At 42.7% G+C, this 576,716-nt stretch overlaps 2 protein-coding genes and 1 long non-coding RNA gene across 4 annotated transcripts; 2 read left to right on the plus strand and 1 right to left on the minus strand.

Annotated features, from left to right (window-relative positions):
- The first annotated feature begins 37,538 nt into the window (after window positions 1-37,538).
- EXT1 (exostosin glycosyltransferase 1) lies at window positions 37,539-309,948 on the plus strand. The gene is made up of 11 exons (XM_084621526.1): window positions 37,539-39,429; window positions 271,243-271,336; window positions 273,399-273,506; window positions 288,744-288,863; window positions 293,523-293,655; window positions 295,561-295,679; window positions 296,639-296,734; window positions 299,878-299,967; window positions 304,557-304,717; window positions 305,842-306,013; window positions 309,536-309,948. The coding sequence occupies exons 1-11, from the start codon at window positions 38,468-38,470 to the stop codon at window positions 309,719-309,721; spliced, it is 2,241 nt and encodes a 746-aa protein (XP_084477652.1). The 5' UTR covers window positions 37,539-38,467; the 3' UTR covers window positions 309,722-309,948.
- Window positions 309,949-444,002: 134,054 nt separating this feature from the next.
- On the minus strand, window positions 444,003-469,865 carry MED30 (mediator complex subunit 30). Of its 2 annotated transcripts, XM_084618302.1 has the most exons (6): window positions 469,759-469,865; window positions 467,369-467,487; window positions 466,801-467,006; window positions 458,600-458,758; window positions 452,909-453,019; window positions 444,003-444,415 (listed from the first exon to the last, which is right to left on the minus strand). In XM_084618302.1, exons 3-6 carry the CDS (start codon window positions 466,972-466,974, stop codon window positions 444,320-444,322), a joined length of 540 nt encoding a protein of 179 aa, XP_084474428.1. In that variant the 5' UTR covers window positions 466,975-467,006; window positions 467,369-467,487; window positions 469,759-469,865; the 3' UTR covers window positions 444,003-444,319. The 2 variants fall into 2 exon arrangements, with proteins under 2 accessions (XP_084474428.1, XP_084474429.1); XM_084618303.1 differs by lacking the exon at window positions 467,369-467,487.
- Window positions 469,866-537,356: 67,491 nt separating this feature from the next.
- On the plus strand, window positions 537,357-542,411 carry LOC311516936. Its single transcript, XR_014710532.1, has 4 exons — window positions 537,357-537,678; window positions 539,755-539,807; window positions 540,604-540,670; window positions 541,435-542,411. It is a non-coding gene; the product is annotated as an uncharacterized lncRNA (long non-coding RNA).
- The last annotated feature ends 34,305 nt before the right edge of the window (window positions 542,412-576,716 follow it).

The following is a 576,716-nucleotide window of genomic DNA, read 5'->3' on the forward strand; positions in this document are numbered from 1 at the left end:
AATTCAAATGATAAAGTTAAGATTGTCACAAATCATTATACTATATGGGCGTGAGAGAAAAAGATTAGTTAGGTAAAATGTTTTTATATCAATGTTAGTTTTAAACGTCTACTAGTACATGGGCATGAACTTAGATGTCTGAACTAATCCGCTTAAAACAGTTTGTTTTAAATGATTCCCGGGGTTTAGTTAGGAGGATCTGGGAAACACAGTGTTAGGGGCACTGAGAAATGTGAAAATAAGGGCCAAGTCCTGGTCTAACTGAATTCAGTGGAGTTTTTCCAGAGATTTCAGGAGGCCACTGTTTGACACTATGCTTGAAACTTACTTAGGCCTCAGTCCTACAAAGACCTATGCACGTGAAAGACTTCAAGCATAAGGATTCTCCCACTCACGTGTGTAAGTGTTTACAGGAACAGGGCCATAAGGAGCTCACTGTATGTTTGATTTGTATTTAACTAGTAACCACGTTTAATCACTGTTACTCTCCGAAAATAGGCCATGCTTCCTCAGGGATATTTATGGAATTATTATACATCCGATGCACAATTGTCTCAATCCCAACACATTCCTCTGAAAAGTGTGTAATATAAATAAGGGTAGGAAGGGGGTTACATTACTGTGAACGGAGCGGAGTACTGTGTTGTGTGAGAGGCTATGGAAAGCTTTCATGTTTTTATGCTGAACACCTTATTAATAGCAGACCCCCTCCACTTTTCCCTGGGTCCCAAGAATAGATCCATGGAAAGAATGCTCTGTTTATAGTCATAATTAATTTACAGCAAGGGTGCCAAGACTAAGCCAACATGAAAGGTAAGGAATAAATTCATTCCTGCAAAAGGAAGTGAATTTAAATATGCTCATAGCCATTAGTTCTGTGCAAAAGCAGAGTAGGAGACTAATGCCATTGTGTTAGAATAGCAGCCCTATGGAGGTAGGGGTGTGTGTGTGTGTGTGTGTGTGAGGGAGAGAGAGAGAGAGATGGTGGTTAATTTAACAATGTGGGCGGGTGGGTGTGTACTTTGCATTATCACACAGTATCACCATTAAATTTACCACTGTGATGCTGGCAATTGAACTACCACAGACTTGACTACTACCTCTAAAATACGGGTAAACAATAATAGTATCACTAGCAGAATACTCCTATCTCAGCACCCAGTCCTGCAGCCTTGCTCCCATGAATGGTCCGATTGCCTGCTACCCTTATTCACCTGGACCCATATGTGAGTAAAAGCTGCAGCATCAGACCTTCACTAAGGAGTTTTCACAGTGGCCAAGCCATCTTAACTACTTCAGATAATGTCTTTTCTTATACTAGGATGGCGAAGGAATCACCAGCCTACATAGGAAACTATACTACAGACGAAAATACGTTGTGTGCTTTTTTTTTCCCTATTTTTAGCTGTATTGCTTGCTTTGTCTGCAACTGTCACTTAATTGATTTGTTAAGAAAGATAAAGACTTACAGGCAAGAAGCTTGCAAAAGCTCTATTAGCGCTTCGGTTTTGCCAATCCAAGTGCATTAGCAGGTTCATTCTGCGCACTATTTCCTCTCTATTTTTAAGAGTAATTTTGTGACTTTACAACTAGACTTAAAGCAGCTGCAGACTATTTTAAAGAGAGGTTAACCTTTGAGAGTGACATAATTCTTTATTCTGTTAGGGCTGTGGGGCAGATCCCCAGCTGGTATAAAACAGCAAAGCTTCATTGAAGTTGTTGGAGCTTCACTGATTTATGCGAGCTGTAGATCCAACTCCATTTTGCTGGTTTTTCTTAAAACAAAATAACAAAAACACTAGATAGGTCAATTATTCAAAAATTGCTCACATATGGAAAAAAAAATCTTACATGTTTTACCTCTGTCTCTTATAACAAATACTATCTTTGTAAACTCAGTCTCAATGAAAGCCCTCAATACCTGGCTATGGTACAATTGGCTCTCATCTCTAGACTGTGATCAATATAAGATTTTAATTTAAAAATAAAAGGGTCCTGTGGTTTAATGAGGGTTGATAGAGCCAAAGAAGCAAGGTTGCTGTTGACATTATCAACAGTAAACTTTGGGAAAGATGTTTTGAATACAAAACACCCCAATACATAACAAATGGAAAAACAGGGAATCTCACATCAATGTGTACAAATCAGAATTTAAGATATGCAGATGATTGATAAGAGAAGCTAAAGGTATCAACGAAAAATCTTTGGTCAGTAGTGTTAAGGATGATAAGAAGGAATTCTTTAAATATATAATGAACCACTGAAATCTTAGCAAATTATCTAGGTCCAATACTAGCCAAATATGGTAAAACTATCAATCCTCGTGCGGGACAGGCATAAGTATTCAACAAATATTTCTGTTCTGTGGTCAGAAAGAAGCAGAAGAGTATAGTCAGATCTTACAGTGATAATTAAATACTTTCTATTCCACCAGTCACTAGAGAGAATGTTAAACAGCATGTATTAAAGATAAACATTTTAAAAGTGTGGGACTGGATAACTTATACCCAAGTGTATTTAAAAAATTTACTATGGAGCTCTCTAAATCATTAATGTTGTGGTTTTGTTTTTAAACAAATTTTACAACACTGGGGAAGTTTCAGAGAACTGAAAAAAGGCTAGTGTTGTGCCTGTGTTTAAAAAGAGTAAATGAGATGACTTGGGACACTGTAGGCTGGTTATCATGACATCTATCCTGGGCAAAATCATGGTCAGGTTGATGTGGAATGCTATCAGCAAAGAATTTTAAAAATGTTTGCATAATTAATGCTAATCAGCATGGTTTTATAGAACTTGTCAAACAAATTTGATATCATTTTTGTGAAATGACAAGTTTGGTTGACAAGGTAACTATTTTGACATAATATACTTAGATTTCTGTAGGTAATTTGACTTAGTCCTGCATTGTATGAAGTGTAGTTGTAGCCGCGTCAGTCCCAAGACATTAAAGAGATAAGGTGGGTGAGGTAATGTCTTTTATTGGATCAACTACTGTTGGTGAGAGAGAGAGCTTGAAAGCTTGTCTCTCTTTACCAACAGAAGTTGGTGCAATAAAAGATATTAACTCACCCACCTTGTCTCTCTTAGTCTTCTTGCATAACATTCTGATTAAAAATAGCCCAAAATCAATGTAGCTCATATTAAATGGATTAAAAATTGGTTAACTGACAGATTTCGAAAGTAATTGTAAATGTGAAATTGCAATCCATTGTGGGTATTTCGAGAGGGGATCTGCAGGGATCATCTCTTGGTCCAATGTTGTTCAATATCTTTATCAATTATCTGGAAAAAATATATAAAATGTAAAATTTACAGATGACACAAGAATTGGTGGAGTTGTGAATAATGGCATGACCTGGATCTCTTGGTAATATGGTCTCATTTGAACAACATGTGTTTTAAAACAGACAAATACAACATCATCATCTAGAAACAAGGAATGCAGGTCACACTTATGAGATGGGGGGACTATATCTTGGAATGTAGTGACACTAAAAAAGGATTTAGGGGTTATGAATGGAAATTGCTATAAGAATGATTTGAGGGCTGGGGGAAAAGGCCTTAAGCTGACAGAATAAAGACACTCAATCTGTTCAGTTTATTGAAGAGTAGGTTAAGAGGTGACTTGACCATGGTCAACAAGTACCTACAAGGGGAAGAATTTTCTGATGGCAGGGAGCTCTTTAATCTAGCAGAAAAAGGATATAACAAGATCCCATGGTTGGAAGTTGAAATTAGACAAATTTATACTAGAAATAAGCAACAAATTTTCAACAGTGAAGGTAATTAACATTTGGAACAACTTACATAGGGATGTGGTGGATTCTCCATCACTTGAAGCCTTTAAATCAAGTCTGAATGCCTTTCTGAAAGATATGCTATAGCTCATACAATGTATGGGTTTGATGCAGCAATTATTGTTTAAGGTTCTTTTGTCTGTAGTAAGAGGATGGGTAAGGGGCTTATAAGTACCTTCAGAGACTTACTCAGACAGAATTCTATTGATTTTAATGTGTTAGCTTACAGTAGTAGAAATATGTATGCAGATCGACTTTGAGATAAATGTCAGTGGGACTGCTTGTAAAGGAGGGTAAGACTGAACATGATTGAAGGGGACAGAACTGGATCCAAAATGACTATTAAAAAAGAAGAAGAAGTCTGTGTCCTTCTACAAGTAACACCTCGGGGCCAAATCATGCACTCAAATCATTGGCTTCAGTGAGAGTTTTGTCTGAGTAAGAAGTAAGAACGGCAGAGTTTTGGCACTGGATTAGGAAAGTAGTATTCTACAGGAAAGAGAAACTTTCTCTGCCTGTACATTCTGAATATTTTTGTTTTGGAAAAATTTTAAAATTTTTATTGAAAATTAAACTTTTTTAATTTGTGGGTTTTTTCATTTTTATATTTGATTATTTAATTATATCAGTCGTCCTCGCTACCGATGTCATTAAATAATAACAGTACTACGAACATGTCATATTGTGACGACTCAAAATCTATATTTTATTTTTAAAATCATTAAGCTCTGCCGCTATTCAGTGCTGATTAAAACATCATCTCTTCTTTTCTTCAGTCTCCTGTTTGTGTTGTATTGAAGCAGTGTGACACTTTGAACAAGAAGATAGGCACTCCGTGTACTAATTAGAGAAGCAGATGTTTTCAATAGCTTTGTGTTAGCCTGGAATCATTTTTCTAGGATATTGTCAATAGCTGCTCCTCTAATTAGTAAAATAAGAGAATACTGTGACTATTGAATCTTGACGTGATATGTCATGTTGTGCACTTCTACTATTGATGTGTCATGAAATACTTTTATTTTTACGTTAACATAACACTGAAAAATTTAAAAATAAAATTTTGAATTAAAAATTGTTTTGAAACGAAGTTTTGAATTTTTTCCAAAACAAAATTTTCAAAGATTTATTTTCATATAGAAAATCATGTTTTCTGTTGGAAATTTTGATCAAATAGATGCAAGTTCACCAAAAACTTGGATTAGTCAAAATGGCATTTTCTGTTGGAAAACTGTTTTGACTAAAATTTTCTAACCAACTTGAGCAGTAAGCACGCCAACTTTAGCAGTAAAAAAGCTTTTGCATGATTCACCCCTTATAGTTGGTCATTTTGAATTTTGGTACTTTAAAAATAAGTAACAGAGCACTCCGTTTCTGATGGCAGTTTCACAAAACAGTGTTTTGATGGGAGTACTATAAGCAGAGGCTTTAATACCTGCCTTTTACAGGTCTTCAGTATTCTGGGAGGAAAACAGGATATATGTTGTTTAGAATAGACAATAACTAAACTCAGCCAAAGAAAAAAAGCAAAGTATTTACATTTAACTACCAGAAGGTGATGTAGGCAGACTGGTGTTGAAAACCTTCACCAAAAAGCAGGGCTAAAACCGAGAACCTAGACAAGAAGGTAAAGATCTTTTGGATTCTTGCTGTAATCCAACATAAAAAGAAATTAGTTTGGGTTAGATTTACTCCTTAAAGAACGCTAGCCCACATCAGTCAGCCATGGAATGAATTTCACGCAGTCACTAGCTTACGTTTGTGATAGCTTATAAGCATCTTCAGTATTCTGAACAACCTTGCAGCCCGCAAAGGAGAACTGTCCTTAAAAGGTGTGTTTGAGGTCATAGTTTGGACAAAGAAAGGAGCTGATGTTGCAGATGGCTGTATAATGACAGCTTCTGCTCTAAAAGCAGGATTTTGAGCATTATTATACAACATCCAGGCTTAGCTTGAGAATGAGAAGTAAAGCTTCTTTCTGATTTTTAAGTGAAGAATATGCACCGAATACATCTAAAAAATTCCACTGTGCAGCTATTGTTGCACATCTAATCATATTATTTCTATTAAACACTTGCAGTGAATTCATCTATTTAATTTGGTGGCTAATGACATTAAATAGCTATACACAAATTTTTAGCAAAGGGAGATCGATACTGTAGCAAAACTGCATATGAGCAATAAAAAGCTGTGTAGAGAAAAATATTGATCCACCAGGTTGAATGCTTGGGGGTTTTGTTTGTCTGGAGCATGCATTTATACATCCGTGCAGAGGATCTCCCTTATTGAGCCTGGCTCTGATCTCAAGACTAGTGCAGATGAAGGGATGTTTAGAGTCCTCTTATTTTACCACCTGATCCTCATTTGCTATATCCAGTAGCCGCTATTTCTATGTTATTCTTCTGAGAAGGGTGGAAGAGAGATCTGAGTGACCTCCACTAAGATCAATGCCATGCCTTAAGTATGTGATCTTCCAACCACTGCTAAAAATCCTGTCACAGGAGGTACTCATTTATAACCCTTCTCCCTCCTGCAAATAGGCTTCAGCTCCACTGACCCAGATAAGAGAGAGAGGGAGAATCTTGTGCCATGCTGTGAACAAGCTTACATCTTAGTCCTGTAAGACCTGAATGAAAGTTAAGGGCACTCAGCACTTTGCCCAATCAGACGCTAGCAGTGTAAATCCCCTGATTGCTAGAGGCCATTGAAAGTTTGAAACTGACAAGTTGAGGGCCACAGAGAACAAGTTAGCTGCACTCTTTTGATGAGTTATTACTGTATATTGGGCTCAACTCAAAATTAAGATGAAATGCACAGCACAATATCAGACAATGTGAAGTAAATGAATGACTGTGCTCCCTTTAAGATGGGACATAATCTGCTAAGGATGGCTTCTCTTATTTTGCATTAAGCCACTAGGAAAGAAAAATGCTATGAGTAAAATAATTAATTATCTACCTTTTCATGGCATTTCAGAATCGGGAAAAAAAACAAGCTAGCATTCAACATTAAGATTTCACACACCCCAGTAATTAGCATGGTATAATGCTAGCATTTCCTCCAATAATGAAATATTAGGTCTGATCTCATTATATTCAATGGAAAGATGCTTGTTAACTTCGGAAAGCATGGCATCAGGCCATTTAATCTTTTGAAGACTCTAGGTATTTTTAAATCTTGACTTTCTTTTTTGCACTCACAAATAAATGTGAAGGCAGTTGTTTGCAGGTAAAAATGAAAGCATGTAGACATGAAACTACTTGATCACTCCTACAAACTAGGCAAGGTAAGCCAAAATGTTAAAAGTAGCCTCTAATTTTGGGTACCTCTGTTTTTAGCAGCTCAACTTCGGGACCTTGGCCCTGATTTTTAGAAACGCCGAACACCCACTGCAGAAATTTAAGTCAATGGCTTATTATATCCAAGGTGTGTTAAACTGAGCAACCAAAAAATCCATGGCCCTTTTCAGAATTTGGCTGCAGGCCTGGCCTCATTTGCATTCACAAATAATGGCACTGTCAGTTGTTTGTGAATGCACATTTCAGACACAGAAAGGTAGGCAAGGTTAGTTCCTTTGAAAATCATGGGCTAGATCTATAACAGGGGAATGGGATGCGAGGGAGGTGAGGTTCTATGCTCAGTGTTTTTGCTGGAAGTCAGAGTAGATGATCATAGTGGTCCCTTCTAGCATTGAAATCTATGAATCCTCAGCTGGATTCAGCTGAATCGCTGTCGCTCCATTGATTTCAGTGCCAGTTTGCACCAGTTGAGGATTTGGCTCCAGGCCCTTAATTTCCTCTTAAGTATATACATGGCTGACAGTCTGAAAAATGCTAGCACACTAAGGGTCAATGAGTTGTTTTACTCATAGGTCTCAGTGAAGAGCAGTTCCTGCCAGCACTAAACTTTTTAAAGACAGAGCCAAATAAGGTGGCATAATCAAGAGTGTGCCTTTTTGTTGGATGTACACTGTTTCTTCCCAGGCACCCAAGGGGTTAATCTGTAGCGCAGTTCATTTTTTCTCAAAACACAGGAATCGTACAATCCAATTCTGAGTGGCTGTCAATGTTAATTCCACTTGATTGTTTTTATATTTCCTCTGTTTTCCAAAGTCAACAAAAAATAAAAAAATTGGGGGGATGAATTGTTTTAATTATGAAATTAAAATTACTATCAAGTTTTTGGTATCTTTGGGCATGATATCTGGAAGCTTTGGAAATCTGCTTTATCATTTTGTATATTGGACAATTTTGTACTCTGCATTGTTTGACTTCATTTGTGCATGGCAATGTAATTAAAATATGGAATTTTTACTCTAGTGTAAAAGTGCTTTGTTTGATTTAAACAAATCCAAAGCTTGATACTGCTTGCATTGAAGCCGAGGAACCAAAAAAAAAGAAAAAAAAAGTGAGCAGGACCAAAACCCTATTAATGAAAATTGTCACACTAACTTGATTTAAAAACAGGAAAAAATATTCAGATTCCGACTTAACAATAAATCCCAGCAAAATAAGTATTTTCATCTAGATTTCTCCCCATCATTAATTTTATAGAAGGAAAATCAAAATCAAAAGCCAAAATTTGACTGATCTACATTAGTCAGTTATATGCAAAAGTCAGCAACAAACAATTCTCAGAGATAAATTGCTCACACTTATGATGTACCTTTCCCAAAGAATCCCTAAAACCACTTGTGAAGTGGGTTGGTAGGCTTGGTGCAGTTGCTTCGGACAAGTGTTCACATCATGAAAACCACCATCGCTTCTGGCTTAGGGCAAGAGGCCAAAGGCATGAAAACTAAACCACACTCACTTTTTGACTCCAGCAAACAGTTCTTGGGTTGAATTTTTTGGTGAGAAGAGGAAGCTTGCGATGCCACGTCCCATACTTTACCTGTCCTGTGGTTAGTTGACTATGTTCTCAGGGTCTGTCAATCCTCCAGGAGACAGATGTCACATAAAATTATCCTAAATAATTTGTCGGACAACAATATTACAATCACCACTTGCTACTTAAGAAAGGTGCTGCTGGCCAGTGGCTAGAACTGCATATTGGAAGACATGAAACTCCTGTGTTCTATTCCCAAATCACCCAATTCATTGCAATTCAATTTTGAGGACCTCTCTCCACTTCAGTTTCCCCATCTGTAAAATGGGTCAATGTATTATTTATCTGCCTGACAGGAGCATAGTTTAATGAATGTCTGGAAAGTGGTTTGAGATCCTTAAATAAAGGCACCGTATAACTGTGAAGTGTTCTTACACATAATAAAGAGAACCAATAAACACCATGGGCTACATTCTGCCCAGAATGACGCTGATGTAAATCCAGAGTAATTCTGTTGAATTCAGTAGAGTGACTCAGGATTTACTGCAGCATAACTGACAGCAGAATCTGCTAAAGATGAGAAGTGAACAATTTTTTTCAAGAGGCATTTGTTTTCTAGAGTTATGGTATATGCTTGTAGGAGTTTATAGGTTTCTTCTAAAGGGATGAAGCCACAGAGAAAAGACTTGCTGGATTGTTTATTGTTTTATGATGCATACCCTTTACTCCCGATTTATTCTATGCTATGAGTTAAGTCATTTATTGGTATGTCAATAAATTAGAAGCACACTGTCAGGGTGGTTTTTAAGCACTAACTATTAATTGTTAGGATGCCCATGCACACTCTGCTGCCTGCAGTGTACCTGTTTTATGGATTAAGAGTGAAATTCACCTCTGTACAAAGGGCAGAGGATTCAGCCCATATTGAAAAGTAATCTGGCACATTTTACAAGCACTAACCATACTGTGTATAAGGAAGAAGTTTAACCAAAATGTATTAAATCACTTGATCTAGGGAAGTGAAAAGTAACACTGAAATTCTAGGGTGACATTATGGCCGAATATACCTACAATTTCTTAGTAAATTGTCATTTTGACAGCTCAAATTTTTCAACCTTAATTCTGAATTTCCTTGCTTTTGTAAGGCTTTAAATTAAAGAAATAGGTTAGTCGAACATAGGTTTTGGGACTTAATACAGAGGTTACTGAGTGGAAGTCTATGGCCTGTGTTGTACAGGTCAGACCAAGTGATCATCTAAAAATCTATGTCCATTAGTAGTTTGTGGTATGTGTCTTTGTTGGGCTGCAATTTGCTGTGTTCTTTTTTTCATCTTTTAAAAAGTCCCTCTGTGCCATAATCTTCACTAGAGAGGAGAATGGGTTCACAGAAAAGCTCAGTTCTGCTGTAAAACTCTCCCCATTGTATCCCAGGCCAATAGAAATCAAAGCCACTGAGAAGATTAAGTAATACCATTTACTACACACTGTTGTTATCACAGTCACTGCCTCTACTGTGGCTACAGCATCGCCATTTTATTACCACTGTAGGTGCAGCACACCCTTGTTCTTTCCATAGTAAATATGTCACTCTATTCAGATCCACTTTACAACGAGACAGCAGTCATTGTGTGATTGAAATATTAGCCCCTGAAGAAACAGAAAAATAGACACTGATGCTTTGGAACAAGGAACTTCCATGTTAGTTCACAGGGATTTTGTGTTATAAATTTTACCAGCGGGGTTGCACCTGTGTGTCAGCTGATACAGCGATTAGTAGGAAGTCGTTGGTGGAGTGAGTTTGTTTTGGTGCCTATCCCTTTCTTTTAATTTTACATTAAGTAACCAACTAGTCCTTGAAGTGAACTAGGCTTCCTTACATTATTTTTGTGACTTCCTGGTGCTCATGAAAGACTGATCTAACGTGAGAGACTAATCTAATACTAATAGGCGTATTATGGTCAAGGGCAATGTATCACCACCGATGAATATTAATCTTTACCGGCTGTTTTATTCCTCCTGGGACCTCTAGACGCCAACTCAGAAAAACTATTAAGCAAAGCATTGAATATGTGTTTAAGTGCTTGCTGAATAGAGAAGGATTGAAGCACGTTTAAACGAATCAGGGCCCTACTGAGCAGAGAGTGACATTTGCAAAATTTGGAGTGGGGTGTCTTATGTCCCTACGGGGCTAGTTGTCTAGTGAATGGGGTACAGGCCTGGGAGATTTGGGTCCTATTCCCAGCTCTGCTAATAACTTACTGCATAACAACGGGCAAGTTATTTTGATTTACTCTCTCCATGCCTCAGCTTTCTATCTGTAATGGGAATAATATTTACCTATCCTTGGAAAATCCTTGAGATTAAAAGAAACTGAAAGGGTGGCGATTTGTGTTTTGATTGCTATCACCTGTGTGACTTACAGTGGACTTGGTCCTGGCTCCCCATCCAGAGGAGAAAAGCCACCACTGTCCTGCTGAGTGCCTGACTCTGAAAGGTGAAGGGTCAGTTGTTACCCAGGTAAGGGTGAGGTGATTGATGGGGATCCCATCACGTCTCTTTGTGGTACCAAGGTATTCCGGTCTGATGGAAGAACTAAGACAAGTTCTTAGAAGGCTTGCATAGTGAAGCACCTCATTAGCATGGTGAGGGTGACACTCACGTCTGTCTCTCGTCAGACATGCCCATTCCCTGACCACCTGTTTGCCATACGTATTTGTGACTAATGGAGCAGGCATATGAGGAGGGAGGAACTAGTCCTTAACCGTGTTTGAATCCACATGCTAGAGTGCAGCAACACTTTGTACCCAGTTCCACAAAGACTGGAAGGATCAAGGCTGGTATTCCTTCTACTAATTTTAAAAGTGAGAGCCGCAGTTTCCCCCCCCCCCCCCGCTACAAAGTTGCAGCCTGATCAGAAAAATCACTCTCACTTCATGTGGGAATTTTTAATGCCGCGAATAGGTGAAACCCTCCGGGGCACGTAATAAGTCTCAGCTTATCACCCTCCTCTGGTTTGTTCCAATGAGAGACTGGTAATAGTGTGGTATAGACTAGGTTCTGGGGCTGGGGGCAGCAAACAGGCTTCATGGGGGCTGAGGCCATGCAGCTCTCCACAGACTGTTAACTGGGAGGGCAGCTCTAGCTACACGGGTGGCAGTATGGAAAATGTTGAGAACCACTGTACTAAGCTGACTGCCTCCTTTAAACACTTCTATTTAACTGTAAGATTTGCCAATATGGAAAGCGCGGCTGTTAGTATTTGCACATCTCTGCCCCCGATGCAGGAGGGCCAGAGAAGCTACTGCCTCTCATTGTGACTGCCATAAATGTCAGTGCTTTGGGGAAAACAAAACAGTTATTTCTGCCTTAGCTTTAGGTCACAGCATGAAGGATACTGCGCTCCTTATGCAAAATATGTTTGTACATATCACTCTTGACTCATCCTAGGTTTGGGGGTTTTTGGCAATTCTGAGGAAAATAAAACTTTGTCAGAAATTTGAGCAATTGTGCAAGCACATGGGCTCCAAATTTATAACTCCACCTGGTGATAACAGCTGTTCATTTTTACTGCTATGAGGGGAAAAGGCTTCTTTTCCCCAGGAGTTTTACACAGCTGGCAGACAGCACTCTATTTAGGCTGCTTTTATTAAGTTAAGCAACATTAAAATTGTTCATTTAGCAGCAGGGATGCTGTTTTCTTCATCCTCCAAACCTGAAATTTGGAGATGTCCTTTTGCTAATCCGAACAAAGGTAGGATTTACCTCTGTCCTCCACTAGCATCTAGAGATAGGCCTATGGTGACTGCAGTGCATATGATCTGCTATCACAGGGGCCTGTGATAAATAATTTAATAAATTAATTATTTAATACCTAGGCTCACTTGATTCAGTGACTGGAGTAAAATCATCCCTTCTGCTGAAATTTGGAGCGATCCTTCTAATGGCATTCTGCTAATCCAAAACTGAACTCAGGGAAGTATGTGTCTTATATAGTGGCATAGAATGGTATAGAACATTGCATGCATATTCTATGAACATTGTCGTGATGATGATAATCGGTCACAAAAAGTGTTGCTTTCTTTTCGTACTGAGCAAGGAACTTGATTAGAAGGAGAACAGTATTATCCTTCAAACTCCTTTCTGTTTCACTGTAGAGCTTCTGTCTAGAATCTTCACCAACTCCCATCCTGCCTTTGATCCTGCTACAGATGTGAAGAACCAGTACACATATCCTCACAAATGTAGGTTTGGGATGGGTGTATTACTCACAAGTGGCTACTGCATGAGTCATTTGTGCAGGTCTTCTCAAGTTATAGTTAATGCCTTTTCAATGGTTTCATGGAATTTGATTTGATACCGCTCTTTGATGTGATTACAAATTTGATTGGAAAGGATGTTGATGTAAATATACTTGGACTTTTCGGAGGCATTTGACTCAGTGCTGTATGTCACTCTGATACAAAAAAAAAAGGTTAGCACATTTGAAGTGGATTAAAAATTGGTTAACTAATAGATCTCAAAAAGCAATTGTAAATTGGGAATCTGCATCCAGTGAGAGCGTTTATCGTGGGGTCCTGCAGAAATCTATTCTTGGCCCAATGCTATTCAATTCCTTTCTCAATGACCTAGAAGAAAATATAATATTACTGGTCAAATTTGCAGGTGACAAAAAAAAATTGGTGGAGTAGTAAATAATGATGGGGACTGGTCAGTTTTACTGATGATCTGGATCACTGGGGGGCTCACTGGAACAACATACGTTCAACCAAATGCAAGGTCATACATCTAAGAACAAAGAAGGTAGATGATATTTCCAGAGTGGGTGATTTTATCCCAGAAACCAGTGACTCTGAAAAGGATTCCACGGTCCTGGTGGATAACCGACTGAACGTGAGCTCCCAATGCCATGCTATGGCTACAAGGGGGTAATGTTGGATGCATAAACAGGAGAATATTGAGCAGTATGGAGGATATATAACCAATTCCTCTGGCACAAGGAGACTGCTGTTGTCCAGTTTGGCATCCACACTTGTTGAAAAAATGAAGCAGGTTTAGAAAATATCTACAAGAATGAATGGAAAGCATGTATTGATTTTATCAAAGAGACAAGATCAAAGGACAAGATTTGATCAAGATCTACACACAAGTTCCTACACACAGAGAAGATATTTGATACTATTATTTAATCAAGCAGACAAAGGCATAACAAGATCCAAATAAAACTGGAAATAATGCACATTTGTTTCCTTTAATAGTGAGGGCAATTAACCATTGGATTGGTTACAAGGGGATGTGCTAGATTCTCCATCACTTGCAGTTTTTAAATCAAGATTGGATGTCTTTCTACAAGATGTGTTGTTGTTCAACCACAAGTTATTGATCTCAGTGCAGGAATGACAGGGTGAAATTCTATGGCCTGTGTTAGGCAGGTGGTCAGACTAGATGGTCATAATGACCCCTTCTGGCCTTGGAATCTATAAATCTGAAAGTGAATGCTGATAAAGTCTTCACAACACATCATAATTTATTCTGTTTATGCCACATATTTTACAGAAAAACTATTTTAGGGATGTTTTAGAGAGTTTTTAAATATTTTATTGGGACTATTTTTGTAAGCCTATGCCTACAAAGCCAGGTCCCTTTAAAATCATTCAAAATAACTTCAAATAGATTTCCTATACCCCCAAAAACCAAAGTATTAGTGTCCAATATCTCAGCCCATGCAAGGGCTAGAAGTGAGTACTGTATGATGCACAGTGGAATCTATCCTTTTCATGGTGTAAGGCTCCTGCTTCTAACCCTGCAGGAGCACATTTTGTCAGACTTTAAATTGTGAAATTTGTATGTCTAGAAAAGCAGTTCCTGCTTCAGGACTGGATCTTACCCATCCTGAGCCTTGAGCAAGGAAATTTTGTGGGAGAAATACATTTTGGGGAGAACCATTTCTCTGGCAGATTGATTGTTCTTTAAAAAAGCAGCAGGTTGAAGCTGCTTAATGTTAGGATAATTCTTCCGGCAATAGAATATTGAAGTGATGTGTCCATAGACCTGTGATAAACTTATCTCATGCCTCTCCGATTTATCACATGGACATCACCTCCATTTGTCTGAGGCCAGATCCTCAGCTGATGTAAACTGCCATAGCTCCAGGAAATCAGAGGAACTACGCTAATTTATCCAAGCAGAAGACCTGGCCCATGGTATGCAGATAGCTAGAGCTATATTAAATGCAGACAAATAATTATATCGCACTTTCACAGACTAACTCTAATGCTGAACTGAAATAGGGCCTCTCAGCTAAGCCTCTCAAACTCTTTATAAGAATTAATTAATTATGGCTCACCAGAGTCCTATGAGGTTGGCACGATACAATACCCATTCAGAAAAAATGGGTACAGTGAGGCACCCAACCAAAGGTCACACAACCAGTGTTACCAGCTTTTCCCGTTACTTTGGCGTATGCTCATTTATTAGGGTTACTCTTTTGGGGGGCCGGGGGGGGACTCTATCGATGTACTGCTTGTGTCACTTGTGTTCTCATACAGAGCTCTACTTCTCCCTGATGCAAGTTCCCTCCCAACGAAGCTATCTCACAGGACCTAGGTTCCCCAGGGCTGGGATCTTCCAGCCCCAAAATCAGATGAACACACACATTAAGAGAGCGCGTCTGAGAGGCCCGGGTTAATCAGCAGTCCCAGGCTGACCCCTTATATGTCCCTGGATGCAGCAGACTGGGTCGAGCAGCACTTACAAGCTGCCACCCTCCTATGTCCCAGGTTCAGCACATGTCTATCCCCACTTTCACATTACAATTGTTCTGATTGTAACCCACTTGATGAGCAAACCCCACAGGAGTTTTGGGCGCTGCAGGGATCTTTTAGCTTAGGTATGAGGAGCGCTGCTGCAGAGTGAATGAGGAAACCAAAAAAACACCCATGAGGGGGAGAGAGAGACAGAAAGAGAAGCAACCAGCTTCATCATGAAAGTTATTTATTGCCAGGTAATAACAATAGGGGAGCCAAACAAACAAAACCATTACAATATTAAATCTAACTTAAACTTGATTATAAAAGTCAGGTTTAGAAAACTGTAACTGATCACACAAGTCAGGGTCAGAAGGCTATACTTAGAGAGAGAGAGAAAGCTGGGTTCTCACCACTCCCTGAAGCTTGAATTGATCGGGGGTCCCAGATGGTGGTGGTAGCTGAGGGTCTGGAGTGCTGGAGACAGGCAGAGCCCCCAACACGATCAGTCAGGAGAAGATGAAGTCCCAATGGAACTGATACAGATTTTGGATCCAGGCATCAGAACACTTACTTGACCATGGATAGGGGTTTTTGTAGAGAAACAACAATGGTTCAAGGGAGTACACTAGATTTGTTTATGTGTAAACAAGGGAGAATACCAAGGTTGTTTTGTTCAGGCTAGACATGGGAGCTGATCATTCCTGGCTTTGGGTGGTGTTCCTTGGAGGGAGCTCACAATGCAATTAGGGAGCTTCACTATTTGGATACCAATAAAAGATTTATTACTAGAACTGGTCTGATAACTACTGAGCTGGGTGTATGTAGGCGTGGGTTCATTAACATCTGGAGCAGAGGTCCCCCATCATGCAGTGCTTCCTTGCTACTCTGGTCCCAGAGTTCCTTGTGGATATTGCCTTGAAATCTCTGTTCTGTATGCAAATGTAGATGCTGCCTTGTCCCATCTTCGATACAAATGAGGCTAGGGGAGTTTCCTTAATTCTGTCATCCTGTGTCCCCCACTGCCTATTCATTGCTTTTTGTAAGTCTGTCTTCTGATGCAGATTTGGTTCAAGCAGAGGCTGGGTTGTGGGGGTTCTTTCGTGAGTCAGACATGAACCTGCTCCCTGGTTCCCCAAGAACACAGAACAGGCAATGGAAGATCTGGGAATAAAATCCAGGTATCCTGACTGCTGGTTCCTGGCTCTGCCTTCTAGACAACACTACCTGATTCCTGTTGTTTTGGTGCAAAGAGATAAGGTTCTAAATAAGGTTCATGGGCAATGGGAAGAAGGTGAGGGGAGTGGGGAAATATCAATAATATTCTACAACCATTTTGTCTACACTGTTCAATATAAATAATGGCCTCTTCTAAAAATAGCATTATTATTATCTATCATGTATGTTATCATAGCACCTAGGAGCCCCAGTTATTGGCCAGGACCCCCTCATGCTGACCACTGTACAAACACATAAACCTTATGTAACCCTCCTGGGTGTGGTGCTCTGTCCCCTCTAGTGGCACCGAGCCCACTTAGAGAGAGATTAATGAGTCTGCTCTACAGGCTTAGCTAACAGGCATAGGGCTTTTAGCTCAATGCAGTAAAGGCTCATGCACTAAGCTTCAGAGGTCCTAGGTTCGATCCTGCTGGCCGACGACTGGGGTCTGTTGGTGTTACAAGTAGGGGCTTGTCCAGGATTTCAACTGGGAAGTCTCTGAAGCTCAGGACATGCTTCCTTAGCTAGGGGAAGTATGTAACCCACACACCTCCTGAGTGTGGTGTTCTGTCCCATCTAGTGGCTTTGAGACCACTTCGAGAAAGATTAATGAGCCTGCTGTACAGCTGGAGCTAATAGCCATATGGCTTTTAGCTCATACAGTAGAGGCTCATGCCCTAAGCTTCAGAGGTCTCAGGTTAGCTCCTGCCCACTGACAACCGGGGTCTGTTGGTTTTAGTCTTCTGAATTATTAATTACAAACCCAGTTCTGATCCATGTCACTCCACAATAGACACTCCGCTGAGTTCATAATGGTTACCTTCACTATCACTATGAACAGAGTTCAGCCCTTCCTGAGCCAAACTATATAACTACATGCAGAAGATTTTCTAGCTACCACTCTTTAGGAGTGCACCCTTCAAAGAGCAGGCACCATCAGCCAAACCAGGAAGAAAACATGAATCAGTGGATGTTAACAAGAATATAGAATTTAATGAACAAGACCAAAGTAGCTCAGCAAGATCAGACAAAATTCAAGTTTTAATCAGGTACCATAAGATCATAGCTACCATTGCGTTAGCTAACTTAAGATCATGCAGACAGATCCTATGGAGGTATTATATTATTTCTACCGCTAGGGTAATGCAGGACATCATCTGTCAAATCACATATGTTAAGCAGGGCTGGGCTGACACACAACTTGGATGGGAGAGCTAAAAGGAAAACACAGGTGGTATAAAACGGAGGGGATTTTTTCTCTCTCAGCCAGCACTGAGCCAATGTTCAGGCACAGTGTTAGAGCACACCTCAATGCTGGGCATGCTCTTTTATGAATGAGGTGCAAAATCAACACCTCAGCATTTGTGATCACTAAAGGTCCCAGTTGCAAGATTAAGGGAATAACCCCAGTGTCCTGGCAAAATAAATTATCTGTCCTAAATAGTTATGTAGCATCGCTCTGGACTGTTAAACAACAGTCAAATCCATCTCAAGTTGGTGAGGTCTAAATCTCAACATGCAAAGCCTAATGACATCAATGGAAGCTATACTTTCTCATCCAGTCCAGGATATGACTCTCCACTTGCCACATATGCATATTGAAAAACTATATAATTGCAAGTCTTCTTTTATTAATTGTTCTTCATATTCAAGTACAGCAGGCTTCATTACAAGTAAATACAATGTACAATCATCAAAATTGGAAAGCACAACTAATATTCAGAGGGGTAGCTCTGTTAGTCTGGATCTGTAAAAGCAGCAAAGAGTCCTGTGGCACGTTATAGACTAACAGACGTATTGGAGCATGAGCTTTCGTGGGTGAATACCCACTTCGTCGGATGAACCGAATATTGTTTGTAGTGAAAGACAGTTGTCGTCTGATCACAGTACTGAGAACCAGCAACCACTGAGGTCTAATTCTGACTCTGACACTGACTGACTTCCTGTGTCTCCCGGAGCAAGTTGTAGAGGTCAAATTGATGGAAAAGCCTCCACTAATTGTGGGCGCTTCAGGTTTTGGCATCCAACTTGAAATGTGGGCTCTGGTTTACAGTGGTATTGAGTTTTTGCAATGGATGTAAATGAAAGCTGCAGGGACTCAGCACTTCCAAAATTCAGATCCCAGGATTTCAGGCTGGGCTCCCCAAATAAATATTTCCTTTTCAAAATATGGGCCTTATCTTCTCTGTGCCTCATCTGTACAATGGGGATGACACCTATCTTCAAGGGCTGTTGTGAGGATTAATTAGACAAGGTCCATAAAGTGCTTAACATTTGCTGCAGTACTATTCATTGCTGTTATCAAGCTCTGGCATTGTAGCTCACTTGTGGCTTACAATATGGCTTGGTTTATGAAAGAAGCAAATAGGCCTAGATCCTCAAAGGTTTTTAGGCACCTAACTCCCAGTTAAACAGCCAAATACCTTTGAGGATCTGGACCACAGTCCTTTTCATAAGTCCAATTTCTGTCAAGATCATGGATGAATAGGTTCCTGTGTACCACTGACCATAGAGCAAGCCCCAACCCAAAACCAGGAGGTTTGAGCACTGTTCCACACCTAAGATGAAGCGGAGAGAATCTGTTAATTCTCTCTCCTGGAGATGCTGTAGATTGATTTTATTAAGTAGCACTACACAATACGTTTTGTGTGCCTGTGACATATCTCCAGAAACGGAAGAAACAAACTGATATAAAATTCATTATTTAACTTTATTAACATGACTTTTTTAGAAATGTAATAAATAAGGAGCCGTAAATATAACTATCTTTCTAGAAACTAGTGCACTCCTTTTTGACCAGGACAGGCAAGTGAACAGATAGCCATATTCAATCATTGTGAGTAACTAGGCCACAAGAGAGCAATATGCCAGTCGCTAGGCAATGGCTTTCTAGCTGTCATTTGAAGCAATTAATATCAGATGAAGTTAGGAAAAGAGAAGCTATTCATTGTTAAGCAGAAATGTAAACTAAAATGGCTGCCATTGATTATAGGAAGCAAACTTGAAGAAGTTGAGAGTTCCAACTCTCAATAAAGAGCAAAGAAGCTACACAAGGTTACATTTCAAGGACAAATTGCCGATGAACAGGAAGGTTATCAGCTTGAGTACCAGACTGATCCTGCTTCAGCTGATGACATTGTGGGGTAAATCCTGGTCCTGCTGAAATCAATGGATGGGAGTTTTGTCACTGAAGTCAACAGGGCTGGGATTTCACCCTGTGAATTACATTTTACCATTGACTTAAATGGGACCAGGGTCAGGCCATGGATTATAATCCTACTGCTAATGCATCCACTAGAAAAACTCCCATCCAGGAGTGACAGAAGCTCCCTAAAAGTGGAGGAGCCACTTGGCCCAAATCATGGCCCCACCCTTCCCCCGAGGCCCTGACCCGGTGCCGCCCATTCCCCCTGAGGCCTCACCCCCACTTCTCCTCAAGGCCCCGTTTCCACACCGCCACTTCCCCCAAGGCCCTACCTCCTGCTCATTCCTTTCTGCCCCCTCCCCACTCAGTTGCTCACCCTTACAGCCAGTAAAAAGTGGGAAAAGTGATGGGGCCATGGCCCCCTGGCCATCCCCGTTCCAGCGCCCCTGCTCCCATTGACTTTCATGTGAACGGGATTGAGTCCTGAATCCATAAGAGGCTGCCAGTGTTTCTATTGTGAACCCCAATTTTAATGGGATTAATAGTCACAGTGGATTGAAGCTTGGTGTAGACGTTGTCAGCCCACATGTCATGTTTATCCTCTCTGGGTCAAGTTCTGATCCCATTGAAGTCAATTGCAAAACTCCCCTTAGATGTCAATGTGGCCAAAGTTTCACCCTCTTCCTGCTGCCCACTCTCACATATGAATTAATCAAGCAATTTTCAAGTTACAGTAAACAATACGTTTGTAATAATTCAAATCTTTTTGTCTTGCTTTTTAAAAAGAAAAGCATAATTCCTAGAGGCAGCAACTGTATTTATACTTACTTTCATCCAACATCCAGAACAATAAGATTCTTCTCCTGACCAGAGCCTATGAACACTACTGTAGTATAGAGAGTAAATAACCATAATAATTTATATAGGATTGAACTTTTCAGATATCATGGGCAGCTCTCGTTGGACTCTAGAGACTTCTGTTATTTTGCTATTACCTGAGGCTCTCCAGGTTCCTGGAGCCCTTTCAATCTGGTTTTCAGACATGCCGAAGACAGCCCTTGTCTTACTGACCAATGATCTCCTCTTGGCAATAGACAAAGTGTCCATGTTGACTCTCTTTGATCTATTGGATGACTTTGATACTGTTGACCCAAGGTATTATGGAAATAGCTGGGGATGCTAGTTGGGACAAAGGCCTAGGTCCTCAAATCAATGGAAATTAGGAGCCTGAATACTTCTTAGGATCAGGGCCAAAATAATTGGTGCTTGAATGGCTCTGTTCTTCTCTCTCTGAGAAGAGCTAGATATCAGGGTTGAGCTATTGCCCTGTAGGCCCAACTGTTTCCTTGTATGGGTACAATTGTTTCTATGTATGCAAGGAGGCGTGGCCTATCAGCGTGCTCCTGACATATGGCTCTACATCTCTTTTTCTGATCTGTACAGTGAAAGCTCAGACCAGCATCTGGATGAGGACTGGCCCCTTGCTTCTCAGTCCAAACAAGAAAGAGGACGCCAGTCAAGTGTGGGAAACATCCAGGAAGGAAGCTGTTGATGTGAACGCCCAGGAATAAGGGGTTTCCCTAGACCTTTGTTAATAAAGTATGAACTATAGGCATTGTGCTGGATCTCCACCTGCTTTTTTTGGATGGTGAAGTAGTAGTGGAAGCCAATTTTGTGTGTGACCAACAGGGAAGTTGTGACCATTCTCCTGCAATGTGCTCTACTTAGACTTAAAGTCGACTTAAACATCACTCAGAAATTCCAGCAAGCGCAGAATGTGGCTCTCCGTTTACTTTTTGGTGTTTCTGAGAGGGAACACATGAGACCTATGATCTCGAGTCTGCACTGGCCTCCAGTTCATTTCCAGGAGCAAATCCAGGTACTGGTTTGGAGCCATCCATTGTCTGGAGCCTGGCTGCCTTAGAATGAGTGAGAAGCAGTCTCTTTCTCAGCAGCTTAAATGCCTTAGAACTCACTCCCCACTAGTGCCACAGACCTGGAGTATGCTGTAGGGAGCAACCATCTGTTTACAGAGGCATTCCCCTGAGGGGGTATTTAAAGGAGCTTAAAAAGAAAAGGAGTACTTGTGGCACCTTAGAGACTAACCAATTTATTTGAGCATGAGCTTTCGTGAGCTACAGCTCACTTCATCGGATGCATACCGTGGAAACTGCAGCAGACTTTATATACACACAGAGATCATGAAACAATACCTCCTCCCACCCCACTGTTCTGCTGGTAATAGCTTATCTAAAGTGATCATCAAGTTGGGCCATTTCCAGCACAAATCCAGGTTTTCTCACCCTCCACCCCCCCACACACAAACTCACTCTCCTGCTGGTAATAGCCCATCCAAAGTGACAACTCTCTACACAATGTGCATGATAATCAAGTTGGGCTATTTCCTGCACAAATCCAGGTTCTCTCACCCCCTCACCCCCCTCCAAAAAACACACACACACACAAATTCACTATCCTGCTGGTAATAGCTCATCCAAAGTGACCACTCTCCCTACAATGTGCATAATAATCAAAGTGGGCCATTTCCAGCACAAATCCAGGTTTTCTCAGTTTCTTTTCTTTGGATTGGGGAAGAGGGGGAGAAAAAGACCCTTATTGTGTATTAAGTCCTTTACAAAAATTAACACTGAGTCAGTTTTGCAGCAAATGTAAATGGCTTCTGTCACTGGAATAGGCTCATATTTTGTAAATGTGCCAAGAGAAGATGATAAGCACATAGAAAATAGAAGAGGGGAAAAATATGGAAGCCTCAAACCATGATTCTTTTCGCAGGAATTTGGTTAAGGAAACTCTGCTCTTTGATGCAAAGCTTTTACTCAGGCTGCAGCCTGCTGGATTAACCCCAGGGAGCACATTCCTAATTAGGTGTTCCCATTCTTTATTCCTAGGGACATTGTAGAATACCAGGTTTCAGAGTAGCAGCCGTGTTAGTCTGTCTTTGCAAAAAGAAAAGGAGGACTTGTGGCACCTTAGAGACTAACCAATTTATTTGAGCATGAGCTTTCGTGAGCTACAGCTAACCACTCCTTTAGAAATCACTGATAGCACTACACATGGTGGGCTGGGCTAGCTCCTGCCCTGCAATGTGGCCTCTTTGAGCTGCTATGGCAGGGTAAAAGGGCCCTGATGCTGGTATAAAGAGCCAGAGGGGGAACCCCTGGCATAAAGGAATCTGTCAGTAGTATGGAACCAGTTTGTTCCACCCCCGCCCAGTCCCTTGAGCATGAGGACATGGGGTGGAAAAGGGCATAACTAGGACATGCTGAAATGCGGTGATCCCTAAAGGACATTAAAAATGGTGCTACTCACTCACGGGTGGCGGTGGTGAATTTGATATAAAGTCACCTTTGTCCCCATTCAGGTATGCCAAGCACGGCTCTGGACCCTCCCAGGATTCAACCCAGGGTGTGTAATGCTAATGAAACCCAGGGGGAGGGGAGAAATGCAAAGGCTGCGTATGGGAGTCATGGGATTTTTAAGGATGAGGTCATTTCTGGCCTTTGCGATAGCAGAGAAAAGCCTGTAAATGTGAAGAAGCCAAGAGGCTCAAAAACCAGAAGGCAAATAAAAAGAACCCAATATGATTTTTCTACCCACAAACCCATGATTTTAAAGATAATCTTGTGATTTTGGGGGCAGGGAGGAGCAGTCTATTGTTGACTCATTGAGGCTGGCAGGATTGTACAAATGTGACCCCCAATGGTGCTCAGAAGAGACAGGTTTTTATTTTCTGACAGGGTTTGAGGCCGGGTAGAAAAGTCACAAGGCAGGGGTCAGTATCCATTGATTCTACTGGCTACTATCATAGTGTGGGATCTCTATATATTGTATTATAGTGAGCTGGTGGCTGCTATATAGGTAGGATTGTGTTTCAGAGTTTCCCTCTAACAAGAAGCTTTCAACCCTTAGCAGTGTTAAGGCAAAATAATGTCCTAACTGCATGGAATGTGGTGGTCTGATGTGCTGATCTGCTGATATAATTGATATAATAGCACTGTAAAGGTTTTGTATTAGATGCAAGTTTGATGAAGTCAGAGGTATGCATTGCTTTTGGGTATCAGTTGGCAATAGAAGTGACAGCCCTTTGGAGTACCCTATTGACAGTATTGTGGGAGCTAGGAAGGAGGAAAGTCTTTCCCCATGACTTCTTATTTCCATTTTCCTAAGGCATTGGGACAATGGGATGTGTCTTGATGCAGCCTTAATAGTCACAAGATGTTGTTTTTGTTTGTCACTATATGGGACGGGAAACTGAGGCTCAGAGGCATTAAGTGAAAATATTTCCAAAGGATTTTGTTGCCCCATTTGAGACAACGAGATGATGATTTTTCAGAGATATTGAGCGCCTGCTACGGCCATTGATTCAACTGGAGTGATGTGTACTTAGCACCTCTGAAAATCAGGCTTTAAGGCCCGGATCCACCAAGGGATTTAGGTATTGCAATGCTCAGCATTGCAATGCCTATCTTTCAGGTGCCTTGATAATCACTAGAATCCACAGCGCCCGAATTAGGTGGTTAGGCTCCCTGTATAGTGCATGGGGAGAGCTAGGCACCTGCAAAAAAGATCTACAAAAGCCAGCACACTGTGGGGAGAGCTGCCTAAGCTAGCCAATAGTAGATGCTGACAAGAGGGATTTGTCCTAAGCCCCACCCCTCCTATAGGTTCCTAAGGTGAGTACCCTGGGCCATGGAGTTATTCTCCTTCTCTCTCTGGACCAATGCATAGTCAACTCTTTAGTACAACATAGAAGACCTTCAACAGGAGACATTGAGGGAGTACCACATCAGAACATCCCATGGCTGACTGGTTAGGGCGCTCACCTGAGAGGTGGGAACCCCTTGTTCAAATTGCTTCTCCTTAGAGCAACAGGGAGAGGAATTAACTGGGATGCTCCATATCCCAGGTGAGTAGCCTAACTATTGGGTGAAAAGTTATGAGGAAGGCCTCCTTCCTTCCCTGTGTGGAGTTAAGCTTGCTCTGAGCATGCCTACCAGCTCAGGCCCTGCAGGAGACACAGGTGAGGCTTCACCTAGTTCAAGACTCATGCTTGGCTGAGGTCTGAGATAGATATCTGGGCACCTGCCTAGAGGCAGAAATCTTGGGTGTCTAGGAGACTTTTACAGAGAAAATGTAGGTGCCTACAGGATTAGGCGGCAGCTGAAGAAGGGTTTTGTGGATCGCAGTGGTATGTAAATGTGGGACTTAGACATATAAGTCCCTCTGAGGAGCTGGGCCCTAAGTGTTTCAAAATTGGTGGGACCTTTTGAAAATTAGGACCTAAGTGATCTGCTTATGGCTACACAGGAGTCAGTAACAAAGCAGGGCTTAGAACTCAATAGTTCTGCATTTCCTGCCCTTTTCTCAGGGCATGTCTACATGTACAGTGCTGCACCAATGCAGCACGTCTGGTGAAGATGCTCTATGCCAATCGGAGACAGCCTCCTCTCAGCATAATAAAACCACCTCTGTGAGCAGCAGAAGCTATGTCTGCAGGAGAAGCTCTCCCTCTGACATAGTGCTGGCCACACCAGTGCTTATGTCAGTGTAATTTATGTCGCTCAGGGGGGTGGTTTATTCACACCCTTGAGCGACATAAGTTCTGCCAACATAAGCTGTAGTGTAGACATGGCCTTAGTCTAGTAGAGCCCATTGCTTCTCAACAGCCTCAGAAAAGCTAAATTTGTGCATTGAAGATAGTCAGCTCATCTGCAGGAAGGTAGTGATGGAAAACTAAAACTGCAATCATTGACAGTCCCACACTGACATGAACCCTGTTTGTGAAGTGTGGTTTAGCACACAGAAAATGTATTCATAGATTCCAAGGCCATTGTGATCATCTAGTCTGACCTCCTGTATAACACAGGCCAAAGAACATCCCCAACATAAATCCTAGTGCAGCTCTTTTAGAAAATCATCCAGCATTGATTTTTAAATGGTCAGTGATGAAGAATCCATCACAATCCTTAGTAAATTGTTCCAATGGTTAATTACTCTCACTGTTAAAAATGCCTGCCTTGTTTCCAGTCTGAACTGGCAGATCTAAATCTGCCCCACCCTAAGATTCTTCATCTTCCTGATTATTCAACTCATTTTCCCTGCTCCATCCAGCCCAGCTGTGGCCATTCCCTCTCTAGAGGAAGAGAAAATCAGTAAATGGAGTGTTGTCCAAGATGCTTCTTAATAAGCAGCAGCTGCTGTTGGGAGACGCTTGATACTTGTTCCCAGTTACTGCTTATATATTGAACTAGAAACTCCATACCTTAGTATTCCACATAGCAGAATATCATCAGAAACCCTAGCAAACTTTTTAACTTTGCTATTGTACTGTACTTTTCAATACCCTGGGGGTTTATTCCTTTAGGATCTATTAACGTATTGGTATTCACTATATTTCCTTATGTCTTAATTTGATTTGAAAAAGAAATTTGCATTTAAAAGTATGTAAATGTGCTGTATTACATTCGTGCTGTATTTGTTGTGAGTGAAATTAACACACCTGCAGAGAGCCTGTGTAAAGGTGCTCGCACTGTGGAAATACTGCTTTTGCCAACCATGGCAATTTGTGTGTTCCCTGCATGCTGGCATGGAAGCTTCCTGCTGCTTCTGAATAGACCAATGCACTCAAGTGGCTATAATTCCAACCTTGCTGTAGAGATAAGAACAATACTAGACCTTTGTAGTTCCATGGGCTAGGACAGGGGTGGGCAAACTATGGCCCACGGGCCAGATCCAGCCCCTCAGGGCTTTGGATCTGGCCCGTGGGATTGCCACCCCTGTGGCGCTGCGGGGCCTGCACCAATCCAGGAAGAGGCCAGCACCACGTCCCTGCGGTCCCTTGCTGAGAGTGGGAGGGAGAGGGCTCCGCGGGGAACCTGGGCCAATGGGAGCTTTGGTGGAGGTACACACAGGCAAGAGCAGCACGTGGTGTCCTCTACCCCCCTCCCCCAGGGGCCGCAGGGACATGGTGCTGGTTGCTTCCCAGAGCTGTGGGGCCGGGGCCAGGGCAGGCAGGCAGACAGGGAGCCTGCCCTGTCCCCAGTGCACACCACTGCCACCCTGGAGCCGCTCCAGGTAAGCAGCACCGGGCTGGAGCCCGCACCCCAAACCCCTCCTGCACCCCACACCCCAGCCCTCTGCTGCACCCTTCCCGCACCCCAACCCCCTGCCCTGAGCCCCCTCCTGCACTCTGCACCCCTCCCTGCACCACTGCCCTGAGCCCCCTCCCACACTCTGCACCCCTCCTGCATCCCAACCCCCTTCCCTGAGCCCCCTCGCACATCCTGCACCCTTCCTCTGACCCAACCCCTTGCCCTGAGCCCCTTTCTGCATGCCGCACCCCCTCCCACACCCTGCACTCCCTCCTGCACCCCAAACCCCTGCCTCAGCCCTACATTCATGGCCCTGCATGCAATTTCCCCACCCAGATGTGGCCCTGGGGCCAAAAAGTTTGCCCACCTCTGGGCTAGGGTGTTTCGGTGTAAACTCTGCCCCCTGCAATCACCTTGGTGACTCAGGAGTTGAATGGAGAAGGGTGACTTTTCCCCCCATAAGGTAGAAGGCAAAGGTTCCAAATATTCTAAATATACCAATAAGTACTAACAAGGGGAGGGTGTGTGTGTCAGAACAGGGGTGGGATTTTACCTCTGTCCTTCCCTAGCATCGAAGGATGTGCACATGAGAACTACAGTGGGTATGATCCTCTACCACAGGAACCTCAGAACTATTTAACAATTAAAGTGCAATGTTTAGGCCCACTTGGTTTGGTGAATGGGGTAAGATCATCCCTTTTGTTGAGCCTTAATGCAAGAATTCCTCTTCTTGCCTGAATCTTATTGCTTTTATAGGTGGAATGTAAATTCTTCCTAAGGGCTTGTCTGCTCATGTAGTTGCCCTGGTTTAACTAAAGATATGATTTAAAACTGGTGCAAAGGGCTATGTGGGCATTCTCGTTAACCAATTTAAACCTGGCTAGTGGGTTTAACTTAAATCGACTCGGAAGAAGCTAAATAAGCCCTTCTTAAACTGACATAGGAGTGTCTATATAGGGTTTTGGACCAGTTTAAAAACGGATCCATTCAACTTGGGTGAGCAGACAAGGCCACAGCTAGCTTTACAAAACGGTCTAGAAAAGTTGCTTTAGAGTAACTGCTTTCTGTGTGCTTTCCTGTCGTAGTTATTTGAAGAGGTGGGGACTGGGAAAAATAAGGACTTTGCCAATTTGTGACTCATAGGTTAATCAGATTGCCACCCATATTTGTGTCAAAAAAGGTGCTTTATGGAAGGAATGCACATCATCACCTACAGAGGTGACTCACCAACAGCCTTGCTGCAGCCCAAACCTTTGCAAGCATTTACAGCGCCCCTGAGGCGTTTGGATATGCACACAGATTTGCACACTCCTGCTGTAGATGTATTACATATCACCCCAGGTGCTCTCAGTGGGGCCCCTCCCTGTAAAACAACTATAGAGAAACGCACTGAGGTCTGCTCATTGGCAGAGGCCCAACAGTTTCAAGTAGCTGATCTATTCCCACACCTTATCACAGGTCGTGGTGGATTGTCATGGGGCTGAAGAGATCAAGTGATCCAAAGGCTCTTAAAATGCTAACACTTTCTCCTTCTAAAAGAACAGGAGGGAGTTTTTGGTCCTATATACTTATTAAATCCAGTTTAGGTGGCCTAGATCAGATTCTGTTTATGGGTAATGGCTTAACTTCAGATCCAGGCCCCTAAATGGCTCTAAAAAGAAAAGGAGTACTTGTGGCACCTTAGAAACTAACAAATTTATTTGAGCATAAGCTTTCGTGAGCTACAGCTCACTTCATTGGATGCATACTGTGGAAAGTATACAAGATCTTTTTATACACACAAAGCATGAAAAAATGGGTGTTTATCACTACAAAAGGTTTTCTCTCCCCCCACCCCACTCTCCTGCTGGTAATAGCTTATCTAAAGTGATCACTCACTTTCCTTACAATGTGTATGATAATCAAGTTGGGCCATTTCCAGCACAAATGTTCTCTGACTGGTTTATGAATGTTATAATTCTTGACATCTGATTTGTGTCCATTTATTCTTTTACGTAGAGACTGTCCAGTTTGACCAATGTACATGGCAGAGGGGCATTGCTGGCACATGATGGCATATATCACATTGGTGGATGTGCAGGTGAACGAGCCTCTGATAGTGTGGCTGATGTGATTAGGCCCTGTGATGGTGTCCCCTGAATAGATATGTGGACACAGTTGGCAACGGGCTTTGTTGCAAGGATAGGTTCCTGGGTTAGTGGTTCTGTTGTGTGGTATGTGGTTGCTAGTGAGTATTCGCTTCAGGTTGGGGGACTGTCTGTAGGCAAGGACTGGCCTGTCTCCCAAGACACCATCACAGGGCCTAATAACACCAGCCACACTATCAGAGGCTCGTTCACCGGCACATCCACCAATGTGATATATGCCATCATGTGCCAGCAATTCCCCACTGCCATGTACATTGGTCAAACTGGACAGTCTCTATGTAAAAGAATAAATGGACACAAGTCAGATGTCAAGAATTATAACATTCATAAACCAGTCAGAGAACACTTCAATCTGTCTGGTCACACGATTACAGACATGAAAGTTGCTATATTACAACAAAAAAACTTCAAAACCAGACTCCAGTGAGAGATTGTTGAATTGGAATTCATTTGCAAATTGGATACAATTAACTTAGGCTTGAATAGAGACTGGGAGTGGCTAAGTCATTATGCAAGGTAACCTATTTCCCCTTGTTTTTTCCTATCCCCCTCTCCCCCCTTAGACGTTCTTGTTAAACCCTGGATTTGTGCTGGAAATGGCCCACCTTGATTATTATACACATTGTAAGGAGAGTGATCACTTTAGATAAGCTATTACCAGCAGGAGAGTGGGTTTGTGGCCGGGGGGACCTGGATTTGTGCTGGAAATGGCCCAACTTGATTATCATACACATCGTAAGGAGAGTGAGTGATCACTTTAGATAAGCTATTACCAGCAGGAGAGTGGGGTGGGGGGAGAGAAAACCTTTTGTAGTGGTAAACACCCATTTTTTCATGCTTTGTGTGTATAAAGATCTTCTACACTTTCCACAGTATGCATCCGATGAAGTGAGCTGTAGCTCACGAAAGCTTATGCTCAAATAAATTGGTTAGTCTCTAAGGTGCCACAAGTACTCCTTTTCTTTTTGTGAATACAGACTAACACAGCTGTTACTCTGAAACCTGTCATTATAAATGGCCCTAGAGAGATTGTATTGAAATGAGAACTTCAATATAATCTACTGGCTGGCTTCTTATACAGCCCCCATCACAGTCCTAAAGTGAGGAAAGGTTACTGGAGAGGTGTGGTAGCAAATGTTATGAGCACACCCTCACTGAAAAGCAGTGTGATCCTGCCTCATGGCAGGGTTCACCTGCAAATGTCTCTTTGGGCTAAAGAAAGAGGAGCCCTGATCCTGATGTTTACACTGGTATAACTCCATTGACTTCAGTAACTTACACTGTTATACCAATAAAATAAAAACCAGCAGGATTTTATTAAAGGGGAAAAGGCAAAATACCACATTTATTGTGAATACAGACAGAATCATAGTAAGCAGTTAGTTATAGCTATAACATTCCATTCAATCTCATATTTATTCACACATTCATTCATTCATACAAACACACACACACAGGTTCTGCAAGGTTGTTATCATAGTTACCCACCTTAAAGTTGCTCATGCCAAGCCACTGGCCAGGTGGCCTGGACCTGAGGAGGGAGCAGGGCCTTGTCAGATGCTCATCTGATGCTCCTGGAAGTTGGTTTGCAGAATCAGCCCCCAAAATTCTCACTTTCTAGAGTCCATTTTTATAGGAATTTCTTCCTATGTCAGTCTATGGGAATTGCTTCATCATGCTGTTGCTGAATCAGTCAGCAGATGGCACATTCCTGACTGCTCCGTGCTGCTAGATGTTATCTTGTTCTTTGGTTCTCCCATTTTTGAGGCTGTTGGATGGATTCCAGTCTGCCCTCCGGGGGTCCTCTGGTTATTTCCACTTGACGCCTTCTTCAGCCGATGGACACTGGATTCTTAGGCTGGCACCTCCCTGATCATTCAGTTATTATCCACACCAAGCATCTGTCCACATACATCCTCTATCTCAATTTTAATCTCAATTGTTAATACAAAAAAAGGGCGGGGAGTCTCTGGGTGCTGTTTCTGTTGTTACAGAGTATTGCTTTGAGTCTCTCTGTGTGTGAATTGCTTTGAGAACAGACTCTGTCTTAGAATGTACTAACGCAATTAGCAGCTTGCAAGTTTCACACACAGAGGGAGAGAAACAGTACCAAAAACCAAGAGACCTCTTAATTAGTAATACCCTGGAATTTAAACTATGGGGAATCAAACTCATTTGTGATTTTTAATACAGAACTTCTTTAATATGATCCAACAACACCAGCAGGAGAGGAGAATCAGGCCGAGAAAGTTCAGGTGTCTGGCAGTTCATGTGTGCAGTGAAGGAAAGTGCTTTTCTAGTTTTGATTTCCGATTACAGAGTCAGAGCAGTTTCTCCTCCCACCCTCAGATAAGTTATTTACATAGTATTCCACCCACTTTGGAAATAGCTCAGTCAGCAGGGGAGTAAATCTGGATTGAGTAGTTACACTCCTCCAGGGGAAGAAGAACCAATCCGTAGGTTGTGGGTAACATTGTCTGAGCCCTCAGGGGTATCACTAGAGTAAGAGCATCTTCATGCTCAAATAAATTGGTTAGTCTCTAAGGTGCCACAAGTACTCCTTTTCTTTTTGCGAATACAGACTAACACGGCTGTTACTCTGAAACTTCTCCAATGGAGTGAGTCACGGCTGTTGTAGATGCCCCAGTGAATAGCAGGATAGCCTGCAAAGAGACCACGCCACAGGAGGGAGATGCAGTATGCCATTCCTGAGGAGATCATTAATGCTGGCTCCTACTCCCATTAAAGTTAATGGAAAAAACTCAGATCCTCAAAGGTATTTAGGTGCCTAACCCCCATTGAAATAAATGGGAGTTATGCAACTAAAATACCTTTGTTGATCTAGGCCAAAGCTCCTGCTGAATTCAAAAGGAGTAGGACTGGGTCTGATGCCTGGATTGAAAACACAGCCTGATTCACAACAACAAAAATATTGGCACCCTGGTTCTGCAATGAGCTTCATGCAGATTGATCTCTGCATCCATGCAAAGCGCCATTGACATCAGGGCTCACCCACTTGGAGAGCAGTGTAAAACTGAGATCTTAATATCTAAAGCCTCTAATTTCATTCTCTGTTCAGTGAGACAGTAAATCAGACTCCTAAACTATTATTCCCCTTGAAAGTGTCACCTTATTATTAGGAGGACATTTGCATTTTACCCTAAAAGTAAACCAATACAAAACCCAAATAATTTCCTGACAATTAAATAGCCTCTAAACTAACCAATTATGTATGAGGACATGAGAAACAGCTGTTGCAACACTGAAGCGCAAACATTTCATCTCAGCTATTTAAAGGGATAAAAGAGCCAATATTTTCATTCCCATGTGATGTTATCAAGACATGATAAACAGCCATGGCTTTAGTATTAATTGCATTAATTTGTAGAAGAGAGACCACTTTAATTTGCTCCAAGCTGGAGAATAATTTTTTATAGCATGTTCTCATTCCATAAATTCATATTTGAAAGTATGCTTTGTCTTTTTTTTTTTTTAATGGTAAGCAATAACAACTTCAGGCAACAAGCTATTTGAAGGTGCAATCCAGCAGAATTAAGGACTTCGTCAGTCAGACTTTTCCATTTTTTTCCCTTGGACTTCAAAAATTACACTACAGTTTAACCCTGAAATATGTGCTACTTCACTGAGAAGTTGGTGAGAATCACAAGGCAGTCAATATCACTAACATGGTCTCAAAAGTTAGGATTTTCAGCCCAAGATTTGTGCTTCAGTCAGGATTAAGACACACAAATCAAAGTAAATATCAAGTCACTTTTATTCAGGTGCCTAAATATGGATTGAAGAGTGGAACTTTAGGTACCTGACTTTGAAAATGTTAGCCTAATTCTTCTGGCATCTTCAGTTAGCCAAGTAATTGTGTTTTTGTGGCATAAGCTGTGGCAGGACTAGGTGGCAAGTGGGATGTTTAGCTTCACGTGAGCTCTTCACTTACAGTCTTTCCAAGAATTTGAACACAACATTTTGCATTTATATGGTGTCTGACATCTTAGGATCTCAGAACACGTCACAACATGTACAAATCAAATCTGACAATATTCTATTAGGTAGGGAAGTATCACCCCCATTTTACAGATTGGAACACTGAGGCCCAGAGAAGTTAATGTCCTGGTTCTCATCAGTGCTGAGCATCCACAGCTCCTATAAACTACAAATGGAGCTGAGCAGGTCTGAAAATCAGGTTCTAAAAACCAGATTTTTAAAGATGTCTATATCAGTGGAAGTTGGGCACTGAGGCCCAGATCTTCAAAGGTATTTAGGCTTCTAAATTCCATTGAAATCAATGCAAGTTATGTGCGTAAACATTTTTGAGGATGTGGGCTCTAGGCACTTTTTAAAATCCCATGAGATGCCTCACTGCATCTTTAGGTGCCTAAATACCTTTAAAAATCTGGCCCTAAGTGACTCGCCTCATATCACACATGTGATCTGTGGCAAAGCTGGAAATAAAAATCTGTCCTTTTATCTAAGGGCTTGGAAAGTTTCCCAGACAACTGCCAGCCAGATGAAGATGTAAAAGATTTGAAAGAGTCCAGTCTGTGAGGACCAGCTTCAAAGGCTCACCCTCAAGCTGGCAGATTCTTATTAACAAACAGTATTCAAAGTCTGCTGGGGGTTCTGTCTTTCACTCATCAGTCTCTGGCAGATAGGAATCTAGCATTTTAAGATCCTACTCCCTTCCTGGCTTTCTCGCTGTGTGTATGCAGTGTGTCCTATGTGGCGGTGGAAGTCGGCTACTCTGTCCTTCCTAAGCTTCCTACCTGCTGCTAGTGGCAAGCATAACTACTACTTTACTACTATTAAGTTTCCATTACCAGGTTCCTCTGCATAGGCTGCAGGTGGTTCCCATGAAGCAGCTGAGTGAACTTTACATGATTCTTGTCAGTTTCACCGTTGCCCACAGGGTTCTGAATATTAATTATGAAGTTGACTAGAGTCTCATTAATTTCATTCTGGTGCTGCTTCAGAAAGTAGCAATGAACTGGAGGTGTTTTCTGACTCACAAAGATTTCCTTCAAAATGTGAATGATAGCAATGTCTTAGCAATATCTGAGGGGCACAGACATGTCTTCCTACTGTCCCTAGTACAATGGATCCCAGATCTGACTGGGATTTTTGGGGGCTATCACAGTACAAATAATAAGCAATAACTGTAAGGGTCAGTTGCAGTGATATTTAGGGTAATTAGAACAGGTTTCAAAGTGATGTTGCCTAGGGCAAATTATCTTTGCCTAGGGCTAATCCTCTCTAGGCTTCATCGTTTATTGGTACTGTGATCCTTGTGATAGCCTCAGAACTTCAAATGCAATGCAGTTTTGCTTCAGGTCCGATCATGTCCCTTTCCTCTCAATTATTCTCTGTCATGAGCAGAATTTCTTTCTTGGACTCACTGGTACCAGATCCTCAAAACTTAGTTTTAACAGCTACTGTCCTTGGCACAAATGGCAAGACTCATGGGCACTTGGCTTCCCTTTCTGTCTTAAATTGGTCACTGGAGACTTAATTTGCAGATAATAATGGGATTCTTCATATTCTTGACAGAAGGAGCTGCTATCCTCAGCCTTGGTTCATCTTTCTAAGCAGCTGACCTCTTTTCAGGGGATGATTGGAGGGTTTACTATCTATTCTACTATTGGATTTATTATCTATTCTATTCTTACTCCTGTGTTATCAGGTGCTCAACCAAATTCTAACTTCCAGCCCCACCTCTATTTATGCTGGTCACAAATGCTACTTCCTTTTCCTGTGGGATCCTTTCTCTCTTACTATTCTAAATCCTTTCTTCAGTAGAGTTGCAGCACTTAGCTTCTACATTGGACCCTGTCCCTTTTCCTTTAGCAGCCCTCCCCCAAATCTAATTGATTTTGGAAAGGAATCATCTTCTTTTTGCTCAGACTGTAGGCAGTAGAGTCCTCAGATCAGCTTCCTGCCCAAATCAGCTTGACTGTCACTGATGAGCTCTTCATTATCATAGGTCTGGCAGGCCCTCAACTGTCCTCTTTAGTAGTGGCAGGATCTTTCATCTTTGTGAATGCACACTTTGTTTTAAATTTCCCTTTTCTTCTCAGCTATGGGCCTCTCACGGACTATATTGCATCTGTGGGAGGGAGGGAGCAGTGAATGCTGTGCAGTGTATTCCCAGTGAAACTCAAGCCATGCAATGCTTGCTGGGGTATGTGTTTCATTACAGTCTCAGATCTGGATTGTTGAGGTACCTCTAGAAGCATGAATGGCAGACTCAAGGAGCTCAGGGCATGTCTTCACTAGCAACGTTAAAGCACTCCCCCAGTGCTATATAAAAACCCCCTCCACGAGGGGAGTAGCTACCAGTGCTGGGAGTGTGGCTCCCAGCATCTCCCAGGGGGGTGTTTTTTTCACACCCCTGAGCGAGAAAGTTGCAGTGGTGTAAAGTGCCAGTGTAGACAAGCCCTCAGTGAGGATGAGGGAGGGGAAAAGAGCCCAGGTTAAAGTGCTTTAGCGTTGCCAGTGTAGACTAAGCCCTAAGTTACAGAAAGGGGGTGGAAATCAGGACTCTTGATTGCATTCCTGGGGCCTGATTCACCATGGCCCTGCACTTGTGTAGTCCCTTACACCAGTGCAAAGTAGGTGTAAAGCACACCATTCTGATCAATAAATTGGGCTCCTAGTTATACCAGTGAATCCATAGGAAAGTTGCTTAAGGCCAGATTTTTATGTAGGTGTCTAATGAGATTCTTCTTCTTAAATATTTGCCAGTTATGTCTGAGAGTCACTGAGAAATATAACAATATTTTGCACTTGGTATGTTTCATCTGGAAATTTCAAAACTTTATATAAAAATTAAGATAGGTGCTTCAGGACAAGTGGTGTTATCTTTGCCTGTAAAGTGTCCTGTACACTACAGACATGCATTTTGTAGTAATAATCCCTGTGAGGTAAACAGGTTATGCATAATTTGAAAATGGGGAAACTGAGGCACAGGGAGGGCAAGGGCCATATTTCCAATTAGGCACAGTAGGCATGTGCCTAGGGACCCTGGCGTTCTAAGGGCACCTAAAAGTTAAAAATGAGTTAAAAGTTTCATTTTCTATGGAAAACACGAAGGTCAGCTGTAGGCGGCGGGGGGGGGGGGGAAGAAGCGCTGAAGATGCTGTACCTAGGGGCGTGCAAGGCGTAAATCCGTCATATGAGTTGCCTGGGGCCACACAGAGAACAGGATCCCAGTCATGCTGACTGACAATCCCCCGCTTTAATTACAAGAACACATCTTAAATGCATTAAGATCAATAGATAACATCATATTTTTACCAGATGGAATTATAGTTCATGGTTTTGAGATTCAAAGTGCAGGAGCTCTTTCTATTTTAGCTGTAGGAACAAACACTACAACCAGAGGCAAGAGATACCTGTGAGGTAATACAGTATTCCATCCAGTAGAGGACAGTAGTAGAGACATGGAAACCAGCCCATGTGAAAGGAGAAAGATATTCTCCCTTCCCTAGTTTTCCAGTTGAAATCCTGATTCCAGATTAAGCTGAGCAACTCTCTTCCTCCCCTTGGCACCAGCGCTCCCCAGACCTCTGCTCCCTTTCCCTCTAGCAATAGGTCCTCTCTGTTGCATTTCCTCAGCAAACTACTCAGGGAGAACTTTCTCTTGTATGTGTTTGGCTCAGCTCCTGCATTACTGGCTTGCAGTTAGCATGGATTTGTGAGGGGCTGTTAAAAGATGAAAGGGTAGGCGCGCTCTCTTCCTGGGTTTAATGAGCCTGCCAGAGAGGATCTTGAGCCAGCTGTTGCTGATAAGATCCCTCCTGTGCTGCTCAACAGACATAGCCTTGAGGATTTCTCCTGCAAAGGTGGCTCGCCCTTAACACTGTCATGCATTGTTTCAGATATGCCCTCCCTTGGCTCAGCTCCTAGCCTTGGGCAAACTAGAAAGCCTCTGTCCCTCAACAGACACTCCCACCAAAACAATCACTAAACATTGAACATTGACGCCAGGGGTTCTGGAACAATGTGTATAGTAGGGCTGCTGAGATTAAAACTGTAAACCTTGTATATGATGGGAACCACTTCAAGCCAGGGGGTGCAGCAGCACCCTTAGTTCCAGCACCTGTGACTGCCGTCCTAGACAACTGCCTCTCTGGCCTGTGGGCGGGAGCCAGTCCTGTTACTGCCTGTACTTGGGGGTGGGGAGACTGACAAGTACTTGTATGTTGTTGCATTCAGATTTCAGTCTCCCACCCAAGGAAGCTGCTTAACATAAGCCTAGAGAGTCCCCCCTAGACGATCGCTCATCAGTGCTGTGCCAGGGAAAGGGCAGGAGGGGTGACTGTGCCCCAAAGATGCCTGCAAGCTGCCCTAGTTTGTGGGCGATCTCTTAAATAGGCATCTTCCTGAGGGGCACCCCAGCAACGCTCTCACAAACCCCGTCCCTGAAGCGTTTCCATTTAACATACTACTGCAACACTGTACCCTCCGGCTGGGGGGTTATGAATGGGTGCAGCGGAAGCACCGCCCACCCCGGACGTGACGCTCAGCCAATGGGGGAGCGGGCTGCGTGGATGGATGAGGTCAGCGCTGTGGTGTCGGGGAATGGAATGTGTAAGTGTAACATTCAGAACCGGGTAACGTTCGGAGATCGAACTCTGCGATCGGCGACGTTCGAACAGGGGCAGGCAGCCTCCTCTGTGCTTCGGCAGCTCGCACCTCATTGACTGACTGGGGGGCGGGGGCAAAGAGGAGGAGGAAGAAGGAGGAGGATCTTCGCTGCTTCGGCTGGTTCCATCCCGGGGGCCATTCACAGAGATCGCGGAGAGAGGGGTAAACAGCACCCGAGTCTAGGAGCTCCTCTGCAGAAAAGAATAAAGAGAAATGCAGGGATTTGTAAGGTTACGGCGCTCAAGCTGGAAGATGTGATCATGATAGCTGTGTGAACCGGCGCTGGCTGTGAGCTGCTGCTGCTGACTTGCTCTGGAACCGGGGGGCTTGGTTATTGCGGGAGTGTTTTGGATGAGTTGAAGTTGCTGCTGTACCTTGATCGTTTGCAACGCTTAGAGAGAGAGAGAGAGAGAGAGTGGGGGAGGGGAAACACACTCAGTCTTGCAACTGATTGAGAGGTGAAGGGAACTGGGTTTGGTGCTTAGTTCATTTGTGTTTGTATGTGTGTGCATGCAAGAGAATTCCCAGCCCTTTGCCCTGCAAACTCGTGCTGGGCGTGAATTATTCGCCTTCGCTGTTTCTCTCTCTCTCTCTCTCTATTGTGCGACCCAAAGATGAAAGACAGAAGGGGAGAAAGTTAAAGAAATCGCCCACATGCGCTGCATCAGTCCAAGGCTTTGGGAAAGGAATAAAGAGAAGGTGGTAGAAGAGAGTTTGAAGTCTTTGCAGGCGGGAAGATGGCGGACTGGAGCTGAAAGTGTTGATTGGCAAACTTGGGTGATCCTTGTGTTTATTTACAATCATCTTGACCCAGATAGGACACATGCAGGCCAAAAAACGCTATTTCATCCTGCTCTCAGCTGGCACTTGTCTCGTCCTTTTGTTTTACTTCGGAGGCTTGCAGTTCAGGGCAGCGAGAAACCAAAGCAGGAGAGAGGAGCACAGTAGCAGGAATGGCTTGCACCACACCAGCCCGGATCATTATTGGCCCCGATTCCCGGACGCTTTGCGCCCCTTCATTCCTTGGGATCAGTTGGAAAACGAGGATTACAATGTGCACATTTCCCCTAGGCAGAAGAGAGACGCCAACTCCAGCGTCTACAAAGGCAAGAAGTGCCGCATGGAGTCCTGCTTCGATTTCACCCTTTGCAAGAAAAACGGCTTCAAAGTCTACGTGTACCCGCAGCAGAAAGGGGAGAAGATCGCCGAAAGTTACCAAAACATTCTAGCAGCCATCGAGGGATCCAGGTTTTACACTTCCGATCCGAGCCAAGCTTGCCTGTTTGTCCTGAGCTTGGATACCTTAGACAGAGACCAGTTGTCACCCCAGTACGTGCACAACCTGCGATCGAAAGTGCAAAGCCTCCACTTGTGGAACAATGGTAGAAATCATTTAATTTTTAATTTATATTCCGGCACCTGGCCCGATTACACTGAAGACGTCGGGTTTGATATTGGCCAGGCGATGCTGGCTAAAGCTAGCATCAGTACTGAAAACTTCAGACCGAATTTCGATGTTTCTATTCCGCTCTTTTCTAAGGATCATCCTAGGACAGGAGGGGAGAAGGGATTTCTAAGGTTTAACACCATCCCTCCTCTCAGGAAGTACATGTTGGTATTCAAGGGGAAAAGGTACCTGACAGGGATAGGGTCAGACACCAGGAATGCCTTATATCACGTCCATAACGGGGAGGATGTTGTCCTCTTGACCACCTGCAAGCATGGCAAAGACTGGCAAAAGCACAAGGATTCGCGTTGCGATAGAGACAACACCGAATATGAAAAGTAAGTGACCAGTTCCCCTTTTGTGTTTGCGTGTCTAAGGTTAGGCCAGCTTTTTCTGGCCTCTCGTGTTCTAGGCAGCTGTCAACTATATGCATTTTTAAATGTGCTACATACTTTCAGGCCAAAGGAAAGCCATGATTTTTCTTTTCCTGCCCCGAAATTCTTTCCAGCTGTTAGTAAGTTACTTAGATATAGGGGCAGTAGACGGGTGGAAGCACCTCATTGTGGAAAATATTTGCAATGGAATGCAAAGTCCTATAGGTTCTCCTGGGTTTAGCTAGACCAGGAGCTGATGACCTGTATGCTCGCTCATTGGCTTTGCAACAGAAATGCTGCTCAAGGCTACTCTGGTATCTGGCTCCACCATTCATTCATCATTTTGTCTCTTCAGGTCAAACGTCCTCTTCCTTCCCAGCCCTGAAGTTAACCACCTAGGACAAAGCTCGAAGAGAGCTGATGACTTGTGGAGAGTGTGTGTGTGTTTGTGTGTGTGTGTGTGTGTGCACCCAGTCTTGTCTTTCTCAAGTCCAATGACAGGACTGAGTCTGTGATCTGTGGAGGGGGGTGTAGTAAGGTAGCTCACAATCTTATTTCTCTTGCATCAGACAGCTACAAATGGGTAAAGGAGGAAAACCCCATTGATTCTAAAGTCCCTTGGTATTTTTTCCCATCTTGATAACTCTTTCTAGTGGTTAGGAACATTTTCTGTATACTCTGTGTAACACCTTGATTACTTTTCTTCTTTTGGTGCTTTGCATACTGCTGCTGTGGGCAAGTTTAAGCAGGTGGTTTAGGTGGGTACTGTGTTACTGTTCTCCCCAAATATCCCTTGCAATTATGTAACTTGTATATGTAGCTGCTGAAAAATCACTGTACAGGAATGACCTCTGTAGAATGGCAATACTAACTAGTCAATTTGAAACTGTTAATTTAAATGCTGATCACTGCTGTGTGTGCTCCAGAGCAAATATTCCCATGCAAAAACTGCATAGTCTGTTTCCATGTAACAAAAGTTTTTAAAAAACAGAGCATCTTTATATTGCTGAGTTAGTACAATCTAGAGCTGCATCAGGAACTGCTAAAGGCTGGAAGAGTTTGCAATGGATTGTGAAATATTGTGTAGAAGAAAAATAATCCTGGAAGAAGGTAATGAGAAAGTTACAATGATGTTAATGCTGACCAAAATTTCCAACTGGCTGCCAATTTCTCTTGCAGCCATTAGTCACAAAGTTTGAAATAAATTAATTAGCTAATGCTGAAACCCAGGAAAGCTCTGTGCTTTCTTTGATATGAATGTCATCCACTTACTGCTTATTTTAGAGCCACCTGAAGCTTCACAAATACTTATTGGCTTTTTATTTTGTTCACTTTCTGAGCATAGAAAATTGATACATTTTTAGTATGAATAACTTACTGGTGTAAATCCAGATTGTGTAGCTCAAATCAAAGTGTTTACACATTTGACTCATGAACTGGGATTTCCTTTAAATTGTGGATAGTAACTGATGTCTTGTTCATAAGACATTGAGTGAGAGAGAGAGTAAATGCCTATAGCCTTCAGAGATTTCTGGCATATGCTTGTTTAATCTGAGAGAGTCTACACTTTTCATGTCTTTTAGCCACCTTGCTGAATTCTGCAGAATTCACAATGGTTTCAAGTTTTACTAGATTCTTTAAACACAAAAAAATACCAGTCAAAGGTTTGACTATTGGGAACTTGAATTACGTGGGAACCTGAGTTTGTGTTATTTACAGTGTCTATGCAGGTCAATTTCATTAAGGAGTGTACAACACACACCTTATAGTACACATTAACATTAATAAAAACTACACCTGATGTGTAGTCTTTCATATCTAAGAAGTATAGGGATCCCTGCTAGTCCACTTCAGTGGAAAGTGCAACTCTGTCTGGGGTCGTGTGCAGTAACTGTTTAACATTGCACAGAAATGCTACGCAATAATTTAAGACAAGATGTGGAGATAATCATAGTTATTTAAGATTGCAGGAGGAAATTTACAAAAAGAAAAGGAGTACTTGTGGCACCTTAGAGACTAACAAATTTATTTGAGCATAAGCTTTCGTGAGCTACAGCTCACTTCATCGGATGCATTCAGAGGAAATTTAGGTCGGCTGAATTTAGTTGTTGAATTGGAATTGTGGTCAGGATACTGGGGCTAATACCCCAGTGAATTACCATAAATGGTTAAGGCCTTTTAACTTTATATCTTATCTGCAAGACCTGCAAGAGCATATTGCTGTCCCTTAGTACAATGCTGAAGCATTGATTCAGTACTGATTTATGGCAAAGTGTGCCACCTACTGAATACCACTTCCTGTAGCATCCTGAGTTTTGCTTTTCTCCCATTCAAATACTGATCATAGCTGACTCTGTTCAGTGTATGAAATCTGACAAGGTCACATCCTTAAGCAATTATGAGTACAGGCAGTCAGTAGTATTTCTTACATGTGAATATATAACATATGTATATGTAAATGTTGTAACAGGTAGTCCTCTATTAGCTGTAACTGAAACTGCACCTGAGAAAGATAACATTGCACAAGGCTATGCCAGTTAAAGAAGAATTTGTTATAATGATTTTAAAACTAGGCCTACGCTAGATCTAAATTCATATTCACATGACTCGCAGGTCAGACTGAGCTGCTTTTGTTCTGCAATTTTTGGATTGGATTAAGCAACATGTCCTCATGGTTTTAAAATGATGTGTATTCTCCAAGAATTGTGTATTAGAAACGGATTAGCTTGTCCGTGAGGAGTTGGCCAAGTCAAATATTTCATTCTCTGTGTCAGCTTCTGTGCCACTCTTTTTTAATTTGCTGTGGCATTTATACTGTCTTGTTTCTGTGCTCATATTTATTACATGATCCCCATCATATAGTGCACTGCCCAGAAGTATTGATCCATGCAAGGTGCATCATGAATGATTTGAGATTGGCTGTAATCTTTGTAAGGAGAATCTTTGTCAAGCCAGCTAAACTAGATGATTGGACTTAAAATCTCGATGATGTCATATCAACAGAGTAAGGTTATGATTTACATTTATTTCCAGTGTAAAATGTCACTTTGTAGAAAAGGTAATATTGATATTACTTGCAATGAAATTATTCCTGGAGCAAAATGTTTAGTGCCCGGTAAAAGCAAGATCTACATCTCTACAGAATAGAGCTTCTCTCTTTTCTCCCCCTACCCTTTCCTCCAAGAAATGAGAAAAATCAACTGATGATTTCTCTGTTTATGTAAAGTGGAAAGTGCACCTTATTCCTTTGAGAAGGGGGACATATTTGGCTCAGTCTTCATAAATTCTATTAAGAGAGCCATCTGTATGTGAGAGCTAATTAATTTTCATCAAAGTTGTGCATCTCGGCAGATAAAGCTGATGCAGGCTCAAATGAATTGCATTATCGTGATTAGACTATTGCAAACAGGGTTTTTAAAAATACTTTCGGTATTCTTTCCCTGAATCTCTTCATTAGGGTTGACTTCTATAGCCTATCATTAGAACCATTCTTTTTTTTTTTTTTAAATTCCTTTTCAATATGATTTGTTTTTTAATTTTAGCTTGATAATTTCCACTTTTGGAAATGGTTAGGTGCATACATTGAAGGAAACAGGTGCCATGTTTATTGAAGGTTAAAGAGAGGCCATTTAAAGGTGGACTAAACACTATCTTTTAACAAAAGCAAAATTCATGGGTAGGTTTAATTAATGTCAAGTTACTTTTTGGAAGGTAATATTACAGATTACCATTGATGTGGTCAGAAAGGTAACAGAGGATACAAATGTAAGCTATATGTCTGTCCTCATGTAGCCAGAAGCTTTCAAGACATTTTCCAGAAACTGAAATCTTTCTAAGGTGGAAGATAGCAATGTATGTAACCCAACCTATCTATGCCTTTTTGACTCTAGATAGCCCTGACCTAACATCTTTCAGAAAATGGAGAAAGTGACGTGATGGGAGTCTCATGTTTAGCACCTGATCCAAAGGTGACTGAAGTCAATAGAAGGCTTTTCACTGACTTCATTGGACTTTGGATCAGGCCCTTCATCTTCCACCAATGGTAAAAAGTATTAGATCCTCCTATGTGGAATCAGTGATGGAAACTTCAACAGTGGAAAAATCCATAGATTAGCTATGAGACAGAATACATGTAGAGCGATTTTGGATCTTGTAGCCTCTATGAACTGATCAGAGCATAAGCAAAGGGAGACATTATTCAAACCTTCGCCTGCTATACCTGTCAATCAGCCAACACCCAAATACAGGCTATATTGTGTGGCCAAAACCCAAAATAAGGGACACAGAGAAATGTTTCATGCAGGGAACAGAAAGTGATGTAGGATCAGTTCCACCAAATTGGTGTGGAATGTAGACTACTTTGAGCCTGAAATGAGGGACATTTTAGAGGCCTGTAAACACTCAGCCGAGCACTCTCCTTATCAATACATGGGATATAGGCTCAACAGACTAGATAGCTAAAATCTAACTAGATTTCTGTATATGCACCTATAAGTATGTGGCATCTCTCTAGATAGCACCAACCTACTGCATGTTTAGGATAGCTGAATGTATCTATACAAATTTCCATTCATTTTTAGTATACAATATGTAATTTACAGATAGATGTATATTATGCTGAAAGAACCATTGTCAAATCCCTGCTGGAACTCCTAAACATTTTTATGGTTATGTACGTGAAGGTTATAATGAAGCATAATAAAGAACAAAATGGGAAAAAATGAAATGTTTAACTCATTACCATCTTTTCTTACCTGCCAAGAATGGAGTCTGGGGTTCTGCGTGTCCTCTGTTAGAATTAGCAGTACAAACCCCTAAGTCCTTTTCTGAACTCCTGTCTTGTTACGCAATTGCGATATCTTTATCTCTCACAAGGGAGACACAAAACTGTAAAGTTGGATCTTGGCAGGCAAATAGAGGAGCTGAGCTTCAAATATGTTGTATTAAATTGTCAACATATCTGTCCCCTTTAAGTCTCTGCATAAATTCTGTTACTGATTTGGCATCTTGTAAATAAGATTTGTTTTTAAAAGTTTTTTCAGTTCACCCTTTAAGCTGCTATTTAGGAATGAGTAAGAAATCCTCTAGTTCCGTGTAGATACTTATGAAAGGCTGAGTGGTCATGTGGGGCCAAATTCTGTTCCTGTTTGAAGCCACTGACCTCAATAGGACCAGAGTTGGCCTATAGATTTGATTAACCAGTAGGCTGCTTCTCCAAACTGTGGATTTGGAGAAGTTCAAGAGCCACTGAAGGATCCTGGGCATTTTCTCGGAGCATCACAGCTGCTCAGCTGCTATCCCCATCAAACTGCTGTCCTATCAACTTCCAGTTACCTGATCTTCATACTGCTGATTGAAAATGCTTTTCTTTAAAATGCAGCATATAGGTGGGTGTTGGCATTTACCAGGTTTCCCACAAAACGGAGACATTTGAAGATGTTGTTTTAATACACTCTTTCTTCTGTGTTATGTTTGTGCTGAAAATGGTGCATGTAGAAATGTACATGTAGAATTGGGGCCAGACTGTCTCCCTCTGAGGCCTCCTCCCAGGACACCAGGGCCTCTTCTGCCAGGTGGGAAAACGAAACTTCCAGCTGGAGTCAGTCCCTGGGATCACAGGTAGGCGCTGGGAGCTGAGGTGACAGTTGCAGCAATGGCACCTTCTGAACTTTCAGACAATGGTGATGCCGTGAAACTCTTTCCTTATATTTTGGTTCTGGATGCTTATTTCTCACGGCTGTTCGGTTGTTTGCCTCTACACCTGCTTCACAGTCCACCTCCCCATCCCTTCTGTCCTTTCCTTCATGCGACCCTCAATATTGCCTCTCCCTTTCTTGTTCCTATTAACCATTCCCCCTTATACACACCCATCCCATCCCTTACTATAGCTATTTTTTTAAGAACAAGGAAAACAAGAAAAACATAAAATTAATGCTCTTCACCTTGATTGCTTGGCTTGTATTGTTCTTCCTTCTCCCCTGCCCATACTTTAGAGGTCTCATTTATGTATATAGTGAGCTCCTTGGGGCAGGCTACTGATCCTGACTGGTCCTGGCATACTACTACTACTAATAAGCATTCACAGTTTAATCTTGTGTTAGGAGACAGGAAATCTCTGGATTCTCTGAAAAAAGAAAAGGAGGACTTGTGGCACCTTAGAGACTAACAAATTTATTTGAGCATAAGCTTTCGTGAACTACAGCTCACTTCATCGGATGCATGTAGTGGAAAATACAGTGGGGAGATTTTATATACACAGAACATGAAACAATGGGTGTTACCATACAGACTGTAACAAGAGAGATCAGGTAAGGTGAGCTATTACCAGCAGGGTGGAGAGGGGGTACCTTTTGTAGTGGTAATCAAGGTGGGCCATCTCCAGCAGTTGACAAGAACTTGTGAGGAACAGTGAGGGGCGGTGTGGTCTGGATGAAAGCTGGAGGCATGTAGGTAAGCATAGCACATGCCTCCAACTTTCATCCAGACCACACCACATGATCCATTGTCTACAGCCAAGCTCTACGGTACAACCGCATTTGCTCCAACCCCTCAGACAGAGACAAACACCTACAAGAACTCTATCAAGCATTCTTACAACTACAATACCCACCTGTTGAAGTGAAGAAAAAGATGGACAGAGCCAGAAGAGTACCCAGAAGTTACCTACTACAGGACACGCCCAACAAAGAAAATAACAGAACGCCACTAGCCATCACCTTCAGCCCCCAACTAAAACCTCTCCAACGCATCATCAAAGATCTACAACCTATCTTGAAGGACGACCCATCACTCTCACAGATCTTGGGAGACAGGCCAGTCCTTGTCTACAGACAGTCTCCCAACCTGAAGCAAATACTCACAAGCAACCACGCATCACACAACAAAAACACTAACCCAGGAACCTATCCTTGCAACAAAGCCCGTTGCCAACTGTGTCCACATATCTATCCGGGGATACCATCATAGGGCCTATACACATCAGCCACACTATCAGAGGCTCATTCACCTGCACATCTACCAATGTGATATATGCCATCATGTGCCAGCAATGCCCCTCTGCCATGTACATTGGCCAAACCAGACAGTCTACATAAAAGAATAAATGGACACAAATCAGATGTCAAGAATTTGAACATTCCAAAACCAGTCGGAGAACACTTCAATCTCTCTGGTGACTCGATTACAGACCTAAAAGTGGCAATTCTTCAACAGAAAAACTTCAAAAACAGACTCCAATGAGAGACTGCTGAATTGGAATTAATTTGCAAACTGGATACAATTAACTTAGGCTTGAATAGAGACTGGGAGTGGATGTGTCATTTACACAAAGTAAAACTATTCCCCCTGCCCCGTTCCTCAGACATTCTTGTCATCTGCTGGAAATGGCCCACCTTGCTTACCACTACAAAAAGTGTCTCTCTCCCCTTTCTTCCCCCCACCCCCCCGCTCTCCTGCTGGAAATAGCTCACCTTACCTGATCACTCTTGTTACAGTCTGTATGGTAACACCCATTGTTTCATGTACTCTGTGTATATAAAATCTCCCCACTGTATTTTCCACTGAATGCATCCGATGAAGTGAGCTATAGCTCACAAAAGCTTATGCTCAAATAAATTGGTGAGTCTCTACGGTGCCACAAGTACTCCTTTTCTTTTTGCGGATACAGACGAACACGGCTGCTACTCTGAAACCTGTCATTATGGAAGGCACTGTATTCTCTGATTATTTCTTCCTAGGGAGGGGAGATTTTATACATGCATTCCATTTGTAGCCATTAACAGACATGGGAGGCCTTTTCTGAAAAAGATTCCATGTGTGAATGGGTGTATACATACATATTACCATCATGCTTCAGGCCTGAAACCAAACTCTTAGTTACCTGGGTTAGGAGGAAACTTTCCCTGTGTGAAGGTTATCCCCTAGTCATCTGCTGGAAGGTTTCTTGCCCCTTCCTCGAAAGTATCTAGTAGCAACCACTGGCTGTCACAAGGTAGTTAACTAGAAGGGGGACCATCAGTCTGATTAAGTATGGCTGCTCCTGTGTAGGTAAATCATTCTGAACCCCAGTGTGAGGTTACTCCTACATTCCATGCTTAGGATAATTAAGCATCTGTGTCAGATATTTGTAGTTAATGTTTTAAAAACACCACCCACTCTCCAACCCTCTCCCCTCACCATTCATTTTGTTTTAAAGGAAAATACTTTGCATAGCAAGAGAATGAAAGACTTATTTACTCAAAGGCTGGGTGTGGAGAGGACTGGCTGTTAATATGATGATTTCTGGAGCATTAACTGTATTCACTGTCGCCTCTTCTTTCTGTCTACAAAGTTTCTCTCTGAATATCCAAGGAGTTTTGTGGTCATTGATAAACAAACCATTCTGTTAACCAGAGAAATTAATCAATAGGCACCCAAGCAAGTATTTAGAGACTTTAAAAAATAAGTTAAATAGCATGCTCTGTACCATTAAGATGACTGATTTCTCTTCCACAGGACTTGGCTATATTTAAATGTGATGATGCAATACGTGTGTGTCTGTTGCATATCCTATGCAGATTACATTAGCACTGAAGAATGCATGAGTATAACTTTAGGTTATATTTAAGGTTCCACAGCTTTCCACATTAGCAAATACTTTAGGATATTTTCATTTTAAAACAAAACCCTGTTATAGTTTACACTGTATTCTGAAGTCTTTCTTTCTCCTCACCCCTTCATCTTGCTGGCTGGGATGAAAACACTTATTTAATATTTGTCTTTGTTTTTTATTGTTGTCTAATGGGTTTTTAAAAACGTCAGTATTCATTTTATTTTAATGTGGGGCTGTAGATTTATACAAAACTTATAAAGCACTTATGGTAACAGTCTCTTCCCTGAAAGCCTTATAATCTAACTTAGATGCCATATTATATGGGCAATAAATTTAGGTGTCAATATCCGAGAAGAGGAGATCCATATGTTGAAAAGTCATGAAAGAAACTGGCTTTAAGGAAGGGTTTGAAGGACATAGCGAAAAAGGGAGCAATATTTGAATGTGTATGGCCCTGATTCAGGAAAGTACGTGTCTCACTGCTTTTCTCGACAGGAGCCTATATGTGTGTTCTCAGTAAGCAGACTTTTTTTGATTGAGATCTGAATTTTGGTTAGTGTGGTTTTGCTGAACAACAAAACATATTATTAAAAGCAGCCAAAGAAGCCTAGAATGGTACAATAACAGAAGGAAGGTGGCACGTCTTTCTTCGTTCATTTTAAATGTAGTGTATTCGCCACTTATCTCTCCCAATGTATCTTGTTTGGATACTTTTAAATATTAACATTGGCTGTCAGGTTTCGATCAAAGTTTCTTTTGCTCTGGTGTTGTAATGAGATACCTCTTTAACTCCCTAATCGTGTCCTTTCCAAAGAGTCATGGGATGGATCTAGTGTGGCTTTTTGAGCTGTGTTAACTTGTACAGTGGAGGCTTTAATGTTGGATTCATCATGCTCCCTTTTCATATTAAAGTACATTAGATTTTTTCCAGCTTCCCTCCATACTGCACTGCATTGGTAATGCTGTCACATGGTATGTCATGAGTTTCCAACTTATTCCTTCCATATCACTGTGGTCCAAAGGATAAGAGTCAGCAGACCTGATTTGGGATTCTGTTCCCAGCTTTGTCATTCACCTGCTGCGTGACCTTGAATGAGTTGCTTCGCAACACTGTGGCTTAGTTTGCAAGTCTTCAAAATAGTGGAGAATGCCACTTGCTTTCCTTTTTAAAACACTTTGAGATCTGTAAAGTGCTACCTCAGGGTCAAGTCTTAATTATTGCATCAACTGTGTCAACGAATATTTAATGAAGCAAGGATAGATAATTGATGTTTTATTCAGCTTCTAGTAACTGATGTTCTCCAAACTTAGATTCCCTTGCTTGCTTCATCTGTGACAGAGTTGTCTTGGGTCACGGTGTTGGAAGGGATGACTTTGTTGCTTTTAAGTATATACAATTTTTAATTCACCCCACATAACTCAAACTGTACCAGATGTTCATAGAATCATAGAATATCAGGGTTGGAAGGGACCTCAGGAGGTCATCTAATCCAACCCCCTGCTCAAAGCAGGACCAATCCCCAACTAAATCATTGTCACATTTGCAGCTGCTATCGGCATCTCCATAACTGGTAAATGTTCCGTGTGACCTTGCAATGCCATTAATAAATTCAGTAAAGCTGTTCTTCTTTAAGTTAACTTTTTTTCCCCATGACAATTTCTAGTCCAGAAACACACGAAAGCTAAAAGCCGGTTCCTAAGTGAATTTCCTGTTTGTTCACTTTTTTCTCTAATATACTTTTTGTGTGTCTGAATGAAACAGAATTAGGGCTAATTTAGTTGATTGGCTCAAAAACAAAAGTATTCAGTGCTAAGAATGGGAAATGAGAAGGCCTCTTTGTAATGTTATTTCTTTGCATAATTGTAATAGACTGTAATTATATACTTGAGGTTTTTTGAAAACATTGGATTTGCTGTAAACATAGTCACATGATATGTGTTATTGTTCACTTTCACCAATTTAAGCCCAATCTTAGTTCTGGGGATGTGTGCCTCGGCACCTATGATACCATTTATTATAATAACATTTCCTTCTCCCACAGCAGGACATGTTACATTAAACTGAATCTTCACTTCCTTTGGGGGGTCCCGGTTTGTTATTAATCAGTTATTTGGGGCTGTAAAAAAGGTACATGATACTCTACAGATGTAGAATAAGATGCCACCCAAAGCTTACAATCTTAGATAGCAGTTCAGGGAAAGGAGGGCGTGTTAGAGAGAACAAAGTGGGAAAGGTTCCCGGAAGGAGGGAGAAGATGGAATGTCTTGTGTTAATAGGAGAAAGGAGGAGGAAAGCTTGAGTGAAAGTGTGAGGCTGGGAGGGGTTGGTGAAAGGAGGACCGGGAGGAAATTAGGGAGTGAGCAGAGCTCGGGAGAGCAGAAATGAGCCGCGGGTTGGGCTGAGATTGTGTTGAGCCTTGAAGGATCCTTGCAGGATCTTATGGCACCTTAGAGACTAACCAATTTATTGAAGCATAAGCTTTCGCGAGCTACAGCTCACTTCAGCAGAGTGTAGCTCACGAAAGCTTATGCTCAAATAAATTGGTTAGTCTCTAAGGTGCCACAAGTCCTCCTTTTCTTTTTGCAAATACAGACTAACACGGCTGTTACTCTGAAACTTGCAGGATCTTAGATTTGTTGTGGGCTGGCTGGGAAACACGTGGAGGAATTTGAAGGGGAGGTGTTGTTGCTTTCCTCGATAAGTTTGGATGCTCCCTTGTTAAGGGGAGTCGCATGCACCGGTGGAACAACCCTCTCCCCTACAGATTTGTGTGTGTAGGTGTTTGAGCTGCACCTCCTGCAGGATACAGCTCATGTTCTCTGTAAATGAAAAAGGGGGTCGACTGTGTGTGAACAGACTCGGTTATCTGTAGGTGTAGCTCAGGCCTTGTTTAGTGGCTATCTTGCAGTGTGTGGTGCAGATTGCAAGGGTGGAAGTGGTGTTAGGGTCTCAGCAATCTGTCCTCCCTCCGCAGTGCCATGCCCACTCTCCTCTCCACTGCTGGGAGGCAGGGGGTTCTCACTCCTGGAGTGCTCTTCATTTTATGTCTTAGCTCCTGGGTGGGGCAAGTGCTTGTGCTCCTACCCTCCTACCCATTTGGGATAGCAGCTCCCTTTTCTCAGCCCTTCAAAGGAAGGGTTACCCGTGATGCTTTGTCTTCCTATGCAGCTCCTCCATAAACACCTCCACCCCTTTTGCAGCAGATGGAAGTGGGTCTGAATGGGTGTCTTCATCTGCTCTGGCCACCAGATTAACTTGCTACATTCCCCCATGGCACTGGAGTGCGCAGGTGGCAGGTAGACCTGCCTTTGGTCTAGCTGAGTGAGCAGAGCACAAACGAGCACAGAACATACTGCCACCATTGCGTACGGGCTTCATACGGGAGCAAGTACTGGTAGCAGTACTCTGTAATTTAGTTTGCTTGGCCCATTTTGAGTCCTTGGGGTATCAGTTTGTGTCTCTTTCTCGCATTCATGTAGCTACGTAACCCGTTTGGTTGGAGGCATTGATTCTTTTCAGAGGAGCTTCAACTCTTCTGATCTTTGCACCTGCAAATAATTGCAGGCACATTTTGTACCAGTACCTGATTTACAGGTGCAATTGGGTAGTTTAATGTTGAACTGCTCTGAAGTGTGCTATCAAGATTGCATCCACTATTGTCTGCAGGTGCGGAATCAGAGGCTGCTTCTGGAAATCAAGCCTGTTACCTGGAGATGAAGGGAAGGACAATTCTTGGTTCATAGTGTCTGGGTTTATATTTCGAAAGGCTTGGTTTGGGTTTCTCTGCACAGACACTCGATGAGCTATTTCCGGAAGATAAACATATAAATGTTTTATCTCCTTGATTTGCCATTGACCATTGTGCTGGGTGCCAGCAGATGGAATTTTTAAAATTAAATATAATTTATCTAATCCAAACTGGAAATATAATAATAAGGCTTATTTTGTGTAATATGACTTCCTTTTTGAAGTACTTCTGAAAAGTAACTTTTTCCCCTTTGAGGGCTGTTAAAAACAAAATCAAACCCCAAGCCACATTTTAGTAAAAATAAGGCATCTCACAAGAAAACTGCATCTGAGATGCAAGAATTGCAGTAAAGCTGAAAATTAATAATCAGTGAGTTGGTTATGCAAGACGCTGAACTCGTTATGAGTTTGAGGAAATCTGTATATAACTTATTAAACATCAAATTGTTCTAGCCTCAACAATAGAAATGTTTAAACCCTCAGATTAGAAGTTTTAAAAGTGCTTAATCCGCAGTTTTTGGCCCCAGTCCGACAAAGGTATTCCGTGGATAAAGTTCTGCACATGCAAGATCTGGGCCTAAAATTAAGTGCAGATTAACTACTTTAATGTCTGATCAGATGGATTTAAACATTTCAGCTGGCAGTGATTTTATTCTTAAAGGTTTCTTCTAATGTAAAAACTTCAGGTAAGTACAAGTATACCTAAAATAACTAAAACGAAAACTAAAACCTTTTCCCACCCCCTTTTTATTTTAACATCTGGAAGGTAAGCATACTACTTTAATTATAATGGAATAAAATATCAAGTGAGTGATCACATCAGGCATGGACACTTACCAAATCACAGTGAGATAACTGTGAATAACTCTCTAGTTTCAACAATTTGCATGGCCATTAACAATTGATGGATTTCCCTTAGAACCAAATTATCTATGGCAGCAGGACCTAGTCCTGTGTACCATTTCAGCATATTAACTACCAGAGAAATTCCCAAAAGTAGTGGTAATAAAATTATAACAGCAAGGTAAGTGTTATAGATAGGAATTTTAAGCCAACTTTTTGGAAGACAGGGAACTATTTCAAGCAATCAAATACCTTATTTCTGTCCCCTGCTCTTCCTTTAAATACAATATTGCAGTTCTGTATCTCTTAGTGCAAGCCCATTGTTAACTTCCTGCCTGCCTTGTTCTTAGACTCAAATATTGTTTTGGAAATACAGAGGAGTTATAAAAGGTGCTTTTAAAATATATTTTTATTATATTGTATTTTATTTTTGAACCTGACACAAATCTCAAGTAGCTTTTACATGTTGTCAGTATATGATAAATCATATATGCATTACTAAATTGGGCAGTCATTGATTGCTAGACGTAAAGCAAAGATATGTGTGTGTCAAGATGTGTTTTCTTTCTGGAGAACATGCCATCATTTTAATAAATGTCCTTGTAGTCCCTGCTTCTCTCCCCCTCTCACTTCCCTCCCAACCAGTTCCTCTTGGTAATTTCTTTTGCTGCCTCCGGAATATCAAAATTCTCCAAATCCTCCTGTCAGTCAGGGTGACTTGTTCAGCCATGAACTCTCAACTATGTTTGTCCGGCTGCTGTTGTGGCAAGAATAAAGTGATTAAATGAGGTGGTGGAGTGGGAAGGGAGAATAATCAAAGCATGAGAGTTGTTAGGGCTCTGTGAAGTTACATGGATGACACTTCAAAGATCATGGGTGCAAGGCTCCCAGGCATGTTTTCCTGTAGATTATTCCCTGCCCAAAATAAATGCAAAAATACCATAGTAACTGGTTTCAGAGTAACAGCCGTGTTAGTCTGTATTCGCAAAAAAAAAAGGAGTACTTGTGGCACCTTAGAGACTAACCAATTTATTTGAGCATAAGCTTTCGTGAGCTAAAGTGAGCTGTAGCTCACGAAAGCTTATGCTCAAATTGGTTAGTCTCTAAGATGCCACAAGTACTCCTTTTCTTTTTTCATAGTAACTGGATAATTTACACACACAAACAATGTGATCACTTTTCTACCACTGTCCCCCTAATAGTAATGGCAGAGTAGTTTAGTAAGGTCTACTCTTCATTATTATTATTTTATTATTTATTTTATTTTTATTTATTATTCATTATTCTTTATTTACAAAATGTACTTTTGTAGATGCTCTGGTATGTTGCAAAGTTATATACATAATTAAAGCTGAGCTACAATTGTTAACACAAATGATCAAGTACACTCTGGTGCTTTATCCTTGCTTTCCTGTTGGTTTATTCACTTGATCATATGCACATTGTTCACATATTACATGAGAAAAACACAATCATAAACCCGATCTGGTTTATCTTCTTAAATCTTAATCTTCTCCTTCACCCACATATGTGCAGAAGGACAGATAGTAAAGGTGAATAGGATGGTCCTATATGAACCAATACAAATGGGAAGGATTTGAGAGCTGTACTAAGAGCTAGAGAAGACATTCTCAGGGAGAGACTTCAAAGAGCAAGGTCTTATCTCTGAGAGCGTCCTGCCTTGGGCACAAATCAGACAGAATCTTGAGAAGCTAAGTAAAGAACCCAGCTGGTATTGGTTTTGTTGCTGAGACATATGATTAAAGATCCTGCTTCAATACCTTGCACCTCTGTTAAAGAACTTCACATACTATAATAATAATGCCTTGAAATATATCTGTCGGTTTATGAGTAGCCATTGCAGCTATGGAAGGCTGGGCTCACTGCTCCCATGCATCTTGGAATGGAGGAGCTTCTGCAAGTGCTGCAGCTTCCAGATCAACTTCAATGAACAATGACCATCTAGATTAAAGGAAGGGAAGCTGAAGTCCATGTTTGAGAAGAAAGGACCAACTTTCCTAATAACAAGGAGACGGTGAGAGCCTTTCTAGATCAAGGCTGCAACCTGCCATGAAGTGGAAGTAACATGATGTTTCCCACCTTCCGCCCTGACCCTTTAACTTGTATACTATACTTGTATAGTATATCCTTTTACTTGTATACTTATACTTCTATATCCTATATATATATACACTTATATACTTCTGCTTATATAGCCTTTTACTTGTATACTTATACGTGTATACTCCCACACCTTGCTTCTCTGTTGTCTGTCATCTCTATTGAGATTGTAAGCACCTTGTCAGTAGGGACCACCAATTCTTATTATGCGGTTTTATAGTGGTGCTCCAATCTTGACTGACGTCTCGAGATACTAGAGGGATAAAAGTAAGAAATGAAGTAACTAATGCAGATAACTCTGTTTTGGTTAATGCAAAAGAACATTGTTGAACTTCAGTGAGCACAGACTTTTTTTTATTTTTTATTGTTTCCAGTTTTAGTGGATTGTGATTATTCCTTGTATCTAAAGGATTTATTTAATTTAGCCAAAATGTTTGTAACTTGGGCTATAATGAAATGATTGCAGGTGAGTTCTGCTGTGTCATGTGTCTGTCTAAAATTAGGGGGCTAGAAATTTTAAGACATTTGCTATTGGGTCTTTAATCCTGAATTGTTCTATTGGTGTGATTGTATATTATTATTATTATTTATTATTTTATTTGTTTATTATTTTATTCAGTTTAACTTAGTTTACTACGAGTAGTTTCACAGTCAATGCACTGATCAGTATAATGGCATTTTGTGTTCTTGTTACAGGCAAGGACTATAATTAATTAACTGACTGAATTACCGATGTATAGAATCTAGCATGTATTTGTAAACAAATTTCATTAAAAGTAAAATATGAAAGTCTTTAAAAATGAACAACAAAAGGATGTAGCCACTTCACTCTTCATTTACAGTTGCTCCATAACTGAAAGTGTGTGTGTGTGTGTGTGTAATACATAATTTTAAACACCCAAACTTCCCAGAAAAACTCTACTCTGAGATGAGATGCTGTATGCAAAATTTCAGGAAGATCCGCTCCTCTTTGGGGAAGGTAACATTAAACAAATACTAGATATGCTGTTGAAAACTGGATTTACAATGTGGAGTTAACATTAGCCTGAACTAAAGAGTCACTATTGGGTCTGCCAGAATCACATCTGAATGTGATTAAAATTAAAAAGGAAACCAGTATTGTAAATGGGAAATAGTTTTCCCGTAGTGCCTCCAGGCAAATCATCATTTATATCGGACTGCTGAAAAGTCAGATTTAATTTATTTTCTGGAGAAAATGTGTCAAATTTTTGCTTTTGTTATATTGGATTTGTTTGCCTCCATATGAAAAGGGCAGTGGTACTCTTCAAATTACAGATACATAGAGCCCTGCATGGATACAAACATGTGTATCTGCATCCGATCCGCAGATTTTTGGGGCTCTACAGATACAGGTCCCTCCTTTCAAATGAGGGGCCTCATCCTGCATGCCTTACTCATGTGATCAAGGATTACTCCGGTGAGTAATTCAACTGATTCCAGTGAATAAATGGTTGAAGAATTAGACCCCTGCTTTGAAAGGTATCAGCACGTTAATTGTTTTTTTCAGAACACGTGTGATTCACTCCAGGCTAGCCAGAAATCACTTTGCACATCCGTTGCCTTTTCTCTAAGGTGGCAGCAGCTTATCCTACTTGTTCCATTTCAGCAGGTCGACTAATGTGGCTTAAGAGAGTCAGCTCTCACTTATTATGAGTGTGTTTCTGCGTTGGCCTTGGCATGCCATTTTAACACAGGTGGCATTAAATTCCCATTGATTTTTTCCCACCAGCTTTTTGATTTTTGGGAAGACTGGCATTAATTTTTCACAAAAATGAAATCTATAAATGACCTTGTGCAAGAGCACCCGCTCTGCGGATTCCAGCTCCTAAGTAATAGGCTTGTGAATGTTCCCCCTTGCAGTGCAGGCGCCAAGGGAGAGGGTATTCAGCAGTTACAGTTGGATATATTTGCTTCCTACCTGCTGGTTTCAAACAGTATTAATTTTTATGCCTTCATTGTGCATTGAGTTTAATTAAAAGCAGCGCTGCTCATAACAGTGCTGGTAGAGATTCCCCCCCCCCCGTCCCCCTAAAATGAATAAAACAAATAGGCATCTGGTATTTGTTTTGTATAACACAATGCTCATAAAATGAAGAGTAATAAAACATAATTATCTGTAAAGGCTTGGTTTATAAGCCTAAGAATGAGCTCGTTTCTACTTTGTTTTAATTCTACCCACAGGATAAAGGATCCCTTTGTACTTTTTTCCTTTTTTTTTTAACCCCTCTCCCAATTAGTGAAGAGTCCGTGATTAAAACATTTGAAACCATTCCTTTCATAAAATGATGGGTGGGTGCTTCTTATTTGTCTAAAATGAACCCTTTTAATTAGGGATGTAAATAACATGTAAAAACAATAGCCTTGTGACCAATTGAAATTCTATAGGTTACATGGTTAAACATTTAACAGGGGAACTATAGGTGTGGGGGGGTACTGCAGCACCCCCAGTTCTAGGCGGTGCTCCTCCCTGACAGCCCCACATTCAGGACTCCCTGCTGCTGGCCCCACACCATGGGTCCTGGCTGCTGGCCCATCCTTGGGGCTCTGCATGGGCCAGCAGCGGATATCCCCAGGTGCGGGGCCGGCAGCGGGGATCCCTGGGTGGAGTTTAATCGTTAACAGAAACCAATAAGCATTAAGCTTCTTGGTTAACAGATTAAACTTTTACATCCCTACTTTTAATGGGGCAGCCATAAGGGTGAGAGTAGGAGAAATAGTTGGTACCATCCTTTAACATTTCCCTCCATTTTTTGTTTTTGTTTTTATTTAAAGGATCCAGAATAGAAAGGGGGGAATCCTTAGTTTATAAGTATAAGGAACAAAGGCCAACATTTTCAGGCTTGGGTCCCTAAAGTTAGGCACTTCAGTAAAAGGGGTCTGATTATTTTTTCCAGAGTATGTGGGAGCCTGTAGTTGCCACTAACTTCAGTGTAAATCCAGCATACAGTCTGGATGTGGGTTTGGCACCACAGATTTGGTTCCAACCCTTGATGGAATTTTCTCAGCTGCTGAATTTGTTTGATTTTGGTCCTCACTGGAGCATTGTGGGCCTGATCCATAGCCCATTCAAGTCAATAGGAGACTTATCATTGACTTGAAGAAGCTTTCAATCAGGTTACACTGTGCTGTCCCTTAGATTTTATTTTTAAAGCAGACAACATTGATGGTTTGCTTTGCATTGCTGCAACCAGGCAAAATCCATTTATCAGTATCAAAAAGTAGCTGTGCCGTGGGGTTTTGCTACAGTTTCTGCAGCAGAGTCTGTGCCTGTAGGGGCTACATCTCTTCAGAATGTCTTCATTGCTTCCATCCAGCACCCTGTGTCAAGTGAAGATCACATCCTCCCATGGTTGTGTCCCCCTACTGCAAGATTAAAAAAGCTAGAGTTGGTAGCAATCACACAGTGTATTATTTCACTAATGACAGTTTTATGTGCTTCCAGGATGCTGCAGATCCTTGTATGTGATATCGACCCAATCCTTTGCATTAAAGTCCAGTTCTTTACTAGGAAGAGGTGGAACAAGAACACTTAATACAGCTAGATATTAAAGCTAGGTGTCCCAACGATTCATGTGAATTACAATGGCAAAGTATCAGAAAATTCCTTGCAGGGAATCAGTGTTGATGAAAAATTTGCACTACATGTCCTGTTTTTATTAATCACTAGTTTGAATAATAATGTTATTGAACTTGTTCACAAGAACTACAGGTTCAATCCTGTGGAGTGCTGGGCACCTTCAACTCAATGACACTTTGCACCTCACAGATTCAGGCCCTATTCTTGTTTGCACAATTAATTAAACCGATACAGAAGCCTCAATTCCTTTTTTGCCCCCTTGCATGAATTGTAACCTTCTCAAAGGCAGATCTGCCTTTGGTGCTGCTTCCTGTCTGCAAGGCAAGCTGTATAATTTTGAATATTGATTAACAGCTGCTTTTGTTCTTCTTCTAGGCTTGGAAACAATGGGGTTGAGGGCATGTAACAAATTGCTAAATGATACTCTGGCAGAGAGAATTCCCCTCTCGGAATCACTCTCCTAATGCAAGCGCCTTTGCAGAGAGGAAAATGCAGTAGAACAGCCACAGACAAAACAACAGAAGCTGTCCACTGCTGAGGCCAGACTGCACTTCCAGGACAAGGCATTCTTGCCTAGGTTGAAGGCAGTTCCTGTTCACGTTTATGGTCTAATCGGCTGCTGCTATGTCTCGAATGGTTTACTTGAAAGAAATATTCCTCTTCTCTTTTCCTCCCCCAGCTCCCTGGAAGATATTTGTGTAACGTGCAGGCTGCCAGCTTTAGTTCCTGACAGAATTGTTGTGGCTCTTCTGTGCCTTTAGTCAGCTGATTATCATCAGCAGCAGATAGTGTGATGGAAGGTATCTTGCCTTGTTATGTGAGCTGTTTCAGTTCCCATGGCCAGGAGCCTTTGATCTATTGAGACAGGACCCCCCCCCGCCCCCCGCCGCCCCCGCCCATCACCTGCAAAAATGGGGTTGAGTGCCGGACAGTGTGCTGGTTTGTAAATGTGTCTTCTTTCAGCATAGTCTCATGTCACATATAAACTAAATATGCTGTATATTTCAGAGATCATGGAACCCCGCAGCTCTCATTTAAAAGTCAAATGATCCAAGTTTTAAAGATGAATTCTCTTCTCACGCAGTTTATTGTTCCTTTTAGGTTTTCCATGAAGGATCCCAAGTGAGCCTCTCCATGTCCCTTTTCTCAGTGGTTCCACTTTCCCCATTTGTAAATCAGAGATGGTATCTACCTGGAAGACTTATTTAATTCATGTCTGTAAAACATTTTGTGATCCTTGTTGCAGTGTAAATGCAAAGCAGCATTATATTTAAAACTCAGGCTGGCTTCTGATTTTGCACAAGAAAGCTTTTAACCTTGTGTCACTGGAGTGAAAGGGATTTACTTTGCTAGTGTAAATGTGAAAAGATATAGTCATTAGCTGAAGTTATGTCATCAGTATGACATCAGTTCTTTTAAATTTATTTTACGGGGTTCTTTTTATTGTCTGTAAGGTGGTAAAACAGAGTACATTTTTCCCTTTTTTTGAAGCTTGCAATAAATTGAAATAATATTATCTCTAAGGTGCCACAGGTACTCCTTTTCTTTTTGCCAATACAGACTAACACGGCTGCTACTCTGAAACCTGTCATTATTTTTAAGGCATCCATCACCAAAACACTTGGGCACCCTTTTTGTAAATGACTCTTTGCACTCAGTCGCTTTTTCCTTTGTGGATCTGACCCTGTGATGTTCTGAGTTTGAGATTTATGGCCAATTTGTGTGGATTTTCTGTGTCAATGTTTACCTGGGTGGAAACTTAAAGGAAAACTTCTCGCGGATCGTGCTGCCATTTAGGGATTGGAAAACAGGTTTGATTTGAAAATAAGGGCTGACCTGAACCTTAGCCTTGCATGCCAACTCCTTTGAGAGATTTAGAACAGTTTGAACAGTAGAATACAGTGGATTGCTCTACTCCAATACACCCATACCCTCTACTTCTCTACTTTAAGGTTATTTAATATTAAATGATTTAAATTTAGCTCAGGCACCTAGGTGAAGTCTTGAGTTCACTGAAATCAATGGCAAAACTCCCATAGACTTCCAGAGGGTTCAGATTTCTTTGCTAGGATAATCTAGTTCTGGACTCAGTGAGGGGATAAGGTGCTGGAAAATGGTATGGAAGTTGAAACAACAATAGATGTGGCTCTTCATACAGAGTAGGGGAAGATGACGTATTTGCAAATGCTTGTGACTCCACCACTACATCTAGAAAAGAGAAGGCAAGGCTCAACTATGAGTGTGAGAAAGAGTGGTGAGGAGGGGGACAGGGCTATTCTTTGCCAGGAACCACTGGGGAAAATGATGGGGAAGGGAGGTCCAAAAGCATGCATGATTTAAGGACCTTGTCTGTGCTGAGGAAACTCTAAAACAGTGGTTCTCAAAGCCGGTACACTGCTTGTTCAGGGAAAGCCCCTGGCGGGCCGGGCCAGTTTGTTTACCTGCCGCATCCACAGGTTCGGCCGATCGCGGCTCCCACCGGCCGTGGTTCGCCGCTCCAGGCCAATGGAGGCTACGGGAAGTGGCGCAGGCCGAGGGATGTGCTGGCTGCCCTTCCTGCTGCCCCCATTGGCCTGGAGTTGCGAACCGCGGCCGGTGGGAGCCACGATCGGCCGAACCTGCGGACGCGGCAGGTAAACAAACCAGCCTGGCCCACCAGGGGCTTTCCCTGAACAAGCGGCGGACCGGCTCTGAGAACCACTGCTCTAAAACTTCTCCCCTGTGCTGATACTGGTTCAGCTCTGCCAGCGTTAGCAACATTGATAGTCTTGGGATAGATAAGCTGCTGGCTGTTGCCTGTGTTTTTAATGGTTTCCTGTGTAACCCTGTTAATTGACAGTGTCAAACTCCTGTGGTGGTTGGCTGTGCATCTACACTAGAGCTAACACTGGTGGAGCTACATCAGTGCTACAAAAATGTGGAACTATTTTAAGCAGTCTCCCTGGTTTAGACAAGACCAGTGTGTTTGCCTCCATGATACGGTCAAGCTGTCCACATCTAGTGTAACTGGGACGTTCGTAGGTCTATTTTAGCTAATCTTGGCATCTCTTAATTTAATCTTTTTTATTTTAAGTCCTATTTATTTGTATGAAGTTTGGGCCTGACCCTGCTCCCATGGAATATGGTGATGGGGGGTAGGGGTGGGGGGTTGCTACTGATTTAAGTGGGAGAGGATTGACCCTTTTGTCAATACTAGAGTTTTCATTTAACTGCACTGATCATCACATGACTGCAAATTTCCTGCTGACTCTGATTACTCTGCCTCAAGTGCCTTGGGCTTGTAATCTACATGGAGCATGACTGATTTTTGTTACACCCAATATTGAAATCCTGCATTTTCTTTAATTAGCCTATCACTTTCTTACTAAAAGAAACCCAAGGCACTTAGATATCTATCTATCATACTTCTTTGTAATGTATCTGAGTGCCTCATAATCTTCAATGCATTTATCTTCACAATGCCCCTGGGAGGTAGGCAAGCTATTATCCCCATTTTACAGATGGGAAACTGAGGCACAGAGAGACTTGGGGCTTGCCTTTACTGTAGTCAGTTATCTATGCTCAAGTTAACGCCTCTGGAGATAGCCTAGCTGGAGTGAGAGCAGTTGCACTGAAAACCAGCATGCTGCTGCTGCCCAGAGTGATTGTATTAGCAGCATGGAGCAGCCAAGTCCCCACTGCATTACTCGCTCAAGCATCATCAGCAGTTGAACTTCAAACCACTCCCCCTGATGGGCCAGCTTTGCTAGAGATTAAAGCATCATTTAACTTGAGCTAGGGATTTTTGTGCGTGGATGGGAGTTACGTTTAGAAGCAAAACTCAAGTTATGCTGTGAACTAACACCTTCGTGGAAACAATCCCTGAGTGAGTTATTAAGGTCATGAAGGAAGCCTGCGGCCAAGTAGAGAACAAAACTCAGGTCCCAAGCTAGCACCTTAACGACTAGAATGCACTTTTTCTCTGAGTAAGTATTCGTGCCAGTTTACATTTCTTAACAAAGTCTGATTTTTTTTTTAATAGTATCCTCATGATGGTTGAACTTTTAGCTGAAAAATTGGAAGGAAAAGGTGGGGAATGACCAATATTTAGGGGGTTAGGAAGAAGAAATCAATGTTTCCCAGATACTCATGTCGAATATTTCAAGCTGTAGTCTAAAGCTTCCCCCCAGTAAGGCAAGACATCCAAGTTTGGAGCCAAAATTTTCAGATGTGCAGAACAATGAAATCCTTTGTGATACTGATGGGGGGAGGGTGGGAGAAATTGCATATGCTAATAGTAATACTCCGATTGTAACATGATGTTGTGCAGGAGGTTGCCAATAGTGTCTCTAAATAAACAGAGACTCCAGAACTCTGCTCTTCATTTCAGGATAAGTCTTCTATTTTTATCAGTTTTTGCTATTTTTGTAGCAGATCATGTTACATTGTGTTGGGGGGGGACCCAACCCAACCCATATTGGTTCTAAACAATTTCTGTGCCTTGTTCTGGGATCAACTGTACCAGACCTCTGTACTCAGACACATCATGGTATGTAAATAGCTGCAAATTATTAGTATTTCTGGTCTACAAGACCTTGGAAACACATGTCTGTCAGTTTATACTGTTTATCACATCTCTTTTTATAGGATCATTTTCCTCTCTCTCTGCTCTAATGGGAATTGGATAACGATCTTACAGGCAATAGAAACAGTCCTATTGATTTCAATGGGAGTTGGATCAGGCCTAAAGTGAATGATAAAGTCTAATTATTAGAAGCAATTCGCTAGATTCTCAACTCACCAGTATAGCTTCATTGGTTTTCAGAGGAGTTACTCTTTAATTACGCTGGTGTAAGAGAGTGGGGAATAAGGTCTGTGTAGACAGTGCTAGGACAACAGAAGATTTCTTCCTTTGACTTAGCTACTGCCTTTCAGGGCATGTCTACACGACAAAATTAAGTCGACCTAATCTGTGTTGGCATACAGCCACCACAGTAATTACATCGCTTGTGCATGTCTACACTTTGCTCCTTGTGTTGGCGGTGCATGTCCTCACTAGGAGTGCTTGCACCAGTTGAACAGGGCATTGCCATGGGATGGCTTGTGGAAGCCAGCGACAGTAGATGTAATCAATGCAGTATTTACACTGACTCTGCATTGATCTAACTACATTGACATTGACTCTCTGCCATTCGAGGAGGTGAAGTTATTAAATCAGCATAGCGGGTGAGTTATGTTGGTGGGAGCGAAATTTTAGTGTAGATACTTACATTGTTAGGTTGACGTAAGTTGCCTTGGATCAACCTAACTCTATAGTGCAGACCAGGGTTCAGAGAAGTGGATTTACTACAGTGATGGAAGAACCCCTTCTGACTCTGTAGTAAGTGTCTATGCTACAGGGGCCAAGGAGTCTTAAGAAACACTTAGAATACTGTAATTTTTAAAATATTTGCTTTTAAATGTTGTGTTTCTAGTAAAAAAAGGGAAAACAATTTGTAGCATGTAACAAATCTTTTGCTTTTTGCTTCAGTGCTGTGCAGTGTGACGTAGCGGGTAGAGCTAGGAGTCTGGAGATATGGTTTGTTTTCCGGACACTATGATTGCTACATAAGTGAGAGACAAGGTGGGACAGGTAATATCTTCTGTTGGACAACATCTGTTGGTTAAAGGGACAAGCCTTGGAGCTACATGGAGTTCTTCTTCAGGTCTGGAAAGGTATTCAGTGTCACAGCTGAATAAAAGGTGGAACAGATTGTTTAGCATAAATAGTTAACACACATTCTAAGAGACCAGTTTCAGAGTAGCAACCATGTTAGTCTGTATCCGCAAAAAGAAAAGGAGGATTTGTGGCACCTTAGAGACTAACCAATTTATTTGAGCATGAGCTTTCGTGAGCTACAGCTCACTTCATTGGATGCATGCAGTGGAAAATAAAGTGGGGAGATTTTATACACACAGAGTACATGAAACAATGGGTGTTACCATACAGACTGTAATAAGAGTGATCAGGTAAGGTGAGCTATTACCAGCAGGAGAGCGGGGGTGGGGAGGACGGGGGGGGTACCTTTTGTAGTGATAATCAAGGTGGGCCATTTCCAGCAGTTGACAAGAACGGCTGAGGAACAGTAGGGGGGAAATAAACTAGGGGAAATAGTTTTACTTTGTGTAGTGTCACATCCACTCCCAGTCTTTATTCAAGCCTAAGTTAATTGTATCCAGTTTGCAAATTAATTCCAATTCAGCAGTCTCTCGCTGGAGTCTGTTTCTGAAGTTTTTTTGTTGAAGAATTGCCATTTTTAGGTCTGTAATCGAGTCACCAAAGAGATTGAAGTGTTCTCCGACTGATTTTTGAATGTTCTAATTCTTGACGTCTGATTTGTGTGCATTTATTCTTTTACGTAGAGACTGTCCAGTTTGGCCAATGTACATGGCAGAGGGGCATTGCTGGCACATGATGGCATATATCACATTGGTAGATGTGCAGGTGAACGAGCCTCTGATAGTGTGGCTGATGTGATTAGGCCCTATGATGGTGTCCCCTGAATAGATATGTGGACACAGTTGGCAACGGGCTTTGTTGCAAGGATATGTTCCTGGGTTAGTGTTTTTGTTGTGTGGTGTGTGGTTGCTGGTGTGTATTTGCTTCAGTTTGGGGGGCTGTCTGTAAGCAAGGACTGGCCTGTCTCCCAAGATCTGTGAGAGTGATGGGTCGTCCTTCAGGATGGTTGTAGATCCTTGATGATGCGTTGGAGAGATTTTAGTTGGGGGCTGAAGGTGATGGCTAGTGGTGTTCTGTAATTTTCTTTGTTGGGCCTGTCCTGTAGTAGGTAACTTCTGGGTACTCTGCTGGCTCTGTCAGTCTGTTTCTTCACTTCATCAGGTGGGTATTGTAAGTACGCTTGATAGAGATCTTGTAGGTGTTTGTCTCTGTCTGAGGGGTTGGAGCAAATGTGGTTGTATCGCAGAGCTTGGCTATAGACAATGGATCGTGTGGTGTGGTCTGGATAAAAGCTGGAGGCATGTAGGTAAGTATAGCGGTCAGTAGGTTTCCGGTATAGGGTGGTGTTTATGTGACCATTGCTTATTAGCACCACAGTGTCCAGGAAGTGGATCTTTTGTGTGGACTGGTCCAGGCTGAGGTTGATGGTGGGATGGAAATTGTGGAAATCCTGGTGGAATTCCTCAAGGGCTTCTTTTCCGTGGGTCCAGATGATGAATATATCATCAGTGTAGCACAAGTAGAGTGGGGGCATTAGGGGACGAGATCTGAGGAAGCGTTGTTCTAAGTCAGCCATAAAAATGTTGGCATACTGTGGGGCCATGCGGGTACCCAAGCAGTGCTGCTGATTTGAGACCATTCGGGGTGAAGTGGACTATTAACACCTCTGCAGTCATAGGACAAAAAAGCGGGGGTTAGTGAGTTACAGATTGTTGTACTAAGCCATACATCCAGTGTCTCTGTTCAGTCCATAATTTTTAGTATCTAGCAAAGATATGAATTTATCCTCCTAGGCTTGTCTTTTGAAGGCTTTGTGCAGGTTTCCTTTGAGGATGAGGACTGAGAGGGCAGATTTAGAATGATCAGTTTGTGAAGAGAGTTCATCCACAGGTGATATGGTGTTTTTTGTCTTCTATCACTTTTCTATGTGAATTAATTCGACAGCATAGTGATTGTCTGGTCACACCCACATAGTTGTTGTTGGAGCATTTAGCACACTGGATGAGGTACACCACATATATAAGCATATGTAGGTCTCATGGATGTTGAAAGGTTAGCAGTGGAGATATGTCTACAGGTTTTGCATCTGTTTTTCTGGCAGGGTCAGTGCCACTTTTAGTTGATACGTCTTGGTGTGTGGGGGAGCTTCTGATGATGAGCTTGGCAAGGTTGTTTGAAGGCCAGTAGAATGGGGTTTGGGAAAAAATTATTTCAGGATGTGGTCCCCATTGAGGGTGAGTTGTAACTGTTTAGTGATACCCCTTAAGGGTTCTAGTGTGGGGTGGCAGGTGACAATTAGGGGTATGCGGTCGGAGGGATTTTTTTTCCCTTCTGTATTGAAGCAGGTTCTCTCAGAGTATTTGGGTGGCCTGTTTCATGATGTGCTTCTCTGGAGGAGTGTCCTTGTTTGGTGAAGGCACACAGAAAACTGGAAAAAAAAAACCAACCCCACACTATCATCTGTGGGTGCACACTCTTCACAAAGCGATCATTCTGTATCTGACCTTTCAGTCCTCGTCCTCATCCTCAAAGGAAACCTGCATAACACCTTTAAAAGACGAGCCTGGGAGCTTATATTCATAACTTTGCTAGACAGTAAAAATCATGGTCTTAATAAAGACATTGGATTTATGGCTCACTACAACAATCTGTAACCTACTAACCCCACTTTTTTGTCACCTTGAATGGTCTTTTAGAATACGTGCATTGGTCAAACTGGACAGTCTCTGTGTAAAAGAATAAATGGACACAAATCAGATGTCAAGAATTATAACATTCATAAACCAGTCGGAGAACACTTCAGTCTCTCTGGTCACTCAATTACAGACCTAAAAGTCGCAATATTACAACAAAAAGACTTCAGAAACAGACTCCAAGGAGAGACTGCTGAATTGGAATTAATTTGCAAACTGGATACAATTAACTTAGGCTTGAATAGAGACTGGGAGTGGATGTGTCATTACACAAAGTAAAACTATTTCCCCATGTTTATTCCCCACCCCACCCCCACTGTTCCTCAGATGTTCTGGAGATGGAAATGGCCCACCTTGATTATCACTACAAAAGGTCCCCCCCCCCCCCCCCCCCCGGCGCTCTCCTGCTGGTGATAGCTCATTTTAAGTGATCACTCTCCTTACAGTGTGTATGATAACACCCATTTTTTCATGTTCTGTGTGTATATAAATCTCCTCACTGTATTTTCCACTGAATGCATCTGATGAAGTGAGCTGTAGCTCACGAAAGCTTATGCTCAAATAAATTGGTTAGTCTGTAAGGTGCCACAAGTACTCCTTTTCTTTTTACTTAGGGGCAGTCTACACTGGGAATTTATAATAGTTATGTTTTTCAAGAAGCTGAAAAATCCACATCCCTGAGAAATGTAGTTATGCTGACCTAACCAGGTGTAGACAGTGCTAGGTCAATGGAAGAATTACAATATTGCTAACCCCAAATGTTCAAAAATCATTATATTATGTAAAAAATAATAGATTTGGTGTTTTTTATTTGCCTTCTGCTTTTTGAACCTTGACCTATTTTGACAACCTGGGTCATATAATGAAGCTTTCTCAACAGCCATGAGGGCTAGAAACATACTTTTTCTGTAAGAATGAAGGTTGAAATCACCACACATTCACTTGAATCCTGGAGCTGGGGCTTTAAGGAGAACAACAATTATCATGAGACTCATGACAAAATCACTAGAGCTGGCCACACTGAAATTTTGTCAACCTAGCTGCCGCCTCTCAGGGAGGTGGATTACCTGGGCAGATGGGTGTACCCTTCCTATTGGCACAGGTAGTGTCTACACTGAAGTGCTACAGCAGCGCAGCGGTAACTGTGTCACAGTAGCACTGTAAGTGTAGACATACCCTTATGTTGAACAATCTGCTCCATCTTGTATTTAGCTGTGACACTTTGAGTACTTTATCCTGAAGAAGAGCTCTGTGTAGCTCGAAAGCTTGTCTTGTTCACCAGTAGAAGTTGATCCAATAGAAGATATTACCTCAGCCATCTTGTCTCTCTAGTATCCTGGGATCCACATGGCTACAACACTGCTGCATAAATATAAGTTACAACTTATACTATAAGCATGTCAGTTTCCTTGTCTGCAAAACTGGGAGGAGACTGACTTTTAAAAGCACTTTGAGATCCTCCGATGAAAGGTACCATTTAAATATAGCTAATAACTTGGGGTTCAGGTCAGACTTCTGTAATAATAATAATAATACCCAGCTCTTACATAGCACTTTTACATCATTAGATTTCAAATTATTTTACAGTGGAGAGTCATTATGCCCATTCCAAGGGAAAGGGAGGCACAGAGTGGTGAAATGAGTTGTCAGGGTTTCACAGCAAACCAGTGGCAGAGCTGAGAATATGACTTAGGTTGTGGATGTCTAGAAACAGGCTGGGGGACTGGAATAAGGGAAGTTTTCTGCCCTTACCAAAGAAGGGACACATAACAGAGCATAGTAACTGTCGTACCATCTCCCTAAGATTCCAAGTAGTGAAGAATAGAAGCAGAACTACCCTTCTTCCACTCCTCCCCCCCCCACCCCCTACAAGCTGGCTTCAGAGAGGGACAAGGCACACATGACCAAGTTGCAAATATCTGTTACCTGATTAAAAAATGGAAAGCATACACGCCCATTGAGCATGTACTTCACGGACTACTCAGAAGCATTGGATACCATCCGACACACACAACCATCTTTGGTGGATACTGGGAGACATGGGGATTCCAAAGCATCTCATTGAACTCATTGCAAGTCTCTACTACCACCACCATCAGATCACAGTACAAGGAGCACTAGGAGACAGTGAATGGTTTTCACTGAGCAGGGCACGAGACAAGGGTGTTTTTTGTCCCCAAGCCTCTTTGACATATGCACAGAATTTATATGAGAAGTCTTGGATGGTTTTGACAAAGTGGAAGGAGCCGGGATTTCTGTTGGTGGACACCTCTTAACTTACCTCAGATATGCTGATGACACAACACTCTTGGCTACAACTACTGATGAAATGCAACAAATGTTGTAGTCTGTAAAACAAATCAAACCAAAAGCAATTAATGAGGACTACGGACTGTTCCTGAATGTGACAAAAACGAAATGCATGTACCTTGATGGGACTAACAAAACCAGGATTTAAACGATCATTGCAAGTAATAGATAAGCTGTAGAGGCAGTAAATGAATTTAGTTATATGGGATCATATATAGCCAACCAAGGAGGCAATTCCAAAGAAATCAGAAGGCGACGAGGGATGGCTTACGCAGCTATGGCCTCCCTTAAGAAAGTGTGGAAAAAATGTGTCGTCTCAAATTGTGCATTGGTGCGACTGGGGAAAAAGCCTAATGTTTTCCACATTGATTTATGGGTCTGATTTGTGGGAAGTTAATGCTGCTGACAAAAAGAAAATTGAAGATTTTGAAACGTTGTGCTGGTGAAGACTGTGATTCTCCTCTATGAACAAAAAGGCCAATGCCTAAGTTAGAAATATTATTGGGGAGAAGTAGGCCCTCATGTTGGAGATCAACAGATGCATACTTATGTACTTTGGTCACATTAGGTGCAGAGATGGAAAGTAAGCTTGAGAAAATTATTATGGAAGGAATGGTGGAGGGTCAGCGTAGTAGGGGGGCGACCAGAGAGAAGATGGATGGTGTTTGGTAGATCACTGGAAGGTCAATTGCTGAGTAGTCAGGCTTTCAAAAATTCTGCTATGATGTCACTAATATTCAGACATGAATATATTGATTTACTTCTGAGTCTCAGTTCATTAAGCTAGCACTGAAAACCCCAGCACCAGGGCTTAGAGTCTGGGACAGCTGACTCGGGCTCCCGGGGATCAGGCAGAGGAGCTAAAAATTGCAGTAAAGGTGTTTGAGGCCCTGGACTCTGAAACCTTGGGTGGGTCTTGGAGCCTGGGTTCCAACCTGGACCCAAATGTCTACATTGCAGTTTTTTGCCTCTTATTCTGAGCCCTGTGAGCCCGAGTCAGCTGATGCGGGGCTTGCTGTGGTTGTGCCCTGGGTCTTTTATTGCCGTGTAGATGTACCCTCTTTGACAGCCATACAGAGCTTTTTTCCTGAAGTGCTCTTCCAACTCTATAGCACATAGCTTCATCAAAACACAGCAACCTCTGGGGTGGAGAGTGGTAACACATTGATACATCCTGAATGCACTGACGAACTGTGGGAAGGGAATTTGGTTCAGAGATACTGGGTCATACTGCTTGTCTTGAGGGGAAAAAATGTGTCATGGGATTTTTTTAATGTCTTGTTTATTAAGGTCAGATCTGGAAGCTATTCACACAGTAAATTACATGGAATTCATTTTATTTAGCAATGAATGTCTCTAGGTTGACCTTGCTGGGGTTTATACCTGTGGTTCCAGGGAGCCTAGGTATTTCAAAATGAATGGTTAGCTACAGTAATACAAGGGTGCACAGAAAAAAAGGGAATGACTTGCAAGTCTGGTTTATTAATGCTAGGCAAGAGATGCCTGCATTACAATTCACTAGGCTAAACACTACTTCATTTCTCTAATATGAGAAAGCTGAAAACACCAGCCGAAACCCATCAGCTTGTGATTAATGGCAGATTTGCCTGTAATGAGAGCATTGTTAGTTAACATCTTGGTGCTCCAGTATTTCTTTATTTGCACTCATGTCTGTGGGTTGCATGTGAAAGCTGTGATGGATATTGACTGGGCTAGTCTTGACTGTATGTTTAATCATAGTGCACAAAGAGTTAAGTGGCTACTATTTTGGATAGTAGCTGTGAAGAGCTAAGCGACATGGTAAACTGAGCCTTGGTAATTCATTTGGGACAGTGTAGAGGATTGTTATTACATTATAATGGGAGGAGCTGCCAAGCAAACACTACTGTACAATTAAATGGGGCTGTTAACAGCATGACTGAGTCAATTCATTAATAACAATGGAGTGTTCTTGTATCTGCTTTCTCTTACAACTCCTGGGTGAGGATACACATGGAAGAAAGACAAATGGGAAGAGAGATACAGGGAGTTGGGCAGGGGTGGAATTTAAGCTCATGAGCAAATCTGGTCAATTTCTTTAGGCTTGTGTTCCTTCTATGGCTGAATGCTTTCCAGGAAAAACGTTTGTAGTGAAACCAGTGTACATTTTAATAGAGGTAGGAAGCCAATATAGTCTTGGGGAAGCTTTTTCGCGTAAAGGCTTGTCTTTTATTTTATTTATGCTGGGTGTGAGGATGTTTGGTGTTCAAGGGATAACCATACTAGAAGTATGGACATTGCCTAGCTACACAATTTCACAGGTCTTTTCATTATTGTTGTTTTTTTAATAGCTGCCATGTAAGCAGTAGAAAACAATACTGAAGGACTCTTGAGGATATAAAGATGAGTTTAAAAAAATGCTTACCTTGGAGTTTTCAAAATAAGACTAAAGAATGGAATGTAAAACAGGCACTGTAATTAATTTTTATATATATATATATATATATATATATATATATATATGAAGTTGCTCTTCGACCAATATACTTTTCTGTGAATCTCAAATTATTTTAGCTGGAATGACAGTATATTGCTGAAAGCTGGATCCAGTTTACTGGAAATGAAGCAGAGATAATAATGAAAACCCGAGAATCTTCAGGAGGAAAATTGCAGTAGCCGCTAAATAATTTTACATTTTAAGCAAAAGAATATAGGATTACAGTAAAAAGAACAGGAGGACTAGTGGCACCTTAGAGACTAACCAATTTATTTGAGCATAAGCTTTCACCTGATGATCACTTTAGATAAGCTATTACCAGCAGGACAGTGGGGTGGGAGGAGGTATTGTTTCATATTCTCTGTGTATATATAAAGCCTGCTGCAATTTCCACGATATGCATCTGAGGAAGTGAGCTGTAGCTCACGAAAGCTTATGCTCTAATAAATTGGTTAGTCTCTAAGGTGCCACAAGTACTCCTTTTCTTTTTACAGCTTTAGAAGTCCTTCTAGACATCTGTTTTCCATCATGGGCAAGGTGTGGTCTCCCAGACAGGGCATAAGGATCCAGGTTCTTGACTGTAGGCAGAAAGTGCATGGTGCAGCTCAGTAAAAGGTGTGCAAAGGTGGCCTTTACCCTAAATAGGTGGTTCTGATCCAAGGCTGACTGTGTGCCGGGCTGGTTCCTCTGCATAAGTTAAAGCAGACCTCAAGCTGCTGTAACTAGTACTGGCTGCCTATGGCTCCAAGAAGGTATAACTGATGATCAGTGGGGCACAGTAATGCCCTGACCTCCCTCTCGGCAGGACAAGAAAAATGGGGGTAGGGAGGTAAAGGCCTAGGGCGAAAACTTATGCTGAAATAAATTTGTTAGTCTCTAAGGTGCCACAAGTCCTCCTGTTCTTTATTCTGACTCTATGCATCTATACTGAGTGGTGCATTTGTCCCATGGATGGATATAGGATGTTTTAGGGCCGCTTGCTGCCAGTAGTGTGGTGCAAATCAGCCACTGTACAGCCCAAGACCTGAGGCAATGATTCATAGACTCATAGAACATCAGGTTGGAAGGGACCTCAGGAGGTCATCTAATCCAGCCCCCTGCTCAAAGCAGGGCCAATCCCCAATTTTCAGCCCAGATCCCTAAATGGCCGCCTCAAGGATTGAATTTACAACCCTGGGTTTAGCAGGCCAATACTCAAACCACTGAGCTATCCCTCCCCCCCATGATTCTGTCTCTCTGTTTTGTTTTGCTGGAATGCAATGCATACAAGACTTCATAATTTTTGTTAAAAATTTGGAAATGGCTAAGGTAATCCTGTGGGGACTTGTCCTAGAACAAGGAAAAAGCCATTGAGCCCAATCAGCCTTTTCTCTCTTTCTCTCTCTCCCCATGCTTTATGCATATTAAAGGCAAATGCAACTGGATGTGTTTTTAAACAAAGTACATTTGCTTTCACAGGTTCCTTCATTGAAACCTATATCCATATGACAGGTTTCAGAGTAACAGCCGTGTTAGTCTGTATTCGCAAAAAGAAAAGGAGTACTTGTGGCACCTTAGAGACTAACCAATTTATTTGAGCATGAGCTTTCGTGAGCTACAGCTCACTTCATCAGATGCATACCGTGGAAACTGCAGCAGACTTAATATACACACAGAGATCATGAAACAATACCTCCTCCCACCCCACTCTCCTGCTGGTAATAGCTTATCTAAAGTGATCATCAAGTTGGGCCATTTCCAGCACAAATCCAGGTTTTCTCACCCTCCACCCCCCCACACACATATGTATGTAACTTGTTAACTTAAGCCATTTTGCTCAAACTGTCCCATTTTACTGTCTCCTTCCTACTATTATGCTAACTTTTATATTCTATTTTCATTCTTTTGTGTGTGCTTTTTCTCAGAGAATTTACCACAGCTCACTTTAAAAACAGGTTTTTCAATACTTTTTCATTGGTTTTGCTGCTATGCAAAATGTGCAATGCATTCAGATATACCCAGGAAAGGTAGAAACCATCCCCCCCTTTTTGCAAGTGTAACCTAGGAAGGGGAGATACTTTGCACAATCGAAGTGCTTCCTCTAGGTGATCAGAAAGCGTTTGTCACCCATTTGAATGAACTGTTCAGCATGGTACTAAACACCAATATGTTAAACAATTAACAGTGCTTCAAACGTCACAATAAATGATACATTCAACTGAAAAGTTTAGAAATGAGGCATTTCCTGCTTTGACTCTGCATAAACAGCAAATTAGGTGAGCAGGATGACCTTTGAACTTCCTGGGACTTAAAACATCAAAAGGATTTGATCTTTGATAGTGTTGAAAATGCAGTTCATCCAAGTAGCTCAACAACCCAAATTATTAAGGGCCACTGGTAAGCAGCATGGGAACATTGGAAGACGTGGAGCTGCCACTCCATGTACCTTTTATGCAATGGGACACAAAAAGGATGATTTGTGAACATGTTCCAAACAATGTATTGCTTTACACTTTCTTTTTAGGTTTCAGAGTCACAGCCGTGTTAGTCTGTATTTGCAAAAAGAAAAGGAGGACTTGTGGCACCTTAGAGACTAACCAATTTATTTGAGCATGAGCTTTCGTGAGCTACAGCTCACTTCTTCGGATCTTTCTTTTTAGAGTCAGATGTTGTATACGTGTCCATGCGGGCAGATAGATGAGCTTGCTAATAAAAAGAATAGAGAAGAGCATTTGGATGTTACATCTGAAAAATAATTACCTTTACCTTTCTAACCACAAAGGAGTGTCTGCATTTTTACCACAGCCAACGTTTTTTTAAAGATCTCAAAGCCTAATACAATATCCTATGCACGTTTTTCCTGTTTAAATTATGCCCTGAAAATTTTGACCTCTAGCATTTCATGGTAGCTTGTAAATTATGTTCTGTATTGTTACAATGTGAACTCCGCTGAGATGAGGTTTCTGAGTTGCTTGATCTGTTACTAAAGGTTTGACTGTTTCCATGTTCTGTCCAAACCTCACAGCACCAAATTGTGTTACACCTGATTATCAGATTGAAGATTATTCATATCTATGCATATGAAATACCTGGAGTTGCTCATAGCAGATTAAAATAATGGATCACTTAAAGAATATTGCTAGTATTTAACGTTGCTCACCGGAGGATAGTTCAGATAGAAATGTATCATATTTGTTCAGTAGGAGATTAATAGAATCAGTTTGATTTAAACAAAGACTTGTTAAAGAAACTGTTAAACACGTAGCGTTATAGTCATTGCTGGCATATGAATATTAGTTTCAGTGCTTTTTTTCTGTTCCCTCTAGGTACCGCAAGTCAAATTCTTCAGTGGAGTTACATCTCTTTGATGCTTTCTAGCTCTGTATGAATTTGATTTGTTGTTGTGACAAAGGCTGGATATTACAGGAATGTGTTAATCTAATGGCCTGAACCCAGGATTATGTCTAGAAACTTCTCCAGTGTGAATTCCTCGCTGACACTAACTGTTTCTGTGGTCTCAGACAACTCACCTACCCTCTTTGCCTTTGCTCTCTCACCTAAAAATAGGGCTAATGCTTGCATAACAGAGGGTATAGGTAGTTAACATCTGTTTAATATCAGAATATGAAAAGTGCAGTTTGTGAAAAATATATGCATTGATAATAGTTTGAGATTTTTATTAGGAAGTATTTTAAAAACAAACAAAGAAGGAAATCAGACGTCAAGTGATGAATGTAACAGCTCTTGATGCGCATAAAAATAAGTGATCTGTGATATTACGTGTTACAGAACAGAAAAGTACAAACCTGACACACTCAAATATGCTTGGGGCATTGCTTTAACTCCTGATGACCAAATGGAGATTTAAAAAAATAATAGCCCCCTTTATCCTGGATTTAGTCTTTATGTGCTAAAAGTGAGTTTTAATGGCATCAGGGGGCATAAACAGACATACTTGCATTAACTCAAAGGGTGCTATACTGTGTTATGCCAGCTGGGGTTCTGGATCTGGCTTGTGGTGTGGTGTGGAGTTGTATTGTGTGCCTTTGTTCCAAACTGATGCATTTAGTTTGGTTCAAAAGCAGTAAGTGTCAGCTATGTTTTAGTGTTCATATATATTGCTTAAAATGGCTTTGCATCAACTCTGACTTCCTTTTTCCTTCTTTTAGTTTTAAATACTCTTGTTTAACGGTAATTAAGCCACCAAAAATTCTTTGAAGTCCGGCAGGGCTGATAGGATAGCCCTAAAAACTAATGGAAATGGTGATGGAATCAAGGTGTTCACAAAAGACCCTGTCATAATGAATAAAAGCACAAAAATGTTAGACTCTTGCTAGGTTTTGCAGTCTATATACATGACCATTTCATGAACTGATATGATCATGCTAATGCCAGTAGGAAGAGTGAAGCTACTTAATCTTAATTGTTCAACAAACCTCAGCTAATGCTCTGTGTAGAGTGTGTGAGTACATCTACACTGCAGTTAAACACCAGCGGCTGGCCCATGTCAGCTGATTTGGGCTTGTGGGGCTCAGGCTTAGGGGACCGTTTAATTGCGGTGTAGACCTTTGGGCTCAGGCCAGCTGCAGGTGTGTAATTTCAGTGTAGACATGCCTCAGTTAGGACTGTGAGGCTATTTTAACTTCGGGAAGCTCTGCAAAGGCTCTTGCTTGCTTTGTGTAGGCTAAATGTCTGATGACCACAGTATTCCATGTCCAGAATGCAGAGGGTTAATGATGCCTAAAGTAGAAAATGCAGTGGTACCGTTTCTAGATAAAATAGAATCTAAGGAATGCCGTGCCTATGAACATAAAAAGGCAGTCTTATTGTCCACTAACACTTGTTGGATTTCTAGGAGATGGTCACATGTATTTGTTTCTATTTTTTCCAATCAGAAATGCATTTTTCAGATTAACAATGAATCTGTGTCCTGAGACTGAATCATGGTGGTTTTCTCTTCTCCGTGTGTGCGTGTTTTTTTGTTTTTTTAACTAAAGGGAGTAGAGCCGGGATTCTTTTTGAGGCCCCTCCAACAGACTGTTAAAAACTCTTGGCCCACCAGTGTCACATCAACTGTTTTTTTTCTGCATATAAAAGCCAGGGCTGGCATTAGGAGGTAGGCAGTTGCCCATGGCCCCATGCCACAGGGGCTCCCACAAAACTAAGTTGCTTAGGCTTTGGCTTCAGCCCCAGGTGGCAGGGCTGGGAGCCCTGGGCTTCAGCTTTCTGCCCTGGGCCCCAGGAGGTCTAACACTGGCCTTGCTTGGCAGCCCCCATGAAACCTGCTTGTGGTCCCCTAGAGGGCCCCGGGCCCCTGGCTGCGAACCACTGGAATAGAAAATGAAGACAGACCTTGGTGCTGTTTTTGTAAAAGCTATTTTGAAAGCTTGATGAGTCATAAGAGGTTCTAAGCCAATATAATTTAATTGCACCAACTAGTAGAAATTACAGAATCTGAGTCAATCATATATCCTAAAGTCCTTGATAGAAATGGATTGATATGACTATATTGGTTTCCTAAAGTGATTCCCTGACCTGATCTTTTCTTGCATTGCAGATCATTTTACTTGGGCAATAAATTGTTGTGAATTCAGAACAAACCAAGTTAATTGGCCTCTTGATTTCACTTCTGCTCTCAAAGCAAAATGTCTAACTTGCAGAGTTGATGTAGCAGGAATCACACACTGATTTAACTTGCTGACCTAGGGGAAAAAAGTTTAATAGAGACAGCAGCTTTTGAACCTTGAAGCCATATCCTATATATTTAAGAGCAGCTAAGCACATGTGTCGGTGTGATCTTTGAGACTGCAAGTAGTGATTTGTATAGCGATCGTCTGCAGGCAGTACTTTCCTTAAACTCTTAATTTTGCCTGTGTGGTCAGAATCCAGCATGTGGTTGTTATGACTCTAATTGCTTTTGAATCTGGGTTGGTGGCTGTGCTTTGTGTTCTGTCATCCTGATATTATTGTTGTAGTGCTCATAGGCTCAAATCAGGACTGAATTCCCAGTGTGATAGGGCCTGTAATGATGAGGTTCTTGTCCTAAACTGATGATCTGAAGAGAAGGGGCATAAAAAGCTCTGACAGGACAGATCCTTGGGTACTCTACCTGCACTGCTCTGATTGTGGGCATTTTCCCACTATACGCATAGAACCACCTGAAGGTGGTTTAAATGATGCTCCTCCAGATTGGCTCCAATGGGGTAAACAGTTAGCCCAAGCTCTGCCTAGCATAAGTCATCCTGATAACCTTCCCTTTTCAGTAATTGCGCTCCTGTTATCCGCTATGCTTGCAGTGATTACTGAGTGTGGTATACAAGCCCTTCATCAATGGTACGCTGCTGCTTGATCACTTCTACGCTTGGTAATCCTCCCAAGGCCACTCACTTAGCCCTGGTCTACACTAGGACTTTAGGTCGAATTTAGCAGCGTTAAATCGATGTAAACCTGCACCTGTCCACACGATGAAGCCCTTTATTTTGACTTAAAGGGCTCTTAAAATCGATTTCCTTACTCCACCCCTGACAAGTGGATTAGCGCTTAAATCGGCCTTGTCGGGTCGAATTTGGGGTACTGTGGACACAATTCGACGGTATTGGCCTCCGGGAGCTATCCCAGAGTGCTCCATTGTGACTGCTCTGGACAGCACTCTCAACTCAGATGCACTGGCCAGGTAGACAGGAAAAGTTCCTGCAAACTTTTGAATGTCAATTTTCTGTTTGGCCAGCATGGCAAGCTGCAGGTGACCATGCAGAGCTCATCAGCAGAGGTGACCATGATGGAGTCCCAGAATCGCAAAAGAGCTCCAGCATGGACTGAATGGGAGGTACGGGATCTGATCGCTGTTTGGGGAGAGGAATCTGTGCTATCAGAACTCCGTTCCAGTTTTCGATATGCCAAAACCTTTGTCAAAATCTCCCAGGGCATGCAGGACACAGGCCATAACAGGGACCCGAAGCAGTGCCGCGTGAAACTTAAGGAGCCTAGGCAAGCCTACCAGAAAACCAGAGAGGCGAACGGCCGCTCCGGGTCAGAGCCCAAAACATGCCGCTTCTATGATGAGCTGCAAGCCATTTTAGGGGGTTCAGCCACCACTACCCCAGCCGTGTTGTTTGACTCCTTCAATGGAGATGGAGGCAACACGGAAGCAGGTTTTGGGGATGAAGATGATAATGATGAGGTTGTAGATGGCTCACAGCAAGAAAGCGGAGAAACTGGTTTTCCTGAAAGCCAGGAACTGTTTCTCACCCTGGACCTGGAGCCAGTACCCCCCGAACCCACCCAAGGCTGCCTCCTGGACCCGGCAGGTGGAGAAGGGACCTCCGGTGAGTGTACCTTTTAAAATACTATACATGGTTTAAAAGCAAGCATGTGAAAGGATTACTTTGCCCTGGCATTCGCGGCTCTCCTGGATGTACTCCCAAAGCCTTTGCAAAAGGCTTCTGTGGAGGGCAGCCTTATTGCGTCCTCCATGGTAGGACACTTTACCACTCCAGGCCAGTAACACGTACTCGGGAATCATTGTACAACAAAGCATTGCAGTGTATGTTTGCTGGCGTTCAAACAACATCCATTCTTTATCTCTCTGTGTTCTCCTCAGGAGAGTGAGATATCATTCATGGTCACCTGGTTGAAATAGGGTGCTTTTCTTCAGGGGACACTCAGAGGTGCCCGTTCCTGCTGGGCTGTTTGCCTGTGGCTGAACAGAAATGTTCCCCGCTGTTAGCCACGGGGACGGGGGAGGGTTGAAGGGGTAGCCATACAGTGGGGGGAGGCAAAATGTGACCTTGTAACGAAAGCACATGTGCTATGTATGTAATGTTAACAGGAAGGTTTACCCTGAAAGAGTGTAGCCACTGTTTTATAAAATGTGTCTTTTTAAATACCGCTGTCCCTTTTTTTTTCTCCACCAACTGCATGTGTTTCAATGATCACAGGATCTTCTCCTTCCCAGAGGCTAGTGAAGATTAGAAAGAAAAAAAAAACGCACTCGTGATGAAATGTTCTTTGAGCTCATGCTGTCCTCCCACACTGACAGAGCACAGACGAATGTGTGGAGGCAAATAATGTCAGAGTGCAGGAAAGCACAAAATGACCTGAAGGAGAGGTGGCGGGCTGAAGAGAGAAAGTGGCGGGCTCAAGACAGGGCTGAAGCTCAAATGTGGTGGCAGCGTGATGAGAGGAGGCAGGATTCAATGCTGAGGCTGCTGGAGGATCAAACCAGTATGCTCCAGTGTATGGCTGAGTTGCAGCAAAGGCAGCTGGAGCACAGACTGCCACTACAGCCCCTGTGTAACCAACCGCCCTCCTCCCCAAGTTCCATAGCCTCCTCACCCAGACGCCCAAGAACGTGGTGGGGGGGCCTCCGGCCAACCAGCCACTCCACCCAAAAATTTGCCCAAAAAGATTGCCCAAAAACAGAAGGCTGGCATTCAATAAATTTTAAAGTTGTAAACTTTTAAAGTGCTGTGTGTGGCATTTTCCTTCTCTCCACCACCACCCTTCCTGGGCTACCTTGGTAGTCATCCCCCTATTTGTCTGATGAATGAATAAAGAATGCATGAATGTGAAGCAACAATGACTTTATTGTCTCTGCAAGCGGTGATCGAAGGGTGGAGGGGAGGGTGGTTAGCTTACAGGGAAGTAGAGTGAACCAAGGGGCGGGGGGTTTCATCAAGGAGAAACAAACAGAACTTTCACACTGTAGCCTGGCCAGTCATGAAACTGGTTTTCAAAGCTTCTCTGATGCGTACTGCACCCTCCTGTGCTCTTCTAAGCGCCCTGGTGTCTGGCTGTGTGTAACCAGCATCCAGGCGATTTGCCTCAACCTCCCACCCCACCATAAATGTCTCCCCCTTACTCTCACAGATATTGTGGAGCGCTCAGCAAGCTGTAATAACAGTGGGAATATTGGTTTCGCTGAGGTCTAAGCGAGTCAGTAAACTGCGCCAACGCACCTTTAAACATCCAAATGCACATTCTACCACCATTCTGCACTTGCTCAGTCTGTAGTTGAACAGCTCCTGACTACTGTCCAGGCTGCCTGTGTATGGCTTCATGAGCCATGGCATTAAGGGGTAGGCTGGGTGTCCAAGGATAACTATAGGCATTTCAACATCCCCAACAGTTATTTTCTGGTCTGGGAATAAAGTCCCTTCCTGCAGCTTTTGAAACAGACCAGAGTTCCTGAAGATGCGAGTGTCATGTACCTTTCCCAGCCATCTCACGTTGATGTTGGTGAAATGTCCCTTGTGATCCACCAGAGCTTGCAGCACTATTGAAAAGTACCCCTTGCGGTTTATGTACTCGCCGGCTTGGTGCTCCGGTGCCAAGATAGGGATATGGGTTCCGTCTATGGCCCCACCACAGCTAGGGAATCCCATTGCAGCAAAGCCATCCACCATGACCTGCACATTTCCCAGAGTTGCTACCTTTGGTATCAGTAGATCTTTGATTGCGTTGGCTACTTGGATCACAGCAGCCCCCACAGTAGATTTGCCCACTCCAAATTGATTCCCAACTGACTGGTAGCTCTGGCGTTGCAAGCTTCCACAGGGCTATCGCCACTCGCTTCTCAACTGTGAGGGCTGCTCTCATCTTGGTATTCATGCGCCTCAGGGCAGGGGAAAGCAAGTCACAAAGTTCCATGAATGTGCCCTTACGCATGCAAAAGTTTCGTAGCCACTGGGAATCGTCCCAGACCTGCAACACTATGCGGTCCCACCAGTCTGTGCTTGTTTCCTGAGCCCAGAATCAGCGTTCCGCAGCATGAACCTGCCCCATTAGCACCATGATGCAGGCATTGTCAGGGCCCATGCTTTCAGAGAAATCTGTGTCCATGTCCTGATCACTCACGTGACCGCGCTGATGTCGCCTCCTCGCCCGGTATCGCTCTGCCAGGTTCTGGTGCTGCGTATACTGCTGGATAATGCGTGTGGTGTTTAATGTGCTCCTAATTTCCAAAGTGAGCTGAGTGGCCTCCATGCTTGCCTTGGTATGGCGTCCGCACAGAAAAAAAGCGCGGAACGATTGTCTGCCATTGCTCTGACGGAGGGAGGGGCGACTGACGACACGGCTTACAGGGTTGGCTTCAGGGAGCTAAAATCAACAAAGGGGATGTCTGTACATCAAGGAGTATTTCAGGCAGGACTTCACGGAGGGTTCCAATAAGAAATGGTGCACCTAAGTAATTGTTCTTATTGGAACAAGCAGGTTGGTCTGGCCTCTGATTGATACATGGCTAGATTTACCTCGCTGCACCTTCTCTGTGAGTGACTGCAGTGTGACCTGGAGGAAGGAGTCCCCTAGACAGGGGAGGGGGGGGAAAGCAAATGAGTACAAAACAAAGCTGGTCTGTTTCTTGTTTTGATCCACTCCATCTATCTTTTACATCTTTGGCTGGCAGCAGACGGTGTACAAGGACTGCTAGCCATCCTCATCTCTTGCCTGCCCGGCAGAAGATGGTACAATAGGACTGCTAGCAATCCGTATCGCCTGCCTGCTCACCATAAGATGGTTCAATAGGACTGACTGCAGGACTAAAGAGAATGACCTGGTCAAGTCACTTCTAATGTAGTCCCTTCACCCATGTCTGCCAGGCGCTCCTCGGACATGACGATGACGGCTACCAGTCCTATTGTACCGTCTGCTGCCACAAGGCAATGGGTTGCTGCTTCTGTGTAGCAATGCAGTACTGCGTCTGCCAGCACCCAGGAGACATACGGTGACAGTTACCTGAGCGGGCTCCATGCTTGCCGTGGTATGGCCTCTGCACAGGTAACTCAAGAAAAAAGGCGCGAAACGATTGTCTGCTGCTGCTTTCACGGAGGGCTGGAGGGAACGGGGGCCTGACGATATGTACCCAGAACCACCCGCGACAATGTTTTAGCCCCCTCAGGCATTGGGATCTCAACCCAGAATTCCAACGGGCAGCGGAGACTGCGGGAACTGTGGGATAGCTACCCACAGTGCAACACTCCGGAAGTCGACTCTAGCCTCGGTACTGTGGAAGCACTCCGCCGAGTTAATGCACTTAATGCACTTAGAGCATTTTCTGTGAAGACACACACACTCGAATATATAAAACCGATTTCTACAAAACCAACTTCTATAAATTCGACCTAATTTCGTAGTGTAGACATACCTTTAGGTTTTGTTCAGTGTGTGCTACAAAGCAGCCATTCTGTACCACAGGATATGACTCAGTATATTCCTCACAATGAGAAAAGTGTTTTTATGGAGGGGAGAGCAAGCTTCACCTCCTTCTTTTCGATGAAGGAAATAAGGAGGAAAGCAGCAAAATTCAGATTCAGTTTCAGGAAGTTTGGGTTTTTTGCACCTGAGGGTTTGGCCCATCATGAAGATTGGGGTAGGTGAGAGGTGGGTGGCTTTTTTTTTTTTTTTTTCCAAAATGCGGATCCTGATCTAGGTTCACATTTCAAATACTCTGCCATCTTCCCCAAAAGTTAGGAGGTGTTGGTATCTGAGCTTTGCTTTGTGTCCCTCTTGTGAAATTGAGATGGCAACTGTAATTGCAGCATCCTATAAAACTATAACATCCCCTCCAGCCCCTTTTTACGTGCCAAACAAAATTTGAGTCTGTTTGCACCATGGAAGTTAAATAGCGGGCCATGCAGTAACTGCCAAAATCCTCCTTAATCTGGACAAAGAAGTCTTGAGTATGTAAGTGCATCACACTAGCAGCTTCATTTCTGCTGATGACCGAAGTCCAGAGGTAAGATCATAGCAGTAGGTTTTAGTGACTGACACAGAGTGAATCACTAAAAGCATGCACTTGATGGGTGTTTAAAACCCTAATTTGATGCCTGCAATTCTGTTTGGTTTTTAGTTCAGTAAATGGACACCTATTAAGTCTGTTTTCAAAAGGAGAAAACTATTTTTGTTATATTCACATGGAAACTGCACGTGATTTCTTCAAAATGTGGCATGACCCCTGTTGGTCTCCATGCATTAACAAAGTTGTTAAGGGTTTTGTTGAACGCTTTCCATTAGCCCTGCCATAGCTGCTGGCATGAATATTTAATGTCGAGAACAGTACTTTTCAAAATTCCTTTTTGTCAATGTGCTTTGATAAATGTAAATATATAAACCCCTTTACCCTGCAACCCCCTGAAAAAGCAACAGTAGGCCTGCTTTGTACAAAGGCCTGACCATCAAGCTGTCTGCGTTTTCCTTTTCCTCCCCCCGCCCCCTTTTTCAGCAGTAGCTGTGAGAAAGTTACCCTAATACCATTGTGGCCTTGCTTTTTCTTTTTTATCTGCTACTTGGCAAAGGCCTAAACTTTCCCCCCTCCCCCTCCCTTTCCTTCTCAACCCCCTTCGCTACCAGCTGAACCAATGAGCAGTGCCATTTCTTGACAGGATTTGCGTTTGAACTTCACTTGAGCACAATAGCTGTCCAGCAACTTCGCCTGGTCTCTGTTAGATGAATTCCTGACACTTCATGGGTCGCTGGCCCCTTTTTGTGCACAACAGAAAACAGGGGAATGTCTGGAAGACAGAATGACTTTTGAGGGCACTAAAAGATTTACCGTGTCTGGGGCAACCTCTGAACTTTTTATTTTTTGCCATAGAAAATGTTTTTTTCCTATTTGTAGCCCACGCCTCTCCCTCCCAGTAGGTAATTTATTTGGCTTACTTTTTAACCCTGGTTTCAGTTGGTGTTCCTGTTCTCAGTTTCTTTCTCTGATCCTTAAATATGTCTAATAAAGAAAGTTGGATGTCTGATTGTCCGTCTTTCAAAGGTGCTCAACTCCCATTGGCTTCAAAGGTTGCTGTGGGAGCTCAGCACCTTTGAAAGTCAGGCCAGGGATTACTAGAATATACCTTTGCACTGTGGTTAAAGGTTATAATATGGGTACATAACAAAGACAGGCTTAATAAATATTCCTGACAATATAACAATGAAGGCCAAAGAGGATGGAGATTTTCTATCAGAATTAAAGTTTTCCTGAACACTCCCTGTATGTGCATCTGAGCACCTCACAATCATTATTGGATAATATCCATGTGAAGTAGGGTGTTATGCTTCCTATTTGATGGAAAATAGAGGCACAGGTAGATTAAGCGAATTGCCCAAGGTCATGCAGGAAATCTGTGGCTGATCTGAGAATTTAATCCAGGTCTCCAGAGTTCCAAGACAGTGCCCAATCCACTAAACCATCCTTCCTGCTGCTTGGTGCCATCATTCCTTGACTGACTTTTGGTGTAAGCATTTGCCTTTCATACTGTTGGAATGTATTCATTCTGGATGTGAAGAGGGTGTCTTGATTGAGCAGGGTGTGCTGAGCAGTACGTACCATCTGATAAGGGTACTTGTGTTCATTGGAGAGGAGTTCATCACTATCCCAATGCAGATATTGAAGTCAATGGGTCTACTCACACTGTGTGAAGCTAAGTGCGGGAATAGGTCTTTGCAGCGTCAGGGCCATTGAATGACTACTCCATGGTACCTTTCCTCTAACACATCAAGTTTCAGTTTTTGTGGCATGTTCAACAGTAACTACAGTGGAGTCGCATCTTACATGGGGGTTAGGTTCTAAAGTCAGCGCATAAGGCGAAAATCGCATATTGTCAAAATTACCCTTGAAAATCCCTTAAATCGCCCATAAAGTACAGTATACTGTACATGGTTTTGTGTATACAACCCTGTACAGTAATATGTATAAATGTATAATGTATACAGTAATGTACAGTATATAAGAAAGAGTACATATGCAAAATATAATTTTACAGTACTGTATTTTTAATTACAGGGAATAATTACAGGGGATTGTCAGGGCTTGATGTCGATCCAGGAGCTGGAGGTGACAGAGAGTTTGGGTGACAGAGAGCGAGTCGTAGACCAAGTGGTTGGCTCTGGTTCAGCTCGAGAAGTTGATTGCATAGGCTCATCTGCTGCTGGTTGTTTTTCCTTGAAAAACATAGTGATCGGCAACTGTTGCTGTTGTCTCTTGAGCTGCTCAAACATTTCTTGATACGGTCTCAAATAGTCTGTAATACTATGTGTGATTTTTGAGGCTTCGTTCCATAGAGGGATCATATTCAGAAATTAAATCATTCAAGTGTTTCGCTGCTTGGAACACTTCAGCAAATTTATGAAGATTCCAACTTGCCGGCTCTTCCTGTTCGTCATCGTCATCTTCGTCTTCTGTAGATGATTTTGCCAGTTCCTCTAACTCTTCAATAGTCAATGTTTCTCTATGGCCCTCAACTAATTCTTCAATTTCTTCCTCAAGGATGTCGACAAAGCCATCACCACCCACTTGCCTGGCCACCTGAACAGTGTGTTTCACTTCTTTGTCAATGGTCAGGAAACCCTTAAAACCATTCACACATTCTTCCCATAGGTTTTGCCAACATGCATTGACTGTTTCAGGCTTGATTGAATCCGTTGCCTGTTTAATATAAGTGATGCAATCTGCAATGGTGAAGGACTTCCAACACTCCATCACATTAAGATTGGGATCAGCATCCATAGTGCTACATATCCATGAGAACGTAAGCCTTGTGTATGTGGCCTTGAAACAGCGAATCACGACTTGGTCGAGAGATTGGAGGATGGAGGTGGTATTGGGGGGAGAGAAAGATGACTTCAACAAGGTTATGTGCAAACTGGAGTGCCGCAGGGTGGCCAGGAGCATTGTCTATGATCAGCAACACTTTAAAGTCAAGTCCTTTCTCTTTGACCTCTGGAGTGAAACACTTGTGGAACCAATCCAGAAATAATGCTGCCGTCACCCAAGCCTTTTTATTTGATTGCCAGAACACAGGCGGGAGATTTTTGTTCTTGCCTTTTAGGGCACGTGGATTTGCAGCCCTGTAGAGCAAGCCCGGCTTTATTAAATGCCCAACCGCATTGCCATAGAACAACACAGTCACATGGTCTTTACCTTCTTTGAAGCCAGGAACTTGTCTTTCTGATTTCGAAGTGTAAGCGCGGTTGGGCATTTTTCTCCAGAAGAGCCCAGTCTCATCAGCATTAAAACCTTGTTCCAGAATATAGCCCTTTTCCTCTATGATTTTCTTTAGTTGTTCGGGGTAGGCTTTTGCTGCCTTTTCATTGGCAGATGCAGCTTCACCAGTAGTCTGCACGTTTTTGAGGTTGAAGAGGTTCCTAAAACTGTTAAACCAACCTTGGCTGGCTTTGAATTCCTTCTCATCAGGAGGCTGTCCCTCTTCGGCAGGAGGTTTGAACAGCGTGTAGAGGCTAAGAGCCTTTTCTCGCAACGCATTGCCATCGATAGGCACACGTTTACGGTTCATGTCTTCCAGCCATAAGTTTAATGCCTTTTCAGTCTTCACTAAAATCTTATCACACACCTGGCTTGTCACCTTAGCAGTTATTGGAGCATTTGATGCCATGGCTTGACGAATTTCTGTCTCTTGAATCTTGATGGCATGGATGCTAGTTTCCTTGCGGCCATATTTACACGCCACATTGGAGACCGACATACCATCTCTCAATAAGTCCAGCACAGCCAGTTTTTCCTCCAGCATTGGAACAGATCGCTGTTTCTTTGGTTGAGCACCAGATGAAGTAGTTGGCTTGCGTTTAGGGGCCATTCCGTACGAAAAGTACGGACAGTATCTTTAAACACTAAAATCACGCTTAGCGCAGCGAGATGCTCACACTATGAGAGGCATGCGGGAACTGAGACCGACTGAGGGAACAGCAGTTTCATGTCTCCCATCTCACGCTCACTCCAGGGCATATGCTCATTGAGTGGAATGGTGGGCGGAATCGCCTGCACTATTTACAGGTATCTTGTTATTTCTCTTTTTTTTTTTGCGGAGCGTGTATAGTTGAATTTGTGTAAGTTAAATGCGCGTATTTTGCAACTCACCTGTATCCAACTGAATGGCATTCGTGCTGTTTTAAATTGCCACCACCCAAGAGGAAAAGCAAGCCCAGAAGGTTCATCTTGTTTCATCCTCTATTGTCTAGAGTACAGTTCTAAAAATATTGAAGGTGGAAAACTGCACTAAACCAAATCTGGAACACACCTCTTGATTGTACCCAATTTTGAGGTGGTTTTACTTTATTTTAGATCCAAATATACCTCTATCCCACACTAATCAGGTGGTCTGTTTATAACTATAAGTTTATTGATATCACAATTCTGTAATGGAGATCATCAGAAACAGATTAAAGAAGTGAGCTTAATATACTTTTAAGTTTCCAGCATCATGCTTTTGGCTCTTGTTGTATACTTCCTTTGGCCTCCTTGTTACATGTTTTAAAGATCTGTGCTGCACGTTAGAGTGTTAGGGGTTTGTGAACTTTGAACTGTTTGTATCATAAATGAGCAGTACCTGGTCAGTGCAGAGTTACAAGTCACTAAAGTGGTTAAGCCACCCTAGTGTGGATGCACTTACATTGATATAAAAGTGCCTTTATAACTGTGTAACTATTCCCAAATTTGGAAGGTGCCTAAGCCACCTTTTATATTGTTAAAAGAAAAGGAGTACTTGTTGCACCTTAGAGACTGACAAATTAATTTGATCATAAGCTGTAGCTCATGAAAGCTTATGCTCAAATTAATTTGTTAGTCTCTAAGGTGCCACAAGTACTCCTTTTTTTTTGTGGATACAGACTAACACAGCTGCTACTCTGAAGCCTGTCTTTATATTGTTGTACAGTATAACTATATTGGTAAAAACATTTATACCTCTGTCATAATTATACCGGTACAACAATTTTTTTTAGACCTGACCTGAGAGTAGGTGACCCATGATGGTTTTTTTTGTGTGTGTGTGTGATTTGTGGGATGTGTGTTGCGGGGAGCTGGATGGAATAAAACCACATATGTCAACATATTGGCTTTGTGCAGTGGGAGTGTCTTGCATTCATGGCCCTATAAACCCTCTTCCTGCATTTCTTTTTTAGTCTTAGAGTCTAGCTTTTTATCTCGGCCTGTGGAGGGCTGAAAACCTGCTTGGTTTTGCAAATTGATTCCTCGCACTTATGAGTCCAGTCACGTCATTAGGGATGCTGTAGGTTTGGGAGCCTTGACCACCAGTGTCATAGCCTCCTGTGCTATTTTTGGGAGGAACTCACTCAGGCTGTATGTGCAAGTGAAAACAAAGTATTCAGTTGTGGTTCAGCGAACTAGCTGCACCAAGGTTTTGGTCAGTTTGTGCTTTGAGGCTTCAGAGAGACAGTAGCTTGTCTCTCAGAAGTCACCCTGCTTTAGATCACTAGAATGTGACAGGGTTGTGGCGGTATCCTGTAAATCTAATTAAATATAATATAAAACCGTAGCTATATCTTTCTATAGAACAAACTGTGCAAATACAGTCTCTCTAAATCTCGGAGATCCAAATTGCCTGCTAGCTGCTCATATCTGTTTTCATGGATCTACCCTGGTAGCAGCTACTCCTTGTTGCTGCTGCAGGAGAGTGTGTGTGTGTGTGTGTGAGAGAGAGTGTGTTTGCACAGCACTGTTGTACTGGGCCAGCTTCCTGACCTTGCAGTCCACCCCACCTACCTGTCACTCGTTGGAGAGGGTAAGGGAAAGACATCCCATGCAGCTCCTGACTTTTTTGAATGGGAAGGAAATGTCACTGGCTACATCTCAGACATCAGTGCTCTACACTCCACCTCCTCTTCTGCAACCCCCGCTTGTATTAGCCCAGCAGTGGGTACGGATAGTGGTTGTACAAAGTAAAGAGCTTAACAGACAACCATTTGAGACATTTATTAAAGTCCTTGCAATTCTAGTCTGGTGAGAGTAATGACCACTCATCAGAAATGTCAGTCCAGATCCATAGCAGGATCTGCTCACCTGCAGGATGCTTCAGATTGAAGTGGAAGGCAGAATGGCCTTGTGATTAAAGAGCAGGACCTGAAGTCAGGAGGCCTGTATCTAGACTTGCTGTGCAACCATGGGTAAGTCACTTTACCTGCATGTGCCTCTGTTTCCCAATCATCTGCAAAAGGAAGATGAAAATGTTTCCCTACCTCAAAGAATATAGTGTGAGACTTATTGAATTTACAAAAAGAAAAGGAGTACTTGTGGCATCTTAGAGACTAACCAATTTATTTGAGCATGAGCTTTTGTGAGCTACAGCTCACTTCATCGGATGCATATCGTTGAAACTGCAGAAGACATTATATACACAGAGACGATGAAACAATACCTCCTCCCACCCTACTCTTCTGCTGGTAATAGCTTATCTAAAGTGATCATCAAGTTGGGCCATTTGATGGCCATTTGATGATTTAATGGCCCAACTTGATGATCACTTTAGATAAGCTATTACCAGCAGGAGAGTGGGGTGGGAGGAGGTATTGTTTCATGGTCTCTGTGTATATAATGTCTTCTGCAGTTTCCACGGTATGCATCCGATGAAGTGAGCTGTAGCTCACGAAAGCTCATGCTCAAATAAATTGGTTAGTCTCTAAGGTGCCACAAGTACTCCTTTTCTTTTTGCGAATACAGACTAACACGGCTGTTACTCTGAAACCTTATTGAATTTAATGTCAAGGTGCTTTGTGATTCTAGGATGGAAAATGCTATAGAAATACAGTGTTGCTATTATGTGATTCTAAAATACATCTATGATCTTCCTGTCCTATCCATCTGTATCCCTTCCTGGTAGCCACTGAGGCATCTGATTTTACTCAAGAGTCATCACTGGAGAACCTACAGCTTCTCTCTCTGTCTTCCTCCCTCCCTCCTTTCAGAGAGGTTGAAAGAATGGTTGGCTCCTGGGTGCTATTTCCTTGGTGCTGAGTTGTGCCCCTGCTATTAGTCCCAAAATGGTACGTTCTAAACCAGAGTCTTTGAATTGGACTCATGCTCCTTCTGCACCCAAGAACACTCACTAGCTCCTCCTTTCTTTTGTTATACTGATGGTAAGTACACTGGAAATAGTATTTTCTCCTTCCCCCATCCCCCTTTGGAGGCAAAACCTCTCTGACTGTTAAAAATTGATTTTTTCCAGCTGAGTGTTTACTAGCAATCAAGACGCTTCCCTCATTGCTCTAGTCCTTTATTCACGATAATATTAAGAGACATCATAACATCCCAGTGTCAGAGCAAACAAGGCACTATGTAATTTTATCTCATATTAATGCAAAGTGTCACAGATGGGGCTATCATTAGACAGCAATCTATAAAAATGGCCCATGAGACAGAGCTCTGGTGCAATTATTTATTCTTCAATTATTTATTCAGCCCTTTAAGATGTGCCTTGCTGACCGACAGCGCAGAATGTACAACCTACCAATTTGCAGATTTCAACTGACTGACTCCTCCATCATTTGTAGGCTGAAACATTTTTTTTTAAGTGCTTTTAATTTTGCCTTTTAAAACCACTTCTATACCTCCCCACTCCCCAATTTCAATCTCTATTGTTTCAAGTCATTGTGTGAATGTGGCTTTGGCCTTGGGTTTGCAATCCCTGGACTCTTTGGAAGCACAGGTTCAATTCCCAGCAGGGTTAACATCAGTCGCTCAACCTTCTAGGATAGACTGATTGGGCCAAATTGTGTTCTCTTTATTTTATATGGTTGTCAATCCAGAGGAACTCCATTCATGTAAATGGATTTGCTATGTGTTTTATGTTGCTGCAGCTGAGAGCAGAATCTGGCCCACCAAGTTCTGGGGCATGTTGATGGGTATACGTAGAAGGTCTTTTAGCTAAGCACTTAAAACTCCTGAGGTCTTGTGTGCCCTGCATGGGCTGGCACTTTCAGAGAGAAGGAGTTTATCCTGATGTTATTGCCCAAGATTTCTGGGATCTGGCTAAAAATTCTGGGCAACTAACAACCTGGTTTATCCCAAGAGGACTTTAGTCACCTTTATAACATTAAAATGAAATTTATGTAACTCCTACCAATATCTCTTTTCTTTCCATCTTCCTGCAGTTGTTGCTATTACTTTATTATGTTAGTGCCTTTAGCGTGCATGTCCCTTTATAGACAAGTGAAAAAATGAAGTCCTTTGTCTCTTGCACTTCCAGCGTACAAATTAATGGACCCCAAAATACTTAGACACATACAAGTACCTTTTTTTTTTTTTTTTTTAAATACTTAGGGTGTACCTACATGGGGACACTCTAGAAAGTTAATCCAAATTAACTAAAGTTGTGAATTTAAAATGTATCAGTTAAACTTCACTAAATCCCTGTGTGGACACTCTGATTCAGAATTAAGGTGGCTCTAATTTAAATTAGTTTAATTCATATCACCTTAGTGTATGTTCCATCCCGTTTTGATGGCCTTCGTTATATCTGTGGCCTCCTTCGCTTTCAGTACAACTTTATTTATTTATGGATACTTAATTACTTGTCTTTAAAACTATAAAAGCCAAATCAGTCATTCTGTTTGATGTTGATCCAAGCTGGTGAGTGTTCTAGCATGAAACTAGTAATTCACGTGCCAGTGTAACTAACCTTCAATTTTTTTGATGTAGTGATAAATATTTAACATGTGGACTGTAACTGACAAGATAAAGTCTCTAATTAGATTAGTTTGTAATTTCCGAAGTTCCTAACCAGCGATTAGCTAGTTTTGTTCTGGCTGAGTTAAGATCTCTTGATAGTTCACTTTGTAATTTCAGTAATTTTTGTAATTTGCAACCGGTCTTGGTCTGAATTTTAAAGGGGACAGACTAAATACATATGTGTTCTGCTACTCGCATGATGTCAGCCATAAAAATCAACTGCAGTTTCCCTTATTTGATGGCATATTTAATTCTGTAGAAAGGAGTTGTTTCAGCTCTGGGTTGCTAAGCCTATGGAGTTACCAGCGGTTGCTTTGTTTGGGCCTTTTAAAAATCTATTTAATCCAATTCAGTAAAAGGTGTCCCCGTTATATAGTGTAACACAGTAAGTATTACACTGTAACAATCTTGCCCTTTAAAACTGGTGGCTCCCACTAGTTAATCAGTACTCACAGTTGAGCCAGGTTCTCATTTTCATTAGGTGGTTAATCAGAATTTGCTCTTGATCATCACCCTGTGACAATTAGAACTTGAGAATATTGAACTGTTTTACTGAACCTTCCTTCAAATTATTAGTTGATAAACTCAAATATGCAAAACATAATGGAGGAAAATACACCAGCCATGCTCACCTTGTTTATGAGCTCTGGAAAAATGAAATGGATTTACTCACCTGAGTAAGTCATCATCCATTTCAGTGAGGGTTGCTGTGATCTAGCCCAAATATTGTTATCTGTGTAAGATATGTTTTGTGAGTTTGGTAAAGCATTTTTGTTTCATGGAATAAAATCAGCAGAACTTCCATGAGCCCAGGTTCCATAACTAAAGGACCATGAGATTGAAGAGAGAGAATGTGTGTGTATGCTTTCTTGTTTTCTACAATACCATAGAATTCAGTACAGTCTGAGACCTCCAATGCTGGCTTGTAGTAGTCAACTTCCTGTGGAACTGCTCTACAGTTTTCAGAGTAACAGCCGTGTTAGTCTGTATTCGCAAAAAGAAAAGGAGTACTTGTGGCACCTTAGAGACTAACCAATTTATTTGAGCATGAGCTTTCGTGAGCTACAGCTCACTTCATCGGGTGCATACCTTGAAAACTGCAGCAGACTTTATATATACACAGAGAATATGAAACAATATCTCCTCCCACCCCACTGTCCTGCTGGTAATAGCTTATCTAAAGTGATCATCAGGTGGGCCATTTCCAGCACAAATCCAGGTTTTCTCACCCTCCACCCCCCCCCCCCACAAATTCACTCTCCTGCTGGTGATAGCCCATCCAAAGTGAGAACTCTCCACACAATGTGCATGATAATCAAGTTGGGCTATTTCCTGCACAAATCCAGGTTTTCTCACCCTCCACCCCCCCACACAGATTCACTCTCCTGCTGGTGATAGCCCATCCAAAGTGACAACTCTCCACACAATGTGCATGATAATCAAGTTGGGCTATTTCCTGCACAAATTCAGGTTTTCTCACATCCCCCCCACCCCCATACACACACAAATTCACTCTCCTGCTGGTAATAGCTCATTCAAACTGACCACTCTCCAACTTTAAATCCAAGTTAAACCAGAACATCTGGGGGGGGGGGTAGGAAAAAACAAGAGGAAACAGGCTACCTTGCATAATGACTTAGCCACTCCCAGTCTCTATTTAAGCCTAAATTAATAGTATCCAATTTGCAAATGAATTCCAATTCAGCAGTTTCTCGCTGGAGTCTGGATTTGAAGTTTTTTTGTTTTAAGATAGCGACCTTCATGTCTGTGATTGCATGACCAGAGAGATTGAAGTGTTCTCCGACTGGTTTATGAATGTTATAATTCTTGACATCTGATTTGTGTCCTTCAGAGTCCATTTTAAAAAAAAACACTACCTTTTTTCTCCTGATTTCAGGCTGGAGGGGAGAGACCGATACTTGCCATAGGACACGACTCTGTGAAATTTTGATTGCTACGGTTACTCTGGTCTGTTTGTCAGTACCATTCAGCCACTTGCTTAATCCGCCTCTGTGTCCACTTTGGCTAGCTGGGACTTTACAAGTTTGCTCATACGGAGTTCACGGCCATTGGGAAGAATATAGCTAATGGCATATATAAAAGTGTGTGTGTATGTGTGCACAATTTTCATTAAAGTTTGATGTGGTGTTAATGAATAGTATGTCTAAGTGACATTAAGTGTTTGATTTAAGCAAAGAAATTCATCAAGAAGCCTGAAAATCTCTGCTGACACCCTGGCCTTAACTCTGGCAGTTGTGCCAAAAGATCCAGAAAAGGCTTAGTGGTGGGAGATAATGCTGCAGTGTCAGCACAAATTTTCAGCCTTAACTCTGAGTTTCCTGGCTTTTGTGTATTTTCAGCAAAACCTTTATGTTACTAGTCCCTCCCTCCCCCCTCAAAGAGTATCCTCAAACAAAGAGAGGATGAGATCCCAGCAGTGGATCAAATAGCGAATGTGAATGGTAGGTAATAAAGTATTGTAAGGAATGAACTTGATGAAAGTGATAAGAGATGCTTGCAGTGTGTGTGTGACCTGTTAAAACTGCACTAGCTGGGTCAGTGTAGACCTACAAATAGGTAGTCATTTCCTGCGGAATTTTTTAATTAGTGGATCAATAGCTGGTAATAATGAGCCATTGGGGCTCGGAAATATGTGTGCTGAGAATCCTTGTGCATGTGCTGATGGCAAACAACCCTCCCCCCCCAGTTACAGATCTACTTTCCTTTCCATACCCATTCCTTCCCATTGTCATGTCACTTGTGGGGCTTAGCATGCATATTTGGGCATACTCTAATTATTGTGGCAGCTTGTCCTCTGCCATATTTATATCCTCTCTATTTCTTGTATATTGCAAGTTCCCAACCAGAACATATAATAAAATAACTCTCATGCTCCTGCTTAGGTTCTAGAGGTGCCATACAAGCTATTAGAATACAAACAATAACAAGTAACACATTAGCATGCCAAGGGAGTGCTATCATCTTATCACTACCAAAATGCTTAGATCAATTAAACAGAAAAGAAAAATAGTAAAAGATGGAAGTCAGCATTTTAGATGTCCAGAAGGCTTCAGTTTTGAGGCTTCATTTCTGCCCTAGGATCCATCAGTGCTGGCCCTACACCTATGCAAAGTCTCACTGATTCCATATTCTTGTATCTGTGGCTAAGCAACATTTAGATGGGTGAAGAAAAGATTTATTTTGTGTTAGAGGTTACAACTTGTGCATGTATCTCTCTTCCAGTCCAGCAGAATGGAGGCAGAGGGTTTTGTTATGGGAATGGCATACTCTCCCTGCTGCCTTGTTCACACTGATTGCACCCTTCCCAATCTTTTTCCCCATGAAGGAGAGCAGATGTTTCCACTTCTGCTACCTGTGAAAGAGACTTTTGCAAGGGATTATGTTCTTGTGTGAAATGAGCTTCCCTCCCTCTTCTCCACCCAGGAATTTTGCTTTTGGAATGGAGTTTGCAGCTGGCGGTAAATTTCAGATTCCCTTAGCACCAGAGATTCTCCACAGTGTTTCCATTGCCCAGTAGCAGTGTTCAGTTCAGAGACTTCTCACCTACTCTGGTAGCCAATGATTGCTGTGCCAGGCAGTTCAACACCCAACTCCAACCTGTCTTCCCCTTCAGGATTAGCTTTTCCTCTCCACTAGGAGGCTGCCCAGCACTTCACTGGCAAATTGGTTGTAGGGACCAGAGCAGAGCCCTGAACCTGTATCGATCCACAAAGCCTGTAGAGAAGTTCAGGAACAGGAGGGAAACTGCCGATGACTGTTGCTTGCTATTTGCCATGAGTTATGACATTAGTCCCAGTTGGTGAATCCAATTCAGAAGAAACCAAAATTACACCTCAGGAAATCAATTGGGCTTTTCCTAATAAGTCTTGGGTGGTAACTGAATGTGCATGAGGAACTGTGCTAGCAGATGCTGATACAGGGTTAGGGCCTGAGTAAAAAAAGGAGCAAAATGTTCAGGTAAAAGGAGCAATTTTTTTTTCCTAAAGCAAATTCCTATTTTTGCTGTAGCCTTTGCTGTCCTATCAGTGGGGCATTTGGGTTTAAGATGGATTTTCATTTTCTTATTTTTGAAAGTAGGAGAGAATTTCACCCTTTTGAATTTTGCTTGCCTACCAGTAAAGAATATCATGGGGAGAAGATACTGGCTACCAAAGGACTCTAATCTAGCAGAGAAAGGCAAAACAAGAACCAATGGCTGGAAGCTGAAGCCAGACTAGTTAAAATTGGAAATAAGGCACAAATTTTTAACAATCAGAGTTATTATCCATTGGAACAACTCCTAAGAGAAGAGTAGATTTTCCATGTCTTGATGCATTCAAATTAAGATTGGATGACTTCCTGGAAGTTATGCTTTAACCAAACACAAGTTTTGGCGCTCAATATAGGGGTAAGTGGGTGATATTTAATGGCCTATGTTATACAGGAGGTCAGACTAGAAAATGTAGTGGTCCCTTCTGGCCATAAAATCCATGACTCTATGACTCTCTGAACAGTTTGCAGCAGTGCTAATTAGGGCCAATAGCAAGTTGACTGGCCTGCCTTAATGCTAAAATGTCTAGCAGAGCTTCCTCTGCCTCTGCAGGATGGAGATTTTGCTTTTGCATATGCGTCTGATTTGGGAAGCCCTTGTAATGGTTATTCAGATGTAGAGATCAAAAGAGAGATTGCCCAGGTGGATCATTTAAAATGGATGTTGTTGATGTTATATGCAAAGCTGAGCTTTTGAAAAATGTAGCTGTTTTTGACTTGAGGAGCACCAAGAATGCTATAACCCATTAACACCTTGGAAGGAGGGGTAGCAAGAGGGAAAGGAGATGGTTGGCTTGTCCTTCCTCCCTCCCCAGTTGTAAGCCTCTTCATCTTTCAGACAGAAACCATTTAAAGGTTGGTAACTCCGAATGGAGTTTAGTGATTACATTGAGTAAAATACAATTTTCAAATGTGCCCAAGCGATTTAGGAACCCAAATCCCATTGACTTTCTATGGGACTTGTGCTCCTAACTCATTTAAGCGCTTTTGAAAATGTTAACCATTGTGCACATCACCAGTATAAATATACAGATTCCGTTCCATGAGTACACCAGAGTGAATTCCTTTGAAATCGATGAGTGCTCCAGGTCCATCCCATTGTGAATGAGAACAGAATTTGGCCTACTGTCTTTAGAAGTTAGAATTTTTCCATCTGCCTTTTGCTTAATTCTTCATTATTTCACCTGCTAAAATATAAATTTGAACCTCATTTGTAGCTGTTATATTTTGGTGATTAGTTGGCATATGAGATTACAGCAACCTACTCCCCTCCCTCCCCCCAGTGAAAGAAAAGCAAACAAGCGAGTTAAAACAATTTTCTGTGCAGATTTTCCCACAAACAGAGCTGTGGTTTTAACTGACAGCTTGTATATTGTACATTTCATTATTTTCCTCCAGGAGGTTGCTGGAGGGTTGGGGGGAGGAGCAGGGGAGTGTTTGGACCAAGATTCTGTCATTGTTCAAAGCCATGATTTGATTGGATGATTGCCTGAGAACTGACTCCAAATGGTGCAAAGCTGGAATCGCATCCCCAAGATGGGGGGGGGGGGGGAGATTATTTGTATCTTTCTCCCATTTCCTTGCAAAAGTAGCCAAAGCCTATTAGCTCTCTTCCTCTCTCCAACACAGCTCTGCAGGGCTCCTTCAGATTTCTAATTTTGATTAAAAAGACTGAATTTGGGAGCCTTATTACAGTTCCCATTACAGCAAGGTTAGAGTTTTAAAAAGAGCCTCTCTGGCACAGCTGCAGGAAGCTGCAGTTTCTCATTAATTGGCTATTGCTTGGAAGAGTGCTGTTGTTTGTTTGATAGTAATGATATATTATGGTAGAGCACCATAAATGTGCCTGGTGCTGTACTGTCAGCTCTGCCAAACAGATAAAACTCCCTGTTCTGAAGAGCAGCAGTTCTAGGCTACACAAGGAAATGGGGAACTTCTGGAATAGAGGTTTTCTTCACAGGAGGTGAAATTTGCCCCTGTGCAGCACAAGGACAAGGCTTAAATCCCACTTAAAGCCTTAAAGTATTGCAGAAGTGGCACATAGTGGCATCTGGGCCTTGTGCTGGCCATCTGCACTGGGGTGAGTTTTACCCTGGGACCGTAGCTGTGAAAATCTGAAGGAGTTGAAATGTTAAGTGTCCTCATTTCAGTTGCTCAGTCACTTGTGTTTCTGTAACACCCTTGTGTTACTTCCCAAGTCTCGTGGACTTCCCAAGAATAAAGAATAAAGCAGGAAATGTACAGTTGAAATAAGTGTCTCGCGGCTGAACAGACTGATTTCTCTGTGCAGCTTGCTGCCTCCTGCCCAGATAAAGGAGCGGTAAAATGGCCTCCTTGACTTGAACTATTTCGGAAGAAGAAAATCTGAGTCTCCCAGATGAACAGATACTGTCTGGTGAAGACACCAGACCTTCTGTTCACCCAGGCAGGGGACTGTGCAGTTTTCCTATCAGGCATCCAAACGGATGATGATGTAGCTTGTTTCTGGACGTGTTGGAGCAACAAGTGCGCTGTCAGAGGTACGCACCTCCTCTCAGTCATTCCTGTTTTAAACAAGGTCTGAGCTGTCCTCTGACCTGAAAGAGGAGGGAGTGGGGTGGGGGTTGTTTGTTCTGTTCATTTTTTAAAAAAAGATCCCAGTGTAAAACAAGAGGTGTGTGTGTGTATGTTTTGTGAAGCAGGGCTGGGAAGAAGTTTTAACTAGCAGCCTGCAAGTGCATAATGTGAGAGAGGATGCCAGCGTGTTTATCTGGGATGGGGGTGCATGTTCAGGACTGAACAGGACACAGAAGATGTGATGTTTGTACAGGATTAAAGCAATGCATGCTTTAGTATCCAAGCCTCCTTAATATGCAGAAGAAAGTCTGGCATCATGCTTATGCTTTTGAATGAAGGAATTTTATGGCATTTCTGTGCGTCCAGAGTTAAAAGGTTTTGGCACTAGGCAGAAGATGGGAACGTTTCAATCCTCTTTATGAGGAGATTCTAATTCTAACAATTCTTTAATGTTATGTTGAAGGGAATTTCCTGGCAGTACATCACTTAAAAGGATTTTTTAGAGCTTAGATATGTGCATCTTTCCAACCCTTCCCTTGAACAGGTTCACTCTCCCTCCTCCCCGCCTGCAGAGAGAGGAGGGGAAAGTATGATAGAGCGAGTGAGTCGTTTGGCTTCTTAGCTTAGCTATTTAGGGACATTTTGAACAACAAGCAGTTCATCAGGACTAGAGACCTGGAGACTTCAAAGTACTTGTCCTCTTCTGTGCAATTTAGCTGAAGCATTTGTTCATATTTACATCTGTGCGTTTCGGTGTGATCTTCAGGTGCTTGAGCACAGACTCAAGGCCGGGGAAATGTAGGAGAAGATCACCTGAAACATTTCTTTATGTTCTCTCTTGAAATACATCTGACACAACCTTCTCCAATCCTCACTAGATCTATTATCATATACAAACTTGGTTATGTTGAGATTCCAGTCTATGTATACAGTATAGAATGATAACTTTTGTACACACATGATCAAGTGAATAATAAGCATGTGCGTGCCATTGAGCAGGGTCTCTTGACACAAGAGAAATTAGTTGGCACAATTATTCTGTTCTGCTGTTCTTTTAAATAAGAAAATTGAAAAGGCAAGTAATGGCTTCTTCTGAGTTTTGTAGTTGGCTTTGTAGCTGATAGTTGTTCCCCAAACAAAATAAGCTATACCAGCCAAAGGACTCTTATGCTGATATAACTGTGTCTGCCTACACTAAGGCTTTTGCCACTATAAAAATATTGCAATAAATAAATAAATAAATAAATGTCCATATAGACATTACCATACTGGCAAAGGTTTCTAGTGTACATCTGGATTTAACTCCTCACCCATTCATGATCAATCATATTCTTACAGTAATTGTTTACATGGAAATGAAACATTAGGGAAATAATGAGTGTCTTCTAATGTGACTTTGCAGCACCACCTGACCACAGGGCGGATTGATTTAAGTTAAAATGGTTAATTCAGCATCCAGAAAAAGTTTGTTTAAATCGTCTATTTTAATCTTGTTTTGAATTTGTATTTTTTAGTTATTATCCTAGACAAGTCTTACTAGTTGATAGGCATTAAAACATGTTGATTTGCAAATCAACATACTCTTTACACTAAAATTGGTCCTCGTTTTTGCTAACCGGGAGGATAGACTATATTTATGTATGTTTATTTAAGCAACTATATACTTAATTTACATTTGTTCAGATTCTTAGTTTTTTACATTGTTAGAAAATGGTGAATGATACATTTCTTATTTACCAGATTATGATTAATTTTGATGTGTGGTTTGTGTCCAGTTCTATTTGGATGGCAATTAAAAGTCAATTAAATGCACAAAAACATTTTTAGTTTTTATTAGTTAAATATAACTATCTTTGATGGACTCAGTATGTAAGAAAAAAAGTTTTCTCAAAAACATGTTTTGCATATAAACTAACTTAGTTATTAAACAAAGGAAATATTATCTGTAGCTAGTGAATTGAACTGATTGTTCTAGGTCATTCTGTCCTTCAAGGTTTTAGAACTAGTAGCTCTCATCCTCTGACACCCCATTTGTATTCATAGTTTGGGAGAGGAAAACAATCTTTCCTGGATTTTCAACTCCCAGTTGGTTTCTTAAGTTTGAATGAACTAATCATTGAACTGAACTAGTTGAATAAACTGAAATCCAAATATTCTCTCTGCACCTGCAGAAGAGGTAACTGCTGTCAAATGCTGGATATGCACTTGAAACTCCAGTTCCTGGTGCTTAGCTAGTGACTTCCACCGGTTCGATGATTTAGTTTTCTTTAAAACTTGGCAACAAACATGAACTGTTTAATATTATTTTTAATTAATTTAAATGGCATTAATAGATTAGGGCTTAATATAGGTTGTCATAATTTCAAATTTTATTTTAAATAGGTTTATTTTTTAAAAAGTAAGCCTGTATTTAATTTAAATAAAAGAAATCCAATTTAAAACAAAAATCTGATTATAAAAAAAAAAGTCCAATTTCTTGTAATATTCATCTACCCAACCTACTAGCCGGACCATCCATGGACTATCCGTAAGTGTTCTGTCACCTACCAGTGTTCTTCAGAGAACACTGAAAATCACTGCTTTAGGATTTACCAGGATTTCCTAGTATTCTGAATCCATAATACAAAGCTGGTTGTTGGTTCTACTGTTCCTTTTTCTCTGTGATGAAGGCTTGAGGGAAAAATGCTTGGGATATTATTTTCTTCCTTAAAAATGTGTGTTTTAAACATACATATCTATGTAATTTTGGCTTATGAGATCTGATGAGAATTGCAGAGGGGACCCACGAATAGCCGTGTAAATGCAAATAGATTCACAATAGCATACTGTGATGTTTCCAAGAATATAGGCTATTGTGAAAAGGAGAGAGATTTAAGTAATTTTGGAAAGACATCAAAATGGAGAAGCTCTTCAATGAGGAGATGGAGTCAGGAGATTATCTTTTAGGAAGAATTATCTAGAGTAGACAGGGGCATGGCCTGGGCTTCAGAGCCCTGGGTTCAAATCCTACTCAGGCACAATATTTTGTGACTTTGGGCCCATCATTTAATCTACTCTGTGCCTCAGTTCCTCTCTGTAAAATAGGGTAATACTTCCCTGTCCCACAGAGGTGTTATCTGAGTAAACTCTGTTAATGATGGAGGTGCTCAGATAGTATGATAATAGGGGCCATATATATGCCTGCATAGGCATGTAGATTTGAGATGCATAATTAGGTGTTACAACATGTCCTGTTCCCCCCCCCCCCCCCCCCCCCGCCCCGGTAGGAAAATATTGTTCTCTATAGGTGGCAATACTATCTGAACTGTTATAAAATGATAGATTTCTCCTCCTTGACACATTAATGGTAATCCTAGTTTCCTGTTTTGTTCTAATCACTTATAGTGCCTTTCACACAAGAAATCTCAAAGCACTTTGCAGATGTTAATTAAATAACCCTTTCAGGAACCCTTTGAAGTGGATAAGAATTGTCCTGATATTTCAGATGGGTGAATGAAGCATGTGGATTACACCATCTGCAGAGTCAGGAGTAGAACACAAAACTCCTGACTCAGTCTCTTGCTCTGAACACTTCCTTTGTGAAGATGGAGTCATCCACTTATTTCATCCTACCTTGTGTTGTGATCCCAGCAGACTTGATAAGGTAAACATGTTGAGGCTGGATTAGTACTAGGGTGGGAGACCATCAAGGGACTGCAAAATTCTTTGCAACCTGTCAGTTGCAGAAATTATTTTAGTATTGTGCCCTCTGAATCAGTAGTGAAAAAATTCTCAAGCATGAGGTTAAAGAACACAGTGGTGAGGTCCTGAGTGCTTAGAGTTATGAAAGATGTTATGATATCTTTTGTTATGAGAGCAGGGTTGCTAACCCTGTGACCAGCGCAAATTCAAACCGATACTTACGTGATACCTATATAAAGTTACCTCTCAAGATTCAGTTGGATGTAATACTTCCTTGTATGCTGTTGTAAGCTGCTGTATTCCAACCCAATGATGATTGCAGTTCTTTGGTGGATGATGTGATCCCTGCATTTATTCTTAACTGCCTCACAGATAGTTTGTGAAACAGTTTTAAGAAATGCCTTTAGTAGTGGAAGCCACTAACAATGTTGGGAGACATAGTGAGAACACCAGTGTTAGCAATGGTGGGAAACTGTTAGGCAGGGCCCAGGATGACCCGAGGCCTAGTAAATTATCACAAATATTACTAGAAGTGTCAAGAGAATTGAGCTGTTGAGAGAAGAGATTTTTAAAATGTTGACAACTTGTTTGTTAACACTTATTTTACTTCAATGGCTAATAAACGTTCTGGAGAGGGGATGTCTTTGTAAAAGATTAAACACCCCAATTCTTTTAATTAAAGTGAGAAAACTCACAATACATATACTCTGAGATCCCAAGAAAGCTTCCAGAAAATCCAGGGAAAACCAAACATAAGACATTCCTTATGGTTCTAAAGTAAAGAAACAACCAACCAAAACCAAACATACAAAGAAAAACCAACAACAAACTTTCAGATCTACTTTAAACATCATAAAGAAGCAAAAAGTACACAAGTCCAATAAAACAAAATAATTTCCAGGTCACTTTTAAGGTAGTTTCAGGGTCTGCCAATTTTAAGTGCTCTCACAGCTTCAAAACTCCTTGCGGCAGAATTCTCTTCCAATCACTTGAAACCCATGTTCATTCCATACTTCTTCCCCCAGCACAGCTGGAAACCTTTAATGGCAATTCAAGGTTGCACCACAGCAGTCCAAAATTGGTTCAGTAGCTTTATTGTCAGCGCCACTTACAGAGAACAGATTTTGAAAAGGGTGCACTTATCTAGCTGCACACTGTTGCAGGGCATCCGTCTTTGCCCTGTCGATTGTAACAAAACCGTCCACTGTGTGTATGTTTTTTTTGAGTGTGTATGGCTGATCTCAAATAGTCATAACTATTGAATCATAGCCAAGCAGGAGGCACTATCCCTTTGTGAGGAGTAAGTCCAGGCTTCAAGTGTTTCAAGTTACAAATGGTAGCCATATTTTGTTGGTAGCCAGGCCTTTTAAAAGTGTGCTTATCATTTATTTCAACTTTAGCTGATCTCCAAAACAGCTGAGTGGGATCTTGCTCATTCACCTTCAGGCAGAAACCTAAGCAGAAGGTTAAAGCTTTGGAAAATTGTAAGTGGAATAAAATTATGTGATGTTGGAAACTGTTTTACAATCTTAACTTCAAGTAGGAGCTGCCTGTCCTGGGCTCTAATTACCCAATTCATTTTCTCCCCTCTCCATTCTGAGACGTGCCGGGGGCCTGATGATGTAAGGCTATCATGACACTCTATTACTTTTAATGCAGGGATGACCAAAGAGTGAATCGTAGGTAACAATGCAGCTCCCAGCCTCTAGCACTGGTAATGAATTCCTGCACAGTACTCAGTCACATAATTGTATGTTAGTTTCTAAGTTTAAAAAACAACAACACACCAACCAATATCTAGCTATCTAGCCAATCATCTTATTGGTTGGGGTTTCTTGTTTTTAACTTAGATATTTATTCACCATAGTATCACAGGCAAATACCGTCAGAGTACAGAAAATATGTTCTATGCTGACCCCTTTGCAAAGGCCAGTAGCAAGGCCATATACAGTTTCGAAATGCAGTTACACTTTACATAAGGAATGTATAGCAGAAAATAGAAGGTCAGCCATGTGGAGAAATAAAGCCAGAAGAGAGAGTATATTTTCCATAGCAATTTAGCGCATGATTGATCTTACTGATACAGTTAGTATAATGTCCATAGCTGAGCGAGCCCACCAGCAAAAACTTGTTTGTTGTGTGTGTTTAAGAAGAATGCAAGCAAAATAAATTGATTAGATTTTAAGTAAAATTTACATTTGCATTAAACTACACCATGCTGAACATTTTATGAGAGCTAATTCCCATGACACTATTGCTCTGTTTTTTATTTTTTCCCCCTGAGGGTTTGTTTTCTCCCCCTCTTGGCTTTCTTCTGTGGCTGCTTGTCCTGGTTTATTGGTGTCTGTTGTGTTTAGAAGTAACACCTTATAGCTGGATACAATGATTTCAGATGCAGTAAATCAGAATGTGAGATTCAGTCTCTGTGGGTGTGTGTGGGATTTGATTTCTTGTGAATTTACTCTCTCTGCTTTTCCCCTTCCTAGCGTCTTTGACAAACTTCTCTATTATTTTAATTTAGGGCAGCTGAAGAGATGATGTGGCATTTTTTGCCTGGGGTGGGTACGGAACCAGTCGGCTCCACCTCCTGCAAATGCAGCAGCATCTTTCTGTCTTACACAGAAGACAAACCACCTAGATGAGCAAACCTTAGGCATGATGCAGCGAGGAAGACTTGTCATGTTGTTACCATATGTGGCTATGACAGCACCAAATGGGGGAACTGAACTGGAAGCTTGTGGTCACGTGGGCTCTGTGGGATATTTGGGTTGTATTTTTGAGCTAGTCATGCTTCCTGGTAAGCACATGTGGTTGCATTCTGAGCTGTGCACTTCAAGCAAAACCTCTTCCTCTGTCTGATGAGATGAGATGAAGGAAAGGTTTTGAGATGAAACCTGTTACCCTGCGGAAATTTGAATATGGAAACTGTCAAACCTTCCTGGCGCTGGGTGAGCAAGATTTCCCTTCTCTCCTTGACCTTTCTTTTACAATAAAGAACAGAGCTTTTGAACAATGACGGTGATCATAAGGGTAGTGTTAAAATAGATGGGGTGGCCTTGAATGATGCATTCTCTTCTTCAGACCCTCTTTGATGGTGTCCCTTTGTAGTGCAGGCACGCAGAGGAACAGACAGCCTTGAGGGGTATGAAACAGATAATAAATAATCTTTGAAATTGTCTTGTGTTTTTTCCAGTTTACTCTCTTTTTTGGCTGTAAAACAAACACAACCTCAGTCACAGCTTCAAACAGGAGATTTAAAAATCTGTTTCCATGTTTTTTGTAGAACGCTGCTGTAAGGTTATGTGATCAGTTGCCATGTAAAGCTTGGTGGCCACTACCCATTCCTCTTCCAAATCCTCCTCCCCTCTTTTGCTGGAGGTTAGCTGTATTTCCCCTTAACTAAACTTGATCTGAAGGGTACACACATTCACTCTGGAAATTAGGTCACTTGTTTGGATGCCCCATTATGGATTGAGGCACCTAACTTTCCACATACAAGTTTTGGACGTATTGTGTGGACTTTGGTCAGTGCTTCTAGCCACAAAAACTGGGTTAGGCCCAGAGATTGTGGGCTTCTAGGCGAATTGCGTGCTAGTTAGAAAACTGTATGTTGGGCAGCTGGCGTTTTAAGGGCATTTGAAACCATGCAAGTTTGGGTCTTAATGGTGGGAACTTTTGTGGGAAGCTAAAATGAAGCAAGTTTATGACTGTAAGGTGTAAACAAAAGTGATGTCACTCTACTCAGAGTTTTTGGGGTAGGTTTGGCTTTAGCTCCCACTGCACGGTAAAGTATTTTATCAAAAGACTGGTGTTCTGTCCTGCCCTACACACCCTCCTGTGGTGGTGGTGGTTGTTGCAGCAGCACACAGGAGTTTCAAGGGATGGTGCCTTCCCCAAAGAGCTTACAGTCATCTTTCCAATCATCTTAGTTAACAGAATATTTCAGAATGGCTGCATCTCTCTTGAGCACCTTATTAATATTTTCCAGTTTTCAGCTGGCTGCCACAGTGGAGACTAGCATAGTGCCCCTGCAAATTGCCAGTGGGAAATCAATATTTGACCTTTGGCTCACCATTTAAACAGCATTAGCACAACTGGGCGTGCGGTGTTCGGCAAGCAGATCTTTTAAGGCAAGTATATTGGGTTGCTATATTAGAAATAACTGAGTGAGGTACCATAAAGCTGAAGAGCCCAACTCTTTCTTTTTCCCTGGGATGCGCTCCTTTGTGAAGTGCATTTGAGCAACCATAACTGTTACACAACAGGTTTTTTTTACTATGTGGGTATATATGAAAGAGGCCCTTTTTCAGATTAATTCATCTGAGCTACTCTGTGAAGTTGCAGAAGTCCAGTATGTGTATTTACTTCACTTGTCAAGTTTTCCCACAAGCACTTTTGTGTAACCATTCTCCAAGTCCCCTTATTGTCCTCTTCCAGATCTCTCCTTAAAACTCTCTTCTGCTGTGAGGGCTACAAAAAACTCAGCAATGCTTAGGCAGCTAATGTGCTGTGATCACAGTATCATCATCTTGTTGTTACTTTGTGATTCCTATCTCTCTGTCTGTCTCAGATACTTAAGCCCCCTGCCATTACCATAGTGTCTGAGTCCCTCACAATCTTTAATGCATTTATCCTCATTCTGGGAAGTAGGGCAGTGGTATTATCCCCATTTTACAGAGGGGAAACTGAGGCATTGCGGGACTCAGTGATCCGCCCAAGGTCACACAGGGAGTCTGTGGCAAAGAAGGGATCTGAACCCTAGTTTGAGATTAGGATCTGAATCACAGGACCAGCTTTTCTCATTCCCTTCCTCCTCTGTTTCTCCCTCCTCCCACCCCTTTGGTTGTGTCCCTCTGTTGTCGCTCCTCTTCAACTTCAGTTGTAAGCTTTTCGGTTCTGATACTACCTCTTTGATACAGTGATATACTTTGCACAGTGCCTAGCTCAGCAAAGCTGTGGCCTCCAGGTGTAAAGCCATACATATAATGTTCATACTTTAGTACTTCAGTAGTCTCATTGGAGTTTCATGTGTTTTTGTTCCACTTGGGAGGAAGCGAATAGCTAGGTTTTGAATGTGGATTAAAACAGCCATTGACAGTCATGAATAGTTGTTACGTGCTGTTCATACAGTGCCGTAGATTTGCATGGCCCTGTACAGATAACTGAAATGAGAGATGACAGTCTAAGTAAATTAACTTTTCTACTTCTTTTACTGCTATGTTTATTGTGCAGCAATTGGAACGGGATGTTGTGTGTTGTTTTTTTGTGCATCAAATCATTCCTAAGTAACTTACTGCAGAGCCCTGGTGCTGTGGGATGGTGAATTATGCTCTAAAACAAGAAGAGTGCTGCCTCTCCGTGTGGTGCGAGCTGTTCTCACAGGTAGCGTTCATGTGCAAGGTTGGGGCTTGTGCAATGGCTTTTGTTTGAGTTCAGTGCCATTCTTTGTTTCTTGCCTTCTTATTCCCTCACCCACTTCACTCGCTTGAAGCTGCCATACAACATCTTTTAGGTTTCAGAGTAGCAGCCGTGTTCGTCTGTATTCGCAAAAAGAAAAGGAGGACTAGTGGCACCTTAGAGACAAACCAATTTATTTGAGCATAAGCTTTCTTTTAGGATGCAACTCACCGTCCCCTTAGCAGAGGGTGAGAAGTGCTGTTGTCCTCACAAGGAAGTGGATGCCAGTGCCTTCCCCAACACATACGTGCCTTTTCCCTGGCTGGAATATGTTGAGCATGGACACAGCGTGAGCTAGTTCAAGAGCTGAATTCTGATCTCATGCCTAGGGTGTGTAATACCATTGGTGTAATTGATGTAGCTCTCATTCACCTAAATTGATTTATTGATTTACACTGTTGTAGGAGAGCACAGTTAGGCCCTTTGAGTTTGGTCCCTCACTCAGTAGTCCTATTTCATGCTACTGCTGTTCTGTCACCAAGCCAGCTACTGTACTGGTGATACAGCTTCCTTTTCAGATGTTCCTAATAGGGGTGTGATGGTTTATATAATACACTTAGGGCAATTCACCTATGTGCTGTGGCAATGCAAAGTAGCCAGAAACCTGGTTTAATTAGCCAGTTAATACAAGTTTATGCTTTGCTTCACTGTAGTGGCACAAAGAAGCGGGAGTGTGCTGGTGATAGGGTTACTATCTAGCTGGTATTTGACTGGCCTGGCCGGGTTTTTTTTTTTTTAAAATGGATTTGCCAGTTGTCAGAAAAATAATTTAATCTACCATTTTTTTAAATATGGGTCTAAAGATTTGCATTATTATCACCAAACACTGGGATATCTAATGTTAAAAGTGTCTGTGTCCAGCTAAGGATGCTGCAGTGTTCCCACTTACGCAGTTTAAGCGATAACAGATCAAAACTGTTACCCACCAACATGCAAGCGCACCGTGTGTGTTTGAGTCACGTGGAAGTGAGGAGACCTGCCAGGCATATTAAATAATGAAAGATCAGGGTGATGGTGCGAGTGATCCTACTACACTCCGGAGGAAAAAAAAAGCTCGCATCAGAAACTGCACAGTCAGTGATAACTGGCTAAATGAAACAGACTACAAAGACTGGCTAGCAAAATGTACTGATAATACAAAAACCTGTTTGTTATCAATGATGTTATCATTCTAATCTATATTTCTTATCTCTCTAGATGAGGGTGGGCAACCTGCGGCCCACGGGCCGCATGTAAGCCATCAGGGTAATCCGCTGGCGGGCCGCCAGACAGTTTGTTTACATTTGCCCGGCTGCCCGCGGCTCCCAGTGGCCGCAGTTTGCTGTTCCCGGCCAATGGGAGCTGCGGGAAGCGGCGTGGGCTGCAGGTTGCCCACCACTGCTCTAGATACTATAAGTGGCTGTTGAAGGTGGAGGGTTGCAGAGTTGCTTTGTGGTTGAGGTTGAGGAGGGGTTGCTTTGTGTGTGGGGGGGGGGGGTGCTGGTTTTTTTGCATTTCAAAGGTGGTAACCCTAGCTGGTGAATGCCGCTTTTCATTTCCACTTAGTGCTTCTTGTTAGGGGGCTTATTCCTTCACCCACTTACTTCCCTGGTCCTTCTCATATGAACAGAGAGCAACAATACCCGAAGTCCAAAGGTGCAAACAATTCAATATTTATTGGGGTGAACTTCCAGCAAGCATGATTCCAGTTTCCTTCCTTAGTATCCTCCTTCCCAGCTCTGACACCACAGAGCCTTACATCTGTGACCCATTCCTGCCCTTAGCCAAACATGATTCCAATTTCCTTACCCCCTTTCCCTGTTCCCATTTCCCCCTTTAGCAAAACATGATTCCAATTTCCCCACCCCCATTCCCTGTTCCCATTTCCCCCACCCACCCACACACCCACCTACCCCCTCACTTCCTGATTGACTGCAGACTATATAGTAAAATGTGAGTTCTGCTTAGCTATACCTTAACCAATCATTTTCTTGAAATTTAACTAACCAAACCTAACATATTGTAACATGATTATGTAACCAATTATATCCCACCACTTTAATTAGTTTACACCCAGCAAAATTAATTATACAGCAGACAGGAACAATCACAGAACCAGACAGAGATTATACAGACAAACAATAGCAAAGTGGGAACTATAATGACAAAACAATACAGAAGTGAGGATTTCACATCCCAGCTATTGATAAGTGAGTTCTTGCCAGACAGGATGCTATCAAACTAAGTTTCCTTTTATATTTTCTAGGCACTTCCCTTTCTCTGGAGGTGATAGGCACTATCAGGACAGGATTGTATTCCTAACAGCCCAATAGCACCTTCTTTCAATGGGACTAGTTTGGAATGTGAGGATGTGACCATTCGCTTCCCAGCTTATGGCTGCCTCTGCTGCTTAGCCAAAGGCCTTAGCCTAAGCACAGGGCCTCAAACTGTCACAGTAAGAGAAGGCCCTTACACCAGCAGACAGTGATTTTGATTCTTTATTTTGTATCTCTATAACTAGCCAAGTGATAAGAATACACCTAAATTCTTAGAGTATAGGCCTTTACAGACAGACCTGAATATCTATATCCTAACACTTCTCTCACTTGAGGATTTCAGAATGTTTTACAAACAATTAGTGAAGTCTTACAACACCTCTGGGAGGTATAACAGGTGGGTACCATAACCATTTGAAAGATGGATAAATTGAGGCACCTTCTAGTCTCATCTAGTCATTAAATGACTTGCCTATCACAACAAGTCATTAACAGTTGTAGGATAGAATCTATGATTCCTCACTTGCCGGACTCTATTCATACCGTATTGCCTCTGATAAGAATTATTTTTATGCAGTATAATTCTTGCTTTATTTGTCCTCTGCTTTTACCATGTACAATGTTGAAATAATTTGTGTCTTCCCTAAAGCCTAGACTTTTTGCTTTATAAATACCAGCTCTTTTTTCCTGGCTCTGTTAAAAGGATATTCTGGGTAGCTTTTTCCCATGGCAGTTCAGTGTAAATCTGGAGAGCCACAGAAAATTAATAAAAAGAATAGATTTCAGGGAGAAAGAAGAGGGAGAGTTTTCTGACTAGTGAATTCTGTGAATAACTCAGCAAAAATTAACAGACCTACAGCAAATTACATTCTGAAATGTACTGCTTTTAAGAGGTTTAAAAAGACCAGAAGGAGATTATGGAAAACAAATCATTCAGCTAATGTAGGACAAAGCTTATTCCATGGAAGTTTTTAGTTTTTGGAAACTTTTTGTAATCTCGTCAGACTTTCTGTCCCAAATCATTTGGGCCTTTTTTCTTTCTTGGCAGGTTAGTGTGTACAGCCGCTTTTATTTGGCTTGAATTACAAGTTTGTTGAAAATAAAGTCCTTTCCCAGAGGGAAATTTTCAGGAAGTGAGACAGACCTTGGGGATATGGAATCTTGCCACATTTTTGAATAAATTGCAGATCCTCAAACTGTTGCTGATATAAGTAACCAAGGACGAAAAATAATCAAGTTAAATCAGGTGCAGGTGTTAGAAAGTTAGTTGAACTTTGACCATAAAGTCATTTAAATGGGTCAGGTTTTCCCTGCCTCCTAGTAGCCTAAAAATGTTATCTACTAACTAAGATGAGAAGACATTTGAGAGAGGCTCTTTCCAGTCTGGATGATTTTATTGGATCAGCTAAATGGTATGACAGTCTTATTCTTAACTGAGAGATACAGCTGGCTCAAGAAGATATAGTAGTTGGTCAGAGATCAACTCAAATTGCAAAATTCAAGTTCAGGTTCGGATTTCAAACATTCAAGTTCAGACGAGTTTGTCTTAATTTTAGCATATATTTATTGGAGAGTCTGCAGTTATTCTTGGGACATCATTCACTTATCTGAGACTGCAATCTGCATTTTTAAATGCTTGGGAACTCTTGATTTAGCTTTCAGGTGCCCTGGGTAAGAGTAACCTAGGGAAAGTTACTGGTCCTGCCCAAAGCTTGTTGGGGCAGAAGATTTTTAGGTGTTTCCTTTGTTCTACAGAGACCTCTGGTCTAATTTCACAAACCACAAAAGGGAGAGGTTGTGCTCTGTGAAGAGAGATGGTGAATGGCAGCACTCCCATTGTATGTTGACAGAAGCATTTGGTGTGCCACTCAAAATGGGTTGCTCTTCCCAGATGGAGAGGTCAGCAGTGTGCTGCAGACTTGGGAAGTGTTTGTTAACAAATAAAGCTTTGCCAAGTTTCCATCCGATAATGGGGATGTGCTGAAATACTAGGGAAGGTGTGAGATGGTGTCCAATTCATTTTCCCTTCAAAAAATTGATGCCAAAAGTATTTGTATTACCCTTTTAAAAAATTGGTTAAAATAGACAGAAAGGAAATCTAATTGTGTTTAGCTTTCGAATCAAAGTACCTTCTTGAGCTCTGTAGCAGGTTTGAAAGTGGGCTTTCAGTGCTCCTAGATGCCAGCGGAGAGGGGGACACACTTTCAAGGGAGATAATTCTGTCCTATGGCTTGTGGTCTGCTAATTAGATCAGTTGGTTTATTTGAACTGTTCAGTGATTTCTTTAAAATTCAGGCTGAACGAAGAGAAGTTGGAGGCTTCTCTCAGGAACAAGAAGGTAGGTTTCAAAGGTCAAACACTGTCTTTCTGCTTCCCACTTGTATTTTTATGAGCTAGTGTGACTCTTCGTTTGCTACTATTTTAGACATTTCAGCATTGCTTTTCAGAAACACTCAAACTCAGGCGCTGTAATGAAAATGGAAGTAAAATGCCCACACAAACCTGCAGCTACTTGTTGATGGCAGTTTGCTACTGATTTCAATGACAGCAGGACTGGGAATTTAATTAGTAAAATAAAACTGCAATTTAAAAAAATCTTTTAACTTAAAAAGAAAATGAAAATAAAAATATTTATAATGGACATTTGTGGAGCCTGTTTTATAAGTGCGCCTTGTGACTAGTGCAACATAAGGAATTTTTATCTTTATTCGTTCAAAGCAGCTCACTCCCAGTTATAATTTGCATGGATCACCGGTGCCTGGTAGTGCTTGTGTAGTTAAGAATTTGTCAGCATTTTCATGTAAACCCTCATTTTTCAGGAGTTTAAACTTGATATACAAGTTGTCATTCTAGATAGAAACAAAGCAAATTACAGTAATTGGACAGGCTTTTTAAGTTGGGTTTTCAGTGTCTGACTATTCCCTTTCTTTCCTTTTTTATTTGCACCTCTACTTTAAAAGGAAAATTGTCATGTTCAGTTCCCTGGCATCCCAAAAGACTCCTCTCTTTTCTCAGGGTATTAAGAAATCATGAGAGTTGCTTGGCATTAAAGGTCCTTACCTGTGTGACTAATGCCCCATTGTCTCCATTAGAGCCCAGTCTTGCAAACACATGCCTCCTGGACTCATTGCTTACTACTTTAATTGATTTAAATGCAAAAATTGGTGGGACTCCGTCCTCAGTGCAGGAAGCACTATGCTCAGGAGTAAATGTTTGCAGGATTGGTTCTATGTTGTTAAAATGGAAGGAATTTTACATTTTCACCATGCCTTCTGCCACACATGCTCATTTACTATGTGAATTTTCAGATTTCTCTTCAAAATTCATGAAAAATGGTGTTTAAATTCTTTACAGGCAATATATTTTTACAAATATTCATTTTGAGTCTAAGACACAGACTCCTTTTTTGTCTCTTTCTCCTGCCACAGCTGGAGATGTGACATTGGGCAGGGTGGGCCACTGCTCTGAGGTGGCACTGAATATTCTGTCTCTCTGATGCTTGGCTGGCTGGTTCTTGCTCACGTGCTCAGGGTCTAACTGATTCCTTCCCGATCTCACATACGGCAAATTTCCCCACCACCACTCCACCAGGTCAGATTGGCAGTGACCTTGAGGATTTTGTGCCTTCCTCTATAGCATGTGAGTGCAGGTCACTTGCCAGGATTAACTGAGTATATTTCATTTAATCATTTCCCTCCCATTCTCTGCCTGTGGCACATAATATTCTAGTCTCCTGTGGGCTGGAATGTTTTGGTCTCATTTTGATTGTTGGGTTTAGTGTGTGTGAGTTGAGGGGTGTTGGTGGCCTGTGAAATACAGGATGTCAGACTAGATGATCTAGTGATCCCTTCAGGCCTTAAACTCTATGACTAGATGACTCTAAAAAACAAAGTTTTTAATGATTATCAGCGTATTTGCCAAAAAGGCCATCTGTACAAAAGAACACTCCAGTCATGTGCCTCTCTTTCTTATAACTTTGTATATAGAAAACTGAAGATTTGTACAATAGGATGGAGATTGAATTTAGTTGCTAGGTGTCTATTTAAGAGTAACCAAGTAAGTATTACTGAGCATAACAAGGTTTTTCCTCCATAGTTAGGTGCAGAAGATGTCTGGGTGAACTACTGTGTTTTGGGACGTTTCAGAGGTATGTAATCTAATTTCACATATTCCCAGGAGGGAGGGATGTGGTGGGAGAGAGGAGAGGGGCAAAGAGATGTACTTTCATTAGACTTTAATGTGGGTTGCACTGGATTCCAGTGAATTAATACCTTAACCTAGAGCAGTGGCTCTCAGACTTTCCAGACTACTGTGCCCCTTTCAGGAGTCTGATTTCACTTGCATACCCCCAAGTTTCATCTCACTTTAAAATGACTTGATTACCAAAATCAGACATAAATATACAAAAGTGTCTCACCACACTATTATTGAAAAATTGCTTACTTTCTCATTTTTACCATATAATTATCAAATAAATCAATTTGGAATATAAATATTATATTTCAGTGTATAGTATATACAACAGTATAAACAAGTCATTGTCTGTATGAAATTTTAGTTTGTACTGACTTCACTAGTGCTTTTTATGTAGCCTGTTGTATAGGCAAATATCTTGATGAGTTGATGTACCCCGTAGGAGACCTCTGCGAACCCTTAGGGGTATGTGTACCCCGGTTGAGAACTGATGAAGTAGAGAAATGGGTTAAGGTTGTACAGTAATTTTACCATTAATTCCTTTTCTTGAGTTAGTAAATTTAAGGTATATTCTAGTTTAATTTTATTGTGGGTTTTTTTTTTTTAAATGTAGGAGGGTAGTAGGCTGGAGCAGTGGCTTGCCAAAGAGAAAACCATACGGAACCATTTATTGTTGACCATACAGGTTTTCCTGTTTACACACTACGTGAATCTGGGTTCTGTTTTCAGCATAAAGCAGAAGGGCTGAGCATAAAGTCCATGGAGATTTCAGATTCTTGCCACCTGTGAGTTTGGCCCACAGTTTGATTTGAATCCAAACTCTGCCCACTATAAAGCTTATACAGGGTAAACTCATAAATTGTCCGCCCTCTATAACAGTGATAGAGAGATATGCACAGCTGTTTGCTCCCTCAGGTATTAATCACTTACTCTGGGTTAATTAATAAACAAAAGTGATTTTATTAAGTATAAAAAATAGGATTTAAGTGGTTCCAAGTAATAACAGATAGAACAAAGCAAGTTACCAAACAACATAAAACAAAACACCTGGCTTTTGGAGCAGAGGGTTCTTCTGGGTCTGTAATTTGAGCCCTCTCCTTGGAGCTCTACCCTCAGAGGCAGATCATCTTCAAGTCCAGGCTACAGGGTTGGCTCCCAAATCAATGGGATGGGATAAGGTTTCGATTGTTAGGGGGTTTATTCCTTCACCCACTTCCTTCCCTGGTCCTTCTCGCATGAACAGAGAGCAACAATACCCGAAGTCCAAAGGTGCAAACAATTCGATGTTTATTGAGGTGAACTTCCAGCAAGCATGATTCCAGTTTCCTTCCTTAGTGTCCCCCTTCCCAGCTCTGACACCACAGAGCCTTACACCTGTGTCCCTGTTCCCATTCCTGCCCTTAGCCAAACATGATTCCAGTTTCCCCATCCCCATTCCCAGTTCCCATCTCCCCCACACACCCACCCACCCCCTCACTTCCTGATTGACTGCAGACTATATAGTAAAACGTGAGTTCTGCTTAGCTATGCCTTAACCAATCATTTTCCTAAAATTTAACTAACCAATCCTAACATATTGTAACATGATTATGTAACCAATTATATCCCACCACCTTAATTAGTTTACACCCAGAAAAATTAATTATACAGCAGACAGGAACAGTCACAGAACCAGACAGAGATTATACAGACAAACAATAGCAAAGTGGGAACTATAATGACAAAACAATACAGAAGTGAGGATTTCACATCCCAGCTATTGATAAGTGAGTTCTTGCTAGACAGGATGCTATCAAGTTTCCTTTTACATTTTCTAGGCACTTCCCTTTCTCTGGAGGTGATAGGCACTATCAGGACAGGATTGTATTCCTAACAGCCCAATAGCACCTTCTTTCAGTGGGACTAGTTTGGAATGTAAGGATGTGACCATTCACTTCCCAGCTTATGGCCGCCTCTGCTGCTTAGGGCTAAGTGCAGGGCCTGAGACTGTCACAGTTAGAGAAGGCCCTTACACCAGCAGACAGTGATTTTGATTCTTTCTTTTATACTTCTATAACTAGCCAAGTGATAAGAATACACCTAAATTCTTAGAGTATAGGCCTTTACAGACAGACCTGAATATCTATATCCTAACATTGATCCAAACTGTTAGTTCAGTTTCATAGGGAAGACTAAATACTTGCTCTTAAACTGGTTTCAGAGTAACAGCCGTGTTAGTCTGTATTCGCAAAAAGAAAAGGAGTACTTGTGGCACCTTAGCGACTAACCAATTTATTTGAGCATGAGCTTTCGTGAGCTACAGCTCTGACGCTTCCGATGAAGTGAGCTGTAGCTCACGAAAGCTTATGCTCAAATAAATTGGTTAGTCTCTAAGGTGCCACAAGTACTCCTTTTCTTTTTGCTCTTAAACTGTTAATTGGATTTAATGTGCTCACAAACAATCATGGGAATCCAAACAAAGAACCAACAGAGCCATGTACAATGTGTTATTTCGAGCCTCCCCGTGAGTGACAATCCAGCGACAATTATGAATTGATGTGGTTTCCCTCCATAGTGAGGATTGAAACTAGCTTCCCATTATAATTCGTTTCAGGTTATTTGTTTTGTTGTTTGGGAAAACTTGGATTAAAGTAGGTCTCTTTCTTGTCAATTAACATTTTTAACAAAGCTTTTCTTCATTATGCATATGTATGTGTTTTCAATGCTAATTGAGGTCCCTTAATGGCTATATGATTTAATGGGCTTAATGGGGATATATGATTACACACACACACAAGATTGCACATTATAAAGCACAGCATGTATACAGAAAAATAATTCTCCTTATATGGAAAGGAAAGCAGTGAGATTATTGAGCTGTACAATATTACACACCCTCCAGGTCATCCAAAGAACTGTGATTTCAGATTTATGTAGATTGGTAAAATAAAGTCAGACAACGTGTTTAAAATGTAAATGCTTTTTTGCTTTTTCATAATTGTGTCTTTGTTTCTCTGTTATGCCAACAACACTAGCTTTAAATAACCAATATTCCCATGTGTTGAAAAGTGATATCTGCTTTATTTTAAAAAGTAAAAATAAAAGGGATAGTTAATTTCACACATTTGCTGGAAAATGTTTTTTTAAATAGTTGAAAGGAAGTTTATAAACCATCCATCTGCTAGTGATTCTGGTAACCAAGGAAACTTACACATGAAATTATCTGCTTTCCTGTTATAAAAACTGCAGCTTTTGGAGATCTCCTAATTTTACTGGGCCAACCCGATTTTTATTTTATCATCAAGTAGGTGACCATGCTGAAATTGTTTACAGAGCTGAAGAGAACTGTTAAGGAATTATTAAACGTTGTGATATGGTGCATATAGAATACAGTTTTTCAGTCCTCTTTTAAGACGTTCAGGCTTTTGCTGTATGGACTGGAAAGTGTGTGTGTTAATTCTAAACCTTGTCTTACGAAACCAAATGTGTGCGTGTGCACACACATTTGTTCTAGTATAACAAGATTTGAATTTAACACACACACACATACACACAGCATACATGGTTGGGAAATAGCACTTCATCTGTATCTCCTCTCTTTTGACCTTGTTCAGAAAATATAGTATGTCATTTCAGATGAATCTTGCTGCTGAAGTCTATATATTGTACCTGGCTCAGGCATGTTTTTGACACACATCCACATAAGTGATTTGATTGCCAGTCCTTTTGACAGCATTTTGAGAGTGGAAGGAAACAAAACAAGTGTTTTCATTTGTAAGCCATCAGAGATGTCCCCTGGCCCATTAGCAAAACATCATGTAATGTAAAATTGCCTAATGTTTTCTTCAGTGCTGTCAAATTTGGTTTATCCAATCTTTAACATGGAAAAAAAAATCCTGGAATGTATTTTATATTTTAATTAGGAGGAAGAAGAGGAAGAAATGAGGAAGCCTTGGGTGATGGGTCATTACAGAGCATGGGACATTATTCCAGCATGAAAAGACCATATATGATCTGTGCTCTGATGCAGCCCCTCACTTTGTCATTCTTTTCCATCCCCTTTGAAATCTTTCTTCAAAAGCCACTTTTCTAGGTAGGCCCTCGAGCTGCCATGACTGCACATTGATCCACCTTTGTCCATGTGGTACTTTTTCTGCTGCTGTTTGTACTGCTTGGGTCTTGCAAGAATTTGGGTGTGAAACTCTGCTTTTTGTTTGGCATGGCTTTTTATATGCTTGCAGCAGGCCTGGAAATGGGTCAAAAGAATAACTTGTACCACCAGTAAGAGTATATGAGTTCAGAATAAGGATAAAGGCTGTGGAAAAAGAGAGGCTGTTATTAGAATGAAAACAGAATAGATACTCAACCTAACGTCCAAGGGCTTGACTATACAGTTAGTGCATGGCAAGCTGGGGTGTGAATCTACCTTGCACCACCCTGCCATGCGCTAACTATTCATGTGGACTTTGCTGTCATGTACTAAAAGCTCTCTAGTGTGCTTTGATCTATGCTGCTTTCAAATGTGAGTAGATCAAAGTGCACTAGGGAACTTTTAAAGCATGGCAGCAGGGTCCACACATGCCAGGCCAGCAGGAGTTATATTTATACCCCAGCTTGCTGTGCACTACCTGTTCGTATAGACAAGACCTAAGAAACAGACCAGTGGGCCCACTAGATAGGTCAGAAGATCATATGGGTTTGAACCATACTCTTAATTCATAGATTGCAAGCCAGAGGAGGACCATTGTGATCATCTAGTCTGACCTCCTGTATAACACAGGCCATAGAACGTCCCCAACATAATTCCTAGAGCAGACCTTTCAGAAAAACATCCAATCGATTTAAAAATGGCCAGTGATAGAGAATCCACCACAATCCTTGGTAAATTGTTCCAGTGGTTAATTAGTCTCACTGTTAAAAAATTAACACCTCATTTCAAGTTTGAATGTGTCTAGTTTCAGCTTTTAGCCATTGGATCATGATATACCTTTCTCTGCTAGATCGTTGTTAAATATTTGTTCCCTATGTAGATACTTATAGACTATAGTCAAGTCACCTCTTAACCTTCTAGTCACTGGGATTAGACTAGATGACCCTTGTGGTCCCATCTAACCCTATGATTCACTTTAAGCTAAATAGATAGAGTGAGAGCTTAACCACTATAAGGCATGTTTTCTAATCCTTTAATCATTCTTGTGGCTCTTCTCTGAACCCTCACCAATTTATCAACATCCTTCTTGAATTGTGGGCATCGGAACTTGAGTTTCCTAGGGGCACATCTGGAAATACTTGGCCAGTGCCACTGACAGCTAAAAGAATCACTCTGGGTTCAGAATAAGTTATTTATATTTTAAATATACTCACCAACCTATACAAAGCTAGAGAGGTTTTGGTTTTGATACAATGGGTTTAAAATGGAAAGTGAAAGTCAAATTTAAGTGTATTGTAACTGCTGCTGCCCCTTAATACCTGTGAATCTCTGGATTCCCTTCCTCTGAACCTCAGAAGGATTATAGAAAGAGGAGGCTGGGGTAGAGGGCCTCACAGCAGCTCCAGACGTTCCTATGGATATCCTTTGCTCTGCAGGATAGATTGGGGGAGATACTGCTTGCTCAGAAGCCTGAAGCATTACCACTATAAATGCAAGAAGTTTTCCAAGTTGAACACTTTATGTGTTTAAAGTTCTCATTGAGGGGAAACTTCATGTATCTAAGTTGGGAAGGGACAGGGGCCTCAGACCAGGTGGAGGTCCTTAACAGGTCGGTCACATTGGAGCTCCTCTCTTGTAGGCCTTAGGGAATCCACTTAAGTCTGCTAGATCAGGGCTTCCTTCCTATAGACTGCTGTAAGGTCTACAGAGGTAGTGTTCCCCTCTAGTTGACCTTAGTTTTTTTAGATGGACACAGTGAAATTCCCAAATGAAATTTCAGATGGAGCTAATGAAACTCCAGGTCAATGGCATGTGTTGAAGGTTGTAAACTCTCATAAAAAATGAGCATTAAAGTTCTGCAAACACTTTGGAGATCCATTGAAAGAAAAAGAAAACTAGAAAATTCTGAGTTAAAGTTACACAAAACTGACAAAAACATAGTTTTCAGCTTTAATTTTTGTTTAAATTATGTTTAATGTTTAAAATATCTAAAACAGAGAAAATCACAGTTAAGGTCACCCTTTACTTGGCTTGTGTAGTAATGCCCTGAGAACAATTCCTGAATTGCAAATTCAGCAAGCCTGTCACCAGAATTCAAGTGACCTGAACAAATCACACAGGATTTGACTTATAATATCTTTCTCTAATCCCTTGATGGAAGTGCAGCTGCATTACAATATATATGTACACCTTGGGTTACATTATTCTTTGTTACCTACACATGACTTTTTGTAACCTGGAGAAGAAATATAGGTGTTCGAAATTGATTGGATTAAATTTTCTATATGTGGGAAAAGTCCTGTGAAAGTCCATCTACTTCAGAGGCAAATGTTTTTCATCTGTAGAAGCACAGATGAGCCTTTTTCTGAAATGCTTTGGCATAACAGTGATTAAAAATATGGTGTGATTCCTAAACAGGTATACAAACTGTGGTGTTCTTTGCCTGAAAACATCACTCTCTGGAAACCCCTTCTGTGTCAAAAGATGGATGTGTTCGCATAATTTATGGAAGTGATTGTCAGTAACTTTTGTAGCCCAGCCAATTTCAGCAGTCAAGTACTTACTTATTTCTTGTCATTTATGACATACTTGATGAATTTTCATGATCAGTTGACATGCTTAGTAATTGTCAAAACTTTGATTGAGATGGTATTTCTGAAGAATTGTTGAGAAGGGAAAACTTCTACTCCCCTCTTTTTCTGCACAGGCACTTATTTTGCATGATTTCTGCCCTTCTATATACCCATCATGTTAGCCATATTGAATGGCTTTTTGCAAATCTTACACTCGTTTTGCTTGACCTAACCATCCCTATTTAATTTTTTGAGGGGGTACAGTTGTGCCACTCTTATTGAACCTGACTAGTACGTCATTACATGAGTAATCTCATTTAAATTAAAGGGACTGGTTGGGAAGAAAGTACATGAGTAAGGGTAGCACAATCTGGTCCTTTGTCATTCGGATTTCCGAGACAAATGGTACTAATGCTTCACTTTACTGGATTATATGTGTATGATGTTTTAAAATGATCAGAAACTTAACCTCAGCCGTGCGGAACACAATGCCATCCACAGCCTCAGAAACAACTCTGACATCATAATCAAAAAGGCTGACAAAGGAGGTGCTGTTGTCATCATGAATAGGTCGGAATATGAAAAAGAGACTGCTCGGCAGCTCTCCAACACCACTTTCTACAAGCCATTACCCTCTGATCCCACTGAGAGTTACCAAAAGAAACTACAGCATTTGCTCAAGAAACTCCCTGAAAAAGCACAAGATCAAATCTGCACAGACACACCCCTGGAATCCTGACCTGGGATATTCTATCTACTACCCAAGATCCATAAACCTGGAAATCATCATCTCAGGCATTGGCACCCTGACAGCAGGATTTTCTGGCTACGTAGACTCCCTCCTCAGGCCCTACGCTACCAGCACTCCCAGCTACCTTCGAGACACCACTGACTTCCTGAGGAAACTACAATCCATCGGTGATCTTCCTGATAACACCATCCTGGCCACTATGGATGTAGAAGCCCTCTTCACCAACATTCCACACAAAGATGGACTACAAGCCGTCAAGAACACTATCCCCGATAATGTCACTGCTAACCTGGTGGCTGAACTTTGTGACTTTGTCCTTACCCATAACTATTTCACATTTGGGGACAATGTATACCTTCAGATCAGCGGCACTGCTATGGGTACCCGCATGGCCCCACACTATGCCAACATTTTTATGGCTGACTTAGAACAAAGCTTCCTCAGCTCTCATCCTCTAATGCCTCTACTCTACTTGCGCTATATTGATGACATCTTCATCATCTGGACCCATGGAAAAGAAGCCCTTGAGGAATTCCACCATGATTTCAACAATATCCATCCCACCATCAAACCTCAGCCTGGTCCAGTCCACACATGAGATCCACTTCCTGGACACTAGAGTGCTAATAAATGATGTCACATAAACACCACCCTATACTGGAAACCTACTGACCGCTATTCCTACCTACATGCCTCCAGCTTTCACCCTGATCACACCACACGATCCATTGTCTATAGCCAAGCTCTACGATACAACCGCATTTGCTCCAACCCCTCAGACAGAGACAAACACCTACAAGATCTCTATCAAGCATTCTTACAACTACAGTACAGACCTGCGGAAGTGAAGAAACAGATTGATAGAGCCAGAAGAGTTCCCAGAAGTCACCTACTACAGGACAGGCCTAACAAAGAAAATAACAGAACGCCACTAGCCGTCACCTTCAGCCCCCAACTAAAACCCCTCCAATGCATTATCAAGGATCTACAACCTATCCTGAAGGATGACCCAACACTCTCACAAATCTTGGGAGACAGGCCAGTCCTTGCCTACAGACAGCCCCCCAACCTGAAGCAAATACCACACAACAGAACCACTAACCCAGGAACCTATCCTTGCAACAAAGCCCGTTGCCAACTGTGCCCACATATCTATTCAGGGGACACCATCACAGGGCCTAATAACATCAGCCACACTATCAGAGGCTTGTTCACCTGCACATCCACCAATGTATATATGCCATCATGTGCCAGCAATGCCCCTCTGCCATGTACATTGGTCAAACTGGACAGTCTCTACGTAAAAGAATAAATGGACACAAATCAGATGTCAAGAATTACAACATTCATAAACCAGTCGGAGAACACTTCAATCTCTCTGGTCACACGATTACAGACATGAAAGTTGCTATATTACAACAAAAAAACTTCAAATCCAGACTCCAGTGAGAGACTGTTGAATTGGAATTCATTTGCAAATTGGATACAATTAATTTAGGCTTGAATAGAGACTGGGAGTGGCTAAGTCATTATGCAAGGTAACCTTTTTCCCCTTGTTTTTTCCAACCCCGCCCCCCCAGACGTTCTTGTTAAACCCTGGATTTGTGCTGGAAATGGCCCACCTTGATTATCATACACATTGTAAGGAGAGTGATCACTTTAGATAAGCTATTACCAGCAGGAGAGTGGGGTGGGAGGAGGTATTTTTTCATGCTTTTTGTGTCTAAAAAGATCTTCTACACTTTCCACAGCATGCATCCGATGAAGTGAGCTGTAGCTCACGAAAGCTTATGCTCAAATAAATTGGTTAGTTTCTAAGGTGCCACAAGTACTCCTTTTCTTTTTGCGAATACAGACTAACTTACTCTGAAACCGTTCAGGTCTCCATTCTGAATAAGTAAATACCTCCTTATCTATCTGGTTCATCAGAACAGATGCTTGGAAAGACATTATCAAATCCTTCCTGAAGTCGCTCATGGTGCTTTTTAGAAATTATTAAATCCTAGATTTAAAGATTATAGCCTGTCTAACTCTTTGCTCACTAGGATTGTAATGGCCAACCTCTAACCCGCAAAGCTCTCTTCCTGCAAAGGACTCCCTCATTTAGGGCAGCAAGGCCAAAACCTCTTCACAGTTCTTTTCCTCTCTCTCACTTATCTGTCTGCCTTAGTGAATGTTAATTACAGCAGATGAAATGGAAAAGGAAAGGAAAATGCAGAGTAACATGCATGTCCACTGAAGGCTTCTGACGATTTTAGAAACCACTGAGAGCACAATAGTCTTTTCTTAATAACATATCTAATGGCATGAAAGGGATAGCCAATGAAAACAATAGCTGAAGGAACTGGAGGAACCACTAGACGCATACACTGAAACAATTTGCACTAATTGTTTACGTGAAGTCATAAAGTGTAGCCACCCCAGGGCCTTCACTTGGCAAATAAAAGTAGGGAGATGTAGGCTGCTCTGGGGAGGTAATCAAGGTTTGGGTGGTGGCAAAAGGGGGAGGACATCCCCGAGCTGACTGTGGAGAGGGAAGGAGTGAAGCTGCCTACATTATCAAAGATTTTAGGCAAAAATAAAACCCCAAAGGAAATCCTATAGAAAAGCCCGGGGGAGCCAAATGCAGTCCAGAAGGCCAGAGAGTGGCAAAAATCTGGATGGTGCTCTGTACTGCTTTCCCATAGTGACTCGCCTAATCCAACCTTTGCCCCTGAAAGAGGATGGCTGCTTAAGCTCCTTTCTGGAGTTGAAGTAATGTGTGTACCATACACCCTTTCTTCCCTCACCGGCGTCCAGCATGTGCGTAAGAGAAGCAAGCTGGCAAAAGAGCTCCTCTGCCGGCCTCTTGGAAGCAAAGGAGTTTTAAAGAGAGAGATAGTTTGGAGAGCTGCTGGAGGGGATGATGGGGCCCAGATGATTCCATGGGCCTGGAGAGTTCCATTCGAGCAGGTGAGTTGGGACAGGAAGAAGAGGAAGAAGGTGCTAAAGAAGCTCTTGCAAGGAGCTCCAGTGCCTAGCTGGCTGTTTCGCCTGTGGCCCTGCAGTATCCAAAGGGGAGAGGTCTGTTAGCGTGTGTGTGTGTGTGTGTGTGTGTGTGTGTGTGTGTGTGTGTGTGTGTGTGTGTGTGTGTGTGTGTGTGAGACAGATGGGAGTCAGTGCCTGCTGGGTTGTCAGTTTGTCTTGAGAACGTGCACCAGGAGTCAGCCCTGGTGAGCCCGATTACGTATGCAGCCTGATTACGTCCAGGCTGTGGGACTGGCAGCCTTGTTCACACAAGGCAGAAAAGGGTATTGTGTGTGGTTTATTTTTTCCTTCTCAGTCTGCTGCCCCCTAGGAGCTGTAACTAGCTAGTAAATGTCCCTCATTAATGGGACTTCAGACCTTCAGTTAATTCACTACTAAGGGTATGTTCAGACTTTCAACTTCTTTACCGAGCAAGGTCTGGGATGACTCAATTAGCACCTTGTTGAACCTACCTCAGAAGGGACTGTGGTTTTGTTTGTCTAATGTATCTCTAAGGGTGACCAAACCCTATTTCTACAAATTAGCCCCTTCTGTTCTGCAGGAGGAGCTAGTCTCTTTTCAAGACAGATATTGCCTTTGGGGGTTTGCTAGCCACCACATGTGTGGAATGTCAGGTTTCTTTTTTGTTGGCAGTGGGTGAACAAGTGCCATCTGTATCCATCTGTTTATGTTCAAATGACTACAGTATATTAACTAGGTTTTCATTCAGAGCTCCTAGTGGTAGATATTTAGAGATCTCTGTTTGATGCAGTAACTGTGTTTGAGGAGAGAATCTGTATACTTACTGCATCTGCTTTGGGATTCTTGAGGTATATTTTACCACTTGTTTTTCTTCCCACCCTCCATTTAAAACCTTTCTGTGAACCCGAATCCTCCTTTTAATTTGCCAGAAGAAAGTGTGAGTCCATTATCCTTCTATCTGATTATTGACTCCATGTTGCAGAGGGGGTGTTGTATTCTCTGGAGGCAGCAGCTCTGTGTGCGCTTAAGGGAGGGTGCCAAACAGCATAGGGAGGACTGCATCAATCAAGATCTCTGCAAAAATGAGACAAAACAGTACGTGCTATTGTCCTAACAGATTTGACTTAGGCCCTTGTATATACTGCGGCATCAAGGGTAACACATGAGCAATCAGTTTCTTCTTCTTCACTGAAATAGTTTTAAGTTTAAGTTCATTTCTCGGGGTAAAGCTTAGAAATGTGAACATGTGTCCTTGAAAAGTCCTAGCAAAATAAAAATGTCTCCGAGGTCAGAAATTAGTAAAAGTGACTCCTGTATTGTTTACTTAGATAACTAGAAAGCAGACTTGCTTGCCTCTTCACAATATTGCAGTTCGGTTTATCAAATCTGTTGCTGAACCCTAAACCCTTCCTTAGAGCATACAAAATCTCATAGCTGTGCCTGTCCAGTAGAGTGAAAGTTCTGATAGGTTAAGTCCCACTAATACATTTTGTGAGTTGTGGAAAAATATTTGTCTTACCACACACTCCACCATCATACGGCATTGCTAAATTAGCCTTTCTCAGGGAAGACCAAGAACCTGATTAACTGAGGCAGAAAGCACATCAGAAAACCAGATGTGTCTCATTGAAACACTGCTTGCTCTGTGGAGGAGAGTCAGCAAACCATTCTAAACATTTGGAGAAGAATTTTCAAAAACTCTCAGTGTTGGCCTATATCTACTTCGGTTGATCACAATGGGATCAAAAAACCCAGAATGGTTTTCCTTGATTATGAATACAAATGAACAGATTTGTATGGAATTTCTAAAATCCAGCTTTAGAGTGTTGGCTAAGATATTCCACATTGTATATGGGCAGCCCCGATGCCTATGCCACAAATGAAGACGGGACAAGATCCCATTCTGGGTGACGTGGCATCAGAATTAATTCAAAAGAAAAACCCACCCTAAAATAAGATCATGTTAATGAGGAGGTTGTGTCATTTTTTATATAAAGGTTTGGCTGCTTTACCAAAATAGTCTCACACCTTTATAATAAATACTGTAGACCAGTGGCTCTTGAACTGGGGCTGCCGCTTGTGCAGGGAAAGCCCGGGGGGGGGGACGGGCTGGTTTGTTTACCTGCTGCATCCGCAGGTTCGGCCGATTGCGGCTCCCACTGGCCGCAGTTCACCGCTCCAGGTCACTGCTCCAGGGGGCTGCAGGAAAGGTGGCCAGCACATCCCTCGGCCCGTGCCGCTTCCTGCAGCCCATATTGACCTGGAGCAGCATACCGTGGCCAGTGGGAGCCATGATTGGCCAAACCTGCGGACGCAGCAGGTAAACAAACCAGCCCGTCCCCCCACGGGCTTTCCCTGAACAAGCGACGACCCTAGTTTGAAAACCACTGCTGGAGACCCACTGAAATTATATATCCATCTGTTGCATCAAAGACATTTTGTTTGCTCTGTCTGTAAGTCACCTGAAAGGCAGAGAAGTGAAGTTGCTCTTCCTGATAAAGGCATCTGCACCTTGGCATTTAGGCAGGTCACTCACTACAGGGGACATCAGAGGGAGTTTTCTGTTTGGTCTTTGCATTCCTTGATAATTCCTAAAAAGTCAACTAGCCCGAGCAGTATAATCAAGCTGCTATCAAGCAAATTCCTAGCCCGGACGGTGAGGTGTAAAGTTTCAGAGCATACTTCCTTTTCCTTTTTTAAAAAAAACATGAAGGTATTTAGGTCTGTGCTCATGTGTGCATTCTGTTTTCATTTGGAGGCTGACTTCAGTGCTTGAAAGAGACTCTTTAAAGCTAGGGAGTCAGAGGGGAGCACATAATTACTATCTGCAGAGAGGCTCACTACTAATTCAGGGCCAAAAATAATGCTTAATGAGGAGAGGTTGCTGTGAGCTGGAATCTGACTGTTGAATTGACTGAGATGAGTAATATTTACTACGGCTTTAAAACAAAACACTTTCTTTCTCTTCGGTGTAATATATAGTCCAGTCCCTCCAATTTAGATCCTTTAGTGTCAGAACTTCCAGTAATACCTTTTTGGTGCAATTTTGTGCTCTATGTGTGTGTGTGTGTGTGCACTTTAATCTCTGAGGCTGTATTTTTGAGTTTGTAATCTCCAAGTTCTCATTGTAAAGAGCTGTGTCTGCCCGGAAACTAAATTCCATCCTCTTTTCAATTGGTCACATGCAGGGCAGCCAGCCAGTGTGAGTTTTCCCAGTTCTGCTATGCAGGTGACGTAAATCTTTTTACCTGAATGGGTTTTCCTTCTCAGCAGTGACAAATTCATGCTCCTTCCCTGCTCGGCCTTAGATCTTTCTCGTGAGCAGAAAAAGCCAAACTGTGCCAAATTTGTCTGTGGGGTAGCTTTACTTAACTTTATTTCCTGTATGTGTTCTGTGATCTGGAGAATAATTTGAGGACTTGAGCTGAGATCAGCAATTTCAGTTTTATTTATTGTCCACCACAGTGCCTTGCTGGAGAAGAAACTCTTGTCTATATCTTTTAAACAACGTGTCCCTCTCCTGCTCTCCACTCCCTGCTTATTAATTGTGGCCTACTACTAAAGTGCATTGCTAGAAGTACTCAAATATCAAAATACTCCTGGGTGCCAAGTGTTTTACTGTGGAGTATGACTGTATATAAAGAATGCAACTTCCCAAGTGTTTATAGAGTATAATAGTGAGTTAGGTTGATCCTAGTACTGTATATATGTTTGTTTCTCTCTTTCCCCTAAACCATACGACCAAATGCTACATAAGATTACTCTGAACGTTGTGAAGGATATGATGAAAACTGATTATTCCTTCCTTTCCCCTCAGTCTCATGCTACAAGAATGAGAGGTTACTACTCAGTTAAAGTTATGGTCACTAGAATTGGAAAAAGCAAAAAAAGATAGAATCAAGTTCTGTGGCTGGCTTTAAAAACAAAACAAAAAAAAAGGATGTCCATTGCTAATCTCTGTACCTGTGTAAAATCAGACCTAATGGGGATCAAATCCATTTGATTTGGTAATAGTTATCAAATATGGCCTCCAGGTGGATGACAATTCCTCTAAATTGGATCAAGAGCACATGGTTACTGAGATTATCCTAAATGGCCTCTGGATTGGATCATAGAGCTGAATACACTGTTTGAGGATGTGAAGAACGATGGGTGCCCTTTTCATGGTGAGACCATTAATGTATTTGTTTGAGGTTAGAGCTTAGCTTTGCTCCTGTTGTAGGCAAATGAGGCTTCTTTTTGATGGACCACCCCGTTCAGCCAATGGTTGTTCCCCAGTCCTTGACCACTGACATGTTGACTTCTGCTCACCTGCTCTGCAAGGTCAAATAAATAAGTTATTTAATTGTACATATGGCTAGAGAACTGACATAGATGGCTACTATTCCTCAGATAAATTCCATGCATTGGGGACAGCATCAACTGACCCACTGCACGGGTCAGGAAGGAATATTTTTTTTTTTTTGTATGTGCGTTGTACACCTGGATAGGTGCATTCTGGTGGTTCCTTTCTTCTAAAATATGGCCTTGGCTACTGGAAGTATTAGCATAATAGACTTGATAAAGTGACAGGCTGACTTTGTGTGGCAAATGCTACTTTTCTACATTATAAGTTGTTTCTTGTATTACTTTAACTGTTTTTAGAAAAAGGTCTAAATTCTGGCATTATGAGCAATTTGCAACATCCCTGCTTTTCTAGTGTTAGCAAGGGGCATGGTCATATGAGCTAGCATTAGCATGAGACCTGCCCTTAGATTTGGCCTTGGAATGCATCCACATGTAAATCTGAGGACTCTTTGCTGAAGATGACCAGCACCACCACTAAAAATATGGAGGAAATTTTCAAAGGCATAAAGGGCAGTTAGGCTCCAAATTCCCTTTAAAATCTCTTCCCATGAGGATTTTGTTCATTAAGAGCATCAGCTTTGTGTGAGGACACACCCCAACACATAGAGTTGAAACTTTAGTGTTATAACCCTAACATCAGAATTCTGAATAAGTTCCTGTTTATTTCACCAGACTGGATCTGTGAGTTGAAGAACAGACTGATAATTAGTGCAGTATTGTTACCTAGAGATCAAAGACTCCAGAAGGGTCACCTTTTAAATTTTAGTGCCTTTGTGACAAAACCCTTGCAGAAAATTCTTTGAATTGTGGAAAATGTGATCCCAGCTCTTTTCTGGTAATCCTTACAAGGTGGTTCAGCACATAGCTGCTTCATACGGAATTTGAATACCCAGGACCTGAAGTTCCAAAAGTGCTGAGCACCCATAAAGGTATGTCTTCAAAGTGGCTGTGTAGTCGTGGCACCAGCCCGATGAGTAGCTAGCAGTCTACACTGCCACTTTACAGCGCGGAAACTACAATCATACACATTGTAAGGAGAGTGATCACTTTAGATAAGCTATTACCAGCAGGAGAGTGGGGTGGGAGGAGGTATTTTTTCATGCTTTGTGTGTATATAAAAAGATCTTCTACACTTTCCACAGTATGCATCCGATAAAGTGAGCTGTAGGTCATGAAAGCTTATGCTCAAATAAATTGGTTAGTCTCTAAGGTGCCACAAGTACTCCTTTTCTTTTTGCGAATACAGACTAACACGGCTGTTACTCTGAAACCTGTCATAGTTTGGCTCAACACCCATTACAGATTTCTTTATTCAATCAGTCTATAGGCTGAGAGTGTAGGGAAATAACACTGAGCTACCTACGGCTATGGCCATGCTAGAGAGTTTACAACACAGTGATGCAGCTGCACCGCTGTAAACTCTCTAATGTAACCTCTTTAAGCCAGCAGGAGAGAGCTCTCCTGTCGGTTTAACTACTCCAACCCAGTGAGCAATGGAAGCTATGTTGCTGGGAGACCTTCTCCTGTCGACATAGCGCTATCCACACCTGCGCTAAGGTTGGTGTAACTTATGTCACTTAAGGTGTTGGCTTTTTCACACCTCTTGAGCAATGTAAGTTATATCGGAGTAAGTACTCGTGTAGACATAGCCCAACTGATAGACTATTAGGTCGTGAGTCATCATGACTGCCCATATAAACAGGGATTTGTGCATGCAAAATGGGTAACTGGCAACTGCATGTGCAAACAGCACTAATGTTTGATAGTTCCTGTTTATATACACAGATATGGCGTTCTGTGGACATAATAAATGCATATGCGTGTTTTGTGTCCCTATGGCAGGCAGCAGGTTGGCCATAAATGTTTATGCCTTTGTCAATCCACAGGGGACTTGCAAATAAACTCCTTCTGATACTGAAAATGGCAAATAACAGTGTAATTCCTCTGCGTGATAGACCCCCTTACTGAATAGAGAAGGTATGTGGTTATGTATTCTTAGCAGACAATTCATCAGAAGAATTACCCATTTACTAAATTGCATGTAATGACAAGTAATGTGTGTCTAGTTTTTAAAAAGTAAATAACACCTCAGTGAAGACCATTTATTTATCTGGATCCATACCAATTGATATGAGAGCAACAGTGGGAAAGTGTCAGGCATCTTACTGCCATTGAAATCAAGGCAAAACTCATTGTCTTCAACTAACATTATTAGGTTTCAGAGTAGCAGCCGTGTTAATCTGTATTTGCAAAAAGAAAAGGAGTACTTGTGGCACCTTAGAGACTAACCAATTTATTTGAGCATAAGCTTTCGTGAGCGACTGCTCACTTCATCAGATGCGTTATTAGATTGGTTTGTAAGCTCAAGGACTCTTTTTGTTATATGCTTGTACAGCACCTAGCACAATGGACCCAGACTCCTGACTGGACCTCCTTGATGCTACTGTAGTATAAATAATTATTAATAATAATGATGGCAGCAAGATCATGCCACGTCTGCAGATATATGGTAGTATCCTCTTGTTATTTTTTTATAAATTAAGCATTTTGGTTAGCAAGTCCTGATTTGTGTGAACTGTTCTGACAATTTGTCCCTCACAGGTCTATCTCATAACCAATGATATTTTCCCTGCTTTATCCCCTTCCTCCCAGGTTTTAACTTGATTGCTCTTCTTCCATTCGTGTGTGTGTGTATTTTTAATCTGTTAAAACAATGTATCTATCTTTGCAGTAAGACGAAGAAGATATTAGAAGACTTTTCAAATTCTTGTGGTTGAATTTCTTATGCTATCATTTAATAAAGATTGCTAGAGATCCAGGGTGACGTATGCTTCCTAAAAGTGTGGGGGCCATGAAGTCCTCCTTTCCCCCGTGGTCCCACCCCTGCACCTCCTCTTCCTCCAAGAGGCCAAGACCTTGGGCCAGGGCAGGTGGAGGGTCCGTGGCTCCCTGCAGGTGTCCATGCGGCTCTTACCCCAACCTGGCTTCAGCTTCTTGCCTGGCTTGCGGGTGGGGACTCCGGGGCCAAAGAACCACAGCCAGGCCATGGTGAGAGCTGCCTGGGGAGCCGTGGATCCTCCATCTGCCCTGGGCAGGGGGGCCCAGAGGGTGGGGACATGGGCCCGAGGCTGCTCTCAGGTTCCCTCAATCCTGGGCAGGTGTGGAGTGTCCGTGGCTCCCTACAGCTGCCCGGGCTCCCCGGGCCGCTCTTACCTGGCTGGGTTCCAGCTTCCTCCTGGCCAGGAGGCGGGGCCTCAGGGGGAAGAGGAAGAGTAGGGGGCTGGCCTGTGGCAAAAAGTGGATGGGCCATGGCCCTTTTGCAGCCCCCCCATTCCGGCACCATTCTTAGAGATACTCTTTTTATGTATAGCAATGACAAAGTGATCTCTGATTTGGGAATACCTGTGTCCAATGCTCTTGTCGTAGACCAAATGGAATCAGCCACTTTTTTCCACTGCCTCCCTGGAATGCGGTCAGGGATAAAAAATCCGGAATGAGGTTAATGATAAAAAAAAACCCAAACCCACTTATTTCACAGAAAAGTTTTTCCCCCCTGAAAGATTTTTATTATGTTAAATAATCTTGTGTCTCTTTCTTTAAGAAATGTCTCAGGACCTGTAGGACACATGTTGATCCCATTCTGCTGTAGTTAAAATGGAATATGTAGTGTTTTACATTTTATTAAACAGCACATTCTAAGCCAGCGTTTCTTAAATGCAGCCACCAGGGGCTTTTCTTGTGGCTCCAGCATCCTGGGCCAGTGGGGTGGAGGAGAGTGACAGCCCCTCCCTCTTTCTGTTGCTTCTGGATGCCCCACCTTGGTGTTGGTTGCTGGGACCACAGCTGGGGTTGGGCCTTGCCCCCCTCTGGAGACACCTGGGGCACAATGCTGGAGGAACAGGCAGCTGGTGAGTTCCCCACTTTCCCAGGAGTGGTGGGACTCAGGCTTTGGCTTCAGCCCTGGGGTGGTGGGTTGGCAGGCTCTGGCAGTAGGGCTTTGGGCTCCAGTCCCAGGCTCTGGCTGCACAGTGGCAGGCCCCAGGCTCCAGCAGTGGGGCTTCAGGCTCTAGGGCCCTGCTGCCCTCCCAAGCCCCTCATCCAGGGCTTAATTTGTCCCCAGACTTGGCAGGGCTGAGTAAGTCTACTGTGAATAGCGATACTTGTATGTTTGTAAATATCACTTTTCACAAGGGACTTACTAGCTAGCAATAAATAAATTACAATGATTCGGACTTGTATATGTGCATATTTATTTGGTTTTCCTAAAGATAAATTAAGTATTTTAGGAAAAAGAGTGAGAGTGGCCACCAGCAAGAGTTGGTGGCCGCACTCTGAGGCCACCAAAAAACCTGTCCTGAGAACCCGTGTCCCTAAGCCCTATCAAATAAGTGCATTCTGGGAAGCAGTGCAGGCCATTCTTAATTTTGCTTCATGGGTAGGGGCTTTGATGGGCTTTATTAAATTTATGCAAGTTGGCTTCTTTAAAAGAAACTTGTAGGTTCGTGTCTTCACAATTCTTTTGAGTCTGTTCTAAAACTGCCGTTAAAAGGTGTGGTAAGCGTACCCTGAAACTTTACCTGTGTTATGTAATGATTAAAGATATTCTAAACCTAGTGGTGAGTACAGACTCTCAATATTTTCCCATCACCCCAGAACACAGCCGGTAACAGTGCAATGTTGCTTCTTCTCATAAATGTATGTCCTTTGATTTATTTTTGTTAAGTTTTTCTTGATCAACTCGACAAGCTGTTGGAGAATTTCCTAGAAGTGCAGAAATTAACTTCAGTAACTAAAATCCCTGTACTCCTAAATACCCTGATTTCTTTTGTGACATTTGCAGTGAGGCAATCTGATAAGTGATAATGCTATGAACCAATACACACAAAATCCTGTTAGAGCGCTCTTTCTTTGGATTGTTGCATTCTTCTTCTCAGCAGTTCAGAACAAAATCCAGATGCCTCCAATGTCAGGTGGTTAGAGCATGTATGTGCAAGATTGTGTTTGTGGGAGGCAGAGCAAATCAAGATTGGAAATTGTTGCATAGTCTATCCTGCATTAGGTTCCTTACTGTGTGTGTGGGCAGGTGAATGATGCAGAGTAGTAGGAAAGTGAGGAGAGGCCTGTTATTTATCCTAAACTTTGAGATTCTTAATATTATCATTAGTTAGTATTAAACATTTATATTGCTGTAGCACCCTAAAGGCTTCAATCATGTCAGGACTCCCTTGTGACAGGTGCTGTACAAATCCATAGTGAACAGTAGTCGTTTCCCCAAAGAGCGATATGTCCTCCCCCTCCTGTTTTAAAGCAACTTTACAGTATTCAGAAGCTCCTCTTCCTTCTATTGTAATGTTTCTGCTTTATTACATTGTAATTGGAAAATACTATCCTGTTAATTTAGTTAAGATACAGTGTCTCCCTTAGTAATATTTTTCTCTTCCTGCTGAAGAGAGCACACTACCTCTATTGATGGCTAGGAAGACAATCAATCCATTGTCAGTTTCTAGTGATTTCAGCCAGCCATTAGTAGGTACCCCTTGGTCTGATTGCTTCCCCCAGATATAAATACGTATCCTGATTCTGTGCCTTGGGGTGTCTGTGTATCAGGGATTTTGCACTTCGTTCTATCCTGAACTCCCTGATTCCTGGATGAGCAGCGCCACAGGAAACTTTCTGTGCAAATACTAAAGTCAGTTTTCAAGATCGCTGGCTACCTGTACTGTTTTGGTATTGTGTTGAAATATTCAGTACATATATTCATAATCCTTGGTTTGAGAGGTAATTATTATTGAGCAAATGTAATGTACAAAGATAGTGAGTATTTTAAGCAGCTTACTGATACAGCAGTTATGTTATACCAATAAAATAAAAACCAGCAGGATCTTATTAAAGGGAAAAAGGTAAAATACCACATTTATTGTGAATACAGAAAGAATCATAGTAAGCAGTTATAGCTATAACATTCCATTCAATCTCATATTTATTCACACATTCATTCATATAAACACGCACACACAGGTTCTGCAAGGTTGTTATCATAGTTACCAGCCTTAGAGTTGCTCATGCCAAGGAACTGGCCAGGTGGCCTGGACATGAGGAGAGAGCAGGGCCTTGTCAGATGCTCATCTGATGCTCCTGGAAGTTGGTTTGCAGAATCAGACCTCAAAGTTCTCACTTTCTAGAGTCCATTTTTATAGGAATTTCTTCCTATGCCAGTCTATGGGAATTGCTTCATCATGCTGTTGCTGAATCAATCAGCAGATGGCACATTCCTGACGGTTCCATGCTGCTAGATGTTATCTTGTTCTTTGATTCTCCCATTCCTGAGGCTGTTGAGTGGATTCCAGTCTGCCCTCCGGGGGTCCTCTGGTTATTTCCACTTGATGCCTTCTTCAGCCAGTGGACACTGGATTCTTAGGCTGGCACATCCCTGATCATTCAGTTATTATCCACACCAAGCATCCATCCACATACATCCTCTATCTCAATTTTAATCACAATTGTTAATACAGCAAAAGGGCGGGGAGTCTCTGGGTGCTGTTTCTGTTGTTACAGAGTATTGCTTTGAGTCTCTCTGTGTGAATTACTTTGAGAACAGACTCTGTCTTAGAATGTTAGAATTTCAAGAATTTCTTAGAATTTCTTAGAATTTCAAGTTGCAGTGGGGGAGGTTTAGATTGGATATTAGGAAAAACTTTTTCACTAAGAGGGTGGTGAAACACTGGAATGCGTTACCTAGGGAGGTGGTAGAATCTCCTTCCTTAGAGGTTTTTAAGGTCAGGCTTGACAAAGCCCTGGCTGGGATGATTTAACTGGGAATTGGTCCTGCTTTGAGCAGGGGGTTGGACTAGATGACCTTCTGGGGTCTCTTCCAACCCTGATATTCTATGATTCTATGTACTAACGCAATTAGCAGCTTGCAAGTTTCACACATAGAGGTAGAGAAACAGTACCAAAAACCAAGAGACCTCTTAATTAGTAATACCCTGGAATTTAAACTATGGGGAATCAAACTCATTTGTGATTTTAATACAGAACTTCTTTAATATGATCCAACAGTTAAAGCATGTTTACTAGCTGTAGTAACATTACTTCTGGTTGCCTGTCTTAGTTCATTTCACATTAATCTGTCTTGTAGTTGGAAGTAAAATGAATTAAGTCAGTAACTTCAAGAGTTATGTAAAATCTGTACAGTGCTAAATAATTGCTCAGAGTTTTATGTACGCTGCTGAAATTGGATTGTCAATTTGACACAAATTCTCCAAAACAGAGTGTTAGATGAGCTGATCTGTTCCTCGAATAAAAGACTTGAAACTTCCATTCGTGTATTGCTCCAAGTTCAAACTCTCTTCTTTCATAGAACATCTTGTGTATATTTATTTTTTTACAAGATATTTAACTACACCTGGTGTCTGTCTTTTCTCATTTATGTATGCATATACGTACATGTATCTCTCTTTATTTTTGGAGAGAATAAGGTGTGTGTGCACGTGCGCAGATGTGTGTACAAATCCTTGTGTGTTGCAGAAGCAAAAAGCTTCCCATTCTCTTCTCCCCCGCCCTCCAAGAGACAAGGATATGACAAAGTAGAAACATGTATTTTTTATCAGCACCAAACAGGCTAAAAATGACTGAATGGTTTGGCACTTTGCCCAGCTGAGGATAACAGGCTTTTTTCTAAGTCTTTCCCCCAAAATGGAGGGAGGAGAAAGAAGGCTGAGCATTTTTCCAAAATTTTATTGGATTGTCTTTTTACCTTCTAAAGTCATCTGAAAAGGAGGGAAGGCTTGTAAGGATGAGAACGAAGGGAGTGTGTGCCTTGTAATAAAATTCATAGCCTGGAAGGATTAGTAAATCCATCTGCTTGTTGAGCCTTTTGCAGTAAACTAATGATTTTACTGTTTATTTTTACAAGGGCCAGTGGGAAAAGTGTGAGCTCCACGTACACACGCACATGCAAAAACATGACATTGTAATTTGTGACTTCATCTTGTTTTGGCTTTATCTCTGTTGTTCTTGCATCACCACAAGTGTTTAAATCTTCTCTGTATAGCTGTTGGTGCTACCCATTTCACTGCATCCAGTTGCACTTTGGAAATGAGGCTGTGCCTATGCTATCAGCTCTTTCACGCTAGAGCTTATGAAATCCCCTCAGAAGTTTGGCTCCTACTGAACCCTAGACTTTGCAAACCACAGCTGGAAGAACCTAGTTTTGGGGGCTTCCTAGTTGCTCAATCTGAGATGCTATTGAAAATATCCATATGCAGTCTGAAGCCAGCAGTACTCCAGACTTTATATCCATTAAAAACCAATGGTTTTGTGCTTGATAGCTCATTGAGGAATGTAATACTCAGAAGTGCAGAATCTCAGAGGAACAAAGGGTTCTGTGTGGCCTTTTGTCAAGGTTCCTCCCCCACTCTGAACTCTAGGCTACAGATGTGGGGACCTGCATGAAAAACCTCCTAAGCTTCTCTTTACCAGCTTAGGTCAAAACTTCCCCAAGGTACAAAATATTCCACCCTTTGTCCTTGGATTGGCCGCTACCACCACCAAACAGATACTGGTTACTGGGGAAGAGCTGTTTGAACGTCTTTCCCCCCAAAATACTTCCCAAAACCTTGCACCCCACTTTCTGGACAAGGTTTGGTAAAAAGCCTCACCAATTTGCCTAGGTGACTACAGACTCAGACCCTTGGATCTTAAGAACAATGAACAATCCTCCCAACACTTGCACCCCCCCTTTCCTGGGAAATGTTGGATAAAAAGCCTCACCAATTTGCATAGGTGACCACAGACCCAAACCCTTGGATCTGAGAACAATGAAAAAGCATTCAGTTTTCTTACAAGAAGACTTTTAATAAAAATAGAAGTAAATAGAAATAAAGAGATCCCCCCTGTAAAATCAGGATGGTAGATACCTTACAGGGTAATTAGATTCAAAACATAGAGAACCCCTCTAGGCAAAACTTTAAGTTACAAAAAAGATACACAGACAGAAATAGTTATTCTATTCAGCACAATTCTTTTCTCAGCCATTTAAAGAAATCATAATCTAACACGTACCTAGCTAGATTACTTACTAAAAGTTCTAAGACTCCATTCCTGGTCTATCCCCGGCAAAGACAGAGTATAGACAGACACACAGACCCTTTGTTTCTCTCCCTCCTCCCAGCTTTTGAAAGTATCTTGTCTCCTCATTGGTCATTTTGGTCAGGTGCCAGTGAGGTTACCTTTAGCTTCTTAACCCTTTACAGGTGAGAGGAGCTTTTCCCTGGCCAGGAGGGATTTTAAAGTGGTTTACCCTTCCCTTTATATTTATGACACCTTTAAATGTAAGACAAGTTGCAGGAAAACTTCCTTTAGCTTTTGATGTACACAGAATTGCTTTGTGCATAATTTTGACCTCTTTTTTAACATAAGTTTATCTGATTCTTTTGGGGGGGGGATTTGAAGTCTGTATACATCTATTAGTGTTCTTTTTTAATAAATGATCATGAAGAGGTGAAAACACTTCAATAGCAGTGCACTTAATGTATTAAAGCAATAGCAGCATCAAAGAATGAGATCCACTCTGTTGTACCATTTGCTACCATTGACACCTCAGAGGAATATGGTCAGCTTTCTTGTTCTCAGTCTCATATGTGACTAGTATGTGACCGATAATATTTGCCTGTGGTAGAAGCATGTAAAATTACTATTTCTGGTCTCAGATCTGAATTTTTTTTGTATATGCTGCTTAAACATTGTTCTAATCCAGTGGTGGAGTCACAGATTACTGTCTTGACTTCAGTTAGTCTGTAGAGTGTGATAGTGATATAAAATGGGTTGCTGTAAACGTTTGCAAGACAATAAACACCATGTCATGATGAGGATTTTGAATGCATTCATGGATTCCTAAAGAGTGTTGATGATTAATTGTACAGACTGTGTATGTGCACACAACTTCTCTCCCAGTGGAAGAGAAATAGGTGACATGGAGTCTATGTATATTTAACTAATGTAACTTGTGTATATATAACAATGTATATTCTAATTATTATAACTTGTTTTTTATACATATACACCAGTCCTAGAACAAAGGTTGTCAAACAGCATGCAGGGCAATTTGTTCTTTTGGGAATCTCAGCCCAACACCTAATGTCTAGTTTCCAGAGAGCAATTCTGCCTCAGAAATTAACTCTGCTCTCTACCTTCTCTCTGTTTAAACTTTCCTGTTGCTCACACAACTCCTCCCTCTCCAAGTACCACTGTCTTTACATAGAACCTTGCACAAAAAATCCTAACACCACTACAGCATTTGTTGTACATACATTTGTTTGTACCAAGACTGAACATTTGTTTGTATGTTAAGAAAAACTTGGAAGACTACATATAACAGCACCGTCTTGTGATGCCTTCCAGAAAATGTATGTATATAATATAAAATAAAATATCTCTTTTTTATATGTCATCTAGGTAAGACAGCAGGTCAGTGTCTGTCAAAATCATGCTGGGGTATTGATTGAAGCAAGCTTAAAAAAAATCTTAGTTTTTTCAAAAATATTTCAAAATAATCTTCCTTCTGAAGTTTCAAAGAGGAATGAGTTTTCATTCTTTAAAACTTTTTGATAAAAAAATCAGTTTTTAATTTTTTGTGGGTGGTTTGGGGTTTTTTTGGTTTGTTTCCCCTCTGCCCCCCTTTCCTTCACCTTCGTTTGTTCCTTCCATTTTGCCAATAAATAAGAATGGGGTGGGTTGATTATGAAAAAATGAAAACTAAAAAAGTCCAAAACTGAATTTTTTTGTCCACGTTGTTTCAAAAGATCGAAAGTGTGCATGTGTGTATTATAGATGATAAAAAGGCCACTTTTACAGCTAAAAGAATTTTAGTTTTGAAAATTTCAGACAGCTCTAGTGCTGTCTCGATATTACCTCAGAACAGAGAGTTCACACTAATGAAGCACCAGAGCCACTTCCTTTAGCACTTAGTAACTTCCTTCAATCCAAATACTGACATGACCTGAATCTACTTAGCTTATGAAACCTAATGAGAATGGATGCAGATGGATTGTTTGATAAGACAGATGTGAATAGGGTATGAAGGAATGGGATCTGAACTTCTCAAAAATACATTTTCAACGTGACTCAGGATTTGGTCGTGAAACCACCATCAGTGCTAATGGGAGTTGTGTGGCTAAATCTCTGTACATTGCACTGACATGTACTGCATAATACCTAATGTGTTAATATATATGAAAGCTGTCTTTGAGCTAGCACATTTGAAAGATGAGATGGGGCTTTTGAGGTTGTTGCTGCAACACATTAAAATAAAATTTATGTTGCACAACTTAAAACTCTCAAACAGATGGAACTGGAATTGCTCCCACTAAGCATCTGGTCAGAATGCTAGAGTTTTCTGAAGGAGAGAAAAAAGGGAATGATCTAGGAATTCAAACCAGCCCTCTCGCCCCAGTGTTAAGTAAGCCCCAACATGCTACCTTCGCTCAGTAGGGAGGAAGATAAGGTATGGAAAGCTTTCTTTGCTACTGGCACATTAGACTTTGCCTCAGCTGGGAATTTAAAATTAGAATTGTCTCCAGGGCATTCGCACACTGTGGTGAGGATTTCTTGGAATCTTGAAGTACAGTCTGCTTTGGAGTGGAACGTGAAATGAATCCTCTGGTTTTGCAGTTACTATCTGCAGTCATCTCTAGTCAACCTGAAAAGCATCATTTGAAATTTAAGAGTTGGTCTTTATCAAGTTGCAGAAAAGTAATTCACCAGGCCAGTTTAGAAGGGAAAGGGAATATGGTTTCAGTTGTAAATCTGATACCGTGTCTGAACCAGAATGAAAAGGGCTTTGAGGCAACACACTTCACAAAAATTCTCCAAGCGCTTTATTCGTTCCTTTGAAGGTGTTGTGAGTGCTCTAAACTGTGTCTGTCTGTCTAAATTCATTTTATTTATTTATTTTAGTTTATTTACTTAAATCAGCACCATTCCAGGTCAGATAGGTGAAGGTAGTCATTATATACTTCTGCCATGGATGACTTCTTAGCGTATGAGCAACATGCGTCAGGTGTTACCAATGATGTATTTACCTTCCGAACCATACCCTTTCATTTGCATCCTCTCACTTGATATGTGTGTATCACATGATAAACTAGAATGTGAAAATAAAACACTGGGAGAATTATGGTGTCTGGCATTTTTAATAGAGAAGTCAAATTACATTAACCCTCGTTACATGTGTTGCTCTGTGTCCTGGATGTACATTTAACTCCATCGTATTCCCATGCTTCTAGACAGTATCGTCATGAGAAAGGACTGTGAACAATATCTATTAAATCAGGAATTTTCTTAGTCTGTAACTGAACCATAATTTTTAACCTGACCCTTTAAAAAATAGTTTTGCTGCCCATAATTAGCATTATATTCAAAGCTTGTGCTTCTTGCATATTGTTTAAAGAATTTGGCATAAATTAATTTCGGCTGTGTGACTTTCTTGTAAAGTGTGGGTGAACCACAAGGAATTTCCTGGGATTGTTGCATTTATTAGATCTGAAGAGCATGCGTGGTGGTGATGCTTAAAATGCTATGAAAAAGGAACTTTAGATGCAAGGACTGCGATCATTAGCATTCCCTTGTGTTGACAGGTGATTGCACATGGAGAGTGAAGCTGTAGCAAAGAAATGAATTTTTCTGTCCCTCCTCTTCCACTTTACTCTCCATAAAGAAGCATTTTTCCAAATGTAAGTAGGACAGGAAATCATAGCTTAACTAAGTTGTCTGTTTTGGGTTCTTTTAAAAGCTCTGTGCAGACAGAAAACTTTCAGAAGTCGTGTTTATTCTTGTCTAAAACTCTGTTATAATTCACTCTATACCGAAGATCACCTCTCCCCCCGCCCGATACACACAGGCAGAAGGCTGTTCCTAATTTTAATCTCTGTTAGTGTTTTATGAGTCTAACAAACAAATTGTTGTGTGCAGTGGTGAAAACAGGCCTAAATTAATTGGTTTATTGAAGAATATTGCATAGTTTGGTCAGAGAAGATGCTGTACATAAGGGATTGCGGACTGAGACAGAAATCATAGAATTAGCAAGGGTTTAATCACAACTTATGTAAATCTCTTTTGCTGGAGGACGTTCATTCTGGCAGGTTTAAGGAGAGCCCAAGATAGAATTGTGTCAGGACAATATGCTACTGTTGCTCATGTCAGGATGTAACTCTTCTTACTACTGTATAATTACAGACATCACTGCTCTATTTGTTGCATGGGCCCTTTGGCCTACCCACTAATACATTTTTAACGGCCTGGGAGGTACTGTATACTGATGGCCTTGGGCCCTTGTTAATTCTGAATCTCAGTGTGCTATACAGTGTATTTCCATAGGATATAATTAGAGGAAAATGATGATTAAATGGCATCTACCTTTAATCTGAACATTTGTTTAGTTAAATCTAGAGCCATAATTTTCTAAGGGCTCTTTAAAGACTCATAGAATGCATGTGCATGGTTGTGTGAATCGCTTGTTGTGGCACATCATTGACTAAAGAAGATTAACAGAAATACGGAGCCCTGAGTTGTGTGGTTTGGCAGTAAAGATGTGGAAAACGCCATCTGTATAGCAGCTGTTGTTTCCCCAGTTTCAACTATTGATATCTCTTGTAGTGTAATAGTCAACATTTTTCTTATTTTGGGGCTTCTGGATTCATCTTTTTTCCATTTGTGAGCCCCCATTTTAAGCTATTCTGGTGAAGGACGGCTACCTTTGCAGCCTGTCCACAGTATTCCCATGTCGCACCAAAAAAGGGTGTATTGAACGCATGAGTCCACAAGCATCAGCCCATCTCAAAATGTTGGTGAATACAGGTTTGAGATTGTTTGTGCAGCTGGAAACTGGGAAACCTCCCTTCCCGACAACCAGCCTCCCTAGCTCCTGTTGTTGGTAACTCCCTTTTCTCATCTCCCCTCCCTCTTCCCCAATAATCCTTAGGACCCCTGCCTTAAGATGTATAAAAAAGGAGCAGGGGCATACACTGGGGCTTGTTGTAGAGATGGAATCTTGGGGAGGGGATAGAAAGCAGCTAAGCGTGAATGAGTTAGCCATGGAAGTTTAACTTGCTCAGACTTGAACTTCCAAACAATCTTGCAAGAGTTTGTTCACCCAAACTCCTACAGGGTTTATGTAGCCCTAATAGTTTTGCTTGATCAGCTTTGTTCTTTGACCAGAAAGAGAGAATGAAGTATCTTCTTTGGACAGATTTACAGTGCAACATCTGTTTGAGTGACAAACACTGTCTTAAAGCCAAACAGTGCTTGTGTACGTTATGGTTATGAACAGTTGCTCCTGACAAAAACACGAATTTTATAGTTTTGTTCTATAGGGGTAATGTATTTTGGGGAAGAATAAATCCAGACTGAAAGGCTGCAGTGCAGCTTGAAAATAACCCGCCTCTTCAGTTGAAGAATTTTTCTCATTACTGTTGCCTGGCTGGAAATAGTACCGAGGATTAAGTTCACATGATCTATACAAAGTTTCATTCAAACTGCATTTCATAGACAGGTCTGTCTTTTATCCTGAAAGTGTATTTTGTCAGCTCTCTCGCTTCTTTCTGCACAGGAGCAAATTGACATTTTTGCAGATAGACCTTTTAACAGCAAAACATGCAAGTTTTCTTACAGACAATAATGTGGGTCTGCATGGCTTTAAAAATAATAGGACTGGATTAAAATTAAATTATACTGAAGGGGGGTTATGTCCTTTGTGCTACTTCAACAGAAGGCAAACAGTGCCATATGTATGTATCCAAGGGCAGAATTAGGCCTCAAAAGGGGAAAGCAGCCTACCCTATATTTGGTACACAGTACTTCAGGTTACATTTTTAGGCTCTATGCCTTTGCTGAAGAATTCCTATCGCAACCTCTGGCATCTTCCAGTTTCTCAAGCTGAAGAATAGGGATTTTTGGAAATCGACTTTAGTCCTCTTGAGTAATTGTTTACGTCTGGGGAAATTTGTACTCAAGGTCCAAAACTCGGTTTGTAATGTAAGTGGCTCTGAGACGTAAATAAAGATTGTTTTCAAACTTAGATCTTAAAAAAAAAAATCCTGTAACTTTAAACACACCAAAGAAATATCACACTAAAATTTCCACACTGAAAACAAACTAGATTAAAAACTATTAATTTAGGTTTGGTTTTCAAAGGTGTTGAATATCTCTAGATTCCATTGACTTCAGTGGGATTTGTGAGTGCACAGTAAATCTGGAAATCAGCCCATTGTAACCTCCCACTTTAGTTTTATTTACTTATTTTAACAACTAACCATCCAACAAGATGGCACTTGTGTGACAAGGTGCATTTAGAGATGCCTAGCAGTAAGATATGACTTATTATTTGGGGGCAATTTGGAAATCCCAGCTCATTTGAAAGCTTATTGCATTGGGTATCCTCCCTACTTCATTGGGAGCTAAAGAATGCAAATTTCCATTCTGTCAGCTACCTAGAGGTCAAGAGTTTTCCAAGGCCAAAGAGCATGTGATGGGGCCTGTGAGGAAGAAGAAACTGAAGTCGGGAGCTGTCCTGATTTAATGCTAAAGGCCCATGTAGAGTGTCTTGTTGGAGCAAGCAGACAAGAAACCTCCTTTTGTGAAATCACTGGACAATACATTGCTTTGGCTTTCTTTTTTTTTGACTATGGAACCCAAGAGCGTCATTGCACTTCTTCAGAAATAAAGGGAGGGCGAGATGGTTACCGTCTTAAACAAACTGTGGGTAGAAAAGTAATTCAGAAAGATTATTTTGTGAAAACATGCTGCTGTGGATGAGTGCAGAACAATGAGGTTAGGGCTGAGCCCCAGTGATAATTTCCCACAGCCCCAGTTGATAGACAATCTTTCATTTAAGGCCTTGCTGCCTAGACAAAGGAACAATTCAAGCAGTTGGTGACTCTTTCCTCCCCCCCAACCCCCTTTCCATTTTTCAGCACATAAAGGCTGCCTGAGGAAGGGAATCCTTGCTGGCCTCAGACCTGCAGTTTTCTTATAGACACAGAAAAGCTCCACTTCAAACTACTATGGGACACCAGATGAAAATGACTGAAAGAACTGACAAGGCTCTTAGGAGCCTGTAGCAATAAAGCAGAGAGGAAAAGCCCTGTATCTACTGAGGCAGACTCATGGCAAAGCAATAAGAGATCCGGGGATCAACCCCAACAAAAACAGAGGTCTTTTTGCCTGAAGCCTTCTGTGTCAATCAAACACATTTATCAGATTTGTTTACCTTTCCTGAATTTAGCATGTATTCATGCCTACACTTTTGAAACAAAGGGAAAGGATTAAACTTTCCTCTATGCAGCATAGCTTTGTTTTAAAAAAAATCAAATCTGTAAGCCCAATACTGATTCCAGCACTCTGATAAAATGTTGGACCTAAATAATGAATATTAAATAATTAGGGACAGCTTGGACTGAGTGTAAGCAGTGTAACTCCATTGACTTGAGTAAAGTTGTTTCTGCATAAATGAAGGATGAATTGGGCCTATGTTATTTCATTGGATTAAAAAATATTATTTAAATGACAGGCTATGGAAATCTAACTGGATATGCTCTGATGGCACTCAGGGGCAGTGCTGTACTACAAGTAGTCTAAAAGGAAGAGTCTATTTCACTAGTGCTGCACCTTTCAGTCTTTATTTCTGGAGAAGACGATCTTTCACAGAACAGGGTTCTCTTTCTGAATGTAAGGAGAAGAGAGGAAGGATGGTCTTGTGGCCAAGGCGCTGGGCTGGGACTCAGGAGACTCAAATTCTTTCCTCTGCTCTGCTACTGACTTTGGTCAAATCACTTAACCTCTCCTTGCCTTTAATATTCCCTATTTTTAATACTTCCCTTCCCTATCAGGGCAGTTATGAGGCCAAATTAAAGAATGTTTAAGATACGAAGTACCATGGAAAAGCCTATAAATAATTCAAAATAGAAGAGCTTGCTTGAGTTACCCGTTGTTCTAGAAGAACAGGTACCACGGAAGGGAAGAAAGCAGGACTGGTAGCTAGATATCAGTTGAAGCTATTGTTTCTCCTTCTACATCATCAGGGTCAGTGACAAGGGCTGATTGTTTGTTTCTATATGGGCATTTCAGTACGTTATCTCACAATTCGTATTTCAGGTCTAAAAGTCCATCATCTTCTCCTCCCTCTCCATTAACAGAAAAAGTGAAGAGAGAGTTGGATTTTCAAAGTGTAACTAGAATAAAATATAGCTGGCACTGTACTATTCCCCCGCCCTCCCCCCAAGATACGGTATATTATTTTCTGACAAGTGACAAGAAAATATCTTAGTGCCAAAAAGAATGAATCAAAAAGTAAGCATGATTGCTGGGCGTTTGGGCTTTCCACATTAGCAACCAATGGCTCTGTTCCACTGGGGGAGCAAGTCAATTTTAGAGCCATCCCTGTTGCAGATTAGTCATGTTTTCCATCAGCCAAGGAGAAATTTCCCAATCTGCTCCATGTGTATCCGTAGGCAGCCATGTGGAGCAGTAAAACTGAAATCCTAGAGAACTCGGAATTGGAGTGGGTGGAGGAAGAGGAGGAATCTGCTGTTCGCTAATTCGTATAGGTCGTTTTGGAATCTGCTAGAAGGGAACACCAAATGTTAACAACATGTTTTCTAGATAAAGCATGAATATTGAAGATTTTATTTAATGTGAGTCAAAAGGTTCAAGCATGTTTCAGATGGGAAAGAAGTATCATCAATTGATTGAACAGGTCAGATGTCAAAAATGTCAATCAATTTTCAGGAAGAAATTAAACAGGATTATTAAAGAAAAGAGATGCTAAAAAGAAAAGGCATTTTCTCAACAATGTCACTGGTCCAGACAAACTTAGTTCTTGTGCTTCTATCTATCTATCTATCTATCTACTTTTATTTTTTAACTCTGTTTCTATGTACCTTCTATCACATACAACATTTGTGGGCAACCTATTTATCTCTAAGCACTACAGAAAAGCCATTTAATTGAAAATGAATGCAGTAGCATCTGATGTTCAGCAATGATCAAGATTTGGATTCAGACTCTCTGCAGAGTGCTACATTTCTACAGTGGAAAAATGCTGACAGTATTTCATCACATCTGACTGTTGACTAAGCTACAAGCATTTCAGTCACTGCCAGATGTACAAGATACTGTAAAATGAGCATTTCTTCCAGCAAATTAAGACTTTGTTGGCTCTGTGTGACTATATTGGCTGAAACTGCTTGTTTGTACAGGGGATTTAGCCAGATTGTGCTGGTCAATACAAACAATAATCTGATTTAGCACAAGAGAGCTCCAGCCCCCAAGCCCCAGTCTTGTAGTTAGTTATGTTTAGGAATTTTTATGATCGGCTTTGCAGTATTCACTTAGCTTTTATTAGCCTTCAATATAGATGTCTGTCAGACAAATGAAACTCTTTTACCATCTTGTGCCTGAATGCATTATCTTGCTGTGGCATTCTGTTGTGGGTAGGATCTGGAGTGTGATTTTAAACATGCGTACCATCAAAAAAACCAATCAGCAAATGATCCACTCTTCAGCGTTTCTCTGGAAGTCTGAACTACTAGGTAATTCTCTTCTTTCTGCTGATAGAAGCAGAAACACTCATGTAGTCTATCTGCTGGGCCAGATCCTCAGCTGGTATTTATTTAGCAAGACTACATTGAATTCATAAATTGCAAGGCTAGAAGGGTCCATTTTGCTAATCTAGTCTGACCTCCTGTGTAACACAGGCCATAGAACTGTCTCAGAATAATTCCTAGAGCATAACTTTTAGAAAAACATTCAATATTGATTTTAAAAATTGCCAGTGATGGAGAATCCACTATGGCTCTTGGTAAATTGCTCCAATGGTTAATTACCCTCATCGTTATGTCTTTTCAAGTCTGAATTTCTACAGCAACAACTTCTAGCCATTAGGTTATGTTATAACTTTCTCTGCTAGATTGAAGTACCATGTAGGTACTTACAGACTGTGATCAAGTCACCCTTTAACCTTCTCTTTGTGAAGCTATATAGATAGAGCTCCTTGAGTCTATCACTATATGTACTGTGTTTCTAAGCTTTTATTCATTCTCGTGGCTCTTCTCTGAACCTTCTTTGATTTATCAACATCCTTCTTGAATTATGGACATCAGAACTGGACACAGTATTCCAGCAGCAGTCAATCCAGTGCCAAATAGAGGTAAAATGACCTTTCTGCTCCTATTCGAGATTTCCCTGTTTATGAATCCAAGAATTGCATTAGCCCTTTTGTCCACAGTGTTGCACTGGAAGCTCATGTTATCCACCATCACTCTCAAATCTTTTTCAGAGTCACTGCTTCCCAGGTTAGAGTCCCCCATCCTGTAAGGATGGCCTACAATCTTTGTGGCTAGATGTTTATAATTGCTTTTCACTGTATTAAAACTCAGATTGATTGTTTGCACCCATCATACCAAGAAATCAAGTTCACTCTGTATCAATCACCTATCCTCTTCATTATTTGCCACTCCCCCAGTTTTTAGGACATCTGCACACTTTATCAGTGATGATTTTGTCTTCTTCCAGGTCATTGATAAAAATATCAAGGACTATCCCTGTGGGATCCCACTAGAAATATGCCTGTTCAATGATGATTCCCTGTTTACATTTACATTTTGAGACCTATCAGTTAGCCAGCTTTTAATCCATTTAACATGTGTGATGTTAAATTCATATTGTTCTAGATTTTTAATCAAAATGTTGTGCCATACTAAGTCGAACAATTTACATAAATCCAGATGTATTACAGCAACAATATTATCTTTACCAACCAAATTTGTAATCTCATAAACTAATTTGATTTTTTTACCAAGATCTCTTTTCTATAAAGCCATATTGATTGACATTAATTCTATTATACTTCTTTAATTCTTTATTAATCTAATCCTGTTTCAGCGGCTCCATTATTTTGCCTGAGATCAATGTCAGGCCTATAATTACTGAAGTCATCCTGTTTACCCTTTTTAAACATTGGCACAGCATAACTGTTTTTCCAGTCTTTGGGAACTTACCCAGTGTTCAAAGACTTATTGAAAATCAACATCCATGATCCAGTGACCTCTTCAGCCAGCTCTTTTAAAACCCTTGGATGCAAGTTATCTGGACTTGCGGATTTAAAACCTTCTAACTTTAATAGCTGCTGTTTAACATCCCTCTGAGATAGCAGTGGAAAGGAATGGTGATACGACTGCATCATCTGTTTCCACCCCCTCAAATACAGAATTAAAATATTTGGGAACTATAATTTGGGAGCTGTGCCATTTTATATCAGCTGAGGATCTGGTCCACTGTGCTGTGTGAATGGTGTTAGCACTTTCACCAGCTTTCTACTGTCATCAGTGAGGAAGATGGCTCATATTCTATGATTCTGTGCTGATTTTTTTACTGGTCCGCTTGCTTGCATGCATCTTAGATGTCTTCCTTTACTCTACAGTGCATGCAGATCTTATGGGGATGGGAACCATTTAAATATCTCTAGGTAGATGGTTATATTATTATAGTTAGATATTGTCTGTAAGTATTAGCTACACTATTATTACTTATTATTACTTGTATTGCAGTAGTATCCAGGGGTCCTCAGTCCAGGAATCAGTGTCCGCTTGTGCTAGATGCTGTAGAAACACAGAACAAAGAGATGGTTCCTGCCCTGAAGAGCTTACAGCCTAAGTATTAAGAGACAACAGGAGCGTACAACAAACAGATAGAGGGAACAGCAAGATAAAAATGAGATGATTCTGATCAAGACAATAAGCAGGGGTCACAGTGAGAAAAGGGAAATTGTTTTGTGGGGAATCCTGTTTTTTGGAATGAAGCTGATTTTAAAATTCTATTTTGCAAAAAAATAAGTTGAAATTTTGATGCTATTTGGGGCAGACGAGAGCCAGTTACCTGCCTCTTGGCCATCCATATGAATTATTTTCTGTAATATGCAGGGCTATAAAATTCGAGGCAGGTTATTCTACTAGAACAGTGTTTCTCAATGACCAGTCCATGGATTGGTGCCGGTCCATGAGAGCCCCCTTTGCCGGTCCCTGAGATTTCCCTGAGGCAATTTAGGAAGGCAGCAAGCTGGTCCCTAGTATCAAAAAGGTTGAGGAACACTGTAGTAGAGTACTGGGCAGCCTGTTAGAGGGGAAACTTAAGATGCCACTTAAAAAATTGGTTGGTTTATTACACTTACCCAGTACAGTGAGCAGGGGAACTTGGAGTGTATGCTCTTTATCTGATGCGACATTTAGGAGATGAATAGTTAAATAATTATCTAGAGCATGGGTTCCTAAACCATGATACTTTTACCACTCTTAGTATGTGAGCTTGATGTTCCATTCATTCACATCACAACAATTTTTTAAGAAGGTGTTACATGAACCAATAAAGTTTGGAAGCCACTGATCTAGAGACAACTAGGGGTTCACCATTGTAGAATTTTTCACTCTAAGGAAAGGGCACCAAGGAGGAAAACATGCATGGTGTTAGTGAAGTATTTCTGGATTCATCTGCAGGCAGAAAATGGTTACAGCAGGACCTCTGTGTCTACATGGAACTTTCCCACCATCGCGCTACTGCTGGCATAGACAAGGTGTCAGTGGTTTTTAACAACTATGTCATGTAACTCTTCAGAGCAAGGTCTAGATGACGCAGTGGTAAAAATGTCATTGATGTCTTATCTACTCTAGATATCCCAGCATCATGCCTTCAGGTGGAGCTGCACTGGTGGTAATGTAACAAATGGAAATTGTAAGAAGACACTCCATACAGACAAGGCCAGAGGCATAGCACATTGTGGTTTTACTGAAGGAAAACGAAATGTGCAAATAGAAAACAATTTTCCCTTTTCTTATTGTTCAGTTTACTGCTGTCTGAATGCAATCCGTTCCTGAGTTGGTTACATACCGCTCTGGTGGAAAAGGAGTGGTTTTCAATACAAACATTGCTAAACCAACAAGACACTATTTGCAGATCTGAAATATTCAGACTTACAGAATGACAGTAAAGTAGCAAACCCCTTGTTTTCTTATTTGACAGTATCATTATTGGGGTGGAAAAAGAATTTCAGGTAGCAGAAATTCATAGATACAAGGTCTATAGCTGTCTGTATATCATCTAGTGCTCTACAGTCTCTTTGTTATTGCAGGCATACTACCATGAATTGAGAGCCATCTTAACTTCCTCTCCATATAGGGGTTATCTAGCTTGTGCTGATTATGTTGTCATAAGAGTCTACAAAGTAGGTGCATGTGAAGTGTCAACAGCCACTCTGCAGGGAACTGAAAGCTAGGAAAGCCATGGGAGAAAACATAGTGCTACTAATGTATTAGGCTTATAAACCATGTCTTTGTTTAAAAGATGCATTGGTCTCTGAGGAATGGAGTAATCGGGGCTAAGAAACGGTTTGGGCCAAGGTTTTGTATTGCTGTATCCATTCTGCTTTGAAAATTTTTACTAGTCTAAGGCAGGTGCCACTTTGGCAACTTCTTTTTTTAAACAAGTATTTGTAATATATCATTATCTGCTACAATCAGATTTCTTGAATATTTAGCACAAATCTTAATATTTACAATAGCAAAACAAGCATGCTATTTAAAAATTGGTTTTGTATAGTGTGGGTGGTGGGCTATTTTATCATCTGTCTCAACCATCAGTTAGAGGCTAACTTTGTATGACAAGAGTGCTCAAAATTTGCCCAGCTGGGGCATCATTGACATCTTGCCAGGAGGCCCAGGGTTAGTCCTGATCCCCCTTACTCATGCAAGTAATCCCACTCAAATCAATTTAGTCTCATGAGTAAACAAATCAGGATTTGCTCTTTAGCATGAAATGGAGAAGATTTCAGCCACTCTGATCCTTTAATGTAGCAGTACAACCAGTGGTGATTAGACCTCATGCTGCATCAGGATGAGAGCTCAGACACATCTGGGGATTTGTTATTGCAATGCAGCCTAACCGGGGCTGAGGACCTAGCTTCATGTCATTAATTCACTCAGATGCTTTGTAAAGACGAGGAAACCTCAAAGCATATTAACCATCTTCCTGCCCTGGCCAAAAAACCTCAGGAGAAAATCTCAAGTGCGATTTAAGTCCCTTCTTTTAAGTTTTCAGTTTCCAGCTGAAGGCACTTAAAGGGTGCCCAGATTTTAGTACTCTCTTGGGTGGTCTTAGTTGTGCACTGCTTCATGTTATAGATTAAAATTGGTAGCATATTTTTTTATTAAGAGAGTAAAGCAAATCTCATCCTTAATTTATTAGTTATAATAAATTATTATTTATTAATAGATTCCCCAAATGCTTTCAATAGCTTCTTTTTAAATATTATTTGAATCCCAAAAGTCTTTTTTTCATAGTTTATTTTTTTTTAATCCATTTCTGATTTTTATCCATTGAAGAGGAGGGACAACTTCTTTCCTGCATTTGATATGTTTTGTGAACATAGTGCTGCTTTCTAGCTTATCTTTTGATAGGGCTATTCTTCTCTAATCTGCTGTGTGCATGTAAAATGGTGAAGCTTCTCACAAATGTATTGCCACACCACACAAGCTTGGTTATTTTAAAAGTACCAGTGTAAGTCATTTCAAAGTTATTTTTTCCAGCTAACTTTGTGTGGTCCTCTGCCAGCCAGTGCCTAAACTGAAATACATTTGTATTCATGGAATTTCAGCACACTCTGTCGTCTCATGAACATACTCACTTGCTTTGTGGATTTCTCATTTTAATGCCATCCTTAAATCTTAGCTATATCTGATTACACTTACTTAAAAATATAAGATCAGTTCTAATTTTCCTTTTCAGGTAGGAATATTTCTTGAATTTTCTGCCATTAGGTACCTTTGGCACCAATTACCATCCAAGAGGCTATATCAGTTAATTGGTGAATTAAGTCTAGTGGTTTCCCAATCCCACCTAAAGTGGTGATGCTATGGATGGGATTGTATTGTGACATTCTACAATGAAAGAAAAGGAGTACTTGTGGCACCTTAGAGACTAACAAATTTATTAGAGCATCAGATGTATCCGATGAAGTGGGCTGTAGCTCACGAGAGCTTATGCTCTAATAAATTTGTTAGTCTCTAAGGTGCCACAAGTACTCCTTTTCTTTTTGCGGATACAGACTAACGGGGCTGCTACTCTGAAATCTACAATAAAAGGGATCATTTGCGAATGATAAGCATGAATTATTTGCTACTGATTATTTGAGGGCTTTTAGCATCTTTTCTCGTACTGTATTTCCCCCCCTCTTCATCTCCCCCCCCAAATTCCTTTCATTCCGGTCTGTTTCTATGAAGGCAGAGAATTCCTGTACTGGCAAATAGAGTTTGGAAGATCAAGAATTTGTCTGGTCAGTTATCATGGTCAGTTTCCCAATATTTAAGAAATTGATGAGAAATATCTGGAAATAAATTCCACCCAGAAATCACTTTCTCCAAGTTGGTTCATTGTTTCACATGGATGTTATGGCCACATTCTGCTCTCCGCTGAAGTCATTGGAATTGCACTGTATTTATCCAGGGGTAACTGAAAGGAGAATTTGACCTTTACAAAGGTGATTTTGTCCAGCAAATGTGCAGGAATTAAATTGATAACAACATTTAGCACTTTTATGGTGCTTTTCATTTTGCATATTTAGTGCCGACAATAATTCAGTATTGAACTCCAGCTAAAGCTAGCACCAACAAACACTTTGGGGCTACTCCTGCCTCGATAGGCATAAGTAGCATATTGACTTCAGATGGAGCAGATTCAAGTCTCTTTAGTGTGGATGAGTAAGGTTGTTTTGTTTTTTGGATAGCGAATGTTGCAAGATCTATTTATGGACATGATACGCATAGGCTAAATTCTATTCTTAATTGCACTGGTTTAAATCCAGAGAATAGAAGTGGCTCAGTAATGTTATATGTGAGCATACTGACTGTATAAAAAGAAATGGCTAAGACCCAGATCTTGCATGAAGATCCATTCGGGTGCAGGAATGCTTTGTATGAGGCACCGGAAAGGGGTTTTGTGCTAGGGCAGGGGAGTGCCTCTGCAGTCCTCAGTGCAGGTTTGGACCTAAATGTAAACTCTTAACAATCTTTGATACAGGACAAAAATCACATCAGCAGCTTTGATTTTAAAGCTGATGTTTTGGGACAAGATTCAAGATTGATGAAGTAAGAAATGACCAAACCCGTCAACATATAATTTGAGCCTGACCTTGGACTGTCTTGTGTCCATTTTCAATGTTGGTAATAATGAGCACTCATATTCACCACTCTGAACGGGGGGTGGGGGGGAAGGAAGTTATAGACAGTCTCTTAAAATCTGTGTGGAGGAAGTGGGAGAGGAATTTGTCACTTGCCTCATACTGGATAATGTAAATATTTCATTCAGTTTTAAGAAATAACCTTTGAAGTGAAAAGTGGCAGCTGAAAAATGGCCTGAAGGATCGAACTGAAAGACTTCTGTTTACAGTGGTTTGTTGTTTGGGGATTAACATTTAATTTTTGAAAGTTGGGTCACTTCATATCTACCAAATACTAACAGCCATAGTAGTAATTATAAGACTCCGAGTATATTTTATGTTCTAAATAGCTACTGCCAACAGTACTGAATTTAATCCCTTTTAATAATTATGAAGTATCCATGTGACAGGATAAGAATTACATTGCTACTTCTTTCCCATCCCAAACCCAAAGGCATACAGAGATTCTTTTCAGATTTACAACTCACTGCAACCTTTCTCCTAGTCTCGTTCTGATTATTTCATGGGCTATTCAGCCTTACAAAAACTGTTAAGGCTAGAGATACAGCAATAAATAATTACATTCTACAATGGAAGCCATGGCTAAATGAATACAAAACAGCTGTGTGTGGATAACATGAAGGTTGTGACACACAGTCAGAAGCAGGGGAAAACCAAAGCAAAGACAATATAGCCAACTCATTCGGTATCTACTCTATCTGTAAATTTATTGTGTTGTGGTAGCAGAGAAGTGGGAAGTGTAACAACATGAACTGAGTGAAAGTGGCATCTCAGACTTTGTATTCCTGACGCTTGTTTTTTTAGTTTCTAGTTAATAATAAATGGAATAATCTTTCATGGTGAGTCATTTGAATACACAGAATCGTTTGCAGACATTATGATCTGGTAGGGAAATACTTAACTGTACGTAGTGAGTGAAATTCTGTCCTAACTTACCCTCTATAATGTCATTGAAGTCATTGTTGTCCATGGAGCAAATCAGGAGCAGAACGTGACTCCCTATCTACATAACAGGAGTGGCCAAACTTACTGATCCTTCAAGCCGCATATGACAGTCTTCAGAAGTTCGAGAGCCAGGGTGCACCTGAGGGGACTAAGGGCTTCAAGCCCACTGGAGGTGCCTGATGGGGCTCAGGATTTCAGGTCCGCTTTTGCTGAAGCCCTAAGGCTTGGCAGGTGCACCCTGCTGGGCAGAAGCCCCAAGACCCCCCCTCCCCACTAGACAGAAGCCCCTACCCCACCAGCCCATTGTAAGGCAGAGCTCTTTGGCCAATCCCCTACCCCCCCAGTCTGGTAGGTGGAGAAGGAGGGGATGTGGGGGGCCGTACTTTAATGTGTCTTGTGAGCCACAGTTTGGCCACCCCTGCTATATAACATCTGTATTGAAAAACAGGTAGGTGATGCAGGAGCTGACTGATCTTTTACTCTGAAAACTTAAATTCAAATCTTGCTAAGGTCAGAGCATTTACAGTGCTTGCTGGTCTCATTCTTGCCCTCTGCAGATATTTGTTAACAGCACTACTGTCAGTATCTGCACTAATGTTCCAGGCTTGAAATTTCAGGAGTATGGTAGGTCGGGAATGAGGTACACTGGCAGAGGGAACTTTAATAGCATATGCTTAAGTTGTGCCTGCTTCTAACCACTCAGGCTATGTCTACACTTAAAATGCTACTGTGGCACAGCTGTGTACCATTTTGTGTCCATAGAAGGCCCTCTCTAGCTTAGGACCAATACAAACCATTTCGTACTAATCAGGTTCTTATCCTGCCCCCATCACCGTGGGATTTGAGCATCTGTGGTGGTATGCAGTCAGACTCTGGCACAAGGCAGCCTAGCCTAACTTATTGCACTTGATCTCTGGGTATGTACGAAAGTCTTAAGGTTCACTGTGCTGCTAATTTGGCACCTTCATAAGATCTAAATTCGTTTAAAAAACTGTATGAGCAATGTCCAAGGATGCATAAAGCATTTATTAAGGTTGTTAAAATTTGAAATAATTTCACATTATTACACTATTCCTAAGGATGAGCAAGGGGGCAATTTTATTAAGGATAAAATTTAAGTGAATTAAAATGTATATGTAACCTATTAATTTTATCCAAATGCCTCTTGCCTGGATTTCAGCTATATCCAAACTGTGTATTTTTAAGTCATACAAGTAGATCAGTGATATTTTTGTTCACAAAGGCTTATCTGAAGCCAAACTTATCATATTTTGCCTGAATACAGATTTGTTATCTGAAAATGGATTCATCTCTAATTATTAGAATATTGGAAAATCAAACATCAGAACAAGTGAGAAAACTCACACTTCAGCTTTGCCCTTGTCCCCAGCTCATCCTTTCTTATTGAATATATTAAGTAACACACCATTTTCTTTTTTGACCTGAAGACATCTGTCAGTCTAAATATAAGTGGACACAAAAGTTGGAGGGAAAATGGCTTTGTTTCCACTTTTTGGAAATTGAGACAGACGCTTAACCTAAAATGAATGTCATCAATTAACCTCACATTCCGTCTCTCCTCTTCCCTGCCCCCAAACAAATAATGTTCTTGGACCCAAAACTAAGCATGCTACATTTGGGCTGAAATGTACTTTTATTGTGAAGATTAGAGCTGGGTGGCTAAAATTAAACTCATAATGGAACAATCTCATAGCTTTATAGAATCACTGCCATTTCTCTAGTTTAATGAGGGGAAATATACTGCTACATATAACCTTGGATGTGATGGTTCAGCCTGTAGCAAATTTTCATGTCCAGATTTATTAGCCCTTGGAAAAGGGCTTAAAAATGAAAATTCTAAGCAGCCCTCATATTCCATGAACAGCAGTTCTGTTGTTATAAGAAACTAGCAGACAACTGCTCCTTCTGCTGTTGTGTGCTTCTCTGCATGGGACTGCCCTCTCAGCATGACCTTGTGTCTGTGTAGGCTATAATGAGACATAGTGGTGTCTGTTCCGTTTATGAGTTAAGGGCAAGGGTTGGGGAAAAAGATTCCTCTTGCTAGTGGTGAGTAGAATGCTCTTCTTGGCAAATGGGAGGCAGAAGAAAGGGGGATCAAGCTATACATTTTCCCCCAATTTTTTAAAGCTTTCATTAAGAGAAATTTCTAGCCATTATAATTTGAAAGATAGCCTTTTAAATCAGACGCTGGCACAAAACAACGCGCTGGCTTCTGCCTGAGTCTGCAGGCAGGCAGCTCCTCTGTCCCCACTGCTGCTACGGCTTGTCCCTTTCCCAAGAAGCCATAAAGTGAAGCTGACAAGATCCTGCCTCATGGTATCATTGAGGTCTAGAACTTAGCAGGATGCCTGTGGGCAACCAGAATATCCAGTTAGAATAGTAAACACTAAAAATGAGGAAGAGGTTTGGAAGGATATAAATCCTCATGCTTCAGGGTATAAGACAACCTCCAACTACTGGGGATTAGGAGAGTCTTCGCACGGGCCTGTTATCCCTTAACTTCCTATTGCAGCTTTCTTGAAGCTTCGTCTGAAGCATCTGGTACCAGCCACTGTCAGTGTCTGGATATGGGACTAGATAGATCCCTGGTCTGATCTTGAATGGCATATCAAGGGAGACTTGGGGTCAATCCCTGCTCTGCCACAAACATCCTGTGTAACCCTGGGCAAGTCACTTAGCATTGCTGGACCACAATTCTCCATCTGTAAAATGAAAATGATAGGGAGGTGCTTTCTCACAGGGGTATTCTGATGTATTTCTCCTCAGTTGTTGGGTTTAGTGTGTGGGTGCAGAGTGATGTTAATGGCCTGTGACATTCAGGAGGTCAGACTTGATGATCTGGTGGTCCCTTCTGGCCTTAAACGCTGACTCTAAACAAACAGCGTGGCGATTTGGATACTATAGTGACTGGGCCATAAAAGTACTTTAGATAGAAAGACATCCTGGCAGAAATCCCAGCATGCTTTCTCTTCTCAGCAGCTGGTTTAAGTAGGGAGTGCCTGGATCTAATGGGGCCTGCTTCCTAATAAAACTGTAATATAATCTTCTGAAAAGCCAAAATGGGTTCTTATTAAAACTTAAAATAAAAACAATCCAAGGAACCCGTAACTTAAAGATCCTCCGTGCTAGAATTAAGTTTTCCTGTTAGTCTGTTAACATGAACTTTTTCTTTCATGGGTTTTCCAAGTTGGAGTTCTATCTTAAAGTGCAAAGAGGTGTGAAGAGCCACCATCAATGCTGTTTGCCTAGGGAAATGAAAGGATAATGGTGATTCATATAATCAATATTTTAACCATGTAACTCTGCTTCTTTAATAATACCTTTGTCTTGATAATGTCAGTCAGAATAATTTGGTGTAATGAAACCTCATTGGAAGTCATTGAATTGTAACAAAGGTTCATTTCAGGTACTGGGTATGGGTTGCACAAAGTAAGTGAATCTCTGAAGGACAGCATGTATGTTGAGTGTTTTTATGCATTGATTATAGCACAGGTTGTAGCTCTGTATGGGCAGAGTTTTGGTCACATTTCTTGTCTGCTTTCAGAAATGTACAGTTTGGGTGTAAGTTAACTAAACTGGCCTCCCACAAACTGTCTGAGGTGTACATTTCTGAACGGTATGAAGCAGTAAATCAAAAGCACAAGTAACAATATCTATACAGGGAGGAAAACATCAGATGATACATTAATCTTACATTTTTCAGGTGGAAGTTGATACTTATTCAGTTACCTGTTATTATTAGGTTATTATTTAAAACTTTATAACTTATTAAAAGTTATTATTTAAAACTTTTTAGGTTCACTGGGCTACATTTACAAAGAAACTTACGTGTGGTGATGCTCAGTGCTTTCTCTCTCTCTGTGGGCCAATGATTCTTTCATTAGTTTATCCACAGTGGAACAACTTCAACATGGGGCCAGAGAGAGCAAGCATGAGAGTGACCCAGATGGTGGTTAGTGCATTCATGGGGGAGGTCGGAAACCAGGATCCAGTCCCCCCTCACCGTTGCATCAATTTTTAAAAATTATTTATCCAGTGGAATAGCTTCAACAGGAGAGACTCTGGGAGCCCCACATCACAATATCCCAGAGCCCAGTTCACAAATCCCTTTTCCTGCTCAGGTGGAGGGGCAACTAGAACCAGGTGTCTCTCACATCCCAGGTGATTACCCTAACCACTGGGCTAAATGTTATGAGGGCTTCCCTCCATCCCCAGTTGTGTTTTGTAAGCTCATCTATAGGGGCCTGATCCAGTAGGTGAGGGCTGAACACACTTACCAGATTGGGCCCTGTAGATGAGTTAGGCAAAGAAATGCCTATGTTCCCCCACTGGAGCTGGGGCCTTTGGACACCCGGCATGGGGCTGCAGTGTGCATGCTCAGAGACAGAAACAGAGGTGCCTGTGGAACATTTACTGCAAAAATTTAGGTGCTGAGCGATTTTAGGCCCTTCCAGGGCTCAGGAGCAGCTGAGCAGGGGTTTTGTGAATCCCCTTGGGGCTTTGTTCTGGGATTTAGGTGCCCGAGTCCTTTTGTGAATCCAGCCCATTGTGTTAAAGCTATGTACTTTCACTTTAACGCCTTTACCTCTTCGAAAAACTTAGTTCTGCTCTCTTCATCCCCTCCCCCCCTTTTAATATCATGGTTATGTCAGCCACATGGAAAATGTTCCTCAGACAGATAATTTGATAGTCTGTTACTATATCCAGTGATCTTGTGAAATTCAGCACAGACCATCTTGAAACCAGTGGATGTTGATGTCAAACTTTGACCTTCTCTGAATTAATAAAATACTTCTAGCTATTTTAGACAGGAAGCTGGAGTCATTTGCACAGTGGGGGTCTGTGCATTACAGCTGTGTTACTTTTTGGTTTGTGTCTGCAAACTTTATATTAAGTCTCTGCTCTTGATTCATCTTTTAAACATCTGTGTTAACTCATGGAGCTCTGGGAGAGCTGGTGCAAGTGTGAAATAGAAATGAACTGAAACAAGTCTGCTTAAATGGGGACTCTTCTTTTTGTATAATCAGGCTGGATTATAGTGATCCAAATAAACAATGATTTGGATGCATACTTCCCTGCAGCACTCTTTGATTCTATTACATAGCTCTAGAAAGATGAAAAGAGTCTGTTCAGTATCTGTTCGAAGAAAGAGATGGGAGCAGGACAGTGGAAAATGTTTGCAAGATTATAAATCTGTTTCATATTATAATGGCTTGCCCAGTTTGATACGAAACATCCTTAATATTGTTACCTGTATACTATTGATTAGCAGCTAACAATTGTACAGCTCTAGACTGTACTGTACTTTTACTTCTATTATGTCTAACTTTTGTTCTTTAATCCTAATTTTATAGAGTTTTGTGTGCAGTACTTTAAAGCATTTTGAAGAAACAACAAACGAGTGATCAAGTACAATTAAAATGGAGCGAACTAGAAAAATCAGACTCCTAATATAAAGAACCACTATAAGCAAGGGTATGATTGGGAGATGTTTTTCCCTCACTCTCCTCCTGTTTTTAATGTGCTCTGAAGCACATGTTCTAGCAAAACTTATGCTTCAGGCAAAGTTCAAAGTACCCTGCCTGACTGCAAGGCAAGATAGAGGGAGGGATGGAGTTGGCTTTCTGTTCTGCACCTTCCTCTCGGGCGTGGGGAAAGCTTTAACCGCCAGGTTTGAGTAAATCAGACTGCGTGTAGGCCATTTTTTTTACTTTATTCTCATGTTTTAAAAATGAAGTATCACCATTCAGGCTGTTGTTTTCTGCCCGCTTTTAAAATAATTGAATGTTCTGAGGAAAATAACTAGTGCTCTGGTTGTATGTAAATTTTATCTCTTTCTGAGCTGGGTACAGGATTCTCTATCACTTCCTGTCCTAAGCTAGTTGTGTGGTGTTACTGTGTGTATGGAATGAAGAATTCCATTTCTCCATTCTCCCCATAACTGGCAGCAGTTCAGATAATCCAAAGTAAAATCCTGGCCCTATTAATGTCTATGGGAGTTTTGCCATTAAGTTAAATGGCACCAGGATTTCACTGAGAGTCAGTTAATTGGTGTGAAAGCCTGTATAAGAGCTTCAGCTGTTGAAGTTTGGATGCAGTGTGGTCTGGAGGAATGGGTGTAAAGCTGGTGAGTCAGGAGGGCCTGAGTTCTAATTTTGACTGCCACTGACATGCTGTAGGCCATGGGCGGTCACTTTGCCTTTCTATCTTAGTTTTTCCTTCTGTAAAATGGGGACAATGATAAATTTCGCAGGATTGTTGTGAGGATTGATTGCTGTCAGAGCCTGAAAAGTGCTCAGCTGTTGTTTGTTGTTTTCCCTGGCTCAGTCTTGGTGAAGTATGGAAACCAAATAAGGACTTAAACAAAACCCTCAATAAAACAGGCTATCCAAGGTTGATACAAGTGGGCTGACACATACTTTCTTTAACATGGGCCAAATCCTGCTGTCCCTAGGACCAGATCCTGCCACCTCTCCATAGGGCATGACCGTGTGGATCTGGCCCATCTTCAACTTAAAGGAAGAAGCAGGTTTCGGGGACTTTCCTCGGTAGCTCTGCTCCATGGATATACTCCTTAAGACCTTATAACTGAAATGATAAAGAGTAATGTTTGCTAATGTCCCGTAGACTTCTTAGTTAAACTGTCTTGTAAAGCCCTAAGCAGAAAGCTACATTGGTATGTGCTGCAGGTAAGAGAAAGTAGTGTCTGGCAGTCTTCACAGATATTTTTCAATGTGCATTGTGTGTCTCAATGCTCCTTAGTGAACAGTAGAGAATAGACTGGGATTACTGCAAGCAAATTGAAAAGTCACATTGAAATAGGATGGAGAGAAGCAAAGTGCTCTTTTAAAAGCTTGTAGGGTTTCTTTATGTGCTGTCCAAGATAGCACAAGATAACCTCGACCAGATCCAGACCATGCCTCTCGCTTTCTTTGACATAAAAAATTATGTGCTGTTAAAGAGGGCTATACTTTGTGACCGCTGATGGAAAACCTCAGTTATTCAGCCTGCAACATCCATTAGGAAAAGGAGACTTGCAGCATTTTCTTGGGAAAGTCTGATTCATCACTTCTCTGCGTGCCTGGACAAGGAAAGGGTCATATTTCTGCTAGGCACTGAGGGGGTTTCTAACTTGGATTTTCAACTAGTTGAGATGAATTGAAACCCTCAGGGAGCAACTTCACATAATGTAAAATACTTTAATATTAGGGATGTTTTTGGCCTCTAGACTTTTTCTTCTATGGCATTTATGCAAGCACGCATTCCAAAACGAAATTAAACCAACAAATAGCAAAAGTCCCTCCAAGACTCTTAATTAGCCACTCAATAGTGTTCAATATGCAATTAGAATAAGCATGTAGGTAAAATATGACTGCAGTGCATAAGTTTTTGTTAGAAGTTGCGTCCGTAAATAACATCTGGGAGGAAGTGAGAGAGTTTATCCATGAATATCTTTTGCTTACAGTGTATCCACCAGCTATCTGCAGCACTAACAGTTGCTGTAAACTCCGCTCAGTATAGTCTTGTAGTTTAAAGCACAGGTTTAGGGTTCAGAAGATTTGGAAGATCGTGGTTGTGCCAGAGACTTTCTGTGTGACCTCAGGCAAATCATTTAACTTCTCTGTATTCAAGTTTCTCTATCTGTAAAACGGAGATAATACCTCATAGGATGTTCTGAAGCTTACTTTAATGTTAAGAAAAGCACATAGAGATCATCTGCTGAAAGGCACTATAGAAGCATAATGTATTAAATCCTAAATTGGTATAGTTCTTATTTGGACCTACCTCAGTTGCCAGAATACTCATCTAACGGTCACTTGCAAATACCTAATTAATTGCGAAAATATCTGGACATGTCTTGACATGGGAGAGAGTATATTTTACAGAGATTGGCTTGAACAAAATTCCTGGATCCAAACACCTTGAACATTTAAGGGGCATAGAAGGATAGAATCTTCTCAAAAATACTCTGTAGTTCATGACCTTGATCCTGCATTTATGCATGTGTTTTAACCTTTTGCACGTGTCAGTAGCTGCATATGTATTTGCAGGATTGAGGTCAATAAGACTAAAAATACTGGCCTGCAAGGGAAATTTGCATTAATACAAGGTAGAGCATAGAAAGACTGAGATTAATGCATTTATTACAAAGTAAGAATATCTCATAATATAAATAAACTTTTGGCCTTCATTTTCCAAACGTGATTAGTGATTTGCATGCCCATCTTCAGACATTTTAAAAAGACAAGCTTTTCAAATGTGTGCTGAGCACTCTTGAAAATCAGCCTGCCTTAAGATATCTTAGAGTTGGGCACCCAAAGACTGCAGCACCCACAATCACTAGCCATTTTTGAAAATTTAGCTCTTTTTTGTTTAAGAGCAAAAGGAAATAGAAACAAAATCATATTTGGGAAGAATTTGTAACAAAACAATTAAAATATTTTTTTCTTTGCATATATCAGTTTTTAAAATTCATATAAGTTACCCAACTTATAGGGACATTGAAATAAATTATATAATCCTCTCCTTCTCCCCCCAGCGTTTATAATTCAATTCATTATAAATTTTCATTCATAATTGTACTTGCACAAATTTTCAAATTAGGTTGAAGTTTTGTAAAACTGATTTTTAATCAATATTTTTAAAAAATCAGGTGACATATTCATTTATCTCAATGATTAAATCACTCCTACCTGGAAAGAATTATTGTTTCCATCCCAACCTCCCCCCACCCTCTTTTAAAAAATGTGTAGTTAATTTGCCAGCTGGGACAAGGACCTTTGCTGCACCTAGCAAGCCAATTTTCTCTCAAGACATTACAATATTATGTGAAAACCAGATATTTAAACAATAGGGAATATTTTATTTCATGCATAATTATTACGCACTATATCTTGTTTAGATCCTAATGATACTAAGTACCTTTGAAACAAATCCTCAACACGCCCAAATGAAAAACACTTTGCTTCTTCAGTTTCACTTGTGCAGCAATGATCATTAACACATCTTGGGAAGTTCCAACCATCTCTGATTAAATCGTAGCACACCATATGGGTCTTTCATAAATAATCCTTTCAAGAACAGGGCTCAGAGAACTATGAAAAGAAAATTACAAAAAGCAGACTCATTAACAGCCATGCTGTAATTAAAGGTGACTTGCAAATGGTAAAATAATAAGGGCCAGATTCTCTGGTCCACTCCTCGGCCTTTGCCCCACTCCACCCAGACAAAGAAAGTGGAAACCAATATGATCGTTATTATGGTTCTTGTTTCTTATTTGCATTGCTGTAGCATCTAGAAGCTCCAGTCATGGACTGAACCCAATTGTGCTAAGGATAGTGCAAGCACACCACAAAAAAGCAGGTACAGGTAACTTCTATGTCAGTCTGTTTTGCAACAGCCAGCATAAGGGTTTGTCGAGGGCAGACAGAAAGAGCAAATGGACATGTTACTCTCTGGTTATCCCGGGCTTGTTAGATGGTCCCTTACGGTTCATAGCCAGCCAACATGTCTTAAAACAGCACTCAGGAGCTGTGAGCTTTAACTTTGGCTTTCTCCTATCAGTTGTACCCAGGATAAACCTGGGGGCAGTTGAGAGTCTGCACCCAAACTTGCAAAATGCCTTCAGTTTCAATAATCTAATTTATTTGCAATCCAGGTAAGAAAATTCAAATTGCTTTTAAATTAAATGTTTTAAACCCATCAGTCTCCCTTCATTAAGACTTAGGTAAGTCCACCCTTAAGACTGTGATACGATTTTACAGGAGCGCCATCAACTCAAAAATCACATTTCTGTGACCTATTTTTTCTACTATTATTACAATAACAATTTTAAGACACCATAACTAAAAAGGATTAGACAAAAAAGTTCTCTCTCTGACTGTTTACTTCATGCTTGTGTCAGTTCTGTTTTTTCCCTGTTTGCCTGGGTCTTGCACACAGCAACAGGAAGCAAGTTCTCAAAAATAGGAAAATGGGATAGTAAAACTAAAAAAGTTGGCAAGGAGACTCAGGCAAGTGAAATTTTGATTTTAAAGTTGACCGTGTCCCTTGAATTGCATAAAGTCCCTTTATATGTATGAAATGATGTGTATTTAGTATTTGAATAGATTTTAACTACACATTGGCCTAGAACACCATGTCAATTGCTAAATCTCATTTCCTGTATATGTTTGGGCATGCCAACACTCCTCTGAAGATTTATTAGTAAAAGATTATACTCATAAAAACGGTTTTCAATTCTTGGATTAGATGAGGGAGTGGCCCCGTTACCTCTGCAACTACCCATGCCAACAGTCATGAAGCAAATTACTTCCCTCCTCAGTGTAACCAACACAAATTAGAACAAACTCCCTCCCTATTGAAACATTGTACAAAGTAGAGTCTGCCCTGCCATCTGTGGTGGATTAATGGTCAGGTTTCAAACGGGCAAATACATGTATTCTGAGGACACTAAGAAGCAGTTTTTATTACTGTAAGAACACTTAAGCAATTCAAATAGCAAAAATCCTGAGAGGGTGATGCCCCTTGTCTTCTGACCCCACTACTAGACTTTTTTAACCTCCAATATTTGAGAACTCAGATAATGCCAAGCTTCATCATTTTTATCCTACAGCATTTAAAGCCATTAAAAGCAATTATCAGAGTTGTCATGCCGTCCAATATTATTAATTAAAATATCTTCACATTTTGATTGAAGTTAAATGGTAATCATGAACAGGTTGTAAACTTTGAATTTAATCTTCACTTTTATATGTGTACATAGAATATAATTCTTAAAAAGTCACCTGCACACAGTAGGGAAGCTTTTCCTTAATATAAATAGGTTCCATATTTACTGAAAATGTAGTCTCTTTTCTTGAGCCATGGTGTAGGCCTATCTTTCATCTGACATACATACTAAATAGAGTTTTGACCAAACAATATGCCCAAGTCTTCATCTTTTCTCTCTCTCCCTCCCTCTCTCCCCTGCCCCCCGTGCGACTTGGAGCTTCTTAAATTGTTCTGCACTTATTCTGTCCACTTGACTGAATGCTTTTGGTATTCTTGAATTTCTCTCCATCTCTCTTGTGTTTAATTCCTAAACTTTTCTTCCATACTAGCTGTTTCGCTGCCAGGAATAGAGTGGACACAAGGAATTGGGTTTTTTATATGGGCACCAGGGGGAAATCAGGTGCTGCAGGAAGTGGTATTAACGATTCAGTAGCTGGCAGTCTTCCCTCGAGCCACTGCTGAATCAGTGCCCTTGCATGATGCCAGTTTGGACGCTGTACAACTAACTTTGAATGCAATGCAGGACTAACATCTAGAGTAGTGAAAACTTTATAAAAATTTCTTGAGGTTCATCATTGTTTGGACCAAATAACAAGTTCCATACAGATTTCTTGGGAGCAAAAAATATGAAGCAGGATTCACTGCTCTTCCAGGCTCACTAGCATAAGGGAAGCTGAGGCACGAGATCTTAGATCAGAATTTTCCAGGTATTGCTTCAGTACATTTAACTAAGAATCTGGACAGATTTCTTCCAAAAGAAATTCGAAAGAAAATTAGCATCAAGAACCTTGACAACAAATAAAATTAGTAAATAATAAGCAGATGCAATGAAGGCCTGTTAAGTATATAGCCATTATCTTTTACGTAGTATGAAGAGGCGTTAAGTATGTAATTCTTTTCACTGAGATTATTATTACTGATTATTTGTATTTTGGTAGCACTTAGCGTCCCCAGTCATGGGTCAGGAGCCCCATTGTGCTAGGACCTGTGCACACATAATAAACACACAGGCTATATAAATTGCTAATCCTTTTTTTATTTTATGCAAGCAGCTGTATACTTTTTGATAGAACATGTGATATTGATCATAATAGTTTCTGCTGCAGTGTTTGCCCAGTCTTGAAGTAGGTGAACTGGTTTGGACAAAATGAAAGCTGCCCCCAAAATAAACCTTTCTGGGGAATTTTCTGATGTTGTAAACCTTTTTTAAACTTTAGAACATTTCTTCACTTACTGTTTCTGATCAGTTCAGTCTGTATCTAAATGGTTCAGTTCAGGTTTGGCTGACTTCAGAGAGTTAAGATGTTTTGGGGAGTTCAGATAAGCAGCTGAACTTCTCTGTGCATACCAGGGTTGAAACTTTTGCATGTCTGAAGAAGTGCATCCCTATCCGTTTGTTCTTGCTCTGCTGACATGTCCCAGCATGCAGTCTGCTAGTGCTGTCATTTATCACTGTTAAGTGGTGAGGAATAGCATTTTAAAATTGTTAACTCCGAAGAGGCAGGGTCTGTGTCCTCCTATATATTTGAATATCGCCTAACACAACATGGCCCTGATTCTGACTGCAGTCTCTGAATGTTATTGTAATGTAAATATTTAAATATAAACAGTAAACTGGGGAGGCAGCATGGGCCAATGGCTATGAATTTGGACTGAGTCAAGAGATCTGAATTCTTCTCTGAGATAAATTCCTTAGTTAGTTCTTCCTTGTGGTCTATGTTCCTGTAGATCCAAGAGTAGATCACATTTTCCTGTGTGAGGATTTCTATCCCCTTTTCTCTTGTTGCTATATGAAAGAAAACAATACAAAGGCAACAGGGGGAAAATGACTGATTATACAAGTGAATCAGTGCAACTGACTATGCACAAAGTTAACAGAGAAATAGAGAAAAATATTTTCCTTTAATTTCTTTCAGTTGTAGTAATTGCAGCTGTAGTCCTAAGAATAACAGTTTATATATATAAAAATACAGAAATGCAATTTTTAAGAAGTGACTTATAAGTTGACTGCACCTTGAAAAAGAAAAAAAATTGGAGCAGACAAGGAATTATTGCATGTATTGCATACCAGTAGAGGGGATGGTGCTCCATAGCAATTTTTTAAATCGATATTATGTATCACAGAATAAGTCATAGCCCATGTGTATTTTTTTACTTAAATATATTTTCTGTGTGAATTTCAGTTTGGTTTGGGTAATATTATTTCATTGAGCAAGTGATCAGAGCGGTGCACTATATTTTAATCAAGTCTTTTATTTTAAATGGCACTCACATGGCTAAAGTTTTCGAAACATATCTTCATAATCTTGATTTCATATTGGGCCAGGAAATGAAGAGTTATGACAGATAGCTAGTTTAATTCTACAAAGAAAAATAAGTATTTGGGTAGAAAGAATTAATTCCATTCCAAATGTTTAATTCGACAGTAATCAGTTTATATGATCTCTCTATTATTACTATACCAGTGTTGGCCAGTGCACAGTGCTATACCATTTTGAATCCAAGAATAAATCATTTTTACTGTGTAGGATTCAGTAAAATATAGTTTGTATCTTTTATGCCAAAATAAACTTTTAGACTTTATCCTAAAGTTGAGATGGGCATTTGCAGCATTCATTTATGTCTCAGTGTAATTTAAAAATACTGAATTCTTCTCTAAAAAACCGAAATCCTTAATGATGATCAAGCATGGATGGAGTTCTTGAGCCTCTTGGTCAAATTCCACCAAATGAGGATCAAATTTTATAGACAAGTATGCAGCTAAAGTCTTTTCCACAAGTGAGGAGTAGAACTGGAAATCTACTTTAGCCTTGGCTTTCCCTCCAACCCCCCAACTCTTCCCACTAGTCCTTTACTTGTCTGACTCTAAGGCATGGGTGCACACAATACAGCTGGAACAACTATGACAGAGGTGAACGTGTGGCAACCCCTGGGCACTGTAATTGTAGTGTATCGCAAACCGGTGGGGCTTGTGGGAGCTTCTAAGAGAGCTGGGATTGATTGTTAGGTTTAGTGATACTCAGGAGGTCAGACTAGATCATCTGGTGGTCCCTTCTGGCCTTAAATTCTATGATATATGTTGAGAAAAATTGAGCCTGCCCAGAAGAGAGAGAGAAAATTGGGTTAAGGGCCAACTGTATTTGTACCTTAGTTTCTATACATTCAACCAATCTTTCCCCATTTATTCAGGCAGCAGGGTGCTACCAAGTGAAGCTTATGTTTTGACCCTCAGCGGCCATTTCAGTTTACCCTTTTGTTACCCATCATCCTTTCTTTTCTTGGAGAGGAAAGAATTTATGGATGCCGATGGGCTGCCACGGTGAGCATCAGGGAGAGAGGTCACTCAAAGTTTGGAAGGTTGCTAATTAGGATTTTTTCCTTCATGAATTAGTCAAAGCTAATTAGTGTCTTTCTCTGCAGAGCTCCTGATGCAAACATAAGCACAGAGCAGTTACGGCAGAATTCTTGAAGGCAGCATTTTATTATTAACAACAACAACAACAGCAAGGACTTAACTAACCCCTTTTCTCTTCTTGATTGCTGTTGGCTTTACAAAGATGGGTGTGTATGTCTGTTTCTAGATGGTGCAGTTGTGGTGCACTGAAGTAAATAGACATGCCCAAGTTCATTAGTGAAGCCAAGTCACCTGACTTCCAACATTATGCCCTGCTCACCAGACCACACTGCCTCTTTCTTAAGAGAAGAACTAGCTGATCTCCATTTCTTACTCCTGGGGGAACTCCGGCCAAAAAATTAAAAATTCTGCACACGGTATTTTACAATTCTGCATATTTTATTTGTCAATATAACACAATGTAATCACGCTGGTTTCATTTATTTAGGTAATTTATTTAAACTACAATACAATGGATGGAGAATGGGAGTGATGAGCATTGGAGGAAATTCCCAACTCCCGTTGTCTAATAGTAATGTAGCTTGGTTTGACTCTTTATTTCCAGTTATTAGTCAACAAATATATGCAGCCATATGCTCAGTGATACATCATAGGCAACTGAAGAGCAAGTGATGACTGGGAAATCAAAGTCTCAATTTATATTGGCTACTGTCCATCACCAGCAAGGTCAATAGCAAATAGTTCATGGAGCACATTTTTTCACTCCAAAAATTTAGACCAGTTCTAATCACTAAAGCACTATAAGCATTTATAAGGCCATACTGTCCTTTACACCACTCTGGCAATGTAAAGGAACCTTAAAACTTTTACACCTGTTTTATACTCTTGGGAGAATTCACAAAGGCAGTCTGAACAATTTACTAAGCAGGCAGGCTGCTACATTCAGCTCTGTCTGAGGGGACAGAGTCCGTCACATGCCTACCTCCTCAGAAACACCCCAAAGCCCTGCCCCTCCACGCTAAGCATGCCTCAGTAGCGAGTGAGAGGGACAGTGTGTGTGTGTGTGTGTCTCTCTCTCTCTCACATGTACGACTGCTCAGCCTCCCTCCCCTCCCGACGGTGATTTACGTCTCTGCCAGCTCCTCCAGGAACCTAGACTGACACGCCTGTACTGCCAGGGAGGGGCGTGTGACCGCTCTTGCGGCTTCCCTTTGCTTCCCCATTAGAAGTCTTTTTTCTGCAGGGAAGCAAAGAAATCTGCGGGGGACATGAATTCTGTGCACATGCAATGATGCAGAATTCTCTGAGGAGTAATTTCTGGAAGTGGATGAGTCAAGCTCAAGGGAGCTTGTTCTTATTCTTATTCTGCAAGTATTATAATCTACTGTGATAGTGGTCTAACATCACTTTGATAATAACGCCATTTACTGTAAACTATAGCATTTAGGCCATGAGAGTAGATTACTTCAGGTTTCTGGTTTTTTTGGAAAAATAAGGATTGTATGCTTCTCTAAATGAGGGAAATAGTGTGTGGAAAATGGTTTGTATTTGCGAGAAGAGGAAACCGCAGTGTCTTACCTCCTTGTTCCCAAAAATTCTTCCAAAATCTACAGAAGCAGGAAGAGGGTTACAGTACTGAGCTTGTTCACATCTCAGAGGGCTTGTGACATAAGCAAGTGTTCTTTGTAGGTTATTATTTGGGTAAAGTGCTTTCGAATTTGATCCACTGCTGTCGATCTAGTGAGTTATGCCAGATTCACTCTGCCACTGTCAGCACCAGTAGAGAATCATTATTTTCAGCAGCAGCCGCCGCCATCTCATGCTCGTTCACTGGAGGAGTCTGTGGCACTTGCAGATGGATGCTGATTAACCTCCAGGTATCTGACATAAGGCTAACTATGTGAAGAGGAAAATTGCTGTGTATTTCTCTATTAAACAGAGAAACACTGTGGTCTAACATACTGAGCCTTGGAGCCATGAATTCTCGCTTCCAATTCGCTGTGTCCTTGGACAGTTCACTTAAACCTCCTTTTGTAAGGCTGTAAATCTGGAGTCACTTCACTGAGATCACTAGAGATCCTGTGGATTTACATCAGTGTAAATCAGAGGGAAAACAGACACCCATCATTACAAAACAGGGATAACAGTCCTTACCTGCCTCTCAGGGGCATTTTAAGGATTAATTAGTTAATGTTCATGAAGGGCTTTGAAGATGTAAAGCATTATACCACTACTATTGCTTTATCCTGTCTTACTCTTGGCTCCTGTACTGCTTCTGTCATAAAGGTTTCAGAGTAGCAGCCGTGTTAGTCTGTATTCGCAAAAAGAAAAGGAGGACTTGTGGCACCTTTGTCACTTCAGCAAGATGGCTGTCTACAGCAGTCAGCTCAGAGTTGTCAATTTTAATTAAAATCTTATGTTTCAAATTCAAGTCACAGTTTTAGACATGCTGAGATATGCTTTATAATGTGAACTTTTCACATTGCTGGTGCTGAATATAATGGGGAGAGCTTTCGGCTTTCTGGAATTCCCTCTTTTTTGTATCAATTGCAGTTAGATTAACTAAATTAGTTAAAAAAATCAATAGAATCATTTTGATGTACATGATATTAAAAATTAGCTTTGAGTACTGAACACCAAGTGCTCCTGAAACTTCCTAATGTGCTCCTTACTATCTGGCAGTTATGTGTTTTCAATCGTTCCTATCTCTGAAAGGTCTTTTCTCTGTTGAGAACAACCAATTTGTAATAAGCAAAATTTCAGGAACATTAACTTAAAGTAGCAGAATTATCAGGAATATTAGGCTTTAAAGTTCTAGCAGTATTCTGGCTGAATATGTATGGCAGTCTCTTAGAAAGTGCATTGAGGTTAATTCATTGAATGATGTAGTTTCTTCTTGGAAATATACCGAGTGCGAAGAGGATTTGATTGGATTTGAAATGTCCCATGTACTGTGCTGAAACTTTATCACATATGGAAACTAATAATTCAGGTTCTGGAGAACACAGAATATTTTAAACGGAGTCCCATCCTAAAAACAGGCAGTTTTAGACCTTGCTTTTGGCTGTGTGTTATCAGTGCTACCCTGTATAATGTCCATGTGTGTTCACGCTGCAAAGATTATGGCTCAGTTTCACTTGAGACACTGTTCTTTTATTCTGATATGGTTTTCCTTGGTCATGGGCTTTCCCCTGAGACTAGTTCTTTCCAGTTCTCTTTTAACATGTCTCTCTCACACATTCAGATGGAGATAAGAGCCAGATTCTAATCTGTTACACTTGGGTAAATTTGGAGTACTGTTCCTTCTCTGAAGGCAGTGGAGTTTCCTCCACATTTATGCCTGTGCAACTAAGATCAGAATCTGGTCCAAGGTGTCAGGGTTTTCCCCCCTGCTTTCTTGTGGTTTTGTTTCTGGAACGCTGCTACTTAGAGAAGACATTTATTCTTGCTGATACCTAAATCAACACAGATGTTCTACCCTGAGGTTTCCAGTGTAGGCTAAAGTTAACATAATTTTGTAAGTCAATTATCCCAGAATAGTTTTGATTTTTCTGTTTTCAAGGGATTCTTATAAAATCAAAAAATTTTTCTTTAGCATAATGGCTCTCTGATGTGTGCTATACCCTCCCACCTCCTGCCTTTCCTTCTTAAGTAGTTTAGGAAATTTGGATACCTACAGGGTAATATTAGAAGAGAGGTACTTGAAAGCAAGGTTACTGTAGTAGGTTTATTTTAAGTGTGCATGTGTTTTCTCTCTCACCTTTTGTCCTGATTCTATTCAGTTTCTTAAGTGTTTAAAAGGAACAAACATGTGAAGGAATGGACCTATTTGACCCTTTTAGGCTTATGTAGTGTGTACAACAATAAGTCCAACAAAAAGTCAGCACATTCTCTGCCTCAGTAGAATCCAGCACTGGCTTTGCTAGTCTTGTCCCTGGCTCTGTATTTAGAAAAGCTAGCACTAATGGCTGGTTAAATGTGATAAGATCACTTCTGTATCTAATCCTGATAGATTTATCTAACTGAGTTCAGTTTGTAATTGTAAGGAAACATGTTTCAGCGGAAACACAGTTGAGTATCTTAAACTGTTCAGATGAGCTGCTTCTTCCTCTTGTTGGTGTCAGTATTATAGTTGTGTATAACAGCCCCTCAGACTAGTTTCCAGTGCTTAGCTATACACACATATTCTACTGTAAGGTATTGAACTGTTTGACCTTGGCTTCTGGGAGCGACCTTACAGTTTCAAAGAACACATATGGGGAAGATTTGTCCTAATCAAATGAGATGTATTGACCGTGTCAAGGGGTTGTCAGCTTTCTTGTTATGAATGTAGGTTTTGACTTTCATTCTGTAGCTAAACTGCAGTGCCATAAATGCATACACCAAAAAATATGGCCAGTAAATAGTCATAGGAGTGAGTATGGGCTGGGAAATGAAGGCCTTCTGGGTGTGCTTGCTGGGAGCAAAAATAAAACTCTGAAATGTAGCCATATAAGGAATTATTAGCTGTTTTAAATAGGTCTCAGTGGAAGCTCACCACTATAAAGTAAAAACATATGTTGTGTTTAGATCACTTCATCAGTGGCATTGTTTTGCAGGTTGGATTGGAATGGTTCACAGCTTAGTCAAAAGCAGTTGATTAATCCATTCATCTGCTTGGGTCTAGACAGGAACAGAACAATCATTTTCCACTGTTCTGTATTTATTTAATTTTTGGGTGGGGTGGAATGAGCTTGCATTTCTTGGTATAAACAGTAATTTTTTTCCCCGTTCAAAATGGGGCCTGAAGGGAATTCCCTTCTCATCCTTTCAGCTTATACCTCTTGTCTCTAGTTGTCCCATGAGGACCCGGTAGTGACTTCTTTTTAGACTAAGTGGTCACATGGCAGTGAATATAGATTTGCTTCAAGAAGCACACACCTGATACCGCTAGCATTTCTTTTAAATACATTTCTTAAAAAATAAATAGTTAATTGGTTTTTGTCTGTTGCACACACAACACTACTACACTTAAATATCAGCTGTCATCCCAAGGACTTTGAAATGTTTCACAAAATATACATACATCACCCAAATATCTCTGGGTTAGAGAGCCATAGCCAGTTTTGTAGGAGATCTTAGGCCAGGGACACTAGGGTAAATCTCAGTTCTTACAAAAAATACCATGGAAGCACGTGTTTAGCATTTATTAGCCGAGACTTTACAGAAAAATCGTTCCACTTCAAAATAGATTAGAAGAGGTATGGGGAAGCTGCACACTGCTGCAGTTGGGTATGTTATGGTGACAACAGCTATAGAATCCAAATTCTCCTGCTTCAAAAGCACTGGCCTCTATTGCTTGAACTGAAGAAAAATCTCCTTTAGCTTTTGGCTGTGTGGGGCCCATGACACAGTTGAGTAGTTCTGATTCCATCCAGCAGAGGGCAGTGGTGCATTTATTGCGCTTGCTCTCTCTCTCTCACACACACAAAAGCCAGGGTGTTGCAATTTATCGTACTACATTTGTATTCTACAAATCTCAGTTGCTTTGTTCACTTTTAACTTTAAAAATCCTAGAGGGACGCAGGACAATTTTGAGAGACTTTCAGAGGTACAAGTGGAAGATAGATTCACAACTCTCATTGATTTTTTTCAATGGGAATTGGCTGTGTAAGTGTCCTTTATGCATTTGAAAATCTGCCTCTTTATCTCCGCAAAAGTATTACTTTTAAGAGTGATCGCTCTCAGATTTGAAAGGCAAATAAGTACTTTTAAAAGAACTGCCATTTTAAAAAATCCTTCTATGCCTGTGTGCATAGAAGAAATCACAGTGCTATACAACCTGGTTTTAGATCTAAACACTAACCAAGAAGTTCTCAGTGTCCATAAATGGGAAGCCCAATGGCACAGCTGTTTTATCTGGGGTAGGTTAAAGCAGAGATCACTGAAATGAGTCTCATAATGCTCTAAGAATTGAAGGGCCAACAGCTGCCTAAAGCATGATTCTTGTTCATAATGAAAGTGCACTTAAAGTTGGTTACTGTGTTTGGGGAAGACAAGGCAAAAATTGCAGAAAAACTGAAGGGCGGGAAAGAGAGTTGGTGCATTAGTTTCCTATCAGAGGGTTTAATTCAAGCCTGGCTTGATAACTTAAAAAAAAAATCAAATCTTTAGCAGGCATTTATCTTTCTTACTGGAGCTTTTGTGCAATGCTTTGAGGGAGGCCCCATACTGAGAGCTCAGGGACTTTGGCCAAATTCAAAGGGGAAATTAGGACCCAGTCCTCTCTCTCCTGATCCATATCTGTCCCCCATTACCATATCATCTGAGCACCTCATAGTCTTCAATGTATGTATCCTCACCATATCCTTGTGAGGTAGGGAAGCACTATCCATATATTACCCATAGAGGACTAAGGCACAGAGAAGCTCAGCCAGTTGCTCAAGGTGACACAAAGTCCGTAGTGGAACTGAGAATTGATCTCAGGTTTCCTGAGTCCCAGGCTAACCACTGAAATAGTCTTTCTCTCTACTTTGAAGTCTGTAGCAAAGCTCCCATTGACTTTAATGGGAGCAGAGTCAGTCTTCAGAGTAGGGCCTTCCTACTAGTCCTGTTTGAGTGAATGCTATCCCACTTCCTGTTAACACTAATGGAAAATTCCTAATGGGAAAAGGATACAACCAGTAGGCTTCTGTAGAAATTTCAGAGGGTTCTATAGAAAATAATCTATTGAATTTGATAGAAAATGTCGTTTGTTTGTAGCTCTGTTGCACAGATACTCTTTTATTCCATAGGGTGGCCCGAAATCCTATAGGGAGGTCATCGCTTTCTATTAAATCCTATAAGACTTTTCCATAAGAGAATAAACACTCGGGTGGTGGGAGGGGGCATATTTTAAACAAAAAAATTCATGTAAACTTGTTTGGTTTTAATGTAAAAATAAGAATACTTTAAAGGTGACTTTACATAGTCAAAAAAAGCATTAAAGGAGTGATTCTGCTGTAATTTTATGTGTGTGTGTGTATACATACATATTCCTTTTGTGTGTATGTACATATATACATATCCATGTTTTTCCTTCTCGTACTGGGCTGGCAGTATTTTGATTGCAGAGCAGAGACCATTCCCTGAACTTCTGCAGTCGGCTCTTTTTTCCCCATCACAATAAAAATTCTGAAGGAGCACTCAATTCTCCTAGAGATGAAGCAGCTGTAGGATTTCTAATGGGGAAACTGTGCTGAACACAACTTAACCAAATTAAAAAATAAGCTTTACTTAAGAATGAGTGACTGACAGAGGGTTTGATTCCCTTCTTGCTCACACTGGCGTAAATTGGGAATAAGTCCATTGGAGTCCATGAAGTTGCAATGATATAAATAACAGCATAAAATGAGAGGTGAATCACACCCAGTAAGTCCCATGCAGAGATGCCAAATGGCAGCACAGGATCATCAGAAAATCCCGCAGAGAAACTTGAAAAGTTAATTATTGGGGACATTTTTTCTCTTCTGGAACAACGTCTGTTGTTTACCGAAACAAGTTACAAGCCTGCACAAAGCCTGTTATGCATGTTGTTGGCCAAGATCATACCAGCTTATAGGAAATGCACTTGTGTCTTTCTGTTTGCTAGTCTTGTATGTTGTCCTATTTTGTGACCTCCATTTCACCACCCCACATTGACAGCTCCCTGCCCCATATGCCTTTCCCTGTGAGGAAGAAGGGTTTCTGTGGCTAGTAGTAAGGTAAATAGGAAAGAGGAGGAGAATTCAGCTTTCCTTTTTGGATACTGAGGGAGGAGGGTCTTGTCTTGGCACCTTTAGAATATGTAGCAGAGTTCTTGGGTTTTGTGGGACCAATGCAACTTGCTTTCATGAACTGCAAATGGCTTCCTTTGTGCAGGTCTTAATGGGGAGAACGATACCATACAGAGAATGCTGTGCAAACTGCCATCTTATCTGGCCTCAACAGGAGCATCGGACTTGACCTTGAGGAGCTTTTCCCATTTCAAGGGCGGGGAGAATGTTCCAATGGAACTTCATTTCTAATCCCAGGCTAAATAATAGGCATAATCATGCCCAAGGGAGACAGCCCAGTACTTTCTCTGTGAATTCACACTTCCCAATATCTAGTCGAGTAAGAAATCATAATGATGTAAAAGGAAACTAGGAAATTGTTTGAAAATAATGTAGACTGCTGGCATACAAAGCTTGGTAGGCATCTGCCTCCTCACACACTAGTAGTGCTTGTGAAATGGGAAGGACAAGAAGAGAGGGCAAAGGCGAAGCCCACAATGAGCAGATGCCAGTGAGATGCTGAGAAAGCAGTGGGAGTGCATGCTGGGGAATTCACATGGAGAAAGAAGTGGTGGTAGCAGTTGGCAACAATTGTGGCACATAGCGTTGTGCTCCACTTCCATTCCAGCAGAGGTTTCGTTGGAGCTATGACTCGGCTGAAGGGGCGGGGCGTTCCGTGGCTCCCGATTGCAGAAGCAATGCACTGGAAATGTTTTTTCATTGGAGAACATGGAAGCAAAAGGTTTCCACAGAATTACAATGAATCAGACATGCACCATGTCAGCACTTTTGGAAGGAGATCTCTTTTGTAGCTGTGTTTGAGTGTGCGAGGGAATGGAGGAGGTTGCTGATGCTGTTGAGATTTACCAAAGAGGAAGTAAATATAAAGGGGCTAGCTTGTGCCTTTAGGCCAGGCCTACGCTATAAACATACGTTGATGACACTATATTGCTCAGGGGTGTGAAAAATCCTTCCCCCCCCAAGCAGTGCAGTTATACTAACCTAACACCCAGTGTAGACAGTGCTATGTGGACAGGAGGGCTTCTCCCATTGACATAGCTACCACCCCTTGCGACCGAAGCTCTTCATTAAAGCACTACAGTCAATACTGGGCTGCACTGCTGCAGCGTTTTCAGTGTAGACCTACCCTTAGGCACAGCCCAGACTAAAGGGTGGGATAGAACTGTACTGGGATAACACTGGGATGAGCCCTGCTCACTAGTGAGCAGGGAGAGCAAGTCCACTGCTATCGGGCACTGCCTTCTCCCACCCTACTCATCGTGCAAAGGGGACCGGAGGGAGCATGGTCTGCCTCCCCCCAGCCAGCGTAGGGCACGATGTGCCTCCTAGCAGAGTAGGGGGAGAGTTGTCCCCTGTGTGCAGGGACTGAAATTCTCCCTGACCGTGGGAGCATCACTCAAGGCTATCAGAAAGCCTCCGCTGTGAACCCACGCAATGGCCAGCCAGAGAGTTAAATGGTTAAAGAGAAAATGTATGGGTCCATTAGAACAAGCCATGCAGGGCTGGGTTAGAGGACAAACATGACCTTGTACTTAACTTACGTTGGTTTTTTACAGTGAAATGTGAGGCTGCTATCAGAGGAGTAGCAGCTAAATTTCATATGCTGGAGCCCTCAGAAAATCAGAGAGAGAGTTAAATGATTACTGAATAAATTTAGGTCTATGATGGCAACACCTAGAGGCACCATTGTGCTTGGTGTTGTATTAACAAAGCATGAGAGACAGTCCCTCGCCCAAGAGTTTACAGCCCAAATAGAAAAGACAAAGGGCAGCAGGGGTAACAGAGTCACAGAGAGGTGAAGCAACTTGGCCAAGTTCACATAACAGGTGAGTGGCAGAGCTGGAAATTGAATCCAGGTCTCCAGACTCCTAGCCCTGTTCACCAGACAATGCTGGATTCGGTACAGAGTTAAGTGAAAGGTGACATGTCCAGGATGGGAGGGTGGACCAGAATGCGCTTGCTTGTCTCCTGACATTCAAATTATCTTTAACAAAGTAGAAAAAAATTTGTAAAGTCCCTCTTGAACTCCTCCCTTCTCTAAGGAAATATGAGTTCATTGCATTGTGTGAACAGTATTACAGAGGAGAACAATTGCTTGTCATGTCGCAATTAAGCTTTGTGTCCCGGTGGTGTAATGCCCTCCCAATCGGGTCTGGGATCTATATACATATTTTAAGAGGGGGCAAAGAGGCTGCCATCTGACTCAGATTTAATGTATTTCAAGTAATAAAAGCCACACAGTTCCCACGAACTTGTCAACTAGCTGTTCATATTTTCAGCATTACCTCTTTAAGAGCAATCTGAGCAATCTCTGGCTGTGGATATCGCAGTCATTACAGAGTGACTTCAGAAATGTTAGTCAGATTATGACACTGACTTCCTGCTTGCTGAGTAATCAGTCTGTCCCCTGGTTTGTGATAAATTCTATTTGCTAACACACCCTGTCCCTTTCCCACATAGCTGTACATTACATGGGGTTTTGTTTAAAAAAAAATCTAATCTAAACAAATACTGCAAAATGCCCCAAAGTCTGTTGAATCTTGAGGATTTTTTTTTTAACAATTATTATTGTTTATATGCGCCTAATGGGGAAATGGTTTGACAAGAGTCTGCTTTGTGCTACAATATCTGGCCATGTGCCCGTTTATATGCTTTCTGAGACTGTATACAAGCAGACAGCATTGAAAAATGAGGAGGGGGTACTGTGGGGAAACACATCAGTCAGACTTAATAAATCAGGGAGATTCAGTAAGATTCCATTTGAATTGACTCTGTGCCAGCCGTACGCTATACATCATACATCTGGGTTGAAGCTGAAGTTTTAATGGTTTTATTAGTTTAGGAAGAATACTTTTATTGTATGTTACTTCAATTATATTAAGTACTGCGTGAAGTTCTGATGAGCTTATATTGCCTTCCTGTATATATTACGCTGTGTGCCTTCTATCCAAGATCCTAACAGTAATCTGGTGGAATCCTCTTAAATAAGGAGCTGCTAAATTAATAAAGCTGTTAATCACATACAAAAAATCCTGTGTGGAAATGCCAAATCAGACCATAAAGGTTTTGAATTGGGAGAGTCTTGTAGGGGCAGGTAAAATGGCAGCTTACATTACAAAGATCCATTTCAAATGATGATTTTACACACTGTTCACTATCATTTTTTTAGGCATTCTCCATGCTTCGGCTTCAATCACAATCACTTAGACTGCACTTTTCATCTAAATTCTTAATCCTCTCAGAACCTCTGTGTACTATTATTATGATCCCCTTTACACAGATGGAGAGGTTAAGTTAGAGGAAAGTGATCAGGAACAGCCAGCATGGATTCACCAAGGGAAGGTCATGCCTGACTAATCTAATCGCCTTCTATGATGAGATTACTGGTTCTGTGGATGAAGGGAAAGCAGTGGATGTATTGTTTCTTGACTTTAGCAAAGCTTTTGACACGGTCTCCCACAGTATTCTTGTCAGCAAGTTAAGGAAGTATGGGCTGGATGAATGCACTATAAGGTGGGTAGAAAGCTGGCTAGATTGTCAGGCTCAACGGGTAGTGATCAATGGCTCCATGTCTAGTTGGCAACCGGTATCAAGTGGAGTGCCCCAAGGGTCGGTCCTGGGGCCGGTTTTATTCAATATCTTCATAAATGATCTGGAGGATGGTGTGGATTGCACTCTCAGCAAATTTGCGGATGATACTAAACTGGGAGGAGTGGTAGATACGCTGGAGGGGAGGGATAGGATACAGAAGGACCTAGACAAATTGGAAGATTGGGCCAAAAGGAATCTGATGAGGTTCAATAAGGATAAGTGCAGGGTCCTGCACATAGGACGGAAGAACCCAATGCACAGCTACAGACTAGGGACCGAATGGCTAGGCAGCAGTTCTGCGGAAAAGGACCTAGGGGTGACAGTGGACGAGAAGCTGGATATGAGTCAGCAGTGTGCCCTTGTTGCCAAGAAGGCCAATGGCATTTTGGGATGTATAAGTAGGGGCATAGCGAACAGATTGAGGGACGTGATCGTTCCCCTCTATTCGACATTGGTGAGGCCTCATCTGGAGTACTGTGTCCAGTTTTGGGCCCCACACTTCAAGAAGGATGTGGATAAATTGGAGAGAGTCCAGCGAAGGGCAACAAAAATGATTAGGGGACTGGAACACATGAGTTATGAGGAGAGGCTGAGGGAGCTGGGATTGTTTAGCCTGCAGAAGAGAAGAATGAGGGGGGATTTGATAGCTGCTTTCAACTACCTGAAAGGGGGTTCCAAAGAGGATGGCTCTAGACTGTTCTCAATGGTAGCAGATGACAGAACGAGGAGTAATGGTCTCAAGTTGCAGTGGGGGAGGTTTAGATTGGATATTAGGAAAAACTTTTTCACTAAGAGGGTGGTGAAACACTGGAATGCGTTACCTAGGGAGGTGGTAGAATCTCCTTCCTTAGAGGTTTTTAAGGTCAGGCTTGACAAAGCCCTGGCTGGGATGATTTAACTGGGAATTGGTCCTGCTTCGAGCAGGGGGTTGGACTAGATGACCTTCTGGGGTCCCTTCCAACCCTGATATTCTATGATTCTAAGTGACTTGCCCATGGCCTCTTAGGAAGTCAGTATCAGAACTGGGATTCGGTTCCGGGGTGGCATTTCTATGCTTAGTTCTTGAGATTGTGATTCCATTTTAAGTATTTTTATGTAGACTAAATATAAATTATGGGGTGAAATTTTCAAAAGTGACTTAGGTACTCAAGAGCCTATAGCTTAGGGTTTGTCTACACCTACAGTGCTGCAGTTACATTGGGGCAGGTCTGTTGCTTGAGGGCTAAGTGAAGACGCTACCTATGCCGACAGGAGAGCTTCTTCCAGGTTCACAACTTCCCTGAGTGGTGGTAGCTATGTTGATGGGAGAAGCCATCCCATCAACATTGCTCTGTTTACACTGGGAGTTCAGTCAGTATCTGCATTGCTCCAGGGTGTGAATTTTCCACACCCCTGAGCAACCTAGTTATACCAACAGAAGTTTATAGTGTAGACCAGAGCTTATTGAAATTCAGTGGAACTTAAGTTCCTAAACCACTTTGGTGTTTTTGAAAATTTTATCCTACATCTTGTACTGTTTAGGCTATCGTGGATGGGGGGGAAAACCCATTAGCCAGGAAACCGTGGTACAGCAATTGCTTCCAAATGTTGATACTATCACACTTTAAACTAAAGGGTAGACAATAGGGCCTAAAAGTTAGTGATAGGTAACTCCTAGTGAAAAATAATAATTGACAATGGGTTTTTGTATATAATTAGCCACTTCTGCCTGTCCCTACAGGTAAATAGATCTCTGATTACTACAGATGATGGTTATAATATAATTAGTAACTGGGTTAGGTGTAAATGCATCTGTGTTTGGCTGTACCTGTATTTTAAGCAAACAGGGTCATAGTCAGACAGTTCAGTGGCAGAGTGGATATAATTTTCATTTCTTTTTTAGGGGGGAAATGTTCACTATGGCTCAGCCTTTCAGCACAGGATGTTCCTGTTTGAAGTTCCTGTTTCCTTTTAAATGCAGTACTTATATGTTTCAGGAAGTAGTCATGATGCTATTCTGTTGGTCTAGTGAACTTTTGTGCCTGTCAGGCTCAGTGTTACCAGAAACTAGGAATTGCAATGGACCCAGTTAAAAAAAAATAATAAAAAAACCTAGTGAGTAGATGTGTAAGGGTAAAGCCACTCTGTGGAAAATATATGGAAATCACAGCTTCAGGGCCCAATTCTGCCATTGATTATATGTACACACAGTTCTCATTAGAATCAGTTGTAGCTGGGTTCACATAATCAGTAGCCAAACATGAAACCTTAATATCTTTCCTTGGAATATTTTGTATTGACCAAAATCTAATTTTTCACTAGCAAAGCGTAAAACTTATAGCCAGTCTGGTTATAAAGAGCCAACGTATGCATAGGTTGTCTGCTTGAGAGTGCAGTAAGAGAGACTGAAACAATAGCACTAAAAAAAGATTTTAACCATATACACCCAGTCACGTTCACCTTAATGGGGAGTTAATTTTAGTGCCTCAATGATAGCTATTTCTATCTACCTTAGAGTTTGTACTGGTTCCCATCAGAGCTAACATTGCTGAGTTCTATGCTGCTGAACCAATTACATCCTGATTGTTTTGCTGCACATTCAGATCCACTAATCTGGACTGATGAGCTGCAGCTTTTGTCTCGTGAATGGCTGGCAACAGTATTAATACTAGTAGCTGCATCAATGGCTGAATGTTTGGTCTTGTCTCCCTGGAATCCCTCATCTTGGCTCTGTTTCAGAGAGGCAGTCACGGCAGAATGTTGGGCTCAGAAAATCTCTCTTTAAGTAACAAGGTGTGTCAGATGGAGAAAATCTTTAAAAATAGACTCTCAAAGTAACTTCAGGGCTTCACTTCAATCCACTATTGTGGGCCATCTTGTGTGTTTAAAATATATCAGGCTTAGAAGGGTCAGCAGAAGAACTTTCTGAACTGAAACCTGTCCTAGGTTGGGCTTGATAGTGACCTGAAAGCTGTTGCCATCTGTTAGCTATTTGATGGCCTCAGGCCACTTCTGAGTGGAGAGGAATCCCATGTTGCACAGACTATACTCAGTACTGGCACCCTTGCTGGCAATCTCAATTCAGCCCAGCAACTGAATGAGTATGGTGACCAAAGTGCTTTCCAATGCCTAGAATATTCCCATAGCACTCCTGACTTGACACTTTTCTCTTTTAAATGAAGTTAGTTCACCAACACAGCTGGACATACCTGGCACACTCTGATGTCCCTTTGATTGCTGTTTCTGGACCATATAATCCATCTGCCATGAAAGTAGTTAAATCTGGAATAGCTCTGTCTGATTTTTCTGTTGTTTAAATCTGAGGACTCATGCCAATAAAAAAAAAAAAAAAAAAGCCAACCCCGCCAAAAAACACCCACACACAAACTTAGTGCCCCATGCCAGCTCTTTTAAATCAAGTAAACCAAAAATCTTGAAATACCCTTATAAAGTTAAGAAACACAGTTTTGCCCATGTACACAGTGAGAAATCAACAAGAACAAGTGATGTTGACCTCAGACCCCAGGCAGACGGAATATCTTTAATCTCATGTTGTACTAGATTCTTAATCTCCCTTACATTGCTATGTCTCATTTGTACATATTTCCCTGTGTATATACAGATAGGGGATTTATTCAAATATTAATCACCCTGACTGATGGTGGAGATTTGTGCATCTGACAAGTTGACATTCCAGCTATGCAAGTCTCAAAATTTACAGAGAGACAGCCATTACAGACAACCCTATCCAAAGTGCCTTTTTAAAGGGACTATATGGTAGGAAAACTTGACATTTTAGATAAGAGTTTGCAAACTTTTTGTTTAAATAAAAGTATGGGGGGAGTGTGGGTCTTTGGCATGTTCATTATATTTTCTCGTGTGTTGACATCTCAGGTTTTAAAATCCAATTGGTGTTAGATTGCCAAAAGTTGTTAGGATTGCCTTGGGGACAAGTGACGTTTGAGTCTCACTTTCTATTTTTGTATAGAACGTTATCTACTGCATTACATTTATGAGCAGCCAAAAATGGCTTGATTGATCATCTTGCGGGACTGGCAATAAATGACATACCTCTCTGTTGTCAGGACGAATCACGTCGCTGGCTGCCTTTATGTTTCCTCCAGTGCATAGCTCATCAGCCTACGTTATAGGGTATGAAAGACAAGACTGTGGTTTGGTTTTCTTTTCATTTTGAGATAGCACATCTTTTGTTTAATACCAAACTGCTGACAGAATCCACTTTGATTTGTAACTGGTCACTCTAGTCTAATTTCAGGATGTACTATGAAAATTGCAAATATAGTATGGTGGGTCTGCACAAGAGATTCTGGGCAAGATTCTATACCCTGCTGAAGTCCACTCTATGACACTGTAGCAGCATGAAGGAAATGGAAACAGCTCTCTGAAAATTCACCCAGCGCAAGGGTAGTGCAGGGATCCATAGGGGACCTTATACCAAATTCCTGCACTGCCTCTGGTGTGCATGTGTGCCAAGGGAGTGCTGTGGCCAGAAAGGGCATGGAGGAGGCAAAGTGGTGAGTGGCTGGAGTGCTTTGCATTGGAGACTTCCTCAGTGGTCCACATTGGCCCTTAGAGCAGCCCAGAATGTGGAAAATGTAGGGGTAGTTTAAAGGCACCATTTTGTCTTCCCTCTCTCCTGGACTATCCCTAATCTAATAAAGATATGTTATTTTGGCTCTCAATTTAAGAGTTGGTTCAGCCATTCCAGAAACCATTGTAGAAAACCTGTTCTGAGTGTAATCTACACTGTGTTCTTCAGATCCAACCACTTTGTGTCAGAGAAAAGATACTAAAAGAGTTAAAAGCTAAAATACAATATCCGCTGCATTATGAGATTGACTGTATAAGCCTCCTATGTAAACAGAAAGCACCAATTTGTAAAGCTCCATGGTTAAATAACTGGTGCAGATTAATTTTTTCCAAATGTCAAATGTCTGTATTTAAATTTAATATGTATGTTAAGAATCTTTTCTCTCTTTTGTTAGCCTTTGATTTGTAATAGGAATCTCTCCCATGGAGTCAGCTAGAATTACTACTACTTGTAAAAACCTTATTTCTAAGAACCCTTCTAGGAGCTGGGAAAAGGTTTGTTCCCTAACCAGGACATACTCACCCCCAGACTGCAACCTTTACAAATGCCTTTCAGCTGGCATTCGGTGAAGTCTCTGCTGAATATATTTCTTAGTTGACAGGATCATGTTCAGATGAAAGCATTATGGGTATTTCTGACACAGAAGAACTGTCTGTACATTGTCTGTCTGTACAGCATCAGCAGGTCTTGGCTAACAGCACAAACCTCGTGTGCTTCTTCATCTCTCTTCCCCGCTCATTATTTCAGTTGTCTCTCTTAGGCAGGGCCTGTATGCTTTTTGTTGTAACACAAGCATAAAAGCAAAAGCTCTGCCCTTTGTCTCCCTTGTGTTCTCTCCCTCTCCCTGTCCAGGGTGCATCTAAGAAATGTTCCCCAGCCTAGCTCTGTAATGCCATTGTTTTAACTTGGACACTGTGATTCAATGACTTAATTATTTGAAACATTGACAGACCTGTCAAGAGACCTGGATGCTCTGATCATATGGATTTCCAATCATGTCTGACTGGAAATCAGATGCTTAAACAGGAACTCCAGTGATAGGAGATACTGTGGTAATAGGCTTCTTTAGAAATGCAGATTGAGGGACAGACTCTCCCCATGAGAGACCTGTCAAATTAATGACTGCAAGACCATCTCCTACATTTCCACAATGTGAGCATATACACCTTAAATACATGTGCACGACTTCCCTCTCAGGCCTGCGTTTTATTGCTGCTTTTGCCTGTAATTCACATAGAGTAGGACTTCATTTTGGCAACTTTCTAAATCTCACTGGGAAAGTCTGAATCCTTGGTTTTAGAGGTCATTTAGAGTCGACTAGAGGAGCTTGAGGGGTATTCAGGGTGCAGTTGCACTGTGGGTGATGATGGGGAAAAAATGTAAACAGTGTCTTTAGTTGTATGTAATAGTTCTCCCTCTATCTTTGTGGTTCACTCTTTCTATTCCCAGGAATAAAATAAATAAATATAATAATTTAAAAAAATCATACAGTGTCATACGTAACAGGTACAACATATAAAGCAAATGATTAACATTGTTTTTTCACTGCCAAGATGTCTCTGACAGTGAAATGTTTAAAAATTACTTTATGCAAATAAATTGGGAAGACTAACCCACCAGGAGGATTATTCTTTTGCTAGGCCTTTACCCTACAAATCTTTACCTTTGTGCATGGCTCTACACATGTTAATAGCCCCATTGGACTGCAGTGTAAAGATATTTATGTGCGGAAGTATTTGCAGAATTGGGTCCTTAGTGAAAAGTTAACATTGAAAGTGCTGCTATTCATTGCTATGTAGCTAAGAAAGGAGGGTGATGGAGTTGGGGAAACCCATTACAAAGACACTGAAATCTAAAAGTAGCTTTTGTTGTAGGATCCAAATAAAAAGACTATTTAAAAAAGAAATAAGACAGTCAAATTGAACCAACTTGTAAACACTCCCCAAGGTTCCAGTCTCATCGCAAAACATTTGAGCTTCATTCTTTTAGTTTATATGATGCCAGCTGAACCCCGAGATGTATTTGACAGCCTTGTAATTCTCCTACCAATCATTTATTCTCTGTTTACATTTGTATGTTATGACCTCGTTCCCTGGGCTGTTGAAGATAAATGTCCTATCAAAACTAAACCCATTGTACATGCCCTCTCTGGGCAACGTTTAGCATTTGGAAGTGGGACACTATATTTTTCTTGGCTGGACCATGGTTATAACTCATGAGAACCAGGCTTATCCTTAGAGGATATGAAGTTTCCACCCTCATGAATGAGCAGTAGCATTTTACAGTCCCCCATTATTTATTTCCCTTATTAGTTTTTAGTTGTAATAAAATAAACAAAACTGTACAGAACCATAACTTAGTGCTGACAGGCCGAGAAGCCTGGCTGGGTTCTCTGTTAATGTCCTTCGTATTTCTCAGAACTCTCCCCCCCTCCCCTTCTTCTTTTCTTCACTTTATCAATTGAGGAAAAATAGCTGGAGTCTTTCTGAGGGTTGTAATAGAAACTGAGGCAGCAGCTGTATATGTGGTTTGTGGAGAATATCTCTGAGCCATAGCTCTGTGTGGACAGAATAACCCAGAGATGATCTCACTCGGGGAGCTGGTTTCATAGGTCTAAAGCAGCGGTGTCCAATAGAAATTCGATGCTAGCCGGACTTTGTGGTTTTGAATTTTTCTTATTAGCCACATTATAAAAAAGCCACATGTATTAGCCACAATTCAATAGCCTATTAGCTACATGTGGCTAGTGGCGAACATATTGGACACCGCTGGTCTAAAGGTTTTGCTCGACATGTTAATGGAAGATAATTGGAGGGAGATGGCTCTTTTGGTTGTTCTCTGAAGCACATGCTAATTTTGATCAGACAACAGCAGTAGTTTAGTTAGCGTAGATATTAGGTGTTTGACTCTAATGAACATGGTTATGGTGTGTGCAGCTAGCTTTGGGCTGCTAAGGTCAGCAGTAGTGGTATATCATTTTCATAAGTTCACAAGAGATTATGATTGTATTTGTCTTGAGTTTATAACATTTTAATGGACAGTGTGCTCCTGGCAATGGAAATAAGATCTAGGGGAGGGATTTATGGGTTTTTCCCGGTGCTGTACATATTAATGGAGACAAAGCCTTTTAAAAACAAATATATGGAGTATTTTATAAATAAATAATCCAGTATTATAAATTGTAAACGTGTATTCACCAGTGTATGTGACACAGAGAGTACCCTTAGAAAGTTCCTTCTGGGGTGGAGAAAATAAAGGTTCTGGAGATATTCCCTTTACTTAAAAATGGTGAATATAACTGGAACTGGTAATATTTCAAGGACCAGAAGGAACTTTTTAAGTTCATCCACTAAATGTATATAGAGTGAGATTTACGTATAAACAAGTATGGGTATCAGGAGTGCATATTTTGTGTGTGTGTGCATATGCCCGTACAAATGTGTGCATGAGTATATATACATTTATAAATATAGTGTTAACTATAAATTGCAGGTGTAACTCTAAACCACATGGCTTAAAAATATCTTCAATTCTGTGCTGCGAGATGGCTGAAAGAAATGGCATAATGTACATAGTCTCAAACACTACTTAAGTTCTGGGATTTTGGCACATCCATTGACAGAGACACCCTTTTTTGCGGTTGTTTTCAATCATCTTTAGTTTCATGGAGAATTCAGAAAAATCCACAATTAATTGGTAAGGTTGTGCAATCCATAAAATCTTCTACAACAAACTGAAAATCATGAATTTGATGTTTTGAACAATAAAAAATGGGAAGAACATGACCTATAAATAGTTTTAATTATTAGTATTTCATATATTATTCTAAAGGATCCTAAAATTCTTGTAATTTAGTAGTCTCTCACACAAAGTCTTCGCATTTCTATTTACCCATTACTGAAATGCAACCACCTCTAGGAAGAAAAAATATCAGCTGTTTAACAGCCTGCAGTCATGTGGATTCCTTACAAGAACAAATGAAGTTGGGTGTAGCATCGAAGTGAAACAATGGTGGGAACTTTCTGTAGGCATAATGTCAATACCTAGGTTGAAATTTGCCTGGAATACTGGAAATAATTTGGTTTTCTGCAAAGGGATCTTCGCTGACCATGTGATTCTCCCGCTATACAAGTATACATTATGACAAAAGTAAAGAAAGGGGAATATGCAGAAATATATGAGATAGAGATGAGCCTGAGCTGCAAAACCCAGATGTGGATTTCAAACCAGACAATTTTTGGTTTAAAAAAAAAGTTATGAAATATTTTCCACTTTTCATTCCAACTGGCTCTTGCCCAGGCCCTTTTTCTAATATAAGCTATGTAAGAAAAGTGCTTATTCTGTTCCATCTAGTATTATATTAAAATCTATATGAAATTATTAATAAACTAAGGGGAAATTAGACTAAAAACTATAGGAGCATGAACCCCCCGAACTGGCCTCTCTTCCATCAGGTTATCCATTCTAGGAGAAGGATATTTCACATTTTTTCACTTTTTTTTTTTTCCTGGTTCTTCACTCGTGGATTTTTTTTGTGGACTGTTCTCTGAGCTTCTTATTTTCTCTCTTCCCCATTTTTATACTTGCAATGTATTGTGAGTCTGACATACATCATCACCACCGATAACCTGAAAACAAATTGCCTCCGTAAACTGAATCACACCAGCCCTATGAATATCCCCGGCATCTATTGCTATTAATGACATTTTTTGTTCAGTCCCCCAGACACTGGTCTTAACATCCCTGCCTAGACATGACTCACAGGATAGACATTCAAGCATGAATGACAAATTAGTTTATCACAAATATATGAAAAAAGAAATGAGGTGCGACGGGTTTGAGGCTAGATAAGCATCTAAAAAGCAAGTGTGACCTTGTGTAGTGTGCATGCCAAGTTGTGTCAAAAAGTGCTAATGCTTCCTGTCCATGAGGGAAATGGGCTTTTTGGTTCCCTGGGAACCTGACTTCTTTAGATGCAAATGCTGAATAGCTGGTTAAGTTCTGACCCATTTCTATTTACAACTATTCCAGCCACTCCCAAGGAAATATTTTAGGGAGCAGGGAAAGGAAGAGACCAAAGAACAAACTTAGACACAAGAACTCATGAGGCTCAGGGTTCCCCCCACCCCCTTCTTTTCAAGTTCCCCCCTTCCTTTTAGAGCCAGTTGGAATGAAAAGTGGAAAATATTTCACAACCTTTTGTGGCTGTTAAGCTGTTGAGGAGGAAGGGCAGAAAACAGGTATGTTAAAAATGGGATGAGCACTTCCTTTCTCTCTCTGGGTTTGTGGGCGGCCAATCCGCCTCATTACAGCCACATACCAGAGAGAGATAAAGGAAGTGCTCATCCCCTTTTTAACACCATGTTCTTCAGCAAGTTCTCTGGGACAAGGACTGTTTCTTGTTATATGTGTGCACAGTCACTAGCATGATGTGGCCTCGATAGGTCCTTTAATATTCTTCATGATACAAATATAATAATTGATAACCTTCCATAACTGAAAATCTACTTGGCATTGAGGACTGTGGCCTCTGTCATCCCCTCATCGTTATCAGCAGCATTTGTCTTCTGAAAGGCTCAAGTATCATTATCCCCATTTTTCAGACAGGGAAACTGAGGCACAGAGGTAAAATGATTTGCCCAAGGTCACCCAACAGGGCAAGGAGTAGAATGCAGGTCTCCTGAGTCCCAGTCTATTAGGCCCCACTACCCCATCACCCCCTAACCCAGCCACCTATTTGTGTCATCTACATGGTACATCTTGCCTTTCAGACATTAAATTCTTGGGGCAGGATTGTTCATATATTATATGTTTGTACAATGTCTAGCACAATGGCACCCGCCTCACTGTGGCCTTTAGGCTCTACAGCAGTATAAACATTAAATAATAATATTTGTAAATACACGTTTCATGATTGTCAATGAGTAAGTTACAAAGTGCAATCCCAGTACTCTTTCATTGGGTTTTTATCATAGCAGGTATTGGAAGAGATTAATAAGCACAATAGGACTATTACTCTGCAACCATCGCAGTCTGTAAAAGGTTCTTAATTCTTCTTTAAGTTGTTTATTACAGCATCCACTCGTCATCTCATACTGTGCAGCGTGGACTTGTTTCTCTGTGTGCCTTAAATTTATACTGGGCACTGTTACCCCCTTTCTCAATCCTGTTGGACAGGACTGCACTCGCATGGTTAGATCTCCTATTTATTCTACCTGTTTAGGCCTGCCCTGTCCATTATTTTTTCTCTGAAGTGCACGATATAACCCATGAGGCCAACATGAGGTCACCGTGAGCCATGCAACACAGTAATTACCGGCAAATGCTGATTGCCTTTGTGCTCAGATGATTTGAGAGGATGTTGCATGAAGGTGTAAACAGATAATTTCCTTTTAGCTTCTGTTAGCTATGCAACCAAAGGGAATCCCACTCATTTAGCATCATTCCAGTTCACTTTACAGCAGCGCTGTCAGCCAAGAAATACCCTGGTGAGCTTGTGGTCAGAAGCAGCGTAGAGAGGTTTTTTTCCCCCTAAGTAGCACAAGAGCAACAGCTCTCCCATCCCCAAAGAAAATTACTCTTGTTTTATACTTTCTGTGCTAATGGCTAGCTGTGGACTTTGTTACATAGTTACAGTGCTGGGAAGTGAAAGCTTTAAAGTAAATTGCCAGATTTCTTTTAAATTAGTTGACAGAAATTAAAATTAATAGATCTCTTCAAACAGAGGGATTTTCCTCTTTCGCCCGACCCCCTTTACCTCTGCTCAGTTACAAAGCAAGATCCAGGGGAGTTGCAAGAAAAGAGCATGATTCAGAGAGGGTGGAGAATGTAATTGCTAAAGGCTTCGAGTTTGGACAGCACATGAAAGTTTGAGGGAGATGTTCATATTCTTGCCAAGCACAGCTGAAGACATACCAAAATGGATTATTGTCTTCAATGGGGAAATCTCGTTGATTGCAGGTTAGGGTATTCATTTTGTATATGGATTTAAGTGAAGTTCTAACCAGCAATTTTTGTGGGAACATCCTTGTTTTGTTTTGTTTTTTAAAGTGTGTGTGGTTGATATAGTAGAATGTCTTTAATTCATTCTACGTGGGGAGAGCCATTGTGAATTACCAATTTTAGTACATTAGCAGGCATTGTTTACTTGTGGTTTTGTCCTTCTCATTCTACTCCTGGATGCATCCCCTTGACCCTGATACAGCATCTAATGTAGTTCTTGCGGCCAGCCAAACTGAGCCATGTTTCAAGACAAGGTTAATAAGAATTCTGGAGTTTGATCTCCACCACATTGTGCTCAAGTCAGATTCAGTTGTGTTGCCAAAAAGGGTGCGGGAACAGGGAGAAAGAAAAAAAGAGTACATGCAAGTTAAGGTTGGCCTTTTAAACATACCCACACACACACCCCTCTAATCAGCAGTGTTACAGGTGTCTGAGATCACGTTCACTGCTCCTCCCCACCCCTGTTTAAAAAATAGTCATCCTGCCTGGACATAAACTTTTGAACTGGGTATGATAATAGTCCTCAGTGTGGAAGGTATCTGTTTTCATGCTCTCATATCGCAAAAATACCTGAAATGACTAGGATCAATTTTTTAAAAACTCACATTTGGACTGAAACCAAGTATGGAAAGAAATGCTGAGGCATTTGTAGGGAATGAGAGAAATTACTTCTAATGGAAAGCCCTTCTCATCCTGCACAGAGCAGTTTTCAGGACTGGGATCTTTATCACTACAATGTCCTGTTTATACTGTCCAAATTCAGTGTCTGGCAACCTGTTTTTAAATACCACCCTCATCAGAGCCACCTGTTATGACTGTACAACCCACAGGCTTACAGAGGTATGGACCACCAGCTGCTAAGGCCATTTTGTCTGAAAGAGGCCCATGGTTTTATTTTTCAAGGTCTTTCCCCTGTTGTCTTCTGCACATTTTATTTCATGCTTAAATAGAGGCAGGTGCCATTATTTGGATGGTGATAGCTTTTGTGATTTCCAGAAAGCCCCATAGGATTTTGATTTTTTGGGGCTGTAGGGAGAGTGGCTGTTGTTGATTTTTAAAATGTAAATAACCCATCCACCCTCTCCCAAAAAGAAAAATAATCCTTGATTAAAAGTTTTAATTTGCATGGTCAGTTTCAGCTATAAATTGGGTCACCCTTATTTTAATTACTCACATATTCATGTAATTTCCCAAAACTCTATTGCTAAGTAAGGACAGGCAGCCTTTACCTTTAAATGTATAAAGGAAGACGATGGTTTAGCCAGGTCTCTTGGATAATGAATGTGTGTGTGTGTGTGTGTGTGGCAGCCTCTCTGGGCTCTGGAGACTGGTATCAGAATTACTGTGACCTGCAAATGCACTCTAGATTTTAAAACACCTCCAGTAGGCGAGAGGAGGAAACATTTGCAGCGATGGAATTATCGGTCCCATTACCACCCAGGTGTCAAGGAAATGAAGCTTTTCCATTACAAGATCACCGTAAATCACATGGGGGGAGGAGGGGAAGGGGATGACAGCCTTGTTAGCATGGGCAAAGTTACTATAATTTATGTATAAATACGTCTGTGTCAAGATGTTGTATCATTCAGCTACCCTGAAATGTCTTTATTTTTTATATATATCCCCCCCCCCACACACACACACAATTGTTGGCTTTCAAACTTGCTTGAAACCAGCAACCAGCTTTTCCTGTTCCTCTTTGGTTTTGTTTGAATAAGATCAGGGTGCCACTGTAGTCTGTTGGGGGGAATGCCACCCCCCCAGTCTGTGGGCGGCCAGTCCACCTCACTATGTCTCTGGGAGGTCGCCTGGCATGGGGAATCAGCAGGGTGATGGGAGACGTGAGCGAGGGTCTGCGATCAGGGCCGAATGACAAACACGGTTACAGAGCCCCAGCCCCTGGTCAGGGCGGGGCAGCAAAGAGTCTGAGGACTCAGGCTGAGCAGCAAACAGTCAGGCCTCCTAGCTCTGGCGGAGGGCCGACAACTGCAGGCTTCTTGCCTAAGAGAGGGGAAGGCTGACCCCCACGGATTGGGGTGGCAGGGGGGACGCAGGCCCACCCACTCCACTGCATCCCAGCCCAGGACTCTAGCAGTGGGAGAGCGGTCTGCCACTGGGTCAGCAGGGATCCTGACTGCAACAAGCTGACTCACTCGCTGGCAGCGTTGCAGCCAGACAGGGATCGGCTACCCTTGGGCCACTTCCCAACTCCCCCTCTGGGTGTACCTGGCTCTGTAGAGGGTCATCCTGGTTGTCAGGGAAGAAGGCTTCTGTCAGGGCTTGCAGCTCCTCCATGTTCAGGTCTGTAAGTGGTCCTGACCAGTCCTCAGCTTCCTCGGGGTTTGCGGCAGCCTCCCAGCTCGGGAGCTTGCAGGAGGCATCTGGCTCCTCCGGTGACTGGGTCCCAACTGAGTTCTCCGGCCCGCCTTTTATACTTCTGGTCCCTCTCACTGACCCCCGGCGGGAAGGTTGAGTGTGGTGTGGCTCTGCCCACCAGGGTTCAGTGAGGGGACCCTCCCCCTCCAGATTTGTGGGCGGCCAATGCGCCTCATTACAGCCACGTACACAGGCCCCAAGTCCAGCTATGGCCAGTGTGATAAATAAGTATTCCTCAGTCTTCTGTGGCATGATCCCTTCTTCTATGGCACAACCCCTTTGCATACAATGTGCAGAAAATGTTTGTGTAACCCCATATTGGCCCTTAGAAATAAATGTACAAGGCACACAATTTGCTGCCTCTTTATTTGACCAGTAAATAAACTGTCCTACACAATTTCCTCTCCTTCAGGTGCTGCATAGTAAGCTGTGAAAGAAAAAAATATGGCTCTAACTCCACTCTCCCATTTCTTGTCTGCTGTAGCAGAGTGTCACAGCTGTACTTGGCTACACTGTGCCTAATGCTTTGCCGATTACATTATGTCTCACATTATTACAGGCTGTGCCATCAGTTTCCATAAATTCTCAATATTTTCCTTCTGGGAAGGAATTTATCTTATGATTAGGCTTGGCTTGACCATTTCAGTGCTTCCCTGTGGCCGTATTGTTCCCGGACTGATGAAGGGGCTGATGGTTGTCAGGTTGGATTGTGTGTCCAGATTAACCCATTCAGGTTTAACTGCCTCCATGTGTCCAAGTCCAGATTTGTTTTATGAAATTTTATTTTTTCAGTTCCCTCTTAAAGTTTTTGTTTTCATGGAAAGATCTTGTGCTGCTGCCCATCGCAGTAGTAATTAGTGATTCAGAGCACTGAACAAGTACAGCAGAGCAAGCTTCCCTACATTACTTGAGTACTGTGCTACAGACTTGTTTTGGCAGGGCTACCTCTGGGAGGGAATCCATTTACGTTCCAACCTTTCCCTCTCTTATTAGATCTCAAAGAAGAATACCAATGCAGCGTCCTTTGTGATTTTAAAATTAGTTTTGTAAGAGCAGATGTTTTTCTTAAAGCCTCAGCTTCTGGACTCCTGTGATTACATGAGAATCTTAGGTTTTATTTTATTAAAAAACAAAACACACCCTCCCTACAAATATTCTGGCCCTCATGGTTTCAGAGAAATGCTTGGAAATGTGACCTCCAAAAGCTCAGAAACTAGAAGAAAATAATAAAATTTTGAATTAGTTTTATCTTTTGGCCTCCTAGCTCTGGCGGAGGGCCGACAACTGCAGGCTTCTTGCCTAAGAGAGGGGAAGGCTGACCCCCACGGATTGGGGTGGCAGGGGGGACGCAGGCCCACCCACTCCACTGCATCCCAGGCCAGGGCCCTAGCAGTGGGAGAGCGGTCTGCCACTGGATCAGCGGGGATCCTGACTGCAACAAGGTGACTCACTCGCTGGCAGCGTTGCAGCCAGACAGGGATCGGCTACCCTTGGGCCACTTCCCAACTCCCCCTCTGGGTGCACCTGGCTCTGTAGAGGGTCATCCTGGTTGTCAGGGAAGAAGGCCTCTGTCAGGGCTTGCAGCTCCTCCATGCTCATTATTTTAAACCAATCTCATGATTCTGCAAGGCTGACAATTATTTGACAAATCTGCAATGCCTCTTTGGGAGAAGAGGCATTATTCTTCTCTCATCCACCCACCCACCCTCCCTCCTAGCTACTGGTGGTGTCTCAGAGAGTTCATTACATGGGGTACCTCTTCTGTACTGCTAGAGATGTAATTTCCAGATCAAGTAGAGGTACACATGCTAGCTGTGATTGCTATTTTAGCATGCTAGCTCATTACAATCCTGTCTGAGATCCTAGGTACATAGTTGGGCCTCTAGCCACGGCAACTTGGATGGTAGCTAGAGGCCCAAGTATGTACCTAGGATCTCAGACAGGATTGTAACTGGGGGGCTAGCCTGAGCCGCTGCAGCTACACTACTAATTTTAAGCACATTAGCTCAGTCAAATCTAGTGGGTGTACATTTACCTGAGCTGGAAAATACACCTCCAGCTGTAATATTGTCATGCCCATATAAGGTAAAGTACACCAACCGCAACATCCATTTTTCAGTCCTTCTCCAAAGTGAATAACTCCAACACCTTCCTCTGCTGCTGCTTGAGAGAGTAAAATTGACTTGATTCTTGTCAGTTTCACTACTGCATGCAGGTTCTGATTAGCATCTGTGATAACTGACAAGTCTTTTTCTCTGTTGTACTTTGGGAAAGCTCTGAGCTGGAAGGCACTGAAGCTGTTTGTCTGCAGACTCATGAAGGCAGTGCTGCACTGGATACGTTCAGTTCAGGTTTTCTTTGCAACGATAAGGACTGGGATTTTTTTATTTTGGATGGAAGCTCAGATTTTGCAGAAGTTGTTGGTACTCACCCAGGAAGGCTTCTGGCTCACCAGGAGGGAGGGATTTTTTCTATCTTTATTAATTAATAATAATAATTAGTACTAGTATTTGGTTAATATAGTACACTAACACTTTTAACAATACCTAATTTATTAACTCTCCGATTCACTTATCCAAGCTAGAGGGCTGCTCTTTAGGCAGAGTGTGGACTTCTAAGACATATGAGACTCTGATTGACTGGAATGCCCGGTCTCTGTTCTACCTCAAGTAGGTTTGTACACAGAAATCAGCAGCTCCCATTTTTCTTCTGTGTTTTCCTTTTTTCTGCATGGCCAGTAGACCATACCTCAGACTGCAGCAAGGAGAGCAAGAAGGAATGCAATTCAAGCTTTGCATGCAGGTTGGGAGCACACTGTAAGCTTCCCTTCTCTCCCCCCCCCCCCCGAAAAATTTCCCACTCACTGGACTATCCTCTTCAAATACTTTGCAATGAAATAAGAGCCTCAGACCTTTTTTTCAGGCCGTGGATAAAGAAAAGTCTCAGAAGGCAGTGGCTGTGAGCTACAGAGGTCTTTGTGCAGGTTAGTCTGCGCATCCTCGAGGGTTCCCTTAACTTCATGCCAACTTTATCTTGGCTCCACATAATCTTTGGATTCGCAGACCTAGACAAAGCCAGACTGCAACTCTCTAAATTATAACAACTCCTGCTTTGGTTTATAACTCTGGCTCTGGAATCAATTCCAGTGTTAGAGATTTCCATGGGGAAGGTAGAAGATTCTAGTAGGCGAACTGGCTTTGGAACCTTTTTTGCTTTCACTTGTAGATTGGCTTGTAAAATACTAATTATACCATGTTCTTCTATGAATTCTTTTGTCCAAGGATTTCTAAGCTGTTCACAAACATGAATGAATTAAGCCTCGCAAAAACTCTGTGAGAGGTAGGTAGGTAGGTATACCCATTGTACAGAGGGGAAAAGGTGAAGTGACTTGTAGCTCACATACAGCAAGTTAATGGCAGAGCTGAGAATAGAATGCAGGAGTCATGACTCCAGTTCACATCCTCTGATAACTACAAAATACTTGAGTAAGTAGCCTTGGATAGTCTATGGCAGTGGTTCCCAAACTTGTTCCGCCGCTTGTGAAGGGAAAGCCCCTGGTGGGCCGGGCCGGTTTGTTTACCTGCCTCCTCTGCAGGTTCGGCCGATTGCAGCTCCTACTGGCCATGGTTCACTGCTCCAGGCCAATGGGAGCGGCTGGAAGCGGCGCGGGCCGAGGGACGTAGTGGCCACTGCTTCCAGCCGCTCCCATTGGCCTGGAGCAGCGAACCGCAGCCTCTGGGAGCTGCAATCGGCTGAACCTGCAGATGCGGCAGGTAAACAAACCGGCCCAGCCCGCCAGGGGCTTTCCCTGCACAAGCGGCGGAACAAGTTTGGGAACCACTGGTCTATGACTTTGTCCTGACAGGCAAAAAGGTGTGTTTTTCAATAATACTAAACTTACTTGACTGAGCTAACATGATTATAACGGGTGTATTTTTCACCTGTCAAGAGATATCCTAAAAGACTGGTAGCTCTCAGTGTCCATTATGGAATGTTAGTAGCTTGTCTTTCATTTCTCGCTGAAAGTCCAAAGCTGTGAGTATGCTTTCTGGCATCTAGCAGGAAAGATACTGTATCTTGACAATAACCTGCACTGTACATGAAACATTTGAGCTGTTTTCTCTTTCATTTAGCCTCCGTTCTTTTCTGAGCACAGCAGGGAAAAAACATAATTAGTTTTGGACAGCGTAGGCTGGAGGTGTTACCTAAAAACCCTACTCCAACTTCATCTGAAATTGAGCAGTTCTGAAGACCTAGCTATATAATATCTCATTTTGCTGGAGGGCCACAAATAGACTTTCTAAGCCTACCCCTGCCATTTTGATCTGAACCTTTTATGTGAGGCTTACTACAAGCCTACAGATATTCCAGTTAGAACTAGTTTTATCATCACCTTTATCAGCTTCACGAAAAAGGAGCATTTAGAGGAGGGGGGGGATTCAATGTATGAGTTCTGAAAGGCTTTTTTGCGGAAGTTGACTGACTATGGGTTGAAAGCACAGGCTCAAGGGCCCACAGGTCGGATATTCCTATTCCTTTGATGACCTTTAAGAGGCCAAGCAGGATTTTAAAGCTTGTCTGGGAGCAAGACTCCCATCATGCTTTGCAGTTAAGATAGAGATGTCTAACGAAGGATGGAATTTTATTGTGCAGTAACCCTTAACTTATTTTGAAAGTTATTGTAAGATATATTTTTATCATAGACTAACTGCAAGATATATAATAGATGAAATTATCCCACAAAAAAGTATAATAACTGGGTCTGTGGATATGAGGAAAGCAGTGGACGTGATATATCTTGACTTTAGCAAAGCTTTTGATTCGGTCTCCCACAGTATTCTTGCCAGCAAGTTACAAAATAATGTATTGGATGAATGGACTATAAGGTGGATAGAAAGCTGGCTAGATCGTCGAGCTCAACAGGTAGTGATCAACAGCTCGATGTCTAGTTGGCAGCTGGTATCAAGCAGAGTGCCCCAGGGGGTCGGTCCTGGGGGTGGTTTTGTTCAACATCTTTATTAATGATCTGGATGATGGGATGGATGGCACCCTCAGCAAGTTTGCAGATGACACTAAGCTGGGGATAGGGTCCAGAGTGATAGGGATAGGGTCCAGAGTAACCTAGACAATTGGAAGTGCAGAGTCCTGCACTTAGGATGGAAGAATCTCATGCATCACTGCAGGCTGCGGACCGACTGGCTAAGCAGCGGTTGTGCAGAAAAGGACCTGGCGATTACAGTGGACAAGAAGCTGGATATGAGTCAGCAGTGTGCCCTTGTTGCCAAAAAGGCTAATGGCATGTTGGGCTGCATTAGTAGGAGCATTGCCAGCAGATTGAGGGAAGTGATTATTCCCCCCTATTCGGAACTGGTGAGGCCACATCTGGCGTACTGCATCCAGTCCCGTTCTCCCCCCCCCCTCAATAGACAGAACGAGGAGCAATGGTCTCAAGTTGCAGTGTAGGAGGTCTAGGTTGGATATTAGAAAACACTATTTCACGAGGAGGATGGTGAAGCCCTTGAATGGGTTGCCTAGAGAGGTGGTGGAATTTCCATCCTTAGAGGTTTTTAATGCCTGGCTTGACAAAGCCATGGCTGGGATGATTTAGTTGGAGTTGGTCCTGCTCTTAGCAGGGGGTTGGACTAGATGACCTCCTGAGGTCTCTTCCAACCGTAATCTTCTATGATTCTGTAAACGCAGACTAGCCTCTAGGTATTGAGACAGTTGGAAAGTTACAATGGAACAGAGAACCTTGGAAATAGCTTAAGATAAGGAAAAGTGTGCACCAAGAAGAGAAACTAGATAAGGACCTGAATAATACACAATAAAGGTAACAAGGGTATAATTGCCCCTAAATCATAAAGGAAGTAAGACTACTGGCAGGTTGGATGCAAACTGTCAGAAACTACAGGGAAGGTCTTCCACAGCTGTTGGTAATGTATGCCTTCTTGTATGAGTTGTCTTTACTAACTGTTTGATTAATAAATCCAAGCAAAACTGACTTACCCAAGGTCTGATGTCATTAAACTAATCCAAGAGAACGCCTCTCAGTAAACATTTAATCATGATTAAAATTCCTACCAATTATTGATTGTCAGACTATTGATTATTAATGGTTAATTATAAATACCTTGAATGCTGCCTTAAAACAGAGAGCCAGTGTGGAGATGAACCACGGAATATGGAAAAGTATTTTTGGTGTCTTTAATGGCAGAGAGGTATTGTTTTTACTCCACATATTGGATCAGAAAAAACAGATATACACTAGATTCTAATATTCCTGTACGATTTCTCCTTAGTAATCATAATATCATAAAAATTAACTTGAATTAACTTCTCTCTCAGCAACTGAAAAAACATTTGTTTGTGGGGAATTAATATCTGAGTTCTTTAAAAATGAAATCGCTTTGGTTTGTTATAGGTAGGCTTGGAAGGGCGTAGGTTTTTATAGGTAAATATTAGTAAACATCGACTTAACCATACACACACAACCCAATGAAAAATATATCCATTGATAATCAAAATTTAGAGATTGGTAAAATAAGAAAAATGCTGCTTGAGAACTTATTCAAGTTTGATTTAAGGATATTTACTTTGTACATTTTGACATGTTGACAATTTGTGCTTAACTGTTAGAAAGCTTTAACTTTTTGAATCTCAGCATCTACTGTTGTTAAACAATTATTGGCTATCCCCCCATTGTCTGCCACCCCCATAATTTCCTACAACTTAGAAAATTTAAATTTATCAAAATCAATTTAAAAAAAAAATCTGTTAGCTGTCAAAATGATTTAAAAAATCAGTCTGCTAAGCCTATGTATAGCTTTTCATTTTAGCCTCTGAACAAACGAACAAGAGTTAAAATGAAGAGAACTCCACGTGTGCTCAACTATAAGAGTAGCTGCTTTTTAAAGTTCCATTTGGCTTTCATGGGATTCAAGCCAATGTTCCTCCAGTCATTGCATGTTTACCAGGTGTATGTTTACAGCACGGCTCTTGAGGGAATGGGGAGGGGAGGTTGTGGTGTTGTCAAAATTCAGCTTTCTGAAGTCTTGAGAAAAAAGACTTTGCAACCAGCTGTAGAGTTTTTAAAGGGAATTCTTTGGGGATGGAAACAAACAGTTCTTCTTTACATTTCACAAGCATGAAACAAAATACAGTGTTGCAACAATGGACTGTTTTTGGAGGGGTTTTAATAATGGCGTGGTGTTGTTTTTTTCTCTTTAGTTTCCCTAACCTGCAGGATAAATAATATGAAACCTCCCAAGTTGATTAAGTTCTTTTTAAGAAATTCTAAACTGTGTTAAAGAAGTGCAACTAGACCCACTGATTAAACGAATGGAGGAACTGAGGCACAGGAAAGCTAAATAACATGCCCAAAGTCACCCAGGAAATTTGTGGCAGAGCCAGGAATAGAACTCATGTCTTTAAGTACAAGACTCTTTTCCTCTCGATTGTTTACTAACCAGTTTCTTAATGTCCCTAACAGCTTTTGATCGTTGTTTATCAAAAGGGCTGTTATTTAACTGAGCCTTATAATAAATTAAGAACACAGATTTTTTTCATCCATTTTCTTTATGAGCTGGATTTGCAGTGAACTGAAAAGACTGAGGTTTTCTGGAAATGGTTGAGTAGATTCCAAAATATGGTTTCATATTAGCCTCTTTCAAGAAAGAAAAGGAGTACCTGTGGCCCCTCCTTTTCTTCTTGCAGATACAGACTAACACGGCTGCTACTCTGACACCTTTCAAGAGAGAGTATTTTTTGGCTCCCATATAAGCTGTAAGATTGCTGTGGGTAAACAAAAAAATGTTATAGAAATTTATTAGAATATTCAAAAACTAGTTATCAAATGGTTAAGGGTCTTACACAACTCCGCAAAAAGAGGATAATTGAGAGTTATGTTTAAAACTGCAGGCTCAATGCCGCTATGTGTCTAGACTGCTGCTGCAGAATATACTGTGTAAGGTCAGATTTTCAGTGTGCCTCCAAAAATGTGACCTCAGCAACAGGCTTTGTGAATAAACAGGAGCTAGACATGCAAAATAGCCAGTTTATGCATGCAAATGTCTGTGCACACATGCAAATGCAGGCACCCATAAATACTGCATTTGCATTAGGCCACAGTACAGAATATTAAAGGCATGTTAATGAGTTTTAAGAGAATTTTAAATGCCAGGACTAATTTCCTGAAAATAATGAAACAATTATGAGAGCTAATGAATAAAAATCTGTAGGCAATTTAAAAAAAAATAGATATTTGACTCTGCAGACTGTCTGCTTGCGACACTGAACTTCAGACCATCTTGACCATAAAGCAAGGAGTTTAGAAATTCGATTTTACTCACCCCTCTGCCACACACTCTCTGTGCAACCTTGGGCAAGTTTCTTAATCTCTCTGTGCTTCAATTTTTCCATCTGTTCACAAATATAAATAAATAAATAAATAATGCCTAGTCTCTCGTGTAGTGCTTTTCATCAGTGGATCTCAAAGTCCTTTACAAAGGAGGATGGTATCGCCACCCCCATTTTACAGATGGAGAAACTGAGTCACAGAGACGAAATGACATGGCCATAATCACCCAACAGGACAGTAGCAGAGCTGGAAATAGAACTCAGCTGTCCTCCGTCCCAGTCTAGTCCTCTATACTAGTCTGAATTCTTTAATATTTATAAAGCACTTTGAGAGCCTTAGACAAGTTCATGCAATGCAGTTGAAGTACAAAATGTTTTTGTTGTTTATTAACAGCAAAGGAGCACTAGCAAAATCAATATACCAATGTCTAGTAAAAACTATGAGACAGTAGCATTGTGCTCTGCCAATAGCCAAACTCCTATTAAATATTCATTCTATTTTTTTAATCTTTTTATTATTTGCAAGCAAAAACCCTTAGTCCCTGCTATGTATTTAAATTATTGGAAAAAATGTCATTTTAAAATTCTAATTTCTCTCTGAGTTTTGGAACCACAAAAGAGCATTTTAAATCAGTAAATGCCTCTCCAATACAATTAATTGAAATACAGATGTTCTACAGCCTTTTTTTTTTTCACTGTTGATCTGGGCTAAGGTGTGTAGAAATCTAGAGGAAAATTTTACAAACTGCGAATAAGGGTTTGTAACTCGATATACTGGCAGACACTGAAGTAAAACGTTTATTGTTAGCCATTCATATTGTCAGAAGGAAACTTGAATCTTGCTGAATCTAATTATGTACGATTTCTGCCAGGGTTTGTTATGTACAATTTATGCCTGTGCTGTTGTTTGATATCTGTTTCTAAGGGGAAGAGTTAAAGCTGGAGTACGCTGTCATTGATATGGCATTGCCTTTGACAAGAACAAGGAGGTTTATCTCAAGTGTAATACCAGACACTGTCTATGCTGGGGTGGGCAAACTACGGCCTGGGGGTTGCATCTGGCCCTTCAGATGTTTTAATCTGGCCCTCAAGCTCCCACTGGGGAGCAGGGTCCAGGGCTTGCCCCACTCTGCACATGCTGCGGCTCCTGGACGCAGTGGCATGTATCCTCTCCGGCTCCTACACATAAGGGCAGCCAGGGGGCTCCTCATGCTGCCCCCATCCCAAGCATCGCCTCCACAGCTCCCATTGGCCGGGAACTGGTCACACCTCCATGTAGGAGCTGGAGGGGGGACATGCCGCTGCTTCCAGGAGCTGCTTGAGGTAAGCGCCAGCTGGAACCTGACCCCCTCCCATACCCCAACCCCCAATTTCATGAACAGCGACTTTGCCGTCATGGATGTACTTGTGGTACTCCCCGAGAGTGTGCTCTAATTATTAAATTGGAGCAAAAGGGACTGGATTCCTAGGTTCTATTCTTTGTCCTGCCACTAAGTTGCTGTGTACCCTTGGACAAGTCACTTAACCATTCAGCTTTAAGTTACCCATCTGTAAATCAGTTATTATTTCTAGAATAGGAGAGGAAGGATGATCTTGTGGTTAAAACGTAGATCTAAAATCTAGGTTTTGTTCTGAGCGCCACACTCAATCTGCACATTGTGCAAAAGCACGTAATTCCTCTATGCTATAGAGTCCTTTATATATGATGTGAGTGTATTAATGTGGATAATGCTTACCTCACAGGGGTGTTGAAGGTATAACTAATGTTTGAAAAGAGTGTTGAGATCCTTAGATGTTTATATGCAAGAGCAAAATATTACTCTTTTACTACACACTACATCTTGGGAAAGCCTGGTAGGTTGCCAATTTTAGAACCATTAAGAAAAAATGCACAGCAGCTAGAATTTTGCACCAAGCACAGTTGTATATGTTTCTGAACTGACTCTCAATGGGCACAATGATAAAAGCAATCTATCTATTTAAAAGGGGTGAAAGGACCCAGAATTGTCCTGCAGAAGCCATTTTTAGGCCACTTTCCCTGTGTGAACAGTATGAACATGTTCATACTGCTTACTTCGGTGCTTCTTAAATTTTGTTGGGCAGCGACAAAGGTTTTATTTGTTGAATAGCAGGATAGTCCTAGCACTGAGACCATCAGCCTTGATTTTTGTAGAAAGTAGTCTCTTCGGGGGACTGGGAGGCAAGGGGAGGGAAGAGGTCTGGTTTAGTGTTTTGAGAAAGCAGGCCACCATGAAAAAAGCAAATGTGATCTTCCCCATTGCAAAGAATACCACTGCACAGGCACTGGTTCAGCAAGGAGATGTAATAAATAGCTGCTACCAGCATAGCAGCATCGTTGATCTGATATACCTTCTTTGCTGCTAATAAAGCTAGCTGTACAAGTGTTGATGAGCGAATTACTATCTCTGTTCGTAGACATCCCATCTAACAGCTGATATAATAATGTGGATAGATAGTCCTAGAAATGGCTCCGCTATTGATACTCCTGTCTGCAACGCTTTCAGCTCAAGCTCCAAGAGCATCGAGAGACAATAGATTTCAGCTTGTATCTTAGTAAGGTTCTGTATAGCACCATTGTTTCCTTTTTAATTGCCTTAATGTACTGTGTAACAGCCCTACCCCCTCCCTCAGTAAGTTACAGTACAGCAAATATGAACTAGAAGTCAGTCCCTGATTATAGCAAGGGAGAATTTCAAGCAGATTTGTATTAGTAATTTTCAAGAGGGAAAGATTTATAAGGATAAACACCCTCTAATGATGGTTGAGAGCAGAGGCGACACGCAGCTGTTGATAGTGGGGTGGGAACATGTATTTTGAACTCACTCCCCACAAATAAATAAATAAATAAAATATATAAACCCTGGCAGAAATCGGGAGGGGGAGGGAGGACAGGGCCCAGCGTGCCTCTCCTCCCCCCACCTCCCGTGTCGCCACTGGTTGGAGGTTTTTTTAAAATTGTCTTGAAAATACTTAATACACACAATCTCTGCCTGGGAAAAAGGACCATATGGAACATTCATCGACGTAAATCAAGTCCAGTCCCAGTAAGAGTCATTGGAGACTAAACCCTGCTGCTTCAAGGAACTGTCTGTCAGTCTGACTTGTCTGATTTCTTTCAAATAATAAATGTATATTCTAATGTATGCCAAAAGAACTAGCATTGTTGTCTTTGACACTGGCTTCCTACGCTCAGGTTTTTGTAGTGTCCAATGATGTTGGAGAATTTCTTAAGTGAATGCATTACTTCAGAAGGGAAAAATATAAACACATCTTTGGTGATGCAAGAAACCATCTTATTGTGCTGTTTTTATCACTTCCATTCTTAGGGGAGCCAGGAGAAAAGTGTAAATTGAACCCACTCTGATCTTGGTTACTTTCAACTAGCTCCTTTTCTTTCAGTGGTGTTACTCCACATTTTCATGATTGAAAAGGAGAGCAATAGTTTGACCCACTAAAAGCAGAGTGCGCTGAATCTAATAAGCATTATGCTAAAACTTTCAAAGCATACTATTTGTCAGCTGCTTAAAATGATGTTGGTTTTGGGCCTGCTGGACTATTGCAGCTGCAATAAAATGCCTCTCTAAGTTGTCTATCTGATACATTCGAGACTACTTGTCTATGAATGTTAATGAAATGGAAGTCAAGCTAAAATTAATCAGACTGTACTCAGTTTTATAGATGATGGATAAGCCTTTCAGTTTTTTGGTTTTCAAAACAAAAATATGAGTTACCGTTTCCTAGAGATAAAGTCCTCTGTTTAAGCACAGAACAGGTAAAGCTTCAGCAGTAGCAGTGCAAACTTCCCCAGCCTTGCTTCGATCTTGACCTGGGAGGACCTCTTCTAAATGATGGAGAGTGAAATCCTGGCTCTGTTAAAGAAAATGGCAAAACTCCCATTGAATTCAGTTGAGCCAAGATTCACATTCAGAAGGTATTTCAGTCTCCATACATATTTAGTCCTTGCGCTCACTTGCTGAGACTTCCATCACGGGTGCCAGGTGATTGTAGCTTTGTGGTGTAGAGAGATACCTGTCCACTGTACTAAATACACCAGACTTATTTTCCACAGGATAGCCGAAAGAGTTCAACATAGGCTGTAACTCAGTGATCAGAGGAACGGCAGGTATTTCAGAAAACAGATCAGGAAGGATTAATTTATTGCTTCTATTTGTGTAGTCAAGAATAAGAGTTGTAACAGTCTTTTTGGCAAATGGCTTTGCTACTGTTGTCTGGAAAATGCAGTGACTGATTCGGAGATCTTCAGAGCATGTTCCCTTGTAGATATGCACTCAGTAGGGTGACCAGATGTCCCGATTTTATAGGGAGAGTTCCAATTTTTGGGTCTTTTTCTTATGTAGGCTCCTATTACCTCCCACCCCCTGTCCCAATTTTTCACATTTGCTGTCTGGTCACCCTAGCACAGAGTTATATGTATAACTTTTCCTATCTCCTAGAATTACCTTTTATCTCAAATCTATAAACAGACAGAAAAAGAAAAAGGAAAATAATCAGAATTGTTCTTTTACTGCATTAAAAAGCATAGAACTGATGATTTATAAGTCTTCATTGGATATGTGACTACAAGTGGGGGACTTCTTGAGATAGCATAAGTGACTTTTGAGGTTTATTGCTTCCCCCTCTCCCTCTTGTATTCATAGAAAATTGGGTAGTAGTTGTACATAAGCTCCATAGGAACCCTTGTTTTTAAAATTTTGGAAACCCATCAGATCCTTTGAAAGCTGGTGTGTAAGGGAACCTCTCTTGTCCAGTGAATATTACAAGCTGTCATTTTGCTTTAACTCAGTGGGTTACCTGCTTTGATGCCCCTGCAATAATTTATTAAAATTCACTCATCTTAATTTATTGTGTCCAGTGTTGCACACACGTGTATATATGTAATATAGTGTGTGTGTGTGTGTACATATACATACATACAAAGACCCTGTAGTGTGTGCTTAAGTACTTTCATGCATGTGCATACACCCATGCATACATATATAGACTGCGATTCAGGAAGCTCACACTTCAGGGCATGCGTGCATGGGTGTGTGTGTGTGTAATATAATGTAGACTGGGATAATTCCTTGTTTTGACAGTGTAAGAATAAATAGAGCTTGGCATAGAAAGGAGCAGTATGATTGTGAATTAAGTTTACAGACATGGCGTGAAATGCTGGCCACACTGACTCATAGCTTTTTGCCATTGACTTAATTGCAGGCCAGGATTTCACCTATGATATAGGTTCAATCCTGGCCTCATTTTGGTAATGGTTTTAAAAAAAAATTATTTATGATTTTTCATCCCAAAGCTTTTTAGCACATCTCTTTATTAAAAACAATAAGTCAAGCTCACTGTAGATTCTGCATCTTTGCCAGTTTCAGCCATTGCAAAACCCCTTTCTAAAAATGCGTTTTCCACAGTTTCTAAATGTGAATGCAGCTTGTACGATTGTCTGTATAAAAGCACTTTTTGATTGTCTAAGAGAATGTAAATTCAATCTTGGTAAATGCTTCCCCTGAATGCAACCTTCCCCCTACAGTAGGAGCATGCATATTACATCTGCATAAATATATTCAGATAGATCCACATAAGTGACCACTTATTCAAAATGCATTTTAAGGTAGCACTGAAGGATCTATTATCTATCACAAAGTTTTTGTGTAGATTAGAAAAAACAGTACGAGAACACATTTTTGCTTCTATAACAAAACAAATCAGGAGTTGTCTTAGACACTGTTTCTCCTCACTATCTTCTGAGCTAATTGGTATCATTATCCCAGCTGTCAGAATAGCAGCAGTGTTAATCTGTATCTGCAAAAAGAAAAGGAGTACTTGTGGCACCTTAGAGACCAACAAATTTATTAGAGCATAAGCTTTCGTGAGCTACAGCTCACGTCATCAGATGCATATAGTGGAAAATATAGTGGGGAGATTTTATATACACAGAGAACATGAAACAATGGGTGTTACCATACACACTGTAACAAGAATGCCATTAGCCATCACCTTCTGCCCCCAACTAAAACCTCTCAGACGCATCATCAAGGATCTACAGCCTATCCTGAAGGACGACCCATCACTCTCACAGATCTTAGGAGACAGGCCAGTCCTTGCTTACAGACAGACCCACAACCTGAAGCAAATACTCACCAGCAACCACACACCACACAACAAAAACACTAACCCAAGAATCTATCCTTGCAACAAAGCCCATTGCCAACTGTGGCCACATATCTATTCAGGGGACACCATCATAGGGCCTAATCACATCAGCCACACTGTCAGAGGCTCGTTCACCTGCGCATCTATCAATGTGATATATGCCATCGTGTGCCAGCAATGCCCCTCTGCCATGTACATTGGCCAAACCGGACAGTCTACGTAAAAGAATAAATGGACACAAATCAGACGTCCAGAATTATAACATTCAAAAACCAGTCAGAGAACACTTCAATCTCTTTGGTGACTCGATTACAGACCTAAAAGTGGCAATTCTTCAACAAAAAAACTTCAAATCCAGACTCCAGCGAGAGACTGCTGAATTGGAATTAATTTGCAGACTGGATACAATTAACTTAGGCTTGAATAAAGACTGGGGGTGGATGTGTCATTACACAAAGTAAAACTATTTCCCCATGTTTATTTTCCCTCCATATTGTTCCTCACACATTTTTGTCAACCGCTGGAAATAGCCCACCTTGATTATCACTACAAAAGTTGTTTTTTTTTCCCCCTCTCCTGCTGGTAATAGCTCACCTTACCTGATCACTCTCGTTACAGTGTGTATGGTAACACCCATTGTTTCATGTTCTCTGTATATATAAAATCTCCCCACTGTATTTTCCATTACATACATCCGATGAAGAGAGCTGTAGCTCACGAAAGCTTATGCTCAAATAAATTTGTTAGTCTCTAGGGTGCCACGAGTACTCCTTTTCTTTTCGCTGATACAGACTAACATGGCTGCTACTCTGAATCCAGTGTTACTGTTCATCAGTACTGATCCCCAACGTAAATGTTCTTCAGCATAGACACACACATTCATCATTGATACGTTCTGGCCTCCAGGTCCACATTAATCTGAACAAAAAGAAAAATTTCTAAGAGCCTCTACGCTATTTAAGAGTGTGATGCGAAATTGATAGGTGAGCAGGGGGTTGGACTAGATGACCTCCTGAGGTCCCTTCCAACCCTGATATTCTATAATTCTATGATTAGTTACCTTAACAGAAGGAAAATCATAATGTAAGCTGGGTTCCCTTTTTCTACCTGAAAGATGCTTTTGTGGAATTGCAAATTGTTGGTGGGCTTTTGGTTTTGCAGACTCCCATTTTACAGTCTCATAAGGACCTTTCAGGAGTCTGTCTAGCTTCAGTGCCATATTTTCCAAACAACAGGCCATCCCAATCCACTTTTCCCAGGGGAGTGGTTCAGGGTACATTGATAGAATCACGTAAGAGTCTTGGATTTGTTCATTAGATCCTCTATGCGTGCATAAGATATTAGAAGCTCTTTAGAATATGGAGTAACTGATTATTTTTAAATCTCTCTCTCTCAAGACCTTTGCTTATCTACCTCCATCCTGCAACCTGTGCTCTTCATATTCATGCTAATTACAAGGTATTTTAACATCTTTTGTAGTTTGTGCCAGTCGTCATCATTTTCCTGAGACCCTTTTGAACTTCGCAAATATCATACTTGTAGACATGCCCTATCCATTACTGTTTGTATCACTTCACCGTCTCATTTAAAATCTGTTAGTTTGGGGTTTTTTAGTTTCATTAATGACCATACAGAACCCTGGATAGGATCCATGGATCACACAACAGACATTTTCGCTTCCATTTTTCTGACTCTCTCTGAGCTCAGTTCCAAATCTTGTGGAAAGCACAATTTTTAATGTGGATGACTGCTTGGTAATGTGTGAAGCCATGAATTTGGCAGCAGAGTGAGAACTGTGAGATTCTACTTATTTAGCTTCATGCACTGTTGCCTTTAACAGACCTGCTGGGTACCAGTTTTCTTAAAGTTTATTGCATGTTTAGTAGATTTCAGCTCCTACCATTACCCCGAACTTCTGGCTTCTGGAATGGCTCATGCAGAGGTAGAGGGGGATGTGTGTGTATGCCTATGTATGAACCATGTGTTTGTTATGTACTGTAGTGAATATTGTAGTGATAGCCTGTAATTCAACCAAATAGCAGCTACAATAAGAACAAGAGGGTGAGCTCCAGTAAATGAGAATGTGATTAGCATTTTCAGCATGAAACCTTTGGTCAGCAGGAAAGAGGAAAAAGCAACGTGGTTTTGACACATGAGAACAAGAACATTTCTTATTGCCTAGGCTATTCCCTGAGACTTTGAAATGCCCCTCTTTGTTGACGAAGCATGCAAATGTTCTCATTATTTTCTGTAATTTGCATTATTAAAGAAAAGTTATTTCCCAGGCTAAAACTTTCTTATAACATTGAGTCAAAGATACAGTTTTACTTGCTGACACTGCAGGCTCAAATGGAGTTAAAAGCATACAGTTCAGAAGCATTTTATTTTTTGAGAACCTTTAATTACTTAAACATGCCCTGCTGTAAATAGACAGAATAAACAGCAGTCCCTTCCAGCTCTGTTGTGTGAGAGTGTTAAAGGATTTGGATCAAATTAAGTGTTTAATCCTTTTTTCTTAAATTATGGAACAAATTTTTTAGAAAAAGACCTCAGTGGTTACTAATCCCAATTTTAACCACAGGAACTGCCAGAGCGATTCCCTCTCTGAGTGCTCTTACACTGCAGGTTCTTTCAGCGGCATATAGTGTACATGTAACACCCTCCCCCAAAACCAGTGCAGATGGTGTATCATGGCTTAGGTAAGTAAAGACATACCTGGAGGGCTCTTGCCTCCCTGTCTACACTGCTGTTTTAAGCAGTGTAGAGTCCTCGCTACTGGAGCATTTTCCTGCAGCAGGAAAGAGCCTGGCAGCTCCCTTCTGCTGAAGCCCTTCCCCTCGCCTAGTGAAAGGCTCTGGCAGCAAGACTCCCGCAGCTCCCCTCTGCAGGGAAAGACACATGTAGCTGTGCACTGCAGTGTGGACACCGTTTGCTTTTCACTGGGGTGTGTAGTTACACGTAGTTACACCACCAAAAGTGGTGTGTAGTGTAGACATAGCTGTTGATTCTGGAATACCTAGTTTTTTCTGGATCCCTTGCTTTACTCTCTTCAGGTTGAGAACAGGGGAGACAGGATTATACTCTCTGGATACCACAGTGCTGGGCGCTATGTAAAAACCTAAAATAGAATACCTCTGTAACTTCAAACTCTGGGTTAGATTGTCTCATCCAGTGTTGGTTGTTAGTGAGTCAGGTGTGTGTTTGACTTGTTTGATACATGAGGATCTGCTGTGCTTTACACACACTGCCTTTTACCCAGCCATTGCTTTTGTAGATCAGTCCATCCATTGCTATGTGCTTGTGTCAAACCACAAAAAATTTCCGTGCCTGCATCTCTTTCTCTCCTTGATATAAACGAGATGCCACAGTTAAGCAGGACACTCCTTGTCTGGGCGGTTACACCATGTAAAATGTGTTCTTTCTAATTCACTTAAAACACAAGCACTTGAAGCAGCTGAATTCTCTCTAACAAGAATTGATACTGTCACTAGTTTTGAGAGCAGCTAGGGGATCTACATTCCCTCCTGGAAAAAGCGGTCAGTGGTTGCTGAGAACTCTCGGGTGGGAGGAAATGGGGGATTAAGTGAGTTGTGATTGATTCCTGACGTTGCCAGCGTTCTCGGGGATTAAAAAAACCAAAACACATAGAAAGTAACAGGGAGTTTTCCTTAGTGGTTTTCCTTTAGGCACAGGACAGTAAAACCACTGTTGATCTGGGGGCAGAATTGAGAGAAGGAAGCAATGACCTTGTAGAGAAGAAGCAGCTTATAGCTCTGATAGGGTCCTGTGAGGAAAATGCAGCCTAGCGGCCTTGCCAGTTGGTGTTTATTCCCAATAAGGAGGATCAAAAATGTGTTGCTGATTGTGAAGGGAGAGAGTGGAGGGGTGGGAAGGGAAGGGAAGGGAAGCAATAGAGAGATTGTCTCAGACACAGGCCAGACCAATGGGAAGGGAACCTGTGGGAAATTAAGGACAAGTTCTCATTTCTGCATTCCCTCCAACACTGACTTTAGCAACATGTTTGAGTATAAAAGTGCCGAACTGATCTAGCCTCCTCCAGAGGTGGGCCTGCTTATTTCTTTCTCACCGTTTGAATTCCATTTGCACTTAGGATTACTCAAAGGATATGAAAAACCTCACAACTGCAAAGGGCTGATTTCTCATAGCTGCATGGTCAAGCACCACATCAGTTTATCTGGCCCTGCTGTTTTGACTCTGAGGATTTGGCTGTGAGCTGAGACCTTTCCTTTGGGCCAGATTTCTCTCTCTGCCTGATAAGGCTTTAAAGTTAGTAATAGTAAAGTCATGTGATAGGTTGGAATCCTTTAATAGTAAGGACAGAAGGCAGTTTCCCTAATGGACAGAAAAGTATATGCTGTATGGTTTTGTCTCTGCTAGTTGATTTCACGTGGGGCCAGGGCCGGCTCTACCTTTTTTGCTGCGGCAAGCAGCAAAGCAAAAAACAAAAAGTGGCCGAAGAAGAAAAAATAAAAAAGCTGCCGCCGAAGTGCCGCGGCCGAAGTGCCACCGAGGAAGGAGTGCTGCCCCTTCTGATTTGCTGCCCCAAGAGCAGCCGGAGTGCCGCCCCTTCTGATTGGCCGCCCAAGGCACAAGCTTCCTTAGCTTGTGCCTAGAGCCGGCCCTGCATGGGGCTCTCCGAAGATGGGGTTTGACTGTTTCCTGAGGAGCCCTCTGCTTGGAAAGGCATTCACTATAGACTACTTTGATATTCTGCTGTGAGCTGCACCTACTATTCCTCTGATCTCCCCATGGGCCTTATGTGGGTATATAAGAACGGCCACACTGTGTCAAACCAAAGGTCCATCTAGCCCAGTATCCTGTCTTCCGACAATGGCCAATGCCAGATGCCCCAAAGGGAATGAACAGAACAGGTAACGGTCAAGTGTAGTATCTGGCTGGTGATGTAGTATCTGGCTGGTGAATCTTGCCCATATGCTCAGGGTTTAGCTGATCGCCATATTTGGGGTCGGGAAGGAATTTTCCTCCAGGGCAGATTGGAAGAGGCCCTGGAGGTTTTTCGCCTTTTTCGCCTTCCTCTGTAGCATGGGGCACAGGTCACCTGATGGAGGATTCTCTGCTCCTTGAAGTCTTTAAACCACGATTTGAGGACTTCAATAGCTCAGACATAGGTGAGGTTTTTCGCAGGAGTGGGTGGGTGAGATTCTGTGGCCTGCATTGTGCAAGAGGTCAGACTAGACGATCATAATAGTCCCTTCTGACCTAAATATCTATGGAAAAAAAAAAGTGATCCATCCCCTGATGCCCATTCCCAGCTTCTGGCAAACAGAGGCTAGGAACACCTTCTCTGCCCATTCTGGCTAATAGCCATTGATGTACCTATCCTCCATGAATTTATCTAGTTCTTTTTTGAACCCTGTTATAGTCTTGGCCTTCACAACATCCTCTGGCAAAGAGTTCCACAGACTGACTGTGCATTGTGTGAAAAAATACTTCCTTTTGTTTGTTTTAAACCTGCTGCTTATTAATTTCATTTGGTTGCCCCTAGTTCTTGAGTTATGAGAAGGAGTAAATAACACTTCCTTATTTACTTTCTCTAACCAGTCATAATTTTATAGACCTCTATCATATCTCCCCCCAGGCGTCTCTTTTCTAAGCTGTAAAGTCCCAGTCTTATTAATCACTCCTCATACGGCAGCCAATCCATACCTCTAATCATTTTTGTTGACCTTTTCCGAACCTTTTCCAAATCCAGTATATCTTTTTTGAGATGGGGCGACCACATCTGCATGCAGTATTCAAGATGTGGGCGGACCATGGATTTATAAAGAGGCAATATGATATTTTCTGTTTTATTATCTATCCCTTTCTTAATAATTCCCAACATTCTGTTAGCTTTTTTGACTGCCGCTGCACATTGAGTGGATGTTTTCAGAGAACTATCCACAATGACTCCAAGATGTTTCTTGAGTGGTAACAATTAATTTAGACCCCATCATTTTATATGTATAGTTGGGATTATGTTTTCCAATGTGCATTACTTTGCATTTATCAACATGGAATTTCATCTGCCATTTTGTTGCCCAGTCACCCAGTTTTGAGAGATCCTTTTGTAGCTCTTCGCAGTCTGCTTGGTACTTAACTATCTTGAGCAGTTTTGTATCATCTACAAATTTTGCAACTTCACTGTTTACCCCTTTTTCCAGATCATTTATGAATATGTTAAATAGGACTGGGCCCAGTACAGATCCCTGGGGTACACCACTATTTACCTCTCTCCATTCTGAAAACTGACCATTTATTCCTACCCTTTGTTTCCTATCTTTTAACCAGTTACCGATCCATGAGAGAACCTTCCCTCTTATCCCAGGATGACTTACTTTGCGTAAGAGCCTTTGGTGAGGGACCTTGTCAAAGGCTTTCTGAAAATCTAAATACACTATATCCACTGGATCCCCCTTGTCCACATGCTTGTTGACCCCCTCAAAGAATCCTAGTAGATTGTTGAGGCATGATTTTCCTTTATAAAAAACATGTTGACTCTTCCCCAACAAATTATTTGTCTGACAATTTTGTTCTTTACTGTAGTTTCAGCCAGTTTGCTCGGTACTGAAGTCAGGCTTACCAGCCTGTAATTGCCGGGATCTCCTCTGGAGCCTTTTCAAAAAATTGGTGTCACATTAGCTATCCTCCAGTCATTTGGTACAGAAGCTGATCTAAATGATAGGTTACAGATGACAGTTAGTAGTCTTGCAGTTTCACATTTGAGTTCCTTCAGAACTCTTGGGTGAATACCATCTGGTCCTGGTGACTTATTACTGTTTAGTTTTCAATTTGTTCCAAAACCACCTCTAATGACAGCTCAATCTGGGACAGTTCCTCAGATTTGTCACCTAAAAAGAATGGCTCAGGTTTGGGAATCTCCCTCACATCCTCAACCGTGAAGACTGATGCAAAGAATTAATTTAGTTTCTCTGCAATGGCCGTATTGTTCCTTAAGCATCTCGGTCATCCAGTGGTCCTACTGGTTGTTTAGCAGGCTTGCTGCTTTTGATGTACTTAAAATTTTTTTGCTGTTACTTTTTGAATCTCTGCCTAGCTGTTCTTCACATTCCTTTTTGGCCTTCCTAATTATATTTTTACACTTCATTTGCCAGAGTTTATGCTCCTTTCTATTTTCCTCATTAGGATTTAACTTCCACTTTTTAAAGGATGCCTTTTGTCTCTCATTGCTTCTTTTACTTTGTTGTTTAGCCATGGTGGCTCTTTTTTGGTTCTCTTACTGTGTTTTTTAATTTGGGGTAATGCATTTAAGTTGAGCCTCTATTATGGTGTCTTTAAAAAGTTTCCATGCAGCTTGCTGGGATTTTACTTTTGACACTGTACCTTTTAATTTCTGTTTAACTAACCTCTTCATTTTTGTGTAGTTCCCCTTTCTGAAATTAAATGCTACAGTGTTGGGCCGCTGTGGTGTTTCCTCTGTCACAGAGATGTTAAATTTAATTATATTATGCTCACTATTACCAAGTGGTTCAGCTGTATTCACCTCTTGGACCTGATCCTGTACTCCATTTAGGACTAAATCAAGAATTGCCTCTCCTATTGTGGGTTCCAGGGCTTGCTGCTCCAAAAGCAGTCATGTAAGGTGTCAAGAAACTTTATCTCTGCATCCCTTCCTGAGGTGATATATACCCAGTTAATATGGGGATAGTTAAAATCCCCCATTATTATTGAGTTTTTTATTTTAATAGCCTCTCTGATCTCATTTCACAGTCACTATCACCATCCTGGTCAGGTGGTCGGTAATATATCCCTACTGCTATAATATTATTATTAGAGCATGGAATTATTATCCATAGAGAGTCTATGGTACAGTTTGGTTCATTTAAGATTTTTACTTCATTTGATTCTACGCTTTCTTTCACATATAGTGCTACTCCCCCAGCAGCATGACCTGTTCTGTCCTTCCAGTATATTTTGTACCCTGGTATTACTGTGTCCCATTGATTATCCTCATTCCACCAAGTTTTTTGATGCCTATTATATCAATATCCTCATTTAATACAAGGCACTCTAGTTCACCCATCTTATTATTTAGACTTCTAGCACTGGTATATAAGCACTTTAAAAACTTGTCACCTTTTAGCTGCCTGCCATTACATGATGTAGTTGAATGGGACTTTTTTCATTTGACTGTTTCTTATCAGATCCTACCTGTATTTTCATAGAATCATAGAATATCAGGATTGGACGGGACCTCAGGAGGTCATCTAGTCCAACCCCCTGCTCAAAGCAGGACCAATCCCCAATTAAATCATCCCAGCCAGGGCTTTGTCAAGCCTGACCTTAAAAACTTCTAAGGAAGGAGATTCTACCACCTCCCTAGGTAACGCATTCCAGTGTTTCATCACCCTCCTAGTGAAAAAGTTTTTCCTAATATCCAACCTAAACCTCCCCCACTGCAACTTGAGACCATTACTCCTTGTCCTGTCCTCTTCCACCACTGAGAATAGTCTAGAACCATCCTCTCTGGAACTACCTCTCAGGTAGTTGAAAGCAGCTATCAAATCCCCCCTCATTCTTCTCTTCTGCAGACTAAACAATCCCAGTTCCCTCAGCCTCTCCTCATAAGTCATGTGTTCCAGACCACTAATCATCTTTGTTGCCCTTCGCTGGACTCTCTCCAATTTTTCCACATCCTTCTTGTAGTGTGGGGCCCAAAACTGGACACAGTACTCCAGATGAGGCCTTACCAATGTTGAATAGAGGGGGACGATCACGTCCCTCGATCTGCTCGCTATGCCCCTACTTATACATCCCAAAATGCCATTGGCCTTCTTGGCAACAAGGGCACACTGTTGACTCATATCCAGCTTCTCGTCCACTGTCACCCCTAGGTCCTTTTCCGCAGAACTGCTGCCTAGCCATTCGGTCCCTAGTCTGTAGCGGTGCATGGGATTCTTCCGTCCTAAGTGTAGGACCCTGCACTTATCCTTGTTGAACCTCATCAGATTTCTTTTGGCCCAATCCTCCAATTTGTCTAGGTCCCTCTGTATCCTATTGCTACCTGCCACCGTATCTACCACTCCTCCTAGTTTAGTATCATCTGCAAATTTGCTGAGGGTGCAGTCCACACCATCCTCCAGATCATTTATGAAGATATTGAACAAAACCGGCCCCAGGACTGACCCTTGGGGCACTCCACTTGATACCGGCTGCCATCTAGACATGGAGCCATTGATCACTACCCGTTGAGCCCGACAATCTAGCCAACTTTCTACCCACCTTATAGTGCATTCATCCAGCCCATACTTCTTTAACTTGCTGACAAGAATACTGTGGGAGACCGTGTCAAAAGCTTTGCTAAAGTCAAGAAACAATACATCCACTGCTTTCCCTTCATCCACAGAACCAGAAATCTCATCATAGAAGGCAATTAGATTAGTCAGGCATGACCTTCCCTTGGTGAATCCATGCTGACTGTTCCTGATCACTTTCCTTTAGTGTAAGTGCTTCAGGATTGATTCCTTGAGGACCTGCTCCATGATTTTTCCGGGGACTGAGGTGAGGCTGACTGGCCTGTAGTTCCCAGGATCCTCCTCCTTCCCTTTTTTAAAGATGGGCACTACATTAGCCTTTTTCCAGTCGTCGGGGACTTCCCCCGATCGGCATGAGTTTTCAAAGATAATGGCCAATGGCTCTGCAATCACAGCGCCAACTCCTTTAGCACTCTCGGATGCAACGCATCCGGCCCCATGGACTTGTGCACATCCAGCTTTTCTAAATAGTCCCTAACCACTTCTTTCTCCACAGAGGGCTGGCCACCTACTCCCTATGCTGTGTTGCCCAGCACAGCAGTCTGGGAGCTGACCTTGTTCGTGAAAACAGAGGCAAAAAAAGCATTGAGTACATTAGCTTTTTCTACATCCTCTGTCACTGGGTTGCCTCTCTCATTCAGTAAGGGGCCCACACTTTCCTTGGCTTTCTTCTTGTTGCCAACATACCTGAAGAAACCCTTCTTGTTGCTCTTAACATCTCTTGCTAGCTGCAGCTCCAGGTGCGATTTGGCCCTCCTGATTTCATTCCTACATGCCCGAGCAACATTTTTATACTCTTCCCTGGTCATTTGTCCAATCTTCCACATCTTGTAAGCTTCTTTTTTATGTTTAAGATCCTCAAGGATTTCACTGTGAAGCCAAGCTGGTCGACTGCCATATTTACTATTCTTTCGACACATCGGGATGGTTTGTCCCTGTAATCTCAATAGAGATTCTTTGAAATACAGCCAGCTCTCCTGGACTCCTTTCCCCCTCTTGTTATTCCCCCAGGGAATCCTACCCATCAGTTCCCTGAGGGAGTCGAAGTCTGCTTTCCTGAAGTCCAGGGTCCGTATTCTGCTGCTTCCCTTTCTTCCCTGTGTCAGGATCCTGAACTCGACCAACTCATGGTCACTGCCTCCCAGATTCCCATCCACTTTTGCTTCCCCTACTAATTCTTCCCGGTTTGTGAGCAGCAGGTCAAGAAGAACTCTCCCCCTAGTTGGCTCCTCGAGCACTTGCACCAGGAAATTGTCCCCTAAATTTTCCAAAAACTTCCTGGATTGTCTGTGCACCGCTGTAGTGCTCTCCCAGCAGATATCAGGATGGTTAAAGTCGCCCATGAGAACCAGGGTATGCGATCTAGTAGCTTCTGCGAGTTGCCGGAAGAAAGCCTCATCCACCTCATCCCCCCTGGTCCGGTGGTCTATAGCAGACTCCCACCACTACATCACTCCTGTTGCTCACACTTCTAAACTTAATCCAGAGACACTCAGGTTTTTCTGCAGTTTCATACCGGAGCTCTGAGCAGTCATACTGCTCCCTTACATACAGGGCTGCTCCCCCACCTTTTCTGCCCTGCCTGTCCTTCCTGAACAGTTTATAACCATCCATGACAGTACTCAAGTCATGTGAGTTATCCTACCAAGTCTCTGTTATTCCAATCACGTCATAATTCCTTGCCTTCACCAGGATCTCCAGTTCTCCCTGCTTGTTTCCAAGACTTTGTGCATTGGTATAGAGGCACTTGAGATAACTTGCTGATCGCCCCTCATTCTCAGTATAAGGTAGGAGCCCTCCCCTCACAGACGTTCCTGCCTGGCCTTCCTCCCGGTATCCTGCTTGCCCACTTACCTCAGGGCTTTGGTCTCCTTCCCCCGGTGAACCTAGTTTAAAGCCCTCCTCACTAGGTTAGCCAGCCTGCTTGCGAAGATGCTCTTCCCTCTCTTCGTTAGGTGGAGCCCGTCTCTGCCCAGCACTTCTCCTTCATGGAACACCATCCCATGGTCAAAGAATCCAAAGCCATCTCTCCGACACCGCCTGCGTAGCCATTCGTTGACTTCCACAATTCGACGGTACCTACCCCGGCCTTTTCCTTCCACGGGGAGGATGGACGAGAACAACACTTGCGCCTCAAACTCCTTTATCCTTCTTCCCAGAGCCACGTAGTCCGCAGTGATCTTCTCAAGGTCGTTCTTGGCAGTATCATTGGTGCCCACGTGGAGAAGCAGGAAGGGGTAGTGATCCGAGCGCTTGATGAGTCTCGGCAGGCTCTCCGTCACATCGCGAATCTTAGCCCCTGGCAAGCAGCAGACTTCTCTGTTTTCCCAGTCAGGGAGGCAGATAGATGACTCAGTCCCCCTGAGGAGAGAGTCCCCGACCGCCACCACCCGCCTCCTTCTCTTGGGAGTGGTGGTCGTGGAACCCCCAACCTTATGACAGTGCATCTCATGCCTTCCAACCAGCAGAGTCTCCTTCTGCTTTCTCCCCCCAGACGTATCATCTGGTCCACTCTCCGCAATGGTACCTGTGGAGAGAACATGAAAACGGTTACTTATTTATTGTATCGTCTTTGATCATCTCCTTATTAGGACATAGGGAATCTCCATGTATAGATACTCCCCTAAGGGATGTCCGAACCACATGCTCCTCTGCACCTGTTGGCTTTCCCCCAGCCCTTAATTTAAAAACTGCTCTACGACCTTTATGATTTTAAGCACCAGCAATCTGGTTCCATTTTGGTTTAGGTGGAGCCCATCCTTCCTGTATAGGGTCCCCCTTTCCCAAAAGTTTCCTCAGTTCCTAATAAATCTAAACCCCTCCTCCCTACACCATCATCTCACCCATGCATTGAGACCCTACAGTTCTGCCAGTCTAACTGGCCCTGCACGTGGAACTGGAAGCATTTCAGAGAATGCTACCATGAAGGTCCTGCAGTGGGAATGAAGATGGGAGAGAATGCCAGCCCTTTTGCTCTGGGGGGTATATCTACACTGAAAAATAAACAAACAACATTGACTTAATACAGCTTTGAAACTTTACAATGCAGAAGAAAAATGCTGCTTTCCCTCTTTTTTTAAAAAAAATAGTCTACATTTTAACACAGTACTGTACTATATGTGGGAGGCTTTTTTGGTCTCTGCTGCTGCGTGATTGCGCACTTCTGGTTCCAAATGAGGTGTGTGGTTGACGGATCGGTTCATAACTTTGATGTTCATAACTCTGAGGTTCTACTGTACATCACAGTAAGGGAGGCCTTTCTGGGTATATTGGCCTCTAGGGGTTAAACAAAAATAACCCTATACGAAGCAGAGCCCTGTTGCATGAGAAGTGAGGTCAAAGTTTGTCCTTGATGAGTTCGGATTTAGAAGGTCATCTTGCCAAGACCTCATAGCCTGGCTGTTCATTGCCTGTGGTTATTAGCTGGGGGTGGGGGGGCATGAGAGCTATTAAAAGTTAAACACTGGTACATTTGTCACCATGTAGAACAGATTGTGATGCTGTTCCATTGTACATGGAGTAATCCATTGGTCCAGATGAGTCTTGAAGCGTTTAAAACCTTTGAGTCAAGGGAGATGATTATGATCAGGCCCACTTTGTCATCTTGACTTGCAGCATTTTCTCCTCAAGGGCATTTAAAACAATGGAGTATAGCTTTCAGATTTGTAAAATGCCACCTTATTATCCTATTAGTCAATTATGCTGTTGAGGAGCAGGAGTAAGTGACAGTATGGCAGATTACAGCAATCCATTTGCAGTTCCCATAGTCTTGTACCACATATCATCAGGCTGTTTAAATTTAATGATGGGCTTTTGGATGTGTGTTAGTGCAGTTAAAGTTGTAATCAAAATGTTTCGGAAAACCCCTACTGACCTGCATAAATACTCCCTTCTACAACATCGCTTAATGTCTTCTTGTAATCTTTATAAGCAGAGCTGACTCACTAATTAGGGGAAGTAACCCACTCTGGAAATAGTAAAGTAATTATTTTTTACCACTGTACAGAGCCTAGAGGAATAAAAGTTGCTGGGTGCACAGCACTTGGGTTCTCCTTTGGTGCTGTTTTCCCAGCAGCCACCCGCCCAAATGAGGTGAGGAAAAAGCTGAAATTGGTAAAGTTAACTTATTTCAATTTATCCTGGTGTGATCTGTTCAGGGAGGGGAAAATATTCATTCGGTTATTCAAGCTCATGATCAGCGATAGTGGTAAGCTTGCACAAATCAGGCAAGAAATCCTTTTAAAAATGGTCAGCATATATTAGCTTTGGGGTTTGTATGTAGTACGTTGAGGAAGAGGAGGATGAACAGTAGCAGCCAAATTATTTTTCATGCCCTATGTACCACCTCTGACTTCCTTTCAGCTCTTTGCTCCCCAGTATTATTCACTCTGCCTCTGGAGAGAATAATCATGATAGCCAAACGACAGCCTTTGTAGTGCACATGCCAATTTCCCTCTTCACCATCAGGGAAGAAAAGGAGTCAAAGAAGGGCAGGACATGCTTTAATCCAAGGTAGGCATGTGGTCAAACAATAGCAGGACTGGTCTGCTTGCAGTGTTCAAATCACCACCCCACGGGTGTCCACGTCACCTCTTGCTATAAAAGAGATTGAGAGCTTCTTTAAAAAGATTTGAAACTCTTTGCCTCTCAGCTGATGAGTGCCATCCGAAGGCTCAGCCCATCCAGAGTATTCATAGCCCCGTTATGAACCTATAAGTCACCACCTGCTTCCCTGAGCTTCCTGGGATGCAGCATATTGTGTGATTCTACCCCAAGATTCCCTCTACCCTGTTGGCTCACAATATAGCCACCCTTCTGATAGTCAGAAAGGCCCAACAGCGTTCCTGGCTCTTGGGGCATTACTGAAACTGCTCTCCAGGGTTTTGTGATGACTGATATATGCTCTCCCTCTGTCTACTACAGGAAATGTTCACTGGGCCTGGAATTTACTATTGATGCGTCTTAGCTTTCAGAACCCATCTGTATATGCAGCATAATTGTGTTTAAACCGAGCAAGTTGTACCTTGTTGCTGTTTGTGTTTGGTGTAAAATGGCAACCTTGAATAGAAGACTCATGCACATCTACCGTAAGGGCAAAATCGTGGCCTTAGTGTGTGGCATTTGTAGTCGCCGCTAAGCAGAGTGAGTTTGAGCCATGTTGCATTTGCAAGGCAGAATGGCTCGGGTTGGAGGGTAACTCATTCTGAAAGATGTGAATGGTGACTTCCTCCATGGTGCCTGCTGCTAGCACCAGCGTGCGAGGAAGGGTAAGACCAAGGACCCCAGTTAGCACTTAAGGCAATGGTAGGCCCATAATCTTCTCTGCTCCTGCCTGATTAGGAATGGAAAAGATTCCTTCTTGCCCTCGCTTCCTCCTCTACTTCAGAATTCCATCCATTGTGTTCCTGTCATTTTGCTGGGTTGTTTGCATTTGTCTTTTTGTTCCTTGTTGAAAAACTTGTTTAGTTAATATCTATAGAATTTCAATGTTCTGTTGTAACCATTCCATTTTGCATGCTTGTTTGTTGCTTTTGTTGTCTTTGTTTTGTCAGCAAACTCTCTCCCCCCGCCCCAATTATATTAATTTACAAGGGAAAGTTTCTGACGTGGCGTTTTCTGGAACTGAATAAAGCAGCTCTTGAATCTGGTTTTATTTCACATGCAGCTGCTTCTCCTCACCGATCACACACGTCCTTATGCTGGGTTTGCGAGAAAGGGGTGGCAAGGTGCCAGTATACACAAAGGACCTGATAGTGTCTTTGCAAGAGATTGAAATTCATAATCCTGGCCTCGCTTACTAGACAAGAGGTATGGGGTTTCTCTGGGTCAGATGAATACTGTCAGGTTTAGACTGAGAGGTTGCTAGTTAGCGAGTAGTAGAATATAAAACTGTGCTCCAGGGAATAAATAGTTCAGTTTACACTCTACAATAAGATTCATAAAAAGACAAAGGCTGTTACTTTCAGCAGAACCAAGGGCATCAGAACAAATTTTCCTGGAGCTGTTAACCAAGGGTCATATTATCATTTAATTATATCCATATTGGGAATATATCACACAAAAATATAATTGATGAATGTATTATCTGTCTTAATTATGAAATTAAAAAAGCCACTTTCCCTTCATTTACAGATTATTAGCAGCATTGCCCATGTGGTGTGTGACTGTTTGCATGTAAGTCTGGTATATTGGGCATACATTTTCTTTAAAAGGACCCTGGCAACTTGGAAATTCCACCAGTTTGAAAAGTATGAGCTAGAGGGATACCATCAACTTAAACATCACAGTGTTTTACCTACTCTTGGTACAAGTAACACCTAAGATTACTAATAACTGAAAGAGCAAAGAGAGGAAATATTTTTCTTAATTTTTTTTAGTTTATTGACTTTGGGTGAAACCATTAAACCATTAAGCTCTGTATTGGGCCTCTGCGTAGGAGTGAATTTCACCTGGAGTGCATCTGATAGTATTTTGTGTAGAGTCTATATAATTGTTTTCCCTGTGTAGCCAGTCAGTTAGTTTCTGACTCATGATTGTATGAGGGTCTTTCACACAGAAATGGGAGAGAGAACCTTAAAAAAAAAAGTGATTGTAAAATCCCAAAAAATGGAAGATGGACTTTGAGGCAGGTGCAGTATGCACTACTTCTGAAACATTGCTGTTGAACTATCAAGTTGATGGTATCACTTTCACAGTGGTTTCAGATACTACACCTGTCTAGCGTTCCCTTGCCGGTTTTTATGCTTTTCCAGTTTTTTTTTGACGTTGTTGTTGTGTGAAAGACCCCCACAAAGAAAAAAAGAAAATGACTGACTAGTTTCTTCTAGCCATTGAAGCTAATTCTACACGTAGCGGTTTCAAATACACACCATAAATAAACTGAACAAGTAGAGACAAACTATTTTTTCTGGTCCCTTTTAAGTACAGTAATCTTAGGTTCTACTTGTAACACCTGTTGACAAGCACTTGTCTCTGAAAAGTGTGGTTTTATATTGTCAGTGTATCTCTTTTAGAATATAGTAGTGTCGACAGATGGAGGAGAAACCAAAGAAAATCAGGTAAATGAGTATTTTTGTGGTGATGCCAGTGGTGACGTCCCCAACTGAATGCACCCCGTTTTTAGGAAAAATATGAAAAGGAAGTGAGTTATTATAAGTAACATGGAGTTCTATATTATGTACTTATCTGGCCTCCACTATTGTAGTGTCTGAACACTACATCATGAATGTATTTATCCTCACAAAAGCCCTTTGAGGTAGGGAAGAGCTATTGTCCCCATTTTACAGATGGGGAACTGAGGTTCAGAGAGACTAAATGGCTTACCTAAGATCACACATGAGGTCTGTGGCAGAACATGGGGTTGAACTCCCAAGCCCCGGGTGAGTGCTCTAACAAGCAGACCATCCTTTATCTCTAAGGTAGACATGGTAGGAACAGAAGATGAAAGTCTTACCAGGATAAGTTGTATACCAAGGGTGCACTGTCAGGAGTCACGAAGCTTTTGAAAAGGAAAATCTGGGTTCTTTGTCAGTATTTCATCCTGTCAAATAGGAGATCTGTATTTGCTGCAATGGCTTTTACTTTAATAGCACTGCTTTAAAGCTGGCACGGAGGTGCCAAAACCCTTCACTAATTTATTTTTTAAGGTTATTTTTTTATGTAGCTTTACTTAAAAGCTAAATAAGAATACAAATGTAATGAAAACTGTGAATTTAAATCTGTTGAAAATAATTTTAAACTGCAAGGGGAAAGATTTAGAACATGAGACACAAATATCTATATAATCTATTTACCTATAATAAAATATTACATTTATAATCCATGTGACAGTCACTGCTCCTCAGCCAAGGTTGAGCTGAGTTTTGCACTTGAAGGAGATTCAATCTCTTTGTTCCTCTTCCAAACTGAGAAAAACAGTCAAAATCTGGGGGGGAATTGTGAACTGGAAATTTTCTTTTTTTTCCAATTCTAACCATTTTTATTTACATTTTATTTTTTTTTAAATTAAAACATTTTAAATTTTAATTTATCATTAAAAATATTGAAATTAGATGGTTTGACAATTTTGAAACTTTTCTCAAAAAATTTTGAGTGAGAAAATTCATTGAAACTGACCTTTTCCCTCAGAAAGGTTCAGTTTTGGCAAATCAACATTTTTCAATAAAAAAAGTTTCATTGAGAAATTTCCGACCTGTTTTAAACATGAATAGTCTCTTACAGCACTTTCTTTTAAAATACAGAATGAAATTTCAGAGAATTTTCAAGTAAATCCACTAATTAGCTCATTTGAAAATGGGTCCTTAAGAAATGTAATGCTCTTGTGAGACCTTTTTTCGTTTCTAATGAGCTCAACGGAATAACAAAGACCCTTCAAATTTTACAGATCGTTAAAACCTTGTGATATCTTGTACATAGGATATGTTTGAAGAAATCAGGTTGCTACAAAGCTAAAATGAGTAGTTACCCTTTCCATCACATTCTGAGTGATGAAATATTGGATTGGATTCCAAGGGATGGACTGCATGCAGGAATGATGGCAGCATTGTTAATCTGATGACTGGTATTCTGGGGATCTGAGTTCTGTAGCCCACAGACTTCCTGAGTGACCTTGGACAGAACATTTTGGCCAACATTTTCAAGTGCCCAGTTCCATTAATTTTTGGTGCTTCAGTTTTGTGTGTGCACATTGAAACATCTTGGATCTGATTTTTAGAGGTACCAAGACTTCCAGTTGACTTCACTTGGAGTTCTGGGCGCTCAGCACCCTTTGAAGATCAGGCCCCCGATGTGTCAAATCAATACTGATACATCTACAGTTACAGGCACTTCTGAAAATAGGGGCCTTAACCTCTTTGTGTTTGTTTTGCTACTTGTTTATAGGAATAACAATACTGGTCTATGATCCAGAGATATCAGGTATTCATTAATGCTGGTGGAAATACACAGTTATTATTAGTTGCTCTCCTTATAATGTAACTAATATTTTGTTGTTACCAGGGATTTTCCAGTTCAGATTTTCACAATAGATTTATTTTTTATCCCATGTCATGTTTGAGTAACATTTTTCTTCATGTTCAAATGGTGGGACCAATTTCTGTGGCATTTCAATCAATTTGAGCTAAAACTGATTAGCACTTTCTGAAGAGTATGCAAATTGTGCTAATCAAGGGAAATCAAGCCAGGTGTGTTATCTGTTGGCTGCTGAGTAGAACAGACTTTACTATAAAGGGAATTTTTTGTTTAATCAATCAAGAGATGTACAGTTTTACAAACTACAACCCAGTGCTGTACAAGTATTTGAACAGAGTCTGCACCATGGAGAAATGGTTTCAAGTGGCACATATAACTAGAAATGGTGGGACTGGAAAGAAATTAAGAAAAGGTCTTTTTTTCTTTTTCCTGTAATGTGCGATGGTAGAGGAAAGAATAAGCTACTTCATTTTGCTTCTGGGTAAGGTTTTTCAGCTGAAATGTTTATGTGCGTTTGATACACAAACACTGTATAATTTTGAATAGGGCTGTCAATTAATCGCAATTAATTCACACGATTAACTAAAAAAATTAATTGCGATTAATCACAATTTTAATAGCACTGTTAAATAGAATACCAACTGAAACTTATTAAATATTTTTGGATGCTTTTCTACATTTTCAATATATTGATTTCAGTTACAACCCAAGAATACAAAGTATACAGTGCTCATTTTATATTATTATTTTTATTACAAATATTTGCATTGTAAAAATAATAAACAAAATAAATAGTATTTTTCAGTTCACCTCCTTCAATACCATAATGCAAGCTCTTTATCATGAAAGTGCAACTTACAAATGTAGATTTTTTTTTTGTTACATAGCTGCACTCAAAAACAAAACAATGTAAAACTGTAGAGCCTACAAGTCCATTCAGTACTACTTCTGTTCAGCCAATCACTAAGACAAACAAGTTTGTTTATATTGCTGCCGGCTTCTTATTTACAATGTCACCTGAAAGTGAGAACAGGAGTTTGCATGGTATTTTTGTAGCCGGCATTGCAAGGTATTTACATGCCAGATGCGCTAAAGATTCATGTGCGACTTCATGCTTCCGCCACCATTCTAGAGGACATGTTTCCATGCTGATGATGCTCGTTAAAAAATAATGTGTTAATTAAATTTGTGACTGAACTCCTTGGGGGAGAATAATATGTCTCCTGCTCTGTGTTTTACCCGCATTCTGCCATATATTTCACGTTACAGCAGTCTCAGTTGATGAGCCAGCACATGTTGTTGTTTTAAGAACATTTTCACTAGAAATTTGACAAAACGCAAAGAAGATACCCATGTGAGATTTCTAAAAATAGCTACAGCAGTCGACCCAAGGTTTAAGAATCTGAAGCGCCTTCCAAAATCTGAGAGGGAATAGGTGTGTAGCATGCTTTCAGAAGTCTTAAAAGATCAACACTCCAATGTGGAAACTACAGAGCCCAAACCACCAAAAAAGAAAATCAACCTTCTTCTGGTGGCATCTGACTCAAATAATGAAAGTGAACATGCGTTGGTCTGCACTGCGTTATAGAGCAGAGCCCCTCATTAGCATGGACGCGTGTCCTCTAGAATGGTGGTTGAAGCATGAAGGGACAAATGAATCTTTAGAGCATCTGGCACATAAATATCTTGCGACGCCGGCTACAACAGTGCCATGAGAATGCCTGTTCTCACTTTCAGGTGACGTTGTAAACAAGAAGTGGGCAGCATTATTTCCTGCAAATGTAAACAAACTTGATTGGCTGAACAAGAAATAGGACTGAGTGGACTTGTAGGCTCTGAAGTTTTACATTGTTTTATTTTTGAACGCAGTTCTTTTTTGTATATAATTCTACATTTGTAAGTTCCACTCTCATGATAAAGAGATTGCAGTACAGTATTTGAATGAGGTGAATTAAAAAAATACTATTTCTTCTGTTTTTTATAGCACAAACATTTGTAATCAAAAATAAATATAAAGTGAGCACTGTACATATTGTGTTCTGTGTTGTAATTGAAATTAATATATTTGAAAATGTAGAAAACATCCAAAATATTTAAATAAATGGTATTCTATTATTAACAGTGCGATTAATCGCAACTAATTTTTTTAATCGCTTGACAGCTCTAATTTTGAATATAATTTGCTGGACTAAGTTGTTGGGGATATGTTGCTTAATTATGCCTAAGGCTAAGATTTTGTCACAGATATTGTTAGTAAAAGTCATGGACAGGCCAGGGGCAATAAAGAAAAATTAACAGAAGCTGTGACCTGTCCATGACTTTTACTAACAATATCTGTGACAAAATGGGGATCTGTGGCTCCCCACACCACCTGCAGCATGGCAGCCGGGAAAGGAACTCAGGGGTCCCCACTCCAGGTTGGGTGTTGGAGCTCTGAGGTCCCCTGCATCCCATGGCTGGGAGCTGCGGGGACCCCTGCCACCTGCAGTAACTGGGGGCCGTGGGGTATGCCTGCAGCTCCGGGGATCCCCAGCCACCTGTGGGGGGCAGGAGCTGTGGGGTGCCCCTGCCATCCACAACTCTGGGGGCCTGCAGTGGTGGGGAGCTCGGGGTTTCCCCCACCACCCGCAACAGGTGGGAGCTGAGGGTGCTCCCACTGCCCATGTGGCCAGGAACTGCGGGAAACCCCCACCGCCAACAGCTCCAGGGACCTCTGCCGCCTGCTTCAGCTGAGAGCTCAGGGGTTCCCCCACTGCCTGTGGCTACAGGTTGAAGTCACGGAAATCGCTGTAAGTCACTGATTCTGTGACTTCCGTGACCTCCATGACTAAATTGTAACCTTAATTAGGCCTCCACCTCATATCCTCTCCTCCGTTGGTGAGGAATTGCGATGCTGCTAGTGCTTATACTTGATGGCTTAATGCACTTACTCAGTGTGTAAGAGGTGCTGCCATGAAAAGTTGAATAACAGTTGGTTTTATTCTTTAAGTGTGAAAACAGAGTTTAAAGAAACTTCAGAGCAGACGCTTTCTGTCTGAAACATATGGGCATTTTTCAAGCAGAGTAATTTATTAATCTCTATTCAAGTAAGTAGGAACCTACTGAGATTCTGTTTTTCAAGCTTGCTCTAAAATGAGAGAGAAAGAGAAACAAATTTCTAAAAGACAATGAATCATTTGACATGTCCATGTTCTTTCACATGCTGCCCCTGTATAAGCTTATTGGTTCAGGTGCAGTGATCACAGGAGTGGTGACAAAAATTATAATTTCAGTCATTTTGGGGGGAACTGAAATCTGCCCACGCAGGGACTAATAGAGTGTGTGACTCACAGAAGAGTCCATTCAAAACTGTCTGTAGCTGATCTTCTAAAGCTGTCAAAGAGCTATCCATTGACTTGTACTACAGTTGATCTCTGGTCTCTTAAGAGATACTTAATTATACAAGCAGGCTGCATGCCTCACTGGTATTCAGTATTCATTTACCCAGCATGCACTACAGGAAGCAAATCCATTCAACAGTTGCTTAGTTATAGTAGCCTACTATTGCATTGCTTCTTGCCTGGCTGTTTGCCTACTACTGGAGTAACCCCATGTAATCCTAGCAGAGTGGGAAAACCATCATGGTGAAGTGCATCAGTAGACATATATTTATGAAAGAGCCAGAAGGCTGCAGAGACCAAACTGACTGAAGTGTTGAGCTCTAAACTTTGGAGTTGCTGACATACAGTATACATTGTGGCTCTGATGCTTTGCATGAATGCTTGTCATTCATCTGTTTTACAGCATATACCATTTGCAATGAGATAATGACATTTTGCATTGACATTTGCACTCAAGTTGCAGTGGGGGAGGTTTAGATTGGATATTAGGAAAAACTTTTTCACTAAGAGGGTGGTGAAACACTGGAATGCGTTACCTAGGGAGGTGGTAGAATCTCCTTCCTTAGAGGTTTTTAAGGTCAGGCTTGACAAAGCCCTGGCTGGGATGATTTAACTGGGAATTGGTCCTGCTTTGAGCAGGGGGTTGGACTAGATGACCTTCTGGGGTCCCTTCCAACCCTGATATTCTATGATTCTATGATTCTATGATTTGGGTATTGGCGCATCAAATGATTGTTCACCTGACTGTTAAATATTAATCTCAGCCTATGATATAGGGTTTACCGGAAGAATTTGGCTTTTATTTGAATAAATCGCTTTCCCTCATCTTTCTGTGCTTACCAGGAACCTTGTAAAATACAGATTATTTCTGGCCATTTTAAAAAACTGAATTTTTACCTATAGCATTTTAAATGGTAGAGGGCAGTGCCTTTAAAAAAAAAATAAAAGTGGCCTTCACCAACAAATAAAATAAAACCAGGTCTCTAGACACACAGCAATTTTGCCACCTAACTTTTAAAAATATAGCCAGTTGCTGGACATCAGGTTAAAAAAATAATAGCTTCAACCAGGGTTAGCTCTTTTCCATGGGATGTTGTTGCCTCATCTTGCTACAATATCATTTTTGAGGCTGCATCTTGCCCACAGTTTTGTAAGCCGAATTCCCCATTGAAGTCATAGAAAATTCATCATAAAAATTGATGGCATGATCTGGCCCATTATTCATTATTAGTAGACATCATCACTTTGCATAGAACTTTATGGGAATAAAATGACATGCTCCAGTCCCAGTGTAGGTGATTTATTTGAGCCTGATGTCTGACGTTGGGCTCCTTGAAAGGTGGTTGTGTGGTTTCTATTTCTGTTTAAACTCATTGGGACAGTTTGAGTGTAGAAAGTGACTCGTGTCGGTGTCTGCACCGTCAATTCTCATTCCTGGGCATTCAGGAACTCGCAGGATCACTCTGTATCAGTGTTACTCTGTATCAGCAAAAGCAACGAGGAATCCTTGTGGCAATGTAGAGACTAACAAATTTATTTGGGCATAAGCTTTTGTGGGCTAAAACTCACTTCATCAGATGCAGTAAGCAGTATATATATCCTAGCACATGACTTTGGGAGACAGGCCAGTCCTTGCTTACAGACAGCCTCCCAACCTGAAGCAAATACTCAGCAGCAACAACACACCACACAACAAAAACACTAACCCAGGAACCAATCCCTGCAACAAACCCCATTGCTAACTCTGTCCGCATATCTATTCAGGGGACACCATCATAGGACCTAACCACATCAGCCACACCATCAGGGGCTCATTCGCCTGCACATCTACTAATGTGATATATACCATCATGTGCCAGCAATGCCCCTCTGCCATGTACATTGACCAAGTCTCTACGTAAAAGAATAAATGGGCACAAATCAAACATCAAGAATTGTAATATTCAAAAACCAGTAGGTGAGCACTTCAATCTCCCTGGACGCTCAATAACAGACTTAAAAGTGGCAATTCTTCAACCAAAAAACTTCTATCAAGGTTCCTTCCCCACTCTGAACTCTAGGGTACAGATGTGGGGACCTGCATGAAAACCCCCCTAAGCTTATTTTTACCAATTTAGGTTAAAACTTCCCCAAGGTACAAACTATTTTACCTTTTGCCCTTGGACTTTATTGCTGCCACCACCAAGCATCTAACAAATATATAACAAATATATAACAGGGAAAGAGCCCACTTGGAAACGTCTCCCTTCCCCCCCCCCCCCCCCCCAAATCCTCCCAAACCATACATCCCCTTTCCTGGGGAAGGCTTGATAAAAATCCTCACCAATTTGCATAGGTGAACACAGACCCAAACCCTTGGATCTTAAGAACAATGAAAAAGCAATCAGGTTCTTAAAAAAGAATTTTAATTGAAGAAAAAGTAAAAGAATCACCTCTGTAAAATCAGGATACCTTACAGAGTAATCAGATTCAAAACATAGAGAATCCCTCTAGGCAAAACCTTAAGTTACAAAAAGACACAAAAACAGGAATATACATTCCATTCAGCAGAACTTATTTTGTCAGCCATTTAAACGAAACAGAATCTAACGCATATCTAACTAGATTGCTTATTAGCCCTTTACAGGTGTTCTAACCTGCATTCCTGCTCTGGTCCGGGCAAAAAAACCATACAGACAGAGAGAACCCTTTGTCCCTCCCTCCCTCCAGCTTTGAAAGTATCTTGTCTCCTCATTGGTCATTTTGGTCAGGTGCCAGTGAGGTTATCTTTAGCTTCTTAACCCTTTACAGGTGAAAGGGTTTTTTTCTCTGGCCAGGAGGGATTTAAAGGTGGTTAGCCTTCCCTTTATATTTATGACAACTTCAAAAACAGACTTCAACGAGAAACTACACAACTGGAATTAATTTACAAACTGGACAGCATCAAATTAGGCCTGAATAAAGACTGGGAGTGGATGGGTCACTACAAAAAGTAATTTTCCCTCTGCTGATACTCACACCTTCTTTTCAACTGTTGGAAATGGGCGATGGCCACCTTGATTGCATTGGTCTTGTTAGCACTGACCCCCCACTTGGCAAGGCAACTCCCATCTTTTCATGTGCTGTGATATATATACTGCTTACGGTATTTTTCACCCCATGCATCTGATGAAGTGGGTTTTAGCCCACGAAAACTTATGCCCAAATAAATTTGTTAGTCTCCAAGGTGCCACAAGGACTCCTTGTTGTTTTAGTTCAATGGTGATCTAGTAATTGTGGATGGATTGAAAACTGCAGTGTGTGTGTGTATGTGTGTGGTTTCCTCTGACACCCACAAATCACCACCCCGACCACTGAACTGCAACAGAGATTAGACTGGGGAAGGATTCTGTGCTGACTGTGAATTTTATGGCAGGGGAATGAGTCAGATTTATCAGCTGCTGAACAGTTCGGTTTTCTCATGAAGTCTAAATTTTAAAAAAAAAGTTTCTCTGTTTCTCACTGTGGGCCACTCGAGTGTGAAATAAATGTGCTTCATTTGTTCACTTCTCATTATTGTGTTTCCTTTATCTATTCATATAATAAGTATATGAATTGTGGGTTTGGCCCAATGCAGCATTGAAGTGACTGATGAGATGGGATGAAGTTGATGAGTACACAAGGGGCTGTATTGCAATCATACCTGTTAAGTGCTTGGTGGCAGTTCAGCCTCAGTTTGTTTGTTTTGATAGGGGTCTGAGTGTTCTAGCTATTTCTGCAGTGCCTATCTTAGTAGCACTGAAGGACTTGATCCTGCAGACACTATGGACTTTCTAACTCTCAATATCATTGGCAAAACTGTCGGTAGTAAGCACTGTAAGAGCAGTAAAGTGTTCTTAAGATTAGGTTTTAAATCCTGTTCTCTGTTGTTTTACTTTCATTCGGGTCACAGTGAATGGGGACATAAACTGCAGCTGCCTTCTTATTTTCCATGGGTTGCATAGAGGATGCAAACTTTACAAGTCTCTAAAATGCCTAGATTTTAATAGTAGTATAGAAGTATCATTGCAAAATATTACAATGGCTGAAAGTCAGCATCACAAAATTCAGCACCCTAATACAAACTTGCGTTGGAATGGATGAATACTTGTGTCTGTTGCTCAGCATGTTGCTAAGAAACAGAAAGGCCTAGGATGGCCTTTTGAATTGCTAAGATTTTTCTCTCCAGTATTCTAATTCTTTTTTAATTGGTGCAGAGTAAAAAAGTCAAGAAGCTGTTGTTAAACCAGCCTTTTGGGGGCATTTTTTCATCTGACAGTACAAAATGTCACATTAGTCTCAGGAGAATTTTCTAGCTGCAAACCAAAGTGCAGTCATCTGGGCACTGAAGAATAATTCCTTCAGAAGGGGATTTTTCTTTCCTCCAAGACGAGCATCATTGTTGGAAAAGTAATTCATGTTTGGGAGCTTCAGAATTTAAATCCTCAGCTGCTTTTGGCTGATAGAAAGCCACAGAGATAGAAATTAATATCCTGCCACCCACCCATCACCCCTAGTACAAGGCTGGATTCTGACATGTTAAAAATATGGAATTACAGACCTGGGTTCCTTATGGCTGAGCCAGCTATTAAATCTAACAGAAATCCAGCACAAGCTGTGAAAAGACTGAAGGGTAAAAATGTTTCCTTTAAGCTCTTTCTTGGCTAGCCAAACTCTTGCACTTTTCTTATAATAGCCTTTCTGCATTGCCCATTAATAATGTGGCATTTTCCAGACTGCCAGATAAATGAATGCTATGGGCAGAGGTAGGAAGTGAGAGTGTATCTGTAAATTATTATCCATCTCTAAAGGGTTAAGGACAGCCACTTTTAAAGGGCAGGTCTAGATTTCCTCTCTTACCGAGAGAGGGAAGCATGTAGGCAGATAATTCAGAAGTTGCTTCTGGTGTAGATAGTTTTCTTCCAGAAATAATTCTGATGGAAGCCCTCCAGTGGTTCTAATCCTGGCCCCGCATCTCCATTAATTAAGAGAGTTCTCGAATGGTTCTTGTAAGAAACAAAATCCTAGTTTCAGAATTAGGTTTGATTAACTTATTCCAGTGCATTCAGAGGCTCAATCACCGTATTACCCTCACAGTCAATTTTGAATCAAGGTTAGTTGATAGAGAACTTAAAAAAATTACCAGACACTTACTAACCAAAGACTGGTTTCAGAGTAGCAGCCGTGTTAGTCTGTATTCGCAAAAAGAAAAGGAGTACTTGTGGCACCTTAGAGACTAACAAATTTAAAAGATTTCCACTCCATAAGGCTAAATTCAGTGCCTTGTATAATGACAGGTTTCAGAGTAGCAGCCGTGTTAGTCTCTAAGGTGCCACAAGTACTCCTTTTAACCAAAGACTGGTGTGAAAGATGAGGAAGATTCGCCATCACCAAACAAAGGAATAACCTGCTGCAAGTGCAGGCCCTGATCCCTAGTTGCAACAAGGAGAAGGATACTTGGAGGGGTGCCTACCTGAACCACTTCCCCAGGCTTCTGTCTTTCATCTGAGCCACTGATGGTAGATGTCTCTGATAAATGTTAAGCCTTCACACAGGACCAAATACCTCTGGAAGGGAGAAAGGTTTTCTCTTTTTCCACCACTCCATAGCTTCCTGCATCTTTGAGGAGTGGGGCAGAGGAGGGATGCCCTGCCATCCACCTTTTCCCCCAGTGTCTAAAAGTGGTGGTATCTGTTGTACCTCACCCCTAGTTTGTACTTCTTGGGTGATCTTACCCCATGCAGATCTCCAGTTCTTGCTCCTTCTCTGAGTTTTTTCCCAAGAATCAGTAGAGTGAAACTGCCATGATTCTTGTCAGTTCCATTGCTGCCCCAGGATTCTGTAGAGCATCAGAGAAAATGCCATTCTTGTAAGTTTTACTTTCCTGGTATTTGAGAACGTTGTGGGCAGCAACAGAGGAATTTAAGTCTGTAGACTCAGAAAGTCAGCAGTGCACTGGTCCATATTCAGAGGATTATCTTGACAACCATAGGGGCTAGAATTTCAATTAAAAAACAAAATTATAATAAAAGCTTAAATAAAACTGAAATCTTAGCTCCCCCGCATCTCAACCTGGTCCAATAAGGCTTTCCTATTCTTCATATATTAGTGGCAAGAGGATTTTTCAAACCTGATTTAAAAGAGAGACGTTTACTTTAACAAAGGTCAGTTTAAAAAATAGAGTCCAGTGCTTGGTATTGACAGGCTAAAAGGTCCAGTACTTTTTCAAAAATGCAATTAATTACCCAGAATGTTATATTATTTTTTCCCAAGTGATCATAATGCAAGAAGCAATAACATTAGTTAGCATGTACAGTTTGTGTCGGGGTGAATGTTCCAAGTGTGTCTCTTTGGTTAGCCATGTGTTGATTTCAGTCCTACATTTGTATTTCCATAAACCTATGGTATTCACTTATTTCCTGTGCTCTGTCATCATTAGTCTAGTTCTAAGTATCATTACTGTAAAACTTCCCACTGAGAAATTTAAACATGAAGAGGCTTTCTGATCTCTCTAAAATAAAATGGCTAAAAATAGACCTTGTGGGAACAGTTTTCTACTTCAAGAACAAAATCCTGCAAAAATGTTTTAATGCAGGTTTGGGACCTAATTATTTTTTCTCACCCAGCGTCACTGTAGTTTTTGCTACAGTGTGAACAGCAAGTCTATAAAACTGACTTCACCTTTTTCCCCCTGTGGTTCTGCTGAAAATTGGTAAGTCTGCTTTTCCCCCCTCTTAGCCTGGCTTAGGGTCCTGCAGCTGATCCCTCATTAATTCAGTGACCTTCGTTTATGTGATCAGGAAAAGGTCAGTTGTTTCAGCCAGACTGGCCTCCGGTTGTTACAAGAGTCAAAGTTTCTGCACTGGGCAAAGGTGGTGTGTCTTAAAAAAAAAAAATTATGAGCAAGAGAGGCTGTAATTACAATATGGTATTTTGTAATAATCAGTCATTAGGTTAGCACTGGGAAGTGCCCAGCGTATTATCATGGTTTTAGCTTTGCCAAATGTATAGCAAGAATACAAGGAACATGTTGTCAAGAATGTGTGTGTGTGTTTTCCCCTCCCAAAGTTTGTTATTACAGGCAGAGGCTCCTTAGTAAGTCAGAGAAGTAAGGTATGTTGCTGGGTTAATTTTGCCCCTAAGTCATACAAGTATGTATTTCCTTCATGGCCAGGCTGCATAGACCACCATGCAATACATCTTCCTTCATTGGGAAGTAGATGTAATACCCCTCCCATTCTTACAGCTGGGATTATGGGACTTTCTCTGGCCACAAGGTGTTTATGCAGAGCACAAATGAGTTTGGAATGAATTGTCTAGTGTGCACTGGAACCTCTGAATATGTCAGGCCGGCTCTCCTGTCTGTGTGTGTATCGGTTATGTATATTTATGTTTATCTAAATCAGCTCCTGCTAGTTGCTGAGCTAATGGAGCTGCTCTTAGAGCAGAAGGTTTTGTTTGACTCCAGATACATGTTTTCCTGTTGGCAGATCAATACAGAGATATGCGATAGGAAGCTCATGTTTTTTAAAAGTCTACACAACAAAATATGTGAAGAACATTCCTATATAGCACATAAGCATGTATGTAATTTTGTGGTATTTTATATGTACACATACCTGTGTTTATATATAAATAAATAAACATAAAATTGCAGGCATGCTTGTATGTATATAGTAATGTCCCTGTTGTCTTTTATAGCAAAGCCTTCTTAAAAAGTCATGGTTGGTGGTGAATGAACGTTACCACCATCTGATGCCTCTTTGGTGATGTGTGAAATTAGCTGGTGGTCTCAGCATTTATGTTTGCATTCGAGTCGACAGATAGCCAAATTCTTGTTCTCAGTCTTAAGAGAGACAAGGACAGGTTGTACCACTACAGTCCCCGCTGTAACTGCTTTACCATTGTTTATTTTTATCCTGGTAATACCTAGTGGCTCCAATGATGTTCAGTAATGTGCTGGGCAGTATACAAACACATAAGAAAAGACACTCCCTGTCTCAAAATGGTCTTCTAAGTAGACCAGAAAGACACAGGAAAGAAAGGGAGAGAAAATAAAATGTTCACGCACCAGGGTGACATCATGTTAGTTCCATTTCTTTTGGGGGGAGTTTCTTCTTGACTTGTTGTTTGTTTCTCCAATATGAAGCTCCCCACAACCATTTATGCCTTCCCCTCTTCTAGACTAGATGATTATTTTATGATCATTTCTCTTGAAGTTGACTTGGAAACTGTCACGGCTGCAGAAGGCTCCTCAATATTATAGGTGACTAAGAGCTGATGACCCCAGCCTTCAAGGTGGATAAGTCGTGGGCGTAGACAACTGAAGACCACAGCAGGCTTTAGCTCCCCATTAATAAATAAAGGAAACACTGATTTGGGGACAAATTTTGTTATGGTACAAAACTGCTCAATGAAGTAGCTATTATTATTTTTTTAACTTGCTCCCTCCCCGCCCCCATTAAAAAATATGTTGTCTATGCCATTGCTAATAAAGAACCACAATCTTTAGGTCTGTGTACTTCAAGCCTTACTTCAGGAAATAAACCTTGGGCACTTCCAGATGATGTAATTTAGGTATGGCTGCTTAGCTTTAAATAGAAATTGCACAATTCCAGTTATGGGCAATGCCCCGTAAAACACTGACAATTCCCAAATTTTCCCATTCTCTACCCTTCAACTCCTGAAAACGAAAATATTGAGTGAGTCTTGAATAACCTTGAGCTTGCCAAGCAAATCTAAGAGCATATAAAGCTTTTTCTGAGATGACAAGCTAAGTATTCAGAATACAATGTTCATGTGGTATGCAATGTGCATGGTCGCACCTATTCCAGCAAGGTAAAAAATGTCATTTCCTTTATTTGAAAAATGCAGAAGAAATTTTGCTCTCTTTACAGGCTCATCTATATTACTAAGGTAATTTATTGTGGCTGACATTGAAGCAGATGAAGAGGAGTATATTTTAATAGCTTAAGCTGTCACTAATACAGGAACCAGTTTTGATCAGAGACCTCTTTTAAGTTTCAGGATCTCTGCAAAGTGTTAGCTTTATTTACAATCAATGGCATGTACAGTAGGAGTTTATTAAATCAGTATGCTGCTGTCTAGGTGTGTCACATAGTTTGAAAATGCTATACATAGGCAAGTATGTAAATAAGGGTGACTTACAAAACAAGAAAACTTTTCAGTGAAAAGAATGATCTACTCAAAAGTTCTAAGTGAAGATCTTTAGCCACAGATCCTGGGGAGCATTGGCCCTTTAATATTAAACAATGCCAACTCAGAAGGAAAATTTGGCACATGGCAACTAATAGTCGCATGATCATATAATTCTTTTTCTCCTGTCATTTGTCAACGTAGCCTATTCTGGGTGAAAGTTAATTCTGCAATGCACAGCTTAGTTACTGAAAGCCACAAGTGGCCTGGATGTAAGGCCAAAAGGGCTGGGTTGCTGTAGCAAATCAAAGAATAAAGATTTGAGAATATTTGTGGGTTTTTTGAAGTTTTGTTTTGAATGAACAAGACCTTCATCTCTAGCCGGCTCTGTTTTTACAATGCATCATGAGAGACTGGTGCTATATGCCAATTTTCAAAACTTTGTTTCAGAGGATAGTAAAATATGTTCCTTAGAATAAATAATGAACAACTGTGAATTTTGGGGCTATAATTCAACCAGTGGGTTCTGGTGATGTAATAAACTGCGATAGCAAACTCAAGTGGTGACCAAAACCACACCATGGAATTGTAACCCTGTAATAAATCATTTACTTTTTATTTCATTCGCATTAAAGAGGTGCCATCACCCTGAAATGAAGTCAATTAAAAAAAATTACAGTAGAACCTCAGTAGAGTTATGCAAATCTCGGGAATGGAGGTTGTCCATAATTCTGAAATGTTTGGAACAAAGCGAGAGTTGGGGCTCCAGACCCAGCAACTGACACTCCAGGCCAGCAGCTGAACTCCCTACTCAGCCCTTGCAGGTGTTTGCAAGGAGGGAGGGAGAGAGAGCGTGTGTGTTTGTGTGAGACTGACGTTTCCATTGGCCACTCCAACCGATCCCAGACTTGTGTCGTTCCTTGCTGCAGTTGATGAATTCACATAACTCTTGGGAATGCTGTTGCAAGTGTTCCATTTTGCAAGCATTCCAACATATGAGTCGTGAAACGTATAACTGTAGTCCTGGAAACCTGTGCACAAGTTGTCGAGAGGCAGTAGAATCCAGTGTTTAGGGCAAGGGACTGTGACACAGTAGATCTGGGTTCTGTTTCCAGATCAGTCACTGAGCTGCTAGTGTGATCCTGAGCAAGTCATTTTACCTCTTCCTGCCTCTCTTTTTTCTCCCTTCCACGCTTGTCTGTCATGTCTATTTAGATCATATCTTTAAGGCAGGAATGGTCTCTTACTGTGTTTGCCTAGTAGAATTGTAACCAGTAGTCCTCTGAAGGTTCTAGGTATTACTATAATATAAATAATCATTATAATGATGATCCTATTGTAAAAGAAAGTGTGTATGTATGTGTGTGAGAGAGAGAAAAAGAGAACGGACAACTTTTTAGGATTCTTTTCTACGAGACGTCAGTCTAAACCTGACCGTTTCAAACCTAAGTATTTTTGTTTGTACCAGTGCCACATAATAAAGTAATTGGGTATTTAGCAATTACAGGAGGACTGTTTTCAAAACCGCCATCACCCTCTCTGTTTTTATTTGTGGAGGGCATCCCTGTCCAGTAAATTATATAATCTCTCTAATAGCTGGCAGAATTGTACCCAGTGGTTGTATTTTGTACCCATGCAGCCACTGAGCTGGATAAAATGTTTCAATGTAGCAATTAAGATCAATACCAACTTTTTTTTTTTTTTTTTTTTACCCATTTGCACAAGTGCTGTAAATTACAACTCGAACTTCCCAGTAAACAACAGTACCTTCTGGGGAAGGGAGCGACTGTTGCTTTGTTAGACAGGCCAGCCCTGGATGCAAATATAAATGTTAATTCTTACCTTTCAATGAAGAATGAACTATGGCACAGCTTGGTTATAGAAAACTCAGTGTTACAGACACTGACTGTGGTTTATGTATTTATATATTTAAATTATTTTGCAAGCTAAATGGAAGTGCAAACTTCTTAATTAGAATATTCATGTTCCCACACTAAGCATAGTAGTTTGGTATTGCAAATGTATTAACTACAGGTTTACACCAAACATGCAAAAACATATTAGAATGAGGGAAATACAAACACATTTTCTCGTTAGGGGTTAGACGTTTGGGCTGACTATAGTACAAATATAATTTTTATTCCATTTGTGTAACCTTTGGTATTTTAATGAAGTCCTGTTCCTGTGTACAGCGTATGGTTCACTGTCAGATAATTTAACACTAAGGAAATCTGCCTTGAATAAATTAGAATATATTTGCAAATTAATTGGTTAATTAGATTTTAGACATCTCTTGGGGACAGGAGAGAAACAGATGTGTGCAAAAGCCACGGAGATAGTTGGGGAATGAGCGTTTCTTGCAGAGTTTATCACTCAGTTTTGTGAAAAATAGCCTTCTGCTGGTGCCAGAGTTTAAAAAACTCTGCTTTAAATACAAAACACTGGAATTGCATTTTCACAGTGCTGCTAATTTTTTTGGGACACACAGAGAACAGTTTGGGCATGTTATCAAAATGACTGCACCGTAGAATAAGCAAGGCACCACCCGAGTCCCTTCTTGCTTAATTATGTCTAAAAGCATCCACAAAGCCATGTGGAACCACTTTGAGGTTAAACTCTTCCAGATTAGGAGAATGCTGCCATCTGATTCTGTAGAAGTTAGGCAACTGCTATTAAGAAACAAGTCTAGGGGAAAAGGGGCCAGCGGATTGATCGCCTGTACAGTTCCCTCTTACCGCTGCATGGCCTGGGTCAGAACGTTTAATGTCCGCAGTTTCGGCTTGGTTCTATAAAATCAGAGTCATCTAGTTTGTAAATCTTTAAACAGTTTTAATAGTTTTTACTTATTAGCATTAGATTAGTCTGCTGAGGGGACTCTTGCATTCCTTCATTCTCCTCATCCACCCTCGCCCACCCCCATAACCCTGTTTGGGTACTAGACTGTGCCCAGGACTCCGGGCTTCAAACTCTGTGCTTCCTGCCCGTGATTCTTCTCGGTCAGTGACAACCACCAGCACTGTCTGTACTGCTCTGGGGAAGCTCACATTGCAGCGAGGTGCAGTATCTGCTGATTGTTCTCTAGCTTTACCCAAGAAGAGCGGGAACTTTGTCAGGGAACTACCTCATAGCGGGGTTGGCAACCTTTGGCTCGTGGTCCATCAGGGTAATCCACTGGCAGGCAGCGAGACATTTTGTTTACATTGACTGTCCCCAGGCATGGCCCCCTGCAGCTCTCAGTGGCCGCGGTTCGCCATTCCTGGGAATCTACCCCCATAAGTCCCACAGCAGGGTCCTGTCAGGAAGCTAGGAAGCACTCTCATAAGCGTGAGACTGTCGTCTCAGTCAGACTCAGCTGTAAGCAAGTCCACCAGCTCAGCCTGTGAGGACTTAGTACGTCCTAAGTCTTAGAAGCATGACAAGAAAGCCAATGAGCATGAGGCTCCATCCGTACCAGACCATGATCCATCAGTACCATCATCCCAGCTCCTCCCTAATGCTGGGATCTGTTATCACCAATGAACTCTGATCATTGCCAACTTCAGATGCCAGCTTCCTTGCTGGCTTTGATGGCTTGGACAAGCAGGACCCCTTTCATACTAGGGAGATCTGATTCTGTTGCTGCCCCACACAACATTTTTGCTTTCCCAGATCCAAAATCCCCTCCTCTATCAGGCCCCTCCATTTCCAGGGAGATAATATCACTTCCAAGAGAATGGACTGCTGGAAAGAGCTTATCACCCATCCCATACACAGAATACATCTCCTCACCACTAAAGCCAGAATCAGCCGCCTTCTCATTGGGAGATTCTGAGCCATCTAATGAACCTCTTCCCTTACTTTGTGTCTTCCACTTCCCAAAAGACCTACACTGGTTTGTGACCAACCTCCGCTTCATCTAACTCAGAACCGCTGGCACCCCATGCCATGGGGGCCGCCAAGACTACCTATCAACCTCTGCAACTATCTGTATTGGTGGTCTTGGGACCAGTACCCCTCTGCAAAGTCGATTTGATCCACCAGGGAGTCACCTTGCCTCCCCTCTAGGGGGACACTTAGATCTGCCCCCAGATCTGTCAGAAGGGGACGACTGTTACGCTCCAGATCTGGCGGTTCCACCAGAACCAGCAAGATTGCCATTGTTACCCTGAATGAAGCTGTGACTTCTACATGCCCTCCACCCCCCGATGACTTTGGGCTCTTCCATGACCTTCTCAGCAGAGTTGCTGGAGAGTTTGATTCCTCTCAAGGAGATCCAAGACTCCTAGCACAAACTCTTTGACATCCTGCATGCTTCCAGACCCAGCAGAATAGTTCTGTCCATTAATGAAGCCATCCTGGAGCCAGCCAGGGCAATCAGGGCCACCAGCCGTCCTACCCTTAAAGGGGTATACAAACATTATTACAAGCTGGCCATGGGTGTGGAATTTTGGTTTTCTCCCCTTCTCCCTCCCAATTCACTGGTAGTCCACTGCTTCTGAAAGGACTAGACAGGAACATACCTGGTCTGCTCCTGCTGACAAAGAGGGCAAACACCTGTATCAAATGGGAAGAAAGGTTAACTCGTCATCCAGCCTCAAGTTCAGGATCGCCAATTATCAGGCGCTACTGGCTAAATATGATTTCCTGAACTACGCCAAGTGTGCGGAGTTTACTAACAGCCTTCCGCAACAGGACAGTGCTCGTTTTCAAGCTCTGATAGCTGAAGGCAAACTGATAGCCAGGGATTCCTCCAAACTGCAGTTAATGTCGCTGATATCTCCTCTAGAGCTAGGGCTACTGCCATCATCATGCACAGGGAGTCATGGCTCCATGTGTCAGGGTTCCATAGAGCAGGGATCGGCAACCTTTGGCATATGGCCTATTAGGGTAAGCCCCTGGCGAGCCAGGCCAGCTTGTTTACCTGTTGTGTCTGCAGGCTTGGCCAATTGCAGCTCCCATTGGCTGGGTTTTGCCGCTCTGGGTCAATGGGGGCTGCGGAAGAGGTGCTTTCGAACCTCCTCCCACTCCACCCATGGCTTAAGAGCTCATTCTACCAGAGCACAAGCAACAGGTATGGCACCTCTTCAAGAGACATCCCTCCTGGACACACGGGGCTCCATTTACAAATTGGTAAGACATTATGCCCTGGTGCAGGACCCTTCTGCTGATGCCTCCTTCGGGAGGGTGGTACTCAGCTCAGCCCTACCATTTACATCCTCACAGCCTCCTCCTACTTAGATACTGCTTGTCAATCACTCACAATGGAATACAATAGGGACAGTCACTTGAAGAAGAGGAGGAGGTTACTTACCTGAGCTGGAGGTTCTTCAAGATGTGTGGTCCCTATCTGTACTCCACTACCTGTTCTCCTCCTCTGCTTCGGATCTTATCTGATTCACAGTAGAGAAGGAACTAGACAGGCATTCGGTCCCGCCCACAGCTTTATCCCCTTAGTCAGAGGAATAAGGTTGAGCCAGGACACATGTGCAAACCCATGGACACTGCTTTCAAATTCTCTGGCTCCGGGGCACATGGTTCACATGCATAACCCACAATAGAATACAGCTAAGACCACATATCTCAAAGTACCTCCAGTTACAGGTAAGTAACCTCCTCTAATGAGCATTTCACATGTAATTTTTATACAGCCATTAATTCGTTTTTTGCTCTGTTCTAGGACTTGGAGAAATATGCACAATAACTACCACCTACTGGTTATTAAAAGTAATTAGAAATCCATATACCCAAAATAGGGCGTATGTATTCATTATGACCTACACACCTTCCAAAAACTTGTCTTGATTTATCTCTGGTTGGCAGACCAGGTTTAAGAATTAGAATGGCTCCGAATATGGGCAGGAAATGATTTTCAGCTTAAGTACAATGTGACGCTAAGTGCAATTCTGGCTGTTCTAACCAGCTGTGCTGCACTTAGAGATGAGATGAAGACATTTACATCCCTTTTGTATTCAGGCTAAAATAATCTTGGAGATTAGGCCAGAATCACAAGACTACTATACTATACACAAGACTACTATACTATATCACAAGACTACTATACCCTTATTGGAAAGTTTAGAATAACACTTAGATGGTAAACAAGTTACCCCCCTCCCCTTTTATTTTTTTACCAAGATTCTATTCTCTGCTACACTGAGAATCTTTTGGCAAAATATTGTTGTTAAAAGCCATGTTTTTAAATGCAGTCAGATAAACAAGAGTCCATTTATATGCGTCATTGATCATTTTACAAACAATCCTGCAGGCTGAGCTCAGACCTGACCCTCTGCTTGTTGTTTGGGTTTTTTACACAAATGTCAGGAACAAAAGTACTTTTTCCTGCTTTCGTAACCTCTAGCAAGGGCCAAAAACACGATTTTCCTGGGAAGAGATTTCATGTAATGTTCTTTGTTTGACCTTCGTACTCTTTTATAAACAGAAGATGGAACTGTGTAACAATCAGATACTTTTCGTGTTGCTGGTGATGTGTGAAAATTATAGACAGATTTCTCAAACTTAGATGCCTGAAGCTTGACATTAAATTCATATGATTGTGGACCTCAGTGCACTTTGGCTATTATGGGGCGCCATCCCCTCTAGATCTCTGGCAGTGAGCTTTGCACCATCAACAACAGGGTGTCTCTCTGCTGGTTCTCAGCTTTTCTGTCCCAGCTCCCCAAGCAGCCTGGCCTTTCCTCTGCAGCCAGCTCCCAGGCTGTTGCCTCCAGCATGCTGTTCCTGCTTCCCCACAGTGTCTGGTCACCTCTGACATCAGGGCTTTCTTCCTTTTCCTGTACACTAGTGATTGTGGCACTCTTTGCTGTCTGGATGTTGAGCATTATCAAATTGAGGCTGTTTTGACTGGCCCTATCTGTCACTCGCATTACTGTTGGGATAGCAATATGCCAAGGCACTCAACGTGCCTTGGACTTCCGTGTTTTAGGGCCCAACCCTATACATTTTTGCACACATGTCAAACATGCGTGTGAGTACTTAGTTCCACTGGAATACTCGCATGCATATAGGTAAGCATGTGCATAAGTGTTTGCCAGTTCTGGGCGGCTGGGCTGTCCATCCAGTATCTTTGAAGAGTACTAAATATAAAAAGTTATAAAGGATGAAGAATTAGATACACAGGAGATTCACACTAATATTCTCTATGGCATTCTTATTAACACAACAGTGTCTAAATACCAGTGTATTTGAGCAAAGTGAAGCTGCCCTGGTGGGGTTGGGGGGGGGGGGACTTGGGGGGGAGGTTGGAAAGGTTAACATTACCGCCCATCTATCATAACCTCTTTACAGGGCTTTTGTCAAATGACTCATTCAAGCAATATTTGCTAAGAGTTTTCACAATCGGGAGTAGACAGTCATGGCAATGTTGGGACAGGCTGCAGGTTCATGTGTCACTTTACAGGGGCACTTTAAATTTTGAAGAATTCCCCCTGAAACTGGAGCTGAAAGATCTCCCATGAATTTCTTGGGAATATGCTGACAAAATAGTTACGCCCAGAAGAATGTCACTGAGAAGAATATTATGGAAATATAACAATCCCGTCAGGTCAGGGAGGGAAGACAAGGTAGGAGAGGTTTCAGAGTAGCAGCCATGTTAGTCTGTATCCGCAAAAAGAAAAGGAGGACTTGTGGCACCTTAGAGGCTAACAAATGTATTTGAGCATAAGCTTTTGTGAGCTACAGCTCACTTCATCGGATGCATTCAGTGAAAAATACAGTGGGGAGATTTATGTACACAGAGAACATGAAACAATGGGTGTTACCATACACACTGTAAGGAGAGTGATCAGGTAAGGTGAGCTATTACCAGCAGGAGAGCTGGGGGGAGACGACCTTTTGTAGTGATAATTAAGGTGGGCCATTTCCAGCAGTTGACAAGATCGTCTGAGGAACAGCGTGGGGGAGGAAATAAACATGCGGAAATAGTTTTACTTTGTGTAATGACCCATCCACTCCCAGTCTTTATTCAAGCCTAAGTTAATTGTATCCAGTTTGCAAATTAATTCCAATTCAGCAATCTCTCCTTGGAGTCTGTTTCTGAAGTTTTTTTGTTGAAGTATTGCCACTTTTAGGTCTGTAATCGAGTGACCAAAGAGGTTGAAGTGTTCTCCGACTGGTTTTTGAATGTTCTAATCCTTGACGTTTGATTTGTTTCCATTTATTCTTTTACGTAGAGACTGTCCAGTTTGGCCAATGTACATGGCAGAGGGGCATTGCTGGCACACGATGGCATGTATCACATTGGTAGATGTGCAGGTGAACGAGCCTCTGATAGTGTGGCTGATGTGATCAGGTCCTATGATGGTGTCCCCTGAATAGATATGTGGACACAGTTGGCAACGGGCTTTGTTGCAAGGATAGGTTCCTGGGTTAGTGATTCTGTTGTCTGGTGTGTGGTTGCTGGTGAGTATTTGCTTCAGGTTGTGGGTCTGTCTGTAAGCAAGGACTGGCCTGTCTCCCAAGATCTGTGAGAGTGATGGGTCATCCTTCAGGATAGGTTGTATAGGTTGATGATGTGCTGGAGAGGTTTTAGTTGGGGGGCTGAAGGTGATGGCTAGTGATGTTCTGTTATTTTCTTTGTTGGGCCTGTCCTGTAGTAGGTAACTTCTGGGTACTCTTCTGGCTCTGTCAATTTGTTTCTTCACTTCAGCAGGTCCGTACTGTAGTTGTAAGATTGCTTGATAGAGATCTTGTAGGTGTTTGTCTCTGTCTGAGGGGTTGGAGCAAATGCGGTTGTATCGCAGAGCTTGGCTGTAGACAATGGATCGTGTGGTGTGGTCTGGATGAAAGCTGGAGGCATGTAGGTAAGTATAGCGGTCAGTAGGTTTCCGGTATAGGGTGGTGTTTATGTGACCATCGCTTATTAGCACCATAGTGTCCAGGAAGTGGATCTCTTGTGTGGACTGGACCAGGCTGAGCTTGATGGTGGGATGGAAATTGTTGAAATCCTGGTGGAATTCCTCAAGGGCTTCTTTTCCATGGGTCCAGATGATGAAGATGTCATCAATGTAGTGCAAGTAGAGTAGGGGCATTAGGGGATGAGAGCTGAGGAAGCTTTGTTCTAAGTCAGCCATAAAAATGTTGGCATACTGTGGGGCCATGCGGGTACCCATCGCGGTGCCGCTGATTTGAAGGTATACATTGTCCCCAAATGTGAAATAGTTATGGGTGAGGACAAAGTCACAAAGTTCAGCCACCAGGTTTGCCGTGATATTATCGGGGATAGTGTTCCTGACGGCTTGTAGTCCATCTTTGTGTGGAATGTTGGTGTAGAGGGCTTCTACATCCATAGTGGTTAGGATGGTGTTTTCAGGAAGATCACCAATGGATTGTAGTTTCCTCAGGAAGACAGTGGTGTCTCGAAGATAGCTGGGAGTGCTGGTAGCATAGGGCCTGAGGAGGGAGTCTACATAGCCAGTCAATCCTGCTGTCAGGGTGCCAATGCCTGAGATGATAGGACGTCCAGGATTTCCAGGTTTATGGATCTTGGGTAGCAGATAGAATACCCCTGGTCGGGGTTCCAGTTAGGAGAAGCAGCAAGAGAGGACAGAGTTAATGGAATACTTCCTGGCTCCAGTCCTTTCTAATTTTAGCACACGGAGACACCTGCGGAGCCCAAAGCTAGCTAGATATCCAGATGTGGGGGAAGATACTAACTCCATTGCCTCTACATCTGGCTGGTTCCATGCCAAAGATGTCTTTAGTTGACAGAGCTAGAGAATGTGACACTGAACAAGGTATAAGAGACAACAATCTCTTGTAAAATGTGATAGAAAGAGGTAAGACCTTCTTCCCCCTTTAAAGCACAGGTAAACTGTCTCTCAGCCTCTCTCCCCTCCCATGCCAACATATTAATGTACGTGGAGAAAATAGTTTTAGAAAGAACTACTCAGTGCAAAAGGTAATAAATCCCCTGAAGATATTACCCATACATTATTGCGCCTCAGTATGTTTTAGCGAGAAAATTGGCTGCATTTCTAGCCAGGGATCAGAGATATCCAAGAGGCAGGGGGAAGGAAGAGGATAGACTACTGTACATAAAGAAATCTTGTTAAGACTATTGATTTTTGTGCTGGTCCCCAGATTTCCTAACTTGTCCCTTCTATTTTCACACATCAGCCAATGACTCCAGGAGCGGTTTAGTTAATCTATGAAAAATACACTTAGCATCATGATTCTACACAGAGACTTACAGTTATATAAGAAGATAGGTCTCTTCCCAAGGGTTTGCAATCTAATTCAATGAAGTATTCATGATAAAAGATCAGGGAGAGGGTTTTTACATTCTGAACCATTTGTAGAATATTTTCAGAAAACATGCTGATATTGGAAGCTTTTATAGAAAATTCCAAGCAATGTCACTTTAAAAAAAACCCTATTCTAATAGATTTCGTAGAGTTTACAGCCAGAAAGAACCATGAGATCATCTATTCTGACCTCCTATATTAAATTTAACCCTTTTTACCCCTGTATTGAGCCCAATAACTTGTTTGGCTAACGCATGTCTTCCAGAAAGATATCCAGTCTTGATCAGAAGACATGAAGAGATGTTCAGCACTTTCCTTGGTAGTTTGTCACAGTGGTTAATCACCCTCATGGGTTTTATTTTAAGTTTTTTTGTTGTTGCTTTTTTTATTTCTAATTTGAATTTGTCTGGGTTCAGCTTCCAGTCATTGGTTCTGGCCTTTTTCCTCTAGTTTAAAAAGCCTTTTAGTACTTCTTTTTCCCCCTCTCCTCATGCAGCTACTTATCCATTATAATCCAAGCACCTCTCGATTTTCTGTTTGATAAACAAAACAGAATAAGTTTTGCATGTCTTTCACTGTAGACACTTTCTCCAGCCCATGAATCTTTTTTTTTTGTGGCTTTTTTCTACATCCTCTTCAATTTTTCAACATCCCATAAAAAATGCAGTATTCCAGTATCTTACCAATGCTGCAAACAGAGGGAAAAGCATCTCCTTACTCCTACTCACTATTCCTCTTTTTATACATCCAAGGTTGGCCTTTTTTGCCACAGCATTGCACAGGGAGAGCTCATGTTGAGTTGCTTGTCCACTGTGACCCCTAAATAATTTTCTAAGTCACTGCTTTTCGGGTTACAGTCCTGTTTCAGACATTAAGTATTACCATAGATTTTGGTTTACTCAATTTTATGGTCTCTTAAGCTGTGTGTAGAATGCAACTGTGTTACATGAGGCCATTCAAAAAAACTGCACCTCTTTAGCCTCAGATATCCGCCAAAACTGCTGACATGCCTGAAGTGTGAGATGAAGAGCTGCAGTAGGAAGAGCCTGTATCAGAAGCCATCTGGAATCTGGGAGAGTAAACTCAGGGAGAACATCTGTTTGAAACTTTGTGGAGATAGCTGGCAGGCTAATTTACTGCCCCTGGGGGAAATGGTATACAAAACCCAGACTCAGCTAGGAATTCTACAGTGTATACACAAACCAGCACAGAGTGATACTGTTATTGGTTATAAAGATATATGAAACTGAAGTTGTCCTGTACAAGAGCCTCATTTACAGATTTCTTCATACATGCAACACAGACCTCTCTTGTTCTCACCACTGGAAATTAAAAAAAAAAAAAAAGCGTAATAGTGGATTATATTTAATACACTGGAGGACATTTCAAAATAATGTGAATATGTAAGAGATTCCCCCTTACCAGGTCGCATTTTATCTTCAATATGTAGAATACTGTCCTCCCACCTACAGTCAGGGTTTGTAGACTTTTGTTCATGAGGGAAAGTGGCTCCTTCCACTTATTGGCATTTAACATCTATCAGTTATTCCAGCTCAAGGGCAGACCAGGGGCTACTAGCCCTTAGTCTGATCTGATAATCATAAAGATCTCAAACTGTTCTTTATGGAATTTTATTTGGCACTTTACAAAACACAGCTGATCGTGTTTCTCCTTAGATTTCTGCATGTGCATTGAACATCTTCTGTTTTCGGTTCAGTTTAAATTGTCACCCAGCCAGTGAGACTCACCTTCTCCCACTAGCTTCTACTGGGAAATGCAGGAGGTAGAGCATAGGGAAAATAAAGATGTCTCCCCAGGTGACTCCAGGTCATGTCTGTGAATTATCCAGTAGGGGGCTAAAGAAATGTGTAACCATAACCAATAGCAGTTCTGCACCTATGTGTCCAATGGAGGCTCAGAACATCAGAATGGGTTCTCAGGAGGAATTGCTGTGTAGGTGTGCTCCACCTACTGGTTGAATTGCATAATTGAAGAGATACATGGAAGAGTTCTTATTAGTATAACTCCACAGTTAATACAGGTTCTTCTACTGTCCACAAGAGTAAAAGACAGGTGAGAGTATACAGTTGATCTGATCTCTGTTCCTTACTATGGCTAAGTTTACAAACCTTCTGTAAGCTTAAATTTACTTGCTGAACATGAGGTATAAAATCTCTAGTGATTAAAGATTAATCAGGGTTTGAGACTCCTCCCTCCAAAAGAGAGTCCTTTCTTGTTTGCACAATCCAATAAATAATTCTGAGACAACAGAATTTGTTGGTTTCTCTAAAAAAACATAATTATTTTAAATGACAAACTGGTCCCTTTGTTGATAAATGTTTTACGTCCTCGCTCCTATGCCTGAATAGCTTACATAAATAATTCATTCACGTGCAAAACAGACTTAGCACCTGCAAGCACACACTGCCCAGCAGGATCGGAATGCTAAAAGGTTAAGGCTCGATCCTGCAAGGTACTGAGCACCTTGAGCTCTAATGGAAGCCAGTGAAGATTGAGAGCACCTTCAGCATGTTGCTAATAGCCCTGACACTGTGATGAGGCATTGGGGATGCAGGCATGTGCTGTTAGCAGGCATGTTGTTTCCTGTGGACTCTGCCTTCATAATGAAAAGCGATTTCTCAGAATTCTCTAAACCGAACAGTAGCATCACCGGTCAGCACTTGCAGACAGGAGGCTGCCTTGTCAAAGGCCTTACTTTATATACTTAATAAGATCTCTTAGGAATGGATTGTTTAATCTGGTTTTGGTTGCTTCCATTATTCTATTAGCCTTTCCCTGTAAGTTGGGGTTCTACTCTAAAAAGTGATTTGGGGAAGATAACATGAGATTTCATGCATGTTTCCTAAATGTCAGCCCTGTTCACCAGCTGTGGTTTCTTTGACTTAGGCATCATCACCAGTAATAAAGTTCTGCAGACCAAATGTTGCTGTCCACTCTGCCTGTGCAGCCCTACTGACTTTAACGGTGTAGCAGGGGTGTAACTTAAGGCACCAGTTGAAAACCATGGGGATGAATGCGCATCCCTGCAAATGGAACTTAGGGTATGTCTACACTACGAAATTAGGTTGAATGTATAGAAGTCGGTTTTGTAGAAAGCGTTTTTATACAGTCGATTGTGTGTGTCCCCACATAAATGCTCTAAATGCATGTAGTCGGCGGAGTGTGTCCACAGTACCAAGGCAACCATCGACTTCCGGAGCATTACACTGTGGGTAGCTATCCCACAGTTCCCGTAGTCTCCGCCGCCCATTTGAATTCTGGGTAGAAATCCCAATGCCTGATGTGGCTAAAACATTGTTGCGGGTGGTTCTGGGTACATATCGTCAGGCCCCCCTTCCCTCCCTTCCTCCGTGAAAGCAAGGGCAGACAATCGTTTTGCGCCTTTTTTCTTGAGTTACCTGTGCAGACGCCATACTACGGCAAGCATGGAGCCCGCTCAGCTAACCGTCACTGTATGTCTCCTGGGTGCTGGCAGATGCGGTACTGCATTGCTACACAGCAGCAATTTATTGCCTTTTGGCAGCAGACAGTGCAGTATGACTGGTAGCCGTCGTCGACGTAGTCCTGTGTACTCTTTTAACCGACCTCGATGAGGTCAGGGGTGCCTGGGCAAACATGGGAGTGACTCAGCCAAGTCATTTCCCTTTTAAGTTTCGTCTCATGGCGATTGAGTCCTACTGGCAGTGAACTGTCTTTTAATCTGCAGCCAGCAGAAGACGAGGGCCAGCAGTCATACTGCACTACCTTCTGCCGAGCACCCAGGAGATGACGATGGCTAGCAGTCGTACTGCACAGTCTGCTGCCAGCAAGATGTATAAAGATAGATGAAGTGGCTCAAAACAAGAAATAGACCAGATTTTTTTGGTATTCATTTTCTCCTCTCTCCCTCCGTGAAATCAACAGCCTGCTAAACCCAGTTTTGAGTTCTATCCTTGAGGGAGCCATTCAGTTTCTCGCAAAGCCACCCCCTTTGTTGATTTTAATTCCCTGTAAGCCAACCCTGTAAGCCATGTCGTCAGTCGCCCCTCCCTCCGTCAGAGCAACAGCAGATAATCGTTCCGCGCCTTTTTTCTGTGCAGACGCCATACCACGGCAAGCATGGAGCCCGCTCAGATCACTTTGGCAATTAGGAGTACATTAAACACCACATGCATTATCCAGCAGTATATGCAGAACCTGGCAAAGCAAAACCAGGTGAGTAGGCGACGTCAGCGCGGTGGCGAGAGTGATGAGGACATGGACACAGACTTCTCTCAAAGCACGGGCCCTGGCAATGTGGGCATCATGGTGCTAATGGGGCAGGTTCATGTGGTGGAACGCAGATTCTGGGCTCGGGAAACAAGCACAGACTGGTGGGACCGCATAGTGTTGCAGGTCTGAGACGATTCCCAGTGGCTGCGAAACTTTCACATGCATAAGGGCACTTTCATGGAACTTGTTGACTTGCTTTCCCCTGACTTGAGGTGCAAGGATACCAAGATGAGAGCAGCCCTCACAGTTGAGAAGCAAGTGGCAATAGCCCTGTGGAAGCTTGCAACGCCAGACAGCTACTGGTCAGTCGGGAATCAATTTGGAGTGGGCAAATCTACTGTTGGGGCTGCTGCGATGCAAGTAGCCAACGCAATCAAAGATCTGCTGATATCAAGGGTAGTGACCCTGGGAAATGTGCAGGTCATAGTGGATGGCTTTGCTGCAATGGGATTCCCTAGCTGTGGTGGGGCCATAGACGGAACCCATATCCCTATCTTGGCACCGGAGCACCAAGCCAGCGAGTACATAAACTGCAAGGGGTACTTTTCAATAGTGCTGCAAGCACTGGTGGATCACAAGGGACGTTTCACCAACATCAACGTAGGATGGCCGGGAAAGGTACATGACCCTCGCATCTTCAGGAACTCTGGTCTGTTTCAAAAGCTGCAGGAAGGGACTTTATTCCCAGACCAGAAAATAACTGTTGGGGATGTTGAAATGCCTATAGTTATCCTTGGACACCCTGCCTACCCCTTAATGCCATGGCTCATGAGGCCATACACATGCAGCCTGGACAGTAGTCAGGAGCTGTTCAACTACAGGCTGAGTAAGTGCAGAATGGTGGTAGAATGTGCATTTGGACGTTTAAAAGTGCGCTGGTGCAGTTTACTCTCTCAGTTAGACCTCAGCGAAACCAATATTCCCACTGTTATTACTGCTTGCTGTGCGCTCCACAATGTCTGTGAGAGTAAGGGGGAGATGTTTATGGCAGGGTGGGAGGTTGAGGCAAATCACCTGGCCACTAGTTACGCACAGCCAGACACCAGGGCGGTTAGAAGAGCACAGGAGGGCGCGGTGCGCATCAGAGAAGCTTTGAAAACCAGTTTCATCACTGGCCAGGCTACGGTGTGAAAGTTCTGTTTCTTTCTCCTTGATGAAACCCCCCCGCCCCTTGGTTCACTCTACTTCCCTGTAAGCGAACCACCCTCCCCTCCTCCCTTCGATCACCGCTTCCAGAGGCAATAAAGTCATTGATGCTTCACATTCATGCATTCTTTATTCATTCATCACACAAATAGGGGGATAACTACCAAGGTAGCCCAGGAGGGGTGGTGGAGGCGGGAAGGACAAGGCCACACAGCACTTTAAAAGTTTAAAACTTATTGAATGCCATCCTTCTGTTGCTTGGGTAATCCTCTGGGGTGGAGCGGCTGGGTGGCCAGAGGCCCCCCCACTGCGTTCTTGGGTGTCTGGGTGAGGAGGCTATGGAACTTGGGGACGAGGGCAGTTGGTTACACAGGGACTGTAGCGGTGGTCTGTGCTCCAGCTGCCTTTCCTGCAGCTCAACCGTATAGTGGAGCATATTAGTTTGATACTCCAGCAGCCTCAGCATTGAATCCTGCCTCCTCTCATCACGCTGCCGCCACCTCTCCTTCCGGTCATTTTATGCTTTCCTGCACTCTGACATTGTCTGCCTCCATGCATTCGTCTGTGCTCTGTCAGTGTGAGAGGACAGCATGAGCTCAGAGAACATTTCATTGCGAGTGCGTTTTTTTCACATTCTAATCTTTTCTAGCCTCTGGGAAGGGGAAGATCCTGTGATCCTTGAAAAATATGCAGCTGGTGGAGAAAATAAAAGGGACAGTGGTATTTAAAAAGACACATTTTATAGAACAATGGGTACACTCTTTCACGGTAAACCTTGCTGTTAACATTACATACATAGCACATGTGCTTTCGTTCCAAGGTCGCATTTTGCCTCCCCCCACCATGTGGCTAGCCCCTCCACCCTCCCCATGGCTAACAGCAGGGAACATTTCTGTTCAGCTACAGGCAAACAGCCCAGCAGGAACGGGCACCTCTGAATGTCCCCTTAAGAAAAGCACCCTATTTCAACCAGGTGACCATGAATGATATCACTCTCCTGAGGATAACACAGAGAGATAAAGAACGGATGTTGTTTGAACACCAGGAAACATACACTGCAATGCTTTGTTGTACAATGATTCCCAAGTACGTGCTACTGGCCTGGAGTTGTAAAGTGTCCTGCCATGGTGGATGGAATAAAGCTGCCCTCCCCAGAAACCTTTTGCAAAGGCTTTGGGAGTACATCCAGGAGAGCTGCAAATGCCAGTGCAAATTAATCATTAAACATGCTTGCTTTTAAACCATGTATAGTATTTTAAAAGGTACACTCACCAGAGGTCCCTTCTCCGCCTGGCGGGTCTGGGAGGCAGCCTTGGGTGGGTTCGGGGGGGTACTGGCTCCAGGTCCAGGGTGAGAAACAGTTCCTGGCTGTTGGGAAAACCGGTTTCTCCGCTTGCTTGCTGTGAGCTATCTACAACATCATCATCTTCCTCATCCCCAAAACGCGCTTCTGTGTTGCCTCCATCTCCATTGAAGGAGTCAAACAACACGGTTGCGGTAGTGGTGGCTGAACCCCCTGAAATGGCATGCAGCTCATCATAGAAGCGGCACGTTTTGGGCTCTGACCCGGAGCGGCTGTTCGCCTCTCTGGTTTTCTGGTAGGCTTGCCTCAGCTTCTTAAGTTTCATGTGGCACTACTTCGGATCCCTGTTATGGCCTCTGTCCTTCATGCCCTGGGAGATTGACAAATGTTTTGGCATTTCGAAAACTGGAACGTAGTTCTGATAGCACGGATTCCTCTCCCCATACAGCGATCAGATCCCGTACCTCCCGTTCGGTCCATGCTGGAGCTCTTTTGTGATTCTGGGACTCCATCATGGTCACCTCTGCTGATGAGCTCTGCATGGTCACCTGCAGCTTGCCACGCTGGCCAAACAGGAAATTGACATTCAAAAGTTCACGGGCCTTTTCCTGACTACCTGGCCAGTGCATCTGAGTTGAGAGTGCTGTCCAGAGCGGTCACAATGGAGCACTCTGGGATAGCTCAGGGAGGCCAATACCGTCGAATTGTGTCCACAGTACCCCAAATTCGACCCTGCAAGGCCGATTTCAGCGCTAATCCCCTTGTCAGGGGTGGAGTAAGGAAATCAATTTTAAGAGCCCTTTAAGTCAGAAAAAAAGGGCTTCGTCATGTGGACGGGTACAGGTTTAAATCGATTTAACGCTGCTAAATTCGACCTCAACTCCTAGTGTAGACCAAGGCTTAGATAACTGTTGATGATGTGTGAGCACAAGAGAATCCAGCTCTGTCTCCCAAGGCTGTGTGTCCTGAGGAGAAATAATTGTAAAAACTTGTTTCAGAGTAGCAGCCATGTTAGTCTGTATCCGCAAAAAGAAAAAGAGGACTTGTGGTACACCTTAGAGACTAACACATTTATTTGAGCATAAGCTTTCATGAGCTACAGCTCACTTCATCGGATTCATGCAGTGGAAAATACAGTGGGGAGATTTTATGTACACAGAGAACATGAAACAATGGGTGTTACCATACGCACTGTAACAAGAGTGATCAGAGAAGGTGAGCTATTACCAGCAGGAGAGAAAAAAACCTTTTGTAGTGATAATCAAGGTGGGCCATTTCCAGCAGTTGACAAGAATGTGTGATGAACAGTAGGGGTGGAAATAAACATGGGGAAATAGTTTTACTTTGTGTAATGACCCATCCACTCCCAGTCTTTATTCAAGCCTAAGTTAATTGTATCCAGTTTGCAAATTAATTCCAATTTAGCAGTCTCTCATTGGAGTCTGTTTTTGAAGTTTTTTTGTTAAAGAATTGCCACTTTTAGGTCTGTAATCGAGTGACCAAAGAGTAAAAACATAACTTTATTTTTTACTAAGGTCATCTGATTCAACTGACCACACGCAGGGAGCAGATCTGCCGAGTAAGAGGGTGCTGTTTTTATAACATCACTGTTCAGAGCACAACTGCACTTTAAACTCTCAATGGGATGGCTTGATACACATTAATGTTAACTGAACTGAGCGCTGGGGTACCCAGTTTCTGTTGAAAAGGGCCTGAGCAATGTATTTATTTTTCATAATTTTCCCAATTTAAGCCGTTTCTCGCTTTCTCTCTTTATAGAATAACCCCAGGGGAGTGTGAATAGGAGGTTACTTTCTTAACTGAATCTTTCATCCCTCCACAGCTCACATTGATTTGTGCTGAAGGTGACCCTCATAAAGTTCAGAAGATAAGCACCCAGCATTATGGATGCTTCTCCAAACTAGAGTGGGCTCCAAATCAATAAAGTCTTGAATAGTCCACATTGTTTGGAAGCTGACTCAATGGCCAGATTTTGTAAGAGGCCTTTGATAATCAGCTAAATCCAAACACTTGTATACTTCACACTGATTTTCAAAATCACGACTCCTGGATTCTATCCTTCCCTGCCACTGGTTTACTGTGTGATCCTGGATGAGTCACTGAGATCAACGTCTTCAAAAGAGGTTTCTAATTCCAGGTGCTCAAGGTCAGACACCTAGAGCCTTATATTTAGGAGTGCTGAATTCCTGTACCTCTCATTGAAATCAGTGGGAACTGTGGAAATAAGACCCTAGAGAGATTTTTCTGAAGTGCATAGTGATGGCATAACTCTGCTTCCGTCTCAGGCAATCGGAGTTGACTTCATTGGGAACAGAGTTAGTCTATTGCTGAGCACTTTTGACAATACCCCATGAGGTAAATTCCTGGCCCCATCGAGGTAAATGGAAAAACTCCTATTTGACTATAATGGGGCCTACATTTACCTAGATGTGTAAAACTAGGCACTCAAAAATTAAGGATAGTAAAGTTAGAGGCATCTTTTGAAAATGTGGGTCTTAGCCTCTCTGCAAGTAGCTTCCCCATCTATAAAATGGGAATTATAATCGCCTTTTTATAAAGTGTGTTGCGATCCTGAAATGGACATCATTGTATATGATTTATATTTATCATTTGTTTATAAATATCTGTAGTTGTTCTAGTGTTCAAGCTCATGAGGGCTGAAGCTGCAGCTCCCTTTTAGTTTTTAAGGGTACAGATAAGTCACATATATTTAGTTCAGGACAAAAATACCATGTAAAGAGCTCCATGATTTTTGAACTAATTTTTTTTTATCTAAGAAGGGCCACATTTTGGGTCTGTAAACCTTGGCAACATCTAGCTCTGCCAGTAATTTCGGTACGAAGTCCATTTAAAAAATACCCCAAACAAATCTAGTAATTCATAAAAAGCACTCCTGCATAATCAGCATTATATGTGGTCTTTGCTTTCCATTTTTAGAGAATGTGTCTGGAGAAATATAATGTTTTAAAATGCCAGTGAGTCACTTATGTGTCCGGCATCCTTCATGGAAAAATCCTGTAGCACTGAGTAGAAAACTGTAACCCCGCCAAAGAATTTTTGATCTATTCTGTATAGAACTCAATAGGATGGTTCAAAATATCAGTAGAAAGGCTTACATCCTCTACTAAACTCCAAAAGTGTTTAATTTCTATAGTACCCTATTGTAGTTCAGATCTTGCAACCACCTGATATTTGAAGACCCTGTGCCCCAGTAAGTCTTCACGTGGATCCAATTGCTTGCATTTCTACAGAATCTACTAACTTCATCCCTATTTTAATGTATACGATTTTTCAATGTAACCACTTCTCTTTCTCTAGCCAGTTAAAATATCCAGTTACCCCTAGTTATCAAAGCATACAACTTTTGAAATGTTAATCCCCAGCAACATAGACTTTATATGTTTTTACTCCAAATTTTCAGTACAAAGCTATTTTTGTAAAAATAATAATAATAATAATAATAAAGAAAGATTGGGGGGGGTCTCCACTAGATGATCATCAACTTGAATACTAGCAGGGGTTGACATAGTAGAGGCCTCACAATAATATCTTTATTTCTCTCTGGTCTAAGTCTTTCAAGTATGTCATGTAATCTCGAAATTAGAATAGGTGGCAGATGAATTAAAACTTGTTTCTGTGTTCAGAAAATGCAGTATGGATTTTCCTTTGTTTAGGTCTTTAATCTAAACTAATGCTTTAATAACTGAAATTCCAATGGTAGCTTTTAAAGCTACGGAAGAAATCAATCGGGAGGTTTTAACTTGCATCAGAAAGATACTGCAAAGGGCTTTTGTAGCTGGAGTTTGGGAGCTTTTCAGAGGTCATTATTGGGACCTGATAAGGATGATATGGCATGTGTGTTTGACACTCCATATTTGCTTCACTAATAGCAGGAGGTTAACTCTCCAACAGAGCCAGTTGGAGAAGTACAATATCAAGTGCCCCATTTTTCAAAGTTAGTTATCAGCTCCACTTTTGCTGCATGTCTGTGGATCAGGATATCTGCAGTATCAAATGCTGGTGATTGCATCTCATGTTAACTGTATTTTATTTGGCAAAGTACTAGGGAACATAGCTTAATGGTTAGACCAGGACTTGGGAGACTTGGATTTCATTCCTGGCTCTGTATTTGACTTGGTGAACAAGTACTCCATGCAGCATTTTCCCCATCTGTGAAATGGAGATGAGGAAAAATCACAGAGGGATTGAGTCTTTATATATAAAAGTCTGAAAAGCGTTTTGTGATTTTCAGAGCATGGGAGGTGCCATAGCAAAGTATACTTTAGTATATCATTATTCCAAAGCGTCCTATAGGAAACATTACTGCCCTGATGTGCTACGGCTTGGATAATCTAACAGATCATTCTCATCTTTAACCGCTAAGAGTCTGTGACCCTGTCAGACTTTGGCCCTCATGCATTTCAGGAGACTAGAATATTTAAGGATTTGGAAATGGATGTGATCATGTACTTCAGAGGGGGAAGAGTTAGGCCAGCAACGAGTACTTCTGAAAACCCCACCCACACAATGCGTGTGCATGCATGCAAACATATAACGCATCTGAAAAAAAAAATACTTTCCCACTCTGCCAGAATGCATAGTACTCACTATGCGTCTGTGTACATTTATGTTTGTTAGCGAGATGAAAAAACTTCTGTAGTCTCCTTCCATGGGCTTTTCTGATTCCTCTTCATTGTGTGTATTGATTACTTCAGAAGTGTTGGTGTGAAACATAAGCGCTTGCAAGATTTTAAAACCCAAGGAATGTTAGACCTGCAATTGAGGACTCCCTATGGGTGGGGAGAATCACAATGTGTATTGATAGATAGATATATCCCAACAGGAAGAGCTAATGACTTTGTTTTAAAAGCGGCTTTTAAGACACTAAATTAATGGGTTGTTCTTAATTGGCCATAATGCTGTCTAAAGAGATACCCTGAAGAAGTTTGACTCTCATGCTGCGGCATTGTTACAGTAGAACCTATCTGGAGTATTAGTCAGTTAACAATTTTAAATACCAAAAGCTGCTGGCCAGAGAGGAACTGCTGTTCTAGTAAAAGTGTAATAATCTAAGGGCACATGACCCTATAAGCCAATTGGTTTCTGTTTGGCAGTCCAAAGGATGTGCATCTTGTACATATGTGATATAGATTTATAATAGAGACAGTGCTTGTATATTTAGTCAAAATGTCCTGTACTGTGAAATCATTAAAACGTATTTTATTTAATAGAACATACTATTACTTTAATGGCTTCTGTATCAAAGTATTTTTATGTGTAACATGGCACTGAATAGAGTGCAACTATGCAGCCATTAAAGGCTGTAAAAATTATTTAAGATTCTTTAGTGTCCATCTTAACTGTAAAATAGCCCTGGTATTGTCATAGTAGATTCCAAATTACTTTTTTTTTTCCAGTTTTTCTTTTATAGTGATCTTTCATTTTATGGGGGAGAAGATGGTAGTTTGTACATGCTTAGGCATAAATGTGATAGAAAATGTTTTCACCTTGAAATTAGTTGTTCAAAGATTCTTAAGCTTTGTTTCCCATGTCAGATGTAGAAGAGAGTTTTGCAGTAGTTGTCAGATTCCTCCTTGCCTGTGTAGAATTCAACGGCTCTTAGTAGCTATAGCTCTGCAGAAAATACAGTATCTTCATGTACACTACTACTGCTACACATATACCGTGGCATATTTTGGAAACTTGCAGCTAGGGTACTATGGCTGGCTGATTCAATGTTAATGAACCAGACTGAATGAAATACTCCAATGGCTGCCTTTCGGCACTTGGCAAGAAAATCCTTTTTATGTTAGTTTCAAGGTCGTCAGATATCATTATAGCCATGTATTAAAAATTTCAAAGAAAGGAGGCAGTGTGTTTGATTTATAGAATAATTATCTAGCTTTAGCTCTAACTTGGCTGTGGCAGTGGTTTTGCAGGCACTTGAAAATTAAATCCATTTTTTATGGCACTATAAGGTATTATCTCACAGCAAATGATAATTAAACACCTGTGAAATCAATTAGCCCTTTAAGCAGGGGAAAAAAAGTTTTCCATTTATGTTTTTACACCTCCAAACTTTTTCTAATTCCAAAACCAGCACTTGTGGAGAGGGAAATAAGATGTCAACCAATAGCATGTTAGCTTTCAATAAAAATCATCCCTAAGTTTTGCTCAGCCTTAATCCTGGTGTAACCAGTTTGAGGTAAAGGCACTCTTCCAACTCGGATGCATTAGTCTTTAGAGCTCACTATTAGGCGACTCTGTCTGACACACAGCTGAGCTGTCAGGTTTTCTACAAAGGGAGTTATTCACTTTGTGTTTTCAATGCCAAGTTTTACTTGACAGTTTACTTAAAAGCGATACCTTAATGGAAATGAAGCAACAAGACATTCCATGTGACAGAATGGGTTTTTCTTCAGGATCTCTAGCCAATAGTTCAGAGCCACCTGCATTAAGAATTCATATGCTGAAAACTGACTGCTTGGTTAAGACCTGAAATTTAATACACTTGAAAACTAGGAAACACTTTGCCATTTAGCCCTGTGTATCATGTGCGTTTACTAACTCTCTTTGTAACACTTTAACTGATCCAGATGCGCCTTCTGGAAGATGCAGTGTGTTTCTATGGGGTTTACAGATTCAGGAAAGAAGCAGTGGACATATTTGATTGTATGCCATAGCAATTTTTGGTTTGCAAAAGAAAAGGCAGCACTAGTCCCATTTGACATCCCCAACGGTATGTGCTCATTACTGCCAGGATAGAAAGCTCCCTGCCAACGATGAGCTCCTGCATCCTCCAGAAGATTTATTAAGTGTGGCGCTTTTAAAATATATACAGCTGGGCAAAGCCCTCTCTTGTTTGTCTTGGGTTCTGCTCCTCCACTTTCAGATAAATTTTCCAGGTAGAATTTAAAGATGTATTTTACAAATGTGTACTAAATAATCTGGGGTGAAGACCAGATTGTGTAGTAAGCAGGTCAGAGTACTGGGTGTCAAGACTACTGAGTTCTGTCTCGGACACTGCCAGACCTGTTGTGTGATATAGAGCAGGTCATTCTGCCTCTGGTTTTCCATCTGTAAAATGGAGATGATGATGATGTCGCATAGGAATGTTCTCAGGCTTACATAATTATTTGTACAGGGCTATGTGATTCATGGCTGAAAGGGGCTATGTAAGTATAAAGTAGTATCATATATGATTAAATCGACTCAGTTCCCTGTCTAGACTGAAAGAGCCCAACTTTGAGAAAGGGGTGGGAGTGACTGGAAAGAACTAAATTTAAGAGTAAAAAAAAAAAAAAAAAAAGAGGTACTAGTAATTAATAATAAAAATGGTTCCCAGGGAGGTTTATAATCTCTTAAGTGTAGTGACAAGGGGAAATAGTTAAGCTCTAAGAAAGAATGCATGGCATGGCTGATTAGTCACTGCAGAGCCTCTGCAGACCGCTCATACTGGTTGGAATAATGGTGAACCAGGAATTCCAAGCAGCTGTCTAATCCAAGCACTGATTGACAAGGTCGGTACATCAAAAAAAAGCAGCATGTTGGATCAAGAAGTTAAAATTGTCAGACCATTCTGCGGAGCAGCATTTCTCATTCTGATAATTGCCCGCATGGCGTTCTGGTGTTTACACCTGCATGATAGATGGGGCCATGCATGTTTTCTCAGCTATGGGTGGTAGCAGGGAGGGGATATTTCAATTAGAGTGTGAATAAATTAGAATTGATTATAAATAGGGCTATTTGTTTGTACTACCTAAAAAGGTATTAGCTGTGAACCTGGTATACTTAATGATCGTGGAAGGGAGCCGGAAAGTTAATAAAACACACTGCAGATTCTTACAGAGGAATGTGAGCCTTCGGTTAAATCTTTAGTTTTTTGTTTTAAAAACTCAACCAATAATTTAAAGGCACATACACTGTGGTGTGTGTTAAGAATTTTTAATAGAGCAGTCTAAACAATGCACAAAATTGGCAGTAATAAGTTATGTTCATATAAAAGTGGAAAGTGAGGGAGCACACAAATGTGAAACAACAAATCATAGATGCCCTCAGATCCAGTTCCTCCGTTATGGAATTCCTTTTCATTAGAAATTTGGGAGCACCCTGGAAATAAATATGTGTAGAGCAAAATGGAAAACTCCTCTCTTTATGAACATTTCCTACAATATCAATCCCTGAAGATTAACTGACAATACTGTGCTAACAATAAGCAACAGAAATCATGTAACACCTAAATAAAAGTAATAACTAAAAAACTGCCCACCCACACGACAGCCGTTTAATGCAAGGGAGAATACAAGGCAGCTCTTTAAGCTTGATTTGTGGAATTTTTGTGGGCACTTCAAAGTCACAGTGATGAGTGAAACATAGCTAGCTGGATAAATACAAAATACCTAGATACACAAATGAATCAGAGGGTGCCCCCAATAAAACAAGAATTGGGACTTTAGTGTTACAGGAACCACAGTGGTATAAACTAAAACAAACACGTAACCCAAAACTTCCCAAGATCTTCACACAGTACTGACTAATGGGGATTCTTTTACAGATCTGAAAACAGGTGAACCTGCACATTGCTAGGAAAAAGCCTAGCTTGATGGATCTCTTCTAAGTAGCTAATATATAGATATACACATACACTCTACCCATACATTACTGCAGTTAAAGTGAGAGGCCTCTCACGTAGATAAGCATTTTTGTCCTGTGAAAGCATCAAACTACCAGCCAATCCAAATATTACTTAATCAGGTCATCTTGAAGTTAATGCCAAAATCCCACTTAGGGTATATGTTAACTGTAAGCTTTATATAATAAGCTTAACTCGTCCTCTATAGCAGTAGTTCTCAACCAGGGGTCTGGGGCCCTCTGGGGAGCCGAGAGCAGGTTTCAGGGCATCTGCCAAGCAGGGCTGGCATTAGACTTGCTGAGGCCCAGGGCAGAAAGCCAAAGCCCCACCACCTGGGGCTGAAGCCTGGGGCTCCAAGCTCCACCATGCAGGGCTGAATCCAAAGCCTGAGCAACTTAGCTTCACAGGGCCCCCTGTGGCATGGGGCCCCAAGCAGCTGCTCTGCTTGCTACCCCCTAACCCTGGCCCTGGCTGTTATGTGCAGAAAAAACAGTTGTTGTGGGACAGGTGGGCCGTGGAGTTTTTATAGCATGGCAGAGGGAGAGGGGGGACTCAAAAAGGAAAAGGTTGAGAACCCCTACTTTCTTGCCTACACAGACAAACACATACTGGTTCATTTAAATGGGGCCCAGAGTGTACCTAAGTTGGCGCAGGGAATTCATCCCAACTTACCAGAAAATGTAACTTGTCTGCATATCCAGTGAGTGGTCATTTTATGATATTGTCCAGTATCAAAATGTACATATGAGAAAGAGAAAGCTAAGCTAGCCATGTGAATCTTAAATCTGAGGTTAACATCTCAGAATGTAACATGGCATTGGTTAAACATCAATATAGCAGCACCCATATTTGTGTATTTTCTTTAATATTTCCTTTCTTTAATGTTTTGTTAAGTTTGACCTGAATAAATCAGATGCAAACATCAGTCCTCATCTCTCCCAGCGTTTCTTTCCTACCTCTTCCAGGACTTTTTTGAGAATTCAGTCGACTGATTATGTGTTGAATTCCTCCACCTCGCCTCCCTCACCTTCACAAAATGAACTCCTCAGCACGTGTCTGCATTGGGGAAACAATGTTCAATACTTTAGAGCATTATTTTCCTCAGGGAAGAAAACTGTTGGACCAAGGCAGTCTTCCAAGGGTAGATAAGAGAGTGGAAGCCCAAATTCTTGGAGTATTAGCACTTTGACCCCAAGTGGAGTGGTATTGGGAAGGAAAGCCATAGACTTCAATGAAACTGTGGTAATTTACACCCTCTGAGAATCTGCCTTCCTGGTTTGTGGAGATCTGAGTTCAATTCCTGATCTGCCACAGTCATCCTATGTGTCCTCAAGCAAGTTGTGACAGATGGACAATGTCCTGTAATATCCTGAACAAACTAAATGGAATTAAGATAAACATCGTTAATCCTTATCAAATTAGGGTTAATACCTTTGGGGTACATTGTATTAAAAATGCAATTGTGTATGTGGTTGTTGCGGCATTGCATGTACCTTCTCTAGTAAGTAGGGGGGTGCTAATGTAGTTCCTCCGTTATCAACCCTTTGAAGGTACGCATATACTAGTTCAAACTGGATTCTCCAGGCACCAACAGACAAAGAAAGAGTTTTTTAGATAAATAGTCTGGCTGTCAGCTGGCTCCTGGCTTTTTTTCTGAGCTAGCAAACAGACAGGACCCCTGGTCCACAGGGGGCCCCAGGCTTTAGGATAGGATTGGGAGGACTTGGCCAGCTGAGGCCCTGTAAGATTGGGTGCTTGTTCTGAGCTGAAGCTGTGATTAACTTGTAACCACAAGGAATTTCCTTGGGTGGAGGGTTGAAGGACAGCTCCTTCCAGAGCCCATGTTAGAGTTGCGTTGATGTGTGATAAACTTATTAAAGTATGCTTAGTTAGAAAGAGCTGTTTGGTACCTTATAACTGTAGCAATTACACCCGTTAACCATCTCTGAAGAGAAAGCAAGCAGGTGTGCTTGGGCAACCTCTCTTTGCTTGGGAGAACATAGTGAAGGCAGGGAACTTGTTCAGCCAAGACATACCCCGGTCAGAAGGGAGTGTGATAGAGTCATAGAAGATTAGGGTTGGAAGAGACCTCAGGAGGTCCTCTAGTCCAACCCCCTGCTCAAAGCAGGACTAACCCCAACTAAATCATCCCAGCCAGGGCTTTGTCAAGCTGGGCCTTAAAAACCTCGAAGGAATGAGATTCCACCACCTTTCTAGGTAACCCATTCCAGTGCTTCACCATCCTCCAAGTGAAATAGTTTTTCCTAATAGCAAACCTAGACCTTACAGAATTTAGTCCCAGAACTGCAAGCACTTACGTGTATACTTCACTTTAAGCATATGAGTAATTGCGTTGACTTCAATGTGACTGTTCACAAGCTTAAAATTAAGTGTGTGAGTGCTTTCAGTTGTGGCCCCTGAGATTCTCAGGTGATAAAATGCTACTTCATCTCCTCCCTGGCAAGGTGAAAGAATACTTTTCCCTCCCCTGCTAAACAACATTTTAAATCCTGTGCAGGGTTTCCATTTTCTGCCATGTCTCGTAGAAAAGAAAGGTCTATGTAAGTGCCTGAAACTGAAGTCCTTTTGTTTTTCTGTCGCTCCTCAGCTCCACCCTCTCCAGTGGAAATTTTTTGATGCCTGTTGTTTTGTAGTCTGTTCTATGACTAGGTGTCTGAGTTTTTGCTGTGTAAGAGACAATGACTCCAAGTCCATATCATGCAGAAAGGGACCCAATGAAAGGGTTCTTCTAGCATAATCACCTCATGCTTTCAAATAGTTTCAGAAGACCAATAAGTATGTGTGTCAGAATTCCTACTAAGCACATTCTCGATGCCAGGTGTTGGTCACATTCGTATATTAATTCTTTCGTGGTGGTTGTTACTGCTGGTTTTATTCCCTCTCAGTTTCTGAACCTGCACCTAACATTTCTAGCAATACTTCGCAGTTTACCAGAAGCTTTTTGTTCATCTATGAACTGTAGGTAAATTTACCTTATTTTATAACACTTTTGTGACTCTTGTTTTCTTCAAAAGTACATAACAGCATGAAGAAAAATAATACATGAAATGATCTCTGCTGTAGTCTACAGATAAGCACTACTTTTGTATAGGGGACTTCTAAAACATTCATACTGTAATGGTGTCTCAGATTTTCAAATATACTTTGTGTGTGATCTCTACATAGACATTGTGTGTGTAAGCTGTATTATGTACAATTTTGTTAAAAGATAGTGCGCTGCAGTTTGCATTCAGTGAAATTTGTGTATCTACATTGTCTTCAACATTTCACAGGAATAAATGATGGCAAAATTTAATTCACCGTGTCTGAGGATTTCAAAGAAATAGATTCTTAATCCCAGGGTGTTATCTGATGTGGATTAAATTAGAAATCATTCCTTTCCTGCTGCTATGAAGGACCATATTGAGTCACCTTAGAACACTGAAGTTGAAATCCAAGTGAAATTTAGTCATGAAAAGAATCTCTAGTGCAATTCATTAACTGTAGCATGAATCTCATTGATGGGTATGTTACCATACTGTGGTTCTGCCCATGTTACATTTGTGGAGTACCGCTTGAAGTGAATGGAAATACATACTTGAAGGTTAGGATAAGGTCTTCTATGCGTATATGGCCAGGCTGTTCATGAGATGAGCAATTAATTACAGGGGAGATGATAAAAAGCACAAATGGCACCTATTGACTTGGAGATGGGAATCTAACTCCACTTTGTGCCTTTGAAAATCTTCCCTCATATCAACTAATCAGTTATAAAAAAAAAAAAAGGTGCACAGTGTGAAAATTGCTGGCCTGTTGAGGCCTCTCCTCACTTTTACTCTTCTCATTTCCTTCTCTCTTTTCTGTTGTGATTTTGCAGCTGACGTTTTGCGTGCTTGTGCAATCCAGGGTATTAACAGGATTTTAAAGTTTTAGCTAGCTAATGATGGGGACAAATGAGTGAAGTATTCCAACCCTACAGGGGATTCTATTTTTGGTATTTATTAAACTTTCCTGTCGTACAATATATACTGACAGTGATGAGTGTTAGACTTCGCACCATGTGAAAAATGAACATTTTAAATATGGCATCTTTTTTTTCCAGCTTCCGAACCGTTTCCTCCATGTGCTGCATCACTGCAGGCTGTTGAGCTGGGACTTAGTTGCCAATCAATATTCTGTGCTGAGAAAAAGAAATTGCTGCCACTCAGTGGGAAAATATATAACCAAACTTGCGACCTGTTTAAAAAAAATGTCCACTTTGAAGTCTGTTTTGTAGATTTAATTAATGCAACAAGAGTTTTTATTTTACTCTCAGTGGAGATAATCTTAATCCATTCACATCGACCTTTTCTTGTGCAAATTAGCTGTACACGCTTGTTTAAGCAAATGGGCCTTCGGAAGATCTCTTCCTAATGACAGGGTTTATAATTGAAAATTGGCTTACTCCCATCTGCCTGCCCTGTATGAGAATATAAAAGTAGATCTGTGTATGTGTGTGTGTATATACGCTCACACACACATACATATTCATCTTCTATTTATATACATACAAAAAAAATTCTGTGCCTGCAGGCTATGATTAAATTAGATTATTAGAGTTAGAAAATTTCAGTGCTGCATGTTACTGTCAAAGTAGCTACTGTCAAAGTAGCACCTGTCTCCAGAGTGCCGGTAACATCTTGAGAAATGAGGGGTATTTAATCTTGATCCTTTTGTCTCAGACCCAGCAGGCTGCAGGGTCAGCTCCATTTACAGTTCCATAGGTTTCCATTAATACAGAAGTACAATTAGCTAATAACTGGCTTGAAACTGTTAGGATTTGATGTGTGTTTTTGGTAAATGGTTTTGAGGTGATTGATGGAATTGGAACAAAAACAGTAGTATCGAGCTTAAAGCTTTAATTTTGAGGATCAGAGGTTATTGCAGCTCTATGGTTAATTATCAGAATTTGTTTCTGTGCTTTTTTTCTTCAGCTAATTTCCCTTCCTCCTCCACCCACCTCCCTCTTCCCCCCCTCCAATAACAACTGATGACCCTTCATTATTATTTCCTGATTGATTAGGAAAGATTTGTATGGTATAGCTCAATATTCTGGGCTGTTTTTACAAACGTCTTGCTCAGAGGTGAACAAATTAATGCTTGTTTGTAAATAAATCTGGTTCACTATGTGTACAGTCTTGAAACCCTGTTTTCGTGAAGACAGTTGGTCTTAATTGTCTGTATTTTTCTTTCAAACTCAGAGCTCCCCCAAAGATATTTCAGCAGTAAAAAACACCATATGTATATTCATAATAACAAAATTGATGATTCCAAAGGCAAAATCCCTTTTGTCTATTCTCTGTTAACCACATTGATTGCCTTTCTGTTACAAACAAAAAAGAGGTGGGAGGGAGAAGTGGAGGAGAGGAAGAAAAAGACACAGAGAGAAATGTGTAACCTGATGGTGAGCATACGGACATGGACTTGATTGGAGATGATTTTATCCAGATGTATATCAGCAGATATTTGCATTTTCATGCACATTTACTCTAAGACTCATCGTTAATTTGATTTTCTCTTTCTTATCTCCCTCCATCACCACCCTGTTCCTGTTAGGTATGATTATCGTGAAATGCTGCACAATGCCACTTTCTGTCTGGTTCCCCGTGGCCGCAGGCTTGGATCCTTCAGGTTTCTGGAGGCTCTGCAGGTAAGAGCTGGGAATTAAAACATTGACAGTGCTGGTTGGAATTCAGCTGGTGATATCAAGAGGTGGTGTTTGGGTTTGTGTTTAATTTCCCTAGTGGGCAATAATCCACACTGTGGAAGCCTCTAGTCATGCTTATGAAGCAATTGGCAGCTTCTTCACAGGAGGGGCTCGGCACTGAGCTCACCTGAAGGCTGAATTGCATTGCCTTCATGAAGAGGGTTTCCCTGCTCATTGTAGAGGAGGCAAAGTTGGATTCGTTTAGAGCGCTGTTTGCCCAACTGAATCTGGATTCCCAGGGGAGACCTTGACCTGTTCTAGCAAGACCTGGAGCAATAAACATAGCTTATTGTTTTCAGCTGAAGCAAACTTGCCTACACGTTGTTTGCTGGGCTGCATCCTTAATGTGCAGATGATGGTTCTGTTCTGCTACTTCCCATCTGAAAGTAATGCAGCAAGAAGGACATTCAAACCGGCTGCTGTCTGTGTGTTTAAAATAGTCTTCTGTACTGTGTCAGAGGCAGGACTCCCCAACTTCTCTTCACCTTTTGAAATCTTTCAGTCAGCAAGATGCTCTCTTTTGTTTGGCTAGCAATGGAGAGCAAAGGCACAAGGTCTGAAAATCCTGTGACAGGCAGTGTGGTTCAGTAGATAGAACACTGCAGCAGGTGTTAGGTAATGAGGGTTCTATTCCTACCTCTCCCACTGAGCCACTCTGTCTCCCCCTGCCAAAGTCACTTCTCTCCTGTTTCCCCTCCCCTAAGCACTGCAGTAAGAGTCAACAACTCCTACCTTCTGGTCTTTACTAAGATACTGACTACCTGTGTTACTTCACCTAGGGTCACATCACCCTTTTTCTCTGGTATTCCCACTCTATACCTACTTCCCAGGGAAGTTGTGAGGCTTAATCAATGGTCTGTGAAGAATTCTGAAGATGAAAACTCTGCAAATTGTTGTTGTGTTGGGTGGGTTTTAGACAGTGTAATGTGGTTTCCTTACCAACGGACATAATCTTTACCCATTGCAAATACTACTGTAGCATAGACTTGACTAGATCAAAGTTACTGCACAGAATTAGAGAGCAAGAAAGAGAGAGAGAATGTACTGTAATTAGAAAACTTCCCCAGTGTTCCGCTTATTACTGGGCATGGGAAAGACCAGCTCATTTATTGTACTGTCTGGGCAATAATTCAGACCAGTTAAATCTGGCTTGGTCTAGAAGAAACTGAACCACCACAGCAATGACCTGATCCAAATCCCACTGAACTCAGTGCGAGCCTTTCCACTGACTTCAACAGACTTTGAATCAGGTCTCAAGTTCTGGTCCGATTGACGAATAGGTGGCGGTGAATTTATTTATTTACTTATACAGAACCAGTAATGTAGTGTTTACTAAACATTACACAATTATGGTTGGTGCCCAAAAGAGTTTACATTTTAACAATAGCACATAGTATATTGACATACTGGCAGAACAAAAGTTGGTGATAAATGAGTGATATATGTATATATTTAAACATAAAGTCAATGGATTAAATTTTCCAAACTGGTCTCTCTGACTGTGGCTAGGTTTTGTATGTGCAGTTGTTTGCAAGCACAGAACGTGTACTACGATGTACAAAGTGGATAACTAAACATCTAGCCTTATGGAAAAGAGTTATAGAGTTAAATATCAAATACATTTTCAAAGGGTTTTTCTTAAACCATCTTATGTAATTTAATAGAGAATTACCTCCCTAGAGAACTCTGTAGTTGTTTCACAAAACATCTACATCCGAGTGTAAATTCTCCTTTGTACATGCAAAATCAGGGTTTCCCTTCATGCAAACAAATGTGGAGCCTGTTTGGAGAGTGGAGATCAGCTGGAATCTTGGCAGATGTATTGTTATGTCTGCCTTGTAGGGCTCTTTGCCGGTTTTCTTTTTTAATGTCTTTCATGAGAGCTTGGGTCCTGACTCCTGCAGAAAATGCCAATAATTCAATTTGTATGCACTTCAAAGTTTGTGCTAATCAATGACCACACACTCAGTGCCTCTTCTAATGCCTGCAATTCCTCTCTCTGCAGGCTGCCTGTGTCCCAGTTATGCTTAGCAATGGATGGGAGTTGCCATTTTCTGAAGTGATTGATTGGAACCAAGCTGCCGTCATAGGGGATGAGCGACTGTTATTACAGGTAAGAAAACATCTGTGGCCTTCAGCATATTGCTAGAGTGCTGCTGCCGCCCACTAAGCTTGTCGGAAGATGAATCCAAAAGGTCAGTCAGGGTTAGGGTCACTGTAAATATGAACCCATTTATTATGACATCATTCATTTTCTGACCGGAAGATCGCTCAGACATTGTTAAACACAGCAGAAACTTTTTAAGAGTATCAAATTTCTTTTGGATGCCTCTCTAATACGATGCCCTCCGTTATCTACAAACTCCATGCCCTAGGCTGGACACATCATTTGGGAACAATTGCTGCCCCCCCCCCCCCCGCCCCCGTACTTGCGCTGCAGAATATCTGACTCTGCAAAGAGACCTGTTGATGTAGATGGCTGTATGTACAGGGAGATGGGGACGCTGAAGATGTTACCTGTGGAGTAAGGTGCTACCCAACGTTGGTGTGGGAGGCAGAATCTGTCCCTTACTTTTCTGTACCTCACTTTTTCATTTTTAGGGGTGATGTTACTTATCTCCGCGAAGTGTTGTGGGACTCAATTAATTGTTTATCTCCATGAGGGAGAATGAAAGAGGGCTATAGAATTGCCAGTTAGTGTTGTGTTATTACAGTCTTTATTGGCTTCTTTCTTAAAGGCACTCAAAGATTGTTTTTCCTATTTCTATAATACTATTTCCGTGTTTTCTTCCAAATCAGTTAGAAGCCAAAGTATACAGTAATATCATTAAGGAAACACCACCGAAAATCAGTTTCTCCAGTGCAGCACCTATTAAAGGATTAGCAAAGCTGTGGCTATAGTCCATTGGCTGGGGCACTAAACTGAGATGTGGATTCTAGATTTCTAGCTCTGCCATTGAACTCCTGTGTGATCTTGGACAAATCAAGTATTGCTGTGTGCCTCAGTTTCCCCCTGCAGTAAAATGGGCATCATGATTCTTCTGTGATTTCTAAAGCATTTTGAGGCAAATGGGTGAAGTGCCACATTTTAAAGGTATTTAAGTACTGAGGCACTAGAAATTAATATGAGCTAGGTGCTCATCCCTTTTGAAAATCCCCCTAGAGACACTCTTCTGCATCTTTAGTTCATGAAATTAGGGATTTAAATAATGTGTAAACAGTAATTGTCTAACCGATTAAAATTCTATCGGTTACACGGTTAAACGTTTACCTGGGGAACTAGGGGCGCAGCACCCCCACATTTTAGAATCATAGAACTGGAAGGGACCTTGAGAGGTCATCTAGTCAAGTCCACTGCACTCAAGGCAGGACTAAGTATTAGCTAGACCATCGTTGACAGGTGTTTTTCCAACCTGCTCTTAAAAATCCCCAATGATGGAGATTCCACAACCTCCCTAGGCAATTTATTCCACTGCTTAACCACCCTGACAGTTAGGAAGATTTTTCTCATGTCCAACCTAAACCACCCTTGCTGCAATTTAAGCCCATTGCTTATTTTCCTATCTGCAGAGGTTAAGAAGGACAATTTTTCTCCCTCCTCCTTGTAACAACCTTTTATGTACTTGAAAACTGTTATCATGTCCCCTCTCATAGAATATCAGGGTTGGAAGGGGCCTCAGGAGGTCATCTAGTCCAACCCCTTGCTCAAAGCAGGGCCAATCCCCAATTTTTGCCCCAGATCCCTAAATGGCCCCCTCAAGGATTGAACTCACAATCCTGGGTTTAGCAGGCCAATGCTCAAACCACAAAGCTATCCCTCCCCCTCTCAGTCTTCTCTTCTCCAGACTAAACAAACCCAATTTTTTCAATCTTCCCTCATAGGTCATGTTTTCTAGACCTTTAGTCATTTTTGTTGCTCTTCTCTGGACTTTCTCCAATTTGTCCACATCTTTCCTGAAATGTGGCACCCAGAACTGGACACAATACTCCAGTTGAGCCCTAATCATCACAGAGTAGAGCAGAAGAATTACTTCTCGTGTCTTGCTTACAGTACTCCTGCTAATACATCCCAGAATGATGTTTGCTTTTTTTGCAACAGTTACACTGTTGACTCATATTTAGCTTGTGATCTACTATGACCCCCCAGATCCCTTTCCACAGTATTCCTTCCTAGGCAGTTATTTCCCATTTTGTATGTGTGCAGCTGATTGTTCCTTCCTAAGTGGAGTACTTTGCATTTGTCCTTATTGAATTTCATCCTATTTACTTCAGACCATTTCTCCAGTTTGTCCAGATCATTTTGAATTTTAATCCTATCCTCCAAAGCACTTGCAACCCCTCCGAGCTTGGTATCATCCACAAACTTTATAAGTTTACTCTCTATGCCATTTTCTAAATCATTGATGAAGATATTGAACAGAACTAGACCCAGAACCAATCCCTGCAGGACGCCACTCTTTATGCACTTCCAGCATGACTGTGAACCACTGATAACTACTCTCTGGGAACGATTTTCCAACCAATTATGCACCCATCTTATAGTAGCTCCATCTAGGTTGTATTTCCGTAGTTTGTTTATGGGAAGGTCATGCGACACACTATCAAAAGCCTTACTAAAGTCAAGATATACCACATCTACCACTTCCCCCCTATCCACAAGGCTTGTTACCCTGTCAAAGAAAACTGTCAGGTTGGTTTGACACAATTTGTTCTTGACAAATCCATGCTGACTGTTATTTATCACCTTATTATCTTCTAGGTGTTTGCAAATTGATTGCTTAATTATTTGCTCCATTATCTTTCCGGGTAAGAAGTTAAGCTGACTAGTCTGTAATTCCCCAGGTTGTCCTTATTTCCTTTTTTATAGACTGACACTATATTTGCCCTTTTCCAGTCTTCTGGAATGTCTCCTGTCTTCCATGACTTTTCAAAGATAATTGCTAATGGCTCAGATATCTCCTCAGTCAGTTTCTTGAGTAGTCTAGGACGCATTTCATCAGGCCCTGGTGATTTGAGGACATCTAATTTGTCTAAGTAATTTTTGACTTGTTCTTTCCCTATTTTAGACTCTGTTTCTACCTCATTTTCACTGGCATTCACTATGTTAGACGTCCAGTCCCCACCAACCTTCTTGGTGGAAACTGAAACAAAGAGGTCATTAAGCACCTCTGCCATTTCCACATTCTCCGTTATTGTCTTTCTCCTCTCATTGAGTAATGGGCCTACTCTGTCCTTGGTCGTCCTCTTGCTTCTAATGTATTTGTAGAATGTTTTCTTGTTTCCTTTTATATCCCTAGCTAGTTTGATCCCATTTTGTGCCTTGGCTTTTCTAATTTTGTCCCTACATACTTGTGTTATTTGTTTTTATTCATCCTTTGACCGAGTTTCCACTCTTTGTAGGACTCTTTTTTGAGTTTCATATCATTGAGGGTCTCCTGGTTAAGCCAGGGTGGCCTCTTGCCATATTTCCTATCTTTCCTATGCAGTGAGATAGTTTTGCTCTTGTGCCCTTAATAATGTCTCTTTGAAAAACTGCCAACTGTCTTCAATTGTTTTCCCCTTAGACTTGCTTCCCATGGGATTTTACCTGCCAACTCCCTGGGTTTGCTAAAGTCTGCCTTCTTGAAATCCATTGTCTTTATTGTGCTGTTCTCCCTCCCACCATTCCTTAGAATCCTGAACTCTACTATTTCATGATCACTTTTACCCAAGTTGCCTTCCACTTTCAAATTCTCAGCCAGTTCCTCCCTATTTGTCAAAATCAAATCTAGAACAGCCTCTCCCCTAGTAACTTTCTCCACCTTCTGAAATAAAAAATTGTCTCCAGTACATTCCAAGAACTTGTTGGATAGTCTGTGCCCTGCTGTGTTATTTTCCCAGCAGATGTCTGAGTAGTTGAAGTCCCCCATCCCCACCAAGTCCTGTGCTTTGGATAATTTTATTAATTGTTTAAAAAAAGACTCATCCACCTCTTCTTCTTGGCTAAGTGGTCTGTAGTAGACCCCTACCATGACATCATCCTTATTTTTTACCCCTTTTATTCTTACCCAGAGACTTTCAACAAGTCTGTCTCTTATTTCTATCTCAACCTCAGTCCAAGTGTGTACATTTTTAATATATAAGGCAACACCTCCTCCCTTTTTTCCCTGCCTGTCCTTCCTGAGCAAGCTGTACCCTGCTATACCAATATTCCAGACATGCGTATTATCCCACCAAGTCTCCGTGATGCCAACTATGTCATAGTTGTGTTTATTTACTAGCATTTCGAATTCTTCCTGCTTATTCCCCGTACTTCTTGCATTAGTATACAGACATCTAAGATACTGATTTGATTTCTCCACACACCGCCCACCCCGAGTTCTGTCTTGTCTCTCCCTTATTTCTGCTATAACAGTTGAAATATTTTCTGTGGGGCTTGTCAAGGTTCCTCCCCCACTCTGAACTCTAGGGTACAGATGTGGGGACCTGCATGAAAAACCTCCTAAGCTTATCCTTACCAGCTTAGGTTAAAACTTCCCCAAGGTACAAAATATTACCCCCGTTATCCTTGGAATGGCCGCTACCACCACCAAACTAATACTGGTTACTGGGGAAGAGCTGTTTGGACGCGTCCTTCCCCCCAAAATACTTCCCAAAACCTTGCACCCCACTTCCTGGACAAGGTTTGGTAAAAAGCCTCACCAATTTGCCTAGGTGACTACAGACCCAGACCCTTGGATCTTAAGAACAATGAACAATCCTCCCAACACTTGCACTCCCCCTTTCCTGGGAAATGTTGGATAAAAAGCCTCACCAATTTGCATAGGTGACCACAGACCCAAACCCTTGGATCTGAGAACAATGAAAAAGCATTCAGTGTTTTACAAGAAGACTTTTAATAAAAAATAGAAGTAAATAGAAATAAAGAAATCCCCCCTGTAAAATCAGGATGGTATATATCTTACAGGGTAATTAGATTCAAAAACATAGAGAACCCCTTTAGGCAAAACCTTAAGTTACAAAAAAGATACACAGACAGAAATAGTTATTCTATTCAGCACAATTCTTTTCTCAGCCATTTAAAGAAATCATAATCTAACACATACCTAGCTAGATTACTTACTAAAAGTTCTAAGACTCCATTCCTGTTCTGTCCCCGGCCAAGACGACTACAGACAGCCACCCAAACCCTTTGTTTCTCTCCCTCCTCCCAGCTTTTGAAAGTATCTTGTCTCCTCATTGGTCATTTTGGTCAGGTGCCAGCGAGGTTACCTTTAGCTTCTTAACCCTTTACAGGTGAGAGGAGCTTTCCCCTGGCCAGGAGGGATTTCAAAGGGGTTTACCCTTCCCTTTATATTTATGACACGCCCCCCAAATCTCAGCTAGGGTGAAACACTGGCTGGGATTTCTTCCTGGAGCTCTAGGAAAACAGAGTTAATAAGACACATGCATCTCTAAATATACTACCAAGTACATAAAGACTAACAATATTTTCCACATCTCAAGGACGATTTTAACCAGTTGATTCTGGGAAACTTTCACGGGAGAGTGCATCAGCCACTTTGTTAGAAGCTCCTGAGATGTGTTGGATGTCGAAATCAAAATCTTGGAGAGCTAAACTCCACCGAAGAAGTTTTCTGTTAGTTTCTTTGACGGTGTGAAGCCACTTTAGTGCAGCATGGTCGGTTTGCAGGTGGAAACGCCGTCCCCAAACATATGGGCGTAGCTTTTCCAGAGCGTAGACAATGGCATAACATTCTTTTTCAGTGACTGACCAGTTGCTTTCCCTCTCAGACAGTTTTTTGCTGAGAAACACTACAGGGTGGAATTCTTGATCAGGTCCTTTCTGCATTAAAACTGCTCCCACACCACGCTCGGATGCATCTGTGGTTACTAGGAACGGTTTGTCAAAGTCTGGGGCCCTTAGTACAGGGTCAGACATGAGTGTCGCTTTAAGCTTGTTAAAGGCCTTCTGACACTTTCCGGTCCACTGAACAGCATTTGGCTGTTTCTTTTTGGTTAGGTCTGTCAGTGGGGCAGCGATTTGGCTGTAGTGCGGTACAAATCGTCTGTAATAACCGGCCAAGCCTAAGAAGGATTGAACCTGTTTCTTTGACTTTGGGACAGGCCACTTTTGGATAGCATCCACTTTGGCCTGTAGGGGGCTGATAGTTCCTTGACCCACCTGGTGTCCAAGGTAAGTCACTCTGTTTAGGCCTATTTGACACTTCTTAGCCTTAACATTTAGTCCTGCCTCCCTTATGCGCTCAAGGACTTTTTGTAGATGTTCCAGGTGGTCTGCCCAGGAATCCGAAAATATGGCCACATCGTCAAGGTAGGCGACTGCATATTCTCCTAATCCCGCTAGGAGACCATCTACAAGTCTTTGGAAAGTGGCGGGTGCATTTCGCAGCCCGAAAGGGAGTACATTAAATTCATACAGCCCGAGATGTGTGATGAAGGCTGACCTTTCCTTGGCAGATTCATCTAGCGGTACCTGCCAGTACCCCTTGGTTAAGTCCAAGGTAGAGATGAACTGGGCCCTTCCCAGTTTCTCTAATAGTTCATCTGTGCGTGGCATGGGATAGTTGTCTGGGCGAGTTACAGCATTTAGCTTACGGTAGTCCACGCAAAAACGTATTTCCCCATCTGGTTTGGGAACTAGAACCACTGGAGATGCCCATGCACTTTCAGAGGGGCGGATTACACCCATCTGTAACATATCCTGGATCTCCCGTTCTATAGCAGTTTTAGCTTGAGGAGACACCCGGTAAGGTTGGACCCTAATTGGGTGAACATTACCTGTGTCAATGGAGTGGTATGCCCGTTCAGTCAGTCCTGGGGTGGCTGAGAACGTTGGCGCGTAGCTAGTGCACAGCTCCTGGATCTGCTGTCGCTGCATACGCCCAAGGGTCATGGAGAGGTTCACCTCTTCCACACCACCAGCACATTTCCCTTCGTAATAGACACCTTCAGGCCACTCAGCGTCGTCTCCTCCCTGGGCTGTAAACTGACAAACCTTTAATTCTCTGGAATAAAAGGGCTTTAGAGAATTAATATGATACACCTTAGGCTTTCGGTTGGAGGTGGGGAATGCTATGAGATAATTAACAGCTCCCAGGCGCTCCTGGACCACGAATGGCCCTTCCCACGATGCTTCCATTTTATGGGCCTGGAGCGCCTTTAAGACCATGACCTGGTCTCCTACTTTGAAGGAACGCTCTCTGGCATGTTTATCATACCAGGCTTTTTGCTCTTTTTGAGCATCCTGTAAGTTTTCTCTAGCAAGGGCTAAAGAGGTTCGGAGGGTGTTTTGTAGGTTGGTTACAAAGTCCAGAATGTTAGTTCCTGGAGAAGGTGTAAATCCCTCCCATTGCTGCTTCACCAACTGCAATGGCCCCTTAACCTCACGGCCATATACAAGTTCAAATGGGGAAAACCCTAAACTGGGATGTGGTACAGCTCTGTAGGCAAAGAGCAACTGCTGCAATACTAGGTCCCAATCATTGGAGTGCTCATTTACGAATTTACGTATCATGGCCCCCAAAGTTCCATTAAACTTCTCCACCATGCCATTTGTTTGATGATGGTAAGGAGTGGCAACCAAGTGATTTACCCCATGAGCTTCCCAAAGGTTTTTCATAGTTCCTGCCAGGAAATTAGTCCCTGCATCTGTGAGGATGTCGGAGGGCCAACCTACCCTGGCAAAAATGTCTGCTAGTGCCTGGCACACACTTTTAGCCCTGGTGTTGCTTAGAGCAACTGCTTCCGGGCATCGGGTGGCAAAATCCATGAAAGTCAGTATGTACTGCTTTCCTCTGGGTGTCTTTTTCGGAAAAGGACCCAGAATATCCACAGCTACTCGCTGAAATGGAACTTCAATGATGGGGAGTGGCTGGAGAGGAGCTTTGACCTGGTCTTGGGGTTTTCCCACTCTTTGGCACACCTCACAAGACTGGACATAGGTAGAAACATCCTTGCCCATTCCCTCCCAGTGGAATGACCCCCCCAAACGGTCTTTGGTCCTGTTCACCCCAGCATGGCCACTAGGGTGATCATGGGCTAAGCTCAAGAGCTTGGCCCGGTATTTAGTTGGAACTACCAACTGTCTCTGAGGATGCCAGTCTTCCTGGTGTCCCCCAGAAAGAGTTTCCTTGTATAAAAGTCCTCTTTCTACAACAAACCTGGATCGATTAGAAGAGCTGAGAGGCGGTGGGTTGCTCCGTGCCGCCGTCCAAGCTCTCTGGAGGCTTTCATCTGCTTCCTGTTCGGTCTGGAACTGTTCCCTTGATGCTGGAGACATCAGTTCCTCATGGGATTGTGGACCTAGGCTTGGTCCCTCTGGAAGCGATATAGGGGATGGAGCTGTTTCTGTTGACTGTGAACCGCTCTCCGCTGGTGCACTATGTTGGGATTCAGGCTCCGGCTGAGCCTCTTGTGTAGGGTTATCGGCTGCTGCCAGTTCAGGTTCGGTGGGGCCCTCTGGTGTTGAGGTTGCAAGTACTGGATTCAGTGCTGACACGGGGTCTGGTGTTGGTTGTTTGGCTGGTTCCGGTTCTGGGACTGGTTCCGTCTGGGTCTCTGGGACTGGATCCACTACTGCTGTTGCAGACATTGGCCTGGGGTCCAGGTCCATCACCTCTGACTGGGTCCTGATAGAAGTTTCCGGAACAGAGCTAGGCCTCACGGCTTGTTTAGCCTGGTTGCGGGTGACCATTCCCACCCTCTTGGCCTGCTTCACATGATTGGCCAAGTCTTCCCCCAACAGCATGGGGATGGGATAATCATCATAGACTGCAAAAGTCCACATTCCTGACCAGCCCTTGTACTGGACAGGCAACTTGGCTGTAGGCAAATTGAAAGAGTTGGACTTGAAGGGTTGAATCGTCACTTGGATCTCTGGGTTGATTAAATTGGGGTCCACTAAGGAAGCATGGATAGCTGACACTTGTGCTCCGGTGTCCCTCCACGCGGTGACCTTCTTCCCACCCACACTCACAGTTTCCCTCCGCTCCAAGGGTATCTGGGAGGTATCTGGGCCTGTGGACCTCTGGTGTGATTCCGGTGCAATGAACTGTAATCTGTTGGGGTTCTTGGGGCAGTTGGCCTTTACATGCCCCAGCTCGTTACACTTAAAACATCGTCCAGCTGACGGGTCACTGGGGCGAGGAGGGTTGCTGGAGAACGGGGTGGTGGGACGATAAGGGGTCTGGAGGGTTCTTTGGGAGGTAGGTGGGGCTTTGGGCGGCCCCCGGTAATAGGGTGTGGTCTGGGGTGGTCCCTTCTGGTCTCCGCTCCAACTGCGACCAGTTTTCTTCTTCTCTGCCACCTCCACCCATCTGGCTCCAATCTCTCCTGCCTCAATTACAGTTTTGGGTTTCCCATCTAGGATGTATCTTTCTATTTCCTCAGGAACACCCTCTAAGAATTGTTCCATTTGCATTAGGAAGGGCAAATTTACTGGAGATCCAACACTTGCTCCTGATATCCAGGCATCCCAATGTTTTACAATGTGGTAGGCATGTCGGGTAAATGACATGTCTGGTTTCCACCTTAGGGCTCTGAACCTCCGACGAGACTGCTCGGGTGTTATCCCCATTCTGACTCTCGCCTTGGATTTAAACAGTTCATACTTGTTCATGTGTTCTTTAGGCATTTCAGCTGCCACCTCAGCTAAGGGTCCACTGAGCTGCGGCCTCAGCTCTACCATGTATTGGTCAGTAGAGATGTTGTACCCAAGGCAGGCCCTTTCGAAGTTTTCTAAGAAGGCCTCAGTATCATCACCTGCCTTGTAGGTGGGGAACCTTCTGGGATGGGAAGTGGTACCTGGAGAAGGATTGCTAGGGTTTGTTGGTATATTCTGCTGGGCCTTTATCCTCTCCATCTCCTCCACATGCTTCCTCTCTTTTTCCTTCTCCTCCTCCTTCAGCCGCATGAGTTCTATCTGTCTTTCATGTTCCCTTTGTTTTTCCTCAGCCTGAAATTTGGCTAATTCCAGCTGTAGTCGAGCTGAGGATTTGGCCATTCTAACCTCTCTGTTTTTAACTAACTTTACACCCGAGGTTTAGAAATAAACAAACAAAACTTGGCTGTAAAATTTTGCTGTGCTGGAATAGAATACCTATTCTCTGATAGTGATTGTCAGCCTACAGAAAAAGACAATTCCCTTGTCTCTGCTCTGGGCCCAAATTAAAGCAAAAAACCTCCAACTACTTGGAAAACTGCTTACCCAGCCCAAAGAAAAAAAAAATTTCTTTTCAAACCTGTGCTCCTTGTAAAACAAAAAAAAAATCAAAATCCTAAAAAAAAACCCTGCCACTTTTGTCTCCAGGCAAATGGGTAGAGCACACACCCCCTATTTACTTTTAGGAAGAAAAGAAAAAAAAAAAACCTCTGGGTTGGAAGACTGTGAATTTCCCTGCAGGAGTTAAGTACCCTGCCTCCAGGCAAGAAAACCTGCAATTCACAAGATAATCCCCTTTTGTCTCTGCTTGGCCACAAAGCAGAGAGAAACCAAGCTGCTTTCAGTTTCAAAGCTGCCTTCTGGACTTCCTAAAAATTCCTTTTTAAAATCTGTATTTCTAGTTCAAAAAATCTCAACTGGATCTCAAAATGATTTCAGGTTAATCCCACCACTGTGCCACCATGTCAAGGTTCCTCCCCCACTCTGAACTCTAGGGTACAGATGTGGGGACCTGCATGAAAAACCTCCTAAGCTTATCCTTACCAGCTTAGGTTAAAACTTCCCCAAGGTACAAAATATTACCCCCGTTATCCTTGGAATGGCCGCTACCACCACCAAACTAATACTGGTTACTGGGGAAGAGCTGTTTGGACGCGTCCTTCCCCCCAAAATACTTCCCAAAACCTTGCACCCCACTTCCTGGACAAGGTTTGGTAAAAAGCCTCACCAATTTGCCTAGGTGACTACAGACCCAGACCCTTGGATCTTAAGAACAATGAACAATCCTCCCAACACTTGCACTCCCCCTTTCCTGGGAAATGTTGGATAAAAAGCCTCACCAATTTGCATAGGTGACCACAGACCCAAACCCTTGGATCTGAGAACAATGAAAAAGCATTCAGTGTTTTACAAGAAGACTTTTAATAAAAAATAGAAGTAAATAGAAATAAAGAAATCCCCCCTGTAAAATCAGGATGGTATATATCTTACAGGGTAATTAGATTCAAAAACATAGAGAACCCCTCTAGGCAAAACCTTAAGTTACAAAAAAGATACACAGACAGAAATAGTTATTCTATTCAGCACAATTCTTTTCTCAGCCATTTAAAGAAATCATAATCTAACACATACCTAGCTAGATTACTTACTAAAAGTTCTAAGACTCCATTCCTGTTCTGTCCCCGGCCAAGACGACTACAGACAGCCACCCAAACCCTTTGTTTCTCTCCCTCCTCCCAGCTTTTGAAAGTATCTTGTCTCCTCATTGGTCATTTTGGTCAGGTGCCAGCGAGGTTACCTTTAGCTTCTTAACCCTTTACAGGTGAGAGGAGCTTTCCCCTGGCCAGGAGGGATTTCAAAGGGGTTTACCCTTCCCTTTATATTTATGACAGGGCTAGCCTGGGGCTCTGCTGCCGCCCGGCATCCCAGCCGTGGGGCTGGCAGCCTGGAGTGACCCCAAGCGCGCCGGGATGCTGGGCAGCAGCAGAGCACCGGCACAGGACAGCAGCCGAGATGCCGGGTGCACACGGATGCCAGGATGGTGGATGGCAGCAGAGCCCCAGGAGTGGCAGCAGCAGGGACCCCTGGAGGAGTTTAACTGTTAACCGCTTAAACTCTTAGGTCCCTAGATGAAATACCTTTAAAAAATCTCACCCCAAAATCCCTACTTAAGAGAGAACTATTCTGATTAATTTAATTGCAAGTATAAAAATAAGATAATTTTTTGCTTCAAAGGACAACACGTTTTTGTAAGCAAAATTATTTTAAAAAAATATAATTTGCTGATCTTGTGCCTTCCTGTAACGTTCTCTTCACAGCTGCTTCCTTACTGAACAGCTACGGCACCGTTATTAACAATGTTTGTAAAGTGCTGGCACAGAGCCTGAATGTCTGCTCTGGGAAATGTTTCTGTTATGTTGCAGTTTTTCATTTCCTGTTTTAGAACAGCTCGGATGTTTTTATTTGCATATTCTTGTTACCATAGAACCAGTTTAGCTCGCGTCTTAATTTAGTCTTCCTGTATTTATTTTTGTAGGTTATCTTTTTTGCCCTTCTATTACCGAAATGACCTTTTATTAAGACGTCATCTAGTTCTAATAATTCCAGTGTAATCCTGCCAGATTAGTATTAATATGTCATTTTCCACACCTGACTTTCTGGAAAAATAGATTAATAACTAATAGGCAAACCACAGTTAAAATGGGAGCTGTGATTTTGCTTTCCAGCTGTTCTAACAGGCCAGGCACACAAGCAGGCTAAGGAATTCTCTAACCTTGGCACAGTGTTTATCGGCACATACTTGAAGCAGTCTTCTGTACAACGATAACCTTTTCAACTTTCGGGGTCAGAATTGCTTTTGCATTACAAAGGAGTGAGCATGCCATAGTTGGAGATGGGTGTTAATTTCATTTTGTGTCCAGCGCAAGATCAAGCCCTGTGGAATCATGTGTGGTGCCATGAAACATTTATGTCTATTAGAAGTTATGCCCCATGGCCATACTAAAATGCAGTCACAATAATATGATTGCTGTTGATAATGGTGCTGTTAACACGCATCGCTATACTCCCATACTTACAGGAACCTAATAGAAAACAATCCACTTTATAATCCATATCAGAGGACTGAATTTTGTAGTACAGTGGTATAAACTCAAATAGTAAGATGCCTCATTTGTATACAGGCAGTCCTCCAATTTACAACACAAATGGTTCCTTACAATTGCTTCATAAGTTGCAACTTGAACCCGCAGTCTACTCCATTGCGGGACTGAGCATCATAAATGTGAAACCTGTAGTCGTAAGTCGAGTCAGGGTGTCAATGTAGAAGCGTCGTAAGTGCCGTTCGTCGTAACTCAAAGTCGTAAAGTCGAGGATTTCCTGTATACATTTTAACTGCTTCCCTGTGCCCCACCCTTCCTGTGTTGCTCCTTTTACAGGAAGGATCAAGCAAAAGACTCTGATATGCCATAGGCCTCTTATCACCCTGACTACTTTGCTTCTATATGGTATCCCACTCCCGTGGTTCCTTGTCCTTTTAAGCCCCAATACAAGGTCTGAGGATATGTCTGTACTGCAGTGGAAGTGGGGTTGTGATTGTAGCCCATGTAGACATACCTGAGCTAGCTTTAATCTACCTAACGTGGGTACCTTTGGCAGTGAAGCTGTAACAGCAAAAACTTCAGTGCAAATTGTACAAGCCAGCCTGAAACCCTGGGTAGCTATTAGGGTGGCTTGCTTGTGCTGATGTTTGTGCTGCCAGGGCTTCACTGCTATCAGGGTGTGAGTTGCCTAGATTAAAGCTAGCATGGGTGTGTCTGCACATGCCACAATCACACACACACACCCTGATTGCAGTGTAGACAAACCCTTAAATTGTAAGATCTTTGGGACAGAAATTGTCTCTTACCATTTGTACAGCACCAAACAATGTGGAGCCATGATCCTTTTTGGGAGTTGTGGGCACTACCTGAATGCAAATGAGACAGAATAATAACAGTATAACATCCACATAACCCTCCTGAATCTCTTTACATATCAAACCTTAAAACTTTGAATCCTGTTCTGGAGCAGGTTTCTTATGGAACAATTTCCTGCAGATGTGTATGAAACTGAGGATGTGACTCAACTGCACCATAATCTTTGCCACCAAATTCTTTCAGAACATTATATGAAGAATAATTGTATTCTGATTGGGGATATTTTACGTGGGAAGTGTGTGTGTGTGTGTGTGTGTGTGTGTGTATTAGGGGTGTGGGTGTTTAGGTTAATCTAATAACTAGATGGACGATGATAATAATGCCACGTATCAAAGCAAACTTTGGTGCCTGTGTAATTAGCCCTGAAAGTAAATGTATGAAAGGCTTGTGAGAAATAAGAGAAGGAGAATGAGGTGGCCTGACTGGAAATAATTAGAAGTAGGTACCAAAGCAAAATAACTCCCCATTCCTAGAAGAAGTGAACACACCCACATTACACTAGTGGGGACTGATTCTCATTTATACTTAGGCTGCTAGCACCACTCTGACAGTGTAAAGAGATCTTGAAGTTGGAATAAATTACAGTTACACCCACTCTGACGGCCTCTTACATGGCCAGAGAAGTGAGTATGGAGACCTTAGGGCTTGTCTACATGGAGAATTAATGGGAAAATTAGTACAAAATAGCCAGGGTGTGAATTCAAAGGGCAATAGCTGTTTCCCACCAACTCCCCATTTTTTTGCCATTTAGGTTAATCTGCTTCCAGAGGGGACTAACCTAAACTGCACAAAGGAACTCTTAATGCAAAATAAGTGTCCACATGGGGTGCTAATGTGGAGTAGTTATTCCCCTCTAGCTGTTCTGCACTAGCTAGTCCAAGCTTTTTCCCTGAGTAGACAAACTCTTAGTGTAAATGAGAATCAGGCTTTTAAGAAGCTAAATACTAGTCTGTACAGATGCTGGACTCTCTCCAAAGGGTGTGGGGAATGTGGGTTCACACACACACACCCCTCTGATCTGGTTTGCAGGAAGAGGAATGGTAGGATTTATTTTTTCATTTATAAGGAAAGCTTTACCAGAATTAAAGCTGTACAGTGTGTCCAATGAAAAATATCATTGTTTTTTCCTTGTAAATAGCAGATGTTGGAGGGACTTGTTTTCCGATTCCACCAAGGGGTGGCTTTGCTGCAGATGCTGTGATGGTTTCTTCAGGGGATTTGTGTTGCCACATTGTAGTGACTGCAATCTCGGATCCCTTTAATATACTTTCAGAATGGAGATCATTGTCAGACTCTAAAGACCTGCAGCTACTAGTATTTTAAATTAGTGGTTTGCAAAGAGCTGTGTGCGCAAGGGATTTACTGAAAAGTTCCACACAGTGACTTTCCACAGCTCCAGAAGGGGGAAAAGTAGCAATTGCCTCAATAGAAACAACTTTCTTAAAAAATGGAGAATTGCTAGTAAATCCTAAGGTTGGCCAATAGGCTCAAATACCAAAGGTCACAAAGGGTGCCGCTCATTCATTTTCCAGTCGCTGTTCTTTAGCTGTTAATTCACATATCTGTGTCGGGTGGGGGTACTGGCTGACACTGAATCTGTGTTGCTGGGTAGGAGCAGAGAATGCTAGTTTGGGATTCTCAAGTGTGTATTAATTTGATCAGGTTACATTGTTTTCCACACCATCTGATTGTAGTGCACCTTGTCTTACAGATTCCTTCTACAATCAGGTCTATCCATCAGGATAAAATCCTAGCACTTAGACAGCAGACACAGTTCTTGTGGGAGGCTTATTTTTCTTCAGTTGAGAAGATTGTATTGACCACACTAGAGGTGAGTAACAATTCTCAGATATTAGTCAGAGCAGAGATGTTCCTTAATATGTCTGCCACACTCCGTGCTGAGCTGTTATATGTGTGACCTTGGCTTTCGTGACATGTGATTGGTCACTGGAAAAACCTTCAGCAGCTTGATAACTTTTCTCCCCTAAGGAAATATTTTCTTCATTATTTGAATCCACATAAGAAAACTGACATGGTGACAAATAGGAGCCATCCGACACATGGAAAAGTTGTCTTGTGCCATCACAGTTTCTCAAGTTTCTTATGGCTAATGAATCAGTATTCCTGTCATTCATAGTGAATGTGGTCCTTTAAAGGACCTTATTAGAACTCATTCTGGAAAAAATATAATTGAAAAGCCCCCTTTCTCCAATTCCCCCTTAACGTTTTGATGCCCGTTCACAGGTCTCTTGTTCTGGAAGTGGCAGCTTGTAAGTCACCTGAGACTTATCAAATGTGTGCATTTCCAAGGAGAGATAGAAGGTGACATACAGAAGAAAGCCCAAATTATGCATAGGAGTCCAGCTGTGGACAGCCAGAGCCCACTGTACTCCAGCCATTCTTCCTCCTTACACCAGTGAGGGTTGCAGAGAAGGAAGTATACACTGGTTCTTTACTCACTGTGATCTCTCCTGCAATTGGGGTATCCCCAGCTCCCTTTGTTTCATTTACAGAATCTGTCCGCAAGGCCCTCGAGTGCAACTTTAGGGCTGAATTGAAACATCTTCAATAATGTGGCCATAGTTGTCAGTTGACTAAGGGATGGTTAGTAACAATTGTAGCTAGGATTTGGAAGATACCAGCTAAGAAGCTTGAGCAAGGAAGACTCTAAGGATAGAACAGGGCAGGAGCTGCAAGGTTTTAATTTAATGAAACCAAGTCAGGCATATCGTACCTTTTGTTTTTTTGAATCCGGGATAAGCAATCTCACAGAACCACTTCTATGTAGAGAAGGCAAATTAACAATAATTCTGTTCAGTGGAAAATAACATGCATGCTCAGGTGCTTGTTCCAGAGTCCAACAATCACCAGAAAAGCCTGAATTGTTTTCTTTCCGAAAGAGAGAAAATAAAAGGTTTGTTTTTTATTTAGGTGTCGGAAGTTGGTAAGATCAAATGTGTCCTCTGCTTAAAATTTGATGTGGGGAGAGTAAATCATATAGTTGGAGAGGGAATGGATTTATTCTGGTAGTTACTTTCAGTCTCTAACTATAATGCCGTAGTATTGCAATATCTTGATGATCCTACATATCATTTAGTCACCTCCTGTCTGGACTACAGCAGTGCGATATATCTGGGCATGAAGCCATCAGCCCTTAGGAAATTTCAAAGGGTATAGAATGCTGCAGCATGTCTCCTCAGCAACATGGGCTACCATGAGCACATGAGACCTGTCCACTGCTCTCTATACTGGCTTCCTGTAGAATATCAACTCAAGTTCAAAGTTGTGAAGGTCTTATCTTCAGGATGTTCAATGGCCTCCACCCCGCATATCATCACCAAAAGCTCCAGGATGAAACCCTTGGTGACTAACTGCATGGCTCTGGAGTGCCATGGACCTTTGTGCCTCGAGGGCAAAGCTTGGCTGTGCAGGTGACAGCTTTCTCTGGGGGCTGGGCTGACACCGTGGGGGGATGGGAGGAAGGACTATTGCAAAACTCCTCATCCTCTGCTCCAAGTGCAAGGTGCACTTCTTCAACCTCCCTTCTCCAATTGCAACACAGAGCCGCATAGAAATTTAAGAAACAGAAACTAGCCCTACACAGCTTACACAGTTCTCCCCTGGGAATAGGAGAAGTGAGAGAGAATAACCACATGTGACAGACATTTAGTGCACTACTGGAAGGCACTCAGACACTACAGCGATGAACCTGTATAAAACAGAATAATCTGGGGAGGCGGGGGCCAAAATATTGTGCCAGCAACATATTCCATGTAGACATGACAGGTAGGGATAGGATACAGAGGGACCTAGACAAATTGGAGGATTGGGCCAAAAGAAATCTGAGGAGGTTCAACAAGGACAAGTGCAGAGTCCTGCACTTAGGACGGAAGAACCCCATGCACCGCTACAGACTAGGGACCGAATGGCTCGGCAGCAGTTCTGCAGAAAAAGACCTAGGGGTTACAGTGGACGAGAAGTTGGATATGAGTCAACAGTGTGCCCTTGTTGCCAACAAGGCCAATGGCATTTTGAGATGTATAAGTAGGGGCATTGCCAGCAGATCGAGGGACGTGATCGTTCCCCTCTATTTGACATTGGTGAGGCCTCATCTGGAGTACTGTGTCCAGTTTTGGGCCCCACACTACAAGAAGGATGTGGAAATATTGGAAAGAGTCCAGCGGAGGGCAACAAAAATGATTAGGGGACTGGAACACACGAGTTATGAGGAGAGGCTGAGGGAACTGGGGATGTTTAGTCTTCAGAAGAGAAGAATGAGGGGGGATTTGATAGCTGCTTTCAACTACCTGAAAGGGGGTTCCAAAGAGGATGGCTCTAGACTGTTCTCAGTGGTAGCAGATGACAGAACAAGGAGTAATGGTCTGAAGTTGCAGTGGGGGAGATTTAGGTTGGATATTAGGAAAACCTTTTTCACTAGGATGGTGGTGAAACACTGGAATGCATTACCTAGGGAGGTGGTGGAATCTCCTTCCTTAGAAGTTTTTAAGGTCAGGCTTGACAAAGCCCTGGCTGGGATGATTTAGTCGGGGATCAGTCCTGCTTTGAGCAGGGGATTGGACTAGATGACCTCCTGAGGTCCCTTCCAACCCTGATATTCTATGATTCTATCCAGCCGGAGTGCCTAACCTCCTCATTATAAAACTGCCCATGTTCCATAATCACCAGAGAGCCTCAAAAGCTGGTGCCGGTATTTAGAAATCTCTGCAAGACATTTAGCAAATTACCATATGCTTTTTGTATTTGAATTGATTTAGCTCTTCATGGATTCCTTTCCTCCTTTTCTATTTCCTTTCCTTCGAGTTTTCTTTTCTCCACACCATTCTTGTAGGCTGCAAGGATTCTTGTATTTGCCAGAAGTGCCATACATTAATCTGCCCTCCGTTAAATGTGAGTTATTCCACAGGTTGGCTTCCTAGCCTATGGAGTAACAGTATCAGTGAGATTTGTATGCCTCACATGCAATAAAGGTTGCATATGTTGCATGACATCAGAAGTTTGTTTCAAGATTAAACTATTTTTTGATTTGTGTACATGGAAAGATCATCAGATGTGAGCCATGTGTTTCCCCTGAGGCATTGTCGGCTACCAGAGCAGTGGAAAATTGTACAGTCTATGAATACCTACTCATCATATAAACCTGCAGACTACCACTATACTATTATACTATATACTATACATACTATTTATGTATCAGTTCTGAGAAAATGGGATGGGGGAGGGCCAGAGGAGCTAGTTCATCTAGTTCTTCATTAGATGGTAGAAGATGTGCATTTTCTCATTTCTCTCTGCATTGTCTAGTTTCTTGCTATGTTCATTGGCATAAATTAAAGGAGGGGAGAAGGCAGTCACTGCCTTTTCCCCACCTTCCCACACAAAACACCCATGGCTGAAGCATGTAACTTTATATCTATTAACAGAAATAGGTAGAGATGCACTTGAGAGTATAACATCACAGCCTTGAGTCCTCTGTTCTTACGTGAAAAGTGCTGCTGGTTTGAGGTTAAGATTGTCCCTGTGAATTTCCCATGTAATCACAAATTTTAGGAAATGACCATTTGGGACAGCCTTCATTCACATGCTGTATCACCCTAATGTCACATTACCCTCATGCTCTTGGAGGCTCCTTACCTCTACAGCTAACTCAATCAATAGCTCTTCCTACACATGTAGACTTTGCTTTCAAATTTTGTATGCCTACACCTTGAGTATATAGGATTAGTTTTATCATCGCAAACATATCGCACTGTTAATGTTATTCTATAGACTGTGTTACACAGGAAGTAAGACTAGATCATCTAATGGCCCTTTCAAAGACACACATCTTTTCCCTGCTCCAAAAAGCTTGCACTAGTAGTTGCCCAAATTTCTTTCCATGCTGGATGAAATCGGAACTTTTGGAACCACACCGTGGCGGACAGTTATCTGTAAAATGTGTATGGGATCTGATATAATTAGTCACTTTGTCACATAATAACTTTATTATAAAGTAAAGGGAAAAATATCAGCCCAGCCTGTTTGGCTTGGAAGTCTGTCTTTGTGTAATTAAAAGTTTTCATTATCTCAGAATAACATCCATCTGTTGTAATTCCATTCTTGACTAATTATTTTATGCAAGTCATGGATGGTAAACTCTAGAATGAACTAATCAGGCTTGCAACTGACAAGTGATTTTAGATGGAAAAATATTTCACTTTAAATGCAGAATCTAATGAATTGCGAGATCCCTATGTCCGCAGAGACTAATGAGATAGTTTGAATACTGTTATCCAAGGCCTCAAACTGCCGAGAATGTGCACAAGTGTATAGGTTCAGTGTCGTTTTTAAAAGAGATTAAACAGGAATGCCAAGTAATTTGTGTCTCGCTGCTTTCTACAAAATGTGTAGCGATTGCAGTCTGTCAGAGTTGCTGAAGACTCTACCAATGGCCATTACAACCTATTTACAAATCACTACCTTTCTTATTTTCCAGATTATTCAGGACAGAATATTTAAGCACATATCACGTAACAGTTTAATATGGAACAAACATCCTGGAGGGTTATTCGTATTGCCACAGTATTCCTCGTATCTGGGAGATTTTCCTTACTACTATGCTAATCTAGGTGAGTGAATCCTTGCTTCTGGACCTCACACGTATTGGGGTATTGTTGATTTCTGGATGGTGTGTTGTAAGTGGCTCACCAGAAATATCTAGTTAATGGTATTCTTGTTTATCCTGTCCTCCAAAACAGTGGCTTTCAACCTTTCCAGACTACTGTATCCCTTTGGGGAGTCTAATTTGTCTTGCATACCCCAAGTTTCACCTCACTTAAAAATTACTTGCTTAAAAATCAGACATAAAAATACAGAAGTGTCACAGCCCCTATTACTGAAAAATTGTTTACATTCTCATTTTACCATTTACTTATAAAATAAATCAATTGGAATATAAATATTGTACTTACCTTTCATTGTATAGTATATACAGCAGAATAAACAAGTCATTGTCTATGAAATTTTAGTTTGTACTTCACTAGTGCTTTTTACATGGCCTGTTGTAAAACTAGTTACCCCCGGAAGACCTCTGTGTACCCCCAGGGATATACCTACTCCTGCTTGAGAACCACTGCCCCAAAACACTGCCCCCTGCTAGATGGAATGTCATTGACTGACCTGCATAAATACAGGATATCATGTCACCCCTCTAATAGCTGCCACTTACAAAGAATATTGTAACAAATCCATGTCCTCCCTGCGCTTTCTGGTTATAATTATGTTGCAGATCAGTAGCTGGCAACTTCATGGCAACACTGGTTTGCATTCGTTGCTTAGCTCAGCTTGACAATACTTGGAGACAACAGAAGTTATTCACAAAGAATGGTGGTTCTCTGAGTTGCTTGTCAATATAGATCCAGCCTTACTTCTTTAGAGTCTCTATATGGATTCTGATTGAGTGGGAGGAACTGAGAAAGTTTGATCATTGGCTCCTGTATGCAAAGACTGAATGTTGAATTCTGCAAGGGAACATGCCTGCAGCCTCAACAGTCACTGCTTACCAGGGTTCCAGTTCTGGTGCCAGCAGCAAAGGTGTGACAGGCTGCTCAAAGAACCACTGTTACAGTGTAAAAGGAAAAGTTGAACGTTGAGTTGTTGTGGAAGAAGAACTAAGAGGATTCAACAACACTTCCAATTAGGGAGGAGAAAGATGACTGTGCCACCAAGGTTGTGGGCCTGGGTGAGGTGGAAGGAGAATGGTATTTGCAGCAGTAGTGAAGGGAGGAAGTATATGAGCTGGTGGAAGGATGACTGGAATCATATATCACAGAGACTTGCAGGCTCGCAAGTATGGATGGAGGGGGGATTGTTCTTCAGTGGGCAGGCAGAATAGTTAGTCATCAACTCAGAGATGATAGCTGAAGCTTTGTGTGTGGATGAAGTCGCCCTTGGGAAGGATGTAGAGGAAAAAGGAGAGGACAAAGGACGTGACTTTGAGAGATGCTGAAACAGAGGGGAGAAAGAAGCACCATTGGAGATGTTGATGGAGCTATTGGAGAGGAAGGAAGAGAGCACCAAGAAGCCAGCGTCTGTCAGGAAGTTGAAGGGGGAGGGGGTAATGAGTCGTATCAGTGTCAACAGAGAAATCAGGAAGCATGAAGATGAGGGAAGAAGCCCTTAGGGTTGGCCAGGAGAACTTAACTGATGAACTTGGCAAGGGTAATTTCTGTGGAGCAAAAGGGGAGAAACCCAGATTGCAGGACATCCAGGAGGGAATCAGAGGAAAAGATATCAAAGCAGTGGTTGTAATATAGACAGTGCTTTCAGAGAGCTAGGAAGTTTTATGCAAAGGAGTGCACCCTCTTCTGGAGCATCTGGTACTGTAGCGACAGGATACTGGATGAGATAGATGGTCTGATCCAACATGGTATTTCCTTTGTTCTTAAATGGTCTTTTTCCGTCTCTGATTCTTTGATTTATACTACACAAGGCAACTTGGTCTATATTCAACTTGCATCCATTTTTCATTTTAGGTCTCAAGCCCCCCTCCAAGTTCACTGCCGTTATCCATGCAGTAACTCCCTTGGTTTCCCAATCTCAGCCTGTGCTGAAACTCCTGGTTGCTGTAGCCAAGTCCCAGTACTGTGCACAGGTGAGCCCTGCTGTTTGACTGTCAATCACTTTTGAGCCAAAGCCATCACACAAACAAAAACCCCACTGATTTCAGGTCTTGTCACTCCGCCTTCTCGTTTCAAATTTGCTGTTTTAAACTTTGATCCTCATTGTCTCTGAGATCGCAGAGACCTTAACCAGCATGTGTGGGGAATAAAAACTCTGAACTTTAATAAAAGTGGAAAACAGATGATCACAACTCTGATTTATTTTGGGAAGAAAGGTAAAATAACAGCTTTGCTTTAAGACTAGGGTATATATGATGTAAATAACAAAAAAGTCAATAGGCCTAAAGGCTTATTGTCTGCCTTACCTCCCTTTATCACAACAGCATTTGGACTTCTCACTGCCCGGTGATACTATCTCAAGAAGGCAGTAGGACTGCCCTCTACTTCGAAGAGTCCATGTGTGTTTTAGCCTTTAACAAGTGCCCAAGTAAACCAGTGACACCCTTCTGAGTGAGGCTAGAGACTCTCTGGTTTTCTGTTCAGATGGTGTTTGATTGATGTAGAATTTATTGTCAGGGTGGGTGAGTAGCTGGGGGATGTTATTTTTATACCAACTTGATATTAATTTGATCATGTTGCCTTTTTTGAAACTCCTAAACCAGGGGTTCTCAAACTGGGGGTCGGGACCCCTCAGGGGGTCATGAGGTTATTACATGGGGGATGGGGCACGAGCTGTCAGCCTCCACCCTAAACCCTGCTTTGCCTCCAGCATTTATAATGGTGTTAAACATATAAAAAAGTGTTTTCAATTTATAAGGTGGGGGGGGTCACACTCAGAGGCTTTCTATGTGAAAGGGGTCACCAGTTCAAAAGTTTGAGAACCACTGTCCTAAATTGAATCCATTTGGTGCTCAGGGTCCTCCAGGCTTGAATGCTACAGGCATAAGTATACCCATGTGTGTCTAACACCATAGGTCAATCTTCCTTTCAGATCATTGTTTTATGGAATTGTGATAAACCCCTCCCAGCCAAACACCGCTGGCCTGCCACTCCTGTGCCTGTCATAGTCATTGAAGGGGAAAGCAAGGTAGGTGGAGAGAATAACTGTCAAAGATTGCAAGCATAGTGCAATGGGACTGGGTACTTACTTCTCCAGCTGGCGAATGTTTAGTGGTGAGCAGGTGGGTGATGCCCCTTCCTTTACCACTGCCTTTTGTACCAATCTGATTGCAGACTCATCATTCTAATGAAAGTTCAGTGCGTGAAATTTTGTCTTTTCATCACATGTCAGCTGTTGATCAAGGTGGCAATCAATACTGCTAGTCTGAGAATGGCATAAGGGACTGAATTTTCAAATGTGGCCACCTAGAGAGGAGGTGCTAATCTTGCATGCCTGTCAGCAGGCAGGAGCATTAAATTAATAATGCTCCCAAATGCTAGTCTGAGCGTTCTGACGCAGGATTTGAGGACCCTTCATCTGTGTTCAGATTTGGAAATTAGGCTCCCAGAGAAATTGGCAAGTGTGTTCTCCAACAACTTGTGAGAAATAGCTGCTTTTATGGCTTGTATGGCTGTCAACAAGGACATAGGGTGCTCACAAGGAGAGCGTGGGGAGATATGCACAGCCTGGGAACCGAGTGGGATCCAAGCACAGTTGACTGGTCAAGAGAAGACAGCAAAAGGGGAGAGAAAAAAAATTCTGCCACTGGGCCAGGTACTCTGATGCCCTCCCCTGTGCGTAGTCACAGGCGCAAGTGCAAAGTGGGGGTAAAATGTTACCAAGTGAGAATAGTGGCATTTTGTGCCGCTTTGCACTCATGCCAATGATACACCCAGAGCATTGGCATGGAGTAGAGAATCAGGCCCATTCTTCATCATCTCTCTCTAATGCCAATGCTGGAAGTCAGAGCCGAGGCATCCGAGTTGGGCCAGTCTGTGATTTTTATCATCTTTCTCTTCCCCTGAATTCACAGTGGGACGTTTTAGCTGCTTTGGGTGTAAAATCCTATTGTGAATTTTTATGCCTTGTCTTCGCTCTTTTCCCCAGTAGACTTAACAAGGGGAAAGTCAGGGCACTGCTAAGCTGACAGCTAATAGTTCTACCTTCGTCTCAGGACATGTAAACAGGGTCAAGAGAATTGCTGCATGGCTAAGAGAGGCTGCTGCTGCTTGGGGATTTCTGAGCATTGCAAACATTATGGACTTTTCCCCTCTATTTTCATACTTTGTGAATTGCCTGGGGCTGGGGAGTGGGGTTTGGGGAGACCACCCAGGCCAGTTCTAAGCATATGAAGAAACTGTCCTGGGAGCTGTTTAATTTACAAACCTATCTCCTAAGTTCCCAAAAATGTGTTTATGGTGGACAGTCTCTCCTTTCTAATATCACATCACGTACCAAATGGCTTCTGAAACAGAAAAGCTTTTTGTTTTCACAAGTCTTGCTGAGCTGCTCCGTGCACTCCAAAGGTCTAACAAAGGACTTAATTTTCATAGTTGGCATTTCTCTAGGGCCTTCTATCCAAGGATCCCAAAGCACTTTAAGCCTCATAACACTACTGTGAAACAGAGAAGCATTATTGCACCCATTTTACAGCTGGCTCATCTTGGATACAGATAAAAATTAGTGGCTAGTCCAAGCTCACATAGTAAGTGTGTAAAAGAGTCAGAAACAGAACTCTGATTTCCTGACTTCTTCTGTTCTTTCACTATACGAACAGTGTAAATATTTAATTGCATGGGATTGTCGTTCCCTTCTTCCCCCTGATTGAATTATTTTTCTTCATATATTAGTGCCAATTAGAAATCCTCTACGGAAACCAATCTTCTCTCTTTTACTTTCTGTACTGGTTTCCCACTGAACACAGAGCCAAATTTGAACTCTGTTCTGTTATTGATAGCCCTCCACAGGAATAACTATGGCTACCTATCAGACTGTCCTTTCCTCCGCAGTCATGACCTCAATGACAGCTAAGTTCCACCCAAACAGTGACAGTTGTGTAGAAGACAGAGCTTTCACAGGAACTAGCCCAGGACTGTGGAACTCACTTCCACATGAGCTCACTATCAGCTTTCACAGCTAAGTGCAAAACTCATTTCTTCATCTTAGTTTTTACTCGATGATTTCTTCACACACCATGCAGCTCAATAATGCTTTATTGGCATGACAAGCTGTACAAGTGTTGCCGAAGTATAATAAAGAGACAGGCCCCGCGGGTATTTGTTAGAGTTAGGCACATACAATATACCCTCTCTCACACACACACACACACACACACACACACACACACAGTCTATAAACTAATCAAGCAATTTTTCCTACAGGCTGGAAAAGGAGCGGGGGAGAGAGAATGCGTGTGTAGTGTTCTTATATCCATTTTTCAGTACTCAAAAGAAGCTTAGATCTCATTGGTAATGCAGACCAAAAATTACCTAAATAGATTCCCCTTTTTTGTTGTCATCTTCTTTTTTCCTCCTCTCGCATCTAGTTCCCATTACACTGAGACATATCCCAGGTTAGCATAAAAACATGATCTACACACCAATTTTATACCAGTATAATGCCTACTGTGGATGCAGTTATACCCGTATAAAAATGCCTTATTACCTCTATAGCTTATTCTCCTTCCCATACAGGAATAGCTATACCTGTATAAACACTTTTATACCAGTATAATTGCATCCACACATGGAGGGTCATACCGCTTCAACTATACCATTACAGTTAAATCTGTACAACTTTTGTGTGTAGACAAGGTCTGGGATGCAAGGTGGGGTCATCAGCTTGCCAACAGAATGGCTCTATCAAAGGTGCAAGGTCTCTCTGAGCACTTCATTTTAGAGTGGAATGGAGTGGGAGAGAGGGGGAGGTGAGGGACAACTCTAGCTGCCAGACAGGTGTCAGCCATGAAGAACCCTACATCTGTCTAATTCTCAGCAGATGCAGTTACAGTCTGGGTTTTGGAGGAAGGCAGCCTGCTCAAGAGAGACAGATCTGCTCAGAAATTAATTCCTCAGGTACAAGGTATAAGCTGACTGCTGGGCTGATGGAAAATGACAGCCTTTCACCCTTGAGCTGAGAAATCCTTCCTATCAGATAAAGATGTACGATGTGCCACAGACGAAATAAGAATGAAGAGTAAAATAGAATATGCAGAAGGGTTATTTTCCCCTTCCCTTAGAAATGAGTGTCTCAAGTTATTTCCCTCTCCCCTCTCTCTTTGAAACTCACAGGTTATGAGCAGTCGCTTCCTACCTTATGACAACATAGTCACAGATGCTGTGCTAAGCCTTGACGAGGACACCGTGCTTTCAACCACCGAGGTAAGACCCATCCTCTTGAAATCTCTCTGGCTTTTCCAGCCTGATGCCCACCCTTGTTCTTTGGACCTGTTTGCCAGAGTGTGTGTCTTTATAATATTTCCCGCTCACACCCCAGGCTTAATGTATTGCATTTGTCTCAAAAAATTTTGCCGCCACCTGCCAGCAGGAGAGGATTTTTTCATGGTTAATTGGCATCATTAGCATGTGGTTCTTCCCTTCTTTATCATTTTAGTAACATAGGCAGGTGTGGACAGCTAACAGCAGTCTGTTTTAGCATTACCTTTCCGCTGTGCTGATCGTGGTTCCTCCCTTTCCCACACATTAGCTTCAACGATGGGACATTATTTCTGCTTCAAAGGCAGTATTTCTGCCTGGGTACAAGTGTTTTGATTTTCTCCTCCACACACACAATACGCTAACAGTATCACTGTGCCACAGAGCTAGAGATACATGATGGTTGAGACATTCCGGCATTTGTGCCCAAAGCAAGATTGCACTAAAAAAAAAAAAAAAAAAGGAGAGAAAGGAAAGATTCTGTAAAAAACCAATTTTTACAACTGGGATGAGTATTGATTTCTAGAACCTTGTCCTGAAAACCACAGAGGAGACTAATGACTGTTTATATAGAAGCACAATACATAGGAAATACATTATTAATGGTGGCTATTGAAAAGCTTAGAGACTTGATTTTCTTCTCAGTCTTCTATTCCTTTCCCCCTCCTTCATCATATCCAGAACCATTTCTTTCTCCCCACTTCGCCCCACAATGCTGCTCTTACTATTGTCAATAGTCGTAGCCCTTTAGATGATCCCATTACACCTTACGTTAGGGCAGGTATGCCCAAGTTTTGCCAGACTGAGTATTGCATTGGCAGCTTGCTATAAGCCCTAAGACCACACATAATTTACCTCAGAGACTCTCCTTGCCAGTATGGAACTACTAGTCCCAGCATTCAGCCCTTCAGCTGATCCACAGTAGTCCCCATGTGCTGCGCTCTGTATTGTAGAAGAGGGCAGCATTGGCCCTCAGGCCACACCTGGGCCATTCCTGCCAGATTGGGAAGAACGCAGCCTCTGTGAGATAACATGGGCAAAGTCCAGAGTTCTCCAAGGAAGACTCCTTGCACTGGCCCGCGGCTCAAGATTCTTGCTCAAGACAAGGTGAAATCCCAGCCTTGTTGAAGTCAATGGCAAAACTTTGATTTTGTTTGGGGCCAGGATTTTACCCAGAGTCTCCTGCAAGGTACTACAGGAGCCCACTTTGTTATTCCCATCATTTCCCCCCACCACACACACCCATTTTAGTGGTTGTAATCTTAGTCATTACACCCTTTTTTTGGTTACACAAAGCAAATAATGGGCAACTTTTTTTTCACTGAATTTGGCCCCTTTTTATGGTAAAGAGGTGGCAGAATTTTAATGTTTGTTTGTTTTGTGAAATGAATTGTGAATTTCTTCGTAGCATTTTCACTGCTCTGAGTAATTTGCTGCAAATATTCAAAATAGTGTGTGTGTCTGTCTGTGTGTGTTAGCGCCGTACATCAGTTGGGCCCTCGTCCTGCAATGGGAAATATGTGGGCAGGCCTCTGAGCCTAGGTAGAACCCCATCCACTTCAGTGGGACTGCACGTCGGGGCAGGGACTTACTACATAGTTTTCTTTTTTGGACCAGGGCCTTGATATTGCTTCTGTTCCCTGACTGGATGGCTGATGTAAATAAACCTAAACCATTTCAAACGTAGTTGAATTGTTGAGTTCAGAATTCCCTTTCAGCTAACATTTGCACTTAAAATCCACTTTTCACAAGTGTTCATCCTAGGGAAAGCAAACAAAAAAATTCCCAAGCACGGTCAAGCTGACATTTCAAGTGTGAATGAATATTCACCAAACACGTTCTCCACTCTTTGCTCAGCTCTAGTGTTAATAAAGGTTTTTCGTTCATAATGAAATGAAGCGTAATGTCTATTGTTTTCATTTCCAAGGGTAGCAGCCCAAAAGTGCTGCTTGGAGGGATATTTGTATGGGAAGCAATTAGAAATCAGTATGGGTTGGGAATGATACAGGGATTGAAGTGACTCTTTGCTTTTCCCGCTGATCAGCTGAGTGGTAATGCTGCTTAAAATTATCTAGGACAAGGAGTGTTTTAAGGGGATAAACTGTGGCTCATCTTCTCCTAGGGAGCTCAGCTTGTTTTAATGCTTCTGTCTATTACAAGGACAGATATTAAAACAATACATGAGCGAGGACATGAGCTGGGTTAGTAGTAGTAGTCGGTACTTGTAGATGTAGATGGTTTATTTTTGTTTTTCTTAACCTGAGATTCTCAAACTCGTCTAAAGAAAACAGATGTCAGGTTTTACAGGAAAGGGCCTTAAGATCAACGTTAGTACTTTGATGTGTTAGTTCAGATCTCATCCAAATCATTATCACAAGAATTAACTACTTTAGCTGCATTGGCTTTCCATTTGATTCAAGTTCCTGCAAACAACATGAAAGAATAGATTATGCCTCTAACTGCATGTACCAATACGTTTGTGTCTCTTCTCTTTCACAGAATAATTTGTAAATGAAAAAGCTCTGGCAATAATTACAAGAAATGTAACTGTTGTAAGAGAAGTGTTACTGTGTTAAAGATGAAATATCTGTGAATCCTTAACAGCACAAACGTGAAACTCTGGTCATGTTTGCTGAAAGGTTCATTGGGAGGATTTTTGAGCAAAGTTTTGTCTGAGTCTTGGTCAGGGATGGGCAAACTGGCCTCTCAGGGCTTTGGATCCGGCCCGCGGGATTGCCACCCCCGTAGCTCCCAGTGGCCAGGAACGGGGAACCACGGCCAATGGGAGCTTCGGGGGAGGTATCCGCAGGCAAGGGGCAGCAGGGTCATGCTGTGTGCTGCTGCCATCCCGGAGCGACTCAAGGTAAGTGGTGCCAGGTCAGGGCCCGCACCCCGAACCCTACCTACACCCCGCACCCCAACCCCCCTCCCTGAACCCCCTGCCGCACCCCTCCTGCACCCAACCCCCTGCCCTGAGTCCCTTCCTCTGCACCCCAACCCCCTACCCCAGCCCTACATTCATGGGCCCTGCATGCAATTTCCCCACCCAGATGTGACCCTCCGGCCAAAAAGTTTGCCCACCCTTGGTCTAGGCTGAAGTTCAGGTATCAGTGTGGAACTGAGGTGTAGCTCTCAGTAGCTTTGCATGGTTTTGGCCTCGGTATTTATAGTTGGTTTTTGCTCCCCTTCTTCTTCTTGATGGGCAACCCCTTTTTTGTGCTCAGAGGTTGGGATATTAAAGAGAAATTAGCAATGTTGCCAGCTCTCACAATTTTATCATGAAGCTGCTGATAAAGTATGTTTCATAAAGCCCCAGTTCCTGGAGTCATGTTAACTACATGAGAATCTCATCCATTTTTAGTAAGTTTCTGCCCCTCATGGCTGCAAAGAAAAACTTAAAAACATGACGCAAGTATATCGTAAAAGCTGAAAAGCCAGAAGGAAAATAGATAGAACCCCACATTTATTATTTAAAATAAAAACCACCATGATTTTTGAGCGAATCTCATTGTGTTTGGAGGACCTGACGTATGATTTTAAAATGCTTCGGGTTGATAACATTGAATTCATGCGCAGAGTATAGATGAGCTGCTTAAAGGTGCAGGATGAGGGGTTATGCTATAGAATAGAACAGGGGTGGCCAAGCTGTGGCTCGTGAGCTGCATGCGGCTCTTTTACAGTTAAAGTGGTCTCTTGACGCCCTCCATACTCTCCCCATTCTCGGCCTACCAGACTGTTTGCGGGAGCTCGGGGCTTCTGCCCTGCAGCGGCATGGTGGGACAAGGAGCTTTTGCCCTGCAGTGGGGTGGAGGGGATGGGAGCCTTCTGCCCAGCAGGCAGGGGGCCTGGAATAATTTTTATAGTGAGGCTGCTGAGAGTCATTAAACCAAACTATAAACCCTGTATATAATTGAAACCACTTCAAGCAGGGGGTGGGGTAGCACCCCCCAAACTCCTAGTTCCAGCACTTATGCCAGCAGGGAGGGGGGTCTTGGGACTTCAGCGCCACAGACGGTGCCTGCCAGGGGTCGTGGGGCTGAAGCCCAGAGCCCCGGCAGGTGCGCCCCACAGGTCTGAAGCCCTGAGACGCCCTGACTCTGCAGGGCAAAAGCCCTCAGCCCCACCACCTTGCTGCAGGGCTGAAGCCCCGAGGCCTGGCAGTGGCGCCCTGGCTCTCGAACTTCTGAAGATTGTCGTATGCAGTAAGTTTGGCCATCCCTGGCATAGAAGTATAAATTCACACACACACATACCATTCTGTTTGGAAAGGTTTGAATCGTAAAGGGCATGCCTGCAAAATGTTAATGTAATGCTGCAGTGCTCTAGAGTTTCTTTAACAGAAAAAATTAAAATGTGCATAATTATAGGGCAAAATGTCAAGCAGTCACTTTAATTTACTGATGAATACACCGAATTAATGTTTTGCAACAGTTTGAAGATTTTGAATTATGAATTAGCGGCAAGATAATATTTTGTTTTGTTGACAATTACTGAAACAGTTTGATTATTCATTTGGCATGTGTCTTTGCCTGCAGGTGGATTTTGCATTTACAGTATGGCAGAGTTTTCCGGAGAGGATTGTAGGGTACCCCGCTCGCAGTCACTTTTGGGATAATACTAAGGAGAGATGGGGCTATACATCCAAATGGACTAATGACTATTCCATGGTATTGACAGGAGCTGCTATTTACCACAAGTAAGAAACCAAAGCATCTTTGTCTTTATTATTATTTTATTTTTATTTATTTATTTGATTAAAGGTGGTGAATAAATTTGTTCCTGACCGAAAGACGGAATGAAAATCTTATCATTCCCGCCCCCCCCCAAAAGGAACTCTTGTCTCCCCTCCAAAAAAAAGGGGGGGGGTCCTATTGGAAACATAGGTAGAGAATAGATGGAGCTCTCCTCTGTTTATAGGGTAATAATTTAAATTCCCAGTTTGGCTCTGGGGATCTGGTAATCATAACTGTGTTCCCTGGATCTCTTTTGAAGTCACTTGTATTTTGAGGAAGTCTAACTGCTCTTTTTAATATCAGGAATTATGCCCTTCAAAGAAGCCCTAAATTTATTAAACTCCTGGGCCAAATGGCTTGTAGTGCAGAGGAGTGAAGATTGCTGCCCGACTGACTGTGGGTTTGTGGTAGCTGACTGTCATGGCTAACTCTTCCAGCCACTTGAATCTTTAGTGTCGTGACACCTTGCAGTTCAGGCACAGTATATTGGAGAGAATTCACATCACTGACACTTCAGTAGAGCAGGGTAGATAGGAGGCCTCTCTTAGCCTTTAATAAAGTCATATTATGCTTCTGTATCTGATCCACTCCCCACAAAGGAGGAAGTAGGCACCGGTTAAAGAGGGATCTAGATTTATTTAGGTCCACAACAAAATCATCTGAACTGCGGTTGTGAGGGCCTTATTAGGCCATATTCCATTTTCTCTCCAACCACACCTGCTGATTTTTCTTGCCTCTGCATGCTCTTCCTTACAGTTACCCACCTTGGCTACAACAATGCACATGGGCTAGTCCGAATTCTAGTCTTGCATTATCTTGCTTAAGATTTAAAGTCAACCCTATCTCTCTCCCACTAATTGTAAAAGGCCCAGTGGAGTTTTTAATTCTTGTATCCCTAATAGCTTAGTTTCTTGGTATCATCCTGCTTTTTCCTCCCCACTTTTCTGGTTTGAGGCAACAAAGGTCCCATGGTGTGCCCCTGGTCACACAGTGAGTTAGGGCCTCAACTGGGATTGAAATCCTGTGGTGTCCATGTGCCTCAGTAAGGCAAAGACTTGCATTAATGCCCCTGTTGTTGGCTTTCTAGATATTATCACTACCTGTACACTCATTACCTGCCTGCCAGCCTGAAGAATATGGTGGACCAACTGGCCAATTGTGAGGACATTCTAATGAATTTTTTGGTATCTGCTGTGACAAAACTGCCTCCAATCAAAGTAACACAGAAAAAACAGTATAAGGAGACCATGATGGGGCAGGTATGTGTCTAGAGCATGTTTGATCCTTTGAGTAGTCTTGGTAAAATCACTTTTCGCTTCCAGACCAGACACATTTTGTAGGAAACCTGTGGGCTGAATGAAATTCTGCTTAATTTTTCATGATTCCTTGTTTGATAAAATCATAAATGGAGCTGGGAATATTTTTAATGAACCGAAGGAAAATCCAACAATAGAGATAGCAAATATCTGCCTGTGGAATGCAACATTGTCTCCCTCATTTTCCCATATTGTTTTATTTATTCATGGTGATGTAAAACTCATGCAACAGATTCCATGACAGCTGAATTTCAGTTAAGAGAATTATTTAATTAATAGTTTAGGTGCAAGCCTATTGTGCTGTTCTAAAAGTTTTTTTTTAATGATTATTAAGTAATGTAATGTACAGAGAAATCTCTGTGCTATTTAAAAATAATACCGCATTCTCAATGTGACTGGAGCAGTGTTTTTAAACTGGGTCACAACAGATGTAATTTGTTATTTTCAAATGTTTATTTTAAGTTGCTTCGTTAAGGAGATAAGGAAGAACCATCCACGTGCTGTTATATTTGTCTCACTGCTGACACAATATGCTCAGTAGCCTCTGTAGTTCCTAGGCAAATTATTTATTTTAGAATTAGTTTTCATAGTGAGCAGATTTGCCTTTTCTAGCTACTAGTTAAGGATCCTGCCCCCTGAAAAGAATACCTTTTATAACACAGAAACTTGGCAAGCATGGCGTTCTACTGTTCTTGCGTAAGTGAGTCGTGGGAGTAGAGGACACAGTGCGCCCCCAGCATACCTGTGCAGGAGGCAGCCCATGGCCAGTGCTGCTGCTGTGTTGTAGGGAAGAAAGGAGACCAGCAGTGCCATAGATACTGCACACCAAAGAGAAAGGTGGGAGTTGGATGAGGGCATCACGATGGCTCCAATTGACAGTACTAACAATTCAGTGATCTGGTGCCACAGGTACCACTGGTTGGTGTGTTCACTGAAGCACCCAGAAGAGGGCCTTACATGGCCAAAATGCCTCCATCTGCACCATTCAGAAGGTACCTTCCGCTACCCATTTGAGTTCCACTGGTCCACAGAGCTGTACTTTGGCTCTTCAGTTCAGACTACACACAGGCTTGCCTTTGCAGGAGATGGTAATGTAAACGAAAAATGAGTTACAATTGTCTTCCTAAAACAAGCTGTACCCGTAGCTACAGGGAATTGAATGGTCCATGTTCGTAATCCCTTGAAAAGACAAATAAAAAATTAACATAACAGAACCTTAAGGTTGTGACACCGATTAATAGTCATATGGAAATTCAATGCTAATGGCTGGACGTCTTCTATAATCCACCAGAGCACACTTTTCCTAGCCTGCCCTGTTGTGATTATGTATAATCAAGTGTCTGGGATTAGTGCACATTAGAATCTACTGTTCGAGTTAAAATGGCCAGTTTTCCTGACTCTATCGCTGTTTTAACATTTAATGAACAAACTTTGAGTTTACGCTGTTTAAAAAAAAATTGCAGTACACACAAAAGTAAACATACGAGAGATGGCACAAAATAGATTTTAATGGCACTTTCTGAACACTTATAGTCTGTTGTTTCAAAGACTTGTTTTGGATCGAGTGGGTTCCTACATACAGTGAGGTGCATTATTTTCCCAATGGAGAATAACAACTCCCTCAAAGCTTTTAGGGCTTGATTTTCAGAGGTGCTGAGTACCCATAGCTGCCATGGACCTTAATGGGAGTTGTGGATGATCAGAACCTCTGAAAGTAAGGTTATTAGTATTTTAGGTAAATATGAAATGTGGCTTTCATACTAATTTTGAAAAGTGCTATATTAGCATGGTCTGATGGAATGTAATCATTTCTGTGATTCCAGTTTATTTCCTCTACTTCTCTGTCGAAGTGTATTGTGCTGGCTCCATCCACCAGGCTCTCTGAGCATCTGTAGGGCCCGTTTATTTGTAGGCAATATTCTAAAGCCCTGATCATGCTGACGCACCTGACTGAGTTTTTGCACTAAGACGTTCCACTGAACTCTCAGACTCGGTGGGAATTACTCGTGCATAAGGGCTGCAGGACTGGGCCCTCAAAATGGATTTTTGACCTGACAAACTATAATGGTGTTACAGTGTTCATCTCTTAGGGCTCAGTCCTGTGAGATGCTCAGTATTCTCCGCTCAGATTGACTCCAACATCGACTCCCAGAATTAGGCGTTTTATGGCCTCCTCCAACTCTCATAGACCTCAGTGAGACTTGGATTGGGCTGTTAGTTTGGGGGGCCCTTGGGCTGTTTTGAAGCTCTTACATGAACACTCTAGCTACTTAAGCTGCCATGTGTGCCCACTGATGACATGTGTTAGAATATAGCTTGGAGGTTGCACATTTAGCTCTGACATTTGCACCCCAAATGGCTTTTTTCGTGGGGGAATAATGTTTTATTGTCCGCTATCAAAAATAATCTGGGAATTGGGTTGAAATAGAGAGATTCTAAATAATCTGGGAATTGGGTTGAAATAGAGAGATTCTAAATAATATGGGAATTGGGTTGAAATAGAGATATGTCTTGACGTATTTCAGAGGATTTATCCCGAGGTATTTCTGTTCTAAACGAGCCTAATGATCACCATAAACCAAAAGACTTTTAACAGTCACAAAGCCAAGGGCACACAGTGCCAGGGCCGCCCAGAGGATTCAGGGGCCCTGGGGCAAAGCAATTTTAGGGGCCCTTTAATTAATTAAGCGTCTTTTTAAATTTTACTCACCCGGCGGCGCTCCGGGTCTTCGGCGGCATTTTGGCAATGCGTCCTTCGCTCACTCCGGGTGTATTTGGCGGCCCTGAAGAACCCGCCGCCGAAATGCCGCCGAAGACCCGGAGCACCGCCCAGTCAGTAAAAACGCTGCCGGGTGAGTAAAAGCGCCGCAGTGGGTGGTGCCTTTTTTTGCGATCGCTCCCCCTGTTCACTCCACCTGGCTATGCCACTGGCCCTTCCATAAGAAAAGGTTGCAATACTATAGAATACTATATACTCCTGGGGGCCCCTGCAGGGCCTGGGGCAAATTGCCCCCACCTCTGGGCGGCCCTGCGCAGTGCTTATCATGTTGACCAGTATTGTTTCATTATTTCCTTGTACTCCCCCATCTGTCTGTATCCATCTTGCCTTACACTTAGACTGTAAGCCCCTTGGGGCAGAGACTGTCTTTCTCTTCTGTTTGTAATGTGCCTGGCACAATGGGATCCTGGTCCATGACTCAGGCTCCTAGGCACCACTGCAATACAAATAATAAGTAATAATAAGTTGTCCAGCTGTTGCTAAGGTCAGAATTTGGTCCACGTGGCTTGAAATATAGATACCAAGTATCTATTTCTTACCAAATGTCAGCTCTATGTTGAGGTTTTAGAGCCAGGTGATGAGGTGCTGAGATCACCTCACAGCACAGCCTCGGTAACACCTTGTCTCCTGCCATTTACACAGCGTTGTTGACATGATGACTTAGCATTTCCTTTCTCTCCATTCAGACTTCCAGGGCTTCTCGCTGGGCTGACCCAGATCATTTTGCCCAGCGGCAGAGCTGCATGAACACTTTCGCCAGCTGGTTTGGCTATATGCCGCTGATCCATTCTCAGATGAGGCTTGACCCTGTCCTCTTTAAAGACCAGGTCTCCATCCTGAGGAAGAAATATCGAGACATTGAACGACTTTGAGGAGCCCTGCTGAGGGGACTGAACTGTTCTCCATGCCCAGTGCAGATCCACGGACACTTGGAGCCAGACTGTAGCGAGGACAAAACCACATGCAAGTGGAAAGCAGAGTTGTGTGGCTCCAAGGAATCATTGTGCTGGACTGCTTCAAACCACCTCACAGGTTTCTGTCGTTCAAGACTAGGTTGTGTACAGTTTCATTATGGAACATTAAATAATTATTTTTGAAATGATTGCTATGCAGGTTAAAACTTTTTTAATGATCAAAAAAAACCCACAACTATTAAAAACAGAGTTCTTTCTTTAATCAAAATGGTGTTGGGTGTGAATATTTCCAAGTTGCCATTCCTTTCTTACAAGCATTCGAAGCTGCCATTGCTTTCTTACAAGCATTTTAATATCATTGCAGGGAAAACCGAATGAGAATTGCAAAATTAAAAGTTCAGCTCTCACAGGTAGAAATTGCAGCAGTTTAAAAAAAACTAAGAAAAAAGATCAAGCACAAACAGGACAGAAAGTAAACATTGTTTCACTTAATGCCTTTTTTTTTTTTTTGCCCTTTTTTTTTTAAATTTTCTCTTTCACTGCTCAAGTCAATGACAGTAAATGTATCAACCATTCTATTGCACAGAGGGAAAGCTGAAGAATGTCCATTTAGTGAAGCATAGTTAAGATCCTTCCCTCTAGGAAACAAAGACAATTAAACCCTATTTTTTAAATGGGGAAAAAAGATTGCCTCGGAAATATTAGTCAGTTGTCTGGTTTGCACAAAGAACACAACAGATAGGATGGAAGTCAAAGGGAGGAAGCCAATGCCTTTTATTGGTGGAGGTTCTATTTGAGTTATGAGTGACTCGTAAGAAATCATCCTGACTCCTCTCATCAGGGTGTGACAGGAGTTTGGAAGTTCTGTTTTAATTTTATACCTGTTATGAGCAGAAGAAAATATAGCAGCTACAGTGATGGGTAAGCTACAGTTTGCATGAGTTGCTCTTCTTGTGTGCAGGGGAATAGGTATCATGGTGGCACTATTTATGTCACAGTAGTTAAGGGTCTATCAACATTCCCATTTTAATCCCCTTGTTTTGAAGGGGGATGGGAGGAAGAGGTAGTAGTTTGATGTTAAAAGGAAAAAAAGAGTGTTTTCTGGACTAGGGTTTGACTTACAAGGACTTTGCCTAAAACCAGTTGCACTGAAGAAAATCAAATCAGTCTCGGTATTTCGTAGTGGTAAGAGTGAAAGCAAGTGGCCAGATTCCATCCTGGAGTTCTGTTGGCATCTGGAGTATTCCTGTCAATGGCAGTAGTTACTCCAGATGTAACCCATGGTAACTCAAGGTAGAATCTGGCCCAAAGATATATGTGGTAGTTTCAGGTACTTTTCTGTACTCCTTATAACTCTCAAAAGGTTTTATCATTTCAAACAGAAACATTTCAGTTATTTACACGATAGTGTGAACTAGTTACGTATATCTTTAAATTGTGGGAATAAAATAAAAACACTGATTTAAGCTAAAAAGAAGCGATTACAATCTACTGGATAAAGAAGCACTTTTATAAATTGTTTTAACTGTCACATATTTCCACGAGATGTCTCTGGGGTATTCAGCAAGAAGGTGTGACTTTGGCCCCAGATAAAACCACTGCAGAGCATTCCTTACCTCATTCCTTTGTGTCTAGACCAGTGTTTTTCAAATGTGGCCACCAGGGACTTTTCTTGCGGCCACACTCCTGGGTGGTGATTGGAGGAGAGGTGGGAAAGCAGCAGCCCTTCCCCCGGAGCCACCAGAGGGGACTGGGCCTTGTCCCACTCTGGGGACACAAATGCTGGAGGAGCAGGCAGCCAGTGAGTTCCCTACCTTTCTGCGGCGGGCTGTGGGATCAGGCTTCAACCTTGGGATGGTGAGCAGCAGGCTTCAGGCACGGGGCTTCATGCTTCATCTCTGCCCCGTGGTCCATCCTCAGGCCCCATTTCCCAGGTGCAGGGCACAAGGCTCTATCCCCCAGGCTGTACTACAGTGGGTTCCAGCCTCGGCCCTTGGCTGTGCAGCAGTAGGCTTCGGCCCTGGGCTAACCCCCCATTGCCCCTGGCCCCTGCTGCCTCTGCCAGCCCCCCATCCATTCCCTTTATTGCCCCTGGCCTGCTTGCCTCCCTATCCACCTCGCTATCCAGGGCTTACTTTGGCCCCTGGCTTGCCAGGGCTGAGTAAGTCTGCTGTGAAAAGTGATACTTGTATGTTTGTTAATATCACTTTTCACAGCAGACTTAGCAGCTAGCTGGGAGGCTGTGCAAAGTGATATTAATATGCTAGCATCACTTTTCACAGCAGCAGACTTACTAGCCAGTAACTCTTTTAAAAAAAAACAACCAAAAAAGAAAAGAAACAAGAACGTGCAAAGCACCTTATTAGTGTTTCAATTCTGTTTAGCTCCAGTAAAGAATAGAGACAACAGTACGTTATTTTTATTGAATCTGCAAAAAAAAAAAAAAAAAACCCACATAAATAAATTGCAATGATTTGGACATGTATATGTGCATATTTATTTATTTTTTCCTAAAGTTAATTAAATATTTTAGGAAAAATTTCCAGAGCAGCTACCAGAAAGAGTTGGGCCGCACTCTGAGGCCATCAAAAAAAATTTTGTGAGAACCCCTGGTCTAGATAGTTGATACACAGGGGATGGAGAGAGCATGTTCTCGAAGCCAGAGAAAGAGTGAAGGTGGTTGTGTCAGAGTTACTGGGTTCTATTCCTAACTCAGCCACTGATTCCTCATGTGGCTGTGGTCAAATCACTTAATCACTGTGTGCCTCAGTTTACCCTGCTGTAAAATTGACATAGTAATGTTTATCTCCCGGAGGGGTGATGAAGTTTAATTAGTGTTTGTAGCAAAACATATAAGCTCCTCAGCAGAAAGATATAGAAGTGCACAATACTGTTACTGTTTGTTAGTACGTGATCTCCTGTTGGGATATTCCAACCAGTGGCTTTCTTTCCATATGAACCGCAATAACCAAGTACAATACAGTGAGTTAGGGGCAGAGTTCTCAAGTTCCTGTCACTGTTGTTTAAGTCTGAGCCAAACCCCATAAAGGACACTGCCAAGGTCTTTTGAACTTTCCTTACTCTAATTTTTGCACTTAGGGAGCAAGAGACCAAACTCTGTTGGCCTGATTTTCAAAAGTGCTGATCACCCAACTGCTCCCATTGGGTCTCCTTTCTTGAGGCCTCTTATTTAGGTGCTAAAATATGGCCCATCTTCAAGGCAACCATTTGTGAACATTGTGTCCTGTCATTCAAATAGTGGACAAGCCCAGCACAGCTCCTAGTTTGTTTGTTTTGTTTGTGGACAAGCACATGGCTGTTTCAGCAGCTTGCTCTGGGAGCTAGGTAATGGGCCTCTAGCCAGTAGGAGAAGTGCCTGAGGGTTGTGGGGGCTAGTTCATTATACAAAAATAATGCCCAGAGTTCTGCTTTTCTTTTATATAATGTAATTTTGTGGCAGAAGTAGGATGGGTTCTTAAGAAAAGGCAGTGGGTATTATCCATTTTTAAAGGACAGCAGGTGAAATCTTGGGCTAAAACTCTTTGACAGCATCTCTTCTTCAATGTTCTTTTTATGTGTAGTTTCCATGGGTGGCAAAAAGAGAGTAAGGGGGCTAAATCTGAATATCGTTTAAGGCTCTTTCTGTTTCCAGATCACTAATTAAAGAAGCAACTATAAAAAGCTGAACTTCAGATTGGTTTCGGATAGGTATGAGGCACTTTTCTGTGTAACGTTACCAAGGCATAGCCATCTCTCTAACAAAGAATGCATTTCACTGCCAACCTTGCTAATCGCCACAGATCTCTCTGCCCATGTGTGGAGATTCAGTTCCTCGCTGAGTGCTAAAAGTTGGATGCAGAGCCAGTTTAGAACTTTATGCATTAGCCACAGTGAAAACTTTATCAGCCAGTGCTCCTGAAGGATCCTAAGCATGTTTCACACCCTCACCTCCCACCTCTCCTCCACGCCTTCACGTGTAACTGTGCTGTACAGAGCTGTGCAGTTTCTGTAGCAAACAAAACCCTCCTTTATCATGTCCTATGAATGTGTCAGTGTTTATTTTTTTCTTAATTCAAATGGTGCTCAAGCAAAAGTCTCTCCTTGTTGCTTTCCTCTCTTGGTTTTTCTGTTCTAGGTTTGTTTGGTTTTTGTTAACAGCAGGCTATGTTAGCCTTTACGTTACAGGTACTTGAATGCCTGCTGACTTGAAGGAGTTTTAAGCATGTGGCCTTTCGTAAAGGTTACCAACCTTAATTTCATCAGGGGTGACTTAGATTTATGTGAATAGATCCATGCCATTAAAACAGAATAAAAACAGGGATCAGGGTTTGGGAGAAGTAATTAATTTTTAATTGAATTTATTAAAAAGAATCCCCACTTGGTTGTTGTTTGAATGAGACCCATTGCTGGAGGAGGGTTTCATAATGAGAAAAACGAGACACAAAAGTAGGGGCAAACTTCCAGGATTAGAGAATGCCTGGCTCCCCTCACGGCGCCTTGGGGCTGTGTGAGATCTTATTTGCTATCCTTCCATTTTTGAAAAACTCTAATTATTCCCACAACTTTTTCTAAATGTGAATGTTTAAGCTTTGCAACGATTTCATAATGATATGCATCTTTTGAGCACTTTGATCTACTTTTCCATTTGAATCCACCATGGATTTGATCAAGTTGAGATTTCAATTTCTTTTTAGAGCCAGGTTTGATAAAGAAATTAATCTTTCACCAATGAGCCCCTCTTTTAAAATACCTCTTTTCCACAGAATATTTTATGTCAAAAATGGAAGTGATAATTTGACATTGAAACAATTGCACCAGCCTATATTCAGCTGTACATCGATTCTGTCCTTAAAAAATAAAACCCTCTTTTTCCCCTGCCTAAAATGCAACATACTTGTGTCTGTCTCCCCTTTCCAAAACAAAAGAACAGTATGTGGTTTTCATTATAATACCCTTTTTGATAGAAATCTATTTGTTAAATCCCCAAATCAAGCATTCTCTTACAGCAAAGAAAGGATGGGGTTTTTTTCCAGTCTGGCTTTGCTGTTGGAAATTGCAGCTTTAGCAAGGTGCAAAGAAACATTGCCATAAAGGACAGTAGCCCAGTCCTACAGTGGGATCTATTGACTTCAGTGGGTACTCCGCATATATGGACCCATGATCCTTTGCAGAGCCCTGTAGAAGTCAACTGAGCTTTCTGCAGGTGCTGGGGTCTGCCCACTGCAGGATCAGAGCCATTGTCTCTAGGATAATGAAACAGAGTCCTCCAAGATTTGTACGTCTCACCCTTGCGTAAAGTGATGTCAAGCTGACCTATATACCAACTTATTTTATGTCATTACATGCTTTTTTACAGCTGTAGTTAATTTCTTTGTAACCACCTGATGCATTAGGATTTTTCTCCCTCCTTGACATGAATTATCATTTCACACTGAAATTAGGGGTGATCAAATAGGCCTTGTGACAGTGTACATAATCTTGTATATTTATTTTGAGAGATAATATGTATAGTATATGATTGAACAGGATGAAAAAATCAAACTGGGAATACTTAGATGGGCAATTGTAAAGCAAACAAAAAATCATACCTTATTTTGTGTAAAATGTACATTTGGGGGAAAAAATTTCTAATGTTTTACCAGTGTTTTCATCGTGCTGCCACATCTTTTTTTTTTTTTTAAAGCGTCCCCTCTTCCCCCCATTGGACTATAATATGGTGTAATTAAACTTCAAGAAAGTATGTAACAAAGAGAGAGAAAAAAATTACAAAGCCATATAACTTGATTTACTTCATTAACCTGTATAACGTTATAGGTTTACCATCAAAGATAGGTTGTTTTTATAGATAGTGTCACCAAAGACTTTTTTTCTTCAGATTTATTAAAATTTTTGTTAATAAATTATGTACTATTCTGTCATAGTGTGTTTATTATTTTTAATGAAGAGCCACAACTTTGCTTGTACTTCTGACAATGCAAATGGGAGGGGTGTGATTGTCATTTATCTCAAAATTCAGATTACTTACTGTTAACTGCTTTTTCCTGTATCTGTTTTCTCCTCAAATTGTACAGAGGAATGTGTGGATGTGTCTTATATCTATATCTTATATAGATAATATATTTATTGTATCAGGTATACACAGTGGTAGCTATTAAAAATTCAACATTTACCTGCAGTTACCATCGAGCGTTACCTGAGAAAAATGCAGTATTTCCCCATACCTGGAATATTAAATCTCTCTCTCTCTCTCACCCACACACAATCATCGCTGGCACCCATCAGTAGTGGTGTCACAGATAATGTGTCATGATAACTGTTGACTAATGCTGACCTTTTAATGGCAATCACTGTGTATATTGTACTGCTATTGATCTCCAAGGCTTAAAGATTTAAAGATGTTTATAAGCCCTTTTGCTGTCTAACATTAAACAGTGATAGATAGGTTTGGGGTTATTTTTCTACAGAGACCTTGAGTCTACCTGGTTATTTGGCAAACACCCAAAAGCATTCATTCAAATAGAAAGTTTATTGATTAAACACAAGAAAGAACAAGAAAGAAAAACACACATTCATATTGAAACTGCGGTTGAGAGAAAATCATAACTTTTAAAGTCCTTCTCCTTTTGGAGACAAAATATCAGTCTCTTATTTTCAGAATAATCTTTCTTTGGTAAGGAAAAGGTTAATTTTACCCTCAGTGGGAAGGGCATTTACTTATCCTGTTCTCAACAGACAGACACAAGGTAGGGGAGACAGAATAGGAAAGATGGATGAAATATGGCTTCTGTTGATGTTTTTGGAACACTGGACTGCTGGTTAGTTATGAGTAGATGCTTTGGCTGGCAAGTCAACTACAACACCTGCTGCTTGGACCCTGGCTCATGCTCTGGTCAGGGATGTCATCTTTTGGATCCTTTGTCCTTAGACAAGGCAGATTTGAATGAATGCAGTATAGTTGATTTTAGGATTCAATGAAAAGTTGAGCGAATGGGAGAAAAGAGGGAGGTGAGAAAGTAACACAACAAGGGAGTGGAAAACAATACAGGACCTTACTTGCCTCTGCAGTTCAGCAAATTAGGTATTCCCACTGATGGGCTGAGGATTGGATGGTATGATTGTGTGATGACTTTCAGCTCTCACAGGTGAAAACAAAGTTCCTTAAAGAAGAGCAAGCCAACTGGCCTTCCTCTCTGGAAGAACATCCTTCGCCTGATCAGCTCCTGACTTAGGTCGAGGAAACTGAGATGAATCAAGATTAGTTGCAGTGTTGGCTGGTCAGTGGATGAGTTGGGGGAAAATAATTTCTTCTTTTCAATGTGTCTTTTTAAGAACCCAAAAAGGAGTCAAAGTGGGTGGCATGTTTTATCCTCATTATTTTGTCCACTAACTAAATCTGTTTCTATAAGGCCAAACTTGGCTTAGGTAACTTTGTTCCCACATTTTCTTGTTTACTAAGTAGGATTTTACCTGATGATTAGTAGGCCATTTTTGTTTGGACTAATTCGGTTTTTCTGTTGGGTTTCCCTGCACCTGTTCATAATGTTCATTTATTGAAAACAGTTTGACTTATTTTCCATGGATAATTCTCAAGCAGACGGCAAGTCATAGATTATGGTGACATGCTATGAACTTTCACATACTTTTCACAGTTGCTTAGGGTAAATTTTTAAGTACAATAATCACAACAACAACAACAACAACATCACAGTGAAAATTGCCCTGCCATAAATTGTCATCCCATCTGGTCCTACTTCCAAAAAAAAATCTTGTCTGTCTCACAGAATGGCTGCAGAAAGCAGATGAGTGGCTGGCTCATTAGTTATATCACAATATAAACATTAAGATACTTGGCTTGTGAATCACAATATAACATCACATGTGTCTGAGTTTTCATTTACTAATGTTAACAGAAAGAGGAATTCTATTGTCTGTTTACCTGCAGAATGCAAAAAAGAGGGACAGATTCTCAGCTGCTGTAAATTGGTGTAATCCCATTGAAGTCAAGGGAGCGATGTTGACTTACACGAGCTGAGGATGTGAGCCCATATATTGAAGGGGAAATTCATAGAAATAATAACTATGCAAATGACACACTTTTACAGCAGAGCTTTTCTGAAAATTATCTGTTAAATTCATTGTATGGTAACTTGAATTGAGACATATATATAAAGATGGGTCTGCACTGATCTGCATTCTATTGGGAATGCTTCTTAGGGAAAAGAAAATAGCTTCCACTGAAAACCAAATATATTGTTTTCTCCTTCCGTGAAAACTGTTAGCAAAGCATATTTATAACGTAATCAGATTGAACCAGATTTTTCTTATCTTAAGATTTCAAACAATTTAAAAACTGCTTTTGGGGTGGCTATTAGGGATGTTGCATGATTGGTCTTATTCCAGACTTTCTTCTTGTTTTATCTAATATTGGCTTTGCAAGAGTATCGGAATTAACATTCCTTCCAGACTATATGTTCTTTTGAGGCGGCCTCCTAGTACAGCTCAGCTCATTCTGTGTGTCACTGAGAGGGTTTTTCACATTAATAATGAGTAGCTGTATCACACTGTATTTTATTTTCTCCTCTTTTCATCTCTAACACCCCGCACACAGCACACCCCCTTTCTGTAATTAACAGCTGTTCTGTTGACTTTTATAGAATTAGAGAATAGAACATTTTGTTTTAAAAGGGAATTTTAATAAGTCCATATTTGATACTTCCCTGTATTGTATTTGAACAAAGCAATGCTAACATCAACTACAGAGGTCAAAAAATAACTATCTCGCTACATTTCACTGAAAAGAAAACTTGGGGGAGTGTCTACACCAGCATTTTTTCTTAAATTTTTCCATTGGAACAGCTTCCCAGTAGGGACTATATTACAAATGTTGGTGCAGACCATCTGCTGGCGTGTTATTATTTATTTGTATTATCGTAGACTAGGAGTCCTAGTCTTGGACCAAGAACTCATTGTGCTATGTGCTCTGCAAACACAGCCCCTGTCCCAACGAGCTTACAATTTAGGGGCAAAAAGAAAAGGAGTACTTGTGGCACCTTAGAGACTAACCAATTTATTAGAGCATAAGCTTTCATGAGCTACAGCGGTGAGCTGTAGCTCACGAAAGCTTATGCTCTAATAAATTGGTTAGTCTCTAAGGTGCCACAAGTACTCCTTTTCTTTTTGCGAATACAGACTAACACGGCTGTTACTCTGAAACCAATCTAGGGTCAGATTTTCAAAACAACTCAGCTCCCATTTGGGCATTTCCACCTATCATTAACTAATGATTTTGGCATCCTTCATTTTTTGGGTGCCCAATCTGAGACATCTTTAAAAGGCCTGGTTTTCAGGACAAGCGTGAGCACCTTCTCTCAGAAGATCATTGGACATCCAAAACCAGACCCCTAAAATCACTAGCACTGTGGAAAAGGAGAGACTTACATGAAGCGGTCAGATTTCCAACAGTGCTCAGTTTCTGGCAACAGCCATTGTTTTCCAGTCAGCTGCTGGGTGCTGAGCTGTTTTGAAAATCTGGCCCTTAACTATTATGTCACCTCTCCCTGCTCAGAGCTGGTTTACGTGACAATCCAGTTGAAACACCAGAGGCCTAGCTACATCATTGCTCCTGCAGATGGTAATACTGTTGCAGGTGCAGTGGTTGGAAATTTGAAGGAAATTGCTAATGCTGACATGGTCAGGGGGCCAGAAGCTGCTTTATAAATCAAAAGGTGTGTCAGGATTTTGCTTCGGTTTAGATCACAGTAATGGTGGGACAATGAGGATCTGATTCTCCATTCACTTAGACTGGGCTAACTCAGTAGTGGCTACACTGAAGATGATGGATTTTTAGTGGTGTAAGAAAGAGGGAAATTAGGCTTTGAGAGCCACGAGCAAAATTATCTTCATATTCTGTAGTGGTTTGGTCCTGCCAGTTACTGAGCCACATCTAAGAGGTGCTGAATACCTTCAGCTCCCACTGAATGACTTCAGCTGGAGTTCAAGGTTCTCGGCACCTAATCGTATACGTACAAGCAGAGTCAGACAGTTTAACCACTCTGTACACGCAGATCAGACTGTGTTCACTGTAACGTGGTCATTGGTCAAAAAGCCCATGACATTTTATTCAGCAGGGTTATTTCTTTTATAACCAGAGAATAAGAAAAGCAGAAATAAAGCATCCATTTCCCTTAAAAGTTACTAACTGTAATGTGTGCCAGTCTACTGCATTTCCATCTCCCTCCTCCATAGTGAATCAGAATGTATCACAAAATAATCTAAAAATTGTGACTTGCCCAGGATACCAAGCAATAACTGAGATGGGACCAGGTAATAATGGAATCATCTTAAGTCTACAAACTGACTAAATACAACCCCGGGAAGTAATGAAATATATTTAGTTCATTCCAAAACCAGCAAATAACTGACAGACATGCATGCACTTTCTCTGTCTCTTTGTCTCCGTCCCTATGGCGCTAGATTCTGATTTTACCAACAGCAGAGTAAATCCAAGTCATTAGAGGTGTGAAATCAATGGCAAAACTCTCACATACTTCAGTGGAGTAAGATCAACCCCTAGGTCAGTGGTTCTCAAACTTTTTTTTCTGCGGACCACTTGAAAATTGCTGAGGGTCTCGGTGGACCACTTAATGATCTTTCCAGATGTTGTTTGTACCGTTAGCTAACTATGGTAAAGCACTTTGGAGAAAAGCACTATATAAAAAAACCTAAATAATAATGAACGTGGTTTTGCTCTACAAATAAAAGCACACAAAACTCATATTTTAATATCAGTAGTCTCTCCCCTGCCGTGGCAGCCACCGAGCTGGGCTGGGAAGGAGGGGGTTCTCTCCCCGGCAGCTGCAGCCCTGAAGCTGGAGAAAGTTGCTTTGGTGCCGCAGCCCTGCACATCCCAAATTCCCCCTACCCCTCTTCTCACCCCACTGCCTCCTCCAATCTAGCCCCTATTCCCCCCAACCTACCCCCATTCCCACCCACGTCACTTTACATGTGCATCTTCTCCAAGGTCCAGGCACCGAATTAGTGGAGCCCCGCCTGTGCAGCTCCACTTATTAGATGGGTGGCCCTTTATTCTCTTGTGTGTCGCTGCCCAGGTGCACACCATAGAAGGAACTATCTGCGGACCACCTGAATGGAGCTCGCTGACCATTGGTGGTCCGCAGACCAGAGTTTGAGAACCTCTGCCCTAGGTCAATAAGCTCAGTTTAGCGGTCAGTTGCCAGGATACCCAAGGCACTCATAGAAAGTTTGCTTGGAGTTGGGGGGTTGCAGTGATCATGTATCCACTACCTGGCCTTCAGTTTTCCAGGTGGGCAAGGTGGGGGAAGTCCAGTTCAATATGCTCCCCAATCACACTGACAGATACCACCGTCAGAAAGGGGCAGCTTTCTTAAGGAGAAGCCTGGACCTCCATATTAAGGAAATGAATGAATACAATGATTGTACACAAAGACTCTGGGCTTTTTCCTTTATCATTGGTGAGTCTGCATAAAGAAAGCCTCTGATTGCTTGTAAAAATAACTGCACAAGTGTGGCACTGAACCTCTCATTAGTTAGACCAGTAAAGAATTTTATAGGCATCTTTTTGGGAGTCTTCAGGCCAACAGCCTGAACTGTGTGGCACATGCCCATGCTGTTGGGCCTTTGAACGTCTAGCTCTGAGAAGAGAAGCAAGGATGTTATAATGCTGGCCAACCGGGATTGCATTTTTGGGGGTAAGGGCAGGGACTTTTTATTCTGTGTTTATAGAGCACCAAGTACGAGTGCCCATAACTAGTGCTCCTAGGTGCTAAGGTAATACAAATGCATAATAAAAGTAAGCCTTGAAAGGTAAAGGGTAAGAGAAGAAATATTTAACAGGTAAAGCACCAAGACAGCCAGTCAGATTAGAACAATCTGACTTATTAAGCCACTCATTTATTTTCCTTCCTTAGCACTTTACATCGTGGATGTTATTTTGCCAGTAGTGCCGTTTAGAAAAGGGAACCAGAAAAAACATTTGACTACAAAAAGAATAATAAATGAAGGGGATTTTCCAATCTGTTTTTTGAAAAACGTCTTCCAGGTTGGGACTTTGGAGCTGGGACTTCTGGATGGCAAAAGATCACAGCTGCCATGTGCCAAGAGCAAGGGCCTGGCAGTCAGGACTCCTGGGGTCTATGCCTGAATCTATTTTTGCCAAGAATCAGATGAGTATTAAGTCCTGTACCTGTAGCACAAGAAGTAATGGGAGCTTTTAGTGTTTGTGCTAGAGCTTTCTGGTCCTCATATGAAGGGATAAGCACAAAGTTGTATTTATCATTCACTGCAGGAGAACCTCCCTGATATGTGCTGGTGGTTGGGAAACCCATAGGGAAATTACTGATGTTTTTTTTAAACTAGCGTGTAACTAAGAGACAGTAAAAAAGCATAATGATTTATGCTGCATCACAGCAAGAGCAATATCTGAAGCATTTACAAAGACAGATCAGACTCATTTTCCCTATTTAGCAGCTGGGTAAAATGCAGGGCAGAGTTTGAGGGCTCAATGGTGAGCACCTCGTGCAATGGGTTAGGCACCTGAGTCATTAAGGGTGCTCACTGCCTTGCAAACATATCCACAATGACACAGCAAGTCAGTGGCAGAACCAGAAGAAGAGCTCAGTTCTCCTTAAATCCAGCTTTCTCCACTGAACCATTCTGCCTTTCTTATCCTGCTCATGGTATACTAGTTAATACTTCGTAGTGTGTAATGCAGGCTGACCAATAGGACACCTTGCCGTAGCACTCCACACTGAACTCATTGCGCGTGGTCTGCTGGGCCTGTGTGCATGGGTTAATGCCAGGCAAATTAGTGAAGTCATACTGTACTCTGCAATTGGCAAACTTCAATGCTTATTTAGCTTTCCACAATTCTTCCAACCTTTCTTTGACTGCAGTCTGAAAAGAAGTGGTGCTGTTTCAATCAAACCAACCAAAAGAAACCAACAGAATTTATCCAGCATGCTGAAGCCCTAAAGGCATCATTCATAACAAGTCGTCCTCGGTGGCAGAATGAAGCTGGTGCCAAGATGCCTTCTGAAGGGTGCTATCAAATCTGAAGTGTTACATAGTAAGCAGTGCGTGCGTGTGCGCACACGCGTGCTGACAACACAGGGTGGGATGGCAGTTTGCATCCTGAAAATACTTGCAAATGACCTGCGGTGCTTTTTACGTGTAATGCATCAAACTTAATGGGCTACACAACATATTTTGTGATGCAATAAATGCAATGAGTCACTAAAGTGCATTGAATGTCATTTACTGTGTGGAACATATGGATATATTTAATTCACTCTAAATAAAGAGCTTTAGTAACCCTATCTTTGTTCCCCATTGTTGTGCTGAGCAAACAATAATACCCGTTTTCTTTTCCTACACAGCAGCCTTGGTCCAGTTGATAACTCCTTCTTGATGAGATGCAATAAATAATTGACCAGAAAAGTTTCAGACTGGCAATTTAGAAGGGGTTAATGTTTGGGTTAGGAGAATGATCAAAGGCAATATATTGCTCTGCCAAAGCATGTGCTTGAGGAAATTCAAAGCAATGCTCATTGATTTGTCCCTCTTATTGGTTGTAAGTTCCATTTGATGCAGGAAGCTTTCCATTAATAGATCAAGAGTTCTGCACAGAACATGAGTCAAGTGTGTTAATACATAGTGTTTTCGTTTAGAAAATGAATGTCTCTATCAGAGTTGGTTCCTCCGCAGGAATTTGTTTATGTTGTTTCACTGCATCCATATTTCCTGTCAAACAGCTAAGTAAGCACCAGAATGGGTTGAAGGTTGGTGCACAGATTAATTTTCAACAGAGAAGAATGCTTATTGTTTTCCTTTTGATGAGTGGTTATGCAACCTCATTCTCGGTTGCAGAGGAGTGAGCCTTTTAAAAAAAAAGTCTTGATTCTTCTGCTTACATTGGGAATCCTCTTTTATCATTCTACAGATTTATACCATTGCTAGTTTACTTGTGCAAATTCGGTATGAACGGGGAACTTACCATAAGTTAACTGTCTTGTTCACAAAACACACTTAGCAATGTGGTAGAAGGTTTGCCAATGAACATCTAGAAGTAGGGCAGGCAGCAGCTTGTCTGCAATATAATGTAATTATTTTCAGAGTTCATATTCAGTTTGGACTAGGCAATGGGGAAGAGGCTGTTGGATAAGAACTTCATGGCATTGCTGCTCCTGGGAGTCTGAATTCTCCTATCTGTACTTCAAAGCCGCAAACCTGGAACAATTTCCTGTAAATGTGTGATTTTTTGTCATTTTAGAGTGAACGTCCATCCTTGTTTTTAATTTGTTTCATTGTGTTTGTGTGTGTGATGTATTATCTCCACCCCACCATCTGAAGTGTGCTGGTAAAATGATGGCTGAGTAGGCCCCAAGAAACTTTTAGGGGCTAGTTTTACTCGTATGCCCCAGCTGCTTTGTGCCACTTCGGTAACACAAAGCAGCTGTAAGCTCAGTTTAACTGTCTGGTTAAACTGGGTCGACGGCTGCTTTGCATCAGCTGGAGCATACTGATGAGTCTGGTCTTAGATGTTTAATAGCTGGTATAGCCTCTCTCTAAGGCCTACGATCCACCCTTGCAGGGAAATGGACTCGTTGCAAGGTCTCTTCCATTTATAATTGGTTTAACTAAGCATCCAGAAATACCCTGCTATTGGTATTGGGATGTTGTATCCTATTACTTTTTTGTGGACAGGATCATACCAGTGTGCAGGAGGGAGCGTGCTGAGCGACTAAGTCTAGATAGAAAACTATCCTGCATTGTCTCTTTGCCCTTTGTTCTCACTCTTTCCCTGCAGCACTACCCTGCTGCCCTCTGTATGCAGCAGCAGTGAAAGCTTAGGCTCCCAAATCTCCAAAGTGCTGTGTCCATGCTTCAGAGACTGGAACATTAGTCAATTTCACTGCCCTTGCTGCTAGGGAGCACAGAGCAGAAAGGAGCAATGTGCTGAGGAACTAAGTGACATGGGAGGTTTCAGGGCGGGCTTTGACTCCCCCTCACAGTCCCGCTGGTATTTAAAATATGTACATGGGAAGGGAGAGAACGTGCAGATCATATCTCAGACAAACCCCCATTATCTGAGCAGTTCAAGAGTGAGGGATGGGACCACACACAAATGGCAAAGATGAAAGGGAGCCTGGATTCTTCCACAATTATATGTGCATGGCGGGAGCTGTCCTCACCTGCATAGCAGCACAATGTCCCCTCCACATACAACGGGCTCGGGCTCCCACTAGACCTCTGAACAGATGGAGCTACACAGATATGGGAGTGTACAGGGGAAGTGCCATGCTCTGGCCCTGCTTACCTCCCAGGAGGGAATCAATGCAGCTTGGAGCTGCGATGTCTCTCTAGGTCCTTTCCATTGTTGCCTCTGAACAGCCATAAGGATGGGAAAGGACCCAACCAACGGTGGAGACTCAAACCACGCTGCCTTGAGGGAGAAGGGCCAATAGTGTAGCCCTCGCCTCTGCAGACACTTTCACATTTGTCTTCTCTCTGCAGAATGCAGACACATGCAGAGGGAGGGGAACACAGGGCAGGGAGCTGTAGGAAGGGAGTGGGGTTACCTGTGATGAGAATGGGGTGGTTGTAGGATTTTAGTGGGCTTGAAAAATAAGCAGTGACCAAGGGAAATGCCATTTGTCGGTTTGGGTCAGGGACTGACAGTAGCTTCAGAGTGGGGAGCGTTTATATTTAGCTAACGCAGAAATAACTTAGATGATTTTTTCACTTCACTGTCCAAGAGACACAGACAAGGTTTTCATCTCGAGGCCAAAAGACCAAAAACATCTACACTTCTAAGCACCGACCTGTCATCACCGGTGTCACTTCTATACAGGCTCTTACGCAGCCCTCATCACCATAGTGTCTGAGCCCCCTCCAGTCATGCACTCAGCGGCATGACTGATGTGAGTCACATAAGGTTCATTCCTTCGCTCATCCTCTCCCTCCACGTGTGCACTGCAGGGTTTTGTTGGGTTTCTTTAAACATCCTCACTGCTCTGTGTTTATGTTGGAAAAGGCCAGGTTGAAGTCACAGGGTTGCCAACTTTCTAATTGCTGACAACCTCACCCCCCCAACCCGCCTCTTCGCCCTGAGGCCCTGCCCCGGCTCCACGTCTTCCCCCAAGATCCCATGCCCTTCCTCCCAGGCCCCACCCCTTCTCAATCCTCTTCCCCCCCACCCGCTTGCGTCTCTTCTCCCTCTCCCTTCTTCATAGCTGGATCCTCTCCACCTCCCTCTCCCACCACCTCCCCCACGCTGGGCTTCCTCTGCTCCAGGGCTGCTCTGGGCTCCCTCTGCTCCAGCCTGACACGGAGCCCTCCTGTCTGCCAATAAGATGAAGGCAGAAAGCAGCTCTGCCTGAGCAGGGGCTGGCACTGGTTGATGACCAGGCGCCTGCCCCCAACCAAGGCAACCGGACTTTTGGTGTCCGGCCAGTACGTCTGAGTGGAGGGACACCACTAAAAAAACAGGCACCTGGCAACCCTAGTTGCAGAATAGCACCTTGCACTTGCAGCAGAAAGTAGTGATGTTTGGGAGACACTTTGCTTGGATTTTCTTTCATTTCTTTTTTGACTGTCTGCTGTTTAAACTGTGTCATCTTCTGCACTGGGAAAGCGTCTCGTACATTCTGCATGCCTCTGGACCATAAATAGTAAATAATTGCAATACTCTCTCTATAATGGAGTGCTTCCTCTCCATCTCTTCCGTACTTGGTATCACTGAAATGTGCTTATGTGTCCAGATTTTCTAAAGAGCTCAGCTCCTATTTAGCCACTTAAATAAGGGCCAGATGTTCGGAAGTGCTCAGCATGTAGCTGCTACCATTGTGCCACTTCTGGCCAGGTTTTCACACCCAGCGTGCAGAACTTTTTTGAAAATCTGGCCATTTGTAAGCTCTTTGGGGCAATGACTGTCATTTACTATATGTTTCTACAGCGCCTAGCACAAGGGGACCCAGCCTGGCTGTGGCCTTTTGGTGCTACCTCAATATAAAGGCTAAATAATCATATATTTTTATTTCTGGTGCCTAACTGGGAGGTGAGGTCATTGGAAAATCTGGCCCATAGTGTGCTAGCTTTGACCCTCTTCCAGATCTCAGCGCTGCCAATCATTGTCTCCATGCCTCAGGTTCCCCCTAGAAAATTGTCCTTTTAGTGTTTACCCAAATAGCTGTTCAGAGGGTTGATTAATGTTATCAAATCACATTGAAATTCTCCAGTTGAAGGTGCTAAGGAAGCATAACATGTTATTATTCATGCCCATATTCTTCCAAGTGTGCAAAGAAGCCGTTCACTTGGTTGCAATGATCAGGTCAAAACTAGCATACAGTGTGTCTATTATGAGATAAATCTTCTTTCAACCCTCTGTTGTTTCGGGATTTTTTTTTGTTCACACAACAATGGAGTTATTAGGAATCCATCTAGGACAGAGTCATTTCTTTTCTAAAGGTAGGTTAGAAGTTTAGCCTTGCCACTTCTTGACAATGTCCAATCAAAGAACTGCGGGCAACGATGCAAAAGAATTGTTCCCATGCTGACCTGGCAGATCGGCCGCTAGAGCTCAGCTCGCGGAGAAATCTATAGAAGCTGCCTGTCTCTCTCTCTGCTGTATGCTGATGTCTCAGTTGACACATGTTCTAGGATGCTGGAGGGTCACTAGCTGGCCATGTGCGAGGGGAAGACGTCGCATTCTGCCTCCCAAGCAACTAAGTATGGGCTGTTGTCACTAAATAGGCTGGGTGCAAATGTCACCCGATTAAAAAAAGAAAGAAATCTTGTAATCCGCTTCACTATAGCAATTCCTGACTCACCCGATCTGAAATCCTGAGTTGCCCACTGGGGCCTAACTTCTTGGCTACTCTTTGCTTTAACTCAAGAAGGTGGTCCAGCTGCTGGAAGTGGCTTTTCTTGATGAAAAGTGGTGCTGGGAAAGGAAAGAGAGATTAGGAAGCAATCTGATAATTGTTCTGCTCTCATCAATGAACAGGTAAGTCTTGGTGTCCTGACTGCTGAACTGCGGTGCTGAATGACTAAGGCACGTACTAAACTCTTCTATCTTCCACTACTCTAGGAGTCAGTTTGGTTCAGTGGAAAGGGCACTGGAGAAACTGAGACAGACTTGTCTGAGGTTACCCCATAACCCTGTGATTAGGGACACGTGGGTTCACATCCCTGCTCCAGATCAGGCAAAGTGAGGAGTGGTGCCCACGTCCCCCAGTCTCTGCAATATAAGGGGCAGAGCACACCCCCCTGTTTTTTGTGAGGAACGGCTGACCTGGCTTAGGTGCCTAACTCCAGGAGAGGGTTCATGGTTGTGAATTCCAAGTGGAGAGAGGCACCTAAGTACCTTTGAGGGGCAGGGCTTAGGCCACACCCCTCTCCTCTGCATTTCCTATTGGCCAGTTTAGCCAGCTTCCCACTCAGCTTGGCTTTTGTGAGTTCCATTCTTAGGCACCTAACTCTCCCCATGTCTTGTATAGGGAACTTGGGCCCCTAACTCAGGGCTGGTCATTGCCTTTGGTGTTAGGTGTTGCAGCGCTGAGCCGAAGTCCCCTTGTGGATCTGGCACGAGGGTATCAATGAACTCTTCCGAGGACGGGGCTGCTCCCTTTTAGGTTTTTTCTCTCCAGCATGCCTTTTTGGGGTTGACTCTTTAGATCAGGCAGAGCCAAGTGATTGTAGCCCTAACATTGTCATTTTATAGCTGGCTGCTGCTTGTCGCTTCTGCCTCTCTTCCAGCTGGTAAAATACTGTTTTACCTTTCTGATTGCTGACAAGATGGCATTATCTCACACCAGAGAATCACTCTGCCATACAGCGGCTCTGGCTAAAGTGTGTGTACAGATGATGTTTATGAAAGTCAGGGGGTAATTTACATATTGCACCTGGCTCTGTTACAACATGTAAAATCATCATACATAAATACCATATACTAAACTGCTCCCCCTGTCCTCATAATTAACCAATGGAACAGGTTACTAAGGGGAGCGAGGGTTTCTCTGTCACTCTGAGTCCTTAAATCGGGACTGGATGTCTTTCTTAAAGAGGTAGGGTGTGTCTACACTGGAGCTGGAAGGTATGAATTCCAGCTCAAGGAAACATATCTGCGCTAGCTCTGATCGAGCTAGCATGCTAAAAATAGAAGAGTTGCTATGGAGATGCAAGTGACAGTCAGGGCTAGCCACCAGGAGGTCACACCTGTTGTCAAGGTTCCTTCCCACTCTGAACGCTGGGGTACAGATGTGGGGACCTGCATGAAAAACCTCCTAAGCTTCTCTTTACCAGCTTAGGTCAAAACTTCCCCAAGGTACAAAATATTCCACCCTTTGTCCTTGGATTGGCCGCTACCACCACCAAACAAATACTGGTTACTGGGGAAGAGCTGTTTGGACATGTCTTTCCCCCCAAAATACTTCCCAAAACCTTGCACCCCACTTTCTGGACAAGGTTTGGTAAAAAGCCTCACCAATTTGCCTAGGTGACTACAGACCCAGACCCTTGGATCTTAAGAACAATGAACAATCCTCCCAACACTTGCACCCCCCCTTTCCTGGGAAATGTTGGATAAAAAGCCTCACCAATTTGCATAGGTGACCACAGACCCAAACCCTTGGATCTGAGAACAATGAAAAAGCATTCAGTTTTCTTACAAGAAGACTTTTAATAGAAATAGAAGTAAATAGAAATAAAGAAATCCCCCCTGTAAAATCAGGATGGTAGATACCTTACAGGGTAATTAGATTCAAAACATAGAGAACCCCTCTAGGCAAAACCTTAAGTTACAAAAAAGATACACAGACAGAAATAGTTATTCTATTCAGCACAGTTCTTTTCTCAGCCATTTAAAGAAATCATAATCTAACACGTACCTAGCTAGATTACTTACTAAAAGTTCTAAGACTCCATTCCTGGTCTATCCCTGGCAAAGACAGAATATAGACAGACACACAGACCCTTTGTTTCTCTCCCTCCTCCCAGCTTTTGAAAGTATCTTGTCTCCTCATTGGTCATTTTGGTCAGGTGCCAGCGAGGTTACCTTTAGCTTCTTAACCCTTTACAGGTGAGAGGAGCTTTCCCCTGGCCAGTTGGGATTTCGAAGGGGTTTACCCTTCCCTTTATATTTATGACACCTGTGATCTCAGTTGGGACTGTATTTGGGGTGGCCAGCCCCTCCCACCCCTGGTGCCACTGCAGCTACAATCAGAGCTAGGATGGGTATGTCTCTTCACACTGGAGTTTACGACTCCCAGCTTGAGTGTAGACATACCCGTACTCTAGTTTAACCACAAGTTGTTGGATTAGATGCAGGAATCACTGGGTGAAATCTCTGGTCTGTTAGGCAGGAGGTCAGACAAGATGACCATAATGGTCCTTTCTTGCCTTTAAACCTATGAATCTATCATTACAACTCGCCTAAACCCAAACCAAAAATAAAAGTATAAAGTCTCTTCCTCCCACTGGGCATGGCTGCATTGGAGCTGTCAGGTGTAATTTCCAACTGAGCTAGACATACCTGTGCTAGCTCTGATGGAGTAATGTTTCTAAAAGTAAAAGTGTAGCCATGATGGTGTGAGCATGAGATGGGCTTGCTGCCCCATGCCATACGTACGAGGAACTTGGGCAGGATCATACGTAGGGTGACTAGCACTTCCCACCACTCACACTGCCATGGTGACACATCTCTTTTTAGTGCACTAGCTCAGTCAGTGTAGACATACCCTCAAGCTGACTCCTCCCCAAATGCCCATGTGCTGCAGTGCATCTGGAACAGTGATGCATTCCAGCTCTGGCGAACCACGTTTAACTTTTCCAGCAAGTTACTTTTCTGATTTATAAAATATGTCCAACATAACCTCTGTGGGCATGTTCAGTCCACCTCAACATCCCCCACCGGGAAAAACCCGACTAAAGAGAGCCTTGCAATGAACCACAGAGTAAGTGGAAATGGGCTTTGTCAAATCAGGAGGGGAAGTATATCCCTAAGTCACAGGCCTCCACTGAGAATGCCCTGCACCCAGCCTGACAGATGTAGGGAATGTGAGCTCTAGCTTCCCAGCTGATTTCAGCTGTGGGGTTGTAGTGGGAAGAGAGGAAGCATTGGCTTGACACCAGCATCGTGAGGGCTTTGCAATAGCATCTCAGTTTTGAAACTTCCCCTTCTCTCAGATGCCTTGTTATTCCAGTCCTGGGGAAAGAGACTTTACAGTGGGGTTTTGATATGCACCAACAGGGGGTTGAAGCCCATGGTGAGATTTCAACCTAAAGGTGAATAGCTAGTGCCTAGGACCAAGACAGAAATGATTCAATTTTGTCTGACTTTGTCCCTTACGGCATCAGCTTCATTAGATTCCAAAACCCATGCTGTGGCTTCTGAGACTGAGTGGAAATGAAAGGTGCAGCTCAGCTATTTGCATATAAAGATGCTATAATTGTTATGACGGATAGTCTGTTTTAGTTTAGCCTGAACTTTAACTGAGACCATTAAATGCTCCGTACTTAGATAAGACGTAGCTGTATCAATTATTGATCCATGCATAGAGCAGCTCAACAAAGTTTTCATTAGTGCTATGCACAGGGCAAAGATAAAGTTGTAATTCATGGTTGTGAGCAAAGCACTGTGCATTCTGAGTCCGTGTTTAAGCAACAAAGACATTTGGAAGAGGAGGAAGAAGAAGAAACTATTAGGAAGACTGGATAGCATAGGTATTAATAGGATAAAAAAGGTAAACTAGTGATTCAGTCACTGGACTGGGCGTTGAGAGCGGGGTTCTATTCCTAGTTCTGCCACTCACCTGCTGTGCGAGCTCAGACAAGTCACTTCACCTCCATGTATCCTTGTTCATGTTGTAAGTGGAGCTGGCTGGAAAATGGAAATAACTTCCCATGAAACAACTTGCATTTTTGAAAAAAAACCTGCTCTAAGTAAAAAAAAATGTCTGGGGAGGGTTTTCAAGAAAAATTCTCTTTTGAGAGAACCAAACTGGAATTTTTTGGCTTCCCAACTGCCCACCATTGACAAGAGCCTTCCAGCTCAACTGCCAGAAAGCAGAGAGATAGGGTGCTCAGCCTCCCGCAGCTCCAGGAACCAGAGAGGCAGATAGCCTTGTAGCTGGGGTTGTGAAGTAACACAGAGTCAGGGAGCTCAGCCTGGCAGCTCTCTGGGAAAATGTCTGTCTATTTCATTGGCCACAAGTGAAATTGACAAGAACTTTGCAGGCAGGCAGGCAGCAGGAGCAGCCATTTTGATTTTCCTGACAGACAATGATTTTTTTTTTCTGCAAAACTGACATTTTTTTCATGGAGAGAAAGAAGGGAGGGTGAAAGCTCCGTTCCATCTCTTCTGATCATCCCATAATCCTCCAACAATTCCGGAGTGATTGGACGTTTCAACTCAAAACATCAGCAGCAAAATAGTCCATATGTTGGCTGTGAACACTGAAGACTGCTGATGACCATTTAACCCTCTATTGAGATGAATAGGGAACTGTTCACCCCTCTCAAATCTAGTGTTGCCCAGAACTCCTCCTCAATGGGCCAGACTCATTCAACCCCCCCTGAAAAGTCATTACATTTGGAGTCCCAAAAATGCTTGCCCATGTCAACAAAACACTGTTACCTACCCAAAGGAGAAAAGTTCTATGTTCCGTCTAGATACTTATGTGGTCCCCATTGCCATAACAACTGAGTGCTTCATGCAATCAGTGAATTTATCCTAAAATAACTCCTATGAGGTACGGGATGTATTATTGTCCTCATTTTACAGATGGGGAATGAGAAATAGAAACACTTGGATTAGCACAAGGTCAACACAGGAAATCCGTGTCAGAAGAAGGATCAGAATTCAGGTCTTCTTCCAAAACCACATCTTAACCACAATACTTTAATGATTGGGTATCCCAGTACCTTCTTGTTATCTGTCTATTTAGACCAGTGGTTCTCAAAGTTTTGTATTGGTAACCTCTTTCACATAGCAAGCCTCTGAGTGTGACACCCTCCCCATAAATTAAAAACACATTTTTATATATTTAACACCTTTATAAATGCTGGAGGCAAAGCGGGGCTTGGGGTGGAGGGTGACAGCTTGTGACCCTCCCCCATGTAATAACCCTGAGGGGTTCTGACCCCCCAGTTTGAGAACCCCTGATTTAGACCATTAGTTCTCTGGGACTCTAGTCATGCCTTCGTTTGTGTTTTATATAAAGCAGTGCACACCATGGACACTTAGTAATAAATAATTATTTGTGTGTTGGAAGCATACTGTTTGTGCATCTTTCTTTCTTTTTCCCATGTACATGTTAGGCTGTTTTTAGAATCTTTGAAGTTCTGCAATCAGCAGAGGTGTCCAAGGCCAACACAATATCAGTGCCGTAGAATCTATTTCAAACAATCTCCTCTGGAATTCTCTCATTCTTACTGCAGAAGCTGCTGTGTTGGGATCTAACCAATGATACAGCCATGACTTTGACTCATGGGGGAATTGTTTTAGTACTTGAGTCTCATGGTCTTTCATCAGTGATCGTCTAGTGCAGATGGTACTTCAATATTTTCCACTTTTCAAAATTGATTTCTGGCTACAAGGACTCTGAATGAGCCATCATTTCTTTCTGTCTGAATGCTGCTAAAGCTGAATTCGTTATCTTTTCTCCTCCTCTTCATCCATTGTTTCAGAAAGACCCAGCACGCTGCGCCTCGTCTGCAAGGTATTGAAACTGAGCTCTAGTGTAAAGTTGGAAATCTCTGGTAGGTGCCTACTTTCTTCGCCTGGACTACAGTGCAAATGTACATGTTTAGGTTCTATTTGGAGCACTGGGGCTGATCAAAATTTTTCAACCTTCATTTTTTCCTGTCAAAACCTGTGGCTTAATCAAAACCAACTTTTTCTGCAGGAAAGTGGAGATTTCAACACATTTTTTCCAGTAGGAAAATTCAAAATGAAAATGTTAATTTTGAAAGTTAATTCTGAGATGAAACCAAACAAAACAATACAAGCATATCACGGGCTGCAGTGGGGTTTGCCACACTGAAATGTTCTCGTGTGGACAATTCCTTACAGAGAGCTCGTGGGATGCATTAATTTCTTGTAGGGTCCCAGTGCTGTATTCAGGGCAGGAAACTATACGTTTTCCTATTGCCAGGCTGGAAGAATTAACTCTTTCTTTACTAACCTATGGACAGGATGTATATATACCCCTTATCGTCAGGGTCTTGACTCAGTTGCAATGTCATCCTTTGAAAGATGCTGTTCGTAAAAGGATCACTATGCTGCATTTTGACTTGGTTGTTTTATGTTGATCATCAGTCTCTTTTCAGCTCTTGCAGAGACCTCTTCTGTATCCTCTGGTTTGGAGCCTCACTTTGCTTATTAGCATATCTTCAGAGGCCTTGGAGTGGCCACTTCTACACTGCTAGACATTAGGGAGTCTATGCATACAGCTGCAGTTTCCCATCCCTGATGATATAAAACAGTAGCCTATAGAGAGAAATGCACAGCTTTTAGCAATAATTCTGGGCTCAGAAGAAATGATGTCATGATAACAAATAGTTGTATTAACTCTGTACAAGACTGTGCCTTGGAATTAATCATACTAACCTCCACCTTTTATGAAGAAAATATCCTCTCCAAGGTACTGAACAAACATTTACTGATTTCTCCTCTCAGCACCCTGGGAGGTAAGTAATTATTCCTATTTTACAGATGGAGAAAAGGAGAACAGAGAGATTAAGCATCTTGGTCAATGACACACAGTGGCTCAGTGGCAGAGATAGGATTAGAAATGGGGAGTTTCCATGTCCCTCTGCTTTGCTCCTGCCATTACATTATGCTTCCTCTTAGTCAAATAGACTCTGTCTCTTTCTTTCGATGACATTTGGGAGAAGATAACATCTGAAGTGACCTGACCATAATTTTTACTTACCCTGTACCTTTCGTTGTGTGATCTCAAAGCACGTTGCAACACTGGACTAAATAACATTGTCACAATCTCACCGCTGCAAGAACTGTGACACAAATGTTAAGTGACTTACCCAAGGATATACAGCAAGTCAGTGCCATGGAATTGAATCTATGCTTGTCCTGTGCCTGAGCCACCTGACCACACTGCCACATTTTAAATCCTTATCGACATGAAGTGCATCCAATTATTTCAGTTCATGCCATAGTGCCCTATGACTTCTGCACATCCAGGTGAAGAAAATGAAAAGTTTGGGAACATACCGTCAGGCAGCAAGTCAAATACTTATTTGTAGAAAACGCTGATGTAAGTTAACATTTCCTTTGTTGTGATGTATAATGAGAATACCGTTCACAACATGGAAGTGTATTCCCAATAAATGGAGCTAGTGGTTATCAAATGCTTCCATTTCACTCCAGCTACTACTCTGCCATGAACAATATTCCTTTAATATTTATAACGTTTCACTGGTGCTAACATTCATATTGCCTCAAAAGTAGAGCTGTCTTTACCAATGTACTATACTAATACTCCCCTACCCAATCCTTCAAAAATATTGACTTTTCAGAATAAAGTGAAAGAGGTCTGGAATTGCATGAATCAATGATTTAGGCATATTTACTGAAATTCTCTTGGGCAAGAGCTGACACATCTAAGCACCTGCTTTTAGAGAGTCTCACCGTACAAGGCACAGTATGATCTGAGTGAATAAAAATGATTCTATCCAGGAAACCAGTGCTGGTCCCAAAAGTGCTTTAGGATCCGATGGGATAAAAGATGCTACGTAAATGTGAAATAACGATTTACTATCAAACTAGATCCGGTCAGATAGTGTGAATAATTCAGCGCCGCCCAGAGGATTCAGGGGGGCCTGGGGCAAAGCAATTTCGGGGGCCCCTTCCATAAGAAAGGAGTTAGTTTTGCTGCCCCAAGCGGCAAATTAAAAAATAAAGAGAACCCCAAGTCGTGCCACCGAAGAAAGAAGAGGAGAGGAGGACCCCGCCGCAGAATGGCCGCAGGAGGCTGAAGCGGTGCGATCGAGGAAGAGAGGGACTGAAAGACCCACCGTCGAATGGCCACAGGAGGCTGAAGCGGTGCGACTGAGGAAGAGAGGGACTGAAAGACCCGCCATCGAATGGCCGCAGGAGGCTGAAGCGGTGCGACTGAGGAAGAGAGGGACTGAAAGACCCGCCGCCGAATGGCTGCCGAAATTGCCCCCACCCCTGTCTGTGGGGCCTGGGGCAAAGTGCCCCACTTGCTCCCACCCCCCATCTGGGCGGCCCTGGAATAATGCACGAATGATATTTTGTTTGCAAGACAAATCATTTCTCCTTCAGTGACTGAGGCACCTTTTTTGTACTGCACAATACATGACTGATCTTTTCCTCCTTTCAAATTAGGGAAGGGTTAATTTTCTTCTTGTCTAGTTACTCTCTGAAAACTATAGATCCGTGCACAGTTTTATGATTGATACATTGTCTCACCTTAGGAAATTAAAAATAGATAAGAAAAGAAATACGTTTGAAATTCATTTATAAATTATTTAATTTAAAAACTAAGCAACCTATGGAGGATTTTGAATAATGACAGTTTTCTCATTAAATTTAACAGTAGGTAAAAATAATTTGTTACCATTAAGACTAATTACTGTTTGGCTAACTGGTAAGTATTCGGAATATTTAGGGTCTATTCTCCAATCCATTATATGGTCATAACTCTTATAATTTGCAGTGCAAATGAATGTGCACAAAGTCAGGGAAATAGCATCTACAACGTACATACAGTAGCCTCCTTCCACAAACAGTATCTGTGCTACGTTGAAATCCCTGTGACTAAGTACTGTAGCCCATTAGTGTAAAGTAAGTGGCTATAGGCGTGCAGAGTGCAGGCCGACAGGAGTTTGAGTGCACAATGAGGGTACCAGCATGCTCAGCAACTTGAAGCAATCCAGAAAAAACATGCTGTATTTCTGAAAGTGCCATGTGGAAGCCTCATTGTTGGAGAGTGGGCCAGCCTGACATTGGGCCTTTGAGAGGAGAAAAATAGGGAAGATTCTGGAACAACCATTGTGTGGGGTGCCTAGACTAATGGAGATTTGTGTTTAGCTCAACTGTCAAGGGCCTGTGCTTCTGTAGGAGGAGGATCTGAATTATATCCATGCTGTTGCTGGATAATTCCAAGTAACCACTCTCAAAGGTCCAGCGTGTGGCATACTATAGACTAGTAAGTCTAACTTCAGTACTAGGCAAATAGGTTGAAACTATAGTAAAGAACAGAATGATCAGACACATAAATGAATATAATATGCTGGGGGAAGAGTCAACACAGCTTTTGTAAAGGGAAATCATGCCTCACCAATCTAATTTTTTGATGTTGTCAACAAGCATGTGGACAAGGGGGATACAGTGGATACAGTGTATTTAGATTGTCAGAAAAGCCTTTGACAAGCTCTCAGGCCAAAGGTTCTTAAGCAAAGTAAGCTGTCGTGGGATTAGAGGGAAGGTCCTCTCATGGATCAGTAACTGGTTAAAAGGTCGGAAACAAAAGGTAGACATAAATGTTCAGTTTTCACAATGGAAAGAGGTAAATAGCAGGGTCCCCCAAGAACCCGTACTGGAGCCTGTGCTGTTCAACATGTTCATAAATGATCTGGAAAAAAGGGGTGAACATTGAGGTGGCAAAGTTTGCAGACAATACACAATTACTCAAAGTTGTTAAGTCCATGGCCGAGTGTGAAGAGTTACAAAGGAATCTTACAAAACTGGGTGATTGGGCAACAAAATGGCAGATTAAACTCAGTCTTGATAAATGCAAAGTAATGCACATTGGAAAAAATACTCTTAGCTATGCATACAGTCTGATGGGTTCTAAATTAGCTGTTAACCACTCAAAAAAGAGATCTTGGAGTCATTGGATTAGTTCTCTGAAAACATCTGCTCAATGTGCAGTGGCAGCCAAAAAAGTGAACAGAACGTTCGGAGGGATAGGTAATAAGACAGAAAATATCATAATGCCACTATATAAATCCATAATACGCCCACACCTTGAATACTATACCATTCTTCCAATTTCAGTAAAGATATATTCGGAATGGAAAAGGGCAACAAAAATGATTGGGGTATGGAAAAGCTTCCTTATGAAGAAAGATGAAAAAGACTTGGAACTGTTCATCTTCAATAAGAGACAGCTAAGCAAGGGAGGGGGATGGAGGGGGGGAGGAATATGATAGTGGTCTATAAAATCATAGATGTTGTGGATAAGGTGAATAGAGAAGTGTTATTTACACTTCACATAACACAAGAGCTAGGTGTCACCCAATGAAATTTAATTGGCAGCAGGTTTAGAACAAAAGGAAGTATTTCTTCACACAATGCACAGTCAGCCAGTCGAATTCATTGCCAGGGAATGTTGTGAAGGCCAAAAGTATAACTGGATTCCCAAAAAAATTAGATAAGTTCACGGTGGATAGGTCCATCAATGACTATGAGTCAAGATGGTCAGGGATGCAATTCCATGCTCTGGGTGGGAAACTGGAACCTCTGACTGCCAGAACCTGGGACTGGATGAGTGTGTTTGGGTGTGTGGGGTGGATCTCTGGATAATTGCCCTGCATTTTTTCATTCCTTCTGAAGCATTTGTCACTGGCCACTGTCAGCAGACAGGATACTGGGCTAGATGGACCATTGGTCTGACTCAGTATGACCATTCTTACATTTTTTAACTGTGACGTTGCTAGCTAGCCTAAGGTTTGTAATACTATAGAGTAATATAAGCAAAATAAATAAATCATTTGCCCATTAAAAGCAATGATCTAATTCTCTTCTTACTTACACCAATGAACCTTTATTGACTTCAGTGGAATTACTCCAGGTTTACCCAGGTCTTACTGAGATGCGAATCAGGCTTTGTGTTCGGTTAGTGTGAGAAAACCCAAACACTGCAATTTTCTGTATTCCTGGTTCAAAAACAACACCTAGTATTCATGTTATTGGCAGAAAGAGATTATTTTAGCTCCAAGGTCAGCACAAATTTACACTGAATACATTATATTGCAATTGGTTTAGGAAGGATTTTGAAAGCTAACATGTTTGCATATTTTTGCTTCTTTATCTTATGCAGAGTTGGCCTTATACCTAGAAAGGTGCCAGTTGTTTTAATGGGAAATTACCATCCCTCTGAAATGAGGGTTGGAAAGAACTGTGAGTGATGAAAAGGTCTGTTGCTCGTTATTGCAGTCTCATAATCTGCTAACAAACAAAGAAGTTTAAATTGCTGCCTTCTCAACTGGAATCTTTACACATTAACCATAGAGGGGTATAACTGAAAACCAGCAATTTAACAGCTGCGCAGTACAAACTTCTGCTAGTCATGTGGCCCATGTTATTGTGATTCATTGTGTCAGGCTAGACTTGTCATGGAAAACAGTGCGAATGGTGCATGCTGACATGGTGTGTCACTCAACCTATCTGGAAAATGAACAATGTGTTAAAGTTCCTTCTTATTTTATTAGTCTGTTTTTAAACCAGCTCTTCACTTCAACTGATCGGTTTCTCACTTACCTGTGTGTTTTGTGGGAGTTCATGGAGATTTTTATTCTTTTTTACTCTGTACAGATAAATGTGACTTTACACTATTACAATTTATTCCTCTTTAATTTATTATTATTTATAGCACTTAGGATCCCCGTCATAGAGCCCATTGTGCGAGGTCCCGTACAAACAGAGAACAAAAAGACAGCTCCTGCCCCAAAAAGCTTACAATTGTCTTCCTCCTGTGTCAGGTTCAATATGATTTACAGACTGGGTCAAATTCTTCCCTGCTGTCACTCCACTTAAGAGTCATCAGGGATGAATTTGGCCTTATATGTTTTCTCAATAGAAATGTGTGTATTTGAGCTAGGGCCATCACACCCACTTGTAATGACTCTTCCAATGGATACTGATGTAAATTAGCATACAAGGAAGGGAGGCAGGGCTCAAGACAGGCAGTGGAAGAAAGATGAGAGACATATTTTTCCACCTCCATTTGTCGTGAAGATCAAGCCCATTCTTCTTACATGCAACCTTTCTATATTGCAAGCTCTTTGGGGCAGATACTGTGCCTTCCTTGATTAGTCTACACATTCTGGATGCTATTGGAAACAAATAACATTAGATAACGGTGTGTGTGTTTAATATGGAGTGTGACAAGGTGCTGCTTGTCTGGCACCTCCTCCTGGTCACTCTGGGGATTAGTTCTCAAGGTCAACACTCCTTCTCATGGTCGCATGCCATCCCACCATCGTTCTTTCTGGTCTGCAGCCCCTCTCTCACTCCAGGAACTTCAGCGCCCTCCTCATGATTCAGTCCTCTGGCCAGGTCACTCAGCATTCCCCCCATCCGGGGTATATCAAAGTCTTTCCTTCAGCAGTCCTAGGCAGTCTTCCATTCACTGCCTCAGATGGCATTCCTTCTGTGGCTGGTAGGGAACCCAGGCCCGCTCTCTACTCCGGGTTCCAGTTCATGAACCCTCAATACAGCTGTTCGGGCTTTACTCTCCCACTGCTCCTTCCCTGGACTGCTTCTTACTCTTCTAGTTCCCATCCTTTCTCTCTGCTGCAAACTCTCCTCCCTCTTCCCAGGTAGTGACTGCTGCCCCCAGGGTCTTTTGCCAGCTTTCTGGCTTTATAGGCCCCATCTCTTCCTTCACAGTTGAGCCTGCTTGAAATCAATCCTTGCTTCTTGGCTCTTCCTCCAGGTGTAGGCCGTGGACTTAACAGGCCTACTTGGCCACCTTAACCCCTTCCAGTCCTGTGTGGGGTGGACACCCCATTACATGGAGTTATTGAGGCACAATAAACACAGAAACAAGGGCATTTTCTTAATATTTTATTGAGGGTTTTCAACTGAGCCAAGAGGCTCAATGGGCACAGAAATTACATATCAAAACGTATAAGAAAAATGCCATAATGCCATCTTTACATAATCTCTTTATAGAATATAGGATATTTCATCTTTTGTCAAGATCAATAAGAGCTATTGTATATTAAGTTAACAAAAGTGCTGCTAAAGTTGTAACAGCAGAAGTGTGTCAGCAAAGATTGTATCTGGGTGAAAAGAGAGTTGTCTGGGAGACAGATCAAGAAAATCAGAGCTTGGAGGAATGTAGTTTTAATTCAGCCTACGACACTGACTCACTTTGTAACCCCAGGCAATCATTTGGCCTCCTTGGGTCGGATTCAGCTTATCTGCCTAATTGGGAAACAGCAGGACTTTATCAAAAACCAGATTTTTGCATCAGAATTGTTTTCCTGGGGAATTAAAATTTCCAATCAGGCCTCTAACTTTCCAAAAAGCCTCTCTTGCTTTAGGAGATGAATAGTTTGGAATGTTCTCCAAAGCCTGAAAGGGAAAAGGATATAGAGGAAAGATTCTAATCATACCCTACTATTCAAAGAAACAGCAGCTAAAGTAACTGACTGGCTGGCATACTTAGGCAACATACACCTCCTGAAATATTAAAAGAGAGCTTGAGGCATAGATCAGCTATAGGACTATTGAGTAGTAACCCATCCCTCCTGACATGTCCCCTCACCCTGACATTTCCTGAAGCAAAGCACCATCCAACAGACATTGAAATGGTTGAGGTGTGCGTGATGGGGTGTGCATATCCTGCACTGAGCAAGAAAGGGTAAACCCCACAATATGGGTGACAGAAGTCCCGCCCCTCAGACCATGCTAGGCAGGTTCCAGCTGCTGCCTTAGTACAAACAGCTCATTCTAGGCTAACCACCGAGGAGCGGGGATGCTTGCTGGAAGCTCCAGGCCACTACAGACACTGACTGAGGGAACCAGAGAACCCAGAGACCAGACTGGAGACCTGCTACCTTCAGACAACCGCTGAGAGTCAGACTTCCAGGGAGCTACCCCTGACAGGGACTCCGATGATTTATGGACTGCTACCACAGGAGATGCTGTAGGAAGTGGCCCGGGGAGGTGGAGGGAGTGGTGCCTCCTACCGAGCAAGGTCAGCATGTTGCGGTAGGATTCCCCACTGACTGGTCGTGACAACACCCGTTGCTGACAGGGCCTGTGGAAAGGGAGGGCCCCGATCTCCCTACCCTGGCTGCCACCAACCCCTAGGTGGTGGCCCCTTCCCTGACTCCAGCCACTAAGCCACACAGCCCTGACCCCAACGGCAGTTGCATAGACTCCGGACGCTAGGCTACACAGCTCTGACCCCAAAGGTAGTTCTATTGACTCTGGCTATTGGGCAGAACTGCCCTGAGACCCCATAAGAACATAAGAATGGCCATACTGGGTCAGACCAAAGGTCCCTCCAGCCCAGTATCCTGTCTACCCATAGTGGCCAATGCCAGGTGCCCCAGAGGGAGTGAACCTAACAGGTAATGATCAAGTGATCTCTCTCCTGCCATCCGTCTCCACCCTCTGACACACAGAGGCTAGGTTTCAGAGTAACAGCTGTGTTAGTCTGTATTCGCAAAAAGAAAAGGAGTACTTGTGGCACCTTAGAGACTAACCAATTTATGTGAGCATAAGCTTTCGTGAGCTACAGCTGGACACCATTCCTTATCCATCCTGGCTAATAGCCATTAATGGACTTAACCTCCATGAATTTATCCAGTTCTCTTTTAAACCCTGTTTAAACCCCAAGGACAGTTGCATTGACTCTGGCTATTAAGCTACGCAGCCCTGACTCTAATGGCAGCTGTGTTGACTCTGGCCATTAGCCATGCAGCCCTGTACCCGAGGACTGCCATATTGACTCCCGCCCCTGGGCCCTGCTGCTTTCAACATAAGGACAGTCTGGTAGATTGCAACCATGGTGGTATCACAACCCCGCCCGACCCCAAAGGATGACAGGGTGTGTATACCACGTGACAGTGTGGAACACTGAGGTTCTCAACTGGAAAATAGTGGGGGCGGGGGAAGAAACTGAAATTAGATTTTGTGTTGGTTCTGGCTGCTAGCAATACACATACACACTGTATATAAAGGGCACCAGGAAACCTTAGATGTGTTGGCAACATTTATCTGAGGAATTATTATTTTATTTTATTTGTATTACTGTAGCACTTTGGAGTCCTACTCCTGAGACAGTTCTTTATCTGAGATATCATATTGGGTTTATGATGAAATATCCTTCACTAGACTGTGTTACAGGCAGCTTGCTGAATTATAGGACTGAGCCCCTAACACAACCAACTAACGTAGGGAATGCTAGTGCTGATTTATGATAGTTACTTACGCAAAGCTTGGTACCAATATGTAAGGCATGAAATGCTTCTGAAGGCAAATTAAATGAGCTCAAAGCAGCAACACCTGAAGTTGCGGTAGAAGTTCAGGCCTCCTGCAAAATGTTCTATAGGAAGTTACAGGCTGGGTGCTGATCCATTTCTCTGTAGCTTTGAAGGTGGTGAGGACCAGTTATCCATGAAAACCAAGAGTTAGACAAAGCAGTCAACGCATTTTCGATTTTAATCTCATAACAGAGCTCACTGATTTCCAGCGAGGTAATATTGCTAGGGCAGTGGTCCCCAAATTTTTCATGTCACGCCCTTACCCCTGTCAGTGTCCACCTCCCCCTGCCTGGGAGCCACAGTCGGGAGCCAGAGCTGGGAGCAGCACAGACAGGGGTAAGGGGGCTGTGGCTGGGCCGGGAACCAGGGGCAGGACTGGAGCCGGGAGAGGAGCTGGGGCTGCAGTTGGGCTGGAGCAGAACTGTGGGCAGAGCGGGGCTGCATGTCACTCCTTCCCTGCCCCTGGCAAGGGCTGGCCTGTGCCCCACCATGCCTCCCCAAATGTTCAAACTGTGGGGCATGGCCCCCTGGGGACCACTGAGACAGGGAGAGGGGCATTTCCTTCATTCTCCCAAGATTCTGTAGAAGTCCATCCAGCCAGGTGTCTCAATGGGAACTGAAGAGTAAGGCTTTATCTTCGAATAGGTCTGCAGGAGTCCATGAGAAGCTTGGGCTGAAGTACTTCAACTAGCGGGAATCAGTGCAAAACAGATGTAGGGGCAGAGGAGAGAAAATGCAGAGAAACAACCCTCCCATGGATAATACCATCTACCAAGAGAATAGTGCTCTCAGAAATCAGTGGTACATACTTAGTTTCCTATAGAAGGAACCTTCTTGGGATAGCTAGCTTACAACCAGAGGCGGATTAAGGTTTCCTAGGGCCCTGAACCAGAGCAAGTGGGGGCCCCTCCACACCCCTTTCACCTGTGGTCCTGCCCCATTCAGCCCCCTCTGCCTGTGGCCCTGCCCACACCCACACCCCTTTCTGCCCCTTTCCCAGGGCGCTGCCTCTGTTCCACTTAGGGTCCCTCCCATTCTGCTCCCCACTGCAGCCCTGCAACCCATTTACTACTTTCTGCCCCATCTCCCCTGTGGCCCCAAGACTGGAGAAGCTCTGTCCCCCCAGCCCTGAGGCCGTAGCAGATAGTGAGAGCTCATCCAGTCCTGGGGCTGGAGCAGGGATCCTGGTGATGGGGCTTCCCCTGCTACCCGCCCCAGCGCTTCTGCTGGGGACAGGGTTAGGAGACACTGGGGGCTTCCCCTGCGGCTTCTGTTGGTGTTAGGGGGCGCGGGGCTTCCCGTTCTGGCCCCTGGCTTCTGCCAGCTGGAGTGGGGTCAGGGGGCACGGGGGCTTCCCTCACCCTGCCCACTCAGCGCTGCTGCTGGGGAGCAGGGTTGAGATGTGGGGGTTTTCCACCTGGCAGCTGGGACTCTGGGGTCCCCCAGTTGGCTGGGGCCCCTGGGCATGGGCCCCAAAGGCCCAGTGGCTAATCTGCCACAGTTTACAATAAACAAAACAGGGCTGTTCAACAGCAGCAACACAAGCAAAACAATTCTAGTGACAGAGTAACGTAAGTCAAATCTAGTCCTGATTGCAAGCTGGTTAAAGGGACTGAGGGAATGATCTGTCCAAGCATTCCTGTGTCCTACAATCCCTAGATCCGATACTCAACCTGAGCTGCACTAGACTGTGACTCAGAATAATTATATGTGGAAGAAAAGTTGCTTAAATTTATTATAGTCCAATCTAACCTCTGTCCCCCAAGTACCAGACAATGAACACAGGGAGTTTATCCCCATGGGGATGGGGGTAGTAGGGATTTTATGACTGGCTGATGGGGGTCATATTAAATGAGTGCAGTAAATGGTAATCACTTGAGAGCTGCTGAGATGGAAATTGAGACTACTGAAAGCAGGAGGGAGTTGGTAAACAACACTCACACTGTGAAAGGAGCTCAATCTCTCACTATTTAGCTCACTTATTAAGTGACAGGAAGTAGGTTCAAAGTCACCCTTTGATTATTTTCCTAGTGTGTGTGTGTGTGTGGGGGAGTAGGTTTTTCTCACTTTTACTTTTTACTTTGTGCTGCCCATCTCCAATATTTTTCCCATTGGCAAAAATTTAAAAAATAAGTGAGATCTTTTCCTATATAAATTAAATGATAGTTGAAATCATTTTGAAGCTTTTCAGCTTTTCATAAAAAATGAAATTTTAAAATCTTTTAGAAAATGGACAGAAAAAGAGACTTGTTTTGGCTGACACCATAACCTGTCCTCATCCCTAATCTAGCAGTAAAAGGTGTAACATAATCCAATGGCTGGAAGATGAAGCTAGACAAATTCAAACCTGAAATGAGACATATCTTTTTGACAGGGAGGGTAATTAACCATTGGAAAAATTTACCAAAGGTCATGGTGGATTCTCCATCACTGGTAATTTTGAAATCAAGACTGGAAGCTTTTCTAAAAGATCTGCTCTAGGAATTATTTTGGGGAAGTTCTATGGCCTGTGTTGTACAAGAGGTGAGACTAGGTGATCACAATGGTACCATCTGGCTTTGGACTCTGAATCTATTAATCCTTCCTCTAATCCAGTGTTTCTCAACCTTTTCCAATGGTAAACCCCTTATTTGAAGTAAAAAATTTCATGAGGACCTTAAAATGACTATAAAAATAAAAGTAAAAAAATAATTGTATCTACCTTTTCACACCTGGTGTCTTCTGTCTACCTGTAACCTTCAGTAGCACATAGATGGTTGTGTTCAGTTGCACATGCAATTGGGCAGTTTTAGTGACTTCTTCCTGCCAAGAGACAGTCTGATTCTTTGTGTAGGGTTCTAGTCCCATGCCCTGAGGATGGTGTTTAACTCACTTCTCACTTTAGCTCACCCATCTGTACAAGGAGCTCATCCAGTTTTGTAAAACACTTTGAGATGGACTGATGAAAGCTGCTATCTTGACCTCTGAATGTCTATACTGTGAAGATTGTGCTGGCATAGACCTGTGGTGTAGACATAGCCTATACCAACAGAAGGAGTGTTTTTGTCGGTATAGGACCATAATTTTCCTGAACCATGTTAGCTATGTTGACACCAGCCTATTCCACTGACACAGCTGGGTCTGCACTGCATAATGGAACTAGGCTACTATGATCAGTAAGTAGTGTATTTGTAGGAATCAGAAATGTAAAGCAGAGAGCAGGAGGCATAACTGGAGGTGATATATTGGACAAGGTTCTTGAGACAGGGGAGTGGAAACAGCAAGTTACACAGTGAAAAGTGTGGGTTTGTTGGCATAGCTCCGTCCGTCAGGGGTGTGGTTTGTTCTAGCCAAGCCAATATAATTTTTCAGAATAGGCCAACCAAGCCTAGTAAATTTGTGACTTCCCCTCAGCCTCCTTCAGCTAAATGTATTATTGGCTGAAAAAGGCCATCTCTCTCTTTTGTCTCCTTCCTGAACACAGGCTTTCCCCTCGCTCTGCTGTTTGTCACCTTGGTAGCATCCTTGAATTCTCTTCCTCCTGTCTCTTGTGTCTGCAAATCTACTTTATCACCATGTCTGTAAGACTATGGCCTTGACTGATGAGATATTCAACCCCCTTGCTTTGACTACGGGAACTCCCTTCTGCTTATTTGCAGTACAGTAGTGCCTCGAGGCCCCAGCTGAGTGTGCGGCTCAATTTTGCACAGACGTATAGAAAGAGACGGTCCCTTCCTCAAAACACTTATAATCTAAATAGCCAACACAGCTAAAGACTGGGAAGGGAAATAGCATACAGAGAATTGCAGTGATTTGCCCTAGGTAACCATCAGTGGCTGTGCTGGGAATAGAACCCAGGTCAAGTCCAGAACTGCATGCACTAAACGACATTGATTTCGCAACTCACAGCCCTAGAGATGCCATCATGTGCAGAGTGTCAGCACCTGTCTTATCACACACGAGTACACAACTGCAAGTACATCACCCTATGCGTCACGCCACAGATTCTCTCTTCTATTCAGGATACAGATCAAAATTGCCCTCTTGTTTTTAAAACTCTGCATAGACTTGCTCCTGCCTCTCTCATGGATTTTGTCTCTCTTTGCCCCCTCCTGTTTGTCCTTCCAAAATTTCCTAACCACCTGTGTAAGAACCTTCTCCTTTGCAGCTCCTGCCAACTAGAACAGCCCTCCTGGAGCTCTCTGCCTCATTCATTCTCCATTTCATTTTAGTTCTCAGCAGAACCCATCTCTTTTCTCAGTTGCATACACCTCTAAATTTCTTTTTCCACATAATTATTCATTATTTAATTCTATAATCAGATTATTTCTTGCTGCAAGGCACTTTGAGATATGGTTTTCATGACAGATGCTATCCAAAATGAATTTCTATTGATCTAGCACTGTGAGGATGACCCATTGATTCCAATGTTCTCTGTATTATTCTCTGTCTAGTCCCTTCTCTAAACACCCTAACATCTTATTCACTTTCTTGATTGCTGTTGCACACTGAGTAGATATTTTCACTGAGCTGTCCACAATGATGACTTTGTTTTTTTCCTTGGAGGTTACAACTAATTAAGGGCCCTTCAGCGTTTACAAGTAGTTTTGCACCGTTCCTTACAAACTACACGTTTAGGCTGAATTTCATGTGGATATCACACTGCCCAGTTACTCTGTTTGGTTAAGGCTGTCTGGAATGCCTCACAAACCTCTCTAGTCTCGACTATCTTAAAGAATTTTGTTTCCTCAGCATATTTTGCCACCTTCCACTTTTCAGGTTAATAAATCTATACTGTGAATTATGCATTTGTCATGAAGTAGCATTGTTTGGCTGCTGTTCCCCTGGAATGCAAATGAGATGTGTATCTCAGGAAGCAAAGTCAGTGAGCAAATTTTTCGCTTACAGATATACATTCTCTCAATGACACTAGTCCTATTTACTGATCCCCAAGGCACCTAACTGTTAACCACTTTTTAATTGCCTTTTAAACTTTGCAGTCCTTACAATCATCAAAATACTTGGTTGTTTTGATCTGTATTTCATCTGTAGATCTTCTAGCACTTTGAGGGGAAGAGAAGCCTCACAAGATCCCTGCAATATAGGAATAATACTGTATTTATTTCCATTTTACAGGTGGGAATCTGAGTCACAGAAAGACAGTGACTTTCTCAACAGAACCCAGGAGTACTGACTTTTAGTCCTCTTCATTAACTACTAGGCGCACTGCTTCCCAGGAGATACTCTGACTGCTACCTCTGAGTGTCAATCCTATGCGTTAGGAGAGCCAGTGTGGCCAATGGGTAGTTCACTAAACCGTAACTCAGGACACTTGGGTTCTATTCCTGGCTCACTGACCTACTAAGTGTCCTTGGGCAAGTCACTTCACCTCTTTGGACCTCTCTAAAATGGGGATACTGATACTTTGTAAATCACTTTGAGATCTACTGAGCACAAAAGCACAATTATTTGGGGAACGTTCTATGGCCTGTGCTATACAGGCAGTCCGATTACATGAGCACAATCGTCCCTTCTGGCCTTGGAATCTATGAATCTACATAGAAAAGCATAAGGCGTTATTATTATTATTATTTATTATTTTATTTGTTATTTTTTTGCCGCTTCTGTCTATGCCTAAATTACTCCTGGACCTCATGGTACTGTAGCCCCCAGACATTTTGCAAAATTCCCATGAGTGACATGCATTTCCTTTTGCTAATAGCATAGGTCCAGCTTTTCAAAAATGGTCAGACCCTTGTGCATGGTATACCTGATCTGTGTGCTTGCAACACCCATTGTGTACAAGCAAATATGAGGCATCTAAATATGTGCATTGTCAAATCCTGAGCTTGAGTTCTTTCAGTGTTTCATTTTGCTCTCCCTGGAAAACACATTTCTCTCTTTGGCAGTAGAGCATCTTCCTCCTTCGTGGACAGTGAAGCAAAAAGTTCATTTAATTTTTCTGTAATGCCTGCCATCCAGTTCCCACTCTTCTATCACTGGGAGACTCTACTGAGACCTTCAGTGACTTCTCCCTTACACAGCTGAAAGAACGGTCCATTATTTATCTTAACTTCTTGTGTGATCTTCACTTCATTCTTTACTTGCTTGTCTTTTATTTTGTTGTTGCTTCCTTCAGCTCATTCTGTAAACTTCCCCCATCCTCCTCAGTATAATACCTGATGTTTTTTATGACTTTAACAAAAAGTAATCAAAGGTAAGAATATAAAAGTTGAATTTGCTGCAGTTCATTTAGTAGGCGCACAAGAACATTTGATTGTTTTTTGTGGTGCAGTCAACTTCTCATTTCCTTTCTAAATTATTTTCTAATATAGCTGTTCTCTAACATGCAGAGTTTGGCTTGGTGGAAGTCTGGTAGCAGTACTAAGAGACCTGTAAATACATGAGATTTCTATGTTAAGGTGCTTCAGAGAAGAGCCACAAGAATGATTAAAGGATTAGAAAACATGCCTTATAGTGATAGTTTCAAAGAGCTCAATCTATTATCTTAACATATAGAAGTTTAAGGGGTGACTTGATTACAGTCTATAAGTATCTACATGAGAAACAAATTTATAATAATAGGCTCTTCAATCTAGCAGAGAAAGGTATAACATGATCCAGTGGCTGGAAGTTGAAGCTAGACAAATTCAGACTGGAAATAAGCTGTGAATCTGTAAGGAGGAGAGTAACTAACCACTGCAACAATTTCCCAAGGGTCATGGTGAATTCTCCATCACTGACATTTTGTAAATCAAAATGGGATGTTTTTCTAAAAGATCTGCTCTAGGAATTTTTTGGGGGAAGTTCTATGGCCTGTGTTGGGCTGTTGCAGACTAGATGATTAGGCACTGACTCCATGGGTACTTCAGGGCCGGGGCACCCACGGGGAAAAATTTGCTGGTGCTCCATCCCCACCGGCAGCCAAGCTCCCCCTGCCTTGCCTCCTTCTCCCCCTGCCACAGTGCGCTGTGTTCCCGCCCTCCCACTCCCTCCCAGCACTTCCCGCCCCCCTCCGCCTCCTAACAGCTGTTTGGCGGCACGTAGGACTTTCTGGGAGGGAGAGGTTGGAGCAGGGACAGGGCACGCTCAGGGGAGGAGGCTGAGAAAAGGCAGGGTGTGGGAGGGACTTGGGGGAAGGGGTGAATGGGGGTTGGGTGAGAGAGGTGCAGGGGTGGGGCTAGGGACGGGGAGGGGGGTCAAGCACCCACTGGGCAGAGGGGAAGTCGGCGCCTATGCTAGATGATCACAATGGATTCACCTAGCCTTGGAATCTATGAATCAGCTGACACAACCAGTGCAGTTATTACCCTACCCCATCAGTTTACCCCAATTTGACCAGTCACGGAAGTCAGAGGATTCAAGAAACCACTAGGGTCATCCCATTATAACCTTCTCAGTGATTTTGCACAAAAATTGGAGAGATTGGAGCCAGACTGTCTGCATCAGGAGTTGGTTTCTTAAGCAGTCATCCCACAATGACTTCTTTAAGGATCACTGGTATGCTGTTGTCTCACCTCCCACAGGAAAATATTAACAATGTTTATCAACAGTGGACTAGTCCTTCATTGCAGGCCTTCACCAGCCAGGAAGGTTGTAGAAAGAAGCTGTCCTGGCTCCTGCCTAGCTTCCGTGTGGCATACTGGCTGATGCTCAAACAGAGAAGCCACACCAGCAGCCATCTCAGACTGAATCCAAGCAATTTTGTCATAGAAGGCACCCGGCATGCCTTAGTACTTCTTCAAACTGTACTAACCCCACAATCATATTTACATGTGGAGTCTGATAAGTCTGCTCATGGTGGTGCCACTAACAGCAGCCAGTGCCTTGCTCCACGGCTCCCACCTTTCCCACTCCAAATGCCTCACTCCCAAGTGCAGCTACTTTTGCATGGAACCCCAGCAGAAGGCTATTTGCAGGATCCCAGGCTTCTTTCTTTCCATACAGACTACAGGCCATTCCCACAAGGGAGTGGAGGGGCACATACACACACTGAGATGACATTTTGGCCCAAGGTGTGGAATGTTGAAGTGCTTCTTTCCCCTAGTACTTCAAATGCAATTGTGGTTTGCCCTGCCACCTTCTAGTGAAGGCCTTGGGCAACCAGAGTCCTGGTTTGTAGTGTAAGTACGTGATATAACAATTATTTTAGCTTGCATTTAATTGCTGTATAAATAATACTTAATTCGTGATATTGAGGAACCTGCAATATTAGGCTTCCACCACAATTTTGATTTTAATTAGCTCTGTCTGTCAGCCCTGCCATGCACGGCGCTTCAGCTGTCAGCCCTGCCATGCGTGGGGTTCCCGGGGCTTCTGCTGTCAGCCCTGCGGTGTTGGGGCTCTTGCTGTCAGCCATAATTAATAAAAGTCCATTATTACTTTTCCGCAATTTTTCATGTCTTGTCCACAACTCAGCCTCAATTATTTGGTAATCATTCCGTGATTCAAGTAGGGCCTTATGTATAAACCTTTAACTACTTAATAAAAGGCCTCTTGGTGACTAGCAACTAGATGGATATCATCTTACAAAGTTTCTGAAGCAAGAAGTTGGAACCTGAGCCTGAAGAAAATCACTTCTTTACTTGAGAAACTAAGAAATCCCAAATGCTAATGAGCTTGAGCCATATTTTCTGTGTGTGGGGGGAAAAAGTCACGTTTGTTATTCATGGGTCCAAAATAAAGATGTTATTCATTGATACAATAGAAATCTCTTTTGTGTTAGATGACCTTTCTAGCATGTCAGAGTCAATGAAGACATTTTCAAATGTCTTAAAAGAGTTTATTGAACTTTTTATACAGTGAGCATTGGTGGGTAAACTGCTGGGACAGTTTTGTCATTATATACATTAAAGTTTATTTTACTACTTCTTCCCTATGGTTACATTCCATTTAAGAAGTTGTATGTTTTATATTTTGATTACACATGTGAATGTTTTACTTTAACATGGACACTTCCTGTAGCCAATTATTTCTGCTATAAAATTGGGGATCATTAGCTAGAGAACAGAAGGGCCGGAGAGCATCAGGTGTTGTTTGTTAATGAGAAGCTGGGTGGCTAAAGTTATTGATCTCCATTACAACTTACGTGTTACAAGATTACTTTTAAAAAAATTGTACTCCTGAGAATAAAGCAGCCTTGCTAAATTTTCCTGAAAGTTTGCCAACCCAGCTACACTATCTACTCAAATACCATTTGCTATGATGATTGATAATAATTGGGGGGGAAATGTGTTTGCTGGCCAAATAAAATTACTCACACAAGGGCAGGTTACAGAATAAATGCAGACTAGTTTTATGTTACTTTTTTGTGTAATGTTGGGTCAGATCCTTGACTGGTGTAAGTGGCCTAGCTCCTTTGACATCAATAGTTAAGCTGAATTATATCAGCTGTGTGGCTGGCCAATTGTTATTCTTGATCTGAGTATGAGCTTTGCATTCACTATCATTACACCTTCAGCCCCACTGCATCTGCACCATTATACTGATCATCAGATTTCTTTGGTTACTTTTCCAAAGAATTGGAAATAATTCTGTTAAAATTTTGCTCAAAGTCAATTGGGCTCCGTGGGTGAAAGCCTGGCTCTATTGAAGGCGATGGCAAAACTCCTGCTGGCCTCAGTGGAGCCTGGATGTCACCCTAGCTCCCTACAAAGGTCCGCCCATGCAGATCTGATTGTAGGAATGGAGTCTTGGTGTGCAGCTAACACATATGATGGGGAAAGGGGTGAGGAGGGATGGTCCTGTGTCTGAAATGTAGGGCAAGACAGAAAGCAGCTGTTGTCTCTTTCCGCATTAGTTATTTGTACTGTGTTGGCACAAAGAGGCCCCAGTTGGCACAAAGAGGCTCAGAGGCTCACTGTGCTAGGCCTGGTACACACATATAATAAAAAAGAGAAGTTTCAAAAGACCCAAAGAGCTTACAATTGAGAGTAAGGTGAGACAACAAGTGGAGGAAACCGAGCACATGGTAGAGGGAGCAGAGAGAAGTGAAAAAAAAATCACATTTGGTGGCTAAGCAGCACTCGTGAGGTTCTGTCCTCACCTCTGGTACAGAGACTTCCTGAGTGACCATGGCAAAGTCACTTTGTGATGCTCCCCCAGGGTTATGAGGCACCTCACCTTTACCTATCCATAGCGTGAAGCAGCCTTGGCCGTGCCTGTTATAGCCCAGCTACCTAATGCCAACAGCCTCTGGCAACACAAGTACTGCCATCCAGGGCTCTGCTGACCTTGCTAGTGACAGGAACACTCCAACCCCTGACTCCTCACACCACTCTGTGCAGCAGCCAGCCTTTAACCTCTAGACACTCACAGAAATGACCAGGGAAGTTTTCCCCAAACGAACAGTTCTCACACTAGCTTATTTGATTCAGCTGAGGCCCAGCCCCTATATAACATCACAGCACTGAGATACATCTACAGTGAAAATCAAAGGCTAAGATTTAAGAGATAGTGAGTAAGGCTCGTGATAAAAACAGAAATGGTTACCTATAAAACAAAGAGTATCAATCACACACTTCCTAGAATCGGAGCCTCCCTTTAACTGGCTAACCCCTTGTCTAACGTACTTTAGATCACCTAAAGCAATCTCCCCGCATTGCCAACCAACATGTCTGGGAGCCCTATTTCATGAATGCAAAAAGCGCTGTCCCTTTTGCTTCTTTGGTGAAGGATAAAGAGATGTCCTTTTGCCTTCTTCTTATAGCCCCAAAATTCATTGTTTTGCCTCTCAAGTCAGGATGACCACCTCCTCCCTCCCTCCAATTTATTTCCTGGTGTGCAGACTCCATGTTGCCTTCACATCCTCATGTTGACTTCCTGTGCAAACAGGGTGGTGATGATGTGTATAAGAAAGGTAACCATTTACCAGTATATCACTGTTGTTACCACTGTTACACAATTTCCATAAACCTTGTACAAAGTATTTGATGTAAGGTATTACTAGAAAAGTTATGAATTGCTAAGTATGAGTATCCTGTGTATATGTACATATCATCTTTGTATCTAAAATTATGAATATTGGCTATGTATTTATATCTCCAGCATGTGTTCTGTTCCTGGCGACACCCGCCTGATAGATTTACGGCAAGGCTAAACAGCTACGTGTTGATGGCCCATTAAGGATACTCCACTCTCACAAGGGGCCAATGAAGAAACTCATCCTGTCCGGATAACTCTTCCTGTGGATCCCTCAGACAGCAAGAAGCCATGACCTGTGAGTCAGCAAACCATGCAAGTACATATGATATGCTCATGTGATTTCATCTTGGGGTAGTAAATTTCCATGCACAGGAGCTGTGGGCTTTGTTTGGGACAGTAAATTTCCAGGCACATGGCAAAGGATATAAAGGACCCCTAAGACATCTCCATTTTGCCTCTTTCCTGCTCCAATTCTCTGGACTGTGGATTTACAATTAAAAAGAGCCTCTTGAACTATGGACTGAGGACCTTTCAGCCTTTTGGCAGTTATCAGAGACAGTTTTGCAAGCCAGCAGTTTATTCCATCATTGCTAACAAACCTAATCTAAGGACTTTGCAATCACTTGTACGTATATGGTCTACAGTATTAACCATTTATAACTCTCTTCTTTGCTTTTATTAATAAATCTTTAGTTAGTTTATTAAGAACTGGCTGACAGCCTGATACTTGGGTAAGGTCTGAGGTTCATATTGACCAGAGGATAAGATTGGCTCCTTTGGGATTAGTAAAAGCCTCATATATGGTAAAGTAGGTTTTCAATAACCTCTCACTGTATTAGACTTGGTTGTCTGGATGGGAGCCAAGGGCTGGAATGCCCAAAGAGGACTGTGTTTGGCTTCTGGTTAACCAGTGTGGTACTGAAGAAGCTCTTTTGTTATTGGCTTGGTGAATCTAATTATAGAGTAAACCACCAGCTTTGGGAATTGTCTGCCCTATTTCCTGCAGTCTGCCCTTAGTGTAGCACGCTCAGTGTGGTCCATCCCAGGCACACGGTCACAGGCACTTCCATTGTGTTGGCTTACAAGTCTTAAGTTAGATGTGAACTTAGGCACACAGGTGAATATATATCCTTTATCTGGCAAAAACCTGTCAACCCTGCTTTGACTGAGATGTTAAAACATATTTTCCAATATACATACACAACTCCTTCTATAGTGCCAGTATGTACATTTCACAGCAATATGAATGACCATTGTGATCCTGGCTTTCATTTTAGAGCTTACATGACACTCTTTATAGATAAACATTATGAAAGCAGTATGTTAGGTGTAGTGAGTTTGTCAGGCCAGATAGGAGTTGCTGTTATAGAACAGTGACCCCTTTGCTAGTTGCCATTGGGTGGGAGTGTCACACACTTAATGAGTTTGTGTCTCGGTTTCCCCATCTCACAATTGGGGTAAATAACTAAGACATTAGAATGTGTTTTCCTGAGAGTTGGAATGTTAGCCTAAACACTACTTGGTTTTTGAATAGTGTAAAGGGATTTTTACATATCTGAACATCTGGAGAATTTGTAATATGTGGTTTTGGGGAATATTGGTGCATGTGTGTGGTAAATAGTAAGAGAAAACATTCTTGCTGACCCCATGAGAGCTTTAATTTCACATAAGTTCTCATAGTCACTACACATTCCACTCACTTGTTCCTTCTTTCATTAACCTGATCAGGCATAGGCACTCGGACACCATAGTGAAGGTGCAACAATAATGATCAGTACAGTGTAATTATCTAGACAGATGGACAGCCAACCAGACAAACAGAAACGCCTCAAGTGAGCATCCAGAATTAATCCAGTAATGCCTATCAAGTGCTTTGAGCGCAGTGCATGGAAAGGATGAAGCAAAAGAAAGGTACTCAGTAATCAATTCCTTCTGCAATTAATTCCAAAGCTGAGTACCATTGCAAGGTCTAATGCAGAATTTAAGCCCTCTGCTAGGGACTTGAGTGCTACAGAGACTGTTATTCTAGCTCTGGCAGTGGGCTGATTTTCACCGTCTGCTTGAAGGCAATTGTTAATATCTAACAGATAACTTTTCAGAGCTCCAGTGTAATGGATTATGCGTTCACACAGACTGTAATAGCCTTGAAGATGGGTTTGTTCATAGTTCTGTACATAATGTATGTGCAGGGCTGTGGTTATAAACCCTGTGGTTAGGGGAACTGTGGTTACTCTGTTGAGTGGGATTGTGGCTGCCGTTATCCTTGAGCCAAGAGAATGCTTGTTTTATCACCACGCTGTCATTTCAAAACGTACAACAAACATCTCTCTTTGTGCAATGATCAGGCAAACATTACTGAAGAGATTGTTCTGTGCCTTTAGGTACGTCAGCATCTGAGGTCAGTAAGGAATACAATGAAATGGTAAAATAAAATAAAATTCTAGAGGTTCATGTTATCTTTATAAAATAATTCTGTTTAAGTTTTGTACCAAAGGGGTTCCAGGACCCACAAAATATCTTAGATACACAGGACACAATATTTCAGAGTTAATATATATATATTTTTAAAAGAAATGTTTTCATTCTGATTCCTAATTAGATTTGTTTTTAAGGAGTCGTGGTGATTTCAGATGATTTCTGGCAGGAGACAGACAGAGATGATGAGAACTCAAAGGAGAACAATGTGCATTGATGACTTTCCTCTACGCCCTTTAGGGAGATTATTATTGCATTTTACTAGCAGTAGAAAGGAAAGCGTTCCACTGACTAAAAGGTGGTCTACATTTCTTCTACATTTCCATCAGAATACAAAGATAAGACTTTATTTTAACTCTCTTCTTCCTAAAGTAGATCCGTTAGCAAGGCAGGAATGAAACTGTCAGGATAGACAGTTCCTCTTGCCTATGATTTCTTGCCCCTTCATCAAGGGGTTGTAAACAACTGGTGATCCCCAATTCCTATCCCACACCCAGTCCCCCATCCCGAGCCTGTTATTGGTCTGGCATGCACCCCCATCCCATCCCATCCCTTTTTGAACAATCCCCATATGCTCCTCTTCCCTTTGGTCTCTCACAGAGCACATCTTAATAATGCCAATAAATGAATGTCTAATATAAAGTAATAATTAATACAATAGATTTAATAATTAAAATTAAGGCCTCCTTCCTTTGACACAAAACTGACTATGTACCTTGCCCTGAACTGCACTGCATGCCTCTTTGAGGCCACCTCCTGGATACAGCCTGACAGCCTCAGCACCTCTGGTACTGAATGATTAGTTGTGACCACAGGAATATAAGAGTTGCCATACTGAGTCAGAATCAAGGGTCATCTAGTCCAGTTTCCTGTCTTCCATGCTGGCTGCTTCAGAGGGAGGTGTAAGAACCCCCAGTAGGCAAATGTGGGACAATCTGCTTCCCACGTTAGGTCTCTGCCTAAGCTGTAGCAGTCAGAGATTGTCTTAAGCCCTGAAGCACAAGGTTTAATACCCCTTCCAAAATTGTTGTTATCATTAATTATGAAAGCTCTCAATACTCTTGGTACCCACATAAATGTCCAGTCCCTTTCTGCATATTGACCTCAATGAGATATTGTGGCAGTGAGTTCCACAGTCTACACAATGTGAAAAAGTATTTCATGTTAGTTTTGAATTTGCTACTTTTCAAATTCACTGACTGTTCCCTTGTTCCGGTGTTCTGTGACAGGGAGAATGGAAGCTCCTTAGCTAACTTCTCAATTATTTTATATACTTTTATTATCATGATTTCAAACATGCATAGTTGTGAGGACCGTTGTACCAGCATCATGTAGTGAAATTCTGAGATGGGGCTCAATCCTGCAAGTCCACAAACCTCTGGGGCAGCCTTGCAGGCAGTGCTAGGTAGGATCTGAGTATGCACCCCTTTGCGCGTTGATGGAGAGTTTGAGACCAAGGTGTGCTGGGGTGTTTGCGTCCATCCAGGTGATATGTTTGATAGATTCTGAATTTTGTCTTAGCGTAAAGATGTTTTTGCATCCATAAGTGAGACATGGACTTCATGGAGGAGTTGGTGAGACCTATTGATTGAAGAATGTCTAGTTTGCTGCAACCTTTTGAACTCTGCTTGCAACCCAGGTAGATGAACCCATCAGCGCTCTTCACAATACTTGATCCCATCTGCACTGGCAGATCTGGTGGCCCAGTTCTGAGGTTCCATACCTTGGTCTCCTGCCACAAGACTTTCAACTCCATAACGTGGGAGGCATCTTGAAGACCTTGACAGGTGCGGCTGAAATTCTCTGACTTCTCCATAAGCAAGACAGCATCATTGGCATAGTCTTAGTAGGCAATCACTTCTTGACCCACCGTGATTCTGATATGTGAAGCAGCAAGTCCTCATTTCCAGCTGATCATTTGACAGAATAGTGCTGGGACAAGAATGCATTCCTGCCACACACCTGAAGTTGTGTAGAAAGGCAGTGAAAACTGTGCACCAGATTTAGCAGAGCAGCTGGAACGCCAACTCCTTTCAGTGTGATCCGAAGTGGTGACCTGTGGACCAAAGCACTTTGATGTCAAAATATGTCACATGAAGCGGGCAGTTAAATTCTTGGTGCAGCTCAAACAGAAGCTGGACGGTGAGGATAGTATCCATTGTCAACTGCCCAACAGTGAAACCTGATTGTTGTGGAAGATGATGTCTGTTAAGGAGCAGCTGCATCCTATCAAGCAGAACATGAGCAAACACCTTTCTACGGACTGATAACAATGAGATTGGCCTGCAGTTGCCACACTCAGTACAAGATCCTTTACCCTTGTACAGGGAACTATGATGCTGGTACACGATTTTATGAACGGTTGATGCAGACCGATGGTTACTGGTTCCAAGGCACTTTTGAGGAACTCAGATGGAATACCATCAGGTTCCAGAAGCATGTCCATTCGTAAATTTTTGGATGACCTTTGGTACTTCCTTTAGTGACAGAGGATCAGTGTTCATCCCTTGGTGTGTAGGCACAAAATTTGCCATGTCACATGGCTCTGGACAGTCATCAGGAGGTGTGTGATTCGGTATGCTTTCAGATGTGTTTTCCATCTGTTCAGGACCAAGTCCACTGATAAGCAGGGAGACCTGTCTCGTTTCATGATGGGGATCTTAGAAGGCTGTTTATGGCTGCCTGCCAGATGGCTCTGTAGGCAGGATACAGATTCTTGTATTTTAGGCTGTCCTCTGCTCCATTGGCCAGTTGATACTGATCTCATGGTCACATTTGGCATGGCCTGGAAGAAGCCTTTCAGCCATTTACATTCTTGAATATCTCAATGCTTGCATGCTTCTGCCTTTTTTGTTAATATAGCAAAGACATCTTTAGAAAGTTCAGGTTTCTTGCACGACTATCTGAAATTGATTGTTCCAGCAGTGATATGTGAGATAGTGTTATGTATGTCACTCCAGGCGATCTCCATGTCATCCCAAGAGGATATTGGGCTTACATATGTAATCCTTGTTGGGCTATGTGTATTTCACAGCTTCTCAGATCCTCAGAGAGATACTGAACATTGTACTCTTGGTGGGCATCCAGCTTGCAGGAAGTTGGAAAATGTAGTGAGAGATGAGCAACAACTAGTCTATGGTTTGAGCTTGCTTGTGCTTCTGTGTCGATGAAGACCCAGTGAGATTTCACTATGGTCAATTTCTGATGAGAATGGGTTAACTTCCTGCCTGTCACTTCCATTGTTTGAAACCCAGCTCCAGCGATGATTGTTAAGGCACCTAAACTAGGAGCCCATAACAGACAAGCCCTCAATGGCACACAATGTCAAATTTTGGGTGGTGGTGTCATTGGACGATCCTGAACCAAAGGGACCTATCATGGTTTCAAACCCAGTTTGACTGCAGCCAGTCATGGCACTGAAATCTCCAAGCTCTAGCAGCGTATCATTTGTCAGAGCTGACTGGATATTTTTTGCTGCTGTCTGATGGTAGAACATGTCCTTTTCTTCAGGTGACATGTCTTCTGTTGGTGCATAGGCCACAATGACAAATAAATGTTCACAACAATGTTGGAGCTGAGCATAGAGTAAGTGTGGAAAAATATGGTTCCATGGAGTTGGAGTCCAGGCTAGAATTTGTCTAAATGACAAGTGCCACACCTTGAGTTAGGTGTGGACCACCAGTGTGGAGGAAGGTTCCACCTTCAACAATAACTTGATTGCTTTATGGCAGGCAAGCCTTTGTGGGTATGTCTACACTGTAATTAGACACCTGCAGATGGCTGGTGCCAGCTGACTCGGTCTCGTGGGCTATTGCTCAGTAGCTGTTTAATTGCAATGTAGATGTTCAGGCTTGGGCTGGAGCACAAGCTCTGGGACCCCGTGAGTGGAGAGGTTGCACTCCAGTCTGAGCCCGAACATCTACACTGCAATTAAACAACCCCTTAGCCCAAGTCACCTAAGTGGACATACCCTGTGATGCCAATGATTATGATCTAGTAACAGGTGAATTCTTTGACAAGAGCTGTTTTATATCTAGTGCTGTTCAGTGTTAACACATTCCATGGTCACATGGAACATGTCTCTAAGATCTGGTTTGGACAGCCAAGAAGTTGGGGTTATTGGAGCTGGGAACTCCCTGAGCAGGATTTGGGTGACGCACTTCATCCTGGAGCCAGTAATAGCAGGGCTTTAAGCCTGGTGCTGTTGTCACGGTTATCACTTCTGTTGGCCATTTGTTTCACTCTGCTTCCTTGGAACTGAGGAGATATAGGGGTTTTATTTTTGGGGACACCATCCCCCTTCCCAGGAACTTTTTTTGCCTCTGTCTTCACGAATAAGGTCAGCTCCCAGACTACTGCACTGGGCAGCACAGCATGGGGAAGAGGTGACTAGCCTTCTGTGGAGAAAGAAGTGGTTTGGGACTATTTAGAAAAGCTGGATGTGCACAAGTCCATGGGGCCAGATGCGTTGCATCCGAGAGTGCTAAAGGAGTTGGCGGATGTGATTGCGGAGCCATTGTCCATTATTTTTGAAAACGCATGGCTATCCGGGGAAGTCCCGGACGACTGGAAAAAGGCTAATGTAGTGCCCATCTTTAAAAAAGAGAAGGAGGAGGATCCTGGGAACTACAGGCCAGTCAGCCTCACCTCAGTCCCTGGAAAAATCATGGAGCAGGTCCTCAAGGAATCAATTCTGAAGCACTTAGAGGAGAGGAAAGTGATCAGGAACAGTCAGCATGGATTCACCAAGGGCAAGTCATGCCTGACTAATCTAATTGCCTTCTATGATGAGATAACTGGTTCTGTGGATGAAGGGAAAGCAGTGGACGTGTTGTTCCTTGACTTTAGCAAAGCTTTTGACACTGTCTCCCACAGTATTCTTGCCAGCAAGTTAAAGAAGTATGGGCTGGATGAATGCACTATAAGGTGGGTAGAAAGTTGGCTAGATTGTCGGGCTCAATGGGTAGTGATCAATGTCTCCATGTCTAGTTGGCAGCCAGTATCAAGAGGAGTGCCCCAAGGGTCGGTTCTGGGGCCAGTTTTGTTCAATATCTTCATAAATGATCTGGAGGATGGTGTGGATTGCACCCTCAGCAAGTTTTCAGACGACACTAAACTGGGAGGAGAGGTAGATACGCTGGAGGGGTAGATGACCTAGACAAATTGGAGGATTGGGCCAAAAGAAATCTGATGAGGTTCAACAAAGACAAATGCAGAATCCTGCACTTAGGATGGAAGAATCCAATGCACCGCTACAGACTAGGGACCGAATGGCTAGGCAGCAGTTCTGCAGAAAAGGACCTAGGGGTTAGAGGGGATGAGAAGCTGGATATGAGTCAACAGTGTGCCCTTGTTGCCAAGAAGACCAATCACATTTTGGGATGTATAAGTAGGGGCATTGCCAGCAGATCGAGGGACGCAATCGTTCTCCTCTATTCGACATTGGTGAGGCCTCATCTGGAGTACTGTGTCCAGTTTTGGGCCCCACACTACAAGAAGGGTGTGGAAAAATTGGAAAGAGTCCAGCAGAGGGCAACAAAAATGATTAGTGGACTGGAACACATGACTTATGAGGAGAGGCTGAGGGAACTGGGATTGTTTAGTCTTCAGAAGAGAAGAATGAGGGGGGATTTGATAGCTGCTTTCAACTACCTGAAAGGTAGTTCCAAAGAGGATGGATCTAGATTATTCTCAGTGGTAGCAGATGACAGGACAAGGAGTAATGGTCTCAAGTTGCAGTGGGGGAGATTTAGGTTGGATATTAGGAAAACCTTTTTCACTAGGAGAGTGGTGAAACACTGGAATGCGTTACCTAGGGAGGTGATGGAATCTCCTTCCTTAGAGGTTTTTAAGGTCAGGCTTGACAAAGCCCTGGCTGGGATGATTTAATTGGGGACTGGTCCTGCTTTGAGCAGGGGATTGGACTAGATGACCTCCTGAGGTCCCTTCCAATCCTGATATTCTATTATTCTATGATTCTATGAACTGTTCCTCCAGATATTGTTGGTATCTGAGGGTGTGTATGGCTGTTATGATGATCTAGCTCTTCTTCTGCCCTATGTGATCCACACATCCACAGTCATGGCTCATCCACCTTCACCACCATTGGGGAACTTGGGCCTCGCCCGCTGAGTCCATTGTTGGCCTTCCTTCAGTAATCTGTACTACTGACAGGGGCCAGTCCAACTCAAGACTTGGGTGGGCGGGGACGACCACACCTTCTTGATGTAGAGCAGCTTACACCTGTACTACCTGCTGCCCATACTTTTATTGTGTCCCCTCTTAGTTGTCTCCTTCCTAAGGTAAACTACCCTCATCTTTTCAATCTCTCCTCTTGTGAGAGTGTATCCAGGCCGCTGATCATTCTTGTTGCCCCTCTCTGAATCTCACCTCTAGTTTTGCAACATCCTTTGTGAGACTGGGTGACCATTACTGCACACGGTATGTGAAAGCCCTTGTGGGATCAGAGCAAGGGAAGATGATACTGCAGAAGGAGGGCTCCTCACTCAATTCACTCTGGATCCACCTGTGTATAAGGAGGGCACAATAGGGGTCCGTGTAAGGAAACCTATATGGGGCAAGGTGGAAAATGTACTGTGCGATTTACCCTTCAGCTGACTAAGACCCTGAGTTCCTGACTCTCTGTTTGCTGTCCCTGAATCACAGGACAAGGCTAGCAATCAAGGCTCAGTGAATATTTTGTCAATGCAACATTTTTAGAATAATAAAACAGACCTATGATTTATTTAACAGGTGTTCTCATTTCATAAATATTTCCATAAAAACTCAGAGAAGCTTAATTATAAAGCATTTTTCCCCCTGTTGTGGAGCATCAGAATTATAACTAGCTTCACTTTCTCTGCTCTGCAGCTCTATGATTTCTGATGATTCCTCTATCTAGCTAATTGCTCAGAAGCAGAACCTGCTGTCCTTTAAATGATTGTTAAATGAGTCAGGAATCATATTTATCTGCATCAATTGTTCTGCTGATCGTCACCAAAACACACAAAGGGGAAAGCGTCGTTCATTTTGGAAATGGCAGTTCTTAAGCCTGCTGTGTTTCTTTCCATCATAAAATGTGTACTGTGTATAATTATGTCATTGGGTCACTTTTAATTTTTCTCCAAAGAAAATCATGCTAATTACTGCTTGATTATATGAGTAGTTAGCAAGAAATACTAGTGCCTGAATAGCCTGGGAGAGCTGGTAGAAATGGGTTTAGTAATTAATTGGAAAAGCTCAAGGGAATATGCAGCTTAAACTTTTCAGAATGAGACTGTGCATCCAATCAATATTTAAGCCTATTCTATGACCCTTTTTTCCCAGTGATCTTCACTTGGAGCTCAGCTAACCTGGAGCCTGTGATATAACCCTTTCTATTTCACAAAGTCTTTTTTTTTCTTTTCAAAGATTGGTTGGGGAATTCTCCTTATAGCTGAAAATCATTAGAACTATTTCACCTCCCAGTTTCTTTGTTGACCTACAAACAGAATTATAGGTGGATGCTGAACCTTGCCCGTGACTATTTCTTACTGTCAACAGCCCAAATTCTGCTGTCAGTGAAGTTGGTTGGAGTAAACCTGTTGAAGTCAATGCAGCTACGTTGGGTGCAATTCAGAGCAAGAATGGAACCTATGTTGAGGGGTCAAGATTAAACACAAATTCCTGTATTCTTTCTGTTTACCAAATATACTTTAACACACTCATTTTCCATTGAATGAGCTTTTGTTGGTGAAAGCTAGTGATTCAAATACACATTTTATAGCTCAACAAAGTGAATGGAAAATCTATAATTCCCTTTAATTGCTCACTGAGTTACTGCCAGCATGACCCTGACACGAGTACTACTTCCTGAATACATAGTTTTGATGAACAATACATTTTTCTTTCATGACAGGTTTATTCCTTTGTTGAGGAATTGGTTAAGGGCTATGCCATTGTATATAGGGAAAGTGTAACTGGGCTACAGCAGGTTCGTTCCTTTAATAGCTTAGGCAATAATTATATGCCATCTTTTAGTACATTGGGCTTTTATTCTTTTAAACGAGCTGATTACTTTATCAGATAGTGATTTTAATGGTGTTCGTCTAAAACAAAGCCTTGAAGAAGGGAGGAGCATAGAGCTTTATTCCTTTGTGAACGTAATGGGGTCCAAGGTAGTTGAAATGGCAGCAGAGTAGGCTGTGTTACTGCAAGAAAGCACACCTATGTTCTCATCCTTTGGGGCCTGATTGCACACACATGCATGCAGCCCTTGTCACAGTTCAGGGTAAATGCACCTGAACTTCCCCCTTTTGGTCCGGCAAAGGGAGCCTATTCTTGGCTTCTCAGCCATCATCTCTCTTGGGTGGAGACCTGCTTCTTCCTGACTGGGGGGTTTTCCACGCTGAACTGTTCCTGGCCCATTCTGTGATATTCTCAGCCAGTCAGACTGTCCAAGCAGGCCTGCTTTGCTTTCTCCTCAGTGGCAAAAACAGCATAATTGACCACCGTTAGAGGTTACCACATCCTTTATAAGCAAGTACATTTTAGTCTTAAGGTGGTACCATTATAGAGGAAAATGTTTTAAAAACAATAAATAAAAGATCCTACACACGTGCTAATAAGCTTACTCAAACCCCAACCAGGTCTCTAGCAGGTGATCAATCAATCCTTCAAACCCTACCAAGGGGGGTTTCTGTGGCTACAAGTACATAACACCAGTTAGCTCAGAACAAGCAACCCCACGAATCTGTGAGCACCTCTTTTATACAGCATGGGCCTTTGATCTTGGGACCCTGAGAATAGGTAATCAGCAGACAATTACCCTCTCCTCAGGGCTCACTTCCAAGGACTGGGTTTTTGCAGCATCGGAGGTGTTGGCAGTAAGGGGAGGAGGAATTTCCATTCACCTCCCCCCAAGATATTTCCCAGGAAATCCACTTCGTGTGTATTGTCCCAAAGGTCATTCTTGTCTCCCACCTTGTTCACTGTAATTCTTCGATGGTGAAGATTGCACTCTCAGCACACAGGATGGTGTGGATTGCACTCTCAGCAAATTTGTGGATGATACTAAACTGGGAGGAGTGGTAGATACGCTGGAGGGGAGGGATAGGATACAGAAGGACCTAGACAAATTGGAGGATTGGGCCAAAAGAAAGCTGATGAGGTTCAATTAGGATAAGTGCAGGGTCCTGCACTTAGGATGGAAGAATCCAATGCACAGCTACAGACTAGGTACCGAATGGCTAGGCAGCAGTTCTGCGGAAAAGGACCTAGGGGTGACAGTGGACGAGAAGCTGGATATGAGTCAGCAGTGTGCCCTTGTTGCCAAGAAGGCCAATGGCATTTTGGGATGTATAAGTAGGGGCATAGCGAGCAGATCGAGGGACGTGATCGTTCCCCTCTATTCGACATTGGTGAGGCCTCATCTGGAGTACTGTGTCCAGTTTTGGGCCCCACACTACAAGAAGGATGTGGATAAATTGGAGAGAGTCCAGCGAAGGGCAACAAAAATGATTAGGGGTCTAGAACACATGACTTATGAGGAGAGGCTGAGGGAGCTGGGATTGTTTAGCCTGCAGAAGAGAAGAATGAGGGGGGATTTGATAGCTGCTTTCAACTACCTGAAAGGGGGTTCCAAAGAGGATGGCTCTAGACTGTTCTCAATGGTAGCAGATGACAGAACGAGGAGTAATGGTCTCAAGTTGCAGTGGGGGAGGTTTAGATTGGATATTAGGAAAAACTTTTTCACTAAGAGGGTGGTGAAACACTGGAATGCGTTACCTAGGGAGGTGGTAGAATCTCCTTCCTTAGAGGTTTTTAAGGTCAGGTTTGACAAAGCCCTGGCTGGGATGATTTAACTGGGAATTGGTCCTGCTTCGAGCAGGGGGTTGGACTAGATGACCTTCAGGGGTCCCTTCCAACCCTGAGATTCTATGATTCTATGATTATCCAGGCCCACAATAATACATAACCTTTGCATTTAATACTATGGTCTCCAAAGATACTTAAAAACCCAAAATGAATTCAGTTTAGGGGTATTGCAGGAAAGTGCCATACGTGTCATAGTGTTTATTCACACAAGTCATCCCACTTCAGATAGGCAGGATGAGGTGGTTTTTATATATTGTGACAAAGTTCCTCCTCTACCTTGGTGGGTCTTGCACTTATTGGCAGATTTGCTTGTCTTGGAGCTTCACGGCAGCCCTCAGTTTGGCCGTTTTTGTGAACCCACAGTCCAGGTCAACTCCTCCTGTGTCTGACCAGGAGTTGGGAGATTTGGGGGTAACCTGGGCCCGCCCTCTACTCCGGGGTCCAGCCCAGGGCCCTGTGGAATGCAGCTGTCTAGAGCGCCTCCTGGAACAGCTGTGCGACACCTACAACTCCCTGGGCTACTTCCCCATGGCCTCCTCCCAATTCCTTCTTTATCCTCACCATAGGACCTTCCTCCTGGTGTCTGATACTGCTTGTACTCCTCAGTCCTCCAACAGTCCACGTTCTCACTCTCAGCTCCTAGCGCCTCTTGCTCCCAACTCCTTACACACGCACCACAAACTGAAGTGAGCTCCTTTTTAAACCCAGGTGCCCTGATTAGCCTGCCTTAGTTGATTCTAACAGCTTCTTGACTGGCTGTAGGTGTTATAATCAGCCTGTCTTAATTGTCTCCAGAAGGTTCCTGATTGTTCTGGAACCTTCCCTGTTGGGAAACGGAACGTCTTTTGCTTGCTCCTCAGCTATCTGCTTTCTATTCTTTCCTAAAGCCCCCTGGCCCGGATTTTTCTTACTTTTTGCACTTCCCTTAGTCCCCCCCCGACCGGGCCAGACGCTTTTTTTGTTTTCTTTTCATTTTTTGTGGTTTTTTTCCGTCTACGTCCTTCGCCAGCACCCGCCCCCCCCCACGCCTGCTTTCGGGCGCAGCTACTTGCCTCAGCTGAGCCCTCGGAGGGGGGGGGGAAGATTGCTGATTTGCTGTCCGGAGGGGGGAGTGGAAACCCCCAGACCCAGCCGTTTTGCCAGCAGCTCGGACTTTACAACATTCTTAACATGCCGGACGCCTTGGAACACAGCCAACACAGCCGGAGAAGAAGATTTCAGCAGACAGAAGAAATAATCCAGGAGAGCCATAAATCATTGTGAAGAGGGCCATAAGACTGAGTAATTTTCTGAATTATACTCTCGTGGGGGGGAGTTTGACTGTGATTACTTGCGTTTGTGGCGGCACAGGGGGTGTGGCGTGGAGACCCCCCACCCCAGATCCATCGGTGCCCCTACCCCCCCATCGTTATTACAACTGTCACGGCCCCCCCGCCGACTGTCCCTGCTGGCAACCTGCCATCTTCCTTCGTATCCAGCTGTTCGCTTTGAACTTTGCCTTCCAGACCGGACATAACAGCCGACCAACCGAAACTCTTTGGACAACCGTGTGTGGGTCTGCACCCCCCCCCCCCGGATTGCTTATCCCACAACTTGCCCCATTACCGGACCCCGATTTTGTTTTTTTCCTCCCTTCCTCAGTCTAATCCCCTCGGCATTCCCCCCCTCCCCGCCCGCAGCCTAGCGGAAGGAGGGGCTACTCCGCTGCTCCCCTCCCCCCTTCTCCTTCCGGTGTCTCCCTGTCTCTCCCTGCTCACAATGGCGGGGAACGAGAGGGGCGAGACTGCTTCAACAAAATTAGTTGTCCCTCCCCCACCACCACCCCTGCCCGACCCCCAAGGTCCCCCCCCACCACTATTCTTAAGATACTTGCCACCCCCCCTGCTGGGGCTCCGGTAGCAGGAGGCACCAGAGTGATTGCTGCTGCTGCTGCACCCACCGCCCACCCAGATTCTAGGAAACCCCCCCCCCCGGTTCGCTGGAAGGGCCAGGGAGGGTGGAAAGGAAAGGGCCCCGCTAAAACCACTGAGCCCTCCATGGCAGGGGCTGCCCCCACCGTTGTGGCCTCGTCATCAACCGTGGCGCCCCTCCCTGCGTTTCCCTCCACCAGCTCTGCGATTGTCCCTCCCCCGGCCCCCAGGACGTATGCCCGGGCGGCAGCGGGCTCCCCTCTGCCTGCCGCCTCGTCATCTCGCCCCCCCCGCCTCCGCCACCATCACCAGCGGCCGAGGCCCTTTCCCCGCCTTGACCAGGAAGCACAGCGTCCGTTGCCTCCTGGTGCCCGCCTCGCCCCACGTGGAGACATACGTGCAGGCATTGGTGAAGGTGGTAGGACCCACGGCTATTGTGGTGGCCTCCAAGATGTATGGGAAGGTCGTTTTCTTCTTAGCCTCGGAGGATGCCGCCCAGGAGGCGGTAGAGAGGGGCCTGACGGTAGGGGGGGTGTTTGTCCCCCTAGAACCGTTAGAAGACCTGGGCGTTCGCCTCATCCTTACCTCCGTTCCTCCCTTCTTACCCAATGTTGCCCTGTTACCCGCTCTTTCCACCCTGGGGAAACTTGTCTCTGTCATCAGCCCTCTCCCGTTGGGCTGCAAGGACCCCACCCTCCGTCACATTTTTTCGTTCTGCCGGCAAGTGCAGCTTCTACCACCGGCAGGGGCGCGTGACGAAGAGGTGCTCGAGGGGTCCTTTCTAGTCCCCTACCAGGAAGCCCGCTATCGGGTCTTTTATTCTACCGGAGAGGCCCAGTGCTACCTCTGCTGTTCAGCGGGGCATGTCCGCAGAGACTGCCCTTTGGCCCGGGGGGGAGGGGCACCCGAAACCCCCGAGACCCGGCAGGACATCGGCCCCGTCGCTGCCGACGCCCCTGGCTGCCCAGCACCTGAAACCAACCCTCCTCCTACTCGACCCATCACTGCTCCCGTCCGGGCCCAAGAGATACCTTCCCTACAACGCCCGGGCGAGCAAGGGAGTTCCACCCTTGCCAGTACCAATCCAACAGAGCCTATGGAGGAGGGTGTGGCAAGGATATTATCTGGTATAGGAGAGGGCCCTCCCCAAGGAGAAACCCCCGCCCCTCATGTTGCCTCACCGCTACCTCCCCGAACCCCTAAACCATCGCCTCCGCCCCCCGATACAACCCCTGCTAATCAGCCCCCAGATGACGCTATGGAGGGCTGGACCCTAGTCCAGGGGAAGCGATGCAAGCAGAAGGCTCGAGCTCCGCTGCATCCACCCAACGCGGAAGCCCCCCGGAAGACCAGGAAAGGAGGCACTGCTATCGAGCCTCCCGCCACGGCCACGAGCGAGATCCATCCGCTGGTGTCGGGAGGGGAAGACGGACTGGCATTGGAGGGCAGAATCCCCCCTCCACGGGAGACCCTCCCCTCCGAGACTTCTGAGAACGCCCCTTCAGCCTGGACACTACCCGAACCCCCCGCGGACCCCGAGGCGACCGTTGAGGCGGGCCCTAGAGGAGAGGCCCCCGGGGTGGCAGGAGTTGGCCTCTCCCCCATGTACGCGGAGATTGAGGCCCTAGATTTGACCCCGGTCACCCAGGGAGGGGATGATCTGCTGCCAGCTGGCCTCGAGCTGGGCAGCCTTACCCCAGCCTCCCTTTCCCCATGCTCCCTCCCCCTAATTGCCTTCCCGGGTGAGCACCCTGCAGAAGGTGGTCCACCACCTGATGCCGTGGCCGCTAAGACCACCATGGAGCCGGCACCTAGTATTATTGGGAGCCCCCTCCCTTACCCCTTAACCCTTGACTCTGCTCAGGAGGCACTTTCCTTTAGCTGCTTGCCTCCTGCACCCCAGAGCCTTACCCCTGCCCCTGCCCCCGCCCCTGCCCCTGCCCAAGTTCCCTCCTCCTGCAATGTTAATGCCGCCCCTGGGGTTATTTCCTTTCCGCCTTTCGCAGATTCCCCCCAGGGAGCAGCCTTTGCACTTTCTAGTCGCGACCCATTAGGAGTGGCAATTTTTCCCCCGCCATCCCCTTCCACCCCAAGGCGTGAAATGGATTTAATAACCCCAGCCTGTCAGACACCCCGCCGGCGGTCCGCACCCTGCCTACCCGCCTTAGCGGACCACGAGGCTGCATTAAAAGCCCCACCAGGGAACACCCTGGAAATTGTAACCCTATCCCCCATGAGCTGCGGCATGCACTACGGAAGTTCCTAGAACACACCCGTGGTGCCCACAATAGGGTACAGTTGGCTCTTCAGCTATGGGGGGACTTTGATCAAATTCTTCAGGCCACAAGGGCCCTTATAAAGGAGGGCAGGGGGCAAGGAAAGCGCGGTGCTGCGGCCTACGAGCGGGCCCGCAGCTTCCGAAAAGATTTACTCGTCCACGGGATGGGTCACGGGTTGCTGCGCAGCCCACCGGGGGCCACGGACACCCCCACCAATAAGAACCCCCCACCCCTCCAGCCCTCCGCATGACGCCTCTCATTATTGCAACCTTGAACACCAGGGGCTGTAGGATGGCTCTCTGCAGGTCCCAGGTGCTCTCTTACCTTCGGGAAGGAGGGTACTCTGTAGTTTTCCTGCAGGAGACCCATATGGACCCGACCGTCGAGGCCAGGTGGCGGCTGGAGTGGGGGGACGGGGTACACTTTAGCCACTTCATGACTTGGCAAGCTGGAGTGGCGACCCTGTTCTCCCCCACCCTACGGACCGAGGTGCTAGGGGTCAATGAGGCCGTGCCGGGCCACCTGCTGCACCTTCGAGTCCGTATGGAGGGGCTTGTGGTCAACCTTCTTAACATTTATGCCCCGCAAACGAGCCCAAAGCGGCCACAATTCTATCAGTGGGTGTCTGACTTCCTCGGCACCCTGGATTCGCATGAGTGCCTGGTCCTGGGAGGGGACTTTAACACCACCCTCGAGGAACGGGACCGCTCAGGGGCCGAACCGAGCCTGGCCGCTGCGAATATTCTCCAAGGGATAGTTGACCATCACTCCCTAGTGGACGTCTGGCATGACCATCACCCAGATGACACCTCCACATTCACCTTTGTCCAAGTGGAGGTCCATCGGTCACACCACTCTTGGTTGGACCGTATTTACTTATCCCGTTTCCATCTTTCACAGGCCCACTCCTCCGCCATTCGGCCGGCCCCATTCTCTGATCATCATTTAGTCACTGTAACGGTCTCCCTCCGTGCAGAGAGACCGGGGCCGGCCTATTGGCACTTTCATAACAGCCTGTTGGAGGACGAGAGCTTCGTGATGTCCTTCCGGGAGTTTTGGCTGGCCTGGCGAGAGCAGTGGCGTGCCTTTCCCTCGGTGCGGCGATGGTGGGATCTTGGGAAGGTGCGCGCCAAGCTCTTCTGCCGTGACTAGACTCAGGGCACCAGCCGACGGCGAAATGCGGCGATAGAGCAGTTGGAATGGGAGGTCTTAGAGATGGAGAGGCGCCTGGCCGCCGATCCTGAGGACCCGTCCCTCTGCGGAGCATGCCGGGAGAAGCGGGAGGAGCTCCAGGCCCTTGAGGACCACCGGGCCCGAGGTGCCTTCGTTCGATCCCGCATCCGCCTCCTTCGGGAGATGGATCGCGGCTCCCGCTTCTTCTATGCTCTGGAGAAAACGAGGGGGGCCAAGAAACACGTCACCTGCCTTCTTGCGGAAGACGGCACCCCCCTCATGGATCCGGAGGAGATGTGTGGGAGGGCCCGTGACTTCTACGCAAGCCTTTTCTCCCCGGACCCGACCGATCCTGACGCTTGCGAGGTGCTCTGGGAGGAACTCCCCACGGTCAGCGTGGGCGACCGAGACCGACTAGAGCTGCCTCTCACCCTGGCCGAGTTCTCGGAAGCCCTCCGTCGCATGCCCACCAATAAATCTCCGGGCATGGACGGGCTGACCGTGGAGTTTTACCGCGCGTTCTGGAACATTCTCGGCCCAGACCTAGTCACCGTCTGGGCTGAGTCCTTGCAGAGTGGGGTCCTCCCTCTGCCATGAAGGCGAGCGGTGCTCACTTTGCTGCCGAAGAAGGGGGACCTCCGCGATCTACGAAACTGGCGTCCTGTCTCACTCCTTAGCACGGATTACAAAATCGTAGCGAAAGCAATCTCGGTGCGGCTAGGGTCCGTGATGGTGGACGTGGTCCACCCAGACCAGACCTATACTGTCCCGGGTCACAGCATTTTCGACAACCTCTTTCTAGTCCGAGACCTTTTGGAACTCGGGCGGAGAGATGGTCTATCGTTCGCCCTCCTGTCTCTTGATCAGGAGAAGGCGTTTGATAGAGTAGACCATGGGTACCTCCTGAGCACTCTGCAGGCGTTTGGATTTGGACCTCAGTTTGTGAGTTTTCTCCGGGTGCTGTATGCCTCCGCGGAGTGTTTGGTTAGGCTCAACTGGACCCTGACTGAACCGGTCAGCTTCGGGCGAGGAGTGCGGCAGGGGTGCCCCCTCTCGGGCCAGTTGTACGCTCTGGCGATCGAGCCTTTCCTCTGTCTCCTCCACAGGAGGTTGACAGGGTTGGTGCTGCGGGAGCCGGAGCTGCGGCTGGTCCTCTCGGCGTACGCCGATGACGTACTCCTCGTGGTCCAGGACCCGGGCGACTTGGCGCGAGTGGAGGCATGCCAAGCCATCTATTCGGCAGCCTCCTCCGCCCGAGTCAACTGGGTCAAGAGCTCTGGCTTGGCGGTGGGGGACTGGCGGCAGGTAAGCTCCCTCCCACCGGCACTTCAGACCATCCGGTGGAGTGCGGGTCCACTGCTCTATCTCGGCGTTTACCTTTCCGCCACGCATCCTTCCCCGCCGGAGAACTGGCAAAATTTAGAGGGCGGGGTGATAGAGCGGCTCCGGAAATGGACGAGGCTACTCCGATGTCTCTCCCTCCGAGGGAGAGCACTGGTGCTTAACCAACTAGTCCTGTCCACGCTCTGGTACCGGCTCAACACCCTGGCCCCGGCCCCGGGTTTCCTGACCCACCTCCGGAGATTGATTCTAGAGTTCTTTTGGTCAGGAATGCACTGGGCCCCTGTTGGGGTTCTTCATCTACCCCTGAAGGAAGGAGGGCAGGGCCTGAAGTGTCTGTACACTCAGGTCCGCGTTTTCCGCCTCCAGACCCTGCAGAGGCTCTTTTACAGTGCACGTAGTTCGGCGTGGAGCATACTGGCGCACGCCTTCCTGCGCCGCTTCCAAGGGCTCCGATATGACCGGCAGCTCTTTTATCTTTCTCCGAGGGGTTTTCCGCGAGACCTCTCCGGGCTGCCGGTCTTCTATCAGGACCTCCTCCGGACCTGGAAACTGTTTCGAACAACCAGGTCCATGGCGGCCACCGTGGGAGCAGATCTCCTCACAGAGCCCCTGCTACACAACCCCCAGCTCCGTGTGCAGGCGGCGGAGTCCCGCTCGGTGCGCCAGAGTTTGGTCCTGGCGGAAGTCCCGAGAGTCGGAGACCTCCTGGACTACAACCGGGGAGACTGGCTGGATCCCCTGACGCTCGCCCGGCACATGGGGCTCTCCAGACCTCGTACCCTCCGGCGCGTACTTCAGGAGGTGAAGGCCGCCTTGATGCCCGCTGCCCGGGCTTATCTTAATCGAGCCCTGCGCGAGGGCGCACCCCGCCCACCCTGTACCCCAGGCCCGCCAGACCTTTCAATTGGGCCCCTACCCCATAGATCCCAACAAACCCCTCACCCTTTCACTGCAAGCCGGCTGCATGAACTGCAGCTGGTCAGCTTCCAAATCGCGCCACGGAAATATTTATACACACTCACGCTTCACACCCTTCACGCCCACACCCTGGTGTCCCGCCCCGCTACAAAGTGGCAGGACCTCCTGCCACCTTTGGAGGGTGAGCAACCTCGGTGGGCCAGCCTGTATTCCACGTTGGTCCCGAGGCTCGTCGGGGACATTAGTTGGCAGCTCCTTCACGGAGCTGTGAGCACGGGCGTGTTTTTGACACGGTTCACCCCCATCCCGGATACTTGCCCTTTTTGCAATGTGAGGGAAACCCTGGCGCACGTATATTTAGAGTGTGCCAATTGCAGCCCCTTTTCTGGCTCCTCACGAATATTTTATTACGCTTTTGGCTGCACTTTTCCCCTCACCTTTTTATTTACACACTCCCCATCCGTGGCCCCACAAAATCGCGAGATCTCCTGGTTAACCTCCTCCTAGTCCTAGCTAAAACAGCCATTTATAAAACCAGAGAGGGGAGGTTGGCTAATGAAGTGTCCTGCGATTGTAGGGCCGTTTTCCGATCCTCAGTACATTCACGTATCTGGGCAGAGTTCCTCTGGGCAGCGTCCACCGACTCCCTTGACACCTTTGAGGAGCGGTGGGCGCTGTCCGAGGTTCTCTGCTCGGTGACCCCATCCGGTTCCCTCCGTCTGACCCTTTGATTGAGGGGAAGAGCGAGAGACCCCAGCCCCAGCCGTTGCCGCTGTGGATACCATCATCATTGTCACCTAGGAGGGATCCTATAACACGTGGGTGTAACCCCTCCTCCCCAAACTGCCCACCCCGCAGCCGTGCCCATCTTGTCAGGCACTCTCAGGAGAGGAATAATCGGTGACACTGGGTGTGGCACTAGGTAACTCGAGGGGGTGGAAGACCACGAGTGTGGAGGAAGCCCCCCCGCTCTAGGCCACCAGGTAACTCAGGAGGGTGGAAGACCACGAGTGTCGAGGAAGCCCCCCCACTCTGGGCCCAGGCTAGCCTGAACACTTCTCCCTCCTGAAGGCTGCTGTGTTATACCTTCTGTTTGCTCTTGTTTTGTTGCATAGTTTTGCTTTATCCTTTTTGGTGATTCTTTGTAATTGTTACACAAATAAAATTCTTTGCTGCTTCAAAAAAAAAAAAATCACTCTCCTGTAGCCATCTGGCCTGACCCTGTCACAATATGTATAATAAACCTGGTCCTGCCTCATCTGCCATGGGCTTTGCAAAAGTGCTGAGCTTTCTTTTAACTCTGTTTTTATTGCAATAAATAATAAAGCTCCCCTTGACTTCACCAGGAACAGGCTGACCAATGCTGAGTATGTTTGGAAATCCCTGCCTATAAGCACCACGTCCTGACTCACTGAAGTGGGACAATAAAATTATCCTAAAGTTCTGGAAAATGGGGGGATTTTCAAACGGGTGGAATGTTTGCCTAACTCTGTGCTAAACTATTCCAGGGGTGTGCTGGCATAGATTTGGCCCTGTGATTAAGCTGTGAGTAGCTCCTTTGTGGCCCACCATTTCAGCTGGGAGTCCTGTGCACTGCTGGCACTCAACAGGCAATTGTAGTAAGAGAAGGCCCTGAAACATAAATTCTTGTATCAGAGGCCCAGTCTGAGGCCTGAAGCCTGAACCAAAGTAAAGCCTGAACCAAAGCACTTCCAGGCAGTGGTAAGCAAAGCTGGGCTGTGATCCAGAGGCAGGTCCCACTCACAGAAGTTGGCAAGAAAAGGTTGTTAGAGGCACATGCACACACACACATAAGTGCTAATGAGAGGAACTTGTGCCAAGACGGCAGCAAAACACTCCATAGACACAACAAGGAACAGGTAGGTGCATCTTAAAGACAGGGTCAAAAGGACAACATGATGGGTTGATTCGTTTGAACTATGATGAGTAATCTGTCCCGCAACAGTATAAAAGTAGGTCCGGGAGAGCATATCTTTGTCCAGCCGAGGGGGCAGTGGAGTGTCCTGCCACTGACTGAGCTGTGTCCATTGCCAGGGAGCACAAATTTGTAGTATGCCCTGTAGAGTCTATAGGGAACTATTAGTGTGCTTCGTTTGACAATAAACCTGGCTTGGGTTCCTTCCTACCTTACTAGAGTCTGTGGTTTTTTTGGGTTCTCTCGGGGTCTGCTGTGTTAGCTATCTGCGCAGAGCTGGTGCAGCACACAGAGGGAACACGCACGCAGCCGACTGTTATCATCGAACAAGAGCAGAGCACCACACCGGTAGCTACCGACAACAGCAATAATAAGACTTCAGCAAGTTAAAAGTTGCTTAAAAGCTTTCTGAAGAGGAAAGTAGTTAATTATGGCTGTTTTAAAGCCTCTATGATGCTCTGCTTCCAGATTAGAGTGTTGTAAAAATAAGGTTCTATAAAACATAACGGACTGAAGTTTGGGTCCATCTTCCATTGACTTCAATAGGTGTTGCACTTATGGAACTGGGGCAGTATTAGGCCCACTATTAATAGAAATGCTCTCCCTGCATAGAAGTGATGCTAGGCAGAATTCTCTGTCGGCATAACTCAACTAGATCGCAGAGCCAATGTTCTCAGATATTGGGCTAAACTCTCTGCTGGTGTAACACCACTGACTTGAATGGAGTTACACAAGCAGAGAATTTGGTCCAGTATCGCTAGAACATTGGCACTGAGCTTTAGTACAAAAATTATAACTTGTCAATAAAGACCTATTTTAGACTCCTTGTAATATTGGTTAAGAAAATTAGTTTGGTTAGAATATTGGCAGATTCACACTAAGAACAAATGAAAAAGTTTCTGCAAAATTTGTCAAAAGTTTGTGAAGCAGTTTTTGAGTCACGGATCATTAAACGCAAGCAATGATTTGAATTTTTGACTTTCATCCTAATGTTTCTTTGCCTCCTAGCTTGAAAACAGCTTGTTGCTGTGTTGTCACCTGTGCAAACTTTCCAGGTAGTTACAGTTTCTTGAAAGCTGATATAATGGCTATAGTTGAAGAAGCTCAGCTATAATTAAGTGAAATCGTAAAATTTTTTTGCTGTGGTAAGTTTCGAGTCTGATATGATGCCCAGAAGTTATGAACTCTGTTTAAAAGTTTATAGCAACAAGGGATTCTGACCATGATCAAACCTAAAAAGTTCCAAAGGGAGAAGCAGGATAGCTTAGCTAGCTACCCACCAACCCATGCTGAGCTCTGTATGTGTCTGTTAAAGTCTGTTTAACGTGCACGAAAATTATACTCTACCTATCACCTGAATGGTATGTGCAAAGCTAAGCCTGATCTATACTACTTCATTGTTCACCAGCGGGCTTCCCTGCAAATTTATCACAAAGAATGCTTCATTTGCTGTCAGGTAGGTCATACAGAGCCACTGTATTGCCCTGATTTTTATGCCCCACTCCAGAAACCTGTAATCATTCTCTACAATGGACAAGCTAAGGAAGACAGCCTCACACACACTGCCTCATTTAGCACCTTCATACACACAAGCCAGTGAATGCTGTCGCAATCTCAAATTTACATGAGATTAAATTTGATTACAGCACCAAAAACTAGGAGAGCATGGCAGATAGATCTAAGAATGTTGTGGCAAAAGGGAATGTGGGATAGCCAGCTCCTGGAGCAATGAAGTTACTCAGTGAGTTACCCTGAAAATATTTTTAAAATGTCAGCTGGAACCATAACATTTTAGACATATGGTGCAGTAACTAAATGCTTAAACATTTGCCTGGAGCTGCCTGAATCTATAATGGATAGAATATGTGTAGCAAGCTATACAGATTATCTCTAACTTCACTCCAGATGTGCATGTTCGTTGTAGCACAGGCCAGTAATATTGCCCATATCTACCTAATCTAACTATATAACCAATGGTACATTTCTGTGTGCTTTACACTGTGGCATTGAACCTCTAAATCATGTGATATTGTTTCTCCTGCATGATTGGATAGCTGGAACTTTTAACAATAGGAAAACAACAAGAGGATGACTTTGTGATTGAGGTTCAGGACTGGCACTCAGGAGGTCTAAGTTCAATCCTCTGCTTTGCTACGGACATTGCGGGTGGTCTTGGGCATCTCTCTTAATTTCTATGTGCCTCTGTTCCCTATCTATAAACTGGGGGGGGATGGGGGGGTGAGGGGAGGGCAATACTTCCTTACTCTGAGCCTTTGTTTGTCTTGTCTCTATTAAGGGTATGGCTTCATGTCAAAAATGTGTGTTTTTAATTTGGGTTAGCTAACCCACATTAGTTAACATGGATTAAAACAGTCATGAAGACACACCAGCTTGGCTTTTAACTCAGGTTGGCAGCTCTGGTTCAACCCCAAACTTTACTTTGAGCTGCTAATCTGAGTTAAAAGCTGCGTTACCTGGTCTTCATTGCTATGTTAGCCTAAATTAGCTAACCTGAGTGCAGGACAAACCTTTTTTTGGAGTGAAGCTATACCTTTAGCGTGGGAGCTTCTGGGGACATGGTCTCTTACAATGTATTTGGACAATGCATGCTACCATAATAGACATAACAAATAACACATGTCCTCATGGAATTCTCGGATGAATAATCATGCCTGATAAAATCGGTAAAACACTCAGGATTTATAAACATTTTCATTAATACCTAGCGGAGACTCAGAAATAATTATTATAACCTAAGGAATCACAGTGAACTGAACTCAGTGCTGTTCTTCATTTTTTTTTTTATTTTGGCTGACTTTATTAGAGAAATCCCCAGTGTATTCTTTTTAAACAATGATAGTCTTAAAGTGCCCAGCTAAACAATTCTCCCACGTTTGGAAGTAGAAATCTTGACAATCCTTAGTTGAATTGACCGTGAAAGTTCCTTCAAAGCAACTGAGAGCTCTGTAAATGGTATGGCTTGAGAGCATGTTTAGGGATGGTTAGAATTCCAACATCTTTATTATCACAGACATCAGCCAGGTGGGGAAAGTACAGGGACTGATAAGTTGAAGGGGGCAAAATATGCAATTACAGTGCTATTCAGCACGAACCAAGTGAACTGACTTCCGTGAGGAAAGGAGTTGCTCTGCTAACGTGTGGGTAAGTAGTGGCAGCAGTATATCCACCCATCTGTACGTGCTGCAGAAATGGTTGAAGAAGGGCAACAAGCAGATTGTGGCAGTAATTAATGGTCACAGTCACAAATGCATGAAACCCCATTTCTGAAATCAGGCAACATCAAAAGCTTTGCAGCCCAGTGATATTGCATGGCAGAATGGATTAAGCCTTTCGGTTGCCCTCTGAGGAGAATGGAAATGATAGGCCCCAGCATCTCTGCCTAAGGACAGGAAGTAAAAAGCATTTTCTGAATTGATTAAATGGCTTAACATAAGAATGGCCATACTGGGTCAGACCAAAGGTCCAGCTAGACCAGTATCCTGTCTCTGACAGTGGCCCATGCCAGGTGCCCCAGAGGGAATGAACAGAACAGGTAATCATCAAGTGATCCATCCCCTGTTGCCCATTCCCAGCTTCTGGCAAACAAAAGCTAGGGACACCATCCCTGCCCACCTTGGCTATTAGCCATTGATGGACTTGAATTTGTCTAGTTCTTTTTGGAACCCTGTTATAGTCTTGGCCTTCACAGCATCGTCAGGCAAGGAGGAACTCAAGTTAACTGTGCATTGTGTGAAAAAATACTTCCTATTGTTTGGTTTAAACCTGCTGCCCATTAATTTGATTTGGGGTCCCCTAGTTCTTGTGTTATGAGAAGGAGTAAATTACTTCCTTATTTACTTTCTCCACTCCTGTCATGATTTTATAGATCTCTATCATATCCTCACTTTAGTCGCCTCTTTTCCAAGCTGAAAAGTCCCAGTCTTATTAATCACTTCTTGTGTGGAAGCGTTCCATACCCCTAATCATTTTTGTTGCCCTTTTTTAAACCTCATCCAATTCTGATACATCTTTTTTGAGATGGGGTGACAGCTGTGGGCATACCATGGATTTATATAGAGGCATATGATATTTTCTGTCTTATTATCTGTCCCTTTCTTAATGATTTCCAACATTCTGTTAGCTTTTTTTGACTGCTGCTGCACATTGAGTGGATGTTTTCAGAGAACTATCTACAATGACGTCAAGATCTCTTTCTTGAATGGTAACAGCTAATTTAGACCCCATCATTTTATATGTATAGTTGGGATTATGTTTTCCAATGTGCATTACTTTGCATTTATCAATATTGAATTTCATCTGCCATTTTGTTGCCCAGTCACTCAGTTTTGTGATATCCCTTTGTAGGTCTTCGCAGTCTTCTCTGGACTTAACTATCTTGAGTAGTTTTGTAACATCTGCAAACTTTGCCACCTTACTGTTTACACCTTTCCCCCATTATTTATGAATATGTTGAATAGTACTGGTCCCAGTACAGACCCCTTGTGGACACTGCTATTTATTCCTTTCCATTCCGAAAACTGACCATTTATTCCTACTCTTTGTTTCCTATCTTTTAACCAGTTACCGATCCATGAGAAGACCTTCCCTCTTATCCCATGACAGCTTACTTTGCTTAAGAGCCTTTGGTGAGGGACCTTGTCAAAGGCTTTTTGAACATCTAAGTACACAGTATACACTGGATCCCCCTTGTCCACATGCTTGTTGACCCTTTCAAAGAATTCTAATTGATTAGTGAGGCATGATTTCCCTTTACAAAAACCATGTTGACTCTTCCCCAACATATTATGTTCATCTATGTGTCTGACAATTCTGTTCTATACTATAGTTTCAACCAGTTTGCCCAGTACTGAAGTCAGGCTTACCAGCCTGTAATTGCCGGGATCACCTCTGGAGCCTTTTAAAAAAATTGGCATCACATTAGCTATCCTCCAGTCATTTTGTACAGAAGCTGATTTAAATGATAGGTTACACATCACAGTTAGCAGTTCTGCAGTTTCACATCTGAGTTCCTTCAGAACTCTTAGCTGAATACCTTCTCATCCTGGTGACTTCTTATTGTTTAATTATCAATTTGTTTCAAAACCTCCTCTAATGACACCTCAATCTGGGACAGTTCCTCAGATTTGTCACCTAAAAAGAATGGCTCAGGTTTGGGAATCTCTCTCACATCCTCAGCCATGAAGACCGATGCAAAGAATTAATTTAGTTTCTCTGTAATGGCCTTATCATCCTTGCGTGCTTGAGTGTTTTGCCATATTACTTTTCCAACAGATGTCCAGGTAATTAAAGTCTCCATTACTACCGTGTCTTGAGTTTTGGATATTTCTGTTATTTTTTCTAGTAATGCTTCATCCACCTTCTTTTTCCTGACTTGGTGGTCTATGGTAGACTCCTACCGTGCCATCACTTCTATTTTTCTCCTTTTTATCTTTACCTGGAAACTTTCAATCGGTCTCTCTCTCACTGCCTTCTGGAACTCAGAACAAGTATATATATTCTTGATGCAACAGCTCCTCCTTTTTTTCTTGACCATCTTTCCTGAACAAGCTACCCTTCTATACCAATATGCCAGTCATGCAACTTATCCCACCAAGTTTCTGTGACACCAATTTAATAATAATTTAGCCTATGTACTAATACTTCCAGTTCTTCTTGTTTATTTCTCATACTCTTTGCATTTTTGCAGAGGCGACTAAGATGTTGAGCAAATTCCCCACCGCCCACCCCGATTTCCCTCCTGTTGCTCTTATGACCCTACTGTAATTTTCCATATCCAGCCCACAACATCTAGCTCTTGGTTAAGGTTGCCTTTTTATGCTTACCTTTGGGGTCTTGTCACCTGCCCCCTTTGAACCTAATTTAAAGCCCTTCTCACTAGGTTGGCGAGTCAGTCCCACAAAGAAACACTTCTCTTTCTTGGTCAGGTAGGTCTCTACCCAGCAGACCTTCTGCCTGGAATATGGTCAAGGAAGCCGAAGCCCTCCTGTCAACATAATCTGCACACCACCTGTGTGTAAAACATTTTTCTTATGATTTATCATGCGAACAAATACATTTCTACAAAGCAAACCAGGGTATGAATACCATTTACCGACACAAATAGCCCATTGGAAATGTACAGCATGAAATATTTGTTAAAAGAATTAACCTCTTTAGAACATTTTATTTTGGATAGCCTCTGGTTACACAAAGTAAAGGATTCTGTTTTATTGGAGATGATTCACCGATCCAATTAATATAATAAACATGTGACATTATTGTTTGCTGAAGTCTTTGGGAACTTGTGTTTTTGAGATGACAGCTTGGTATGCATAAACGAGTGCTTCTTTTGTTAAGCTAATGGCCATGAATTCCTGCCTCTCTTCTGAACTATACTTTTAAGGCAAAAAAAAAAAAAAAAAAAAGCAGCATTGTAAGTAAGTAAACATTTGTTAAGAATGTTAGACACAGAAAAGTAAACTTTGCTGTCATAGTAGCCTTCTTTTTTCAGTGTAGTCTAACTCGTCATCTTGTGTACCTTGAGCTACCTTGTCAGTTAAGTACTGTTTCCCTTCTGTAGAATAGAATCAGACTGACTTTTGTGTCTATAATTCCCTGAAGAAATTAGAATCCTTAAACTTTTGAACCGTTTATCAATGGATTATGGTTTTTCCCATTCCGCATCAGATTTGGGCTTTCCCTTCCCATCCAGAGCTATACTGTATTATCCTACTCTCAACTCCATCCACATCAGAACTGGGTTTTCTATTCCCATCTCGATCCTGGTTAGATATGGGTTTTCCACAACACATTATCTCTTTCCCACTTCCATCCACATCAGTTTGGAGTTTTGCATTTTTATCCCAGTTCCATCCCCATCATAATCACTGGCCACTCCCCAGCCAGCATTTGTCTGAAGAGCCAGGAGAAGGGCCAGCCTCTCCTGCAGTGTCCTTCTTAAGTCGAGAGAGAATAGCACATATAGGGCCTCCCTTCAAAACGCAGTGTCAGGTAATGAGGAAATGAGTTCAAGCCTGTTGGTGGAAGGAGTTTGTCTGACGTGGAATCACTGGTCATCCCAAGTCTTCTTTGAGATTTGCTTCTGGCTCAAAACCTCAAACCAGGTGAGTTTTAGTCTGATTTCAGTTTTCAACCCTACAGTTACCTCCATTTCTAAGACTCCTCCCTCAGCTCCTTTTATACATAGCACTGAAAAGCCTTCAGGTGGTAGCTTTTGGATACCATTGACCTGGGGTGGATTTGAACTGGTGATCTAAAAGGGAGCCACTCTGAATTCCATTACCAATTGTCTGTGCTCTGCTTTAAAAATGGAAGGAACCATCTCAATCTTCTCCTCTTTTGTTGTGGCTGACAAAAATCTGATAATGCTAACAATCTACATGAACAGTTAGTGCCAGCACTTGAACTGTTGCTGTCTATTGTTAGGCCTTTTGAAGTTTTCTTTTCTATATTTTTAGACATAATCACAATTTCTCGGGATTGTACACTTTTACTTTTAGCACTGTTTTTTTTTTTTTTTTTGCAGACGTTCAATGCCTCTGTTCAGTTTCCTTTGAAGGCACTTATTAATGTACATATTTTACCCTCTTATCTGTCAGCAACACTTGGCTCATATACACACTAGTTAAATAATATTAATTTTGTTTCTTTAGTTATATTTCTTTTTGAGGCACTTGGCTAATAGTGATGTTCTAAGCTCCTCACACGAAAACACAGTAAGGTCTAGTAAATAGAAAAATCAAATCGATGCTAAAGGCCATCTGACATCCAGTGGCTCTTGTGGTGAATGCCTCTTGAAACTGATCAACCTCTGCTTTCTGGGGGCTGCATGTTGAAATGCAGACACAGTCACCATTTTGTTCCCAGAGTTGCTGTAGCTTGGTGGGAAAGAGTCACCTACATTGTGTGCTTTCCCAAGGAGACTTGACTTGAAATGAAAAGAGGGTATTGCAGTCTATGAACAGAAATAAAGCTCTCAAACCTAATTAAAAAAAAGTCACCTTTGGGACCTTTTGAAGGTCAAGGTCCTGGGACCTTCATCCACAGACCTGGGTTCACAACTCTAGGAGAACCTCTCCTGTGCCTGAAAAACCCCTAAAGGCCTTCTATCTTCTGGCCAATGAAGCAAGATGCTATAGTTATTTAAGTACTGTAGGTGTCAGAAATCTGTTAAACTCAGTCTACCCTGAGTAATTTTAGTTGTAATCTTTATTCCTAGGATCCATTTAGACTGGGACTTAAACTGGTTTAAAAATGGTTCCTACCAAAGTGGTTTAAACATTGTTTGCATGGTCAACATCGGCCACACATAGCCTTTTTCTGAGGGTTTTTTTTTTTGAGTCCTCGTTGAAAATCTCTGGAGAAGAGTTTTTTTAGCCACATCTTTGAAATAGTTATGCCTACTCTATCCTGGTGAGGAAAATGGTTAAAACCATATTGACAGGAACAATTTTTAAAATGGTTTCACAACTGGTATAGATGGGGCTTCAGTCTACCTCCCTGTCTTTTAAATGTTCACTAGAGAGCTCTTTATGTTTGCTTACTCTGATTAGTCAGAAACTCCATGAGGTTATTATTGGGTCTCAGTGAGAGCTCAGGTAGCTGCAGTCTATTCTTTTCCTCTAGTAACAATGGCTTGCAATAACTCATCTTGTAGAGATATGGTAGCAGAAATCGCATATGGTCTTACAAAAAATTCAACTGCATTGTCTCTTTACTGGATTCTGGTTCCTCTCTAGGTAACTCTTGCAACTTGAGTACTTTTTTCACATTTTCTCCAGCCAACTTTCAATAGGAGCCCATTGGAAGCGGAGCATTTTGCCACTTTTGAGACGCCAGGAACATGCCGACCTTGCAGCTCTACAATATGCTCTTTTGACCATATGTACATCAGGTATTTATATGGCCATGAGCACCCTAGTATCCGAGCACCTCATGCTCTTTAATGCATTTTGCTTCACAATGTCCCTGTGAGGTAAGGAAATACTCCTGTCGCCATGTTACAGATGGGGAACTGAGGCCTGGATCCTTAAAGCTGCCTAAGTCCAATGAGTCAGAGACACTAAGTAATTTCCCTATGGTCACTGAGGGAGGCTTCAGTTTACTTCTCTGTGTTTTAAATTTTCAGTGCAGGCAATTGAGCACTGTTCTCCAGAGTCCCAGGCTAGTACACTAACCACTGGACCATCTGTCCTCTCTGATTAATGAACCTGCACTGAAACACTTGCTAGCTAAACGTCAACCTTACACTGAGTACTGTGATATGCTGAGCTCGCTCCATTCCCATTGACTTCAAATGGAGCTGAAGACATCCGAGAACCCAACAGATCAGATTCATAGAGTATACAAGCCTTTCTATAATTAAGGCTGCTTTGTCATTTTTATAATAAATTGTGTTGTTAGTTTTTAGGGGGGTAGGGTCCCTCAGCATTTCCAGTCCTGGTGCTCAGGGGCCCAACATCATATTAGCCCTCCCTTATCTCTGGTGTTCTGAGCAGCAGCCAGCTTCAAAATGACGTGGCGTATTTGCACTTCAAGGGACTGAGTATAGAGCTCCTAACTCCTCCTGGAGTAGGACCCCTTGCTACAGTAGTGTTCAAGTATTCTTAAGTAGAAATTCAGCAGTGGAAAAGGAAATAAACTACAAGTCTTTCAAAGGTTGTCTGGAGACCTGATCTGAAAGCTCTGGGCTAGTGAAGGCATCTGAGCATTCACTAATAGATTTTTGCAGGCATCATAATGATGTGCCCTGGTGCATCAGATATTAGACTCAGCATCTTAATTTCCTCCGGGCTGAATCTCGGCATGGGGTTCAGTTTATTCATAGCTCCTGGAAGAGTTTATATAAAAGTGCATAATGACCCCAAAGAGGTCCAAAATGTATGCAAGCAATGAAAAATAATATCAGCTATAGTAAGTACAATAACCTCAGATTGCAGCCATAGTATACTCCTGGGGCCTGTGAGCCATCCTCTCAGATCACACAAGCTAAGCAGGTAAGGTAGGATATTGCCTAGGAACAGACCCATCATGTCCTCCAAGGAAGTTGTGTTGTTGATTCAGTAGGTGTCACTCTTTCTCTGACTCATTACTGAATTAGTGCCCCCAGCACTAGTGCAAGCTATGAAGAGTGATCATCAGCCATGGTCAGTACAATAGCTTGCAGCTACTGTATATTTCTCTGACTCAGTACTGAATTAATGCCCCAAGCATAGTTGTAAGAATACTGTGCAATTTAATGTGCTGTCTTCTGTGTCAGAGGAAAACCCAGGACCTCATTCACTCAAATCCTTAAAGACCCCACAGCATTTTTGCCAGGAATAGAGCAATTAGTCCCATCTTCCTGGTCCCGTGCCAATTTGGGTAGTTAAAGCCTACCTACTTATATTGTCCATGGAGTTTCATTTGGAAGAATTATTCTTTTTTACTTCTTGTCCTGAAGTAATTGGGTTCTCTTGCTGTGCACTGTTAAATAGCTACTGCGTTCTGTATCAGAGGTGGCTGCATGTCCGTTTTGGGTGATTGATTTTCAGTCTTTACTCCTGTGAATAATCTTTAGTTATGTAATTGATTCCACTGAAGTCAATGGAAAGACTACTCACATACGTGTTGCTTGATTGTCTGATAGTTTTTCATACTGTTCTACAAAATTGTCACAACAAAACTAGCTGCCAACCCTGAAGCCACACTACCTTCTTTCCCCAGGGGAAAACTAGAAACATGAAGCAAGCTTGTGTTGCTGAGTAATAGGAGAAAGAGTAAAAATTAAATAAAACCCCTCAGGATAAATAAACAAGAGGAGAGAGACCTCACATTTCCTACATGTACTGTAGTTTGTGCCTTGATTTCCTCTTGCTTGATCAACGAAATGTACTATCAGGGAGGGGGACTCCAACGGGAATATTTTTTAAAAATAATACATACAACTTTAAGTCTACACATGCATTTGTTTTCAGATGCAGTCAATATCTAAACTGGTGGAGGGGGGGTTAGGTTTTGGTATACAACTCTGGTGATTACCAGATGAGGATGAGAGGCACTCTTAAACACTGAGCTGTCAAAGTCGTATCTACAAATCATTCAGCATGCCATCACTGGTAGATAGTAAATATTTTATACCTTATTGAAAAATAGTATTTCTTCTTCTTAAGTATTGCCTTTGGGCGACTCTCAAAATAGCCTTTTGGGATTCATAAAAGGAATAGATCCCTTAATGCTTTTAAAGCTTTCGTCACATTAACTCCCCAAAGCACTTCTAAGGCAGGGATCATATTTGCTCTGTGTTTAATGTGATTTATTATTATTTTAAGGGGAAAATTTCTCAGATCCACCATAGGGTCTGTATTGTATGTTCTGCAAACAGAACTGCTGTTAATATTGATTGGCATTCTGCATGTGGGGCCAGGGAGCAGCTGGCAAGTGATTTGCAGAGCAGAGGGGAGAGAAGACAAAGTGTGTAAACTATCAGGCTCTGAGGCCAAAGGGAGAGAGGTGTTTGTCTTCTCAGACTGGGCTCACTCTATTCCAGCATTTTACAAGAATCAGTTATCTGTTTATCCCTCTCCTTTTTCTTCACACTGTTGTTTTTCCCACTTTCTGATCTCCCCACTGTGCTTTACTGTAACACGGTGTTACTGGTAAATCTGAAAATATATTGAAATTATTGGTTGAGTATAAATAATCCTATATATTACAAAAGCTCTCATTTTCACAGCCTCGGCTACACTGATAAGGAGCTGTGCAATTTGGACTGGATGCAGTTAGATGCTGCCATTTCTGAATGGCATTTAAAGTGCCTCCAATGCACCGCCAGTCTCATCAGTCTCTGTGAAGGGACTGGACTGTATTTTCTGGTTTAGGGTTGCTGTCTCAGGGATAAAGTACCTAGAATACATCATCATGGCCTATTGGAAGTAGGCATAAGATCTGACTAGTCTTCTGTTTTGTAGGCATCTCAATTAGAGAAAAGCCATTTTTACTGGCCATAAATAACTTCTTTAAAGGGTCTTTGCAGACATCTGTCACAGAAATATTTTCCCACCAATGGAGGTAGGTTGGGTTTGCCTGGGTACTCTTCTGTGCTCTGGAATGATGGGGGAAAAGCCTGAGCTATCCATATGCTATAGCACTCATAAAACTCTCAATGGCATGAATACTCTGCCTTTTTAGCTATTACTGCTGATGATGGTGGCCTATGTATAGTTGAGTTTCATTTGCCTTCCCTATTATTCCAAGCAGGAAATAATATGTCATAAGGTGCCTGGAATCTGTAGAATACGTTAGAATAACCGGAGAAAACCATAATAACATGACATCCAGTGCTTTGTTTGTGAAACCATTTCGGGCTAACACTCGGCCCGGTGACATTACTCAAGCAATATTTCTAATGTGTACTCTTCCCTTTCAAACATTTAATGGAGTCTTGAGCCAGCAGACAGCTGGAAAGTTAGATTTTCTCTCTGTGCAATGGCAAGTGTCTTTGCTGTCAACATTCACTGTACATTCCCTGCCCACCCACCCCTTTTTCCTGGAAAAAAGACTTTTCAAAAACATGAAGCATATTCACTGATCTTATGTTTCACCCCTAGTAAATTTCCATTAGTGGCTCATCAATAATGAAATTGAAATACCAATTGATAACCAGCATTGGTCATGGCGGACCAAAATATGAGCCTAGAATATGCAAAGGTTTAAACATTCTGGACCACTCTGTGTCTGGATGACAGTCAAAGAAGTGATGGGTGTGGTATAAGTGATGGGTGCTTAAGTAGAATAGAAGAGAATGGTATATCTAAAAATAGCCAAAGTTGAGACTTGACTTGCTACTGCTGGCATTTAAATTCTTAGTGCTCAACTCTACCCTTGGTTACACCCACCCCTGCAACCTCATTCCAGTCAGTGGGGTGTCCTGGGGGGGGGGGGGGGGAAAGGAGAGCAGAATTTGGCTTATTATCATGCTTCACGAAACGCTATTGAGTGGTGGAATGTGAGACTCATTTATATGGCTCTGTATAAATGGTATTTCAGCAGGTGGCTAACTTTAAACATGTGAGCCGTGCCATGGAGGAACTGTCCTGAAATGTATATAGCACTGCTTCTTTTCAGTAGTGGGTGAAGTGATCTCTCTCTCTCTCTCTCTCCCTCTCTGTGAGTGTGGGAGGCAGGCAGTGAAGGAGCATGTGCTGTGATCCTTTGAGATAGAAGGCACCATGTAAATGTAAGATATCATTCATCATCATTAGATATATGGTAGAAACCAGTAATTTCATTTAGCAGCAGGTTTAAAGAAGATTACAATGTTACCTGATCTATGGATTGTGTATTAATTATATTGATTACTTAAGAATTCCCAGTTAACATGCTGATGTTTGATAGGTTCTTGCCCCAAGATCAGGCCCAGTATTATTAAAGTTACTGTTCAGTTGGGACTCCCCGAATGTGCACAGTTGTAACTCTCACGCTGAGGAAAACCCTTCTGTATTTGTAATAGTTTAATTCATACAGTTAGCAAAGTCACAAACACTCTAACCCAGCCCAGGACATAGAGATAATACAGAAAGTACATCCGAGCATCCCTATACGAACACCATCCCTTGTTACTCACTGTCTTCCTCATCACCATCATCTTCTTCATCATCATTGCCAGTGGCCGTCATCCTGGCACCTCCCACGGGCTACAGCTTTCCCTCTTACAGCATACAGGCTGGGATACAACTTTTATAATGTGTTACACCAACGCCATTACGCCTAATGCCTATTCAGCAGAGGTTTCTCCCCTCTTCTTTATCAGTATTTCCTCACCTTACTAATGTTGGGGTGCCCTTCTTCATTAGTTTACTAGGCCTTTTACCTCCAGCTTATTAATATATATGCATCAATACTCTTGTGGTCAGAAATCTGTGGATATTCCTATTCTAAAGTGTCCAAAAGCTGGTATCAGTTGATATTCCTTTGGTAACCTGGTATTATTTTATACAAAATCCCCTAAACATAACATGCCAGTTCCCCAATAACTCAGGTTCACAGTTGGGTAATTCACTCATGCTAAGGCTCAAAGGCCTCATAGCCTTATAAGCTCACTTCTCAAGCTAATGTCTTGCAAGATGCAGATCTGTAGGGTTCTTGCATTATTGGTCCATAAAATACCTTTAAGCTAGAGCTGTGTGCTACACGCATGCTAGGAGAATTGTTTTAAAATAACAATGTAACAGGATACTATACATTATTCTATAAATATAGGATAGCCTATAAATATATCCTATAAATATAGTGCCCCTCTTTAAAAAAGGGAAGAAGGAGAACCAGAAGAACTACAGCCTCACCTCAGTCCCTGGAAAAATCTTGGAGCAGGTCCTCAAGAAAACCATTTTGAAGCACTTGGAGGAGAGGAAGGAGATCAGGAACAGTCACCAAGGTCAAGTCATGCCTGACCAACCTGATTGCCTTCTATGATGAGATAACTGGCTCTGTGGATATGGGGAAAGCAGTGGACGTGTTATATCTAGACTTTAGCAAAGCTTTTGATACAGTCTCCCACAGTATTCTTGCCAGCAACTTAAAAAAATATGGATTGGATGAATGGACTATAAGGTGGATAGAAAGCTGGCTAGATTGTTGGGCTCAACAGGTAGTGATCAACTGTTCAATGTCTAGCTGGCAGCCGGTATCAAGCGGAGTGCCCCAAGGGTCGGTCCTGGGGCTGGTTTTGTTCAACATCTTTATTAATGATCTGGATGATGGGATGGATTGCACCCTCAGCAAGTTCGCAGATGATACTAAGCTGGGGGGAGAAGAAGATACACTGGAGGGTAGGTCCAGAGTGACCTATTCAAATTGGACAAATTGGACAAAAAGAAATCTGATGAGGTTCAACAAGGACAAGGGCAGAGTCCTGCACTTAGGATGGAAGAATCCCATGCACCGCTACAGGCTGGGGACTGACTGGCTAAGCAGCAGTTCTGCAGAAAAGGACCTGCGGATTATAGTGGATGAGAAGCTGGATATGAGTCAGCTGTGTGCCCTTGTTGCCTAGAAGGCTAACAGCATATTGGGTTGCATTAGTAGGAGCATTGCCAACAGATTGAGGAAAGTGATTATTCCCCTCTATTTGGCACTGGTGAGGCCACATCTGGAGTATTGCATCCAGTTTTGTTCCTCCCACTACAGCGGAGAGCAACAAAAATGATCAGAGGGCTGGGGCACATGACTTAGGAGGAGAGGCTGAGGGAACTGGGATTGTTTAGTCTGCAGAAGAGAAGAGTGAGGGGAGATTTGATAGCAGCCTTCAACTACCTGAAGGGGGGTTCCAAAGAGCATGGAGCTTGGCTGTTCTTAGTGGTGGCAGTTGACAGAACAAGAAGCAATGGTCTCAAGTTGCAGTGGGGAAGGTCTACGTTGGATATTAGGAAACACTATTTCACTAAGAGGGTGGTGAAGCACTGGAATGGGTTACCTAGGGAGGTGGTAGAATCTCCATGCTTAGAGGTTTTTAAAGTCAGGCTTGACAAAGTCATGGCTGGGATGATTTAGTTGGTGTTGGTCCTGATTTGAGCAGGGGGTTGGACTAGATGACCTCCTGAGGTCTCTTCCAATCCTAATCTTCTATGATTCTGCACTAGGCTGTCATGCAGTGTCAACATAAGTCTTCAACAGTTAATTAAAAATGACAACAACTTAATATTCAAGGCCTGTTAAAGAAACTAATTGGGTTTCCAGACAAGCTGTTGGAGAAGTTGGGATGCCAACTTCACAGACTAAACCAGTCAGATTAGCCTATTTTGAAAGTACAAATTTTAGAACAGGTGTTCAAATGTTGCCACATACTTGGGACAAAAGCCCCCTTTGTTATAAAATATGCTTGGTATTATAGTACAAAGGCACAAAGTGGTGGGTGAAATTCTGTGGCCTGCGTTGTGCAGGAGGTCAGACTAGATGATCATAATGGTCCCTTCTGACCTAAATATCTATGAATCTATGAATCTATATACATATATATATATATATATTAAAATGACAGGATATATTATTTAATTTGGAGATTACTTTTTAATGTGAGTAATAGTTACTTTAGTGCTTCACAGTAGAAAAGAAATCATAGCTCATCAAAAATCATAGCCTAAATTTGGAACGGTAACTAATTATTTTCATTAATTAGATTTTGGGTGTGTCAATTTTTGGGTGCACAACTTCATGCACCTTCAAGGGACTTTAATTTCAGAAGTGGTGAGCATGCACTGTTGGAAAATTAGGCTCTTTTAAGAGGGCTCAGGTTGGGTACTCAGCATCGCTAGTCACTTGTGAAAATATTAGTCCTGCCATTAGGTTTAATGGGCTTTGGTTCAGACCTTTAATGATATGGGGAAGATAAGTTAGAGAACAGTAAAACCAACAGCAAAGAGTTTTTTCCCACTCCCTCCCTTTGGAATAGGGCCAGTCACATTGGCCAGGTTTTATGTTAAATAATGAAAGCACTTATGTTAAATGCATTGCAATGAATCATAAGCCTATTCAGGGTGATATTTTATAGCACTGCAGTCTCATAGCTATGTATGTTTTTTTAAAAAATAGGTTTTAAATTACAAGTGCTTTGTACAGCTCATTTGTAAACTCACAAGTAGTTCGTACAGCAAAGGTATCTGTATTTCAATGTTTATCCAAAAACAGAATGCTATTTGCAAATTGCTCAGGAACAGAAAAAAAGGTTAAAAAATGATGGAAACTGGCATAATACAGATTTATAAATATTGTATCAGCAAAGCAAGCAGGCTTTGTAATTCTCATATCTTAACAGCATTATAAAATACCCACGATAAAAGAAATGCTCTTTTCTAGTGAAGCCTTCTGATATTTCCCTTTGTTGATTTATATTAAAGTATTTGTATATGAACACTTTCCTTGCTAGCCAACAATGAAGAGGAAAACATTGTCCTTTCTGAGAGCTGTTTAATTCTGATGATGAGGGCTTTTTTACTCAAAGTTTGTTTCCAAAACAATAGAAAAGAACTGCACACAACAGTATTGTTCTCAAATTAAAATATCTTTGGATTAGAAAGTTACCATTTATGAAACAACACGTTTTTATATGGATTCATGTCATGTAGTTTCATTTTGTACATGATCTGACATAAAGTCAGAATGAAAATAAACTCCCTATGTTGGGTAAATAAGTGGTGGGTGAATTATTCATTGTCAATAAATAAATTATGATTGTGATGCCTCTTTTTTTTGGTTCACAAATCGATCCTGATATTCAGCCATGCCCTCTTTCCTTCCCAACTAGATGCCGTTATGGCCCTATCATCCTAGTATCAGAACACCTCCCAGACATTAATAAAATCATTCTCACAGCACCCTTGTGAGGTTGAGAAGTACTATTGTGTCTGTTTTACAGATGGAAAACTGAGGCCCCAACCCAGCGAGGTAGTTAGGCACATGAGTAGTCCCATTAAGATTAGTGGCACTACTCATGGGCTTAAATCTAGGCATGTGTTTTTAGTACCATGTTGAATCAGGGCCAGAGAGACAAGAGCCCAGGGAGTTAGCAGCCTAAATACTTTTATGGATCTGGGTCTATATGATTACATATGGTCACATAGCCATCTGTGGCACAGCAGACACTCGAACCCAGATCTTTTGTCTTCCAGTGCAGTAACTTGACCACAAGATCATGTTTTCTCTTCCTAGATCCACTTCTGGAAAGGTGAGCTGGTGTAAGGGCTGCTACAGCTGTTTTCCCTACAGTGAGAGTCCTCCAGTGGCTGGGTTTATAGCTAAGGCAAAAGCTGCTCGAACACAGCTGGGCATCTGGGCTGTTCTTCATTATTTTGGAAATGGATCCTCAAAGAGATGTAGCTGATTAGGAGTGTCTTAGTGAGTTTAATTGCCGAAGAAGTCAGTTTGCACGTCACTTGCCACAAATCTCTCTTCCTAAGGCTAGCAAGATGCAAAGACCAATAAAGGAGATTGTCAGTGAAACTGATGGAAGTGCAACTAATACCTCTTGTTTAGTCGAGAGCACTTCGTTATCCTCATCTAGATAATGACACAGAGGTGAACTGTTATGCTAACTGCCTAATATTGTGTTTGTTCTGCTTATTACATTTCACTAGCTTGATAGCCAGTGCTTGTGCAGGGCCTCTTCATGACTGTGTGAAACAACCGTTCCAAGAGGTGAGTAGCACCCAGGGACATTCACAGCTGTACAATCCTTTGTAATAGTCTTACCACCTGGACTGGGGAAAGCGTGATCAGGCTACAGGAGCAGGAAGGCCCCTCGGAGTTTTGAAGGGCATAACAAACTCACTACCGGAAGAACAAGTTCCTGCTAAATTTCTCTTTGACATCAGGCTGTGTACACCCCACTTTTGCAGAACATAGATAACAATGTCCCACAGTTGTGGATTCTTGTGCAGCTTCCATATGTAACTTCTTGCTCAGTGTAATGAATTCTTTCGTAGCACTGTGTTTGTAGATTCATGCCAAAACTCTAATAGAATTCTGCATCAAGCTTTCACAGTTTTTCTCCTTTCAGTACAGATTTTATGCAAATAGCAGGAAGAACAATGTTCCCATTATTAATTTCACTTTTAATAACTTCCATAATGGCCTCCATGCTTTTGAAACCCAAGCCAATAGTTTTCCACAAGGGACACGCTGCAGAGTGTGATCCTTACACTTCCTGGGTTGAAGAGGCTTAGTGGTGGGAAGGTGATGGCATTTCTCCCCTCCCTTACAGTGATGCAAATCAGGGGCAACTGTGGTCAGTGGAGTTACACTAATGTAAAACTGATGTATATGAGAACAGTATCAGACTCTATAGATTCTAGAAGACTCAGATTGCTTGCAAATGTAATATAGTTAGGTTACCTATATAGAAATATGTAAGAAGTTATGACTTGCTGGGTATTTCAGGTTCACTGGGATCCTTTTCCCCAGGACTGCCTTTCTAGCGATGATGAGATTCCTTTGTTGGAACTGTTCCACAGTGTATAAATAATAAAACATTCAATGGGCCAAAAAGCATGCAAATGACTTGCTCTGTAGCCCACTGGTTAGGGCACTTATCTCAGACATAGGAGACCCAAGTTCCAGGCCCCTGCTCCAATTAACAGTTAATTATTTCTGTGAAGTGGAACAGTTCCAATTGGAGAGAGAGAAAAAGGCTCATTTCAGATTACTTTATAGTCCAGTGGCTAAGGGGACTCAGCTGGGAAGTGGCAAACCTACGTTTGAGTCCCTGTTCTACATCCCCAGGCAGAGTGGGGAATTGAATCTCAATCTCCTAGATCCTGAGTGAGTGCTCTAACCAGTGGGTTATTGGGTAAAAGGCAGGCACCTCCTCCTATTCTTGTGGGGCCCAATATGGTAAACATGCTCCAAAGGGCCTCTGAGAACACCTGCCAGATTGGGCATCAAAGGCAAGATAGGCAGGAGGATGCCTAGTCTGTGAATGCTGCCAGTGCTTAGGTGGGTGTTAGGTGCTAAGCTCCTGGGTGGTGTCAGGACTGAGGCAGCTGAATGGACATTAGGTACCTAAATCTCTCTTGTGAATCTAGCCCTGAATGAAAATAAATGATAATCTTGCCAAATTCCTTCTTGCTTCCTACTGAGTGAGCAGACAAAGATCTCCGGAATGTCTGATATGTACAGACTGATTAATAACAGACAACATGTCTCGCATTACTATTTAATGTACAAAACTGGCACACAGACATTCTGAAGATGTTAGCCAATGAACTGGTCATGTTTTATGAATTATTAGGTCATCAGAGTACTGCAACAGGAACGTTTCTGTGAGACTGGAAACAGGGAGCAATACACGACAAACAGGAGATAGCTAAATGTCTCCAAAGCTTGTCTCGTTCACCAACAGAAGTTGGTCCATGATAGATATGACCTCACCCACCTTGTTGCTGTAAACATTGTGTAATGCATTTTAGCAGATGCTACATAGCACAACAATATTGGCAGTGTAGTGGAAGTTGTCGCTGACTGTAAGAGGCTGACAGAACTGCTATGAACCTCGCGCCTTATTAGCAGATATTGGTTCTGCTGAGAAGGGAATAAGTAAGTAGGTTCTGCTGACTCACTGAGACAGGTGGCTTGTTATCAGGTATAAGGGTAATGGGAGTGGCTCTCTAGAAGGAGAGGAGCTAAGGATAACTGAAGAAACAATCCTAGGTGCACCGAAGCCAAACCTGGGGAGAAGGCTTGAGATGAACTTTATTACGTTATGAGTAATTTCTTTGTTTACCAAAGGAAGGGGTTGTGAGTGTCTGATTCTACACAGTGCTTAGTGAACTTTCCTTTGGAGCTTTGCTTTGGTTGGGTCAGCACATGCCCACGCTGGCATACAATGGAAGCTGACTTCTCTAAAAACATTTGGATAGAAAGGTAACCAGGGTAACACTAACATTTTGTTAAGAAGGAAGGCCTGATTCACCACTGTCTTACTCTAATTCTATGCCAGTGTCATTTCAGTGGAGTTACACTAGAGCAACACAGAGGTGAGTCAGCCAAATAAATAACACAATAGGCATCATTCAGTGTTGAGGAAAATGTCTATTACAAAGATTTGTAAAGCATGGTATGGAATTCTGAAATTCTCTATAAAGAAAGTCAGTCTTTGCTGATATTAGTTTACTAGGAATTTCTGGAGATACAATATAAAATAGAAAGGCCTTCACAAAGAACTAATATTGTATGGCCTGGATTCTCCTTACTTATACATTGATTTGGTTTTACATCAGTGTTGTCTTCACTGAGCAAAGTGGAGTTACTACTGATTTACCTTGATGTAACTCAGAACAAAATTGGGCACATAATCTCATACAATGTGAATGAGGGCAGCGGTGACCTCAGCCAAAAGGAAATAGAATCTGATTTTTCTGCCTAAACTGCATAAAGACTTCTAGCGGTCCACAAACTGGTCTTGTTCCATACCAACATCACCAAATAAACATTTCTTCATACTAATGCACCAAATGGTGAGTGGACTCTTGATGTGGAGTATATATATTAAGCCATATATACTTTCCTTACCAGTCTGTGTCAGATCAGTGTGGGTAAGTCTATCCTCTGGATTGGGGTGGACCAACTATGGCCCGTGGGCCGGATGCGGCACGCCAGCTGTTTTAATCTGGCCCTTGAGCTCCCGCTGGGGAGCAGGATCTGGGGCTTGCCCAGGCTCCTCTGCGTAGGGGGAGCCAGGGGACTCCACTCTGCACGCTACCCCCACCCCAAACGCTGACCCCACAGCTCCCATTGGCCGGGAACCACAGCCAATGGGAGCTGCGGGGGTGGTGCCTGTGGATAGGGCAGCATGCAGAGCCACATGACTGTGCCTCCATGTAGGAGCTGAAGAAGGGACATGCTGCTGCTTGTGGGAGCTGCTTGAGACAAGCGCTGCCTGGAGCCTGCATCCCTGAGCCTCTCCCTGCGCCCCAACCCCCGCCCCAGCCCTGACCCCCCTCCCGCCCTCCAAACCCCTCAATCCCAGCCTGGAGCATCCTCCTACACCCCTAATTTCTCATCCCCAGCCCTACCCCAGAGTCTGCACTCCCAGCTGGAGCCCTCCCTCCCGCTCCCCGCACCTCACTCACCCACCCCAGCCCAGAGCTCCCTCCTGCACCTTGAGCTCCTCATTTCTGTCCCCACCCCAGATCCACACCCCCAACCAGAGCTTTTACCCCGTCCTGCACCCAAACCCCAATTTTGTGAGCATTCAAGGCCCATCATACAATTTCTATTCCCAGATGTGGCCCTCGGGCCAAAACATTTGCCCACCCCTCCTCTGGATCCTCAAAGGAATTTACAGAAGTTGACTGTTCTATTTTCCTTGCTGCTGATTTGGGAGAGGTCTTGCCAGGTGAGGAATGTGTACATAATTAGGACTCAGGGTCAATAGTGGGGATGGGTAGGACATGAGTGCAGAAGTTGAAAAGGCAGGACTGTGGAATCTGGGAAATCAAGTGAGAAGGAAGCCATCAACTGTGCAGCCTAATATATGTTGTGGTTCATTATTATTACTTGAGACAGCAAATGTTGATTTAAATGCTGCAGTTTCCCACTAATTAGCAGGCATGCCTCCCTCCCCAATGGCTACAGCATGTGGTCAATGAGTTCTTGCCTCCAAGAGATGTTCTACACTGTAAGGCAAGAGATCTATGCTAAAGATAAACACAAAGAGAAGTTGAAATGTACCAGACACCAATGGCAGATCCCTTCTACACCTACATATTATGGTAAACATTTGAAATATGTGTCCCAGAATGATCCTCACATTCCAGAAGCATTGCAGTCTCCAGGGCAGCAGACATGCTATCATGCCCTCAGACTCCCACCAATCTGTTCAGTAGCATCGGGGGGCGGGGGGCAGGGGGGGAAGAGAGGAGGAAAAGGAGGAGGGAGGGAATCAAACCCACAAAACATTAAAAAATTCTGCAGTGCTGTTGAGTGGTTTAGAGACGCACTAATTATACAACACTGTCATTGCATTACTGCTTCTCGCAGTACCCGCATCTGTGCTGCACTAAACTCCACTCATCATATTTCACTCAGGTTCTTTCCTCACTGACAGACGTGTACAGTACACAGGATGGGACATATTAAAGTGCTATAGCAGTAATAAAAAATTTAAAAAGGATAAAGGATCTGAACACAACAGAGTGAGCTGTAGCCCTGTCTCTCCTGCCAGGGGGAATAACCTAGAGCTAGCAAATTTTGTCTTTCTCAGTGGCACATGCTCGCTAGAACTACTTACAGCCCATTCTCACCTCAACAAAACCAAAATACAAGAGCTCAACCACAAGGTATGGGCTTGATGAGGGAATTTCCGGGTGAATTTATTTTGCCTACGTTGTACAGGAGGTCAGACTAGATGATCACAATGGTCCCATCTGGTCTTAAAACCTATGAATCTATTAAATACTTGCCTCCATTTGCAGCTACCTAAGATTTTCCTCTGAGGAAAACAACTTTGTTCAGGAAAAATGCAAACCCTCTGTGGTCCCTTAGACTGTGAGCTCTTTGGGTCAGGCACACTCTTTTAATTATGTGTGTACAGTGTCTAGTATGATCCCTAGGTGCTATTACACTATAAATAGTAAATAATGATAGCAATAACAAACTATGTGTGTTATTGTTTCGTGACTCTAAGTGTTAATATCTCAGTGTGTCTCTGCAGACAGACACACAAATTATTTAATACCTAGAAATAAGAGTGAATTTATATTTGTCCATCCAATCCTGAACACCCAAAAATTACTCCCATAATTATGGCCAGCCTCATAATCCTCCTCCATTTCTTCCTCCTCAGCTTCTTCCTTCCTGCCCACTCTGCTTTGCAGCTGGCTGCTGTGCCCTAGAACTGTTGAGTGTCAAAAAAATAGAGAGAAAAAGATGTTCATGTGAAATGAGCGAGGTAGAGTTCTGTTTTCCAGTGCAGCGAATTACATTTTATGGATCCAGTGCTTCATTTTCTGTTTCTTTATGTTAACTTTACAACTAATGCAATGCTGTAACACGCAGTATGCACCACAGAGCTAATGGGGCAATAAAGCAACAGCAGTTATTCACATGCTTAAGTCCATCCCTGTTCCACAAAGCACTTAAGCTCACTGGTCCAGATCCTCAAAGGTACTTAGGTGCCTAACTCATGGGAGTTCAGTGCCTAAGTTCTTTGGAGGATCTGGGCCATTGACCTCAATGGAACTCAAACACATACCTGAAGTACACCTGTGCTTTGCTAAATATGGACTGCTAATTCAGAGGCCTATAAGCATAACTGCTTAACAGGACAGTTAACTATTTTCACCATACTTGTGCGGCACAAGATAGCTAACATAGTACTGTCAACAATGTAACAAACAAGAACAAACTAATTAGAAAAGTTTTCCAGTTAATTATTGTGGCAGAGAATGGTTCCTAAGACAATACTTTCAATTACTATGAAGTTACAGCAGTGATATAGCAACCGGTAGGACACTCTAACTGCACTTGCTTACGTTGTCTGGACATGACACTTGATACTTACGTACAATCTAAACACACAGGGCCAGATTGTCAGCTGGTATAAATCAGATGATGATCCCATGTCAATTTACACTGGTTAAAGATCTGGCCCACAGCTACTTTAGTAGGGTAGGAATGATGATAAACTCTATATGTGCATTTACTTTTCAATGGTGAACCAAACATAGTCCAACAATGTGGTGCACATGGAGTGTAAGCAATGAAAATATTGTACTATAGACTTACCTCTAAATCTGTGGTCCCGAAAGTGCAACTTTCTCAGTCTCTGCCACACATTTTACAAATTTTGGGAGCAGAAGAGCAGCTTTCAGAGCTCCCAGTGAGTGCGAGTTTGCTCTACACACTTTCGTTGACACCTACCTCCTGGTGCATATGTAACGCCGACATACCCTGGTTGTCGGCAGGCGGGATCGAACTTGGGACCTTTGGAGGTTAGTGCATGAGCCTTTACTGCATGAGCTAAAAACCAAGTGCCTCTTATCTAAGGCTGTAGAGCAGACTCATTTAACTCTCTCTCTTTAAGTAGTCTCCGTGCCACTAGATGGGACAGAGCACCACACCCAGGAAGTGTGGGGGTTACATACGTCCCCTAGCTGAGGAAGCACGTCCCGAGCTTCAGAGACTTCCCAGCTGAAATCCCGGATAAGCCCCCAGCTGTAACACTGACAAAGCCTGGTCAAACCTGGGACCTCTGGAGCTTAATGCACGAGCCTCCACTGCAGGAGCTAAAAGCCAGTGGGCTCTTAACTAAGGCAGTAGAGCCGGCTCATTTAACTCTCTCTCTTTAAGTGGTCTCAGTGACACTAGCTGGGACAGAACCAGGGCCGGCTCCAGGCACCAGCTTGCCAAGCAGGTGCTTGGGGCGGCATTCAGAATGGGGAGGCAGTCCGTGTCCCGTGGCGGCAATTCAGCAGCAGCTCCGCCGCTCTTCCCACCACAGCGGCTTTTGGGTGGCAGCAATTCAGCGGTGACTGCTTGGGGCGGCAAAACTGGTCGAGCCGACCCTGGACAGAACACCGCACCCAGGAGGTGTGTGAGTTACGCATGTAACCACCATCATACATGCTGGCTTGGCAAGCTGATCAATACTGGAAATAGTCGACACATACGCAGATTGTTCCATGAATTCCAGTCGTTTCCTGGTCTCTCTCCCTCCCCAGAGCATCCAAAACGCCATTTTATGTGTTCAGTGTTGTAACAAGGAAACACTAGGATAGCTCCCAAATTTCACTGAAGAGGAAAATGTTATGAAACTTCAGAAAATGTTATCAGAGACATTACAGACTATATCAGACTGATGTGTGCTGTCACTGTTTGGTCAGACAAGTTACTGTACAACTGTGCTAGCGTGAATTTCCACAATACAGTGGTCTTAGGATGGCAAGCCACTTCTCACCATTTCTCACCTCCTTGGCCCTTGGGTAACTAGCTTGGTTCATCTTGGTTAATTTCACTATCCTCCACTATTGCGAGAGTCCCTGTTGGTGTGGCTCTATGCATGACACCAGTATAGTTCCTGATTATCTCCTGAGCTCCTGAGCTCCACAATGCTGAAACAAAGCTCCTACACATCTCCTGAGCCCCATGGGATCAGAACAGTATAGACGCATAGGCGCGTCACTATTAGTGAAACGTATATACGTACCGCGGCTCTGCCCCTGCACACTTTACACACCTATAGCAGCCCTCCCTAGTGTCTTCATGGTTTGTAAGGTATGCTGCAGCTGGCCCAGGGCCTCCTACATACCTGAGAGCTCAGTTTGTAGTTTGTAGTCACCCATCCCGCCCTAACTCCTTCAGGCCAATTGTACAACAGCTGCAAGGACTGAGCGAAGGTTTCCTGTTGACCTCTTCCATCAGTCCCCGTGCACTTTGCAAAGCATGCAGGAGCCCTCCATATACAAACTACACAGCACCTCAGCCAATGCCACCTTTCCGAAGACTTTCTAGACCACAGCTAAGTTGGCAGTGCCCCCAAGAGCAGCAGCCCCTCTGTGTGCCCCCCGCTATGCATGCGCAATGTTAAAAATTTACTGCATGAGCAAGTCTCAACAGCTCTTAACTCTGGCAAATCAAAACTGGTTGTAACCAGACCACTCAAAGACACTTCTACTCAATGAGGGCTGTCTCTATGCCAAATGCATTCTTTCCACACCTCAGCTGCTTTGGCATTAAAGCTGCTTAAAAATAAATAGGTTGCAACAATTTTTTTATAATAAAAAAAAATCATTTTCTTCATACTCAGAAATGGCTGAAATGATTTTTCTCTAGCTTTCAAACAAAAACTCAGATTCAGGCAGAGATCAGGAAAATTTTAGCTTGATAGGTGAATATTTCAAGTTATAAGGGACTGGAAGTTGGGGTTTAGAATGGAAATGTTTAGGCAACCTTAACTATAGAGGTTGTTACCACTCCTGGTAATCTAATCTATCTATCTATTACAGTGAAATATGCTTTAAGCAATGTGTGTGTAAATATCTAGCCATTTTGGCTGAAAACTTACTCTGTACAGATAACATGGCAAGAAGAAAGATACACACTCCATGTAGGGTCTGGTTATGAGATTGCACTTACATCAGGGGTAATGCCACTGAAGTCAATGGGCTAATGTCAGTTTAAGCTCAACATCAGACTTATAACATGTAAATGACTGTTTTCCCCTCATTTTGCTCTTTAATGGCAATTTTGCATCTCTGGGTTCAATATGCATATAAACAAGTTGCAAAAACAGCACGCAACTAAACCAAATGAACCCCTGAGGTCTGATCAGCAGCAGCTCAGGATTTATCATCCTGTTTTAAATTGGAACTGGGAGCACAGCATAGTCATTTTATTGATTGGATTAGAGGAAAATTGAGCTGGCTGATCTGTATGATGACATTATTGAGTTGTAGTTGCAGCTTTGACAGAAACCAAAGAGTTTTTTATTAGATTATTGTGGGGAAAAAAGGTAATGCAGAGGTGAGCAGGCATTGGTCTGGATGCCTTCGTGTTTTGAATCTGCAACTAGGGCCCACTGAATGTACAGGAGCACTCTGCCTTTCTTTTTAAATTCACCCACCTTGCTTGAAACCAAACATACACAAGAGTTAATTGTCGAATTCCTCATTAGAAAGTGATCACGTTACTCTTGTTCCTTGTCCAAGGGAGAACATTTGTGCCCTTTAAAAAAAATCTTTAGAGATCAATATGCTGCCTGACAATTTTACTATAGCAAAGGTGCAGAAATTGTGGTGTGATATGACACCTACTGTCTAGCAGGGAGAATCACACTTCACATTACACTGGGATCTGTGTCGCATCGCTGATTTTCCCATTTGTTAAAACTAACTGTTTAAGAAGGAAAAAACTGACACTTTGTCCTGTGGGAGTATGTGATAATACGTTACTAATCTATTCTGGGCCCTCTGTTTTATAGGCATAGTGTGCATGTTTAAGTTCATGGTCTGGTTTTAAAACCACAGTGTTCTTTGATTCCACTTATTTATGGCTGAGTGAAGAATGCCAGCAGCATACGCTCTAGTCAGCACAAGACAGCGACCTACGGGTTATGTTTCTGATATGATAATATATTTTATTTATACGATGCCTGTCAGCAGACGGATCGGCACATGAGATACAGCTGAAATGAAACCACAGCTGAAACGCTAGCTCAAAAGTACTAGACCTAGTTCTCCATTGACTTGCACCATGCAGTCACAGCCCCATGGGAAGGAACACTGCATGGGCACTGGGGTCATACCCATATGGCTCTGGTGTAAAATAAGAATAGCAACTCTTTACGTGTGCTTTGCAGTGATGGAAATGGCTAGTCATGGTGCTGGGCAAAGGAGAATCAGGCCCCCTGTGGGGTTTTATTTTTATGTTTTTAACATCTGCTCAAGGATCTCAGATCCCTTGGAAAACATTCACTACTGTTCCTTACCCCCCTGTGGAGTAGCTAACTGAACTAATGGACAGAGTTGTCCACTGGATGAAAAATCCTGGTCCTATTGAAGTTCAACAGCAAAACTCCCATTGACTTCAGTGGGGCCAGAATTTCACCCACTGGCTAATTTAGGAGTAGACCCCAGGAATCTTGACTCCCAGCCCCCTACTGCAATCGTCAGATCACACTTGCTGTCAAAACACACAAGGGAAAAGCGCCAGATTCTCAGCTTGTAAAATCAACAGAGCTAGGCTGATTTGCAAGGGCTAAGGAGATGTCCTTTAATTAAATGTAATTAAAAGCCAGAGCACTTCTCAGCTCAGAGGAATGGGATAGTCACTTAACATGAAGGCTCCAGCCACAGCACAATTCGCTCTCTATTTTTGTGTGTCCTCAGCCCAGGGCTGAACACCAGCTGAATATATTCTACGGGCCTGATGTTCACATGCAGTGCTCATTGACTTTGCTTGGAGATGTGGACCCAGATCCTTACAGGTATTTAGGTGCCAATCTACCTCGAGGCACCTAGATGTACCATTTAGATGTCAATGACATTTTCAAAGCCGCTGCTCAGCTGCAGCCTAATTCCATAGGTGCCTAAGTCCCGTAGGCACCTAAGGACATGTCTACACTGCAGCTGGGAGTGAGCCTCACATGCTACTGGGACCCGAGTTAGTGTGCTAAAAATAGCAGTGTGGATATTGCTGCTCTCAAGGCTCGGGGTTTGGGTGGGCTTGTAAGGCCCCAAACTAGGCAGGGGACTACCTATCTTGCCAGCAGGGCCTGATTCTGCAGTTGTGCTCTGAGCACTCCTACAGAACTGATACCTGTCAGATCCACAGCAGGAGGGCTGGAGGCAAGCAGCCAGCAGGTGGGAGGGCCAGCAGAGCACCAATACAAGAGCTAGCCAGCAGCACAGGGCAGCGTAGGGCAAACATATGAGAAATAATGACTGTGAGCAAGAGAAGGAGGGAGTTTTATGTTTTGGCTGCTAGGGCATGTACTACCTAAGCAGCTGACCTAGCTTCAGCGCCTCACTCCAGGAGAGGGTCCATGGCTGCGCTGCGGATCCTGAGTGGAGGGAAGCACCTATGTCCGGCCTCTCAACCAGGTGCACAAGGTCAGCTGCTTGGATGTTTAAACCCCTCTCCCTGGCATTTCACAACTGGCTTTCCTGGATGGCTCCCTGCTCAGCTGGCCAGCATCTGAGAATCCTTTCCTTTGCCTGGGCACCTAGCACCGGGCTGAAAATTCCACTGGGCATCAGGCCACCTAGGGGATAGGCATTGCCATGGTGAGAGAAGCAATGCCTAAGTACCTTTAAAGATCTGGGCCTGGGTGCTTAGCCTCTCTGAAAATCAGGCCACTATAGTTTAGCTCAAGTCAAGCATACTCTAGGAACAGTCATTATAAACAAACAGTGGAATAATTCTCTCTTGCAGGACAGTTTCCTGGCCAGTCTTTACTTACCACTGCTATGAATATGATAGCATGCTTCTTTCTTTGGGTTGGGAACAAGTTCTAAGGGTATGTCTACACTACACAATTAGGTCAATCTTATAGAAGTCGATTTTTAGAAATTGATTTTATACAGTCGATTGCATATGTCCACACTAAGTGCATTAAGTTGGTGGAGTGCGTCCAGAGTACCGTGGCTAGCGTCGACTTTCGGCACATTGCACTGTGGATAGCTATCCCACAGTTCCCACAGTCTCCGCTGCCCATTGGAATTCTGGGTTGAGCTCCCAATGCCTGATGGGGCAAAAACATTGTCACAGGTGGTTTTGGGTACATGTCGTCAGTCATCCCTCCCTCCGTGAAAGCAACGGCAGACAATCGTTTTGCACCTTTTTTCCATGCAGACGCCATACTGCTGTTTGCAGAAGGTGCAGTATGCTTGCTAACTGTTGTCATCATCCACTGCTTCTGTTGTAACTCTGCTCTGCTGCTCTTGTCTCAATAGCTAATTTCTCCATGTTGTCTGTCATGTGCTCCTGGGTACTTGTGTTCTTCCTCGGGAAATGTGTGCGGTGCTAACCGTCATCCTCCACCGAGTCTGCTGCAACTCTGCTTTCCTGGTGCCATGAATCCACCTTGCCGGTCCTCTCGTCATTCTGTAGAAATATCTATTCTTGTGGCATCCATTGTCATCCACTGCTTCCGCTGCAACTCTGCTCTCCTGCAGACGCCATACCACGGCAAGCATGGAGCCCGCTCAGATCACCACTACTGTTGTGAGAATTGCAAACACCTCGCGCATTATCCTGCAGCATGTGCAGAACCTGCAAAAGCAGGTGAGGGGGCGACGACAGTGCGATCACAATAGTGATGAGGACATGGACACAGACTTCTCTCAAAGCATGGATCCTGGCAATTTGGACATCAGGGTGGTAATGGGGAAGGTTCATGCCATGGAACGCCGATTCTGGACCCGGGAAACTAGCACAGACTGGTGGGACCACATAGTGTTGCAGGTCTGGGATGATTCCCAGTGGCTGTGAAACTTTTGCATGTGTAAGGGCACTTTCATGGAACTTTGTGACTTGCTTTCCCCTGCCCTGAAGTGCAAGAATACCAAGAGGAGAGCAGCCCTAACAGTTCAAAAGTGAGTGGTAATAGCCCTCTGGAAGCTTGCAAATGCCAGACAGCTACCGGTCAGTCAGGAATCAATTTGGAGTGGGTAAATCTACTGTGGGTGCTGCTGTGATCCAAGTAGCCAACGCAATCACTGAGCCGCTGGTATCAAGGGTAGTGACTCTGGGAAATGTGCAGGTTATAGTGGATGCCTTTGCTGCAATGGGGTTCCCTAACTGTGGTGGGGCAATAGACGGCATGCATATCCCTATCTTGGGACCGGACCACCTTGGCAGCCAATACATAAACTGCAAGGGGTACTTTTCAATGGTGTTGCAAGCACTGGTGGATCACAAGGGATGTTTCACCGACATCAACGTGGGATGGCCGGAAAAGTTGAATGATGCTCGCATCTTCAGGAACTCTGGTCTTTTTGAACAGCTGCATGAAGGAACTTACTTCCCAGACCAGAAAATTACAGTTGGGGATGTTGAAATGCCTATAGTTATCCTTGGGGACCCAGCCTACCCCTTAATGTCATGGCTCATGAAGCCATACACAGGCACCCTGGACAGTAGTAAGGAGCAGTTCAACTATAGGCTGAGCAAGAGCAGAATAGTGGTAGAATGTGCATTTGGACATTTAAAAGCTCACTGGCGTAGTTTACTGACTAGGTTAGACCGCAGCGAAACCAGTATTTTCATTGTTATTGCTGCTTGCTGTGTGCTCCATAATATCTGTGAGAGTAAGGGGGAGACGTTTATGGTGGGGTGGGAGGTTGAGGCAAATTGCCTGGTGGATGATTACACACAGCCAGACACCAGGGTGGTTAGAAGAGCACAGCTGGGCGCCCTGCGCATCAGAGAAGCTTTGAAAACCAGTTTCATGACTGGTCAGGCTACGATATGACAGTTCTGTTTGTTTCTCCTTGATGAAAACTTGCCCGCTTGGTTGACTCTACTTCCCTGTAAGCCAACCGACTTCCCCCCTTTGATCACCACTTTCAGAGACAATAAAGTCATTATTGTTTCAAAATCATGCATTCTTTATTAATTCATCACACAAATACGGGGAAAACTTGCAAGGTGGATGAGGGGAAGAGGGAAGGACAAGGCGACACTACAGTTCAAAACTTATTGAATGCCAGCCTTCTGTTGCTTGGAAAATCCTTTGGGGTGGAGTGGCTGGGTGCCCATAGCCTCCCCCTACCCCCACCCCCTGCGTTCTTGGGCATCTGGGTGAGGAGGATATGGAACTTGGGGAGGAGGGCAGGTGGTTATACAGGGGTTGAAGTGGTGGTCTGTGCTCCTGCTGCCTTTCCTGCAGCTCCACCAGCTGCCTGTGCATGTCACTTTGCTCCCCCATTAGACTCAGCATTGCATCCTGCCTCCTTTCATTGTGCTCCTCCCTCCTCTCATCGTGTTCATTTAACGCTTTCCTGGTTTCTGCCATTGTTTGCCTCCACGCATTCTGCTGAGCTCTTTCAGCGCGAGAGGACTGCATGAGCTCTGACAACATTTAACTGTGAGTGCATTTTTTTCACCTTCTAATCTGCCTCTGCTAGCCTCTGGGACAGAGATGATAGGGAGAGCATGGAAATATTTGTAGCTGCGACAGGGAAAAAAAGGAGAGTAGTATTTAAAAAGATACATTTTAGAGAACAAAGGGAATCATAGAATCATAGAATATCAGGGTTGGAAGGGACCTCAGGAGGTCATCTAGTCCAACCCCCTGCTCAAAAGCAGGACCCATACCCAATTAAATCATCCCAGCCAGGGCTTTGTCAAGCCTGACCTTAAAAACTTCTAAGGAAGGAGATTCCACCACCTCCCTAGGCAACGCATTCCAGTGTTTCACCACCCTCCTAGTGAAAAAGTTTTTCCTAATATCCAACCTAAACCTCCCCCACTGCAACTTGAGACCATTACTCCTTGTCCTGTCCTCTTCCACCACTGAGAATAGTCTAGAACCATCCTCTCTGGAACTACCTCTCAGGTAGTTGAAAGCAGCTATCAAATCCCCCCTCATTCTTCTCTTCTGCAGACTAAACAATCCCAGTTCCCTCAGCCTCTCCTCATAAGTCATGTGTTCCACACCCCTAATCATTTTTGTTGCCCTTCGCTGGACTCTCTCCAATTTATCCACATCCTTCTTGTAGTGTGGGGCCCAAAAATGGACACAGTACTCCAGATGAGGCCTCACCAATGTCGAATAGAGGGGGACGATCACGTCCCTCGATCTGCTCGCTATGCCCCTACTTATACATCCCAAAATGCCATTGGCCTTCTTGGCAACAAGGGCACACTGCTGGCTCATATCCAGCTTCTCATCCACTGTCACCCCTAGGTCCTTTTCCGCAGAACTGCTGCCTAGCCATTCGGTCCCTAGTCTGTAGCGGTGCATTGGGTTCTTCCGTCCTAAGTGCAGGACCCTGCACTTATCCTTATTGAACCTCATCAGATTTCTTTTGGCCCAATCCTCCAATTTGTCTAGGTCCCTCTGTAGCCTATCCCTGTTCTCCAGCATATCTACCACTCCTCCCAGTTTAGTATCATCCGCAAATTTGCTGAGAGTGCAATCCACACCAGCCTCCAGATCATTTATGAAGATATTGAACAAAACCGGCCCCAGGACCGACCCCTGGGGCACTTCACTTGACACCGGCTGCCAACTAGACATGGAGCCATTGATCACTACCCGTTGAGCCCGACAATCTAGCCAACTTTCTACCCACCGTATAGTGCATTCATCCAGCCCATACTTCCTTAACTTGCTGACAAGAATACTGTGGGAGACTGTGTCAAAAGCTTTGCTAAAGTCAAGATACAATACATCCACTGCTTTCCCTTCATCCACAGAACCAGTAATCTCATCATAGAAGGTGATTAGATTAGTCAGGCATGACCTTCCCTTGGTGAATCCATGCTGACTGTTCCTGATCACTTTCCTCTCATGTAAGTGCTTCAGGATTGATTCTTTGAGGACCTTCTCCATGATTTTTCCGGGGACTGAAGTGAGGCTGACTGGCCTGTAGTTCCCAGGATCCTCCTTCTTCCCTTTTTTAAAGATTGGCACTACATTAGCCTTTTTCCAGTCATCCGGGACTTCCCCCGTTCGCCACGAGTTTTCAAAGATAATGGCCAATGGCTCTGCAATCACAGCCGCCAGTTCCTTTAGCACTCTCGGATGCAACTCATCCGGCCCCATGGACTTGTGCACGTCCAGTTTTTCTAAATAGTCCCTAACCACCTCTTTCTCCACAGAGGGCTGGCCATCTATTCCCCATGTTGTGATGCCCAGCACAGCAGTCTGGGAGCTGACCTTGTTCGTGAAGACAGAGGCAAAAAAAGCATTGAGTACTTTAGCTTTTTCCACATCCTCCGTCACTAGGTTGCCTCCCTCATTCATTAAGGGAATATTATTCATTAAGGGACTATTAAGGGAAGACTATTTCACACTGAATCAAGCGATTCACATTACATAGCACATGTGCTTTTGGTACAAGGTTGCATTTTGCCTCTTATATTGAATGCCTGCCAGTTTGGTGTGAGACATCACACATGCTCTGCTGGGCAACAGAATTTGGCTTGCAGGCAGCCATGGTAAGGCAAAGGGTTTCGGCTTCTTCAACCTTCATAACTTGTGGGAACGGTTTCAAACAGTAGCGCCCTTGTTTCCCATATCAAGCAATTGGGTTGGCCATTTAAAAGGAGGGGATATGGTTTCAGGGTGAATGTACAACCCAACCCAACCCCCCCCCAATTCTCTGGGACGATCGCTTCAGCCCTCTACCCCCTACTGCGTGGCTAGTATCAGGGAAGATCCCTGTCAGCCAAACGCAAACAGCTCAGCATGAATGGGCCTCCCCCCACTGCATGGCTAACAGTGGTTATGATTTCTTTTCAGCCAAAGGCAAACAGCCCAGCAGGAACAGGCACCTCTGAATGTCCCCTTAAACAAATTTCCCGTATTTGAACCAGGTGACCATGAATGATATCACTCTCCTGAGGTTAACACAAAGAGATAAAGAATGGATGTTGATTGAATGCCACCAAAGCCTGGACCCATTCACTGCAATGCTTTGTTCTGCAGTGATTCCAGACTACTTGCTACTGGCTTGGCATGGTAAAAGTGTCCTACCATGGAGGATGGAATAAGGCTGACCTCCCCAGAAACCTGCTGCAAAGGCTTTAGAGTACCTCCAGGAGAGCTTCATGGAGATGTCCCTGGAGGGTTTCCGCTCCATCCCCAGACACGTTAACAGAGTTTTCCAATAGCTATACTGACCATGAAAGCACCCCAAGTCTTCAGGGCAAATTAATCATTAAACATGCTTGCTTTTAAACCCTGTATTATATTTACAAAGGTAAACTCACCAGAGGTGCCTTCTCCAGCTTCATGGTCCAGGAGCCCACCTTGGGAGGGTTGGGAGGATATTGGCTCCAGGGTGATGAACAGTTCCTGGCTGCCGGGGAGAAGGGATTCTCCACTTGCCTGCTATGTGCTATCCTCAACCTCCTCCTCTTCCTCATCTTCGTCATCCACAAAATCCTCATCTCTGTTGCATGAGACTCCCCCCTTGCAGGTGTCCACGGACAGCAGTGGGGTAGTGGTAGGGGCACTCATCACAGAAGCGGCATGTATGGAGCTCTGATCCGGAGTGACCGTTTGCATCCTTTGTTTTTTGGTAGGCTTGCCTCAGCTCCTTAACTTTCATGTGGTACTGCTGTGTGTCCCTGTTGTAGCCTCTGTCCATCATGCCCTTGGAGATTTTGCCAAATATATTGGCATTTAGTCTTTTGGAACGGAGTTCTGCTTGCACAGATTCTTCCCCCATACAGCGATCAGATCCCGTACCTCCCGTTCGGTCCATGCTGGAGCTGTTTTGCGATTCTGGGACTCCATGCTCACCTCTGCTGATGAGCTCTGAACGGTCACCTGTGCTGATCAGCTTGCCGTGCTGGCCAAACAGGAAATGAAATACAAAAGTTCCTGGGGCTTTTCCTGTCTGCCTGGTCAGTGCATCTGAGTTGAGAGTGCTGTCCAGAGCGGTCACAATGGAGCACTCTGGGATAGCTCCCGGAGGCCAATACCGTTGAATTGCATCCACACTACCCCAAATTCGACCAAGCGAGGTTGATTTTACAGCTACTTCCCTCGCCGGGGATGAGTACAGAAATCGATTTTAAGAGCCCTTTAAGTCAACAAAACAGGCTTGGTCGAGTGGATGGGTGCAGGGTTAAATCGACCTAACGCTGCTAAATTCGACCTAAACTCGTAGTGTAGACCAGAGCTAAAAGCCTGCTCCAATGCCTACTTTATAGTCACTGGAAAGACTCCCACTGACTTAATGGGCACTGGATCAGGCCCTTAATGATGATGCTAATGTAATAGTTCCTTGCACAGGAAGTGGTGATGAAGCTAATAATGAGTGGTAGGGTGGAAGTAAAAAAAGAAAAAATTAGGCTGAATATCAGAAGAAACTGCCTAGTGGTGAGATTTCTTAGATCATGGATAGATATCAAAATGCCACTGCTTGATTTTTTTTTTAATGAGCCTGGACAAATCACAGAAAGTATATCACAGGGCACAATTATGCGCTGGCCAGTGGACTGAACCCTATTCTGTTCTTGTACTATTTGGACTATACTACTGAATAGATCTTTAAATGTTTAAGGTTTGTAAAAAAGGTTTTAGACCCTCAGATGAAAAATACTGCATAAATATATTTTATTGGACCAACTTCTGTTCTGTTTTCACCTACAGAAGATGGTCCAATAAAAGATATCACCTTATCTACTTTCTCGCTCTCATATCTTGGGACCAGCATGGCTACAACAACACTGCAAACATTATTTTATCCATCTATCTTCTATGATTTTATATTGGTTCTTTGAAGTTGTTTTTAACATGTATCTTGCACACACTCCAATATGTATTAGCAATGAAAACATTCAGAAAAATTCTCTTCTAGCTTATAGGCAACTCTGCTTCTTCAAGTTATCCTGGATATCAATGACAGTAACTCTAACCCTATAGCCTTCCTTTACACTATACCAGTTTAGCTACAGTAGCATCTCAGAGTTAGGAACACCAGAGTTAGGAACTTACCAGTCAACCACACACCTTGTTTGGAACCGGAAGTACACAATCAGGCAGCAGCAGAGACCAACCTCTCCCCCCCGCCCAACAAATGCAGTAGAGTACTGTGTTAAACGTAAACTACTAAAAAAAATTAAGGGAAAGTTAAGAAAAAAAGATTTGACAAGGGAAGGAAACTGTTTCTGTGCTTGTTTCATTTAAATTAAGATGGTTAAAAGCAGCATTTTTCTTTGGCATAGTAAAGTTTCAAAGCTGTATTAAGTCAATGTCCAGTTGTAAACTTTCAAAAGAACAACCATAACATTTTGTTCAGCGTTACGAACATTTCAGTGACAAACAGCCTCCATTCCTGAGGTGTTCTTAACTCTGAGGTTCTACTGTACTTATTTTCAGCTATAGCATGGGCATTTTAAGTTGAGAAGTGTTTCCTTTTTACTTCTGAAAAAGTGATGGTAGTGGAATTGTTGTGGGTTGGGAAGGCATTAACTAGAGATACATTAGCATGAGACAGGCTGGTGAGCTGGATAGCATTTCGGTAATAGTGACAGCATAGATGCCAAAGGGCTCTTTTTATATTGCAATAGTTAATTTAACTGTGTTGTTCTTTTACTGGCTCATTGATTTTTTTGTTTTTGGGAAAGATGAGTCATCTGATGCCTGCTCTTGCAAACCCTTATTCTATTCTGAGTAGGGGCCACTTATGTGAGTAATCTCACGGGCTTCAGGATTACTAACAAGAGTATGTTCACAAGATCAGGCACTGGTTAGCTGTAAATAAAAAGATCAGCTAGTTTCCCTTCACTAGTCATTATATTTTATGCTTGTTAAAACACTTGATCAGATTGCAGTGGTATCACCTGGATAAGCCATCAGATCAGCTCCACTACTGATTTTCTAGATCGGGTTTAGAGGTAAAAGTTTAAATTGGCTAAGTGGCTCCTAAGGCCTATTTTTAGAGGTAACTAAGAACAAATGCAAGAAGCCTGGGAAACAAGCAGGGAGAACTGGAAGTCCTGGCATAGTCAAGGAATAATGATGTGATTGGAATAACAGAGACTTGGTGGGATAACTCCCATGACTGGAGTACGGTCATGGATGGATATAAACTGTTCAGGAAGGACAGGAAGGGCAGAAAAGATGGGGGAGTTGCACTGTATGTAAGGGAGCAGTATGACTGCTCAGAGCTCCGGTATGAAACTGCAGAAAAACCTAAAAGTCTCTAGATTAAGTTTCAGAGTAACAGCCATGTTAGTCTGTATTTGCAAAAAGAAAAGGAGTACTTGTGGCACAAGTACTCCTTTTCTTTTAGATTAAGTTTAGAAGTGTGAGCAACAAGGGTGATGTCATGGTGGGATTCTGCTATGGACCACCGGCCCAAGGGGAAGAGGTGGATGAGGTTTTCTTCTGGCAACTAACAGACGTTACTAGATCGCAAGCCCTGGTTCTCATGGGAGACTTCAATCACCCTGACATCTGCTGGGAGAGCAATACAGCGGTGCACAGACAATCCAGGAAGTTTTTGGAAAGTGTAGGGGACAATTTCCTGGTGCAAGTGCTGGAGGAACCAACTAGGGGCAGAGCTCTTCTTGACCTGCTGCTCACAAACCAGGAAGAATTAGTAGGGGAAGCAAAAGTGGATGGGAACCTGGGAGGCAGTGACCGTGAGATGGTCGAGTTCAGGATCCTGACACAGTGAAGAAAGGAAAGCAGCAGAATACGGACCCTGGACTTCAGAAAAGCAGACTTCGACTCCCTCAGGGAACTGATGGGCAAGATCCCTGGGAGAATAACATGAGGGGGAAAGGAGTCCAGGAGAGCTGGCTGTATTTTAAAGAATCCTTATTGAGGTTACAGGGACAAACCATCCCGATGTGTAGAAAGAAGAGTAAATATGGCAGGCGACCAGCTTGGCTTCACAGTGAAATCCTTGCTGATCTTAAACACAAAAAAGAAGCTTACAAGAAGTGGAAGATTGGACAAATGACCAGGGAAGAGTATAAAAATATTGCTCGGGCATGCAGGAGTGAAATCAGGAAGGCCAAATCACACCTGGAGTTGCAGCTAGCAAGAGATGTTAAGAGTAACAAGAAGGGTTTCTTCAGGTATGTTAGGAACAAGAAGAAAGTCAAGGAAAGTGTGGGCCCCTTACTGAATGAGGGAGGCAACCTAGTGACAGAGGATGTGGAAAAAGCTAATGTACTCAATGCTTTTTTTGCCTCTGTCTTCACGAACAAGGTCAGCTCCCAGACAACTGCACTGGGCAGCACAGCATGGGGAGGAGGTGACCAGCCCTCTGTGGAGAAAGAAGTGGTTCAGGATTATTTAGAAACGCTGGATGAGCACAAGTCCATGGGGCCAGATGTGCTGCATCCGAGAGTGCTAAAGGAGTTGGCGGATGTGATTGCAGAGCCATTGGCCATTATCTTTGAAAACTCATGGTGTTCGGGGGAGGCCCCGGATGACTGGAAAAAGGCTAATGTCGTGCCCATCTTTAAAAACAGGAAGAAGGAGGATCCTGGGAACTACAGGCCAGTCAGCCTCACCTCAGTCCCTGGAAAAATCATGGAGCAGGTCCTCAAGGAATCAATTCTGAAGCACTTAGATGAGAGGAAAGTGATCAGGAACAGTCATCATGGATTCACCAAGAGTAAGTCATGCCTGACTAATCTAATTGCCTTCTATGACGAGATAACTGGCTCTGTGGATGAGGGGAAAGCAGTGGACATGTTGTTCCTTGACTTTAGCAAAGCTTTTGACACAGTCTCCCACAATATTCTTGTCAGCAACTTAAAGAAGTATGCGCTGGATGGATGGACTATAAGGTGGATAGAAAGCTGGCTAGATTGTCGGGCTCAACGGGTAGTGATCAATGGCTCCATGACTAGTTGGCAGCCGGTATCAAGTGGAGTGCCCCAAGGATCGGTCCTGGGGCCGGTTTTGTTCAATATCTTCATAAATGATCTGGAGGCTGGTGTGGATTGCACCCTCAGCAAGTTTGCAGATGACACTAAACTGGGAGGAGAGGTAGATACGCTGGAGGGTAGGGATAGGATACAGAGGGACCTAGACAAATTGGAGGATTGGGCCAAAAGAAATCTGATGAGGTTCAACAAGGACAAGTGCAGAGTCCTGCACTTACGATGGAAGAATCCCATGCATTGCTACATATTAGGGACTGAATGGCTAGGCAGCAGTTCTGCAGAGAAGGACCTAGGGGTTACAGTGGATGAGAAGCTGGATATGAGACAACAGTGTGCCCTTGTTGCCAAGAAGGCCAATGGCATTTTGGGGTGTATAAGTAGGGGTATTGCCAGCAGATCGAGGGACGTGATCGTCCCCCTCTATTCGACATTGGTGAGGCCTCATCTGGAGTACTGTGTCCATTTTTGGGCCCCACACTACAAGAAGGATGTGGAAAATTTGGAGAGAGTCCAGCGAAGGGCAACAAAAATGATTAGGGGTGTGGAACACATGACTTATGAGGAGAGGCTGAGGGAACTGGGATTGTTTAGTCTATAGAAGAGAAGAATGAGGGGGGATTTGATAGCTGCTTTCAACTACCTGAGAAGTGGTTCCAGAGAGGATGGTTCTAGACTATTCTCAGTGGTAGAAGAGGACAGGACAAGGAGTAATGGTCTCAAGTTGCAGTGGGGGAGGTTTAGGTTGGATATTAGGAAAAACTTTTTCACTAGGAGGGTGGTGAAACACTGGAATGCATTACCTAGGGAGGTGGTAGAATCTCCTTCCTTAGAAGTTTTTAAGGTCAGGCTTGACAAAGTCATGGCTGGGATGATTTAATTGGGGATTAGTCCTGCTTTGAGCAGGGGGTTGGACTAGATGACCTCCTGAGGTCCCTTCAAACCCTGATATTCTATGATTCTATAATTCTAAGGGGAGTTAGGTGTCTAAGTCCAACATTCAGGTGTTAATGAAATTTTTAAAATCCCTGCTTAGCTGTTGTCCAACTCTGTAGACACCTAAATCCCTATGGCAACTAAGTTTCCACTGGTGGGCATGTGCAAAGCCACATAAGTTCTCGTACCACTAAGTAGCTTGACACCCTCACTCACACCTAAGCCCTGGCAGGATTTTCCAACTAGGTATTCCCCCGCCTATCTCGCCCGTAAGGTCCGATCTGGTAGGCCTGCGTAGAGCACTCCTAGAGGGTTAGAGCTGGCACAAATGATAGCGGGGGGCGGGCATGCATGCGTACCACAACTCCCAATAGCTCACTGGTGAGTGTACTCAGATGGGATGGGGGACGACTTATTTGTAAATCCGACTCTCCCTCATTTGGTACAGGGACTTGGGTCTCCCATATCCTGGATGAGTGGGTAATCTAACCCACTGAGCTATTTGGTATGGAGGGAGGCTCTCTTTCTTTTTGGTTCTCCACAAAAAAAAATCTGGGTTTCATCTGCTTTGGCATGGTTTAGGCACTCAGCTCCAGGAGAGGGTTTATGGCTCAGAATCCAGTGTGGAGGGAGACTCAGGCCCAAATCAATCAGACTTAGCCCCACCCCTTTCATTTATGTTTGACTCCTGGCTAGCTTAGGCAGGTCCCTGCTGAGATTGCTGGCTTCCAGAGAACCTCTTTCTTAGGTCCTAACTCTCCCCATGCAATTCATAGGGCACCTGGGTGTCTAATTTGGGGCTGAGAATTTCACTAGTCAGCAGGGTGCCTAGGTTAGGTGTTGCAGCACCCAAGTAACTTTGTGACTCTAGCCCTAAGAGACTAAATTACTTTTGAAAATAGAACTTAGACTTCTAAGTCACTGAGACGCTTTTGAAATTTTATCCCAGGTCTGTATAGTTTTACATTTTTTAAGTGTTTTTCTCATTTTGGGATGCAATATCATCAGATAGTGCATTGAAACGAAATCCTATGTATGTACCTTCAGTGGGCTAGGCAGCCAAACATTGCATTCCCCATTTGCTAAGTGAAGAAAATGACTAAGTATTCATGTGGTGACTTTGTTCTGCTGAAAGATTTTTGGCAGACTGACACAAACTGAAAGTCTGCTGTGAGCAGATTTCCTCCTACTATTTTTGATTTCATGCAAATAAGATTTGCAGGGTGCCAGCAGATCTCTGCTTGTGACTGATATATTTAGCATTGACAATCCCACATGGCATTTATATTTGAAAACCCTAATTTAATTGTATTCACGGAGCAATCATAAAGAGCAAAATCTTGTTCCAATCATATTTCTTATTTCCACCCTCACCCCCTCCAATTCTGTTCCAGAAAGCTGAGCTGCTTTGTTTTGAACATGGATGTTTGGAAAATCCACAGCAGACTGCAACATATAATAAAAAACACAAGTAGCTAACAAGCCACCATCCTTTTATCTTTCACTCTCCAGTTCAGACACATACAACTTCCTGTTAAAGAATCCTGGGTAGGTTAGTCAAACAAGCATTTCCTGTCTTCCAAAACTAGTGAAACAGAGACTTCAAAGTACAAGATGCAAATGGAATGACACCAAGTCAACTCTGGGGCATATGGAGATGCGTTGCATTCATCTTGTCCAATGACCCCCAACATGTACAGCGATACAAACAGCAGAGGATGAGGAAAAAGCAGCTTCTTGGAGAGCAAGAGATCATCATAAGCATCAGGCTACATGGGGAGTTTCTTCACCCAACAAATTCCTGTGGAATGGAGGCTCCTGTGCAAAGTACCTTGTAGATCTCCATCCTGGACCTTTCCACCTGCCTCTCTCCAACCCACAAACCATCCTCTGCTAGCTTTACAACCACTCTTCAACACCGCACTACGCTTTCACATTCAGCAGAAGACAAGCAGACCTGACTGCAAAAATTTTAGGGCTAGATTCACAAAGGGGATTTAGGTACCTACCTTCCACTTTAGGTGCCTAAGCCCAAGATTTAGGTGCCACTGGTATTCACAAAATTACCTCTCGCCTCAGTAATTCTTACTGTCTCAGGCAGCTCCCAGCTCCTGTGAATCCTTTTTTTAGGTGCATAACTCTCCCCAGTCATTGTAAAGGGACTCTGGGCACCTAATTTGGGGTTGAATTCCACTAGGCAGCAGGGCCCTAAAGGTTAGGTGTTGCAGCACCCAAGTCCGCATTTGAATGTCAGGTTCTGTCACTCACATTCATATGCAGTTTATGATTTCAGTGAGACAACTCATAAAGTATGGATCTATTCAGCAAGGGTGACAGAATCTAGCCCACAGGCAGTGGCATTGGAACAATGTTTATAGTGAGGGTGCTGAAAACCATTGAATGAAATGGCAAACCCTATATATGATGGAAACCACTTCAAGCCAGGGGGTGCTGCCGCACCCCCAGCCCTTCTAGTTCCTGCATCTCTGCTCATAGGTATTAGCTACCTTCTGCATTCCTGCTCAGTATAACTGAAGTTGGCTGGATCTGATAACTGCAGAGCAGCAGTCATGCTCTGTGACTGACTCCCAATGGGACAAGAAGTGGGAGAGGGTGAAAAATACCAGTACATCATGCCTAAGCTCTCCCTACACCATCTCCTCCATTCTCGGCTCCGTGCCATGTGCCACAATTCCTAATCAAGTATCAAGGGGTAGCCGTGTTAGTCTGTAGCCACAAAAACAACAAGGAGTCCAGTGGCACCTTAAAGACTAACAGATTTATTACAATTCCTAATGTGCTTGTGGACAGAAAGAAGCAGAACTCATTCCCTGTGCCATGCCAGATCAAGTTTCTACATAACATGTCACTTCTAGCTGGTTTGAGAAAAAACAGTATCAGCTCTTGGCTGTTGAGTTGCACTCATCATCCTAACTGATGTTGTTATTAGAGATATTGATGTGCTGTGAAAATATGATAGTCCTCGGAGTACTTCCAAAAAGATAAAAAGTCAGAGAGGGCTCTAGATCTCAGATAGTTGAGGAGACCATCCAACCCTGTATCACTCCTCAGGGGGCTAATAATTAATTTAGTACCTATTCCCAAGTATTGCACATAATTCAGTGTATCTAACAGGGATGCACTACCTTTGGTGGGTAATGTAGTCACCTCCAAACAATAGGTACCAGATGCATATAGGAGAGGACAAGTACCTTCAAATGTTAGGGTGTCATACTACTGCTTTTCCTAGATCTGTGGGAGGTAATGGTCTTAATTTTTATCAATAGGTACTAGCTAAAAGATATGACTAGAAAATAGAAGACTGGAGAGTAGCAAATCTTTCTGAAAATATTGCAGACTGAACCAACCCTGATCTCAGAATGGGAGAGTCACAGGACAAGGACTCTACCATCACCTGCTCCACACAAAGGCACTCAGAGCATGGAGCACAGAGCTCCAAAATATTGTCTGATTCATCTGTGCTCAATTTAGTCAGTGCACAAGCAGTGGAGGGTGGTGGCTAAGAGAGGGCACCATGCCCATTAAAGAATCAACAGATGCTGAGGAAGCTGCCTTAATTTTAACTGCTATAGCTTAATGATGGCTTGCGTTGGCAACGGAAGCAGCAACATTGGCTGCTAAATGATCCCTATTATGGCTAGGTTTCCTACTACAGAGTATCCTGCCTTGGAGTTTATTGCAGAAGCTCTTGTTACTGTTGAGAACCCTCCCCTTCAATGGCTTCCCAAAAGCACAGATTCCAATGAATTTGCAGGAGCCTGCATCTGCCCACATTGCTGGAGAAGGAATTATTTGGGGACAGAAACCCACAGGTATGGAAATCTCATTGCACAGACCCTGACGATGAGGTAGGTAGGTGCCCCCATTGTGGTGCTTGTATAACACAGTCATTCCACTATCAAGTTGGCTTCACAGTCAGGTGTCCACTTGAGTTCCATTGCCATGCTACTTTTGTGTGACTTCACCTGAGCACAGGTCTGTTTCCCAGCTACAAATTATAGCTGGCTCCCAAGTCATCTGTGCCATAGTGGCATAATCAGGCCAATGGTTCTGTGGATGAAGGGAAAGCAGTGGACGTATTATTCCTTGACTTTAGCAAAGCTTTTGACACAGTCTCCCACAGTATTCTTGTCAGCAAGTTAAAGAAGTATGGGCTGGATGGATGCATTATAATGTGGGTAGAAAGTTGGATAGATTGTCGGGCTCAACGGGTAGTGATCAATGGCTCCATGTCTAGTTGGCAGCCGGTATCTAGTGGAGTGCCCCAAGGGTCGGTCCTGGGGCCTGTTTTGTTCAATATCTTCATTAATGATCTGGAGGCTGGTGTGGATTGCACCCTCAGCAAGTTTGTGGATGACACTAAACTGGGAGGAGTGGTAGATATGCTGGAGGGTAGGGATAGGCTACAGAGGGACCTAGACAAATTGGAGGATTGGGCAAAAAGAAATCTGATGTGGTTCAACAAGGACAAGTGCAGAGTCCTGCAATTAGGATGGAAGAATCCAAAGCACCGCTACAGACTAGGGACTGAATGGCTCGGCAGCAGTTCTGCAGAGAAGGACCTAGGGGTGACAGTGGATGAGAAGCTGGATATGAGCCAGCAGTGTGCCCTTGTTGCCAAGAAGGCCAATGGCATTTTGGGGTGTATAAGTAGGGGCATTGCCAGCAGATCGAGGGACGTGATCGTCCCCCTCTATTCAACATTGGTGAGGCTTCATCTGGAGTACTGTGTCCAGTTTTGGGCCCCACACTACAAGAAGGATGTGGATAAATTGGAGAGAGTCCAGCGAAGGGCAACAAAAATGATTAGGGGTGTGGAACACATGACTTATGAGGAGAGGCTGAGGGAACTGGGATTGTTTAGTCTATAGAAGAGAAGAATGAGGGGGGATTTGATAGCTGCTTTTAATTACCTGAAAGGTGGATCCAAAGAGGATGGATCTAGTCTATCCTCAGTGATAGCAGATGACAGGACAAGGAATAATGGTCTGAAGTTGCAGTGGGGGAGATTTAGGTTGACTATTAGGAAAAACTTTTTCACTAGGAGGGTGGTGAAACACTGGAATGCGTTACCTAGGGAGGTGGTGGAATCCCCTTCCTTAGAAGTTTTTAAGGTCAGGCTTGACAAAGCCGTGGCTGGGATGATTTAGTTGGGGATTGGTCCTGCTCTGGGCAGGGGGTTGGACTAGATGACCTCCAGAGGTCCCTATTCTATGACCATATTCTATGATTCTATGAAAGCTAGAGGCTGTATACAGGATTTCAGTGATTGACAATGTTGTTGGTACAAAGAAAAGTGCAAACAATCATGAAAAAACTGTTTATACCTGGGAGCTGAATAGAATGTTTTAATTGTGGTTTCATAATTTATGGAGTAATTCTCTGTCCTAGACGAGTGGCATTCAGCCTAAAGCAGTAACTCAGGGCTATGATATTGGGGCCAAAGGCCTCACTGAGTATTTTTCTTTTCGTTCTAGCTTCTATTTTATTCCTTCCTTAAGATGCTGACATCAAAGAAGGAAAGGCAAGTGGGTGGCCCATCCCAAGGCTGGTATTAATTACTACAATTAAGGAACTTCATACAAATACACTCAACATTCAGTACAGCATCCAGTATTATGTTATGTAGCTTTACTTAACAAATGTAAATGTGGGTTAGACTAAAAATGTTTGAACTGACTTTTATGAGAACTACTTTATAACCATTTAGTTCAAAGACTTCAGGGGTTTAAGAACTCCCAGGAGCTGGGGGGGAAAAATCACACCAGACCCATCACTTTCACTCCTAGCATTCCACCTCTTTTGGGCCACTGTTATGCAAGTATAACTCCTTTTAAAGTCAATTGCATTTACAACGCCACTGAGAAAATTTGGACATATAAGGCCACTGCTCTTTCACTTTCTGTTTCTTTGATGTTGATTGTATCGTTCTATACTGTCATTCAATGCATTTACAAGAATCATGCCACCTGCTTTCAACTATGCCCACTAGTTCATAATCTACATCCAATAGTACCATTTTGAGCGCCCGCTGCTTATTTTCCATGCTACCTGCATTCCTGTGTAGACACTTCAGTACCTTACTATTATTTTATCTTCTGTTTCGGAACTACTCCTTCTGCCTTATTTATAGGATGGAGGTATATGTCTGATTATTTGAACCAGGTGAAAAGTCCTCCTCTCTCCTTCCTCTTGAATTTAAAGCTCCTTTAACAAACTCTACCAATTTTGAACCCAGGAAGCTGGTACCCTTTCTGCTTTGCCTGAATCCACCTATTCCAAACAGACTCTCACCCTAAAAGGCATTACAGTTTTGTTTTCTCTCTCTTAGAAATTCAGATCCCTCCCCTACCCATCAATGGACACATTGCATTTTCTATAGGGATATGCAATAACATGTGCAAATGCTTTGAGAACTGAAGCTTTGCTACTGGATATAAAGTCTGTCTATTACAAGTCAATTTGAAATAAATATACAGTTTATACAGACTCTCTCCATAAAGATTTATTGAGCTATGTTTCAGACATAATTCAGAGATAACCTTCTGAAGGCCCAAGGAGGGGTGAGTTGAACTTTCCAGAGCACAAACACTGCTCTCAATTTCTGTATGGAGAAGATAGGTAAGTTTGCCACTTGGACGTCAAGTGCAAGCGGCCCCATTAGATGAATATCTTTTTGAGATCAAGAGATCAAGACAGTCTTTGATTGCCATTTCTGTTGCTTCAGAAAGTCTCTGGAATAATAACACTTTTGTATTTTCCTCCACAGATCCCTAAGTGTTGTGCTGCGTTGATTAATTAAATCTCACAAGACCCATCCTCGCAACTTGAGCCTGCCACTACATGCAGGCTGTTGCCAAATTCTGTTACTTCTTCATGTACAAATCTCTCTAAAACGTATCCTTTCTCCTGCAGATCCTCAAAGATATTTAGTCACCTAACTTCCATTGAAATGAATGGGATTTCGGTGCCTAAATGCTTTTGGGGGTCTGGGCCTTGGTCATGCTCTGGTCATCTCTCATCTATGTTACTGCAACCTCCTCCTCATTTCCACCTAACTCTGTTTCAAATACCTCTGTGAAAATCATTTTCCTCACCAACTGCACTAACCACATCACTCATCTCCTTGGATTCCTCCTCAGTTTCCCTCTTGCCTTCTGTGTCAAGTTCAAGCTACTTGTCTTTCCCTTCAAGGCTCTTTAGAACTCTGTTCTGACCTACATCACTGACTGCAGTGTTTTCTACTCCCATTTTGCCTGCCAGCCCGTCAAGCTTAAGCACTCCCTTTGTCACCTCTTCCACTCTTGGCTCCATGCTGCCCAAACACCTGGAATGCCTTCCCGATCACAATGCAGCATGCTGCCCACCCCGACCTTTCAAATCCAAACCCACACTTCCTCAGTGCAGCTCATCAGTCTTAACATGCTTGAGGCAACACTTCTATTCACTCAAAAGCTAAACATGGCCTACACTGCTGCTATGTAATGATTTCACATCCTGGTCAATTGGCAAACTGCATGTCCGTATCTGTTGTTTATTGGTTTTGAGCCCCTGGAGGTAGAGGCCTTGTGTTCTCCGTGCTCTGTGCTTCTGAGCGCATCTGCAATGATCAACAAATAATATAAGTGAGAGGCCTGCAATAAAGTTAAGTATTATCATTATCTTCCTTTTACAGATGAGATTTCATATCTCACACTGGGCATCCGAGTCCACACATCGAGAAAATGAAGATTGGTGGCTCCTCAGAATTCTCCACTATCCTGGGCTAATTCTGTTCTCTCCTTATTCACCAGCTTTTCTCCTGACCTTAAAACCTTGCCCCATAATTGGCCCCAGCTTCTCCTGCTGAGCTCCAGTAGCCCCATTCCTGTGAGTAGGGAGGAGAACAAAAGACAACTGGCACCATATATGCTCTCCAAGGAAAAGAAGATGGTCCTAGAAATTCTGCCGGCCTCGTTAACCAGGGCAGGTGATAGAGCAGGACCCTCAGCATCTCCTCGGAGTTAGGGTCAGGGCACTGCCAGCGGAGCAGCCAAGAGAGGGGAGGTGCATGCTGCCACCAGGAAAGACTTTCATCCCAGCTGTGGGAGTGGGGCTGAGATGGCTGCAGCAGTTGGGAAGAAACTTCTGAGGATAATAGCTTGGGCAGGGAAAGGAAGTTCATTGCATCTAGTGGAGGGAAAGGAAACAGAAGACATCTGGTGGATCTGGTGGGAGAAGACAAAAGAGATCTGATGACTATGAGATAGAAGAGCAGAGAATTGATGAGTTGGGGATGAATGGTGGGCAAGTGGGGGCTGAGGGGATATGTTTGTGTGTGAATGTGGGTGCCAGAATGTGATGGTGTAGATGTGGGATTCTATGTAGAGATGCAGAGGTGCATGGGTTAGGCAGAGTGAGTGTATGTTCAGGGGTGCTGTATGTGTGTGTGTTAAGGGAGAGAATGGCAGGTTTGTGTCTGTGGGAGTGCGGGATGCTCCAGGGGGCTGTTGATATATGAGTGAAGGACTGGTTATACGGGGTTGGGATGGGAGTGAGGATTTTTTGTCAATTTTGCAGGGATGTGGTGAGATATCACAATCATGTTTCAAGGCCAAATCCATAGCTGTTGAAAACCAGCACCACTTCATTCGTTTTCCATACAGCTGTACCAATTTCCAAGGTGACAATCTGGCCCTCAATTCCTAATTATGGTCTGGTGCTAGTACTTATGACTGTGACATCAACAGGCTACACACGGGAGTAAACACGGTACCCAGCAATGTTAGCAAGATGAAGTGCTACATTTGTGCACATGCTGAAGATTGTTTTGCAAATGTGGAAACAGGTACTTCAGGTATTTAATGTGATGTCCCTTTAACCACAGTATAGATTTACAGGCAACCCTTGTCAATACAGCCTTAACAAGTGAAGAGCTTGATTGCACTTGGGCATATAATCCAAAGGTACAAAAATTCAGTCCCAAATTGCTTCAAGATGCCTCTGTAAGGAGAGTGATCACTTTAGATAAGCTATTACCAGCAGGAGAGTGGGGTGGGGGGAGAGAAAATCTTTTGTAGTGGTAAACACCCATTTTTTCATGGTTTGTGTGTATAAAAAGATCTTCTGTACTTTCCACAGTATGCATCCGATGAAGTGAGCTGTAGCTCACGAAAGCTTATGCTCAAATAAATTGGTTAGTCTCTAAGGTGCCACAAGTACTCCTTTTCTGTACAAAAGGTCTGTCCACAAGTACTCCTTTTCTGTCCATGCTTTACCCTTTGCTGCTGTGCTACGGGAAGTGCTTATTTGGTTTCTCACTGAATAGTACAATTTTTTACTCTTGTAATCCCCCTGTGCAAATGTTCAGTGAACACTTTGAGGCTGCAGATTATGCACTTAGAATCACAGAATCATAGATAGAATCATAGAATATTAGGGTTGGAAGGGACCTCAGGAGGTCATCTAGTCCAACCCCCTGCTCAAAGCAGGACCAATTCCCAGTTAAATCATCCCAGCCAGGGCTTTGTCAAGCCTGACCTTAAAAACCTCTAAGGAAGGAGATTCCACCACCTCCCTAGGTAACGCATTCCAGTGTTTCACCACCCTCCTAGTGAAAAAGTTTTTCCTAATATCCAATCTAAACCTTCCCCACTGCAACTTTCACAATGTTATACACGCTTGCGTTTAGCTCACTGTAGCATGGCTTGTAAGTTATGCAAAGAGAAACTTCCAGCTGAGACAAGCTTATCAACACTCCTACTGGCCTGGGAACAGGCTCCTTTTAGGTACCCCGCATACTATTGCTAGCTTCAAGCTCCAAGTTTGAGCCTTGCCTCTTTGGTAATGTGAATGCATACTCTCAGGCTAGTCTAGCTACTGAATGAGGGTCTCGTCTAAATTGGTGAAGCTTGCTTTTAGGGGCCAAATTCACAAATGGGAATTAGTTCACTAACTAGCACTTCAGTTGCCCAAGTCCAACATTTAGGCATCACTGGCATTCATTCACAGCACCCCAACTCAGCTGCCACCTAATCCTGTAGGCAAGGAAATTTCCTAAGTTTTCACTGATAAAATACCTTAACTGCCTAAATTTCTGCTGCTGGGTACATGCACAGCTCCCTCCATCCTGACACTTCTGAGAAGCTTGGAGTCTAACTCATGCCTAAGCCCACAAAAGATTCACAAAGTATGGTCTCTCCTGTGGGGCCCAATACAGTAGAGGCCACTTTAGAGAAAGTCTACTGGATCAGGCCTTGCACAAAACATAGCTGGAGCCTCCTTTTACCCAATAGGTAGGGCACTCACCCAGGATGAGGGAGACCTGGTTCAAATCCCCACTCTACCTGATGTAAAGTAGGGACCTGAGCCCAACTCGCTCACCTCCCAACTGAGTGCCCTAACTGCTTGGCTCCAGGAGTGGGTCTCTTTGAGTCTCTCTTGTAGAAGTTGTTACCTTTTGCATGAAATACTTAACTATTCATTGGCACAGGGACTGAAACCTAGGTTTCCAACTCCAAGCTAAGTGTTCTATTCCCCAGGCTATAGAGTCAATCACTCTATTCTCCATTCCCTCTGTCCCTCAATGAATAACATCCTTGGGCTTGGTTGGACCCAGAAGGGATGAAAATTCCAGAATTAAGGGCTCTTCATTCAAAATGCCCTGGTAGCAAGCCCTGCTTTATTAACCTAGGGGGTTAACCTAGCTAGAGCATCTCTGCTGATCTCAGATGCTGTGGTATCGTGCAAGCAGAGGCAGCGTCTGAGGTACACATGATCCAGCCCATAAAGGACATTTTCCGTTAGTGTTTTCTCTTTATGGCAAATATCTAAATAAATATTAAAACTTACAGAGTGAAATCATGGCACCACTGAAGTCCAAGTGAGTTTTGCAATGGATTTCAGTGGGGCCAGGATTTCACCCATTTCATACAAGCTATTCTCTTTTGACCTGCATGATAAAAGCCAGAAAGTAGCTGCAATCTGTCATCTAGTAAGAGGTGCTAAATATATATAAAATCACAAACTTTCAAGACTTACAGTCTTAAAACATTGGTCTGATGCAGTAGAAGAGAAGGTGATTTAAAATTTATATGTGTAGGCACTAAATGCGAAGGAAACTGGCTCTACATAGAAAATAGATTTGGGACATACTGATATTGATGGCTTAGTGAGGATGACAGTAAAGTTAATAGCTGGTACGAGGCAGATGACAGACTCCATTTTAAATTTAAAAGTAAACTGTACTGCTGAGAGCATCATACTGACCATTGCTGCAGCTAATTTCTATCTGGTAATAACTATGGGAATCTGAATAGACAAAGATGTACATTGCAGAATGCTTGGGAAATGTACTTCACTGCGTTGTATGTACATTTTTTCCATGTTTTAAAAACAAACAGTTTAATTACAGTGGTGGCTGCCCTTGAACATCCATGAAGGGTAAAGGTTAGTCACTCCACTGAGAGCACAGATCTGTTTATCATCTCTGTATTTCTTTCCGCTTAAGATACAGAAGTTGTATAAGATGTGCAAAGAATAGAAAGTGAAAACAGTGCAACATGGGCCTCACCCAATCCCTGGAGCTAATGAATTTCTACACTCTGGGGTAGTTCCACTCCAGGGTCAGATCTGAACATTGTAGCCAGCTCCTGAGTCCTGACTTCATAACAGCCTGAATCCAAAGATCCAAATGCCTCTGAACCTTGGAAACAATTCAATCAGGATCTGAACAGTTGCACGCATCTCTGCATAAACTGACAGCCTCTTACATATTCAAATAAAAACTGACAAATATAAATATTTAAAACAAAAGGATAACAACATAACCTTTGTTACAGATCCATGTTTTAGGTCCTTGTGTCAGGGTAGAAGTATAGTAGCCCCCCAGCTTTACTGCTGCTTCTCCACCCCTGTGTCACCATCTCCTCTTGAAGAACAGGAGTACTTGTGGCACCTTAGAGACTAACAAATTTATTACAGCGTAAGCTTTCGTGGGCTACAGCCCACTTCATCGGATGCATAGAATTGGAACATATATTAATACAGATACACATACAGATAAGTTGGAAGTTACCATACAAACTGTGAGAGGCTAATTAGTTAAGAGGAGTTATCAGCAGGAGAAAAAAAACTTTTGTAGTGATAATCAAGATCGTCCATTTAGACAGTTGAGGACAAGAAGGTGTGAGGATACTCTGAAACCTGTCATCTCCTCTTGTTCACTCTCCTATGTTGTAAAACTCCTTGGTGCAGAGAAATCCCTCATTATCTGTGTTGTACAGCGCCATGTACATAAATGGAAATATATTTATCGAATAACCATAAGGGTAATGAGGGATTGACTGATTAATGTACACCCTTTCCTCTATCTACGTGTTTGTAAAATACCTCTTATTTTTTTAACCAGAGACTAATTTTAAAAGGAATTTGAACTTTTACAGCTGACGGCACAATCAATTTCAGGAACAAATGTTTGTGCATTAAATCAGGAAGTTAAATAGCTAAATCAATTCAGGGCTAGATTCTGCCACCTCTATTCCTGTTGAGTGTTATTTGTGTTGTGGCAGCATTAGGGAGGCCAAATCAGGGAACACTGTGTGAAGTAATGTACAAACACAACAAATAATATGAGCAGTGCCTTACTTCATAATTTGAAACACAACAGAATTCCAGAAAATCACAGGTTTGATTTTTTGTCACTTTATGACCTATTTTGGATAAGCTTTTGTTTATGGTGTTACTTTATACCACTGAAGAATTTATTGTTTTTGTATTTGCTTGTTGTGGGTTACGAAACCTGTCCTGATCCAAAGCCTGAACATAAAGATCATACTCTCTGAGTTAATTTGCTACAGCCCCACTTCTGCACTAGCTCTGTGCTCAGATCTGGTTAACCTTACTTAAGTTGTTGTAAGCCTCCATGCCTTCAACTGGCTGTAAAATAAAGAGATTAACTGTCTTTGCCTTAATTGGCTTGAATCTAATTATCATTTTCCAAATGATATGGGGCTCTTCATTTTTATAAACCCTAAGCAACCAAATGATATGAGAACCTATGATTGATTCAATCATATGTAAACACCTGTGTCAAGGTTCCTCCCCCACTCTGAACTCTAGGGTACAGATGTGGGGACCTGCATGAAAAACCTCCTAAGCTTATCTTTACCAGCTTAGGTCAAAACTTCCCCAAGCTACAAAATATTACATCCGTTATCCTTGGACTGGCCGCTACCACCACCAAACTAATACTGGTTACTGGGGAAGAGCTGTTTGGACGCGTCCTTCCCCCCAAAATACTTCCCAAAACCTTGCACCCCACTTCCTGGACAAGGTTTGGTAAAAAGCCTCACCAATTTGCCTAGGTGACTACAGACCCAGACCCTTGGATCTTAAGAACAATGAAAAAGCATTCAGTGTTTTACAAGAAGACTTTTAATAAAAAATAGAAGTAAATAGAAATAAAGAAATCCCCCCTGTAAAATCAGGATGGTAGATATCTTACAGGGTAATTAGATTGAAAAACATAGAGAACCCCTCTAGGCAAAACCTTAAGTTACAAAAAAGATACATAGACAGAAATAGTTATTCTATTCAGCACAATTCTTTTCTCAGCCATTTAAAGAAATCATAATCTAACACATACCTAGCTAGATTACTTACTAAAAGTTCTAAGACTCCATTCCTGTTCTGTCCCCGGCCAAGACGACTACAGACAGACACAGACCCTTTGTTTCTCTCCCTCCTCCCAGCTTTTGAAAGTATCTTGTCTCCTCATTGGTCATTTTGGTCAGGTGCCAGCGAGGTTACCTTTAGCTTCTTAACCCTTTACAGGTGAGAGGAGCTTTCCCCTGGCCAGGAGGGATTTCAAAGGGGTTTACCCTTCCCTTTATTTATGACACGCCCCCCAAATCTCAGCTAGGGTGAAACACTGGCTGGGATTTCTTCCTGGAGCTCTAGGAAAAACAGAGTTAATAAGACACATGCATCTCTAAATATACTACCAAGTACATAAAGACTAACAATATTTTCCACATCTCAAGGACGATTTTAACCAGTTGATTCTGGGAAACTTTCACGGGAGAGTGCATCAGCCACTTTGTTAGAAGCTCCTGAGATGTGTTGGATGTCGAAATCAAAATCTTGGAGAGCTAAACTCCACCAAAGAAGTTTTTTGTTAGTTTCTTTGACGGTGTGAAGCCACTTTAGTGCAGCATGGTCGGTTTGCAGGTGGAAACGCCGTCCCCAAACATATGGGCGTAGCTTTTCCAGAGCGTAGACAATGGCATAACATTCTTTTTCAGTGACTGACCAGTTGCTTTCCCTCTCAGACAGTTTTTTGCTGAGAAACACTACAGGGTGGAATTCTTGATCAGGTCCTTTCTGCATTAAAACTGCTCCCACACCACGCTCGGATGCATCTGTGGTTACTAGGAACGGTTTGTCAAAGTCTGGGGCCCTTAGTACAGGGTCAGACATGAGTGTCGCTTTAAGCTTGTTAAAGGCCTTCTGACACTTTCCGGTCCACTGAACAGCATTTGGCTGTTTCTTTTTGGTTAGGTCTGTCAGTGGGGCAGCGATTTGGCTGTAGTGCGGTACAAATCGTCTGTAATAACCGGCCAAGCCTAAGAAGGATTGAACCTGTTTCTTTGACTTTGGGACAGGCCACTTTTGGATAGCATCCACTTTGGCCTGTAGGGGGCTGATAGTTCTTTGACCCACCTGGTGTCCAAGGTAAGTCACTCTGTTTAGGCCTATTTGACACTTCTTAGCCTTAACAGTTAGTCCTGCCTCCCTTATGCGCTCAAGGACTTTTTGTAGATGTTCCAGGTGGTCTGCCCAGGAATCCGAAAATATGGCCACATCGTCAAGGTAGGCGACTGCATATTCTCCTAATCCCGCTAGGAGACCATCTACAAGTCTTTGGAAAGTGGTGGGTGCATTTCGCAGCCCGAAAGGGAGTACATTAAATTCATACAGCCCGAGATGTGTGATGAAGGCTGACCTTTCCTTGGCAGATTCATCTAGCGGTACCTGCCAGTACCCCTTGGTTAAGTCCAAGGTAGAGATGAACTGGGCCCGTCCCAGTTTCTCTAATAGTTCATCAGTGCGTGGCATTGGATAGTTGTCTGGGCGAGTTACAGCATTTAGCTTACGGTAGTCCACGCAAAAACGTATTTCCCCATCTGGTTTGGGAACTAGAACCACTGGAGATGCCCATGCACTTTCAGAGGGGCGGATTACACCCATCTGTAACATATCCTGGATCTCCCGTTCTATAGCAGTTTTAGCTTGAGGAGACACCCGGTAAGGGTGGACCCTAATTGGGTGAGCATTACCTGTGTCAATGGAGTGGTATGCCCGTTCAGTCAGTCCTGGGGTGGCTGAGAACGTTGGCGCGTAGCTAGTGCACAGCTCCTGGATATGCTGTCGCTGCATACGCCCAAGGGTCATGGAGAGGTTCACCTCTTCCACACCACCAGCACATTTCCCTTCGTAGTAGACACCTTCAGGCCACTCAGCGTCGTCTCCTCCCTGGGCTGTAAACTGACAAACCTTTAATTCTCTGGAATAAAAGGGCTTTAGAGAATTAATATGATACACCTTAGGCTTTCGGTTGGAGGTGGGGAATGCTATGAGATAATTAACAGCTCCCAGGCGCTCCTGGACCACGAATGGCCCTTCCCACGATGCTTCCATTTTATGGGCCTGGAGCGCCTTTAAGACCATGACCTGGTCTCCTACTTTGAAGGAACGCTCTCTGGCATGTTTATCATACCAGGCTTTTTGCTCTTTTTGAGCATCCTGTAAGTTTTCTCTAGCAAGGGCTAAAGAGGTTCGGAGGGTGTTTTGTAGGTTGGTTACAAAGTCCAGAATGTTAGTTCCTGGAGAAGGTGTAAATCCCTCCCATTGCTGCTTCACCAACTGCAATGGCCCCTTAACCTCACGGCCATATACAAGTTCAAATGGGGAAAACCCTAAACTGGGATGTGGTACAGCTCTGTAGGCAAAGAGCAACTGCTGCAATACTAGGTCCCAATCATTGGAGTGCTCATTTACGAATTTACGTATCATGGCCCCCAAAGTTCCATTAAACTTCTCCACCATGCCATTTGTTTGATGATGGTAAGGAGTGGCAACCAAGTGATTTACCCCATGAGCTTCCCAAAGGTTTTTCATAGTTCCTGCCAGGAAATTAGTCCCTGCATCTGTGAGGATGTCGGAGGGCCAACCTACCCTGGCAAAAATGTCTGCTAGTGCCTGGCACACACTTTTAGCCCTGGTGTTGCTTAGAGCTACTGCTTCCGGCCATCGGGTGGCAAAATCCATGAAAGTCAGTATGTACTGCTTTCATCTGGGAGTCTTTTTCGGAAAAGGACCCAGAATATCCACAGCTACTCGCTGAAATGGAACTTCAATGATGGGGAGTGGCTGGAGAGGGGCTTTGACCTGGTCTTGGGGTTTTCCCACTCTTTGGCACACCTCACAAGACTGGACATAGGTAGAAACATCCTTGCCCATTCCCTCCCAGTGGAATGACCCCCCCAAACGGTCTTTGGTCCTGTTCACCCCAGCATGGCCACTAGGGTGATCATGGGCTAAGCTCAAGAGCTTGGCCCGGTATTTAGTTGGAACTACCAACTGTCTCTGAGGATGCCAGTCTTCCTGGTGTCCCCCAGAAAGAGTTTCCTTGTATAAAAGTCCTCTTTCTACAACAAACCTGGATCGATTAGAAGAGCTGAGAGGCGGTGGGTTGCTCCGTGCCGCCGTCCACGCTCTCTGGAGGCTTTCATCTGCTTCCTGTTCAGTCTGGAACTGTTCCCTTGATGCTGGAGACATCAGTTCCTCATTGGATTGTGGACCTAGGCTTGGTCCCTCTGGAAGCGATATAGAGGATGGAGCTGCTTCTGTTGACTGTGAACCGCTTTCCGCTGGTGCACTATGTTGGGATTCAGGCTCCGGCTGAGCCTCTTGGGTAGGGTTATCGGCTGCTGCCAGTTCAGGTTCAGTGGGGCCCTCTGGTGTTGAGGTTGCAAGTACTGGATTCAGTGCTGACACGGGGTCTGGTGTTGGTTGTTCGGCTGGTTCCGGTTCTGGGACTGGTTCCGTCTGGGTCTCTGGGACTGGATCCACTACTGCTGTTGCAGACATTGGCCTGGGGTCCGGGTCCATCACCTCTGACCGGGTTCTGATAGAAGTTTCCGGAACAGAGCTAGGCCTCACGGCTTGTTTAGCCTGGCTGCGGGTGACTGTTCCCACCCTCTTGGCCTGCTTCACATGATTGGCCAAGTCTTCCCCCAACAGCATGGGGATGGGATAATCATCATAGACTACAAAAGTCCACATTCCTGACCAGCCCTTGTACTGGACAGGCAACTTGGCTGTAGGCAAATTGAAAGAGTTGGACTTGAAGGGTTGAATCGTCACTTGGATCTCTGGGTTGATTAAATTGGGGTCCACTAAGGAAGCATGGATAGCTGACACTTGTGCTCCAGTGTCCCTCCACGCGGTGACCTTCTTCCCGCCCACACTCACAGTTTCCCTCCGCTCCAAGGGTATCTGGGAGGTATCTGGGCCTGTGGACCTCTGATGTGATTCCGGTGCAATGAACTGTAATCTGTTGGGGTTCTTGGGGCAGTTGGCCTTTACATGCCCCAGCTCGTTACATTTAAAACATCGTCCAGCTGACGGGTCACCGGGGCGAGGTGGGTTTCTGGAGAACGGGGTGGTGGGACGATAAGGGGTCTGGAGGGTTCTTTGGGAGGTAGGTGGGGCTTTGGGCGGCCCCCGGTAATAGGGTGTGGTCTGGGGTGGTCCCTTCTGGTCTCCGCTCCAACTGCGACCAGTTTTCTTCTTCTCTGCCACCTCCACCCATCTGGCTCCAATCTCTCCTGCCTCGATTACAGTTTTGGGTTTCCCATCTAGGATGTATCTTTCTATTTCCTCAGGAACACCCTCTAAGAATTGTTCCATTTGCAGTAGGAAGGGCAAATTTACTGGAGATTCAACACTTGCTCCTGATATCCAGGCATCCCAATGTTTCACAATGTGGTAGGCATGTCGGGTAAATGACATGTCTGGTTTCCACCTTAGGGCTCGGAACCTCCGACGAGACTGCTCGGGTGTTATCCCCATTCTGACTCTCGCCTTGGATTTAAACAGTTCATACTTGTTCATATGTTCTCTAGGCATTTCAGCTGCCACCTCAGCTAAGGGTCCACTGAGCTGCGGCCTCAGCTCTACCATGTATTGGTCAGTAGAGATGTTGTACCCAAGGCAGGCCCTTTCGAAGTTTTCTAAGAAGGCCTCAGTATCATCACCTGCCTTGTAGTTGGGGAACTTTCTGGGATGGGAAGTGGTACCTGGAGAAGGATTGCTAGGGTTTGTTGGTATATTCTGCTGGGCCTTTATCCTCTCCATCTCCTCCACATGCTTCCTTGCCTCCATTTCCCTCTTGTGGGCAGCCTCCTGTACCTCCTTCTCCAGCCGCATGAGTTCTATCTGTCTTTCATGTTCCCTTTGTTTTTCCTCAGCCTGAAATTTGGCTAATTCCAGCTGTAGTCGAGCGGAGGATTTGGCCATTCTAACCTCTCTGTTTTTAACTAACTTTACACCCGAGGTTTAGAAATAAACAAACAAAACTTGGCTGTAAAATTTTGCTGTGCTGGAATAGAATACCTATTCTCTGATAGTGATTGTCAGCCTACAGAAAAAGACAATTCCCTTGTCTCTGCTCTGGGCCCAAATCAAAGCAAAAAACCTCCAACTACTTGGAAACCTGCTTATCCAGCCCAAAGAAAAAAAAATTTCTTTTCAAACCCGTGCTCCTTGTAAAACAAAAAAAAAAAAATCAAAATCCTAAAAAAAACCCTGCCACTTTTGTCTCCAGGCAAATGGGTAGAGCACACACCCCCTATTTACTTTTAGGAAGAAAAGAAAAAAAAAAACCTCTGGGTTGGAAGACTGTGAATTTCCCTGCAGGAGTTAAGTACCCTGCCTCCAGGCAAAGAAAACCTGCAATTCACAAGATAATCCCCTTTTGTCTCTGCTTGGCCACAAAGCAGAGAGAAACCAAGCTGCTTTCAGTTTCAAAGCTGCTTCCTGGACTTCCTAAAAATTCCTTTTTAAAATCTGTATTTCTAGTTCAAAAAATCTCAACTGGATCTCAAAATGATTTCAGGTTAATCCCACCACTATGCCACCATGTCAAGGTTCCTCCCCCACTCTGAACTCTAGGGTACAGATGTGGGGACCTGCATGAAAAACCTCCTAAGTTTATCTTTACCAGCTTAGGTCAAAACTTCCCCAAGGTACAAAATATTACATCCGTTATCCTTGGACTGGCCGCTACCACCACCAAACTAATACTGGTTACTGGGGAAGAGCTGTTTGGACGCGTCCTTCCCCCCAAAATACTTCCCAAAACCTTGCACCCCACTTCCTGGACAAGGTTTGGTAAAAAGCCTCACCAATTTGCCTAGGTGACTACAGACCCAGACCCTTGGATCTTAAGAACAATGAAAAAGCATTCAGTGTTTTACAAGAAGACTTTTAATAAAAAATAGAAGTAAATAGAAATAAAGAAATCCCCCCTGTAAAATCAGGATGGTAGATATCTTACAGGGTAATTAGATTGAAAAACATAGAGAACCCCTCTAGGCAAAACCTTAAGTTACAAAAAAGATACATAGACAGAAATAGTTATTCTATTCAGCACAATTCTTTTCTCAGCCATTTAAAGAAATCATAATCTAACACATACCTAGCTAGATTACTTACTAAAAGTTCTAAGACTCCATTCCTGTTCTGTCCCCGGCCAAGACGACTACAGACAGACACAGACCCTTTGTTTCTCTCCCTCCTCCCAGCTTTTGAAAGTATCTTGTCTCCTCATTGGTCATTTTGGTCAGGTGCCAGCGAGGTTACCTTTAGCTTCTTAACCCTTTACAGGTGAGAGGAGCTTTCCCCTGGCCAGGAGGGATTTCAAAGGGGTTTACCCTTCCCTTTATTTATGACAACCTGTAAAAAACATCTGCTCTTTTGGGAAAGTGCATTGGTCTACTGTGGTCTACTTCCATCCTTATTTCTGGTTTCTGTGACTGCAGGAGGGCATTTCAGATGTGGTTGCTGAAACTATATTTTGAAACTATTCAAAACCTTTTCAACGAAGTTCCCATTTCCTAGAAAGTAATTAAAACCTCCCACGTTGAACAAAAATATACGTAACATATGAATGCTATGCAAGCAGCATATGTTTTACGTGATCGTATTTTAACTCAAATATAAAAGCAGCCCTTTTCATGTTATAGTGCATAGACACATACACCACCCATTAAAAAAAAATCCCAACTATGCAAAGGAACAAACATATCCCTACTACCTGGACTGTGTAAAAATCTTACATTGCAAGGCACGTGAGTGTTACAGCTTCCTTTTAATGAAGAAGAAGAAGAAGAAGAAGAAAGCATTAGCTTCTCAAGTTTCAAATGAGTTAAATAGCTTCACAGCATCCTCCAGTTAGTCAACTGACACCAGCTGCTACTGTGACTTTGTAGAGAGATCACAGGATGATTCTTCATCACGAGGGAATGAAGAACAAAGACATGATGCTGCTACATCCTGTATTTCCTCTTCTTCTTCACTTCACTTTAAATCCATACTCCAGGAAAGCGCTTTAAGCGAAGGAAGAATTCTGCAACAAATCTTTACACAAAAGAAGCCATAGAAGCTTGTTTAACACCAGCAGGTGTTGGCTGGTTCAGATGCTTTGAAGAGCTAATGGTCTGACAAATATTCATTTGACACACAAATGTCATTATAGTCAGAGAAATTAAAGGAGTACTTGTGGCACCTTAGAGACTAACCAATTTATTTGAGCATGAGCTTTCGTGAGCTACAGCTCACTTCATCGGATGCATACCGATGAAGTGAGCTGTAGCTCATGAAAGCTCATGCTCAAATAAATTGGTTAGTCTCTAAGGTGCCACAAGTACTCCTTTTCTTTTTGCGAATGCAGACTAACACGGCTGTTACTCTGAAACCAGAGAAATTAAAGATGAGAAAGACAAGTTAGTTCAATCCACATAATCTTTCTGTTAAAGCAAGATAGTTGTCTACAACATACTTAGGTAGGCTTTTGTGCCATTTAGTTTTAAAAGTCCCCAGCACCTTGTAGGGCTTCTACCACACACTTTAGGAGATTAATATTGTATATTTCACTGACAGAAAGGTCTTTCTTGGTATTCAGCCTAAATTTCACCTCTTACTTTCTTTCCATTACTTGGTTATAAGCCCCGCAAACCACTCCAACTAATAATTCTCCATCATTTGTGTACACCATCAATATTTGTAGATTTGTGTCATGTCCTCTCTTCTCCAAACTATATTATTTAGCTCTTCAAATTCTGCCTCATACATTAATTCCACTAAGAATTTTTGTTGTTCTTCTTTGACCTCCACCTCATTTATCAGTAACTTGCTGCCACTGGGTGCCCCCAAATGAATGCAGTATTTCAGGTGGAATTACATCAGGACCCTGCGAGTGGGACTATTGCTCAGTATTCTAACATGTCATCTCTGGATGTGTACCCCAAAATTGCAGCGGCCTTTTTTGCACCCATATCACTCCAATCTCATGTCTAATATGTTGTTTATTACCACTTCTGTGTCTCTCTTGGCATACTGTTCCCCAAGATCCTTTTTGACAGTCTGTATTTCAGTTTATTTCTCAACTGTTTCTTTGTATTATTTCTCTATCCTCATTACTGTTTGCAAGCTCCACTCACTTTATCCGCAAGTTTCATTAATGGGCTGTTTTTACTCCCCCCTCCCACCCCGATTATTAGTGAAAAGGCTAAATAAAACCACATCCAATACTGATCTCTGCATGACACAATTACATATCTTCCCCATTTTGATTTTTTTGACATTTGTCATTATTCTTTGTTTACAGTCCTAAGGTGGATTTCATGTGATAGTATCCATTTCTTTACAATAAAATCAAAATAAGTTCACATATACTGTAATTCTATATTATATATAATCTACTTTGTCTGGTAATATCTGCTCTTAGAAACCCAAGGTCAAATTCTGCTTCTAATTACCCTGGTGTAAATCCAGAATAACTGTGCTGACTTTAGTGTAGTTACTCATGACTTACTGTCATAACAGAGCCCAGAATTAGTCCCTTAGGGATTTATTCTTTTCACAGTCCATTATTTTACTAGGAATAAAAGTTACACTTACTGGGTGGTAATTTTCAAGGTTCTTTATTTACTTTTCTCCACACTTTCAGTACATCCTGTTTTCCATGATTTTTCAAAAATAATGGTCTGTGGTACAATAGGTTTGTTTGCTAATTCCCTCAATACCCTATCATACCTACATTTATACAGACATTTTTCTTGTTGAAGATAAATCTTTAAAAAAGTTCTCTCTCTCTGCCATTTCAGTCCTCATTAATTTTATCCCCCTCATTTACTAATACAGTACTTACTTTTTCCCAAGTACTTCTTTCTAGCCTGCTGTATTTGTGAATTTCCTGATTACCCAGGACTCCTTTGGTTAGCATTATATAATTAGTTTTTAATCTACTTCCTGTAAAGTTTAACTAACTCATAGTATTCATGCTTGAGTTTGCCTCTCTCCTTTTCCCATTGCCAGAACAGGGTTTCTTAACTTCAGATCTTTGAACAGCTACTACTCATGGAGCAATATTAGCATTTTTTTTCAGAGCAATTGTCCGTTGTGCCCTAACTATTTTGGGCTGAGGCTTGCTCAACCATCTTGCACATTGCTGGATTCTTGCTTTCCTAAAGTCCAACACCGTTGTATTGCCACACTGTGTGAACCCACTATTTTACCATAGTGAATTCAAGTAGCACTTGGGCACAGGTTCCAACTTCCCTTTTAATTCTCAGTTGGAAGAAGTTCAAGGCTAGCGAGGCTCCTCTAGCTGAGTGAAGGCAATCTGTGTTTAATGGAGAAATTTATGGTCTAGAGAAGGGCAGCAGGGTGTGGCTTTGCTGCCTCTACGGCAGCGCAAAAGTAGGCTTTCTGCAGCCTTCTTGAAAGTGGCAGAGGTTTGTACTTTGTCTTGCATGTAACTTGGAACCTCTGCAGACACACATTTGACTGTTTGTTCCCCAATAGACATCTTTCTAACTTTATTATATTGTCACTTGGAGTTGAAGTCAGGCACGTCATACTGTCTCTGGAAGCACTGGATCAACACCACAACATTCTGAACGAGAATGAAAATGTACAAAGGAGTGTACTTGCCTGTGCGGGGCTCCCACACAAACGCACTGCCAATTCCTTAACATTCCTAATGGTTCCTAACAGTCGGTTGAACGTTTATTCCTGTATTAGGCTGTTTTTACTGATTAACTACCACAAAAAAAGAATCCAACTAGCTTCAAGGAAATTTTAACAAAAATACAAGCACAGTCACCCATAATGGGCCTTAGTCTCCACTACGCTGCATCTCCTAGAGCACGGGTGGGCAAACTATGGCCCCCAGGCCGGATCCGACACGCCAGCCGTTTCAAACTGGCCCTCGAACTTCTGCTGGGGAGCGGGGTCTGGGCCTTGTCCCACTCTGGCGCTCCAGCCAGGGAGCAAGGTCGGGGGGAGCCATTCCACGCGGCTCCCAGAAGCAGCCGCATGGCCCTGCTCCGGCATTCCAGCTGGGGCGTGGGGTTGGGGGCCGCTCCACATGGCTCCTGGAAGCAGCCGCATGGCCCCGCTCCACGCTGCTCCCAGAAGCAGCGGTGTGGCCCCCCTCCGGCGCTCCAGTGGGAGTTGCGGGGTGATGTCTGCAGATAGGGCAGCGTGCAGAGCCGCCTGGACGTGCCTCTGCATAGGAGCTGGAGAAGGGACATGCCGCTGCTTCCGGGAGCCACTTGAGGCAAGCGCCACCCGGAGCCTACACCCCTGAGCCTCTCCCCACGCCCCAACCCTCTACCCAAGCGATGATCCCCCTCCCGCCCTCCAAAGCTCTCGAGCCCAGCCCGGAGCAGTCTGCTGCACCCGAAACCCCTCATCCCTTGCCCCACCCCAGAGCCTGCACCCCCAGCCGGAGCCTGCATACCTTCCCACACCCCAACCTCCTGCCTCAGCCCTGATCCCCCTCCTGCCCCCTGAACCCTTCGATCCCAGCATGGAGCCCCCTCCTGCACCCCAAACCTCTCATCCCGAGCCCCACCCCAGAGCCCTCAACCCTCCCTCCCTTTGCACCCCAAACCGGAGCTCCCTCCCACACCCTGAACTCCTCATTTCTGGCCCCACCCCAGAGCCTGAACCCTCAGTCGGAGCCCTCACCCCCTCCCGCACTTCTACCTCTAATTTTGTGAGCGTTCATGGCCCGCCATACAATTTCCATACCCCGATGTGGCCCTCAGGCCAAAAAATTTGCCCACCCCTGTCCTATAGTCATTTACACCAATAACAAAGTGAGTATAAAATATCAGCAAATGAGAGTTCCCCTCTCACTTACACTGGTGGCATCATTTTACACCCATTGTGAATTCCTCTCCTATTGGCAACACCACAAAGAAAAGGTCTCTGTGATGGAGTGTCCATCCCACACAAGCCCTGAAGGGGTAAATTAGGCCAATTAACCTTAGTCTGCACCTGGAGAAAACCTAGGGACTGCAAGGGCCTAATGGCAGATGAAGTCCAGCTGCGGGGAGGAGCTGAGCAGGATCTATAAAGGGAGGAGGTTGGCGGGCTTCTAGGAGGAAACCTGCAGTTGCACCCCTGGGTAGAAGGAGGAAGAGCAGGGAACTGCAAGGACAGAATAGGAAGCAGTCCAGGGAAGGAGCAGTAAGGGGTTGGAGAGTAAAAGCCCAGAGGTGCTGGGTTGAATGTCCCTGGACAAGAATCTGGAGTGGAAGACAGGCCTGGGTTCCCCTACAGCCACTCTGCAGTGAGCCAGGGTGCAAACCTACAGTGCACCAGCCTGCTGTGCACTTAATGGGCATATAGTCATGCCCGCACACTCACCCAAGCAACTGGAAAAGAAGTGTTACTGCACCATAAATTAGAAGCAAGGTGTAGACTAGAGCATGCACTTTTTAAAGATGCCCAAACGCTGTCACCCACCAACTCTCTATTGTTCTGAAGAGGATCTTCACTAGCTTTGCCCTTTTTTCACAGTACAGCAACAGCACTGTCCAGAGGCAGACAAACTTGCCATTATATTTGGTACAACTCCAGATCATCACCAAGAGCTCACCCTCGCTCAGTTGAGCTGAGTAGCAGTATTGTTTCTGTTGAGGTATCTGGCATATTATTAGATCATCATTACTTCCAATTAGGCCTCTAATCAAAACTAAATTAATCTGAACCAAAATCCAATCAGTGTGTCCACTAAATCTGTGACTCCAGAGACAAGATAATCTGGGCACCTGCTATCTATAAACTTTCAGACACCAAAGGAGGAGTAAAGGGAGCAACTAATGACTTGTTTAGACTAGGAAACTTGGATGAATTTAGGTTGTGTTTAGTTAACATGAGCTAGCTCAGCTGATCTAAATTTGACCACTTTTCCTAATGTAGATATAGGGCAAAACCACTAGCTTTACTACAGCAGGTCAAATTAGATTATAACTTCCATTAGCTAAACCTGAACTAAACTCAGCTTTGTTTCCTAGTCAAGACTTGCTTAAGGCAGCAAAGGACACTGCAGAGGACCTAAATGATACATCTGTAACAGCCTTCAACGCTGAGGTTGGGAAGATACCTACCTCAGACCTCCTCTTTTTAGGTAATAAAAGAAGAGACTGAAACAAACGGATAGCAAACCACCAGGATTGAATTGGATATATCCAAAAGTTCGGAGGGAATTTTAAAATGAACTGAGCTATTGAAAAAACTGAATGAGTTAAAAAAAAAGATGCTAGTGATTGATCCTGGGAATTACACACCAATGGTCTTACCTCCAATAAGAGGGAAATTGGTTGAAAGAGGAAATAAAGAGCTTTAGTGGAGGGCATCTTCTACTGAGAGGAAAGGACACAATCATGAATCCTCTGCTGAGATAGTCAGATGCAAACAGACACCTTGCACGTGATGTAAGAACAAAGCAGTACAGCTTCTGTAAAGAAAAATCGTGTATTTCTAATCCACTGGAATTCTTTGAATGTATCAGTGAATTATGAGTAAAGGACAGCTGGTAGATATGTGGACTTCAAAAAGGTTTTGACTAAGTCTTTCAACAAGAGCCTATTCAGGAAACTAATTAGACATGGGATGAAAAGTAAAGTAATAGTATAACCTGGCTACGAGACAGAGTAGGAATAAATGGTCAGTTTTCAACATGGCTAAATATTAACAGTAGAGTGCCCTAGCAATCTGCAGTGGGAACAATATTGTTCAACATTCATTGGTCTGGAAAAGGGGGTTAACAGTTAAGTGGCAAAATCTGTGGATGACACAAAATTATTTAAGAATCGGATAGTTTTATGACTAGAGAAAAGCTGTGAGGAATGCCAGAGTGACCTAACCAATTTAGGCAAACGAGCAGCACAAATACCAATGAAACGTGATGACTAATGCAAGACAATGGACTACTCACATACATTGCTGGTTTCTAAATGAATGGTAATCACTTAAGGAAAAACATGGAAGTCATGCTGAACAATTTAATGAAAAATTTGGTCAAAGCACAACAGGCAATTGCAGCAACCAAAACACTCAGGTAGGAGTACACAAATTCCATTACACACTAGTACATGGCTCACCTGGAATACTGCATTCAACCTCTGGTTGTTCACCTCATCTAAAAAACATAAGGCGGGGGCAGAGGGGAGATTCAGAGAAGAGGACAAAAAATGAGGAATGGGGAGACCCCTATAGCAAGAGATTGAAAAGAATAAGACTGCTCAATTTAGAGACAGCATAAATATAGAACAAATGAATGATATACAGGAAAAGAAATCAGGCACTCACGGTGATCCCTTCTCAGAATATACGAATAAGAGTTCCAATGAACTGAAAGCTAATAATTTAAAACTGATAAAAAGAAATATTATCTTTAAACCAAATTATGTAATTGATCTGTCAAACTCAATGCCACAGACAACTCTGAATTCAACAGCTTAGAAGGATTCAAGAAAATTAGACATATATAAAGGATAATAAGAACATTTACAGTTACAGTAGACAAGATAAAAATCAGAGACACAAATGTTTATGTTTCAGGATGTGTAACTCTTTAGTCAAGGACAAGAGTTAGGAGGAAACTATCGCATCCCCTAAAGGCAGGTTATTCCAGTACTGTTCTGCATGTGGCTTCTTGCACTTTGCTCTGAAACATCCAGTTCTGTCCTCTGTCAGACACACAACACTGGACAAAATGAACTAATCATCTGATTTGGCATGGCAATTCATATTATGAATTATGAATCATCCTAGGATCCAATTATTACTTACATAAGAACTATAATTCTTTATCTTAAATTTCCTTAGTATCACTTACATTCTTTCTCACCTGAGTGTTCTTCACTACAGACCACTGAAAATACTGAAAATACATTGAACGTATTTGAATACTGACTATATTTTAAACAAAAGCTTTATTTGTTTAAACATTGAGAAATTTATTTAAAAACACAAGTTTTGAAGTCAGCTTTAAAAAAACCCCAAAACAGCGGAATTGGAATGCTAGCCAAAATATGACTACAGGTTACAAAGCTTATTGTAGTAAACACAAATGAGTCTCTATTGTGTGTACAAATTACATGATGAATTGTTTACATAAACAGAACCAATACATTTAAATATCACAAAAGAAACCACATAGTAACATTAAAGGAGTTTTGTATACCAGTGGGATAAGGAGAGGGGAAAATGAATGGCTTTTTAGAAAAAAGAAATTATGTATTTTCAAAAAAATAAAGAAAGTCTATTTTCATAATTACAAAAAATACTTAAATTGTATCATAGTTCAGTTCCTCATTGCCAACATGGCATTTATGTCCCAAATGAGATTCCGTAATTGATCCATAATTTGCTTCAGCTGCTGATTCTTCTGTTTCAGTTTCTGTGAAAAGAAAGAATTTATCAAGTGGTGTTTGATCAAGCCCAGACTATGTAATTGGAATTTCAATTAAAAGAAAATAATCATACTACATAATGTAGCACAGGGGGTTTATTCTCACACATCAGTGCTCCCATCGTCATCAACTGAATGCCATGGTCTCTTTAAAATGTATTCTTAGAGGATTAGAAAAACCAGGAATTAAGGAGTGCTGTGGGAATACTGTTTCTTTTCTCAACAGTCTTTTGGTCAGAACCCTTGTCTCTCACAAAACAAACAAGCTCCTTTAAAAACTGAGTGCTTGTGGGCATCAGAAGATATTAGCAAAGCCCTTAAAGCAACAAAAGCATGTTTCTGTAGGAAGAAAAAACTTCACAGTCTGAACTAGTTAAAAGGTGTAAGGGGGAAACAGGTAAATTTATGTGAACATATTTTGTGTGAATTGAGTGCTTAGAAAAGTGGTGGATTAGTAGTACAGTAGAACCTCAGAGTTACAAACACCAATTAAGGAACTGACCGGACAACCATACACCTCATTTGGAATCGGAAGTACGCAATCTGGCAGCATCATAGACTTCCCCCTCCCCCACAAAAGAAAGAAAATACAATACAGTACTGTGTTAAACATAAACTAAAAAAAATAAAGGGAAAGTTTAAAAAAAAATTGACAAGGTAAGGAAACTGTTTCTGTGCTTGTTTCATTTACATTATGATGGTTAAAAGCAGCATTTTTCTTTGGCATAGAAAAGTTTCAAAGCTGTATTAAGTCAATGTTCAGTTGTGAACTTTTGAAAGAACAACCATAACATTTTGTTCGGAGTTACGAACATTTCAGAGTTCTGAACAACCTCCATTCCCGAGGGGTTTGTAACTGAGGTGGTCTGAACCAGGCATAGTGTGAGGAAAAGAGCTGTTCAAGTTTTTTCAACAGCTCTCCCAAAGCAGCTCAACCCCGATTTACAACTGATGTGCAGGCCAGCAAATAGGGCATCCTATTCATTCTACATTCTGCGGTACACAAATACCGTAGGGTTAGGGGACCAGCAAAATCAGGGCTTGTCTATATTTACAGTGCTGCAGCTGTGCTGCTCTAGTGCATAGTGAAAAGGCTATCTATGCCAACAGGAGAGCTTCTCCCATCAGCATACGTACTCCACCTCTCTAAGGGCTTGTCTACATTACTGCGCAGGGTCAATCTAAGATATGCAACTTCAGCCACGTGAACAGCGTAGCTGAAGTCGACGTACTTAGATCTACTTACTGCGGTGTCTTCACTGCGGTAAGTTGACAGCTGACGATGTCCCGTCGACTCCACTTGCGCTCCTTGTTCTGGTGGAGTACCGGTGAGTTGACAGGAGAGCGCTCAGCAGTTGATTTATCGCATCTATACTAGACGCGATAAATCGACCCTCACTGGATCGATCGCTGCCTGTCGATCCAGCGGATAGTGTAGATAGGCCCTAAAAGGCAGTAGCTATGTCGACAGGAGAAGCCCTCCCATCAAACTAAGTTCTTCCCCGCAGAAAATATATTTCTGCCCAAGAGATGCTGCAGTTCTGCCTTTCGCCCACCAGAGGCTGCTGTGGCATCAGAACAGTTAGCAGCATGAATGAAGCTGGCTGTTCTGGCACCACAGTGGCCTCTGGTGGGCAAAAGGTGGAACTGTAGCACTTCTGGGGCAGAATACATTTTCGCGGGGGGGGGGGGGGAATCTGTGCATGCCCAGTGGCAGAGAATTCCCCCAGGAGTAGAACTTCATCAGAGCACCCTGCCTGCGGAGCCAGATTAGGACAGCGTGGGGCACACAGGGCTGCTGCGGGGGTGTCAGATACTGGGGTTCAGAATGGCTAGTGGGGGAACAGACTGAGGCATGGACTCAGGAGCTAGTGGGGTGACAGCGTTGAGCCTGAAGATGGGGGAGGAGGCTGCAGAGACCCATGGGGATGGGGAGTACGGGGACAGGGGCAGATGTACCTGACTGAATGGGGGAGTCTCCTCAATTCCCTAACAATCCCAACCCTTCCCCCCACAAAAAACCTATACTATATTTCTCCCACCCACACCCCACAACCCTCCAGGTTCACTCCGGGCTCCTTCCCTCTCCCTCAACTCCTCCATTACCCCTGACGCCCCCCAAGCCTTTGCGCTGCTTCTGACAGGTGCAGGAAATACAGTTCTGTATTTTAATTTAAATGAATTACTCAAAGTTCTGTATTAATATGCCTAATAAGGAATCTATTTGTCAAAAAAACTCTACCAGAATCAGGTTTTTTGGACTGTATTGTTACAGACATACTTGCTAGCAGATATTTTGAAATAAATTATCAAAATAATGGAAACTGGCACCATTATATTGCGTTATTTTGACAAATAAAATATGCACTATTTTGCAGAATTTTAAAATATTGTGCACAGAATTTTTAATTTTTTTGGTGCAGAATTCCCCCAGGAGTATAAACTGCACAAAAACAAAATGAGAAATGACTGCTTAGGAAGGAGTACTGAAAAAAGGAATCTGGGTGTTATAGTGGAGCACAAACTAAATATGAGTAAACAATGAAATTCCGTTGCAAAAAAGCAGACATTATTCTGGAATGTATTAACAGGAGTGTTGCAAGCAAGACACTAGATGTAATTTTTCCATTCAGCACTGATATGGCCTCAACTGAAGTACTGTGTCCAGTTCTGGGCACCACACTTCGATGTAGATAAAGTGGAGAAAGTCCAGAGGAGAGCAACAAAGGTGACTAAACGTCTAGAAAATATGACCTACAAGGAAAGACTGAAAAAAATTGGGTTTGTTTAGTCTGGAGAACAGAAGACTGAGAGGGGACAGGATAACAGTCTTCCAGTACATAAAAGATTGTCATAAAAAAGAGGGTGATAAATCGCTCTCATTATCCACTGAGGACAGACAAGCAGTAATGGGGTTAAATTGCAGCAAGGGAGATTTAGGTTAGACATTAGGAAAAACTTCCTAAGTGTAATGGTAGTTAAGCACTGAAACAAATTACCTAGGGAGGTTATAGAATCTCTGTCATTAGAGGTTTTTAAGGAGAGGTTAAACAAACACCTGTCAGGGAGGTCTAGATATAGTACTCAGTTTTGCCTCAGTGCAGGGGACTGGACTAGATGGCCTACTGAGATCCTTTCCAGTCCTACATTTCTATTATTATTAATTTATTTTGTTAAAAGAAAGCTTAAACATTTATGAAATTCCACAAGATCATGCCAAGGAGGTTTAAAAAACTAATTTGCATACAAGTAAAACAACAAGGGTAAAAACATGTCATAAAACTATCAAACACACAGTAAATACAGACAATTATGTTTATTAACAGTTAAAGATTGCAAATAAATGTGCATAAATTCACAGTATAACATTATACAGGATTTAATATATACAATCCCTCTACATCAACATATAAGAAGATAAAATACAACAGAAAAGCTTTCAGTTGCTTTTCTCTCAATTCACATGCTGTCCCCATGTTTTTGCCTATACAGTGTGTGAATAAATATAGGGTTTTATGTAATATCTTTCCCTCTCTAATTGGGAATTGAAAAGTTGAAACATCAAAGAAATATTTTCAGTGGATTTTCTGGTATTTCCCTCTACCACTTATTTTAATTACTTGGAATCTAGATATTTCTTTTGTTCAGTTGTTTTCTGTCTATTTTACATATACCTGTACTGCTTTCTGCTTAGTATTTACACATACGTCTTTCCAACCCTTCAAATATTTAATCCTATCTTTATGTTTTACAATTTGAAGGACCAACTACTTGTGCTTTAGCGATGCTGTATATTTTAGTAACCTTTCTACACTGATTTGAATAAAATTTTAATTAGTAACTATACCTGCCATTCAGACTGAAAATTTAACAGCATCTTTAGCATATCTGATACATTTTCTTGAACCAGTTAGTGTATCATAAATCCTACACTTGACAAAAGAAAAGTTCTTCTTCAATTTCTCGAAATACAAAAAGCAGACCCTTTTTTTTTTTTTTCTTCAAACAAGGAATTTATTACTCATGAAAGGTGTTGGAGTGGCAGCCCTACAGTTCATTATTAATCCACAACATAGTTCTGATAATATTTTCACATTTTACATTGTATATACATTCTGCTATCCACCATTCCTGGAGAAGCTTCAAAGCCACAGAGAACCCAACTATGATCTCATCCCAATCTGCTTGCCAAATACTAAATAGAACTACTAGGTACAAACCCAAATGTACCTCATTCATGAAAATCTCACAGCACTGGCTAGGAAACACTGTAGAGAGCAACACAGTTTTGATTGTTGGGGTGCCTTAACTCCGCAATCAACCAGTAGAACAAAATCAAAAATTGCTGAACAAACCGGATGTGCCATGTTTGTCTTTCTGCCACAGGACAGAAGCGACTTTGTCTGTACAAAGTGCAAGCTGGTCTCCATATTGGAAGAGAAGGTTCAAGGTCTGGAGAAACAAGTATCGACCCTGCGTTGCGTAAGAGAAACGGAAGATTTCCTGGACAGACGTCAGGATATGCTTCTACGAACACAGTGTTCTGAAGATTCAGAACAGGCTGCGCAGCGGGGACAGGAGGACAGTGAAGAAATTTGGCAGCATGTGACCTCCAGAAGAAGAAAGGGGTGCATCCATGTACCAGCAACGCAGATACAGGTAAGCAACCGTTTTCATGTTCTCTCCACAGGAACTAATGCGGAGAGTGGACTAGATGATACATCTGAGGGAAGGGAACAGAAGGAGACTCCACCGATTGAAAGGCACGAGATGCACTGTCTTAGGGATAGGGGTTCCACGACCACCACTCCAAAGAGAAAGAGGCGGGTGGTGGTGGTCGGGGACTCTCTCCTCAGGGGGACTCAGTCATCTATCTGCCGCCCCAACCGGGAAAACCAAGAAGTCTGCTGCTTGCCAGGAGCAAGGATTCACGATGTGACGGAGGGACTGCCGAGACTCATCAAGCCCTCGGATTGCTACCCCTTCCCGCTTCTCCACGTGGGCACCAATGATACTGCCAAGAATGACCCTGAGCGGATCACTGCGGACTACGTGGCTCTGGGAAGAAGGATAAAGGAGTTTGAGGTGCAAATGGTGTTCTCATCCATCCTCCCCGTCAAGGAAAAGGCCTGGGTAGAGACCGTCGAATCGTGGAAGTCAATGAAGGGCTACGCAGGTGGTGTTGGAGAGAAGGCTTTGGATTCTTTGACCATGGGATGGTGTTCCAAGAAGGAGGAGTGCTAGGCAGAGACGGGCTCCACCTCCCGAAGAGAGGGAAGAGCATCTTTGCAAGCAGGCTGGCTAACCTAGTGAGAAGGACTTTAAACTAGGTTCACAGGGGAAGGAGACCAAAGCCCTGAGGTAAGTGGGGACATGGGATACTGGGAGGAAGCACGAGCAGGAGAGCGCGAGAGGGGAGGGCTCCTGCCTCATACTAAGAAAGCAGGACAAACACCAAGTTATCTCAAGTGCCTATACACAAATGCAAGAAGCCTGGGAAATAAGCAGGGAGAACTGGGAAGTCCTGGCACAGTCAAGGAATTATGATGTGATTGGAATAACAGAGACTTAGTGGGATAACTCACATGACTGGAGTACTGTCATGGAGATGGATATAAACTGTTCAGGAAGGACAAGCAGGGCAGAAAAGATGGGGAAGTTGCACTGTATATAAGAGAGCAGTATGACTGCTCAGAGCTCCGGTATGAAACAGTAGAAAAACCTGAGAGTCTCTGGATTAAGTTTAGAAGTGTGAGCAGCAAGGGTGATGCAGTGGTGGGAGTCTGCTATAGACCACCGGACCAGGGGGAAGAGGTGGATGAGGCTTTCTTCTGGCAACTCACGGACGTTACAAGATCGCAAGCCCTGGTTCTCATGGGAGACTTCAATCACCCTGACATCTGCTGGGAGAGCAATACAGCGGTGCACAGACAATCCAGGAAGTTTTTGGAAAGTGTAGGGGACAATTTCCTGGTGCAAGTGCTGGAGGAACCAACTAGGGGCAGAGCTCTTCTTGTCCTGCTGCTCACAAACCAGGAAGAATTAGTAGGGGAAGCAAAAGTGGATGGGAACCTGGGAGGCAGCAACTGTGAGATGGTTGAGTTCAGGATCCTGACACAAGGAAGAAAGGAGAGCAGCAGAATATGGACCCTGGACTTCAGAAAAGCAGACTTAGACAACCTCAGGGAACTGATGGGCAGGACTCCCTGGGAGAATAATATGAGGGGGAAAGGAGTCCAGGAGAGCTGGCTGTATTTTAAAGAATCCTAATTGAGGTTACAGGGACAAACCATCCCGATGTGCAGAAAGAAGAGTAAATATGGCAGGCGACCAGCTTGGCTTCACAGTGATATACTTGCTGATCTTAAACACAAAAAAGAAGCTTACAAGAAGTAGAAGACTGGACAAATGACCAGGGAAGAGTATAAAAATATTGCTTGGGCATGCAGGAGTGAAATATGGAAGGCCAAATCACACCTGGAGGTGCAGCTAGCAAGAGATGTTAAGAGTAACAAAAAGGGTTTCTTCAGGTATGTTAGCAACAAGAAGAAAGTCAAGGAAAGTGTGGGCCCCTTACTGAATGAGGGAGGCAACCTAGTGACAGAGGATGTGGAAAAAGCTAATGTACTCAATGCTTTTTTTGCCTCTGTCTTCACAAACAAGGTCAGCTCCCAGACTACTGCACTGGGCAGCACAGCATGGGGAGGAGGTGACCAGCCCTCTGTGGAGAAAGAAGTGGTTCGGGACTATTTAGAAACGCTGGACGAGCACAAGTCCATTGGGCCGGATGCGCTGCATCTGAGAGTCCTAAAGGAGTTGGCGGATGTGATTGCAGAGCCATTGGCCATTATCTTTGAAAACTCATGGTGTTCGGGGGAGGTCCCGGACGACTGGAAAAAGGCTAATGTAGTGCCCATCTTTAAAAAAGGGAAGAAGGAGGATCCTGGGAACTACAGGCCTGTCAGCCTCACCTCAGTCCCTGGAAAAATCATGGAGCATGTCCTCAAGGAATCAATTCTGAAACACTTAGAGGAGAGGAAAGTGATCAGGAACAGTCAGCATGGATTCACCAAGGTCAAGTCATGCCTGACTAATCTAATTGCCTTCTGTGACGAGATAACTGGCTCTGTGGATGAGGGGAACGCAGTGGACGTGTTGTTCCTTGACTTTAGCAAAGCTTTCGACAGTCTCCCACAGTATTCTTGCCAGCAAGTTAAAGAAGTATGGGCTGGATGAATGGACTATAAGGTGGATAGAAAGCTGGCGAGATTGTCGGGCTCAACGGGTAGTGATCAATGGCTCCATGTCTAGATGGTAGCCGGTATCAAGTGGAGTGCCCCAAGGGTTGGTCCTCGGGCCGGTTTTGTTCAATATCTTTATTAATGATCTGGAGGATGGTGTGGATTGCACCCTCAGCAAGTTTGCAGATGACACTAAACTGGGAGGAGAGGTAGATACGATGGAGGGTAGGGATAGGATACAGAGGAAGCTAGACAAATTAGAGGATTGGGCCAAAAGAAATCTCATGAGTTTCAACAAGGACAAGTGCAGAGTCTTGCACTTAGGACGGAAGAATCCCATGCACCGCTACAGACTAGGGACGAATGGCTAGGCAGCAGTTCTGCAGAAAAGGACCTAGAGGTTACAGTGGACGAGAAGCTGGATATGAGACAACAGTGTACCCTTGTTGCCAAGAAGGCCAATGGCATTTTGGGGTGTATAAGTAGGGGCATTGCCAGCAGATCGAGGGACGTGATCATTCCCCTCTATTCGACATTGGTGAGGCCTCATCTGGAGTACTGTGTCCAGTTTTGGGCCCCACACTAGAAGAAGGATGTGGAAAAATTGGAAAACGTCCAGCGGAAGGCAACAAAAATGACTGGGGGACTGGAACACATGACTTATGAGGAGAGGCTGAGGGAACCAGGATTGTTTAGTCTGTGGAAGAGAAGAATGAGGGGGGATTTGATAGCTGCTTTCAACTACCTGAAAGGGGGTTCCAAAGAGGATGGATCTAGACTGTTCTCAGTGGTAGCAGATGACAGAACAAGGAGTAATGGTCTCAAGTTGCAGTGGGGGAGATTTAGGTTGGATATTAGGAAAACCTTTTTCACTAGGAGGGTGGTGAAACACTGGAATGCGTTACCTAGGGAGGTGGTGGAATCTCCATCCTTAGAGGTTTTTAAGGCCAGACTTGACAAAGCCCTGGCTGGGATGATTTAGTTGGGGATTGGTCCTGCTTTGAGCAGGGGGTTGGAGTAGATGACCTCCTGAGGTCCCTTCCGTCCCTGATATTCTATGATTCTATGATGGAGAACGCTGAAATCCTGATACACAAGAAATGTTTACTCCTGAACTATTTGTTACTTGGGGCCAAATAGCAAACACACTGTATTTTATGGAGCAATCTAGTAATACAAGCTTCACATGGACAAAGCAACATATTTTCTGCGTCATGCAAGTCAATCTGAACTTTGTTACCTTATTTACTTCCATGATTTCCCTTCTTTCCTCACTAGCAAAACGAAGCTGGCTTGCAACACCACGATCATCATGCTTGGATCCATCCTCTTCAACATATGGAATAAGTTGCTATGAAGGTGAACCAAATGTTAAAGTTCAAGTAAAAAACTATTTTTGCTATGTATGGTAAAAATTTGAAGAGAACGATAGTATATGCTCCAGAACTATGGGGCCAAAATAAACTTCTCATCTACATTTATGGCAATACAGTCAAAATGAAGCATTTCTGTGCCAATGTCATTTCCATTATAAACCTCTGCTCTCAGTAGTTTAAATACATTAAACAGAAATCTTAACAAGTTTCCTGATCTGAAGCTTATGTTTGTAAATGTTTGTAAAGGACTATTTAGTATTATTATTTTAATACTGTCAAGCTTGTAAACAGTATTTTTTACAGAATCAAGGAACAGAAGAAACTGATTTTAAAATATGCTAACCCTGCAGCTCTCATTCAGTGGGCAATGGGAGCTCTGCACTGGAATATATGCAAGTACAGAGTTCTTAATCTGAACCACTCCTTTGTTTCCCTTTTTTTTTTTTGGGTGGGGGGGGAGTAAGTGAGAAGAGGGAAAGAGGAACAGTGGCAGACAGAGGATAAGAAGGAAAGTTTCTTTTTACAGGTGTGCAATATTAGGGCCAGATTGTCCTTAGCCTTTGGAAAGGTGCATAAGAGAGCAAAGACATCATTGCTTTCTCTGGGAGTTCAAATTGCCTAAGGGACATGGCTTACTCAACACCTCCCTTCCCCCGCATAGGCCTACAGAATGGCTCCAGCAAGCACCCCCGTACACCAGGGAAGGGTATAGTGCTTCAAATAGGCACAATGCCTCATAGACATATGCTTGCGTCACTGCAGCTTTATGCAGGCCTCAACATGGGCTGTGGTTTACAAAGAGGCAAAATCTAGCCTTTAATATTTTAAGAAGTCTATATTATGATGTCTTTGTATTTTTGACCATTATAGGTTGATTCAAATAGAAAGATCTTAACAGAAAAATGACAAATATGAATTTTGTCTTAAATATTTTCCATTGTGATCAGATCAAATAACCCATGTTTCATCATTTCCTACAAACTGCCACTGTAAAGAGAAACAGTCTGAAACAAAATCTGATGAAGAGTCCTAAATGATCTTTAACACTCATATCCTTCCTTTAAAAGGAAATCCAACCAATTTGTATATAAAAAATTACAGACAGAAGTATTTTTCTGCATAGCAAAAAAATACTACTCTGATTCAAAAGCAGTACCCTACAACAATTTAGAATTAGGTCTTAGAGTTAATGGAACTTGTATGTGAAGGCACACAGTCCATTGTTTCGTCTTTAAACTCCCATTTCTGAAAAAAATTGAGAATATGGAACACTTCTAAATGTCAACACAATGTCTGAGTCCTCAGACGTTAGGCACTGAGAAAAGATGAAGCTGCTAGTAGAATAAGATCCTCTTAAATTTAAACAGAGAACAGCCAAAACTAAGACTAGTAATTACTGGAAATGTGTAAGGAGAAGACAAGGGTTAAGGATTAGGGAATAGGTTCTCAATCAAATGCACATTCATCTGTTATTCAGCTACATTGGAAACTGAACCATTTATGCTGAGGGAATGTGAAAGGAAGAGAAATCATGAATACTAAATCATTTATGCAGTCCAAATATATCTGTTAAACCTCAGATAGCATGATAATTTCCATCCTAACCCATTTTCAGACATTCATAACTTACTGAAACAGTTACCCCTTGTACCATAACTTTGCAGGATTGGTCTCTGTTTAAGGGAGGTTTTTATTTTTTTAAGTTGAGCAAAGACATTAAATGTATTTTAAAGTACAAGAGTGGAACCTCCCATCTTCCTCAGACATCCCCAATTTAAAAAAAAAATCAAATGCCTTTTTTTTTTTTACAACTCTAGGAGTAAAATGGATGTGGGTAGGAAGTTTAAATTTGGCATGTAGGAGTCCTCATTCTAAAATTACCACCTTTGAATATACTGGTGAAAACTAGCTCTGATTTAACCTATTGAAAATTGAATTTCATACACGTGAAATACATTTTGCACAGAATTCTCATTAATCTTGTTAAAGTGGACAGCCAATGAATTCCACACTGCATATGTGCATCTAAGCTGTACAGTGAAAATGTAATGAAAGTGCATGACTTATAATATTTGCATCCTATAAGGCAGAAGCTACTTAGCTACTAAGGTTCTCTGGAGGAGGGCTTCCTTTACTACCCTGCAAGGCAAGGAGAAGGCATTCTGGTAGCATACAGCCAAATATTCTACACTATGAAATTTCTTTGATCTCTAAACCAAATGTAATTTTTGATAAAAGTGACTAAGAACATTCAAATTGAACAGTTAAGCACTCAACATTCAGGAAATTCAGGCAAAGAAAGTTGGTAGCTAGGCCAGCTTCATAGTTAATTGCCTCACGTACTGATCTGTTGGTTGAAAAGGAGTTGAACAGTACAAGGATACCAACTATATTAACATATATAAATTGAAGAGAGATTTATTTTAGAACATTTAAGTAAATAAAGATTGCCAATGAAAACAGAGTATAGCAACAATGAAAAAAAATTTTTTTAAAGATGGTTCACATGTAATCTAAAGCCAGAATCCTGCAACTGGTTCTGATGGAATCAGTGGCAGGACGGGAGCTAAATTAATATAAATTAATTAATATAAGTAGAACACTATATTGTACTAGTATGTAATTAGAGACTACATCAAAAGCAATGCACAAGGGGACAGAGTTATGGTTATGCAACCTTTTCTTAATCTAGCTTTATTGATAGAATGTTAGTTATAGATATCTGGGAACTGGAAGAGTGCTTGACTTAACACACACACTTCCTTTTAAACCGGAGGACAATTTCTCTGCATTCACCAATACAATACCATTTTGCTATATTCAGCCCAAATTCCACCTCTTCAAGATACTGTGTGTACCAACTGTACTTTTTCACTTTCATAATAGAAGATAATTAAAGGCCCTAAGAGGGAATATGACAAAGGGACACAAAATAGTGAATGGTCTAGTAGATTCAGCTTCTATTCACCCTGTCTCATAAAACACAAGAGGAACAAAATGAAACTCAAAGTTAGCCAACTCAAAACCAATAAAATGAAACTTCTTCCACACAAAGCACAATGAAACTCATTGCACAAGATATCACTGAGGCCATGAGATTAGAAGGAGTCAGAAAGGGATTGGACATTAATATGGATATCAAAATATCCATATATATAATAGCAAATGCTTAAAAAAAACCCCAAATCCCATAAACAATCTCCAAGAAGGGATATAAATTTACATGCTATGGGGCATAAGTCAACTCCATCTATCAGGGGTTGGGAGGAAACTTTCCATGGAGCGGATTATCCCATAACAGCCTGCTGCAGGGTTTCATGTACTTTTCTCTAAAGCGGGTGGTAATCTTGTCAGAGACTGGTCTAGATCAGAGGTGGGCAAACTATGTCCTGCAGGCCACATTTGGCCCGTGGGACTGTCCTGCCCAGCCCCTGAGCTCCTGGCCTGGGAGACTGTGTCCCGTCCCCCCCCCCCCCCGCAGCCACGCCGCCGCACTGCTTTGGGTGGTGGGGCTGCAGAGCTTTGTGCTGTGCGGTGCGGCTCCAGGCAGTAAGGAGCGGGGCGGGGGGAGAAGGGGTTAGATAGAGGGCAGGGGAGTTCGGGGGGTGGCCAGGGGCATGGAGAGGGGTTGGGGCGGTCAGAGAGCGGGGAACGGGGGTTGAATGGGGGCAGGAGTCCCAGAGGGGGCAGAGAGTAAGGAGAGGAGGGGTTGGATGGGGGGCAGTCAGGGCACAGGGAACAGAAGGAGTGGATGGGGTAGGGGTCCTGGGGGGCCAGTCAGGAAGGAGGAGGGGGTTGAATGAGGTGGTGGGGGGCAGCTAGGGGAGAGGGGTCCAGGGCAGTCAGGGAGAAGGGGTGTGGTTGGATGGGGCAGGAGTCCCAGGGGGGCAGTCAGGAAGGAGGGGGGAGGTTTGATGGGACGGTGGGGGACAGTTAGGGGTGGGGGATCCGGGGGTGATCAGGGGACCGAGAGAAGGGGGGGTGGATGGGGCAGGGGTTCCCAGGGGGCCATCAAGGAATGGAGGGGTTGGATAGGGCAGGAGTCCCCGGGGGGGGGGGCTGTCAGGGGGCGAGAAGTGGCGGGGTCAAATAGGGAGCAGGGGCCAGGCCATGCCTCACTGTTCGGGGAGGCACAGCCTCCCCTAACCGGCCCTCCATACAATTTCAGAAACCCGATGCAGCCCTCAGACCAAAAAGTTTGCCCGCCTCTGGTCTAGATGGACCACTGGTCTGATCCTAAATTTCCTATATTTCTTTGTTCCTGTTTAGTGAATATTTTAAAACTTATAACACCATGTTTATATTAAACTGCCCACAAATACAAGAGTAAAATGGTGTAGAAAATTCAAAAATCTACTACTAGTAGTAACAGCAGCAGCAATAGTATCCAGAGGCCCAATGAGGATAGGTGCCCCATTGTGCTACGCAGTAAACTCAGAGTAAGTAGGGCATGTCTAAATTTCAAAGGAAAAAAGGTAGATTTGACAAAGATTAAAAAAATCAAGGAGAAACTCTCATTTTCTCTCAGGTTTTCTGTTTACTTTTGGAATTTTGGAATGGAAAAAAGATTTTCCATCCAGTGTTCTTCCTCTCACTTTTTCCCCACTGGAAAATAATTGGAAAAAGAAAAAATGTGAGAGAAAGTAGTGAATAAAAACCTCCACTCTAACTTTTTTCCCTCTAAATGTATTTCTTTCCCCTGGAAAAGCATAAAAAAAGATACACAGAAAGTAAGTTTTTCCCCAGTTTGTCTCTCTGTCTCACTCTCTCCCGTTTTTTAAAACAAAAAGCCCCAAAACCTTTTCTCCTTTTTTTCTACTGGGCAAAGACTACTCCAAAATCTGAAATGAAATTTAATTTCATTTAAAAAAATGTTTCAAATTTTTCATCCTTCCAAAAGTAAAAAAACCCTCATTCAATCTAAATGAAAAAAATTTAGTTCTCTTTTAATTTTTTTTTAAATTAAAAAAACAGCTTCAAAATTTCAACCAGCTCCACAAAGTGACAATCTGTCCCCTGAAGAGTTTACAGCAGTGGTCCCCAAACTGTGGGGTGCGCCCCTCGGGGGGGAGCAGAGGAACGTCGGGTGGGGGGGCGTGGTGGGGCCCAGGACAGCCCACACGGGGTGGGGAGGGAGTGCCACCCAGACCTGCTCTACCCCCAGCCCTAGCCTCAGTTCGGGTCCTGGTCATGGCTTCACCCCTGGCTGCGGCCCCAGCTGCAGTTCTGGCCTTGGCTCCCAGTCCCAGCCCCGGCCCCCAGTCCCACTCTTAGCCCCCAGCTGTGGCTCTGCTCGTGGCCCCGGCTCCTGACTGTGGCTCCGGTCCTGCTCCCAGCCGTAGTTGTGGGGGTTGGGGGAGGGGGTGGACAGGTTCCGTTATGGGTAAGAGAGGCCACAAAAGAAAAAGTTGGGGGACCACTGGTTTACAGTCTTGTTTAAAATCAGAGACAACAGCTGAGTATAACAAGCAGTCTGAAGGAATGGGTGCTACTGTAACATAAACAAACAATAAAAATCAGACCCAACAATCAAACATATCAAAGAAAATACTTACCTCTATGGGAACAGGATCTAGCCCTGCACAGTTTTCATTGCATTTGTCATAGACTAATCTGAGTTTCCTGAAGAGTATTGATAGCTGACGGAGATGTTCTTGCAGCTTTGCTAATCTGTCTTGGTATGTCCCAGTATGATAAGTAACACCATTTGGTAGCTTAAGAAGCCAAACAATTTAAAAAGGAAAACAGTTAACAAACAAAAAAAAAGTTACTAAAACAAACTTTCTATCCCATCAACTAAAATGAAGTGTTTATAAAAAGTTCTTTTTTACTAGGGCTGTCGATTAATCGCAGTTAACTCAGCGATTAACTCAAAAAATTAACTGTGATTAAAAAATTAACAGTGATTAATCGCACTGTTAAACAATAGAATAAGAATACCAATTGAAATTTATTAAATATTTTGGATGTTTTTCTACATTTTCAAATATATTGATTTCTATTACAACACAGAATACAGAGTGTACAGAGTTCACTTTACATTATTATTTTTATTACAAATATTTGCACTGTAAAAAAAAAATAGTATTTTTCAATTCACCTCATACAAGTACTGTAGTGCAATCTCTTTATCGTGAAAGTGTAATTTACAAATGTAGACTTTTGTTGTTACATAACTGCACTCAAAAACAAAACAATGTACAACTTTGGAGCCTACAAGTCCATGCAGTCCTACTTCTTGTTCAGCCAATCGCTGAGACAAACAAGTTTGTATACATTTATGGGAGATACTGCTGCCTGCTTCTTATTTACAGTGTCACCTAAAAGTGAGAACAGGCATTCGCATGGCACTTTTGTAGCTGGTGTTGCAAGGTATTTATGTGCCAGATATGCTAAATATTTGTATGCCCCTTCATGCTTCAGCCATCATTCCACAGGACATGCTTCCATGCTGATGATGCTCATTAAAAAAATAACCCATTAATTAAATTTGTAACTGAACTCCTTGGGGGAGAATTGTATGTCTCCAGCTCTGTTTTACCTGCATTCTGCCATATATTTTATGTTATAGCAGTCTCGGTTGATGACCCAGCATATGTTCGTTTTAAAGAACACTTTCACAGCAGATTTGACAAAACGCAAAGAAGGTACCAATGTGAGATTTCTAAAGATAGCTACAGCACTTGACCCAAGGTTTAAGAATCTGAAGTGCTGTCCAAAATCTGAGCGGGACAAGCTGTGGAGCATGCTTTCAGAAGTCTTAAAAGAGGAACTGGATGTGGAAACTACAGAACCCGAACTACCAAAAAAGAAAATCCAATCTTCTGCTGTTGACATCTGACTCGGATGATGAAAATAAATATGCTTCGGTCTGCTCTGCTTTAGATCGTATTGAGCGGAACCTGTCGTCAGCATGGACACGTGTCCTCTGGAATGGTGGTTGAAGCGTGAAGGAACATATGAATCTTTAGCGCATCTGGCACGTAAATATCTTGAGACACTGGCTATAACAGTGCCATGTGAATGCCTGTTCTCACTTTCAGGTGACATTGTAAACAAGAAGCGGTCAGCATTATCTCCTGCAAACTGTAACCAAACTTGTTTGTTTGGATGATTGGTTGAAGTAGGACTGAGTGGACTTGTAGGCTCTAAAGTTTTACATTGTTTTATTTTTGAATGCAGTTATTTTTTATACATAATTCTACATTTGTAAGTTCAACTTTCATGATAAAGAGGTTGCACTACAGTACTTGTATTAGGTGAATTGAAAAATACTATATCTTTTGTTTTTTACAGTGCGAACATTTGTAATAAAAATAATAATAATATAAAGTAAGCACTGTACACTTTGTATTCTGTGTTGTAATTGAAATCAATATATTTGAAAATGTAGAAAACGTCCAAAAATATTTAAATAAATGGTATTCTAGTCGCGCTGTTAAACAATAATAATTGCGATTAATTTTTTTAACCTTGTGATTAATCGCAATTAATTTTTGTAAGTTCTTGACAAACCTATTTTTTACATTTTTCTCTCCGACTAACAGTCATGGATGTTCCAGCCACTTTCTTTACATTAAAAATTTGCACCTTATCTGCTGATTTTATATGCCAAACCCAAGTCCTATGTAATCACAGACCCTTTATATAGTCAATAACTTCTTATTTAATATCTTCAAATAGTTTTTCAAATGCTAACATCTTTTCTATTGTGACTAATCAGAAGACTGTGCTCTCTGGTATCATACACAGATCTGACCACAGTAATCCACACACTTATGCCCCAGACATATTCAGTATATTAGGGAAAGAGGCTCCATAATGCAGAGTGCAGCAGTCGGCTCACTTAGCAAAGGCACTGGAGTCTGTATTCAATTCATTTTAGTTAGTTATTTAAAAAAATAAAGTTTCAACAACATTTTTTAGGAAAAATATTTCTAAATTTTTCAATTATTGTTTCTGTTTATGACCAATTTATAAAGGATTGAAACTTTTTGAAAATTCAACATTTTGATGAAATAATTTTGTAGTTTTTTGGCATTTTTTGACCAGCTTTAATTTTAAAATTCATAGCTCTCTGTGGGGTTAACATTTGTTACCTAAGATCACTTCTCTCTCCACTGACAGCTAAATCCTACTGGAACCATGAAACTGTTTACCAAGAGAGGAGGATCATGACACAGATGAGAGAATGGGTGTCTGGACCTAGACTATGGAACTCACTCTTACAGAACTTCCAAAATTAGAGCTTAATACAAAATACACCTCATCAACTTAGCTTTTCCACAATAAGCTCTCTACACAGACACATATACACATTCATCACAAAACAAAATGTCTTCTACTTTTCAAGTTTCCCCACCGACGGAAATGAGAGAAAGAATTTGTTTCATTATTTTCATCTGGGAGGTGATCATACTCACAACTATAAATATGAATTCTGTAACTGAAGTTAAATCATGAATAGTGAGAGATCTCTGCATCTAGCTGGCCACCTCAGCCATGAATCAAAGTGATGAACTAAGGGTTTGTCTACACTTGCAGTGCTATAGTGCTTAATGAAAATGCTACCTGCCAACAGGACACCTTTTCCACTCAGCATAGTCTATAGGTTTTAAACCTCCTAAGAGGAGGTAGCTATGTCAATAGGAAAAGCCCTCCCATTGACAAAGTGCTGTCTACATCAGGAGTTAGGTTGGCATAACTGCAGCACTCAGGGGTGCAAATTTTCCACACCCCTGAGCGATGTAGTTATACTGACATAAGTGTGTAGTGTAGACTAGGGCTCAGTGTCACATTTCTGTGGTTCATAACAGAAAAGAAGAGGCTAAGGTGGATTTCCTAACACCAAATATTGAAAGGAAATACAGTCATAACTTTCTGCAAAAAGGACTCTACTATGAAATCCTGAGAGCATAAGAAAGGCCATACTGGGTCAGAGTAAGGGTCCATCCAGCCCCAGTATCCTGTCTACTCACAGTGGCAATGCCAGGTGCCCCAGAGGGAGTGAACCTAACAGGTAATGATCAAGTGATCTCTCTCCTGCCATCCATCTCCACCCTCTGACACACAGAGGCTAGGGACACCATTCCTTACCCATCCTGGCTAATAGCCATTAATGGACTTAACCTCCATGAATTTATCCAGTTCTCTTTTAAACCCTGTTATAGTCCTAGCCTTCACAACCTCCTATGGCAAGGAGTTCCACAGATTGACTGTGCACTGAGTAAAGAAGAACTTCCTTTTATTCCTTTTACAAGAAGGGTTTCTTCAGGTATGTTGGCAATAAGAAGAAAGCCCAGGAAAGTGTGGGCCCCTTACTGAATGAGGGAGGCAACCTAGTGACAGAGGATGTGGAAAAAGCTAATGTACTCAATGCTTTTTTTGCCTCTGTCTTCACAAACAAGGTCAGCTCCCAGACTACTGCACTGGGCAGCACAGCATGGGGAGGAGGTGACCAGCCCTCTGTGGAGAAAGAAGTGGTTCGGGACTATTTAGAAACGCTGGACGAGCACAAGTCCATTGGGCCGGATGCGCTGCATCTGAGAGTCCTAAAGGAGTTGGCGGATGTGATTGCAGAGCCATTGGCCATTATCTTTGAAAACTCATGGTGTTCAGGGGAGGTCCCGGATGACTGGAAAAAGGCTAATGTAGTGCCAATCTTTAAAAAAGGGAAGAAGGAGGATCCTGGGAACTACAGGCCTGTCAGCCTCACCTCAGTCCCTGGAAAAATCATGGAGCATGTCCTCAAGGAATCAATTCTGAAACACTTAGAGGAGAGGAAAGTGATCAGGAACAGTCAGCATGGATTCACCATGGTCAAGTCATGCCTGACTAATCTAATTGCCTTCTATGATGAGATAATTGGTTCTGTGGATGAAGGGAAAGCAGTGGACGTGTTATTCCTCGACTTTAACAAAGCTTTTGACATGGTCTCCTACAGTATTCTTGTCAGCAAGTTAAAGAAGTATGGGCTGGATGGATGCACTACAAGGTGGGTAGAAAGTTGGCTAGATTGTCGGGCTCAACGGGTAGTGATCAATGGCTCCATGTCTAGTTGGCAGCCGGTATCTAGCGGAGTGCCCCAAGGGTTGGTCCTCGGGCCGGTTTTGTTCAATATCTTCATTAATGATCTGGAGGATGATGTGGATTGCACCCTCAGCAAGTTTGCAGATGACACTAAACTGGCAGGAGCGGTGGATACGCTGGAGGGTAGGGATAGGATACAGAGGGACCTAGACAAATTGGAGGATTGGGCCAAAAGAAATCTGATGAGGTTCAACAAGGACAAGTGCAGAGTCCTGCACTTAGGACGGAAGAATCCAATGCACCGCTACAGACTAGGGACTGAACGGCTAGGCAGCAGTTCTGCAGAAAAGGACCTAGAGGTGACAGTGGACGAGAAGCTGGAGATGAGACAACAGTGTGCCCTTGTTGCCAAGAAGGCCAATGGCATTTTGGGGTGTATAAGTAGGGGCATTGCCAGCAGATCGAGGGACGTGATCATTCCCCTCTATTCGACACTGGTGAGGCCTCATCTGGAGTACTGTGTCTAGTTTTGGGCCCCACACTACAAGAAGGATGTGGAAAAATTGGAGAGAGTCCAGCGAAGGGCAACAAAGATGATTAGGGGTGTAGAACACATGACTTATGAGGAGAGGCTGAGGGAACTGGGATTGTTTAGTCTACGGAAGAGAAGAATGAGGGGAGATTTGATAGCTGCTTTTAACTACCTGAAAGGTGGATCCAAAGAGGATGGATCTAGACTATTCTCAGTGATAGCAGATGACAGGACAAGGAGTAATGGTCTGAAGTTGCAGTGGGGGAGATTTGGGTTGGATATTAGGAAAAACTTTTCCACTAGGAGGGTGGTGAAACACTGGAATGCGTTACCTAGGGAGGTAGTGGAATCCCCTTCCTTAAAAGTTTTTAAGGTCAGACTTGACAAAGCCCTGGCTGGGATGATTTAGTTGGGATTGGTCCTACTCTGGGCAGGGGGTTGGACTAGATGGCCTCCAGAGGTCCCTTCCAACTCTGTTATTCTATGATTCTATGATTTGTTTTAAACCTGCTACCCACTAATTTCATTTGGTGACCCCTAGTTTTGATATTATGGGAACAAGTAAATAACTTTTCCTTATTCACTTTCTCCACACCACTCATGATTTTATAGACCTCTATCATATCCTCCCTTAGTCTCCTCTTTTCCAAGCTGAAAAGTTCTAGCCTTTTTAATTTCTCCTCATATGGGACCTGTTCTAAACCCCTAATCATTTTAGTTGCCCTTTTCTGAACCTTTTCTAATGCCAGTATATATTTTTGAGATGAGGGGACCACATCTGTATGCAGTATTCAAGATGAGGGGACCACATCTGTATGCAGTATTCAAGATGTGGGCGTACCATGGATTTATATAAGGGTAATAAGATATTCTCCATCTTATTCTCTATCCCTTTTTTAATGATTCCTAACATCCCGTATGCTTTTTGGACTGCCGCTGCACACTGTATGGATGTCTTCAGAGAACTATCCACGATGACTCCAAGATCTTTCTCCTGATTAATTGTAGCTATATTAGCCCCATCATATTGTATGTATAGTTGGGGTTATTTTTTCCAATGTGCATTACTTTACTTTACAGAAGTGGTTTTAGTACTGTTACATAACACAGAAAACATTTATTTTTTAATAACATTATTTCCCCTATATCTAAGTTAATTACTTCATTAAGTTGTACCAAATGCGTGAGCATTTCTTTAAGAGTTGAAAAGAGAACTAAGATAGACTGTATATATTTGCTAGTTATAGCTCAAAGGGTTTTAACAGCTCAAGGCTATGTGAATTGGATTGAATTTCATAGAAGCCATGGTTTCTTTCATTGTGTTTAAATGTTGTAAAAATAATTTATTCAGAAATTATTTTTTGTATCCTCCCTTTCTGATCTAAGGAACATTTTCAAACAACTAGATTATGTCCTGTTAATAATAGTGTACAACCTGTACACTGGTTCTACTTTTAGTTTAGTCCACAAATAAATTGTTCTTTTTTCACCTTTACTTTTAACTTAAGGATAGCATCATATTAATGTCATTACAATAATAGAGGATTTGCAATACCTAATCTAACTGTATTGGCCATTGCTAAAAGCAATACTCCATAAGGATACATATTTTTCTTGCAGTTATTTTACAAAACTTCTCACTTTACTTTTATTCAAATACAGTGAAGAAGCTCAAATGAGACTCTTCATAGTTAAATCTGGATTTTTAAAAAAATAACTTATTCATTAAAAAATTATGCAACTCTAGTAAGATGCACAGTTCCTGAAAACCTCTTAGAAATGCAATAATTCTCAAGCTATAACTTTTTAATTTGTTATATATTAATTTACAAAGGCTATTCCACTTTGTTGGCCAAATTCTGTCTTATACTCAAAAATGTTTCTACTCAGCTCCCATTTACTTCAGTGATTGTTGGATTCTTCCCACGGATACAAGTACCTGGCCTCTAGTATTTCTCTCACCTCCCAAAACAAGTGCTATGATACAACTAGCACAAGTAAAAACAAATAAAAATAAGCACAGGACTTCAACTCAGCAGGAGAAGAGCATAAGCAACCAAAAAATTATTATATATATATATATAAAATCCAAGCTTCCAAAGGGTCATTTCAAACAGTAGGAGAAGAGTGATGTTAACAGTTATTACAAATACCCTAACAATATGCAGTCTTTTTACAATATGCAGTGACCACTAGCAGCCATTACTTTATTTTTAGACCCCACCGCTACAATGTGCTCCTCATAGAAGTGCTCCTGCCATCACTTAAGTCAGTAGGGTTCTGTGCAGGTGTAGGAGTTTACGTGAGCAAAGCTCCTTCCAAGATCTGGGACTATTTAATTATGAACACAATGCTATTCTTCTTAACATCAGAATGCTTAAACTGGTTATGCAAGATGTAGAAGATGTGATATTGGATGCCATCTTAAAATTTTATGAGATGTTATCAAGCTCAGTATCAAAATGCTTTAGCAATAATTTCTGACATAAATACCTAGATATAGATAAAAAATTACAATATAAGAACGTTCAACTAAAAAATAAAATCATAGTCACAGGAAGAAATAAAAGGATTATATTCCAATTCATCTTCTCAGATTCTATTCTTTAAATACAATTACATCTTGGGGTTTATTTACTCAGTAACCAGCCTCACACTGAAAATTACTTGTACCACTTTCTGAGTATAAAAAGAGCGTTAAGAATTTCACCCAGTTTTGGATGGAAAATGTTATTCTATAGTAAGATGACCAAAAGATCTCTGGCAAAATAATCCCCAAAGGCCAGCAAGAATACAGAAAAGAAGTTAGCATACAAACAAATTTTGTTATTTCTTAAAAGAAAATAGAAACATAAAGACAAAAGTCTTACATTTAGCGTGTACCCACAGTACACTAAATGAGGATTTTCTCTAATTCACAATGCTCATGCAACTAGGATGGAAGAACAGATTTACAGAAATAATCCAACAGCAATATACAGACAACATATTCTCACCCCTGAAAGCACTTTGGTCAAGAACTTGCTCTAAGCTAAACTACCCTTCAAATACTGAAAACACTTTCTACACATGCTATGATGCATCCGATCACCTCCAACTGTATTAACTTTTTTTTTTTTTTTTTAAACAACTAGTTGGTAGGAGATAGGAAGGGAACAGAAGAGTATGAAAAGGGAAGGTCTTTCTGCATCTCACCTGCATATTCCTCAGTAGCTGAAAGATTTCCATTGTCCGAAATACAATATCCTGCACAGTCTCTTGGCCAATGCGACAGAGAGAAGCTGTGTTCACTTCTCGGGCTGCTTGAGCCTGTGGTCCTGAGAAAGCACCAGGAGGCATCCCTGCCCCAGCGAGAGGAGGAGTGGACATGATCTAACTCCAATCAATCCCACAAAATAAGGCTGCACACAGACAGGGAGAAAGAGATGCTGAAGTATAGTTCATGAATGCTCAATTAAAACTCTGTATGGTTACTATACTGTTCCTTTCCTCATGACATCCCTATCCCAAACATGAAAAACAAACTACATTACTAAACAGGCAAAAGACAGATTGGTGTTTTAAACATCAGGTTTGAAATACCTTCAGCTTCCTTGAACCACAGGTTTATAACTCAGTAGGACGAATTCAATTCTAGCAACTTATATCTATGCCGTTCATACTATAAAGGAATTATTTGGATGAGTCCTTTCTCCTATCTGCTCTTTGTGGATATGAAAGATTCTAGGGCACTTTTCCTACAAGTAGGAGTTTGTCCTAGTACCTTTGGCCAAAACTCCTTTCCTTCCACTGTTGTCTTGTACGACAGATGTCAGCCCAATTGCTGTCCTCTCCACCTCAGAGGTGGCTGTTTTTCAGGCGGTATGTGTAGTCCGTGAGCAGCTTTGGGATGAAAGGTGTAATAAAAAGTTTAAAATAAATTCCATATCTAGATATTGTTTCATTAGGTTATCAAGCTCCTCTCTAGCACTCTAGATGCTTTACACACTGTACAAACATCTAGAAAAAGGCAAGCAGGCCGAAAACTTTCTACCCCAAGGAAGATGGTTCTGATGCCTGGGCACCATGTCAAAGCAATAGGGTTGCCCAGCAGAAGCTTAGTGGGAAACAATGAGAGAACACATGGGCTCAACTACTCAGTTACTGTAAGGGCTACACCACACCCAGTGTGTGGGGGTTATCAATCCCCATCCTTTCCTCCTGGCTGCAACATACTTGGAGGTCACCGGACTCTGAAGAGTGGAAGATGGCGGGAAGTCCTTCGCACTTAAGTGGGGACTCAGTCTCCTATTCTGCTGGGTTGGGGAGGGGACCAATTCCCTATGCTCCTGCTTCTGGGGGGGAGGGGCAGTTCCAGGGGAGGCAGGAGGCACAGTCCTTTAGTCCTGAGTCAGTGATGGGCAACCTGCGGTCCGTCAGGGTAATCCGCTAGTGGGCCGCAAGACAGTTTGTTTACATCAACCGTCTGCAGGCCCGCACCACTTTCCACAGCTCCCGTTGGCTGGGAACGATGAATGGCAGCCACTGGGAGCTGCGGGCAGGCATGCCTGCAGACGGTTGATGTAAACAAACTGTCTCGCAGCCTGCCCTGACGGACTGCAAGTTGCCCACCACTGTCCTGAGGGGTGGAGGTGTCAGTCAGAGACTTCAAGGGCAATGGCTCTCAACCAGGAGAGAGGCATGCGTGGCGGGTGAATCCCTGGCTCAGGGAGGCTAGCTCCTGGCTGCACCACCCCTTCTGCCTGAGGCCCCGCCTCTCCCGCCGGAGCCCAGAGACCACCCCCTCCTGGCGCGGCAGCCAGCTTCCCCCCCACACCTCCAGCCACCCATGCCCCGCTAGCCCCGAAACAACCGGCGGGTGAGCGGGCAGAGACCCCCCCCCCAGCCCCGGGTGAGTGGACAGTGCCCCCCATAGCACCGGAGGGCTGGGCGGACGGGCAGCATGGCCTCCCTCCCCCAACCCCAGATCACAGACCAGCCACCGTTAGCCCTCTAGCCCCCCCGCAGCACAACGCGGGAAGCAGGAAGGAGTCTGGGGGAAGAGTGTGTGTGGGGCCATGCAAGGTTGTTTGGGGAGGCACAGCCTTCCCCTGCCTTCAATACTCGTGGCCCATGCGCAAATATCTTCCAGAGGTACATCAAGTCATCTAGATATTGCCTAGTTTTACAACAGGCTACATAAAAAGCACTAGCAAAGTCAGTACAAACTAATATTTCACACAGACAGTGAGTTGTTTATACTGCTGTACATACTATACACTGAAATGTACGTAAAATATTTATATTCCAATTGATTTATCTTATTATCATATGGCAAAAATGAGAACATAATCAATTTTTCAGTGATAGCGTACTGTGACACTTTTACACAAAGTAAAACTATTTCTGCATGCTTATTCTCCCCCCCGCCCCCACTGTTACTCTCACCTTCTTGTCAACTGTTGGAAATGGGCCATCCTATCACCACAAAAGCTTTTTTCTCCTGCTGATAACAGCCCACCTTAATTGATCACTCTCGTTATAGTGTGTATGGCAACACCCATTGTTTCATGTTCTCTGTGTATATATCTCTTCCCTTTGTATTTTCCACTGCATGCATCGGATGAAGTGGGTTTTAGCCCACGAAAGCTTATGCTCAAATAAATTTGTTAGTCTCTAAGGTGCCTCAAGTCCTCCTGGTTCTTTTTGTGACACTTCTGTATTATTATATCTGATTTTGCACGCAAGCAGTTTTTAAGTGAGGTGAAACTTCGGGGTACACAAGACAAATCAGACTCCTGGAAAGGGGTCCATTAGTCTGGAAAGGTTGAGACCCACCCCTGGAGGGGAGTGGAGGTTGGGACAGTCCTCCACTTCATAGGGAGGGGAGACTTTCTCCCCTGTGGGGAATGCAGTCCTCGGGGGTGGGGTGAATCTGACCTCTTGTGGGGCAAGGAGTGTCCCAAGAACCTGTGGGGGGAGGAAGGGGAAAGGAGCAGCCTCTGAGGGTGGGGGGATTCCTGGCCCGGGGCGGGGAGGGCAGTCCTAACACCTCTGGGGAGGGGCACTGCTCTTCTCCGGGGGCGCGGGGAAGAAGGGCAGGGCAGGGCTCCCCTCCGCCGAGGAGGTCGCTGAGAGCAGGCTGCAACCCTAGCCCGCTGCTGAGCTACTTACGGCGGGCGGGCGACAGCCGTCTCCGACCGGCGCGGCTAGTTACCCTGGAAACAACCAGGCGGAAGGAGATGACTGGACTAGAGACAGAAGCGGAAGCGAGGCCGCGCGGGAAGTGACGCCAGAGGAAGGGGCGGGGCGGGGCGGGGCGCGGCGCGTGGCTGGGAAGGCGGGAGCGGAGCGCGCGGGAGGGGGCAAATGCTGCGGCGCGGGCGCTGGCGTTAGCGCGAGGCGGCTCGAGGCGCGTTGCGTTGCCCGCGGTCAGAGCCGTGCCTGTGGTCTCCAGGGCCGCGTCCCGGCTAGGGTGGAGGGTGCGATTTTTCGGGGGCGCGACTTGTTGGGCGGCCGAGAAACGCGGACTGGGGCCGCCCCAGAGCCCGGTGGCTCGGGTTTGTTTGCGCTGGCCAGTCCAGGAGCGTTTTGTCCGGGGGCACCGGAGCAGGCAGGAAGCCTGGTGTGAATGCGAACTTCCAAGCTGCTTCGGTTTGGCTCTCCACAGAGCAACGGCCGAGGAGAAAGGGAAGGTTTGGGTTGGTGGGCTGGACCCAGGCGCTGGGGCTCCAGGAGGCGCTGGTGTGATGCCAAACCCAAGTACTTTTTTTTTTTTAAAGACATCAGCCTCCTGAAATATAGAATCATAGAATATCAGGGTTGGAAGGGACCTCAGGAGGCCATCTAGTCCAACCCCCTGCTCAAAGCAGGACTAACCCCAATTAAATCATCCCAGCCAGGGCTTTGTCAAGCCTGACCTTGAAAACCTCTAAGGAAGGACATTCCACCATGGCCCTAGGTAACCCATTCCAGTGCTTCACCACCCTCCTAGTGAAAAAGTTTTTTCCTAATATCCAACCTAAACCTCCCCCACTGCAACTTGAGACCATTGCTCCTTGTTCTGTCAGGGGTTTCAAAAGCCAGCTGGTAGGCGACCAGAGGAGCTAGCGAAAAGGGGAGGTTTGCAAGGGAGTTTAGACAGGGAGCGTGAGAGCCAGATACACCTAACAGATATTCTCTAAACTTGGACTAGTAATACCCCTGCACCCCCCGCCCCAAAAAGAAACAAATAAACCAAACAAACCCCTGCAAGAATAAAAATAATGCAGGCAGAGTCCAGCAGCAGAGTGGGCGGTATCCAGTTTAGTGCACTGAATGCAGCACATACATTTACCTGCCTTGTGGGCAGGTGGCGTATGTGGGCCTACAGTACTAGCAGCTCATGGCCCTCAGAGACCGAGGACGGGCTCTTGAGCCCAGAGCAGCTGAACCGGAGTAGCTAAGGGAGACAAAGAAGATTGGTTTAAAAATTGTGGGATTTTAAAAAAAAAGAAAACAACCGTTCAGGTCATATTATTGGCCTTCTGGTTTTTGAGGTTTTGGGGTGCACTTGTTTCATATTTTCATGCCTTTCTCTGCAACGGAGAGGGCTAGAAAGAAGTGCACTTTAAAAAAAAAAAAAGAAAGCTGAATTTCTCATGAACTCCCATGACTCTAGGAACTGGGGCTTTAAGAAAGATCCCAATTAACGCAAGGGGTGGCAACACAGGATGCTATTTTTCATCTGTCTATTTAGGTTGAATATTTAGGATCAAATTCTTCTCACCTGACTCATCCAAATAGCATTATTCTTGTGAATAAGGCAAATAAGATTTAGCCTTTAAGCCTGTCAATTTTCCTGTGAGATTATATTACTATAGCAGCCCATAAATTTTTGCAAAAAGAAAAGGAGTACTTGTGGCACCTTAGAGACTAACCAATTTATTTGAGCATGAGCTTTCGTGAGCTACAGCTCACTTCATCGGATGCATACCGTGGAAACTGCAGCAGACTTTATATATACACAGAGAATATGAAAAAATACCTCCTCCCACCCCATTGTTCAGCTGGTAATAGCTTATCTAAAGTGATCATCAGGTGGGCCATTTCCAGCACAAATCCAGGTTTTCTCACCCTCCACCCCCCCCACACAAATTCACTCTCCTGCTGGTGATAGCCCATCCAAAGTGACAACTCTTTACACAATGTGCATGATAATAAAGTTGGGCCATTTCCTGCACAAATCCAGGTTCTCTCACTCCCCTCCCAAAAACCACACACACAAACTCACTATCCTGCTGGTAATAGCTCATCCAAAGTGACCATTCTCCCTACAATGTGCATAATTAAGGTGGGCCATTTCCAGCACAAATCCAGGTTTTCACACATCCCCCCCACCCCCATACACACACAAACTCACTCTCCTGCTGGTAATAGCACATCCAAAATGACCACTCTCCAAGTTTAAATCCAAGTTAAACCAGAACATCGAGGGGGGGGTAGGAAAAAACAAGAGGAAATAGGCTACCTTGCATAATGACTTCGCCACTCCCAGTCTCTATTTAAGCCTAAATTAATAGTATCCAATTTGCAAATGAATTCCAATTCAGCAGTTTCTCGCTGGAGTCTGGATTTGAAGTTTTTTTGTTTTAAGATAGTGACCTTCATGTCTGTGATTGCGTGACCAGAGAGATTGAAGTGTTTTCCGACTGGTTTATGAATGTTATAATTCTTGACATCTGATTTGTGTCCATTTATTCTTTTACGTAGAGACTGTCCAGTTTGACCAATGTACATGGCAGAGGGACATTGCTGGCACATATCACATTGGTGGATGTGCAGGTATACGAGCCTCTGATAGTGTGGCTGATTTTATTAGGCCCTGTGATGGTGTCCCCTGAATAGATATGTGGGCACAATTGGCAACGGGCTTTGTTGCAAGGATAAGTTCCTGGTTTAGTGGTTTTGTTGTGTGGTATGTGGTTGTTGGTGAGTATTTGCTTCAGGTTGCGGGGCTGTCTGTAGGCAAGGACTGGCCTGTCTCCCAAGATTTGTGAGAGTATTGGGTCATCCTTTAGGATAGGTTGTAGATCCTTAATAATGCGTTGGAGGGGTTTTAGTTGGGGGCTGAAGGTGACGGCTAGTGGTGTTCTGTTATTTTCTTTGTTAGGCCTGTCCTGTAGTAGGTAACTTCTGGGAACTCTTCTGGCTCTATCAATCTGTTTCTTTACTTCAGCAGGTGGGTATTGTAGTTGTAAGAAAGCTTGATAGAGATCTTGTAGGTGTTTGTCTCTGTCTGAGGGGTTGGAGCAAATGCGGTTGTATCGCAGAGCTTGGCTGTAGACGATGGATCGTGTGGTGTGGTCAGGGTGAAAGCTGGAGGCATGCAGGTAGGAATAGCGGTCAGTAGGTTTCCGGTATAGGGTGGTGTTTATGTGACCATCGTTTATTAGCACTGTAGTGTCCAGGAAGTGGATCTCTTGTGTGGACTGGACCAGGCTGAGGTTGGTGGTGGGATGGAAATTGTTGAAATCATGGTGGAATTCCTAAAGGGCATCTTTTCCATGGGTCCAGATGATGAAGATGTCATCAATATAACGCAAGTAGAGTAGGGGCTTTAGGGGACGAGAGCTGAGGAAGCGTTGTTCTAAATCAGCCATAAAAATGTTGGCATACTGTGGGGCCATGCGGGTACCCATAGCATATCTCTACGTAAAAGAATAAATGGACACAAATCAGATGTCAAGAATTATAACATTCATAAACCAGTCGGAGAACACTTCAATCTCTCTGATCACGCAATCACAGACATGAAGGTCGCTATCTTAAAACAAAAAAACTTCAAATCCAGACTCCAGCGAGAAACTGCTGAATTGGAATTCATTTGCAAATTGGATACTATTAATTTAGGCTTAAATAGAGACTGGGAGTGGCTAAGTCATTATGCAAGGTAGCCTATTTCCTCTTGTTTTTTCCTACCCCCCCCCCCCGATGTTCTGGTTTAACTTGGATTTAAACTTGGAGAGTGGTCAGTTTGGATGAGCTATTACCAGCAGGAGAGTGAGTTTGTGTGTGTATGGGGGTGGGGGGGATGTGAGAAAACCTGGATTTGTGCTGGAAATGGCCCACCTTAATTATGCACATTGTAGGGAGAATGGTCACTTTGGATGAGCTATTACCAGCAGGATAGTGAGTTTGTGTGTGTGGTTTTTGGGAGGGGGGTGAGGGGGTGAGAGAACCTGGATTTGTGCAGGAAATGGCCCAACTTGATTATCATGCACATTGTGTAAAGAGTTGTCACTTTGGATGGGCTATCACCAGCAGGAGAGTGAATTTGTGTGGGGGGGTGGAGGGTGAGAAAACCTGGATTTGTGCTGGAAATGGCCCACCTGATGATCACTTTAGATAAGCTATTACCAGCTGGACAATGGGGTGGGAGGAGGTATTTTTTCATATTCTCTGTGTATATATAAAGTCTGCTGCAGTTTCCACGGCATGCGTCTGATGAAGTGAGCTGTAGCTCACGAAAGCTCATGCTCAAATAAACTGGTTAGTCTCTAAGGTGCCACAAGTACTCCTTTTCTTTTTGCGAATACAGACTAACACGGCTGTTACTCTGAAACCCATAAATTTTTGGCAACTCATTCTGAAGCCTGGTCTACATACAGATTTTGAACCAGTATAACTAGGTGAGGAGTGATTTTCTTTTTTATCTAATGTAGTTATACTGGTACAATCCTTGCAGTGTATATATTTATACTAGTATAAAAGTACTTTATACAGATGTAGGGTATTCTCCTTCCTGCATGGGAATAAGCTTAAGGTTTGTTTACACATGGAATTTTTCCTGGTTAACTGTGTGTGAACGCTTATCTTTGGGGTTAAGAGTGCTGTGTTCCTGCTTACTTTACCCCACTAGAAACAGCTATTGCACTTTAATTCATACCCTGCCTTAATCAGTGTTAACTTTCAAATGTAGACAAGCCCTCAAACACCTTTATGTTGATATAATTGAATGCAGAAAGGCCTGAGATAGTTCTAGCATGTTGAAAATAGAAATACGCTGCCTGGAAGAAGCAGGGTGGGGTATGAATCCTCTTTGCAGTTACTCCACAAATTGTGTTCTTTGCCAGAAAAATTATATAATGAATATGTAATATCAGGAACCTGCCCCCTCATTCCAATTCCCAAACTTTTTGCTTCATCACCTTTGAAGAACAGGACTATATAGACAAACATTTAGGGTAAAAAATGCAATCACATTAGAAAACTAAAATTCAGAGTGCCGGAAGTACTGATGAAAAATGTCTTTGAGTGCTAATAAATATACTTGTCTCCATATGGTGGAAAAATGAACTAATGCCAGTGTTTGCGTCCTTTCTTTGTAAAGGTGGTCAAGTTTCTGCATGTGTTAGCTTGATAACAATCAAAGTTCCTGTTTCCACAATTATAATAGTTAGGACAAAAAGAAAAGGAGTACTAGTGGCACCTTAGAGACTAACTAATTTATTTGAGCATAAGCTTTCGTGAGCTACAGCTCATTTCAATGATTCTGACAATGACGACATGAAAACACAGAAGGGTGCACTTAGACACCAGTGGCTTTTTATTAATTTAATGTGTTGGATCAAAGTACAGGGCTAAAGTGTTTGTGCTATATTAATACTGATGGCATGTACAGTCTTCTGTATGATATGCATAATGCTTGTAAATCTGGTAACAAATGAAAGTCAGGTTGTATACCATGCTCAGTTTTTAAGAAGAAGAAAGCAACCAGTAAAGATTATTAGGGACAGACTTGCCACCAGAACTAAGCTGCTGCTGAGGTTAGGTATCTGGCCCTCATCCCCTTAAAACAAATAAATGAAGCTTTGACCTGGCGGACTAAATAAGTAGTAATTTTCTTTCGAAAACGTTCCCCTAGCCAAGGCACAGCACAAATGATTCTAACAAAGATATTAGCATTAATCAAGCTGTGCAATATATTGTTTTCTAAGATGTATAGAGCAATTATACAACTATTTTAAGGATTAAACTATCAAACTTGATTCCAATAGTCAAGTCAGTAGTTGTGTAAAAAAGTTTACTGAGTGCCCTCTTATATTAATGGCTTAAATATGTAAACCACCCGCAATGTGTGTATGTATAGATATAGATAAAAACTACTTCTAAATAAAAAGCTGCTTTCGTAAATTGATTGTGTGGAGGCTCTATGTAAAAATAAGAGGAATATATTTCCAGGCCAGCAGGCTCCCACTGTTACTAACAGTAAATAAAAAAATACTGCCCACCATGCCTGGGTGGTCAACACTTGGCAGATGTAGCTCCAGCACCTAGAGAAACACCATGCCCTCTCTGCAGGGGACTTAGTTCAGTCCCTCTTTGCTGGGAGGCTTTAGGTTGTGCACATAGGGATGCCTGCAATCGCTTTTCTAGCTTTGCAGCTGGCTTGAGCACAAGGGGCATGGTTTCCTGATCCAAGTGTCCAAAATTGGTGTGTGAAGCTTGCAGGAGAATCTTGCTCAGAGTCCTAACATTTTTCTTACGTGACAGGGGTCTGAAATTCTCTGAACCTTGTCAGGATTACACCTTCTGATCTTTTGTGCCAATGCAAGGGAGCAGGAACTGCCTCATATCTTTCCCTGCTTGAACCAGAACTGCTCTTCTTCCCCCCGCTTAAACCAGAAAACAAATACACACAATACTGTCTGTGTGTTTTGGCCAACTGTGTCCAGCTCAGACAATCCCTCCTTCACATCCATGCTGATTTATGGCATTGGTTCAACCAGTGTCTCTGGATACAATGGCCTTTGCTAATTTCCACACAGCATCAGATCTTTCTTATTTCTCTATCTAAGGAGACTCACCGAAAATCTAGCAAAAAGCTGTCTCCAAACACATGTCCGCCCCTATATCCTTCCTAATCAGGTTTAAGGTGTTGGTGGACAATCTCTCCTTTTCCATGAATAAAGAGGAAACATCCATATTCATACTCTAAGATCCCTCCACAGGATTCTGTACAGTTGATCACTGGATGCTGCTATCCTGCCTGAGAGAAGTGGCAAGGGTACAGGGAAATGTTTTAAACAGAACCACAGGGTTCTAGTCTCCCCACTGTCTGATTCAGTGTTTACATGCAGCTACTAGGAGGAACAGTGAGACTGCACTGATTCAGCTGCCAATAGTATGTAGAGAGCATACAAGTCTGTTAAACTATGATAAGGCCATGTCACCCAATTATCTTAGGGTCTGATCAACAAGAGATGAAAAGAAGGCTGAAGTCAAACACTATGCAAACAGCTTCTGCTGGTAGGCCAAAGGAATCATGTTGAAGAGCTTACTGCCACAGTTTTATCTCCACCATTGAAGATGTATAATCACAAAGACAGTCATTTATAGGGGCCGAATACATCCACAGTTGGGCTATATGGGATAAATTATTGTAGAAAGGATATAAGATGGGGTGGGCAAATTACCGCCCATGAGCCATTTTAAATTGACCTGCGAGCGCACTAGTGGCTCAGCCTCGCTGCAGCGCTCTGGTCAGGGTGCTGGATCGGGGCTGGACCACATGGCTCAGCAAGTGCTGGGTCAGAGCCGCACCATGCGGCTTGGCTCCACTCCGGCTGGGGCGCTGGGTTGGGGCCACACCACAAGGCTTGGTCCCGCTCTGGCTGGGGCACTGGGTCGGGGGCCACACCAGCGGCTTGGCCCTGCTCCAGCTGAGGCGCTGGGTCAGGGCCGCACCATGCAGCTCCCGGAAGCCAACATAGACCCGCTCTAATGGGAGCTGCAGGGGCGGTGCCTGCGGATGGGGCAGCATGCAGAGCTGCCTGGCTGCGCCTCTGCATAGGAGCCGGAGAAAGGACATGCCACTGCTTCCAAAAGCCGGTTGAGGTAAGTGCCACTCGGAACCTGCACCCCCGCGCCTCTCCCCACGCCCCTACCCCCTGCCCCAGTCCTCCCTCCTGCTCTCCAAACCCCTCTATCCCAGCCTGGAGCACCCTTCTGCACCCCAAACCTCTCATCCCCAGCCCTATCCAAGAGCCCACACCCCCAGCCGGAACCTGCACCTGTTCCCGCACCCCTGTCCCAGGTCTGATCCCCCTCCCATCCTCCAAACCCCTCGGTCCCAGCCCAGAGCACCCTCCTACACCCCAAACTCCTCAGCCCCACCCCAGAGCCCACACCCCTTCCCGCACCCCAACCCCAATTTTTGTGAGGATTCATGGCCCGCCATACAATTTCTATTCCCTGATGTGGCCCTTGGGCCAAAAAGTTTGCCCACCCCTGATATAAGACCTCATGCTACAGGACATAAGGCAACTACTAACCACGTGAGGTTAGGAAGAAACATCTGTGAGCAGGCTTTTTTTCATAACTGCCCACTATAGGGTTCTTTTACTTTTCTCTGAAGCATTTAGCACTAACTAGGTGCTGTCAGAGGCAGGATACTGGACTAGTTGGAGGGTTTGTCTGATCTATATGGCAAATTTGGCAATTTCTATGTTTGTATGATATGTGGGCCTCAGTGGGGCATTTTAGCCAGTTTCTGAATGTTTACAGTATGGCCAAGCAAAGAATTTTTAAGAACCATGAGGTTTTCAGGAGTGGCACTCTTTCCTGCCCTCCATCATAGCTATTAATGGAATCTGTCTTTCCACCATAATTCTCAGAGACCGTGTATACCCACTTCTCCCCCAGTTTATGAAGCCCTAGCCAACTATACAAATCCTGACAGCTGGTGGTTCTACTACAGACTCGGAAGGTGCAAAATGGTGATACAATGTGCATTTTGGTGGCCTAAAGCAAAGTGGAGGGTCTTGTTGACATGCAATCAGCAATGTGAGTATCATTATCATCCTGTGGTATTCTGCAAAATGTTAGTGAAAGCAAGGGGGAGCTTGTCTTGCTTGGCTGAGAGAGGGGAGGCCAGCCCTGCTCTACACTATAAGTTCTAGGTCCTGATAGGAACAGTAGCCTGGAGTTTTTCCAGACACCATGTCATAAATATAAAGGGAAGGGTAAACCCCTTTGAAATCCCTCCTGGCCAGGGGAAAGCTGCTCTCACCTGTAAAGGGTTAAGAAGCTAAAGGTAACCTCGCTGGCACCTGACCAAAATGACCAATGAGGAGACAAGATACTTTCAAAAGCTGGGAGGAGGGAGAGAAACAAAGGGTCTGTGTGTCTGTCTATATTCTGTCTTTGCCGGGGATAGACCAGGAATGGAGTCTTAGAACTTTTAGTAAGTAATCTAGCTAGGTACGTGTTAGATTATGATTTCTTTAAATGGCTGAGAAAAGAACTGTGCTGAATAGAATAACTATTTCTGTCTGTGTATCTTTTTTGTAACTTAAAGTTTTGCCTAGAGGGGTTCTCTATGTTTTGAATCTAATTACCCTGTAAGGTATCTACCATCCTGATTTTACAGGGGGGATTTCTTTATTTCTATTTACTTCTATTTTTATTAAAAGTCTTCTTGTAAGAAAACTGAATGCTTTTTCATTGTTCTCAGATCCAAGGGTTTGGGTCTGTGGTCACCTATGCAAATTGGTGAGGCTTTTTATCCAACATTTCCCAGGAAAGGGGGGGTGCAAGTGTTGGGAGGATTGTTCATTGTTCTTAAGATCCAAGGGTCTGGGTCTGTAGTCACCTAGGCAAATTGGTGAGGCTTTTTACCAAACCTTGTCCAGGAAGTGGGGTGCAAGGTTTTGGGAAGTATTTTGGGGGGAAAGACGTGTCCAAACAGCTCTTCCCCAGTAACCAGTATTAGTTTGGTGGTGGTAGCGGCCAATCCAAGGACAAAGGGTGGAATATTTTGTACCTTGGGGAAGTTTTGACCTAAGCTGGTAAAGATAAGCTTAGGAGGTTTTTCATGCAGGTCCCCACAACTGTACCCTAGAGTTCAGAGTGGGAAAGGAACCTTGACACACCAGTTGTTACCTGGGGACCATTTCCTCCCTCTCAGTGTCTGTCATTCTCTTGGTCTCTATCTGGCCTAGAACTCCAGAAATGGGTAGACTGATCCTTGAGACTTCCCACTCTGGCCTTAAAGGGGCCAATATAACCTATTCCAGTTCACTAGTGCTTTGTCTTTTGAGGAGTTCGGTATCCACTAGTGGATTGCACAGGTAGTTCACATTCTCACTGCCTAGTTAGACTCATTGTTGCTCCAGGGCACACACAGTAACAGTGGCATAAAATGCCTTTTCACCTTATAAACCATTCTTATAAACAATATGATTGGCTATTTATTTGCTGTCAATCAATTTGGATTTTATGGTCTCTGTTTTATTTTCAGGTTCCACGACCCTTGCTGCAAGTGAATCGGATTTTGTGTGCAAAGCCTGAATAGCATGTAAAACAGTTAATAATGAGTATGTAAAACCAGCCTCTGACAATGCTACAAATCTGGTCCTGTGAGTTTTCTGCATTCTGTTCAATTGCTCACCCATAGATGCAACCCTTCTCTGTCTCACACTCTTACTTGTGCCTTCAACCACATCATTTATTCATCCCAACGTGCACTTATCTCTTTGTTTTTTTCCCCCTTAGCGGTAGCTTTACAATTTGTTAAAAAAATGAGGGCTTATATTAGTAGTAGTAAATATTTATAGTATGGCAGCACCCATTGTGCTGGGCACTGTGCAAACACAGCAAAAACAATCCCTCCCTTAGTAGTGTACAATCCAGAGATCGTTTATTTCAGAGCACAAAGGAGGATAGGCTAAGGAGGGCCTAGGGAAAGCTGGATAAGGATGATGAAGTGGCCTAATTTAAGACAAAAGATGTGAGCATTATAGAAGGTAATGCAGCATAAGTAATAAGAATACGGACATTTTAATTTAATAGCTCACATCCAAGAAGCTATCATCTCTCCAATGAAGAAGTAAAAGCTGCTGATGGCCTTCCAATGCGCTAAGGCTGCATGCAGCAAGACTAGAGAGTAGAATGATAAGAGAAAAAAAAATCACTGGAGGCACAGGTTTGAACACAAATCATCCCTCTGCAGGTTGGGTGTCACTTCAGGGATTGTGGATTGACCCACATTGACACTATCTATGCAAAAGCCTCTAGCTGCATTACAAATAAACAGAATCCAAACACAGTACTTTCTATATTTCTTCACAGTTTTCTACCCATTTTCAGACAATACAACCCTCCTCTTCTGAAAGTAACCCACCATTTTTAAAGGTTTTAAGCCTAAGTAGGCAAATAGGCTCAGATGCAGCTTGTCAATTGTCTTATTACCATGTCCTTTAACCCAGTTCAGAGCAGGGTTAGATGCATTCCAATGTGGGTACCATGGGTGTCTCAAGATGCTCGCAGTTACCCTGCTGTACTGTGTTGGAGGCCTCAAGTGCCCTGCTCTGGGAACTATACCCATGTGCACCTTCCTCCTAGTAATATTGTGCATAGTTCTACCAATGGAAAGGTCCATAACAATTTACCCTTGAACTGTGCAAGACTTGCAAGACCAATATTTTCCAAATTCAAAATTTTCCCGTGGTAGGGAGCGGGAGAGAGCTGCCAATATAAGAATCATATAAATGTAGGGCAGGAAGGGACCTTGAGAGGTCGTCTAGTCCAACCCATTAGGCTGAGGCAGGATCAAATATCCCTGAAAGGTGTTTGTCTAACCTGTTCTTTAAAACCTCCAATGATGCAGATTCCACAGCCTCCCTTGGAAATCTATTCCAGGGATTAACTATCCTTATAGTTAGAAAGTTTTTCCTAATTTCTAACCTAGCTCTCCTTTGATGTAGATTAAGCCCATTACTTCTTGTCCTACCTTTGGTGGACCTGGAGAACAATTGATCATCATCATCATCATCTTTATAACAGCTCTTAACGTATTTGAAAACAATGATCAGGTCTCCCCTCAGTCTTATTTTCTCAAGATTAAACATGCCCTGGTTTTTTTTAACCTTTCCTCATATGTCTAATTTTCCAAACCTTCTATCATTTTCAAAAAGAAAAGGAGTACTTGTGGCACCTTAGAGACTAACAAATTTATTTAAGCGTAGCTCATAAAAGCTTATGCTCAAATAAATTTGTTAGTCTAAGGTGCCACAAGTACTCCTTTTCTTTTTGCAAATACAGACTAACATGGCTGCTACTCTGAAATCTATCATTTTCGTTGCTCTTCTGGACTCTCTCCAATTTGTTCACATCTTTCCTAAGTTGTGGCACCCAGAATTGGACCTCAGCTGAAGCTTCATTTGTGCGGAGTGGGACAAATACCTTCCGTGCCTTACATATGACACTCCTATTAATGCCTCCCAGAATATTAGCCTTTTCACATTGCCGATGCATATGCAACTTGTGATCCACTATCAAAAATGGTTATTTACCTATACTGTGACTGTTGTTCTTCAAGTTGTGGGTGCAGATGTATATCCTACTTTTTGTGCGCATGCCCAGTGCACTGATGTCGGACAACTTTGCCTAGCAGAACTCATACCTTGTGCCACTCACCCCTCCCCTGGTGATAGTAGGGCAGCATCTCCCTGGCCCTACTAAATTCCTTTGCACCACACATCGATGGTAGAGACTGTTGTGTGGAGGGGACCAAGGGTGCAGGTATTCCATGACACATCTTCACCCACATCTCAAAGAACAACTGTTACAGTACAGGTAAATAACTATTTTTCTAATTCGAGTGGATGTAAACATGTATTCCACTTAGGTGACTCACAAGCAGTACTCATAGGAGGCGGGTCTTGGGGTCTGTTTAAATGACTGCAGGACAGCCTTCCCAAAGTTTGCCTCTGATCTAGACACAGTAGTAATGACATAGTGCTTGGTAAAAGCATGTAGAGAGAACCAAGTGACCGCCCTGCAAATGTCCATTATTGAAACATCACTTAGGAGCGCTATTAACATTGCTTGGACTCTTGTGGAATGAGCTTGTAATCTATATCTTTGTGGAGATATAGTCCGAGCTACTTTATATGCTGTCATGATGCAGGAAGTTATCCACTGGAGACTGTCTGCACCAAGATTGCTTGACCTTTCATTTGGCCCTCACAAGAGGCCAAAAGGTGAGGTGAAGAACAGAAAGGTCTGGTCCTATCCAGATAAAACTCCACGCATTGACTGACATCCAGCAAATGAAGTTGCTTCTCATTCGAATTTGCATGTGGTTTAGGGAAGAATACTGGTAAATATATGACTTGGTTCAGATGAACTGAAAAAACATCTTAGACAAAACTTTAGGGTATGGCTGCGGGAAAATTTTGTCCTTGGAAAATTCTATGTATGGCGGCTCTGTGATCAAAACCTACAACTCACACACTGTTCTTGCAGATGTTGTTGCAACAAGGAGGGCTGTTTTTGGACACAGAAGAGACAGAACAAGTTGCCAGAGGCTCAAACAGAGGTCCCAGAAGAGCTGCTAGGACAGTATTAAGGTCTCACAAAGGAACTGTCTCTTTAACTAGCAGGTGGAGACGAGTAACTCCTCTCAGAAATGTCACTACCATGGAGTTCAAAAATACTGACTTTTGTTGGATGAGCAGATGAAATGCTGAGATTGCTGCCAGGTGTACTCTTAATGAACTGAATGAAAGACCAGAAGACTGAAGGTGTAACAGGTCCTCCATAATGTCCTGGATGCAGGCCAGCATCGGCTGAATTTTCCATTCTAGTGACCACACTGAGACTCACCTCCACTTGACCAAACAAGTAGCTCTGGTAAAGGGCTTGCTACTATTAAGAACTTGTCAGACAGCTTCTGAACATCATTTCTCCTCCTCATCTAGCCATGCAGAGTTTTGAGAGCTGGATGCAAAGCCCAACCATGGTGCTATGTCAAGAGATCACGATGAAGAGGAAGAGATATATTTAGGACAGTTGGCCACACGTCATTTAGTAATAAAACTTGTCACTTGAATCAATTCATTGAAAACAACAACAGAAAGATATGGAATGCTTTTCATATAAACCTCAAAAGTCAACATCATTTTGTTTTGTATATGGCCACTAGAGATAATTGCAAACGACTACATCTGTTCTCCAGGGGCTCATGTTCTCCCAAGGCAGGTGTATCAGGATCAGTGCTTGGTGCAAAGCAGCACATCTGCAATTACAGAGGTGAGCAGGGCTGGGATGCAGACAGATGAGGCTGGGGATAGTGTATTTAGGACACACAAGGGATAGGAGTAGAGACTATACAAGAGATAAGTGGAAGGGCAGCAGACCTAAAACTTATTCCACCAGTGATATAGCAAGGTGGGGATTTCAAGGAAGCTCAACCAGTTTAAATACAACAATTTCTCTTAACATAATGTGTTAAAGCTCCACAGCAAACAATTTCTCTGAAGCAGATCTCTGTTGCAAGTCAGATTGTATTTGACTGGCCACCGTCAGAAGGTAGGCTATTGGGCTAGATGGATTATTGGTCTGACCCAGTATGGTCATTCTTCTGTTCCTCAGCGCTGTTGCTCTTCTTGGGGGTGGAAGTTACTTCATGGTCACATTGTTGAAGGCTGCTATCATGGATAGGGATGTGGATGCACATGGGTGCAGGGAGCTACCATAGTGTACATACATGCAGTGCCCTGTCGTGCTAGGGCTTAGAGCAGCTGTCACAGGGATCCCTCGTATGCTATCATTTTTTAAACCGGGACAGTACTATTGGAATTTAGAAGAACACTGTTAAAACAAATTTGGCCCTAAACTTAAGTTTTGTAAAAATTAGTTTTTACCAAACATAAGCCCGGTAGAGATGTTGCCATTATTTGTTTTCAACATTCCATTAGAAACTCTTTTGCAGTGTTTGCAATTAGAACTGGTCAGGAAACGATATTCTCCCTCCCCACCCCACCCTGGCCCTGCAAAGATTTTGGTGAAAATGAATGTTTGCCTGTCGCCACTTAAAGGTGTTTTTCCCCCAAATGTTGGGGGGGGGGGGTTGGTTTGTTTTTGTTCAAACTGATGTTAAAAAAAAACAGAGTTTTTCTACACAAATTTTCATTTAATTGAAAAGCCATTTTCCATCAAAAATGTTTTGATGGAAAGTTTTTGATTAGCATTATTTGCGACACAAATATTATAGCATCTTAAAGTGAAACTTACTAAAAAGTGACAAAGGAAGATGAAATAGACTAATTGTGTAATCAAGATTCAAGCAAAGAGGAAGTCAAAAAATAAACAGCCTAAATAGTATGGGTTCATTTAGATGTTTGAAATCTTCTGGTTTAATACTCAGGAACATGTGATGGGAATTGTGACTTTGGGCAAGTGGGATTTTTTTTGTTTGTTTGTTTTGTTTAACTTCATTTTAACCAGACACTTGTCCTTTAAGATAATACATTTTCAAAAACTTCAATAAATACTATCCCTGTGGATATCAACAAAAGGGGCATCAGATATGAAAAAAGAAAGAAATCCTATTCCTTTCCCACTATACTGGCAACAACAATAATAGTCCATGCATCACTGCAAAAAGGAACAGATAAAATAAGTTTCTAAGGGCTTTATCACAAAGCTCTGAATGCTTTCTGTGAGGTACTCAGGATATTTAGCTCCTGTTGGGTGAGCTGAGGATGCTCAGAACCGGGCAGGATCAACCCTAAATCTCTTTCTCTCTGCTTCTCAGGTAGAAATGCCAAATTACCATACATAAAAAGGCATATATAAAGAACACATAAAAGAGCTATTTCTTTAATCATACAATCTGTGAAATCCTTTTCACAACCTTTACAGAATCAAAGCCTTGGTCTAGAAAGAGTGCATGCAGGTAAAAGTCAGTGTCCTGCTGCTGCTTCTGAAGTTGAGATTAAAAGAATTTTAAGTTTATCTGGAAAGATTAAAATTCACCTGTCTGATATGTGTTTCACTTGCTGTAAGAAGACCCTTTGCTTGGAACTGTATGTTCATATCCTTCAAACTCACTGCCAGACAAAAGTAGAGATGCAAACTACCACTTATCTGTTTTTCTCTTCTAGAAAATCGTAATATTCAAAGGTAAAAATGTATTTAGAATGCTGTTTCCATTAGTGTCAGAAGTGACAGAGCAAACATACAGTATTATAAGGGTGTGAGAAGAGACCTTTCAGCAGCTGGTATCTACTAAGCAATAGTGGCATATATGGGGAAGAATAAAATGCTTATCCTAAAGCAAGAAAAGAAAACTACAGTGCAAAAGTCAGGTCAATGTTTCGTCATTTGTTGGTTAAGTTGAACAAGATAAAACCATTTCCTCCACCAACTTTATGAAATGAGAAGTATTTTAAGTTACTTTTCTCATGTTTGTTTGGCAATATTCAGTGATTCAGTTTTTTAGGAATCTGGCTATAGGACTGACTAACAAATACTGCATCACATTCAGCGTAAACAGGATGAATACCTTTGAGCAGATCTTCCACTGGTGTAAATTTTCGTAGCTCCATTGACTTCAAATAGAGTTATCTACTGAAGCCAACAAAGTTTTGACAATTTACACCAGTTGAACATCTGCCCCATTTTGTATTATGCTAAAATGTTTCTGAGACTGAGGCCTGGTCTACACTGCTACTTAAATTGATGTAAGTTACCTTGCTCAGGGGTGTGAAAAAATCACTTGAACCCCGAGCGACGTAGCTTACATCGACCTAACGTGGTGTCTACACCATGTTATGTCATTGAGAGATGCTCTCCCGCTGACTTAGCTTCCGCCTCTTGGGGAGGTGGAGTACTGAAGTCAATGGGAGAGTGCTCTCCCATTGACTTATCAGATCTTCACCAGACCCGCTACATTGATGCAACAGCACTGATTCAGTGGGCTAGTGTAGACAAGCTCTGAGAGAAGGATAATCATGGATAAACCTCATCTAGGTTTCACTAGAGCTGCAATCTGATCAGCAAAATTTAAAATTGAGATTTGGAACATTCCAAAGCTTGGGAAATTTTGGATCCAGGAATTTGGTTCAGTCAAATACAGTAAATGTAGGGCCACTTCCAAAATCTGGATCCACGTTTAGATAATGAATGGAATTTGATTTTACAAATGTCAAGTATTATGTACTCTGGCTATTCTGTAGGCCTGATTCTCCATTGCTTTGCACCATTTGTAATAATTTATAGTGTCATAAATATAAAGGGAAGGGTAACCACCTTTCTGTATACAGTGCTATAAAATTCCTCCTGGCCAGAGGCAAAACCCTTTCACCTGTAAAGGGTTAAAAAGCTAAGGTAAACTTGCTGGCACCTGAGCCAAAATGACCAATGAGGAGACAAGATACTTTCAAATCTGGAGGGGGGGGGGACAAAGGGTCTGTCTGTCTGTGTGATGCTTTTTCTGTGAACAGATCAGGAATGCAGCCTTACAACTCCTAACACATTTCTAGCTAGATTACTTACTAACGAACAGATTTCCTTTTGTTTAATGGCTGGTAAAATATGCTGTGCTGGATGGAATGTATACTCCTGTTTTTGTATCTTTTTGTAACTTAAGGTTTTGCCTAGAGGGATTCTCTATGTTTTGAATCTGATTACCCTGTAAGGTATTTACAGTCCTGATTTTACAGAGGTGATTTTTTTACCTTTTCTTTAATTAAAATTCTTCTTTTCAGAACCTGATTGATTTTTCATTGTTCTTAAGATCCAAGGGTTTGGGTCTGTGTTCACCTGTACAAATTGGTGAGGATTCTTATCAAGCCTTCCCCAGGGGGATATTTTGGGGGAAGACGTCTCCAAGTGGGCTCTTTCCCTGTTCTTTGTCTAAAACGCTTAGTGGTGGCAGCTTACGGTTCAAGGACAAGGCAAAGTTTGTACCTTGGGAAGTTTTAACCTAAGCTGGTAAAAATAAGCTCAGGGGGTCTTTCATGCAGGTGCCCACATCTGTACCCTAGAGTTCAGGGTGGGGAAGGAACCTTGACATATAGCTACACCAAGACTGTGCAAAAGGGGTATAAAATACTGCTGTGCTGATCTGCACACAAGATGCCAGGGGATGGAGAGAAAGGCCCTTTCAATGTCTCTTTTGGCAGGTCCTCCTCCTTAATGCTGCTTTCTGTGATGATCCCATAAGGCTTGGTCTTAGGGCCCTGCATTGTCTCTTTCTCTATACAGTTTCTGTGCATAATCTCATCGGTTCACACAGCTTCAGTTACCATCTGTATTCTGATAGTTCATAAGCCTACCTTGCCACTCCTGGTCCCTTCAATGAATTCCTCCTCTCACAATGCCATCCACAGCCTCAGAAACAACTCTGACATCATAATCAAAAAGGCTGACAAAGGAGGTGCTGTTGTCATCATGAATAGGTCGGAATATGAACAAGAGGCTGCTCGGCAGCTCTCCAACACCACTTTCTACAAGCCATAACCCTCAGATCCCACTGAGAGTTACCAAAAGAAACTACAGCATTTGCTTAAGAAACTCCTTGAAAAAGCACAAGATCAAATCCGCACAGACACACCCCTGGAACCCCGACCTGGGATATTCTATCTACTACCCAAGATCCATAAACCTGGACATCCTGGGAGCCCTATCATCTCAGGCATTGGCACCCTGACAGCAGGATTGTCTGGCTATGTAGACTCCCTCCTCAGGCCCTACGCTACCAGCCCTCCCAACTACCTTCGAGACACCACTGACTTCCTGAGGAAACTACAATCCATCGGTGATCTTCCTGATAACACCATCCTGGCCACTATGATGTAGAAGCCCTCTACACCAACATTCCACACAAAGATGGACTACAAGCTGTCAAGAACGCTATCCCCGATAATGTCACGGCTAACCTGGTGGCTGAACTTTGTGATTTTGTTCTTACCCATAACTATTTCACATTTGGGGACAATGTATACCTTCAAATCAGCGGCACTGCTATGGGTACCCGCATGGCCCCACAGTATGCCAACATTTTTATGGCTGACTTAGAACAATGCTTCCTCAGCTCTCGTCCCCTAATGCCCCTACTCTATTTGCGCTATATTGATGACATCTTCATCATCTGGACCCATGGAAAAGAAGCCCTTGAGGAATTCCACCATGATTTCAACAATTTCCATCCCACCATCAACCTCAGCCTGGTCCAGTCCACACAAGAGATCCACTTCCTGGACACTACAGTGCTAATAAATGATGGTCACATAAACACCACCCTATACCGGAAACCTACTGACCGCTATTCCTACCTACATGCCTCCAGCTTTCACCCTGACCACACCACATGATCCATTGTCTACAGCCAAGCTCTGCGATACAACCGCATTTGCTCCAACCCCTCAGACAGAGACAAACACCTACAAGATCTCTATCAAGCATTCTTACAACTACAATACCCACCTGCGGAAGTGAAGAAACAGATTGATAGAGCCAGAAGAGTTCCCAGAAGTCACCTACTACAGGACAGGCCTAACAAAGAAAATAACAGAACGCCACTAGCCGTCACCTTCAACCCCCAACTAAAACCCCTCCAACGCATTACCAAGAATCTACAACCTATCCTGAAGGATGACCCAACACTCTCACAAATCTTGGGAGACAGGCCAGTCCTTGCCTACAGACAGCCCCCCAACCTGAAGCGAATACTCACCAGCAACCACATACCACACAACAGAACCACTAACCCAGGAACCTATCCTTGAGACAAAGCCCGTTGCCAACTGTGCCCACATATCTATTCAGGGGACACCATCACAGGGCTTAATAACATCAGCCACACTATCAGAGGCTCATTTACCTGCACGTCTACCAATGTGATATATGCCATCATGTGCCAGCAAATGCCCCTCTGCCATGTACATTGGTCAAACTGGACAGTCTCTGCGTAAAAGAATAAATGGACACAAATCAGATGTCAAGAATTATAACATTCATAAACCAGTTGGAGAACACTTCAATCTCTCTGGTCACGCAATTACAGACATGACAGTTGCGATATTACAACAGAAAAACTTCAAATCCAGACTCCAGCTAGAGACTGCTGAATTGGAATTCATTTGCAAATTGGATACAATTAACTTAGGCTTGAATAGAGACTGGGAGTGGCTAAGTCATTATGCAAGGTAACGTATTTCCCCTTGTTTTTTCCTACCACCCCCTCCACCCCCAGACCTTCTTGTTAAACCCTGGATTTGTGCTGGAAATGGCCCACCTTGATTATCATACACATTGTAAGGAGAGTGATCACTTTACATAAGCTATTACCAGCAGGAGAGTGAGGTGGGGGGAGAGAAAACCTTTTGTAGTGATAATCACCCATTTTTTCATGGTTTGTGTGTATAAAAACATCTTCTGTATTTTCCACAGTATGCATCCGATGAAGTGAGCTGTAGCTCATGAAAGCTTATGCTCAAATAAATTGGTTAGTAAGGTGCCACAAGTACTTCTTTTCTTTTTGAGAATACAAACTAACATGGCTGTTACTCTGAATCCTCTCAGGTGGTCTCTTTGGTCCTGATCCAGGAAAGTACTTCAGCATGTGCTTAATTTTGAGCAATTGAGATTCAAAGTACAGGTAAATATCTCACTTTAAATAATAAGTAATATTATTATTGAAATTGCTGTGCTTTGCACTATAAAATTGACAGAAAAATCAGATTAATATCAGATTAATATTGACCCTTTCAAACAGAAAGGGTTAAAAAGTCATTCAGCACATAAGTGATTTTTAAACTTTCAGAGGCAGAAGATATGTATGAATTTAAAATCACCTATGTGTGGCTAAATGCAATTCATATATAAGGCATCCAGCAATTAAACCTATATTTAGGATTTGGGGTAATTTTTTTTATACTTACTGATCACCTTTAAAAAGTTAGATGAGGAAAAGTAATTGTCTGTCTGACCACTCCATTAGTTCTTGTGTGACAAATTCTGAGAAACGGCTGAGCAAATATGTTTGCCTATCTGTCCTAACAGAGTTATAGGAAAACTATAGCAATTCGTGTCTTGTCTTGGCTGTTAGTTATTTAGTAAATGTCAGGAGAGTAATTGGGCTATGGGAATTCTATCGCTGCTGATAACATTCTCCATATTGACATATATGAAGAAAACATGCCAATATATACTGATGTGTTTATAATGGGGAGAGTGTTCTCAGGATAACTGAAGTGTTACTTAGCTGGAGGAGAAAGAAACTGAAAATAACGTTAGACAAAATGTTCCTTAGGCACAGATATGATCCGTATTTGACCATATATGGTAAGACCTAAATTTGAACACAGCCTTCATAAGTGGGTAAGAGCCAAGAACAGATTGGATTCCTGGCATAAAGTGAGAGAATTGCTTCAGCAAACTTCTCATTATGTTGTTCCCAATGGCTTAAATTTCACTGTAGTGATAATCACTGCTTCTGGGTTCATACACATTCTCGTTGGGGAATGAAGCGTAGAAACTGGCTCAAACCAAAATCACTGATCTGAATGGAGTTGACCCCACTTTGTTAAGGGGGGGGGGATTGAACTGGGGGCCACTAAGTACTAAAAGCATAAGCCACTACCACTTGAGTTAAAAAACTATTATTTGCAATTATGGGGTCTTTCTCTAAAGTTTTTGTTACTGAACTCCACTAGAGATAGGATTTTGGAGTAATTGGGCCACTGGTCTGACCTGATATGACAATTGCTGTATACCTGTGTGAGTTAAAAAGGCCCGTGGTTGGTCTAACCCTGACTTGTAGAACTAACATTTCCAAACGCATTCTGAAGTCCTTGATCATGAACTGGTACAGATGCTTGGTTGTGCTGATTTCTCCCCCACCTACCTTTGTACTCTAGCTGCCCTAGCCTATCAGCCACAAAATCCATTGCATTATGATTAGAGCGGTTCAGAAATTTCCCCAGCCGAACATTTTTTCTGTCAAAAAATGCTGATTTTTTGCAAGCAAAACATTTCTCAGAAACCTGTCACCTTCAATGAAAATTCCTTTCAAAAGAAAAATTGAAAAAGGAATGGAACTGGCACAGGCTGGCTACCCTTTAAAGCAAGTTGGGCTCAACCTTGCTTGTGACCAGCCAGCTATCCTCCCAGCTGAGTGTAATGGAGACTTAATTATAATGGCTGACCCCAGCGGTGAGAAATCAGAGAGCACTACTTAAACTCAGTCCAGAGAGGGGACCTGGGAGAGAGGAGCCAGGGATTTCTTCCACTCTGGGAACAGGCCTGATGGAGTCAGGTTGGAAGTGATATGGGGAGCAGGACAGGATCCTGTGGGGTGGCCCTGAGATAGGATCTGTACAGAGCATGGAGATCCCTGAGATAAGCTGCTGGAGATCCTGGTGGCAGAACCTGCTGGGAAGAAGCAGCATAGGAGAAACTCTGCAGGGCCCAGGAGCAGGGGCAAAAAAGGCAGATAACATCAGCATAGCCAAAAGGGGCAGAAGAATTATTAATTTAGATATTTGTTTGGACTTATAGGCCATCATGGGGCCAAGGAAGTGGTCACCAGGGAGCACGACAAATGAAGACCACCTCAGTGTCACTTCCTGCCAGCAGGGGTGGGTGCTACGGCAGTAAAAGCAAGTGCTTACGGGAACATTTTGATTTTCCATGGCAAAGTGACTTCCATTTTTGAACTGTTATATTATAAAATAAAAAGTTGAAATCAGAACAAAACATTTAATTTTATCAAAGCAACTTTTTTTAAAAAAAAATTTCAGTTGGGAGGAAATTTAGAAATGTATTGTTTTCAGTCCATTCCAGAATGGAAGAAATTTCAAAATTGTGAAACTTCCTCTGCCCCCCGAAATGAAAGATCTGGTTCCCTTACAGCTCTTTGTTGTACTGATGCCCCCATGGGATATGAATTCTGCCAGATTCCAGTTAGGCAGTTTTGCTAAGCAACTTACATGAAAATCTATATAAATTGTTCCTAAGGACACTTGGTTAAAAAACAAAAAAACCTTCAAGTAGCCAGGGCACTTTAGTAACACATGAGATAACCAGCTTTGATTCTTTGGTCCAAGCTTTTGTTTTACAGGCAGGCTGACAACAGCTAGAAAGTAATTAAAAATACTGAAATATGGAATCATGAACAATGACTAGCAAGGTGCTTCCATAAAAGTCCTGAACTCTTGGAGAGCCATTTGTGTCACTCTGCAGCAACCCTTTTGTCTGGACAAGGAACAAGAGCAGCATGTATAAGGAAGGTTGTTGCACTGTGGACTATCAAAGAACTTTTGGGGGGTTGTATGGCAGTAGTGTTTAGAGACTTCAGCTGAGATGATGGCCCCATTGAGCTAGGTGCTGTACAAACAGAGTAGGAGACAGTCTCAAGTCTGTCCCAAAGGGTTTACAATCTAAATAAACAAAACAGCTAGTGGATGGGAGAAAGAAAGGATTATTATCCCCATTTTACGGATCAGGAACGGATAATTTAAGGATATGTCTACACTGCAATAAAAAACCCACGGCAGCAAATCTCAGAGCCTGGGTCAACTGACTTAGGCTTATGGGGCTTGTAATAGTAGTTTAAACCAGAGTTTCTCAACCTTTTTGATACCAGGACCAGCTTGTTGCCTTCCTAAACTGTGTCAGGGAGATTTCAGGGTCCAGCACTGGTCCAAGGGCCAGAAATTGAGAAACACTGGTTTAAACATTTGGGCTGGGGCTGGACCCCATGATCTGAAACCCAGTGAGGGAGCAGGGTGTGACGGTGCACCCCATAAGGCTTTATGGAAATATGCTTATGAATGTTTATATATGACATAACTGGAATATGTTTTATGCTACATGTGCCATGTAACATATCTCTGTAAAGGTTATGATCTACTGTATCTATTTATCCTATTTGTATGCATGTATCATTTTTGTATTTGCAGTTATGAATATTGGTTGCGTACTTGCTTGATTTTTATGTAGCCTTAGTAAAGCATTTGGTCAACTTCTTGAGAAAGGAATGTGCAAATTAAATGCCCAGTCAAGAAACACTTACTGAACAATGGATCTTGGAAGGCTCCAATCCACATAAGAAGTCTTCTGGAGACAGTCAAGATAGCATGTGGGCAATGGCTGCTGCCTGTAAAAACTGAGTCATGCATGGACATACGACTTGCCCATGTGACTCCAAAACTCCATCTTGGAGCTGGACTTTGCATAGGAAAGAGGAGGGGGTCTCCACCCTCGAGAGAGTCTATTTAAGCCCGTTGGAAACCCCTCCATTTTGTCTTCAGCTGGCTCAAGAGATAGCCTCTCCACCTCCAAAGGATACCTGAAAGAAACTGGAACAAAGGACAGTAACTACAGGAGGTGTGAGTGATTGCTGGACCCAGACTAGAAGGAGACTAGTCTGTAAAAGGAAGCTTACTGGAAAACCTCCGAGGATGAGGTTTTATCTGTATTCAGTTTTATTACTGTATTAGGCTTCGACTTGCGTATTTTATTTTATTTGGTAATTCACTTTGTTCTGTCTGCTATTACTTGGAACTACTTAAATCCTACTTTTTGTATTTAATAAAATCACTTTTTAAATATTAATTAACCCAGGGTATGTATTAATATTGGGGGGTGGTGAGGGGGAGCAAATAGCTGTGCATATCTCTCTATCAGTGTTACAGAGGGCGAACAATTTATGAGTTTACCCTGCATAAGCTTTATAGAGGGTAAAACAGATTTATTTGGGATTTGGACCCCATTGGGAGTTGGGCATCTGAGTGTTAGAGACAGGAGCACTTCTTAAACTGCTTTCAATTAAGCCTACAGCTGTTAGGGGACATGGTTCAGACCTGGTTCTGGGTTTGCAGCAGGCTAGCAGGTCTGGCTCAAACCAGGCAGGGCACTGAAGTCCCAAGGTGCCAGGGAAGGAAAGCAGGGGCAGAAGTAGTCTTGGCACATCAGTTGGCAGCCCCAAGGGGGTTTCTGTGATCCAACCCATCACAGAGGGTCTCAAAGCCTGGGCTCCAGCCCAAGCCCAAAACATCTACACTGCTATTTTTTAGCCTCTTAGCATGAGCCCTGCAAGCCTGAGTCAGCTGACTTGGGCTCAGAGACCCCCTGCTGTAGGCTTCTTATGCAGTGTAGATATACTTAATGTGACTAGGGCAAGTCTGTAGTATAGCTAGGAACTGAACTCAGATTTTGAGAGTTCAGTGCCCTAACCCCTAAACTGTCCTTCTCTGTAGGATGAGCATTAAGCCACAAGGGAAGGGGTAAAGTCCTCCACAAACTGAGGAACAAACTGAGGCTGTTAGTTGGAGAGCTGTAAAGGATTTTTCTGAAACTGTACCCATGTCACTATTTCTAACTGAAATTTCAAAGGCTACAGAAGAAACTGAAGGCTGAGTGGAATGCAGAGACCTGGAAAGAATGGTTCTGATGCAGGAGTTGTGTGCCTATGTTGTAGGCAGTGTGGCTCTAGTTAAAGTAAAGCTCTGAAAGTGACACAGCCGGCTTCCTTGTGTTTCTGGATGACCCACTGTGCTGTGTGACAATGGCAGAGAAGCCTCATTCAAAAACAAACAAACAAAAAACCTTAAGAAGCAGTCCCTTTGTGGGGCTAACTGGTGAAGCCACCACAAGGTAAGAAATGCTCAGAAGCGGATTAGTGATCAAACACAAGACATGTTTCAGACATGACTTTCAAAAAAGGGGCACTAAGATTAAAGATTGCCATCCTACCTAAAAATGTTGTTTTACTGACAAAAGTTTTATTCTCAATAGGGGGTGAATTCCAGGCAATGGGCAAAGGAGTAAATATGTTAGAAAATAAAATGGGAGAGATTGAGAGATTTCTCACAGTTATTCCCCTTTATGGTGTGATATAAGCCCCCTGCTAGTACAGTTCTATCAGGACAGTGACAGTCTGGACGCACACATACCGGTTTTAGCAGTCCTCCAGCTGTAATCCCACAATGCAACATTGCTTTCAGGAGTGACCTTCTCATAGCCCTTAGTACACACAGGTTACAGTGTGTAGAAGTCCACCTTGCTCTTAAAGCACCGGTGTGGTTTTCTCAGCCACTTCTTTTCCTGTTACCTACTACCTTTTTGCTGAAAGCATGGCTCCTCACTCTGGATCCCGTGCTGCTGACTGGTGCAGGAAGGAGGTGCTCAATTTCAGTGCACTGAGGGGAGGAGGAGCATATGGAGACACAGCTATGGCACTCCCATAGGAACAAGAATATTTGCAGTGACACAGCAAAGGAAAGAGAGGACCCCAGTGCCATTGAACGGGAAAGGAACTGAGGCAGGGTTTCCAGAAGGTGAATGAGAATTCCAGAGCCATGACCACCCCCCCTGTAACCACCGCAGATATTTTGCATCCTGGTGAAGAGGAAGGAAGCTCTCAAGGTGTGGTGGACGTGCATCAACCAGGAAGTGGACAGCATGGAAAAGTACAGCCGAAAGTCAGGAACTGTTCAATACTCGGCCAGATCCCCAGACACAGTTTGAATGTCTCATGCCAAGTCCTGTTCCAGCAGTGAAACATTTATTCACTATTCAGACATTCTCAGTTGAGTCTGTCTGAGCTCTGCATCCTTGCAAAATACAACAGTTTTGTACACCCAAAGGAGAAGAGAGCTGTGCTCCTCAGTGATGCATCCATGTTTGTAGCAGCAGATTCTTAAATGACACACATGAGCCATAGATTATGGGATATAACAGCGGGGATTGTGGGCATTTGAACCCCAACTGCCACAATTCCCTGAGAAGTGTGCAGGTATCCCATAATGCACAGTGGCTGCTCCACAGTACACAGTGACAATTACCCACAAGGCAGTGCAGCCTGAATGCAGCACAGAAGCTTGGATACATACCCACAACGGAATATGCTTTTTGCCAATTTTTAGCCTGGTGCTCTGTGGACACAATCCAGTGGCAGAAGCAGCCAAGTGTAAACACACTCTTCTGAAATAGCTTTGGTGGTGGCACAATGCAGCAGAACTTTTACCAGGACAGCTTTCTAATGTAGACAAGGCCTCAGGATTACTGATCTCATAGAGTCATAGATATTAAGGTCAGAAGGGACCATTATGATAATCTAGTTTGACCTCCTGCACAATGCAGGCCACAGAATCTCACCCACCCACTTCTGCAATAAACCTCTCACCTATATCTGAGCTACTGAAGTCCTCAAATCATGGTTTAAAGACTTCAAGGTGCAGAGAATCCTCCAGCAAGTGACCCATGCCCCATGCTGCAGAGGAAGGCGAAAAACCCCCAGGGCCTCTTCCAATCTGCCCTGGAGTAAAATTCCTTCCTGACCCCAAATATGGTGATCAGATGAACCTTGAGCATGTGGGCAAGATTCACCAGCCAGATACCCAGGAAAGAATTCTCTGTAGTAACTCAGATCCCACCCCATCTAACATCCCATCACAGGCTATTGGGCCTATTTACCATGAATAGTTAAACATCAATTAATTGCCAAAATCATGTTATCCCATCATATCATCTCCTCCATAAACTTAATGAATTTAATCTTGAAGTCAGATAGGTCTTTTGCCCCCTCTGCTTCCCTTGGAAGGCTAGTTCAGAATGTCACTCCTCTGATGGTTAGAAACCTTCGTCTAATTTCAAGCCTAAACTTCCCAATGGCCAGTTTATAGCCATTTGTTCTTGTGTCCACATTGGTACTAAGCTTAAATAATTCCTCTCCCTCTCTGGTATTTATCCCTCTGATATATTTATATCTCCCCTCAGCCTTCTTTTGGTTAGGCTAAACAAGCCAAGCTCTTTGAGTCTCCTTTCATACGACAGGTTTTCCATTCCTCGGATCATCCTAGGAGCCCTTCTCTGTACCTGTTCCAGTTTGAATTTATCCTTCTTAAACATGAGAGACCAGAACTGCACACAGTATTCCAGATGAGGTCTCACCAGTGCCTTGTATAACTGTACTAACACTTCCTTATCTCTACTGGAAATACCTCACCTGATGCATCCCAAAACCGCATTAGCTTTTTTCACGGCCATAACACATTGGCGGCTCATAGTCATCCTGCGGTCAATCAATACTCCGAGGTCCTTCTCCTCCTCCGTTACTTCTAAGTGATGGATCCCCAGCTTACAACTAAAATTCTTGTTATTAATTCCTAAATGCATGACCTTACACTTCTCACTATTAAATTTCATCCTATTACTATTATTCCAGTTTACAAGGTCATCCAGATCCTCCTGTATGATATTCCAGTCCTTCTTTAAATTGGCAATACCTCCCAGCTTTGTATCGTCCTCAAACTTTATTAGCACATTCCCACTTTTTGTGCCAAGGTCAGTAATAAAAAGATTAAATAAGATTGGTCCCAAAACCAATCCCTGAGGAACTCCACTGGTAACCTCCCTCCAGCCTGACAGTTCACCTTTCAGTATCACCCGCTGCAGTCTCTCCTCTAACCAATTCCTTATCCACCTTTCAATTTTCATATTGATCCCCATCTTTTCCAATTTAATTAATAATTCCCCATGTGGCACCGTATCAAACGTCTTACTGAAATCTAGGTAAATTAGATCCACTGCGTTTCCTTTGTCTAAAAAATCTGTTACTTTCTCAAAGAAGGAGATCAGATTGGTTTGGCATGATCTACCTTTTCTAAAACCATGTTGTATTTTGTCCCATTTACCATTGACCTCAATGTCCTTAACTACTTTCTCCTTCAAAAATTTTTCCAAGACCTTGCATACTACAGATGTCAAACTAACAGGTCTGTAGTTACCCGGATCACTTTTTTTTCCTTTCTTAAAAATAGGAACTATGTTAGCAATTCTCCAGTCATATGGTACAACCCCTGAGTTTACAGATTCATTAAAAATTCTTGCTAATGGGCTTGCAATTTCATGTGCCAATTCCTTTAATATTCTTGGATGAAGATTATCTGGGTCTCCCGATTTAGTCCCATTAAGCTGTTTGAGTTTCGCTTCTACCTCAGATATGGTAATATCTACCTCCATATCCTCATTCTCATTTGTCATGCTACCATTATCCTCATTAGCCTCATTAAAGACTGAGGCAAAGTGTTTGTTTAGATATTGGGCCATGCCTAGATTATCCTTACCCTCCACTCCATCCTCAGTGTTTAGTGGTCCCACTTTTTCTTTCTTTGTTTTCTTCTTATTTATATGGCTATAGAACCTGATTAGGCTTAAGTGTTTATTCTACTAATGTGGGTAACAGACCTTGTAAAACAATATCCTCTGTTTCATTTTCACTTCCGCCCACCCCACCCCATAAAATGGTAGGTCAGTATGCAAGATTTCCCCGAAGTTGAGTAACGTTTTGAGGTTACTTGATTTTAAGATGCCCAATTTGCAATAACTTTCATGACGTGCCAGGCATCTGCCTCTGAAAATCTCAGCACTTTTTGAAAGGTGCCCCAACTTGGGCACACAAAACTGAGTGACCCCAAAACACTAGTCGCCTTTGAAATTGTGGCCTGAATTTGCAATTTATTGAAAATTGAAACTGGAACTGCATTCCAGTTAGTCTGGTGCTAATGGTGGCATATTGATTAAAAAAACAACCTGATTTAGAAGGGAAGTGAAGGCAGCTATAAAATATTAATAATATATAACAAATGGAAGAAAGGGGAAGCAGATAGTAATGAATATAAATCTGAAGCTAGGAATTGTAGAAAATTGATAAGGGAAGCCAAGGGACACAAGGAGAAATCTATGCCCTGTAGAGTTGACAATAATAAGAAGGGTTTTTTAAAGTCTTTTAGGAACAGAAAGAATCCTAACAATGCTATTGTTCCATTATTAGATGGAAATGGTAGACTTAATAATAATGCAGAAGAGGCAGAAATGTTCATTTCTGTTCCTTATCTGGGGAAAAAACAGTTGATAGCGTCATATCGTATGATAACACTCTTTCCATTCCACTAGATCTCTGGAGGATGTTAGGCATAAGCGACTAAAGTTAGACATTTTAAAATCAGCATGTCCAGAAAACTTGCATCCAAGAGTTTTAAAAGAGCTGATTGAGGAGATCACTGGACTGTTAACGTTGATTTTCAGTAAGTCTTGGAGCAGTGGGGGAGTTCCAGAAGACTGGAAGAAAGCTAGTGGTCTGACAGTTTTTAAAAAGGGTAAACAAGGGAACGACCCAGGTAATTATGGGCCTGTCAGCTTGACATCAGCCCCAGGGAAGATAATGGAGTGGCTCATAAGGGACTCAGTTAATAAAGCATTAAAGGTAAGACTAGTGTAATGCATGCAAATCAATATGGGTTTATGCAAAATAGATCCTGTCAAGCTAACTAGATTTTTTTTAAATGAGATTAGAAGTTCAGTTGATAACACTAGCAATGTTGTTGTAATATAATTAGACTTCTGTAAGGCATTTGACTTGATAGCACATGATTTTTTTATTAAAAATACTAGAAAGGTATAAAATTACCATGTCACACATTAAATGGATTAAAAACTGGCTTACTGATAGGTCTAAAAATGTGATTGTAAATGGGAAATCATCAAGCAGGTGTGTTTCCAGTGGACTCCTGCAGGGATCAGTTCTTGGCCCTATGCTATTTAACATCTTTATCAATGATCCGGAAGAAAACAAAATTATCACTGAATAAAGTTTGCAGATGACAAAAAATTGGGGGAGTTGTAAATAATGAAGACGACAAGTCACTGATACACTGGCAATTTTTAAATCAAGATTGGAGGTTTCTTCTAAAAGGTGTATCCTAAGAATTATTTTGGGGAATTCCTATGGCCTGGGTTACAAGGAGATCAAACTAGATTATCATAATGACCCCAGAATCTATTAAATGAATCAAACACCAAGCCAATTTTAACGTAATTAACAAATTCATCTGGTGAAACAGCTTATCCCGTTATCACAGCCCACTTGGTGTAGCTCTAGCTATTAGTCAGAACAGGGATTCAGTTTCTCTTCACATGCTCCCACCATTGACAAGTTAAAAAAAGAGGCAAAAGGAATAGGAGTTCAGACAACCAGCTTGGAATGACATGACATGCATGTTGCCTAATGTTCAGTATATCACCATCAGTAGCAGTGAATCCAGCATCTTTCAGCACTTATGAATCATCACCAGCTTTATGGATATCCCCCTCAGTCCTACATCTCTTTTTTGGACTGTATTATTTGGTTTTTTTAGCAGATAATATTTCTTCTGATGTTTCTTTGCTTCCAGATTTATTTTTATGCTACTCAGAAAAGATGTTTTGTCACCTGAAGCTAAGCTGCCAGCTGAAACTGGCTGATGTGTGCATATTAGGCTAGGAATCTGCAAGATTCACTGGCAGCTAATAAAGTGGTTGATTGATGTTAAGAAGACTGTGCTACATTTAAGATCCTATATATAGCATCAGCGCTATTAGTCTTATTATTTATTTATATAGTACCATTGGCATATATGGCACTTTACAAACAAATAGGTCCCTGCCCTGAGTAGCTTACAGTCATATTTATAGGTATGATACATAAAATAATTAGCCAAGAGTAGAAGCAGACAGCACTTAAGAGGAGCTAAGAGATGGAAAGCTGAGTGAAAGCAGCGCTCTTTAAGTACAGATGACCTCAGCGATATCCTTCAAAGAGGAAGGTTGGTCATGTGGTTAAGGCACTGCACTGGAACGCAGGAGATCTGGATTTAATTTCTGGGTCTGCCACAGACTTGTGTGACTGTGGTCAAGCTTCCTCAGTCCTTCAAAATGTTGTGAACTCTTGCCCTGATCCAGCAAAGGTCTTAAGCATGTGCTTAGTTTTAAGCATCTTGATTTCAATGGAGCTACACCAATTTACACCAGCTGAATTTCTGGCCCTAAAAAGGAAAGAGCCCACACTTTCCCTCTCACCTGAGCACTGAAAAGACATTAGCGTACAATATGGTAAAGCCATATAACAGAAGTTTCATGTTTGTCATACAGTATAAATTAGAATAAATCATAGAATCATAGAACTGGAATGGACCTTGAGAGGTCATCTAGTCCAGTCCCTTGCACTCATGGCAGGACTAAGTATTATCTAGACCATTCCCGACAGGTGTTTGTCTAACCTGCTCTTTAAAATATCCAGTGATGGGGATTCCATAACCTCCCTAGGCAATTTATTCCAGTGCTTCTAGTCCACCCTGACAGTTAGGAAGTTTTTCCTAATGTCCAACCTAAACCTCCCTTACTGCAATTTGAGCCCATTGCTTCTTGTCCTATCCTCAGAGGTTAAGAAAAACAATTTTTCTTGTTATGTACATGAAAACTGTTATCGTGTCCCCCCCTCAGTCTTCTCTTCTCCAGACTAAACAAACCCAATTTTTTCAATCTTCCCTCATAGGTCATGTTTTCTAGACCTTTAATCATTTTTGTTGCTCTTCTCTGGACTCGCTACAATTTGTCCACATCTTTCCTGAAATGTGGCACTCAGAACTGGACACAATACTCCATTTGAGGCCTAATCAGCGCAGAGTAGAGTGGAAGTATTACTTCTTGTGTCTTGCTTAACTCACTCCTGCTAATACATCCCAGAATGATTTTTGCTTTTTTTGCAACAGCGTTACACTATTGACTCATATTTAGCTTATGGTCCACTATGACCCCCAGATCCCTTTCTGAAGTACTCCTTCCTAGGCAGTCATTTCCCATTTTCTGTGTGTGCAACTGATTGTTCCTTCCTAAGTGGAGTACTTTGCAGTTGTCCTTGTTGAATTTCATCCTATTTACTTCAGACCATTTTTCCAGTTTGTCCAGATCATTTTAAATTTGAATCCTATCCTCCAAAACACTTGCAACCCCTCCCAGCTTGGTATCATCCACAAACTTTATACGTGTACTCTCTATGCCATTATCTAAATCATTGATGAAGATATTGAACAGAACTGGACCCAGAACTGATCCCTGCAGAAGCCCACTCATTATGTCCTTCCAGCATGACTGTGAACCACTGATAATACTCTCTGGGAATGGTTTGCCAACCAGTTTTGCACCCACCTTATAGTAGCTCCATCTAGGTTGCATTTCCGTAATTTGTTTATGAGAAGGTCATGTGAAACAGTATCAAAAGCTTTACTAAAGTCAAGATATACCACATCTACCACTACCTGCCTATCCACAAGGCTTGTTACCCTGCCAAAGAAGGCTATCAGGTTGGTTTGACACAATTTGTTCTTGACAAATCCATGCTGACTGTTACTTATCACCTTATTATCTTCTAGATGTTTGCAAATGGATTGCTTAATTATTTGCTCCATTATCTTTCTGGGTACAGAAGTTAAGCTGACTGGTCTGTAATTCCCTGGGTTGTCCTTATTTCCCTTTTTATAGATCATGCTCAAATAAATTGGTTAGTCTCTAAGGTGCCACAAGTACTCCTTTTCTTTTTACTAAATCCTATGTTACTCCCAGAAACAGATCCAGGGTAACCCCAGAGTAGCTCATCAATATAGGGACCCTTCCTGGGTTTACCAGAGGTTCCCCTCAAGGTAGTCTACTAATCTTTTAATATGTTTTTGCAGGGTGAAAGGAGGCCCACCCTAGAAGAATTACCTGGGTTTACTAGAGGTTCCCTTTTAGAAAAACTCCTCAGACGAGTTACGCTTGGAAGGACATGGATACAGCCTTCCGATATCATTAATTGACACACAGATAGTACATTTCCAAAACAAACTCTCTTATTACAGTAGCACACTGATGATCCCTGGCTACAATGTACTCTAAACAAGATAATTCCTTAATACAGATTTTAAAATATCCCACTTGCAATGTCATACAATTAGAATGGTACTAAGTGTTGCACCTGGCATATGGTGATCAGCCATGTGCAGTTGCTGACAGCAGTGTTAGAGCTTAAACTTTATACATGTAAAAGAATGTGACATTCATAACAAACACACATCTGTATTAATCCAGACATACATTCACATCCTCATTAATACGATTTCTATTCTATATTTACACTATAGCTAGCATGCTTATTCTACATAGGCTTCTCTCCCTCTGCTCTGTCAATGCACCTTCTTCCCTGTCAGTGTAGCTGCTAGGTAGCTGTTGCTCTCATGGCTGCTGCTTTTCGTTGGTTTCTCGATCCGTTGCAAAAACCACAACCACCCAGACCCTTCTAATTCTCATTTACTTTCTTCTTTCCACTCCTATTATCCCAAAGATTGGACTAAAAGCATTTCAATAATGGCTTGCCTATAACAATAAGCTAATTGTCAATTAACTGCATCCAAATGGGTAATAAAGGGGTGGCTCACCCTATAAGACTTGCTGTGGTTTTACCAGGGGGTTTGTCTCTGACCTTCAGAGCACTCCGCAGAGCAGACTAACCTGTGGGAGGACACAGATACAGCCTTCAGCTCAAAGGATTGGCACTCAAGCAGTAATTCTTCAGAAACAAAGTATCATTTAATTTAAAGGAAACAGGCAGTAACAATACATTTAATAAAGCAAGAAGGTATACATTGCAATACATAAGGCATAGTAAAGTACTATTAATTCTTATTTAGAAATTATGTATTAAAGCGGTGCAATAAAATAAAGACATAAATAACATGGGAAGCATAGCTTACATAGGCCATATAGCAGTTACAATGTACTACTCAAGGCACATAAACCTGGTCAGTTCTTATGTATGAAGCCTCAATGTAACATTGTGGTAGTACTCAGCCTGATACAATATAGCATATAAGGCTTTCATACATAAGCACAGGAGAATTACAGTATTACATGTTAAAGAAATAATTACTTGTTATTGTTAACATCCTGGGAGCATTAGCCAAACGATCACAAGATGAGTGGGGTGAATCTCACTCAGATACAGGCATCCAGCTTTATTTACAGCCACACCCTGTAGGCCTGAGATTTAACTCACCCCATACTAAACTAGCCTTGGGTGAAACTCAGAGATTTCATCACTAAAATTACGGGAGAAATGCTCCACTGCGGCTAAGGTGCCCCCCCCTCAGGAGTGCCCCTAACAAGAGTTATAACACCAACGGTTGTAAAGTAGAGACACCCAGGTGCTGGGAGGTTTAGGGAGGAAACAGAGACATCCAGAATTGGTAAAATAGATAAAATAAGCTCTGACCAGTGAATTTATGCTGACCATCTGCACAAACAAAGGTCACAAATAAGTTATAATTTGGGCATGAGAGATACAATGTAAAGAGAGTTGAGCAGGGAGGAGAAAACATAGGTGCCAGTGCGTGATTGGTTATATTTTGTTGCCTAGGGGTACTGAATACTGTGATAGATTTAGTGAAGTTAAGGAGGTAGCTACTTTTACCTACATAATGTAACAAAAAAGCAATGGTATTTGGGAACCATCTCCAGATTAGAATTTAACATCAAGCTGCTAGAACTCTGACCCCTCTGCACGACTGTGACTTGCAGAGGCATTGCTGGAAACCCCCAGATGAGAGGATCCTGACTGGCCATCGGGTGAATTTGATCCGTATATTGGGAGTGGTGAGCATAAGATATTTGCTTGGTATATGTATTCTGTGTGTGTTGCTAATAAATACATGTTTAGAGCACAGCTGTGTAAGGCTCTCTCACTGGGAAGGGGTTCCAGAGACCTGTAGAGCCCTGAGCTCTGAGGGAAAGGGCAGGTACTTAAATTGACCAGGTTTCTTCCTGAGCCCCGTGGGTAAGGATAGGTGCCTTACATCCTGAGCCCTTGAAAGGGAAAGGGTGGGGGTGCCTAAATTGATTGGATCACGCCTTGAACCCTTAGTAGGGTATAGGCAGGGTGCCCTAGACTTTGTGGGTAACAACCCAGTGATTCCTTAAAAATTAGACAGAAAATCAAACTGACACTCCTTTACACTGCCTCTGACTCATCTTAATGGTCCTTCTGCTCTGTCATAAAAGAAAAGCTGGGTTTTGTGTCTCCAAGGTGCCGTTTCTGCTGCCTCAGAGGCTGCTGGAGCTTCTCCAACTGCTGTTGTTCTTTCTCAATCTTCTGCTTCTTCCTTCTCCTCAGCTCACACTCACACACATCAGCCTGCCAGCTGTCCCCTTATATTCAATTTCTGGCCTTCTCTGATTGGTTTTTGTCTCAAGCTTAGTAATTAGCATGGATTCTCCCTGCATGGGTGGCAACTGTTCAACCAATCAGCTCTGCCTGTCATTCCTCCTACACTTCAGGTGTTTTGGAGTGAGTTGAGTCATACCTACTGAACTGTATTTCACCCCTATTTCCTATCTGATTTTGGTCAATTATGTCTGTGTCCTCCATTTTTGAAGTTTCTAATATAAAATCAGTGCAACCACCATTTTAGATATTTTCCTATAAACTATCCTTAATTATTATTTATCTAAAGCCTTATTCCTAAAACTTACTGTTCCATGCAAGCTAAAGCACTATGATACTGCCACCACCATTGTTATTCAAATCTGGAGAGGTGATTTTCAAGATGTTTTAAACCTCTGACTCTTGTATTTTTTTTCTCCTCATATCTCTGTCCAAGGTGCTGCAAGGTTTTTCAGAGAAGCTAAAAGCAAAATCTCCTGTTTCACTATCTTCTCCAAGCATTTGAATAACTCCAGAAAAATCCCTTCAGGCTCTCTGCCTTATGTTTATTTTCACCAGCTATCAGACCCTTTCTGATTGGCTTGTTTTTCAATCCTGATATTAGCATACTTTACTTTCCAGTCATATTTGTCCAGGTCCTCAGTGTCAATCATACTAAATATTATGGTATCACATTTATTATGATACATTTAGTGACTATTATGGTTTGGGCCTGTTTCTTAATATTATGGTGTGTTTTACTATTATGTTCTGCCAAATATCATGGTCTGTACTGTTACTGTAACTTTTACTCTATAGTCACACTGAGCAAGCTTGCCTGACGTACTTAGGTGATCTTTCTCCTAGATTCCTGCTGAGCAGATCAGCCTTTCCTCTGCTCTTAGTGCCCAAGCAACCTTTAGCCCATTTTCCTGTTGATCATGCTCTTCTCTCTACTTAGATGCATGGCAATATTCCAAATGGCTGTGTGCCATCATTCCACACATACCAAAATATAAACAATTACTTCTCCCCATAGCATGCACATTCCAATTGTCGCTCTCTTCAACTCAATGTTATGGTTTATTGCTACCACTCTATTTCTTTATCAGTTCAGTTTATTTTTTTTACTAATTTTTCCCCTATCTTCAGCTAATCGTACCAGCATAACGCTTTTAGTGCTATGTTCAAGATTTAGTATAGAGCTGCTTAAAATCTCCAGTATCATTCCACTCTTTAATAGTTGATAAATAAATCTAATCATCACATCTTAATCTTATCAGTGAGTTCAGTGGGTGCTCGATTTTGTCCAACATTAGTTCAAGTCTCTCCTCTGAGACCAAGCCAGCTTTTCTTCTTGTTGGTACAATTCCTTACTTCCCCTGATTCTGCCTCACTAAGGTTGAACATTCAAGGATTATATATACTTTAGCTGCTTAAACCTCCTTCTGATCCAACACAGTAAGATGATGAGTGTACAAACCACCAAAACCTAAAATAGCAAATTATAACACGATGTAAAATACCATTTAAGAATCCTGTTGCTGTGGGAGACCATCCCAAAAATACTTCCCACCATTTATGTTTATCATCTCTTTTTATTCATTCCATAATTTGTTCAATCTCATTAACTGAGTGATGCACAGTGACCGTAACTTTTTTTGTGCGTATTCTTTTTTGTAATTGCATCTGCAATGCAGGATGGGTAAGTAAATGTTTAACTAAATTTATATTTATACCTAATGGTACTGGCTTAACACTTGAATACATTTGATTCTGACCCTTATTTTTTCCATATTTAACTTCAGGTCATGTAAAATTAAAATCAGATCCTTTTACAACAGTTATATTAAACAAACATTGGTTATCATGAGTTACATTGAACAAATGATTAACTTCAGTTTACACTAATTTCTAACACATACACATATGCTTCCCATGTATATAGCCACAGATCCATGAAATGGAAAAGGATCTGATTGGTAATGACATTTCCCTTTTTTCTGAATTCAAACATATATCACATGGCTATATAACATGATTATTACAAACATATCCAATTTCACTTTCTTCTATACAAGCTTCAAGTTCTACTGTTCTACATACAGAGGTTTCATTTATGGCCCATAATTTTTGTTTCATTAAACTATTATTGACATTTAATCCTAATGCCTCAATAGGTGATATTCATTTTATCTGAGCTTTTGACATTGTTATTATATATGTGGTAATGTGGTTTAACTGTAAATCATAGGTAAAGTTTACCATTTTCCACCAGGAATACAGTAGCATGTTTCCACATTATACTTCTTATTTCTAAAGGCAGAATACCATTCATTCCATATTTTATGATGTATTTTATCACATCATTGGTCCACTCTTGTGCCTGTATGCAAGCTAATGCCATAGACACATTGCTTAACAGCACTTCTGTCTGCAACATAGGCGTGCACAGCACATTTCATTAGGGTGTGCACCCAGGGAATATTATTTATTTATTTTAAAGGCGAAAATTTATTGAATACTCAATCATAACGGACATTTTTATACAAACAAAAGAAATGAAAACTTAACTAAACTTTAATTTTTAAAAAATTAACAACTAAACTTTATTTAAAAAATACAAACTTAAAAAATGAGACACAAAATACCAAATTTTTGCTGTAGAGATAACAAGGTGTATACAAAGATAAAAATCATGAATATTGACTGTATCTTTAACCTAATAATGAGCTAACCCAAATTGACCAAAACAGATTAAGATTTCTTCATCTTCCTGTCCTAAAGGATGAGACGTCACTCACCAGGTGTTATGGACTTAAATTCCTCAATCACATCATTGTCATTAACTGACTAAGTCAATTCTTGTTCAATGTACAAAATCATGAGTGAGTTGAGGCGCAATTGGGACATTGTACTTCTTAGTTTTTTACATGTGCTAGTTTTGAAAAGGCTCTTCCACATGCACAGCTTGTAACACGTAAGACTTCAAAGCATTGAATAGATTTGTAAAAGGCCTGGAACATGGAAGACCGATCCGATTCCTTTAGCCAATCAAGTCACTCTCTGGTGGTGTTCGTAGTGCTACCCTTAGGAACAGATCCGTCATAACCCTAACGCAATCCCACTTCAGCTTCCAACTCATCCAAGGACACTTTAAATTTGTTGGCAATGATTCTCATAACGTCCCTGCCAGTGTCTAAGCTCAGCAGTTTTCCCATTGCAGTCACAATTTTACAAGTCTCCTGTTCAAATTGCTAGTCAATGCCCATAATCATTGAGTCTAGGAGTGGGTAAAATTAAATTATTCTCTCCTGCTCCTCTTTTGTATCAAAGTTATGCTGGGACTCAAACGCGTCATCAATACGAGTGGACGTTTTTCTCTTAACTGGGGGAATCGATATATCATTCTCTACACACATTTTCACACTCATTGAAAATAGATTGAAAATATTCTGAGCCACTTCTCATCACAGCCAAAGAGTTATGCAAGCTTTTCACCCCGTCATTGCAGTAAGTAAGTTGAGATCTGGAGCTTGAAGAGCCTTACGCACTTTTACCATCATCTGGAGAATAGGGTGCATCATGTGAAGGGCAAAGATGAACTTCAATTAATTTAGTTCATAGATAAGGCCCCTGGATTTTATTTTAGCATCAGCAAGGTGAGTTGTTTCGATAATCTCTTATAAAATGATCGAGTAGTTTTGTTTTACAGCAGCCACTGCTTCTGCTCTGCATGCCCATCTTGTGTTTGATAATGACTTCAAAGTCTTCAACTGGGATCATACTTCTTGTGAAATCTTCTCCATTACTGCATGTCACACAGGACTCCCCTCCATGAAGGCATAAAGAGTCTGAATAACACCAAAAAAAAAATCAAAGACAGTTCTGTTTTGTTTACTTGAAGTGCATGCATCTACTAGGACGAGTTTCAAACAATGCGCATAGCAGTGTACATAGTGTATTTCACTGTTTCTTTCTTTACATTTCATTTGAACTCCCACAGTACATCCAGACATAGTAGATGCGCCATCAAAACAGACAGATATCACTGATGACCAGTCAATTTTAAGAATGCCAAGGACGTCATTTAACTGGTCAAAAATAGACTGAGCATCAACTGTTAATAGTTTCTGAACAGATACAAAATGTTCAAGTGGACTATGTTTTTCCATTGTCAAAATACCGCACCACAATGGACATCTGTTCATGGTATCCACAGTCAGTAGTGTCATTGGCAATTGAGACCATTTTTCCATTTAGTGAAGACACAATCTTTTGTTACACAATGTTGTGCAAGGCCACAATTAAATCATTTTGGATGCGATTATTCAGATAGGTAGTGTTTCGAGGAGATTGTTGAACATGCTTTGCCATTACAGGATCATATTTTTGGAGCATATTGACAAGATTTAGAAATAAACCTTTCCAAAACGGTCAGCTTTTTCATTGTGACCCTTGAATGGTCTCCCACCTTTCACCAAACAGAATACTGTCAATCAGTAGCTCCATTAAACTTCGGTTATGGCACCGTTCTTCTTCTTGTTTAGACAGATAAGCCTGCTTGCCCTCATCCAACAATACATCAATAGGTTTCCCTTCATTAAAACTTGACCATGAAGAACAGCTCAACACATGAGATTTTGACAGTTGGTGGTTTTTAAAACATTTGTTAGCCCTATGCCAGTTTCTGAATCCCTTATCAATAAATGCTGGATCAGTGTGACCTTTGTTTGCTGCATCGTTAGAGGAGAAGATGCAGCAGTAAAAGCAAAATGCTGCATCCTTTGATAGGCTATATTCTAACCACCTATACTTTTCATACCAATCGGACTGAAAATTTCTTTGTTTGTTCCCTATTTTACTTCTAGGAAACATGCTCAATCTAGGCTGATAAGGACCTCTAGATAATTGAGACTGGAGTTCTAATCTATTTTTTGGAATATCACAGACCGGGTCATCAGATGGAATGTTTGATTGCTTTGAATAGGAACTACACTGACCTGAACTAAGAGACAAAATCTGTTTCTGTTGGTCCTTACTCAGTTTATTGCACGCACTGGAACTGGTGGTGGCATTATCTTCATGTCAGTTCTTAAGCGAGGAGTCCAAGGTATTGGCACTACTATCAGCACATTCATTATAATTCAATTTGTCTGCTCCTTTTCTGATCTTAAGAATGAACCGATCCATATTTTAAAATTAAAAGGGGGTATCATACGATTGAATTAAAACGTAAAGCCATGGGCTTGTTATGCTATTTCAGTAGAGTACATGTGACAAAGATTACAAACACTGTAGACGCTGCTCTGGGCATGCCTGACGTGGCCACTTATATAGGTCAAAGAATTTTCTAGAATAGTAGTTGGAGGGGGAGGGGAGGACCAATGGTAATGCGGTGCCGCTGTAGTGGGGAACACATGCTGCGAGTGAATGCGGGCTTTCTATACATTTCTACAACATCTATATTACGCAATTTGGTGCGTATTGCATAATACAACACTACATACTTTAAAACTAAAAAAGCATATCATGCTATTAAATTAAAATGCAAAGCCACTTTTTTTTGAGACATTAGGGTGTGCCTGGGCACACTCGGCACACCCCGTACGCACACTCGTGGTCTGCAATAGTACTTAGCGATCTGCTTCTTGCAGCTTCTACCAGCCAGGAAGCAAACTGGCTATTAAATGATGGCTAGTACTTATTTCATTTAGGGATGTCTTTAAGGGTTTGTTAGCCTATACTTCTACATCTATCCTATTTAATACTCCAAGACCTGTTCCTGCTCCTCCTAAGGTTGTATCTAACAAATATTTTCCAACTCTGTTAGTAAGGGGCTTTGGTAAAAATGTGAGTCTCTACTCATCTTTTCCATCCCTTAAGCAAAGGTTCTATATAAATGGCACATTGCAGTTGTATGCTTGAGACATTCATAACGCTTTAGTGCTGTGTTCAAGGCTTAGTATAGAGCTGCTTAAAATCTCCAGTACCAGCTGAACAGAATTTCAGGAAAAGCACCCTCTAGAGTAAATCACTTTTAACATACCTAACTATTTTTTCAGCTTTAAAGTGCATTTTCTCTTTTTTATTGAGCAAGAAGCACAAATAATCTAAAATTCTCTCTCTAGTGACTTGTTGACAAAAAACAGCAAATCAGTTATAACACTGATCTCTAAAGTATGCAGATATTCTTTTCAGCCTGAAAAGGATTCATTTATTACAACCTGTTATTCTTACCCCATTGTCCCACTTTCTATCTTATCTGCCAATGTTTCTTTCTTACACATTAGACATTCATTGCTGGTGGGCTGCATTATCAAGTATTTTAGGAGATCTTAGCTAAAGGATGCATCCCTCTTGAGTACTATGTCAGAGATCTTCAAAGCATTCTAACAAAGGATGCATCTGAAAGCAAGAGAGGCCTGGCTACTTTAATTATTCCTCCATTTGATCCCTTAAAATAAATTGTAAGTGTGACTACTCTGTATTTTCCTGTTGGGTCCCTTGATTCTTTTAAAAAAATGTTATGCCAGTTACTTTCTAATCCTAAGGGACTTTCTCCTGAACTAAGTACATGTGTGAAAATGTTAGCTGAAACTCTTCCACTTTCCATTCTGATGTTCTCAGTTTCATGTTGTCTGAATCTTGAGGCCCTGTCAATTTTCAGAGCCTTTAAACATTCCATAGCCATTTCTGGAGTTACTGAATATCATCTCATTGGTCTGTATCATTTTGCTATCTGGTATAGGCAGTAATCCACCTTTTACATTTCTAAACACAGACTATTTATTTATTATTGCTACTGTTGTCCACTTCTCAGTCTACAGCTTTCAGCATTCTTTTACAATGAACAGCGTGGGTTTTTAAATCTCAGTTTGCCAAACTTTTGGACATAATGTTTGGGCTATTTGTCACTCTCTCTAATTTCCCCCCTGTAATTTTAATTTGCTTTAATCTATAACTTTATCATTTCTAATCCTCTATGTCACTTTTTCATTTAAAAGGAATGTTTAAGAATCATCAGTTCTTGAGAAAATGTACTGACTGCCTCTTTCCTGATTTTTAAGTTTTTTGGTCTAAAAGTCTCCTGTTGTTAAATGATTGCAAACAAATATCAACTATTACAGGATTGGTTTTGCTATTGTACACTATGATCTCCCTTTATGGAAACGTTGTCTAAATTGTTCAATGAGACAATGACGAACTGGTGATGTTTCAAAGAATGCTCCCTCAATGCAGAAAACCCATTGACTTCAAAAGTCCTGTGGTGAAAGAGTAAGTTTGTTCACAGACATGGTCTTTTTATCCACTCTTTTCCACTTGAAAGATAATCACACTTCTAGGAATGGGAGAAAATATTAAGATCAGTCTTCTAGGTGTGAAAATTCCATTGATTTGAATGACTTGTAATGACTTCTATTGATGTGTAAAGTTCTTGCAGCCTAGTACTATTAGTGGGCACTGTGGGATGATGAAAACAGATAGGTTCCCTGTTATCTATTACTCCACTGCAGCCAACCACTTGCTTGGATTACTGCTCCGTTTCATTTCCTTGTGAATCCGATATCAGAGAGTTTAACAGCAATCCAGATAGGTGCCAAGATTGCTTCTTTCCCTGGGTAATCCATCCAGAAGAGAATTGACAAAGACTGGAGGCATTTTAATGTTAGTTGTATTATTCATAGCAAAAGTTAATTGTGTTCATTTTCTTGTACGTTATGTCATCTCTATGACCCAAGAGCTGGGTCCTATGTCCAGTCAAACGGCCACAGTAACCAATTTGAACCAGGTGAAGTTAGAAAAAGACACCAGAAGATTACAATATTGATGGAAGGAGACAAATAGCAGGAGACTGGGCCTCTCCATTAGACAAGAATAGCCTGACTGCAATTTCCCACACACTAATATAGTAACTGATGAAGAGGATTAAAATATTCACAAATTAAAATATTCTCTCTCGTTTAACTAGGGGGTTGAAGTCACATTCCTGATGTGACTGCAGAGTGATGGGATGTTCAGTGGCCTTAATCTCTTGGCAATTCTCTGCTCCCTCACCATCTGGTAAAGGTAATGGACACGTCTTCTCCTAGAATGTACTTAGTACAGGTTTTGATTCAGAGTCTGTGATCTAAGCACAAGGAGCCAGGAATGACCATTCTAACCTGAAGAAGAGCTTTGTGTAGCTCAAAAGCGTGTCTCTTTCCCCAACAGAAGTTGATCTAATTAAAAGATATTACCTCACCTACCTTGTCTTTCAGTATTTCCATTGACTCATCATGCAACTTTGGGCAAATCACTGGTAAAATGGATATAATTTTGTATCTCATAGGGGTGCTGTGCAAAGTAGTAAATATGGAGAGCATTTTAAGTGTAGATTGTTTTTCTCCCCCTTAAATTATGGATCTATTTGCTATTTTCTGTTTCATAGTTATATCACTTAATTTAACCACTATATAATAACTCAACCACAACACAGTACCTTAAGCCAAGGGCTGTAAAAATCTTTATACCCTTTGGGACATAATTAGGTCAACCTAATCCATTGTATAGATGCAGCTAGGTCAACAGAAGAATTATTCCATTGACCTAGCTATTAGCTCTCAGAGAGGTAAATTAACTACTTCAATAGAAAAAAAAACCCTTCTGACAATGTAGGAAGCATCTACACCAGGAGTGGTCAAACTTTTTGGCCCGAGGGCCACATTGGGGTTGTGAAACTGTGTGGAGGGCCGGGTAGGGAAGGATGTGCCTCCCCAAACAGCCTGGCCCTGCCCTGCCCCTATCCAGCCCCTCCCAATTCCCACCCTTTGACTGCCCTCCTCAAAGCTCCCAACCCACCCAACCCCACCTTCTCCTTCTCTGACCACCCCCTCTAGAACCCCCTACCCCAACCGCCCCCCCATCCAACCCCCCCTGCTCCCTGTCCCCTTACTTCCCCGATACCTATCCACACCCCTGCCCCTAACTGCCCCCGGAACTCCACCCCCTATCCAACCCCTCTCATTCCCTATCTCCTAACATGCCCCCCCAGAACCTCTGCCCCATCCAACTGCCCCCGTCCCCTGACTGTCCCCCTGGGCTCTCCTGCCCCTTATCCAACCCCCCTGCTCCCCGCCTCCTTACCATGCCGCTCAGAGCAGCGGGACTAGCAGCCGTGCTGCCCAGCTGGAGCCAGCCACTCTGCCTGCATGGTGGCATGGCTGTGGGGGAGGGGGGACAGTGAGGGAGGGGCTGGGAGCTCAGGGGCCGGGCAGGAGGGTCCCGTGGGCCGGATGTGGCCCATGGGTCGTAGTTTGCCCACCTCTGATCTACATTATGATGCTACAGTGGCACAGCTGCCGAGCCATAGCTGTGCCGCAGTAGCAGCTGTAGTGTAGACATACCCCAAATCACATCCCGTGTCAATGCTGACTGGAAGTATTTATCACCATGTGAATTTCTGCAGGTCTCTGAAGATAAGATAGCGACTAATAACCAAGAATGAAAACATGTATACACATAGCAAAGAATGTCCAAGAACAAAAAAAGCGCCTCTGAAGAGCACACATTTCAGAGTAATTCTACCTTTGTAATACCTGGAAACATTAGAATGCATTGTCCACAAATCACAATTATTTTCTTTTGTATACAAGTTAAATTTGACCTATATTGCCCATAGAGCAGGAAACAGTTAAAGAAATATGCAACAAAGTTCCTTTCTAAGCTTGAAAGGCCAGGAGATAAAATACATTTTCAAGTACTAAAGAGGAAAATCAAATTTAGTATCACAAAAATTCCCCCAGAAGAACAGATTGAAATTCTCTGAAGGAAGAAGTAGCTACTTCTTTACCCTCTGATCCCTCCTGTAACCTTAAAACTCAGACTGTCTGCATGAGAATGATTCTCTAACCTTTCCAATTACAACATTTTCTCAAAGTACTAATGAGTAACTGAATCATAATTGAACTCCCACACATTTAGGGGCTTCCCCAGGCTCTGTGACATTTTCTCTGCACCAGCAACTTTCCTTCACCACAGCCTCCAGTACCTAGCTCAGGAGTCTTCAAGGGTGCTGCTGGAGCAAGGGCCATGAAGTAACATCAAATGGTGATGTCCACTACTGCAAGTTGCTTTAATTTTTCATATGGTCTGGGGTTTCCATTGTTAGTCATAACATCCCATTGGGCCTCTCAAGTCCAAAGGCCCACGAGATTGAGCCTCTCAGGCCTGCTGTGCACTGTGGAATACCACTTGGAATGGCACCCCTGTGCAGTTAGCAGCAAAAAGGCAGGGACAAGAGAGACCCCACGCCCACCCCAGGTACGGAAAGAAAGGAGAGAATGAGAATTTAAATTGACCAATTCCTGGACCTTAAAATTGTTTGGTGCAAGTAATACATTTTTTTCTCTGGCTGAATTGATTTGTCCATTCCCAATGGAAATATAGGTTAACCCGGTTTAACTCTACCCCAGTCTTATTCACCCAAAACACCAATTAAGATGGATTTTTCTGCTGCCTTGGAGAGTTCTGCGTTAGAACTTGGTTTCCCTAGACATCAGCCTTAGTGGTGATTAGGCAGCTGGTGTGCTGTGATTGCTGTTTATTATGTAACCCTTCTGCCAGGCAAAGAGAGCAGCAACCACGGCTGGATTCAATATCAAGGAGTTCCTTTCCATTGATGCAACACAGAACTGGCTTGAGCCCCCACCCAGTAACCTGGGAAAATTATGCACCATCCTGGGGTGTCTCTGAGAGGCAATACTTCCCCACTTGCAAGCACAGAGTCTGAGTGTAGAAAAGAAACTTTTAATAAAAGGAGGGAAGTAACTCAGTGTTAATTTGGGAAACACCACAAACAGGGTTCATAAACATAAACCATGAGTAAAAGACCCACCCCCAAGTAGGGTGGGCAGTGTCCTTTTCCCCTCAGGTTCTTAAATCCAGCAACACAAAAGGCCCTTTACTGTGCTTGTCCCTTCTCTGCACCCCATTCAGTGCCGACCCAGAGTTCAAAGGTGCATCTGCAGAGTTCACCTCCCACCCTGGGTGGAGATAAGGAGGCACCTTACTCGCTGCACCTCTCCACCAGCTGCCCTGCTGGCCACTCGCTCTGCTCAGCATCTCACCAGCCACTCGTTTGTCAGCCAACCCTCAGTCACCTTCTGCAGCCATCTGCCTGTTGCTGCGGTGACCTCTGCATATCAGTCTCTTAGTGATTTTCAGCTCTTTGTTGGCTGGACAGAAACACTGTCCCCTCTCAAGTGATTTCAGCGCTCAGTGGTTTTCAGCTCTGGGCAGAAGCACAGTCCCACCACCACAACTGATTTTTAGCTCTGAGTGAGCATTTAAAATAACAAAGAGGCTCCTAATGCAGCCTATTTAGCTCTATTCTTTGAACAGTGGGAGGAACAGGTCAAACCAATCTGGGGACTCCTAGGGAAGAGTTCACACACCTCCTGGCTAGGACATCTATCCCCACCCTTTTTACTTTCACAGGGCTCCGGCATTTGAGCCCCTGGCTTAATGAGGTCCTTTCAGCTGAAGGTGACCCCCCTAATTTTGGACAGGTTAAGTACAGTCCTGCTTCCCTGTATTCCTACAATAATTACATCATTTTGGTAACAGCATTTCACTACCCCTGCATTCAGTACTAAAGTGATTTGTACCAAACACCAGCCAAAATTGATTACTTTGACACCGCTCTATGTGCTGAATATCTAAGCAGAGCAGGAGCAAACTGTATTTGCATAAACATGCCCAAAGTCTCTCCCCCTCCCAGCTAGCTGTCAGGGGAGCATTAATTCAGACCCTGCTTACATCTACACTAATCATAACTGTTTCTCTTTTGTCTTGTGTCATGTGATTGGGACGTGGCCAATTGTGCCTAGTGGTTGGAGCAAGGGTCAGGCACAGTGGTTGGTGCAGGAAGCAGTAGTCAGGAATCAGAGCCCAGGATCAGAGCTGGAGTCAGAGTTCTGGTGCCAGAGCCAACGGTCAGCAACTGAATCATAAGCCAGCAGTCAGCGCTCAGGGACAGAACCAGAGTCAGAGGCCAGAGCCAAGGATCAGAACTGAGTTACCTGAAGTGATGCAAAGCTGGGGCCAAGGCAGGATCAGGACTGGGAACAAGGCAGGAGTTATCACAGCTGTGGATGAATGCTTTGAGTAGCTACTGAATGGCTGCTGCTGGGCTTAAGAGCCAGTCTGCTGATTCTTCCAACCAGTCAGGTGGCTTGGTCAATCAGGTAGCCTTCTGCAGGCCAGCTGTGCTTTTTAGGTTGCCCAGAGACCAGCTTTGCTGCAGGCCCTGATTCCTAACACCTTGTGCTCCTCCATCTATTTGTTGCATCCACCTATTGTATCTTGAACAGTGAGCTCTTTGGCACAGGGTCCATCTTTCCATTACATGTGTATGCAGTGCCTAGCCCAATGTGCCCTGATCTAAGCACTACCACAGTACAAATACATAGGAAATGCATCCTTCCCTACTTTAAATAGAAAGCATCTGAAAGCACCTTTTCCTAGAAATGTTCTCACTCTTTCCATGCCATCCCTCTACACGACTTTCCCACCCACTTTCATTTATAAATGAAGCCACATAATTTGGCTTTTCATCTCTTTTTATTTTAGGAGGTTTTTAATTTGTTTTGTACTTACTTTCACCATTATGCAATATCCCAAGTGCTTTAGTGGAAGAAGAAGAGTCTTTTAAATAACAATATCAGCCATTTCCTATTCCTCATAAATGTGTATTAAAAATTGTCCATGGTGGAGTTCTTGCACCTTCATCTGAACCACTGGAGACAGACTACTGGAAAAAATGGACCATTGATCTGATGGAGTACAGCAGATCCTAACTTCCTAAAGCAGTTATGAGAACCTTTATGGAATGTTAATATAACGTGCAGTCAGGAAAGGACCATATTTGTTCAGAGATTTCCACAGAATCCTGTTGACCCTGGAAATGAGATCTTTTATGTGTCTGAGAAGGTACTCTTGGTAACTGTAAGATGTTAGTGCCACCTGGTGCTCAGAATGCTAACTGGTAAGGAAAAGGAAAAATGGCCACGGAAGTTGGAGAAGGATTTCAAAATCCTAACCTAACCTGAAATGACTACTAACAAATGAAATAGTTACTAAGGCTGCATGCAAAAAATTCTCATTGTTGCCAAGAAGAAAGGTTTAGTAAAATGCTTCCAAATATTTTCGTTCATGTTTAAGTTTTCAGTCATAGCAGCAACTTATGCTCCTTCATGACCAAAACTAGAAAAGGTTTTTCATAGCAATCAATATCTAACTGTTATGCAGTCAATATGAGGCATAGGCTTGTAAGCCTAGAAACAAAGAAAATCCCTGGATGTAACCCCTTCCTCTCACCCCTTGCCCTTCTTGAACAAGCTAAACTTCTCTATACCAATATTCCAGTCATGAGACTTATCCCTTATCTGTGATGCCAATTAAGTCTTAATTTAGTTTATGTGTTAATACTTCCAGTTCCTCCTGCTTATTCCCCATACTCCTTGCATTTGTATATAGACATCTAAGATGTTGAGAAGATTCCCCTTGTTGTTGATTTCCTTGTTGTTGCTCCTTTGACCCTGTTGTAGTTTTCTGTGTTCCCCCCAACATCTAGCCCTCTGTTAAGGTTTCCTTTTTTATGCTTACCTGTTGGCTTTTGTCACGTTCCCTAATTTTTGAACCTAATTTAAAGCCCTCCTCACTAGGTTAGCGACTCAGTGCATGAAGATGCCCTTCCTCTTCTTGGTCAGGTGGACTTCATCTCTTCCCAGCACACCTTCTTTTCAGAACAGCATCTCATGGTTGAAGAAGCCAAAGCAGTCCTGTTGATATCATCTGCATAGCCATGCAATCATCTCCAGGATGCGTGTCCCCCTGCCTGGAACCTTACCATCATCCAGGAGGATGGCCTTGAACACAAACTGAGTTCCCAACCCCTTTGCCCTTGCTCCCAGAGCCCCATAATAACAGCTGATCTGCTTGGGGTCACAACTGGCAGTATCATTAGTGCCCACGCTGATGAGCAGCATGGAGTAGTGGTCAGAGGAACAGATTGGCCTTGGTACCCTTTCTATAATGTCTCAGACACAGGATCCAGGGAGGCAAAACACCTCCTAGGACATCATATCAGACGGATGCCTCTGTGCCCCTCAGAAAGGAGTCCCCAACCACCAGTACCCTACATCTCTTCCTTTTGGGTGCAGTGGCCATGAGCCTCCCAGGCCTGAGGATGAGTGGCTCCTCCTCCTTTTAAGCCATTGGTTGTTATAGCAACTTTTGCCAGAGCAACCTCAGGGTTCTCTTGCTGCTACTGCATCTATTGCTTCTTGAGACTTCTTGCAGGACGTGGCTCCCCGGAATCCCAAAGCAACCCCCTCCCAAAGCCTCACAATATTCCACCCAAAGCTAGCCTAAAAACTTTCTTCTTCCCAGACAGGTGTCTTCCTAAAAGAGTCTTGTAACTTCTGTTCTTCTTTAGGATCTCGAACCCACTACAAATTCAGCCTGCCAGCTGTCACCCTTATATACAATTTCCAGCCTATCTAGCTTGGCTCTAATTGGTCATCTTTCAGTGGCATGACATTCACTCAGCCTCTAATTGGTTACTCTTTCAATGGGGTGATAGTCTCTTAGCCAATCAGCTTCCAGCTTTCTATAGTCATGTTTATCTACATGTGACTGGTCACATGTACCTACATGTGACTTCACCCCCTAGGACACCATCTTGGATTCTAGGAGTTTCTAGAAGGTTCTAGAAAGTTCTAGAAGAACCTTCCCCACAACTATGTTATCCCTATATCCGCCATTTGATCCGCCATACTGGATTTTCTAAATTTAAACTGTTATTAATTTCTACTTAATTAAAGCCTTAATTTTAAAAGTAATTACTATTTTATGCAAACTAAAGAGTCCTGATACCGTCACCACTCTTTTTATGTCCAGTTGAGAAAAATATAATTTTATGAATTTTAAACCCCCTTCTGAGGTTTTTCTGAAATTCAGAATATTCGAGGCAAAAATCTCTTGCTACACTAGCACCTATATATACCCAAAACATGATGCTCAGTATACACTTCCTCAGCATTATCTGACCACCTATAGCATGCAGTGTCACTGTAGTCATGTCTGTCCCAGGATATTAGAGAGACAAGGTGGGTTAAGTCGTATCTTTTATTGGACTGATTTCTGTTGGTGAGAGAGAGAAGCTTTCGAACTTACATAGAGCTCTTCTTCAGACTTGAAACATCAGTTGAAACTTGATGTGCCAGATTATCAGAGCTGCTGTATTTGCCATTCATTTCAACAACTACCAGGAATAGCAGCTGGACCTGACTTAGTAGGGGAGTTAGTGTAATTATTCCTACTCTCTGCCTCGTATAGGGAATTCTTGAATGGATATCATAGAAGGAAACCATGTGTGAAGTGTGCTGGGATACTTCTGTGTGAAGGATGTTCTATAAAGATAAATGATACTGGTGGATATTTTATTAGTACTAAGAGATTCTTTCATATGTCAAAACAATTTGGATCTACAGGACACAACAGAAGGATTGCTGTCAGGAGACAAAGCTCTGAAGTAATTTACAGACTTCAAAATGTGACATGTTTGACAGAGAGGTATATTGATTTGGGGAAGTTCGAGTCATACTATGACAGATATAGCAACCACGTGCAATATCTTTGGGGACCATATTGTATTAAACTTATGAATGGTTCCTGTATCACTATAGGCCAGAGACTATACAGCTCCGGGGGAAGGTTACTAAAGGTCCTCCAGGAACCAAAAACAGTGTGGGGGGGAGAGGGGGTTATTAAGGTGAATCACTTAGAAATCCATGGAGGGAGCACTGTTACCCCCCAAATTTGGACCCAACGCACAATAAAAGCTTGCCTATAACCATAAGCCAATTGTCAATTTGGCCCACTTCAATGGGTAACAAGGGGTGGCCCGCCCTAGAGGAATTGCCGGGGTTTCACGAGGGAGTTTGTGTCTATATTATACTTACTTTCCTTCTTCTCAAGATCCCTCTGATATGTCTCAGGGTCCTTCTGCTCTGTCAGTTCTCAGTTTGTTAGTGGTGCTGCTTCCACACTCCACTGTCCTACTGTTTCCAATGTTTTGCTTCCCTTGCTGCTCCTTTTGTAGTCTTCTCCACTCACCCACACCCAAAGCCTATGAGCTCTTTGCCTTATATACAATTTTTGGCTTTCTCTGCTTCTTCAATTCCAACTTTTAGCATGGATCCTCCCTGTGGGGTGATAGCTGATCAGGCAATCAGCTTTACCTGTCGTTAGAGCTGAACCTCCTCCTGACCCCTCCCTTCAGGTATTTTGGAGCGAGATCAGCCCCACCTTACTGAAATTTATCCTAATCTCCTGTCTGCTATTGGTCAATGTAGTTTGAATCCTCCATTCTGATGTCTCTAATACAAAATTATTGCAGCTGCCATTTTGGATTTCTAGCTATAAACTATCATTATTTATTACTTATCAAAAGCCTTAAATTTCAAAATAATTACATTTTTATGCGTATTTAAGCATTATGACACTGTCACCAACTTTGTTATGTTAATTGGGAGAGGTGATTTTTACTATATTTTCTGCCCATCTTTGGCTGTTTACAGCTGTGTGCGTGTGGTTGCATGTCTCTGTCCTGGGTGATGTATTTCTGATACAGGATCAAGGCAGCTAAAAAGCTTCTTGTATCACCACCACCTGGGAGGGTTCGCATGTACTGGTTCAAACCCTGTTTTCCAGGGATTAGGAGAAAAAGAAAGGGCTTTTGGTATGAAAGGATGAGCTTGAATGGTCTCATTGCCTTTTTCTAATGCTGAAAACAGACAAGACCTTCTGTTCAAGGGGTCCCAAACCCTTGTGGAAGGATTGAAAGTCTGTGGCCTACTCTGGCCCCATTAGACTGATGGCTGACCTCTGGTGAGTTTTTAGCATATATATAGGAACTTTTTTAATGATGTTTTGTCTTAAAAATAAAGGTGCTTGTTTAGAAAGAGCTGTGCGATACCATGTAACTGCTGGCATTTACAACTGCAAGAGAGCCATTCACAGATGCTGGCCATTGGGTAGAGTGGCTAGTTGGAAACTATTCAATGTAAGGCAGGGACCTGTACAGCCTTAAATACCTGGTGAGAAGAGAGTGGGCCAGGGATCCTTACCCAAAGTCAGGTGATGGCCGGAGACCTGACTGGGTTCTACTAGTGTGGACCATGGAGCAGGGATACAGGGGCAGTTACGCTGAAACTGTGACATATACTTCAAGGAACAATTGGAATTACGTTTCCATGGAGTGCAGACAATAATTGTTCAATTCTTGTATGCAAAGGAGAAAGGCAGATCCTGGAAGATGAGAAATGGTGGACATACCGAGAGACACCACAGCCCGATCCCTATTCCAGCTACTAAATCTTTCCAGGCCACTGGACAAGCACCCCCAGCCTGACCTTCTCATCTGTTAAAATCCTCCTGCACTCTGTGGATGTCATCCCAAATCCATGTTCCCTTCCAACAAACCTTACCACAATCTCTTTCTGAACTCTCTTGCATTTGCCACCTCCATCCCACTCACCTGCCCCAGTTACCAATCCTTACTAACCTGCCCATCCTCTGAAACAGGCTGTCAAAATCCTTCTGCAGCCCCATAAAATAATCTCCTGCTTCCATCTCATCCCATATACATCTCATTGCCAAACCCATCCCACATGCAAATCTTCCTGTATGTACGATAGTAAGAAAGCCATTCCTTTTTAAACTTACAAATATCTCGTCACCCTACACCAATGGCCACAAATTCTCAGTTCCTCCAGGGCGATGCTTGGAGCAGGATGTTTGGAGGTAGGAGACAAAAGTGTCCATAAGCCCCCTTTGCACTCCCCACATTCTAGGGGTTGCTCTAACTTATGCTCTGCTTCTTATCAGCTCCTCTGGGCCATGGGAAGCAGTGAATAGCTGTAGTGCAGTGTACTCCAGCCACACCTTCTCCTGCCACCTGGCCTGCCTCTGCCCCTTCAGGTCCTGCTCCGGATGTGTCCCTAACGCTAAAGGCCAGGGAAACCCCTGCACAACGGATGTATTTCTCAGAGGGCAGTTTCTTCTCTCTGTACAATGTCAGACTGTTAGCACAATCCGGAGTAAGGCCCAATGTATCTTTGGCATCATGTACTGTCCACTTTGTAAGAATACTAGAAACTGTCTACTTATCTGAAAATGTTTCTTATGTTTTCCAGCTGTTTCCTTTATGTTTCTCTGCCAGAAACTGTCACTTGAGCTTTGTTAGATTCCCTCTCTTCCTGATGTGGTTCAAGCTGCATTACTAACAGCAATTTCAGTAAAATAATCTTCCTCTGAATAAGAATGTAAAACTAATGTGATCATATTTTTTTATAAATAACTTCAAAATGAGCAGATTCTGCCCCACTGCCTTCTCAATTGCCTTTTGCATCTCACTTGAAATTCCCCCATACACACATGACAACCAACAATCCCAAGGTCCCAGCAGCAGTGAGTAAGAGTCCTGCAAGGATGGAAGGAAAATTTAATGTGTTTTTTAATTGATCCCTGAAGCAAAGTACAGGAATTCAGGGAGGACATTGTGGAGTTTATGAGGCTTAAATATTTAACATCAAGGGTATTTTTTAGCAATGGTAAACAGAAACCATCACAAAGTGAGGTTCTGCACTGAAGAGTGTCTGGTTGCTTGTGGAGTTCCACCATCTATTGTTTCAGAATTATTTGCCTTGCCTAGTTTGCTCTGTTCACCAGTAGAGATGGGTGTTGTTTTTTTGTTATTTTTTCTGAACAGTAGACCTAAAAGAAGTTAGCCTGGGATCTGAAAGTTAAGCTGCAGTCTTTCTGGCTCATGCATCATCATGAGTAATAAAGATCACAGAGGTCAAATTATGCCTTAAATTAGACCTGTAAAGCCCTATTGACTCCACAAGGTTCGTACAGGGGTAACTGAGGGCATAATGTAAAGACAGCAGGTTTGCACAGGAGATCCTTCAAATGGAACATAGTTAACAATTTTATTCAAAACACTCATGATGAGAAAAGAATCTCATGCTCCCAGAGCTGTGTTGGTTCTGCAGGGTTACCAGGACCTAGACCTTGGATACCTATACACAGCAGGTTTGCTGAGTAAGGAGGGAAAATGGTCAATGGTTAGGCTACTGGCCTAGGACTAGAGAGCTCAGGATTAAATTTCCTGCACCATAGACTTCCTGTATGACCTTAGCCAAGTCAGCAGTATCTCTCTGCCTCAGTTCCCCATCTATCTCCCAGGGGAATTGTGAGGTGCTCAGATAGAATCATTGAATCATAGAATATCAGGGTTGGAAGGGACCTCAGGAGGTCATCTAGTCCAACCCCCTGCTCAAAGCAGCACCAATCCCCATTACTATAGTAATGGAAGCTGTCTAAGTACCAAAGACAGAAGGTGCCATTTTTTTCACACAATCATTTTTCAAATTAAAACTGCTAAAATATGCTTTCATCTAGCACAAGTTATTGGGCTCACTACAGGAGTAACAGGGTAAAATTCTCTGGCCTGTGCTATGCAGGAGATCAGCCTAGATGATCTAATGGTCCCTTCTGGCTGTAAAACTGATGAATCTCCAATATAAGGACTTGATTCTCCTCCCATACTGCTTTATACCAGTTTAACTACACTGACTTTAAAGGAGTTACTCATGATTTACACTGGTGTGAGAGCACGATCAGGCCCAATATTTCAAATGACTGCAAAATTAAATAAAATATACGCCATGGAATCTACAACGTACTGACGTTGAGACACATGTCGCTATCAGCACCATAGCTGACTCCAAGAACTGAAATAACGATGAGTCTTTATAATGATAATGATACCAAGGAAGGAAGTGTGTGGCACAGTTACCATGCTAACTGCGCCCCTGACCTCTCCAGCCCCCTCTTTGGGTGTGTCTACATTGCAGCTGGGAGCAGGCCTCCCAGGCCCAGCCCGGGCGGACAGATGTGCACTAGCTCTGCTCAAGCTAGTACCTTAAAAATCGCAGTGCAGATGCTGTGACACAGGCAGTAGCACAGGCTAGCCACTCAAGCTCAGACCCAGGGTGTCAGAAGGTCTGAGCTTCAGGGTATGGCCACACTGCAATTAGATACCCACAGCTGGCCCGTGCTCGCTGGCTGGAGCTCGCAGGGCTCTGTCTGCGGGGCTGTTTAATTGCGGTGTAGCCTTCCGGGCTTGGGCTGGATCCTGGGCTCTAGGACCCTGCAAGGTGGGAGGTTACCTCAGCAAGTACAGCTTATGTGCAGTGCCTGCAATGCTTCTCCTCAGGAGCTAAGGTAAGTCATCCAGCAACCAGACAGCCTTTTTAAAGCAAAGTATTTATGTAGAACCAAAGTATTCCAAAGAAAGAGATATTAAAACAAAGCACAGTCTATACACAGGCCTGTCCTCCCTAAGACTTACCCTTCCCTGGAAGCATGGAAGTCACCAACTGCTTCAGACATTCCCACTGGACCTGTATCTGTGCCCATGTTAGTCTGTTCCCTGAGGAACAGCTCACTGACAACTCCCCATTCTCTCCCTGCAGAGAGTCCTTTTAAACCGCTTACTGTTTCTTTCATCTCTGGGCTCCCAGCTTTGGCAGAACAGCTGGGTAACTTCAGCTGGAGCCTGGACGTAGCATCTTCATTGCTAATAGCTCAGGCATGGTCTTGCAATTACCGCCTCGTGTTTGTTGGGAGGCTGTTTATGTAGAGCTCTTTTGTGGCCTTCCTGCTTGTTTTTCCAACATCTCCTTATTCAGCTACACCAATACATTCAGATATGAAGGCCCAGTAACCCAATAGAACTACAGAGACTAGCTCGCTAGCCAGGGCACATGCAGTATTTATAAAATTATTACATAGCAGCTTCACATCCATAACAGTGTGATCTAGAGATTAGATCAGGGGACTAGAGTCAGGACTCTTGGGTGCTGGAAATACTTTGGGTTAAATTTATTTATTAATTTTGAAATTATAAATTACATCTATATCATACTCTTTTACATGCATTAAAGCAAACATTTTATGACCAAACAATTATTTCAGAATAATCACATCACATCACAACCATCTTCCCCATGTTCCACACTGATTCTCCACTCAGGAAAAATCAAAGGTCAGAAGTCAAAGGTCAGATTGAGGCTTTGGTTTATCCTATATGGGAAGCAGATCTGAGAGCCAAGACCTAAGGCTAGTCAGAAAAAGGTAAATATTTCCCATGAAAAACTTCAAAAGAAATGAAAAAATAAATTGATTTTCCGATGAAACAGATTTTTTGATGAAACACACATTTTTTATTTCTTTTTGTATTGAAACATGCACATTTTACTGAAATGGGGGACAACAATATCTGATTTTTGATTTTTTTGGAAATTGAAATTAACTGAAAAATTTCTTTTCATTTTATTGAAAAAAATCAAAACATTTAAAAGGAAACCAATTTTTTTCAAATAAATTGTTTTGCTAGTGTCAAGGTTCCTTCCCCACTCTGAAGTCTAGGGTACAGATGTGGGGACCTGCATGAAAGACCCCCTAAGCTTAGTCTTACCAGTTTAGGTTAATAACTTCCTCAAGATACAAACTTTGCCTTGTCTTTGAACCCTGTGCTGCCACCACCAAGTGTTTTAAACAAAGAACAGGGAAAGAGCCCACTTGGAGACATCTTCCCCCCAAAATATCCCCCCAAGCCCTACATCCCCTTTCCTGGGGAAGGCTTGATAAGAATCCTCACCAATTTGCATAGGTGAACAGAGACTCAAACCTTTGGATCTTAAGAACAATGAAAAAGCAATCAGGTTCTTAAAAGAAGAATTTTAATTAAAGAAAAAGTAAAAGAATCACCTCTGTAAAATCAGGATGGTAAATACCTTACAGGGTACTCAGATTCAAAACATAGAGAATCCCTCTAGGCAAAACCTTAAGTTACAAAAAGACACAAAACCAGGAATATACGTTCCTATTTTACCAGCCATTAAACAAAAGGTTTCAGAGTAACAGCCGTGTTAGTCTGTATTCTCAAAAAGAAAAGGAGTACTTGTGGCACCTTAGAGACTAACCAACAGTGAGCTGTAGCCCACAAAAGCTTATGTTCAAATAAATTGGTTAGTCTCTAAGGTGCCACAAGTCCTCCTTTTCTTTTTTTCATTAAACAAAAGAAAATTTAATGCATTTCTAGCTAGATTGCTTACTAACTTTTTACAGGAGTTCTGAAGAGCATTCCTGATCTGTTCCCGGCAAAAGCATCACTCAGACAGGCAGACCCTTTGTTCCCCCCCACTCAGCTTTGAAAGTATCTTGTCTCCTCATTGGTCATTTTGGTCAGGTGCCAGTGAGGTTATCTTAGCTTCTTAACCCTTTACAGGTGAAAAGGTTTTGCCTCTGGCCAGGAGGGATTAAATAGTTCTGTATACAGAAAGATGGTTACCCTTCCCTTTATATTTATGACAGCTAGAGTAGCTTTTCTTGGACCCCCCCCCCCACACACATACACACCTTTTGGAAGAAAATTTTTTCAAACAGTTCAACTGGTGATGCTTCAGTGAGAAGAGTGGCAAAGAGTCCTGTGGCACCTTAAAGACTAATAGAGGTATTGAAGCACATAAGGTGCCACAGGACTCTTTGCCACTTTTACAGATCCATACTAACACGGCTACCCCTCTGATCAGTGAGAAGAGACAGCCTGTCACCTGCCTTCCATCCCTACTTGTTTATACTAACATAGGGCTGTTAGTTTCTGAGCCCAGAGGATTGCAGCTGCCAGGGTATCATACTGGGAGAGAGGCAGTCCTTTAGGTAGTTGGGACCCAACTCTAGTTCAAAGCTAATAGCTTTATGTTTCACCCGTAAGTAACTGGAAACCATTACAGATGCTAGAGCAGTGAGAAACACCATCTAACAAGCAGGATCCCACAGTCTGCAACCTGCGAATGGTGTGAGGATGTAGCCCCAGGTCAGACCGCACTCACATTGCAAATAATCCAACCTTGAGATAAAGGAATGGGTGAGGCTGTAAAGTCTGAATCTGAAAGGAAAGGACACAACCTTCAGTCAAACATGTAGGATAGAAAGCAGACTTGACAACCACTGCTACCTGAGAGGTCAAAAGCAGCTGGAGATGCAACAAGCACTCAGGCAGCCCAGCTTAGAAATGAATGGCTGACATACACCATCAAGTAGGAGTTTTGTCTTTCTCCTTTAGTTGCTTTCTTCAGCCACTGGCATTGCCATCTTGTCCATACTGAACTTCAGTCAGTTAGCCCTAATCCATACTCTAATCTCTGTCAAACACTGGGTAAGGCACTTCTTTACCCCAGCAGGATTGAGAGAAAGAGAAATGTAAATCTGGGTGTCATCAGCATACTGAAGTCATTGTAACCCATCCTTCCTTACCAACTCTCCTTACAATCTCCCTTCTTCTCAAAATGTAAATGGAGGCAAGACAGCCTTGTGGGATCCCCCAGAAGGAAGCCCTCTGACAGATGAAGACATAGATGAACATTTGCCCAGGCTAGCCTTCAGAGACTCCCAGAATAAGAGCCACTGAAAAATAACAAAACTGTTAATCCCTTCTAGGGTCCACAAACATTAGCCTGTCAGGAACACCCTTACTGAGTTCATCGGCAAAGCTACTAAGTCACTCCCTTTCCCTCATTCAAATTCCTCCTGAAGACTCACTTCTTCTGTGGGTATGTCTACATGTCTATGCTCAAGCCTAACCCCCCTTGCACCTACACTGCAATTGCACTAACCCAGCACTTAGTCCCAGGGTCCCAGGACCCTGCACCTTTGTAATATATGTTAGTTTAGTTTAGAAATGTAACATTTTATGTTTGTGAGATTCCACAAGAATTAGTTCTGTGCTTCTCCACTGAGCTACTTTAGATAATAGCCTTCTGTTTCTTGTCCAGTTTCAGGCCCCTCAATCTCCACTGCCTGGTGTTCATCAGGAACTTGGCCCAACGTACCTCCGAGGACTGTTCCAAAAGGAAGCATTTATGTGATGAAGTTACGGTTGCCTCTTTCCTGCTCTGATTCTCTGAACTATGGACTTACAACTAAAAGGAGCATTCTAGTCTATGGACTGAGGACCTTCCAATCTTTTGGAAGTTACCAGAGACTCTACAAGCCAGAATTTTATTCCCTCACTGCCACAAACATGAGATAAGAACTTTGCAATGATTGTATGTGTATGATCTATTCACCATTTTTAACTCTTTTCTCTTATAAATAAACCTAAGGAGATTGCATTTTTGACTTCTTGGTAACCAGTGTGGTGAGAAAGAAGTTTACTTTTGTTACTGGTGTGGTATATCTAATGATAGAATAACCACCAGTTTGGGATGAGTCTGCCCTATTTCTCAGCACTTTGTCCTCAATCTGGTATTCTCAGCTGTGACCCACTGAGGCACGGTGACGGTAGGATTAAAAAAACAGTGTAGAGGCTTGAGCCCAGGATTCTCTAATGTGGGTCAGCTGAGTCGAGTCTGTAGTTTGATTTTTTAACGGTTGATAATTGTACTTGGTTGCCAATTAATACCAATTTAAAGCGGTGGGGATAACAGGGTTCTAGTCCCAGAATCAGACACAACAGAATTAAAATTGACAAGTTCAATATCTTGTGGAAAACCCTGATGCTCACACTGCAAAGACATTCACACTGAGGCTAAAAGCAAAGCCTTAGCCCTTTTATTTACACAATCAGTAAAGACAAGAAAGCTCCAAATCACATAAACAAGTAGCAGTAGTAATAGTATTAGGTGTATCTTTGGTCTTATTCCTTACGTATGTTCATATATGTCTATACTCACAAACTTCCTTGGGGATCTGGTGGTAAGAGACAAAGGATAAGCCCTGTCCCTGGCATGTGAAATGAGTCCGATGGTCCAGACCCCAAGACCCGAAGGTGAGCGATAGATGATGACAATGACGAGCTGAAGGGCCCCGTGATGAAAAGCTGATTATCCTTTACATGGTGACCTGGCCTATTACAGGGCCGGGGGACTGTCATGAATATTCATCCAGATGCCTAGCCTCCCATGTCCGTATCTAACTTCCTCACCCTAATATCAGAGTGCCTTTATTCTATAGGCTACATAGGCTAACATATTAATGCCTTTTAGCTCATTACCATATACATCAACTAGTGCTAAAGCAAGTTTGAGGTTAAACATCTGCTAATAATTTTATCCTAGCCAAGCCTAGTATCAGTTCAATGTTCCTGCAATTGCCTTGTTTCATTATGTACCAACTCCCCTCTTAAGCAAGCAATTCCCAGTTCCCCAAAATCTAGGGTAACTGTTGAGCCATTTTATCTACACTAGGCCCTGGTCTACACTAGGACTTTAGGTCAAATTTAGCAGCGTTAAATCGATGTAAACCTGCACCCGTCCACACAATGAAGCCCTTTATTTCGACTTAAAGGGCTCTTAAAATCGATTTCCTTACTCCACCCCTGACAAGTGGATTAGCGCTTAAATTGGCCTTGCTGGCTCGAATTTGGGGTACTGTGGACACAATTTGACGGTATTGGCCTCTGGGAGCTATCCCAGAGTGCTCCATTGTGACTGCTCTGGACAGCACTCTCAACTCAGATGCACTGGCCAGGTAGACAGGAAAAGAACCGCGAACTTCTGAATCTCATTTCCTGTTTGGCCAGCGTGGCAAGCTGCAGGTGACCATGCAGAGCTCATCAGCAGAGGTGACCATGATGGAGTCCCAGAATTGCAAAAGAGCTCCAGCATGGACCGAATGGGAGGTACGGGATCTGATTGCTGTTTGGGGAGAGGAATCCGTGCTATCAGAACTCCGTTCCATTTTTCGAAATGCCAAAACCTTTGTCAAAATCTCCCAGGGCATGAAGGACAGAGGCCATAACAGGGACCCTAAGCAGTGCCACATGAAACTTAAGGAGCTGAGGCAAGCCTACCAGAAAACCAGAGAGGCGAACAGCCGCTCCGGGTCAGAGCCCCAAACATGCCACTTCTATGATGAGCTGCATGCCATTTTAGGGGGTTCAGCCACCACTACCCCAGCCGTGTTGTTTGACTCCTTCAATGGAGATGGAGGCAACATGAAAGCAGGTTTTGGGGACGAAGAAGAAGATGATGATGATGAGGTTGTAGATAGCTCACAGCGAGTAAGTGGAGAAACTGGTTTTCCCGACAGCCAGGAACTGTTTCTCACCCTGGACCTGGAGCCAGTACCCCCTGAACCCACCCAAGGCTGCTTCCTGGACCCGGCAGGTGGAGAAGGGACCTCCGGTGAGTGTACGTTTTAAAATACTATACATGGTTTAAAAGCATGTGAAAGGATTACTTTGCCCTGGCATTCGCGGCTCTCCTGGATGTACTCCCAAAGCCTTTGCAAAAGGTTTCTGGGGAGGGCAGCCTTATTGCGTCCTTCATGGTAGGACACTTTACCACTCCAGGCCAGTAACACGTACTCGGGAATCATTGTAGAACAAAGCATTGCAGTGTATGTTTGCTGGCGTTCAAACAACATCCGTTCTTTATCTCTCTGTGTTATCCTCAGGAGAGTGAGATATAATTCATGGTCACCTGGTTGAAATAGAGTGCTTTTCTTCAGGGGACACTCAGAGGAGCCCGTTCCTGCTGGGCTGTTTGCCTGTGGCTAAACAGAAATGTTCCCCATTGTTAGCCACGGGGACGGGGGAGGGTTGAGGGGGTAGCTACGCGGTGGGGGGAGGCAAAATGCGACCTTGTAATGAAAGCACATGTGCTATGTATGTAATGTTAACAGCAAGGTTTACCCTGAAAGAGTGTAGCCACTGTTTTATAAAATGTGTCTTTTTAAATACCGCTGTCCCTTTTTTTTTCTCCACCAGCTGCATGTGTTTCAATGATCACAGGATCTTCTCCTTCCCAGAGGCTAGTGAAGATTAGAAAGAAAAAAAAACGCACTCGAGATGAAATGTTCTCCGAGCTCATGCTGTCCTTCCACACTGACAGAGCACAGACGAATGCGTGGAGGCAAATAATGTCAGAGTGCAGGAAAGCACAAAATGACCGGGAGGAGAGGTGGCAGGCTGAAGAGAGTAAGTGGCGGGCTGAAGACAGGGCTGAAGCTCAAATGTGGCGGCAGCGTGATGAGAGGAGGCAGGATTCAATGCTGAGGCTGCTGGAGAACCAAACCAGTATGCTCCAGTGTATGGTTGAGCTGCAGCAAAGGCAGCTGGAGCACAGACTGCCACTACAGCCCCTGTGTAACCAACCGCCCTCCTCCCCAAGTTCCATAGCCTCCACACCCAGACGCCCAAGAACGCGGTGGGGGGGCCACCGGCCAACCAGCCACTCCACCACAGAGGATTGCCCAAAAAAAAGAAGGCTGACATTCAATAAATTTTAAAGTTGTAAACTTTTAAAGTGCTGTGTGGCATTTTCCTTCCCTCCTCCACCACCCCTCCTGGGCTACCTTGGTAGTCATCCCCCTATTTGTGTGATGAATGAATAAAGAATGCATGAATGTGAAGCAACAATGACTTTATCGCCTCTGCAAGCGGTGATTGAAGGGAGGAGGGGCGGGTGGTTAGCTTACAGGGAAGTAGAGTGAACCAAGGGGCGGGGAGTTTCATCAAGGAGAAAGAAACAGAACTTTCACACCGTAGCCTGGCCAGTGATGAAACTGGTTTTCAAAGCTTCTCTGATGCGTACCGCGCCCTCCTGTGCTCTTCTAACCGCCCTGGTGTCTGGCTGCGTGTAACCAGCAGCCAGGCGATTTGCCTCAACCTCCCACCCCACCATAAACGTCTCCCCCTTACTCTCACAGATATTGTGGAGCACACAGCAAGCAGTAATAACAGTGGGAATATTGGTTTCGCTGAGGTCTAAGCGAGTCAGTAAACTGCGCCAGCGCGCCTTTAAACATCCAAATGCGCATTCTACCACCATTCTGCACTTGCTCAGCCTGTAGTTGAACAGCTCCTGACTACTGTCCAGGCTGCCTGTGTACGGCTTCATGAGCCATGGCATTAAGGGGTAGGCTGGGTCTCCAAGTATACATATAGGCATTTCAACATCCCCAATAGTTATTTTCTGGTCTGGGAATAAAGTCCCTTCCTGCAGCTTTTGAAACAGACCAGAGTTCCTGAAGATGCGAGCGTCATGTACCTTTCCCGGCCATCCCACGTTGATGTTGGTGAAACGTCCCTTGTGATCCACCAGAGCTTGCAGCACTATTGAAAAGTACCCCTTGCTGTTTATGTACTCGCCAGCTTGGTGCTCCGGTGCCAAGATAGAGATATGGGTTCCGTCTATGGCCCCACCATAGCTAGGGAATCCCATTGCAGCAAAGTCATCCACTATGACCTGCACATTTCCCAGGGTCACTACCCTTGATATCAGCAGATCTTTGATTGTGTTGACTACTTGCATCACAGCAGCCCCAACAGTAGATTTGCCCACTCCAAATTGATTCCCAACTGACTGGTAGCTGTCTGGCGTTGCAAGCTTCCACAGGGCTATTGCCACTCGCTTCTCACCTGTGAGGGCTGCTCTCATCTTGGTATTCATGCGCTTCAGGGCAGGGGAAAGCAAGTCACAAAGTTCCATGAAAGTGCCCTTACGCATGCGAAAGTTTTGCCGCCACTGGGAATCGTCCCAGACCTGAAACACTATGCGGTCCCACCAGTCTGTGCTTGTTTCCTGAGCCCAGAATCGGTGTTCCACAGCATGAACCTGCCCCATTAGCACCATGATGCATGCATTGGCAGGGCCCATGCTTTCAGAGAAATCTGTGTCCATGTCCTGATCATTCACGTGACCGCGCTGACGTCGCCTCCTCGCTCGGTATTGCTTTGCCAGGATCTGGTGCTGCATATACTGCTGGATAATGCGTGTGGTATTTAATGTGCTCCTAATTGCCCAAGTGAGCTGAGCGGCCTCCATGCTTGCCTTGGTATGGCGTCCGCACAGAAAAAAGGCGCGGAACGATTGTCTGCCGTTGCTCAGACGGAGGGAGGGGCGACTGACGACATGGCTTACAGGGTTGGCTTCAGGGAGCTAAAATCAACAAAGGGGGTAGCTTTACATCAAGGAGTATTTCAGGCAGGACTTCACGGAGGGTTCCAATAAGAAATGGTGCATCTAAGTTATTGTTCTTATTGGAACAAGGAGGTTAGCCTGGCCTCTGATTGATACATGGCTAGATTTACCTCGCTGCACCTTCCCTGTGAGTGACTGCAGTGTGACCTAGAGGAATGAGTCCCCTAGACGGGGGAGGAGGCAAATGAGTACAAAACAAATCTGGTCTATTTCTTGTTTTGATCCACTCCATCTATCTTTTACATCTTTGGCTGGCAGCAGACGGTGCAGAAGGACTGCATGCCATCCACATCTCATGGCTGCTCGGCAGAAGATGGTACAGTACAACTGCTAGCCATCCTCATCTCTTGCCTGCCCGGCAGAAGATGGTACAATACGACTGCTAGGTCATCCTCATCTCTTGCCTGCCCAGCAGAAGATGGTACAGTACGACTGCTAGCAATCCATATCGCCTGCCTGCTCACCATAAGATGGTTCAATAGGACTGACTGCAGGACTAAAGAGAATGACCTGGTCAAATCACTCCAAATTTAGTCCCTGCACCCATGTCTGCCCAGGCGCTCCCAGCCGACGTGGCCAGGAGCACCTCGGACACGACGATGACGGCTACCAGTCATATTGCACCGTCTGCTGCCAGAAGGCAATGGGTTGCTGCTACTGTGTAGCAATGCCGTACCGCGTCTGCCAGCACCCAGGAGACATACGGTGACAGTTACCTGAGCGGGCTCCACGCTTGCCGTGGTATGGCGTCTGCACAGGTAACTCAGGAAAAAAGGCACGAAACGATTGTCTGCCCTTGCTTTCACGGAGGGAGGGAGGGAACGGGGGCCTGACGATATGTACCCAGAACCACCAGCGACAATGTTTTCGCCCCATCAGGCATTGGAAGCTCAACCCAGAATTCCAAGGGGCAGCGGAGACTGTGGGAACTGTGGGATAGCTACCCCCAATGCAACGCTCCGGAAGTCGACTCTAGCCTCGGTACTGTGGAAGCGCTCCGCCGAGTTAATGCACTTAATGCACTTAGAGCATTTTCTGTGGGGACACACACACTCGAATATATAAAACCGATTTCTACAAAACCGACTTCTATAAATTCAACCTTATTCCGTAGTGTAGACATACCCTAAGAGTCATAGTCCTAGGCTTTCCTTATGCTAACGTGCTTCAGCAAATGTTTGACAGGATACAGGACTTGTGTTATTGCCAAGTAAAATCAAATGCTAAGCTAGTGTTATGGGCTACAAGTCTTACTTGACCTGGGCTTACATTGCAGAGTAGTCATACTTTATGACACCAACAGAAACTAGCTAAGTGTTCTATTTATCTACCTCATTTGTTTATCTGAGCGAACTGCTGATTTGTGTGGAAAGAGAAGCATAAGGGCACTGGCATTGAAATTAAAAACATGAATAGTGCCATTACGGACATGCTTAAGTGCTTTGCAGGATTAGGGTCTTGGTGTCTGTAACTTTTCAAAACAAAAAAGCCCATGTGACTAATAAGCTATGTGACTACTCTGAGCCTGACCTCTTTGCTTGTGTGTTATACCCGTTGCCCCAACACTCTTTATCTTGGGTGTTTTTTGGACTGTAAACCCTGTGGAGTAGTAGAAACTGTGTTCCCCACGGTTGAAAAACATCTAACACAGCAGCAGCAGCAAGGGGGCTCAGGCCAGCCTAGCGCAGGGAAGGAGGGGGCTTGGGCAAGTGGCTTGGCCAGCTCCGTGCAGGGGGAGGGAAAGGGATATGGGGCTTGGGCCAGTTCTGCGCTGCAGGAGGGAAAGAGGGTAAAGGGAGAGGAGGCTCAGCCAGCTCCGGGCTGGGGAATACAACTCAGGGCTTGGCTACAGTTGCAGATGTAGAGCGCTGGGAGTTAAACCAGCCTTTGGAGACTGCAGCAGGGAAAATGCTGCAGTGTGTTTACACTGACAACTGCAAGCGCAATGGTGTGGCCACATTAGCAGCTCTTGCAACGCCACAGAGAACAGTGCATTGTGATAGCTATCCTGGTGTGCAAGTGGCTGCAGAGTGCTTTTCAAATGGGGGGGATGGAGTGTGATAGGGAGTGTGTTGTGTGCATGTGGGGGGAGAGACAGTGTGTTTTGGGGGGCAGAGAGTGTGTCAGCACGCTGTTTTCTAAGTTCAGACAGCAGCAGACCCTCGCCCCCCCAGCCTCTCTCTCTCACACACACACACACACACACACGCACAAACGCCTGTCTCGGCAGCAGGAGCATTCCACAGTAATGGTTTGCTTTGCGTCCTGGAGCAGATAAGCAGCCGGCTGTCAGAAACGGAGCTTTGAAAGGGGATATCCGCCTGCCTGCAGACGAGTTCAAAACAATGACCAGAGTGGCCACTTGACTTCAGCGGATTATGGGACATTTCCGGAGGCCAGTCACAGTGCAATAATGCAACATGTCATCCACATTAACACCTGGCTGTTTCAGCCAGGGCGCAGCAAGCTTTATGCTTCTTGTGGAGGTGGATTTCCAGGAACGCTCCAGCTGCAGAGTCCAGGTGCTCTACGTGCCTTGCCAGTGTGGACACCTCAGGAGTTAGGGTGTCCGAGGCTGATTTAATGTGCTCTAACTTGCAAGTGTAGCCAAGGCCTCACTCTCTAGACAGGCTCCATCCGTCTTCCAGCTTGGGCAGGGCCACAGGGGAAAGAGGAGGAGCAGGGCTGAGGGGTGGGTGAAGGGTTCATGTTTAGCTATTCCACCTGGAAGCAGGCGGGGCACACCCTGACTGTTTTGTAGAAGCAAGGCACACATTGCTCTATCCAAGGACAAGGGCTAGATATGAACCATGAGAACTTGATTGTTTGGACAGCATCTGTGGGAGGCTTTCTTAGCCTGGGCTCAAGGCCTGAGAACCAGGATTGTAGTAGATAAAGGATGGTAACTAAGTATATTAATCAACGTCATACATTCCTTTGGGTAGCAGTGTGTAATGCTTAGGGGGAGAAATATAATAAAAGGAGAAGGTGGAAGGCGGGGGGGCAGAACAGCCCATCTCCGCTGACCAGCCTGCTTGCTTGCATAAAGCTGTGTTCTGTCTCATCACTGAACCGCCACAACTTGCGCCCAAACGTGGGGCCTTCAGCACTCACCTCGCCCGGCAAGGGTTTCAGACGCGTCACTCATCCGCTTCGTGGATCCCGGTGAGTATTTTTCATTGTGGTAAGTATGGGAAGCTCCCTCTCTGCTTTGCAAGTGCAACACCGCAATGAGCTGCAGTATTTGCTGCGTAAGGCTCAGCATGACTGCCTGGCTCGAGCACTTACTCTCCTGCTACAGGAGGTGTGTGCCCAGTGCCCGTGGTATCCTGAAGCCGGAAGCCTTAAGCTAGCGGACTGGGAGCGATTGGGCCAGACATTGCACAAAGAGCCTCGGGCGCCCGTGCAGGCTTTACATGCCTGGCACCTCTGCCATGACGTGATACAGCGTGTCGCCTCCGACAGGCCCTCCCTCGCGAGGCTGGTGATCTCGCCACGCCCATCCGCTCCTGCAGCCATCCCCCCTCCTGGCGATGCGACACAGCGTGTCGCCTCAGAAAGGCCCTCTCCAGCACCAACAGAGGGGCTGCCGATCCCGCCACCCCCATCCGCTCCTGCAGCCATCCCTCCCCCTGCTTCGCCCCCAGTGCCTCTATTACCACCGCCTCCCTGGCCTTCCCCACCGGAACCAGTGTGTGATCACCCTCCCCCCGTGGGGCCCCCCGGAGGGTCATCTGCATCTGCTCAGAAGCTTTCGCTGGTGCAACAAATGGTTCACGCAGCGAAAGCTCGATCAGATCTTACAGCGGAGGAGCTGGCTGATCTGGTCTCAGTTTGCCCGGTGACCTGGCAGAAGACCAGGGCAACCCCGTGGGCACCTGGACCACTTTGCCATACTCGGTGGTTAGAGAGGTAAAGAAAGCAATTCGTGAATTTGGCCTGACTAGCACCTTTGTGCGTGGTCTCATTGAAGGGATAGGTACTGGGTACTCCCTAATCCCTGAGGATTGGAAAACGCTGCTGCGCATGATGTTGTCACCCAGTCAGTATGTTATTTGGCTTAGTGAGTATCGGCAGATGGCAGAACGCCAAGCTCAGGTACATAGAGAGCACAGTATCATTTATGAGCATTTGGCAGGGGAGGGCCCGTTTGCTACTATCGAGATGCAGTCTCAACTCCCTCAGGCCGTCTTCCCCATTATTTCCACCTGTGCCCAGCATGCTTTCAAGAAGGTCCTGGATTCAGGCAAGCCTACCAAAAGCTTTGTCAGTATCCGTCAGGGTGCCTCAGAGTCCTTTTTGGATTTTACCAACAGATTGCATGAGGCTATCCTCCAACAGGTGGATAACACTGAGGCAGCTCACGAGCTCCTGTTAAAATTGGCAGTTGAAAATGCAAACGAGGATTGCCACCGTGCTCTCCAGGCAGCGCAAGCCTCTGGTATTTTAGAGCTCTCAGACATGCTGCGGGCGTGCCAGAACATCGGCACACAAGCCCACAAGGCTGGAGTTCTGGCTGTCGCCCTCAGAAAAACTGGGAAGGAGGGGAAGCGTTGTTACCGCTGTGGTAAGGAGGGTCATTTTCAGCGGGAGTGCCGCTCATCTAAGGCACCAGCCCGACCCTCAAAGAAGTGCCCCAAGTGTGGGAAAGGTTATCACTGGGCTAATCAGTGTCGTAGCGGGTTGGGAAACCGCGCAACGGGTCCCCCCCGAACCCAGGGCCAAACGGGGGTGTTTCCTACTCAGACAACCGCTCCTCTGCCTTAGAATCCGTAGACTCTATGAGGGCGGCGACTGCTGGAAGTGCAGGGCTTGATTTGATCATGCAGGAGGACACTGACTTTCGGCTGCCAGGGGAGGTCTGTGCCATACCTACACAGGTGACGGGACCTCTCCCTGCCGGCTTTGTAGGTCTTGTTCTCCCTCGCTCACATGCTGGGAAACAGGGCTTTTTTGTCATTCCAGGGGTCATTGATGCTGATTACACTGGCATTATTAAGGTTCAGGTGTGGACTCATCTTCCACAGTCGCTCCCGCATGGACGGTCAATTGCACAATTGATTTTAGTCCCCTATCAGGTGCCAGCTGCCGAGGATCGAACTCGGGGCGGAGGCGGCTTTGGATCGACATTGTCTCACTCGCCGTCTCACAGCGCGTCTTCTCCACTTGTTGCTCTGACAATGTCAGTCCGCCCCTCGAAACCTCAGTTAACACTTCTCTTAGATGATGTTCCTTTTACAGGGCTGGTGGACACTGGAGCTGACGTTACAGTGATTCGTGATCTGGAGTGGCCGGTTAGTTGGCCTACGGTTCCTTCTAGAGAATTGTGGGGGATCGGGGGTAGTAAACCCGGGCGCCAAAGTTTGTCTTGGGTCATGGTCTCTAAACCGGGAGGCCGTACCCTTGCTACTATCCGCCCTTTTGTGCTCCCTGTCCACCTCAATATTTGGGGCCGTGATTTACTTACAAAGTTAGACACCACCCTCGATATTAACATCTGATGGCCCAAAACCCTCCCTCACCCACCGTGCCCTCCGCCTTACCCTTGGTATGGCAATCCTTAAAGCCCGTATAAATTGACCAGTGGCCCCTCCCTCTAAAAAAGCTAAAAGCACTTCATTCGCTTGTGCAGCAGCATTTGCAAGCACAGCGACTAAAAAGCTCCACTAATCCCTGGAACACCCCGATGTTTGTTATTAAAAAAAAAAAAATCGGGTGCTTGGCGGCTGTTACATAATTTAAGGGAAATAAATAAACACATCCAACCTATGGGCCCCTTGCAATTTGGCTTACCAAATCCAAATTTAATTCCTCAAACCAATCAGTTTTGTGTGTTAGATTTAAAAGATTGTTTTTTTATCATCCCCCTTTGCCCTCAGAATTAGCTGCTGTTATTTTGGCCTTTCAATTTTTTGCTGATTGTCCCTTTAATTTAATTGTGGATACCCATTATGTTTATCAGGTAATTGATCATTTACCCCTTGCCCTCATTACCCCTCAGGTTGATGCAGACCTCCTTCGCCTGTTTTTGTTTTTGCAGCACCTTTTTGCCGCTTGTCATTTCCCTTACTTTGTTGCTCATATTCGCAGTCATACCCCTCTGCCTGGGCCACTCACTGAGGGCAATGCACGCGCCGATCGCGCGTTGCGTGGTCAGGTAAATTCCCTTTTTTCTGACCCCATTGAAAGCCATGCCTTTTTTCATCAGTCTGCCTCTGTTTTGGCCCAGCAGTTTCACATTCCTGCTGCTCATGCACGTTTGTTCCTGCCCCCACTGTGCTGCTGCTGCTCCTACTTTTTCTTATGCCGTTAACCCCCGAGGTACTGCAGCAAATCAGCTGTGGCAGATGGATGTTACTCATGTGCCACAATTTCGCCCCTATTTGTTTTTACATGTTTTCGTTGATACTTATTCAGGCTTCCTTTGGGCAACCCCACAACGTGGGGAAGCCACTAACAAAGTTATTCACCATTTGCTGGCCTGCTTTTCTGTTATGGGTCGCCCCTGCCAAATTAAAACAGATAATGCCCCAGCCTACTGCTCTGCAGCCCTCTCCACCTTTTGTGCCCGCTGGGACGTCCGTCTTAAACACGGAATCCCTTATAATTCCACGGGCCAAGCCATTGTTGAACATGCAAATCGCACACTAAAAACCTTGCTTGATAAATAATTAAAACAAGGGGAGCTGCGTCTCCGAAACTTAGGAGACATTCAACAACAAATACATATCCTCTTGTTTACTTTAAATAATTTAACACTGAATGCAGATCAGCAGACCCCTGCGGATCGGCATTTTCACAAATCTGAGGTACTGGAAAGACTGCATGTCTTTTACCCTCAGCTGCCCGATCCACGGTGGCTGGGCCCAGTACCTCTAATCACTTGGGGTCAGGGATATGCTGCTGTGTCTCTCTCTGCAGGACCGTTGTGGGTTCCAGCTCGGTGTGTGCGACCGGCACTTAAACAACATGGCATGGCACCAGGGACTGTCGAATCCCATACCAGAGTTTCAGCTCACCTTGGAGGAGACCGCGTTGCCCCCCGGGTCGACAACAGTGGGACGGAGACGGAGGAGGCGTAGCGTCCCAAGCCAGCCCGTGACATGGGGAGCAGTAAAAGCATTGGTCGCCACGGCTCAACGAAGACTTGCAGCAAACCAACAGCCAGAGACTTCTGAGACTTTGTTTGTGGCAATTCTCGCCCAAATCACTGCTAATTCTGTGATGATTGTGTGCCTTTTGTGCCTGCTATTTCCTGTAGGGGTTGGCTCGGAAGCGCTTCCCCCGTTACAAGCCCGAATGACATATAACATATGGGAAAGATTGGCTTCAATAGCAAATGTTACCCACTTTTGTTTACTAATTTTGTAGCAGCCGGAGATTTGTTAGGTACATGCCTTATTCCAGTATGTCATCACCCTGAAGAGATGGAGAATAAGACACTGTTCTCTGCTTATGCGAATCTTTCCTTCCAGTACTCTAGCATGGCTAATTGGGGCCCGGCCAACTATACTCTGCCTCGCACGGCTATATCCCTCCATACACCGTACCCGGCCGGGGCTCACAATGTCACCTGTGCGCGTGTAGTTAACTGCACTAGTACAAAGGTGCCCTTGGGCTGTCGAAAAATTTCTCAACCCCTTTTAAATTGTTCCCATGCTGTTAATGTTTCATATAATTATGGCCATATCATCCTACCATCAGGATGGTTTTTTATTTGCGGTTCACGCACCTTTAATTATATTCCTGCAAATTTAAGTGATGGCACCCTTTGCTGTTTTAGTAGAATGACACTTATATTGCCTTTTGCTGGTCACAATTGTAGTAAAAGAAGTGTACCCCTTTTAGATGATTATATTGCAGATGTTGAGCTTTTTGGTTATTCTGTGTTTGTAATCATTGGGCTTATTTTTTTGCTGCTGCTGTGTACAATGTATTCCTTCCTTGTTAAGACTTTGTAAAATTTTGCCCTGGAAAGCTCCCCAGGTTATGTCCTTGTCTGTCTGGGAGTTAAATAGCATGACAAAACAAATTGACGGCTACCATGAGATGGCCAAATATCATTAAATAAAAAACGGGGAGATGAAGGGATCATGTTTAGCTATTCCACCTGGAAGCAGGCAGGGCACACCCTGACTATTTTGTAGAAGCAAGGCACACATTGGTCTATCCAAGGACAAGGGCTAGATATGAACCATGAGAACTTGATTGTTTGGACAGCAACTATGGGAGGCTTTCTTAGCCTGGGCTCAAGGCCTGAGAACCAGGATTGTAGTAGATAAAGGATGGTAACTAAGTATATTAATCAACGTCATACATTCCTTTGGGTAGCAGTGTGTAATGCTTAGGGGGAGAAATATAATAAAAGGAGAAGGTGGAAGGCGGGGGGGCAGAACAGCCCATCTCCGCTGACCAGCCTGCTTGCTTGCATAAAGCTGTGTTCTGTCTCATCACTGAACCGCCACAGGTGGGCTGGGGGGAGAAATAGCAGGGGGCAGGGCCAGAGTGACAGTGCCCCTGCGGGGCCCCCAAATTGGCCGGGACCCCTAGGCACAGGCCCTGTCGGCCCATACAGTAATCTGCCACTGGGAGTAAAGGCTGTGTTCTCCACGATTGGAAAACATCTAACACAATGCCCCTCTGCCATGTACATTGGTCAAACTGGACAGTCTCTACGTAAAAGAATAAATGGACACAAATCAGATGTCAAGAATTATAACATTCATAAACCAGTCGGAGAACACTTCAATCTCTCTGGTCACGCAATCACAGACATGAAGGTCGCTATCTTAAAACAAAAAAACTTCAAATCCAGACTCCAGCGAGAAACTGCTTGATTGGAATTCATTTGCAAATTGGATACTATTAATTTAGGCTTAAATAGAGACTGGGAGTGGCTAAGTCATTATGCAAGGTAGCCTGTGTCCTCTTGTTTTTTCCTACCCCCCCCCCCCAGATGTTCTGGTTTAACTTGGATTTAAACTTGGAGAGTGGTCAGTTTGGATGAGCTATTACCAGCAGGAGAGTGAGTTTGTGTGTGTATGGGGGTGGGGGGGATGTGAGAAAACCTGGATTTGTGCAGGAAATAGCCCAACTTGATTGTCATGCACATTGTGTAAAGAGTTGTCACTTTGGATGGGCTATCACCAGCAGGAGAGTGAATTTGTGTGGGGGGGTAGAGGGTGAGAAAACCTGGATTTGTGCTGGAAATGGCCCACTTGATGATCACTTTAGATAAGCTATTACCAGCAGGACAGTGGGGTGGGAGGAGGTATTGTTTCATATTCTCTGTGTATATATAAAGTCTGCTGCAGTTTCCACGGTATGCATCCAATGAAGTGAGCTGTAGCTCACGAAAGATTATGCTCAAATAAATTGGTTAGTCTCTAAGGTGCCACAAGTACTCCTTTTCTTTCATCTAACACAATGTGGATGCAATTGCAATTAAAATACAAATAACAGCCTTGGTTTGATCATATGTAAAGTACTTTCAGTACCTAATTTACAGGGGTCTGAGGCTTAATTAATATTGTTGAATCATTTTGAGAGCCTTGCCAGAAGGGCACTGGAGGTGCAGTTGATTTCTATTTCCAAATGATGTTGTTTTGTCATGCATTCAGAGCATAGCTATTCCACCCATATGATTCCCCTTTACATTTTTCCAATATAAAATGTTTTTCTGTAGCTCACTTGGGCCAAATTTTATATTAAATGTAGACTTATAAATAGCTTGTAAATGGTTAATGAATGATTATTTATTAAAATAGCTATTAATAAATTGTTATAGAGTTCAACGGGTTGTTTATAACTGGATCTGGTTGATACTCAGAATTTTCATTTCACAAGGAATTCCAACATTTTAAAATCCAAATCGAACCAGAAACAAAAGATTTCTTCTGAAATGAAATTTTAAAAAAATATCATTTCAAGTTAATCAAAATGTTCAATTGTGATAAACCATTTCATTTCAATGTGGATTTTATAACATTTTTATATTATGTTAATTTATTAGAAAATTAATTTAGAAATGAAGTCATTTGAAAGTGAAAAATCAAAACAGTCCATTCTGAAAAGATCAAAATATTCTGCTTTTTTCAATATTCCTTCCAAACAAAATGTTGTTGAAATTGACACGTTCTTGTGTAAAGTTTTGATTTCAATGAAACAGCATTTTCCAACAACTTAGAACCACAGCTTCTAACCATCTATTACCCATTCTACTCATATCTGTGACATACTTATCAAAGCTATTCATCATTTATTAACCCTTTGTAAAGGTATTCTTAATATAAGAAGGGTGCCCTATATTTGTTTGAAATTGTGTTGTGTGTTATTTAAGGTTTCTTTGTTTGTTTTTAAGAACTTCTTCCCCAAAGCTCCCCATATTCCTGATTCTGTGCTGTGTCCTTTGCAGTTTGTTTGTGAATATTTTACGTCCAACTGGCGACGATCCCTCATATCAGGCCCTCCCACCCAACTGTCTTGGCTCACGCAGCTTGCTTATTCTCTACCCCACAAAAATGACATTAGAAAGCTATGGCTGGCTGTATAAAGCAAGAACACTGGAAGAGTTAAACTCCACTACAGCAGCACAGAAATTGTAATTCCACTTAAGGTAATCACTAGGGAGCAATTCAAGGAGAAATAAAACTGTGGTGGTCTCATTTCCATAAGCAAATGAAAATAATTTAGATGACTTGTATCTAGGTGAAGGAGAACTCCTACATAAAAACTAATTACCTTCAGTACTAATTATGACGAGGAGGATAAAGGATGAACCTTTTGAAAAATATCCAAAGATACTAAATGGATTTTATTAATAAATGAAATAAGCTGAAAATGAGAATTACCATGTATTATATTTGGACCTAGATTCAATAAAAACTCTGCCTGGCTTCTACTTCACAGAGGCACCATAAAATCAATTTATTATATGAAGCCAGATGGATCGTTTATTAAACCTGGCCCTACTTATTACATCAAATTAATTATCATCAGACCTCAGAGGAAACAATACCACTGGTTGATGAATCAGTCACTATTCCCATAATTTTAAGTACTAGTGAGAGGGGAAATATAGTTTTAAATCAATAGACATACATATCATCAGATGAAAGAGCAGGGCTGGTAATCCATTTTTGGGGGTAATTTGCTCATGAACTTGAAATTTGTTAAAAACAATATGTCCCCTTTCTCTTTGACATTCGGATCATCAGTGGCACTTGTCACACTAGGCTCTTGCTCTTTATTTTGATGGATCTGTGGTCCAGTGTGTTAGGCACTAGAGTGGGGGATCAGGAGACTGGGTTCTGTTCCCAGCGCTGCCACTGACAAGCAATGTGATAGTTAACAAATCACTTCACCTGTATATAACATAGTTTCCCTACCTGTAGAGTGAGGAGAATGATACTTCTCAGCTTTGCCACCAGTCTTCCAGTGCTTTGACCTACAGAGCAACCGCCCTCTCAGGTTGATACATTTCAGTGCAATTTTTACACCAGACTTTCATTTCTGCGCACACAAATATTATACTGGACAGGAAAAGGCATAAATAAATGGCTGAGGCAAAACTGTAGGCACAGCTCACTGCAGGTGCAAAACTGGGGCTATATTAATGGAGGACCTGGTCTTAACAGGCTCTGTGGAAATATCCACTGCTAGAAAGGGCAAGCAGCTGATACTTCATAATCCTATGGTTCCACTTGCTGATATAGTCCGAAATTCACCTTAGGATGGAGGGGCCACGCAAGACTCTGCTGCGTGTAAGCCAGTGGTTCCCAAAGCCGGTCCGCCACTTGTGTAGTGAAAGCCCCTGGCGGGCCGGACTGGTTGTTTACCTGCCGCGTCTGCAGGTTTGGCCGATCGCGGCTACCACTGGCCGCAGTTAGCCGCTCCAGGCCAGTGAAGGTGCGGGAAGTGGCTCCAGGCCAGTGGGAGCCGTGATTGGCCGAACCTGCAGACGTGGCAGGTAAACAAACCGGTCTGGCCCGCCAGGGGCTTTCCCTGAACAAGCGGCGGACTGGCTTTGAGAACCACTGGTGTAAGCCATTAACACAGGGCTTAAGTTGTGCCTACGGCCTTGCACAGGCCATGGTTATTACACATAGCACAGTGGCAGAGTCTTTGGCATGAATGTGGGAAAAATCCAAGTTTGGTCTCACTTTACATTAAGGTTATATTTATGAATAGTGTATAAAGGGTTCATAAATGTCACATAAATGTTTTAAGACTGTAACAGATATGGGTAGGATGTGTTAGAGATGATTATAAGCACTTCAGTGGAAGGCATTACAGATGGTAATAACCCATGGTTATAAGCCCCTATTGACCTGTTCGGCTCTATAGTGATTGACTAGTCATTTATTAAAAACATCTATTAACCATTTGTTAACCCTTTATGAATGGAGCCTTCATACAAAGTGTGACCTGAAGTTCAAAGCCAGCCTAGCATTTTTTTACTTCGTTTTTTAAATTATTACTCACTCCCTTCACATGGCATCCCTGTGTTCTAATATGGAGGCACAGGGACTGGCTAGTGAATTTAATTCTGGTGAAAAGTGCCCATTAAGCCATCCCAGTGCCTTCTCTTTTTCCACAAAATATACAGCTTGGACAGTGGCAGTTCAAGCTTCCACACACTCCACCCTGTGTTCCTCAGTGCTGACCTAAAAAAGTGCCCCCTCGAGGACACTGGATAGCTCATTTTGCATGCTATTTTGGTGCGTGGGGGCTCAGTCTTGTAACTGTATGCAACTCCCATTGCAAGTTCCATATCAGAGTGCTGTCAGGACTGGTTCCCAGTTGAATGCTGTGAAAAGATTACAGTAGATCTCATTACTTTGCTGTATTGGGAAGGTGCACTAGCGGCTATGCCTTTGCGTGCAGCATAAAACATATCAGGAGACTCATTAAAAGCCTCCCTTTTCATTTGCCTTCAAGGTCCACTTACACAGCTTTGCTTCTTAACTCTGATTTGGTTTTTTTGTAATCATTGCATATTTTGCAGAGCAAAGTAAAATAGAGATTGTATGTTAGTGAAATCACTGACATAAAAACTGTGAGGGGAGTCAGATATAAACCAAAGAAGTTCACATTAAGGAATAAGGGGCCAGCTTTAAACCCTTGAGCATCCCACATTACAACCAAGTGCATTGCCAGCCTGCTACAAAGGATTGTTCACTGAGTAGATGAAATATAGTCTGATTATAAGGAGGTTCAAAGATGGTTCTTTGTTTCTAAAGCATTAATCTAGAAGAAGTATGTGTCCCAATAGCAGGAGTAGTAGGTTTTTAATGTTATTGCTCTGGACTGTTTGTAAATATCCTTTCAGAAGTTATCTATACAGTCATTTTTTCGATTGGCATACACTGCCATCCCCTTCCCTCCAGAATTTTAAACACAACTGTTTTACCTTAATGCTTTGAGCACTTTACATGGTGCTTATTTAAGGGTGCGACATTCCCCTCTGGTGTTACCTGGACCAGTGATCTGCTAGGTCACTACAATCCTTGACTCTGGGAGCCAGCCTTACCCTGCTCTACTGTGAGAACCCCCACTCCTTGGCTGTTGTTATACTTATAAGAAGCACATGGGATCTTTATAGGGGAGAAGGCAGCATGCCACATTTATTGAGAATAAAGCAGTTAGCATATGCTTTTCAATCACACACATCATGCACACAGTCCTGCCAGTTGATGTTTATAGTTACCAGTCCAGAGTCTGGATCAATCTAGTGGCCAGCCAGATTGGTTGCAGAGGGGACCAGGGCTCTGTCAGTCGCGATCCGATGCTCCTGGATTGTGGCAAGACAATCTCAAAGTCCCATGGCCAAGTACCCTGTTATAATCTTTTTCTCTGTTGAAGTCTATGGATTTTGCTGTGTCAGTTTGTGACCGGTTACATCTTAAATGGCGTTTCTTTTTATGTTAAGATGCCAAAACACCTCTGAGAGGGTCATCCTGTCCTGGTTTCGATTTAATCCATTGTCTTGTCTTTAGGGGTGTCAGCCTTCACCTCAGGGTCATCAATCTGCCCTTCCTTCATTATGGATGCACGTTGATGATTCTCTGGTGTTGTTAAGTCTCTTCACTCCTTCCTCCTTGACCATCTGGCTATAACAATGGCCTTCACACCTTATGTTTTCCTGATGTATACATTCCTCATTCACACAAACAGTCTTTTACAGAGACCTTTGAGAATACAAATAGTGTCAGTTTTATTTTGAATCTCCTTAACATAGACACAATACAAGATCCTGTCTTTTACTTACTAAACCTTAAAACAAAGAAATGTATATTTAACTAGAATGCCTAATTTGTAATACATATAGGAAACCATAGTAGACATTATAACTTATCCTAAAACAAAAGGGTGACCATAATCAGTCATAAGGATTGTTCTGATCTGTCTCTGCCTTAACATCAGTACAGACACTGGCAGTCTGTCAGATGCATTTCTACCAATGACAGGTTTCAGAGTAGCAGCCGTGTTAGTCTGTATTCGCAAAAAGAAAAGGAGGACTTGTGGCACCTTAGAGACTAACCAATTTATTAGAGCATAAGCTTTCGTGAGCTACAGCTCACTTCCTCAGATGCATATCGTGGAAACTGCAGCAGGCTTTATATATACACAGAGAATATGAAACAATACCTATTCCCACCCCACTGTCCTGCTGGTAATAGCTTATCTAAAGTGATTTCCAGCACAAATCCAGGTTTTCTCACCCTCCACCCCCCCACACAAATTCACTCTCCTGCTGGTGATAGCCCATCCAAAGTGACAACTCTTTACACAATGTGCATGACAATCAAGCTGGGCTATTTCCTGCATAAATCCAGGTTCTCACATCCCCCCACCCCCATACACACACAAACTCACTCTCCTGCTGGTAATAGCTCATCAGTTTGGATGAGCTATTACCAGCAGGAGAGTGAGTTTGTGTGTGTATGGGGGTGGGGGGATGTGAGAACCTGGATTTATGCAGGAAATAGCCCAGCTTGATTGTCATGCACATTGTGTAAAGAGTTGTCACTTTGGATGGGCTATCACCAGCAGGAGAGTGAATTTGTGTGGGGGGGTGGAGGGTGAGAAAACCTGGATTTGTGCTGGAAATCACTTTAGATAAGCTATTACCAGCAGGACAGTGGGGTGGGAATAGGTATTGTTTCATATTCTCTGTGTATATATAAAGCCTGCTGCAGTTTCCACGATATGCATCTGAGGAAGTGAGCTGTAGCTCACGAAAGCTTATGCTCTAATAAATTGGTTAGTCTCTAAGGTGCCACAAGTCCTCCTTTTATTTCTACCAATGTCCCAGAGGGTCATTCCTTTCTGCTATTCAAATGGGGTGGCTGGTAAAATGAAATAAAGACATACATTAGTACCTCTATTCTTATAGTACAATTATAAAATCCTGCTCCTACACTGTTCACACACAGCCTCTGGCATGTAAGCTGCTCCTTGGATTGTGCAACTGAATGACACTAGCCAATAACTCCGGTCCCAAACACAACGCTAGGAACCTCTGTCTTGCAGTGTGCAGTAATACCCGCTGGACTCTGCAAGCTTATATGAGGTCATCAGTTTAAAAAAGAACTTGATATGTACCAGGCTTGTTATCCCAAGGGGAGCCTCTGACACACTTCAAACCAAATGCACTGCTTCAGGTACAATAAACAAATTTTTAACTATAAAGATAGATTTTAAATGATTATAAGTTAAAGCATAAGAAGTCAGATTTGGTCAAATGAAATGAAAGCAACACACATTCTAAGCTGATTTTAACACTTTCAATGCCCTTACAAACTTAGAGGCTTTTCACCACAGGCTGGCTGGTGGTGTCTGTAGATGTAGGTGGAAGGGAGAGGAAGAGCATGGCAAATGTCTCTTCCTTTTATCATGTCCTTTCCTCCCCCTTGGCTTTGCCCCCCCCCCTTCAGAGTCAGTGAGCATTACTGAGTCTCTCCAAGCAAGGTTGAGCAATTCCCCTGATGTGGCCTCATGCAGGTGAGTCATTGCATTGTAGCTCCCTTGCTGGACAATGGCTGTTGATGGGTTGTTTGATATCCCACCTGGGCATTGGTTACTTTCCTTGCTCTTGCCTCTGGGGAGATAATATCTGACTGATTTCCCCAATTTACAGCATTTTTTAGTGACAACCATACTACACAATTTTCATAACTTCATATGCGTTAATGATATACATATATGGATATAGAAATGACTTTCAGCAGATCATAACCTTTCCCCTGATACATATAAAGCATGCCTTGTAAAGTAAGATCACAATTATACAAAAATGAGGAATATGGGGGTTACAGCACACTCCCCCAAGGTATAGAGTGTCACAAAGGGTGACAATATTTCTCCTATAGTGTAGAACATCAGTTCAATCTTTGCATACTCAGTATTTATCCATGGTGCCTTATGAGTGCTGTTTTTAGAGTCTTACACAGAGCATTTATCCAGTCCTCAAGCAATTACCAACAGAAACAGCCTTATGTTTTCTTGACCACATATTTGTGTATGTGTGTGCCAAAATCAGGGAGAATATCACTTCGGTACAGTTCTGTGAATGGCATTTGTTACAGAACTAGGGAGTGGAAAGCAGTCTAGTCACTAGGGTCTAGAGGCTACTGGCAAAACTCGAGCAGTTTCCTCTAACTTATACTAGTGCAGTGTAGTGTAATCACAGCTACACCAGACAAAAACTGGTGTAAATGGGAGGAGACTCAGTTCCTGCTACTCCCCCACAAAAAGAGAAAAAACAACCTCAAAAATGTTTATGTAAATGTAGTTTTTAAATGAACATTTAGCATTTGTAAAGGCATTTCAAAGAATCAGATAGCTATATGGCATATTTCCCCATCACAGTTCATTTTCAGTATCTTTTTAAGGGTCCAATCCCGTAAACATTACTCATGTGAATGGGACTTCAAACCAGACTACTCATGTAGGGGCTCACAGGATGGGCCCTAAGATAGGTCACATTTTAAGCCTAGAATATCCATCTACAGGTGTACAAAAAGGAGATGGCCTGATCCTGTTCTTATGGAAGTTAATCAGAGATTTTCCCAGGAACTCCCATGATCCCAGGATCAGGCCCTCTCATGAAAAGAGTGTTGAGGATTTGGGCCCAGATCCTCCCAATGGAAGCTAGGTGCCTAAATACCTTTGAGGATCTGGGCCTTGATGTAAGAAGGGCTGCCAGGCATGTTAAGAATTTTTGTAGATGCCATATACGGAGCATAAAGGTAATTGTTTAAGTTCATCTGCATATGGAATAATCATCTATGGAAAGCGATCATTGTTTATGATCTAACACGGACAGCATGCTCAATGTTGTAAAAGACACAAAACACAGGCAGTCGCTGCTATGAAGATCTGATCAATTGCCTCCCTTCCTCCCGCACTCCAGATGTTAATCAAGTACCCATGCAAATTTGTATACATCTTTATCATCTTGGAGCTGGACCATGCCCACCCCATCACCAAGAACCATGGGGAAAATGAGCCTTCCACCCTCCCGCCAGGTTTCCAGGGTGACTGCATAGGAACAGTGAATCTTAGCATGTTTTCCCATAAGTACAAGGGCAGCTGCACGCTAGCTCGCCACCCACTGTCCTGCTCGCCTCACCTCCGCCCCACCCAGTAGAGCTGGCTTCATGCCATGGTGTGGCTGCCACACTTCCACTCAGCTCCTGGAAGCATTACACCTACTTCAAAGGGAGTTCACCCAGCAGCTGCATTCCATTGCAAAGCCCCTGGGCTGTGGCTTGAACTAGTAGATGCTGGTGCTACTCTGTGCTTCCAGCCTTTCAAAAGTACCTCCATCATTTTTAGTCAAAACATATGAATGGCCATTAAGAAAACCCACTATCAGACGTTTTCCTCTATCTAAACATAGTATTTCATCTGAGTGTGGGTATAGGTTTAAGGACACCATGGTGGGGAAGTTGTTCAGAGTTATGATGTCAAGAATGAATTTCTGTGAGTTGGTCTATATTCAGGTTAGATTTACTTCAAGCTGCCCCTTTATGATGTATCCCAAATGTCTCATTCATAACATGCAAAAAACATTAATCTTTCTAAATTCAAACACCAGAGTGCAGTTTCTCTTAGTTTAAAGGTTTACAGTGGTTGGTTGTCATGGTTACAAGGCGAGCTGTGTTAGACCCCTTTTTCTCCCTCTTGAATGCACCCCTCAGATGACAGGGCTGGCTTCCCGCCCTTCATTCTGGGTGGAACCATGTTCTCCACCCACTCTCAGAGTGGATTTCTGGGCAACAGCTCTGTTTCCCAAATGTAAGCCCCTTCATGCCAGAGACCTGTGACCAGTAGCTTATTAAAATGATGCAAAAGCAGCATCTTCAAAACCAAAACATTATTTATTGGTTCCCTCAAAGGTACAAGACACACAGAACAAAAGTTAAAAACAAGGCCTACACACATAGGTCTCCTTGCACCTTGATCTTTCCTTGACAGCTTTGGTAAGATCCCCCTATTTGACACCCAAGTCAGGGAGAAGCAGACTCTCCTGATTGTAGCATGCTCCCTCTGTTTCTCTTTCCCTTTGTCAATCTGCTGACAACCCATCCACCCTCCTACTTCCCGAGGCCAGCATCTTGGAGGTTTAGAATCCTTTTTTGATTCTAGGCTGCCAGCCTTGGGAAGAGTAAATCATGCCAGGCTCGATGCAGCCAGTTAGGTAGCTACTTTCCAGTCAGTGGCCCAGCCATTGTTATCTTAATTCCTTTGAACCTGTTTACTCCCAGTGTCTTATCTTTGCCATTGTTTTGTTTCCTGTTAGTTTCTCCCTTTACAGCCTCTGATTTATTTCCTGCCAGTCAGGCAGGTAAATATGAACAGATAAGAAGAGGGACATATATTTATAAACAATACTACGTATAGTATTCTGCTCCTTCATTCACTACATTGTTTATGGCTTTCGGATATGGGATACCAGTGTCCAGTGTTCCTTCTCCATACGGATGTGGTTGCATTTCAATGACAGAAGTGGGTTGAGAATTTCAAATCCGTCTAGAGAATTCAGATTTTAATATGAATAAAAGATGTTTGTCTAAATCTCCTACACGGCCTTGAACAAAATCTCAGTTGCATGAAATGTAATATGGTCTATGAACATAAAGCATTTTGGGATCTTTTATTCTGAAAGATGCTAGGTTATGGAACTAGCTCCATAGCTGAGGTTGTGACACAAGGAGCTATTCTATCTCTGATTTGCAACCACCTTTTCACAGGAACATATTATTTATATAGAGGAAGACAAGAATTTGACCTGGAATTTCAGTCATATAAGACAAAGACTTCAGTTACATGTAAACAAAATTAAATCCTTTAAAAATATTTCACTCCTCTGAAATGAAGAGATTTTTAGAAATTTAGCGATAAATTCACACATGTGTTTACAAGTCCATTAGCACTCATGCACAAGGCAGTTCTGAACGTAGCCCCTCTACCAAGCTGTGTCTCAAGCCTCCTCCCTGGTGCTTGCTACTTGGAGTAGGTTACAGAAAGCAAGAGCAACTGCAACGAATGTATTATGTATGGCAAACTGTAGCAAGCCCAATAAAGATACCAGTGTCTGTAATACACAACAGGTTTCTGTATAGTCCAAACTGGACTATGGACTGGAGATGCTGCATGTTTCGTCAAGAAGTGCACCCTAAACACACACTCATTTCTGTAACTGAATTAAATGAGTGAACAGATAATGGGCACAAAATGAGTGTTTGTTTAGCTGGAGTAAATGACCTCATAGCTGCTTGTTGAGGGGTATGCACACCCATCTCTTTGGGGCAGGTTGGGACTGTGATACCACCGTGGTTACAGTCTACTCAACTATCCCTAGGCTGCGAGCAACATGACCCAACAGCTAGAGTCAGTATGGTTTCTCTGGGGATCAGGGCGGTGTAGGCTAATGGCTAAAGTCAATAGGCTACCCTTGGAGTCAGGGCTGTGTGGCTTAATAGCAAGTCAATATAACTGCCCTTGGGGTATCAACGTTGTCCAGCCCACAGGGCTGAGTCAATATAACTTCCCTTAGGGTCAGGACTGTGTGGCCCAATGGCCAGAGTCAATGTCAGCCCTGGGGATCAGGGTTAAATGGCCGAAGGGCCGAGTCAATATGGCTGTCCTGGGGATCAAGGCTGTGTGGCCTAATGGCCAGGGTCAATAAGCTACCCTTGGGGTCAGTGCTGCAGAGCCTAATGGCTAGAATAATTATGCGTGCCCTCAGGTTCAGGGCTACATGGCCTAATAGCTAGAGTGTAGGTCATCCCTGGGGAATCAGGGCTGTGTGGACTAATGGCCAGAATCAGGAGCCACCACCCAGGGGGTGACAGCCAGGTAGGGGGACCCTGGCCCTCCTGGCTCCACTGTGTCCCAGCCATGGGCCCTGTCAGCAGCAAGTGTGGTCACAACCCAATTAGCAGGGATCCTACCACAATACACTGGCCTTCCTCAGGTGGGAGATACCACTCATCTCGCCTCCCTGGGCCACTTCCTACCATGTCTCCTGAAGCTGAGGTCCATACATCACCAGGGTCTTTGAGTTCCTCTGTGGGGGTAGCTCCCTGGCATTCAGATTCCAGTTGGTCAGCCCTAGGCAACAGGTCTCTGGTCTGGCTCTTGGGATCTCTGGTTCCCGTAGTCAGGTGCTGAAGCAGCTCCTGCACTGGAACCTCCACCAAACATCCTCCCTCCTCAGTGGTCAGCCTAGAATGAGCTGGGCTGCTCCCTTATATACTGAAGCAGCAGTTGGAGCATGCCCAGTGTGGTTTCAGGAGCGGGACTTCACACACCCATAGTGTGGGGTTAAACCTTTCTTGCCTAGTGCGGGGTATGCATACCCCATCACATTGCTGAAGGCAAATATCACCTGATTTTTACATCCTGTTTATGAGGTCTGTGATGAAAAAGAGTGAGGGCACCAAAAGTATTGACATAGCAATGCACCAAGACTCGCTCAGCCCTCAGCAGATGGGCCTTGTCTTACAACCTGAGACTTCCACTACCAGCTTGTTCTCTGAAAGCACCCCATCGTACCCCTACCTCCAGTTCTTAAATTTCTCCATCTTCTTTCATTGACTTCATTATCATTGGCAAAGCATGAATGCCTTCCTTTACCTTTTGGCAGAAATCCTCCTTTCTCCCCCTCTTACATAACCACCAACACAATTTCTTCCTCAATTTCATCTTCTTTATTGTTTTTTCAGGTTGCAGTCAGATTTTAGCTATTAATACCTTATGTTGTTCTGCCAGATATTTACTCAGTATTACCTTTACGTCTTTCATCATTTTCATATGTTCTCTTCTTAACAAAATATAGTCCACCTGGGCTTTACTTTTTCCACTGTAGTATGTCACCAGGTGGATTTCTCTTTCCAAACCATCTATTCCCCACTGCAAAGCTATTAAATAAACACCACATCTCCTTCTTCAATTTTTTTTACCAAAGCCTGATTTATCCACCCCTCCACCTATGAGCTTCTCTTCACCAACACTGCAGTTTAAATCATCACTGACCGCTACCAAGGCATTTCTCTCAGTCAGAGCCACCAACTCTGCTAGTTAATTTCTAAAGCTCTCCTCTTGCACAGGTCTACCTAGTTACAGAAAGTATGCTGACATCAGACATATAACCCTACTCTCTATCATCAATAACATTGTGATCAGTTGGTCACCCCCTCTTTCTACCCTCATGACACCTTCAGCAATCTCTGGTCTCACAATCATAGCTATCCCATTCATGTTCTTTTTTCATCCTGACAAAAAATTTTTAAATCCATGTTTCAAGACTTGACTTTTGCATCCACATCACCTAGATTCCTACAGCGATAGTATACAGATTTTCCATCTAGCCATTGCCTCAGCCACGTCACCTAACAATACTGAACCCCTTGAAGTTAAATGCTTTAGAAGCAAACTGGCTTTGGACTGACCAAGTGTAGCACTTTAGCCCTTAGAGTCATACCTTCATAAAACCTTAAGTGCTGGAGTATTCAAATAGTTACTTCTCCAGGCAGGCAAGGAGCTCAGAAGAGCAAGAGCTACTAGGGTCCAAGGTCTCTGGGCTTCACTGCCCCTATGTAGATCTTACTAATAATTTGGCCCTGTGGATTCCCTGTGCTCCATAGTTCAGAAATCTGTACTTCTTTACTGGGAGGGCAAGAAAAAACCCTGGGTTTTAAATGCTAAAGGTGGATGTGGCAGGGGTGCTTAAAACATAAAAGGCAGCATGCAGCTCAGCTAGCGTGGTGAGTGGAGTCTCTAACTTCTTTCTGGCAAAGTTGTCGAGACTCATATGCAGAGACGTATATGTTGACAGAGGTTTTAAGTATAGCTGAGGGGGTCCCAGTTCAGGTTGCTCATGGAATGTGCAAGGTGGATTTTTACGTGTGATTAAACCAAATGGAAGGAACTGTAAGGTTAATGGAATCTTTATGTAAATTTTCTTTCTATTTAATACTTAGGGATTTTTAATTGCAATGTTCTGGTTATGCATTTTGTATAAGGGTTATATTAATCACAGCATCAACCTTCATTACAAGTCAATTTATTTTGTAGGTGACAAATATAAAGATCAGTTTCTTCCAGCCTCAGAGGACTTTAAAAAAAATCAGTGTTTTATATCCATTTTAAAAAATGTTTTATCTTTCACATTGATGCACATCTCCAATATTATTTTCCGTCTTCCTAAAAATATTTTGTTCCATGGAGAATACTACAAAATTAATTGTGAGGCAGAGTTTTCTGCCCATCAAAGCAATGATCAAGGATACTCCCCGTCTGTTCATTTCCACCATCACCCCATAGTTTATTTTTAGTTTAATTTGATGTGGAATCAATCTTAACATTGTTATCCTTTAATCAACGGTTGGGTTTCTGGTTCAGTTCATTTCTTACGTTTGTGAAGTAGATGAAAAAAAGTCGACAGATAGGTTTTCAGGATGGTAGGAAAAACTCTAGATGGCAGAAGTGCACCACTTAAAATTCCAAAGCTTAATTAAGCAACAAGCTTTAGAAGCATTTTGTGTGCCAACTATAGGGGAAAAGGTGCACTGATTATTGACTGGTCCAGTGACCTCTTCCTCCTCCCCTGACTCTAATTGCTGTGCAGATGATCTGTTCCTTACAGCCACTTAAAGGCTATGCCAAAGCTGGTTTTAAAAAGTTAGCCCATGCTGTAGTTTTGTTAGCTCACCATTCTGGAAAACAATACTGCAGCTTTTGCTAAAGGTGAACTGAAAGGCTTTTTAGATTAGACAGACTCCTGCATTCAGGGTTCTGCACGTGTCCTGGAGCAGTTGATGCCATGTTAGTCTTGCAAAATTTAATTCCTCACACTGTTTTTCAGCACAAGCCCAAAGCACATTGAGCACCCTCTGCTCCCTTAAAAAAAATCCCATATTTAGTTGTGTAAATATGGATTTAAAGGTCTTACTTTAATCAACCAAGCTTGACACTTTTGGCCTCAGCACCTTGCAGGAAGTGCTCAGTACCTCACAGGGTCCCAATCTTGAAAGATTCTGAGTGCCCTCATCTCTGCACATCTCAGGCTATTAGCTGCTAATGAGGTCATGAGCCAAACAAGGGGGAAACCCAGAATCTAAACTCAGGTCTTGGCAAGTAAGCAAAATATGTGTGAATCTTAAGTTTAAATAACATTTAGGGGCTGATCCTGTGCAATCTTTACTCATGTGAGTAGTGCAACAACCTGGCCCTGTACTGCTCTGGGCAATCACTGGTTGGCTGTGAGTGGACTCAATAGCTGCATCCCTCATGTTTCCAAGCCAGTTGGGTCTGGGTAGAGTCCAGTCACCGTTTCTAGCTCTTGGACCCTACGGCCCACACCCAGGCTCAGATATTTTGTCTAATGCCCTTCCTTGGTATGTGGCCTGATGCTGCACAACCTCCTGCAGAAGGGGGCTCTGGGCTGGGGCAGGGTTGCAGGAGGGGATGTGGGGTGTGGGCTCTGGGAGGGTGCTCAGGGCTGTGGCAGGGGGTTGAGGTGAAGGAGGGGGTGAAGGGTGTAGGCTCTGGGAGGTGCTTACCTCAGATGGCTCCCAGAAATGGCCAATACGTCCCTGCAGCTCCTAGGTGCAGGGGTTGCCAGGCAGCTCTGCACGCTGCCCCCACCCACAGGTGCTGCCCCCACAGCTTCCATTGGCTGCAGTTCCCAGCCAAAAGAAGCTACAGAGCCGGTGCTTGGGGCGGGGACAGCACGGGGAGCCTCTCTGGCCGTCCCTGTGCCTAGGAGCTGGACATGCCAGCTACTTCCAGAAGCCGCAAGGAGTCTGCCTTAGCCCTGCTGCACTGCCGACCGGACTTTTAGCGGCCGGTCAGCAGTGCTGACCGGAGCTGCCAGGGTCCCCTTTTGACCGAGCATTCTGGTCAAAAACCGGACACCTGGCAACCCTACCTGCATGTCCTACTTCCATGTGACAATGGTTGCCCCACCTTGCATAGAACAAACTCATGCTCTTATGTAGGGTGTCTTCCCTGTGCCATGGGCTCCATCTGGCATACTTCAATCCTCACCTGGTAATGCTCACTCCTTCCTCCCATGCCACTTCCTGCCCACTGTCCCCTGTATAGAAAACATATTTTGTTCTATGGGGTGGACCAGCAGTTGAGAGACCCACAAAGCCATTGTGCCTAGATTGTGGTCTTGATATCTTCTTATTGATAGTGGAGAACATTTTCTGGGCAGGGCAGCTGTCTGTCTGCTCTCAAACAAGTTTAGACTTGTGCCTGGCACATAATACCAAATGGAGTTCATAATTTGATATAGATATATCCTACTCTGTCATAAGTAGTTCTTACTCACACAAGTTACCCACCTGAAGTCAGCAGGACTATTTGTGCGAATACTATAAGTATTCGCAGGGTCTGCCCATATTTCGTCATGGATGTTGGATAGTTTTAGATCTAGCTTTTTTTCTTTAAAGCTGCCATTGCACCTCAAGCATCAGATCTCACAAACTGAATAGTGCGTACCTGTTCAGAACATCTGTTGTCAGTAGAGAACCCACAGCATCTTTTACAAGAGCAGGAGTTTTAACCCTGCTGCCTTGACTAAATTCCAGTTTAGGTAATTACCTTCTATCTACCCAGTTTCAGTTTGGACATTCTTTCCTGTGGTGTAATGTTTCTGTGCTCTGTGAGGCAGTTGTTGCATTTCATCTGGGAGAGGACTGCATTTCAGTGGAGGGTGAAGTAATTCATATACATACTATAGGCAGAACAAAATCTTTACTTCCTTCAATGGTTTTTACTCATTCCTGCCAATTTCAATAGTTAAGCCAGAGCTGATATCGCGGCACTGATACTTCTCCTGTAGAAGACTTTGCCATACAGCGGATTTGGCCAGTGACTATGTCTTGTGATCTATGCAGACGATTGGTGGTGCAAAAATATAAGATAATAATTTTGTCTTACCTTTAAAGAATACCTGCAGAGTTCTCACTGAGTACCTGTCTTAATCTGTCCAAATTCTGTTGCTTTTTTAGGCAACATATACCCTTAGAACAATTGGTATGATTGCTATAGCATCCCCTATTGGAGAATCTCAGAGCACTTTGCCGACTTTAACCAATGAAACCTCACAAAAGCTTTGTGTGGGTGGGGGAAATAGTATTATCCCCATTTTACAGATTGGAAAAGAAAAGCCTCAGAGGGATGTCACAACTCTCCCGGAATATCACAGGAAGTCTGTAGGAAAGTCAGGAATAGAACCTAGTTCTCCCCGCTCCCCTTCCCGGGTCTTAATAGCAAAACCAGCCTTCCTCCTAAGCAAGTGCCTCCAAACATATTGGTGTACATGGACAGAGGAGGCTGGGGAGTGGAGTTAGCTATTAATAATAGCTGATGGGAATGTGCAGTTCGAATTCCACATTGTCAAATGGGTGTCTCCAGTCAGAGACTAGTTTGTGTAGGTGCCACATAAAATGGTAGGTTTGCTATTGTAACTACTTTTAAAGAAGATCCACTTGAAAAAAGTTGCAGTCTCAGTAAAACTAGTTTATTTTCAGAGAAATCACAGAGGGTTATTTCAGCCTCCTGCCAAAGAATGGGGGGGAAAAGAGGAATGAATAGATAGGAAAAGGCGGGAGGGAGGGAGAAGAAAAAAAAGAACAAATATGGTGGGAAAGGATGAGGAGGGAGAAGGATAAAAGTCAATATTCTTCATAATTTCAAGGGCATGTTCTGAGCCTGGGCCAAATCCTGCTTGCTTTAGTCACATGGGTTGTCCCATTGAAATCAATGGACCAAAATCAGCTTTGGCTTAAGCAGGTGCCACTCCAGGGAACTTCAATGGGTTGAATTTATGTCTGGTTTGAATTTGATTGCATGAATCTTCTGAGGAGAATAGACAAGCAGGACTTCGGGCTGTAACTGCTGAATTTCATAGTATACCACAAAAATGGATTTAAAAGAAATCAAGTAACCTTTTCTTTCACTCCTTTTTAATTCCCATCCCCCATCCTGAGACCCACACACCGATCTTGCAGTGGCAGCATTCAACAGCTACGGCACCACTGACATCTGCATCTTTCCCTTGTGCATTGTCTAGCAGGGATTTCTGTGCGAAGAAAGCAGTTTGTTCCTTCCGTAGCAGCAGAGAACAACATGTTCCTAATGCTCTCGAGCAACAGTGCCAAATCAGATCCTAACTGAGTATCTTGCAGAGAACAAGTGTTGCCACCCTTCTCAAGTGTAAATATCAACTTCAATTAAAAAAATAAATAAAAGACCAAACACAGCTTGTTTGATGCACACATAAAAAAGTTACCTTCGGTCTCAGTAACAGCACAAGAGCAGGTATTTCTGCTCGGACAGAGACAAAATTCATATATTTAGTAAATTTTCTTGTTGAGTAAAATCACATCTTATTCCTGTTTCAGTTCTAGCTAATAATTCTAACAGTTTTTTTGTTTGTTTGCTCACCTTCAGTTTTGGTTACAATATGGAAATAAGTTTAATTTAATATCCAACTTATACCTGGTTTTAAGTGACAATCCTATCTGGAGGGGATGCAGCGACATCATATTCCCTGTAGAAGGAGCCCCCCATACGGAGTTCTGTCTGACTCGCTCAACGTTTTTCCAGTGGAACACCCACTGCAGCAGCAGCAGCAGCAAGAATAGCTCTGCCATCTTTTCAATGGAGGAAGCAGTTCTGCTGGCTGGTGTGCAGAGGTCTGGGTTGTGACGCCACCATTCCTTTTCCTGAGAGCTGGTCAGAAAACGAAATGTCCATTCAGCAGGCAATTCTCACATTTTGAATATTTTGTTCCAAATCAGAACAAAAAATCAAAATTTACCACAAAACAAAAATTTTGAAAAGTTTTGTTTTGGAAACATCGAAATGACTTTATCAGAATGTTTTGTTTCAATAAGGTCCAAATGTTCAATGAAGATTGGAATGTTTCAACTTTATCATTTCAATTTTTATATGTTATGATATTAGAACTTATAATATAAACATCAAAACGATGATCCCCTGATATGGCCAGCAGCCCACAGTAATGCCCAGATCTTTTACCTAAATAGTTAGGACAATCAATGTGTCTGAGTAGTTTATCTTACTCCTTCCAAAATGCATTACTCTTGCAGCAGGGCAGACTCAAGCTCAGTCTTCTGAGGTGGACACAAATGGTCTGAAATGGATCAAGTCCTTCCTCTGAGAAGAAGCTCAGAAGGTCATTATGGACATGTATCTCCTTCATCTCCAAAGCCTTCACCTGTAGCATCCCACAGGACTCAGTCTTCTTCCACATATTATTCAACATCTATATACAGGTATTGGGTGAGCTGGCAAGACAATACGGCAAGAAGTGTCCAAATGACACCCAAGTGGCTGTCTTGCTTTGTCAAACACAAATAACATTATCTCCCTGCTTTCTCAATGTCCATCCAAAATTAACACTTGGATGAAGAGCAGCAGGCTAAAGCTGAACCCAGACAAGTAGGAAGCCAAACATTTCAAAGAGTGTGCCACTTTTATAATATTCCTTACTGTAAAACATATCTGCACTCAGATTGTTGTCAGCCCACAGCCTTAGGGTCCTTTTGGATTCCTCAGTTCTACTGAAAGGCCCAATAGCCATGACACCAAAACCCACCAACTTCCATTTGCAACTGGCAACTAGTCGACTGCCATCCAGCCTTTCAGACCCAGACCTGGGCATTGACTTCTAGGATTGATTATTGTAACTCATATCTAGGAATGAAGTCACAGTCTTGAAAAGCTCCCACTGGTACAAAACACAAACAGCCCATCATCTTAACACTCTACTCTTTGCACTGGCTCCCCTTTGAATACAGAGTCCAATTTGAGGTGTTGGGTCTCCTACTTAAAGGAATTGGCCGTAGCTACCAGAGAGATATTCACTCCCTCTGAGACCATGACCTCCCATGATTGCTGCAGACTAATGGAACTATTGTCCAATTAGGGGAGGTTCATGAGTCCTGGAGATGGAACTTTCACAGGAACTGGGCCTTGAGTGTGGTAATCACTCCTACAGGAAATAAAAATGACCGCAGAACTAGCCCCTTTCAGACCTAACTGCAGAATTCATTTCTTTGACTTAGGTTTCCCTCAGTAAGTTCTACAGCCAGAGAAAAAGACACACTCAATGTACCAAACACTCACATGTAGAGATACATACAAATAACCAAACAAAAAAACTATAAACGAATCTTTTGATGTATATATTATTTTTCTTACACATTGCAAGGGAATATATTTTCTATTGAGATTTCCACTATTAAACACCTGAGATTCACTCAGATTGTATAGGGGCATATACGTACTCAGATATCTCTACACTGATTCATTATTACACACAAAAATCTATGTTAAAAGAACATTATTAAGGTTGCAAAGTCAAGCACTCAAAAGTTAGGAGACATCAGAATTCACGTTACTCATGCAACTTTAAGTTAGGCCCCTTTTATGGCAGAACAAAGGCAAAGTGATCCAAATGCTGCACTGGATGGTCAGACCTCCAGGACAGAAGGCACAACAAATTATATTGGGGAGGAGGTTCTAGTCATTAAGAGTACAGGTTGTGGTTATGATGGTGCTGTACCAAAACAGTGCCTGAGGTTTGCCCCAAAGAAAAAGAATGACTTGAACCTTCACAAATGAATCATCAGAGTAAGAACATGGCATGTGAGGAGTATGTGCGAAGGGAAGTTCACTAATCAAAGAACTGGCAAGATGTAAGATAGATATATGTGGAATCTCAGAGCTGTGTTGGAAGGATGGGAGTCATTTCATGATGATGGATGGATACACAGTATACTATTCAGGATCTGAGAAAAGGAGAGAAAATGGGATTGCATTTATCTCAGCCAAGGATACATCAAAGTGTGTGCTTGGATATAATCCAGTCAGCAATTGAATCATTACAATTCACCTTCAAGAGAAGCCAGTCAATATGTCAATCATACAGGTTTATGCCTGTACAACAGCAGTTGACAACATGATTGATGTGCTCTAAGAATGACTTGAGGAGATACTCACTAAAACACCAAGTAAAAATATCACTTTTGTAATTGGGAACTTAAATGTGCAAGTTGGAGCTGTAAAGTCTCATAAAGAGGGAAACAGTGGTCTGGGCTCATAAAATGAGAGAGGAAGGTGTTTACTTCAATTCTGCTGCTTGAATCACCTGGTCATTATAAACACCATCTTCACCCAGGATCCTAGACACTTATCATCTGATGGTATGACAAAGAACCAAATCGGTTATGTAATGATGCAGCAATGCTGGAGATTGAATGTTGAATGCAGTGCAGACTGTGGGTCATACCATCAGCTTTTAGCCTCAAACATAAAATGAAAACTTAAAAAGATACAATATCCAACAATTTCACTGCATTTGGACCTGTCCAGAATCAACAAAAATTATATAACTTCTGTCCAGAATCAGTTTGAGGCATTGGCACAGATGAAAGAGGGGAACAAAGTGAGTATTATTCTAGAAACTGCCAAAGCACACATTCTGAAACAATCTGCGTTGGACCACACCGTGGTTCACTGAGAAGGTGTTTGAACTGGCAGAAAAGCAATGCGGAGTGAAAGAGAAGGTATGGAGTTGGAAGAATGACAGAGAGAATACAAGGTAGTGAGGAGATTCAAAGGCAGACTAGATGGGAGAAGAGCAAATATTTGAAGGCAAAATGTCTGGAACTTGAGAATTCTAAGGAGAGTAATAATACAAAAGGTATGTTCACAATGGTCAGACTTCTTACCAAAAGGCTTTCCCCATGATCAAACTTAATAAAAGATCATGATGGCAGAGGCTTCATTGAGACTGATGATATTAAATGCAGGTGGAGAGATTACTATGCCAATCTCTATAGCTCGCCAGAGCCACTCATAATACAGGATGACAGAAAAGTGAGTATGGATCTGGAGCCATAGTACTGAGACAGGAATCTTGGGAGACAGGCCAGTCCTTGCCTACAGACAGCCCCCCAACCTGAAGCAAATACTCACCAGCAACCACATACCACACAACAGAACCACTAACCCAGGAACCTATCCTTGCAACAAAGCCCGTTGCCAACTGTGCCCACATATCTATTCAGGGGACACCATCACAGGGCCTAATAACATCAGCCACACTATCAGAGGCTCATTCACCTGCACATCCACCAATGTGATATATGCCATCATGTGCCAGCAATGCCCCTCTGCCATGTACATTGGTCAAACTGGAGTTTGAGTCTCTACGTAAAAGAATAAATGGACACAAATCAGATGTCAAGAATTATAACATTTATAAACCAGTCGGAGAACACTTCAATCTCTCTGGTCACGCAATTACAGACATGAAAGCTGAGATATTACAACAAAAAAACTTCAAATCCAGATTCCAGCGAGAGACTGCTGAATTGGAATTCATTTGCAAATTGGATACAATTAAGTTAGGCTTGAATAGAGACTGGGAGTGGCTAAGTCATTATGCAAGGTAACCTATTTCCCCTTGTTTTTTCCTACTCCCCCCGCCCCATCCTCAGACGTTCTTGTTAAACCCTGGATTTGTGCTGGAAATGGCCCACCTTGATTATCATACACATTGTAAGGAGAGTGGTCACTTTAGATAAGCTATTACCAGCAGGAGATTGGGGTGGAGGGAGGTATTTTTTCATGCTTTGTGTGTATAAAAAGATCTTCTACACTTTCCACAGTATGCATCCGATGAAGTGAGCTCTAGCTCATGAAAGCTTATGCTCAAATAAATTGGTTAGTCTCTAAGGTGCCACAAGTACTCCTTTTCTTTTTGCAAATACAGACTAACACGGCTGTTACTCTGAGACAGGAAGTAGTACATGCTGTTATGAAAATGAAGCCTGGGAAAGCACCAGAGGTAGATAACTTGCCTGCTTAATTGTTAAAAGTGGTTGGTGAATGTGGTAATGATCTTATGTGGACAATTTGTAATGAAGTATGAATGACTAGTGTTAGAGAACTGTGTAATGAATTGTGTTAGTCACATATATATGCTAAATGTTAGAGAAATGAATATTATATATAGAATATATAGTATAAGAAAATATAAAGGAGTTTTTGCTTTTTATATGTGTTTCTACTGACACAGTGCTCCAGACTTTTCTGAGACAGTTTCAAGGTTGTGTAAACTAGAAAACTGGTTTGTGTGTCTTAGCAGTATAATTTTCTGTCTGTGCAGGTAGTAGGGTGAAACAGAGAGTCAAGAGGGAGTTGCCATCTCTGCAGTGAATCATGGCCAGGTGAAATCCAGATATTGTGATTTAGGTGTGACAATTCTTTCATTAGGGGTTTTGAATGGCAGGCATATAGATAAGTACACAGATGAGGTAGTTTGGTAAAGTGAGTCTGCACAAAGTTATGGAACAAGAGATAAAAGATAGATGGTTGACAAAAAGAGAGGGGAGGAGAAACAGGGGAAGAACAAGTTAAACATAGCAGAGACCAGAGGTTTGGAAAGAGTCACCCAGTTCTCAGGATGAGTAATTTGCAATTTACTTTCTTGCCTTGTCTATTTTTGAATGTTTATGCAATTCATAACTGATAATAGCGTTGTCATAAAACATAGACAATATAGGCTAAAAGAAACAGTTTAAGCCTAACTAGAGTGGATCTCATTTCTCACCCAATACTAGGAAGTGGCTGGAGGACTGAACAAAGGGAATATTTCAGCCCTTACCAAAGAAGGGAGACATACCAGAGTGTAATAACTATGGTACCATCTCCCCAATATTGCACACAAGCAAAGTTCTGCTCTACATAATCCAGGATTACATGAAATGAAGGGTGGAAGCAGAACTATCACTTCAACAAACTGAGGCATATGTGACCAAATCACGAATATTCTTCACATCATTGAAAAATGCAGACTACAATCACCCATTGATCATGTGCTTCATTGACTACACAAAAACATTTGATACAACCTTACATTACCATCTTTGCAGGATACCAGCAGACATGGGGATTCCAAAGCATTTCATTGAACTCCTCACAAGTCTCTGCCACAAACCATGGTACAAACAGCAGTAGGCAAACAGCAGTGGTTTTTTACTGAGCGAGGTGTGAGATAAGGTGCATTTTGTCCCCAAGCTTCTTTAACATACACACAGAATTTATTATGGGACAAGCCTTGGAAGGTTTTGATAAAGTAGAAGGAGGTGGGATTTCCATTGGTGGACACCTCTTAACCAACTTCAGCTATGCACCAGCTATTGTAAGAACAGCCATACTGGGCCATAACAATGGTCCATCTAGTCAAGCATCCTGTCTTCCAACAAGGGTTGATGCCAGGTACTTCAGAGGGAATGAACAGAATGGGCAATCATCAAGTGATCCATCCCCTGTCAGCTACTCCCAGCTTCTGGCAGTCAGAGACTAGGGACACCCAGAGCATGGGGTTGCATCCCTGATCATCTTGGCTAATAGCCACTGATGGACCTATCCTCCAAGAACTTATCTAATTCTTTTTTGAACCCCATTATAGTTATGTCCTTCACAACATTTCCTGGTAATGGGTTCCACAGGTTAACTTTTGCTGTGTGAAGAAGTACTTCCTTTATTTGTTTCAAATCTGCTGCTTATTGATTTCATTGGGTGACCCCTGGTTCTTGTGTTATGCGAAGGAGTAAATAACACTTCCTTATTCACTTTCTTCACAACATTTATCCCCCCTTAGCTGTCTCTTTTCCCAGCTGAAAAGTCCCAGTCTTATTACTCTCTCCTCATATGGAAGCTGTTCCATGCCCCTAATTATTTTTGTTGCCCTTTTCTGAACCTTTTACAATTCCAGTATATCTTTTCTGAGATGGGAACACCACATCTGCACTCAGTATTCAAGATGTGGGCTTACCATGGATTTATATAGAGGCAATATGATATTTTCTGCCTTATTATCTATCCCTTTCTTAATGATTCCCAACATTCTGTTAGCTTTTTTGACTGCTGCTGCACGTTGAGTGGATGTTTTCAGAGAACTATCCACAATGACTCCAAGATCTCTTTCCTTTTCTAACAGTTAATTTAGACCCCATTATTTTATATATATAGTTGGGATTATGTTTTCCAATGTGCATTACTTTGCATTTATCAATATTGAATTTCATTTGCCATTTTATTGCCCAATCACCCTGCTTTGTGAGATCCCTTTGTAACTCTTCACAGTCTGTTTGGACTTAATTGTCTTGACAATGTAACAAATGTTGGAATTCGTAAAAACAGTTCATGAGGAATATGGGCTATTCCTGAATGCAACGAAAAATGCTGTGACAGGGTCAGACCAGATGGCTATAGGAGAATGATAGAAGGTAGATATGTTATCCCCAGATTAAGCAGGCCCCTTTCCCCTGAGTAAGATCATGGGCTGTTCCAGAACAATCAGGAAGTTGCTGGAACCAATTAAGACAGGCTAATTAGGACACCTGGAGCCAATTAAGAAGCTACCAGAACCAATTAGGACAGACAGAGTAATCAGGGCGCCTGGTTTTAAAAAGGAGCTCACTTCAGTTAGTGAGGAGCGTGTGAGGAGCTGGGAGCAAGAGGCGCAAGAAGCTGAGAGTGAGTAGGCGTACTGCTGGAGGACTGCGAAGTACAAGTGTTACCAGACATCAGGAGGAAGGTCCGGTGGTGAGGACAAAGAAGGTGTTGGGAGGAGGCCATGGGGAAGTAGCCCAGGGAATTGTAGCTGTCACACAGTTGTTACAAGAGACACTGTAGACAGTTGCAATCCACAGGGCCCTGGGCTGGAACCTGGAGTGGAGGGTGGGCCCAGGTTCCCCCCCATCCCCCTCAGCTCCCTATTTGAGACAATAGGAGGTGACCTGGACTGTGGGTCCCACCAGTGGGGAAGGTCCCTGGCCTATCCCCTGACCCACTAGGTGGGTCAGCAGAGACTGTGTGGATTGTTCTCCTCCCTTCCCCATGCTGGCCAGTGATGAGGTTAGCTGAGTAAATGGCAGGTTTGAGCCACTAGCAAAAGTGGCCAAACTGAGGGGTGCCGTGAATCTCTGAGGCGAGCAAATCTGCCAATAAGCACAGGACCCACCAAGGCAGAGGAGAAACTTTGTCACAGCATGTACATTGACACAAATAGCAAAAACTGGATGCAAGTCAACTTCGTAATTAACAGACAAGCTGTCAAGGCAGTAGATGAATTTATTTATATGGGCTCATATATATCCAACAAGGATGCTGTGCCAACAAAATCAGAAGATGATTAGGGAGAGTTGTTCAGCTATGGCCTCCCTTAAGAAAGTGTGAAGAAAAGTGGCATCTTGAAATGTACAAAGGTGGGACTGTGAAAAGCCTAATATTTTCCACAGTAACTTATGGATGTGAATCTTGGGAATTTCAAACTACTGACAAGAAGAAAACTGAAGCTTTTGAAAAGTGATGCTAATGAAGACTCCTGTGTATTTCCTGAATGGACAAAAAGGCAAATGCCTATGTTGGAAATATTCCTTGTGAGAAGCAGACCTTGATGTTGGAAATCAACAGACTCAAATGTATGTACTTTGGTCACATTAGGCATAGACATGGAAATAATCTTGAGAAAGTTATTATGGAAGGAACGGCGGAGGGTCATCGCAGTAGGGGACGACCAGCGAGGAGATGGATGAAAGATGTGTGGCACCTCACTGGATGATCAGCTGTTGAATGCTGGAAGTTAGTGATGGATCATGAAGGCTTCCAAAAATTCTGCTATAATGTCCCAATATTTAGATGTGAATAAATGGATTTACTTAAGAGGAATGGTGAGACTCAGGAATCTTTCTAGGCTGTGGAGGGGCATGTACCCTCATGGGAACGGATCTTTCTGCCCATTCCTACCAAGCCATGTCCCCTCCAACTTGTCCAGTCATATCCTGTAAATGTTGATTGCATCAGGTACAATATGTGAGGATGGAGATGTTAAATTACTCTTTTGCATCAGTCTTCATGGTAGAGCATAAAGAGAAAATTCCTATTCAAAGGGCACTTCCTCTGAAATCAAGCTGTGGCCTTTAATAGACTGAAGATCCTAAGAAGAAAGCTATATGTGGTGCAGTTTGAGAAACCCTAGTGCTGTAAATCATAAGGACTGGCTTCATATTCATCCAAGGAACCTAATGCAAACAAAGCATTAAATAGTGGCTATAATTACAAGGATACATTATTTCCTTTACAGTGATTATGCCTGAAGATTGAAAACTCACTAGCATGATGCTTATCTTTAAAAATGAAGCTAAGTATTACTGATCCCTGAACCTTGTTATGATAGCAGAGAACCTGATTGAGGGTTCAGTTAAGGATGGAATAGTATGACAACTGGATAACTATAACTTCATGGCATCAAAACCACACCGTTTCTGTAAGGAAAATCTGTGCTCTCAACTTTGTTAGAGCCCTTTACAGTACTAATGTCGGGGACCCAGTGGAGATGGCATACTTAGACTTTTGATCAGAGCGCTCATAAGAGATTACTGAAGAATAATTTATTGTTGCAAAGTGTCAGGTAAAGCACAATAGTAAAAACAGGCTAAACTGCTGATAGGTTAATGAGATCTGATTTTTCAGAGTCTCTCTGAGGAGAAAGACATAAAAGTCACCATGCAGAGCTCAGAGAAGTGATGTGTAGCAGCAATTAGAAAAGTAAAGAGGAAACTATGCGCTCATTGTCAGGGATGATCTAGGTTTACTTGGTCCTGCCTCAGCACAGGCAGCTGGACTAGCTGAGCTCTCAAGGTTCCTTCCTGCCCGACATTTCTATGATTCTGTTACTGAACAGAAAATAATATGCGGACATTGGGCCAAACCCTACAGTCCTTGGTCAGGCAAAACTCCCATTGATTTCAGTAAGGGCTGAGTGCATGAAGCCCCTTTCCATTAGTGGAAACAGAGGCAGGACAGATGTGTGCCAGGAATGGGTAAAGGGCAGCTGCTTTTCCAAATTCTCCCATTTTAGCTTTGTGGGGATGGAAATTTAAGGTCAAGAGGGGCACACCTAGGAAGCAGAAGGAAGAGCTAAGGAGCAGCTTCCCATAGGCATGTTCCCATCTTTGCTTCACAGCTTTCAGAGTAACAGCCATGTTAGTCTGTATTCGCAAAAAGAAAAGGAGTACTTGTGGCACCTTAGAGACTAACCAATTTATTTGAGCATAAGCTTTCGTGAGCTACAGCTCACTTCATCGGATGCATACTGATGAAAATACAGAAGATGTTTGTTTTTATACACACAGATCATGTGCATGTGGGATTTAGCACAGCTGTAAGTAACATTGACTCCCATAAGACCCCTCCGTGGCTTGTACCTCAGCTAATGGCTGCATGACTTCTGAGAGTCTGTAGAAAGAAACACATTGGCACCAAGATGTAACAGCAGAACCGTGCAGAGTAGCTTCCACCACATCCCTGTCTGTGACTGTTGGTTATGTCCATGATTGCTATCAGTTCCACATTTTCAGGGGCACTGAAGTCATGGACTATTTTTTAACATGTATTTTGTAGAGTTTTGGACAGCAAAGCATTCAGTGCTGTTTAACATTCCCATTTCCATAAGTGTATTAAAACATCCCATAGAGGCAGGGCTGAAATAATTTCACTCTTGTATTTACTGTAGATTGATATGATCTATTCACATTTTAAAAACCTTAATTATACCTTACTGTTTATGCCCAGTATTACAAAAAGATTTTATAAACCGGATCTGATATAACAAGCAAGTAGGAAGCCCAAACAGTGGGGACTCCAATTTAAGTTAATTTCCATTCTCTACAACAATAATGAATGCACCTAGCTTTTATATGGAGCTTTTCACTGGTAGATCTCAAAGTGCTCTAGAAAAGGAAGTTAGCATCATTACACCATTACAACAGGGGAAACTGAGATATAGAGAATTAAAAAGACTCAGCTTCACCTGGCAGGCCTCTGGCAGAGCCAGGTGCAAGACCCATGTCTCCTAAGTTTCAACCCAGTGCAGTACCCAGTAGGCCACATATCTTATAGGAGCGGGATTTTTCCAATACATTTTTAAATTCATGCTCAATTGCTAATACAGTGAATACCAACATTTTGTTACATTTACCTGGATCAGTGATGTGGTTCTTACTTAAGCAAAACTCCCATTGAAATCAATGGGGATTTTGCCTGAGTACAGATTGTTGGGTAATGGCTTCAGGATTTGGCCTATCGAGAAGAAGAAGAGTCCCAAATTGGTTCAAGTGGAACATTAAATTTATTTTTTATGGCCCACAGGGCTTCATCTGGGGACAGGCACTCATGTTGGTAGATGTTATTGCAGGATGGGAATCACAGTGCCCCCTTATTTATTGTGAAGTTATTCTTCTCAATAATTTCTCCATAAGAAGGTTTGACTATATTAAGCTGATCAGTAGTTCTACCACACAATGGAAACACTGTACAGATTTTTTTATTATATCTATTGCTGCAGAAAAAAAAAAGTCATTTCACACTTACATACACGTCTGAGCATGAATCAAGATGCTATGAATCCTGGCACTACCTTTTGAGCACGGGATAAAGATCGTAGGATGTTGATTCTACAGGTTATGTGGGGGAAAACTGGCATAAATAAACTAATTAAAACATCTAAGGTGGTCAAACAAACTAATAAATCTTAAAACTCTTTATATATGCTCCCTAACCCAGTGATTATTATAAGAATGAGAAAAAATATCTCTGATAGCTGAGATTGTGCAGACGATCTTTGGTCGTTCTTCTGCATATTATTAGGCCTGAAAAGAATATCAAACATGAGTTCTTCCAAGGTTTCACTTGGTATAAAATATGTGAAATGTTTTGTTTAAGAAAAAAGAATTCATACGAATAGGACACTGCTTCCTAGGAACATACTTTTATTTCCAACGACTCATTCTGACTCCAAATATAAGATTAACTAACACTTTAGTAGGAAATGGTCTGGCAAGGTTTCATGTAAACAAACAAACTTAATTAATGCAAACTGAAGTGGGATATTCCATTAACATTTGATTGCTAGAAAAAGAGAGGACTTGAGAAACCTCTTAGAAATGAAATGGATTTCTGACTTCTGCATGCCAATATGGAAACAGCACGATACTTTGCTGATAGGGGTGCAGAGAGAGGTTTGGAATCTTGGATCTTATCCTTATGGGAGTTAGCATATATGCCATCTTCTGCCAAGGATCATACTTTGGAGCATTGGGGTAACTCAGTACTTAATTGTACTATGTGTGCCACATGCAAAACTGGTTGTCATGTGTAATTGACAAAGGCTCTCAATACTTTTACAAAGTTTCAATTATTCACATTTTTATTATTTCTTTGGGAACTTTGGCTAACTGTCACCTTACTGTGTATACAGACACAATGAAAGAGTTAAAATCAGGGGGAGAAAATCTGTGCAGAAATAGGCAGTGTTGAATGGAAGGGGTAAATGGAAGCCAACAAGATATGTGCTCTCAAGCTATTTAGAAACTTTTAAAATGCTGTTCCAAGTTCCACAGAAGTCACTCTGCAAGCATACTGTAGGGTTGGGATTTCATAGGTCAGTAGGTGCAAAAGACAGAACAGTTCCCATGTATTGCACAGTCCCTTGCAAAACTAGTGGATTTCTGAGCAAAATCTATCTGGAAATTGGTGCTGCTTAAAACATTCACTCCTCCTCTACATCCTCTATCCTTTCTCAGAGGACGTAGGGTTAGCAGGCACAGATGAGAGCTAATGGCAGCATAGCCATAATGTTGGGAGGAAGAAGAGTCAAGGAAGCATCTCTACATGGCTGACTCTCCATGGTACAACCTTGGACCAGCTTAGTTGCAGCCTACTTTCCCTATGATGCTTAGGATTCTGCAGGGTTTCCAGGCTACACAGGCTTCTCCTGTGTGAGATTAGAAACCCCCCTCTCCTGGACAAAATGAGGGAGAAACTATGAGCTTATTTCCAGCAGGTTTCTTTCCCCTTCCTGTGAGATGATTGGGCTCCAGATCTGGTATTATCCTTCTATCCAAACCCAGCTGTTGTTTTTGACTGCAGGCAGCTTTCTGACACAGTGTTTTATTTAATTGTTGACACAAGCTCACGGCTCCCAGTGGAGCACACACTACAAAGTCACTTTTCCAAAAACAGTTTCTCACTTATTTAAAGCAGAGCTCAGGGAAAATTACTTTAGGAGAAAGTGATGAAACAAGCCAAAGGATTCTTGTCTATCTATGTATTTATTTGGTCCTCAACACTGTACTATCTGAGTGTCTCACAATCATTGATAAAGCTTACCCTCACATAGTAAAGAAGTACTGTTATCCCCATTTTACAGATTGGTAACTGAAGCAGAGGTATTTAGGTGCCTAAGTCCTATTGATTTAAAATTTAAATTTCATTTTTTTGAGGATCTGGGTCCAAGTGACTTGCTCAAGGTCACACAGAAAATCTGTGTCAGATCCAGGAACTGAATGTAGGTCTCTTGAGCCCCACGACCATGTCCTGTCTACTGGACTATCCTCCATCCCTATTGGACCATCTTGCCTTCTTGTAACTTATGTTAATTACACAATATTTCATCTTTTATGTTTGGGAAAACAGGAGGCGAGGCAGAGAACATAGGGAAGCAGGAGATGACAGACTACATAATGTTTCAGTTATGCTATTTAATAGTAATTATATTTGTTACAGTGTGTATTTATTGGATGTACAGTATTGGAAAGGAAAGTGATTTAAGCTGGATATGAAAAAAAATACCTAGAGTCTGGGCCAGGACTGCTTACTCAGGCAAAATGCACATTTTTGTCAGTCAGAGAGTTTTGACTGATATTAAAAGGAGTGAAGCAGCAGGCGTCAAATGAGTAAAAATTGGACTGTAGGATTGAAATTCTTTGCTAGGTTATCCTGTATTAGCCTAATCACATGTGCTCTTCTAGAACTCTTTTATGTGCAGTCTTTTGATGTGTTCAGTAGACTTCAGTGAGAGCAGTCAAAGGAAATCACAAATGGGGAAGGTCAAGTAGATTGTCAAGAAAACAGATGATTTGTTTTAAGAATCCAAATGAAGCACCAGCATTTTGCTTGCTGCGGCATCAATACTGTACTATTTAAAACACACTAACTTGTTAATCACATATAGCCTGTGATGGATCCAGAAAGGAATTTGGGCCTGATCCATATTGCAAGGAAGTCAGTGGTAACACTCCCATTAATTCCGTGGTAGTTGGCTCAAGTCCTGCTGAGTATGGCCAAGTATTACTTGCCAATCAGCCAAAAAAAATTAGTTTTTTTATTCTGTGTACACCTGTAAATGTTGGACTATACTATGACTATCTGGACATGGTTTTTATTTTTTCTAACTTTTATATAAGAAAGTCCAGTGCTAATAACTGTGTTTGTCCAGAGCCTATTCTCGTAAGCACTGAGTTTGATCCTGCTCCCTTTGAAATAAATAGGAATTGTGTCATGTTTTGATTTCAATGGGGACAGGACCAAACCAATTGTCAACATGCCACAAGACAAAATAATTGGATGATTAGACATGTGAAAGCTTTCCAAGTGAAGGACTCTGACAGAAACACAAGTGTGCAATGTCTGAAAGGGAACTGAGTGTGGAAAAGACGTAATATCGATCTTGTGTCCCCAACTTGGAGAGCTCCAGGAGGTAGGAGACACCAGGGTTGTTCACAGCTTTATTTGACATAGTCCCTACTTTCTGGTAGGTTGTAACAATGCATTTGTTGCAGAAGCAGAACACTACAGAGGATGTTCTCTAGTAAGAATTTGGGGGTGGGATTTTTCAAAAGCAGCTAGGAGATCTAAAAGCACATGTCAATGGGACTTGTGCTCTTAAGGCATTTAAATGCTTTGAAAAATCCCGTCCTGAGTTAACAGAGAAGTCTTGGGACTAAATATAAGAACATACATAGACTCATGAAAATTTAGGGCTGGAAGGGACCTTGAGGGGTCCTCTAGTTCAGCCCGGTCATAGGGTATATCACTATGCTGACCATGACCATGACCAGCATGACTCCATGTTGACCAAGATGTTAATGCAGCAACCACCAGCCAGTGCTGACTCTCAGCCTCACAGAAGCGGAGAGAATAGAACAGCTGAGATGCAGAGGGGCAAGGTGTCTGCCAGAGGAGCAAGCAGGCTGGGGAAGGAAAGTCCTGCCAGCTAGCTGGTGAGAAGACACCCAGGGACCACACCCCAGAGAAGTGATGACCACAGCCAAAGGCTGGTGAACCCTTCAGAACTAAGAGAGGTAACTAAAAGAGGAACAGCAAACCACGACCAGTGGGATCTGCGATCGGCCGAACCTGCGGACGCTGCAGGTAAACAAATTGTCCTGGCGCGCCAGTGGATTTCCCTGATAGACCGCGTGCCAAAGGTTGCTGATCCCTGGTTTATGCCCTGAAGCAGAAAGGTTTAAATCGGTCATAATGAGTATTTATCCTGTTGAAGGTAGCTATGCTAGTTCACCCTAGTGGCATATTCTGGGGCTGACTGGGAGGCAGGCCTCTGTCCCTGTCTAGAAGACATGCTTCCCAAGTAATTCCTGTGCTGATTCTTACATTAAAATGAAAAAGGTGCTCTGGACCTTACACCCTAGCATGGAGCTCTGGTTGGATGAAGAAGACACCACCAGCGTAGCTTGGTTAAAAGCAAAGCTACCAGACTGCTCCTGAAAATCTCAGAG

This window comes from Lepidochelys olivacea (assembly GCF_965140295.1).
Source record: "Lepidochelys olivacea isolate rLepOli2 genome assembly, chromosome: 2".
Lineage (NCBI taxonomy): Eukaryota > Metazoa > Chordata > Testudines > Cheloniidae > Lepidochelys > Lepidochelys olivacea.

Coding starts and splice junctions, on each gene's coding strand:
- EXT1 (XM_084621526.1), top strand. CDS start 38,468: ATGCAGGCCAAAAAACGCTATTTCATCCTGCTCTCAGCTGGCACTTGT. Junction 39,430..271,242: donor GACAACACCGAATATGAAAA/GTAAGTGACCAG, acceptor TGTTCCTGTTAG/GTATGATTATCGTGAAATGC. Junction 273,507..288,743: donor ATGAGCGACTGTTATTACAG/GTAAGAAAACAT, acceptor CTTGTCTTACAG/ATTCCTTCTACAATCAGGTC.
- MED30 (XM_084618303.1), bottom strand. CDS start 466,974: ATGTCCACTCCTCCTCTCGCTGGGGCAGGGATGCCTCCTGGTGCTTTC. Junction 453,020..458,599: donor TAGATCCTGTTCCCATAGAG/GTAAGTATTTTC, acceptor TCACCTTCATAG/CAACTTATTCCATATGTTGA. Junction 444,416..452,908: donor AAATCATGGAAGTAAATAAG/GTAACAAAGTTC, acceptor TTCTTTTCACAG/AAACTGAAACAGAAGAATCA.